Below are 521,138 nucleotides of genomic sequence, written 5' to 3'. Positions count from 1 at the left end.
ACTGAAAGTGTCCCCTTCATTCCAGCAATCTGTTTTCTGTCCATTAACTAATCCTCATTCATGTTTGTTTATTACTGCCAAATTTCCTGAGCCCTCATTTTCTGTAGTAAGATGTCATTGGTCCAAACTAGTAAAAGACAAATTTAGAACTGATACGTTTTTCATAAGCAGACAAGAGGAATTCCCAGCAGAAGAATGGAGACAATAACAATCATTCAAGAAGCACCCCATGAAGCAGCAGCAGAGGAGCAAAATGTTTAGGATTCTGCAGAGTGGGTGAATCGTGATGAGCTAAACAACTTCCATCATCTGCAATTTTGTTGAAAGTACATTATCCAAAAGATATCACCTCTGTCAGTGCACTCTTCCATCAGTACTGCCATTCTTGACAGCACAGACCTTCCTCTCTCCTGCGTTGGCATGTTAATTTGTACTATGGACTCGGGTCTCTGGAGTAGGAATTGAATCTGTGATAGTAGGAGCTGCAGATGCTGGAGAATCTGAGATAACAAGGTGCAGAGCTGGATGAACACAGCAGGCCAAGCAACGTCAGAGGAGGAGGAGGAAGGCTGACATTTCGGGCCTAGACCCTTCTTCAGAAAATGGAAAATGCTTTGTTTTCTTAAGAAGGGTCTAGGCCCAAAACATCAGCCTTCTTGCTCCTCTGCTGCTTGGCCTGCAGTGTTCATCCAGCTCTATACCTTATCATTGAATCCATGATGTTTTGTTTCAGGATTTTATCTCCAAGTGACAAAGCTCAAAGAACTAATGAACACAGAGGATCATTTTAGTAATATAGCAACATGTGTGGTGACTGGGGAGTTTGGTTACCATCTTGACATTTGGCTTTGATTGTTGTGCATTCGTAGCTTTTCTTTGTGTGACTCCTGTTGTGCAAGTTTCTCCCTTGCCTTGTCTTTTCTGTCTTTGTAACAGGAGAGAGAAAGCTGGATTTCCTTCTGGAGTAGAGAGCGTGAGAAATAATCAGCTGCTGTGCTTTGCCTTCACAACAGCTGTTGGGCCACATGCTGTGAATTCAGAACATAAGTTGTATCTTGAAAAAACATTAACTTTATTAGTGGCTCATAACACTTTTAGAAAGAAACTCTGGACATTTATTCTTAAAGGAGAGATTGAATAGCCTTGTTACCAGATTAATCTGTCACTACTTAAGTAATGATCATCACAGACATTTCCTCCCTTGTTATGGTGCTACTATTTAACTTGTTTAAAGCAAATATGTGTGTAAATTCTTGCAAGTTTATTTTTCATTTCCACTGTTCTCCCGCTCCTGTTGTGCTCCCCCCTCCATTACTCCTTCTGAATCTCTGACGTAATCAAAATTAAAGGGGGGCATGTTTAAGCACTGTTGATAGACTGCTTTTTGAAAATTTCAGTCTTGGAAAATAGGCGTGGCTGACAATGGCTGCAATTATTTTTAAGCCCTAATTGTCCTTGAGAAGTGGGCCACCCTCTTCAACCACTAGTCCAGGTCACTTAAGTACACCCATAATCCTATTAGGGAGGGAGTTCCAGGATTTGGTGCCAGGTGCAATGAAGGAACAGCAATATAGATCCTTGTAAGAATAGTGTGTGACTGAGGCAGAAACTTGCAGGTGCTAGTCCACCCACGAGCGTTCTTGTTCTGGGATTTAGAGGCTGTGTTTTGATAATATCAACTGTGTAAGTTTGTCCAGAACAGCAGAACCACAGGACAATGCCTGCACTCAATTGGGGAAATTCAAAACTGATCTGTGGAAATGATATTTTAGTATGCAAATGTGAATTTGTGAAACAGGATGTGAGAGGAAATGGTGAGAAAGTCATAATAGATTTATTTCTAGAAATGATACTTTGCTGTATAGTGTATGAGCAATTTCAGACATGGCATTTGTAACATTATCATTATATATACTGTTAAAACACTGAGACAGCCCATTTGACACAGTCTGTGCTGGTATTTATGTTCTGAATGAGCCTCATCTCATTTCAGTTCACCCAATTAGCATAGCCTAACATTTATTCTAAAGGTGGAATTCCAGTCAAAGGCACAGTTGCCAGCAGTCGAACGATGTAAATTAGGAATGTACAAGAGGAAAAAAACATTGGAAGAGTGCAGCGATTTTGGAAATTGTTGGGGCTTGAGGAGATTGAAATTACAGAGATAGGGAGAGATCAGGGAGAAATTTGCATACACAGGAGTTTTAAATCTAGGTGTTGCTGGGCCAGGAGCCAGTGTAGGACAGGTGAGCTCTGACGAAGAATCAGTAGACTTGAAACGTTAGTTTGCTGTCTCTCCAGGGATTCTGTTTGACTTGCTGTGACTTCCAGTATTTGCTGTTTTCAGTGCAGATTGCGACATCTGCATGTAATTTGCTCCTACAGTAATAAAGGGTTGTTGGGTGAGTGGAACTTGGTGTGAGTTAGGATACAGGCAGCAAATTGTTTGGATGAGTTCAAGTTTGTGAAAAGTTGATATGGGAAGCCTGTCAGGGGTGTATTAGATTAGTTAAATATCAAGATGATAAATGCTTAAGTGTGGCTTTCTGCAACAGATAGGTTGAGGCAGTTGCAGACTTGGGTGATATTAGAGAAGTGACTATGCAGTCGTCTTGATGGAGCATTGAAGTTAGTACCTACAGGTTAAATCAATTAAACTATATAATATTGACTAAATAGATACAGATCATTGTAGTCTGAAGCTCCTTGAATACTGCGCAGGGAATGCAAGGAAGAAATCGTATTTGGGCTTTCTTCTGCTGTAATGCAGACTTGATGGCAAGTTTACAGAGCTGGATTTAAAATCTTTCTGCACATATACAAGGTAATTTGCAAATAAAATTGGGCACCATATCCAAAGAAGACGACAATTTGTACATGGTATTGTACTTGGGCAATAAGAAATATTAAGCAAGATGTGTACTGTTGACCTTGTCGTAGAACAGTGTGTCCCTATGATGAATAATTTTAAGAATTCCAGCTATAGCAATACAAAAGAGGCAGGTCAATAAAAGCAATTTATTGCATATTGAGCAAGTGTGGATACGTGACTTTAAATTGCTATTCTTGTGGCATGAGGCCTCCTGTTCTTTTCACCAAACTTACAGCACAGAGACAAACCATTTGACCCGACAGATCAATACAGGCAGTTATATTCCACAGGAGCCTCCTCTAGTCATCTCATTCCATCAGAATATACTACTACTTCTGTTTCGCTTGTGTTTATCTAAATTTCCCTTAAATTGCCTCACCCACTCCTGTTTCTCCTGAAATGCTTTTTGAAGTTAGTTGTGACTCATACGTTTATGATCCTAGTTACTGCCAGTTTTGCAAGTAGAAGCATTCTTTTTGGAAAAACGTATTAAATACATAATTTTGAAAACATCTTTGACTAACGTAAATCCAAGGCCCCACCTGTAATCTTGGGTAGATTTATAAGATTCTATGGAATTTATGAATACTGTAAAACAAGTGCTTGCCGATTAGTTTGTGATGGATGTGTATATTTTATGCTGAGTGGGTCTTCACTCCATAGCTTGAGAGGACAGTAAGTGTAAACAACAATATAAATTCGTAAAACACTTTCAGAATTAGTAAAAACTCCTGAGAAAATGGACCAAGAGACAGGAGAGAATGATTTGTAGGTTTGATCAAAAGTTGGATTGAAGAGACAATTCTTCAAGGGAGGTGGAGGGGTTTAAGGGGGGAGTCAGAAAGAGTAACATTAACCAATATCACTAAAAGCAAATTATATGAATGTTATTATATTGCTGTTTGTGGAATCTTGCTGTGCTCACATTGAACAACATGTTTTCTACATTACAACAATGTCTGCACCTCAAACATAATTACTTAGCTGTAAAGTTTGGGACATCCTGAGGTTGTGGAAGGCATGCTAAAGATTCTAATCTATTTTTATTGTTTTCCTTCCTAACATATTCAGGTCCTGTGTAATCTCCAGTTGCACTTAGTGAGTATGTGGAAATGTGGCTTATGTATCGGTGACACTGACTTAGCCTTGGACTGTTAAAATAACCAAATTTGTCCTGGGCTGGTTTTCCCATCACTGGCACCATAGACTAAAGTAATATTGCGGTATGCAGGGAAATGGTTTGTCTGGTGTTCCATGCTGTCGGCTAATCTCTGCCACTTGTTTCGTTGTCCAGGAGGAATTTGCTGTGGGTTCCCTACTCTCGTATAATAAGCGTGTCTGTGCAAACTTTTGTCTTGATCCCCAAGTATTGTTTGTATCTGTATCTGTATCTGTCTCTCTCAATCTCTTTACCCACCTTCCTAATTCTCAAATATAGTTAGACGCAACCTTCATTTCTGCAGCACTTTTGACATCGTGCAACAGAGTGAGATAATTTACAAACAGGACTAGAGAGAGGAGTTGGGAGTAACAAACAAAACTGGGGGAGGAGACGTGTGAGCAAGGCCGTCTTTTATAGAGGTAGATTCAAGAAGACCACAGTAGGGGTCTTTAAAGCCAAGTTCAAATAAATTAAATCAATCTGCTGGGTATGGGAGGCTGGTGGAGGTTGTTGAGAGGACAAATGGCAGGTGGAGGGGGTGGTCTAAGATGAGATGTTGTGTGGAAAGCGATTCAAGAATTCAAGGTATTGGAAATGATGAACCTCCTTTAGAATGCTGGAATAATTCAACACAGAATGAGGCCATTTGGCCAATCATGTCTTGGATCGCTCTTTTAAAGAGGTTAGCAAAGTAGTCCTGCCTCTCTGCTAATATACCAGGGTTTGCAAATTCTTCCTTTGCCTTCCAAAGCTATTTTTGAATTTGCTTACACCACCCTTCTAGCAGTGTGTTTTGGGTCAATGTACCTTGGTTTTTTTTTTGAAAAAGAAATCTCCTGATCCTGAGGCAGGATCATTCTATGCCCCCTGTTTAACATAGAACATACAACAGTGCAGCACATTGGCCATCCATGGGCTGGGCTGACCATGATGCCATTCTAAAGTAATCTCATTTGCCTGCACCTGGTCGATATCCCTCTATTCCCTGCCTGTTCATGTCTGTCTAAATGCCTCTTAAACATTGTTACCATATCTGCTGCTACCACCTCCACTGGCAGCACATTTCAGGCATCTACCACCCCCTGCATGAAAATCACCTTGGTTTGCACATCTTTTAAATTATTGCTGTGTCACCTTAAACCTATCCGACCTAGTATCTGACGTTTCCACCTTGGGGGAAAAAGACGCTGTGACTATCCACCCTAGCCATGTCTGTCATTATTTTATATACATCTGTCAGTTTGCCCCTCAGTCTCCACAGCTGCAGTGAAAACCATTCAAGTTTGTCCAATCTGTCCTTTATAGCTAGTACACTCCAATCCAGGCAACGTCCTGGTAAACCTCTTTTTGTTTTTCACTCCAAAATGGCCACATCCTTCCCATTGTGGCAACCAGAACTGCATACAACACTCTACTTGTATCCTAACAAAAGTTTTATAGACCAATATCATGACTTGCCAACATTTATACTCAATGCCCTGACCAATGAAAGCAAGCATGCCGTTTGCCTTCTTTACCACCTTAACCACCTGAGTTGCCACTTTAAGGGAGCTATGGATATGCACTCCAAGATTCCTCTGTTCATCAGTGCTCCTCAGGATCCTACCACTCACTGCATACTTCCCTTTTGCATTTGACCTACGAAAATGCACCACCTCACACTTGACCAGATTAAACTCCATCTGCCATTTCTCCAGCCAGCTTCCCAACTGATCTGTTATCCTGCTGTATCCTTTGGCAACCTTCCCCATTATCCACAACTCCATCAATTTTCATGTCATCTGCAAACTTACGAATCAGATCATTTACGTTATCATCCGTATCGTGAAGGTATATTGCAAACAGCAGTTGTCCCAGTACTGATCCTTGTGGAACACCACTGGTCACCGGCCACCAGTCAGAAAACAACCTATGGTATTCCATATCAAGCCAATTTTGTATTCAGTTTGCATGGACCCCATATGACTTAATCTTCTGGACCAACCTTCCACCAGGGACTCTGTCAAATACTTTACTAAAGCCCATGTAAACACTCTTACGTATGCTTCCTTTTTCTTTGTGACTAAACTTTCAATATCTCTTGTCATCCAAGGTTCCTGAGCCATGCCATTCTTATCTTTCAGTCTCCAAGAAACCTGCTGGTCCTGAACGCTGATCAAATTGGCCTCTAAAAGGTTGCCATGTCAGATGTGGATTTATCCTCAACCACATTCAATCTAATTTCTCCAGTTTCTGCATCAATTTATCTTGCCCCAATTTAGCACTTGCGCCCAGGGACCAGCCTTATCCTTTTCCATAGCTACCTTAAAACTTACAGAACTTTACTGAGTCCTCTAGAAATAGCTTCTGTTCTTGTAAATGCTTGAATCTTATTAAGCCTCCCTTTGCCCTTCCGCACTTTAAGGAGAGTGGTCCCAGGTTCTGTCGTTTCTTGGCAGTAGGGCTAAAATACTCATAGAAGTAAGCAGCCTTGGCATTGAGCCAGATTTAAAAACTCAGCTCAGTCTCTAGCAGGCACAAAATTTATGCACAGGTCAGCTTCACCTGTATTGAGAAGCTAAGAAGGGACTGGAGTTGAAGCTTAAGTCTGGCAGACAGATAAGCGGTAATGTATGAAATCGCAATTGATGTTGTCTGATCTCCTGCCAAACAGACATGATTTGTATTTTTTTTAAGCACCTGTTAACTTGATAGTTCTCAGGCAATTCATAGGAGCATTATCAAACAACAAATTGGCACTGAACCTCATAGCGGGATATAAGGACAGATAACCAAAAACCTGTTCAGAGGTAGGTTTTGAGAACAGAAGAGGGTTGAAAAGGTTCTGATCTTGACATCAGAAGGTTTGGAAGCCAATGAACTGCAGGTAAGTTGAAAATCACATTGTGGCTAAGACAGAACTTATTAGTCAGTTCTGGCATTAGCAGAATTTATAAGAATTAGTATGATTGGACCAGAACGTAGGAGGTTGAGGTCATCCAGCCCCTTCACCTATCCTGCCTTTCAAACAGGTTTGAGTCCTCAAAATAGCATGATAGCAGTTTACAAATGGCTTGTATTTCCTTGGGTTTGTAAGGTTGATGGGTGAGGGAAAATGAGATAGATGTTTGAAATGTCATTGGGTAGAGTAGATGAAGAGGATTTATCTCCTTTGCAGGTGGAGCAATATCCAGAACAATCTTCAAATTAGAGCTAGATCATTTAAGTGTAATGCCAGAAAGCACTTCTCATGCAAAGGGACTAAAAATCTGGAGCTTTCTCCTGAAAGTTGTGAATGTTCCAATTCAGTTGAAACTTTAAAGACTTAGCTGGAGTTGTCATACAGATCAGCCAAGATCTAACTGAACAATAGGGTCAAACTGAGGGGTTGAACGGATTCTTCCTGTTACCAATGTAGTGACACTTGCAAACGCAATTGGGTGCTGAGGAATTTTGAAAGGATGAATGTCAGGAAGCTGGCAAGTGGCCATTGTAGAATTGGAGCAGAACCTTTCAGAAACATTTAAATTGATATTTCCAGACCTAATAAAGGCAACAGTGACCATTGTCAGTACCCAGGGAGGAGTTCGGGCCCACGTGTATGTTACTGTGATAGAAAGCCGTTATCCTGGGTCAGGATACTGTTGTGTAACATTAATAGATATGTGTGTATAGATGCAGTTCATGTCAGTGTCTGTACTATGTTAACCTTTTGTTATTAAAGTTCCCTGGATTGTACTCTGAATCTGAGCTGACTGGTGTCAACCTTAGGTCACACAGTTTCCTGAGTTTAAATGTCATGGTTTCAAATTCTACTTTATAGGGTTGAGAATGATGATCCAGATGGATACCCTCAATGCAGTATTTAGTGGTGTTGGAGCTAGTGTCTTTCAGATGAGACTTTTTTAAAAACACACTCTCTCTATCTGCTGTCTCAGTTGTAAAGAATACCTTGACACTTCAAAGAGATGGGGTAATTTCCTGGAATCCAGGCCAATATACATTTTGACTTCAAATAAAAATTATCTGCTTATTACCATAATGTTATTTCTAGGACTTCTTATACAAAAATCAGCTACTAGGATCCCTGCTTTACAGTAGGTATGGGTGAAGCAGGTGAGGCGTTGGAAAGCAAGCGTAAGGACTGTGTGTTGCTCAACCAGAAAGCAATATATGTCAATGAAATGAGTTATGGGATTTTTCTTATCCATTGAGAGTGATCATACCATACAATAAATTCCGTGAATTGAGTCCTGGGTGTGCAGTCACTGGAATGAATCAAGAACTAATTGATTGGTGCAATGTTGAAACTTCAGGGCCATTTTGCATACATGAGCTATGATGGGCTGATCAGCCTGTCTTATCCATGATAATCTTATATATGTTGGACATCCAGTTGATCAGAAAACAATCTGCAACTGGTCTTATTTCACCCACAGCCCCTATTGCTGAAAGAGTTTTCACTGTTCCTTTAAATTTTTCAGATCTGCCACTTCACTTGGTCTTAGAGTGCAGTTGTCTGTTTGTTGCCTAATGCTAGTTTTGTATTGTGGGACTTGCTTAACACTGGGTGTGTTCACTTAAGGCCCTTACAGAAAGAGCTTTGCCAGACTAAATCCAAACCACAAATCTACTCCATGGTTTTAACCTCTTGAGTGTGCCACCTTTCTATTTTCTATATTGGAGTAACAGGAGATTGATTCAGGTTAGATTAGTGCTAACTTGCATACAAGTGATATAAAGTCATAGAAACTTACAGCACAGCCCATCATATCTGCACCCATGCCAGTCAAAACCAGCTGCCTATCTATATGATCAGAGTTAGCTCTAATATATGTTTAATAATACGAGACTTTGCATTCAACTGAGGTGTACGGAGCATAAAGGGTCCATATTGTGGCCAATCCATATTAACATATCGGAATAAAGATTGTTGAAGAATTATTGGTGTCACCAGGTTTTCCCAACAGTACTTGCATAGGCAGTTGTAGAACAAGAAAGCACAATAAGTACGTTTGTTGCACAGAAAATGCACTTGCTGATCCCCAAAGTTAGAGAGATCTTGTTTTGCAATGTCAGGATAGCTCGCAATCAATGAAATGCTTCTGAAATACATCAGTTGTACTGTAGGAAAGATGTCAAGTTCTCACAGACTAAGATGTGATGGTAATTAATTTTTTTTTAAAGTATTTGGCTGGGAGGTAAATATTGGCTAAATCACTTTACCTCCTTACTCCTGTTCAAATTAGTGTCATGAGATCTTTTCAATCCGCCTGAAAAAGGTTGCTGTCTCACTTGACTGTGGGTCTGCTCCTGTCTGTGCTGTTCTAACTTTCAAAGTTGATGGATTTTTAGCGTATGTTGTAACTGCCAAACATCAAACAGGGTGTAATCAAACATCAAACCTCATCTTCCTTGATAAAACTGAAAGAAGTTACACTCTCTGGATCCTTGATGGACGGAAATGTGTTTTGAAAGCTTTGGGCAATGGGTAAAGGATGATGAGAGAAAGCAGCAAAGTGTCTTTTCTCTGTCTTAGAATAGGACTGTGACTACTGATCACTTTAGGCAACATTTGTGGTAAGGTTATTGGTCAAAGGAAGAAAGTGAGTGATTGCAGCCACCCTGTCCTCTCTGATTAAACGTCTGTGTTTTAAGAAGTGAAATTACCTAATTTAGTGGCTGGATTTATTTTGTGTTTTTCTGGTCCTATGTTTATTTTTTAAATCAATATGGTTTTGTACATTTGATTATGTAGTCAGACTTGGAAGTTAGAGAACCTAACACCAAATCCTACCAGTTTGATATGAATTCATTTTGATTAATAGATGAACCTCAAAGAAACTTGCTACCCTTACCCAATTTGGGCCCATAGGTGACTCCAGTTTCTCATCAATGTATTTTGATTCTTAACAAACCCCTGTCCCTCAACTTGCTTTCTCCTTGTCTCCCTCTCTCTGTCCCTGTCACATTCCCTCTGTCTGTCGAGCTAGTATAAAATTTGGACTTGGAGCAAAAAGTGAAAACATTGTATCATACATTGGAAATCAGCCATTAGTTATCTTTCCCATTATCATTGACTAATGCTGCCGTCTTACCCTGTTTTTAATTAAAATAAATTCAGGACTGCCGTGTGAAGAATATTTCCTTGTGAAAAGGACCTAAAGAAATATGCATGGAGTTCGATTCAGTATGACCAGAGCTTACATGAGTCTAGAGAAATGCAAATCTTGTATACTCACGATTCCAAGACTATTCTGAAGTAGAACAGTAAGCCCTGTTTCTGTTCTCTACTTCAAACTGTCATTTTCCTTATTGCTCTCCACCCACATTTCACTTCCCCCCACTCTTAATTCTACTTACTGCTGTGTTCACCCCGAAAACAAGCTCCCAACTGACTTACAAAACCCACTCTTTTTAGGCCTTTGTCCTCCATTCAGCTGCATTATTTCTGATTTTTGCTGGACCATTCCTGCTTTTCTAGCTTTTGTCTAGATCCTCATTAAAACCATTCTCTGACCTGAAAGCTCCCCTGATACTACTTTAATCCTAACGCGTTTCAGTCCAGGAAATGCAGACAAGAATGGATGTTGGAAACAAGTAGTTTAGTCGTTCCATTTAAGATTTAACTGGACCACATAAAGCACTCTTGTCTGCCAAAAGTACTCACTGGTCTAGGATCATAATTAATTGCAAAGATAGCTGCTTCTGGCTTTTTTGTACTGTAAGCAATCTTCTTAAACCACTGTGATCTCCACCATCCTTTCCAACAAATGTAAAGAGACATCAAACACTGAGATTACCTGATCAACCTTCTCTGATTCTTCCCTCACTTCCACTTAGCCACATGCATCAGCAGTAATTAGCACTGCTGCCTCACAGTGCCAGGGACCTGGGTTCAGTTCCCCCTTGGGCGAATGCTTGCGTAGAGTTTGCACATTCTTCCCACATCGATGTGGGTTTCCTCCCAGATGTGCCGGTTTACTCCCATGATCCAGAGATGTGCAGGTTTGGTGGATTGGCCATTCTAAAATTGCCCATGGTATCCAGGGATGTGCAGGCTAGTTGGATTAATCATGGGAAATGCAGGGTTTGGGGGGGACGTGTGGTGGGTCTGGGTTGGATGATGTTCAGACAGTTGGTGGGGCATAATCGGATGAATGACTGGCTTTTACACTGTATGGATTCTGAGTTGTGTGATTCCATGAAGGTTCTTCCTGCCCACTTACCCTGAACCCACCTACATCTTTCACCAGTTTCTCTATAACCTGCCTCATGTCTCTTCTCAGCTCATCCTGTTTGTGAGACCTACCTCCTGCTTCATCAATCCTATTTTCACTGAACCAGCAACCTGCATATCCCTGAACCATTTAAAATCCTGTGACCTTACATTAAATCAAAACTGTTCTAATCTTGCAATATACCCCCCCTCCCCCCACCCTTAGATGACATGTCCATCCTGGGCCGCCTCCAGTGCTTGAAAGATGCCACCTGAAGTTTGCAGGATGGTAACTCGTATTCCGCTTGGGAACCCTGCAGCCCAATTGTATCAATGTGGATTTCACAAGCTTCAAAATCTCCCCTCCCACCACTGCATCCCAAAACCATGCCAGCTCATCTCTGCCTCCCTAACCTGTCCTCCCACCTCAAACCCCACCCCCATTTCCTACCTACCAGCCTTATCCCATCTCCTTGACCTGTCAGTCCTCCCTGGACCAACCTGTCTCCTCCCCACCTACAGTCTCACATTTACTGGCTCCATCCCCGCTTCTTTGACCTGGCCTGTCTCCTCTCCTCTATCCATCTTGTAGCCACCTTCTCTTCCCCGCCGCCCCGCAATTTATTTCAGAACCCCCTTCCCCTCCCCCACGTCAGCTTTCCTGCTCCACTGAAGCTGCTTGGCCTACTGTGTTCATCCAGCTCTACACCTTGTTATCTCTGCTCTAATTAAAGGGCTTTATGCATCTCTGATTGTAATTACTCCAATAGCTCCTGTGCCTTCATTTGCTGAGAGCTCCTATGGTCTCAAATTTCTTTCTTTCTCGCTCTCTCTCACGCTCAGTCGCACGCTTGCTCTCTCCCCCTACCCCCCCCTCCACCCTCGCTCTCTCTTCGACCTGTCCCCATTTTTATTTTTCTCCCCCGTCCCATCTCTTTATTCCTCCCCACCCCCCGTCCCATCTCTCTTCTTGCACTTTGTCTCTCTTTCTTGCTATCTCGCACTCGCACTGTCTACCTCCTTTAAGAATGTCCTGTCTTAAAAAAACTGATCAGGTTTGTGGTCATTTTCCCTGTTATTTCTGTTAGGTGTTGGAGCAGAAGTAGACCAATTGGCCCGTTGAACCTGCTCTGCCATTCAATGAGATCATTTCTGATGTGATAATCCTCAACTCCACTCTTTTGCCTTATCCCCATAAACCTTGATTCCTCACTGATTAAAAGTCTCGGCCATGAATGTACTTGATACAGCATTGACAAGCTTCTGGGTTATCAATTCCACAGATACACTCCCCTCTGACAGGGGAAATAAATCATCTTCATCTCTGTCTCTAAGGAGCCACTCTGTTATTATTCCCTCTGGTCCTAAACACTCTCACAAGGGGGAATTAGCCTCTCTGCATCTCACCTGTCCAGGCTCCTAAGGGTCTTACACATTTTAATAAGATCTCCTTGCGTTCTTTGAAATGTCAAGGAATATCAAGCCCAAACTACTCAACCTCTCTTCTTCAGAAAATCCCTCTATACCCAGGATCAGCTTAATGAACCTTCTCTGGATTGCCTCCATTACCAGATAAGGGATCCAAAACTGTTTACAATATTCTAGCTGTGGTCCTACTAATGCCTTATCTATTTTTACACTCCATTCCTTTTTAAAATTAGGGCCCACACAGCCCATTTGCCTTCGCTGCTACTTGCTGAACTTGTGCGTAGCTTTTTGTGATTCATGTATGAGAACTCCCATATCTGTGTTGCAGCTTTCTGCAGTCTTTCCCTATTTAGAAAATAGTCCGCTCCTCTTTTCCGACCAAAGTGCATAACCTCCCATTTTCTCACGTTATGTTCCATCTGCCCACTTCCCCATTTTCCCCACTCCACCTGCTTCTATCCTTTTTGTAAACTCTTTGTGTCACCCTCACTGTTTGACTTTGCAACTATTTTTGTATTATCCACAAACTCGGTGACGCATATTCACTTTCCTCATCCAGTTCATTAATATATATTGTAAATAATTGTGGCCCGAGCACTGATCCTTGTGACACTGCTTGGTTGTCAGGTTGTCATCCTGAAAATGCTCCCTTTACCCCAACTGTTTTCTATTAGTTAGCCAATCCTCAACTTATGCTAATATATTGTCCCCTATATCATGGGCTCCTGGTTGTTACCTCATGTGCAGCACCTTATCAATAGATGAATGTTGGGTAAATACGCTTTTTAATAGAGGAAAAAGTTAGGCAAGTTCGTTTGGTTGCAAATAAATGACGCATTTGAAGAGGAGGTGATGGCCGAGTTCTATTATTGCTGGACTGTTAATCCAGAGACCCAGATCATGTTCTGGGAACCCGGGTTCAAATCCTGCCATGGCAGATTGAGGAATTTAAGTTCAATAAATATCTGGAATTAAGAATCTGATGATGACCATGAATCCACTGTTGATTCTCCGAAAAACCCATCTGGTCATTTAGGGAAGGAAACTGGCCTACATGTGCCTCCAGACCCACAACAATGTTGACTCTTAACTGCTGTCTGGCCAATTAGGGATGGACAGTAAATGCTGTCTAGTGAGCAACATCCTCATCCCATGAATGAACTTGAAGTAATTTGGAACGGGTGATTGTATCCAAAAATATGACCAATTTTAAAAGAAGAGTTGGATAAAGGTATTAAGTAGAGAAAATGCAGCTCTGCACGATTTATTTTATTTTGAATTGCTGATTCTCCAGCGAAACCATGACAACCTGAAAACTTCACTGGAATTGATGTTGGATGAATTGACTTCACTTAAAAACCTTGGCTAGTTTACCGTGCACATTCAAGATCGATTTATACCTAGACACCCCAATGCTAAGCATCAACTGAACCTCTGTGACTTCTATTTAATTCATTTTATGCTGCTTTAATTTTAGATTAATAACAACAATATGAACCTAAGTAGGGTGTTGAACAGAGTATAACTGCCTATATCAAGTAAATTTTGACACAGATACATGAGACGTTAAAACAGATGAACAGAGGTATAGCAAAGTGGTTTTAGGGAGCACAGTAAAGGAGATAAGAAAGGTGAAGGGCGATCGTGTGGTTTAGGATGGGAATTTGGGCTTTTGGAACTGAAAGCCTGGGATGGCAGTGATGGGGGCAGGAAACTTGGAACTGACCAACAGTGTAAAGGATGGGGCTGGAAAAGGTGTAGAGGTGGGAAATGGCCAAGTCATTGAGGAATTTAAGAGTACAGGTGGAGGAGGACTACACTTCATAAGCTCTCAGCCCTGGTAATTTAAAACAAGTGAGATGCTGCTGTTCTCGGTGATTATTATTGAAACTGTTAACCTAAACCTCTTGCATTGCAGGTGGTGATGTTGCTTTTGGATGTTGAAGTCATGTGAGAAGAGAGAGGGAGGGAAAAGACCAGATTACCTGCCACCACCTGCTCGTTGCTGTGGCTGTGGTTCATAGATATCTTATGAAGGTGGAAGGCATATTGGTGACTGCCAGCTCAGGATGCTGATGGCCACTATCGAAGATTACCAGCTTAACAGGCATTTGCCGTGGTTGGTTGAGAACTTCCATCATCATGGCAGTGGTACCTCCAAAGGGTACAGTGAGCTGAAGGCAAATGCTGAATGATTCTGTTTGTTCAGCAACCTCAAGAGGAGAGAGAGACGGAAAAACTTTTTGTTGAACAAAAGAGCGAGAAAATGAAATTTCCGTTCTATTGGTGTTGAGTTGTAAATAGCTTATGGAAAACATCTAAAGCAAAATACACAGTGAGCCTTGCGGCAGTGAATGAGATTAAATTTCCCCGTCATGGCTTCAGATCAAACGTGATTGATTGTGAGAGGGTTTTTCTCCCTCTCCCACTTTTTTTCTTTTAGTTAAGAAAACTTGTTTCCCCCAACTCGAGCCAGTTTATATCATGCTCCGGAACGGAGTTGTTGGGAATGTAGGGCAGCCGTGCATGCTACGATGGTCCAATCGCATCCGGTTGACCTGGCTCAGTTTTACCCTGTTCATCATACTGGTGTTCTTCCCGCTGATTGCCCATTACTACCTGACCACCATCGACAACCTCGATGACTCTGGCCCTCGGATTTTCGAGCCGCGCTCAGGCAATGCCCTGTGTGAGGTCAAGCACGTGCAAGATCTGTGTCGCATTCGGGAATCGGTCAGCGAGGAACTGTTGCAGCTTGAGGCGAAGCGGCAGGAGCTCAACAGCGAAATTGCCAAACTCAACCTGAAGATTGAGTCCTGCAAGAAGAGCATTGAGAATGCCAAGCAGGACCTGCTGCAGCTCAAAAATGTCATCAGCCAAACTGAGCATTCGTACAAGGAACTGGTGGCACAGAACCAGCCAAAGCTCTCGTTGCCAATTCGCTTGTTGCCAGAGAAAGACGAGACCAACTTCCCATTGCCAAAATCCCCCAACAGTTGCCGCTTGCACTCTTGCTTTGATTACTCCCGGTGTCCGCTCACATCAGGATTTCCTGTTTATATCTACCCACTGGATCAGTACCAATTCAGTGCTTTAATTGATCCATTAATCAAACAGGCATTTCTGGCAACTGCTCGAACTAACACCTACATTACAAACAATCCTCATGTTGCCTGTGTCTATGTGGTCTTGATTGGGGAGCTGCAGGGCCCTACAGTACTGAAATTTACTGAGCTTGAAAAGCAATTGCACTCCCTCCCTTATTGGCGGTCAGATGGGCACAATCATCTTCTCATCAACCTGTCTAGGAGATCCCAGACACAGAACATGCTCTACAATGTCAGCACGGGCAGGGCTATGGTTGCCCAGTCTACATTCTATGATATGCAGTATCGTCCTGGCTTTGATCTTATCCCCTCACCGCTCATCCATGCCATGTCCGAACCTAACTTCTTGGAGATACCTCCCCAGGTTCCAGTCAAAAGAAAGTATCTCTTCAGTTTTCAAGGCGAGAAGATCGAGTCGCTCATGTCCAGTTTGCAGGAAGCCCGTTCCTTTGAGGAGGAGATCGAGGGAAATGCTCCAGCCGATTATGATGATAGGATCATTGCTACCTTGAAGGCTGTCCAGGACAGTAAGTTAGACTTGGTTCTTGTAGAGTTCACCTGCAAAAACCAACCTCAGCCTGCCTTGCCTACGGAGTGGGCACTTTGTGGAGAGAGGGATGACAGGTTAGAATTGCTGAAACTTTCCACTTTTGTATTAATTATAACACCAGGGAATAGCCATCTTATTGCTTCCACTGGCTGTTCCATGAGGCTTTTTGAAGCCTTGGAAGTTGGAGCCATCCCAGTAATCCTTGGGGAACATGTGCGGTTACCGTATCATGACACGATACATTGGAGTGAGGCAGCTCTAGTGGTGCCAAAGCCTCGCATAACGGAAGTTCACTTCCTCCTGAGGAGCATCTCTGACAGCGACCTCCTCAACATGAGACATCAAGGTCGTTTCCTATGGGAGACTTACTTTTCCTCCTCGGATAACGTGCTGAGCACCATCCTGTCCACCATGCGAACCAGAATACAAATTCCTGCTGCTCCCATCCCAGAAGAGCCCTCCAAGGAGATCCCTCACAAGACAGGAAAGACTGCAGGCACTGACCCCAACATGGCGGACACTGGAGACCTAGACCTGGGACCCGTTGAGACTGAGCCACCATATGCCTCACCAAAGTACCTGCGAAACTTCACAGTGACCATCCGAGACACTTACAGAGCCTGGAACACTGCCCCGGGACCATTCCATCTTTTTCCGCACACCCCAGTGGACCCCACATTACCCTCTGAAGCCAAGTTCCTTGGGTCCGGGACCGGATTTCGGCCTATAGGTGCAGGAGCTGGAGGCTCTGGGAAAGAGTTCCAAGCTGCACTGGGCGGGAATGTTCCTCGGGAACAGTTTACAGTTGTAATGTTAACCTACGAGCGTGAAGAAGTCCTGATGAACTCTTTGGAGAGACTGAATGGCCTCCCTTACTTGAATAAAGTTGTTGTAGTGTGGAATTCTCCCAAGCCACCATCTGAGGACCTTATATGGCCTGACATTGGAGTGCCCATTGTGGTAAGGATGTTTTCTTTACTATTGTTTACAGCAGTGTTTCAGTTTAAAACTTTTATATTTAGAATGTTAGAATATGACAAAGGACCAAGCCTCCCAGGCCCAAGAAGAATCCTTTTGCAATTGTGCAGATAAATCATCTACTGACATCCAAGGTTACTTGAAGATTTCTTGAATTTTTTTTTGTTACTTTTATGTCTCTGCTGAGTTTGTGATCTACAGCATGAATTAGCACGGAGTTTCAACAATTAACCACGTTCTAGGATTGATTTAATCGTACTTGACTGCATGTTTTCCCATTGGTAGCCCTCCAGTTAAGTCATCATCTGTCTTTGCCTGAGACAGATTTTGGTAGCCCAGCAGTATGACAGCTGCAGTGTTTTGGTAAGAGCAGGTCTGAACTTTGTGCATTTCTTTGGCTACTAAGAGTACCTTAGAGAGGCAAGGTGCATCTTTTTGATAAATCAGCTGGAGTCCAAAAATGGGGAATTTCAAGACAGTAACAGAAGTGTTCATTCTAATAGTCCAAGAATACGTAGAGTGAGACCTTATTGTACGTCAAACCGTTGGTTAATTAAACATGCTGGCTTAGGTCCTTATGTTCAAATTGTTTGATCTGGTGAGTTGTTCTGTTGCTAATCATTCAATTGGGTCTGATTCATAGGTCTAAATATGCCATTGAAATTATTATTTACCCTTCAGGTTGTTCGTACAGAGAAGAATAGTTTAAATAATCGTTTCTTACCCTGGGATACTATTGAAACGGAGGCAATTCTTTCAATTGATGATGATGCTCACCTTCGCCATGATGAAATTATGTTTGGCTTTCGGTGAGTATGTGACAGTTTATAGTCTGCTGGAGCAGAGCAAATAGAAAGCTGAATAGATTTGTTCACGGTCCGTTCTAAACGGTTGGCTTGCATTGGCTTTCTGTACTTCCACGTTGTCTCTGAGATTTCTTTATGCTATCACCACAGGGTTTGGCGGGAGGCCAGAGATCGGATTGTGGGTTTCCCTGGAAGGTACCATGCTTGGGATATGACCCACCAGTCCTGGCTCTACAACTCCAATTATTCCTGTGAACTATCCATGGTGCTGACTGGCGCTGCCTTCTTTCACAAGGTTTGTGTGTGTCATATTGAGATTGTTAATTGTATTTTAATTGTTTGTGATTGGGTGCTGGTGGTGGCTAGGAACTGAGGATTCACTTATGATTCTTTAAAAAGGAACAGATTGAAAATGTGATTGTTAATTGAAGTGATGAGTGTTTTGTAATTAGTAACTCTAAATCTATTGCAAATACGCAGTCTCAAATCAGGCATCTCTGGGAATGGAGCCATGTCAGATTTTGGACTTTACTAGATTTTGAAACACCTGTTACCTAACATTTGCAAACACAGTAGATTCCTGATCTGTGTTTCAGTTGCACATGTTCTGTGAAAAGGCCAATCCATTACTCCATGAATGAGCTGAATCATGAAAAGAGCAGTCCAGGATAGTTGCTGAATGTAAACAATGAATATAAATGGACATGGCAAATTATGTAAATGCTGTAAATTTTGAGCAGTACCCAAAGAGGGAAGTCATTCCGTTTTGAACCATTTTGATTTCTAAACAGCCATATTTTGAAGTACTGTTCCTGTAATTGGCATGTGGATAGATTAAAGCAGTGATGTGGTTCCAGTGGTTTGTTATAGGAGGGAATTCGGGGAAGGAAGACTGTAGAGGTTTAATGTGTATCCATTTTATTCCCTGATCCTCATGAAAATTACTTGTGGAAGATTGATTCATAGCCACTGCTAGTCTTCCACAGGAACAAAAACAGAAATTGCTAGAAAAATTCAACAGGTATGGAGAGAAAGCAGAGTTAACATTTTGGGTCCAGTGACCCTTCTTCAGAACAGATGGTAACTAGGAAAAGGTTGATATATATGTTGTGGGCAGAGTGGTGAGAAAGGGAGGGGTAAACAAGAGGTTGAGATAAAGCAGAGAGAGAGAGAGAAAACACAATGTTCAGTGTCATTTGCAACAGCTGATGATACCTTCCATCGCTTTGTTGATGATTAATAGTAGACTGGGGCAGTAATTGGCCAGGTTGGATTTATATTGTTTTGTGTGTAAAGAATGTACCTGGGCAGCTTTCCACATTGACAAGTTGTTGCCAGTGCTGTAGCTGCTGAAGCAGCTTGGCTATGGGAGTACAAGTGTTCAGTACTTTGCCACAATGTTGTCAGGGCCCACAGTCATTGAAGTGCCTCCAACCTTTTCTTGATATCACATGGGGTGAATCAAATTGGCTGAAGACTGTGGTGCTGGGGTCTATCTGGGGAGACTGAGATGGATTATACACTTGGCGCTTTTGGCGGAAGATTGCTGCAAATGCTTCAGCCTTTTGCACTGTTGTGTAGGTGTCTTCCATCAATGACGAATGGGATATTTGTGAAAGCTCCTCAAGTGAGTTGTTTAATTATCTACCACCATTCATGACTGGATGTGGCAGGACTGCAGAGTTTAGATCTGATCTGTTGTTTGTGGAGTTGCATAGCTTTGTCTATCACTTGCTGCTCATGCCACTTAGCATTCAAGCAGTCCTGTTTGGTAGGTTGACACCTCACATTTAGGTATGCATGGTGCTCCTGCTGGCATGCCCTCCTGCATTCTCCATTAAACCAGGGTTGATCCCCTTGGCTCAATCCCCCTGGCTTGATAATGATGGTTGAGTAGGAGATATGCCAGGCCATGAGGTTGCAGATTGTTTTCGAAGGTAATTCTGCTGCGTTGGTGGACAAAATACCTCATGGTTACCCAGTCTTGAGTTGTTAGATCTGTTTGACATCTGTCCAGTTCAGCATGGTGATACTGCCACGTATGACGGAGGATATTCTCAGTGTGAAGGCAGGACCTTATCTTAACAGGGACTGTGCGGTGGTCACTCTTACCGATACTGTCACGGACAATTACATCTGCAGCCCTACAGATTGTTAAGAATGAGGTCAAATATGTTTGTACCTCTTATTGGTTCCCTCACAACCTGCCACAGACCTTTGTGCAATCTCCCTGAAGGTTTTGTTCTTGTCTTTCAGTACTATGCGTACCTCTACTCCTATATCATGCCGCAGGCCATTCGCGACATGGTGGATGAGTACATTAATTGTGAAGATATTGCCATGAACTTCCTCGTCTCCCACATCACCAGGAAACCACCGATAAAGGTTAGTGCAACCAAGATTGATCTAACTATTTGTTTGATTCAACAAGACTGTCATTGACATGCTACATAAATAAAGTACTTCAATACTCTGTTATAATTGAACAATATTTTAATTTCTTTCATGACGGAGGAATGACCAGAGCAAGGAACTTTAGTAAAGCATTGAATATGGAAGGTGCTGTATGTCTGTGTCTATAAAGGGAATGTTGTTAGGTGCCTTATTATGGGAATTCTGAACTGACTGAAGGAGGATTGATTTATAGTTATGATCATGTGTATATTTTCTATTAATGAAGCTCTAGATTTCACTGCAAAGGACATAATCCAGGCTGACATTCTATAATGTCAGTACAGAGTGAAACTTGTGCTGTTGGCATGGATGATTTTTGAATAAAATGTTAAAATGATCTCACCCTTCAGGTGGATGTAAAGGATCCCAGGGACTATTCAAAGAAGTGTAGCGGAAGTGCTGCTTGGCATTCTGGGACCAATATTTATCCTTCAGCCAATTTCACAGAAGTATAATCGGTCCATTACTAGATTGCTGCTGCTTGCAAATTCTGTTACATTTCTTACGGGAAAAAGTGGCTGTGCTTCCAAAGCATTTCATTGACTGAAAAGTGCTGTGGTTTACACATGAATGTTACTTCTGTCCCTTACTCAGCTTGTGCCGTTATTGTATTATTTATGTTGTATTAGTTCTTTTATAACTAGCCTCCCAAGTTGTATTCTCCATAAACTAGAATTCATCCAAACTTTGTCTATATCCTAACACGTACTGAGCCTTGTTCACCCATCACCCCTGGGTTCACTGACCTGTATAGTTTGTCAGACCAATAGTGCCTTAATTTTAAAACTTCCATTCCTGTGTTCAAGTTTCTCAATGCCTAACCTCATCCTATCTTTGTATGCTCCTCTATCTTTACACCACCTTGAGGTATCTGCATCGTTAATTTTAATCACTCCATCATTGGCAGCCATGCTTTCAGCTGCTAAGCTTTGAAATTCCCTCCACAAGCTGCTCTATTTCCCTTGTCTCTGAAGACTTTGGTGTTTCTTTTCTTTACAGCAAAAGATAGAATTTCCAATCTGTTTTATTTTCCCTTCGCCTTATTTGAGAGTTTAGGCCTTTAACAGAGGGATTTTTAAGGTTTGAGTTGTGCCACCCTTCCGTGGGTGTCATAGGACAAGAAGCCGAGGTTGCAAACGCGCTCCTGACTATTCTATCAGTGGACTTTGGAATAGATTATTCATTCGGACAGTCTTGAGATCAGCTTTTAATGTACTCATCCTGTGCATGCATAATTGTTTTCTTGTCTGGTTCAATCACATAGTTGAATGAAATGAGCTCTGAGGCTGATTGCTGCCTCTAAGAGAACTTATAAAATGGTAGAACACTCCTGCCATACTCAGAGTATTCCATAACCTTATACAGTCTCAAGTAATCCCCGTCTGCTCTTGGAACTTTTTTCTCCCCTGTTCACTCTTTTATAATTCCCCAAACCTGCCTCTACACACCCTATTCTTACCGGAGTTGCGGTCATTTCCAAGCCTTGAGATGAGATCACATTGGGGATGAAGTTTGGGGAAACACTGCTCTAACCTCTCCACATTCTGCACCCACCAGGTCACATCACGCTGGACTTTCCGCTGCCCAGGATGTCCTCAGGCTCTGTCGCATGATGACTCCCACTTCCATGAAAGACATAAATGCATCAACTTCTTTGTGAAGGTCTACGGGTACATGCCGCTGCTGTACACCCAGTTCCGCGTCGACTCGGTCCTGTTCAAAACACGGCTACCACACGACAAGACCAAGTGTTTCAAATTTATCTGAGGGACCTTCTGAATCCCATTTGAGCAGGAAGGGACACCAAAAGTCATTCCATACCATTTTCACCACGAGCACCTAACAGGAAGCAAATCGGACATTATTTCAGAGAAAAATCACCAAATTCTCTTCCTGCATTTTACTGTTAACTAGTAATCATCGGGTTGATTTGATTCTAAATAACCTTCATCATAAAAGACTAGGGAGGATAATGAGCAAAGGATTGCCATTTGGAAAGTGTAACACGATCCTATTCGATATCCCAAAAAGATGTATGGAGGTTGTTTATTGGGCTGGGGGAGTGAATGTGGATCATGGACAGAGATTGCTAGTCAGCTCAGAAATATTTCACCTTCATCACCCTCTACTCCAAACTGTCCTGTTCTCAGTGCATCTTTCTCTTCGGAATTTTTTTGTTTTGTTTAACACATGGGACAGCCTTCATCAGGAATAGACTGAGGCACAATGAGGAGAGAAGGAGATGTGTAAATTGTACTATCATTTCCATCAGCACTTCTCCCAACTTGCCGCTCCCCTCCTCCCTTCCACCCTCATCCATGTCGTGGGGACATCAGTCAGTCACAAGATAAGATGTAGTCCGTATCCTCACTGAAATGATAGTTGTGTCAGTTCACTGCCACACAGACATAACACTGTTTCTTAAAAGTATTAAATATTGGGTTTTATTTACAACATTGTTTTCCTTTTAGTTCTTTTGCCATTTTGTTTATGTCTCAGGGTTCTTTTTGGAATTGCTCATTTTGTATTTTGAAATTAGCCTTTGAAAAGTGACAAGCTGATGCTTTGAGCAGTGGTTGGTGGTTCAAAACGTTTGGGATTTGTCCAAAGGTACAGGCTGGCGGGGGTGTGCAATAGCTCAGTCACCATCTAATAGAACAGCAGAATTTGTTACCAAATTCCCGTTGAATCTGGGAGGTTTGGAAAGACCTGTTCTTCCCTCGTTTGTCATCAAAGCACCAGAGGGTTACAGGTTAACATTTGGAGCAGTCAAGTTCACATCTTGCAGAGCGGAAATGAGATGTGGAGCAGATTTAATCGGATGGGACATTTGGCAAAGAATGCCTCCCCAGAAAACAAGTTGACTTGCATTCCATGAAATCACTGCATATCCGAGCAGGGGCGTTCTTGCTCTGGTTATTACTTGGACATTGATCTGTAGAAGCCTCTTTGAGGAGGAGTATGGACAGTTTTGAAACCATGCTGCCTCAAAAAAAAATCAGAGCATTTTTCCTCTGTTTAGCTGCTTGAAGAACTTGGAGCTCAGCTCATGATATCAGAAGCCTGTGGTGAGTTTATAATATTGCAATCACTTCAGGATACCCAACATCCTTGTATATATCTTTATAATAAAGGTCATTGTATCTATTGTGTAATCCTAGTCTAATGACATCTGAATTACTTAGATTCTGTGTACACATCAAGCCCCGTCCGAAAAATTACTTTACAAATAGTTCCCTGGGTGTAATTGTCCCCAAATTCTAGGGGGTCTGTCTCCACCCCCCCCCCCCTCCCAATATGAACTGGCTCTGATTTTTTGTTAGACTTTGTTTTGACTAAAGCAAAAGAGCTTTTAAATCTCAGAACCCATCCCATTAATGAAGGGCTTATGAAGAAAGGTTCAATAGGCTGGGTCAGTGCCCATTGGAGTTTAGAAAACTGCAAGATGACTCATTGAAATACTTAAGATCCCAACGGGTCTTGAAACCAAGAGCAAATTTCCTCTAGTGAGGAGATTAGAACAAGTCAGTTTGAGAATAAGATACCTCCCTTTAAGGTGGGGATGAGGGTTATTTTTTCAGTCATTTGTATATGAAATTCTCTTCCTCAGAAAGCAATGGTGGCTGGGTCATTGAATTTACTGAAGGCAGATTGGAGTGTTACAGGGGAACAGATAGGCTAGTGGAGACCACAAACAGATCAGCTATGATCGTATTGAATGGTGGAGTAGGCTCTTAAGCCTTTCTTTCTGTATTGTTTCAAGACTTGTGTGTTTCTTGATTTCTGGCTTTTTTGGCATCTTGGAATTGAAAGATGTGTCAATTCCATTTTTTTCCCACTCTGCAATAGAGTTGATTATTTGTACCTTAGTGAACACATCCATAACTTTTGACATATCATGTTTAGCTTGAGGTCCTGTACCCTAAATGATAGCTGTTTAAATTGGAATCTTCAGAACCTCAATATTCCACAGTTGGAGCTAGTCCAAGCCAACCATTCTGCACCATCAGACTCCAGTCCCAGATTTGTAAAATTTCAAAGAACTTCATATCTAACTAAATTAAAACCTGATAGCTCTGAGTATTTAATCTGCATCATAATTTATGCACTGGGTGAATACACAATCAGTTGATTGCAGTGGATCAAAGTCTTGTTTATGTGAAATTGAGAAGAGTGGGAAAGTTAAGATTGGAAAAAACCTTGCTTGCTCTAATATCGTTGGCTGAAGGATGATTGTAAATTATTTAGATTTCATACCAGAGCTTTGACCATGTTGTGGGCTATACACTTGTTAACATTATTGACTCGGTGTGCGGCATACTAAGCAAAACCAGGATTTATACAATCGACATCCTATAAAAATGTGACAAGTCTTAAAAAGGTGCTCGTTTTTTGATTACACCAAATACAAGAATCACTCTTTGAAGTGGTTAATCAGTCAACAAATATTGCATTCATCTGATTTACCACAAAATCAAAAATGTAATTAAAATTAGGAACACACAGGAAACAGCATCTGGTCTTCCCAGCCTATCTCAAAATTGTGATCGTTCATCCTCCACTGCCTACTCCAACTGGAGTTTTGTGATCTCTTTGAGGTAGGGAAAAAGAAGTTGAACTGAGGCTGATTGGGGTAAAAAGGTAGAAAATTTATTCTTAGGCAATAGAAACTAGTCCCAGAAATCGCTGTTGCTGTGATTTATGTAACCAGACAAACCTATTGTATGAGTTGATCTGCACTTCATAGATAAGTGTGTCTAACTCTTGATTGAAGGAATTCAGTCCATCTTCAGCACACAAGATTTCTATTCCAGAGTTGCATGGCTCACTGAAAAAAAGAACAATTGCATAACATTCAGTATGGATCTGCAACTACATGATTTGTAAGTACCATCCCTGGCCCTTCCTAAAACAACCTAAATATATTTTCTACACAAGCACACTTAGCCCCTTCATTATCTACAAAGCTTCATCAGAGACCACCTATATAAAGCAAGTCTTGGACACACATTGATCTGAATCACGAAGAGGTTGTTGCCAAGTGATGGATTCTGATGAACATTTCTTTTCATGCCTTATTTCCAGTTCCAGCTGAAAACTTATCCAAATTATACTGCATCTACCATTGATTTGCCCACTTACCCAACTTATCAAGCTGATGCTGAAGGATCTCTATATCTTCATCACACTTCACCCTCCCAACTTGGTATCATCTGCAAACTTGGTGATGTTATGTTTTGTTTCCTCATTCAAATTAATGTTTTGTGAAAAGTTAATTACCCTATCAATTTGAAAATGACCCATTAATTCCTACTTTGTTTCCTGTCTGCCAACGAGCTTCCTCATCCCATCTCAATGCACTTTAATCTTACACATTAATCTCTTATGTGGGACTTCTGTCAAACAAATTCCAAATATACTACATTGACTGGCACCCCAGGTCAACTCTATTAGTTACATCTTCAGAATTTGAACAGATTTGCCAAGCGTGATTTCCCCTTCAGAAAGCCTACTGTTGTTAGGCTCAAGTTCGAATTTCCAGTTTTCTCTTTACCTCCCTTATTGAATATTGGAGTGACATTAACCACCCTCCAGTCTGCAGGGACTGTTCCAGAGTCTATAGAATCCTAGAAGATGACCACCAATGCATCCACTATTTCCAGAGCTACTTCCTTAAGTGCTCATTTCAGCCTGCTCCAGTGTTCCCCCAGCATCACAGTTGCCAGTCTTCAGCCAATTCAGTTCACTCCAGAATGATATCAAGGAACCTCTGGAGGCACAGCAATGGCTATGGGCCCTGACATAAGACTGGAGACTTACACTCCAGATCTTGTCGCACCTCAAACCTTTTCCAGTACAATTATGTGGGCATACACCCAACATTGTGGAAAATTACCTAGGTACACAAAGGAGGACAAATTACTGGCCAATTACTGCCCCAACCAGATAAAAGAAAGATTCCACGTGGATGCTGGAAATCTGAAAGGAAAAGAAAAAATGCTGGAGCAACTCAGCAAGTCTGGCAGCATCTGTAGAGAGAAACAGTTGACATTGAATTTGATATTAAAAATTGTCACATTGGAATCAAAACATTTAACACAATTTCTCTCCTCTTAGATCTGCTGTATCTGTCCAGCATGTTGTCCTTATTTATTACCATCCCATCATTCTACCCTATTCATCAGTTACAGTGACAGCAAGTGTAAGCAACAATGCTATCAAGCAGTACTTAGCAATAACCTTTTCACAGATACCTAATTTAAGTTCTTTCAGAGACACTTAGCTCCTACCTTCGTAACAGCCTTTGTTTACATATGGATAAAAGAGCCGAATTTCAGAGGTGAGTGAGAGTGACTGTCCTTGACATCAAGGCTGCATTTCACAAAGTGTGACATCACTGAGCAAAATTGCAGTCAATGGGAACTGGTGAAAGCTCTCGCTGATTGAAATCATGCCTGGCACATAGAAAGATGGTTGTGATAGACAGTCATCTTGGAGCCAAGACATCTCTGAAGGAGTTCCTCAGGGTATTTACCTAGGCCTAACCATCTTCAGCTGTTCATCAATAATCAGTAACATTCCCTCCATCATTAACCAACATCCCATTTCTGATCTAATGATTGCACAATGCCCAGCAACATTCGTGGACTGCTTCAGTATCTGAGGAGCCAACTTTAAATGCAGCAGTATCCAAATTGGGGCTGACAAGTGACAAGTAACATTTGTGCCACCCAAATGCATGGAAATGGTCATTTCCAACAAGACAATCTAACCACTGCCCCTTGACTTTCAATGGCAATACTACCACAGCCTTACTCTTAACATCTTGGGAGTTATCACTGACCAGAAACTAACCTGCATTAGCCAAGTAAGTATTATGTCTACAAAAGCAGAACAGAGGCTAGGAATCCTTAACTTCAGCTTCTCAGATAGACTGAACAATTTTGGTCCATGTGGAATACAGTAGTCTGAAATGAAATCTCAGAGGTCTATAAAACATTTAAAGAGCTTGATGGCCTCATTTGGTGGATTGTTCCAGTTCAACAGTTTGCTGGGGATGACAGAAAACAACTTTAAACTAAGGAAAAGTAGACAATGATGGGTGGTTCTTTATAAGATACTGAACTTCTGAAACACATTACTGGTTTGATATGGCCACTGCTAACTCTGTACCACTATATTCTTAATTCCTTATTATCTCAAAAAGCTATTCTTTTTTGTATACTCAGTCTCTAGCAAAATTCAAACAGAGTTTGTTGGTAGATAGAATTCCCAAGATTTGTCATTGTTTCAGTGAAGACATGTCCCAATTCTAAATGGCCAATAACCAATATTGAGACTGTGCATACATAGTTATAAAAATTTGCCATCCAGATTAGACAGCCTCCCAATATCTACCCTGCTAAGTCCTTTTAGAATATTATATATTTCAATTCTGTCATCTTTCAAACTCCTAAACTGCAGGGAGTAAGGGCCTTAATCCCTTCACACCAATCCTTCCATCCCTGGAAAAAGTTTAATTAGCCTTCATTACATTCCTAGAGGCAATAAGATCGCTTCTTGGGAGGGCTGTTATAGCACAGTGGTCGTATCTCTATCTCTGAAAAAGGAGGCCTCAGTTCAAGTCCCAATTACCTAGAGATGTGCAATAACATTTCTGTGACAGGTAGATTAGAAAATACCTATTCCCTTTGGGTAAGGAAAGGCACAACTGCACACAGTATTCCATATATGATTTCATTAAGCCCTATATAAATTTTAGTAAGACCAAACCTTTTGTAATAAATGTGCTTTAATTGCTTTGTCACTGAACATTAACTTCATAATTCTGGCTGAATGTGAACATTTCCTAGTATTGCAATGTTTCGAAGATATTCAGTTTTCTGTTTGAAATAACTTTACATCTTACACCATATTTCAACTGCCACATTATTGCCCACTTGCCTCTTCTGTTTATATTCAATTGCATTCTTCTCAAAGCTTACTTTCAAATTTAGTTTTGAATAATAAGCACACTTGGGTATATTCTTGGTACACTTAATTAATGTTAGCTGTGTATATCTGAGGCTCAAGCACTCCGTATAAAGCAAGGCATAACTAATTGGCCAACCCAACAATTATCTTTAGGGGTACATAAAATGGCAGCTTTGTCAGTGATGCTTACATCTCAGAAAACAAAGAATAATTTTATTCCTACTATTTTGTTTTTCCTTTGTTACACCTCACCAGGTTTTGTACTCGAAATCAAGCACTGCTATTCCTAGAATAATCTAATCTAGAAGAAAAAATTTACTATTCCTTACAAGTAGTACTGACTACTGATAATAATAATGAACTGTTAAGAATTCTAAGCATTAAAACTCTAAGCCATTTCTAAAACTTCTGCTTGATACACACATACAGACAGATGAAACAAAATGGGTTTTATGGACAGCGTGAAAGACTGGGATGTGTTTCATTGGTCCCAGCATTTGCTGAAATGATTTATTTGCTGCTTATCGTGCTGCCTTTTGATCTCCCTTCTCCAGGTGCTTTCACTTATTTGCTGGAGGCACAGGGTGACTTGTTAACATTTAGAAAGATTTCTGATTTATTAACCATAAGTTACATCTTACAGCAATTGATGAGGAGAAATAAATGGGCTATCACCTAGTGTGTGAAATGTTTTTTGCTGCAGGATGAAAGCAGCCCCTTCCCTTCAACAGGTCCAACAACTTCTTAATCAAACATCACAACCCCAAGCTGTTCAGTCAGCTGGGAGCCATTAACAGTTGCTGGCACGCAGAAGACCTTTGTGAAAAATTTCACAGACCAATCAGTAACGTGTTACTGATCAAATTTCCTAAATTTCCTACATAGCCTCCTGGCTCCATCTTGACTGTAGCTGGGCTTCCCACTGTTTGAACCAACAGCTGTGCAAACAGCATTTAGTGATTTTTAGATACCTTGCTTTCATAAAGTATAGTAATCCATTGCTTTTAAAACACTTCCTTTTCAATTTCAAATCAAGCAAAAATACAAAGAAGAAAGATGCCATCTTTACAGTCTCCATGAACCTAGGGGCTGGGAACAGACTGTTCTCCCCATTAGCAACTATGCCAGAGCTATCCTTGTAGTTGCATAAGGGATGGTCTTGTCATCAAATAAGAACCAGGACAGTTTGATATCTAGCAAAGCCATAGGCTGTTTCTCCAACCCTGCCTTCAAAGTTTGGATTGCTTTTCCTGCCAGATCACTGGATGATGGATGGTATGGAACTGTCCTTATTTGACGAATACCATTTGACTTTAGGAAATACTGAAATTCCCTGATGGCCTGTTAACTGTGACCAACACTTGCAGGAGTCCTTGTAATGCAAAAGATGCACGCAGTTTTTCTGTCATCATTCCCGTGTTTGACGAATGAACTTCTATGCACGTCCAACCACTTTGATTGGGCATCTACAATGACCAAGAACAATGAGCCCACAAAGACACGCACAGTCTGCATGTAACTGAATGCAAGATATACGTGACCATTCTAACGGATTTGGGGAAGCTGTTCTGGTGGTAATTTTTATCTTTGTTGGCACTCAGGGCACTGCCCCACCAACATGGCTTTGTCTGCATCCAAGCCTGGCTGCCAGACAACTTCTTGCTAACATCTTCGTTTTGCAGACCCTTAGGTCACCCTGTTGGAGTTCAACCAATATCTGGCGGTGACCTTCGCTCAGAACAATCTCTCTTGCTCCCCATAATTATATGCTGTTCTCTGCTGTGATCTGGTCTGTCTGGGTCTGAAAAGGTTTCAATTCTGGTTGTGTCAGTCCATTGGCATTCCTCCTCCCACCCCCTCCCCCCATCACCACCAGTTGTCAGTTTTGTCACGACCAGATCTGTGTCCAAAGTTTGATATTGCCAGCTGTAACTGGAAGTGTGTCTAAAACCATTACAGACTCTTCCGGTGGTGTATCTGCCAGTGGGAACTGATTCAGTGCAACTGCATTTGCTAATTGTCTCCCAGATAGCTTGTAATTACATGAACTTAGTATTCGAACCCATCACTGAATTCTGCCTGAATCTATGGGTGGCACTGCCTTGTCCTCTCTAAGTGCACCTACTAGGGGTTTGTGGTCCATTATTATCACAAATTTACATCTATTAAGGTATTGTCAGAACTTCCCAACTCCAAATATAACCACCGAACCTTCCTTCTATCTGAGCATATTTATACTCTGTGTTAGCCAAAGCCCTAGATGCATACACTATTGGACATTTGTCTCCATTGGGTTACCTATGAGCTAATACTGCACTGATGCCATACGGCGGGGTGGCACTGCATGTCAATACCAGCTCTTGCTTGGGATCATCATGTGCCAACACCTTAGAGAATGATAGCTGTTTCTTCACTTGCCTGAAAGTAATAGCTTAGCTGCACAACCACTTTTAGGAGGTGATGCAAATCTGCCAGGATGGAGGCCAGGGTATGTATGAACTTAATGTGAAAATTCACCAACCCAAGGAAAGACCTAAGGTCTGGTACAAATGTGGAAGTTGGGGCACCTTTGATCACCCTCAGTTTATCTTCCAATGGGTTACGTCAATCTTGTCAACTCTGTAGCCAAAATAGATAGCTTGGGGTGCTTGGAGCACGCATTTTCTCTTCTTAGGAGTACGCATGCCTGGAAGAAATATCTAAGGACTATGTCCAAGTTTTGTAAGTGCTACTCGTTTGTCTTCCCTGTTGTTAGCACATCATCTAGGTAAATGATGACCTGGGGAAGACCTATCAAAATATTCTCTGTCATCTGCTGAAAAATTGCACAGGTTGGTAATGCCCCAGTGGCAGTCTTCTATGATGGTACAATCCCTTATTATTAATTAGAATAGATTTCTGGGAATCCTTATATAACCATAATTGCAATTAAACATGGCTCATTATCCAGCTCTGTGAAGGACAGCCACCCTGGCAGTTTTGCATAATCAATCCTCCATGCAAGGTATTGGGTATTTATCCAGCTGCAAGAAGAATCTTCTGTTTGTTTAAAATCCCCACAAAGACAAATCAACCTTTCTGTCCTCAAACTTGGTACAACCGGTGCTACACATTCTGCAAACTGGACTGGTTTGATGAATTCCTTTGCAGCCCAGCCTTCTGATTTCTGCCTCACAAATGGCACCAGGTAGGCCTTGCAGAATTGCTTCCTGGTCAACATGCAAGGTAGCCTTGTTTTGTTTGATAGGCTCCAGACCTTCCTGAAAGACTTCCTAGTATTTCATTAGGATTTCGCTCAGGCAGCCATTTTCTAATCTAAAAATGTTAAGCAAATGTAGGTGACTCTCTCTCAACCAATATTGCCCCATCAAGCTTGGGTCCCAGCTTTTTACTACAATCATTGGTAACTGAAACAGCTGCTTCTAATAAGAAACTGGAACTGAAGTTGTACCCTTAATGTGTAAAGATACCCCAGTATAGGTTCTCAGTCTCGCTGAGGTTTTGCACAAACTTAAGGGTTCAGTGATCACAGAAACAGCCACACTGCTATCAATCCAGATTAGAATAGGTTGACTATTTAACTAGACATTTGTTCCAGTTGAGATGCAGGTGGGCTTTTCAGAGTGTGTACTCTCCTGGATAATTATTCAGTTTAAGTTTAGTAGGACTCCTTTGCTGTGTCAAGTCTGCATACTGGCAGCAACCACAATGATTTACTGGCTTGGTTACTTAACAAAATTTTAACCCTTGGCTGATGCTTGGCATTTTTGGGGGGGGGGGGGGGGTTTGCTGTGGGCTGACCTAGAGTCCCTCTGCTCAGGGTATATCCTGAGTGTGCAATGCAAATGCTTTCACTCAAGTTGTATTCCTCAAGCTCCCTCAGACAAGCAAGGATATCCACTTCCATCAGAATACCCTCCAACTCATATGCTCCTCTGGTACATTCGCCAGTGATTAAAGCCAGTTGTAGTTCCTGTTTGAAGACCTGGTTGAAATATTCCTTAAATCTGTCAATCCTTGAAGGGTTTCAGTATCAGGGAAAGTCAGGCTCCTAATAACCATTAAAGCTGAGAGTCCGGAAGCTGTCAGGAGAATTGCATATTGGTTTTCACCCACCCTAATGTGATTTGTCTGACAAAAATAACACTTACTTTCTACATATAAGGCCCAGTGTTTAATGGCAGAGTCGAACGAGTCAAGCTTTCCAAGTAATGGCATGATGCTGGAAATGCTTACCCCAACTCAAAGATGACTATCACAAGTGAGTTTCTTTAGGAATGTGCTTTACTCACATCACCACTGAAACAACTCTACAGATGCCATTATACCTTCTCTGAGTCACCCTTTATGTATACGTGCTAAGTCCTTGATACCAGTCCAGTTCCGACAGAGCCTACTCTGAGTGTCAGAATGTCTGACACTCCTCTTTTAATCTATCAGACAGGGCTCCCTGATTGAGGATGTTAATGTGGTCCAATCAGGGAACTTTTCTATGAGATCCACGTAGGACGCAGTAATGAGGATTCAGGGTAGATGATGAAGAGATGAAGGACACTTCTTGACCCAAAGAGTGGCAAGCCTATGGAATTCGCTACTACAGGAAGTAGTTGATGCCAAAATATTGAATGTATTTGAAAGGCGACTAGAAATAGCATTTGGGGTGAATGAGATCAAAGGTTATGGGGAGAAAGCAGGATTATGCTATTGAGTTGGATGATCAGCCATGATCGTGAAACATGGCAGTGCAGGCTCAAAGCATTGAATGGCCTCCTCCTGATCCTATCTTTTATGCTTTTATGTTTCTATCATTACAATCACTACATTCCCATGAACTATAGTTTAGTGCAATCACCATCATAACTGTTTATGGAATGTTCTTTTGAAAATCTAAAATCAACAACCATTGGTTCCCCTTATCTATCTGCTAGCTTCAATCTCAAAAACTCCATCAGTAAATAGATGTATCAAACACAGTTTTCCTTTCATTATTCTGTGTTTACTTTTCCAGTTCTGACCAGCCTAATTGAGCAGAATAATCAGAAGCTAACCTCTTGCACATTTTTAAATATAAGTCTTTGATACATTCATGGCTGTTTTTTTGCAGGTGTTGGAAGGGATGCAGTGTCAATGGATGTTCAATGCCAACTGGGAAACCTCATATCAATGCAAGTAAGGTCTGTGTAGCCAATGACTAGGTGTCCACTCAGTGTCGGGGGTGAGGAGGGGATGGGGATCATTGTGCAGATAATTGCCCCAAAGGCCTTTCAATAACACTTACCTATCACCAATGTCACACACTGAGGCCTGAAAATACTCACTGTTTAAAGAAAACTACAGGAGATTAGTCTTGCTTTCCCAGTGCTCTATTATTTCATTCTAAACATCCTTGTTGACAAAGAGCCTTCCATTAAGTCAATGCCTCTCACGATCCCAGGCTATTCCAAAACACACTCCAACCAATGAAGTACTTTTAATATCCAGTCACTGTTGTAACATAGAAAATTTGCACAGAGCAAGCTCCCACAAACAGGAGTCTGATAATGATCAAATAACTGTGTGTGTTGATTAAGGGGTAAGTCCTAGCCAGCTCCATGCTCTCATTTGAAATAGTGTCATGAGAAATTTTACATCCACCTAAGTAGGCAGACAGATCAAGTTCAAGACATAACATCTGAATTTTCTAATGCTATCCTCCCATCCTTTAGGCACAAATGAAAGTGTTCCACCAGCAGTAAACAGCAGATCTCAAGATTAGAATTCCACGCATAACACACCATGCATTTCCTTTGATGTGAAATACGGATTTTATTGACAGTTTTCAAAACCCAGGAGCTAGACTAAACAATAGAGATGAGTTGACAGACTGATTGGGAAACAGGATGGGGCAAATGCTTCAAGCTGCTTCATTCCACTTCGCATTGCTTCATGCGCCAGGCTGCTTCTGTAACAGAGACCCTCAGATTGGTCCCACTACCCTCACCATTTCCTGTGTTTGAGTCCTTCATGAACCACCCTCCTCCTACATCATTCTTTCTTTCACTGATGTGTAACTGTAATTGGATTCATTAATTACCACAAATACTCTTGTAATGCAGTGACTTGTTCTGTTATGCATCAACAGTGTACATCAATAATTAACTTTGAAAATGTTGGATCTCCATAATCTGCATTCTTGGCTAAACCAGCCTCAATAAGTTCTGCTTTATGCAGCTGGTGACTTTGTCAACAGCAGTTTCAAAGCTTCTGCGTAATTTAGCTAGTTTGGGAACCAAATGAATGTTTTTAGGGAGGATCTTAAAGAAGATTTGGATGGGAGGGATTGAAGTGGTATGTTAGAAATGGAGTTCAAACTTAGATTACTGATGGTCTTGAAAGTGGTGGTGGGGGTAGGGGCACTCAAGAACCCAGACCAAGAGTTTGGAGAGGGAAGGGTTGTAGGAAAAGAGGAGGCTATAAAGGTGGGGAGATGTTGGAGGTGAGGTCATGGAAGAATCTGAATAGCAATGAGAGTTTTCAGTTGGAGGCATGGTGGACCAGAAGTTGATGCAACTAAGCAAGGTAGTGTAATGATTTAAAAGTAACACCTGTTAGAAAGATGAACCAATTAAATTTAGTTCCATTGCATGTTCTTAATAATACTTCATTAGCACAAACAAACATGACTTCGAACAGATTACAGGAGAACCACCATGTTAAAAAAATGGGCAATGTAAGTCATTTTTAATTGTTGGACAGATAACACAGACCAATGTATTATGTTTGCTGTAAAGACTTAATTTTTTTTTAATTGTGGACTACAATTGGAAAAGAACCATTTTAAAAACCAAGGACTGGTGTCAGATTGCTGAACTGTTTAAAAGCAATTAACCTCACATAAACAATACTTTAATGTAGCCCATTCAAGCAAGGTTGTTTGTTTGCAGATACACTAGAGTCAAGGAGTCATGTATAAATGGAGATTCAACCAGCAACAAGTGGCTGATTTATTTTTGTGAATTAACAATCAGTTATGGATGACAAAGGCATTCTGCCTACTGACAACTATGTGATTGGTTCCCAAGTCGCTGAACAATTTGGGTCCGTGAAGGAAACATGGAGAAGCCATTAGATGTCTGCAAGCACAGCAGCTTTCTCTGTAGAAAAAGGCACTGAGCCTGAAGAATGAAGTTCATTTTTTTTGATAGTTGTGGTGACTTATTAAAATAATAAGTCAGAGCCATGTTCTAAGCATGAACCAGTCACCCGCTACCTCCTGTAAACATCAAAAGAAGGAAAAGCAAGAAGCAACACAAATATCAAAAGAATCATTGCAGAAAATCCCTTGAGTAGGGACCACTGACCTGCCTTCCCCATTTTTCCCTCTGGCCATAATACCCATGGATATATTTTTGTCTACATGCACTTGGGTGTAGAGAGGTGAGTTTATGAAGGGATTGGAGTTTTAACTAACAGTTATATGCTGATGCCTCAGTTGTTTACAAATAAACAGAATGTAGCTACAGGTAGTAGATAGTAATTATTCTTAAATACAGAAGTATGACCCATACTTTCTGCATGTCCTACATATATAGATCAAGCAGGTTCATGTCACGCATGAGTACACCTTAATACAAACTCATTGTATGTACAAACGCTTATGTACTTGCAGGCTCATTTTATTATGTAGGTACAAACACTTGGGCAAATGCATTCATCACCCATGGACCTATGCACACCAGCTTTGTTCAGTGTAATGAGACTATCCACTATCTTGCTTTCACCAGTTGATACCTGTCTATAATGTTCACATATCTGTACATGTCTGCAGTTTCTGACCATCCAGAGTGAAGGTCAGGCATGTATCACCCATGGCAAAACTCACATATACATAAATGTGAGGACAAATGTTGAAGTTTTCACCCTGTGCTGTTTACAGGGCCTGCGTTGGCTGTTGCAGCAACTCACACGGTTAGCCAGAAAATAAGGACTTAAAAGTGACACCGTTAGCTTGTGGAGCATGTAGAACCCTGTGGTCAGGGCAGAGAATGGTTCAGTCCTCGAGCTAAACTATACGGTCTGTCCTTATTGAGATTTAATGAGTGGAATCAAACTCATTACGGGACCAACTTCAATTTAAAACAGTCTTGACAACCGCACTTCTCTGCATCCTTCTGTCTCCAATTTGGACCTATTCTCACAGCTCCAGCCGGCACATTCCCCGACTGAAAAAGATGCCTTTTAGTTAGCAATGTTTAGCTTTCCCTTTCCTTGTGTTGTGAAATTCTCCGTAATCACTGCTTTTCGCTACTAGACTTGTTCAGTCTGTAAAATTCTCTGCCTGCTGCACACATTGTAACATAACGGCCTACTGCCCTCTCATGGGGGCACTGTGATAGCGCAGCTTCCCAGTCATTTGTACGTCACGACATACTTTCTTCGCCGCGGTAACCATTATAAATCAAACATAAACTGGTAATTAAACCTCGGGATTAATACCATGGTTGCAACAGATAGTGCTTTTCACTGGGATCAGCGGGGCCACAAATTATGTGATTTTCATTTTAAAACCAAGCACATCAATAATTAAAGTTGCAAAGCCTCGGATAGAGCGTCAGTGGGTTTAGTTTGAGATTGATAGAAGAACTACGAGCAGTGAACATGTCGCAACGAGATCAGTTCTAGACTGATATAGGGTAATAATACGAGTGGGATAGTAATTGATACAGGGACATAGTGGGATTAGTATTGGATTGACGTATGGCCAAGGAATTAGCATATAACAATGGAATTTGTTTAGAATTAGTACAGAATTATGGAGAAGAGAACAGAAGTGGAATTAGGTTGGGATTGATACGAAGTGTTTATAAGAAGCGCTGATGCGGTGCAGGATTCGTGTCCTTTCCTCTGAGAAAGAAGATCTCAGTTCGAGTCCCACTTGGTCCTGAGATATGTCACATAGTTTTTGAAAAGGTTGATTACAAATACACTTATGAGGAAAGTACCAGGGCAGTGGGATGAGTTTGGGATCGGTGCACAGAAAGAGTAGGCGTTGGGCTCAGTTTTGGATGGAAAGAGTTGTGTGAAGGGAATGGGCCTGTGGTATTCATGGAAATTAATGCATAGCTGTGGAGTGGGGGCTGCCCACCTTTGACGGGTGTGGGGTTAGAGCATGTTTCTCGGTGGGTATGGGGATGTTGGGAATCCCCCGTGGATATGAGGGTGAGTTTTGGGGAACCCTCCCTCGCGCGGGGGGGGTAATACTGAGAGGGACGCGGCTGCGGAATGACCTGCAGTAAACCCGCCCACCTGCGGCCGAGAGGATGACGGGAAGGACGGAGAGCGTGTCAAGAACATGGCGCTGGCTTAACGGTTGTTGCAGGGGAGTTGGGGTCTAACGGCCGTGTCCGCTATGGGCTGGCAACTCGTCAGCCTCCTCCGGCGCGGGGTATGGGCGGCGCTGACGGGCGGCTGCTACCTGGAGCCCCAGCAGAGCGGCTTCTCCAACGCCTTTCACCTGTACTTGTGGATAATACTACTCGGAGCCCCGTTTGTGCTGCATTTGGTGAGTTACTGACAGGACACGGGTGAAGCTGTGGTGCAGAGGAGAGATCCAGCTGTCGAGAGCGGAGCTAGTGTGGAAGGCCGTCGGACCTCTTGTAGAGGACAGGGTTAGATCTGGACGTGGCCAATATTTGGTAGGAGTGGGGATTGTGTATGGAGGTCACCTTTAGGAGATGGTGGTTACGGTACATTAGGGTATTCATCCTCTCGATCTATTCATTGAGCTTGAGACTATCACGTGGAATACTATCCTTTATATGGAGACCAGAATACAAGAGGGTGGAAGCCATTCTACAGTCACTTCTACCGATGCAGTGTTCCACTTCCAAAGACAATGGCATGCATTGTGGTGGATAACTGATTTGAGTACCATAAAAAGAGATTGCTGGAAAACCTCAGCAAGACTGGCAGCATCTGTGGAGAGAAAGCAGAGTTAATCTTTTGGGTCGACTGACCCTTTCTCAGAGCCCATAACTTGAGCACCCCCTGCTGTAACTCATGAACCTCACTCCACAAAACGGTTTCTGCAGGGAAGACAGTGGACTGAGAAGATGCAACAAGTTTTTTCAAAGCATGGTAACTTTAGGCTTATTGTATCCGTACTGATCATCAAATATCCATCTAGTTCCATTTTCCAATACTTGGCTCATTGGTGTTGCCTCTGTCAAACTGCAAATCCTGAGAATTCATTTCCCACAATGCTGAGCAGGGAAATGCCTCAAAATTTGTTGCAATCACTGGTCATTCTCATTCTTGAGGTTTCTCTGATTCTTGTGCAGGGTCACAATATTTGCATCAGGAAATGCTGGAGCATTGCCAGTCCCTCAGTTGCAGAGAAATTCATGCTGATGCTATAGGGCAATGATTTTCCTTTCCTTAATGAGTTTAGGTAGTCAAGCTTTGCCCACGGCAAGTAAGCCCTCGATTTTTGAGCTCATCCTCCAGCATTGCTATGATAGGTAATCTTTCTGTGGTGTCTGGAGCTTCCACAGTGAATTCTGTTCTTAAACAGCTGGAGAGATGGGTGGAACATTATGATTCTGATCAATAATGATGCCCCCTGTCTTTGTTCACAATAGAACTATTTTCTTTATTGATGCATCTCTTTCCCTTTTTTTCCCTTCATATATGCCCTTGCCACTCCATAGTCAAAGTACATCTGGATATTCTGGCAGAATTGTAACCAATAATTATTGGTGAATCATCTGGCTGTCTTTTTTTGGATTTGACTTTGTGGGCTCATATTGTGTTGAGTCACCTCTGTTGGATCATCTCTAATTAATAAGAGTGAACTACTTGTCTTCAATGGTAGGTTCCCTTACAGCAGTGTTAGTTTCAAATCAGTCAGTGCTTTTTGTTTTGCTGTTTCTTTTCATAATTTTGAGCGTCTGGTATTGTTAATGGTGTCTCCAAGTATCCATTAGCTTCTGTACTCTGTGGGAATGTTGGAAAGTGTCATATCAAATGAGCCAAGAAATTGTTAATTTTTTTTATGAGACGGTAATATCACTGGCTTTGATATAAGGGTAACATTACTGCTTTGAATGAAAAATCATTGAGAATGTTGTTCACAGTATCATGTTCAATGTTAGTCAGACACAGTTGGTGCCAATGTCTTGATCTTAACTAGCTTTGGGACATCTTGTGATCCTGTTTTCTATTTTGAAGAAGACATAGGCTATGCAAAGCTTGTGGTAGTAGAAAAGCTCCGGTAGTCTGTGTCCATTCCCAGGCCATGAGCAGGAGGGCATGGTCGCATAGTCTGTGCCCACTCTTGCGTTGAAATTTCCCAGGAGATAAAGATATGTTGCTGATAGTAATTTTAAGTTCCTCATAAAATTGGTCTTTCACTTTTGTAGTGGAGCACAGCATTGGAACACACACATGAGGCTAACCATCATTGTTTCAGTTGAAAGGTAGAAGGGGAGACCATATATGAACAATTTGTTGGAGTTATGTTATCAAGAATAGTTTTTCTGCCAGGCACATACTTATATATGTAATTGTTCAGCCTATCAAGTTCCATGTTGGTCATGGCTATATTGTGTGTTAACAACCAGCTGTAAGTTAACTATAAATCTAGCATACAAGGCCTTGACTTTCCAGCTTACCAAAAGAAGAGGTGGTATCTTCCAGCATTCTTATTTGCATGCCCAGGTGTGATGAATTCTATCCACTTGCTAAACAGAGACTCTAAGCACCCAATGAAACTAATGGACTGTGGAAGGTCCTCTACTAATTGGGGTTACGTGATGTGATATGGGCTATACTGGTCAATGGAACACAGGATCCCTGCTGCAATGAGAGACAGCCTGGAACATCCGTTCTGTATATTGCAGGATCACTTAAAGCTGTTATTTCCTGCACCATGTTAATGCAATGCACTAAAACTTGCGTGTCCTCTCCAGGATGGAAGCATGGGCAAAAATTATGAAGATCCTGGGCTCCAGCCATTAGGGTGCCTCTCTTCACCTCCCCAGTTGAAGATTTGAATGCAACTTACTACGTTTGTCAGCAGTTCGGTTGCAGGAGTTGCTAGAAAGCTATTTTTGTCAGAGGTTATTCCCTTACTGTCCCAAGACATCTACAAAGCAGTGGATATCTTAAGGAGGTTGGATTGTGAGGGTCATGACATTTCACACTTCATATATTTGCATTTCACATGTCTGGGGGTTAGACTACCTCCAACTGCTATACGTGACCATTGAAATTAGGAGCAGAGTAGATCATGTGGTTCTTCAAGTTTGTTTGACCTTTCAGTAAGATTGTAACTTTAATACCACTTTCTTGCCTGCATCTCACAACTCTTGAGTTCCTTATGAGTTGAAAGTCTAAAAACTCAAATTTGTGGTTAAACCACAGCTTGAAGTACTGTGAATAACTTTGATCAGTGCACCTTAGAAAGGATATATTGAGCCAGGATGAAGTGCAGAATAGGTTTAACTGGACTTCAAGAGGCAAATCATGAGGGAAAAATTAGATTAGATTCCCTACAGTGTGAAAACAGGCCCTTCGGCCCAACAAGTCCACACCGCCCTTTGAAGCATCCCATCCAGGCCCATCACCCCCATAACCCTGAACACTACGGGCAATTTAGCATGTCCAGTCCACCTAGCCTGCACATCTTTGGACTGTGGGAGGAAACCGGAGCACCCGGAGGAAACCCGTGCAGACACGGGGAGAATGTGCAAACTCCACACAGACAGTCGCCTGAGGCGGGAATCGAACCCGGGTCCTTGGCGCTGTGAGGCTGCAGTGTGAACCACTGTGCCAACGTGCCGCCCCAAATAAGATTGTATTCTTTGAAATTATTTGATTGAAGTCTTAAAGATATTAAGGTAACATTTAGGGTTAATAAAAGAAAGTCAGTTTCCACTGATTGAGGACTCTATGGTTAGGGGACATAATCAAAAATTAGAGCCATATCTTGCAGAAATGAATTTAGGAAACATTTCTGCATTGAAATAGTTGTAGAAATTTTGAAATTCCCTCCCACACACGACACTTAATGCTAGATTATTTGTAAATTTTAAATTGGAAATTGATAGATATTGTAATGCAAAAATATGAAGGGGGTGTGTGTGTGACAAAGGCATGTATATGGAGTTGGGTAGCAGATCAGCTCGATGGGCTAAAGGACCAACTCCTGTTTTAATACATCTTAATTCCATCAAGCCTCCTTGACTGCAGATCCTTTAGCACCCAAAAATTCTTATTCTTACGTTTTACATTATTAAATGAGCTGGAATGTCCTGGTTTTTGTTTTATTTTGTTTTCCTTGGCCACTGACTCTCTCTCTTTCTCTGGTAGCTGAAATGGGCTGTTCACAGCCTGGTGTTCTGTTTGAGTCTGAGATAAGCTTTCTATCTCATCTACACTCGCTAATTCTATTTCCACTTCTATATTGCACCCAATTCGGCCCCTGCATCACTATATCTGCTGCTGCATTTCTCATCCATGCCTTTGTTACCTCGAGACTTGATTGTTCCACCTACCCCTGGTGTACCACCTTTTGTAAACTTGAGGTCATTCAAGACTCTTACCTATTGCTTGTGAAGTAAATCCCATGAGGTCCCATTTACCCGTCTACCCATCTCTATTTTGCTTGCTGATCTGCATTAACTCCCAGTCAAGCAAAGCCTTAATTTCTCATTGTTATCCCAAATCCATTCCCATCTTTTCCCCGAGCTTCATGTTGAAGCATTCCAATCAGGTTACTGCTTCTGCCAAGGGACTGAAGTGGTTCTTATTTAAGTCACATGACATTCTGTATGGTTGTGACAAACTTTTCCATCTCATCTGGTCTGCAACCTTTGACCTGGTTGATCACATCATTGTGCTCAGTGCATCTATGCTGCCATCCAAATTGGTGGGGCTGTTCTCACTTTGTTCCATTATTTATCTACTCATAGCCAAAGTATCACTTGCAATAGCTTCACTTCCTGTTCCCACAACATTACCTCTGGTATCCCCCAAGGATGTGCCCTTGACCCCTTTCTGTTTTACATTTACATATTGTCCTTGGGCTGCATCATCTGAAAAAAAACATAACATTAGTTTAAATGTATACCCACAACATCTAGCTGAACCTCACCAGCACCTCATAACTCCTTCGCTGTTGCTAAATTATCAGACTGCTTTCTGATATCCAGTACTGAAGGAACAGATATTTTCTCCACTTAAATATTGGGGAAAATTGATCCCTGCTCCAAATTCCAGTCCTCAGCTATCAGCTCCATCTTCTACCTGGTAACTATCTGATGGGTGGCATGGTGATTTGATGGGTGGCATGGTGATTTAATGGATAGCACTGCTGCCTCACAGTGCCAAGGACCCAGGTTCGATTCCAACCTTTCCATCTCATTTTCTAAAACAAGGACATTTCTTGAAACTGTGACAAGCTTTTGGTTATCTGATTAATCTCCTTATTTGGCTCAGTGTTATACTCTTTAGTTTATAACTCTCCTGTGAAGTGTCTTTGCACGTGCTACACAAATATGAGTTGTTGTTGAATCTGTACAGCTTCTTGTATGCAATGCCTATAAGTTTATAAAGTATCCTGAAGTGGTCTCTCCAGCTTTGTTCAGCTGTAGCTTTGAGATTGTTTACTGAGCTGGTGGGTTTGGTTGCAAATATTTTGTCGCCTGCTAGGTAACATCATCAGTGCACTTCTGATGAAGCGGCGATGTTCTGTCCTGCTAGTTATTTACATGCCTTGGTTTGCTGGGGTGATCAGTCTTATTTCCAGTTTTGTTTCTCAGTGGTTTGTACACAGGGTCTAATTCAATGTGTTTGTTGAAGGAGTTCTGTTTGGAACACCAGGCCTCCAGGAATTCTCTGGCATGTCTCTGTTTGGCTTGTGCTGTTATGGATGTGTTGTCCCAGTCAAATTTCATGTTCTTTGTTGTCCATGTGCAGTGAGACAAGTGAGAATTGGTTATGTCTCTCAGTTGGTGTTCATGTATCCATATAGTAAATTTTCTTGCTGTAGCTTTCTTGTCTTTGTTATTGCCTTCTAGTTATTTAAATAATTCAACTTTATTCAAAATTGTATGACCTCATACTTAATTGGTTTGAATTCCATCTACCACAGTTCTGTTATCACATTTTATCAATGTCTCTTTTGTAATTTTGCTTACCTATATTGTTTGCAATGCCAGCAATCTTTGTCATTGACAGATTTAAATGTCAACTTTCTGTTGTGTTCTTTAAGTTATTAATAAAATATTAATAAACTAATTGTTAATCAGTTGAGGTCCCAAGACACATCCTTGTGGCACATTACTAGTCACTTGCTTCCATTTTATGTCCAGTGTCCCTGCACTCTGTCTCCTACTGTCCGATCAATCTCTTGAACCGAAAAATTATTTTTAATTTCAGCCTCCTGTGTGGAACCTGATCAAATGTCTTCTGGAAACCCACATAAAGTTCATTTTAAAACCTTCCTTTGCCATCACCTCTGAACAATTGCACTGTTCTGAGATTCTACGAACTCACTATTGTTGACATCAGTAAGATAGCATTGTTAGAAAACATGTTACTCGAGTAATCCAGTCCTTTTAGGACTTTTAGTATGGCAACAATATCTGTGTGAAACCTTGGGCTTTGGGGTGAGGTGTAATTGTGTCACTCTTGATGACTGCAGACCCATAGTGATTATTCAAAGAACACTACAGTAAGGAACAGGCCATCTGGCCCTTCAAGCCTGCGCCAAACATTTTGCCTTTGCATAGTAAGACTGTCTTCACTTAGAGGATCTCTATCCCTCCATTCCATTCCTATTCATATATTCATCTAGGTGCTTCTTGAATGCTACTGTTGTGTCTGCTTCCACCACCTCTTCTGGCAACACGTTCCAGGCACTCACCACCCCTAATGTGAAAAATGTGCCTTGCATGTCTCTTTCAAACATCCCCCACCCCCATCCACTTTGCACCGTAAAACTGTTTCCCTCAGTAATTGACCCCTCCACCCTGGGGGAAAAAGGCTTCATACTCTCCACTTTATCCATGCCATTCACAATCTGATAGAAGTTTACCAGGTCACCCCTCAACCTCCTGCATTTCGGTGAAAACAAACCTAGTCTATACAACCTTTCTTCAAAGCTGAAAATCCCCCATACAGGGCAACATTCTGTACCCTGTCCAAAGCATCCAGATCATTCTGCTAGTGTGGTGACCAGAACTGTGCGCAGTGTTCCAAGTGTGCCCTAACTAAAATTGTATAAAGCTGGAACATAACTTGACTATCCTTATACCCAGTGCCCTTCCAATAAAGGCAAACATGCTGTAGGCCTTTTTTTACTAACTTATCTACCTGCACTGATGCCTTGAGTGATCTGTGTGACCTGTGCACCCACATTAGGGCAGCACGATGGCTTAGTGGGCAGCACTGCTGCCTCTCAGCGCCAGGGACCCAGATTTGAAATCTACCCCTGGGTGACTGTCCGTGTGGAGTTTGCGCATTCTCCTCGTGTCTGTGTGGGTTTCCTCTGGGTGCCCCATTTCCTCCCACAGTCCACGGGTGTGCAGGCTAAGTGGATTGGCCATGCTAAATTGCCCGTTGTGTTCAAAGATGTGTAGAATTGATGGGTTGTAGGAGGATGAGTCTAGGTTGGATGCTCTTGAGGGTCGGTGTGGATTTGTTGTGCTGAAGGGACTGTTCCCGCACTGTGTGGATTCCGTGACTTCTGTTCCTCGTAAGGATTCTGCCATTCACTGTATGATTTCCATCTGTACTTGACTGTCCAAAATGGATCATCTCACATTTGTCCAGATTAAACTCCACCTGCCTTTTTTTACGCTCATACCTCCAACTGGTCCATATCCTGCTTTATCCTCTGACAATCCTCATTATCTGCAACTCCACCAATTTTTGTATTGTCCGCAAACTTTCTAATCACACCAACTACATTTTCCTCCAAATCCTTTATGTAGATCATGAGCAGCAGAGATCACAGCACTGATCCCTGTGGAGCCCCACTAATCATAGCCCTCCATTCTCAAAAGCATCTTTCCACCACTGACCCCATTGACTTCACCTTTTCTACCAGTCTGCCATGAGGTACCTTGTCAAAGACTTCACTGAGCTCCATGTAGAAAACATCAACTGCTTTTCCCTTATTGATTTTCTTTGTCACCACCTCAAAAAACTCGATCAAGTTCGTGAGGCATGACCTCCCCTGCACAAAACCATGCTGTCTCTTGCAAATCAGCTATTTATTTCTAAATGCTTATGGATCCTGTCCCTGAGAATATTTTCCAATAATTTCCTTACCACTGATGTGAGGTTCACAGGCCTGTAGTTTCCTGGATTATCTGTTACCCTTTTTAAACAATGGGTCAAATTAACTATTCTCCAGTTCTCTGGGACCTCACCTGTGGCCAAAGAGAATATAAAGACAACTTTCAATGCTCCAGCAATTTGTTCTCTTCTCTTCTCTTCCTCAATATTCTGGCATAGATCCCATCACGACTCGGGGACTGATCTTAACACTTACTAAGATGCACAACACCTGTTCCTTTTTAATAGCAACTTGACACTTGAATTTTGACACTCCCTTCCCTGAGATCATCCTCCACTAGTTCCTTCCCTTTGGTGAATACTGACACACAGCGTTCATTTAAGATCTTGCTTAATCTGTCATGGATCCACGCATACATTCCCTCCTTTATCCTTGAGTGGGGCAACCTTTTCCCTGGCTACCCTCTTGCTTTCTATATATGCATGATAAGCTGTGGGATTCTCCTTTAATCCTGAGGAAGGGTCACCAGACCTGAAATGTTAACTCTGATTTTTTTCTTCTTCATAGATGCTGCTAGACCTGCTGAGCTTTTCCAGCAACTTCTGTTTTTGTTCCTGATTTACAGCATCCGTATTTCTTTCGATTTTCTCCTAATCCTGTTTGCTAATGACTTTTCATGACCCAATTTAGCCCTGCTTAAGTTTTTTTTTCCTATTCTCCTTAAACTTCAAGGCCATTGTCATTTCCCATTCATCTAGACCCTATATTTGCTTCCTTTTTCTTTTTGACCAAGGTCACAACATCGCTTGACATCCAAGGTTCATGTAACTTACCACACCAGTGCTTCATTCTTGCACAAATGTGCTGCTCCTGAACTCTTATCAGCTACCATTTGAAATATTCCCACATGTCCAATGTGGTTTTATCCTCAAACAGTCGCCTCCAATCAACACCCTGCAGTTGCTCCCTAACATTATTGTAGTTCATCTACCCCGCAGTTTAACACCTTGACCTGAGGACTGCTGTTATCCCTTACAACAAGTAACATAAAACTCCAGTATTGTGGTCTCTACTCCTGAAATACTACCCCACTGAAACTTCACTCATCTAGCTGGGCTTATTTCTAAAGCTAGATCCAGTATAACCCTTTCCCTTGTTGGACTGATTGCATATTCCTGAATAGTCTTAAGTCTTTAGCAAGAAGTGAGTCTGAGTCAATACAGGGGAAGTTAAAATCATCCACTGCAACAACCATGCTGTTTTTACATCTTTCTAAAATATTCAGTACTTCTTTCTTGAAGCTGTCACTGTGCTATTTGCTATGGGCCTATTCTTTTTGACATAATAAAGGATCAGAATCATTTAGGTGCTGTGAACTTTTTCGGTCTATAGATCATATCCATACAGTGTGGAAGCAGGTCATTTGGCCCATTGAGTCCACACCACCCCTCTGAAGAGCATCCCACCCAGACATGTCTTATTCCTGTAACCTTGAATTTCCTGTGACTAATCCACCTGGCCTGCACATCTTTGAACTGAGAGAGGAGACTAGAACACCTGGATGAAATCCATGCAGACATGGGGTGAATGTGCAAACTCCACACAGACAGTTGCCCAAGGCTGGAATCAAATCTGGGTCCCTGGGGCTGTGAGGCAGCTGTGCTAGCCACTGTGTTGCCCTGAATGTTCTGGATATGTTTATTTTGTTCAGATCTTCTTTAATATCAACACCTAAAGAAGGCTTCACCTTCTGTAACTTATTTCTTTTTATATTTGTTGACTCAATTACAGAGATTGATTGCAGTTTGTAACATTTCTCTTTATCTTTTGTTCATCCAGGGAATCCACTTAAAGTTTTTATTGGAGATCTGAGATTTGATGGTTAATGCAGTCCACATTTCATTATTGCTTTCCATGGAATGCTGCGTGCATAATTGTCTTCCTCCATTGGGAAAACTAATACAAAGCATTTGTTCAACTAAGCTGCCATTTATTTTATTTTCTTATTATTTTAACTTGCATTATCTCACACGCTCATCTTTAAGGAGTCCACATTGCTCATGACTATCATTCTTTTAATGTCATTGGAAAAAGTCTCTGAATCTTGATTCCCAACACATTTCTTTTTTGTGTTTTTATTTTGGCATGGCTTATATTTGACTCCACATTCAAAAAATTATGGTTGACTTTTAACTGTCTGAAATTGTCCATAACCATGACAATTGGGGATGGTTCCCTAATACCAGAGGATGAACAGGCTGTTAGTATTGAATGTGTTGGTATTGTTAATGTGGTGGGGAGGCAGCATCTTATTGTCCAGCTGAGGTGTTGAGGAATTCTTTCCTTAATCTTCCTCCTCTCCTTCTGGTCTGTCTTCGACCTGTCTGGTGAGGATTGCTCAATGAAGACTGCTTTCTGGGGACTGCCTGATGACAGCTGCTCTCTGCGAGAAGAACCCCTTCTCTGTGGTTACTCCACAGTAGATATGGCCTAATCTGTTCTTGGTCCCTACAGAAATCCCCTCTGCGGATTTGCCCTAGCTCCAGTATGGTTACTCCCGTGTGGAGTCTGACCTCAGAAAGTTTGGCCCCTGCACTGCATTTCCAGTGTAGATTTGGCTTCCCAACTTCCTTAACCCAAGCACAGAATTGACCTAGCCCTAATGGGTTTTCCCCATTGCCCCTTGCCCTGAGTAAAATCATAACCATACAACATTGAAACAAACCCCTTTTTTTGGTCCAACTCATCCATACTGACCAGAGTTCCCAAACTAGTCCATAACCCTCTAAACTTTTCTTATTCATGTACCTGACCAAATGTCTTTTTAAATGTTGTAAACTGTACCTGCATCTATCACTTCCTGTGGCAGTTCATTCCATATATGCATCACCGTCTGTGGGGAAAAACAAGTTGCCCCTCAGGTCCGTTTTAAAGCTTTCCTGTCTCACCTTAAATGTATGCCCCCTAGTTTTGAACTTCCCCATCTAGGGAAAAGACCTCTGCATTCACCTTTTCTTTGCCCCTCTCGATTTTATAAACCTCTATAAGGTCACCCTTCAAACTCTTATGCTGCAGTGAAAATAGTCCTAGCCTATGTAACAAGTACTTCTTTCAGATTCTGACACTAGTTCAGTGGGCATCTTTCCTTTGTTTTCATATGCCAGTACAGGAAGTTAAGTACTGCTGTAATAGTTATTAACTGAAATCTCATGCTACAAAAGAAATATCAGGAAAATTCAGCTTTTTTTAAAAAGAAAAGGGCTCCAATATTCAACAAATTGTACTTCTCTTAATCCAAACCATTGTCTTTGTGAACAGTCCTCTGGCAAATGTGTCCCCTTACTACATTAGGATATCACCCAATAGCTAGGGAATTCAATCTGGTTGAAGCTGGACTGTCTAATGTGCATAGTTTGCACTAGCTGAAAAAGTGAGTGTGCATTTTCAAAATTATATGATTATACTCCATAATAACAGTAATTATCAAGAACTCACTGTATGAAAGACTACATGACTAACAAAATGTTGTGCAAGAGGGAGGAGAGTTTAAGATGTTGCCATGAATATGAATACAGTGCATGAATTGTTGGAGTTATAAAGTGCCAGAATCTGTCACAAGAAAACTGTCACTATTCAATCCACACACAATTTAAGAAATTATTTAAACAGTCATATTGCAAGTCGAAGTGAATTGTTCTCCAAGGGTGTTACCCTGCATCTATGAGTGGAGCTCTTGCTGCAATCTACTGCTGTTAAATGATCTCTAGTGTGTTGTTCTCAAAAGCTTTCTCTATTGCAGGTCTCCTCCAAATCAAGCCTTCCCTCTTTTTATAAGGTCATTGCCAGACAAACATGTTGTTTTGCTCAATGGCTTCCCCTTTGTTCTCCACAACTGTGGTGTGACTTGATCTATTATTTTTCAGTGATACCCTCAGAACTACTTTTATTCAAATGATTTCCCCCCATTGGACCGTTTGCCAGAATCCAATATGGCGGTGGTGTGGAGATGATTTACCAAAGGTTGAAAGGTGACTTTTTTTTTAATGTAAAGGTTGTCTGTAATTTCTTTTTACTTGAGTCTATTGCTGGGCTATTTCATGTCTGGTCCATGTGGGCTCTGTGATTTGATTTGGCCAGACAATCAACATGACACTTTGCTCACTACTATCTGTGTGACAAAATTTCTCTTCCTGTCAGTCTGAAATTGTGTACTCCATATCTGTAGTCTGTGATGCCTGGTTCCGGACTCTCTAGTTATCAGAACATCTTTCCTGCATTTACTGTATCTAGACCTGTTAGAATTTTATAGATTTCAATGAGATACCTCCCATCTCATTGTTTTTTAATGTCAGTTAATGTCGCCCTAACTGATCCAGCCTCTCTTCATGCATCAGCCTGCCAATCCAGGAATGGAATGGTAAATCTTCATTGCACTTCCTCCATAGCTAGATAAGGTGACCAATTTGCACATAATGCTCCTAGGTATGGTCTCATCAAGCCCCTGTATAATGCAGCAAGGCGTCCTTGCTCCTGTATTTGAATCCTCTCACTAGGGAGGTCAACATACCATTTGCATTCTTCACCTGATGCACTTACATGCATGGAATTGCAAGTAATTTGATTTTAAAAATGCCAGTCATGGAATAGAATTTCTGAAAATTACATTTTCTACTGTGAAATAGAATTAAAGCAAGCTTGGGTTATTTTAAAGCTTATCAGAATGTGATTGAAAGCAACTTAGAAAGGGGCTATGACTTGTCTTCTTTTGACAAACCTGCACTGCAACATCTTACTTGTCTGTAAGACACAGTCCACATTTCTGAAGAAGTTGAGATTGAAGGTCAGCAACAGAAATGTCGAACTTGATCATAGCATTAAAAAAAAAGCAGAGTGATAATCCAAATGGTGAATGCCTCTGCTTGAAAGATTTGGTCCATTAGTACAGATATCAAAACGCATGACAATCTACCTTAAGATACTTAAGTGTATAAAACAGGTGATAGGAAGAACTAAACATCTGGCTTACACGAAGGAAAAATGTATATGTTGGCAGAAAGACTGGTTTAAAAACATGCATGAGATATTAAAGGCAGCTATGTACGTATGGATTTTATTGGATCAGAAGGAATATGGTTAGAGATGCTTTATAAGTAGAAAATACGCAGTCAACATTTGTACTCGCACATGTGGGAAAATAGATTTACATATGCAGAGGAAAATGGAACATTGCACCCACTGAGTTATTATCCCTACTGTACAATTCAAATTAAAACATTGGACTTATACAGGTTGTTCCACCATCTGCACTGAACATAGTACGTTATGTACTACAAAACCAAGAATAATAAAAGTTTTCCACAGTTCAAGATTCGATCGCATAGAAGCATGAACAAAGAAAAAGGGATTTGAAGGAATACAGGTATGAATACAAGTATGACTAAATGTGATTATAATTGTGTGCTTCCATGCAGGGTGAACCCTGGTGTGGACTACTTGGGGCCCAATGATCCTTGTATCACTTCTAAGTTATTACCACTTAGACAAATCCTATTGAAAAAAATTCATAAGCTTGATTAATCTTGTTTGTTCCTCGTAACAGAGCTGAGAAATTATGCTCATTAGAGAATACAAAAGGAAATTATTTCTATTTTGGGGAAGATCAAAGCTTGGAGCCATAAATCAGTAAACCATAAATCAGGGTCATTGTACATTATTGGCACATTCACTAGTATAATTTTATTTTCCTCTAATTTCATTGTGGCTTCTTTCTCCAGCAATTTCACTATTTTAACTTGCTACTATCAATTATGTTGGCGTAATTTCCTCCTTCACAAATTTCACTGGTGTACTTTCCTTTTCCACCAATTTCACTGTGTAATTTCTTGCCAGCAATTTCACTGGTGTAATTTTTTCCTTCACAAATTTTAGTGGTGTAATTTTCGTCTCAACCACCTACACTGATGTCATTTGCTGCACTGTCAATTCACTCATGTAATTTCCTCCTCCAATTTCACTGATGTAATTTCTTTTCCACCAACTATACTAATGTAAATTTCTTCTCCAGAATGTTAGATATGTCAGTTATCATGGAGCCAAGCCATCTCATGGCTTTTCGTTATGTCGTCTGTTAGACTTCTGAAAGTCACAAATTCCTTCCACAATTTAGTTTGTATATTTTGAGGCATGGGAGTGTCACAGAGTTTGAGGCTGATTGGAGGGGGATACGTGGGAAGTATGGTGTTGGTGGGGTTTGTCTCCATTGGGCAAACATGACCCTCTGAGGAGAACTCCCCTCCCTACCCTGCACCAGCTAATGAAGTAAAAGCTGCTGGTTTATCTGCTTGGCATGGACTTCCCTTGCCATGTGTGAAAAAGCAGAGAAAAAGTGAGGCTAAAACTGAATCTCAATAAAATGAACTTCAGCAATTCAGCATTCAAATTGAAATAATGAAATTCAAATCTAGTTCACACTAGTTCTTAATACTTCAATTACAAACCAGAATTTAATTTAGATTTTTATTAGGTAGAGGTATTAAGAACTATAGAACCAGTGTGGGTAAATAGGTTTAAAAAACATATTAACTATGATCTGAAGCAAAAACAGAAATTGCTGGAAAAACTCAACAGGTCTGGTAGAATCTGTGGAGAGAAAGCAGAGTTGTTTTGGGTCCAGTGACACTTTTTCAATTCTGCAGATGCTAGTTCATAGTAAGTCTCTGTAGTACTTAATACAACTACCTAATAAAAATCTATCAGACTCTATCTTGAAATTTAAGGCATTAAAACTAATGTGAACTATATTTGAACTTCATTACGTCAATTTGAATGCTGAGGTGTGTTCGTCTCATTGAGATTTAGGTCTGGCAGAAATCTGTGGACAGAAGTCAGAGTTAACATTTCAGGACCAGTGACCCTTTTTCAATTCTGCATATGCTACTGAGTTTTTCCAGCAATTTCTGCTTTTGTTTCTGATTTCCAGATTTGTAGCTCTTTCAGATTTCTTTCAGAGCAGCTCAAGGGACTGGAAAGCTCTCTGATCCCACACACTGAAGTACACTGAAATTACTGTATCTTAAAATGTAATTGACTATATAAAATCACACAGGAAAGTGAATGAATTTTTAAGTGATGAATAATTTCTTAAAGCCTTTTTTTCTGATCGGTTTTGCAGGCTGCATCTCCCAGCAAAGTCGTTCTGGGGATTTATTGTGGTATAGTGGCTCTCCTTTTTACTGTCATAAAGGCAATTAACTATCGGCTTCACCTCATGTTTGAGGAAGAAGAAATTATACATCGCAATGTTCAGTCTCCAGTTTCCACAAAGGACAGGATTAGATCTGGAGCAAAGGATAACGGTGAACCAGAACTGACGCTATCTTTTAGTCCTGGGTAAGAAAGAACAAAAATAAAGAATTCCTCCTTAGTCAGTTATTAAGAACAATTTATGTTTTACATCGGGATATTTATAATATCATGATTCATTTTATTTCTGGTGTTAGTCATGATTCACTGAGTAGCCCTGTTGCCACTACAATCAGAAGACTATGGGTTCAAGCCCCAATCAAGAAAATTGAAAATATTGCCCAAGTTGACTGTGCCTGTGCAATATTGAGAAAGTGTTGGACAGGTTACCTTTCAGAGGAGAGATTAGCGAAAGGCTTTGTGAGCTCAGTTGGATGCTTGTCCTGTTTGGGTATACCTGATATCATAAATAGTGACAGGTCACAGTCAGCATAGATTTATGAAGGGAAAATCATGCCTGATAAATCTACTGGAATTTTTTTCATGAATGTCAATGGTAGAATTAATAAGGGTGAGCCAGTTGCTGTGGTTTATTTGGATTTTCAGAAGATGTTTGATCAGGTCCTACATAAGCGATTAACAATGAAATTAAAGCACAGTGGACTGGGTGCAGTGACATAGAGAACTGGGTGGCAGACCAGAAAAATAGGAATAAACAGGTCTTTTTCCACGTTGCCACAAGTTCATTTCTTGAACCCCAGCTATCAATGATTTAGATGAGGGAATTAAATGCAATATCTACAAGTTTGAAGATGACACAAAGCTGGCTGGGAGGGTGAACTGTGGGGCGGATGCAGAGATGCTCCTGTGTGATTTAGACAAGTTGAGCAAGAGGGCAAATGCATGATAGGTGAGGTATAATGTTAGTAAATGTGAAGTTATCCACTTTGATAGCAAAAAAGTGGACAGTGAATTATTTTCAGAATGGCGATAGATTGGAAACGTGACCTAGGTATCCTTGTATAGCAGTTGCTGAAAGTAATCATATAGGTGCAGCAGACAGTGAAGAGTGCAAGTGGTGTTTTACGATTCGTTGTGAGAGGAGTCAAGTACAGGAGTAGGGATGGCTTACTGCAATTGCACAGAGCCTTGGTGAGATCACACCTGGGTATTGTGTGCAATTTTTCTCCTTATCTGAGAGTGGATAGTCTGGCTCTGGAGAGACTGCAATAAAAATTTACCAGATTGATTCCTAAGATAGCCGGATTGGTTTATGAAGAGAGACTGGATCAGTTAGGACTATATTCATTAGAGTTTAGATGAATGAGTGGGATCTCATTACATTGAATATTAGAAAGTGTAAACACAGGAAAGGCATTTTTGATGACCAGTGAGTTCAGAACCGGGAGTCCTAAGGAAATGAGGTAGGCCATTTAGAGCTGAGATGAAGAAAATATTCTCACCCATAGTGCAGTGAGCCAGTGGAATTCTCAGCCACAGAAAGCTGTAGAGACCATGTTGAGAATGTTTAAGAAGGAAATACATATACTCCTTAGGATTAACAGGATCAAAGAATATGAGGAGAAGGTGAGAACAGGGCACTGAGTTGGATGATTAGCGATGATCATACTAAAATGGCAGAACAAGCTCAAATTGCCAGCTCATCCTCCTATTTTCTATGTTGCTAATTGTAGTTGAGTATGCTGTTACACTGGAATACAACCATTCCTTAAGTTTCATGTCAAACATGACTCAGTGAGAAGTACAATTGCTTCTGAAGTCCAGTTTAGAGTCTTGAATTCAGGCTGACACGCTGAGTGGAGTTGAGGGGAAGCGCCGTTGGAGGGGTGGTACTAAGGGAAGCACCACCTGTGTCAGAGAGGAGACACTGAGGGATTGTTGTGCCAGTAGAAGGGAAAACTGAGTTTGAGCACCGTTGGAGAGAAATAGCAATACTAACAGCGTGCTGTACTACTAGAAAGGGTGGTTTTGATATTTGGATGAGCATATTTTGCAATACTTGAGTACTTTATTAATCAAGGATTGCCTGAGTCATTGAATGCAATAAAACAAACCTGCAGTCAATGTGGATGCATTACAGCAGTAATTATTGACTTGTTGTTACACAGCCACATGAAATTATTTAATTTTAATCAGTCTTGATGAGGGGTATAGACAGGGTGGACAGCAAAAACCTTTTTCCCAGAATGGGGGACTCAGTTACGAGGGGTCATGAGTTCAAAGTGAGAGGAGGAAAGTTTAAGGGAGATATGCGTGGAAAGTTCTTTACACAGAGCGTGGTGGGCGCCTGGAACGTGTTGCCAGCGGAGGTGGTAGATGCAGACACGTTAAGCGTCTTTTAAGATATATTTGGACAGGTACATGGATGGGCAGGGAGCAAATGGACATAGACCGTTAGAAAATAGATGACAGGTTAGACAGAGGATCTTGATCGGCGCAGGCTTGGAGGGCCGAAGGGCCTGTTCCTGTGCTGTAGGTTTCTTTGTTTCTTTGTTGCTTCTTTGTTTCTTGAGCAATAAGATTTATAATGTTTTAATGGAAAAGGGGTTCTCTGGTTGGTAGTCTCAGGCAACCTGTTCTGCAATCCAAAATAAGGCAAGGATTACTTAAAAACTGGAAGTTAATACCTTGTGGTGAGATTTGAAATTATATCAAAATTGTAAAACTAGAAAATGCGTGGAAATTAAAAGCAATTAGGAAATTGATCGGAATTAATGGATTATTCAGGCTCTTGCAAGTTCTTATTTTATCTGGATTCTGAACTTCAGTTTGATCAAGAATCGAGCCAAAGATCTAGTATCAGTGAATGTGAGCATGAAGTTGGGTTGTTGTAAGAACCCAGCTGATGGCCAAAGTCCTGTAGGAAGGGAAACCTACTGCCCTCACTTGATCTTGTCTTCCTTGGCCTCCGATGCCACAGGAATATGGCTGACTCTAATTAGCCCTCTAAAGTTGTGTGAAATAAAAAGCTCAACACCAGTTTGTTTTCAGGGTAGTGTTAATGGACAAACAATATATACCAAGTTTACCAATAATAAGGATGAAAAATACTGAAAAGAAAGGGTCAGTGAAACGTAAAGCTCAGGCAGAACTCAAATTGAAAGATCCTAAATTCAATAAAATTGAAATGCTTACTTTTTAATTGCATAAGAACCTTCAATTCCTCAAGCCTACTCCACCTTTCATTTAGATTGTGGCTAGTTTGTATCCTAACTCAATCTTTTAACTCTTAACTTATTTTAGAAAATAATCTATTAATCTTAGATTTAGAATTCTTAATTCTGACATTTGCTACCTTTTCATAGGAGGGAATCACAATTTTACTTACCATTGCATAAAAGAGTTTTTCCTAACATCACTGCGAAGTTGCCTGGCTCTGATTTTAAGTTTGTGTTCCCTCAATCAGCACTCCTATAAGGGCCAGTTTTAAAAAAATGTGGACTGAAATGAGAAAGCTGTTTTAAAATCTAGTGTTTGAAGGAGTAGTTGCAGTTTTGAAACCAAGTAGCCTGACACCCGTGCCTGGCATCGTGTAAACAACTGTTTGAACAAGTTGCAGACAATTTGGAGCAGAGGGGGTTTACATTTGTAGCTTTTGCTGGTAACAAGAAATTGATTGATCTATGGATTAGCGTCCAGTTATTGATGACTGGATCTTTCAGTCTGCTGACAACTGTGACTGGTTCTCAGAAGCTGGGAACAAATTGCAGAGAGCGAGCAAGAAGTTTTTCATTCTTCACTGGCTAGGGAGCAGTCTCTCTCTTGTCTAAAGTTAGAAATTGGTGTAAACCTGAAGAAACCAATTTATCTTTCCTGCATCAGTTGTTGTCAGCTGAGACTTGTAATTGAAAAGTCAGAGACTTTGAGTGAACCCACCACCTTGTGATCCTTATCAATCTGTGGAAGCATCTGCTTCAGTCACCTTTCTCCAATGCGCTAGCCAACAGGGGAGTCTAAAGAATAATCTCAACAATAGCAAATGAGGCCAAAAAACTACAGAACTGATTTTCCAGATTTTACCCTTTACCGTAACTTATTTTCTCCTGCCTGTTCCTGTGCAAAACTGGAGTTTGTAAGGGAATGAGAGTTTTAATCAATAGAATTTAATGCCAGTGGTTAAAAAATGGTTCCCTATTGCTGCGGTCAAATCAATAAATAGCGATTCTTATTCAGTATGAAAACTTGGCTCATACTTTGTCAGCCAGAGTCTGAAAGTTGGTCAAATTGGGGCACTTGCTCTACTTTACACAACTTTTGTGATGATTCCAGGAATAGTGAGTTTCATTACTAGTAATTAACCCTTACCCATCCATCCTATTAATTGTTTCCTCTTCCTAATGGTGCTGTAGGTGTGCCTATACCAAATGGACTGCTGCTGTTCAAGAAGGTGGGACGTCACGATCTTCCCAAGGGCATTTGGGGATGAGCAATAAATACTAGCCCAGTCAGTGATGCCCACATCCTTAAAAATAATAAATGAATTGTTTCTACAATATCACAACATGTCATTTCGGAAGAATCTGGTCAAAGAGACTGGAGATTTAACAACTGGTTGGAAAGCCAGTATCACCTCATTTTGGGAGTCCTCGATACCTCTTGTTTCTCGAAGGCATGTGACAAGTTTGGAGTAGGCCTTCAGTAGGATCAGGAAACTCAAGTATCATCTTTTATATTTGCACCATCTTCACCATTATCATCTATGATATGCTTCCCAGATGGTTTAGTAAAACCGTTATGTAGTTTCACAGCCATCCGCCCTTATTAGTATTTGTAAATCAATCTAGACCAAGTGGGGAAGGATGTCCACAAAAATCTTCAGTAGAAGCAAGGCTTAATCATCTAAACATTTAAAGGCTTATTATGTAGTTACAATACATCTAAGATGTGAGAACCTTCTCTAGTGAAAACTGATGCAAAATACGTGTTCGGTTCATCTGCTACCTCCTTATTTTCCACTATTTATTCCTCAGACTCACTTTGCAAAAACCAACACATACATTTCCCGCAACACATCCCTCACACCCCACCCCGCCACAGCCGCCCAAAGAGGATCCCCCTCGTTCTCACACACCACCCCACCAACCTCCGGATACAACGCATCATCCTCCGACACTTCCGCCATCTACAATCCGACCCCACCACCCAAGACATTTTTCCATCCCCACCCCTGTCTGCTTTCCGGAGAGACCACTCTCTCCGTGACTCCCTTGTTCGCTCCACGCTGCCCTCCAACCCCACCACACCCGGCACCTTCCCCTGCAACCGCAGGAAATGCTACACTTGCCCCTACACCTCCTCCCTCACCCCTATCCCAGGCCCCAAGATGACATTCCACATTAAGCAGAGGTTCACCTGCACATCTGCCAATGTGGTATACTGCATCCACTGTACCCGGTGTGGCTTCCTCAACATTGGGGAAACCAAGCGGAGGCTTGGGGACCGCTTTGCAGAACACCTCTGCTCGGTTCGCAATAAACAACTGCACCTCCCAGTCGCAAACCATTTCCACTCCCCCTCCCATTCTTTAGATGACATGTCCATCATGGGCCTCCTGCAGTGCCACAATGATGCCACCCGAAGGTTGCAGGAACAGCAACTCATATTCCACTTGGGAACCCTGCAGCCCAATGGTATCAATGTGGACTTCACCAGCTTCAAAATCTCCCCTTCCCCCACTGCATCCCAAAACCAGTCCAACCTGTCTCTGCCTCCCTAACCACATTCTTCCTCTCACCCATCCCTTCCTCCCACCCCAAGCCGCAGCTCCATCTCCTACCTACTAACCTCATCCCACCTCCTTGACCTGTCTGTCTTCCCTGGACTGACCTATCCCCTCCCTACCTCCCCACCTATACTCTCCTCTCCACCTATCTTCTTTTCTCTCCATCTTCGGATCGCCTCCCCCTCTCTCCCTATTTATTCCAGAACCCTCACCTCATCCCCCTCTCTGATGAAGGGTCTAGGCCCGAAACGTCAGCTTTTGTGCTCCTGAGATGCTGCTGGGCCTGCTGTGTTCATCCAGCCTCACATTTTATTATCTTGGATTCTCCAGCATCTGCAGTTCCCATTATCACAGACATTATTCACTCTTTTGCAAATGTCTATTAACACTTGCTATCCTATTTTTATATTACAGAATGATCAGTACCTGGTCGGAAGGTTGGACAGCGTATAACAAACGTCCCACCCAGATCCATCCCCCCACCACTTTAATCCTGCATTTCCCACAGTTAATCCACATAACCTGCACCTCCTGGACACAATGGGCAGTTTAGCATGGCCGATCCCACCTAATTTATCTCCTTTTTAATTAAGCTGCTTCTGCGTTCTGGTTTGTTGAATTTAGGCCATCCTTTTCTACTGTGCTAACAGTATTATTAATAAAGAGAGCCACTCTTCCATCTTTTCCTAGTTTGCTGTTTTCCTTAATGTTGTGTACCCTTGAATATTCAGGCCCCAATCTATGTCATCCTTTTACTATGTTTCTGTAATGGCTGTTACTTGGTACTTATTTATTTGTGTTGTCAGTTCAGTTGTTTTGATTGGAATGTTATGTGCATTCAGATACAGGACCTTTTTAGTTTTTCTGTTTTGGAGTTTTATTATTTTTGTAATCTCTAGACTGACTTGTTGATTTAGTCGTCGATTTTTATATTTTATTCCTTCCTTTCATTGTTTGTTTAGCAATTTCTACATCAATACATTTCTCTTTTGCTTTGTCTGTACCATTTAGTTTAAACATCTTCCCAGATTTGATCCCTGCAGCTACTGTCACCATTCTCAAGTCCTGGTATATCCCTCATTTTACCGTTACTGTTTGGCCAGGTAGATAGCAGATGAACTGAACAGGATCAACCCCAGCTCAATGAAGAGTGCAGGTAGGCATACCAGGACCAACACTGGACATAATATAAAATTGAGGTTTCCAATTAATGTAGCTAGAAAACTGGACTGCTTGCGTTCCAAACGGTATAAGCAGCAAGAGACAGGTGAGGTTAAGTAATTCCACAACTAACATATCAAATCTAAGCTTCGCATTCCTGCCGCATCCAGTCATGAATGAGGTGGGCAATAAAATTGCTAGCTAGAGAAGAAGGTTCTATAAATATCTCTACCTTCAATGATAGGGGAGCCTTGCTCATCAATGCACAAGAGCAGCCGAAGTAATTGCAACAAGTGGATGATCCATCTTGACCTTCTCCCTGTGGTCCCCAGCATCACAGATGCCAGTCATCAAACGATTGAGTATACTTGACTCGGGCATCAAGAAATGACTGGAGAAACTGGGTACTGCAGAGGCTATAGGCCCTGATAATATTTAGGCAATAGCATGGAGGACATGTACTCTGAAATTTGCCTCATCTCTAGCCAAGCTGTTCCTCTACTACTACACATGGGCATTTACCAACAGTGGAAACTTGCCCAGGTTTGACCTATTTACACACAAGGCAGATCAAATCCTACGCTGTCAATTCCTGATCCATCAGTGAAGCAATTTGAGAATGTTATCAACATTGCTATTAAGCAGCATGCACTTAGAGCCTCACTGCCCAGTTTATTACTGTTTTGCTTCTATAAAGGTCATTGAGCTCCACACCTCATTATACCTTTGATTCAAACATGGAAAGAAGAGGTGAGGTGAGAGGGACTGCCCTTGACATTAAGACTGCATTTGAACGAGTGTGGCATCCAGCAGTCCAAGCATAACTAGAGTCAATGGGGATTGGGACAAGACTCTCCACTGGTTGGAGCTGGCACAAAGGAAGATGTTTGGAGTTCCTCAGAGTAGTATCCTTGGCTTAATCATCTTCAGCTGATTCATCATTGACCTACCCTCCATTATGAAGGCAGAATTGAGGATATTGCCTGTTGATTGTGCAATGTTCAGCACAATTTACAATTTCTCAGATCCTTAAGGAGCCTATGACCAAATGCTACAGGCCCTGGCCAATATCCAGGTTCGGGCTGACAAGAAGAATATAGCATTCATGTCACAGACATGCCAGGCAATGACCATTTCCCATAAGAAATAACCATCACCTCTTGAGATTTGGTGGTAATACCACCACTGAATCTCATGCTAATAACATCCTGAGGTTTATAACTGACGAGAAACTGAACTAGACTACAAAAGCTAGGAATCCTTCAGTGAGTAACCCATCCTGATGCCCCAAAATCCATTAACTAGCAACAGAACACAAGTCAGACGTGTGGTAGGTGAGTACAGCTCCGACAGCACTTAAGCTAGATGTCGTTCAGGATAGATGCCACATCCTCAATTGTTCTCCTCTTCCACATCAATGCTAATTAGCAGCAGTGTGTAGCATCTACAAGATGCACTGCAGAAATTCACCAAGCGTCCTCTAGACTGCATCGTCCAAACCTGTGACCATTACCGTGTATAAGAACAAGGGCACCAGATACATGGGAAGACTACCACCTGCAAGTTCCCCTCCAAGCACTTTTCATCCTGACTTCAAAATAGTATTGTTGTTCCTTCAGTGCTGTGTCAAAATGCTGGAATTTCCTTCCTAATAGCAATTTGGGCCTACTTGCTTCAAACGAACTCTAGCAGTTCTAGAAGGTAGTTCACTACCACCTTCTCAAGGTCAACTTGGAATGGGCAATGCCCATATCACATGAACGAGGGGGGAATAATATAATTAGTTTAAAACCCCCTCTGCTTCCCTAGTTGTGTGGGTCACTAGAAAACTGGTCTTAGCATTTTCTGGATGCAGGTAATCTCATAGTACAGCCCCCAGTTAACCAATATTGGTGCCTGTGCCCCATGAGCCAAAATCTACTTCTGCCACACCAGCCTTTGAAGCTTACACTGACTTCTCAAGCCTTAAATGTCCTATGATAATTTGCCAATTGATCAGAATCAGATGATTACCTCTGAGGTTATCCTCCTTAATTTGGTGTTTTGCTCCTCATACTGCGATGCAGAATCTCTTCCCTTCTCCATACACCATTAGTACCTCAATGGATCGTGACAACTGGATGCTTCCCCCTTCCTCTGAGTATCTCCAGCTCTGAGCATGTGTCCCAAGCCATTGATACCAGGCAGGCAACACTGCATTCTGGATTCTCATTCTTTCAGTGCAGAGGATGTTGTTAATCCTCTGACTTTACTGTCACTACTCCTACTATGTCTGTTTTATATTCCCCACTTCAATGGCATCCTGTACCATGGAGCTGTGTTCAGTTAGCCCAAACACTCTGCCTTCCTCATTTTCTTTCATTCAGTAAAGGTGAAAAAACTTCAAACCCTATAAAAGTCTTCCATAGTTTATGATTAAAATAACTAAAAATAACTTAATAGCTAAAAATGAAGAAATAATAACTACTTAAAATAATCCTAATCCGGTCACATACAGTAATTTAGAGCATGTAGTCCACTGGAACCTTTGAGTCACTGGTCGTGTTGCTTTAGGGAAACATCAGCTGACGCTCAGTATGCGTCTTTCTGGAGAAAGAACCACATATTCTTTCCTGATGATTATATCCACTCCACTCTAGAATCAACTCTTAAAACAACTTCCTCTAAATCAGCAGTATTCACGGCGTTCTGTATAAGATAATACAGTGTGGAGTTGGAGGAACACAGAAGGCCAGGTAGCATCAGAGGAGCAGGAAAGTTGATATTTTGGGTCTGGACCCTTCTTCAGAGGGAAGAAGGACTCCCTCATGGAGTTCATGTATTGTGCAGTTTCACTTCCTTCATTTTTCTCTTTGGTGGAGTATCTTATCTTCTTGGAACCCTCCTTCACCCAGCTAAAGAGACCTAAGTGACAGTACTATTGTTGCTTGGTCTGTGCTGACCATGCAAAGAGCATGTTATTCATCTAGCCAGATCAGCACAGAAACCATGTGTACCTGACTTGTTTTAGGCCCAGAAATTGACTTAAGTAGAAAGGGAGTACAGGAAGCTTATTTTTTAAAAAAGGAGCCAGTTTTCCACCTTTTGGAAAATCATTCTCACAATGTACCTATATTGGATTCTGCCAGATGGTTCACTGGGGAAAATTATTTAAATCACATTAAATCAAATTCAGCATACTTCACTGATTTCCTCCGTTTTATTGCTGTTATTACAGAGTATAATTATCGTATAATTTTAAAAATGCATGTCACTTACTGTCTCATTTAGAGCAAACTATGCACATCAAAGGGCCCAGCTTCATCCAGAGTGAACTCTCTAACTGTCGGGTGATATCCTTATTTAGTAAGTGCTCAACACTACACACATTTTACCAGAGGACCCCTCTCAGAGACAAAGGCTTGCATTCACAGGAGTATAATTGAAATTAATTTTTTCCTTGAGTCCAGTGACATTGTCATCACACTGCCTCCTCTTTGATAAAATTGACTAATTTGATGCTAGAAATATAGGTGATTTTTGTGATATTCAGAGTTGTAAACCGACAGTGTATTAGTTGGTAATACAGGCCTTCCAAGCGAGGCAGTCTGTCATTTGATATGATTGACCAACGTATCTCGCTGTTTGTTGGTTTCATGGGAAAATACTGCAAAATAAGGGTAAAAATACAGCTGCTGTATGTCGAATTTAAATCCTTGTCTTAGAACAAGCAGGAAGTGACAGACAGAAAAGTATAGAGGGATAAAATTCCTCCAGTTCCAGGATTTTGACCTAATGATGCCGAAGGATTGGCGATATATTTGCAGGTCAGGTTGGTGAGTGGCTTGGAAGGGAACTTGCATATTGTCATTTCCCATGTATCTGCTACCTTTATCCTTGTTGTTTCAATCTGAAAAAGACCCATTACTCTTGACTCAGTCTTGCATGTGTTAACAAATCCTCAATACATGCTCATGTTTAGATGCAATATTGTGTGCTTCTGTCTTCTGCAATAATTTTTTTATGTGGCATCTTCCAGAAATCCAAATACACAACATCTACCAGCTCTCCTTTATCAAGTTTGCTTATTATATCCTCCAAAAGATTCCTTGCAGATTTGTCAAAACATGTTTTTCCTTTCTCATAACCTTGTCAACTCCTGTTGGATTGCATCAAGCTTTTCTAAATGTCTTGCTATTTCTTCCTTAATAATGGACACCAGCATTTTGCCAATGACAGGTGTAAAGCTAATTGGCCTATAGCTTTCTGCTTTGTCTCCCTCTCATCTTAAGTAGGGGTGTCAGACTTTTCTAATCCACTGGAAACCTGCCACAGTATAGTGAGTTCTGGAATGTTTTGAGTCTGGCCTGGCACCTTGTCTGCCTTCAGTCTTATTAGATTGTCAAATACTTTGTCCTTCATGATAGAGACTGTGTTTCAAGACCCTTCCTCCCTTTTCAGTATCTTGCTTATCAGTTTTCCTTGAGATGTTTATAGTGCCCTCTACCATGAAGATTAATGCAAAATATTGGTTTAAATTATTGCCATTTCCCTGTTGGCAATTTCCTAATCACACTTTCCAAGGGTCCCATGCTCGCTTAAGCTACTTTTCTTTTCATATACCCATAAAACTGCTTGCTTTTTTGGTTTTACATTCCTTGTCAATCACTTTCATAATCAAATTTATCCTTTTTATTAGGTTTTTAGTTATCCATTAGTGGTTCCTAAAACAAAACCTCAATCCTCTGACCTGTCATTAATTTTTGCTGCTTTGTGCGCCTTTGTTTTTGAAATGTTTCCTGGCCATTATTTCTGCTTTGTGCCTGCTGCAGTGCTCCAGCGAGATTCACTTCTCATTTTCCACTCGGAGATCCTGCAGCCTTCGGGACTTAATATTGAGTTCAATAATTTTAGAACCTGAACACCTTGTTCCATGACCTTTAACCATGTTCTCACTCCAGGCCCTGTCATAGCGTGGGTTGTTTTCACCACAGCCAATCTATTTTCATCTACTTATGGTTCCCATTATGAGCTCTCTTTCTTCCCTGGCTTATTATCATCCCTTTGTCTGCCTAACTCTCGCTCGCTGTCGCTCCAACTACTTATACCTCCACCCCCTCGTGTCTTCAGCATATACATCACCTTTGCCTAGCTGCTGTCAATTCTGAAGAAAAGTTGGTTTTGAAGCATTTAACTGTGCTTTTTCTCTACAGGTGCCAGCAGACTTGCTCAATCTCTCCATAAGTTTCTGTTTTTGAACACACAGAAAAGTACACCACAGGATAGGCCCTTCACCCCTCCAAGTCAGTGCTGACCATCTTACCCTAATTAAATACAAACCTGCCACTTTTCAATCCATATCCCTCTATTCCCTCCCGATATATATGTGTGCCTCTTAAATGTCTTCAATCTGCCCCCTTCCACCTCTTCTGGTAGTGCCTTCCAGGTTGCTAGCACTGTGCATGAAAAACTTCCCTTACACATCTCCCTTAATCTTTCCCCCTCTGACCTTGAACTGTGCCACGTTATATTTGAGACATCCACCTTGAGGGAAAAACCCTCTGACTATCCACCCTATCTGTGCCTGTCATAATTTTGTAGACCTCTATTGGATCTCCTCTCTGCTGCCGTCTTTCCAGTGAAAACTGTTCTAGTCTTTTTAACCTTTCCTTATAGTCAGTGCCCTGGAGACCAGGCAACATCCAGGTAAACCTTATCTGCACTCTCTCCAAAGCTTCCACATCATTCTGGTAGTGTGGTGACCAGAACTGCACATCGTACTCCAAATGCGGCCTGTCAAGGGTTTTATATAGCTGCAACATGGTTTGCTAACTCTTGTACTCCAGGCCCCGGGCGATGAAGGCAAGCATGCTATATGCCTCTTAATCACTTTGGCTATCAGCGTTGCCACTTTCAGTAGTCTGTGGGCCTGCACGCCCAGATCCGTCTGAACGTTGGTATTCCTAAGGGTTCTGCCATTTACAATATAATTCACACCCAAATTTGATTCTCCAAAATGCATCATCTGGCATTTGTCTGGATTAAACTCCATCTGCCTTCTCTGTGCCCAAGTCGCCAATCTGTCTATATCCTGTTGTATACTTTCACAATCATTGGCACCATAGCAACTCTTCCAGTCTTCGTGTCATCAGCAAACTTACTTATCAGATCACCCACACTTTTCTTCCAGATCATTTATACATACAACAAAGGACCTAAGACTGACCCCTGTGGAACACCACTAGTTACTGGTCTCCATTCTGGAAAAAAATCCTTTTGCCGCTATCCTCTGTCTTCTATGACCAAGCCAGTTTTCTATCCATCTAGCCAGGCCACCCCGAATTTCACGTGAGTTTAGTTTTTGTACCAACTTGCCATGTGGGACTTCATCAAATGCCTTCCTGAAATCCGTATAAACCATATCCACAGCCACAGCCCTTCCCTCATCAATTATCTTTGTCATCACTTGAAAAAATTCAATCAGGTTGGTGAGAAATGACCTTCCTCAGACAAAACCATGCTGCCTGTCACTAACTAGCCTATTTTCCTCCAAATACGCATATGTCTTGTCCCTCAGTATCTTCCCCAATAGCTTCCCTGCCATATACATCAGGCTCACTGGCCTATAGTTTCCTGGATTAACCCTGCATCCTTTCTTAAACAAGGAAACAACATTCGCTAATCTCCAGTCCTTTGGAACTTCACTTGTGGCCAACGAGGATGTGAAGATATCTGCTAGTGCCCCTGCGATTACCTCCCTTGCCTTTGAGTAACCTGGGGTAGATCCCATCTGGTCCTGGGGACTTGTCTATTGTAATGCAATTTAGGATTTCCCAAAACTTCCTCCTCCAATATGTTGACATTCTGTAGCGTATTCACGTACTCATATCAACATTAGTCATGTCCTTCTCCTTGGTGAAAACCGGTACGAAGTACTTATTCAAGGTCTTCCCCACTTCCTGTGGCTCTACATATAACTTCCCTCCTTCATCCTTGAGTGGGCCTACTCTTTCCCTTGTTACCCTCTTTCTCCTAACATATGCATTAAAAACCCTTGCTATTCTCCTTGACCCTGTTCGCTAAAAACACTTCATGGCCCCTTTTTACCTTCCTAATTGCACATTTAAGTTCCTTCTGAATTTCTGTATATTCCTTCAGGGCGTTATCAGTTTGTAGCTGTCTAGACTTGTCGAATGCTTCCCTTTTTCTTTTGACTAACCTCACAATTTCCCTTGTCTTCTGTGTTCCTGAATCCTGCCATTCCTAGCTATAGTTTTGCAGGGACATGCATGTCCTGTACTTTAGTCAATTGGTCTTTAAAAGCCCCCACATGCCAGAGGTAGATTTGCCCTCAAATAACTGCTTCCAATCTACATTCTCCAATTCCTGTCTAATTTGTGTACAGTTGGCTCTTGCTCAATTAAGCACCCTCACCCAAGGAAATCTTATGGAGTTATAGTCACTAAAACCTGAAATGCTCTCCTACTGAAGCATCAGTCACCTGTCCCAGCTCATTCCCTAGGACTAGGCCTAACATGACCTCCTCTCTGGTTGGATTGTCAACATACTGCCTCAAAAATCCGTTGTGGACACAACTAACGTATTGCTCTCCATCCGAACCCCCGGCTGTGAGGGATCCCCATTCAATAAGAGGAAAGTTGAAGTCCCGCACCGCAGTTACCTTGCTCTTTTCACACTTTTCCAGTATCTGACTACATAGCTGCTCCTCTGTCTCCTGTGGGCTGTTGAGAGGTGTATAGAAAACTTGTTTCAGATCTTAGCATCCACAGTTATTTGTTACATATTATTTTTCACAATTATGCTGACTTGCTGCACACTCCTGCCTATGGAGGGTAATGGAGTGCAGACCCGCCAATCAGGTTAACAAAGCCAGATAAAAGCAAGCCAAGAACTATGATTTATGTCCACCAGAACAGAAATCAAAAGCAGGAAAGTTATGTTAACTTTTACGGACCCTTGGTTAAACAGCTGTTGGAGCACTATTAAAGGTGCAGGTCTGCATATGAAGTGGCCATTGTAACACTAAAGAAGATGAAAAAGGGAATTTGTTAAAATGATATCAGAGCAGGGAAAGTATATCTATCTGAAAATAATACATTATTTTGAAAAGAACAGCTGAAGGGTGACCTATTAAAGGTATTTAAATTTATGAAAGGCTTTGATAGATTTGTCAGAGGCTTTTTCACTTGTAGGAGAAACTGACACTAAGGGCCAAAAAAATAGGGTTGGCAACAATGAATTCAGGAGGAATTGCTTTACAGAGAGTGGTGAGAATGTGGAATTCACTGCCATTGAAGAGTCGTTGAGGTAAAAAGTACAGAAACCTTTATTGTAGAACATGTAGAACTTATAATTTATGTAAAAATGTACCCGCTCCACAGCTGGGTTCATTAATATGACCTATGAACTTTCTTTAGGAATGGACCAAGTAAAATATGGAAGCGTACAAATTGAATTGCATGCATATTTTGTATGGATAAATGGACAATTCCATTTGTGTCTTAGGTGTACAATTTTTCTTCCCACAACGCTGAAATTTTATTATCACTTATTTATTCAATTCCTTTTTGAAAGTTAGTGCTGAATTTGCTTCCACCACTGCTACAGACAGGGCATTCCAGAGCATGACATGATACTCAGTGCATTGGTTATATCAATGATCCTTCATCTCAGTCTGTCTGTTGTGAAATGTTGTTAGCCTCAGTCATAGCTGTAAAACCTTGTCAAGATCCTGGGTTATGGTGTCATAAGTCTTACTGCTGAATGTTTTTTGTATTACTGTTAATGCAGCTTGTATTTTCTAAATGACTGTGTCTTGTTGACGTTGCAGGAATGGCATGCAAGATCTTCATTTGACTGTTCTTAAAAGGGATAGTTCAAAACCACCAGTCTGCCATAACTCCTGCCAATCCATGCTGAATACTGGGGCCAGTGACTCTGTAAGTATGTTGAAGGCGCAGCGCTGTTTGTGTAATGAATTATTAAATTTTCCCAGATGTTGGAAGAGTAATTGTGGTAATTCTTCTCCTGACTCTCTTTCATGTATTATTTGTTCTCTGCATACATGCCAATCAACTAACTACCTTTAACACAAACACTAGCTGTTTGCACATGCTTGTCCTCTGTATCAAGCATTGCTCAGTGGGTAATTCTAATAAGTTGGAGGTCAGGTTAAACCTGACACTAGAATTGAGAAGCTCGCCATGCAAATTAAACTCTCATCTAATCCAAGAATTTTCCAACCTAGGAAACTGAAAACATTCTGGAGATTCTGAATAACAATAATATTGTATTTCATTCTATTCCATGAATGCTATATCTGAAGGTAGATCCTTGGCCTATTGGTGTCTACTGCTGTGTCTTCTTAGGTTGTTTCCTGGTAGTTTTGTCAGTGGTTACGCGCCATTGCTGTCCACTTTCAGCGGCAGAGAAAGGAAGTAGGCCCTGCTTCAGCTCGAAGAGGAGTGCATTACTTTGCAAATGTTTACAGTAAAAGATCAGAAAATAAATTGATTAACCCTCCATTTGCTCTTCCACATTTCCTCATTGCCTAAGGAAGTTTTACTGATATTCTCTGGGTCAAGGTCTTCTGAGAGGGCAACACAGCCCATAACCAGGAACAGTGAGATGTGAGGCATAGCCAGGCTATTACTTGTGCAAATATTGTGAGAGGGGTGACTTGTTTTGTACTGGGTTGTTATAAAAGGTGTCATGGTCTGTAATGGGGTGATTGAGATGTATTCTGGTCAGTACTGGAGTGTTGTGAGAAGTGTAACCTGGTCCATGTGGGAATGTTTTGAGAACAAGCCAGGCCTGTGCTAGAGTGTTGCATGGAGATAAGGTAGGTTATTTCTGGAGAGGTGAAAAGATTAAAGAGCACGAATTCAGATAGTCTTAAACAAGGAGGGAAATTAAAGTAAAATTGGGAGAGAAAATTTCAGATGAAGGATTTCCCTCATTAATTTTACAATTAGTAAAACGCACATGGATCCTTTAACAATATTCTGTTTGTTTAGAAGTCATCGAGAGAGTAATTTTTTTCAATGTGCAATAATAGCTCACTATTTATTATGAAACATTCGATACTCTGTTGGAAAACTAAAATGATCAGGAAGAGGTCAAGTTCCAGTAATTAATTTTAGTTTACCATGATCATCGAAGCCTAATTTGCAGCTTAGACCCCCGCTAGTCAGATAGTTTGGGGCTTGAGTTTTGATGCTTGCCAGTCAGCATTCAGCTGTTGAAATCGATGTTGATGACTTGTGAGTTTCCAAATCAATGCCGTAGAGTGAGAGTTATTAGAAAATTTATTTTTCAATTCCAGATCAGGTGTGTGTGTCTAACTTAGTGTGCACCTTAATGAAAACTAAGCCTTGACTGTGTAGTTTGTAAATGTTTCCACTTAATTCAAATTCAGAATGAAAATACAAGGCCCCAACCTGCCTGCAGGTTGGAAAATGTATGGGTATTCACATTGAGTTGGAATAATTTACTGAATAGCTTTTGAAAAAGCTGTTGTTAAAAGTGAAAAGTATTAAGATAGAGGTATTATTTTAAAATACCTTAGTTTTCTTTTTTCCCATATGTCTGAAAAAAGATTTATTTTTGTTTGAACAGCATTTGTTTGTCATCCAAGAAACCAGCTGAGACAATTTACACGCAGGTGGTTATGCCAGTTTTCTTAGAAATGACAGTATCTGAAAGCAGTGAATTCATAACTGTATCTTTGATTGTATTCTGTCTTTATCTTAGGTCTGGTTACTTTTCCTCAACTATTTTTTTGAATATCATCAATGTTCACTCAAATATGGCTAAGTAGAAAAAATAATAGCATGTTAATATTGGTACTTCTTTTAAGTAGGCAAAGACAGTGAACTGATTACTTTTTAAAAAATAAAAATGCCTTCAATTTAGATGCACTGTCTAATCCAATAAGAGTTTTGAGATGCGTTTGGAGAAGAAAAAGCCTGATTTCTTTCTCCAGACCTCTGACTCCGTGCCTCTGTAAATGTGTCTGTTTTAGAATGGAGTAACTGCCTCAGAATAGTGTAAAATGAAATTGGTTAATTTCATACCAAAACAAATATTGTGAATTAGAAGCATTGCATTTCCTCATATTTAACAGAAAACTGCAGAGTTTAAGTTAATAGCTCAGTTTAATTTTGTAGTAAGACTCAGATTTTTGTTTCTGAAATATTAGCAGGTATTTAAGTATGCTGTGAAGTTGCCTTTTTTAACCCTCTTCCACATGATGGTCTGAAGTCTTTGCTTCTTCCAAATAGGATTTGTCGGCAAATCCTAAAGATGCGGAAGCACTCAAAGGTATTTGAATATATCCTTCTGTGTTTTCATACCACTTGTTATTTCTTTACTGAATTAATGAGGTTGTAACACTTCTGTGTCTTGGCCCATGTGCTTTTGAATCCCACAGACCTGCTAAACCTATTAAGAGTATGGAGTCTCCTTTGGAACATTGACTTTGACTTTGTACTAATTATCATAAGCCTACTTGATCCCAAAAAAAATCTGTTTATCTCTTGCCCTGCACTCTGTTCCATGAAACCTCTGAGGAAGATGGTCGTCAGTTAGTGGTTGAGTAACCAACAAGCGCAGGTCTGAATCAATCCCAGGCAAACTGTGTGAAGATATTGTAGAGGAAGAGTGCTCTGAGTACAGTACAGCTCAAAACAGAGCAGTTTTGGAAGAGGGTTCCAATAGACAAAAGAACTGGCTGCTAGCAGTGGTTTAGAAAGTGCTGGAAATGAGTGCAGGCAGAGCAATCGAGACATTTTTTAAAAAATTCCTAAAACTGAATGGCACAAAGCTTTGAGGACATAGTTCCTTGATAGTTGCATCACAGGTGAAATTATTATAAAGGCATTTAGCACACTTGCCTTTGTTGCTCAGACCATTGAGTATAGGAGTTGGGACATAATCATTTTTTTACAAACTCGACATTGTGAGGCCACTTTTGGAGCACTATGTATGGTTGGGGGTGGGGGGGTCACCTTGTTAAATGAAAGATAATTATTAAGTTGGAAAAGATTTACCAGAATTTTGCTGGAACTCGGAGGGTTTAAGTTATAGGGAAAGGCTTGATAGGCTGGACCTTCTATTGTTGGAGTATAGGAGGTTGAGGAGTGACCTTTTATTGAGGTTTGTAAAATAATGAGGGGCATGGATAAAGTGAATAGCAAAAATCTTTTTCCCTGCGATGGGGGGAGTTCAAAACTAGGGGGCATATTTTTAAAGTGAGAGGAGAAAGTTGTAAAAGGGAACTGAGGGGTAACTTTTTCACACAACATTGTTCAGATGTAAGCAATGAACTGCCAGAGGAAGTGGTTCTTGCAGGTATGGTTATGACATTTAAAAGAAATTTGGGTGGGTGCATGAATAGGCAAGGTTTAGAGGGATATGGGACTAGGTTAGTTTGGGAAACTTGGTCAACATGGACGAGTTGGACCAAAGGATCTGTTTCTGTGCTGTATCACTCTGATTCTAAGTCAGATTTGGTGAACCAGTGGAGGTAGCACGTATGGTGTGAGGAGTAGATGAATGTAACAATACTGCAGGGCTTGAATCTGGTTGTGGATGGTGTAAAGCACAACCATCTCTAATTTCTTCATGAAGACACTCACTCTGAGTTGGAATTTGTCACCGTTCCTTCATCTGGGCGAATATCCTGGAGCACCTTTTCCAACAGCATTATGGGAGCATCTTTACCGCATGGACTGCATTGGTGCAAGAAGGTGTCTCACCACCATCTTAAAGTCATCTAGGGATGGGCGGTAAATGTTGGCCTCGACAACAGTGTACTTGTGGAGAATAACAAAATCCAAAGACACTTTTGACCACAGAATGACCATAAGATTACTCCATTACCAAAAATCCTATGGAGAAACCTACAGTTTTAGGTCTATTAAAGGGTAAACTAATTAAAGGATGGAGGACACAGACTATACTCTTGAAAAGGAAATGTGACTAAGCATCAGAGTTTCTATATTGATCATTGATATATTTATATTTAACAATGTGTTGTAAACAACTGAAGGGAATTGGAACAAAGCATGTAGTTCTTTAAGCCAAAATAAAAGCATAATTTAATATTTGGGGAGGATTGGATGTTGAACAAAATACCCTTAATATGTTATTTATGCTAGTGTTTTGCAAATTTCAGAGAGGGACTTCAGAAGACTCCTTGTAGCTCAGCAAAGCAATATGCTCGCGCTTGAACCAACTTATGCAGCTCGTTTAATGTTAAAGAGGGAAGGAGAAGATAAACATTCTTATTGTCTTCTCTCTTGTCTCCACTGATAAATGCATTTTTAAAGGGCAGAAAATCAGTCATGTCTGACCTCATTGTGTTTCCTATCTTTATGAAGTTTGTGTTCTCATATTTTCCCCAATAAAGGTGTTTCCCTTACCCTCTCTCTTACGCTGTCTCTTCCCTGCCACCCCCCCATAATCTTATTGGTTTATCCTTAGAATCAAGACATTGGTCACAATCTTCCAATTTTCTTTGGATACTTGAAAAGCACTAGATGTTGAAGTGTTGATAATGGTATATAATTATACAAGAAGGGAGAATGAGATAAATTACAGCCTGCTGTCTTAACTGTCAAGTTTTATTGGAAAAAAAATTGAATAAAATGTACATTTGAAAATCATGGATTCTAAGGTTTTGGAGTAGATTTGTAGCTCAGGTTGTGGATGTAGAAATTGGTTGGCTCACTGGGCTGATTCTTTGTTTCGCAGACGTTTGTTACCCAGCTGGGTAACGTCATCAATGCAGCCTCCGATGAAGCGCCGTTGTGTTTTCCCGTTTGGTATTTAAACTCTGGAGTCAATTGAGCTGGATTACCTCACTTTGGGTTTTCCTTCGCAGCGGAGTATATATGGGGTCGAGCTCTGTGTTTGTTGATGGCTTTCTCGGTGGAGTGTGGATTTTGTGATTTGAGTTTCTCTTGGCCAATGTATCCAGCATCCCTTGCTGTTTGGCCAAGTTGGCAATCTGTGTTTTAGCAGTCAGTAAGCAGTTACGTTAGTGACTCAAACCAAGCACCCAGGTTCCTTTGAACATGTGCATTTCCCAAGCACACTTAAATTAAGAAATGATCTATCTTGCATTTTTTCCAACCAAAGTGGATAGCTTCACATTTTTTCACATCACATTTTGTCTGTCATGCAATTGCACATTCGCTTAACCTGTCTAAATCCATTTGAAGCCTTCCTGCATCCCTACACCCAAATCATTCGTAAGAACCAGGAGCAGGAGTAGGCAATTCAGCCCCTTGAACCTGCTTTGCCATTTTAAAAGATCATGGCTGGTCTCCTCTCCACTTCAACTCAACCTTCCTGCTTGCTTCCATAGCCCTTGAACCTATTCCTAATTAAAAATCTATCTCTTCCTTAAATTTATTCAGTGTCATGGCATCCACTGCAATTGAGGATTCCAGTGATTCACGACCATTGGAGAGAAGTAATTCCTCCTCATCTCCATTCTAAATCTGGCACTCTATAAGTAAAAGGTCTAAAAGTATCATCTCTGTCTAAATTGCCGGATAAGGAGGAAATATCTGCTCTACATCTACTTCGTCAATTCTGTTGAACATCCTATTTATGTAAGATAGATCTCTTCTCATCCTTCTAAACTCTAGTGAGTATAGGCCTAAATTACTGCAGCTCCTTATAAAACAAACTTTTCATCTGAGATTAATCTGGTGAACCTCTTCTGAACTGTCTCCCCTGCAATTACTTCCATCCTCAATGAAAGGGACCAAAACACACTGCAGCACTCCAGATGTTCCCTCACCAATAGCTTATGCAATTGTAACAGCACTTCCCTACATTCATACTCCAATACTTTAGCAATAAACAACAAATTCTATTTGTCATTCTTTATTATCTTTATGGCTTTCTGCAACTCATGCACAAGGTGATGCCCGATGCCCCTCCACTGAATCAATGAATTTCCCCTCCCCATTTAAATAAGTTGTCTTTTTATTCTTTTAACCTAAATGGATATCCATATTAAATGTCATCTGCCAAATTTTGGTCCATTCACCGAATCTATCCGTATACATTTGTAAATTTTTTGTTTCTTTGTTGCAGCTTATTTTCTCAACTCTTTTAGTGTCGTCTATAAATTTGACTAGCACATTTCTCTCCCTGCACCAAAATTATTGGACATAGTTTGGGCCCAAGGACCAAACCCTGTAGTACCTCATTAGTTACATCTTAGCAACCTGAAAAAGACCTATTTGACCCGGCTCTCAGCTTTCTTTTTCTTAACAATCTTACAACGAAACAAATATATTAGAATCATAGAATCTCTACAGTGCAAGGAGAGTCCATTCAGCCCACCTGAGTCTGCACCAAGCTCTGAAGAGCATCTCACCCAAATACAATCCCCAACTCTGTCAACATAACCCTACATTTACCATGGCTATTCTACCTAGCCTGCATATCCCTGGACACTATATCGTTGGACTGAGAAATGAAACCAGAGCATCTGGCAGAAACCCACACAGATGATTTGAGAATGTGCAGACTCCACGTAGACAGTTACTCAAGGCCAGAATTGAACCGGGGTCCCTGATGCTATCAGGCAGCAGTGCTAACCGCTGTGCTGCCATGCTGCCCCTAACCTTGCCTTGTTTATTGGTTGGCATCTCATCAAACGCCTGCTGAAAGTCCAGAAATATCAAATCTACATGCCTTTCAGTATCCACTTTGTTTCATTTTTGAAAAACTCCAACAAATTAGTCAAGCATTATTTACCCTTCATAAAACTCTGGATCCAGTTTTACCTTTTCAAATGTCCCATTACTATGGCCTTAGTTGATTTCAATAATTTCCTAAGACAGATCTTAAACTACAGTTTCTTACTTTCAGCTTCCATCCCTTTTTGAATCGGCACACTACGTTAACATTTCTCTAATCTACTGGTGCCTTTCTAGAATCCAGGGAATTCTAGAATATTATATCTCTGCTGCCCCCTTTCTTTAAGACACAACTTGGTTGTGAATACCAAAATTTGTGATCAAGGTTGTAAGGTGATGCACATGGACTTCCTAAAGGCATTCAGCAATTACCATGAAGGAGGCTAATTAAGAAGAATTAAAAGAGAAAGAATGGTACAAAATTGGCTAGAAGACAAAAAACCAAAGCTGGTGTGGATAAATTTTATTTAACAATTGAAGTACCTTGCTGTGATGCTCCAGAATGTTTCCTTTTTGATCTATTATTATTATTATTATTATTAGCAATTTTTCATAAGTGATTTGGACTTTGGTGTAGAGTGTGGCATAAACATGTGTGAAAATGGTTCAAAACTTGGCAAAATTACAGATCATCAGGATAGTTGTAGACTTCAGGGTGATATAGAATAGTGAAATGGCCAGGAGTGTACAATGAAGAGTTCCATGCAGAGAAGTGTGACGGGAGGAACCTTCGGACTAAAGTGGAAAGACAATGTGCTGTAAATGGAACAATTTTGAGAAACGTAAATAAACAGGGAGAACTTGGGTGTTCGTATACACAAATCATTAAAGGTGAAAGGGCAGGTTGGTTTGGTGCTGTGTTAATTGCATTTACAGATAGAGATCAGAATATAAAAGCCAAGTAATCATTTTGAAACTTTTATCAATTGCCATTTAGTTCTCCGCTTTGGTGTACTGTGGAGTGATCTGGTCACTGGACCTCAGGAAAGATGTTAAGGCCATAAATGTTTTACAGGGATAATTACCAGGGATAAGGGACTTCAATTATGAGGAGGTGTGAGAACTGATTTCCTTAGGCTAGGAAAAGTTAAGAGGTGACCTAAAGAGAAGTTTTCAAAATGGTGAGAGGTTTTGATAAAAGAAATTGGAATGACTATTCCTTCTGTTGAGAGGGTCAATAACTAGTTATCCTAAGTTTAAAATGAAAGATGAGCCTAAATCATTCACTCTGTCATTGAAATCATGAATGCTGCATCTGGAAAAGTGATAATAGCTGATTGCACAATTATAAAAGGAGTTAGAAAAGTACTTGAGTGAGGAATTTGTAGGACCACTGACATAAAGCAGGAGTGCGGTGCTAAATGTGACTGTTGTTTCAAAGAACCGACACAGGCATAATTGGACCAAAGGTTTCTATCTATTTTGGTGGGTTTCTGTGTTTCTGTGCCATTTGCCCATCCCCATACTAATAAAAATGCCACCCTGTTTTGGCCAGACCAAATCAAATAAAGCTCAGTGATTGTGATATCTTCACCAAATTAATTTTCTGAGGAAATGGAAATCAGTATAGTATTTGAAAATGGAATTATTGTGTTAATATTTTGAATTTATACAGTTTTATACTTTATTAGATAAGTAAAGCCATTCACATGGCTTTGATCAATTATTATATTTTGCTTTCGGTAAAATGCATAAATTGTACTCATTGCAGGTCTTATCCAGAGCAATGCAGCACCCCTGATGCCATCTGATTCTGCAGTGAGTTTCCATCAGTCAGCTTCTCAAGACGCAGAACCCAACAGGCAACACAAAGAAGAGTGTGACACCTTGAAAGAACCGCCGTCATTCCTTTCCCCATCTATGGTGCCATGCCAGTCAACTATTTATCATTCCGCATTAAATGGATTAGATGGTTCTGAAAATACTAGGCATTGTGTTTTAGGTCAGATTTATACTTCGGCATCATGTGCCAGATCAGCTCATTTCGATGGGGCCCCAAATGATTTGGAGGATACACGCAATTGGTCAGAGCACCTAGTGTCAACTGAACAGTTCATAGATAAGTTAAACCCAGACTGTCAATGTACTGATGTACCAGAGACTATGTGTGATGCGTTAGTGATTAATGCAGGTAATGCTAAGCCAGGACCAATGTGCAATAGGAATCTTCTTAGTGATGAAAATAAATCTTTCAGGAAATGTTTCAGTCAAACAAAGGAAACCCCTGGGAATGTTGCTGGTTGTGTTGACTGTGGGGACCAGAAACTGCCATGTGAACCAAGTACCAACCCTGCAGTAATCATAACAACTCACCTGAGAGCAAAAGAGAATGATTTTAATGATTCCAATCATGAAACAGTTCCAATGAACAGCTTTTCTTCGGTGCAACCTACAGAAAGCAAAGAAGTAGAACTCTACTGTGATCAGGATTCCAGAAAACATTTAATTAAAAATTTGGAGCCTAAGACTAATCAAAATAATTCAGTTCAGTGTCCTAATCGGAAACCAAGTTTGCCAAATATGCAAGATTCAGAGATAACAGACATCCCAGTTAATTCACCGGGGCTGCAAGAAGCTATGAGAAAGAGCACTGACACTATTAATAATGCTAACTTAACACCCTCATCATTTTTGTATGTTAATGTGAATAAAGCGGCACCAATGACAGGATCTGATAAGTTCATATCAAAGACAGATCCTGCTGTCAGACCAAAGTCTTCCAGTTTTCTTAAAAGGGCTCTGTCTAGTCACCAGTGTGATAAGCAGAAGCCAAGGAAACAAGTAAATGTTGGTGCTGACTGCATGATTTATGTTGGCAATGAATCTTGGTCCACAGTGGCCTCAAAGGACAATAAAAGTGAAGATGAGGATACAAGTGATCATACTAGTCTTGGAAGCTCCTCAAGTCTGCAATCTCATCATAATCTTTCAATAGAAACCTCTTCCAGTACTAATTCACAGACCTATTGTTCCCCAGATCACACTCATTGCAACCACCAAAATTTACACCGACTGGCCGATTCCAGAGCTGTGTCAGACTCCTTCTTGAAGGTTGTGCATTGTCTAATAGAAAACCAGAGGCAGCATGAACAGCAAGCTGTGACCGATTGCTCTCTGCAAACACACATCACTGTCCTTAGTGCAAATGGAGGAGCAGATGTGGTATTGAGCAGGACATCCAGAGGGAACATGAACAATCAGGGAAGAACATTAACCACTTCAAAGTCAGATTTAGAGGCCAAAGAAGGACAGATCCCAAATGAGTCAAACTTTATAGAGTTCATTTCCTTACTGGAGTCAATTAATAGTTCAAGAATTAATGCAACAAGCTGCACAGGTGATTGTCAAGAGGAGGGTGCTGTGGATGGAGGTATGATTTTAGCATGTTAGGGTGTAATTGAATAGTTTTGTAAATTAAAACAACTTGCTAATATGTATTTTTTTAATGTTGTTTCCATGTTGACACAGTAGAAAAATTCAACTGTATTTTCTTAAGCGGTTTGCATCTGCCTACAAAATCTTACTTCCTGCTTTTTGTCACTATTAATATTTCCATTGTGAATTTTTATATCTGCATTTGTAATAGAAACTATCCTTCACCTTGTAATCAGGCCACTGGCCGGTGCTGCTGTTTTTTTTTGCGGAAATCATTCAACGTGCTTCGCAGAAATGTCAAGTGACTGAAATTTCTAAAGTTTCAAATAAGAGTTTGAACAAAACTCAAATAATGCTTTTCATGATAACATTATTAAATGCATCCATTGAATTGTATTTTAATTTGTTTATTTATTTGTTTAAGACTCAGCCATTTTCAAAATCCCGTGTTTGCGGTTATTATTTTTGTGAAAAGCTGGGATGCTGTTAGCTGAATTCAGGTGTTGCAACTTAAGCATGTGCCATTTACAAAGCTATATCAATACCAGTTCGCTGAATTACTAATCTAATGTATTTTTTCAGCTTGTCATGTCTTTGCTGTGCTTTAGGCCAACATATTTAAAGAATAGTTAGGGTGGGTTTCAATTTACTCAGTTAACCTTTTGTTTTTAAAAGTCAACTTTTGGGTACTGTGTATGTTTGTGAAAGACAAGCATTTTTGATATTCAGCCACTGTAGTTCAGTTTCTGAAAGTGCATCAAACTGAGAGATTGAGAGAGACTACCTATCCTTGTTCTAAAATAATTCCATAAGTTTGAAGCAAACTGTTTGAAATTACTAGCACCTACTCCCGATTCATCAAGGCAACAGACGGTGAGAATGAGTGGCTATAACATCCTCAAGGGCATTGACGATGTAGCTGATTTAGGGGATGAAGGTTGTTCTGGGGATAGCCCCTGAGTGTGACGTGGTATATTGATAGAAATTAGAATGTAAAGTAGGTTAGGGCTGTAAAACTGGTAGATAATCTGATCCCACTAGCTTCCTGCTGGTTAGGTCAGGTTAAAATTACTTGCACTGTCTTCCTCCTTTCTGATAAGAGACTACATGTCATACTCTTGCAGCTCTTGCTGCACTATACATTGCATTTTTCTTTCTCATTCCTGCTCACTATATCTCCATTCTATCATCCTTTGTTTTGAACAGGAAAATTGGTTGTATTATAGATGCTTGGAAATATAATTTTGAAGTCATTGATTTTTCTATAAATGCAATCCAGTGATTTGGCAGGAAGTCTGTGTGCCTGTGGCTTGATGATTTTGAAGGATATAGGATGCTCCTTTTCAGGAAACCAAAATTGGGAAGGTTGTGACTTTTTTCTTTTTCTCTTGATGTATTATATAATAATATTTTCGACATTGTCTGTCTGCAAGCTGGATGTGAACATGTGTTTTGAGCAATAGCATTTTCATTTTCAGGTTAGTGTGCAATCTTTGTTAATTGACCACATCCCTTTAGAAGTGAACTATCTTAATAATTATGAATGCTCATCACATCAAGTAGCATCCATGGAAAGAAAAGCTAACATTTCAGGCCCAAGACTCGAGGGTTGTTGACCTGAAATATTAACTGTTTCTATCCACAGATGGTACTTGACCTGCATTTTCAGTATTTCTGTTGTTAGTTTGCATTTCTAGCATTTTGTTTTTTACATTTTGTATTCTATTCTGTATCCTACTCCAGGGTATTAGTGAGATCACACCTGGAATACCGTGTAGAGTAAGTCCTTGTTTATGGACGCTTTCCTGAAAATTGTAACTTTTTAAATTAAATGACTTCAAGAAAATCTCGAGTTACCCATAGGAAAGCCAGAGTTAGGTTCCTGCAGAAATTTCTTGACTTGAAAAGTCAGTGTGCAATTTTAAATACTACATAATACATGCCCTGCATTGTGTATTCCTAGCTGAAATAACTTGAAAAGTAAAATATATCGCTGAATATAACAGAAATATTGTATAAATTCAAATTAGACATCTCTCACCAGTCGCTCATCAGCCATTCTTCCATCTCTGGGATGACTTGCTTCTGCTCTGGCTTGAAAGGTTATAAGGGGGCTGAAAAATCCAATGTGCAATCTCCAGATTCGAGCAGATGTTGCCCAGAAGGTTAGTGTCTCTTTACATTGATGCCTTCCCAATAAACCTTCCCCATTTCTGGATGGTCACCATGAATTGCTGGAAATGTTAACAACTTGCCATTTCAAAAGCATTTCAGTGGAGGAGACCTTGAATGACTTGGAGTCCTGAGGCTGGGCACTCAGCCTGAAAAAGCTGGTTCAACATCTTTCTTGTCAGTAGATTTTTTGAGGATCTTTTGAATACACTGCTAGTTTTAAATTGAAGGTCACTACAAAGTACCCTTGTCAGCTAGACTTTATTTTCAGGAGCAGTTCTCTCTGAATGCCATTGACGACTAGAGGACAGATTGGGCCAAAGAAAATCTTGTCTTCAAAATATTTCCCTGTTAGATAGTTGCCCAGATCATCCCATCACCCTTGATGAAGTCTCTAAAAATGTGAAGATGCTTTTCTGGCATTCTAGCATTATTTAATTGGCATAGTCCATGGGTCAGGGGAACGAATAGTAGCATTCAAGTCCTAATTGCTCTGCTGTACCCACTCCCAATTCATCCAAGTGACAGATGGTGAGAATGAGTGTCTATAACATCCTCGAGGGCATTGACAATGTTGCTGATTTAGGGGTTGCAGGTTGTTCTAGGAGTAGCAGGTTGTTCTAGGAGTAGCCCCTAAATCGTTATGGTGTCTTGAACTGGTATACCACCACAGTTTAAACGTAAAGTCTCCGACAGTGTTTCCATTAAGCATAGCTTTGATTCCTGGTGCTTTGCTCTCTGGGGCATACTTTTTTAAAAACCTCCCCATTTATCAATATTGAAAACTTGTTTTGCTATGTAGCATCCTCCTTCATTGTTCTCCGCAAATGGGCAGGAATTCATCAGCCTCTGTGTCAGCACTGTTTACTTTTCCAGACATTTGAGTATTTCATATATTGGAATGCCTCACGAAATAATCGAACCATCCATGACTAACATTGAAACTTTCTGACTGAGAACTCTCTCCCTACTCATTCTGTAAAGTTTTGTTGAGGTTTTGAAGTTTTTTTCCCCCATGACGTTCCTCCCAGACTAACTTATCTTACCTTATCCTGCTAGCACCTTAAAGGTATGGCACTTTGTGTAATTTGTTTGAGTTTGTCAGAATTATCAGGGATTGTTCTCCCTATCATAGGTGGTAGCCAAGCGCATTAGCAATATCAATTACTTGCTCTCCTGCATCATGTCATTTTAAAACATGAAGGTTTTAGAGTAGATTTGTAGCTCAGGATGTGGACGTTGTGCTTGGTTGGCTCCCAGTAGGGTAATGAAACGTCCGTGGAACAATGAACTGGCTTGCTGACCCAACCAACCACAACATTTTAAAACATTCAATTGCACAGGTGAGCTTGATCTTTTTGCAGCAAGAGGCTCAGTATCCCCACCATTTCTGGTCCATGTTCAAAGGGCGCAGTGGTGTAATGGCATTGTTACTGAATTAATCATTCAGATATGCAGGCTAATGCTCTTGGGACATGCGTCTGAACCTCAGCAAGGTAGGTGGTGAAGTTTCAATTCAGTAGAAAAAATACAGAATTAAATGCTAGTCCATGGGAGACCAAGTAACAGTTGTGGGGCAAGTGTGGGTGTGGGGGTGGTGGTGAGGGAGGAAAGAACAACCTCATTCATTCATGCCCTTTAGGGAAGGAAATCTGCGCACACTTGGTCTGGACTACATGTGACTCCAGAAGTGGTTGACACTTAAGTGTACTCTGAAATAACGTAACAAACCAGACAGACCAACTGGCACTGGCAATGACAATGGCAAACACTGTTGACACTGAAGTGCGCTTTAATATTATTGCGCTGTGTGTGACAATTAGGAGAGCTGCCTCAGGCAGTAGCGTTACATTGTCATACTTGTGGCATCATACCTTACAGATGCCACAGTCCCCATCCCTCGGCGTGCCCTATTCCACCCACAGGACGATCCCATTAGAGGTCATGAGATGGTGGCTCATTGTTCTCCCATTGGGAATGGATGTTGCACGAGGCAACCGTATCGTTGACTCCACACTACATGGAGTGACCATAGCTTCAGGTTAAGCATGAACAGGAGCACCATGTTGATTTATCAACCTGGCTGATGAATCCATTCTCTGTTGAATTTGTTAATTTAAAAGGTAGGCAGTTATTTCAATTTAACCTTTTCTTCTTCACTATTTGCATGTGGACTAAAATGTTGTCATTTAAAAGTCAAGTACTAATATTATTGAACCAATTTGTCCTTACATGAACTTAGAAATGGAGACCACAGGAGCATGATTTGGTCAGATTTGACACCAAGTCCCATGTGGAGATTGTACAACAGATGACCAAAGCTTCGGACCAAATGTTTAGTCAAAGAAATAGGCTCTAAAGAATGTCTTAAAGGAGGAAAGCGAGTTGGAAAAAGTTAGATGGGGAAACCTAGGCGACTGAAGGCACGCACCCAATGGTAGAGCATTAAACTGACGTGTGTGAGAATTGGAGGAATACTGATATACTTGGGGGATTGTAGGTCTGGATGTAATTAGAGAGGAAAGTGAGGTAGAGGGGCCACGAAGGTATTTTAAAGTTGATGTTTTTCTGCATTGAGAGCTGATCTCTGTGAAGGACGTGAAAGTTTGGATACAAGCAGCAGTGTTTCCGGTGTGTGTGTGTGTGTGTGTGTGAAGGGTGCAATAGAATAGTGAAGTCGGGAAGTGACAAAGGCAGGGGGAGGCGATAGTTTAGTGGTATTATCGCTAGACTATTTAGGATAAATGTTTCAGCAGCAAGTAAGCACCAGGAGACCCCATTATTGACACCGTACACCTGGAAGAGCCTGTGGCAGCAAATTAAATATGAACAGGGACACCATGTTGATTACCACAAATTCCCTAGCTGATGAATCAATACTCCTTCATGTAGAACACGACATGGAAGAAGCACTGAGGGTATATTCTGAGAGAGAGTTACTATCCATCATCAAGGGCTGCTTGGTAGCAACACTACTGTCTGGCCACGTCCTAAGGGACCTTTAGCAGGTGGTGAAGGGACCAACAAGAAAGAAATCCTCTTTGAACTTAACCTCAAAAATGTGCCTGCCATAGATGTCTTTCGAGTCATAGAGGACTGTAGCATAGAAAAAAAGGTGCATAGGCTTATCAAGTCTGTGCTGGTCAAAAGCAAATAGGTACCTAATCTGAGATACCACAGTGTGGAGCTGGAGGAGCATAGTGGGCCAGGCAGCATCAGAGGAACAAGAAAATTGATGTTTTGTGTCAGGACCCTTCTTTAGAAATCTAATCTCATTTTCCACTACTTGGCCCATTATAGCCTCGCATGGCATAACATTTTGGTAGAAGTGATCACAGCCATGTTGTGGAAAAGAAATTCCACCTTCACATTGGGGATATCCTACATCATGTTGTATTTCACCACAACCATGCTAAATAGGACAGACAGCAAACACATCTGGAAGCCTCTCTGAAGCATTGTGCACTTTCAGCAACAGCTGAATAGTATTTAACCACAATCTTATGACCTGGCATATCCTCTACACCATTATCAGCAAGTCATGGAATCAACCCTGGTTCATTGAAGTGTGAGGATGCCAGGCCAGTAGTACATCTAAACTAAGGTATCACCCCGATTTTAAAAATACAACATGCAGTGGAAGCAGCTTGCAATAGACTGGGTTAAGTGATCCCACAACCAATCATCTGGATCTAAGCTCTACAGAATTGAATGGTAGTGGATAATTAAATAACTACCAAGGCTTGGACTCTGTCATAAATATTATCATCTTTACTGATGATTAAGCCCAGTACATCATTGCAAAATTATAATAAAACTGATTTATATCCATTTTCAGCAAAAAGTGCAGAGTAGATTATTAATAGCTGACGCCTCCAGATGCTACCAGCATCACAGTTGTCAGTTTAAAACAATTTGATTCACTCCACATATCAAGAAATAGCTGAAGGCACTGGGTCAGTTAAAGGCCATGAACCAGACAATGTTCTGGCAATAGTACTGAAGACCTGTTTCCCAAAACTCACTGTATTTGGCCAGGCTGTTTCAGCATACCTACAACACTGATATCTACCTGACATAGTGGAAAATTGCCCACCAAAAGAACATCTATCTGTCCAGATATATCCAGTTCACAAATTCAACCCAATCTCCTCCTCAGTCTATTCTTGATCACAATAAAGTGATGAAATAGTCATTGACAAGGCTATCAAGTAGCTCTTGCTCAGAAATAACTTTGTTCACTGATGTTCAGCTTGAATGTTGCCAGGACCACACAGCTCTTGACCTCATTACGGCCTTAGTACCAAGGTGAACAAAAGAACTGAACTCCAGAAGGAAGGATAATTATTCCTGACATCAAGGCAACATTTGATCAAGTATGGCATCAAAGAGCCCAAGCAAAATTGGAATTATGGGAAGACACTGTTGTTTACAGTCATAGCTAGCACAGAGAAATGTGCTTTGTGAAGTCGTTTATTCCAGTCCAAGAACATCACTGCAGTAGTTCCCAAGGTAGTGATATGGTTCCAACTATCTTCAACTGTCCCATCAGTGACCTTCCATCTTAAGGGCAGAAGTCTGAATGTTCACTTGGTTGCACAATGTTTAGTACTGTTGACAACTCTTTAGACAATGAAGCAGCTTATGTTTGCATGCAGCAAAAGCCTGAGACAACATTCAGGTTTGGACTGATAAATGACAAGTAACGTGTGCTACACAAGTGCCAGGTAATGGCTGTAGTAAGCGAATCTAACCATCTTCCCGTTATGTCCAATGGTGTCATTGCTGAATTCCCCCACTGTCGTCACCCTGGAGGTTCCCATTAACCAGAAACTGAGCTGCGCCAGCCCTATAAATGCTGTGGCTGTAGGAACAGGTCAGAACCTGGGAATTCTGTAGCAAGTTCTTGTCCACTGTGCAAAAGACACAAGCTAGGAGTGTTATGAAATAATGTCCATTTGCTTGAATGCATTCAGCTCGAAAAGCACTCAAGAAGCGCAACCACCATCCTCTGCAGAGCAAACCCCCAACATTCAATCCCTCCAGTGCTGATACACAATGGCAGCAGTGTGAGCTATCTGAAAAATGAATGACAGTGACTCAGCAAGATCCCTCTGACAATAACTTCTAAGTTCTCAATCATCTACCACCTAGAATGTCAAGGCAGTATATGCATTAAAACGTTACTACCTGCAAGTTTCCCTACAAGTCACATATTATAACTTGGAATTAGCCATTCCTTCACTGTCACTGGATCAAAACCCTGGACTGCCTTCTGTAATGGTAAAGCATGTGTTTCTACCCTGCCCCCAATTAAATTGCAGTGTTCTAAGAAGGCTGTTAGCCATGACCACCTCAAGGGCAATTAGGGATGGATAATCAATGCTGTCTTAACTAGTGACTCCCACATCCCATGAATTAATTTTTAACAAAATGCAAATGCAAATGTGGATTAATGGACTTAAAAATGGCTAGTCTGTCTTGCCTGTTCAACTGCTGGCTTTGAAATGGCTCCTATGCCTCACTTTTTACGGACAAGTACTACACAGCAGTTTTTACCAAGTGAGCCCTGTGTGAAGGAACACAATTTTACTTCAGAGTCCAATAGAAGAAGCACCCCAAAATCAAAAGTACCTTCAGTGATGAAAGGTGAGTCAATGAGGCAGGCTTCTTGCCTACAGATAATTTAAAAATGCCACATTTCTCAACTACAAGGTGCAGGCACAGTGGTGCCAGTTGAATCATGTCGCCTGATTTTGCCACTGTAATAATGAGGTCTGACATTGCCATCATTCCCAATGACCTACACACAAGTAGAAAGGGACAGCATTACATGGATTAAAACCAGTGTTGAAATGGGGAATGCAAACTTATTTGAGGAACAGGCTCTTAAAGTTAAATGGAAACTATGATAACAAAGTGTGAAGCTGGATGAACACAGCAGGCCAAGCAGTATCTCAGGAGCAAAAAAAGCTAATCATCAGAGCCTCTCTGATGAAGGGTCTAGGCCCGAAACGTCAGCTTTCCTGTTCCTATGATGCTGCTTGGCCTGCTGTGTTCATCCAGCTTCACACTTTGTTATCTTGGATTCTCCAGCATCTGCAGTTCACAATATCTCTAAATGGAAACTATGTTCAATGGAGCAACTTTAAATGCAGACTTACTACACAGTTGTAGTCTCCTTATTTAGGGAAGGATGTACTTACATTAGCGGCCGTTCAGAGAAGACTGACTACGTTGATTCCTGGGATGTAGGGCTTGTTTTAATTTGAAGGGTGGAGCAGATTGGGTCTATACTAATTTAGAAGAATGAGAGAGAATCTTATTGAAACATACAATTCAAAGGAGCCTTAATAGATTAAATACTTAGATGATGTTTTGTTTCACTTCTTCCTGCTATGGTTCGCTGTTGCGATCCTTGTAGGTACTGAAAATTGTAAAGGAGATTTAAATTCCCAGTGATTGATTCAAATGATCTGATGTCAAGATTTCATGTTTCATGACTTCTCTGTAACACAAATTAACGTCAAATGGACTAAATATGACTTAGGCCATTAATACACTAAACTACGGGAAAACATATGCCGTCTTAACTTCTTAACGTGCCTGAAAACTGTATGTCCTGTCTATTTGTTATACCTGGCTCTCTGCAGAATTGTTGTTTTTGCAGAAGCCAATCCAAAGTTACTCCCAGTTTTAAAAGTGGCTGGTTTCTCCCCACGTTGCTCAATCCTAACATCCACCATCTGTTGAAAGGTGTTTCCCTCAGCCTTCTGAGTGCCCCAAACTGACTTGCAGCAACAAGACCCGCTTTAACAACTCCTTCCTAGGCAAATCATCCAGTGTTCTTCAATCTTGGAGTCCCATTTCTGATCAGAGAATAAGTTCCCACCAGTACCTCACCTGGTGAATACAGAGAACACTCCTGTCCTTTGAAGGCCACATTTGATCTCTCTCTCATTCATGCACTTGCTCTCTCTCATTCTCGCGGGCCAGGCTCCACCAGTCAGGAAGCCTGCTGCAAAGGTCTGCTCTTTGTATTCAGTGTGAAAGCTGGCTACTTTTTTTTGGTAGGACTTGCCCTGACCCCATGGCAGCTAAGCCATGTAGGCTTATCTATGGGCAGAACGAGTAAGGGATCACATTTCTCTCCACATTACATTCCACCTTTAACGATTAAAAGCATAATTGTAACATATAGCATTCATTGCATCAGTTTCAGAATAAGGTACCTCCCATTTAAGATTGGAGAGTTTCTCTAGCAGTTGCTAATCTTTGGAATTCTCTATGGCAGAGGCCTTTGGAGGGTGAGCAATTGAATATGTTCAAGGCTGACTTTCACAGACTTTTGATCTGCAGAGGAGACACAGATTATGGGGAAAAGCAAGAACATGGAATAAAAGTCACAAACAGATCTGTCTTTGTCTTTTAGAATAGTTGAGCAGGTTTGAAGATCCTTCTGTTTCACGTTCGTGATAGCCACCTTTCTGGAAACAAGGAATTTGTTTATTAAAAAGGTATACAGTCAATTTGACATTATCTTCACTATTGGCTTTTAAATGACAACATAGTAGCCCACAAGCCAAATACTAGTAGCATTGTAAACAATTCATATTAACATGAATTTAGAAGTGGGGCTTAGCAAAAAAACTGCATTTGAATGTCATTTTTAAAAAAAAATGAACAGGAATGTATTCAAAAATAAACAGCAAGATTATTTGGTATTATTACGAGCATCCTTTTCAATGACTTTTCAGTTTTATATCTGATGTTTTTAAATGTGTTCACTTTTCAGTTAGGGAGCTGATACACCTCCAGTCTAATACTAATGCCCAGTCCGACCAAGGGATTCAGGTAAAATATACTCAGGCAATGTGTAACTCCTTTAATTCATTAAAAATGTACTTCACAGGAGCATGACCAAGCGAAATTTTCTCACTGTAGTGATTGTAATGAGGTCAACCAGGTGGACCTTAGGATATGAGCTCCCTGTTAGGGCTGTTAACCTGGCCTGGTCAGTGAGCCCTGGCTAACAGATAAGAACAGGAGTGACAGACAATGCAGTTCACTCTGAGAGCTGGATCAGTTTTAAGGACTTTACATATCCAATTGAAGTGTGACTTGGTGACAGGATACCGGCCTCTGTGGAGGTATTACTGTGGCGATAAGACAAAAGCACACTCTCTGAAGAAATTCGCTTGTAACAATTATCTTCGAGCTAGGGTAAGTATTTCTGGCATTATGCTGTTATTTGGGAAGCTTGATTTGTTCAATCCTGCCGCCAAAGACTGCACCCAGTATGTGGAAAGAATGGGCTATTTTATTTTCTGGGCATATGACATTGGGGTAGATGAAAAATGACAAGTAATCCTTCTGTCAGCTTGTGGACCTAGAACTTGTTTGGTAATTAGGACCCTAACTTTCCCCAAGGCACCAAATGGTAAAACCTTGTGAGACTTGATGGATTTAGCTAAGGAATATTACTACCTCAAGCCTCCTTTAATTCTGAGATGAATCTATATCGATATTTTTGAGGTTAAGATGATTGGTGTGTGACTTTGGTTTAATCCTTAAGATGCTGAGAGACCATTTGATATGTGGGATGAATGAAGTAACTGTGCATAAGTGCCCACTGGTTGAAGGCCAGCAGACTTCAAACAGGCATTACAACTGGCTTTATCATTTGAAAATGTGGTGAGTGGAGCGTATGAGTTTCAAGGTATTCCACTGGAAATGGACACCCTCGCCAGTCTGACTGAACTTGGGGAACATGAGTGAAGGCAATTGCATAGCTTCACTCAGGACATATTCTGAACAGAGGCACTCCAGGTTCGTCCGTGGCAAAACTCCAAGACTAAGCCAAGCCTTGGCCAAACAGTTAAAATTTTCTTAAAGATCCAGCCTGGCTAGCCATTGTAGTTGCTGCAGATATGTGGATTCGGGGTTGCAAAAGAATCTTACCAGCCATAAATTGAGTCAGAGAACTCAGAGGCCAATATCCAGGAGAGTGCACACCCTTTACAACTGGTTTGGATCAGTTAAATTGCTTGGCAACCAAATCAGAACCAACCAATGATTGAATGGTCAGCGGGTTCTAATAGAAGTCGATATCAGCACAGCCATTTCAGCAATCTCAGAACCAGCCTGTAACAAAATTCCATCTGGAGTCCAACCCTTAAGTTTGTGCAGGACCTCAGCTAGAATGAGAACCTAGACCGGGGAACCTTTTACAGATTAAGGTTACAGCTTTGGTTCTGGTCTCTTACGAGAAGCAGCTGGTTCAGTTACCAGTGATTGTTGTAAAAGGTTCGGGCCCAATCTTAATGGGGCAAAATTAATTGAGAAAAATTCACCTATATTGGCTCAATATTTTTTGAGTAGAAAATGGCCGCCTGAGTGAATTCCAATTTAAATAGCCAGAAGCTTTTCAGGAAAGTCTAGAGACTGTAAAGGAGCCAAGGCTACCTTGCACAGTGAGCAGGAATCGATTCTGCAAGGCCCTCCCAGTGCCGTCTTATGGGCAAAAGTAGAGGCAGAAACCAGGTGGCTAGAAAGTGAAGGAATCATCAAACCAGTTCCGTTTGCGGAATGGGCAGCACCCGTCAAAATGATTGTAAAACCTGACAGGTTGGTTGCCGTTGTGAATTATTACAGGAAATTCATACATAACCTGACGTCCATCCTAATATCTTTTGCATCAACTCTTAAGAAAGGGTCAGCCAAGCCATTACTTTTAGGGATGTGAAGAAACATTTATCATCCTCCAAAGGTGTTGGCACACTCTGATCTCAAAGAAGCTCTGGTATTGACATACAATGTGTCCTCATACCACATTGGGCCACATATGAGTTAATACTACCCCAATGAAGAGGAACACCCAATAACATATGCATCCAGGACTTTGGTAATACAGAGCACAAAAACACCCAGAAAGAGCAGTCATATTTGGAGTCCAGAAGTTCCACTAATACCTTTGTGGATGTAGGTTTGTAATAAAAATAGGTCACAAACTCCTGCTAAGTTTACTTAAAGGGGGACTAGACAGTGATGCCCAGAGCTTCATGCCAAATTCAGCAGTGGGCTGAAATACTAAGAGCGTATAATTACAAGTTGGAACACTGTCTGGGAAGAGGTGTAGCAAATGCAGATGCATTGAGCTGCCTTCTGCCGGTAGATACGCTGCCTGTGGTATTGCCACTGGAATAGTCCATAAGGGTTTAAAATTTTCTGGAAACACTTCCAGTCACAGCTCACAATATCACACTTTGGATGTAGAAAAATCCAGTCCTGGCAAAACTGAAACTGCTAGTTGCACTGGAGTAAACCAAAGTGCCGTCACAGAAGTGAAACCTTTTTGGACCCAGATAAACCAGATCACAGATTATGGGAGCAAGAGTGATTGTCCCAAGCAGATACTGGCTGAACTCCATGAGGGTCGTCCAGGGTTTTCCGTAATGAAGATGTCAGTGCAAAGTTTTGTCTGGTGGCCAGGGCTGGATACGCATGTAGCTGTATGGGTGGAGGAGTGCCTAGAGTCCCAACAAGGGCAAAGTTAATTGCCAGCAGCTCCTCCATATTCATGGGAATGGCTGAGTAAGCCCTGGACTTGGTTACAAGTTGACTATGCAGATCCTTTTATGGACTCAATGAATGTAGTCATTGTGGACACCCACTCAAAGTGGCTGGGCATGCATAGAGGTCATTCTTCAAACACAGGGACAACAATTGAAAAGCTGTGGGCATCTTTTGCAGTACACCAAGTCGTGGAGTTGTTGCTCACAGACAATGGGTCATCGTTTACCAGCAGTGAATTTGAGTATTTCCTAAAGATGAATGGTATTCAACATATGCGGACAGCTTCATAGCATCCATCAATCAATGGTCTGGCAGAAAGAGAGTCCACACTTTGAAGGCAGAGTTGAAGGAACAGCTTCAGCTTCTCTAGATACCAAAATATCCCAGTTCTTATTGGATTATAGGATTACCACTCGTGCCACTAAAGCGGTAACTGCAACACAGTTGCTAAGAGGGAGAATATTCTGCACCAGGTTAAATCTGATCTTCCCAGACCTAGAGGAGAGTGAAACAGAATAAGAAATGCCAATGCCAGGCATAAGAGTCCACTAAGTGAGAGAGTTTACTTTAGGGGACGAAGTTTGGTGTAGGATCCATGGAAATGTCCCTGCATGGGTAAGAGGCATGGTAAACACAAGGCCAGGTACTGTGACGCATAAAGTTCAGGTAGGTACAATGATCCTGAACACTATGTGAATCATACGAAAGCTGCAAACTTGTAAATGATGTGGGAGTAAAATGTGCCAGGCTCCTCAAATGTCTTTCCTACTGTTCCAGAACCCATCGGTTCTCCCTCTCTGTCAAGTATTGACCATACTTTGGAATCTGTGATGGACATGGTGAATGTCATCACCTTGATGCCTTCGCCTTAAGAAGAGACTGAATTTCATTGGAAAAGCTGTAATTGCAAGAGGAGAGCAACCATATGTTACATGCCACCCATATCAGAGGCAGAGTTGGATGAACCTGACCCAATGCTAAAACGCCCCAGGAAGAGCTACAAAAAAAACTGGCCAATGTCTTCAGACTCTGAGTAGGAGAGATGCTGTGATTGTAACAAGGTCAGCCAGGTAGACCTCGTAGAATATGAATGCCCTGATTGGGACTGTTAATCTGGTCCAATCATGGAATCCTGGCTGAAAGATAAGAACAAGAATGTCAGACATCCTATTCATTCTCCGCTAGCTCTAAGCAAGCTGAATCAGTGTCAAGGACTTTCCACGTGAAAGTAACGGGTCACTTGGTGATGGGATACCAGCCCCTATGGAGTTAGTTCGGACACCAAGTCACATTTGGAGATTTTAGGACAAATATCCAAAAGCCTCTGATTGAATGTTTGGTCAAAGAATTAGGTTCTAAGGAATGTCTTTGAGAAGGAAAGAGAGTTGGGAAAAGTATTTTTTTTCTATTCATTTGTGGGATGTGGGCATTGCTGATTGGCCAACATTTCTTGCCTATCTCTAGTTATTCTGGAGAAGGTGGTGGTAAACTGCCTTCTTGAACCGCTGCAGTACTCCTGCTAGGGGTTGACCCACAGGCAATTCCAGCATGTTGACAGTGAAAGACAGGGATGGATTACCAAGTCAGGATGGTAAGTGACTTGGAGGGGATCTTGGAGGTGGTGGTGTTCCCATATGTCTGATGCCCTTGTCCTTGTAAGTGAAAGTGGTCGTGGGTTTGAAAAGTGCTGTCTGAGGATCTTTGGTGAATTTCTGCAGTGTGGTACACACTGTTGTTACTGAGTGTTGGTGGTGGAGGGAGTGAATGCTTGTGGATGTAGTGTCAATCAAGTGAGCTACTTTGCCCTGGTTGGTGTCAAGCTTCTTGAGTGTTGTTGGGGCTGCACTCATCCAGGCAAGTGGGGAGTATTCCATCACACTCCTGACTTGTGCCTTGTAGATGGTGGGCAGGCTTTGAGGATTCAGGAGGTGAGTTACTTGCCGCAGCATTCCTAGCTTCTGGCCTGCTCTTGTAGCCATTGTATTGACTTGGAGAGTCCAGTTGAGTTTCAGGTTAATGGCAATCACCAAGATGTTGATAGTGGGTGACTCAGTGAACGTAACGCCATTTAATACCATGGGCCGGTGGTTAGATTGTCTCTTATTGGTGATGATCATAGCCTGGCATTTGTTTGGTGCAAATGTCACTTGTCACTTGCCACTTGCCACTTGCCACTTGTCAGCTCAAGCCTCGATGTTGTCCAGATCTTGTTGCATGTGAACATGGACTGCTTCAGTATCTGAGGAGTCACAAATGGTGCTGAACATCCCCACTTCTGACCGTATGGAGGGAAGGTCATTGATGAAACAGCTGAAGATGGTTGGGCCTAAGACACTACCCTGAGGATCTCCTGCAGAGATATTCTGGACCTGAGATGATTGACCTTCCACATCCACGACCATCTTCCTATGTGTCACGTATGACTCTAACCGCCGGAGCATTTGCCCCCGATACCTATTGATTCCAGTTTTGCTAAGGCTCCTTGTTGTCACATTCGGTCGAATGCAGCCTTAATATCAAGGGCTGTCACTTTCACCTCACCTCTGGAATTCTGCTCTTTTGTCCATGTTTGAACAAAGGCTGTAATGAGATCAGAAGCTGCGTGGCCCTGGTGGAACCCAAACTGGGCGTCACTGATCAGGTTATTACTGAACAGGCGCTGCTTGATAGCATTGTTGACAACACCTTCCATCACTTTCCTGCCCCATCAGTCTACTCTCAATCATCAGTAATTGGCTGGGTTGGATTTGTCCTGCTTTTTGTGTACAGGACATACTTGGGCAATTTTCCACATTGTCGGGTAGATACCGGTGTTGTAATTGTACTGGAATGTCTTGGCTAGGGGAGCGGCAAGTTCTGGAGCATAAGTCTTCAGTACTATTGTGGGAATGTTGTCAGGGCCGCAGCCTTTGCTCCAGTATCTCCAGCCGTTTCTTGATATCACATGGAGTGAATCAAATTGGCTGAAGACTGGTATCTGTAATGCTGGGAACCACTGGGGGAGGCCGAGATGGATCATCCACTCAGCACTTGTGGCTGAAAATTGCTGTGACTACTTTAGCCTTATCTTTTGCACTGATGAACGGGCTGTTATCTCACTGAGGATGGGGATACTTGTGGAGCCTCTTCCTCCGGTGAGTTGTTTAATTGTCCACCACCATTCCATGACTGGATGTGGCAGGATTGCAGAGCTTGGATCTGATCCGTTGGTTGTGGGATTGCTTAGCTCTGTCTATCACTTGCTGCTTTTGCTGTTTGGCATGCAAGTTGTCCTGTTTGGTTTCACCAGGTTGATACCTCAACTTCAGGTATACCTGGTGCTGCTCCTGGCATGTCCTCCTGCATTCACTATTGAATCTGGGTTGATCCCCTGGCTTGATGGTGAATGGTTGAGTAGGGGATATGCTGGTCCATGAAGTTACGGATTGTGTTGGAGTACAACGCTGCTTCTGTTGATGGCCCACAGTGCCTCATGGATGCCCAGTCTTGAGTTGCTAGATCTATGTGAAGTCTGTCCTGTTTAGTATGGTGATAGTGCCACACAACACAATGGAGGTTGTTCTCAATGTGAAGGCAGGACTTCTTCTCGAAGTGGCAAGTACATTTGTGCCACACAAATACCAGGCTATGATCATCACCAATAAGAGACAATCTAACCACCATCCCTTGACATTCAACAGTGTTACCCTCACTGAATCCCCCACTATCAACATCCTGGTGGTTACCATTGACCAGAAACTCAACTGGAATCACCACATTAACACAGAGGTTACAAGAGCAGGCCAGAAGCTAGGAATACTGCAGCGAGTAACTCACCACCTGACTCTTCCAAGATGTCCACCATCTACAAGGCACATGTCAGGAATGTGATGGAATACCCCCCACTTGCCTGGATGAGTACAGCCCCAACAACACTCAAGAAGCTTGACACCAACCAGGACAAAGCAACCCACTTGATTGGCACTACATCCACAAGCAGTCACTCCCTCCACCACGGACACTCAGTAACAGCAGTGTATACTATCAACAAGATGCACTGCAGAAATTCACCAAAGATCCTCAGACAGCACCCTTCAAACCCACGACCACTTCCATCTAGAAGAACAAGGGCATCAAACGTATGGGAACACCACCACCTCCAAGTTCCCCTCCAAGTCACTCACTATCCTGACTTGGAATTACACCTCAGTTCCTTCACTGTTGCTGGGTCAAAATTCTGGAATACCCTCCCTAATAGTATTGTGGGTCAAGGCACAGCAGGATGACTGCAGCGATTCAAGATGGTAGCTCACCACCATCTTCTCAAGGGCACCTAGGGATGGGCAAGAAATGCTGGCCAGCCAGCGATGCCCACATCCCACAAATGAATTTTATAAAAGTTTTGATACAAGCAGCAGTGTTTTGGATGTTTATGGGGGTGCAAAGACACCAGGAGCGCTTTGGAATAGTGAAGTCAGGAAGTAACAAAGGCATAGGGAGGCAATAGCCTGGTGGTATTATCACTTGAGTATTAATGATAAATGTTTGTGGTGAGTAAGAGGCTAACTTGGAATATACAGAGGCAAAAAGATATGATAACACAGCAAGTTAACTAAAATGTGAGTTGTCTGATTGAAAGCAAAATAAATGCTAAAACCTAATTTTGTTTGCCATTTCTTTCAATACATTCTTGGATAAACTGTCTTTGGTGCGAAGTTATGGAGTCATTTTATATGTCCTAAGTGATTTACTAAGAAGGCATCTTTTCTTTGGTGTAAAATCAACAGCGCCAACTTGAGCTTAAAAAGTATCTTTAATGTAGAAAAATGCAGCAAATGCTGCATAGAGATATATTCATCAAAGCAAACTCCTCATTTTCAAAATGGTGCCATGGGCTCTTATATATTTTTTCAAGAGGGCAGATGAGGCTTATGTTAAACATCTCAACTGAAAGGTGGAACCACTGACAATGCAGCACTTACTATTGCACTTGGACTGTCACCTTAGGTATTGTGCTCAAGTCTCTGGAGGGGAAGTCAATCCTTTGACCTTCTGATTCAGTGGGATGGGTGCTGCCAAAGAGTCACTGCTGACACCTTTGACAGCTGAAACACAGTTTTTGACTTGTGAGGATAGAAGTGAACATATTCTGTTTGATTAGGTGTAGTTTTAATTAAATTTCTGAAACAGGAGTCAGCTGAGTCACTCTCAGGTGATGCTGGTTAAAGTAACTCGTTTGATCCAGTTCAAAAGCATTGCTTTTGGGGCTTATCAAAAGGCGGCAACTTTTGTGCTACTTGGCTGAACAAGAGTGCTTTAGAGTTGGGTGAAAACAGGGTGTTAGATGAGCTAGGGAGTAGGTGAAGGTGAATGTCTGAATGTGGTGCCCAGTCTCAGTACATGCAGTTTAAAAAATGACTGCAGAGTGTTTCCTTTCAGTTTTTAAAGCATTAATATATTAGCTTAATTAAACTCTCTTAGAGAGTAATGAGCTTAATGTAGAACAAAGTCATGACAGAAGCCCTCAGACCTGTAGTATGCTCTTCTTGTGCAATGTGGGAAATAAGGGACACTTCCACTGGCCCTGTTGACGACATGTGCAAGAAATGTATCCAGTTGCAGCTACTAGCTAACCACTTCTCAGAGCTGGAACTGCGGGTGGAATCACTGTGGAGCATCCACAATATTGAGAATGTCATGGATAGCACATTTAGCAAGACTGTCACACCACAAGAGGATTACACAGGCAGAAAGGAAATAGGTGACCATCAGACAAAGTAAAAAGGCTCAGGAAGGAAATGCAGAACTCCCCTGTAGACATCCCCCTTCTCAAAAAGCTTTACTGCTTTGGATACTTTTGGAGAAGGGAATGACTTCTCAGAGAACAGCAACAGCAGCCAGGTTCATAGCACTGTGGATGGCTTTGCTGCACAGAAGAGGTGGAAACTGAGCAGCAGGTGTCAGCAATAGCGGATTCAACAGTAAGGAGGTACAGACTTGTATTTCTGCAGCTGCAGACATGAATCCAGGATGATATGTTGCCTACCTGGTGCCGTAGTCGGGGATGCCACGGAGCAGCTGCAGGATATTCTGGAGCAAGAGGGTAAACAGCCAGTGACCATGGGATCAATGCCATTGGTTAACAACAGGATGATGACCTGAAAGCTGAATATGCAAAGTTAAGCAATAAATTAAAATGTTGAAACCTTAAACGTAGTAACTTTGGATTACTCACAGTGCCACATGTAGTGAGAGCAGGAATAAGAGGATAGATCAGCTGAATATGTGACTAGAAAAATGGTGTACCAGGGAGAGGTTTAGATGTTTAGACTGTGTTTCTGGGAAGGGGGGAGACCTGTACAAGTTAAATGGGTTGCACGTTGGCAGACCTGGGACAGGTATCCTTGCAGGGAGTTTTTATAGTGCTGTTGGTGAGGCTTTAAACTAGTATGGCAGGGGGATAAGAATCAAAGTGTAGGTTTGGTTCAGATTCAGATCAGGAAACAGTAGGTAGAACGTTAGTTACTGATGTAGTCAGCAACTTGGAAGACAAAAGACAGGAGGATATAAAGGGTCTGGCAAAGGAAATTGATGGAGTTGAGCAATTTATACTTCAATGCAAGAAGTATTCCAAACAAGGCAGATGAACTGAGTGCACAGATATAAATGTGTTAACAAGTGAGGCTTTACGGGGTGAACTTAGGAATGAAAAGAAGGGCAATCATACTACTAGGAGTATACTACAGACCCCAACCAGTGAGAGGGAGATAGAAGATATAAATGTGGCCACATTTCTGCTGTTAGAAATAAGACAGCGATAGTATTAGGAGATTTTTAACTATCCCAATGTGAGTGGGGTTTTGAAAAATATGAGGGATGTTAAAGGTGAAAATTTTAATATACTGTGTCCAGGAAATTTCTTTTAAACATACATGACAAGCCTATTGAGAGGAGATGCAATTCTGGACTTAGTTTTGGTAAATGAAGATAGGCAAGTGGGTGAAGTGACAGTGGGAGATCAAGGATAGTGAGCACAATTCAGTTAGATTTAGTATTACTATGGAAAAGACGAGGAACAACTAGGGAAAGGCAAAGTTTATGAAACTGAGAAGTACACTGGTTGACGTGGGCTAGGCAGGACTGCTAAATGCTAAACCAGTGGAAGGCACTCAAAGGTGTCTTTCTGCTCAAAGCTGACATGTTCCCTTCAAAAATAAGGATGGCACTGCCAAGTCTAGATTCTCATAGTTGTTCAGAAAAATATGGTGGGGGTTGGGGGGGTGTGGGATTAAACAGAAAAAGGAAGCTTAAGATAGTCACAAAAAACTCAACACTGCAGATAGCCCAGATTGAATATACAGAGTGCAGAGATCAAGCAAAAAAAGAAATAAGGAAATAAAAGACAGGACATGAAAGAATGTTAGCAAGCAAGATTAAAAAAAGGAAAGATGTTTTATCAGTATTTAAAGAGCAAAATAATAAAATGTTGAATATGCTGGATAATTACTTTGAATCAGTATTTATAATGGAGAATAAAGTTAGCATCCCAGATACCCTAAGGAAACTAATATTAAAACACGGATGGGGAATCACCACAATCGAGCAAAATAACACTAACGAAGAAAACAACAATACTGAGAGTTTTAAAGGATTGAAGATTAAAGGATTCTAAATCTTCCATAATCTTGCAAGGCCATCTCACTTTGGGAACCCTTCTAAAAATTAGAAAATTGTGCTTACCACTTTCCTTCTTTGTAAGTGACAGAAGGAAATCAGACAATTATAGACCAGTTAGCGTAACATCTTTCAGGAAATTGCTGGATATTTCTTCTCTTCGCCCAAGCTCTGTGTCTGTGCTGCTTCAAAAACCACTTATCATTGACTTTTTCCTGGACTTAAATCAGACTCACAGGCTGTTGAGTCATGCCATTTCCAGGTCATGCTTTTTCCACACCATTTGACCATTACAGGTGCACTGTCTCTGGCTGAACTTGGGTTGGTGTCTGTCAGGAAGTGGTAATGGAGTACTGTCCCAGTGTTGCCCCTGCTCAGAGATGGGTGGTTGCTGTTTCACCTATTAACAGTAATGCTGCCAGCACCTGGATCAGTCCAATAATGCAGCATCAAGGCTCACACCAGGAGTTCTGCACAGCCTCTCTTACTCTTCGTTACCACAGATTCCATCTCACATGGTATTGTAGACAGTGTTGTTGGAAACATGAAGTTACAAAGAGGATTGACTAAGTGAATGGGAAAAACTGTACTAAATGGATTTCAGTTTAGGCAAACTAGGGCAGTGGAGGTCCACCCAGTGGGTGTCGAGATAGATAGCTTATTAAAATGTCACAAACAGGTAGACAAAATAATTGAATAATGGAATGTTGGCATTAGAAGGAGGTAGAAGTTCTAATCAGCCCAGCCTGGAATACAATGATCAGATTTCTATTTAAAAACAGTAGAGACATCAACAAAACCTTGGCTATTCACCCTATCCATGGACTCTCATGATTTTTTAAACCTCTTTAAGGTCAACGTCAGTCTCCGAATCTCCAGGGAAAATAGCCCCAGCCTATTCAGCCTCTTCCTATAGGTCAAACACTCCAATCCTGGCAACATCCTTGATACATAATAAGCGGTGCAATATTCACAGAGGATGGTGCTGTTAGTAATATTGTTGCCATTTCAAAGAGACAGGGTAAATAAGCTTGTATCGCACATTGAAATTGGCGGGTACACTGTTGTGGGTATCACAGAGACATGGCTGTAAAGGGATCAGGGCTGGGAACTAAATATCGAAGGATACATGTCCTATCAAAAGGACAGACAGATGGGAGAGGGGAGGAGTTGTCTTGTTAGTAAGAAACGCAATTAAATTGATGGCATGAAGTGGTATTGAGTTGGGAGATGTAGAATCTTTGTGAGTAGAATTGAAAAACCGGAAAAAAAGACCAAGGTGAGAACATAGAACATAGAAAAGTACAGCACAGCACAGGCCCTTCGGCCCACGATGTTGTGCCGTGGAATAATCCTAATCCAAAAAAAGACCTAACCTATATTCTCCTCAATTCACTGCTGTCCATGTGCATGTCCAGTAGTCGCTTAAATGTCACTAATGACTCTGCTTCCACGACTACCACTGGCAAACTATTCCATGCGCTCACAACTCTCTGGGTGAAGAACCTCCCTCTGACATCTCCTGTATACCTTCCTCCTAACACCTCAAAACTATGACCCCTCGTGGCAGTCAATCCTGCCCTGGGGAAAAAGTCTCTGGCTATCGACTCTATCCATGCCTCTCATTACCTTGTATACCTCGATCAGGTCACCTCTCTTCTTCCTTCTCTCCAGAGAGAAAAGTCCGAGCTCAGTCAATCTCTCCTCGTAAGACAAGCCTTCCAGTCCAGGCAGCATCCTGGTAAACCTCCTTTGCACCCTCTCCAAAGCATCCACATCTCTCCTATCATAGGGTGACCAGAACTGGACACAATATTCCAAGCGTGGTCTCACCACGGTTTTGTAGAGCTGTAGCATAACCTCACGGCTCTTAAACTTGATCCCCCTGTTAATGAAAGCCAAAACACTGTATGCTTTCTTAACAACCTTCTCCACTTGGGTGGCAACTTTGAGGGAGCTATGCACTTGAACACCAAGATCCCGCTGTTCCTCCACACTGGCGAGAATCCTGCCTTTAATCCTCTATTCAGCATTTAAGTTTTTTATCCAGGTTGAACTCCATCTGCCATTTCTCAGCCCAGCTCTGCATACTGTCAATGTCTCACTGAAGCCTGCAATAGCCCTCGATACTGTCAACGGCACCTCCAACCTTTGTGCCATCAGCAAACATACTAACCCACCCCTCAACCTCCTCATCCAAGTCATTTATAAAAACTGCAAAGAGCAGAGGCCCAAGAACAGAGCCCTGTGGGACACCACTCAGCACTGACCTCCAGGTAGAATACTTACCAATACAACCACTCTCTGCCTCCTGTCAGCCAACCAATTCTGAATCCAGACAACCAAATCACCCTGTATTCCATACCTCCTGATTTTATGAATGAGCCTGCTGTGGGCAACCTTATCAAATGCCTTGCTGAAGTCCATGTACACCACATCCGCTGCTCAACTGTTGTCACCCTGTCTTGTGACCTCCTCAAAGAACTCAATAAGATTTGTAAGGCATGACCTGCCCCTCACAAAGCCATGCTGACTCCCTTTAATCACGCTATGCTTTTCCAAATAGTCATAAATCCTATCCCTCAGAATTCTTTCCAAAACCTTGCTGACCACAGACGTAAGACTGACTAGTCTCTAATTTCCAGGGATTTCCCTATTCCCTTTCTTGAAAAGAAAATGAGATTTGTGTACAGGCCTCCTACAAGCAATGTTTTAGTTTTTCCACACATTCTATTCTGTTTTGATTCAAAGTAGATCACCTTAGATTGCCTACATTGAAATCCATTTGGCAGTTTTCCTATTCAATTAACCTTTCAATCCCCTTTGCGACTTTGTAAATGGTGTAGATGGAAACAGTGCCATATGTGAGGGAATTTGTGGTATTGACGAGCAGTCAGGATGTGGGGAAGAAAATAAATCAGGAAATTGAAAAGGTAGGTATGAAATCATGGGGTACTTCAATGTGCAGGTTGATTGGAAAACCAGCTTGGTAGTGGAACTAGAGAAAACAAGTTCATGGAATGCCTCCAAGCTTTTTTTGGGAGCTGCTTGTATAAAAGCCCACTAGGGAGCAGGTCATTCTGGATTTGGTGATGTGTAATGACAGGGAGCTTAAGGTGAAGGAACATCTTGGGTGGGGAAGGACAATAACCATAATATAATAAGAATTCACTCTACAGTTTGAGAGGGAGAACTGGAATCAGATGTAACAGTATTATAATCGATTAAAGGTGAATGAGTAAACGCATGAACAAAGAGCTGGCCAGTTAATTGGAAGGGGAGCCTAGCAAAGGAGATGGTGGAGCAGCAATGGCAGGAGCTCTTCAGGAGGCACAGCAGAAATCCATCCCAAGGAAGAAGAAATCTTCCTAAGAGGAAGGTGAGGCAAACATGGCTGACAAGTAGAGTCAGGAAAGCATAAAAGCAAAAGAAAAAGCATACAATGTGGTGCAGATTAGTGGGAAGCCAGAGAATTAGGAAGCCTTTAAAAACAACTAAAGAAACATTAAGAGTGAAGAAGATGAAATATGACAGTAAGCTAGCTAGTAATATAAAAGAAGATTGCAAGAGTTTTTTAGATATCTAAAAAGTGACAGAGATGCAAGCATGGACCTTGGACTGCTGGAAAATGAGGCTGGAGAAATAGTAATGGGAAAAAAAATGGTGGAGGAACTGAATAGGTACTTTGCCTCAGGTTTCACAGTGGAAGACACCAGCAGCATACCACGACTTGAGAATCAGGGGACAGAGGTGAGTGTAATGGCCATTAAAAAGGGGAAGGTGCTGGGGAAGCTGAAGGGTCTGAAGGTGAATGAATCACCCAGACCAGATGGGCTAAACAGAGTTCTATAACAGATAACTGAGGAGCTTGTGGAGGCATTGGTGATGATCTTTCAGGAATCACTGGAGTCAGGGTGGGTCCCAGAGGACTGGAAAATGGCTAATGTAACGCCCCCATTAGGAAGGGAGGCTGAAGATAGGAAACTATAGGCAGGTTAGTCTGACCTCAGGTATTGGTGAGATTTTAGAGTCCGTTATTAAGGATGAGGTTGTGGAGTTCTTGAAAGTGCATGGAAAATAGGGCTGAATCACCATGACTTCTTAAAGAGGATTTCATGCCTGACAAACTTTCAGGATTATTTGAGGAGATACTGAGCAATTTGGACAAAGGAGAGCCAGTGGATGTGATCTATTTGGATTTCTAGAGGGACTTTGATGAGAGCCACACAGGAGACTGCTAAATAAGATGTGTCTGTGGTGTTAGGGGCAAGGTACTGGCATGGATAGAAGATTGGATGATGGGCAGAAGGAAGAGAATGGGCGTAAAGGGGTCTTTTACAGGATGGCAGCTAGTGACTAGTGGATTTCCACAGGAGTCTGTCGTGGGACCACAGCTATTTGCGTTATACATTAATGATCTGGATGAAGGAATTGAGGGCATTGTTGCTAAGTTTGCTCATGAGACAAATATAGGTAGAGGGACAGGCAATGGTGAGGAAATAGGGAAGCTTGGACAGGCTAGGAGAGTGGGCAAAGAAGTGGCAGATGGAATACAATGTAGGAAAGTGTGATGTTATGCATTTTGGTAGAAAAAATAGATGTGTAGACTGTTTTCTAAATGGGAAAGGCTTCAGAAATTGGAAGCACAAAGAAACTAGGGAATCCTATTTCAGGATTCTCTTAAGGTGAACATGCAGGTTCACTTGGCAGTTAAGAAGGGACATGCAGTGTCGGTAGCAGTTTCAAGAGGGCTAGAATACAAGAGCAGAAATATATGGCTGAGGCTGTTAGGCTCTGGTCAGACCGAATTTGGAGTATTGTGAGCAGTTTTGGGCCCCGTATATAAGGCAGGATGCGCTGGTGTTGGAGGCGTTCCAGAGGAGCTTCATAAGAATGATCCCGGGGGTGAAGGGCTTGTCATATGAGGAGTGATTGAGGACTCTCGGTCTGTTTTTGATGGCATTTAGAAGGATAAAGGGGATCTGATTAAAACGTATAGTATACAGAGAGCCTGAATTGAGTACATGTGGAATAGATATTTCCATTAATAGGAGAGTCTAGGACCTGAGGGCACAGCCTCAGAGTGAAGTGATGACCCTTTAGAATTTCTTCACCTAGAAGGTGGTGAATCTGTGGAACTTGTATCTTCCACAGCCCTCTGCAGCAAAGTTATTGAGTGTATTTAAAACAGAGATAAATAAGTTCTTGATTAGTAAAGGGATCAAGGGATTTTGGGAGAAGACGGAAGAATAGGGTTGTGAAACATATAAGCCATGATAGAACATAGAACATTACAGCACAGTACAGGCCCTTCGGCCCTTGATGTTGTGCCGACCTGTCATACCGATCTGAAGCCCATCTAACCTACACTATTCCATGTACATCCATATGCTTATCCAACGACGACTTAAATGTACCTAAAGTTGGCAAATCTACTACCGTTGCAGGCAAAGCGTTCCATTCCCTTACTACTGTCTGAGTAAAGAAACTACCTCTGACATCTGTCCTATATCTTTCACCCCTCAATTTAAGCTATGCCCCCTCGTGCTCACCGTCACCATCCTAGGAAAAAGGCTCTCCCTATCCACCCTATCTAACCCTCTGATTATTTTATATGTTTCAATTAAGTCACCTCTCAACCTTCTTCTCTAATGAAAACAGCCTCAAGTCCCTCGGCCTTTCCTCGTAAGACCTTCCCTCCATACCAGGCAACATCCTAATAAATCTCTGCACCCTTTCCAAAGCTTCCACATCCTTCTTATAATGCGGTGACCAGAACTGTACGCAATACTCCAAGTGCGGCCACACCAGAGTTTTGTACAGCTGCAGCATAACATCTTGGTTCCGGAACTCGATCCCTCTATTAATAAAAGCTAAAACACTGTATGCCTTCTTAACACCCCTGTCAACCTGGGTGGCAACTTTCAAGGATCTGTGTACATGGACACCGAGATCTCTCTGCTCATCTACACTACCAAGAATCTTACCATTAGCCCGGTACTTTGCCTTCCGGTTACTCCTACCGAAGTGCATCACCTCACACTTGTCTGCATTAAACTCCATTTGCCACCTCTCAGCCCAGCTCTGCAGCTTATCTATGTCTGTCTGCAACCTACAGCATCCTCCGTCACTATCCACAACTCCACCGACCTTAGTGTCGTCTGCAAATTTACTAACGCATCCTTGTACGCCCTCATCCAGGTCATTTATAAAAATGACAAACAGCAGTGGACCCAACACCGACCCTTGCAGTACACCACTCGTAACTGGTCTCCAGGATGAACATTTCCCATCAACTACCACCCTCTGTCTTCTTTCAGCAAGCCAATTTCTGATCCAAACTGCTATATCTCCCACAATTCCACTCCTCCACATTTTGTACAATAGCCTATTGTGGGGAACCTTATCGAACGCCTTGCTGAAATCCATATACACCACATCAACCGGTTTACTCTCATCTACCTGTTTGGTCTCCTTCTCAAAGAATGATCAAATGGTGGAGCAGACTAAATGGGCTGAATGGCCAAATGCTCCTATGTCTTTTGGTTTTCTGGTTTTCCTGGTATTCTGGCCATTATTTATTTCTCAACCTACATATATATAAGTAGTTTTCCTGCTCAATATCACTCTGCAATTTGTAGGATCTTGCAATAGCTTCACATTTCTTACACTCTAGCGATGTCTACAGTTCAAAATGTGCTTCATCACTTGTAAAGAGTTTGGGATTCCTTGAGTTCGTGAAAGGTGCTTTATAAATTCAAGTTCTTTCTTTGTATCTATGTATTTGTAAAGCAGACTTTTCCTCAACCCTCAATCCTCTGCCAACCATTAAATGGCTCACAGGTCTCCAGGTGGTCAGATCTGTCCTGTTAGTTATCCCCTCTCTTCCATTTTTCTTGGGGAGGAAGAGATCTCCCTTCTTCTGCTCAGTACCTGACACTATCCTCCTAACTTCTACAAATTACATAAAAGAAGACTACAATGGGAAAATTGTTTCAATAATAATGCCTAACCTTTGCATTTATATTTCTGTTAAAGAATACCAACCTTATGAGTAGAAACCTTTCTTTGTGTCACTGACAGTTTGGATAAGGTGCAGCTAAGTCAGCAGTCACTGGTCCAGAAATTCAAAAATCAACAGCCTTTACTTCTATGCGTACATTTTGTAATAAGTCTGGAATCTTTAGCTCAAAGCTCAGGAATGAGCTGAGACCAGTGATGAACTGATATGTATTATGAGCAGAGATCAATGATGAGGGGATATTAGGTGTGAGCAGAAATTGACTTAGGTCAGTGATGAGGTTGGGTGGTGGTAGACTGAAATTTATGAGGAGTCGGGATCAGGGATGAAGTGAGTCAATGATGAGCAAAGATCAAGGATGAGCTGAACTGAGATGAACAATAAGCTAAGATCAGGGATGATTTGAAATTAGGGATGAATGAAGATCAAGGATAAGTAAAGGTTAGGTGAGGCATAGACAAAGCTGGATGATGCTTTCAGGTCAGTGGTGAAGCTGGGCAGTGAGCAACTGAATCAGAAAGGTGCTTGGAACAGTGATGATACGAAGCGATGAGGAGCAGGAATTGGGAACGAGTTGAGGCGGTGAGAGGCCAAGGTTGGAGATGAGGTGAAATCAGGAATGATGAAAATCAGCAATGAGTATGAAAGGTGATGAGCTGAGACTAAGGATTAGGTGAAATTGAAGACGAGCTACGATCGTGTCTATGTCTACTATAAAGAAAAGGTTTTAGTACATCCTCAGATGCTGTGCAGTGAATAACACTCAGGGTGGTACCCTGGTGCTTTGTTGCACCAGTTCCTCCATTATCTGCCACTGAATGGAGGCTTGAGGCTGAGTGTTATTAGACCTTACTCCAGGATGTGGAAGGTCTGCTTAAGTAAAATGCCATACTTAGCTATCTGTTCCATCGGTCCACTTACCAATAGTTAATTCCACCAAAATCAACACTCCTTTTATTGGAAATTCTTTCCATCCTTTTCTCTGATGTAGTTATGCCCCTAGCAGAAACCAGAACACGAAGTACTCAGTGGCGTGACTGTAACAACCAACCAAGAGGATCAGCAATACAACAACGGCAAAATGTAGAGAACAATACCAGTGTTACTGCAATCTTTGCTGGTACACCTCAGAGGTAAGCTTTCATTGTCCTGTGCTGATAAATTATAAATTCTACAAATTTACACTTCTGCATATGTTCAAGTCATGGATGCTCAGTGTTAGCATGGTGGGATTTTGCTTGTCTCTCACACTCGTTATCCTTCCCACATGTTGTCCTTTCCGATCTTTGTCCCTCCCCATCTCATCTCTCCTACTTTTTGTCCCTCCTATTCATTGTATTTCCCACTCCTTGCTGCTCCAGTTCATTGTATGTTCTCTGTCGGTTCATTGTCCATCCTTCACTTGACAATACACTCAGATTTTAGCAATAGGTGAGCTGAGGTAAGGGTAGAAATGGACAGTATTATAGGAGTATCCCGGGCTGGCATGAAGGGTGACTGTAGACAGAGATGCAATAATTGGCATTGGAAAAAATTCAGCTTAAACATCTTAAAATATCTGCAGAGATAGTAGGAACTGCCAACGCTGGAGAATCAGAGATAACAAGGTGTGGAGCTGTATGAACACAGCAGGCCAAGCAGCATCAGAGGAGCAGGAAAGCTGAGGTTTCAGATCTAGCCCCTTCTTCAGGTGAAGAAGACACAAAACGTCAGCTTTCCTGCTCCTCTGATGCTGCTTGGCCTGCTGTGTTCATCCAGCTCTACACCTTGCTATCTCTATTTTAAAACATCTGCAGTTTTGATCAATTAGTTTAGATAATACTGAGTTGTTCTCCTTAGCAAGGTTGCTCACCAGTGAGATGTATAGTGGAAAATCCCAGGTGAGTTGTGCTATATTCACTTCATTGTTTTCAAAACATACCCTATTATGTCAACGTGATCAATTAGTGACCTCATTCTTAGACGCTTAGCTTTGGACTGCGTCTCTTTCCATCACATAAAAACAGTATTCTGGAAAGATTCAGCAGATTTTGCAGCATCTTTGGAGAGAGAAACAGGGTTAGCACCTTCAGTCCAAGATGACACTTCTTCAGAAATTTTAAATAATTTGGTAATGGCTTTTAACTTCTGTTTTGTCTTTTATCTGGAATGGGATTTCTTTTCACTGTAGAAATTCTCTTATTTTTCTCATGAAGTTGTAATTGCAATCTTGATTCAGCATCTGCATGGCAATGTCTGAGCCGAAGGTGAATATTTAACTATATACAACCATCACCTGGTGTTGGAAATATTAAGTCATAAATCTGATAGAATTCAGCAAGACTGTCATTACGTAAAGAGTCGTTAGAGTATGAAATTCACTACCATTTTGAGGTGTTGAGGACAATAGAAAAGATACATTTAAGTGGAAACTTAATAAGAGGGAAAAGAATAGGATATGTTGATTGGGTTAGACAAAGTAGAGTGGGAGGCTGCTCATGCCAAGTTACAAACACAGTTATAAAATGGCTTGTTTTTGTAGTGTAATTGCTGTGTAATTGTTTACATTTAGCTATACTACGCTTGACTGAGTGCTTCCTGTTGGCACTGGCAAGGATTCCGTTCCCCAAAGATAACATCTCACACCTTGATTAGCACAGGACACTATAACAAAAAAGCCCTTTGAGCTGTCCACACCCTTAGGAGCTGTAGATGACAAATTCCAGCTTCAACCCAGATTTTTTTTCCGTGTGTTAATAACATTGAACCAGCCCACAACAATCTTAGAATAAAAATAAATAACTGCGGATGCTGGAAATCTGAAATAAAAGCAGTAGATGCAGGTGAAACTTAACATGTCTGGCAGCTGCCATATATAGCCTGCCTCTATCGTTTCCCCAAAATCCACAAACAGGACCACACAGGCAGATTTGATCTTTACCCACCCAATGGAACTTATTTCTTCATACCTTTACTCAATTTTCTCTCCCATTGTTCAGTCGCTTCCCATGTTAATATGTGATTTTTCTGACGCTTTTTGCCAATTTCAATATTTCCAGTTAGCTGGCACCAGCCCTTTCCTCTTTGCCATGGATGTGCAGTCCCTCTACACATCCATCCCTCACTGAGACAGCCTGAGAGTTCTCCGCTTCTTTCTAGAGAAGTCCTGAGCCCTCTCCATCCACTGCCACCTTCCTCTGCCTGGCTGAGTTTGTCCTCATTTTGAACAACTTAGCTTTAAGTCCTCTCACTTCCTTCAGATCAAAGCTATGGGTACCCACACTGTTATGCCTTGTCACTTTGTGGATTATGTGGAACATTCTTTGCTCCAGTTTTTACTCAGTTTTGCTTCCAACTTTCAAGTCTGCCGCTGCCTTCACCTCGTCTGTCTCTGATTCCTACCTTTCCTTCCTCAATATCTATTTCCATTTAGAGGATAGGCTGACTACTGATACTACAACCTACCACCTCCCACAATTACCTTGAATATACATCCTCACACACTGCTTCCTGTAAGAATTCCAATCCATTCTCCCAGTTTCTCCATCTCTGTCCCATATAATCTGATGATGCCTCCTTCTGCGGGTTTGCTGGGGGCCTCAGAAATGTGTGCCTTTTTCCTCAACCAAAGATTTCCCACCACCACAGTTGATGGGGCCAATGCCATGTCTGACCATTTCCCACATTTCTGCCTTCACCACTTCCCTTCCATCCCTCGATGACAATAGTGTCACTCTGGTCCTCACTTCCCACCCCATCAGCCTCTATATCCAAAGAATCAGAAACTACCATTTCCAGCGGGATGCCACCACCAGACACACAGTCACCCTCCGTTCCACCCCCAATCAGCATCCAGCAGGGACTATTCCTGAGATAGTAGGAACTGCAGTTGCTGGAGAATCTGAGATAAGAAGGTGTAGAGCTGGATGAACACAGCAGGCCAAGCAACATCTGAGGGACAGGAAGGCTGATGTTTTGGGCCTAGAGCCTTCTTGAGAAAATCACCTTTTCTGAAGAAGGGTCTAGGCCCAAGATGTCAGCCTTCTTGCTCCTCTGCTGCTTGACCTGCTGTGTTCATCCAGCTCTACACCTTCATATCTCAGGGACTATTCCCTCTGTGACACTCTGGTCCACTCCTCCTTGACTGCCAACACCTCTCCATAGATGTCCCTGCAATCACAGAAAGTGCAACTTTTGCCCATTTACTTCCTACCTTCTCATAATCCAAGGTTTCAGTTGCACCTTCCAAGTGATTTACATGCATCTCATTCAATCTGGAATACTATATTCGCTGTTCACAATATGAACTCGTCTGCACTGGGGAGACAAAACACAGACTCAGTGTGAGGCTGGATGAACACAGCAGGCCCAGCAGCATCTCAGGAGCACAAAAGCTGACGTTTCAGGCCTAGACCCTTCATCAGAGAGGGGAATGGGGTGAGGGTTCTGGAATAAATAGGGAGAGAGGGGGAGGCGGACCGAAGATGGAGAGAAAAGAAGATAGGTGGAGAGAAGAGGATAGGTGGAGAGGTAGGGAGGGGATAGGTCAGTCCAGGGAAGACGGACAGGTCAAGGAGGTGGGATGAGGTTCGTAGGTAGGAGATGGAGGTGCGGCTTGGGGTGGGAGGAAGGGATGGGTGAGAGGAAGAACAGGTTAGGGAGGCAGAGACAGGTTGGACTGGTTTTGGGATGCAGTGGGTGGAGGGGAAGAGCTGGGCTGGTTGTGTGGTGCAGTGAGGGGAGGGGACGAATTGGGCTGGTTTTGGGATGCGGTGGGGGAAGGGGAGATTTTGAAGCTGGTGAAGTCCACATTGATACCATTAGGCTGCAGTGTTCCCAAGCGGAATATGAGTTGCTGTTCCTGCAACCTTCGGGTGGCATCATTGTGGCACTGCAGGAGGCCCATGACGGACATGTCATCTAAAGAATGGGAGGGGGAGTGGAAATGGTTTGCGACTGGGTGGTGCAGTTGTTTATTGCGAACCGAGCAGAGGTGTTCTGCAAAGCAGTCCCCAAGCCTCCGCTTGGTTTCCCCAACGATTCCTCCCACTTCCTACAGACTAAGGGGGTGGCCATGGGCACCCGCATGGGCCCCAGCTATGCCTGCCTCTTCGTAGGTTACGTGGAACAGACCCTCTTCTGCACCTACACAGGCCCCAAACCCCACCTCTTCCTCCATTGCATTGATGACTGTATCGGCGCCGCCTCTTGCTTCCCGGATGAGCTCGAACAGTTCATCCACTTCACCAACACCTTCCACCCCAACCTTCAGTTCACCTGGGCCATCCCCAGCACATCCCTCACCTTCCTGGATCTCTCAGCCTCCATCTCAGGCAACCAGCTTGTAACTGATGTCCATTTCAAGCCCACCGACTCCCACAGCTACTTAGAATACACCTCCTCCCACCCACCCTCCTGCAAAAATTCCATCCCCTATTCCCAATTCCTCCGCCTCCGCCGCATCTGCTCCCACGATGAGGCATTCCACTCCCGCACATCCCAGATGTCCAAGTTCTTCAAGGACCGCAACTTTCCCCCCACAGTGGTCGAGAGTGCCCTTGACCGCGTCTCCTGCATTTCCCGCAACACATCCCTCCCACCCCGCCCCCCCGCCACAACCGCCCAAAGAGGATCCCCCTCGTTCTCACACACCACCCCACCAACCTCCGGATACAACGCATCATCCTCCGACACTTCCGCCATCTACAATCCGACCCCACCACCCAAGACATTTTTTCATCCCTACCACTGTCTGCTTTCCGGAGAGACCGCTCTCTCCGTGACTCCCTTGTTTGCTCCACACTGCCCTCCTACCCCACCACACCCAGCACCTACCCCTGCAACCGCAGGAAATGCTACACTTGCCCCCACAGCTCCTCCCTCACCCCTATCCCAGGCCCCAAGATTACTTTCCACATTAAGCAGAGGTTCACCTGCACATCTGCCAATGTGGTATACTGCACCCACTGTACCCGGTGTGGCTACCTCTACATTGGGGAAACCAAGCGGAGGCTTGGGGACCGCTTTGCAGAACACCTCCGCTTGGTTCGCAATAAACAACTGCACCTCCCAGTCGCAAACCATTTCCACTCCCCCTCCCATTCTTTAGATGACATGTCCATCATGGGCCTCCTGCAGTGCCACAATGATGCCACCCGAAGGTTGCAGGAACAGCAACTCATATTCCGCTTGGGAACCCTGCAGCCCAATGGTATCAATGTGGACTTCACCAGCTTCAAAACCTCCCCTTCCCCCACCGCATCCCAAAACCAGCCCAATTCGTCCCCTCCCCCCACTGCACCACACAACCAGCCCAGCTCTTCCTCTCCACCCACTGCACCCCAAAACCAGTCCAACCTGTCTCTGCCTCCCTAACTTGTTCTTCCTCTCACCCATCCCTTCCTCCCACCCCAAGCCGCACCTCCATCTCCTACCTACGAACCTCATCCCACCTCCTTGACCTGTCCGTCTTCCCTGGACTGACCTATCCCCTCCCTACCTCCCCACCTATACTCTCCTCTCCACCTATCTTCTTTTCTCTCCATCTTCGGTCTGCCTCCCCCTCTCTCCCTATTTATTCCAGAACCCTCACCCCATCCCCCTCTCTGATGAAGGGTCTAGGCCTGAAACGTCAGCTTTTGTGCTCCTGAGATGCTGCTGGGCCTGCTGTGTTCATCCAGCCTCACATTTTATTATCTTGGATTCTCCAGCATCTGCAGTTCCCATTATCACAGACTTCAGTGACTGCTTTGTCAAACACCTCGGTTCTGGCCATTATGACGACCCAAAGCTTCCATTTGTCTGCCATTTCAACTCACCACTGTGTTCTTATGCCAACAATTCTGTTTTAGATGCTCCAATGACGCTCAATGTAAGCTGCAAGAACAGCCTTTCATCTTTCGCCTTGGTACCTTACAGCATTCATGACTCAACATTGAGTTTAACAATTTCAGGACATGAACATGCTCCTCCGTGTTTGTTACCTGTACCCAAGGTCGTCTTTTGAATGAGTTGCTGCAGCAGAGCCAACCCATTTTCAACCATCTACATTTCTTGTTAGCACCCCACCCAAAATGTATCCCAACCTTGACTTGTCATCAGCAACTTCTTTGTTTGGCTATCCCTGTCTTTCCCCTCTCTCTCTCTCTCTGGGCACTATCTCCATGTACTGCATTCACCCCCATTCCCCTCCCCATAATCAGTATAAATACTGCCCTTTCCAAGCTTTCTTCGGTTCTGATGAGGGACCACTGGGCTTGAAACAATAACTGTTTATCTCTCTACAGATGCTGCCAGACCTGCTGACTTTCTCCAGCACATTCTGTTTTTGCCTCAAGATATCCTACTAAATTTAGATAGGTGTGCTCACTATTCTGACCACTTAAATTCCTGTGAAACAATTTACAGCTCGGAAGGTAACCAAGGAGAGGATAACCATGCTTGTTCATTACGCTGGGCTATCTCCATGTGTCCAAGTGATAATCCAGGACATGAGGCTTCATCGCGTCATGATACCTCTACTGGTGCCGCACACTTCTTTGTAGATGAGCTCGGTAAGTGTTTTTTTTAGGGGCAAATAAATACTAGTCCTGTTCACAGGATGGAAACTGATAGCAAAGTGGTTACAAATGTTACATTGAATAAAAGGTCAGGCACAGATAACAATACGCTTGTACTTTTTCCAATTTTTTTTTCATTTCTTGCTTTTCGTGACAACATCCCTCAGTTAAAATGAGGTGAAGTTTTAACTGGACTTGGAGACACTGTGAAGAGTCTATCCCAACAGGATTGCCTTCTGATTTCCCTCTACCCCTTTTAATGGGGTAGTCCCTTAGATTGACATGTCTGCTGGGATTCACAATCAGGATTTGTCATTGATAATGGGGTATGAATGAGCTACCATTCTGTGCTGCGCATTTATCATTGTAAAATCCTTGCTCAAATACTGTTATATTATGGAAAAGCATTCACTGGTGAATACATAAAATGGAAAGAGTACAGGGATGCATTATTTATTTGTAGTATTTGGATGTTGCTGGCTGGGCTAGCATTTATTGTCTGTGCCTAGTTGCCTTTGAGAAGGTGGTGGGGAGCTGTCTTCTTGAGCAACTGCAGTCCATGCGCTATTCGCGGGGCAGTTCTATGAACTAGCATACGGCACTTGCTTTCATATATTAAACACAGCAAAATATCCCAAGTACTTTACAAATGCTTTATCACACTAAATTTTAGATCAGGCACCACAGGAGGATGATGGGACAGGTCAACAAAAGCTTGCCTAAAAAGAGCTTCAAAGGAAGGGAGAGAGCTAGATTAACAAAAAGGTTTAGGACCGGAGTTCAATAGGTGACGGTATGGCCACCAGTGGTAGAAGAATAAACATCAGGAATGTTCAAGAGGCCAAATTGGATGTTTGCAGAGATTTTGGAGTGATGTAAGGATAAAGTAGATTTCAGAGGTGGGGAGGAGCAAGTTCAGAATGAATTTGAAAAAGGATGAGAATTATACAATTGAGATATCTCTACACAATAGTGTTAGGTATAAGATGAAAGACACAGTTAAATACTGTTGTTAATTCCTAGGAACAGTAAGGTCATACACGTTTGGACATGAAAGCAGAGGTTTTGAAAATTCTTTGGATCATCCTCCAAGTTCAGAACATGTCCAAAGTTCATGGTGAGTGTGTCTGATTTTTCACAATAATTCCACAAATAAGATGCAGTTTTGTGTTAGAATAATTCAAGGTATAAACCTTGCTCTAAAATGAAGAATTGTATATTGAATTGGGAGAAAGTGATAAGTTCATCACTGTGCCCTAACTATTCTCGTCCAGTTATGTCTCATTATGGTTTAGACAGAGGCCATTCAGTCCATCATATCTGCACTAGCTTTCTGAATGAGTTTCTGAATTATAATTATTCTCTTGCCTTTTCCCTGTAACGCTGAATATTATTTCTACTTAAATAATTATCTAATTACCTCTTGAATGCCTCAATTGAACCAGCCTTCAGCACCCTTCCAGGCAGTGCTTTCTAGACTCTAACTACCCAGTCTTTGAAAAAAGATCTCTCATCATATTTGTTTCTTTTGCAAATTACCTTACATTTGTGGTCTTTTTTCCTCAATCCTTTAAGAGGTTTATCCCTGATTATTCCAACTAGCTCTCGCATGATTTTGAAAACTTCTGTTAGATTTCTTCTTAGTCTTCTCTTCTCCAAAGGGAACAGTCCCAAATTCTCCAATCTATCCTCTTAACTGAAATGTCTCATCTGTAGAACCATTCTTATAAATCTCTTTTGCAGTATCTCCTATGTATTTCACATACTTCCTAAAATGTGGCACCCAGGTCTAACTAGTGCCTTAAACAACTTCAGAATGACCTTCCTTGCTCCTGTACTCTTATGTCCCTGTTAATAAAGCCAAGAATATTGTATACTTTAAACTATTCGTGCTACTTATCCTGCCACCTTTAGTAACTTAGGTGCACATACACCCAATTCTCTGCTCCTGTTCACCCTTTATTTAATAGGGTATCACTGTGTTCCTTCTGCCAAGCTGACCACTTGTCCTCACTAAACGTCATCTGCCACCTATTTTCCCACTTACACCAACTTGTTAATGTCCTCCTGTAATTCCAAACTGAACACTTCACAGTTTCCATTTCTTACTAATTTTGCACAGTCTACACACTTAGAAATCCAACTGCACACTAAGAGTGAGATCATTATCTAACAAGAAAAGAGAAATAGATTATTAATGTATATTAGGACATGGATGTGAGTTTGCTCGCTGAGCTGGAAGGTTAGTTTTCAGACGTTTCGTCACCATTCTAGGTAACATCATCAGTGAGCCTCCGACGAAGCGCTGGTGTTATGTCCCGCTTTCTACTTAGAAATAGAAAGCGGGACATAACACCAGCGCTTCGTCGGAGGCTCACTGATGATGTTACCTAGAATGGTGACGAAACATCTGAAAACTAACCTTCCAGCTCAGCGAGCATACAAATCTTCTCAAAACTTGCTATATTAGGACATATCAGTTTTTGTTTGATTTGGCACAAATGGAAAATACCAATGCTCAGTTCTTTTTAAGAGGTTACCAGTTACCTTTTTTAATTAGCTGTTGGATCTCACAAGATGATCTTTTGACTCTTCCTTTGCATTGCCATTGTCATTACTTGTGAGTAGAGGTAAGATTACCACTGAATCACAGCTCATACAGAGTGGTTTGAAATACGAATGGAATGCTGTACTTTATATTTAGAGAACTCTCACACAAGGGATTAGAACCATTCTGCAGCTGTATGGGCCTTAATTAGACTACATTTGGAGTACTTTGAGCAGTTCTGGGCACCACACCATGACGAGGATATTATGACTTTGGAGAAAATATTTACCAATTACACCTGGACACAAAGGAATAAATCATGAGGGGAGATAACACAAATTAGAGTTATACTTCCTGGAAGTTAGAAGATTAAGGAGTGATTTAATTGATGTTTTCAAGATATTAATACAATTGAATAAGGGAGATGGAAACTGTTTCCACTGGATGTAGAGTTTAGGAATAGATGCATAGTCTAAGTATTAGAACCAAAGCTTTCCACAAGGGAGGTAGGAAATATTTATATGCATAACAAAAATGGTAGAAGTTTGGAACTTTTTTCCAGAAACATCAATACTATATGACTTGCTAATTTAAAATCTGATATTGGTACATTTCTGTGAAACTAAGGTCCCATTCTGTCATAGAATGAGAAAGAGCTTCCATGGCATCATTTCAAATAAGAATGCGATATGCTCCAAATTTTCTGACCAATACTGATCCATTAACCTACACCTGAAAACAAATTAATTTGTCATTTTTAAAAATTGCCTTGCTGTGTGCACATCAGTTGCTGTGTCTCCTACATTATAGCAGCAACTGCACTTCAAAAATACTTCTGTAAAGGGCTGCAAACCCTTTTTATAAAGCCCTTTGAGAAGTACTTTGAATGTTAAAGGGGCCACAGAAATGCGTATTTCTCTTTCTGTAATTGAAGTAAATATATGTGTAATCACTCAAGGATGTTTCTGTGCTTACCACTCTCACTAGAGGGTGCTGTATCCCCATCATTTCAACTGTGCTTCACTGTGAATACTGAATAAAGACTGAATCAAGAAAAATATTAATACAAATATTCAAAACTAAATTATTTTTAAAATATCTAATGTCTCCTATTTCTTCTCCCACAAACCTTCCTCCATCTCTCTCTCAGTGGAGGACTTGATATTGTGGTTCATTGGAAACCTCTACTGGTGTTGCTAAGTTTGTAACTTTTCTCCACCACGTTTAAGTATTTCTGTATCTTCAGCATAGAAGCTTAAGAGGCAATCTAATGTGGTAAATGATTAATAAATCATTTCATAGGATAGATAGACAGCAACTATTTCCTTTGCTGGGACAGTCCAGAAAATGCAGACCACAAGATGTCCCAAAGTATTTTACCGCTAATTAAATATCTTTTTAATAGCCACTGATGTAATGTAGGAAACATGACCGTCAATTTGCACACAGAAATCTCCCACAAATATCAAATGACAAGAATATCTGTTTTAATGATGTTGATTGAGAGATAAATGATAGCCAGAATTCTCAGTTCCCAAAGAATATTTTAAAAGTTGAAATTGACTTTTAACGAAAAGTTAACTTGTTGTACACTTCTCATTGGTGAGTGATCCATCCTATCATGTGTGAGAAGTAAAATGGCCTCTGTCTTGCAAGGAGAGGTGTGATCACAGTTCTCCTAAACAGCAAGATAAATGTTGGGGATTTCAAAATCATGAGTTTTGGCAGAAGAAATAGGGCGAGACTGCTTCCACTAGTACAAGGGTCAGTAAATGGAGGACATAGATCTAAAATTGTTGGGTAAAGAACCACAGGTAACATGAGGAACATTTTTTCTGCTGTGAGTTTTTATAGTCATAAGACACTGTTTCAAAGGGTGTTGGATGCAAATTCACTATAACTTCCAAATTGAAATTGGTTAAATACTTGAAAATAATGGGGCCATGGGGAATTTGCAGGGGAGTGGGAGCAATCAGATAGCTCTTTCAAAGAAATGCACATGCACATTGGACCAGATGTCCTCCTCATGTTCTGTTATTAAACTATTATGATTCTAAATATTAGCATCTGATCCCTCTTGGCAGAGAGCTTATCAGCTTTTTTTCATTGCCTTTTTTTATTGAGATATTTTCTTTTATACTATTTCTTTTTAACCGTTCTTTTTTATACAATAATATGCAATGTGATATCTTCACAGAAGGATCAACAATGTGCCTAATGATACCATTGGGACACTGGGGAATTGCAGGCTCCATAACTTTATATCCTGATAATGATTACCTTGATGATGTAGTTCCTTATCTTTGCGGTCTGCAATTAAATGTAATAAGCAAAAACTCATTAAAAAAGGAACGTGACTTTAAATGGCAAAACGACTGGCTAACAGAGGAGCTTCAGGCAGCGTCAATTTTCATGTGTATTTCACTACAGGGATCATCAGTCCGACTTTCGCAGTTCCCCTTCAGCTTGGCACAATGCTGCACAGGGTACAACAGATGAGCCACCCCAGCAAAGACAGCCAGTCATATTGCAGAGGATGCGAATTAGAAGATATTCAGAAACACTTCAAGTAGGTGATGGACAGCCCAGACCCTTTTACATCGTTTCCTCTGCTTGGAGTATAAGAACTGACTGTATATTATGTCTGGATGAGCAGTATGAGACAGGAGTGGCATAGTATCCCGTCAAGTTTTGCTGTTTCGTAAATTTTAGCAATAGACATTTTGCTCACTACAGCTTCAACACAATAGGGACTAAAGCCTGGGCATGCAAACATTTCATCTAATCTCCTGTGAATGTTTTAAAAAAGGGACTACTTTCTTACACTGTCTCCTTATACCTTTATTCTCTTAGTGCCCACTCTTGATCTAAGTCTTGAACTTGTTCATTAACTGAGATTTGACAGCTCTCTGGAGCAGAGAATTCAAATGGTTGACAACCTGCTAATTGAGGAGGTTCCTTCCCACCTCAGTCCCATGTGGCTGATCGCTTATCCTGATTCTGTGACTCCTTGGGAAAGAACCACTCAAGGCTGGGATTGAACAATTTAGTTTTGAGATAATATGGTAAAATAAGACTGTGAGTCACTTAGAGTAATCATGTATTTTGGATACAAAATAAGAAATTGCTGGAAAAACTCAGTAGGTCTGGCAGTATCTGTGGAGAGAGGGTACAGTTAACGTTTCTTCCAGTGACCCTTCTTCAGAACTGATGGCAGCTAGGAAACGTTGGTATATATTTGATTTGATTTGATTTATTTATTGTCACATGTATTTTGTTACAAACTACAGTGAAAAGTGTTCGTATAGTGTCACCAGTCTCCGGCGCCATCTTATATAAAAATAAACCAAAACATAGAATATAATGGCGGAAAAATAAAGAAATAAACTTCAACTTTATAGTCCTTCATGTTAAGTACTCAGCTATGGGCCTGTAGTAGCCAGCCAAGAGTCCCCTTGTTGCGCTGCAGGAACAAGAGTCATCACATTCCACCGCTATCTTGCCGCCTCCAACATTGAAGCCACCATGAGTCCTCACTAGACCTTGCTAGGCCAGCTACCACCAATGCCAGCAGGCCTAGTACTGCCCCAAATTTGACTCTACTACTAAATGTTTGCTCTCGGCCCACCTCCCCAACCCAGCTGCCGCCAATGCTGCTGAGTCTGGCACTGGGCCTGTGAGTTTGTGCTGGACGCAGCTGCCATGGAGAACCCAAACTCACCCCTGATGCCTGTACCACGAGTCTGTGTCAGGCTCGCCTCACCAATACCATCACTGCGACTGAGCTCTTCTCAAGAGGTAAGTAAAAAGAAAGGGAAAAAATGAGAAAAAAGAAAGAAAAAAGTGGATGAAACAGACAAGCCCTGGACTTAGGAGCCCTAGTCCATCACCATCTTGGACTTTAACTATAAATGCTGGAGAAGAGGTAAGGGTGAGGGGGAAAGAATAAACGGCAGGTAGAGATGGAGCCCACATGGAGACGAAACCAGTTGGGCAGACAAAGGAATGAGTAAAGGTTGGCCTAGGAGAATGAATAGCTGATAATGTGGATTGTAGGTGGCTGATAATGGGTTGTTAGTGGCAGCAGTCCCTGTTATGCCAAAGCCTGGTATGTGAGGGTTAGGGTAAGGAGTTGGGAAAAGGTGCTCAGGCACAAAAATTATTGAACTCAATAGTGAGGTTGTAGAGTTCCCAACTGGAAATTGAGGGGTTGTTCTTCCAACATGCACTGAGCTTCACTAGAGTACTTCCGCAAGCATGAGATGGAGATGTTGGCCAGGGAACACTGGCCTGTTGAAGTGACAGGCAACAGGAAGCTCTGGGTCATTTCCACAGACAGAGCATAGGCGTTCTGCAGAACAGTCACCTCGTCTGTGCCTCATCTCCCCCCATGTAGAGGAGACTGTATTGATAGCAGTGAATACAGTAGAGTAGATTGAAGTGCAGGTAAATCTCTGCTTTGTCTGGAAGGTGTGTCTTGGGCCTTCAAGCACTTCATTTAATCTAGTCTGCTGTATTTGCACAATGTGGTCTCCTCTATATTGGGAAGATGAGGTGCAGACTGGGAAACCGCTCTGCAAAACACCCCTGCTCCAGCTGCAAAAATGACCCAGAGCTTCCATCTGCCTGCCGTTTCAACACACTCCTCTGTCTCAGGCTTGCTACGGTGTCCAGCAAAGTTCAGCTCAAGCTGGAAGAACAGCACCTTATTTTTATCCTTGGGAACTCTTTCAAAACAAAACTTCTGGACTTAATATTGAGTACAATAAGTTTAGGGTATGAGTACCTTCTCCCATCTCCTTACCCCAAACCCCACACACCAGACCTTGTCATCATGGGGACTGCTACCATGAACAACCCATTGTTAGCCATCAACAATCCCCATTAGCAGCTGTCATTTTCCCAGGCTGACCTTTACCCATTCCTATATCTGTCCAACTAGTTTTCTGTCTGTCTGGGCTCTATCTCCACCTATTGTTTATTCTTTCCCTCTCCCCCATCCTGCTCCTTTTCTAGCATATATACCAAACATTTGCTACCTACCATCAGTTCTAAAGAAGGGTCACTGAACCAAAATATTACCTGTTTTCTCTCCAAAGATGCTACCAGATCTGCTGAGTTTTCCCAGCAATTTCTGATTCTGTTTCTGATTTCTAGCATCTGCAGTTCTTTCATTTTGTTTTGTGTATTTTGGATGATTGTTCTCATTTTATGTTAATCCAGCTTTCCTTTTACTCGAAAGGGCAGGGTTGGAAATCGTGTATCAGCTGTTAAAGTAATAGAGGAAAAGTCCAAATGGAGACTGTCCTACAGGTTTTGGATTTTACCTGGCAAATGGGTAGAAATCCGTTATGATCGCTTGGCTTTGCTGACTTTACTTGACAGGTATATGGTTCTGTTCTTTGCTTTTACAGATACATAATTTGTTGCAACTTTGTGTTATTACATCCCATATAAACAATAACATTGCAGATGTTATTTTCCTCGTGGGTATTGTTTAATGAAGTATGAATACTAAACATAAATGTGAAACTAGCTAATTATGGGTATATGCTCCTGCATCAAAGTCACGTTAATTGTGGATGAGGATCTGTCATGAAGTCTGCCATCCTTAGCTGGTATGGCCAGCCTGTGATTTCAAACCTACAGCAACATGGTTGACTCTTAGCTGCTCTCTGAAATAGCCTAGCTTGCCACTCAGTTCCAGGGCAGTTAGAAACCAGCAATAAGTGCCAGTGATGTCCACATCCCATGAATGAATAATAAAAAGAAATGTCCAGAACGAGAGGAAAATTTCAGCTTTGCCTCCTAAACGATTCTTTATATTTATCTTCCATTATTCATCCTCGGAATAAAGTATGTATATTGTGATAATAAATTTCTGATATATGTCTTGAACTTATTGTTTAGTCTTCTGATCTCTTGTCTCATTTAGAATTGAAGTTAATTTAAAATAAGCTTCCAGATTAACTTTTCCATGCTGTGGCAGACTCATGGAAGTTAAGTGAAGTAAACAAGAAGAAAACTGCCAACAAGGGGGAACATGAATCATGTGATTGTTTCATAACCTAGTGTCATGAAATCCATGAGAGACATTGCTTATCTAAACCTGATGATTGTAAATGGTAAACGTTGTGGGAGTCAAGACACAGCTTGTAGAGTTGAATGACTTAATTTGATCTGAAATTCAGTAAAATCAAACATAACAGAGTTAGGTTTCCTGTAAATTTCAGTTAGGTCACCTTACTGATATTTTCTTTGAAGACCCAATTTTCTGCAGTCTTTTTCTGTTTATCATCTCCATCCTTCACGCAGTACCCCCAACTGACATCATCCCCACGCAGTCATTTGCCAACCCTCCGCCTCTGACACCCCACTGAGTTATCCACTCAATTCCCTTACTCTGTACTGCCCACTCAGTAGGCAACCCCTCCCCTGCAACATAATTACTATGACAACTTCCTGTTGTTTTCTGTCTCTCAGCCAATTTTATTTTTCTTAACTCTGATATTCAGCATGAGCAGCATTATATATTTAAAGGTGTTCTGTTTGTTCTCTGTTGAAATGTTGTTGAAGACTAATCTGCCTTGGACAATTTTTTGAGCTTGTTCATTTCATTTCTTTTTAAATTAAACCCATTTAAAATAACAGAATCACAGAATTGTTACTGAGCAGTAGGAAATTTGGCCCATCATGTTTGCACTGGCTCTTTGGGCATTATGACTCAATGTCTTTATCCATAATCCTGAATAATGTACCTATTTAAATAATCATCTAATGCCCTTTTGAATGCCTCAATTGAACCAACCACCACTAGACTCCCAGGCGGTGCATTCCAGACCCAAATCACTTGCTATGTGAAATCATATTTTCTTCTATCACATTTGCTTCTTTAGCACATTACCTCATATCTGCACCTACCTGCTCTTGATTCTTTCACGTGAGAGAATAGTTTCCCCCTATTTACTCTATCCAGTCCCCCTTTTTCTCTTAGCCAGTCTTTCTCCAAGGAAAACAGTCCAAACTTTCTGGAATATAACTTCATACCTCAAGTTTCTCATCCATTGAACTATTTACATAAACTATTCCCTCCATTGTTTTCAGGTCTTCCTAAAGTATGGCACCCAGAACCGTAAGTTTAGTATAACCTCTGCTCTGAAACTCTCTGCCCTTTTTAATAAAGCCTAGGATGGTGTTCGCTTTATCTAACTGCTCGCTGTACCTGCCCCACCACGTTTAGGGAGTTTGCATAAATACGTCCAGGTTCTTTAGTTCCTACATACCCTTTACAGTGGTGCCCTTTATTTTTATACTGTATCTCAATGTTCTTTCTTCCAAAACGTATCACCTCAGACTTTTCCAGATTGAACTTTATCTGCCATTTTTCTGCCCACCCCATTAACTTGTCAATGACTTGTAGTTTTAAGATGAACACCTCACTATTAATATTGCTTGCATGTTTTGTACAGTCTGCAAACTTGGAAATTTATCCTTGCACACCAAGTTCTAGGTCATTACTATGTCTTCCTATATATTTGTCTGCTGTATCTTTGGCATCATTAAATTCCGGACTAAATTGTTCAGTGATCATTGCCTCCTGGTCTGCTTTGACTCCCATATCCTGTGTGTGGCCTGGGTCATTTACAATTATCCGATTAAATGAGCAATGCCTTTTGCAAATTTTGCGGTGCACTGAGCCATGAAGCAATCTCACAGTCCATGTAGCAATTCCACCGGAAACATTCTCTGTGGCTCTCTCGATCTACCATAATTAAGTTTAATGCGCATGAATGTAAGATGTTGCACTTTGGTAAGTCTTACACAGTTAATGATAGGGCCCTGGGGAGTGTTGTTGAACAGAGATCTACGGGTGCAAGTGCATAGTTCCTTGAAAGTGGCATCAATGGTGGACAGGAGTAGTGAAGAAGGTGTTTGGCACATTTGTATTCATTATTCAGAGCATTGAGTACATGAGTTGGGAAATTATTTTACAGCTGTACTATATATTTGTAAGGCCACATTTAGAGTACTGTGTACAATTCTGGTCACCCTGTTATTGGAAGGATATTATTAAACCGGAGATGGTGCAGAAACGATTTACAAGGATGTTACCGTGACTGGAAGGTTTGAGTTGTAAGGAGAGACCTAATAGGCTTCTTCCCTAGACTGTCGGAGGCTGAGGGGTTACCTTACAGAAGTTTATAATATCATGATGGGCATAGATAAGGTGAATAGCCATGATCTTTTCCCAGGGTAGGGGAGTTCAAAACTAGAGGGCATAAGTTTAAGGTGAGAGGGGAAAGATCTAGAAGGAACCTGGGGGAAAACTTTTTCACAAACAGGTGAATTGGATTGTATCGAATTAGCTATATTGTCACATGTACTCAAATGAGTGTGTGCGTTTATGGAACGAGCTGCCAGAGGAAGTGGTAAAGACATCTACATTTACAGCATTTAAAAGTCATCTGGACAGGTACATGGATAGGAAAGGTTTAGAAGGATATTTGTCAAATGCAGGCAAATGGGACTAGTTCAGTTTAGGATACCTGGTTGGCAATGGATGAGTTGGGCCAAAGGGCCTGTTTATGTGCTTTAGGACTCTATGACGCTATAACTCCAGATGCTCTGTGTTAAATAGAGTTTCATTTGGGCTTATAATGACCGATCAGGAGAATGACAGAGGATTTTCTTCCTGACATACTCCAAACTGCCATATGATTTCCCAGTATCTTTCAAGTAGACTGAAACTTATGACAATATAGGAACAGCATTCAAATTAACATTTACTATATTTTCACAGGAATCAGGAAATTGGAGAAAATGTATTGGCTGTTTTCTTGGCTGTTCTTGTTGCCCTTCTTGGATTCAGTCTCCTTAACCAAGGGTTTTTCAAGGACCTGTCGGTCTTGCACTTCTGTCTGGTTATTGCAAGCTGTCAGTATTCCCTATTAAAAGTAAGTGTAAATGTGTTTTTGTTCTTAGGCTGAATGGTAATAATGTGTCATCATACTTAACTACTCTTTTTTTTCTCCTGTTTCAGAGTCCTCAGCCTGACCCAGCATCACCTGTGCATGTGAGTTATGAACTCCAGACTTGAAGGGCAAAAAAAATGTCTGAAATTATCTCAATGACTTGATCTGATTGAAGGCCATGTCATGTGATTTCCACCCTTCCAGAATGATATTCTTACCACATTCTCACAACATCACCTAGCTTCTTTATGGCATCAGCCACCTATCCTGTTTCAGTAGATCATTTTCCAGCTGATGTAATGGCCCTGCAGGTCTCTGTCAGATCGTAACCATTTACCCAGGACATGATGACTGAGGTAGACTTTCCAGATCTAGGGTGGGATTAACAGTTTAGGTTAGACATAATTTTACAGCCATCCTTACCAGATTATCTGCCTCCACCAGTTCAATCTCTTCCTCCTAATGTGGCATGTCTGTCTTCAGTGCCTTACCTCCAACACTACTGCCGTTATGCACCTGACATGTCCATCCTGTCCAGTTGTTTGGAAAGTGTATACAATTGTTTTGTATTTTTAATGTCAATAAAAACATCTACTTTCCCATCATAAATAGTTTTATTGCCAATAGCCAATATGTTCACATTTTTGTTTTGAAAACTACATAACTTGTTTTAATCCCACCTCTCCCTCTCTAATCTTTGATTTTTCCTTTGGTATTTAGCTTTCAGACACAATACACTTCAACTCCTGGAGGCTGTAGTGCAATCATAGAGTATTGCTAACTCTCGATGGAGGTGATTGACAAGGCTGCATTTTTTTCCCATCCCACATTACTGTTAGTGGCTCAGAGCCAAACATGTAGAATAGAACTGGAGCCACTTGTAGACACTGATTGGATCTGGAGAACAGGTACCCTTTCCTGAAACACATTAATGAGTCAGGTGGATTTTTAACAGTAGTCTGGGAAATTTGATCTGCTAGTAGCTCACAAATCATCAGATTTATAGAATTCAGTTTCAAAATGTGCTGTGCTGGGGTTTGAACTCAACTTCTGAGTCAGTGCCATTAATAATTGTCAAAATTACTTGCTTCAGACCATCAGAATCTCAATTTTCCTTCTTCCCATGCAGTCTTATGTAATCATATTCACATTGAGTAGCTGTTATATTGTGATCATCTTAGGTAGCAATGTGAAATGAAAGATAAGATGGCTAGTGCTCTCGAGGCACATGGGATGGCAGGATGTTTTACTGAAAATGTTTGCCACGTTGCTGATGCTAATGAGTTGCTTGCATTGCAAACAGAATGGAAAATAGAGAAAAAAACTTGTGCTAGAGTTTTATTGGGATATGAAAGAACTTATGTTTTTGGAGTTAAGTATGGTAATAATTAAACTATAATATAACTATCCCTAAAATATAATATATGTAGAGGTAGATTTTTGTTTCCAATGAAGAAGAATAACGGGTTGGGGTGTGTAATCAGAAAGGATTGCACGACAGGTAGGTGTAAAGAAGGTGAAAGTATAATAGACAGATTTTATAACAGGCAGGGATGTATAATCATATTCAACCAATTTATTGGAGTTCTCTAGGAAAGTAACATGTGCTGTGTAAAAACGGCAGCCAATAAATGTACTCCACTCAGATATTCAGAAGGCATTTGATAAGATGTCATATCAAAGGTCATGGCAGAAATGAAAACTTGTGGTGTAGAGGGTAGCATATTGCCTTGGACAGTAGATTTATACCTAACAGGATGCAGAGAGGAGACACAGATGTGTCTTTTTCTACTTGACAAGATATAACAAATGATGTGTCACAGGGATCGGTGTTGGGGCCTTGACTTTTTATAATTTATGTAAATGATTTGCATGAAGGGACCAAAGGTATGATAACTGAATTTGCCAGTGACACAAGGATAGGTAGGAAAGTCAGTTGTGAAGAGAATATAAGTAGACTGAAAAGGGATATGGATAGGTTAAATGAGTTAGCAAAAATGTAGCAAATGGAGTATGGTGTGGAAAATGTGAAATTGTTCATTTTGGCAGGAAATTTTTTAAAATGCATATAATTATCCATAATATGAGAGGTAACAGAACTCAAAGATGTTGAGTGATCTGAGTGTATTGGAGGCAGTTCAGAGATCACAGTGGCTCAGTGGTTAGCACTGCAGCTCCACACCGCCAAGGACCCGGGTTCAGTTCCACCCTCAGGTGACTGTCTGTGTGGAGTTTGCAAATTCTCCCTGTGTAAGTTAGCTGAACTAGCAATGGGAAATGCAGGGTTACAGGGAAAAGGATAGTGGAATGGGTCTGGGTAGAATGCCCTTTGGAGAGCTGGTGTGGACTTGTTGGGCCAGTTGGCCTGTTTCCACACTGTAAGGATTCTATGATTCCATCATTTACTAGCCTAATACCTGGAATGGATAGATTGTCTAATGTGGAAAGTTTGGACAAGGTAGGCTTGCACTGCAGGAGTTTGACAGTGGTGACTTGATTGAAACGTAAAATCCAGAGGAAACTTGATCGATTGCATGTGGAAGAGATGTTGCCTGTTGTTGAAGAATCTAGAATGAGGAGGTATTGTTTAAACATAAGCATTCACTCATTTCTATGTTGTATAGTGGACAGGTTTAAAACAAGGTTTTAATAACATGGGGTATATAATGTGCTGTTCCAAAAGGGGAATGTAAAATGGCAGTGTGTATAATGGACAGGGATGTATAATGAGTAGATGTGTAAAATAGTGGCATATAACGATTGGATTTATAACTGGCAGCACTGATCGGGATAACCAGTAAGCCAGAATAAATAATGGGTGAGAGTGATGGAGCAGGTGTGTGTGGGACTGTATAATGGATGGGCTGAACAATAGAAGTGCTTGTATTATGGCCAGGATGTATAAGGTTTGGAACTAGACTGGCACGTGTGTAATGTGTAACCTGTATAGGACAGGTAAAAACCAGATGATCTGATTTTGGTAAAGTGAAAATCTGCTTCATAATTTTAAAATGTATTTTTGAATGAAAGATGCTTCAATCAAAAGCTATTGTTGTCCAATTTACAAGTTTCCTGAGATCATCAACCTGATCAGATAATTGTCAGATCATATGCCGTAGTGCAAGTTTTCACTCCAACAGTTGGTGGATGACAGAAGAGCCATAACAGAAGTTGGCCTAATGGCTTGCAATCAACAACTACTTGCATTTATATATTGCCTTTAATATATTAAACAGCCCCAAAATACTTCACAAGAGTGTTATCAAAATTTGTCACTGAGACACATGAATGGATAATAGGATAAGTGACCAAAAGTTTTGTTCAAAACAGTAGGTCTTAAAGAGCATCATAAAGATAAAGCACAAGGTTGAGTGGCAGACATGATTATGGAAGGAATTCCAGAGCTTAGTGCCTATGCAGCGAAAGTATGGCTACCAATGGTGGGGTGATTAAAATCAAGAATATCCATAGGACAAGATGAATTGGATGATTACAGATATGGATATGAGTTTGCTTGTTGAGCTGGAAGGTTCGTTTTCAGATGTTTCGTCACTTTTTTTTATTTGAAAAAATATACTTTATTCATAGAATGTACAAAATAATAAAACATTTATACACCTACCCAGTCATGCAAGCCAGTCCAGGTTACCCAGGGGGTACATACACCAACTAAAGGAAAAAAACAAAACAAAGATAAAAAACAAAAACAAAGAAAAGAATACCCCGACAGTCATCTCCCCGCACAGTCCCCGTTGGCCCCCTGACCAGTTGGAGAAGGCACCATCTGGGCCCAGTTACCAGATAGGGCCCTTTTTTCTGTTCTGGACGAAGGGTTTCATACCATGGTCTTTCACCACCGCGCCTTGGCGGCAGCTGCCCCAAGCTTTAGTGCGTCCCTCAGCGCGTAGTCCTGGACCTTGGAGTGCGCCAGTCTGCAACACTCAGTCGGGGTCAGTTCTTTCAGCTGGAAGACCAGCAAGTTGCGGGCAGACCAAAGAGCATCTTTCATCGCATTGATGGTCCTCCAGGCGCAGTTGATGTTGGTCTCGGTGTGCATCCCGGGAAACAGCCCGTAGAGCACGGAGTGCCGCGTCATGGAGCTGCTCGGGACGAACCTCGACAAATACCACTGCATCCCCCTCCAGATCTCCTGCGCATAGGCACACTCCAGAAGGAGGTGATTGACAGTCACGTTCCCCCACACCGCAGCCGCCTCAAGGGTAGTGTGCAGTGGCGCAGAGATTCCGGGCGTGCATAAAAGATCCCACTGGCAGAACCCCTCTCACCGCCAGCCAAGCAATGTCCTTGTGCTTGTTTGAAAGTTCTGGCGATGAGGCATTCTGTCAAACGACTTTGGCAGTCTGCGTGGGGAACCACACGACAGGATCCACCCTCTCCTTTTCCCGAAGGGTCTCGAGGATACTACTTGCTGACCACTGCCTGACGGCCCTGTGGTCAAAGATGTTTCCTTTCAAAAATTTCTCCACGAAGGACAGGTGGTACAGGACGGTCCAACTACTCAGAATGTTCCACGGCAACGAGGCCAGGCCCATCCTTCGCAACACCGGGGACAGGTAGAACCTCAGTAAGTAGTGACACTTGGTGTTTGCGTACTGAGGATCTATGCACAGCTTGATGCAGCCGCACACAAAGGTAGCCATCAGGGCCAGGGTGGCGTTCGGTATGCCCTTTCCCCCATTCCCCAGGTCTTTGTACATGGTGTCTCTGCGGACCCGGTCCATCCTCAACCTCCAAATGAAGTGGAAGATAGCCCGGGTGACTGCAGCGGTGCAGGTCCGGGGAATAGGCCAGGCCTGCGCCACATACAACAGTACCGAAAGCCCCTCGCACCTGACAACCAGGTTCTTACCCGCGATGGAGAGGGACCGGAGCATCCACCTGCCCAGCTTCTGCTTCAGTTTGGTGATACGCTCCTCCCTAGTCTTAGTGCACGCCCCAGCTCCACTGAAGCAAACACCCAGCACTTTCAGGTAGTCTGTCCTGACGGTGAAGGGGATGAAGGAGCGGTCGTCCCAGTTCCCAAAGAACATTGCCACACTCTTACCCTTATTGACTTTGGCACCCGAGGCCAGTTCAAACTGGCCGCAGATGTCCAACAGCCTACTCATCGACCAACGATCGGTGCAGAAGATGGCAACGTCGTCCATGTACAGGGAGGTCTTGACCTGCAGGCCTCCACTGCCTGGGATAGTCACGCACTTCAGGCTCACATCCTTCCTGATGGATGCGGCGAAGGGCTCCATACAGCACACGAACAATGCAGGAGAGAGGGGGCAGCCCTGCCTGACTCCAGATCTGATGGGAAAACTGTCCGATTCCCACCCGTTGATCAAGACTGTGCTAACGATGTTGGTGTAGAGCAGCCGGATCCAATTGCGGATGCCCTCCCCGAACCCCAATTTGGAGAGGACGACCCTCATGTAAGCATGAGAGACCCTGTCGAAGGCCTTCTCCTGGTCCAGGCTGATGAGGCAGGTGTCCACCCTCCTGTCCTGCACGTAGGCGATCATATCCCTGATGAGCGCGAGGCTCTCAGCGATCTTCTAGCCTGGCACAGCACAGGTTTGTTCAGGGTGAATCACCGACTCCAGGACAGACCTGACCCGGTTGGCTATGACCTTGTCAGGATTTTGTAGTCCACGTTCAATAGTGAAATGGGACGCCAATTCTTAATTTCTTCCCTCTCCCCCTTCCTTTTGTAAATGAGGGTGATGATGCCCTTCCTCATGGACTTGCACATTTCCTCTGCCCGATGCGCACTATCGTACACCTCCAGCAGGTCCTGGTAGACCAGGTCCCACAGAGCGGAATACAGCTCGACCGGTAAGCTGTTGCTCCCAGGAGTCGTATTCCTCTCCAAGGACTTGAGGGCTCTGGTCAGCTCGTCCAGGGATATTGGCCGGTCCAGCCACTCCCTCATGCTACCGTCTAAGACCTCCGTGATAGACGACAGGAACGACTCGGAGGCCGTGCTGTCCGTGGGCTTCGCGTCGTACAGTCCGGCATAGAAGGATCTGCTGATCCTCAAAATGTCGGGCCGAGACGTCACCGAGCCATCATCCTCCTTCAGCCGGCTAAGCACAGAGCTCTCTTTGTGCACCTTCTGAAAGAAGAAACGCAAGCACGTCTCGTCCTGCTCCACGGAGCGAAACATGGACCGGAAGATTATCCTGGAGGCCTCTGCGACGAAGAACGAGGCTTGCTGGCCCCTCACCTCACGGAGGTCCTCCGTGACATCGACCCCCATCGACTGCAGAAGGAGCAGGTTCTGCATCCTTTTCTGGAGTCGCGACAGCTTTCCCCACCTCTCTCTCGCCTTCCGAAAACCCATGAGGACAACGAACCTCTTGATGTTCTCCCTCACTGTCCCCCAACCAGTTGCCCGGAGACTCAAAGAGGGGTTTCACGGTTCTCCAACCGGCGTACTCCCTCTTGAGCTCCTGGACGTTCTCTGGGGTCAACAGAGTCGTGTTGAGCTTCCACGTCCCCTTGCCGGCCTGCTGGTCGCCCTGTAAGTGACAGTCGGCCAGCAGGAGGCAGTGGCCAGAGAAGAACACTGGCTCGACGCCAGTGGACCTGACCACGAACGTCCGCAAAACAAACAGGAAGTCTATCCTTGAGCGGATAGACCCATCTGACCGCGACCAGGTGTATCTCCGCTGCAGGGGTGCTGAAGACGTCGAGCAGCTTGGCGTCCTTCACTGTGCCCATCAGGAATCTGGACGTGACGTCCAGTTTACTCCCCCCACCTGCTGTCCCCGCACCGGATCTTCCATCTGCATCGATGATGCAGTTGAAGTCTCCACCTAGGATGACCGGCCTGGACGTAGCCTGCAGGGGTGGAAGCTGCTGCAGGACAGCCAACCGCTCACTCCATACCGCTGGGGCGTACACGTTGATCAGCCTCAGAGGAGCGTTCCTGTAGGTGACGTCAGCCACTAGGAGGCGCTCCCCCCCACCACCTCCTGAACTTGAGAGATGGTGAAGTTGTGCCCCCGCAGCAGAATAGCCAGGCCCAAGGAGCGACAGTCGTTACCCCCTGACCAGATCGAAGGCCCACAGGTCCAGGCGCCGGACCATTTCCCATACCTGCTGAGGTGCGGTATCCTTCCTCATCTGTATGTAAGGATACAGTGTGTGGTGGCTCGTTGAAATAATGTTCTAATGCAGCTTCAACACCCACAAACGAAGCACAGAGGAACTACGAAGAGCAGAAGAAAATCACCTATACAGCCTATTCAAAAAGACCGGGTACCCAATGAACACAGTCCGCCAATTTCTCAGCAACAAACCCAAACAAACAGACAAAACATGCCCAGAAACCATAAACACTCTCACCTACATCAAAGACATTTCAGAACTGACTGCCAGACTACTTGGACCTCTTAACATCAGGGTAGCCCACAAACCCACCAACACACTAAAACAGCAGCTAATGAACTTATAAGACTCTATACCGACAACAAGCAAAACGAACACCATTTACAAAATACCTTGCAAGAACTGTGACAAACACTACGTTGGACAAACAGGCAGAAAGCTAGTGACCAGGATACACGAACATCAACTAGCCACAAAAAGACATGATCCACTATCACTAGTATGCTTACATACAGATGAGGAAGGACACCACTTTGATTGGGACAACACATCCATCCTAGGACAAGCCAAACAGAGACACACACGAGAATTCCTAGAAGCATGGCATTCCAACCGGAACTCCATCAACAATCACATTGATTTGGAGCCAATCTACCGTCCCCTGAGGAAAAAGAACAGGAAATGACATCACCAACGCAGGAAATGAGATCACCAACCCAAGGAAACCTATACAGATAAATAGAAAGCGGGACATAACACCAGTGCTTCACCGGAGGCTCACTGATGATGTTACCTAGAATGGTGACGAAATGTCTAAAAATGGTCCTTCCAGCTCAGCGAGCAAACTCACATCCAGAACCTCAACCTGAGCTAACAATCTTCTCAAAACTCGATTACAGATATCTTGAAGGGCTACAACATAAGAGAGGTAAGACCATGGAGCCGTTTGAAAACAAGGATGTAATGATGTTTTGCTACATTGAGAGTTCATGTAGGTCAGCAAGATCCTAGTTGAGGGACATAACTAGGATATCAGCAGCTGAGGTTTGCATGGTAAACCTATTTTAATATCACCGTGCAGAATGTTGTGCTGAGAACTGTTGAGAGTAGCTCAGTATATGCCTGAGTGCATAAGATGGAATAACATCTGCAATGGAAAGACTACTTATAAATTCTGACCTTTTCCATGTAGCAGCGTTGCTTGTCATAAAAGGCAATATATGTTCATTCAGAGAGACTACAGAATATAATAAGAATTGTCTCAACATCAGTATTTACAATATGGCAATATTGTATTTGACAGAGACCTTGCTGTGAGCCACTGTAATCTTAGTAACATTGAGAGTTTGTGAGATTCTCGCACTTCCTAAGGCAGCTCACTTAAAAATGATTACATCAAGTGTGATATTTTTGCCTCGTAGCAGGCATTCTTACTGTCACAGCCGTTAAAAGAGACTAATTTCATTAAAACCCTATTTAGTGAAACTTTTCAGCAATTGCTGACAGTCAGCAGATGTCACATCGTAGGATAACATTACTACTGTTTAAAGACTTATATTCAGTTGATGATCTACCTCTGATGTGTCAGCCATAGCCAGTGAGTAGCAGTCTTGCCTTTGAGTCAAAATACTGTGTGTGGGTTCAAGTCCCAATCTGCAAACTTGACCACAAAAATTTGGCCGACTGCAGTACTGAGGGATTTCTGCACTGCTGGAATTGTGTCTTTTGGATGAGACTATAAGCCAAAGCCCTGTCTGTTCTCTAACATCAATGTAAAATGCCCTCTAGCAGTATTTTGAAGAAGTAGACAGACATTCACCCTGCAACAAAACAGAAATTGTTGGAAAGATCAACAGTTCTGGCGGCGTCTATGAAGAAGAATCAAAGTTAATGTTTCCGGGTCCAGTGACTCTTCCACAGAACTGATGGATCTGAAACATTAACTCTGATTTCTCTTCACAGATGCTGTCAGACCTGCTGAGCTTTTCATGCCAATTTCTGTCTGCAGATGCTGTTCTTTCTGCAGAGACCATTCTTTCAGTTTTTATTTAGAAGTTCACCCTGGTGTCCTGCCGGTTAATGTTTATGTCTCCATTAATTGCTTTAAAAAACTGATGATTGCAGTTTTTGGGATCTTGCTGTGCACAAGTTGAATACTGTATTTTCTCAATTACCTCAAATGCTGTACACTCAAAGTATTTAATTGGATTTAAAGAGCGTCCTGCATTTGTGAAAAGGACTGTTTTTTGTTCGGTGAGCATGTTAAAAATTATAGAATCAAAGTGGTTTTGTTTTAATCTACCTGTTTAAAAAAGTTATTACACACCTCTGGACCAGGTGGGACTTGAACTCAGGCTTCCTGACTCAGAGGTATGGACACTACCATTGTGCCATAAGGGCCAAGATGGTAAGATGGAGTTAGATGGAGATGAGCTTTGATCTAATTGAATGACGGAACTAGCTCAATGACCTCTTCCTATTAATGTGTACTAGGCTCAAGATGTTGAAATGCTTCTCCTAATACGTGCAATTGATTTGAGAAGTTAAATGGCCTTCTCTTGCTCCTGTGTGATATATTGATGAGCTTGAAGGACATTCTCCTGTTCCTTTGTAAGAGGGTGAATGTGCAGAATGGCCATTTCCTGTTTAATAGGATTGAGGAACTCATTGGCATCTCCTTGTTCCTTTGTAATAGGATTGAGAGGTTTTTGACCTCCTCCTATTCATGTCTGACAGTTTAGAGGAACTGAATAGCCTCCTGTTCAAGTTGAGAAGTTAAATGGTGTTTACTTGTGTCTGACTATTCAACTTTGAGAAGCTGAATGTCCTCTTTCAGTCTGAATGTTCCAAGATGCAGAGATGCCACAATATCTTGGTAAGTAAAAGGTTGAATTGTAACAACTAAGCAGGCCCTCGTCTGGTCTCTGATCCAAACTGATCTCAGGTAGGGAGGTGTTGGGTGCAGTACACAGGTCTCCATGTACCTGATGACATGGACAACTGCCAATTTTTTGACTGTACCTGTGTTTGGGGCAACAAAGCATTGCATTATACAACTTAAAACAACCACACAAATCAAAATGGAGAGACAAAATGAGCTGGGAGTTTGACCTGGAGCAGAGAAGGTTAAGGGAATCTCTCACAGGTCTTCAAAATGTTGAGCGGTATTGACAAAGTAGATAGGTGGAAGTTGTTTCAAGTGATATGTGGGTCAGTAAGCAAAGGGTACAGATTTAAAATAATTGACAAAGGAATTAGGGAGAGATGAGAATTTTTTTTAACATGGGGAATTGTTACAGCCTGGAGTATATTTCCCGAAGGACTGCAGGAAACATTTACAATAGTAACTTATAAAAAAAGAATTGGGAAAATTCTTGAAGTAGGGATCACTTCAGGACTATACAAAAGAATCGGAAATAGCTCCTGCAAGGAGCGACCATAGGCCAAAAAACTCTTTCAAAACTGCTCCGCTCAAACATTTTAAATGTCTTTGTTAAATTTTCCCTTCATGTTCCTCGCTTTGAGGTAGAAGACACTGGCTCCTTCAGTCTCTCCAAAAAACCATTCCTGGAATTGTTCTAATAATCCTTTCTTCATCCCCTCCATGGCTTTGACATTGTTAATGTGGAATGTTCAGAACTGAATATAATGTTTGTGTAATGCGTGCTTTACATAGGTTAAACCTAATTTACTTGTATCTGTACTCTATTTCTGTGTTAATAAAGCCCATGAGCATACAAACGTTTATAACAGACTTTTTAACCCGTGTTTCTCCCAGGGTCACAACAGAATTGTCGCATACAGTAGATCTATTTATTTTTCAATCTGCTGTAGTCTTGTGTGGGTTTTGGATCTTGGCAGTAAGTCCACTCAGCTTCCAACTTCTACTCTATATGGAATCAGATTAATATCGCCAGAAAATTTTGCTATTGCAAGAGATTTTATTATCGGTGAGTCAGTGCACGTAATTGTCAGTTAATCATTAAATTGTTGTTGATATGCTCACTGTGGTAATCAGAAGGTTCTGAAATCTGCTTACAATTTCATTCATTAAATGGATATAAATGTATTGCTTCAACTTGGGCGAGAAAAGAAAGACTTGCATTTATGTAATATATTTCCCTCTCTTAGTACGTCCCAAAATGGAGTACAACTAATTACATACTGTCATGAAGTGCAGGGACTACTATAATGTTGGAAACAAGGAAACCAGTCTGGGCACAGGAAGTTCCAATAAATTGAGTGTATAATGACCAAATACTCCGTTAGTTGCAGGGCAAATAAGCTAGGACACTAGAAAGAGCTCCTCTAAATTCTTGGAATAATGATCGTGAGACCTGTTATTGGTAGTTAAGAGGTAGTCGGTTAATAACTTGCTTTGAAAGATGGTACTTCCAGCAGTGCAGCACACCCTTGTTACAGTATTACTGTAGTAGAATCTTTATTTGGACTCAAGTTTCTTGGAGCCATAATTGTCTAATTTAGAAGAAAGGCACAGGAATCTAATCTGATTCAAATTGCTGAGCTCTTAGATTTTTACAGCACAGAAGGAGGCCATTTATCCCATCATGTCCACAACAGTCAACAAAGATTTGTCTACACAACTCCCATTTTCCAGCTTTTGACCCATAGCCCTTGAGACTATGGCAGCCTGAGTGAATATCTGTTTAATAGAATGTATTCTCTAAAATGGCTGCAGAGTAGGACTCCTGAGCCAGAGTTAATCAGTTCCATTCATTTCTTTCCTTTTTTTCTCTCTTTCTTCACATTGTTGTTTTCATTTTATGTCCTCCCCTTGGATGGCTTTGATAATATCCAGGGTGAAAGCCAGCGTGGACTTCCAGCCTCTGAGTGGCCTCGAGCCCCTGGTCTCACCTGGGCATGAGTCCCAGCACTTCCATCTTTGAGGTGAAACCCAGCATGGTTTGAGTTGGAAGGGCTGTTAGTCCAAACTCTCATTTCTATGTTTTTCTAATTTATTGCTCGACTTTATTTTTCAATTTTTTCCCCCTAAGAATTTGTATTTAAAAATCTGTACCTAGGAACCTTGGTATCTAAGATGGTGCCATAAGTGGTGACTTGTAAACTTTTCACTATACGCATGTAGGTACTCGTGACGGTAAGGTTAATTCTAATTCTAAATACTGCTTATTGTTACAAGAGTTTCTGGTTCAACATCCCTATTGGGCTGTGAGCTCCAGATTCCTACCACCCTCTGAAAAAAATTCTCAACTCTCTGCTTATTTTAAATCTATGCCTCCTAGAATTGACCCCACTACTAATGGAAAAAGTGCTTTTCTATCTACTGTATTTATGCACATCATAATCTTCTCTGCCTCCATCAGGTCCTCTCTCAACCTTTGCTGTTCCAAATAAAACCCTAGTCTATCCAATAGGCCTAATTAGTCCTCATAGCATTGACTCTTCACCCCAGATAGAATGCTGGTAAGTCTCCTCTTCACCCTCTCTCTAGTGCAATTGCATACTTCCTATAATGTAGTGACCAGAATTGCACAGCACTACAGTTGTGGCTAACCAGTGTTATATACAATTAATTCCGTGCTCTTATATTCAATGCCTGGGCTCATAGGACAAGTGTTCTACATGCCTTTTTAGTCAGTTTTTCTAGCTGCCTTGCTATCTTCAGGGATTTGTGGTTATGCACACCAAGGCCCCTCTGATCTTCAGTTCGACGGGATCCTGCCATTCATAGTGTAATCCCTTCCTTATTACTCCTCCCAAGTCCATTACCTCAGAATTTTCCAGATTGAATGCCATTTGTCAATTCTAGGCCCAGCTGATCAGTCTGTTGATATCATCTTGCAGTTTCTGGCTATGTTCCTCACTATTTACCACTCTGCCAATTTTTATGGATCCCCGCATCTCTCCATCATACATTTCAGTGCAAATCATTAATGCACAGAAAGTGCCCCAGCACTGATCCCTACAGGACCCCATTGGATAAAGACCTGCTGTCACAGAAACATGCCTCAACTATGACCCTCTGCTTCAAGACTCAGTCAGTTTTGAATCCAATTTGCAACTTGGCCTTGAATCCCATGATTTATCACTTCCTTAATCAGTCTGTCATGACGGACATGCTAAAGTACATGAACACCACATCAGATGAATTACCCGCATCAACACACCTGGCTACCTTCTGAAAAATTGACCCCGTTTTTTTAAATGCAACCTTCCTTTTACAAATTCACGTTGACTATCCCTGATTAATCCCTGTCTCTCCAAGTGTAAATATATTTCTGTCCAGAAGCATTCTCTATAATAACTTTTCCACCACTGAGATTAGATATTGAGATTATTAAAATCCAGTACACAGAGAATTGGGGGAAATGTCAAGATGCAACTGTAGATGTCTCAGACAATAATTCACCAGAAATTCCTAACAGGGAGAAATATGCTATTATTGGGAACTAGTGCCTGTCATTGTTTATTCATTGCCAAGAGCTGTATGTATCATTGCTGCCAATTTTATGAACGTAATTTTGTCGCATTCACAATTATCTGTACCTTTGGGTAAGTGGAGAAGCTGATGTCATTTTGAATCTTCACATAAACTAGATCATATTTTTAAACAGTTCTGTGATGTATCAGATTAAGAGTTTCAATTTTATTGTGAACTCAGTAAAATTGCCATCTAATATAAGCAGAATCAGGACTCGCAGAAATGTACGTGAAAGAATTTTTCTCAAAGACATCAAGAACTTTTCTTCCTTTTGTCAGAAGAGATATGAACTGACTTCCTTTAGGGAAGTGCAAAAGAGATGTTTGTGTCTGGAGTCAACGGAAATTATGCACAGAAAATGTAGTCAAACCAGATTAAGTATCTTGTCCAGAATTTTATTTTCATTTTTTCTGAGTAATTTTTCGAGGTTGCAGTGTGGATCTGCAAGCATTGTTACAAATGTGTCGCCACATGCTCTTGGCAGCAATAAGTTTCAGATCACTGAAATTCTTCTTCCATTCATTCACGAGATGCCTACATCACTGACTGAACCAGCATTTAGTACCCATCCCTGGTTGTTCTTGAGAAGGTGCTGGTGACCTGCCCTTTTGAACCTCTGCAGTCCATGCAGTGTAGGTACACTCCAACAGTGCAAATAGAGAGAGTTTGGCCTAGGATTTTGACTCAGACAGCAAAAGAATGATGACATAGTTCCAAAACAAGATGGTGCGTGACCTGAGGGGGATCTTGCAAATGGTGGTGTTCCCGTGTGGCTGTTACCCTTGTCCATCTATGTGGTAGAAGTTAAAGTTTTGGAAGGTATTGTTCAAGAAGTCTTGTGATAAATTTTGTTTGCAAATAAAGTATTGCCATTGTGCATCAGTGGTGGAGGGAGTGAATGATTAAGATGTTAGGCGGGTTGTTAGTCCAGGATTGTCTGGAGCATCCTAGATGTTTGTGAAGCTGCACCCATCCAGACAAATGAGGAATATTCTGTCACATTGCGATGTGTAGATTTTGAATGGTCACTCAGGAGACAGGAGGTGAGTTATTTGCTTTGGAATTCACAGCTTTCCACCTGCTCTTGAAGTCGCAGAATATATATTACTGATTCATTCAGTTTCTGATCAATGGCAACCTTCAGGATGAGATAGTGGAGGATTCAGCAACATTTAGACAGTTGATTGTCAGTGGATGATGGTTGGATTCTCTGCTGATGGGGTTAATCATTCCCTGACACTTGTATGGTACAAATCAGCCCAAACTGAATATTGTCTGGATTTTGCTGCGTTTGAACACAGGCTATTTCAGTATCCATTTGATATCGCTGTTGACACCACCTTCCATTATTTTGCTGATGTTTGAGAGTAGGTTGTTCTACTTTTGATGCACAGGACATAAGTAAACAATTCTCCATGTTCCCAGGCAGATGGGGTGATAAAGTGTAAAAGTATTCTTATCTGTAAAAAGTAGTTTCCAGAAGATCATAAGTTCTCTCATTAAAGAGTGAAGACTGATGGTGAGTTTAACCTGAGAGGCATCGTGTCTCAGGTGAGGGGTGAATTTGAGAAGGCGGGACCTTCATGGTAACCTCAGCCAAAGCAATATCTGTAGAGGCTACTGACAAGACACATCTAAGTACTGCATATTGTTTTGGTCTCCTTAATTTATGAAATTCGTATTTGCCTTGGAGGCAGTTCAGAGCAGATTCACCAAGTTGATTCTTGGGTTGAAAGGTTTGTCTTACGATGAAAGATTGAGCAGGTTGGACCAATAGTCTTTGGAGTTTAGAAGAATGAAAGATGATCTTATTGAAACACAAGATTCTGGAGTGGGTGGTGAATTGACATATCTGATTCTAAGAAGATGTTTCCTCTTGTGTGAATCCAGAACAAAGGGGCACCGTTTTACAATAAGGGGTCTTGCTTATAAACTGTAGGTGAGGATAAATTTCTTCTCTCAGAAGGTTGTTAATCATTGAAATTTGCTGCCCGAGAGAGAGCACTATCATTGAATATATTTAAGGCCAAGTCAGACAGATTTTTAATTTGCAAAGCAGTTAGAAGTTATTTGGGGATAGGTACAGAAAGTGGAATTAAAGCACAAAGGTCAGCCATGATTATATTGAATGATGGAGCAAGCTTGAGGGACTAAAGAGCTGCTCATGCTCCAATTTTTTCATGTTCCAGTAGTTCCTTGGTACTGCCCCTACAGTACTGCAGTAGTAGAGTAGTCCTCAGTATTACCCATCTGACAGTGCAACATTCCTTTAGTATTTCATAGAGCAGTGGAGCAAAATTGTTTTGAAACTCCCTGTGCTCTCTGTTCATAATGCCTTGTTGCATCCTCTATTATCCACACCGCATCCTCTATTTTCTGCTGCCCTTGCTTTGTCCTCTATTCCTGTTGCCCTCACTGTGACATCTATTGCCATTATGCCTGCTGCATCCTTTATCTGCATAATGTCCCAGAAAACAGCTATTGCTTGGATGGATTGGAGACAAATTCTTGATGCTTATTCTCAGTTTCCCTGTATCCTAATAGCACAGCTTACGTTCTCAGCTCTTAACTGTAGAGGGGATGATCTCACGTGACTGCAATTTGTTTTACCTACCTGTCTTCCTCTACAGGCTTTATAAATCATGCATTTAATTTTTCTCTCTGAACAAACAATAATAATTTCTTTTAGTTATACACTGTTGCACTTACCCATGGCAACCATTGTGCAATTGATATAAAATGATAAGGCTGATATTCTAGAACAAAGGAGTGTCCTGGGGCTTTTAACACGTGCTAAGCAACAATAATGTTGTGACATATCCTTAGTGAGTGTTCCAGAAATAGCTGGAAGATTTCAAATAAACATGTTGGTATTTTCTCAGTTGGATCAATAAATTAAAATGACAAATATTGTATTTAACTGTCCGGTATGGTACTGGCCCAAACAGCCCAGAAAGGCCTTCGCTTCAATCCTAAGGAAATTGATCTCAGCTGAGAAAAGAGATGTTTGAATTGTGTGTGCTGGCTCTAAGCGTATAGAGAAGAGGCAGTTACAGACCCTTTTCCTGATTACAGTGCAATGAACACTGCTGAAAAATATGCTGAGGAAGATTACACAGGAACTTTCAAAAACCATTTGACATGTACATGTAGAGTTCTAATCTGTGAGCTTTGGTGGGGGGAAAAGGCCTGATGTTCAGGATATAATTTGACATCTGTTTCAAAGGGTCAGTGCGGGCACCACGTCTCATATGATGCATGTTTAAGTGGCCACTTTCTGTGTTGTAAGGTTCATTGATTCAGTTTCTGCTGCCTTACTTGGATTACTATTTCTGTTTACCTCATTGTGTGTTATTCCTGTTGCCCTTACTGTTTCCTCAATTTTTTTGCTTTCTCTGTACTCTCTATTCTGCTCTCACCTTGTTCTACCTTCTATTCCAGGGTTCACGCAGTGTTTCCCTGTCATTTTCCTACTGGGTCTTCTCCCACAAATAAATACTTTTCTGACATACTCGCTGGAACAAATAGACATGCACATCTTTGGCGGATCTGGTATGTATCACACAAGATAGTAGTAACTGCAGATGCTGGAGGATCTGAAATAACAAGGTGTAGAACTGGATGAACACAGCAGGCCAAGCAGCATCAGAGGAGCAGGAAGGCTGACGTTTCGGGCCTAGACCCTACTTCAGAAATCCTTCATTTCTTCACCTTGTTATCTCTGCATCACACAAGTTTTTTATTTTTCTGTCTAAATTTACAAAAGAAAACAAGTGAAAAACTACTTGTATTCCACACTAAAATGTATGTTCCCTGCATTGTATCTAATTTAGAATACAAATTTATAAGCAAAATTCTACAAATGCTGGAAATTTGACATTAAAAAAAAACACAAAATGCTCGAGAACCTCAGCAGGCCTGTGGAGAGAGAAAAACAGAATAAGCGTGGAATGACTGTTCTTCAGGATAGACAGGGGTTCAGAAATGGTGGTTTATATGCTGTTGACAGGAGAGGAGGAGTGCGTGAAACAGATTGAGGGTGTCCAGAGGAAAAGACAAATGGAGTGCTAGTGGTGGTAAAGGAGGGTTAGAGATGTAAAGTATGTGTGAATGAGAGGTGTGAAAGGGCTTGGATTACTGGACCCCATAGAGTCATCACTTGATATAAAGGGAAGCAAGCTGTCTGAAAAAGTTAGCAAGATAAGTTCTGTCTTATGTTGTAGGATTGTTGCTTTTGCATAGCTGCAATCATTGCAGTGTGGAAGTTGTAAGATGAGTACAGCCAAATGCCTGTTGTTTGATGTACTGTGCAGCAGTTCTGTGCTTGAGGCTTCACAACACAGACAACCACCACTTCACCATTTCTGGGAAAGACCAGAGAACAATTAAAATCTTGGCCAATTACATTGAAAACATACTGAAGAAAATCTTACTGAGCGCTTTAGACAATGAAAACTAGTCCCAGAGATTGTTTTGGCTCTGACTTACATAACCAGGTACCAACCTCACGTACAAGTGAGCTCAACTTGGGCCTCTACTGTTTGTAATTTTTATTAATGACTTGGATGAGGGGATTGAAGGATGGGTCAGCAAGTTTGCAGAAGACACAAAGGTTGGAGGTGTCGTTGACAGTATAGAGGGTTGTTGTAGGCTGCAGCGGGACATTGACAGGATGCAGAGATGGGCTGAGAGGTGGCAGATGGAGTTCAACCTGGATAAATGCGAGGTGATGCATTTTGGAAGGTCGAATTTGAAAGCTGAGTACAGGCTTAAGGATGGGATTCTTGGCAGTGTGGCAGAACAGAGGGATCTTGGTGTGCAGATACATAGATCCCTTAAAATGGCCACCCAAGTGGACAGGGTTGTTAAGAAAGCATATGGTGTTTTGGCTTTCATTAACATGGGGATTGAGCTTAAGCGTCGTGAGATCTTGTTGTAGCTCCATAAAACTTTGGTTAGACTGCACTTGGAATACTGCGTCCAGTTCCGGTTGCCCTATTATAGGAAAGATGTGGATGCTTTGGAGAGGGTTCAGAGGAGGTTTACCAGGATGCTGCCTGGACTGGAGGGCTTATCTTATGAAGAGAGGTTGACTGAGCTCGGTCTGTTTTCATTGGAGAAAAGGAGGAGGCGAGGGGACCTAATTGAGGTATACAAGATAATGAGAGACATAGATAGAGTTGATAGCCAGAGACTACTTCCCAGGGCAGAAATGGCTAGCACGAGGGGTCATAGTTTTAAGCTGGTTGGAGGAAAGTATAGAGGGGATGTCAGAGGCGGGTTCTTTACACTGAGAGTTGTGAGAGCATGGAATGCATTGCCAGCAGCGGTTGTGGAAGCAAGGTCATTGGGGTCATTTAAGAGACTGCTGGACATGCATATGGTCACAGAAATTTGAGGGTGCATACATGAGGATCAATGGTCGGCACAACATTGTGGGCTGAAGGGCCTGTTCTGTGCTGTACTGTTCTATGTTCTATATAATCCAAATCTACCTTTAATGTTATCATGACTATCAACAGTTACTTCCAAGCATATTCAGTCAAAATAAATGACCCACATAAACATTATCTACATCATTTACTACTTTATTGAAGTCTATCAAATCAACCACAAACATACATCTTCTAAGTAAGAAGACAACTTAGTTACTTTTATTCTGCAGGCTTCGTGTAAACTTCAGAGCTATGTTACATCACAACATCCCCTCATTGTGTTGAACTCTAGAGAATTGCTACTACTGTATTCTCATTTGCACCATTGTAAAGCAGTAACTAGTGCCTCTATCATTCTTTCTCAGCCTAATGCTCAGACAACCGCCCCCTCTCTCCCAACTGCTTTTTCTAATTGCAGTCAGAGCCGCTTCCAAACGCAACGAATCAGTATAGTAATGTGTCATTTGATCAGGGTTGTTACTATCACTGGAGCTAGTTCATATCTTTTTTTCTTCATTATTTAGTCAGTAATAGAGTCGGCAGTGAGTGACTGGGGACTGCAGATTTCAGTCCAATTGTAAATCAATGTAAAGTTCCTTTCTGTCATTAAATAGCAATCATTTCTGTATTGGATGTATGCTTTTTAATTGTGAACCTACTCCAGTATTGGTATAAGGTTCTCAAAATGACAGAACTTTTTTATTAAATGAATATCGCTGGGTAGGCCAGCATTTAATGCCTGTCCCTAATGACCCAGAACCACATTGCTATGGGATCTGGAGTCATACGTGGGCCAAACCGGATAAGGATGACAGTTTCCTTTCCTAAAGGACATAAATGAACGAGAAGTGTTTTCCCACCAACAATCAACAACAGTTTCACTGTCAAATTTAGACTCTTAATTCCAGATTTGTATTGAATTCAAATTCAAATAACAGGAATTTGAACCTGGGTCTCCAGAACGTTACCTGGGTCTCTAGATTGATATTCTAAAGCTTTGCTACTGGACTGTTTCTCCACAAATTTACAGCATAAAATCAAGTTATTCAGACCAGCTGGTGCGCTCTGGTGTTCATGGTCCATAGGCGCCCCATCCTACCCTAGCAAACCGCTTTGGCGAGCACGTCGCAGAACATCTATATTCTGCTCTCAAAAATGACCCTGAACTACCTGTTTCCTGCCACTTCAATGCACCACGCTGCTCCCTGGCCAACATTTCTGTCTCTTCTGACTTGCTGCAGCGTTCCAGCGAAGCCCAATGCAAGGTGAACGAACAACACCTCATTTCCCACTTGGGGACCCTACAGCCCTCCAGACTCAATAATGAGTTCGATAATTTTAGGGCCTAAACTCTCCCATGTTCCAGCCCCCTACCCCACACACCAGGCCTTGTTACCACATAGCCTGCCATTACATCACACATCCCATGTTGTTAGCCACTAACAGTTCCCATTATAACTATTCACCCTCCCATCCTGATCATTGGCAACTCCTTTGTCTGTCCAACTGTCTTTCTGTCTCTTTGAGCTCTATCCTATTGTTTATTTCCTACCCCACCCACCTCCCTGTTTTCTGCATATAAGCTGACGTTTTCCCAGCCACCATCAGTTCTGAGGAAGGGTCACCAGACCCGAAACATTAACTCTGCTTTTTCCTTCATAGATGCTGCCAGACCTGCTGAGCTTCTCCAGCAATTTTGTTTTTGTTCCGCCCTAGCAATGTATCCATCTATTCCTGTGGCAGATTCAATGGTGGATTTTGAATCCAGCAATTTATGTTCAGGTCTTGGGACTCCCATGGTGCAATAGTAGTGTACCTAACTCTGACCCAGAAGGTCCCGGCTCAAGTCTCCAAAGATGTGTTGTGACCTGCCCAAACAGATTGATTAAAAATCCTTATCCATCTATTTCTTTCTCACTCATGTATTTATCTAACTTCCTTTTAAGCTCATTTATGCAGCACATCTCAATTATTTCTTGTGGTAGAAAATTCAAATAAAAGACTTTTCCCCTGAATTTTAATTTGGATTTATCAATGACTATTTAAAATTTTGGTCTGCCGACACATCTTCTGAATGTTTACCCGATAAAACATTTCAGGATTTTAAAATTACTTTTTCAACTCAACCTACAGTTTTCCTTGTTCTAGAGAAGAGTCTTAGTCTGCTGAATCAGTTCTGATAGTTTTAAATTCCCAGTTCTAAAGTCATTCTTCAGTTTTTTTTGTACTTTCTCAAATATTTCTATATCCTTTTGATAAAAAAAAGACCAGAATTGTGCACAGTATGCCAAGTGTGACCTAATAATGGTTCTCATATGAATTTAGAATTGGTCCTGTACTTTCCAAATCAATCCCATTGGAAATATATTCCAATGTTCTGATTTTTTTTCTTATGGCCTTAACTTGTATTACCACTTTTAGTAAGTAGTGTACTAATACTTTCAGATCCTCTCTGCCCTATTTAGGCACCTATTATCCAAACAACTATGTGGTCTACTTATTCTGCCTGCTGAAATGAACTACCTCTCACTTTCTTTATTGCAATCAATTTGCTTTTTGCATGTCTATTTGGATTTACTTGTGCACCTCTTCCACAAGGACATGGGAAATGTGGTCTTAGTTAATACAGTTAATGCTCCTCTAGAGGGAATGTGGGGACGCTTGTTGGCTGTGGAGAATTTTGTGGCATTTAACAGTAATATTACGTCCGTACTCATGTTTTTCAGCAACAACAGGGCTAATCTCATCACTGTATGGCTTTTCCCGCAGTTTATTTGCTGTATCGCTGCTATATGCATTATGTTTTGGCACAATAAAGGTAAGCTCTTAATTGTATGTTTGAGCTAAGGCTAATATATATACCTAGGTTCCTCTGCTCCTAACCTACTTTAAAATTGTACCCTTTGTTTTGTGTTGTACTCTGCATTGTTTCCATTTAAAATGAATCATTAAATTTAATCTGTCAAATTTCTGCCCATTTGACCAACTTATTGATATCCTTTTGAAGTTTTGCGCTAACCCTCTCTCAGTTTACAATACTTCAAGTTTTGTATCATCTGACAGTGTTGAAATTGTGCCTTTGTATATCAAGATCGAGGTCAATAATATGACCCTGCTCAGAAACAGCAGGAATCCTAATATCAACTCCTTGGAACTCAGCTATTAGCCTTCCTCCAATCTGAAAAATATCCATTAATTACTACACACTGTTTCCTGTCTTTCAGCCACTTTGATTCCATGCCTCTAATGTTCATTTTGTTAATGAGCTCTAACTTCACTCTCCCATTTGTTGTGTGGCACTGTGGTAAATTCCTTTTTAGGATTACATAACAGCATAAAGAGCATAACCCTTATCAATATTCTCTGTTACCTTTCTTAAAAACTCCAGAACAGGGTGAAATAAGTCTTGGGTTGGAGTGGGCAATGAGTTAGAATATTGACAACCGGTTTTACAAACTTGTTTTTCCCAATAAATCATAGTATCCCTACAGTGTGGAAACAGGCCATTTGACCCATACTGCCCCTCAAAAGTCCATCCCAACCGTCACCCCCCTCCCCCACAACCACCAACCCAGCCTTGTACCCTGCATGTCTCGTGTCCAATCAACCTAACCTGCACATCTTTGGACTATGGGAGGAAACTAAACTCCACACAAACAGTCGCCTGAGGCTGGAATTGAATCCAGGTCCCTGGGGGGTGCTGTGAAGTGTTTCCCAATTGGGAGGGAACATTCCTGTCTGGTGATTGTTGTGCAGTGTCCATTCATCCATTGTCATAGCGTCTGCATGGTTTCACCAATATACCGTGACTCAGGGTCTTCGGTTCATGTCGCAGTGCAGGTAACCGCACGCGCTCGCACGCACGCACACACACACACTTGCTCGCATGCACGCACACACGCACGTGCACACACACTCGCGCGCGCGCACACACACTCACATACAAACCCTGTCGTACACACGGACTATCTTTTTCTCTCTCTCTCTCTCTCTCATGCGTAGGCACACTCTGTCTCAAGCATGCACACTCCCTCTCTCGCGCACACTCTGCCTCTCTCACACGCGCGCGCGCACACAACCCTGTGGCGTGCCTTTGCATTCGTGGATTTGTAATTGCAGATACATTCTATTTTGTTCAAAAAGCATACAATTTGTAAACAGTCAATGTGGCATTTTATGTATTCCTACTTTGGAAATAAAACCAGTCTGATTCCAAGTTAAAACACTCTCAAATTCTAAACCAGGCCTCACACCTACAATGCCTTGTCTGACCTGAAATGTTACCTCTGTTATACTGATAAAACCTTTAGTGATATCAGGGCAGTGACTTGTAAGAAATTCTGGGATTTGCATGTTAATCAATCAGAACCTGCATCTCCTTTCTAACTGATTAAAGATTTAACAGCCATCTTAGGTTTGTTCAACATGTCCCTGTCAGTTCTATGCCCCTTTGATCTTTTGCTTATAAATTCTGTGTTTGATGCCAGATCTCTCACATCTAAAGAAGGAGCGAGACTCCAAATGTATGTGGTTTCAAATAAACCTATTGGATTACAACCTGGTATTCTGATTTTTGACCTTCTCCACCCCTGTCCAACACCAGCACCTCCACGACATGCTAATCTCATTTGTGGAACCTTATCAAACACCTTCTGAAAGTTCACAGAAATAACATCCACTGGTTCTACCTATCAACTTTATCAGTTACATCCTCAAAATCCCAGTAGATTTGTCAAGCAGGATTTCCCTTTCATAAATCCATGCTGACTCTGTCTGATCTTGTCAGTGTTTTTGAAAGTTCTGTTATTCAATCTTTTATGGTGGACTTTAACACTTTACTTACTACCAAAGTCAGGCAAATCTGTAATTCCTTGTTACCTTTCTATCTCCTATTTTTAAATATAAGGGTTACATTAACCATCCTCCAATCAATAGCAAATGTTCCAGAGGCTGTAGAATCTTGAAAGTTGACCACCTGGGCCACTTCCTTAACCTACACCCCAGAGTACTTATCAGTTCTGGAGTACTCTGGTGGCCTTTAATCCCATATGTATTTAATATGTTTATAAAATATGGTCTGTTGTCTCTTTGTTTCCTATTATAAGTTGCCTTACTTCTGAATGTAAGCTATGTCCATTTGACTTCACTAAGCTTTTCTGTACATGTTCCTGTAGATACTTTCACAGTCAAATTTGTATGTTCCCACAAGCTTACTCTTGTACTCTGTTTTTCCCCTCTTAATCAATCCCTTTGTCCTCCTTTGCCCAAATCTAAACTGCTCCCAGTTCTCTCAATTATTGCTGTTTTTGGCTAACTTGTATAATCCCTTTGCCTATCTGTCTCATACCATCCTTCATTTCCCTTGTTAGACATGGCTGGGCCACCTTTCCCATCTTATATTTGTGCCAGATAGGAATGGACAATTGTTGCTGTTCATGCATCCTTTAAATGTTTGCCTTTGCCTATTTACTCTCATCCCTTTAAGTAACATTCCCCAATTTAGCCAGTTTGCACCTTTATACTGTCTTAATTTTCTCTATTTAGGTTCAGGACCTGTCTCAGAATCAACACTATTGTTCTCCACCTTAATGAAAAGTTGTATTATATCATGGTTACTTAAAGTTTTGGCAAAGATCTGTAGCTCAGGTTGTGGATGTGATTATTGACTTGCTTGCCGAGCTGGTTTGTTTTTGTTCAGACATTTCGTCACCATGCTAGGTGACATTATCAGTGGACCCTCCGATGAAGAGATGTTTACATTACATTGGACAGACAGGAACGAAACTAGTCATCAGAATGCATAAACATCAGTTAGCAGCAAAATGGCACAATGAACTCTCCTTAATATCTGTACATCCAGATGATGAAGGCCATCAGTTTAACTGGGACAAAGTAACCATAGTAGCCCAAGCCAAACATGGACACACATGGGAATTCCCAGACCAATTCTCCACCAATTCTTCAATCAACAAACATATTGGACCCCATATATAAACCCATACAGATCAAAACCGGAAATGACAGTACTCACCACAACAGACCAGACAGTAAAAATTCCAAGCAGAGTAGAATAACATTGCTTCATCAGAGGCTCCACTGATGATGTCACCTAACATCGTGACAAAATGTCTGAACAAAAACATGCCAGCTCTGCGAGCATGTCAACAACCTCATCAAGGTTACTCTTCCACAAGGGTGTCCCACAGCCAGATTACCAATTATGCCTTTCTCATTACACTACACTCAGCCTCGGATGGCCTGTTCACTTGTTGGTTCCACAATGTATTGACCCAGAAAACCATGTCTTAATACTCCAGGAATTCCTCCTCTACAGTACTTTTACTGAATTGATTTGCCCAATCTATATGCAGTATTAAAGTCACCTCATAACTATCAGCCTTACAGAGATTGAAGTCATGACCTTGGCATTATTAGTACCACACTGTAACCAATAATTTATGGGTAGAGATGGTATTCAGCCCTTTTAATTGACATGATTTGGCCAGCTTTAAGTCTACAGTGCTCTAAATGACTCATCTGCATAATTGAGGAGCTTTCAAATTGAAGACTCCACTTAAGATGTAAAGTTGAACAGTGCTAAGTGGTAAAGTTGGACATTTAATTAAATAAGTGGCACTGTAATCTATCTCTTGTATTGCAGAGACCATGGGATGCTCAGCATACTCCAGTGTTATTTTCAGCTTATTGTGGACTGCTGGTTGCTTGTTCCTATCACCTCAGCAGACAAAGCAGTGAACCAGCAGTATTGATGTAAGTCATTTTGTTAAGAATGTTAACAATTGTTATCCAATAAGAGATTCAGGCACCTGCCTGTCCAAACGAAACTTTGGTTTCAAATCAGATTGATTCACAAAGTTAACTTACTAACGGATGCATCAGTGAAAATAGAAGGATGCAGGAATAATTGTGTCATGAAGAAAGATAATTGTAAAATCAGAAAATGCTGGAAATACTCAGCTGATCTGGTAGCATCTGTGGCCTGAGAAACAGATTTAATGTTTTAGGTTGATAACCTGCCAACGTAAATAAAAAGTCGTGGAAATCTGAAATACACTCTCCTTTTCCAAAAGGCTGTTGAATGCCCTGAGTCAGTTGGAGCTTTTGTGATTTTTTTAAGTATCAAGAAATTGGAACATAGCTAGTTAAATGATTATATAAAACCCTCAATTAATCAATTCAGTGATTATGTGTAATCGATTATGTAAATAAGTTTGCATATCAATGCTGCTGTGTGATTGGTATTGTTATTTTGCTACAGGTCCCTAATTCGCTCTAAGTTGTTCAATGAGTTGGACGTCCAGAATCCAGAGCATCCGCTGTCAGAAAACAAAGATGTTCTTCCTGAAAAACTAAAGAATTCTGTGGTATATGTTCCTTTCCACAGTCAATAATCAATATGATGGTTTGACAACAGTGCTGTTTTGATGCATTAAGATAATGTATATTTCATTTACATTGCAGACTGGAAACTTCTCACGCATTTTCATAAGACTACTGCAGTTTTATTTCAGAATCCAGGGCATCAAAGAGCTAAATTAGAAGTAATTGAATTGACTTGGCTTCTAATCACTTAAGCAAAAATAAAGTGACTTAATTGAAGTATTTAAAGCGAGAGAAGGATTTTTTAAAAGAGTAGATAGAGATAAACTATTTCCTCTGGCAGTGAAGTCTAGAACAAGAGGCTATAACTTTAAAATGAGATCTAGACTATTTGGAGTGACACCTTACACAGGAAGAGTATGGGGGAATCTGCAATCTCTCCAACAAAGGAATAAAGCTAATTCAGATCTAGTATTGTGTTATGGGGTATATTTAATTACTAATCTCCACATAAAAGATCTGCTGGGGAAAATGATCATAATGTATTTGAATTCGATATTAAGGTTGAAAGTGATGTGCTTCAGTTCTAAACAAGAAATTTAAACATCATAAAGTCAATGACATAGGTCTGAGGGAAAAGCTGTCTAAAATTGATTGGGTAAATGGACTACCAGGTGTGGTTGTAAATAAATAATGAAAAATATTACAGAAAACATTCAAAATGTTTATCAAGAACATGGTCTGTTAATCAAAATCTCAGCAACAAAGAATAAACTCTGGCTTAATAGGGGATAGTATTAGATTAAAAGAGAGGGCTGATGGAATATAGTCAGTCCTATTATAGAAAATGATGCTATAAAAATAATGGAGTCTATGGGAAAAGGGGCGGACCACCAAAAAAAATCACTCAAAATTGCTTAAGAATCACTCAGCCCACCACAAAGGATAGCACAGTTTGAATAAATGTTTAATTCATATCTAATAATGAAATAAAAATGAATTTAACACGTTACCTTGAAAAATGTCAAGATGACTTGATGGTGCTGAAGGCTTTGAGGTTGCTCTGTTGTTAATGCAGGGGGTGAGAGTCGTCATCATCATCTTCACAGTCAGATGCAGTTGTGGTTTTAGGGTTAGGGTGAAAAATAGTAAATCCAGAAGTGGATGGCTGTGGTTCATTGTCTTCTGACTGTTTCTTGGGATTGGCTTAAAAAAGACATCCAGTTTTTGCTGCTTTGCCCATTTCCTTATTTCATGAAGAAGCTGTTCATGTGGTGCCAAATAAGATCTTATTCCATGAACTGCTACCCTGCTACATTCTGCATTGTAATTGTTGTCCTTTAAGAGCTGCAACTGCTTCTCAATTTCCCTCAGGATAGAAGACAAAACAGAAATGGAAACCGCTCATGGTGCTTCATCTTCATCTTCAGCTTCCTGTTCCCCCTCAGTGACAAATTGTTGTATATCAACTGTAGAGAGGTCTTCACAGTGGGACTCAAGCAGGTCTTCAATATCCTCACTCTCCACTTCTTCAACTCCAACTTGCTTTGCAAGATCAACACAATGTTCTTTGATACTTGGAAGCTCCTCTGACGGATCAAAGCTTTTAAAATCTTGTAAGAAATCTGGGAAAAGCTTCCACTAAACTGCATGCAAGCAGCCCTTACTGACATCACCTCAGGCCTTCACAATAATGTCAATTGCATTCTTGATGTTAAAGCTCTTCTAAACTTGAAGAACACTGCCCTTGTCCCCCTCAGTGGCTGCAATCAGCTTCTTAAATGTGCGCCTTAAATAATAAGCTTTAAAAGCTGCTAGTGCACCCTGGTCTATGGGTGGAAGGAGAGAGGTTTTGTTCGAGGGTAGATATAGCACTTTGGTGTTTTCAGAAAGCTCATTAATAGTGGGAGGATGGCTTGGCACACTATCCAGGATGATGAGAATCTTTGAAATCCAATTTTTTTTTTTCCCCTGCCATACTTTCTAAAAATGTTTTCCAAAACATCAGCAATAAGGTCAGAAAAAATAGCCCCATCATCCAACATCTTTTGCTAGACCTAAAGTAGACGCCCAGACTAGACTTAATGTAACCGTTCAAGGCTCACAGATTGGCAGAACGACACACCACCACAAGCTTAAACTTTAAGTCTCCACTGGCATCGACACTCAGCAGCACAGTTATATGATCCCAGGCCGCCTCAAAGCCTGGAGCATGTGCTTCATTCATAGAAATGTCAGTTCTTGATGGCATTCGCTTCCAGTATAAGCCTGTCTTATCCAAATTGAAAATTTGATCTAAGTTGTAGCCTACTTTGTCAATTTTTTTATGACAGGAGGAAATGCCATCGCATGCTCCTTGTCCATACTGGCAGCTTCATCACGTAACTTTACGTTTTGAAAAGCATAGTGGTTCTTGAAACCCACAAACCAGCCACTGCTCGCACTAAAGGCAGATGCATCTAGAGGATTTTCAGCTTCTTTTGTTAGATCTTCATAGATTAATAAGGCTTTCTCTTTTATGGTGAGAAGGGTGTCCTAGATTGCTTTTTCATTTGATCTTCTCTCCACACACTTAGAACCTGCTCCACTTCATCAAGTTCTTTTGCCCATGACCCCTCAGACTTGCTAGCACACAGACTTGTTCCATCAGTACAGCTTACTTTCATCTTTTCTACATTGTTTCTAATGGTGCATAAGGTAGATTCCTTTGGTAGCATCTGTGCAGACAAAAATCAGAGTTAACGTTTCGGGTCTGGTGACCCTTCCTCAGAACAGGGAAGGGTCATCAGACCCAAAATGTTAACTGATAATTTCTTCACAGATGCTGCCAGACCTGCGGAGCTTTTCCAGCAACTTCTGTTTTTGTTCCTGATTTGCAGCATCCACAGTTCTTTTGGTTTTCTCCTTGTTCCTACTATGTGAACGATTTCACATGTTCTCTCATTATGCTCAAAATGCTTCTTAACAACTAGCTTCTCTTCCAGTGTTATAACCTTTCTTTTACATTCACCATGTGCAATTTTATCATCAGGATGCTTCTTGCTAACATTCTTGTCACTTTTTTTGTCCTCACATTTTTGTGGGTAACATGGCAGGACTTGCAGAAAAACCCAAAAATCACAGAGTACTGTACCTCTCACAGAAAGCACTTCATGTCAAAGTTTCTGAAATGATCACGTGATGCCGGCACATATTCCTCTGCGCAGAATCATGTTATTGCCAACACAAGTTCACATTTGAGAAATCATGTCCCCATTTGTCAGTCACGTTATAGCCAATTCAAGTTGCCAGAACATGCATTGTAGCAGATCTGACTGTAATACTAACCCTGAGGACTGTGACTGTTTTAGCAACCAGCAACCAATCAAAGAGTTCATATAAAAGGGGAATGCAAGATTAAGCTAGCTGGGAATATTAAAAAAAAACTTTTAAAATGAGTTAGAGGCAAAGAAGGAAAAATTATCCTGAGAAAATGGCAGACACTTTTTGAATAAATATTTTGTGTTTGACTTGACAGTAGAAGACACAAATTACATACCATTTAACAGAGGGGAACCAAGGGGTCAATAGAGTGAGATGCTGAATGTAATTAAGATTAGCAGAGAAATATTCCGTAGAAATTTAAGGGAAGGGTGGTTGTAGTACAGTAATTGTGTCCCTACCTCTAGATCAGGAAACCTAGACTCAAGTCACACCTGCTCCGGAGGTGTGCTGACATCTCTGATTAGGTTGATCAGAAGATGGGTGGCATGGTGGCTCAGTTGTTAGCACTAAAGTCTCACAGCACTAGAGGCTGGGTTTGATTCCACCCTCAGGTGACTGTGAGTAGTTTGTACATTCTCCTCATGAATGCATGGGTTTCTTCCAGGTGCTCTGGTTTCTTCCCACTGTCCAAAAATATGAAGATTAGGTGGATTGGTCATGCTAAATTGTCCATAGTGTCCAAGAATATGCATGCTAGGTGAATTAGCCTTAGGAAATGTACAGCTGTAGGGACTGTGTAGGGGGATATGCCTGGTTGGGATGCTGTTTGGAGGGCTGGTGTGGACTCAATTGGCTGAATGGCCTGCTTCCATACCATAGGGATTCTGTAATAAAAGAAAACTTAAAGGACTACAAGCCAAGAAGGTCTTAAGGCCTAGGATTCCAAAACAGGTAGCTATGGATGTGTTGGTTATAATTTTCTAAAATTACCTCCATCCTGGAACAGTCCCATCCGTTTCAAATTTAATAAATGTAACAGGGCTGTTTAAGTGGGGAGAAAGCAAAGTAGCCAGTTGGCCTGAAAATGCTGAAATCTATTATTAAGGAAGTCTTAAAAATTCCCATTAAAAAGCACAGAGTCAACATAGGAAAATGAAAGTCATAACATTTTATAAATTTTTTAAAAATTGTAAATTTTTTTGAGGATGTAACTCAGCTGTAGTCGGCATTCAATGAGGTACACACACAAAATATTGGGAAGCAAAATAAGGTCTTATGGAATTGGAATAAAATATATTAGCATAAATAAAAGACAGGCTAATAAACATGAACTAGAGAGGAGGGATGAAGAGCAATTTCAAGCTGACAGGCTGTATTTAATGGAATGCTGTAAGGCTAAGTGCTGGAGCTTCAGCTGTTTGCCAACTGTATCAGTGATGAAAACAAAGAGACTACAAGACATCTAAACGTTGATGCTCAGAGACGGTTCGATAAAATCGTACAAGGAGCACACAGTTAGCATGCAGATACAGCAAGCAGTTAGAAAGACAGAATCTATATCGGTCTTTGCAAGGGACTGAATTACAAAAATAAAGAAGTCTTACAGTTATTCCTGGCTTTGGTGTGACCACTTTGTGCAGTTTTGGTCTATGTATTTAAGGAAGGATACATCTTGCCCCAATGGTGTACAATAAAGGTTTACTTGGTTGGTTCCTGTGATGAGACACTGTATAAACTGGGTTTCTACTGAAACATTTAGGGGAATACGAGGTGATCTAATTGATACATTTAAGATTTTGAAGGAGCTTGATAGGATAGATACATCGAAATGGCTGAAGAATCTGGAACCAGTGGTCTCAGTATTAGGATAAGGGTTGATCATTTACAATTAAAATTAGAAAAGTCTTCCTTTGGAGCATCGTCCTTAGAATTAGCTGCCTCAAGGTTATGATGCCCAATCATCGAGAATATTTAAGGCTGATGTAGATGGAATATTTGGCCTCTCAATGATTGCAAGAAAATGGAGAGCAGGCAGGAAATTGGGCTGAAAAGAGTCAGCCATAATATTATTGAATGGTGGTGCAGGCTTGTGGACTCATATAATTTACTCCTGATCTCACTTCTTTTATTCTAATTTTATTTTCATGGATATGGGCTTTGCTGCCGAGGCCAGCATTGATTGTACATCTCTAGTTGCCTTTGAGAAGGTAGTACTAAGCTGCCACAAGTTCTTGAACTGTAGCAGTCCATTTTGTGTAATTTCACCCACAATGAAGAGTTCCAGTATTTTTGACGCAGCAACATTGACGTTCAAAATGAAGACAGTAAGTGGCTTGAAGAAGAACTTGCAGCTAGTGGCGTTCTCATGTATTTTCTGCCCTCATCCTTCTAAATGGTAGTGGTTATGGGCTTAGAATATGCTGTGTGAGGAGCCTTGGTGAAATAGTTTGAATAGGTTTAAAGAATAATATTTGGAAATGTTTTAATTGCCCATTTAATTAATGGCAATGTGTGTTTGTGTCTTTGCAGAGAGAAGTCTTGAAGTCTGATCTTGTTATGTGTGCAGTAATTACCCTTCTAACTTTTGCAATCAGTGCAACTACTGTTTTCCTTTCATTAAAGGTACTGTGCTTCTATTGATCATTGTTTGCTCACGTTAGCATTTCAGCTTTATTGACAAGTGTCTTACAACTTAAAATTTTTATAAGTAGAAGCTTTTGTTGAATTCTGTTGAAGTCAGCACTTGAACAAGTGTTTTTACACAACATGGACATATCTAAGCCATTTTGGTTCAAAGTACCTGGGGTGAAAATAATACTTGCGAATTTGAAGGCCCTGCAAAATGGCATAGAATGAAGGAAAATTCTTAAACTGACTTTGACATTTTATAACATTTATCAAAGGACTTGCGTATTCAATAGCATAACTTTGAGACTTGCTCATACAAGATTAAGCAGTTAAATATTAAACAAAATGTCCCTGAACATTTAACTTGAGAATTGACAGCAGGCATTGAATGAAATATTTTAAAAAACCCATTTGAGCTGAATGATTAGACTGCTGAGAACCCGGTGCCGTTTTCCCAGCTTCCCAAAGTTAAAATGTGACCGGTTCTATTGACAAAGTGTCACCTCAAGTGTCTTAAATTAACAAACTACTCTTAATCCATTTCTTACAGACGAGAGTTATGGCACAAAGCTTGATGTGACTAGCTAAGTTGTTCTTATGAACTGTCAGATGTTGAAAGCTGAATGTTGGTAGAAGCTACTTCTTGAGAATGAATGAAGAAAGTGGATTTGTAGAGTAGAGGAATTTTCACTTGGCATCTATCCTAAGAGTGCTTCATACTGCCTTCTGTGATGCAGCTAGCTCTTGTATCCTTATTATCAACTAGGATTTATTTTTTAAAAATCTAACATTCTAATGAATATAAAAGATTGAACAAGCCAGATAGACAGAAACATTTCTTATAATTGGAGTGCACAGAAAATTACAGTTAGGCTAGTGATGCCAGGAACATTTCTTCATGCAAAGAACAGTGGAAATTTGGAACCCTTCTACGTTCCTAAGAAAAGGCAATGAACTTGAACTATTTGTGATCAGAGATAATGGGAACTGCAGATGCTGGAGAATCCAAGATAACAAAGTGTGGGGCTGGATGAACACAGCAGGTCAAGCAGCATCTTAGGAGCACAAAAGCTGACGTTTCGGGCCTAGAGACCCTATTCTGATGAAGAGTCTAGGCCTGAAATGTCAGCTTTTGTGCTCCTAAGATGCTGCTTGGCCTGCTGTGTTCATCCAGCCCCACACTTTGTGAACTTGAACTATTAACTGTATTTCTCTCTCTATAGACATTGCCATCCCTGCTCAGTTTCTGCAGCACTTCCTGTTTTTATTTCAGTTCTCCAGCAACCATAGTGTTTTGCTTCTAATTGAGAGACACTTTTTTCATTCATTCAGCAGTTGGGCCAGCAGTTACTGTTCACTTCCAATTGCCCTTGAGAAGGTGATAGTGAGTTTTCTTCTTGAACTGTTGCAATCCATTTGATGTAGGTACAGTGATTAAAGATTATGGAGACAAGACGGGTAAATTTTTATTAAAATAAAAATGTTTGGACATGTTATGACTCACCTCCTTAACAGCTGGGATTTAAACATTGACCCTCTGGCCCGAGGTAGGGACACAGCCACTGAGCTACATGATCCCTGAATGGATGGATGGGAAAGGTTACAGGCTGGCCTGATCTAATTGAATGGTGGAATATGCTTGAATGGCTTCTTCCTGTTCTTGTGTTCTGAAAGACAGTAAATCAACATTACTATTAATAGCAGACATGTTTTACATCTGTTAACTCTTAATGGCTGATGGGAATAATTTGTGTTTGATGACTTTTATCAAAAGCTGATTCTCCCTTTTGGCTGGAAGCAGAATTGTTTGACCATTTATTGTATGAGAAAAGGAAGACTTTTATTTGAGTCTCAAACATATTAACTATTTCTTAATTTCGAATTTCTTAATTAACCTCTAATGTTAATTTTGGTTTAGTTTTCATTTTTTTGGAGTGACCTTTAGTTTGTTCAGAAACACTAACCATTTTCTGAGAACTGATCACCAGTAACCCGGTCATCAGACTATGCTTTGGAGTTGTTGCACAAATGACTTGCCCTCCAATTTCTGCTTTCCGCCTATCGTGAAATTTTAGATTTTGGTTGTTGCTTTGAGCTTAGAACTTAAACTTTGAAAGGGAATAACTAGAAAGGGCACAAGCTCCTCTCCTTGCTGCTGTGTCTTGTGACCCAGTGATATTGCAACAGCATTCATGCTGCCAACTCTATTTGGACATGATGTCATACGGTACAGAAATAGACCCTTCACTCCTCCACGTCTGCGATGACTAGACATGCCAATCTGAACTGGTCCTGTTTGCCAGCATTTGGCCCATATCCCTCCAATACCCATCCAGATGCCTTTTAAATGTCGTAATTGTAGCTGCCTCCATCACTTCCTCTGGCAAATTGTTCTACACACGCACCACCCTCTGCATGGAAATGTTATCCCTCAGGTCCTTTATAAACTTTACCTTCTCATCTTAAAGCTATACTCTCTAGTTTTGGACTGCCCCTGAGGAAAATGAACTTTGGTTATTCACCCTATCCGTACCCTTCATGATTTTGATCACCTCTACAAGGTTTCAGCTTCCGACACTCCAGGGAGAAAAACCCCAGCCTATTCAGCCTCTCGTTATAACATAACCCTCCAGTCTGGGCAACATACTTGTAAATCTTCTCTGCACACTGTCAAGTTTAGCAACATCTTTCCTATAGCAACCAGACATATTCCAGGAGGTTTTAATATATCAACTTTCTAACCCTGCAGTCCTCCTGTTAATCAAACAAAACATTTGTCTTGGGTGCTCCACATCCAAGGACCTATCATTGGTCAACCAACATGTCCATCTTGTGGTGCTTCACCCCCACACTCCTGCCATTGGTCACTTGACACATCCATCTTTTGGTGCTCAACACCCCCACCCCCATCCCCCACCTCCAACTCAGTCTCCCACTATACTTGTGCCATTGATTATCCAGTGTATAAATCCTCAACTGTTGCCTTTAAATAAAAAAACTGAAATGCAAACAGGTTGCCATTTATCCAACTGAATGAGTCATGACTGTCAATCAATTCATCATTTGTGTTCGAAGATGAAAAGCCAGGCATTTTGTTTCAAACTATTAATCTTTCATGTTGGGTTGCTGTCAGAAATATCAGAAGCTTACCCTTTTCCCTGAGCTTCCAGGAAAAATAAAATTTGATTAGCCATAATTGTAGCTATTGTGACAACATTTCAGCCAGTTTCATTCATTTTAGAAGAAGACATCTTACAAATAAGACGTACTTTGCACCTACATTTATGTTTAAACACCTACCACTTTTCTAAAACAAGCAAATAAAGCACGAGCAAAAAAAATGTTTGTAATCTGCTTTTCATCTTATCATTTTACCAACAAACACACAGAAATTTCACATTTATGTCAAATACAACCATGCATATTGAAATTATATTCCCAATGACATTGACTATGTATTAATTAGTCAGAAATCCAATTAGCAACAACTGCATGTCAGTTATACTCATTAATTAGTGGCTATTGTATTGGACAATGCAGTGCAATGGAACAACAATAGCTTACATTTATATGACATCTTTAATGTAGTTAAATGTCCATAGAGACATCACAAGTGCATTAATGAATTATTTTGACACCAAGCCACATAATGAGGTAATGGGATAGCTGACCAAATATTCAGTTAAAGTTTTTGCGTTCAAATGAATCCTTAAATGTGGGTAGAAGAGCAATGAGGTAAAGATATTTAGAAAAATAATTCCAGAGTTTAGGACTTATCAAACAGAAAACACCACTACCAGTGGACCATGAAGGGATTTGAGCAAGAAACTCACAGCACAGAATAAAGCCATGTGACACAATGTGCCTGTGGTTGCTGTTTCAGTCATTTTATATAAATTGCTAACAGAAGCAGACCAAAAACTGACCTTTGTGGGAAACCATTGCTAGTCACACCCAACTTGGAAAATAGCCATCACCACAAAGCACTCCAGTTTCTGTTACTAAGTCCACTTTGCATTGTAGTGGCACTTTCCTCTTAAGCCTGCCTTTTATCTGTATCCCTGTAATTTCCTCATTACAAATGTCATTCAAATTCCGATTTAAAATTATTTTTGGATTTACCGCATAAACCAGTTTTCATCCTTCCATTCTAGACCCTTACCCTATCCAGATAACATCTTCCCACTGTGGAAGAACCTGGCTCTTAACATTTTCTAATCAACCTGTTTGGAGACGTTATTATACATCTCTGATTCATAGATAAAGACACTACTATGCACCACAAGAGCTCAAAGAACTCAGCTCTTTTTTCCTATATCCAGAAATGTTCTTACACACGAATGAATATTCTTTCCCATCACCAAATCACGTGATAATTTTTCCATCTATAAGAACCCAGTTATTTTATTAACCAACCTGCTTGCAGATGTTATGGCACACCTCTGGAGGTGATGGGACTGGAACCTGAGCCTCCTAGCTCAGAGGTCAGGTCACTACCACTGCACCACAAGAACTCTAGAAATCTACAATCAACCTGTTCAGAGATGTCATGACACACCTGTAGAACAGTATGCCTTGAACCCGCATCTCCTAGCCCACAGGTAAGGAATGCTATCACTGTAGTACAAAAGCCCTAGAACCCAGCTTATGATACAAAGTCCAATGAACATCATATGCTCTCAAACAACTCTGGTTCCATTTTAGTTTACCCTTCTAACACTGACAGATTTCTTGTAAGATTAAAAAGTTGTATTTATACAAGGGTGTTCGGATACAAAAAAAGATAATTTCATATTTCTGATTGTTAAATAGCAAGACACCCCTCTTCAATAATTTTTCTTTGGTATTATTCCTTTCAGTGAAACAATCCAACAGTTGATGACTAATATTTAACCACTTAAATTTAGAAATTTCTTTCCTCTCTAGCATCTGCTTTAAACTGGTGATATCCATCCTAAGCCTTTTCTCAGGTAACACTTCTTGTGGAATGTATGTTATTTCACAGACTGATTACTGATGTAACATTCTATTAATACTGTCATTTCAGTACCTTTCGTATAAAGCATTCCCTCCTAGACTTGACATGTAGAATGCTATGTCACAGCATCAGCAAGAGTCAAAGCTTGATGGTTAATGTGCTCTTTACAACCTTTAAATTTCTTTGCCTCTAAACAAAGTTCTAACTTTTCCCTTTTATTGACTAAAGGTATTGCAAATCCTCTTGCATTGGAAAATCCATCAACGAGATTTGCATGCAAGGCAACACTAAAAATGATTACTATCATATTATTGGGATCACCCAAAACTGATAACTTCAGCTTACACTGCTCTGTTTTCAATTTTTTAAAAGTTCTATTCACTCTCAAATTGTCCTTCATCTTTGTATTTTTCATGGCTGGGCTAAGTTACAGCATATTAAAGCTTTAATCTGAATAAAATGTGGGAGTCAATGGTGTAATAGTATTACCGTCGGACGGTGAATCCAGAGACCCAGATCATGTTCTGGGGAACCAGGTTTAAATCCTACCAAGGCAGATGGTGGAATTTGAATTCAGTAAAATATCTGGAATTTTGAGTCTAATGATGACCACTAATCCATTGTTGATTGTCAGAAAAACCCGTCTGGTTCACTGATATTCTTCAGGGAAGGAAACTGCCATCCTCACCTGGTCTGGACTACAAATTGCTATGGGTCTGTAGTCGTGTGGTTGACTCTGAACTGCCCTCTGGGCAATTAGGGATGGGCAATAAATGCTGTCTAGCCACGATGCCCTCATCCTGTGAACGAATCAAGGATCTGAATAAAAACCAAAAGAACTGTGGATGCTGTAAATCAGGAACCAGAACAGAAGTTTCTGGAAAAGCACAGCAATTTCTGAGGAAGGGTCACCAGACCAGAAACATTAATTCTGATTTTTTTTTCTTCACAGATGCTGCCAGATCTGCTTAGCTTTTCCAGTAACTTATGTTTTTTTTGTTAAACTTACAGCTGGTCTGGTCACTGTGTCTAACCAGTTGAGCCTTCCCAACAAGACTCTTCAGCTGTTCCATTTTTCTGTCCAGATATGTTGCAATAAAAATGACAATTTTCAAGAAAGTCTCTTGGTTTAGAATTACATCGTTATTAATTATTTAATTATTAATTTCCAAACCCACATATTTGAAAGTTCCAGAAGTTTGACTGACAATTCTGAATATTCCTTTCGAATGCAATTGATGATATGTTTTGTTCAAAGTCATTGGTGCTCCCTTCACAAATAAATCATCAACATGCATCATGAAGTTGGCCAAATGTTTTCCGTTATACTACCAATAGGACATTCCCATCAGTTGTAAGCATTCCAGGATTATCTTACTGAAAACCATCACACCTGAGAAGTGTCATTTAACCTATAATGGCATTAAGATAATTTCCAGAATTTCCCTTCAATTCCTGGTGCTACTTTTGAGAACTGTAAGAATACTTCCTCAGGCAATACTCCCTGAAGGAATGGCATTTTGATGTTTGTAAAGCAATATTCCAAGAAAAGATTGTTAAAATAGCCAAAAAGATTTTCAATATTACCTGCTCAGCCATAGGAGATTCTACCTTATTTGCACTTATGCCCAAACATTCCTTAAAGCCTCCAGCTACCAAATTAGTCTTGGTCTCATACGTCCTGTCTGGTAGGACCTTTTCCATTCAGATCTGCCTGCAGGACAAAGCTGATTAACCTGTATCATGAGATATCAAGTTGTAGAGCTGGATGAACACAGCAGGCCAAGCAGCATCAGAGGAGCAGGAAGGCTTCCTACTCCTCTGATGCTGCCCGGTCTGCTGTGTTCATCCAGCTGTACACCTTATTATCTCAGATTCTCCAGCACCTACAGTTCCTACTATCTCTAACCTCTATCATGCACTTCTGAATATATTCAGAATTCTTTCCAGTTTTGTAATTCTTGGTTTGACTTCTTTCACCACCCTATCCTTCATTCTGTTAGTCACAACCACAAACACTTCCTGAACATGGAGACTTCTACATTCATCCATTGTTCGAAAAGTCTCTCCATTATTCATGCTACCTGGTCATTTTTCTCCTGTTGAAGTATCTCTGGACGACTCCTATCAGGATGTCCGCTAGAAATTGCCCCATTTTCCTTCTAAATGTTTGGGCTGAATCAGTATTGAAACAGCATTTTCTGATTCTCTATGCTCACATCCTCTTCTGCCAATCCAAGACCCTAACTTCTTCTCCCTCATCTTAGATGTTTAGCCAGCTTTTATATGTTCCTGTTGCTTTGTCTGCGTGTCAAACTATCATAGCCACCTTCTCGTGATCTGATTTGGCGGCTCTGAAATTACCCATAAACCTACTTTGGGTGTACGATCCTTACAAGATTACTTTTCTATGTGCATGAATAGCAGGTATTTTTCAAGCATACAAGTCTTGTTCCTGTGGTCACATGAGTTTGACATTTGCTCATCCATCTCCTTTTCTGTTCCTGAATTCGAGCCAAATTGATTCAACAATTTGCATACAAGGTCACAAACATTAATAATTAAATTACAGATATTGACATAAATGAAATTCTGTATTTCTTTTGTCACTTTTGCTGTTTTCCTCAATCTGGTTCCTACAGTTTTTTATTTGTAACGTTTCTAATTTTCCTGCACATTATATCTCCTACGTCATGAAAGTAATTACCAAAGAAGCTGTAGCAGAACACTTGGACAAGTTTGTGAATCTGAGCGGGTCAACATGACTTTGTGAAAGGGAGAGTTGTTGGAAAATTATTGAGGAAGTCACACATACAGCAGACAAAGTGGAGCCAATGGATGTGCTGGACAAAGATTTCCAGAAGGAATTTGATTGGTGCCGCATCATAGGTTATTATGGAAAATAAAAGCTCCCAGTGTAGTGGATAGCATAAAGTCATTGATTGGCTGGCTAACATGAAACAGGGTCTTAAAAGAAGTAGTTGATGAGCTAGTCAATGCATTGGTTTAATTTTCCAAAACTCATTAGATTTAAGGAAGGCTCCATTAGATTGCTTTAATTGTCCAAAACTCATTAAATTCAAGGAAGGCGCCTTTAGATTGGAAATTAGCTAATCTCAGTCCTTTTCAAAAAGGGAGCAAGACGGAAAACAAGAATTTACAGGCCAATTAGTTTAATATTTATCATAGGAAAAATATTAGAACTACTATTAAAGATGTTATAACAGTGCACTTGGATAAGTTCAAAGTAATCAGGCAAAGCCAATGTGGTTTTGTTAATGGGAAATCATGTTTTTAACTCATTTATTGGAGATAGATAAATGGGAATCACAGGATGTATTATTTATTGATTTCCAGAAGGTATTTGATAAGGTGCTACATCAAAGATTATTGCAAAATATAAAAGTTCATGGTGTTGGCAGTAACATTTTTCATGGATAGAGGTTGGCTGTCTGGCAGGAAGCAGAGAGTAGAAATAATTGAGCCTTTTTCAGGCTGGCAATTAGTGTACCACAGGGATCAATGCTTGGGCCTCAAATTTTTACAGAAGGTAACGTTTGCCAGTGACAGAAAGATGGGTGGGAAAGTGAGTTGAGAAGAGGATGTGGAATACAATGTGTGGACGTGTGAAATTGACCATTTTGGGAGAAAGAACAAAAAGGAAGCTTATTATCTCAGTGATGAGTAGTTGTAGATCTCTGAGGTACAAGATCTGGGTGTTTTAGTGCCGGAATCGCCTTCTGCACTCAGATGCTGAGCATTCTGTACTCAGCAAAGGTCTCAGCTTTATTCTTCTGCATCCGCACCTTAACAAATTTCAGGCACAACGTTATGTCGAACTCTTCTTCTACTGTCTTCACCACCATGCCCATTTTTTTGGTCAAGAGTATTCTTTCCATCTCACAGACCCCTTTACCCAGTTCCAGTGCTGTCCTTCCACCTGGATCTCTTCCTCTGGCCTCTTACCCTCACTTGATCTGTTCATTGAGAACTGTCAATGTGACACTCGCCCCCTCACCCAATCCAAACTATCTCCTTCTGAACTGACTGCACTCCATGCGCTTAGATCCAAACCTGACTTTGTTATTGAGCCTGCCAATAAGCATGATGCTGTAGCCTGGTGTACTGACCTCTACTTTGCAGAGGCTGAGTGCCACATCTCACATACCTCCTCCTATCTTCTCCATGGCAATCAGGCCTTTGTATCAACTGTGGTAACTGACCTCATTTCATCTGGAGATCTCTCCTCTCTCCCCCCTCCAAACTGCCTCCAAGCTGATACTCCCCTAGCCGTGCTCAGCTCACTTCTCCTTCCTTGCAAAAGTCCACAAACAGGAATACTCAGGCAGACCCATTGTTTCAGCCTGCTTCTGCCCTGTAGAACTTATCTCTTCCTACCTTGGCTCAGTCTTTTCTCCTCTGGCCCAGTCCCTGCCCACACCCAAGATTCCTCTGATGCTTTATGCCAGTTTCAGAATTTTCCAATTATCAGGCTCCAGCTGCCTCCGCTTTACCATGGATGTGCGGTCCCTTTACATGTCCATTCCCCACCAGGTTGGTCTCAGGGCTGTCTGCTTCTTCCTGAAACAGTGGCCTGAACCATCCCCACCCACCACCACCATCCTCTCCTGGGCCACGTTCATCCAAAACCTCAACACCTCTTTTCGGTCCCCTCATTTCCTTCAGCTCAGAGGGCTGGTCATGGGTGCCTTCATGGGCCCCCAGTTATGCCTGTCTCTTTGTGGAATATGTGGAACATTCCTTGTTCCAGTCCTTTTCCTGTCCCCACCCATACCTTATTCTCTGATATGTCAATGATATCATCAGTGCTACTTTCCTCTTTCATCCAGAATTAGAAGAGTTCATCAATTTTGTTTCCAATTTTCACCCTGGACTCACTTTCACCTAGCCCATCTTTGGCTCCTCCCGCCCCTTCCTTGAGAACTCTGTTTCCATTTCTGGGGATAGGACTGGCCACTGATATCCACTATAAATAAATGACCCACTCCCCAGCCACTCTGACTATATATCCTTGCAACCTGCTTCCTGTAAAGACTCGATTCCATTCTCTCAATTCCTCTGTCTCCATCACATTTGTTCAAATAAGGCCAGCTTTGTCAAGGGAGCCTCTGAAGTGTTCACCTTCTTCCTCAACCAAGGATTCCCCAGCTCCGTTGTTGACAGGGCCCTTAACCGGGTTCGACCTACTTCTCACACTCCCACCCTCACCACCTCTCTTCACTCCCACAAGGGCGATAAGGTTCCTTACTTACTATATCACTAGCATCCAAATCCAGAAGATCATACTATTTCCGCCACCTCCCGCGAGATACCGCCGCCAGGCACACACATCCATCCTCTCCGTTGTCTGTCTTCCGCAGGGACCGTTCCCTCCAGGACACCATGGCCCACTCTTCCTTCACTCCCAACACTCCCTCCACAGCCCCACGGCACCTTTCCCTGCAACAGCTGAAGATGTAACATCTGCCCATTTATATCTTCCGTCCCCAGTATCCAAGGGCCCAAACATACCTTCCAGGTGAAGCGGCACTTTGCCTGCATTTCCCACAATCTGTTCTGCTGCATTCATTGCTTACAATGTGGTCTCCTCTACACTGGGGAAAGAAAGTGTAGACTGGGCGATTGCTTCTCAGAACATCTACGTTCTGCCAGCAAAAAAGACTCTGAGCTTCCAGTAGACTGCCACTTTAACACACCACCCTGTTTCCTGGCCAACATCTCCGTCTCAGGCTTGCTGCAATGTTCCAGTGAAGCTCAGCGCAAACTGGAAGAACAACATCTCATTTTCCGCATGGGGACCCTCCGGCCCTCTGGATTCAACATTGAGTCCAGTAATTTTAGGGCCTGAATTCTGCCATGTCCTAGAGCCCTATCCCAGACACCGAGCCTTGTTATTACATAGTCTGCCATTATACACTACCTATGGTTAGCCATGAACAGTCCGCATTAACAGCTGTTCACCCACTCACCAGATCATTAATAACTCCTTTATCCATCCAACTGTTCTTCCGTCTCTTTGGGCTCAATCACCCCCCCCCCCCCCCCCCCCCCCCCCCCACTATCGCTTACTCCTTATCCCTCTCCCACCCTATCTTCTGCATATAAACTGACATTTTCCAGGCTACCATCAGTTCTGAGGAAGGGTCACTAGAACCAAAACATTAACTCTGAATTTTTTTCATGGATGCTGCCAGACCTGCTGAGCTTTTCCAGCAATTTCTGTTTTTGTTACAGAATGTTAGTATACAGGTATAGCAAGTAATGAGGAAAGTTAATAGGATGTTTTATTATGAGGGCAATTGAGTGCAAGAGTGGGGAACTTATATTCAGTTATACAGGACATTAGTGAGATCACGTGGAGTATTATGCATGTTGTATTAGTCACCTTATTTAAAGAATGATATAAATATATTTGAGGCCATTCAGAGAAGGTTTACTAAACTAGTATGTGCAATGGGCAGATTGTCTTATGAGAGATTAGACTTGTATCTGCTGGAGTTTAGAAGAGTAAGAGGTGACTCAATTGGAGCATATAAAATCCTAAGGGGTGTTGACAGAATAGATATGGAAAGGATGTTTCTTCTTATGGGAGAATCTAGAATTTGGCATCACTGTGTTGAAAAGTCGGGGGTTGTCCATTTTAAACAGATTTGATTAAATATTTTCTGTCAGAGAGTTATGTGTCTTTGGAACTCTCTTACTGAAGAGCCTGTCCTCCAATCAGAGACCCTTGAATATTTTTGAGGCAGAGGTGGATAAATTCTTCTTGAGCTAAGGTTAACAGGACTAGCTGGGAATGTGGATTTGTGGTTACCATCAGATCATTTATAATGTAGTAGAATGGCAGAGTCAGCCTAGCAGGGCTGAATGGCTTATTCCTGCTCTGATTTGTATTTTCATATGTGGTGTTATTTCCTGTCGTCCCGATTGTTCTATTTTGCTTGACTCTATCAAATTAGATTTAACCTGCCACATCAGTACTGGTTAATCTCACAGTGAGAATCTTACTCTCATCTTTGTTCATATGCAATCTGTCCATCTTCTATAGGTGCCCGCTCCCTCATAAGTAGTTCCAATGCTTCAAGAATCTGAAACCTGCTCCTGCACCGCTGGTGCAGCTGAATGTACAGCTGCAGCCTCTACTGCAGCTGTACATTCAGCTGCACCAGCCTCCTGCTTACAGCCTCCTCCACTAGCATCTGGGAGTAGTCATGAGTTTACTATTTCTGTAGTCCTTTCTCATCTTTTGCCTACTTCCAGAATATCTGCCAGGTGGGCATGAAAACTTTTACCACTTATGCTACTGTTGACAATCTGGCTATTAACTTTTCCCCTTCTAGAATATCCTGAACACGCTTGGTGATATCCTCTACCACAGAGGCAACAGACCAAGAGGATGGGCATTTTGCTGAGTTGAAAGCTATTGCGGGTAACGGGTTCATCTTATTGTCCTTCTCTTCCAGGTCTGCTGCTGTCTTCCATAATCATCATTCGGGCACTACTCCAAATAGTCAACAACATGTAAAGCAGAGCCACTGTTTGTTAAAGCAGACAGGACATTCAAGTTTGAATGCAGATTCTGAATTGCTCTTGAACTATTTTAACAATGAATGGCATCTTGATTCTAATTAATCAATTTTCTTGGTTCCAGCCCTTCCTTGATATTGTGTTGTGTGCTTTGGCTGCAACAGTCGGATTCTTGACACACTATCTGCTCCCCCGGCTTCGAACACAAGTTCCATGGTTTTGCTTTGCACATCCTTTGCTTAAAACAAAGGAATATCGACAGTTTGAAGTCCGAGGTTAGTAACAGAGGAGCTACTGCACAGCATAGTGTCAATGGTATTTCATTTCAATTCTGTCCAATAATGAAATAGGGATTAAATTTGCTCATTGTTTCCTCATTAGGAATTTTATTTTCTATCTGCTACCTCTCATCAGATTATTAAAAGAGTAATAGGGTGAACAAAATAATGACCCTATTAAACTGCTTGATCTTAGACCTGCATTGTTGGATCACTTTTAAAAGTGTTTTTCATAGTTTATCGTGCCTGCAATGCATCATTAAACTTTTCCCCTTGGCGCAAAAGTGATGCCAAGTCTTCATAGATCTGTTGAAAAGCCACACTGTCAGACATCTGTCAAGGCATATACCGGGGGGTGAGGGACTTCAGAAAACAATGACTCATGGTTGTTTTTTAAACTGATAGAAGGTTTATAGCCGGGTTCCCAGTGGTCAGTGTGAGGATCCCTCCTTTTCTCTGTATATTTTAAAAAATCCTAGAACTTGGTGTACAGGGAACAATTTTCAAATTTGCAGACAAAACAAAGCTTTTAAATGTTGTGTATTGTGATATAAATATTTTAGAATCAAAAGGAACATAGACTGGTGGAATAGGTGGACAACTGCAGATGAAATTGAATGCAAAGATGTTATAAGTAGTTGTTTTAGTAAAAAGGGATACAATACAAAACAAAGTGCATTTCTAAAGCAAGTGCAAGGGCAGAGGAACATCTGTGTATGCAGTATTTACATGAAACGTTGAAGATGGCAGGGCAGGTTGAGACTGGTTAATAAAACAGGCTGCATCCTATGATTTATTAATAGGGGCACAGAGCACAAAAGCAAGGAAACTTTGTCGAACTTGAGTAAGTCATTAGAACATAGAACAGTACAACACAGGAATGGGTCCTTCGGCCCATGATGATCATGACACCAAGTTAAACTAATCCCCTCTGCCTGCCCTTGGTCTACATCCCTCCATTCCCTGCATGTTCATGTGCATATCTAAAAATCACTTAAATGCCCTTATTGTTTCTGCTTCCACCACCACCCCTGGTAGCACATTCCAGACTCGTACTACTCTCTGTGTTAAATAAAAAACCTGCCCCTCTCATCTTCTTTGAGCTTACCCCCTCTCATCTTAAATGCATGCCCCCAGTATTCAGCTTTCAACTCTGGAAGAAAGATTCTGACTATTTTATAAACTTCTATCAAGCCTCTCCTCAGCCGCCACTGCTCCAGAGAAAACAATCTGAGTTTTTCTAGCCTCTCCTTACACCTCATAGTCTCTAATCCAGGCAGAATCATGGTAAATCTTTTCTGCATCCTCTCCAAAGCCTCTACATCCTTCCTGTACTGTGGCGACCAGAACTGAATGCAATACTGTAAATGTGGCCGAATCAGAGTCTTATAAAACTGCAACGTGACATCCTGACTCATGTACTTTGTTCCCTGACCAATAAAGGTAAGCATGCTGTACACCTTCTTTACTATCTATCTACTTGCATGGCCACTTTCAGGGAGCAATGGACTTGAACTCCAAGATCCCTCTGTACATCAATGCTGTTCAGGTTCCTGCCATTAACTATACTTTTCCGTAATATTGGATCTCCCAAAGTGCAGCATTTCACACTTAACCAGATTAATCTGCTATTTCTCTGCCCATATCTGCAACTGATCTATGTCCCGCTATATCCTTTGACAACCTTCCACATTGATCTTTGTATTGTCTGCAAAGTTACTAACTAACTCATTTACATTTTTTTAATTCAAGCCATTTTTAAATATATATCACAAATAGCAGAGGTCCCAGTACAGATTCCTGTGGAACACCACTAGTCACAGACCTCCAGCCAGGAAAACACCCTTCCACCATTACCTCTGCCTTCTATGGGCAAACTGATTCTGAATCCGAGTAGCCAGGTCATCGTAGATCCCATGCACCTTAATCTTCTGGATAAGTCTACCTGTAGGGACTTTGTCAAAAGCCTCACTAAAATCCACGTAGACAACATCTACTATTATACACTCGTCAATCACTTTCGACACCTTCAAAAATTCAGTTGTTTCAAATGCAAATTTCAATTCAAATTCATTGTTTCAGTGGTGATTGGAGTATTACTTCTAGTTTTGATGCCTTACCTTAGGAAGAATGTGAAGGCATTAGAAATAATGCAGAAAAGATTCAGAAGAATGGTTCCAGGGATGATAAACTTATGTTGAAACACACACGACTGTATTGAAAGAGTGGAAAAGTTTGAACTGTTTTCTTGAAGAGAAGATTGAATGGAGATATGAAAGAAGTATTCAGATTATGAGGGGTCTGAACAAAATAAATATTTAGAAATGGTTTCAGTTGATGGAGCAATTGGTAAGTAATTGGCAAACAAAGCAATAGCGACATGAGGAAAAGCATGTTTTATGTGGATCTGGTTAGAAACTAGAACACATTGACTGACAGTATGGTGAGGATAAGTTCAATTGAAGCATTTAAAAGGGATGGGGATTACTATCTGGAAAAGAAGGGTCTGCAGAGCTTTGGAGAGAAGATTGGTGGGGAGGTGGTGCCAGGTGAATGGCTCTTTGAGAGTGTCTCCTTCTGTGATAATTTTACTTCTCTATCTGCTGTGATTCAGTCACCAGTACTAGAACTGTTATTATGGCTTCTTAACAAGTAGGAACAGGAGTAGGTCATTTGACCCCCTGCGCCTGGTCTGCCATTCAATAAGATCATGGCTGACCTGACATTCCTCAGGTCCATTTTCCTGTCCTTTTCCCATAACCCTTAATGCCCTGACTGATGAAGAATTTATCTATCTCAGCTGTAAATATACACATGGACTCTACCCCTACAGCCCTGTGTGGCAAGGAGTTCCAAAGATTCTCAGTCCTCTGAAAGAAGAATTTTTTCCTCATCTCAATCTTAAATTGGAGCCCCTTTATTCTGAGCCTATGCCCTCTGGTCCTAGACTTCCCCATGAGAGAAACATGCTGCCAGCATTTACCCTGTCAAGCCCCCTAAAGAATCCTAGATGTTTCAATGAGATCATCTCACATTCTTCTAAACTCCACAGAGTAGAGTCCCAACCTGTTTAGCCTTTGCTCAAAAGACAGTGTCTCCGTACCAGGGATCACCTTGTGAACATCTCTGAACAGTTTCAATGAAATTTTATCTTTCCTTAAATGAGGGGTCCAAAACTCCACAGTACTCCAGATGTCGATTCACCAGCACCTTATACAGTTGCAGTAAGACTTCCCTACACTTATACTCCAACCCAGTTGAATTAAGGCCTAACAGTCTTCCTGATTACCTGCTACACCTGTGTGCTAGCTTTCTGCGTTTCATGTGCAAGAATCCCCCAAGTTTGTTTGTATTGCAGCTTTCTGCTGTATTTCTCTTTTTAAATAATACTCTGCTCTTTTGCTCTCCCTTCTGAAAAACTACCCAAGAGGTATGAAGTTAATGGTCTTTCACTGAAGACATGCTTATCAAGATGATCAGCAAGAGCTGGCCTAAAGGGAATCATATCATACATGTCATGAAACTGAACTCAGTGGCATGAGTTGCTAAGCTGATGAATTTGATGAATACAGATTCAGGCACTGGTGGAACATTGAGGATGCCATGATATAGTGATACAATGAAAATATCAATGGCCTCCTTGAGTGGCAAATTAGTAAGTAAGGTAGCCACTTCAAAGAGCACATGGATATGCTACAGTCTCAATACATAGGTCTTACGATGTGTTTGTAAAAGTGAAGGAATCCTGCATAAAGTTTGTGGAAAACTTATTTAAAACTGGTTAGAACAGCTGACACAACCATTTGGCTAATTCATGTTGTGCAGAGCTAGCTATAGATAAAATATGTTCAAAAGGGACATCCCTTTACAGAAGTGTTGTGGTACAGAAGAAGGCCATTCAGCCTGTAATGTCCAATTTTTCAAATTAGCATCATTACCTACAGTCTGTTTCCTGCTTTATCCTAATACCCTTACACATTATTTCTATTCAGATAATCATTCAAATGCCCTTTTGAATGCTACAGTTGAATCCAGCTCCACCACATTTCCAGGCAGTGTATTCCATACCCAAACTACTCAAATGTGTGAAAAAGGTTTTTTCTCGCATCACATTTGCTCATTTTGCAAATCACTCTAAATTCATGCGTTCTGGTTTTTGATCTATTGGGAACAGTTTCTCCCAAAGTATTCTGTCAGGCCTGCTTATGATTTTGAAAATTTTAAGACTGAGTTGAGGAGGAACTTCGTCACCCAATTGTGAGCCTGTGGAATTCCCTGCCTAGTGAAGCAACTGAGGCTACCTCGTTGGATGATTTTAGTACTAAAATGGATAGATTTTTGAACAGTAAAGGAATTGAGTGTTATGGTGAGTAGGCGGGTAAGTGGAGCTGAGTCCACAAAAAGATCGGTCACAATCTTGTTGAATGGTGGAGAAGGCTCAATGGGCCAGATGACCTACTCCTGCCCCTAATTTTTATATTCTTACATTTGACATCTACCAAATCTCCTCTTAGCCTTCTTCTCTCCAAGGAGAATAGTCCCTACTTCTTCATTCTATCCTCAACTAAAATTTCTCATCCCACGAACCATTCTTTTAAATCACTTCTGCAGTTTCTCTAATGTGTTCACATCCTTCCTATAATGTGACATCCAGGTTGCACACAATACCTCAGGTGAGGTCTAACAAGTACTGTGTTGAAGTTCAGAGTCACCTCCTTGCTCTTGTAGTCTGTGCCACTATTAATAAAATGAAAGGATATTGTATGCTTTATTGACTGTCCTCACCATGAGGTTGAATTCTATCACATAGACATCACGGTGTTACCACCCTTAGTCAAGCCCAACCAGTGCCTCTGCACCTTGCCCTCGAGTATGGTTGTATGGTCTTCCGTCGTGGCAGTTCTATAGACATAAGCTATGAACTACCATTGAGAACAGCAAGTATTTTGGTGTGATCGCATTTGACTATGACTATGCAATTCCTTTGCCTTGTTTGCACATATGTGTACTTCAGTGTTTGCCACGTGATTACGCTGCCAATCAGATATCAGATGAAAATCTGTTAAGTCAAAAAGTGTAATGTCTATAAATCTATATAGTTGCTAGCTGCACTTTCAGGGCCAAAGCATCCTTGCTGGATACTGTAATATGCGGAGATGATGAAAGAGTTTGAACTCAGTAACTACCTCTTCCAGTTTAATGTGGGATGAGTGTGTAACCAAAGTTGAAACTATGAGCGAGAACAAACTCCTCATTTTTAGAGAGGATGAATTTACTGGCACCCTTAATTGTACAACAAACCAGCCCATGTCAGAACATTATGACTATGATGAGATGTGATTCTGCTATTGGACAACATTTATTTGATCATTCAGACTGTGCTAATAATTATACTGGAAAGTAACTTAAAATGATCAGTCAGGTGTTCAGTCTGATGGATTTGAGTGCTAGAAGCTACTTACAAAATTCTGGTTTATGTGGTCAAAAATAATTTGTTAACACATTGCAACTTTTTTGTGAGAAAAGAAGTGTTCATGGAGATTATCAATCTTTGCTGCATTGCTATAGCAACACCCTGACCAATCACTATCCACCTGCTTGGCCTGAGAACTAAGATTGTCGGTTAACTGTTCCTGCTGCACTTCCGTGCTAACAATAGCTCGACCAATCAGCACTCTGTTGTCATGCCGCATAAATTGATATCCTATTTTCAAGAGTCTGTTTCATGCATCCCAGTTCTCGTGCATGCAAGACTAAAAGCTTTGACTTATTGTTTCCTTTAAGCAATGTTAGAATTTTCAGTTAGACAGAAGCTTCCAGTCTCAGCTGTCATGTTTCAAGTAAATTCCTTATTGTTAATTCAGTGTGAAATCTGATTATCTTCTCGAAAAGTGATTAGATACTGTATCGTAGGTACGTTCGCAAATATCTCAAAGACAACTGCCTATGGTTGATGACACCCATCTGCACATGCTAGAACCCCAGACGGACAACCATCTGAACATTCCACACCTTAACCTTTTTGCCTTCAGAAGAACTAAGATTTATTAGCCAGAATTTTTCTTTACCCAAAGTGAATCTGTACAGAGAGAAACCCATCTAGAGATGTGTCCATCTGTGTATCCACGTGTGTGTATATATAGCATCATATAATGTGTATGCGTGCAATGGGTTATTTAGAGGGGTAAACAATTATATTTTCATTACAAGTCAAATATGTTAACCCAATTTAACATCTCCTCTGATTAATTTTTGTTTCATAATATATCAATAACTTTTTGATTCTTAAAGAAACTCAGTTTAAGTCTAATATAAGGAAAGTGTATAATTGGGAACCAGGTAATACTCACATCCCCTGACTGTTGCCCATCAGACTCATTGCTTTGCTCTGGCATTGCCTCTCACTGCCCCCCCCCCCCCCCCCCCCACCTTCACATTGCATGAATTAACAAAAAAAATGGTGATGGGATTTCATATTATCTTGGACAGATTTTTAAGAATCCGGAATGAATCTCTCACTGCATTAGAAATCTGACCATGTTGCACTGAGAGCCGATGTTTTTCCTCCATTCCATTCTATTGATTTATTTTAATTTACTCTGAGAGAGGTGACAGGAATGAACAGGGAATGAGGTGGGAGATTGCATTGCTGAACCAGCATGTGACTAGCCATCTCAGATTTCTGTAGGTAAGTTATGTAGTGCGAGTACATCCATTAGAATTTAATGATAAAATGGTTACAACACATACTATTAATAATTCATAAATGGATGATGTTTTTTCTTTTAATTTGTTACTTGATACAGCTCATTGTTTCATCTACAGATTTCCTGCCAAATGTATATGATCCCCTGTGTGTAATTTTGCTGCAATTCAATTTAGTAATTGGATCAATTGATAGCTATTATAACCAGATTTGATTTTGTAAATTATTTGTAAATATAGAGGGATTATTGGTGTTGAGCTTTAAATTTTCTCTATTCTTTGTCAAAATTTCTATAACCTCATCCCTCCTTATCTCTGTAAACTTCTTCAGCCAGACCACATTCTGAAATCTGCTTTCATTCAGTCTGGCATCCTACGTATCCCCAGTTTCATTTGCCCCACCATCGTCAGCTGTATACCTAACTTCTAGGCCCAAGGCTCTGGAAATCCCTCTCTAGACCCATCTACCTCATTCTCCCGCTTTCTTCCTTTAAGATATTCCTTAAAATCTGCCTCTGACAAAACTTTTGAATGAGCCAACTGCAAACATTGAAACAAAGCAACATCTTACGAGCTTAATAGGTTAGATACAGAAAAGATGTTCCTCCCAGCTCACTGGTCTAGAACCAGGGAATACAGCCTCAGAATAAGGGGCAGTCTATTTAGGACTTAAATGTGAAAGAGTTTCTTCACTCAGAGTGGCGAATCTTTGGAATTCTCTACCCCAGAGGACTTTGGAGACTATACATTTAGTATGTTCAGGATGTATGTTAAAGATATTAAAAGACATGCTGAAAAATAGCTTTGAGGTGGAAGATCAGACCTGATTTAATCAAATGGCTGAGCAAGCGCAAATGGCAGAACTGCTTTCTCTTGTACCTATTTCATGTGTTTCTGCCTGTCTTAAATATCTCCTTATGAGATTCGGTGTCAGAATTAGTATAAAAGTACCCCATGACATTTCACTATGTGTGGAGATGCAAAATAAGTACAACATTTTTTGTTTAAAAGATGCTGTTCTGAGAATTTATTTTTTAAAGTATTGCACCACTGCACAATTTTACACATTGCATGAAAGAACATCTGGGCAGAAACACTAGTTTTATTTCAAACATGACTTTTTTTGGCTATTGTAACGTGTCTGCATTTAATGCACATATTTATTTGTTGTAAATGATAGTGATAATTGAAAATGACATGTGAAAATGATTTGACAATGATCTCTGGTTTGCTGCAGTTTTACCAAATATGGTTACATAGGGATCATTTAGAGTGGAGTCTAATTTGCTTGAGCATCAAGACAATAGTAGGGAATTAAAGTCTTCATGCCTTGTGAATGCGCTGAATATGAAACGGGGCTAAATTAAAGTAAAACATTATCTGGAGCTAAAACATGATTGTAATTAAACTGAGCTCTTTGGATCTAAGAAACTATGCTAAAAAGGTTGTGAAGCAGACCATAAATTTAATTGTTGATTTGGATTTGCATCTACAATAAAAACGTATCAACAATCCTGTAAGTGTCAGTGTTCATTAGAAATTAAATCCTCTGTATCCTGATGGCTCAGAACATTAAGGGATTCAACAGAAAAGCTATAACTGATCAGGGTCATTTGTCAGTGTTTCTGCCATTCACAGATGTTAAGGATGAAAGGAAGGAAGCCTTGCATTGAGAGGACACATGGGGCTTCGGATGACACTGGCACTGATGACTTAAGGATTTCTGCAGAGACCATCAACTAGTTAGGAAATAGTTTAAGGTAATCTACATAGGACCTTTTAGAGCCAGCTGAAAGGGTATAGATGCTAGGTTTTATTTTACACTGGGTTTGAACCAGTGTGTTGCAGTTAAAGTTGGAGTTTGTGGTGGTATCTGAAATGCCAAATGCACTCCACGTTATAAAGTCAAAAATCACTGTACAGGGTTGGATATTGATTTCTCACTTCCCCACCTTCCAAGTATCCATGTAACCTGAAACAAAATAGCATGCAAATACTGACAAGCTGTATAACATACGCTGTGTTTAAGAGAGAACTGAAGGGATCACAGCTGGCAGTCCCAGATGATATTTTTAACTGCGCCTTTCATCTGTGGTATTATTTGAACCCCTGAAGAAATTGTAGGGACAAGAGGAGGCCATTCGGTCTGTTGAGTTAGGTGCTGATTGTTCTGTGACTTAACTCCATCCACTTGCCTTGGATCCATAACTGATTACAATGTGTCAGCACCCCCCATCTTCTCCATAATATTTGTTTTGTGTTCCAGATGCAGCCCAACTCATGTGGTTTGAACAATTGTACGTTTGGCTTCTTTGTTTGGAGAAGTACATTATTTACCCAGCTGTGGTGCTCAACGCACTCACCAACGATGCTTTCTCTCTCAGTAGTCAGAAGAAGCTTGGTATACAGTAAGCTGCTGCATGTTTATATTTTTCATTTTGTTTTTAGAAACCTGATTAACTGCCTTTATAGATTCTCAGGTATATCTTCATTGATAATGATGGTTAATCAGTTTCAGTGAGGACATTTGTAAACCATCTTGAATTGTTTACTCAATGTAATCTCAATGTGGCTTACCTGTACAGTGCATAAGTGAAAATGCCTGCTTGCCTCTGGGAAAGTGTTTCACAGGAGGAGAAACTTGAAATACACCATGATTTGTGAGGCTGTGCAATGCATCACTGGGTTTAGTGATCAAAGTAGAGGCATTCTATAAGTTAGATAAATGCGTGAAGAAAATAGAGATGAAGAGATATGGTAAAAGGACAAGCATATCTGTGATTAAATACAGTTTGTGTTGAGGATAAACATTACTGCAGATTGATTGGGTCAACTGTTGTGTCTGTGTGTTGTAGTTTATATGAAACTGTGCACAGTAGTGGATTATAGCAAACTCTTCACCAATAATTACCCAAATGGTGAGTTCCTTGTGTTAGTTCATCCCAGCATGTAAACAGAGTAATAGCGACAGAGTCTTACTTGCTCTTTCATCTAGGTAATCACTTATAACAATACAAAGATACTGTCACTTCTCTGCAGTGTAATTCCATGTGATAAAACAAAGAACTGCAAATGCTGGAAATCTGAAACAAAAGCAGAAATTGTTGGAGAAACTCAGCATCTGTAGAGAGAAAGTAGAGTTAATGTTTCTTGTTTCGTGCCCTTCTTCAGAACTGACTGTTAAAATCTAATGGGTAGCATTCCTGCTGCCTACTTACCTGCCCCCAATCTAACAGAAATGTAGTGGGATTCAGGAGAGGCATTAGGTTGGCTGCCTGCCCTTGGACCTTTTGCGGTCTTTAAGTTGCACTTATGGGCTTCATCCAGACACCACTGTTTGGGGTGGGCCCATTCCATGTGGGAGACCTAGAAGCCTGAACTGCGTACACTTGGCGTTAGACAAGGGGAAATTCCTTGTGGGCCCTCTGGTTCTCTTGGAGGAACTGCACCCCAACAAGGGCATGTCCCTCTTTAGATATGCCCACCCCACTTGCAGGAGATCCCAATCCCAGACCTACTTGCACCCCTTGGTTTGGTGGCATTGCCTGTAAAATTAGTAGTGACCGTAATTCCTAGCAGACAACTGCTAGGAATGAAGAACATCTAGCTGCCCATCTGGCCAGCAGCACTCAAAGGCAGGACTTTCTCCTGAGATAGGAGTGGTAGCTCACTGAAAGCAATTAGTTCAGCTCCCAGCAATAAGTTGCTACACGACCACTATTGGCACAATGGATGGGCTCCCTCCAATTTCTTTAGTCAGGAAAGACAGGGACTACAAGTCCATGAGAGGACAACCAGTATGGACTACACTTACTAATTACTGTCTTACTTTCTGTTGCAGCTGTGATGTTTTAATGATGACCATGGCCAGTATGAAGCTATTGCGCTCATCCTTCTGTAATCCAACATACCAATACGTAATTTTGAGTTTCACCGTTCTCTTCTTCCAGTTTGACTACAGTGGTATCTCTGAGACATTTTTACTGGATTTCTTCCTGATGTCAGTTTTATTCAGCAAGGCAAGTGCTATTTCCATAAGTATGTATTGGTAGACTATTTGGAGAGTAGTCTGTGTTGTAATATTGATGGTGAACAATCTGTGAGGTGGGATGATGAATTGGCCATACTGGTGGGATGGTGATGAAATGTCTGTGTGGTTTGGTATGCTTATAAAAAGTCCATGTGGATGTGATGGTGATTAGTTGGTTTTATTTCATAATGTATTTTGTAGTCTATTTCTAATCTACATCTTCTCCTTGACATTGTCATCTCAAAATAAGCTATCAATTTCCAAAAGTACTTCAGAAACCCCTGGTTCTACCTCATCACCACCTTTCCTGACTCCAGTATTATTTCGAGCTGCTTATTTGACATTCAGCATTGGGTGAGCAGAATTTTTCTCCAGTTGAGTAATGGGAAGATCGAAACTAGTGGGCTGGACTTTGTCATGGTAATGATGGTAAAACTGTTGGTTTTTCTCCATGGAAACTGAAAAGAACTTCTGGATTCCACATGTGCAAAGTAATGCAAAAATATGTTTCTCCAGAGCATGCTCTATTGAGACACCCGTACACACACATGCAATGAGAAATTAATTAAAATAATGACAATTCTCTTTTAATGCAGTCAGTCTCTCTTCCTAAAATCTTTGAAAAAGTGATTGCGTAATTGGATTTCTAACTGCATACTTCACAACTGCTGCCAAAAATGCTCACTGGTTTGCAGTCTGTAAATATTTGCACGTGGCACCTGCCCATTTACCTTCTCCCTCCTCACTATCCAAGGCCCCAAATACACCGACCAGGTAAAGCAGCGTTCTGCCTGCAATTCACTGAAGTTAGAGATAATGGGAACTGCAGATGCTGGAGATTCCAAGATAATAAAATGTGAGGCTGGACGAACACAGCAGGCCAAGCAGCATCTCAGGAGCACAAAAGCTGACGTTTCGGGCCTAGACCCTTCATCAGAGAGGGGGATGGGGGGAGGGAACTGGAATAAATAGGGAGAGAGGGGGAGGCGGACCGAAGATGGAGAGTAAAGAAGATAGGTGGAGAGAGTGTAGGTGGGGAGGTAGGGAGGGGATAGGTCAGTCCAGGGAAGACGGACAGGTCAAGGAGGTTGGATGAGGTTAGTAGGTAGCGGGGGGTGCGGCTTGGGGTGGGAGGAAGGGATGGGTGAGAGGAAGAACCGGTTAGGGAGGCAGAGACAGGTTGGACTGGTTTTGGGATGCAGTGGGTGGGGGGGAAGAGCTGGGCTGGTTGTGTGGTGCAGTGGGGGGAGGGGACGAATTGGGCTGGTTGAGGGATGCAGTAGGGGAAGGGGAGATTTTGAAACTGGTGAAGTCCACATTGATACCATATGGCTGCAGGGTTCCCAGGCGGAATATGAGTTGCTGTTCCTGCAACCTTCGGGTGGCATCATTGTGGCAGTGCAGGAGGCCCATGATGGACATGTCATCAAGAGAATGGGAGGGGGAGTGGAAATGGTTTGCGACTGGGAGGTGCAGTTGTTTTTTGCGAACTGAGCGGAGGTGTTCTGCAAAGCGGTCCCCAAGCCTCCGCTTGGTTTCCCCAATGTAGAGGAAGCCGCACCGGGTACAGTGGATGCAGTATACCACATTGGTATACTGCATCCATGCTACATATACTATATACTACATATACTACATGTATATGTATATACTACCATATACTACATGTATACCACATATACCACATCAAGCAGAGGTTCACCTGCACATCTGCCAATGTGGTATACTGCATCCACTGTACCCGGTGCGGCTTCCTCTACATTGGGGAAACCAAGCGGAGGCTTGGGGACCGCTTTGCAGAACACCTCCGCTCAGTTCGCAAAAAACAACTGCACCTCCCAGTCGCAAACCATTTCCACTCCCCCTCCCATTCTCTTGATGACATGTCCATCATGGGCCTCCTGCACTGCCACAATGATGCCACCCGAAGGTTGCAGGAACAGCAACTCATATTCCGCCTGGGAACCCTGCAGCCATATGGTATCAATGTGGACTTCACCAGTTTCAAAATCTCCCCTTCCCCTACTGCATCCCTCAACCAGCCCAGTTCGTCCCCTCCCCCCACTGCACCACACAACCAGCCCAGCTCTTCCCCCCCACCCACTGCATCCCAAAACCAGTCCAACCTGTCTCTGCCTCCCTAACCGGTTCTTCCTCTCACCCATCCCTTCCTCCCACCCCAAGCCGCACCCCCCGCTACCTACTAACCTCATCCCACCTCCTTGACCTGTCCGTCTTCCCTGGACTGACCTATCCCCTCCCTACCTCCCCACCTACACTCTCTCCACCTATCTTCTTTACTCTCCATCTTCGGTCCGCCTCCCCCTCTCTCCCTATTTATTCCAGTTCCCTCCCCCCATCCCCCTCTCTGATGAAGGGTCTAGGCCCGAAACGTCAGCTTTTGTGCTCCTGAGATGCTGCATTCACTCAAGTTAGTCTATTGTATTTCCTGCTCAAAGTTTGGTCTCCTGTACGTTGGGGAGGCACAGTGCAGACTGGGTGACTGCGTTATGGAATGCCTATGCTCTGTCTTGAAAAAATGACCCCGAGCTTCCAGTTGCCTGCCAGTTCAACACAATACTGTGTTCTGATGCCAACGTTTCTGCCCCAAGCCTGCTGCGGTGCTGCAGTGAGGCTCAACACAAACTGGAGGAATAGCATCTCATTTTCCACTTGGGGGACCTTGCAGACTTCAGGACTGAATATCAAGTTCAATCATTTTAGAGCCTGAACACCACTTTTCATGTCTTTAGCCCTCCTCTAATCCCACATTATTACATGGTTTGCTTTCAGAACAGCGAACTCAATGACATATGAGGTTAGGATTACCTCACTGGAGTTCAAACGAATGAGGGGGATCTCATAGAAATGTACAACATTCTAACAGGACTTTACAGGTTAGGTGCCAGAAGAGAGTTCCCAGTGTTGAGAGAGTCCAGACCAGGAGTGATAGTTTAAGAATGAGTAAACCTTTAGGACTTAGAAGAAAAATGTCTTCACCCAGAGAGTGGTGAGCCAATGGAATTCACTACTACAGAAAGTAGTTGAGGCCAAGACATTGTATTCTCAAGGAGGAGGTAGATGTATAGAAATTATGGCTAAAGGAATATGGAGGGGATGTTGGGATTAGGAAATTGAGCTTGATGATCAGCATGATCTTTTTGAATGGTAGGGCAGCCTCAAAGATTTAAATGGCTTACTCCTGCTTCTGTATTTCTGTGTTTCTATATTTTTACCTGATCAGTCCCCATCATTACCTCTCCAGCATTTTATCATCCCTCTCTTACTGTGAAATTCCTTGTATGCCGAACTTTTCCTCTGCCTCTCCCTGGGCTCCGTCTCCACCTATCTGCTGACACCTTAATTTCATGCCACTCCACCCCTGAGATCAAGATAAATGCCACTTTTTCCTAGATGCTTTCAGTTCTGAATAAGGGTGATGTAGGGTCTAGGCCCGAAACGTCAGCTTTTGAGATGCTGCTTGGCCTGCTGTGTTCATCCAACTCCACACTTTGTTATCTCTAATTTAATGCAGGCTTGTTGTTTTCTCTCTGTGACCAAGTTTTTGGTCATCTGGCTTAGTATTCGTAGTCAATTTTTAATATAACATTGCACAAAGAGTCTTCAGTCATTTTGCTGTGGTATTAAATTAATGCAAGTACTTGTGTGGGATAGTCCTTGCTTGATATCCTGGCGAATAATTTGCATCCTGGCATATGATAGTGAATAGTCTGTGCGGGAGTTGAGAGTTTTTTTTTAACAAGAGAGCGGTTGTTAAATAGACTAATTCTGATTGTACTCTGTGCCAGCATCAATTGTTCTGGAGTCAAATGTTGGCATTTGACACCAATCTTCTAATTACGTTGAATTGCTGTTTGTCAGTTCCTGTTGTACTTCACACTTTGCACAGTTCACATGATTACAAACTATTCAAAGACTGAAATTCATGATTATTTAACACCAATGATTTCTCCTTGATCAGTTGTTTCATAAAAGCTACATTTTGGTTGGTCAGATTTGTTGACTGCAAAGAGCAGTGATATTTATAAATTAACAGCAATTAGCAGACAAATTGCACTATTCAGATTTGGTATTGTTCAGTGCCTTTTGGCATTGTGCCATTTACATCTATCAGTCAACACCTGACCAGGTGAAAGTCAGGGCTATAAACAGTTAAGCACACAAGGTGTCTTTAATCATCAGCACACTAAATAGTTTTCAAGCAGTTTCTAGTGCCCCAATTTTTTTTAATCAAAAGGTTCATGTTAAACTTTAGTTGTATCTAAAATTGAATAGGGATTAAGAAAAGTGATAAGCAGAGAAATCAAGGGCGCGGATCAAACAGGGTCACAGTGAAAAATAATAGGAACAGAACAAGTAATGTTAAAAAGATAAGCTTTAAGATGTGCCTTAATGTGTGGGACATTTGCAATAAAATACATAATTTAATTGTGCAGATAGTTTAAAAACAAGTCTGATATAGTCAGGATTACGGAGACGTGACTACAGGGTCTAAAAAGATGAGAAATGAATATCTAGGGGTGTAAGCATTTATGAAGGACAGACAAAAAGGCAAAGATGATGGGATTACATTGCCGATTAAAGAGGAAGTTAGCACAATAGTGTGGAAGATATTAGCTCCAGTGTGGAATATGCATGGAACACCAAGGAGCAAAAATACTTTAGTGGGACTTTTATATTGATCCCCAGACTGTAGGGGTTATGTTGGGAAAGGCATTAAACAGGAAATTAGAGACACATCTAATAAAGGAATATCTGTAATTATGGATGTCTTTAATCTGCATATACATTGCACAAATCAAATTAGTAACAATACTGTAGAGGATGAATTCCTGAAGTGTTTACAGAATGATTTTCTGGAGCAATATATTGAGGAACCAATTAGAGAACAGATCTTTGTAAACTGGGTATTGTGTAACGAGAAAGGAATAATTAGCCAGTTGGTTGTGGAAGGCGCCTTGGGGATGAGTGATCATAATAGCATAGGATTCCGCGTTAAGATCGAGAGTGACATATTTGATTCTGTGACGAGGGTCCTGAATCTAAAAAGAGGAAATTATGATGGCATGAGTAATGAGTTGGCTGAGAGAGACTGGGAGATGTTAATTAAATGGATGATGGTGGAAAGACAATGGCAAACATTCAAAAAGAGTATGGGTCAACTGCAACAATTGTTCATTTCTGTCTGGCACAAGAGTAAAACTGAAAAGGTGGTCAAACCATGGCTTACAAGAGAAGTTAGAGACGTGGAAGAGGTGCGTACAAATTCGCCAGAAAATTGACAGACCTGTGTATTGGGAGCAGTTTAGAATTCAGCAAAGGAGGTCAAAGAGATTGATCAAGGACAGGAAAATAGAGCACGAGAGTAACGTCGCAGGGAACATAAAAACTGACTGTAAAAGTTTCTATAGGAATGTGAAGAGAAACAGATTACTGAAGATAAATGTATGTCCCGCTCAATCAGAAATGGGGGAATTTGTCATTTAAACAATGAAATGCCCGATCAACTAAAAACACACTGGTTCTATGTTCACAAAGGAGGTCACAAACAACATGTGAGAAAATCAGGGTTTAGTGAGAGGGAGGAACTCAAGGAAATTGGTATCAGTAGAAATGTGATGTTAGGGAAATTGATGGAATTGAAGGCACATAATTCTCCAGGGTCTCATGACCTACATCGCTGAATACTTGAGGAAATAGCCTGTAAATAATGAATGCATTGGTGGTCATCTTCCAAGATTCTGCACACCCTGGAACAGTTAGTGTGGATTGGAGGGTAGCTGATATAACGCCTCTACTTAAGAAGGAGGCAGAGAAAAAGACAAGAATTATAGACCCATCAGCCTGAGTAGTCGGGAAAATCACAGTAAATCCTCCATGTACAAAATTACAAATTGCAAATACACGAGCTGGGCTGGTTTTGTGATGCAGTGGGGGGAGGGGAAGAACTGGGCTGGTTTTGGGATGCAGTGGGGGAAGGGGAGATTTTGAAGCTTGTGAAGTCCATATTGATACATTTGGGCTACAGGGTTCCCAAGCGGAATATGAGTTGCTTGGGCTGCAGGGTTCCCAAGCGGAATATGAGTTGCCTCACATATAACCAGCCCAGTTCTTCCCCTCCCCCCACTGCATCCCAAAACCAGCCCAGCCTGTCTCCACTTCGCTAACCTGTTCTTCCTCTCACCCATCCCTTCCTCCCACTTCAAGCCGCACCTCCATTTCCTACCTACTAACCTCATCCCGCCTCCTTGACGTGTCTGTCTTCCCTGTACTGACCTATCCCCTCCCTACCTCCCCACCTATACTCTCCTCTCCACCTATGTTCTTTTCTCTCCATCTTCGGTCCGCCTCCCCCTCTCTCTCTCTATTTATTCCAGAACCCTCTCCCCATCCCCCTCTCTGATGAAGGGTCTAGGCCCGAAACGTCAGCTTTTGTGCTCCTGAGATGCTGCTGGGCCTGCTGTGTTCATCCAGCTCCACATTTTGTTATCTTGGATTCTCCAGCATCTGCAGTTCCCATTATCTCTGAGACCAAAACATTGTTTGATTTAAAGGAGGAGTTGGATATAATACTTAGGGCTGAAGGGATCAAAGTATGGAGGGTAAGCAGGAACAGGATATTAAGTTGGATGATCATCCATGATCGTAATGAATGATGGAGCAAACTCGAAGGGTCAAAAGCCTTTTCCATGTTTGCTTGTTTCTAAGTATTTTATTGAGAAGCCTCCAAGTACCTGTGATCTCAAGTTTCTGAATTCCAGAAGACCTAGTTCGAGGTGACTGCAGCAGCTTTATGTTTCATGTCCTTAGCTCATGCCATGACAGCATTGAAAATGTGTTAGTTCAGCTGTGACTCTACAGAAAGCACTCTTGCTTGTCAGTCAGCCTGTGAATAAGAACATGGAGTTTAAGCTCGAATATACCTACTTCATTACCAAGGAACTGCTGCACAGGTGGCACAGGTGGCAGTACTGTCTTTTAAATGGGAATTATTAAGCTGGAACACTGTATACTATTCCAGCAAGAAAAGGGGAGATCTCTCCAGTGGCTTGAGTAATAGTTTGTCCCAGAACATCATAATGCAGATTTTAAGGTCAAAATCTCACGGTTGTTGTTATCATTACTACTATACTTAAGTTATCTAATTTGGTACCGACATGAAAGCAGGAAATAAACTTTAGAAGTATTTCCCTGGCTATTGTTGCCTGTCCCTCGATTCTAGGATTGTATCTAGTCAGGGTCATGATTTTCTGCCATGTGACTGAATGGGCCATTTCGTGACACAGGTCTTGATATGTGGAAACCCTGCAGCCATATGGTATCAATGTGGACTTCACCAGTTTCAAAATCTCCCCTTCCCCTACTGCATCCCTAAACCAGCCCAGTTCGTCCCCTCCCCCCACTGCACCACACAACCAACCCAGCTCTTCCCCCCCACCCACTGCATCCCAAAACCAGTCCAACCTGTCTCTGCCTCCCTAACCGGTTCTTCCTCTCACCCATCCCTTCCTCCCACCCCAAGCCGCACCCCCAGCTACCTACTAACCTCATCCCACCTCCTTGACCTGTCCGTCTTCCCTGGACTGACCTATCCCCTCCCTACCTCCCCACCTACACTCTCTCCACCTATCTTCTTTACTCTCCATCTTCGGTCCGCCTCCCCCTCTCTCCCTATTTATTCCAGTTCCCTCTCCCCATCCCCCTCTCTGATGAAGGGTCTAGGCCCGAAACGTCAGCTTTTGTGCTCCTGAGATGCTGCTTGGCCTGCTGTGTTCATCCAGCCTCACATTTTATTATCTTGGAATTCTCCAGCATCTGCAGTTCCATTATCTTTGATGAATAAGCTGCTGCTATTCTGAACAATTCACCACAAGCTCCCCTGTCATTCAGGTCAATCCCACCACACTTCTAAGAGAGCTCCAGAGTGTGTTTAAAATAATTTCTTTATCCCTCGTGGGATATTGACTCTTTGAGAATTGAGAAATCAAGCCTGACAGGGTTGACCATTTTCAATCATTTGGACACACTCTTCAGTTTGGAATAGACACAGATTGTAAAATACTGAGGATTGTCTTGAAGTTGTGAAAGGAGCTATAGAAAAGCAAACTTTTGTTAAAAACAGAGTTTGATCTGTTTGCAGTAGCAGTAGGATTTTCCAATCTTCCTTACCAGGCTAGCAAATCGGGCCTGGGTTTTGTCCTAAAGGGAAGAATTTGGCAATTGTGAATCACCCTTTCGTACTGTTCCAGTAGTCTACAAGTCCAGTCCTCCCCGTTACAATGTTATCTGAGCTGTCCAGGTAGAAAGGATGAAAGCCTCTAACCTTCACGTTTTCTCAAATTAATTTCTACCCTTGTATTCCTGAATTATCCAGCAGAGGACACTCATTAGCCACGCTAAGGAGGTTCACCACTTGATAATTAGCAGTGAACAGCTCCCCCACTAACTCAGTGAAAGAAATTTAAGAGATGCATGACTTAAAGTGATCCTAAGCTTATGCCCAGGAGACCAGACTGCATGAAACAAGAGAAATCAGAATCATTTGTTCCGTTTCTCTGTCCGCAGCTTCACTGTCTGTGTTCGACACTGATGCTACAGCTTCTGGATTCTACTTCGTCCTTAGCTCTTAATTAATTACCAGGCACTGTCCTGATCCGTGCTTGCATGTTAAATGACAAAGTTGGTCATTCAGTATGGTTTCAGACTGTGTTTCAAACCTACATCTTTGATTAAAATAAAACAAAAATGATGGATTGTAAGTACATTAGCAAAATACTGTAGATGCTGGAAATCTGAAATAAAACTCAGAATATCCAGCTGGCAAGGCAGTATCTGTGAGGATTTCTGAACGAGGGCACCATAAATATGATAAATCCAATAATGAATTCAACAGAAAATTCTTTACTCAGAGTTGTTAAAGTATGTAATTTGTTTCAACATGGAATAACCGAGACAAATAGCCAAGATCTATTTAAGGTAAAACCAGGGGAAAAAAAGTGAAAAAGTACAGAGGTGGTGATTTGCTGTGGTGTCAGAGGACGTTTGTATGGAGCACTAGCACAGAGCAGTTGAGTCAAATGGCCTATTTCTGTTTTGCACATTTTCACAAAGTATTCCACTTTGTACTTCTAACTATGACCAGTAAGTAACTCCATACAACGAGGAGGACCTTGAATGCTCTTTTGTCTCTGTAGTGCTGACATTGGGTGAATATGGTGGATAGGCACCAAAAAAGGTTGAATGCCAAATATCAACCATGAGGCATTAAGATCTTAATCTACTCCACAGCCAGGTTCCTTCTGGCCTTATATGACTGTTTGACATGAAGGACAGCTGGCAATTAGCTCACTACAGGAAAAGAGGGGAAAGAAAGTATAAGCAAAAAACATTTAGATACTCAAACAATGAGTCTCCACTTCTTAAAACAAAAATCCCTTTGGAATTCAACATGAATATTGATAGATTTGTAATGAGCACAAATCAGTATCTTTACTTTATGCCCCAGTGGTTGCTGCAGGTCACTGGAAAATTTCAAGGCAGATGGATAGAGTTTTGTTAGGTGAAGATATCAAGACATATGGAACAAAGAAGGATAAACAAATTTGTGGTACTTGTCAGCTGTCATCTAATACAATAGGTCCTCAAATCCATTAAAAATGACCTCTTGGTTCCTACATACAGGTGGTGTCTTGGTACCATATACTCCCATGTCCTGTAATCCCCCTAATGATGTCTGAAACACAATTTGGGACAGTTAACAAGCTCCCAAAAAAGTAAAAATGCCATCTCACCATGATTTGTGGCACAGTGATCAATACGTACCAGCTCCAGATCCCTGAAGAATATTATTTTTAGCCTAATTGCTATCTGCCGTTGTACATGAGTATAAAGCTGTAGAGACTAACCTCGCCATATAAAGGCATGATTAAAACATCTGTATCCACTTTAAAATTAAGACTGAAAATCGGGCTTGAAGAATTTTTGGAGCTTTTAAGTTTGGATTTGAGTAATTGCTCATGTACATAACTGTAAAAAGCTTTCGTTTAAGCCGTGTGTGAAGATAGTTTCACAAACATTTCTTTGGCAGCAAGAGTGACTCATATTCATGTGTTACTGAAACTAATTAGCAGTTATTAAATTACTGAGACATACTAGGGTGGGGAGGGGGTTAACGCTTTCAGTTGCTATGGTAACTACATGGTGCTGGCTTCTGAATACTCTTAATTAAAGGTTAATTTGCAGATGATAGCTCTGAAGATTAATGCTGTGACAGAACTCATTGTTTGAACTCCCACTCCTAAGAATTAAGTGGGATGAGGAACACAATATATTCTTTATATTTTTGTTACTTATTTTTCCACCCCTCCAACTTAATAAATTCTCAATAAACATGAAAAGGCTATTCCAAGCTTTCATGGGAGGGTAGAAATCACAATGAAATATTCTGCATTAGGACCAGCCTGATACATTTTGCTGTATCTGACTTGCCAAGGAATTTATTTTTTATTCCTCAGCTGGTCTGCAGGGAGCTGTGAACATCGACATCTGGTTGCCGTGACAAGCAATTGATAGTGAAACATGCGTACACAAATGTTCTCGTGTGACTGGCGATGGGTGTGGGAGTTGGCAGAAGAAAGGGTGATATTTAGCTTTTTTTAAATAGTAAAAAGAGACGCATAGCAAAGCAAAAGTAAGAAATGAATGACAAAATAAAAGCTATAGATTAATGGAATATATCGTGTTTCAATGCTTGGGCTTAGGTAAAACCTGAATTATATTGGAGTAATTTTTAAAAAAATATTGATACCTATTTGCATGTCCTACGCTCACATTCTCTATAAATCATCGATTGGTGACGCTGCAAAATATGTGGAATCAGTGATTCACCAAATCAGAAACACAGAATTGTTATGGTGTAGAAGGAGGCTGTTCATCCCATTGTGTCTGCACCAGCTCTGCAGTTGAGCATCATGACTTAGTGCCATTCTTCCACCTTTCCTGTAACCTTGCACATTGCTTAAATAGAGACAATCTGGAACTGGCTTAATTAAATCTACTTCCATCATGCTTCCACGCAGTGTATTCCCAGGCCTTAATCACTTGGTGTATGAAAATGCTTCTTCTCACGTCATTTTGCAACTCACTTTAAATCTGTGCCCCTCATTCTCAATCCTTTAATGAGAGGGAACAGTATTTCCCTTTTGGCTCTGTCTAGTCCTGTCACGATTTTGGAAGCACCTTATCAGATCTCCTGATAAACTCCTTTTTCAAATGAAATAGTCCTAACTTAACGATATAGGTGAAAAAAAATGAAGAAGTCTAACAACTTGGAGTATAGGGAGTTTGAATGCAAATTTTAAAAAAAAGGACCTCAAATGGATTGCTACCTCTGCCACATGCTGATGGATATAGAAATAACAATGAGATGCTTGGATAGAGTCAATAGCCAGAGACTTTTCCCCAGAGCAGGATTGACTACCACGAGGGGTCATAGTTTTAAGGTGTTAGGAGGAAGGTATAGAGGAGACATCAGAGGGAGGTTCTTCACCCAGAGAGTTGTGAGTGCATGGAACAGTTTGCCAGTGGTAGTCGTGGAAGCGGAGTCATTAGTGACATTTAAGCGACTGCTGGACATTCATATGGACAGCAGTGAATTGAGGGGAATGTAGGTTAGGTTATTTTATTTTTGGATTAGGATTATTCCACGGCACAACATCGTGGGCCGAAGGGCCTGTTCTGTGCTGTACTGTTCTATGTTCTATAGTGTAGTAGAGGTCTAGAAAGTAGAAAAAGACCTTTTGTCCTATCAAATCTGCATCATTCAAAAACAGCCACCTAACTATTCTAATCCCATTTTAATGTACATGGCCCATAGCCTTGTATGCTTTGGTTTCACAAGTACACCTCTAAATACTACTTAAATGTTATGAGGGTTTCTATCTTTATCACCCACATGGGCAGTGTGTTCCAGATTCCCACCACCCTCTGAGTTTTTCCTCACATTTCCACTAAACTTTATGCCTCTTGCAGTAAATCATGACCCCAGTCATTGATCCCTCCATTCAGGGGAAAAGTTTCTTCCTGTCTAGAGTATCCATGCCCCTCATTATTTCATTCATCTCAATCATGTCTCCTCTGCTCTAGAGAAACAGACTGTCCAATCTCTCTTCATAACTGAAATTGTCTACCCCAGGCAACATCCTGCAAAATTGCCTCTACACCTCATCCAATGCAATCGCATCCCTCTGAGAATGTGGATTCCAGAACTGTACACATTACTGCAGTGTTTTATACAGTTCCAGCATAACCTCCCTGGTATTAAAATTTTCTGCCTCGGCTAATAAAGGCAAGTATGCCATATGCTGCCTTAACCACTTTACCCACCAGCCCTGATACCCTAGGACTCGTGTATGCACACTAAGGTCCCACTGATCCTTGGTGCTTCCCGAGGTCTTACCCTTCATCATGTGTTCCCTTGCCTTGTTTGCCCTGCCCAAGTGAATCACCTCATATTTATCTGAATTGAATTCCATTTGCCACTGACCATCTTGTCTATATCCTCTTATAGCCTAGGGCTATGCTCCTCACTACTTTCCACCAGTTTTTGTATTGTCTGTGAACTTACTGATCAACCCTCCTATATTCAAGTCTAAATCATTTATATAAACCATAAAGAGCAAGAGACCCAACACTGACCCCTGTGGGACCCCACTGGACACAGACTTCCAGTAGGGAAAACACTCCTCAAGTATCACCCTCTGCTTCTTGCCATTCAGCCAGTTGTGGATCCAATTTGCCAAACTTCTTTGGATTCCATGGGCTCTTATCTTCATGTGGGACTTTATCAAAAGTCTTCCTAAAATCCCAAGAGACCACATCAAAAGCACTGTCCTCATCTACACATCTGGTCAATCAAGTCAAATCATGTTGAATATTTTAGATTAATCTCTCTCTCCAAATGCAGATTAGCTCTGTCCTTCTCCAATAGTTTCCGCACCACAGAGGATAGATTGGCCTGTATTTTTATGGTTTATCTCTTGGTCCCTTCTTGAATAATGGTACCACGTTCTCTGATCTATCTTCACAACTTGACTTTTCTCTTCACTCGGACTATTCTTGCAAACTTCCTTTGTACTGTCTCCATTGCATTCACACATTCCCTAAAGTGTGGCACCCAGAATTATACACCATACTGCAGCAAATAACTTATACAGGATCCGCATAACCTCCAGCTCTTGCACTTTCTGCCCCTACTAATAACACTGAGGATACTTTGCTTTATTACCTACATTCTCCCCCGTCCCCAACTTTAATGACTTGCATGCATATACATCCCAGCCCCTCTGCTCCTGTACATCGTTTAGGATGGTACTGTATTTCACAGGGTCTCTCTGTGTCCTTTCTACCAAAATGTATCAACTTAAATTCGCTACATTGAATATAATCTGATAGCAATTTGCCGGCTTAACCAGTTGACAATGTCCCTTTGAAGTCCTACATCGTCCCCTTCGCAGTTCACAACGCGTCCGAAGTATTGAACACAAAGTTAACTACTAATTGCTTATGGATATGAATTCACTATGATTGATCCATTATCCTCAGTGTAGTTTATGAAATAATTTGCAGTTCACTCAGTACAACTGCCTTAAGTATGATCCAAATTGTGACCAAGTGCTGCTCATAATAAATTCCATGTTGAATGGTTTCTGTGCAGAGATGTTTCATACCATGGAGAGCTGTTTGCAGATGCTATATATCTTATCTGTCATAAGCATAGCCTAAATTTAGAGTTAGATATAGATTCAAGAAGTATTTATAGCATTTCAACTAACTGGCCCATTCTTTGTCTGTGCTCTGCTGTAACCTTTTCCTGTTTCATACATCAATATCTTTTTGGTTTAAAACAATATGCTCACATATGTTATGACACATTTCTAGGACAGGTAGAACTTCAACACAGACATTCTGGCCCACAGATGAGTTACAACCACTGCACCACAAGAACCCCAAGAACGTGGCTCTCTCTTTTTAAAATAATTGTATAATTTACCATTTACAATGTAGATATTGTAAATCAACCCAATCAGGCAGATTAAGATATATGTCTGAAGTAGATAGGATTTGAACCTTGACCCTCCATGCCCAGAGCCAGAGATGTCACTACTGTGCCAAAGAACTCTAAGACCTCAGCATTTTTAAAATTTTATAAACTCACCATTTAATCACCCAATGAACTAATTAAACATAATTTACAACAATAGCAAAGATCAAGAAAGGATAGGAAAGGAGGTTGGGACTGAATCAAAATGGAATTGGCAGGGAGAAGATAATGCACTGTAACCCGTTTGGCTCCCAACTCTCTCTAAAAGCCTCATTGAGATTGGTGTCCTTTCCAAGGGTAACTGGGCACAAACATAGCTGCAGAAAAGATGTAGGCAGTTGGAAATTTATGACTGAACCCCCCTTCCCTCCATGGCTTGCTGCATGGACCGCTTGTGAAATGTTTACAACATTTAAAAGGCAGCTGGATAGGTACATGAATAAGAAGGGTTTATGCACCAAATGCTAGCAAATGGGACTAGATCAGTTTAGGATATTTAGTTGGCGTGGACAAGTTAGGACGAAGTGTCTGTTTCCATTCTGTTTAACTCTGACTCTATGATTCTAAGTTTTCACAGATTGACCAGCCTCTGAATGAAGAAATGTTTCCTCATCTCAGTTCTAAAGGTTCTGGCCTAATCTGAGACTGAGATTCCAGTTCTTGACTCTCCAACAGTTGGATCAATTGTTAGTATTATACATCTAGTCTAACCAGTACTGTTTAGATTTTATACGATTCAATCAGATCCCTTCTCATTCTTCCAAACTCTCATGAGTACAGGCCCACTGAAACCAGTGCCACGTCCTAAGACAGTTCTGTGATCCCCAGTATCAGCCTAGTGAATCTTTGCAGAAGTCCCTCTGTGGCACATATATCCTCTCTTAGGTGGGGAGACCAAAAGCACTTATAGTACTCCAGGTGCAGTCTTACCAAGACCTTGCATAATTTCAGTATTACATCCTTTCTGAAACCCTCTTACAGTGGAGACCAACATACCATTTGACTTTATGGTTGTTTGTTGCACCTGCCTGTTTCCTTTCATTGATTGATTTACAAGGTCGCCCAGATCCCTTTGTGCATGCACATTTCCCAATATACCACCACTTAAATAATACACTGCCTTTGTGTTTTTTGTACTGAAGTGTATAACTTCACATTTATCCACATCCATACTACATCTGCCATGTATCTGCCCACATACTCAACCTGTGTTGATCACTCTGAAGCCTCCTTGTATTCTTTTCACAACTCACAATTCCACTCAGTTTTGTGTCATTGGCAAACTTGGAAATAATACATTTGATTCCTCATCCAAGGCATTTATATCTATTACACATAACTGGGACCAAAGCACTGATCCAAACCACTAATTACCATCTCCAACAAGAACACAACAACACTCTTTCCAGCTCAGTTTTTTTTGGTCTGTCAGCCAGTCCTCAGTCCATGCCAGCGTATTGCCCCCAATTCAATTTAATTTTTTCATCTAATGTGGGGCCTTGTCAAAGTCTTCTTGAAGTCAAAAATATACCACATCCACTGGTGATCCTTATCAATTGTACTTGTTACATCCTCAGAAAACTCCAATCGATCAGTTAAGCATGATTTCACTTTCATAACCCATACTGACATTGTTTAATCCTGTTAATGCTTTCAAGCATTCTGTTATCAGTATTTTATGATAGACTCTAGTATTTTCCCCACTACTGATGTTAGGCTGAATAGTCTCTTTCTTTGTTTTATCTCTCAACTATTTTAAATAGTGAGGTTATAACTACCATCCTCCAATCTGTAGAAGCAACTCCAGAGTCTGTAGAATTTTGGAAGACAGCTTCCAATGCATCTAGTATTTCTAGGCAACTTCCTATGTTATTCTGGGGTGCAGATTGAGGTTGTAGGGATTTGTCAAATTTTAACACATTAATTTCTCTAGCACCATTTTTAAAATTAATACTGATTTTTAAAAATTCTTCCTTAGTTCCCGAACATTTCTGAAAAATTATTTGTGGCCTCTTTTTTGTGAAGACAGACTTGTACAATGTGTTCAATTTTCTTGCCTTTTTAGTTAATTAACCCTTCCTCATTTTATTCACATAAAAGGTGTTTGCAGAAGATAAGAGCTCACAGTATTTGGGTAATTTATCAGTGTGGATTGAGAATTGATTAGCACTCAGAACACAGGGAGTATGATTAATGAGTGTTTTTCGGGTTGGAAAGATGTAACTAGTGGGGTGCCACAAGGATCAGTCCTAGGACCTCAATTATTTATGATCCTATATTGATGACTTGGAGGAGGAGAAGGCAGAGTGTAATGTACCCAGATTTGCAGACAATACAAAAAATAGGCCGGAGGACATAAGCAGTCTGCAAAGGGGTATAGATAAATGAGTAGCAAAAACTTGGCAGGTTAAGTTTAGAAGAGGAAAGTGTGTAGGAAGGTGTGAGGAAGAATCACCTTGATAGGAAGAATCAGAAAGCAGACTGTTATTTAAATGGAGAGATGTGCATTGCAGAGGGATTTAGGTGTTCTTGTGCATGAAACAAAATGTTAACATGAAGGTGTAACAAGTAATTAAGAAGGCAAATGGAATTTTGGTGTTTGTTGCCTGGGGTATGGAGTTTAAAAACAGGAAAGTCTAATTACAATTGTGCAGGATGTTGGTAAGACAGTATTTGGAGTACAATGTACGGGTTCGGTCCGTGTATTTAAAAAAGGATATACTGGCATTGTATGCTATTCAAAAGATTCACTAAACAGATTCCTGGGCTGAAGGGGTTAACTTATCAAGAATGGCTAAATGGGATTTTTTGTTTTAATTCATTCATGGGATGTGGTCATCATTGTCTATATCCCATTTACTGCCCTTTCCTAATTTCCTAGAGGGCAACTAAGAGTCAAACACTCTTAAGGCTAAGAATGGTAAATTTCCTTTCCTGAAGGACATAAGTGAACCAGATGGGTTCCTTCCTAACAATTGGCAACAGTTTCGGGGTCATCATTAGATCCTTAATTCCAAATTTTTAGAATTCAAATTCCACCATCGCTATGATAATATTCAAGTCTGGGCCCCGTGAACATTACCCGGTCTCTGGATTAATAGTCAAGTGATAATACCACTATGACATTGTCTCCACCTGAGGTTTGCAGCAGATCAGACAAGATCTTGTCGAATGGTGAAGCTGACTTGAGGCTTTTATTTCTTACATTCTTACTTGTAACATATCAGTTGTATGTTAAACTTTCTATTTATTCATTTGTTGAATTTGGGCATAGCCAATTTAACCAGAATTTATTACTGTTGAGATTGTAGTAGCGACCTATGTGGTGAAGTTGTTTCTATAGTGCTGTTAGGGAGGGAGTTCTGGGGAGTGACAGTGAGTGAATAGCGATCTGTTTCCAGATCAGGATGGTCAGTGGCATAGGGGAGTTGATGGTATTCGTGTACATGTGCTGCTATTGTACTTCTTGGTGGTAGAGATTCTGGGTTAGGAACTACTGTCTAAAAGCTTGCTCTACTTCTTGTTCTTCTGTATTTTGCTGTTGCTGAGGCTCTTCCTTGTGTAAATGTGGCCAGACAGTCAATTTGTGAACATAAATAGGAGTTGCGTATGGGGACCCTGCAGAATCTCCCCTTCATAAATCCATGCTGACTCTCACCTATCCTGTTACTGCTATCCAAATGAGTCGTAATTTCATCTTTTATAATTGACTTCAGCATCTGTCCCACCACTGATGTCAGGCTAACCGGTCTATAATTCCCTGTTTTCTCTCTCCCTTCTTTCTTGAAAAGTGGGACAACATTAGCCACCGTCAAATCCGCAGGAACTGATCCTGAATCTATAGAACATTGAAAAATGATTACCAAAGCGTCCACAATTTCTAGAGCCACCTCCTTAAGTACCCTGGGATGCAGACCATCAGGTCCCGGGGACTTATCAACCTTCAGTCTTAACAGTCTATCCAACACCATTTCCTGCCTAATATAAATTCCCTTCAGTTCGTCCATTACCCTAGGTCCTTCAGCCACTATTATATCTGGGAGATTGCTTGTGTCTTCCCTAGTGAAGACAGATCCAAATACCTATTCAACTCTTCTGCTATTTCCGTGTTCCCCATAATAAATTCACCCGTTTCTGACTTCAAGGGCCCAATTTTAGTCTTAACTATTTTTTTCTTTTCACATACCTAAAAAAGCTTTTACTATCCTCCTTTATGTTTTTGGCCAGTTTTCCTTCATAGCTCATTTTTTCTCTGTGTATTGCGTTTTTAGTTATCTTCTGTTGTTCCTTAAAAGTTTCCCAGTCCTTCAGGTCCCCACTCATCTTTGCTATGTTATACTTCTTTTTTATCTTTATACAGTCCTTAACTTCCCTCGTCAGCCACGGCCGCCCCTGCCTCCCCTTAGGATCTTTCTTCCTCTTTGGAATGAACTGATCCTGCACCTTCTGCATTATATCCAGAAATACCTGCCATTGTTGTTCCACTATCCCTGCTCGGGTATTGTACCACTGAACTTTGGCCAGCTCCTCCCTCATAGCTCCATAGTTCTCTTTGTTCAACTGCAATACTGACGCTTCCGATTCTCCCTTCTCCCTCTCAAACTGCAGATTAAAACTTATCATATTATGGTCACTACCTCCTAATGGCTCCTTTACTTTGAGGTCCCTGATCAAATCTGGTTTCTTGCACAACACCAGATCTAGAATTGCCTCCTCCCTGGTAGGGTCCAGTACAAGCTGTTCTAAGAATCCATCTTGGAGGCACTCCACAAACTCCCTTTCTTGGGGTCCAGTACCATCCTGATTCTACCCTTAGAATTTTTCAGCTCTATCCATACTGACTCTACATCTCCTGATTCTATGTCCCCCCTCACAAGGGACTGAATATCATTCCTCACCAACAGGGCCATCCCACCCCCACTGCCTGTCAGTCAGTTCTTTTGATAGCACGTATAGCTTTGAATATTCATTTCCCAGGCCCTGTCGCTTGAAGCCACGTCTCAGTTATCCCCACAACATCGTACCTGCCAATTTCCAACTAAGCTCATCCAGCTTATTTCTTGTGCTTCGTGCATTCATATATAATACTTTTAATTCGTTACTCCCCTCACCCTTCCTATCAATCCCTATTTTACTTGGCCATACTGTGCAATCCCTTCTTGAGTTTTCTGCTCCGTTGATTCTGTTGTCTTTCTTAACTTCTCTTATTCTCACTTTCCCTTTAACTTCATTCTTAAATTTCCAGTTTGTTCCCTCCTCCCCACTACTTAGCTTAAACACACCTGTGTTGCAGTGGCAAACCTGCCTGCCAGAATGCTAGTCCCCCACCTATTAAGGTGCAACCCGTCCCTCCTGCACAATTTGTCCTTACCCCAAAACATACCCCAGTGATCCAAGAATGTAAATCCTTGCTTCCTGCACCAGTTCCTCAGCCACACATTCAAGTCCATTATCTCCGTGTTCCTGCCCTCTCCAGCCCGAGGAGCTGGAAGCAAACCCTGGAAGTCCTGCTTTTCAGCCTTATTCTGAGTTCTCGGAAGTCCTGCTGTAGAACATCCCTCCTCTTCTTCCCAAAATGCACCACCACCTCTGGCTCTTCACCGTCGCCCTTGAGGATTCCCTGCAACCTGTTGGTGACGTCCTGGATCCTGGCACCAGGAAGGCAATGCACCATCCTCAAACCCTTCCTGTTGCCGCAGAAACCCATTTCAGTGCTTCTTAGTATGGAGTCCCCTATTACCATGGCTCTCCATGATGTCTGACTCCTTGGCTCTGCTTCTACGCTAATTTTCGACTCGCAGACCTGCCCGCCTCTCGGACTGGCAGTGTTGTCTGTCTTGACAGTTTCCAGGAGAGTCAACCTGTTTACGAGAGGTATTTCCATCGGGGTCTGTTGTACTTCAAGCATCTCTTCATTCCTCATCGTCATCTCCCTTCTCTCTTCTGGTATGCTCGGCTTAATGACCTCGCTGAAGATCCTGTCCAGAAAACTCTTGTTTTCTTGGATGAGCCTGAGGTCGTCTAGTTCTTTCTTCAGTGCTGCAACACACTCCTTCAGAAGCTGAATGTGTACACACTTTCCACAGCTGTAGGAGCCAGAGAACACACCTACTTAAACCAGCAGCCTCTCTGCTCCAACCTCACTTCCGCTCAGCTCCTGCCGCTGTCTGCTGTAAAAAGGTTTTCAGTGGAAGATCTGGCCCACTATTTCAAAGAAGAGCAGAGGAACATTTCACTGTGTGCTGGTCAAAATTTGTTCCTCAATCAACAATACTGAAAACAAGGTTACCTAGTCATTATCACATTATTGGTATTGGATCCTGCTGTATGTAAATTAGCTGTCTTATTTTACTACATTGCAACAGTGAAAAGTATTTGATTGGCCACACACATCTTTGAGGCAACCCAAGTACATAAATCTGGGTGCTTTTCCATTTTAAATGAAAAATGGTATAAAATAAAAGAACACTATTTTTCAGCATATCCCAACCAGGCTGGAATAGATAAAAGCAAAGTGCTGTCGACGCTAAAGATCTGAAATAAAAACTGAGTGCTGGACAAAAGTCAGCAGTTGTGGCAGCATCAGTGGAAAAAGAAACAGAGTTAATGTTTTGAGTCCAGTATGACTCTTCTTTGGAATTGGAGCAGGCCCTCACTTCCATGCCTACCCATTCACTCCAGCTGAAGTTACTAGAAGCCAATTAGGAATGGCAATCTTTATAAAAAATTGCCTCACCTTATCATTTCACCTTTCCACTTTCAACGTGTCTTATTCACCACATCTTCAGTCACCTTCCAAACCTTTTCCATATTCCAGCCTCACACCTGCCACTCAGGCAAAGCATCTTGATCTGCTTCACTACTTTGAAGGTGCTATATATTGCAGTTTCTGATTGTTTGTGAATTTGTAGAGACAGTTTTTGAAGTTTTAGAAAATTAAAACGGTCGAAAATAGAAACAGAAAATACTGGAAATACTCAGCGGTTCATCTATGGAGAGAGAAATGTAGTTCGCATCTTAGGTTGATGACTTTCCATGAGAATGGCAGGAATGTTGAAGAACATTTTTTAAGCAAGCTAGCACGAGGGGTCATAGTTTTAAGCTGGTCGGTGGAAAGTATAGAGGGGATGTCAGAGGCAGGTTCTTTACGCAGAGAGTTGTGAGAGCATGGAATGCTTTGCCAGCAGCAGTTGTGGAAGCAAGGTCATTGGGGTCATTTAAGAGACTGCTGGACATGTATATGGTCACAGAAATTTGAGGGTGCATACATGAGGATCAATGGTCGGCACAACATTGTGGGCTGAAGGGCCTGTTCTTTGCTGTACTGTTCTATGTTCTATGTTCTATGTTCTAAGTATAGAGATAAAAATCAAAAGGAAAGATATGTGATGGGACGGAAGGCTCAAGGAAATTAACAATAAACAGGATGGTAATGTAAGGCAAATGTTGATGGTAATGAGACAAAGAAGAGACAGATTTAGAGAAAATCCATTAAAGTAATCCATTTTCCAGACACAAGCGTAGGATTTAGGAGCAGGAGTAAGGCCACCTGGCTCCTTAAGTCTGCTCAATAATTCAATAAGATCATGGTTACTCAGATTGTAATTTCAATTCCACATTCTTACCTCCTTCCAGTAACCTTTCAACTTCTTGCTTGCCAAGAATATATTGAGTTCTGCCTTCAAAATATTCAGGGACTTTGCTTCTTTAGAGGAAGGGAATCCCAAAGACTCATGACCTTCTGAGAAAAAAGTCAACTCCTCTCTCTGTCTTAAATAGGGGACCACGTGTTTTTAAACAGTGTTTGGAACTTTGTTTAGGTTGTCCTACTGAAGAAATGTCCTTTCCACAACCACCCTGTCAAGACTCTTCAGAATATAATATGTTTCAGTCAAGCCACTTCCTACTTTTCTGAACTCCAGTGGATACAGGTCTAGCCTGTCCAACCGTCCTTGCAAGACAACCCATCCATTCTTTGATATTTAACTCCAAACTGCTTCCATTGCATTTACCTTCCTCCTTAAACAAGGAAACCAATACTGAAAGCAATACTCCAGTTCGGGTCTCACCAATACCCTGTATAACTGAAGCAAAGCCTCTCAACTTTTGTATTTGATTCCCATCACAATAAATTACAACATTATAATAATTTTCTTGACTACTTGCTGTCCCTGCGTGCAAGCCTTTTGGACACGCCAAACCCTTCTGCGATCAGATAATATGGTTCTTATTGTTCTTGTCAAAATGGACAATTGCTCATTTTCCCATATCATAAGCCATTTTCCAGATCTTAACCCACTCATTAACCTATTTCTACCCCTTTGGAGCCTCCTCCTACAAGAAAGGTTAAGTCTTTCCCCATAATAATTAAACAATAGTTGGCTGAAAAATTAAAGCAGTGTGACCTTGCCACCCGAAAGTGGGCTCACCTTGTTAGTCCTCTACAGCTAGTGTCAACAAACACAGCCTTATTTTTGACCTGTGACATGTCTGTGAAAGGAACAAAAGAAAGTCTGCCTTTGAAAATAATAACTGTTGCTTTAAATCAATCAGGATTAAACAACTACTTTATCTGCCTTACACACAGTACAGAGATTATAATTTTAAAAGGCTACAGCATAGATTTAGTTTGTGATTATGTTGTGAAACTAAAAACAACTGTAGATAAAAAATTCGACAAAAGCTACATAATTGTTTCCTGGTGTCAGGAGCTGTTAGAATAGAATGCATTTTGGACAGCCAATATTTTAACATCCCAGTACAATTTCACATTTTGCACGTAATTCTGAGTTATTTTGACCCCAACATTAAAATGGATAATATGTGCAACCAATAAAAACTCTGGAACGTAGGAACAACAGCAAGCCATTTGGCTGTTCCAGCCTGATTGTCATTCAGTTAGATCATAGTTGATTTATATCTGTGTTTAATTTATCTTTGTTCATTTTTTCTTGGTACCCTTACCTAACTCAAATCTGTTGAAGTGCTTGTTAAAAATTTTAACTGACCCCTAGCGTCTACAGTTTTTTGAAGAAGTGCTCAAGATTTCCACTGTCAGTTGTTTGAAGAACAGCTTCCTGATTTCAATCCAAAGTTGCCTGGCTCTAATTTTTAAGATTATGCATCCTTGCTTTGGAATTTCCTTCACTAGAGGAAATAGTTTGTCCTTATTTACCCTATTGAATCCTTTAATCATTTTAAAGATACTTCGATAACCCTTCATCTTTCTAAAGCTGAAGAAATACAAACGAAGTGTATGCAACCTGTCATAATTTGAGGTCTAGTTACGTTGCAGAATGAGCTGCAAGGAGTGAACATTCAGTTATCTGTGTGAACTGGTGATATTATGGACATTGTTGTAGGTCTGCTCAACTAAACAATCCTTAATAAAACAGTAAATAGGACATTGCCCCTATGCCTCCAGTTGGTTGACAGTGAAATTATAATCTTAACAAATTTTTAAACAAAACCACACAAGTTACAAAATTTGTGTAAGCTTTCTAAAATGAACATGTATATGAAATTTAAATCAAGCAGAAGCTGAGCAGTTTGGATGCTTTCTATAAAATCACAATAGATAAATGTATCTTACAGAATATTCTATCATCGCAATTGCACAAGTTACTAGATTATCTCAACTACGTTATCATTATATTCAATATTTTGATTTGTTTCTATCAATAATGTTTTTTGACCATTTGTCTTTTAATTGCAGAATACTTTAACATTTAGGAAGTGGTAGTAAATTTTCTGTGTTATCTTATTAAATTTTTAAGTATCAGCTTTCAATGTGGATATAGAGAGCACAATGCAGTTCACAGAAGGTAGCCATGATGTGGAGATGTCGGAGTTGGACTGATGTGGATAAAGTTGAAGTCACATGACACCAGATTGCAGTCTAACAGATTTATTTAAAATCACAAGCTTTCAGAGCGGTGCTCTTCTGGCAGGTGAAACCAAAAGCTTGTGATTTTAAATAAACCTGTTGGACTATAACAGAGTGCCTTGTGACCTCTGACTCAGTTTATTGAATGCTTCAGTAAACTTCAAATGGGAACCCTTCATGTTGTATAATGATTATTGTGCAATCTTGACAAATATTCTTTCTTTTCATGTCTAGCTGTGGGACTTGCTGCTCAAGCTGCAGTTTATTATGACCTACATTGCCCCTTGGCAGATTGCTTGGGGTTCAGCCTTCCATGCTTTTGCACATCCCTTTTCTGTACCTCGTATCCTTTGAATGTGCTTAGCTGAGTTGAAGTGTCTGAATGGGTGCAAGATTATCCCAACAAAAAAACTGAATATCGGAGGAGAAGGGTTTCCGAAGAAGATGTCAACCCAAAACATCTGCTCCTCTGATGCTGCTTGGCCTGCTGTGTTCATCCAGCTCTACATCTTGTTATCTCTGAGTTGTTTACATCAGTACTAAGCAAAACAATTCAAATAAAAATTGCTTTCTTTTTACAACTACCAGAGAGAGTTAAAATGTAGTTTGTAGCAGTTTTAAAGTCAATAGCACTTCAGCAGTGATCAACCTTAAGAAATTGGTCATAAATTTCAATGACTCAAACTTAGCTGTGAATTGATGGTGAATTAAATGGCACTTGCCATTGTTAATATTTGGGAAAACCCAGAAATCTGTGACAAGGAGAGATTACATCATGGAATATGAATCACTATTAGGTGGAAGCCGACTTTTGCAGTTAGACTGCTAGCTTTGCACAACTAAAGCAAGTTCTCTCTCAAAACCACCCTGAATTTCATGAAATTGCTAATATTTACCTTGAATTTAATAGTCTAAGTAACTTTTTAATGAGCAGATTTATATTTCTGTAATGCCACTTGACTTCCCAGTATGGAATTGAACGGATTAAGTCATGACTTTTCTGCTAGATTGTTGTTTAGAAAGGATTCTTGATTTAGGACATTATAAATGTTTTTCTTCCTTTTCTGTTTCTGTGGTTTTTCTCTTGGTCTCAATCCAATCTTTCTTTCCCGCTGTCTGTTTCACTTCTGTGTCTGATTTGATTTTAATACACCTCAATGGTGAAGAGTGCATGGAAATGTCTGATGGCATGAGATTCCCATTGCAGTAAATTCTAGGCTAATGATTCTTCAGAATTTGACACAAAGCACTGAAAATAGTTGTCCAACTATGGTTTATGTACGGTGCTTAATTATGCTAATCGACAAGACTGATGCTTTGAATGGCACGTGCATGTGCACACACATGAAACAGAAAGAAGGAAATCAAAAGCATTTTATCTGAGATCCTGCATAAATATTTTCCCTTTAGATTTGTATGCAGAAATGATTCCATGCTGTAAGAAAGAAACAGGCTTAAATTTCAGGATATCCTATGATGAAAATATAATGGGCCTGAGAATCTTATCAGGGCTTTGAGCTAGGGATTTAAAATGGATCTGGAATTCTTCAAAAGGGTGAGTTTTACATCTGACAAAGAATTGTAGGATTGTAGGATGTGGAGAGCAACACTGAGTTTAGAACTCTGTGCCTTACTAAATTTTCTTAATTAAAAAAATTACAACTTTTATGCACCAGCTTAAGGAGAGATCATGATTGACAATCCTATTAGAGTTCTTTGAAAAAGTAAGGTGCATGATAGATCAAGTGGAACCAGTAGATGTAATATTTTTGGCTTTCCAAAAGGCATTTGCTAAGGTATTCTACATAGGGCTACTTGTTAAGATAACAACTGTAGTGTTCGGTATAGACCATTATCATTTATAGAGGATTTGTTAACCAATAGAAGATAGAAAGTTGGGATAAAGGAAGTATTCTCAGGATGACAGCCAGTAACTAGTGGAGTGCCATTTGGATCTGTGTTGGAACCACAATTGTCTGCAATTTATGTTAATGTCTTGGCTGATGGAAGTGCATGTACTCTCACCAAGTTTGCAGGTGCACAAAAATAGATATAAAGGCAAATAGTGAGGATGACACAAGGAGCTTGCAGATGGAAATGGACAAGTTAAGAATATTGGCAGAATCTTTGCAGAAGGAATATAATTTGGCAAAGCATGAGGTTATACACTTTGGCAGGAAGAGTACCTGAAAATTAACTAAATGGAGAGAGACTGCAGAAAGTTGCAGCACAGAGGAATTTGGGGATTCTCATGCATGAACTACAAAAAGCTTGCATTCAAATTAATTTGGTAATACTGAAGGCAAATAGGCTGTTGGCCTTTACTTCAAACAGACTGGAGTGTAAAAATAAGCAAGTCTTGCTAAAAGTATGCAAAACGTGTTTTAGAACACTGCTAGAACACTGCAAACAGTTTCAGCCCCCTTGTCTAAAGAAAATATACTGGTATTGAAGGCAGTCCAGAGAAGATTCAGTAGTTTGATTCTAGATATGAAGGCATTTTCTTCTGAGGAAAGTTTGAGTAGAATGGACTTGTACTCATTGGAGTTTAGAAGAATGAGAGGAGACCTTATTGAATCGGATCAAAGATCCTTAGGAATCTCAAGTTTAGGGTAAATGCAAAGAGATTTTATTTTCCCTTTCTTGGAAATGTTAGGTCCAAAATTCCAACATTATGAGTGCCAAATTAAGATAGGAAGAAATTTCTTCTGAAGGCAGTGAATCTGTGGATCTTTTTACCACAAAGGACTATCATAGCTGAATCGTTGATAATATTTGAGGCAGATAGAAAGATTTTTAATTAGCAAGGGAATTGAAGGCTATGGGGAAAAAGCAGACAAGTGAAGTCGAAGATTATCAGACTAGCCATGATCTAATTGAATGATGAAGCAAACTTGACAGGCCAAATGGCCTGATTTTGCCCATGCATCTTATGGTCTTACAAAATTGGCCAGGAATTTTCTGGCGGCTGCTCCATCATTTCTCAGATAACTTTGACAGAAGTCTTGTGTAAACAGCAAGGAAATTTTGGTGCAGCAGAAGGTAATTGAGGAATTTCCTCATTCATTATCTGCACTCAAGTTCGTAGGAAATAGGGACAGAAAGGCCTATTTCTGCTCCTTGCGCTATTACTAATCTCCTATCTCAACATTATTTTCCTACACCATCTCCATTCCCCTTGGTTTGTTTAATATCTAAAAATCCACCAGTGTCTGTCTTGAATACACTGAATGATAACATCCATGAGAAAATTCTAAGGAGTAACCACCTCTGAAGAAATTCCTCCTTATCTCAGACCTGAATGACCTTCCTGAACCTGAACGGATATGTGTGAAGGATTGATTTTACCACAGAACTCTTATGTTCTTAATTCACTTCAATGGATCAATTCCATTCATTGTGGGTTTTGATTTTGTAGCCAACTTTGTAACAAAAAAATATGTAAAAGTTGATCCTTATCAATTTGGCTCAGTACATTGCATATTCTCCCCTTTGAGTCGAAGGGTTGCGGCTGCTAATTTTGATGTAGCGCTGAAGGGCAGCAGTACCGCATAGTATTTCTCAATACCGCCATGCCCATTGTTGGAGGAGTAGTATCTATGCATCCATCACTATTAGAGCTGCAATACTGATAAAGCATGACAGTGTTGAAGGAGTAGTATTGAGGGTGTACTTCATTTTCGGAGGCTTTGTACTGAGGGAGTGCTCTGCTGTCAGTAAAGGCTGTACTGAGAGAGCACTGCACTGCCTGATGTAGAGTACCGAGAATGTGCATTAATGTCTGAGGGACACTTCTTAGACAGCACCACAATGTCTGTGGGGCAGTACTGAAAGAACATTTTCAGAAGTTCCATTTTTATGATGAGAAGTCATTTTGAGATTCTGCCTGGCTGTTCTAGTAGTAAATAACCCATTACATGGTATGAAGACGTTTAGGGAGTTCCTACAACTGCTTCTGCAATCCAACACATTAAAATATGGACTATATGATCATTCATCATGTTACCTTTCACTGGATCTTGCTGTGTGAATGCCCTTCTCAATTGTGTACTTTAACTGTACCAGGATATTGTTGAGAGATATACTAGGCTTTAACATAAATGTAGATTCCTTCTTCCTAAAAAGAAATATTAATTAGCTTCAGTCGTTTATTTTTTGGTTACAGTTGACCTAACTCATTCGAACATTGGGATGAGATATCTGTTAACTCGATGACACAATTCCCAGTCCTGTGATAAATGTGCAATCACACTCCAGATGGCCGACATTATCACAGAGGCAAGCCGATCTTAAACTGCACTGAACTTCTAAGCTAAGAGCCATGAGTATTTTCTCCGACCAGCATTTCTAAGTGCACCAAAGCTCTGTTTATGGATCAATTCGAAATTTTTGCCTTAAAAGAACACTACCCCCAATATAATTACAGAATGCTATGTCGTATATTTCAGTGCAAAATACTGCCATTATAAATCAAATCATTTGCTATACATTTCACAGGGTACTGGCAGCTAATACTGCTGGTCGATGAAATATAGTCTACAAAATAAAATAGGTAATGGCAACAGAGATTTGGATGAGCTGTACTTCACAGAGGATGGGAGAAGAGAGGCCTTAGCCAGGAGATCATTAAGTAGTCAGGTCAAGAGGTAAGAAAGACGTGGATGAGGGATTTATGGTCAGAGGCAGCTTGGGGGTGAACAATGTTACAGAAATAGAAATGAACAATTTTGGAATTTGTCTAAGACTCTAACGTACATATCAGGATCAAATAGAATGTTGAGGCTGTGAACATTCTAGTTCAACCTGAGTCAGTCACCAGGAAGACAGATGCAGTAATAGCAAGGATATGTAGATTGTCGAAGGAATCAAAGATAATGGCTGTGGTTTACCAAAGCTTAATGGGAGGAAACTGACTCTCCAAGTCTGGATATTGGACAGTGTGACAAATCAAAGACAGTAGAGACAAGGAGAGATAGTGGAGAGGTAAATCTAAATGTGGAATTTGACATCTTTGTGGATTATATCACCAAGGGCCAGCATTTAAATGGGGAAATGGAGATGTTAAGGATAGAACTTTAGAGGATTCCAGAAGTGATAGACGTGAAAGATCAGTTGCTGAAGGAAAGAAGAAACATACATTTACACAGCATCTTTTAGAATTTTGGAACAGCTCATACTACTTTTGAAATGTTATCATAATTGTAATGTAGGAAACAGAGCAGTTAATTTGCACAAAGCAGTGTTCCACGAACAGCAACACGATAATGATTGGATAATCAGCTTTAGTTGTAGGAATATTGGCCAGTTATAGGGGAGAACTCCCATACTGCTTTTCAAAATAGTGCCATAGGATATTGTTCATTCACCTGAGGGGCCCTTGATTTAATATCTTATTTAAAAAACAGCATCTCAGTCACTGCAGCATTTCAGCATTTCTTCAGTACTATTAATAATAATATGACCCTGAATTCTCTGCTGCGTTATCTGAAGTGGATGTTGAGCCCAAGACCTTCTGATTCTGAGGCAAAATTGACTTGCTGTTGAGGCTATAACTTTGATTAAGTAAGTAAGAGTTTATAATATAAATCCACACAAAAATACTCTACTTGCTGGCCTATAAAAGCCCTTAAAACTTTAAATTTTGTCTAATTTTCCACTAGTAGCCAGTGTATATATCAATCAATGTGCCAGGTCACCAGTGTCCGAGTCATTAAATCTGTTTACATGTCGGTTTAAATATCTATATCACTTTCACAGGGACCGTGAAATAAATTCCTTAACTGCATGATTTCAGATTCAGCTATGCTCTTCATTCAAGCTCTTGTATCCTCTGTTTTTTCCACTCCTCTAACTCCATTCCTTGGCAGTGCCATTTTCATGATGTCTTACGCTAGACCAGTAAAGTTCTGGGAGAGAAATTACAAGTAAGAAGACTTTTATTTGAAGATCATCTGATTGCTTTGATCAGTTGTAGAAAGAGTCCTTCCTCTCTCCTCCTTGCCATCATTTGGGCAACTTCACTTCTCACTCAATGCTCTGGTCAGGCTGCAAAGTTGGAATTAAGACTAGTGAGGTAGGCAGTGAAGATTATGAATGAAGTGGACAATTCATTTAGGGCTATCTGAATTCATTCATGAAATCTAACAGCACTGAAGGAAGCCACTTAGTCCACTGGATCTATGTCAGCTCTTTAAAAAGCTGTCCAACTAGGATTGTTCCCTTCCCGTTTCTCTTTTTTTGAAGTATTTAACCAATTTTCTTTTGAAAATTACTATTGAATCTGCTTCCAGCACACGCACAAGCAATACATACAGATCAACATCACTGTGCAAAGAAATTCTGCATGTCTTCTCTCTAGTTCTTTTGCCACTGACTAACTTCTATATCAAAAATTACACGACACCAGGTTAAAGACCAACAGATTTATTTGAAATCACAAGCTTTTGGAGTGACTTCATCTGACAAAGAAGCAGTGCTCCAAAAGCTTGTGATTTCAAATATATCTGTTGGACTATAACCTGGTGTCCTGTGATTTCTGACTTTGTCCACCCTAGCCCAACACTGGCTCCTCCACATCAATTTCCAGGTGACTAATTTATAGATGCACCCTAGAAAGCACGCTACCTGGATGTAACTTCTTCCCAAAACAAAAAAAACCTGCATTCAGTTGTGATTAGAGCCCAGTCCAACATGCAAACCAGCCTCCCATACATTGACTTCATCTACACTTGCTGCTGCATTGTTAAAGCAACCAACATAATCAAAGATAGTGGGAACTGCAGATGCTGGAGAATCCGAGATAACAAAGTGTGGAGCTGGATGAACACAGCAGGCCAAGCAGCATCTCAGGAGCACAAAAGCTGACATTTCTGGCCTAGGCCCTTCATCAGAGAGGGGGATGGGGAGAGGGTTCTGAAATAAATAGGGAGAGAGGGGGAGGCGGACCGAAGATGGATAGAGAAGATAGGTGGAGAGGAGAGTAGAGGTGGGGAGGTAGGGAGGGGATAGGTCAGTCCGGGGAGGACAGACAGGTCAGGGAGGCAGGATGAGGTTAGTAGGCAGGAAATGGAGGTGCGGCTTGAGTTGGAAGGAGGGGATAGGTGAGAGGAAGAACAGGTTAAGGAGGCGGGGATGAGCTGGTCTGGTTTTGGGATGCAGTGGGGGAAGGGGACAAGCTGGGCTGGTTTTGGAATGCACTGGGGGAAGGGGAGATTTTGAGGCTTGTGAAGTCCACAGTGATACCATTGGGCTGCAGGGTTCCCAAGCGGAATATGAGTTGCTGTTCCTGCAACCTTCAGGTGGCATCATTGTGGCACTGCAGGAGGCCCATGATGGACATGCCATTCTAAGGAATGGGAGGGGGAGTTAAAATGGTTTGCGACTGTGAGGTGCAGTTGTTTATTGCGAACCGAGCGGAGGTATTCTGCAAAGCGGTCCCCAAGCCTCCGCTTGGTTTCCCCACAACCGCAGGACGTGCTACACTTTCCCCCACACCTCCTCCCTCACCCCCATCCCAGGCCCCAAGATGACTTTTCATATCTAGCAGATGTTCACCTGCACATCTGCCAATGTGGTATACTGTATCCACTGTACCGTTGTGGCTTCCTCTACATTGGGGAAACCAAGCGGAGGCTTGGGGACCGCTTTGCAGAACACCTCCACTCGGTTCGCAATAAACAACTGCACCTCCCAGTCACGAACCATTTTAATTCCCCCTCCCAGTCCTTAAACGACATGTCTATCCTGGGCCTCCTACAGTGCCATAATGATGCCACCCAAAGGTTGCAGGAACAGCAACTCATATTCCGCTTGGGAACTCTGCAGCCCAATGGTATCAATGTGGACTTCGCCAGCTTCAAAATCTCCCCTTCCCCCACTGCATCCCAAAATCAGCCCAGCTCATGCCCGCCTCCCTAACCTGTCTTCCTCTCATCTATCCCCTCCTCCCACCTCAAGCCACACTCCATTTCCTACCTACTAACCTCATCCCGCCTCCTTGACCTGTCCGCCCTCCCCAGACTGACCTATCCCCTCCCTACCTCCCCACCTATACTCTCCACTCCATCTATCTTCTCTATCCATCTTCGGTCCATCTCCCCCTCTCTCCCTATTTATTTCTGAACCCTCTCTGATGAAGGGTTTAGGCCCGAAACATCAGCTTTTGTGCTCCTAAGATGCTGCTTGGCCTGCTGTATTCATCCAGCTTCACACTTTGTTAACCTAACATAATCAAAGATCCTGGTTATACATTCTTCCACTCTCTTCTGTCAGGCACAGGATATAAAAATTTGTATACGATATGAACTGATTCAAGAACAACTTTTTTCCTGCTTTTATAAGACTTTTGAATGGACGTCTTTAATGTTGATCTCTCTCTACACCTTCCTGGCAGCTATAACATTGTATTCTGCACTCTGCTCAGTTACTATGATGCACATGTATGGTACGATTTGCCTGAAAAGCACGTAAGGCAATACTTTTCACTGTATCTTGGTATACGTGACAGTAATAAATCAAATCAAATCCAACCACATCAAATGTTCTCTAGTTATCAACCCAGGGAAAATTATTTCTCTTTATTTGCTCGATCATACACTCTCACTTTCCTAAAATGTGACAATACATGTTGAGAATGTGTTTTAAATGGTTGCTCTTATAATTCTTCAGTTATTTTAGAAATTAAATGAAAGCCTTAACCCTTTCACTCGTGCACAGAGCAGGAAAATCTGTTTAACTTCAATATATTACATTGTATGTCTCCAATGCATTACAACATGCAAAACATATCAAACCCAGGTTCAGTTCTCAGTTTACACTGAAATAACTAATCTGAACCCAGGTAATGACAGTGGGACTAATGATCTTAGTGACTAAAACTAGATGTGGGAAATTAACATTGGTTCATGCTCCTAAATGCTATTTTCCTGTTACTATCAAAGATGCACATATGTACACAATTCAGAAAAAAAACAAGTTTGTGTTTGACTGTGATAAATAGCATGCCCACCCTTGGTGTTGAACGTGAAAATTGAGTTATGGATGTGAGGTACTGAAGAAGTGGCTAGAGAAATCATGCCCCATCAAGTAGACAACAACTCCAGAAGGAAAGGAAGGAGAAAAAAATGCACAGAGTAACTGCCTGTGTGATAGTAACCAAATTTGAAATGTAAGTTAAAATTGTTTGATAATCCCCTCTCTTTGCCTGCATTTTAATGCCAAATAAAGTTTGGAAACAAAGTTTATGGTTAACAATGCATCTATAACGCATTAAGAATTGGCAAGTACTCTCTAAAACACTTTGCTTGTACATTTCCGAGATCATGTATACAATGGGAACTCCATATGCAAACTGTCACATTGTAATTGTACTCTGTTGCCAATGGAGGCAGTTTCAGCAGGTTCGAGTTATAGCATTAAATGTTTTGACAGGAAGTTAAAATTGTAAGTATGAAAGCAGAATTTCAAATGAAAATGCGAAAAGCACAGAATATGTGGCTCTAAAATGTACCTGAATTATGTCTCTTTGCATTGTCCAATTATTCTTGTCCTATTTCACCTGTACACTTAGTCATCACTCTGTGATCAATAAAGTGTAAAGTCAACTGACAATTTTCAAAATTTATACAATTGTTTATGGTTTTCTTTGTAGCACCAAGCGGGTGGACCATTCAAATACAAGACTGGATTCACAGATAAACAGAAGTACTGGTAAGTAGAAAAAGGTAGTACAACTGCAGTTACCTTCCCTTGGCATCATTTTGCAGACTTTGACATGATAGGATTGGCTAGCCCCTAAAAATATAATCACAGCAAGAATGAAACGTTCCTGTGAATTCTGTGCTCCTTGAGGTGAGAGATGCTGTTTAAAAAAGTGTCAATCTTAACGCATTTTGAGATAAACTTCGGATAAAACTCTTTTTGTTTTCTTTGAATAACGAGTCTCAGCCCTAATTCAAAAATGGCTACTTTCTGCATCATAGAATGATAAAGCTCTGGAGGAGGCTATTCAGCCATTATGCATGAGCTACCAATTAGCTATACTACCTGTCTTTGTCCGTAGCCCTGCAGATTTGTTTAAAAGTTTTTTTTAGCCAATTCCCCTTCGAAAATTATGTTTAATCCACTTGTATCACCCTTTCGAGCAGTCTATTCCAGATAATGATAATCTGCTGTGTTGGATTTTCCAGCCAATTACTTTTAATCTCTGTCTTCTACTTAATGACACTCCAGTTGGAAAGTTTCTTCCTGTCTATTCTACCAAAATCTTTAATATTTTTGAATAATTTTACTAAATCTCTTAACCTTTTCCATGGTAAGGGAAGCAAACCCAGCATCTCTAGTTTCTCCACATCACTTGGAAGTCGCTCATTACTGGAATTATACAAATCCTTTGCACCCTCCCCATCACCTTGACATCTTTTGAAAAGTGGGATGCTTAAATTGAACACAAAGCTCCAACTGAGGCCAAACAATGTTTCATAAGGATGTTTCCAATGTGACCTGTTACATATCGCACCGCAGTTGTCTTGTAGCCTTTGAATGTGTCTTCCAGAATGGCACATGTAATTACACTCCTCTCCACTGGAGGAGTTGTAGTCTAACTGTTTGCAAATTCTAATTAGAGAATGCCAGGTATAGATAGGGATTTCCTTTTTTCCAAAAGAGAGGATATTTAATGGAGGAACTGAAAGTTCAGAATGTGTGACATTAAATTTTTTATACAGTAGCCATGACAGAAGCAGAGCTTCATGAGTAACTGTTAGTGAAAGTGAGAGATGGAGTGTTAATTTGCTAAAGGTGACACGTCTGCCTCTTCTAGGGACGAAGTACTGCCTTAGGAATTTGATGGCCAATCAGATTGACCAAGCACTATGTGGTCCCAGCATTGCCAGTTTCAGACATTGCTGGTACTACAGCCAGTCTCCAAAGAAATGAGCTGGCGGAGGCTAGACTGAAAGTAATGCCAGGCTATTGGCAAGACCTTGATGGCAGTCCCAAATGCAAAGAAAGAATGAGGAATTGGAGCAGCTGGATTATAGAGGCTGTGACTATGGGGGTGTCCATCTGATGGATACAAGCGATGCCCTACAAAGGAGATCCCCACTCTCTTGCTCAACACCAGTTTGTTCAGTTAAAGTGGCTGGGCTGCCCACATGGCATGGATTTTCCCCTACTGTGGGTAAAATTGCAGTGATAGTGGGTTGATGCCATGAACTGGCGAATTAATTGACTACTTAATGATCTCAGTAGGACCAATGATGGGTATGGAACTCAGTACCTCCATTGCTCCCTATGAAATGGGAGTCCGGATGCGGAGGGTGAGTAAGCAGCAGGCTGTGTACTATGAATCTGTAGTAGGGGGGCCATATTCTAACCTTAGACTACTATGCATAGTTTTCTTTCTCCATATGACAAAAAAAACTACAAGAATGATACCAGAACTGAAAGGTTATACTTACCAGAAATGACTGAACAGGTTACATCAGCCTACTCCCAAAAAAGGAAGGCTGAGGAGCCAGCTGATAGGGGAAGCACAGAGAAAATGTTTCTGCTTCTGCAGTAGACTGAAATTAAAGCTTACAGTAATGAGGTAAACACTAATAAATCCAATAAGGAATTCATGAGAAATGACTTTACCAAGAAAGTGATAGAAATGTGAAATTTGCTTTGACATGTGTTTGAGGTGAATAGTATAGATGCATTCAGGGGACATTGGAGAAGTTCATGAAGGAGAGAGGAATAAAAGTTATGATGACAGGAAGAAAGGAAGTAAGGTGTACAAAGGCTCAAAAACAAAGTTGCTGGAAAAGCTCAGGAGGTCTGGTTGCATCTGTGAAGGAGAAAACATTAACGTTTTGGGCCTGGTGACCCTTCCTCAGGACTGCCAGACCCGCTGAGCTTTTGCAGCAACTTTGTTTTTTGTTCCTGATTTACAGCATCCGCAGTTCTTTCAGTTTTTATTTGGTGTACAAAGGCTCATTGTAGCATCAACACCAGCATGGAGTAGTTGGGCTAAATGGCTAATTTCTGCGACGCCTGTTCCTAAGAAAATATTTTATGTGGATTTTAAGGTAAAATGTTGGTGATAATAACAGTCTGACCACTTCCAGAACTCCTGCTGTCCAGTTACACCGGCCACTGCACTGAGTGGATAAGTTGTCCTTGCACAAACTTTACCCAGTAATAAGCGTCAGTGACATTGTTCAACACAGTTACAACACGGTTCAGTGATGTTGTTTATTCTATTTAAAACCCCAACTTGAATGTTAATTCTTCCATTTGGTGTTTGAACATCTAGGGGCCGACGATAACAATTTAAATTCCATCTTCTACGAGCACATGATGAGATCACTGCAGCAGAGCTTGTGTGGTGACTTGATCCTGGGTCGCTGGGGAAGCTACAGCACGGGTGACTGCTTCATCTTGGCCTCGGATTACCTCAATGCCCTAGTTCATTTGGTAGAAATTGGCAATGGCCTTGTAACTTTTCAGCTCAGAGGACTTGAATTCAGAGGTGAGCTCCACCAGTCTTTGTAAAATCAGAGTTGGGTATAAAGGCAATTTTAAGACTTGTTGACAAGTGCATCAGACTTGGGAGGAATAGACAACTTACTAGAAATCAAGAGATAACAAGGTATACAGCTGGATGAACACAACAGGCCAAGCAGCATCAGAGGAGCAGGAAAGCTGACGTTTCGGGTTGGGACCCATAATAGAAATCAATTGCTTTGATATGAGTTTTGCGACTGGTGAGGAGGGATTAATTGGTTCCCTACTTCTCACAATTCTTGGCTGACACAACAAAGATTAAAGTTCTTTTTTGTATGAGGCTATGCATCACTCTGATTAAAATTTCTTTAACTAGTTCACCAGAAACAAATAAGGAGATCATTTCAAAGTTTGCGTGAGTGAGAGGAGGAGCAATTTTATTACTTGCTAACCCTCATGAAAATAATGAAGACATAACATTAAACAAGCAAATACAAGTACAACCTTAAAAATGGGCAGTATTCAATATAAACAGAAAAGGAATATGTGTTTTATAGTCTTTAGGGTCTTCCTGAGGTGCCAGGTTGTAACCTGTTGGTTAGGCATGTTCTGTATCTGCAGCAGCCGTGAATGTTGCAGACATTATCTCTAATGTGGTCTTGTAATTCACCTTGCTGTGCAAAAATTGTTTGTAGTGTTTCTTACATTCCAGTAGAATTCACTAGAATTCAAACTTAGTTGTTAAGCACTTTGGTAAGTCTTGAAGGTACGATGGGCTCAATCTAAATGCACTTCTTTAATGCCTTTAAATAAACATTCAGTTATTTTTGTGGATGTCTATATTTTGTATTATGGTAACATTCTGTAGATGTCTGTACTAGCAGCCATAACAAATCCCATGCTACTACCTTCAAACTGTCATTGAGACTGCCTTGCCTTTGGTTTAATTATTGCATTGTGCCTTATTGATAAATTACATGATTTCAATGCTGCTGAATTGAGAGGTAAATCATGAATGCTTTTCCAAATGGTTTTATGCCATATTTTATTCTGAGTTTCCATATTTAATTATTTTTCATTACATTTTTTGTGATACTGAGGCAGCACAGATTAATAGAGAACAAGATTAAATGTTCTAATTTGGTACCTACATTAAATAGTTCTCACTGTTGATATTAGCATTTAGGCATTTGCTATCTTATTCATTTATGGTTTTACAAGAGTATTAGGAATAAAAATTAATATAAAGATACAAGCAATAATGGAATGGTTCTAAAATATATTTGTATGGTATTGTGAATACTTTAGCATTTAAGTGTATCTGTAATTAACAATTTCAGATATGTTACTTTAGACAAGACTGAAAACAATAGCTTGCTCTCTCTCCATGGATGCTGTCTGACCCACTGTGATCTCCAGCATTTGTTGTTTTCAGCATTTACCACCTCTTTCTGCACGTAGTACTGGATGAGGTTGTTTGAGGTTGTTTGCTGCAACCATTCCCTCTTTTTCTTTACTTCGGCTTGGACCTATTTGGTGATAGAGGATATACTATCACAGATTATCTACAGAAGAGTCACTGGTCTTAGACAACGAGAAGATTTATTGCATAACAGCAGTGAGTACCACTACATTTTGGTCAGGCATAATTACTAGGATGTTATAGAGCTGGTACAGATACATCTGCTCCCTTTGAGGAGGTTGCAGTAGTACTCCTTGTCTCCACCCACAGTATGTGTGACATCAGTGGAATGGGTGGAGCTAATATAACATGAGTATTAGATTAGATTCCCTACAGTGTGGAAACAGGCCCTTCGGCCCAACAAGTCCACACTGCCCCTTGGAGCATCCCACCCAGACCCATCCCCCTATAACTCTCACACCCCTGAACACCATGGGCAATTTACTATGGCCAGTCCACCTAGCCCGCACATCTTTGGACTGTGGGAGGAAACCGGAGCACCCGGAGGAAACCCACGCAGACACAGGGAGAATGTGCAAACTCCGCACAGCCAGTTGCCCGAGGGTGGATTTGAACCCGGGTCCCTCGCGCTGTGAGGCTGCAGTGATAACCACTGAGTCACCGTGCCACCAGAACCAAAATACAACAAAATACAATACTAGATGCACATTGGAAAGACAGGGAGTCAATCTAAATGCATCACTGGTGTGTATAGCTGGTGATATGCATTAGACTGCCTGGGAGAGAATGCTCCCCAGTCATTACTGGGGAGTTGAAGGTTGACCTGCTGCAGCAAGCATTGGTAGTGAACCATGCCCTCAAGACTGTATTTAGGATGACACAAATACAGGCACCGATACAACTGATTTGCGTTTGTGGTGACTGGTTAATGTAGTTATTTCAGTTCTCACTGTGAATGCAGTTGGCATTGACATAAATCTGTACACACTTGATGAGAATATGAATATGAATTCAGGCACAATAGCATTCAAATTGCTCACAGTGACAATGTCAAGAGTTGTAGATGCTTCAGAATTGAGCGAACAGCAATAGGCTATCAAAACTACTTAACTGGTCAAGAAGCTTTTAAACGCTGGAGAAACAATCTGGATTCAGCCATACAAAATATTTTTTGTCATAGAAACCATTACATAAAAAGAAAAAAACCCCATTTATATGTGTTACAAGAAATATTTGCAGTAACCTGGGGCAATGAAATAGAGAGGACTGAATTATTTAATGATGACTGTTTGGGAGAGGACCTGGGAAACACTGACAGAGATGATAAGTGCCTTATTCCTGTGTGTGTAATTTCTACTAAATGGAGTTGTCATCATTTGAGAAACATCATGTGTGACACTTTGAGAGACCATTATAAAACATCAAAATGTGCCATGAGAATTTTGTGTACTTAGCTTAATGATCATTCATCCCATTTACAGTTTGTGGGATCTTGCTGTGTGGATATTGAATTATGTATTTGCCAATATTCTAAGTAATTCACAAGTAATTAATGTGAGCACTTCTGGATTTTTTGAGTGGATGATAAGATGTTATATCAATGAAATTGTTATTTTTATATGTTAGATTGCAATAAATTTTAGAAACTTGCTCCACTCTTAACTAGAATCTCAAATTACTCTGTGACAAGTAACATAATATAGAAAGTAGAAACAGGAGTAGACCATTTAGCCCTTTAAGCCTGCTGTGCCATCCAGTATGATCATGGCTGAGCATCCTACTCAGCATTTTGCCCCCTTATTCTTTGAACCCTTTAGCCGTGAGAACCATATCTGTTTCCTTCCTAAAATAAAATCAATGTTCAATCCTCAACAGCTTTCCATGGCAGACAGTTCCACAGACTTATCATGCTGTGGGTGAAAAAATTTCTCCTCATCTTCGTCCTAAGTCGTCCATCCTTGAGACTGTGACCTCTGATTATAGACTCCCCAGTTATCAGGAACATCCTTCTGTGTTTACCCGGTCTAGTCCTGTTAGAATTTTATGGGTTTCTTTGAGATCCCTGCTCCTTTTTCTACAATCCAACAACCATAGTCTTACTTAATCCACTATTTTTTTCATACATCAGTCCCACCATCCCAGGAATCAATCTGCTAAGTCTTTGTTATACTCCCTTCATTGCCAGAACATCTTTCCTGAGATAAGGAGGCCAAAACAGCGCACCATAATTCAGGTGTGGTCTCACCCAGGCTCGGTACGATTGCAGCAAGACATGCCTGCTCTTGTCCTCGAATTGTCTTGGTATGAAGTTCAAAATACCATTTACCTTCTTCACCATCTGCTGCACTTGTATGCTTGCTTTCAGCAACGGGTATACAAGAAAACCTAAGTCCCAGTGCCCTTTCTTAATCTGTTGCCATTCAGATAATAATCTGCCTGTTTTTGCTACTAAAGTGGATAATGTCATATTTATCCACATTATACATCACCTGCCCAATCACCCAACTTGTCCAAATCACACTAAAGCATCTCTGCATCCTCCTCACAATTCACCTTCCCACCCAGCTTTTGTGTCGTCTGCAAACTTGGAGATATTATATTTAGTTGCCTCATTTAACTCATTATTATATATAGTGAATAGCTGTGGTCCAAGCAGTGATTCCTGAAGGACTCCACAAGTCACCGACAGCCACTCAAAAATGACCAGCTTATTCCTAGTTTTGTTTCCTGTCCACCAACCAGTTCTTTATCTAGTAAGCTAACCCCAATTCCAGTCACTTTAATTTTACATGTTAATCTCTTAAGTGGGACTTCTGAAAGTCCAAGTAAACCACAATCACTGGTTCCCCCTTGTCAATTCTACTAGTTACATACTTGAAGAATTTCAGTAGATTTATCAAGCACAACTTCCTTTTTCTAAATCCATGTTGATACTGTCTAATCCTGTCACTGTTTTCCAAGTGATCTGGTCTTAAATTTGTTATTATTAACATAATTATTAATAAATACATAAACTGAAAACACGTGGTGCATATAATATGAAATCTTTAAGATTTACTTACAAGAAATCTACAATATGGGTGCCACAGTGGCTTAGTGGTTAGCACTGTTGTCTCACAGCACCAGGGACTTGGGTGACTGTGCAGACTCTACACAGACAGTCGGCTTGTGTGTGTGTGGATTTCCTCTGGGTGCTCTGGTTTCCTCCCACAGTCAAAAGATGTGACAGTTATGTGGATTGACCATGCTAAATGGTCCTTAGTGTCTTGGGATATGTAGGTAGATTGGCCATGATAAAAATGTGGTGTTGGGATGGGGGAACTGGGTTTGGCTGAGATGCTGTTCAGAAGGTCGGTGCAGACTCAGTGGGTCAAATGGCCTCTTTCCACAGTGTAGTGATTCTGTGATTCTCCGTATATATATATTACTGCCAATGACCACTAACCAAACCCTCAAATTATTAGGGGATGTATTAAATTTTAGTTGCAACATAAAAAAGAGACATTCCATCAAAAGTTGACCGCAGATGTAAATTCAGTGGCTGCCTGGAGAGGGAGAGCCTAGAATGTCATACCTGACAAGGGTTCAAAGAGGTTTCAGGGAGAAAAGATGCTCTATAAAGTAAGTCTGAGATCTCCATGTAAAATCTTAGACTCTAAACATGATGGTTTTAAAAAAAACAGCTTTCTGGGCAAGAGACATAATTTCATTTTCCCCCTTTCAAGAATATACAGCAACAGGAAGTAAAATTGAGCTTCTACCCTTACCTGTGTGCATTAGTGGTCTGACATCCTGGTGTTTGGACTAGCGTGTTGTGAGGGTTACAGCTCTAAGAACACCCATTTTAATATCTGTGCACCACAGGTAAAGAAAAGGAAAAAGACTGTTTCACTGTATGTGACAGCGATCTTTTTATTCAATCTACAAAGCCACGAGCTTCAAAATTTACTCTTCAACTACTCATGCCAATGCTGCCAGTAACATTCACTGCAACGGTTGCAATGTTTAACCATCTGTTGTTCGCTAGCAATTCAAAAACTTGTGTGTACTTTTTAAACTTCAACATTTTTGGGAAAAAAAACCAGAAATTGCTGGAGAAACTCAGCAGGTCTGGCAGCATCTTGGGAAGAAAATAGAGTTAATATTGCAAGTCTTCTTCAAAATTGTTTTTAGTAGCTTAGAAAAAGTGGCATTTGTGCTAAAGCCAGAGGTTTTGGGGCAGGGCATTGGATGGAGGAGAGAGATGAGCAGGTGGGTGGAGACAGAGACGAGAGAGAGACAGAGAGAGAGAAATATGAACAGGGTAGGTAAACAAGGAGATTATTAATGTTAGGCCAAGACAGAAGAAAAGCTGAATAAGTTATAATAAGAGCTAACAGGGAGAAAATGGGTTAACTGTGCTGAATGCAACCCATATAATATGATAATAGGCCTGGGGGTACATAAGAATGGTTAACTGTGCTAAAAGCAACACATTCTATAACAAGTCTGGGTTTGGAGGTATGGAAGAAACATGAAAGGATCTAAAGTTATTGAACTTGGTATGGTAGAGGCTGCAGGATCCCAAGTCAGAAAATGAGATGCTGTTCTTCAACAACTTGGGTGGGTGAATAACCAAGGGGAACCATCTCTCCTCACCTGGCAGCTTAAGCTTTGAGGTATTCTGTTCAGAGCTATAACAAATTGGGGAAACTTGCCTGGGAATTGGTTCATAACAATTACAGCAATGACTAAAAGTGTTTAGAATATCTTGTGGTCATTAAAATGCAAAACAAATTCAAGTCATTCTTTTAAATTTCATTGTGCAAATCATTGAGTGCAAATGAATGGTATAGATTTTCTGCTATTTTTTTGTGCGTGCGTGTGCATAGCTTCCGTGGCATGCAGAATAAACACAAGTGGTGGTCACCATTAACAGGATGTATCCAGCCAAGAAGGTATTCTGCCTTACACAAATATATTTTGTGGTGAACAAATTTCAGTGCCAATGTGATGCTTGGGCATAGGCCCTACTTCATAAAACTGGTTGATCATGTCAAACAGAATATTCCTTAGGCTGTTCACAACAAGCTGACTAACCAAATGGCCCATGCCTTCAAAACTGAAAACACAGTAGATGTGACTCTGTGATTGAACAGCATTTTCTAAATAGTCCTAAGTATGCTAATAATCATGCTGACCACAAAATTTAAGGTTGTCAATTTATTTTGCAGTATGGTGCACTTGTATTAAGAGATGCAGTTTTGTATTTTGCAGACAGAAAAAAACAAACACATTGCACCTATTTCAGCTCAGCACAACAGTTGACAGCCATTCTCTGGTTCATTTGTTGGTCAATGTGCCTGATTTAAATTTAAATAAATCTTGACAGTTAACTGTTAGTCATCAGCTAACTGGTGTACTCTCCATGGCACTGCTGTTATTAGTCAGAATTCATTTTCCAACATCTGTTCTCATGCAAAATAAAGTGAATGTTTTCGTTCAACATTGGTATTTCTTGTGAATTGTCCTACGTGTGTAAGACAAAAAGGTTTGTTTCTTTTCAGGTACATATTGCCAGCAAAGGGAAGTTGAAGCAATAACAGAAGGTGTTGAGGATGATGAGGGCTGCTGCTGTTGCTGTGAACCAGGACATTTGCCTCACATGTTATCATTCAATGCAGCTTTCATCCAGCGCTGGCTGGCTTGGGAAGTTATATCATCTCAATATGTACTGGAAGGCTATAGCATTAGTGACAACAATGCAGCGTGTATGTTGCAAATGTTTGACCTCAGAAAGATGCTTATCACCTATTATGTAAAGGTAGTAGTATGCCAGTAAGTTTCTAATATGTTATTTTGTTTCATAAATAGGTCTATTTGTCTCCACCTCCTACTTTTTTTTTAAGCTGTGTTCCACCTACAGGCTGTCAGGACTGTCAGCTATAATAAAGCAACAAGAAACAGACTCCAATCCAGCCATTTTTGTTTAATAACTGGGAGACAGGTAAAGTGAGATGAAGTCAGATTTGGGTTCATGTATATTTAGTGGTATCCCTTCTAAAGCTCACTAGAAATTCCTGTGGTGACTGTGTCTGTACTGACAGTGGTGTTGCCAAGCCTTCAGGAATTAAGAATTAACCTTCAGGAAACAGCTGCAAGCAAAGCCCAAGAATAAATTCATAGGATCATTACAATGGAGTGGTTATGTGTAACGCCAGAATGGCCAATGCACATGTGTGCAGATTTGGCCCAGGTTATGACACAACAGGCCTGAAGAATCATTTGTACCTGGGCCAGTTACATCCTGTGTGCACTCACACCATTGGTGCTACTCAAGGAGTCCAGGGAGGTGAAGGGTGGTTCCCTGGCACAAGCAGTAACAAAGGCCAGGAGTTGGATTTGGGGGAGAAGGCCTGCACTGGAAGCCAGCTTTTTTTTTACACTGGGGTTGACAGGAAGGATGCAATAAGATTGGGAGGCCACAGAGTGAATGGAAGAGGGTGACAGGACTGCTTGTTGTCCTTTGAGAATGTCCTCAGCCTTCCTTCTGTTCCATGTAGAGGTGGAGCTATTAGGATACTTCGCCATGTTAAACAATGAGCTTTTTAAAAAATTCAAATCAAGCACTTTTGTTTGATAGTTATTAAGTATTGGAGATGGAGAAGAAGTCTCTGACTAGTAACGTAAGAATCATCCAATTGGGAAACAAATAGACCAATGATTTTGGTGTATTGTATCCATTGCACCCAGTGTGGCTTCCTCTACGTTGAGGAAACCAAGCGGAGGCTTGGGGACCGCTTTGCAGAACACCTCCGCTTGGTTCGCAACAAACAACTGCACCTCCCAGTCGCAAACCATTTCAACTCCCCCTCCCATTCCTCAGACGACATGTCCATCATGGGCCTCCTGCAGTGCCACAATGATGCCACCCGAAGGTTGCAGGAACAGCAACTCATATTCCGCTTGGGAACCCTGAAGCCCAATGGTATCAACGTGGACTTCACAAGCTTCAAAATCTCTCCTTCCCCTACTGCATCCCAAAACCAGCCCAGTTCTTCCCCTCCCCCCACTGCACCACACAACCAGCCCAGCTCGTCCCCTCCTCCCATTGCATCCCAAAACCAGCCTAGTTCTTCCTCTCCCCCCACTGCATCACAAAACCAGTCCAGCTCGACCCTCCCCCCACTGCATCCCAAAACCAGCCCAGCCTGTCTCTGCTTCCCTAACTTGTTCTTCCTCTCACCCATCCCTTCCTCCCACCTCAAGCCACACCTCCATTTCCTACCTACCACCTCATCCCGCCTCCTTGACCTGTCCATCTTCCCTGGACTGACCTATCCCCTCCCTCCCTCCCCACCTATACTCTCTCCACCTATCTTCTTTACTCTCCATCTTCGGTCCGCCTCCCCCTCTCTCCCTATTTATTCCAGTTCCCTCTCCCCATCCCCCTCTCTGATGAAGGGTCTAGGCCCGAAACATCAGTTTTTGTGCTCCTGAGATGCTGCTTGGCCTGCTGTGTTCATCCAGCTCCACACTTTGTTATCTCTGACCAATGATTTTCTGACTGATCATGAGAAACGGGACATTATGAGGATGTATGGTGGGATTGTATGGGGATGGCAGGAGCACCAAAGGATGAGTATTTGGAGAGGCAGCTTAATAATGGTAATGTGGCTAGATTAGTGTTTCAGAGGCCCAGCTTTATGCTGTAAGGACATAGATTCGAATCTCACCATGGCAGCTGTTGATCCCCCTAACAGTGACTACACAATAGGATAGAGTATGAAGAAAGAAATAATGCAAGCTTTGTCTGAAGCAGAGTGATAGTCATGGGAGATTTTAATCTACATACAGATGGGCAAAGGTAGCCTAAATGATAAAACTCCGAAACAAAAACAGAAACTGTTGGAAAATCTCAGCAGATCTGGCAGAATTTCTGGAGATAAATCAGTTAATGTTTCAGGTCCAGTGACCCTTCTTCAGAAACTTTGTGTGTAGCCTAGATGATGGGCTATTTTCAGAAGAGCTTCTTTTAACAGCACCTTATGCAGCCAACTATTTAGGCCTGATATTATGCATTGAGATAGGGTTAATTAATGAAGGCACCCCTAGGTAACAGTGATCATGATTTGGTGGAATTTTACAATTAATTTGAGGGTGGGAAGTGTGTACAAGAGTTTTAAACTTACGTAAGGGTAATTATGAGGGTATGAAACAGAGCAAGCTAAAGTTAACTCACAAAATAGGTTAAGGGATCCATAAATGGTGATACAGTGGCAGACATGTAAGAGGATATTTCAGTATGCACAGCATAGTTACATTCCACGGAGAGGAAAATTCCAAAGGGAGGACCAACATCTGTGGTTAACTAAAAAGATTTAAAGATGGTATCAAACTGCAAGGAAAAATGTATAGTTGCACAAAGTCCAGAAGATTGGACAGAAAGAAAAGCAAAGAATGACTACCAGATTAACAAGGAAGGGAAAAATAAATTTGAGAGAGAAATCTAAGTTACAAATATAGATGATGGTAAGAATCTCTATATAATTTTTTTTTAAAGGTAACAATAGAGTTTTGGTCCTATGGAAAGTGAGTCTGAGGAATTAATGAGGAATGATGAGAAGGCAGGTGAATTGTAAAGGCATTTACACAACATTATCCCAGATTCGGCTGTAAATCCAGAAATGGAAGTGAAGGAGAAACTCAAAATTACAATGCATAGAGAAAAGGTACTAAGTACGTTGTCAGTTATAAGCAATCAAGTCCCTGGGCCTTGTTAGATTTTAACCTAGGATGTTAAAAGAAATGGCTAGTGAAACAGTGATGTATTGATTTTAATTTTCCAGACTCCTGTAGATTCAGGGAAGGCTCCTCTGGATTGGATTCCTTTAAATAGTGAAAATAATTTCTTATTCAAAAGGCTGCATTTGGTGCCACTACAACTGCAGAAGGTGCACTTAAAGCCCTTGCAGTGCAGTGCCTCGGGAGTGGGAGGTGAGATGCAATTCCTCCACTTTTGCTGAGGCTCACTGGATCACTGCAGCAGGCCCAAGAGAGAAACATTGCACAGAGATCATAATGGTGCATTGAAGTAAATAACTAGAAGCTCAGAATCATTTTTACAAAGAGCATGTAGGTGTTCTACAAAGCAGTCACCTAGTCTGCATTTTGTCTCCTCATTGATAAGGGAAGGGAGCGGAATATGTGCGTGGTCATGGTATCTTGCTGGAAATAGTGGAAAAGGCAGTTATGGTCCTTTGGATGTGGAGGCTGGTAGGTGGAAAGGAATCTATTGTTGTGTGGTAAGGAGGAGGCGGACTGAAAGCAGATGTGCAGGAAATGAGTCAGACATGGCTAAAGCTCTTGTCAGCCATGGTAGTAGGGAAACCTTGGTAGAGGGAACAAGATGGACATTTCTGATGTCACACTGCAGAAGGCAGCATCATCAGACAGTTGTGATAGAGACAGACAAACTGGGAGAATGGAATGGGGTCCCTATAGAAAGGATAGTCTACATAACTGTGGGAGTCAGTGAGTTTATAGTGGATATCGGAGGCTAGCATATCCCTAGAAATGAAAACAGAGATGTCAAGGAAGAGAAGGGAGGAGACAGAGATGGACCAGATGAAGGTGCAAGCAGGGTGGAAATTAGAAGTGAAGTTGATAACTTTTTTCAATTCCAAGTAAAGAGGGAACCAGCACCAATGATGGCTTATTGTACTATACTAGAGGAATAGTTGTGGGGTTGGACCCAAATGGGATTGGAACAAGCAGAGTTCCACGTCACCTACAAACAGACATGTTATTCCACCTGTGCTCTGACTAATGCCTTGTATCGCTATAGCAAAACCTCCCTGCATTTATAAGCTATTCCTTTTGAAATAAATGATAACAGTCCATTTTCTGTTCTCTATTACCTGTAGAACTTGTATGCTAGTTTTTTTTAATTCATGCACATGGATTCCTAAATTCCTCTGTGATGTAGCTTTCTCCAGACTTTCTCCATTTAAATAATATTTAGCAGTTCTCCTCTTCCTGCTAAAATGTATTACATCACATTTTCTCATATGATATTCTATCTGCCAATTTTTTGCCCACTACGTATATCTCTCTGCAGACTGTGTCATCCTCATGACTTGTCTTTCCACTTATTTTTGTGTCATCTGCAAACTTGGCTATAGTATGTTCGTTTTCCTCATTCAAGCCAATATTAAAAATAATTTTTACCGCAGCACTGACCCCTGTGGCACTCCACTAATTGGAAGTTGCCATTCTGATAAGGTTCCCTCATTCCAACACTGTCTTTTATTAGTTCACCAATCCTTTACCCCATGTTGATATGCTACTTCCAACACTGTGGACAGTTATTAAGGAGCTGAATGTGCTGTATCTTATCAAATGCCTCCTGAAAATCCAAGCATATGACATCCACTGTTTCTGCTTAAATAACATGCTTGTCACCTCCTTAAAGAATTCTAGTAAATTTGTTAGGCATGATATCCCCACCATGAGCCATGTTGGCTCTACTTTATCATAAATTGCATTCTAAATGCTGTGCTATTACATCCTTTGTAATCAACTTTAATATTTTCCCAGTTATAGATGTTAAGCTAACAACCTCGTCTTTACTTTTTTTTGACTCCTTCCCTTTTGAAATAAAGGGGCTACATTGGAGTTTTCCAGTCTTGTAGAACATTTCCATATTGTAAACATTCTTGGAGACTTAATAACAGTGCATCCAATCTCTCTATAACTACATCCTTTCATGTCCCCAGATGAGTCCAGTCAGATCTAGGAGATTCATTGGTCTTTCAGCCCATTAGTTATCTTAGCACTTTTTCTCTAGTGGTAGTCATTGTATTTATTTCTCCTACTTTTGCCCTTGATTATTTAGTAATTCTGGAACACTAATAGTATCTTAAATTTTGAAAATTGACCCAACATATTTATTCAACTCTTCTGGTTCCTATTATTATTTCTCCAATCTCATTCTCTCAGGGATCTATATTCACTTTGATGTATCTCTTCCTTTTGTTTTGAAAGAAGCTGACTGCCTTATATTAGAGATAGTAGGAACTGCAGATGCTGGAGAATCTGAGATAACAAGGTGTAGAGCTGGATGAACACAGCAGGCCAAGCAGCATCAGAGGAGCAGGAAGCCTGAAGTTTCGGGCCTAGACCCAGAGGTTTACCCTGACAATTTTATTTTCTCCCTCTTCACTTTCTTTTTGGTTGGTTTTTAAAACTGTTCCAATCTTCTAGCTTATCATTCAACTTGGTCACATTGTATGTTTTATCTTTCAATTGGATGCTATCCTTAACTTCTCTTGTTAACCATCATTGGCTTATCTCCTTTCTACACTCCTTAGAGTCATAGAGATGTACAGCATGGAAACAGACCCTTTGGTCCAAATTGTCAATGCCAACCAGTTATCCTAAATTAATCTACTTCACATATGCCAGCATTTGACCCATATACTTCCAAGCCCTTCCTATTCATGTACCCATCCAGATGCCTTTTAAATGTTGTAATTGTACCAGCCTACACCACTTCCTCTGGCAGCACATTCCATACACACACAAACATCTGCGTGAAAAAGTTGTCCCTTAGGTCACTTTTAAATCATTCCCCTCTCACCGTAAACCCATGCCATCTAGTTTTGGACTCCCCTGCCCCAGGGAAAAGATCTTGGCCATTCACCCTATGAATAAATTTGTGACACTGTTTCCCCGTAAAAACCCACATCCTCCTTTCCTAATGTCTCCTCCTCTGATTTGTGCTCCCTTTCCCTTGAGTCCCTGTAAAGCACCTTTGGGTGAGTCTAATTTAAAATTTCTCTACAAATGCATATAGTCATTACCAAAGCAATTTCCTTCCTTAAAAACAAATGTTTTAAGAAGTGCATTTCATATTTCAGCATTAAACAATGGATATATGTGGCATTCAAGTCATTTTTTTCATTGTATTCTGTGAATTATTATCAATGAAATTGTACTGGAATCGGTTGGTATTAATATGCACATCTGTTACAACAGTGAGATGAGATTGTGTATTAACAAATTTCTCTTGGCAGAGCATAATATATTACTTGATTTGTTCTCCAAAACTGGAAGACTGGTTACGCAATGCATCCATACAGGAAGCTCTGCATCTGTGTACAGCGTGGAATTATGTTGATAGGGACCCAGGAGTTTTTAATATGAACATTGATGAAGACTATGATCATTGTCTCAAGGGAATCTCAAGAGCCAGCTTCTGTAATGCTTATTTAGAATGGATTCAACACTGCACCAGTAAAAGGACAAAGGTACACAATTAAATTGTATTTCTCAATTCACCCTTCTATAATTTCATTCCTAATCATTCAGTTCATTTCCCGTTATTTCACTATAGAATTCCATGGAATGTACAAAATAGAAACAGCCATTTGGCCCAAATAGTATATGGCAGTGCTATAGCTTCTTCTTACCTTTCTTAATCTCACAGCTTTGTTTATTTCTCCCTCACCAGTAATGTGTTCCACACATTCATTACTTTCTGAGCAAAAAAGCTTCTCCTGAATTCCAGATTGAATTATTTGTGAATATCTTGTATTTATGACTTCTAGTTTTGGATGCCCACACAAACAGAAACATCTTCTCTAAGTCAGCACTGTCGTAATTTTGAAGACCTCTACTAGGTCACCCTTCAGTTTTCACTTTTCTAGACATAAGAGCCCAGCTTTTCAGACCATCTTTATAGTTAATAATAAAATGTCTTTATTAGTGGTCCTAGGAGAGTTGCATTTACTACCTGATTTTAAAAGTCCTCTTCTCTTCCCCCAATGATACACTCAATGAATGGCAGGACACTGGGAGCTCAGACAAACAAATGGATGTCGGGGTGCTCGTCCACAGGTCCCTGATGTCGGCAAGACTAGTTAAGAAGGCATATGGGAACTTCTCTTTATCAGTCATGGCAGTGATTACAAGAACAGGGGATTTTCATTGAAGTTGTACGAAATTTTGTTTAGACCACAGCGGGATTGCTGCTTGCAGTTCTGTTCACCACACGACAAGAAGGATGTGATTGCACTGGAAGGGGTACGGAGGTGATTCACCAAGATATTGCCTGGGATGGAGCTTTTCAGCTATGAGGAGAGGCTGGATTGGCTTAGGTTATTTCCTCCAGGGCAGAGAAGGCAGAGGGGATGCCTGAGTGAGATGTTTAAGATTATGAGGGGCATGGACAGAGCAGATAGGAAGCAACTGTTCCCCTTAGTTGAAGAGTCAATAATGAAGGGGAATAATTTTAAGTTGAAGGGCAGAAGGTGTGGAGTGAATTTCAGGAAATCGTTTTCACCCAGAGGGTCATGGGAATCTGGAATGCATGACCTGGGAGGGTATTAATGGCAGGAAACGTAATCTTTAAAAAGTATGCGGATGAGAAATGCCATAACATTCATGGCTATGGGGCAAGCGCTAAAAAATGATGTTAGTATAGAGAGGTCAGCACAGACTCAAAGGGCCAAAGGGCCTCTTTGCTGAATGTCTCTCTAATGATAACATTGCTACAAGGTTAGATTATCAAGATAGACAGAGTGATTAGAATCATATTCTTCAGAGTATAAAAGATTAAAAGATGATCTAATTGAGATATTGAAGATAATTTAGGGATTTGATATGGAAATTGCAGCTGAACTATATTCCCTATTGGGAAATCTTAAAGTTAGATCTCGGCCATTTGGAGTGATGCCGTAAAGAACTTCTTCACATTCAGGATAGTAAGAACTTTTCAACTCCACTTCCCACAAAAAATAAATTGATAATTCTAGAGGTCTCCTGAAAATATCAGAAATAAGGCTGATAGATTTTTGTTGGGCATGGAGGTGTTAGGGAACCAAGGCAGAGAAATGGGCTGAAGATACAGATCAGACTGGCAGACAGGCTGGTCATAGTCAGCAGGTCAGAAAGCATCTGGAGACAGAAGTATAGGTAATGTTAATCCTTCATTTGAAGTCTTCATTATGACTTGAAATGATAACTCTGTTTCCTTTCTGTGATGCTGTCTGATCTCTTGAGTGTTTGCGGTATTTTCTGTTTTTATTTAAATTTTCCAACATTTGCATTATGCTGCCTTTATAAAAGCTATCAATTTAGTTTTATTTCCCTGCTGTTTTCCTACAGCCCTGCAAATTGCTTCTTTTCAAGTATATATCCAATTTCATTTTAAATTTTTTTCCTGAATCTGTTTTCCTCAACCCAGTACATACTAGACTACCAACTCACTGCATGAAGAAGATTCTCCCCATCCAAGCCTTGGTTCTTCTGTCAATTATTGTAAATCTTATGTCGACTTAGAATTTAGTTATATTCTTAAAATAGGAACATTTTCAGAGTTATGCTTTTGGAAGGAATAATGGCCGTCATCAGTGCTGCACAATTTGTGTCTAAGTTGTGGTGCCAAATGTACAGGTTATGAATTGCATGTAATGCTGCCCCATTCTGTGTTGCATTACAGCCTGTGAGAAGTGATGGGGATTCTCCACTCGTAACCCTTTGTTTCAGCCTTTCTATTTTTGGCAGAAGAGCTTTGGGAACTGCAACACACAACATGTCCATCAGGTAATCTACCATGGTTTTAGCCAATTCAATTGTAAAACAGTATATAATCACAAAATCACAGAAATATTAAAGGCAAATGTAAGCTATTCAGCCCATTGTGTCTATACCAGCGGTCCAAATGAGAAATTTATTTATGTTACAAATAAGAACCGTGTTACAGTCAATGAGGCTCTGTGGTGCCAGATAGGAGTTTTAAGCTGAATGTCGTTTTTACAATGGAACAGTTCCATTTCATGCCCAATCCCCATCAGACTTATTCGTAAATGCAGGTCGGTATACAATGCTATGCGTGATGCCATGTCCCTACCTAATGACATTTCAACTATATCCCCTAAAATTCACTCCCTGTTAGACTCAACTTGCTTCTCGTGCTACAGAGATGTCTGAAGTTTAGTGCTTTTTTTATTTTAATGGGGTTTTACAGTTTTGTATTAGAGCCAGTGGTTAACAGTTTAACACATTAGAAACAAAGTGTGGAAAAGAAAAAAACGATGATTTTGCTTAGCCTCCCTGACACAAGCAGGTAGAAAGACGGGACCACCTAGAAGATCAAGCAGTGTGTGCAGGTTCAGTCAAAACTAAAAGATAATAATATAGCAGTTTCCCAAAAGTCAGAGCTAGGATAAATGTTATGAGTGGCTTATAAGGAAATCCAAAAAAGAAAACTGCTGGAAATTGAGGATATGGAGAGCCCAAACCTGTTTGTTTACTCTGAGAGCATTTACGAGTAAGTGAGAAGAAAGCTCCGGAAACCAATTGTAACTATGAGAAGTGAAGAAGAAACTTTGAAAGTGGGATCAAGGTGCCCCTTCACTAGGCTTGGAGTATCTGTAAGCTTGCTGGTGAGGGTACCAAGAGTTGAATCTTTCTACGATTTGTAATAAAGCTGTTAAAAATATATTTTGGATAGTGTAAATTAGTTCATGGTTTTCTCCATTTTATGTGTAATTATCTTTGTTCTCACGTTTAAAGTACATTGTCAGCCTCATGTGAAAATGTGCAGTGACAGGCCACCAGGGTAAACAAATAGCAAAATAAAATTGAAGCCCTATCAAGACAAGTGTTACTCTGTGATCTGACATGACCTGTATTACCATCAGCTGGGTTCCTAACACTAGGATAGGGATTGAAACATACTGGATGGCAGTCACTTTATCTAACTGTGCATTTAATCTAATCATGAATGTTGACAACGTTTCTCCCTAACTGTTAGCCTTGGAAATGAATCCAACAGCCTCAATTCTCTTTGTAAAGATGTTTCCATTGTCCTCTATACTGGGCCCATGATTTACAGGAAACAATCTTCTATATCTGTCTATCCTCTTCAATTCTTTCAAAGTTTAAAAACCTTCTACAATGTATATTGTACGTTGTTCAAATGAAAAAAGCTGCAATTTGTTTTTTTTAACTTGTATTTCCTGATACCATACAACAGCCTCGTGAAATTCTACTGTTCCCTGTGTAAAGCTTCAAAATAGTTCCCACTATATGAAGTTATTGTACTCAAATGGAAATCTTATGAAGTCAGTGTTCTTATGACAACAGAAATTTTGCTGATGACACTCAAGATGGTGAAGACAAAGCTACTTGTGTAAAGATTACAATCAGAGATTTGGAACAAATAAATAGTTGGGTTAAAGGAATATCAGACAGACTTTAAAGTTGCCATAAATATACTTACAAAAACTAAAAATCACAGTGGCTCAGTGGTTAGCACTGCTGCCTCACAGCGCTAGGAACCTGAGTTCGATTCCAGCCTCAGGCAACTGTGCAAACTCCACACAATCTCCCTGTGTCTCTGCGTAGGTTTCCTCCAGGTGCTCCAGTTTCCGCGCACAGTCCAAAGATGTGTGGGTTAGGTGGATTGGCCATGCTAAATTGCCCATTGCACTCAGGGATGTATAGTTTAGGTAGGTTACGCTGAGCATCAGTGTCGACTTCTTGGGCCGAAGGACCTGTTTCCACATTAGGGATCCTATGATATACCTTGCAAAGGTGGAAATGAAATCAGTGGAATTAAGAATGTTGACTTATTTTATCAGTTATTAGTGAAGTGAATAAACATTGCGGTGCTCAAAAGTAGATTTGGTTCCTAGTTGAAACAGGCTATTTTAACATAGTTGAGACCATATATATGTCTGATTATTGACCAGGGTCAGAGCCATTCTAACTGTGAGCCCATCAGAGAGGCTGAATTGGTTTTCCAAGAAATAAGATTAAGGACACATTTAATAGAGGTTTTTGAGTTTGAGGCATTAATAATGTAAATAATTGTAGATTACCTACCTCAGTACTTGCATAGCACAGTATAAAGTTAACAAATCTCAACTGATAGTAGGTAGGAGAGAAAGATGCTTAGCAAGATATGTTCAGTGCTTACCAAACAATTTCCCATGATCAACACATGTTTGAGAATTACCAAGACCCCAAACCAAGCAGTTAGGAGGATGGGGGCTTCGAGAAATATCTGAGCGGTACGAGAAAAAGCTGTTTCATTCATAGGGATTTTAAGTAAAAAGTGTGTAACTTAGTTTTTCAGGACAGAATTCAGGCCTGCAAGATCCAGCAGTTACACCATACCGATTGTTAATAAGACTGTACAATTTAATGAGGCCTTGCTTCAAAATGCCCTGACAGATGCATTGGGACTGTGGAATCCTGGGAAAGTACTTGATTGTGCAGGCATTGGTTTCTGAGCCGATTAAATTTACCTCTGATTGAACAGTATTCAGGGAGTTTACGTCGCACAACCTTCTCCTGCCCTGATTCACCCTTCCACTCTCTGCTGCTGTTTGTTGCCTGGAATGTCAGCCATGGCTACAGTCATACATTGGCAGCTCCATTATTGTGCAAAACCCCAATATCATAAATAAAAACAGTAAAATCAGTACATACTCAACAAGTCCGACAGCATCTGCGGAAGGAGGAATGAATTTAATGTTTCAGGTTTGTAGCCTTGCTTCAGAATAGTCCATTCCTTACCTGGAATTTACCAGTTGGAGTGCATGAGTGCCATTTTGCATCCAGTACTGCAGCAGCATTGTTGATTGACATCTACCTAGATCCTCGGGGTTAATGGAAGATAAACTGCCTCAATGATTGCCTCCAGAGTTGGTTTACAGGAGTGTCAGGAAAATTAACCAAAGATTCTCCAATAATCTAAGACAGATGACAACTCTATAACAAAGCCAAATTCTCCTCAGGCTGTGGCTTTCTTCTGTAAAATGAGGGTATCTTCCAATCTGCTACTATCCTACTAAATATTCCCTTCCCCATGCATGGGCCGAGTGGCTAAACTCATTGCAGGGTACTAAACACTGATCAACATGTCTGGCCATTCGGTTTCCAGCCCAAGACACACAATGGCCTTCAACATGCCTAACTGTGCGTGCAGGTTATTGTAAGGAATATATTTGGGCAAGGGATCCCTGCAACAATATCAAGCAGACAGATCGAATAAACTGTTTTAACCACAAGATAAATTGCATGGAAATATCGATAGATATGAACGAAAGCATGTTTTTTAAGGAACATCTTTAAAACAAAAAGGAAGGAGGGACGGAGAGATTTAAGGTGGAACTTAGTGCACAGCTAACTGAAGGCACAGCCACCAGAAATGGAGAGATTATAATCAGGGCTGCTCAAGGAAAAAATGAGAGATTACAGGGGGACGTGGGTAGGGTTGCAGGAGATTACAAAGATAGAATCGGCAAAGCATGTAGGGATTTGAACATCAGGATGAGAAATTTAAGATAAATAATATTCTGATTTAGCAAATCTGACCGCTGATCAGAGCAACAATCAGCAAATTGGCTATTTTTCCTCTATGGAGAATATGACTAGTTATCATAAAATCTGCTGTTCATCAGCGGCTGTATGCACACTGACAGATTGTTTGTTGACCTTGTAATTTTCTGTAGCTCCCAGATGACAGTAGGACAGCTGTTCAGTTTAAAGATCTAGTTCATACTGCTATCTTCTACATGAAAGGAAGTAATTCCTTGCAAGTCCTGTGTCATTTTGCTTTTATTTCCTCGGATAAAAAAGCAATACAATTGCACAATCTTTCCTACCTCTTTTGCTTTCTTGTCTTTCCATTTAATAGATGTTTGTTTTTGTCCCAGACTTCTCTTTCCCAAATTCTTTTATGAGTTAATGAGTCAAGAGAAAGGTAAATACAAGCAGTGAGCTCAACAAAGATTACAAGTACAACAACAACCAAGGCTTAGAAGGCAGTACTTTTGTCAATATATCATCAAAGCAATTACAGTAGAACTAGCATTACTGCAAAATAAAAATCTTTAAAACTCGTAAACTATCAAAGCATGTTAGGAAGCTGTGGTATCGGAGATAGTACTGCTAAGAAAATTTAATTTTAGAGATGGGCCAAATAGAATACCAAATTGGTCATTTGGAGAAAGTGACTTGTCCTTGAGCTATAGAATAGCTTCTAAACACGATACTAAATGAGAAGCTGAATAAGTACATACGCTGTATGCAATTGCAAACTCAGCAGATGATGTGAAAGCATGGCATGGAGTAAAAGGAGCAACGTATACATTTAAAGAGATCCTGAAAACTTTGATACTTATTTCAACCTCAGAACTAATTCAACCCTTGCAAATCCAAGGCTCAGTTGAAGAGTTCAGCATCTGGGAGAATCTACAGATTATTTAATTCACAATCTCTCCAGACTAGTAGGGAACTGTTACTATGGCCACTGAATTGTTGTAGACATTACAATAAGCTGTCGTACGATTTGTTGCAGTTAGAGATGATCTGACTCGAGGGAATATTATTCAAATTGTGAATGAGTTGGAAACATAGATCACTGCTAAGAGCAGAAATGAAACTTGGGAGATCATCAAAACCATTTAATTCTTAAGGTAACAGCAATAAAGAGACATGTGAAAACCCACTGTAGCCACAGGACGGACATCACACATTAAAAACCCTTGCCAACATGTGGAGTAAAGAAACATAAGTGTGAGCAATGTCCAGCAATCAAAACTGAATGCAATTAGTATAAATCACTAGATCATTTTCAGAAAATGTGTGAAAGCAGGACAAGCCACAGGAAAGCAAGAGACCAAAGAACTACAGACGCAAAGAGATAAATAAGAGAGTACAGTTTCTAGTAGAAGATAAGTGCAAAGAACTCCGAAGGGAAATAGATTACCCAAATCTAGCATTTTGGCTGCTGATATTTATGTCAATAGGAATCTCTCAAATTTCACTTTATACACGGGAAAAAGTGTCACAATATTGTCAGATAGCGAGCCTTGCTTGAGAAACACCGTCTACAAGGAACAGAAGTCCCACAACATGGTCCTGGGCAGAGCACTTACTGTTCAAGTGTACTACAAGCAACTCTGCAACATAGAGTACACCAAATACTAAAGACCAGTACGTGCTTCACAATTAGGAATTCTTGCTGCTGAACAGGAAGGCTTGATTGATTTCAATATCATTCAAAAGGTGAAAGGGATTAAACTACACCCGGTCAACGAACACCTTGACACAAAGCCTCCATAAATTCATAGCATCAGGTTAGTTAAGTAGGAATAAGAAGTTGGTTTAATACTATCAACAATATGGAAAGGTGTGACAACACTGGCTTGCTGGCAATATTTTGCACTGCTATCAGCTTTAAAGAATGTTAAGATTCCAAGAGCTAGCAATGCTCCATATATCTCAATACCTTTACTCAACAAAAATCGATTCATCTTAAACTGAAAATTTTGAATTGTCTCACAGCCTTTAGATGAAGGAGCTCCAAACATCTGCCACTTTTTATGTGTAAGAGCTTCTTGATTTCACTGGTGCTTGGTCTGGCTCTGAACTTAAGCTGTGGATAGGGAGGTTAATATCTATTCCTCTTCATTTTTAAGTTATTTAACAATACTTGGTAATAGCAAATAACAGTTGCATTTTTTATATTGTTTATGTGATTCGATTTATTGGATTCATTTTTTCTGAAGGTTTTGGGAACAGATTGTTGAGGTGATGATTATGTTGTCATTTTTGGATTAATAAGCATGCTCCAGTCTGGATCTAATTCTGCACGTCTTTACAGCTTGGAATCATTTCTCTATGGCCTGCATGCGTTATTTAAAGGAGATTTTAGAATCACCGCCAAACAGGAATGGATCTTTGAAGACATAGATCTGCTGCATAAGGTCGTTGCCCCAGGAATCCGAATGTCCCTGAAGCTTCACCAGGTATGTTAACTGTTCAGATGCTCTGTAATCAGGGTGAGATACATTGATCAGGCACATCAGAAGCCTCAGGGAAACAATGAAATACGGTAAACTGTCCACAAGAATTGGGTAAAGCTTAACTTAGCTAACTGCCTTATACAACAATAGATGTAGAAGCTCATAGCACAGAAACATGCTATTCAGTCATCATGCTCTTCAGTTTCGAGAGCTATTTGGTTAGGCCCACTCACATGATCTTTTCCCATGATCATACAAAAGGTATTTGAAACATTAGTGAAGATTTCACAGACCCACATGCTAGATAGGACACTATAGGGTCACATTCAGTCAGACAGAACTTCAGACACAAACCCATAACAGGGAGGAGGCCACTGCAGGTTTACTCTAAATCATCACTGTTGATAAGGTCTCCATCTGTCGCAACACAGTCCAGCTGTATCTCACCTTAAGGTAAGTGCCCAGGACTGACACTTTACTATCTACACCCCATTCATCCTCCCCAAGGTACTTATAGGGGTATGGGGCACAACAATCTGATCCCTGAGTCTGAGGTGTTTTTTCTTGCAATAGAATCGGAGCCTTATGTTGTACAGAGAATGTTGTTTATGCTCCCTGTTGTGTCAGCAAGCATGGGAAGTGTAGCCAATCCCCCCTCAATGTGTGAAAACCTTCTTTTTCTTGTATCACATTTACTCCTTTTGTAAAACTTAAATTGTGCCCCCAGCTCTCAGTTTTTTTACAGATGGGAACAGGTCATACCTACCTATTCTGTACAGACCACTCATGATTTTGAAAATTTTGATCAAGTTTACTCTACATGTTCTCCTTTCCAATTTCTCCAATCTTTCCTCATAACTGAGGGTTCTCATCCTTGCCATAATTCTTGTACATTCCTTCTGAGGGCTGAGAGTACACTCTGCAGGAAGGGATCAAAGGGTGCACAATCGGCCTTGATCTCCAGATCGCTTTGTTCTGACAACTGTTGAATTTCATTTTTGGGTTGTGGGCATTGTTGACAAGGCTAGCATCTGTTGCCCATCCCTAGTTTCCCTGACAGTTTAGCACTATATCATCCAGAATTACTGGTAGCAGCCAATTTGTTAGGTTACCTCTGCAGGCAAACTGATACACTACCAAAGACATAAAAGACCAGATTGGGTGAGGACATAAGGTTTTCTTCAGAATGATGGGTTTTTGTGACAATTGGACAGCTTTGTGGTCACTTTTATTGATCAAACTTTTTACTGCCAGACTTCTAAAGAATTGTGTTCAAGCTTTCAAGCTACCCTGGTAGAATGGAACCCATGTTCTCTGGATTGGTCCAGGTACACATAATATTATGAGAGCATACTCTAAAGATTGAGGTGAAGGTAATGTTGAATAATTTCCCAATTTGTTTGTACAACTTCTTCCCTCTTGCTGGAAAACCCATTTACGCTGGGTCTGGCGTCAGCTACAGACTGCATGACATTTAATTGAAATAAGAAGGCGTTTCCTGTTTGCATTCCAAAGCTGTTTATACCTCCTACAGCAGATTGTGGACTTTTACAGCAAAAAGGATCCAGTCTACAAGTTCCATGTTTCCTAAAGTATTCTGTAAGTTTAATTGTTAATAATCAAACATAGCTCAGGATCCTGTCACGAATCAGAGTCATGCTGTTGGTCATTGTGTCACCTCTTCTTGTAATTCACTTATGAAAAGGACTTATTCAATCAAAACAGCAGTAAAATATTGGATGATCTGTTGCCACATTGCACACGGTGAATCTCACAGACTGTACAAGACACACATAGGAACAAAAACATTTAGCCTCTCAATCCAGTTCCATTTTTCAATGAGATAATAGCTGACCTGTGATACACCTCCACATCCTCAGCTTTTTCCTATATCCATCAATATTTTGGACAAAATGTACCAATCTCAGATGTAAATTAAACAGTTGATCAAGCATCAATTGTTCTTACTGGAACAAAGTTTGAAACTACGACACACTTTTTAATTTTCATGTGTTTGCCAATTGCACTCCTGAAAGATCTGGATTTAATTTTTAGTCTATGGCCTAGGTCTCTGAATCAGAAGATAGTCATTGCAATAATGTATCCTGAAAGATGTGGTACCAGATGTTTCAAAAGTTTCAGTGCACCAAATACCAATGATTAGTCTGGGATGTTTAAACTTAACTGTGTCTAGAATTCTCTGAAGGTCAACAACTCTGAAGGTTCCAATCCACTTACCTGGGTAATACCCAGGAAAAGTCAGAGGGTTAAAACATGCCCAGATCTGACCCCCACTAACACCCCCAACGTATTTCCTAACCTGACCTGGCCCAAACCATCCCGACACCTCTCATGCTCACATTCAATTTGCCACTGACCTACTTTACCCCTCATCCATGTACCTGTCACCTACCTCTTCAACCACTTACATGCCATCTGGCCCCCACCTACTACCTGGCACCCTACTCACACCCCTTTACCCACTTATCTGCTGTCCTAACCCCTCGCCCACTGGAAATCTACCTGCTTACCCATGGAAGCTTACTCCTTTACTCAATTCCTGGCACTCTAGCCCATAAACTCTGGCAGCATCTTTGTTGACTATGCTTTCTTTCCATTTTGGGCCCGGGGACCCTTTTACAGAACATTTTCTTGTTACTTTATGCATTAACCTCTTCTCTATAGCATTTTAGTGAGGTTTTGGGACGTTTAAATTCTTCAGTTTGGCAGCTGTTGCTCTTTTCAAAAAAAAGTGGGTGCAACATGGTTCCCCCAACAATCCTACACTACAAGGATTCATAAGTGAACAAATCTGCACCACGCACACCTGAAGCCTCCAGCATAGGATGTTAGACCCGGACATGTGGAACATAGTCGCAGAGTAGGAAAGTAGGTGTGAGGGCAGCAATCCAACAGTGTTCGCTGCTTTCAACAGATTTGAGCCTATGTGACTCAGATTCTGATTCCTCAGCCAACATAAACAGTCCATTTTTATCTTCTAAATTTCAAGGAATAAAACATTATATTAAGTAATCTTTCCTTGTAATTTAACCCTTGGCACGCAGGTATTCTTTGAAACTAAATTGCACTTCCTCCAAGGCCGCCTTATCATCGTTAAGGTGAAGTACCAAGAAATGCTTGCGATACTCCTGAAGTGGTGTAACCTGGGCTTTGCACAACTTCTTCCCCCTTGCAGTCTATGGCTTTTGTATATAGGCTGTCCTTCAAATAACATTTTTGATTTTTGTTAATTGTACTCCTTGAAGACAATATAATGATTTATCTATTTTCATTCAAGAACTTTTGAACCTTCAGTGTATTTCTTGCCATCCTGTTTAGGAGTCATCATCTACCTTTTTGCATATTCATGTTGGCTGTCTTTGAGCTGAAAAGCTTTCCGTAGTTTTTCAGGGTAGTGATTTCCCATCAACAGATGGGCTGATTGGTCTGTAATTCCTGGGTTTTCTTCTTGTGTTTCTTATATAACTCAGGGACATGATTAATTTCCCAATCTAAAAAAATGCTCCCCAAATGTGCTTTGAAAAATTACAGATCAGATATCTGCAATGTTCTCACCTACTCCATTAAAACTCTGAGGTGATTTTCCGGTCATGGATAATTGTTAACTCTTTAGTGTTATTATTTTCATTATGTTATTTTGCTTATTATAATTTTAGTGTAACTCTGTCCATAACTTGAGTTTTCTTGTGATTTTCAGCATACTGACCCACCCTCTAATGTCAGTTCTGATGCTAGGTAATTTTCAACATGTCCACCATTTCCTTATTTTCATTGACAGTATAGTCATCATAAATTTCAAGGACACCATGTTGCTTTTGACCACCTTATGTCTCCTTAAATAACTCTGAAAACAGTAAAAATTTTTTAAAAGTGTGACACAGCCTTGCTCATTCCGGCTAGACACTGTCTAGGAAATGCCGCATGACCTCCTACCTTTACTGTTCCTCCCCTAGATGCTACTATTCATCTTTGAGGCAGGTCAAAAATGGCAGAATCTGACACTATCCCCATTGCGTCCCCAGGCCCAGATACCAACTACTGATTCCTGCTTGTGCCTTGCACCTTGTTTGGGAATGGATGACCTTTTTTTGAGGACTAATCCTCGGGAATGACACTCCTCATCCACACTTCCTCCATTGTCAGAAGCACTGCAGCTGGTCATGATGTCCCAAACAACCCCCAGGCTCAACAGAGAACAGCCTCAGCCCAGGTCTGGCACTTGCTATCTTTAACAGCAATAGAATTGATGCCTTACAACCATCTGGCCACCATAAGCTGCAATCCTCATCCACCCCCACCTGTCCCCCTCAGACTAAAATTGGGGCCACCTACCAAACCCACCCACCCTGATTGGGTCTATATCAAATAACATTTTGCATGTTCTATTAGGAATTTCTGGATTGTTTTCAGTAGTCAACTGGAGGTAGTTGCTTACTATGGTAGATTCCTGGTCTGGCTCACTACACACTTTGCAGGACTGGTACACTACAGACTCAGTGGTAGAGAAACTGTGGCTGTAGTGGAAACTGCAGTCACAGAAACACAGAGAGAGAGCCTGAGGTCACAGACCAGACAGACAGAAATACTCGGGCGACCAGGAAGGGAAATATTGAGTTGACAAAGGGAGGAGGCTGTGAGCTAAAGGAAATGCGCTCTGTCTTTTCTGGTGGGAATCAAATATAGTGCAGATAAATCCAGTCAGTGTAACGGCTGCTTGAGAGTAGGTGCTAGCCCCATTCTTAAACTGTTGACCCAAGGAATCAGGATGATTTTTTTTTTGTGTCCAGGATCACTTCACTTCATCCGATGAATATGAGGACCCTGAGATTCTGTACAGCGCCATCAGCAGCCATGAGCAAACAATAGTCATCTGTCATGAAGGAGATCCACGATGGCGCCAGTCCATCCTGTCAAACGCAGAGGCTTTACTTGCACTCCGACACGTAGTCGATGATGGAGTTGATGAATACAAGATAATTATGCTCCATCGTCGTTATATCAGCTTTAAAGTAGTGAAGGTAGTCACTGTTAACATACTTTTCATTCAGATGTACCATAAAGGCTAGGGTTCTTTTCTATGGAAAAGAGGAAGGACGGTAGTGAACTAATTGATATCGATCTGGATAAGTGGGATGTGGGTGTTGCTGGCTGGTACGCATTTGTTACCCATCCATAGTTGCCCTTGAGTAGGTGGTGGTGAGCTGTCTTCTTAAACCACTGCAGTCCATCTACTGTGACTTGACCCAAAATGCTATGGGGGGGTGGTACATTCCAGGATCTTGGCCCAGTGACAGTGAAGGATGATGAGTGGCTTGGAGAGGAACTTAAAAGTAGTGGTGTTTGCATATATCTGCTGCCCTCGTCCTTCCAGATAGAAGTAGCTACTGAGCATCAGTGATGGAAGGAGTGGATGCTTGCCTCTGAGCAATAAGAGTGTAGATTTAAGCCCCACTTCAGAAACATGACCCCACAATCCAGTGTAACATTGCAATGCAGTGAGGAGTGAGTTCTGCATGTTGGAGATGCCATCTTTCAGACAAACCTTTAACCTGAGGGCCATTCTGCACTCTTAGGTGGATGTGATGGATTCTAACGCACAAATTTGAAGTGTAAGTGAGCTTTTCAGGCCAGTATTTATCTTTCAAACAATGCCACAGAAATAAATCTAACCATCGGACCATTATCACATTGTTATCTCTGGGAATTTGCTGTCTGTTAATTGTCACATTTCCAACCTTGCAGTAGTGGCTACACTTCAGTAGCACTATGAGATGACTTTAAGTAATGAAAGACACAATAGAAATGCATCTTTTTCAGAGATCTTTAAAATTCAGGATGGACATAGAAAACACAGTCTTTTCCAATGTGGAAAAGAAAACAAAGAGCTATAAGTAAAGTTCAACTAATTTACACTGGTGTTTGTGTCTTTGAGGTGAGAAACATCCTGCTTCAGCTAACCTTCTCAAGATGGACTTTTATTTCTTTCTCCCTCTTGTACTTATCTCATTTCTACTGAAATGTTTCTGTGCTGTTTGCCGTAACTAGCCTGTGTGAGAGTTCCACATTCTGTCAGTAAGGAATTTTCATCTGCATTTGCTAATGGATTTATTACTTATTTCATGTTCTATTTATGGTTCATCTTGCCTCCAAGATGAGAGGACTCCTCTTATAGCATATGTTTTATTCATATTCATAGTATGATACAATATTGTACATTTTCTCTGACAATAGGTAAATAAAGAAAGTGTGAAAGGTCTGTGGGCAGGACAGCAACTCGAGCTGGTGTTCCTCCAGAATCGCAACCCGGAGCGAGGCAGCATTCAAAATGCTAAGCAGGCCTTAAGAAACATGATCAATTCCTCATGCGATCAGCCAATTGGCTATCCAATTTATGTCTCACCCCTTACAACATCCTACGCTGGATCACACAAGCAGCTGAAGAATATCTGGGGAGGTCCAATCAGTTTGGAGAATCTCAACATGTGGTTCACTTCCAGGTGGCAGAAGTAATTATTAATCTATCTTGTTTCCCAGTTTCTTGATTCCAATAATTTAAGATTCTCATCTTTGTGTTCAGTTTCCTGTTTGTCTTGCCCTTCCCTATCTCTGTAACCTCCTGCAAGTACATGCTAAAGACTTAAAACAATTTTCTTTGGACTTTTTCATGTAACCATTTATTCACAGACTTCTTCACAGAAAGTGGGAATCAGACTTTCTTGCTAATGCTAATTGGTCCTTAGCTCTCACAGGAGACATTGCACCCTGTGAGGTGACAGCTGAGGTGGTGTTTAAAGCCAGGGTCATCCCAGCCACTGTTTTCCAGTGGGCTCCCAATGTCAGAAAGCGATTGCTGGCAGGCCTCATCTTGGTCTTTCATCTTGGTGTATTGGTATGTTAGCTGATATTGATTTTCTTCACTATTTCACTGGCATAGTTGATCTCTTATTTCTCCACATTCCTACCTTTGTTGCAAATTTCACTAGTGTTTCCAGTCAGTTCTTTGTCGAGTTATTGAGACCAGTATAGGTCAGTAATCAGGCTAGTTTTGGAAATCCCATTAGAGCATAGTTTACTCATGTCACAGGGAAACTCAACTGCCACAGCATAAATCCTGTACATCAACATGTTAATCTCAGAATTACAACATGGTTAAAGTGCAAAAAAAAAGCCCATTTGACCCATTGTTCCACCACCAGCACTCTGAATAAGTAACTCAACTTATGTCGTTGTCTTGCCTTCTCCCCATAACTCTGCACTTCCTTCCTTTACAGATGACAATCTAGTTCCCTTTTCATTGAACCTACCTCCACTACAGTCTCAGGCATTGCATCGCAGACCTTAGCCAACACATTGAAAAAAATGTTCCTCATGTTGCCTTTGCTTCTTTAACCAATAACTTTAAATGTGTATCCTCTTGTTCTTGATCTTTTCATAAATGAGAAATGTTTGTCCAAATCTCCTCGGTCCAGAGTCTTCATGATTTTGAATATCTTTACCCAACCTCCTCTCCAAGAAAATTAGTTCCAAGACAATCTCATCAGATTTTTGAATGACGTGCATGTTTTATGTATCAATCTCCAAAAACATACCATGCCTTACCTATTGTATCTCTGGAGATTTACTGTGAAAGTGAAGAGTTAAACAAAAATTAAGGGATAAAAGTTGGAGGGGTGTTGAAAATAAAAAAAAAAGTTGCTGGAAAGGTTTTGAACTTTACATTGGATGTGAACATAGGAGGTATGGTTAGTAAATTTGAAGATGACAATTGGAAATGAAAATTGATGGTGTAGTGGACAGCAAAGAAGGTTACCTTAGCGTACACAAGGACCTTGATCCGTTGGGTCAAGAAGTGGCAGATGGAATTCAATTTAGATAAATTTCAGGTGCTAAACTGTGGCAGATCAAATCAGGTCAGGACTTAATACACTTAATGGTAAAGCCCTGGGGAGTGTTGCCGAACAAAGAGGCCTCGGAATGCAGGTTCATTGTTTCTTGAAAGTGGAGTCGCACATAGACAGGGTGCTGAAGAAGGCATTTGGTATCTTGCCTTTAGAGGTCAGTGCATTGAGTATAGGAGTTGGAAAGTCATGTTATATGGCTGTACAGGATATTGGTTAGGCCAGTTGTGGAATACTGCGTTCAGTTCTGGTCTCCCTGCTGTAGGAGAGATGTTGTTAAACTTAAAATGGTTCAGAAAAGGTTTACAAGAGTGTTGGAGGATTTGAGCTGTAGGGAGAGGCTGAATAGGCTAGGACTATTTTCCCCGGAGCATTGAAGGCTGAAGGGTAACCTTATAAAAGTTTATAAAATTGTGAGGGGCATGGATAGGGTGAATAGTCAAGGTCTTTTCCCCAGGGTAGGGAGTGCAAAACTAGAGGGCAGATGTTTAAGCTGAGTGGGGAAAGATTTAAAGGGACCTAAGGGGCAACTTTTTCATGCAGAATGTGGTGCGTGTATGGAATGCCTGCCAGAGGAAGTGGTGGAGGCTGGTACAATTACAACATTTAAAAGGCAGCTGGGTGGGTACATGAATAGGAAGGGTTTAGGGAGATATGGGCCAAATGTTGCAAAATTGGACTAGACTTATTTAGGATGTCTGGTTGGCATGGACAAGTTGGACTAGCAGGTCTGTTTCCGTGTTGTACATCTCTAAATTTGTGGATTTTTTTTTAGAACACAACCTTTTAGGTTCAATAAATGTGTACAATCTAAAGGATTTACAGTTGCAAAAGTTGAGAATGTGCAGGGGGTTTGAGTGTCAGGCTGCAGGGACTGTGGCAAGAATGATGCAGTATCAAATTGCTGAGAGAGAAGAATCGTCGTACTGCTACCTATTGTATGGAGGCCAGACAGTCCGTTAACAGCAGAGGGGAACAGAGATGGCGCTGGGATGACATCACTCCAAATGTGTCACAACAGGATGTTGTTTTTTTGGGATCAGGAAGAATGTGCACACATTAGCTTTTTAACAAAATGTTGATGTACAAGATAGGAACTTTGTAGCTATCTTCAGTAGGGCAAAGAATGTTGCCATTAAATGTAGCTGCAAACAGGAGGCAAAAGTGATATTGAACAGGATAAAAATAGATGAAAAAGCAGAAATCCTCAAAGTGGGTAAGAGGTCTAGTTTTTAGTGATCTCGATATGAAGAGTAGAAATTGTGGAGGCTATGGCCAAAATTTTCCAATCTTCTAATGGATATGGGGATTGTACTGAGCAAAGCTGAATTACAAATATTACATTCTGTTCAGGGAGAGCAGGCTAGATTCAGGAACTATGCGCCACTCATTTTAATATTGATAATGGGAAGGTTTTAGAGATGAAACTTTCCAAACAAAATTAACTGGTGTTTGGAGAAGTGTATGAATAGAAGTTAATTTGAATTTGTTAAAGGAATATGATTTTTGACTAATTTGATCAAATTCTTTGATGAAGTAATAGAAAGAATGGAAATGGCTTATGTGGCTGACATACATTTAGGCCATTTTCATCAAAGTCCCACAGTGCATTCTGTTGTTTTTTTTTGATATATAGAAATGATCTGGATGGGTATGGGACAGGTGATACAAAACTCAGATACATAGTGAAGAGTGAGGACAGAACAGACTTCAGGACATAATCTGGTAAAATGGACAGACATGAAGTTTAGAGAATTGTGAAGTGATACATTTTGGAAGGCAGGGTAAGAGAAGCAAATTGAACAAAGTGGGACACTTTTGAAGGGGGTGAAGAACACATGAGATGGCAGTTGAAAATGTTGTCCAAAAAGCATTATTGGTTCCTTGACTTAATTAAAAGAGGAACAGAATATAAAAGTGATGAAATTATGCTTTAACCTTGAAAATAATGCCTTAGGCCTCAGTTGGGATATTGTGGGCACATCTGGCATTACACTTTAGGAAGGATAACCAGGATTTAGAAAGGGTACAGAGACATTTGCTAAAATGGTACAAGGCATGACAGACTTGAGTTATGTGAAAAGGGTGTGAAAGCTGGGAATGTTCCCCTTGGATCAAAGAAGGTTAAGAGGAGATAGTAAAGTAAAAAGTAAATTAACAGAAATAATTTCAAGTACCAGAAGAGTCAGTAATCAGAAGACTCATTTAAAATGACTGGCAATAAATCCAGAGGTGAATGAAGCAATCTGAAATTTGTTGTCTTAGAGAGGGGTGGAAGCAGATTCAGTAGATAAGTTTTAAAAGAGAATTGGATAAATACTTTAAGGGAAAAATGTACAGGGCTGTGGTAAGAGCTGGGTAGCAGGACTAATTGGGTAGCTCTTTCAAAGACCTGCCCTCAGCACAATGAGTCAGCGAACCTCCTTCTGGGCTGTGTGATTTTATAATTGTTAACTGTCAGACTTTTAAAGTTCATGAGCTACATTAACGAAAACATTTTGTCTAAGTATTTATCTTAACCTAATGTCCTTTAATCTCCTGATAATAGAAGCTGAAAATGTTGGATGTTTTACTTGTTCTGTATGAGATAGTAACCTTTATTGACCATTAAAATGACTTCACCTCTTCCTTTACTCATGCTAATGTTCATCCTAATGTCTTTGATTCTGTCTCTGTTTATACTGTTTGTTGCATATTATACTTCTGTTGAGAATGAATTTCAACATTTGTTGAAATACCAGTGTATTTCAATCTAAGCAGCACCTATCAGTTTATGAATTGTGATAACTTCTCTAGAGTGGCTGCAATTGCCTCCATGGAACTAAATGTCCAAGTTTGACATCTAATATTATTGTCTTCGTACCTGTAGATTGCGCAAGGGCTGCACTGGAAGTAACATTGATGATTCAGATCGTGGAGGAGCTTCCTCGGCTAGCAGCAACAACTGCTCTGGGAACACAACTCAGAGCGTTAGCTCCACGCAAACAAGGGCCTGGAGGCCACACGCAGTAACTTCGTTGACTGCTCACCACGCCAGGGGTATATCGATCGGTGATAATGCCGAGATTTTACCACGTTATAATTATTGTTAATTTAGTTCTCCTTCCCTCAGGGTGGAATCTTGTGCTGCTCTTAGGAGAACGAAGCAAGGCAAGCAGAAAAAAAATACTGGACAGGGAGCCAAAAATCAAATTACAAACAGTGGGATTAAAGTTTGAAACTAAGCTCTCAGACCTTTAAAGGGCAGGTTGAGCTTCCTGATGAAAGGCGTGAGAAGCCCCTTTGCTTGCATTTGTGCAAACCGTCACTGTTAACCAACATATTAGATCTCCGTTTGAGTTTTGTCACTTACTAGTTTTCAATGAAATGGTGCTGGTTACCATGCTTTAGGGAGGATTTGAGGCTCCTTGAGATTGTGCAGAGGAGATCTATCAGAAAGTTTCTAAGGACAAGAGATTTAAACTGCAGAGTTAAATTAGAAAAGTTTTGGTGGCTTTCTTTGGAGCAAAGCAGACTTTAGAGGAGATTTAACACATGCACAAAGTCGCTGATTTAGATAAGAAAATGCACACCATTAGCAGATGTGACAAAGACTGGAGGACACAGAAATATGATTTCAGGCAAAAGTACAAGGGAGCTGAGAGAGAAAACATTTTTCTCACAAGTGGTAGTGAGCTGGAAGTCACTGCCCACAAAGTGGCTAGAAGCAGGGCCCAGTAACTAGGGTTCTAGGCCCACTGTAGTCGGGTTGGAAGAATCACTATGGTGACTGGATTGGGCGGACTGCTCAGAAGCAGCACTGGACCCCATGATTTCTGTTCCTGCCCCTGCCTCTGGATGGAAGTGGAATCTATTGTTGGAAATTTGAAAGGAGATTAACTGGTTAGGCACTTGAGGGAAATTAACTTTCAGGACTATAACGTAGAGAAAAGGAATGGAATATATACTGACAGCCGACATGGAGTCATTTAGCTGAATAGCTTTTTTCTTTGTTGTAATGTCTCAGATTGCAAAGGTGCACCACACAGGGGGTTGTTGCTCAGAAGTGAAATGAGCAATCAGTGAAGGAAGGTAAACAAATGGAAGGGAATTAGCAAAACTTGAAACAATTGTTTGACAGCTGGGGAGATGAGGGCATTTCTGGAATAAGAGATAAAGGGGGAACAACGCTGGGGAAGATGGGTTTAAGGGTTTACATAGGTTAAGGGGAGGGAGGTGTAAGCGGGATTTGTGAAGCCTGAAAGAAAATGTCAATGAAGAAATTCTAAAGGAGAACATACAGCAAACTGGGAATTAATATTTTAAAATCAATGATTTCTCAAATATTTTCTGAGCCAGATTATTTCTGGAGAAGTTGTTTTAAAGATTGTTAGTCTTTTGGGAGCTGCTGTCTGTATACATTAGTCTCTCAGCATGTGACGGAATTTGTAGCAGGAGGGTAAAGCACTGCATATGTTGTGAGGTAATTGACTGCTATTTGTGACAGGGCAGATGATACAATTAGACAGATAAAGCAGCTACACTTCATTATGTGAAATGCTAAACTGCCCAGACCCAATTGTTGCATAGAAACATATAAAACATAGAAATTAGGAGCAGAAATAGGCCATTCAGCCGTTTGAGCCTCCTGACCATTCAGTATGATCCTTGCTGATCCTGTATCTTAATGCCAGATCCTCACTTTCTGCCCATTTCCTTGATGCCTTAAAAGAATCATAAAGTTATCTTTTTTCCCCCAAATATATTCAGTGACTTCAACACTGCAAGTCTTCTGTGGTAGAGAATTCCATAGGTTCACTATCCTATTTGAAGAATTGTTTCCTCACTTCAGTCCTAAATGGTTCTACTCAATATCTTGAGACTGTGTGTCCTGGTTCTGGAATCCCCAACCAGGGAAAACATCCTTCCTGCATCTCTTCTGTCCAGCCTTGTTAGAGGTTTATACGTTTCATTCAGATTCTCTTTCATCCTTTGAAACTGTAGTGAATACAGGCCTATTCAATCCAGTCTTTCTTCTTGGGATAATGCTGCATTCCCGGTATCATCCTAATGAACCTCCACTGCAATCCTTCAATGGCATTTCCTTATTTAGGTAGGGAGATCAAAACTGCACATTATACTCAAGGTGTGGTTTCACCAAGGTCCTGTATAATAGAAGTCCCTACTTCTGAACTCAAATCCTCTTGCATTAATGGCCAATATACCATATTCATTCCTAACGGCTTTCTGTGGCTTCCTCTACATTGGGGAAACCAAACGGAGGCTTGGGACTGCTTTGCAGAACACCTCCGCTCGGTTCGCAATAAACAACTGCACCTCCCAGTCGCGAACCATTTTAACTCCCCCTCCCATTCTTTAGATGACATGTCCATCATGGGCCTCCTGCAGTGCCACAATGATGCCACCCGAAGGTTGCAGGAACAGCAACTCATATTCCGCTTGGGAACCCTGCAGCCCAATGGTATCAATGTGGACTTCACCAGCTTCAAAATCTCCCCTTCGCCCACCGCATCCCAAAACCAGCCCAGTTCGTCTCCTCCCCCCAATGCATCACACAACCAGCCCAGCTCATCCCCTCCCCCCACTGCATCACACAACCAGCCCAGCTCATCCCCTCCCCCGACTGCATCCCAAAACCAACCCAGCCTGTCTCTGCCTCCCTAACCTGTTCTTCCTCTCACCCATCCCTTCCTCCCACCTCAAGCCGCACCTCTATCTCCTACCTACTAACCTCATCCCACCTCCTTGATCTGCCCGTCTTCCCTGGAGTGACCTATCCCCTCCCTACCTCCCCACCTATACTCTCTTCTCCACCTATCTTCTTTTCTCTCCATCTTCGGACCGCCTCCCCTTCTCTCTCTATTTATTTCAGAACCCTCACCCCATCCCCCTCTCTGATGAAGGGTCTAGGCCCGAAACGTCAGCTTTTGTGCTCCCGAGATGCTGTTTCGCCTGCTGTGTTCATCCAGCTTCACACTTTATTATCTCTGCTTTCTGTACCTGTCTGTCTAATTTCATTGACTGCTGTATAAAGAACACCCAGATTCCTGAATATATTGATACTTCCCAATATATTGCTATTTTAAATAATACAATTCCTTACTGTTTTTTACACCAGCTTGCATAAGTTAATATCTTTATTAAGGACTTGAGGGTAAGAGATCAACCATTTAGACTGAGAAGAAAAGGAAGTTCTTCTTGCAGAGGGTTGCGAATCTTTGAATCTGTAACCTTCGAGGTTTTTGGATTTTTAGTCTGTAAGTATATTTAAGACAGTAATGAATATTGATTTTGGGCAGACTGGGAATCAAAGAACTGTGGGATTAGGGTTGCAAAGTAAAACTGATGTTCAAGTTTAGTGGTGATGTTATTGAATTGTAGAGCAGACTGAAGTGCTGTCTCCTAAATTCAAATTCCTAAGAATTAGACAATTTTAAAATAAAAGAGGATATATCATGGTCTGGCCATGACAGTGTACTTGCTCTTCCAAAAATATTTGTGATGGGTGAGTGGTAGTCTTTATTATTCCAATACTAATTGTATTACAAAATCATTAGCTAATTACTGCTCAGAGATGGCACTGTCCCTTTAATAGATTGTTATTGTTTAAATTTTAATCAGTTCATCTTCAGGAAATCTACAACTCCAGTCATCCAGTGTAGCAAGAGATGTTTCAAGGAAATATGATAACACTGACAGGAAGCCTCACAGTGGGAGCTTGATCACAGTAACTACAGTCAAGTGCTCTACACTGAGTACTGCAACATTAACAACATAACTGAGTAAAATGTTCAAAAAAATCCAAACAAATAAGTTGATTTTTTTTATAGGTCAACTTAATCCACTTGATATGCATGGATATGCTAATGCTTTTACATAATTGAAATATTCAAGAAAGACCATGTTTTGTTAATTTATCTTTCTCATGATGTAGGTGTCACTGGCAAGTTGGCACCTACTGTCCCTCCCTTTTACCCCTCAAGAAGGGTATGATGGGCCTTCTTAACCACTGAGATGAAGGTGCTCTCCATAGTGCTGATGAACAGTGAACTTCAGCATCATGACTCACTAAATGAAGGAATAGTGAGTATATTTCCAGGACAGGATGGTGTGTGACTTCCACTTGTTGTCATTGTCTTCTAGAGATCGCACATTTGGGAGGAAATTTAAGTGATATATTTTCCAAATTTTCTTAATTTGATACTCAACCATTGCATACTTGCAGTTACCTAGAAGGCAACATCTAAATCTAGGCAGTGCAAAGAATACAAAAAGATCTAATGCATTTAATTTAGTTTTTGTCCAAGCGTATCAGTTGTAAAAGACCCCCGCAGTGGTCAAGAACGCCCTTGACCGTGTCTCCCGCATTTCCCACAACACATCCCTCACATCCCGCCCCCGCCACAACCACCCTAAGAGAATGCCCCTCGTCCTCACATACCACCCCACCAACCTCCGGATACAACGCATCATCCTCCAACACTTCCGCCATCTACAATCCGACCCCACCACCCAAGACATTTTTCCATCCCCACCCTTGTCCTCCTTCTGGAGAGATCACTCTCTCCGTGACTCCCTTGTCTGCTCCACACTCCCCCCAACCCCACCACACCCAGCACCTTCCCCTGCAACCACAGGAAGTGCTACACGCCCCCACACCACCTCCCTCACCCCCATCCCAGGCCCCAAGATGACTTTCCACATTAAGCAGATGTTCACTCACCTGCACATCTGCCAATGCGGTATATTGTATCTATTGTATCCGGTGTGGCACCCTCTACATTGGGGAAACCAAGCAGAGGCTTGGGGATCGCTTTGCAGAACACCTCCACTCGGTTCGCAATAAACAACTGCACCTCCCAATCACGAACCATTTTAACTCTCCCTCCCATTCCTTAGACAACATGCCCATCATGGGCCTCCTGCAGTGCCACAATGATGCCACCTGAAGGTTGCAGGAACAGCACCTCATTTTCCGCTTGGGAACCCTGCAGCCCAATGGTATCAATGTGGACTTCACAAGGTTCAAAATCTCCCCTTTCCCCTCAGCATCCCAAAACCTGCCCAGCTCGTCCCCTCCCCCCAGTGCATCCCAAAACCAGCCCAGCTCGTCCCTGCCTCCCTAACCTGTTCTTCCTTTCACCTATCCCCTCCTCCCACTCCAAGCCACACCTCCATTTCCCACCTACTAACTTCATCCCGCCTCCTTGACCTGTCCGTCCTCCGCGGACTGACCTATCCTCTCCCCACCTATACTCTCCTCTCCATCTATCTTCTCCTGTATCCATCTTCGGTCCACCTCCCCCTCTCTCCCTATTTATTTCAGAACCTCTCCCCCTCCCCCATTTCTGATGAAGGGTCTAGGCCCGAAACGTCAGCTTTTGTGCTCCTATGATGCTGCTTGGCCTGCTGTGTTCATCCAGCTCCACACTTTGTTATCTTACAATCCAATCTGTCATTTTTGCATTGCAGAACGGAGGGACCAGAGGAGCTGTTCAGTGCAAGCTCGTTCATCTCATTCAGTGATCCAGCAACCACCTGCTACAAGTCAGTCAGGGTCATTGCTAGAAACAGAGCAATCACCTTCACAGGTGTCAACATCCGTCCAAGGCTTTGTTCAGAGGTTATCCAACAGCCAACTGTCATTCAGTAATTCAGTTGCTTCTATGTTATCTCAAGTACCTCACCTTTCCACTGCCAGTCAGCTCAGTAGCCAGGGCCATTCATGTACACAGAACAGGCGCAGCATCACCTCCTCCTCGAGCTCTACCCTTAGCCTCTTGTTTGGGAAAAGAAGTTTATCCAGTGGACTTGTGATATCTGGGCTCTCAGCAGCAGAAGAAGGGAACACAACTGACACCCAGTCAACAAGCAGCGTCAACATCGCAATTGGACCATCAGTCAGCCATGGGAGCCAGATGACACGGGTAACACCACAATTCTTCACCTTCACTCTAAAGGGTCTTTGTAAAGCTCATGCCCAGAAGTTATCTTTATTCACCTTTGGGACATGCATGCCCTTGGCAAGGGCAACTGCCTGTTCCTAATTTCCCTTTAAAAAGGTGATGATGGTGAACTATTGGTATTGGTACATCTAGAGTGCTGTTAGGTAGGCTCTGTGATTTTGACTCTGCCAGTGAAAGAATGGCCATATATCTCCAAGTCTGGATGGTGTGTGACTGAGATGGGAATTTGCATTTTGTGGCATTTCCTTGTGCCTGCCCTTTCTTTCCAGGTAGTCCACACTGAGCATTTGGAAGGGACTGTTGAGGAAGCTTTGGTGAGTTGCTGCTGTACGTTTTGCAGCCACAGTGCTGTGGAGAAGGGAGTGAGTTTTCTTTGAGGTTAGTTGGCTATGGAATGTGAGTGGCACTGATCTTGCCAGTTTTTATTGCCAACCCCTAATTGCTTAGAGGGCACTTAGGAGTCAACCAAATCACAGTGGGTCAGGAGTCACATATAGACCAGAAAAAGTAAAGACAGCAGATTTCCTTCTCTAAATGACATTAGTAAACAAAATGGGTTTATAAGACAATCAAAAGTGGTTACATTATTGCAATTAAACCAACTTTTTATTGCAGATTTTTATTGAATTCAAATTTCACCAATGCCACGAATGAGATTCGAGCCCTTGCCCCCCGAATAGCCTAGAATTCTGGAGTTTGAGTTCAGCGACAATACCACTTTCCCACCATATTTAAGGTGGAGTGCCAATCAAGTAGGTTGCTTTGTCATCAGTTCAAGCCACTCTTTTGTAATAGGGATCATTTTGTTTGGTCTGCAGCCCACAACTGCATCACAGCTCAGGAAGATGCATTGAGTACTTGCAAGGATGGTGGGCAAACTGTCAGTGGCTCAGCTTTCTCCTCTCAGCTGAATGAGGTTGGGGATGGGTGAATGAAATGAGAGAAATGAAAAGTACCACAAAATTAGCTAAGTTGATAAAGCTCAGTGCCAATAATAGTAACAGATTCCTGTAGCTATAATAACAGATCTGTTAGCAAACATAAATCACCTCAAATTGCTGTGAATCAGATTAATGTAGGGAGGAATTATGGCTCTCGTTTTGTGCCTAAGACACTCCTCTTTGCTTCCCCTATCCAAATATTTTACAGTCAATGAAGTACTTTATGAAATGTGATCATTTTTCTAATGTGGGGAAACAGCAATCTACATTGCATTACAGCTCACCTGCTGTGTGTAAATTCAGACACCTGCCAATCCTGATATGATTAGTGTGGCTTTCATGCATATGGAGACAGTGATGGGAAAAACTCAAGTGAGAATAAAAATGTCAGATATATTGCAATCAGGGAAGAGAATCTACATTTACATAGTTGTTTGTGTAATCATCAAACTTGGATATGTGTCTTCCTATCCCCTTTTCTGAAGCACTGATAAATATGGTGAGTAATGGAGGATCCAGTTCAGATCCCTGTGGGACATCACTTATCACATCCTAAAAGGATCAAAAAGGGCTTGTTGATCAAAACCCAACTACCTATTATCAAAAAAATGTACAAAGTAGAAACAGACTACCCAGTCCAGCTCTTCCCCCACCCATCCTACTTCTTCCTATTTCTATTTCCTCATTTGCTTGCCCATCTTCCCCTTTAAGACATCTGTGCTATTTGCCTCAACTACTTGTTTAGACAGTTCCACATATCCAATGATTGTTAAGTAAATAAATTTCTTCTAAATTCCCTGTTGGGTCTTACACTTACAGCCCCTATATTTGCATGACTCCTAGCTTATCTTTGCCTCCTTTATTGAACTTCTATATAGTTTATAACTTGCTGTTTTTAACTTTGATGCTGTTACAGGGGGAGAATAGCCAAACCCCCTGATAGTTAAATTAAAACACAAGATCCAACCTGTTACAACACAGGGGCTCCCTCTAATAATTAGCCCCTGAAACACCCAGAGAAGCTCGCCTTTCCCCTCATAATCTGCTAAAAAGTTGTTCAAATGAAAGACAATCTCTGATCTCCATTTTACAAATAACAAGAAACAATTTATTTATTTAATCCTGAGTGCTAACTGTTCCCTAACAACTAAATTTTAATGTAATGCTATTTGAATAAACACATGTCCCATCTGTAGAAACCTGATTAATAAGAAAACAATTAATTAAAACTTAGTTTCCTCAAACTACCACAGACTCTGACTCTTCTGGAACTCTTTGCCACAAATGCTATTCTACTGCTAAGTCTGCTGTTAGGAGGGTTTCTCTGCAGTTTCATCGGTGAGGTCTTTAACATAAACTTGATAAACATGATACTTTTGATGGGTCTTTTCAGAGAGCTTACAAAGTTTGAGAGAGCCAGGCTTAAACTACTTTTTAGCTGCAGCTGAACGTTGGCTCACTCTTTCGGATGGCAGTTGGCACTCCCCCAATTTTCGAAAATGCCCTCATCTTTCTTCCCATAATGACATAATAGTTTGTCTCATGTAGGATTGGTTTGATGTTGCCAACGTGCTCATATGTAAATTCAGTTGGCTTTCTGTATCTAGGTGCTTGTTTTAAACTAATTGGCCAAATTCAACATCAAAACAAGACTGCTGTTTTGTCTGCCATTAGTAAGGCATTTTTTTTTTGATACACGTATCACTTTTTGAGACTCTATACTGGCAACCTCCAGATTCTGCTCACAAATATACATTTTTAAATTCTCTAAGACCACAACAAACTTACCCCTTCTCGGGACTACACACTTTTCCCCACTATCATTTTTACCAACAAATTCTAGCTTCCTGTCTTCTAATTCACAAATATTTCACAACTTTGCAACAAAGGTGCACTACTATTTTCTGTTTTACTCCTGTTCAGTCCTCCTTCCATATATTGCCTCTAAAAAAAACTTAGCATCAGCACTCTTGTATCTCAGTCATAAAGTTGTAAATTCAAGCCCCATTTCACCAATGCCCATGACATCTTCACTCACTTGCTGTCAACCAACCCAATCCCTGGCAACACTGACCCTAAATGCCTTCAAGTGCTGCCTAATCACACACTCAAGGTAAATTCCCACCTGCACCAAAAGTAACAACAAGGCTATCGACTTTCATCTGTCTTATTATCTGCATCTGTCTAATTTCAGGAGCAAAAATGCCCCCCACCCCACTGATAGGGCAGAAAGAGTCAAGATGCATAGTGGGCTTCCTTACATTTAGTTCATTGCCCATTAGGTGGACAGCATCCTGACAGTGCCTCAGGTAGGTAGCTGGATGTTTTTAAGCTCCTGGACTGGTATCAGAGGCTACCTTTGATTTACTATGCCAGGACTGACTGAGCGAAGGCTTTTCCCCCTTAACTTGACTGAGGCCAACTGACGATCATGATAAGCTTCCTCCCTTTGTATCTGCAAAACAGGTAATAAAAGCCTGTTGCCTCAGACTGAGAGGGTATGAGAAAAAGCAATGCAAGGCAAGGAAGCTCTCAGCATCCAATTAGGCTCAGAGCAAGTGACTGCCATGGTATATTGAGTGAAGAGCACAGATATGTAGCATGGCAAAATCCGTGTGCTGGGTGCACATCTGAGTGCCCAAGTGCTTGAAGGAATGAACAGCACAAATGCTGTGAGGATGTTTATTCTGGCTGGAGAATCTAGAACTGAGGTTCATGGCATCAGAATAAAGAGTGAGTCAATTTGGGCTGAAATGAAGAGCAATTTTGTTGTTCAGAGGACTCTGGATCTTTGGAGTTCTATACCTCAGAGCACTGTTGATTATATTGTAAACTGAGATGGATAGATTTTAAAATACGAAGTGAATTATAGGATCTGGTGACAGTTCAGGCAGGTAGAATTGACGTAGATGATTAGCTATATTGAATGAGCGGGCATGAAAGGCCAAGTGGGCGATGCCACTCCTTGCTGTATGCTCTAGTGACTGTTCCCTCTTTAACCATTTCCTGATCATATTGTATCATTGAACAGAATGTTTTGGGTAAAGCACAGGTGGTTTAACCATCACTACACCTCATCTTTGTCATTTTCTTTCTTCTTGTGTCTGGGTCAAAATTTATCTCTCAGCCTTTGTCACTAAATTGATTTTCTGATCATCATGTTGCTGTTTGTATGACCTCGCTGTTCTCAAATTGACTACTGTACTTCCTGTATTACAACAATGATTATGCTCCAGAAGTACAAGTCATAAAAGAATCCATGGCAGTATTCAAAGAAAAGGGAGTTCTTCCCAGTATCTGGCCAATGTTTATCCGTCAAACAACATTGAAAGGAGATTATTTAATTATTTATCTAAGTTGTTGTTTGTGGGGATTTGCTGCAGAGAATTTGGCTGCTGCCTTATCTACATTGCAATTATGACTACATTTCTAAAATACTGCCTTGGCTGTAAGGTGCTTTGAAATTAGGTCATGAAAGCTGCTACATAAGTGCAAGTGCTGCCTTTCTTTTACACTCTGATAATTTGTAACCATTTCAGCTTGTTTTACGCCTGACCTGAGTTACTCTGACAGACTGCTAAGGTGTCTAGATCTTTCTATTTTCGATTCTGACTTGCAGTGTTTTTTTCAGCCTTGGAAAAGGAAGCCAAAAGAGGTGTCAACATTAATTAGATTATCTCAACGTGGCCATGTCTCTGATGCTAAGATCTTGTGAGCATAATGTAATTATCAATACAATTTATCAACCAAGTATTTGCAGAACAACATTCAATTATTGAGGATCTCTTGTGAGATTAGTCAGTCTTTCAACTGTTTCTGATGTCTACCAAATGATTTGGTTAATTCTGTAGGATTTGCAGTTAAGGGAGTTTTTATTGTGCTTTAACAAGATCAATATTTCTACCATGTGTGTTTAACAGACAGCCTGCAGCAGAAGTTTACTGAATGACTCTGATTAAGATGAGAGCTAATTCTGATGCTGGCACTTTTTATAATTTAACAGGCAGCCCTGAAGGCTTGAACACTGCTCATTTATTTCATTGCTTTACAACGTCTGAGCCCAATGTATTTTAATATTTCATGGGTAAGCCCTGACCTCAAAATATGGAATTAAAGGTAAATATTAAATTTACAAGTAAACCACCGGATCTAAAATCACTTCGAAAATATATTTTTGAAAATTATCAAAAATCTGACATTTTCTAATTTGCAGAAATGTTAAAAGACACATCTGCTGGAATAATTCATAATTGACAGTGAATGAATCTGTGGTAGATTGCAGGCTGAAATCTCTGTTTCCTTCTCAAAATGTGTTGATTGTGAAATTTGTTTCCTTTGCGCCTCCCCTATTTTCACTGCAGTTTCGCCTCCAAATGGTGGATTGAGCCTGCACACTTCAGTGTGGATAACAAGGTGTGAAGTTGGATGAACACAGCAGGCCAAGCAGCATCTCAGGAGCACAAAAGCTGACGTTTCAGGCCTAGAGCCTTCATCAGAGAGTGGAATAGGGAGAGGCTTCTGAAATAAATAGGAAGAGAAGGGGAGGCGGACCGAAGATGGATACAAGAGAGTTGCAGCGGGAGAGAGATTCTGTGAGGTTGGTCCGGAGGGAGGAGGGTAACTTCTTCAGTTACTGCGAAGCCTCTTCCAGGAATGCCTAGCCTGAAGAAGTTACCTTCTGGACCAACCCCACAGAATCTCTCTCCCACTGCAACTCTCTTGTATCCATCTTCGGTCCACCTCCCCCTCTCTCCCTATTTATTTCAGAACCGTCTCCCCATGCCCCTCTCTGATGAAGGGTCTAGGCGCGAAATGTCAGCTTTTGTACTCCTGAGATGCTGCTTCGCCTGCTGTGTTCATCCAGCTTCGCACTTTGTTATCTTGGATTCTCCAGCATCTGCAGTCCCCATTATCTCTGATCACACTTCAGTGTGGACACCACTTTGGTGAAGGCGTTAACTCTGTTGAATTTCTAATAGCCAGTCTGTGAAGAGGAAACCAGAAATTAACCTGTTCAGATACATTATGACACACCAATGTAGCTGATGAGTCTTGAATCCACAACTTTGGGCCCAGACATGGGGACACTACCAAAGTATCACAAGTCCCAAAAAAAATTAGCCTGCCCCTTTGTATTGCTAATGCAATTAAGATTGGCACCACTATCATGAGGGTAGGTAGTGATTCTTTAATCACCTGTTCAAACATGTTATGACATTTTTGTAGCAGGTGGGACTTTACCACATATCTTTTCCCCCAGAGGCAGAGACATTACAAGTGAGCCCAATATACCTTTTTAAAGGAAGGTGGAACCAACCCTTGGTATCTCCACACACAATACAGAGGGTTTCCCTCACCATATTCCCAGTTTAGGTAAACTAGCAAACATGTGGACTTAGACTGTCCACAAGAGGTCTGCAGAGAAAAGTTATTCTGTCAGTATTGATTTGCCTTTTTGGAGCTCAAGGCTCTAGCTAACACCTTCTGTGAAATTTGCACTTTCAAGTTACTTTCTGATCGATTTCTACTGGCTATTGCTGTGATTGTGGAATTGGTTGATGCTGTCTGGAATTGTTTAAAGTTGTTCATCTACAGACAGTCATGTTGCAAATGGTAAAGGAAAATGGCCTGACTTTAAAGATTCTGTGCAGGACTGGTGCTTCCAGACATGGATGCAGTAGTACTTGGAAAGTTCAAGGGAATGAGTAGGGATGACAGGCTGCGAGAACAGTGGGGAGGATGAGGTTAGAAGATTTCTCCACTGGAGCCGTATCTTCTCTTTGTTTTCAGGGATCACATTTCGTACCTCAGTGATGAAAATGTTCAGACTGCTGTAGTTTGCTACAATGACGTCACTAATATCTGTTACCTGCTGCAGGTGGGTCCAAAGCAGACTTATGGTAGTGGCAGAGTTGAGCTTGGGCCTGTATGGTACCTGGTGCCATTGGCAGTGTCTGCAAGGTCTACTTAGAACTCATAATGATGAGGGCATCAGCGAAAGCAAGTTGGCAGTGAAGAGTAGCAACCTTTGTTCCAGCGGTGGCACAGTGAAGGGGTCTTGTGTCTGGCCACCAGACCAATTGGTAGAGCACTTAACAAGAGTTGAACACTTCTTTTCCAATTTCTTTATTTTTCTGCCATTATATTCTACGTTTTGGTTTATTTCTATGTTTTAAGATGGCGCTGGAGAGTGACAACACTATTCAACAGTTTTCACGTATTTTATAACAAGGTACATATGACAATAAATAAATAAGCCCTCACAGCTGGGCTAAGACAACGAGGTGGTGCTGGTGCATGCTGAGAACATTGCCGGTTATTGTGAAGGTGACTGTAATCCTGAATTTCTATGTCAGGTTCATGCCAGGCTACACTGGGTAAATTTTGCAACATTCCCCAGCTTGCCATCAGCTGCTACATAAGGGAGAAGCAGCAACAGCAAACGTGGCTTCACAGGGGTCACACCTTTCTCCATGGTGCCTTTGATCACATTCACATAGATTAGGAAGGCCCACTCTGAGATGTACAGCTACCAGAAGGGTTTCTATTCTTTCAACATCCAGCTGTTGTGTGCCATCAACAAAGTCTTACATAGGTCAAATCCCAGTATTCGATCAGTATTCAAAGCTTTCATTCTATGGCAGTTCTCTATTTCATCTGTATTTGAGCCACACACTGGAGGGTGGGCAACACATGCTATCTTTAGACTACATGGTGCTTCATGACACAAACATGGGCTATGCACATGTTATACTGCCTCACGAAAATAGGATGGTTAAAAAAAAATGCTTCCACTGACTAGACAGAACTCTTCAATCCTCAGTCAAGGTTCATGATGATCTGCTGCATAGAACATAAATTGACTTTCACCAGGGCTCAGGTCCAGGTATCAGATACTCAACTGAGGAAGAGAAGGTAGAAATTAGGAGGGAACCAACGCAGACCATCACTGGCTAAACTGTTTATGATTGACTCACCCAACTATGATATCTGTAAATGCAACCATAATTCCTCATTCACCAAAAGTACCACACCTTGTTTTCCCTCTGGCCCTGACTATTTCAGTGTTTGTTTTGAAATAAACTCTTCAAACCAAGTTTATAAATCAAACCATGCATACTTACTTCAAATGTTAATTGACACCCGTATGGATTTTCTTAGTGCCTGCCTTCAGGTTATCGTTGCTTATTTGTGTTGGTACAAAGTGCCAACCCTAGTGGGCGTGTAATATGGCAATGGAAGGCAGCTGACCTTCAGGAAAAAAACACTACAGATGGCCACAGAGGAACATCTTGATCAACTGTGGCATTCGATAGCCCAGATGACTGCAATATCAGGCCGTGAGCAATAGCTGTCTGACTGATGGGTAATAGCAAAGGAAAGACAAAAGCGAGGGTGATGGCAGAGTAATAATGTTCTTGGACCAGTAACCCAGAGACATATGCTAAATAACAACAACTTTACACTAGTAAATGGTGGAGATGGCTTGGGCAAAATCAACACAGTTTCAAAATAAACTAACGTGACAGAGAGTAGAGAAACAGTCAGGAGGCCTACTTCAGGTACGGTAGGTATTGGCAAAACAATAAGTATTGATTAAACTAGAAGTGAGAAATATTAAGCAGGTGAATAAAGCCTCTGCTGATGGATAGTCTACAGTGAATGGTCCGAATATGAGTTATGTTTTCAAATGCACCGAACATAAGGAATAAATTGAGCTACAAGCATAAATTCAAATTAGAAGTGACCATATAGTAGCCATTACTGAGACATGGCTAGAGGATTGTTGGGACTGGGAACTAAATTTACCAGGTTATATGGTTTACAGGATGGACAAGGAAACTGGCAGGGTAAGTGGAGTATCCTGATTGATTAGAATAAAAATTACTGAAATGGTGACGGAGAATGTAATGAGGGAAAAGCATTCAGTGGAGTCTGTATGGGTGGAAATGAGGAACAGTGAAGGATCTAAAATTGTACTAGATGTTGTGTACAGACCCCCGGTAGCAACTCTGATGTGCTAGAATGTATAAATGCAGAAGTTAGGTAAATGTGTCGCAAAGCAGGAGTAACATTACTGGGGGATTTTAAACTTTACACAGATTGGGAGACATGATATGGAGGTGCTTATGTTGGATTGGGGTGGACAAGGTCAGAAGGCACATGACACCAGGTTATAGTGCAACAGGTTTATTTGAAAACACAAGCTTTCAGAGCCTCACCCCTTCTTCAGATGTTAGTGATTGGGATTGGGAGAGGCAGACAAGCACCAGTCGAAAAGGTAATGAATTTCTGGAGTGTGTCTGGTATAGTTTCCTACAGCAATATGTTGTAGATAGGATAAGAGATGCAGTATTGGATTTAGTAACAACTAATGAGCTGGGTTTAATTAGTAACCTAATTGTGTGTGAATACTTATCAAGTAGACAATAGACAATAGGTGCAGGAGTAGGCCATTCGGTCCTTCGAGCCAGCACCACCATTCATTATGATCATGGCTGATCATCCACAATCAGTACTGGAGATTTAGACTTAAGTAAAAGCTGCCTTTGATGAGATGAGACAGAGACTGTCTGCAGTAAACTGGAAAAACAACTGAAGAACAATGGAGAATGTTTAAAGAAACATTTAACACGATACAGTGCCCCTGAGAGGGGAATGTCCCACTTCACAAGGAAAACAGCCACAGTCAACTAAAGAGATATGGAACAGTATAGAACGAAAAGCATTTACAAAAATGCAGAAAACAGCACAGATTCTGCAGGTTGAATCAAGAGTTGAAATTGGCCTGTCACAAAGGTATCACTACAGTTGTTATGGGAGATTTCAACATGCGGGTAGACTGGGAGAATCAGGATGGTACTGGACCCCAAGAAAGGGAGTTTGTGGAGTGCCTCCAAGATGGATTCTTAGAACGACTTGTACTGGACCCTACCAGGGAGGAGGCAATTCTGGATCTGGTGTTGTGCAATGAACCAGATTTGATCAGGGACCTCAAAGTAAAGGAGCCATTAGGAGGTAGTGACCATAATATGATAAGTTTTAATCTGCAGTTTGAGAGGGAGAAGGGAGAATTGGAAGTGTCAGTATTGCAGTTGAATAGAGGGAACTACGGAGCTATGAGGGAGGAGCTGGCCAAAGTTCAAAGGTACAATACCCGAGCAGGGATGGCAGTGGAACAACAATGGCAGGTATTTCTGGATATAATGCAGAAGGTGCAGGATCAGTTCATTCCAAAGAGGAAGAAAGATCCTAAGGGGAGGCAGGGGCGGCCGTGGCTGACGAGGGAAGTTAAGGACTGTATAAAAATAAAAAAGAAGTATAACATAGCAAAGATGAGTGGGAAGCTGGAGGACTGGAAAGCTTTTAAAGAGCAACAGCGGATAACTAAAAAGGCAATACACAGAGAAAAAAATGAGGTATAAAGGAAAACTGGCCAAAAATATAAAAGAGGATAGTAAAAGCTTTTTTAGGTACGTGAAAAGAAAAAAAATGGTTAAAACTAAAATTGGGCTCTTGAAGTCAGAAATGGGTGAATTTATTATGGGGAGCAAGGAAATGGCTGAAGAGTTGAACAGGTACTTTGGATATGTCTTCACTAGGGAAGACACAAGCAATCTCCCAGATGCAACAGTGGCTGAAGGACCGAGGGTAATGGACGAACTGAAGGGAATTTATATTAGGCAGGAAATGGTGTTGGATAGACCGTTAGGTCTGAAGGCAGACAAGTCCCCGGGACCTGATGGTCTGCATCCCAGGGTACTTAAAGAGGTGGCTCTAGAAATTGTGGATGCGTTGGTAATTATTTTCCAATGTTCTATAGATTCAGGATCAGTTCCTGCGAATTGGAGGGTGGCAAATGTTGTCCCACTTTTCAAGAAAGGAGGGAGAGAGAAAACAGGGAATTATAGACCGGTTAGCCTGACATCAGTGGTGGGAAAGATGCTGGAGTCAATTATAAAAGATGAAATTATGACTCGTTTGGATAGCAGTAACAGAATAGGTCAGAGTCAGCATGGATTTATGAAGGGGAAATCGTGCTTGACTAATCTTCTGGAATTTTTTGAGGATGTATCTATGAAGATGGATAAGGGAGAGCCAGTGGATGTAGTGTACCTGGACTTTCAGAAAGCCTTTGATAAAGTCCCACATAGGAGATTGGTGAGCAAAATTAGGGCACATGGTATTGGGGGCAAAATACTGACTTGGATTGAAAATTGGCTGGCTGACAGGAAGCGAAGTGTAGTGATAAACGGGTCCCTTTCGGAATGGCAGGCAGTGACCAGTGGGGTACCACAAGGTTCGTTGCTGGGACCGCAGCTGTTTACGGTATATATTAATGATATAGACGAAGGCATTAGAAGTAATATTAGCAAATTTGCTGATGGCACAAAGTTGGGTGGCAGTGTGAAATGTGAGGAGGATGTTATTAGAATACAGGGTGACTTGGACAGGCTAGGTGAGTTGGTGGATGCATGGCAGATGCAGTTTAAAGTGGATAAATGTGTGGTTATCCACTTTGGTGGCAAGAACAGGAAAGCAGATTACTATCTAAATGGAGTCAAGTTAGGTAAAGGGGAAGTACAACGAGATCTAGGTGTTCTTGTACATCAGTCAATGAAAGCAAGCATGCAGGTACAGCAGGTAGTGAAGAATGCTAATAGCATGCTGGCCTTCATCACAAGAGGAATTGAGTATAGGAGCAAAGAGATCCTTCTGCAGCTGTACAGGGCCCTGGTGAGACCGCACCTGGAGTATTGTGTGCAGTTTTGGTCTCCTAATTTGAGGAAGGACATTCTTGCTATTGAGGGAATGCAGCGTAGTTTCACAAGGTCAATTCCCGGAATGGCGAGACTATCATATGTTGCAAGATTGGAGCGACTGGGCTTGTATACTCTTGAGTTTAGAAGGATGAGAGGGGATCTGATTGAGACGTATAAGATTATTAAGAGATTGGACACTGTGGAGGCAGGAAGCATGTTTCCGCTGATGGGTGAGTCCAGAACCAGAGGACACAGTTTAAAAATAAGGGGTAGGCCATTTAGAACAGAGTTAAGGAAAAACTTCTTCACCCAGAGAGTGGTGGATATATGGAATGCTCTGCCCCAGAAGGCAGTGGAGGCCAACTCTCTGGATGCTTTCAAGAAAGAGATAGACAGAGCTCTTAAAGATAGTGTAATCAAGAGTTTTGGGGATAAGGCAGGAACAGGATACTGAATGTGGATGATCAGCCATGATCATAATGAATGGTGGTGCTGGCTCAAAGGGCCGAATGGCCTACTTCAGCACCTATTGTCTATTGAAAGGGAAGGATATAAAGATCAGCAAAGGGCCATGAAGCAGTTTATAAAAACTACTAAAAGGAATTATGAAAGGAAACTTGCCAGGGATTTCAAAATCAATGAGAAGAAGTTTTGTAATTACATAAAGAGAAAGTGGGTAATCAGGAGCAATTTCTTTCAGAGATAGTAGGAACTGCAGATGCTGGAGAATCTGAGATAACAAGATGTCGAGCTGCATCAAAGGAGCAGGAAGGCTGACGTTTCGGGCCTAGACCCTTCTTCAGAAATGGGGTGGATGGGAGAGGGCAAGGGAAGAGGGTTCTGAAGTGAATAGGGAGAGAGGGGGAGATGGATAGAAGATGGATAGAGGAGAAGATAGGTGGAGAAGAGACAGACAGGTCAAAGAGGTGGGGATGGAGCCAGTAAAGGGGACTGTAGGTGGGGAGTTAGGGAGGGGATAGGTCAGTCCAGGGAGGACGGACAGGTCAATGGGGTGGGATGAGGTTAGTAGGTAGGAGATGGGGGTGGGGCTTGAGCTGAGAGGAGGGGATGGGTGGGAGGAAGGGCATGTTACAGAGGCAGGGACAAGCTGGGCTGGTTTTGGGATGCATTGGGGGAGGGGAGATTTTGAAGCTTGCAAAGTCCATATTGATACCATTGGGCTGCAGGTTCCCAGGCGGAATATGAGTTGCTGCTCCTGCAACCTTCGGGTGGTATCGTTGTGGCACTGCAGGAGGCCTAGGATGGACATGTCATCTAAAGAATGGGAGGGGGAGTTGAAATGGATCGTGACTGGGAGGTGCAGTTTTTTAGTGCAAACCAAGTGTAGGTGTTCTGCAAAGTGGTCCCCAAGCCTCCACTTGGTTTCCCTGATGGAGTGGAGGCCACAACGGGAACAGCAGATGCAGTATATCACATTAGCAGATGTGCAGGTCAAAATCTGCTTGATGTGTAAAGTCGTCTTGGGGCCTGGGATGGGGCTGAGTGGCGAGGTGTGGGGCATGTGTAGCACTTCCTGCAGTTGCAGGGCAAAATGCCAGGTGTGGTGGAGTCACGGAGAGAGTGGTCCCTCCGAAAGGCAGATAAGGGTGGGGAAGGAAAAATGTCTTTGGTGGTGGGGTTGGATTGCAGATGGCGGAAGTGTCGGAGGATGATGCGTTGGATCCAGAGGTTGGTGGGGTGGTACGTGAGGATGAGGGGGATTCTGTTTTGATTGTTTTTGAAGGGAGGGGTTGTGAGGGATGAGTTGCGGGAAATGCGGGAGACATGGTCAAAAGTGTTCTCAACCACTGAGGAGGGGAAGTTGTGGTCCTTGAAAAATGAGGACATCTGAGATGTACAGGAGTGGAATGCCTCATCCTGGGAGCAGATGTGGCGGAGGTGAAGGAATTGGGAATAGGAGATGGCATTTTTGCAGGAAGGTGGATGGGATGAGGTCTATTCTTGGTAGCTGAAGGAGTCGGGGGCTTGAATTGGATATCGGTTTCTAGGTGGTTGCCGGAGATGGAAACAGAGAGGTCCAGGAAGGAGACAGAAGTATTAGAGATGGCCCAGGTGAACTTAAGGTTGGGGTGGAGGGTGTTGGTGAAGTGGATGAACTGTTCAAGCTCCTCGTGGAAGCACGAGGTGGCACCGATACAGTCATCAAGGTAACGGAGGAAGAGGTGGGATTTAGGGCTAGTGTAGCTACGGAAGAGGGATTGTTCCACATAACATACAAAGAGGCAGGCATAGCTTGGGCCCATGCAGGTACCCATGGCCACCCCCTTTGTCTGTAGGAAGTGAGAGGAATTGAAAGAGAAGTTGTTGAGGGTGAGGATGAGCTTAGCTAAGCGGATGAGGATGTCAGTGAGGGGTCTGGTTGGGCCTGTGGGACAGGAAGAAGTGGACCGCCTTTAGGCCATCTATGTGGGGAATGCAGGTGTATAAGGACTGGACTTACATAGTAAAGATGAGGTGTTGGGGACCGGGGAATTGGATGTTCTGGAGGAGGTAGAGGGAGTTCGGTGGGGCAGGAGCAGGCGGAGACAATGAGTCAACCAGGGCAGTCAGGTTTGTGGATTTTGGGAAGGAGATAGAAGCAGGTGGTACAGGGTTGGTGAAGAATGAGGTTGGAGGCTGTGGGTGGGAGGTCACCTAAGGTGATGAGGCTGTGGATGGTTTGGGAGATAGTGGTTTGGTGGTCGGGGTTGGGGTCATGATCAAGAGGGCGGTAGGAGGTGGTGTCAGAGAGTTGGCGCCTGGCCTCGATGATGTAGAGGTCGGTGTGCCAAACTACGACTGCGCCACCCTTGTCCGCGGGTTTTGTGGTGAGGTTGGGATTGGAGCAGAGGGCTGCACATTCTGCAGGGGAGAGATTGAACCACACTCCTCCCCCGCCACCGCCACCAGTCCCACCACACCCGGCACTTTTCCCTGCAACTGCAGGAAGTGCTTTACCTGCTCCTACACCTCCTCCCTCACCCCCATCGCAGGCCCCAAGAAGACTTTCCACTTCAAGCAAATGTTCACCTGCACATCTGCTAATGTGGTATACTTCATCGGCTGTTCCCAATGTGGTCTCCCCTACATTGGAGAAACTGAGTAGAGGCTTGGGGATCACAGAACACCTACGCTTGGTTTGCACTAAACAACTGCACCTCCCAGTCGCGAACCATTTCAACTCTCCCTCCCATTCCTCAGATGACATGCCCATCCTGGGCCTCCTGCACTGCCACAATGATGCCACTTGAGGTTGCAGGAACAGTACCTCATATTCCGCTTGGGAACCCTGCAGCCCAGTGGTATCAATTTGGATTCTACAAGCTTCAAAGTCTCCCCTCCCCCTACTGCATCCCAAAACCATCCCAGCTCATCCCCGCCTCCCTAACCTGTCCTTCCTCTCACCTATCCCCTCCTCCAACCTCAAGCCCCACCCCCATCTACCTACCAGCCTTATCCCGCCCCCTTGACCTGTCCATCCTCCTTAGACTGACCTATCTCCTCCCTAAGTCCCAACCTACACTCACCTTTACTGGCTCCATCCCCGCCTCTTTGACATCTCTGTCTCCTCTCCACCTATCTTTTCCTCTCCACCTGTCTTCTCCTCTATCCATCTTCTCTTCACTCCCCCTCTCTTCCCTGTTTATTTCAGAACCCACTTCCCCCCCCCCACCATTTCTGAAGAAGGGTCTAGGCCCGAAACGTCAGCTTTCCTGCTCCTCTGATACTGCTTGGCCTGCTGTGTTCATCCAGCTCTACACCTTGTTATTTTTAATCAGGAGCAATGTTGACCCACTGAAGACTAATCGTAGAGACATTGTCAATGACAGTGGGGAAATGGCAGACATGTTGAATAATTACTTTGCCTCAGTATTTGCAGGGGATAGCTTGCTGTAAGTTCCAAGAAATTAATGGTGGATTGGGAACGGGGACTGTTAAAATCAATGTAGTTAAACATTGGTAATTAGGAAATTAATGGAATTAAAGAGTGATACATTCCTGGAACCTGAAGGTTTCTTTGGAGATTGTTAAAGGAAGTAGGGGAACACATTGTGAACACCCTAATTATAATATTTTAGAGGTCCCTAAATATACAAGTCATCCCTTTGTATTAGAAAATTGCACGTATCGCTCTACTTTTGTAGAAGGGTGAAAGAGAAAAAACAGGGATTAACATTTTAGTTTAAGCCTAATATCTGTGATGGGAAAACTGTTGTCTATAAATCAAGAATGGGTAACTGAGAACCTTGAAAATGTTAAGTTAATTAGGGATATGACTTATTAGACTTGGGGTATGATTCTCACTTTGTGGCTTCCAGCATTGTTTTAGGATGCATTTTTTAGGACAGCACAGTGGCTCAGTAGTTAGCATTGCTGTCTCACAGTACCAGGGACCTGGGTTCAGTTCCAGCCTTGGGTGACTGTCTATGTGAGTTTGCATGTTCTCCCTGTGTTTACAGGGGTTTCCACCAGGTGCTCCAGTTTCCTCCCAAAGTCCAAAGGTGTGTATATTAGGTGGATTGGCCATGCTAAATTGCCTCATAGTGTCCAGGGATATGCATATTAGGTTTAACCATAGTAAATGTAGGGTTTTGGGGATAGGATTTAGATGGGGGGAGTGTGGTCTGGGTGAGAAGCTGTTCTGAGGGTTGATGCAGACTCGATGGGCTGAATAGTCTCTTTCAGCACTATAGGAATTCTATGGATAGCCAGCAGTGACTTATGTCAAGTCAGCCATGCCTGAATTCATTGAATTTTTTGAAGAGATACTGAATGTAGTGGACAGGGTAATGTCAATGGCTATTATTTAAATGAGCTTCCAGAGGGTATTTCATAAAGTCTCACATAAATTGGTGTGAACTAAGGTAGAACCCCATGAGCTGAGGACAAATTACTGGCATGGCTGGGTAATTAGTTGAGTGGCAAACGACAAAAAGCAAGGATAAAGGGTCGGTACTCGAATTGGCAAAATGCGACCAGTGGTGTCCCATAAGGATCTGTTAGTGCCCCAATTATTCACATTATCTATTAATGACTTAGAAAATAGCATGAAGAGTTATATTTCCAAATTTGCTGATGACGGAAATATAGTCAGCATTGTGCACAGCGTAGATGGTGGCATAAAATTACAAAGGGCTATTGAAATACTAACTGAATGGGTGAAACTCGGGCAGATGAAGTTCAAAGTAAGCAAATGTGAGGTTTTGCATTTTGGACTGAAGAAGGAGTGATCAAGTTACTTTTTAAATGTTAAATAGTTAAATACAATGGATGTCCAAAGAGTGGATGGAGCAAGAATTTATTCCTTCCTTGTTCTCTCAGTTGAGACATGGAAGTCCCTCAAGTCAATAGATGGCTCTTCATTAAATAGCATACAATTTGAGAGCTGGGCAAGAGAAACAAAGTCATTTGAAAATGAATGAGTGATTTGTTCCAAAGAGGAGATTTTTGAGGCAGAGGCAAGAAGAGGAACCTTCCCAAGGTCAAGAAGTTGTGACCTGAAGAGCTGAATCAAAAGGGACTCTGCCCAGCAAAATTGTGAACTGTGTGGAAATAAGGCCAACTTCAGATTGTCCCACCACCAGACAGTATGGCAGCCTGCTGCATCAACTTACCAAATCAAAATAATCATAGAACAGAGTCTTAGATGAACAAAGAAAAGATGAGAATGACTGAAAAGGTGAGAGTCAGATAGAGAAACAGCAGAAATGGAGACCAACAGAAAAATTGGAGGGGAAACACATGCAGGGAGTAGTGGCATTTATATTCGGTCCGTGAATGCTGCATTAAATGGTTGACATATGGAAATATGTTTGCCATTCTATGTGACTATTTATCTTCAAGTTTGCTCCTTCTTTCCATTATTCTGGATTCCTACACAAGGCCAAAACTGCAATAGTGTTGAAAGAGATTGTTGTGGTTAGTTTGGGGAAAGGTGAAAATAGGTTCTAAATGGTTGCTGTATAACTATAACATTGAAAGATTGGTTTCAGGCTGCTATTTGGTCCCAATGACTGATTAGTATAATTTGAATTTATCTGTACAAAAATAAATACTTGCAGGATTAGCATTCAAATACTGATTAAAAGCAATTTTTTGCTAGCAAAAGGGGTCAAGATACAGTGGACAGAGTCTGAGACATAACAGCAGAGGACCCAGCAGGGGAGGAATTTGTATCTCCAAGGGAGCAGAGGTCTGCTTCACTTCCCTGCCCCTCTCTCCTGCAAATAGTGCTACTCTGTCTGCTGTCACATCCTCTGCTTATTTCTCCTACAGATCAAAGGAGACCCCTAACAAGATGTCCATGATCAAGAATTTCCTTTCCCAGTAACATGCAATAACGCAAAATAGTACATCGCTCTTTCTCAGTGAAGTCTTGAGCTAATTTCTAAAGTAGAAGTTGTTCAGACCGAAGTGAAATCTTGACAGAAGTGTCTCAGAAAGCCTACTGCTTTCTTCAGAAGTTCTCTTTGGCTGTCAGGCAACAAGTGAACACTGGAATATTGCATACCTTTTAAGTAGAACTTAATAATTCTTTGACAACTACATTATGTTTTATTAGGATAGGGCAGTAATTCAGTTCTCTTGGGCTGTTGTGGTGCAGTGGTAGTGTCCTTACCTTTGAGCCAGGAGGCCTGTGTTCAAGTCCCACCTGCTCCAGGGATGTGTAATAACATCTCTAACAGGTTGATTAGAAAATATCTAACTTAATGCTGCAGTGACTAAGATGATATGCATGCTTATTAATAAGTGCTAGCATGCAATCTAAGTGGCAATCGGCATTTTAACATTCATGTGGACAACTGATCATGGCATTTTGTGGTAAATATTAGTTAAGTTTGTGTTTCAAATGAAACTTCCTTCCTAGCCATGTCTACTAGAGATGAAAATACTTAGAAAAGATGTCAAGGCTTTTGAGAATGTGCAGAGGGGTAATTACTTGTAAACGTCTGGGGACAAGAGTCATTAGTTATATGGAGATGCTAGATAATCTAGAATTGTTCTTTTTAGAAAAACGTCAAAGGAAAACTTAAGGGAGGTGTTTGAAATATGAGGGATTTTGATAAAAAGAATGAGGCTAAAACTATTTCCACAAGCTGTAGAATTGGGAACCAGAGAAGACAGTTTTGAGATAATTGGCTAAAGAATGGGAGGTTGCGGTAGTTCTGCTGGAGATGAGAAGAAATATTTTGAGTTGTTGCAAACTGTAGTGCTGTATCTGAGACAGTGTGGAAGCAGATTCAGTAATTACTTTTTAAATGGAATTGTTCAAATAATGAAATGTCCTTGTGGCATTCCCACATCATTAACGGCCCAACCAATTAGCACCCTCTTCTTATGCCGAATAAAATGGTGTATCTTTTTTCAAACGTCCCTTGCATCCTAGTCCTGATGAGTGCAAAACAAAAAACTTTCAACTTTTAGTAATATTGAACCATATATTTGTGCATGTATTGCAGTTTTATTTGTAACAAAGGTCTGCCACTTTGGTCTTTTTTAAGAAAATGGAGTTGGAGGGTATACTTGGAAAAATATCTGCAAGTTAGGTGAAAGAGCTTGGAGGCTGGCACTAATTCAATAGCTCTCTAAAGGAACTACAGCTGTTTCTCAGCATGGTATGATTTTATACTTTGTGGAGAATGATTAACTCTGTTCTTTTTTTTTGTAGGGCACCTCTGATGCCTGGTCATCTCTGGATGTTACAATTTCCAACCATCAGAAAGATTCAATGAACACAGATGATATTTCACATTCTCAGAATGGAAACCTTAACTTGCAGGAAGAATAGGGGACAGTGACTACTCGCCCAGTGTGAAATTAGAAGCACTAGTGATCTCTTGACTGTCAGTCAGAGATGATCAGGTTGAAATGAAGCAGTAAAATCAATAAATTGAGAAAGCATGGAACTCTAGAGATTTTGAAGCAAATGGGGAGAGAATTCACACCATCCAGAAAATGAAATGGGAGCAACCATAATCCAGTGGAATTATCCCAAATCAAATGCTAAATATTGCTTTGTTTAGAGAAGCATATGCATTGTTTCATTTTCAAAGCTGATTACACCTCATCAAAAACTAGCTATTTGTGAATGATAATGCAATTTCAGGTTTCTTTAAAAGACACATTCCTGCTTTACCCAGCCAGACTGAACCTGAAATTTATCAGACTTCCTCAATGTTCTCCATTCCCAGATTAGATACTGTACAGGGTCAAGTGTGATTTGGGTTCAACAATTTTGACAAATAAGTAGATGCTGATAAAAGCTAATACTAGGTCTCTAGAAAGGAGCAACTAAACAATCACTTGTATTTAGCTCCATAGTTAGAAAGTCTGACCTCACAAAACAATGAAAAAAACTGGAAGGTTGTTTACAAATGACTTCCTAAAAATGTTAATGATGAATTTGTGTAGCATTCTACAGCTCCAGAATTACTTGCGTAATTTAAACCTATATTGAACTGTGACAAAAACAAAGTTGCTGGAAAAGTGCAGCAGGGCTGGCAGCATCTGTGAAGGCAAAAAACAGAGTTAACGTTTCAGGTTCCGTGACCCTTCCTCAGAACTGATGGTGGCTGAGAGAATGTCAGTTTATTTGCAGAACAAAGGGAGGGATATGGGGTAGGGAGTAAAAAAAATAGGACAGAGCCTAAAAAGAGAGAAGAGCAGTTGGATAGACAAAGAGTTAATAACAATGAGGCTGGGAGGGTGAATGGTTGTTAATGGGGTCTGTTAGTGACCAACAATAGGGGGTGCGTAACGGCAGGCTGTGTGATAACAAGGCCGAGTGTGTGGGGTAGGGGACTGGGACATGGGAGAGTTTAGGCCCTAAAATTATTGAATCGATATTGGGTCCAGAGGGCTGCAGGATTCCCAAGCGGAAAGTGTGTATATTGAACTGTAGTTAGTCAACATGGGAGTATTATGTGCAGTTCTGGTATCCTTATTAGTAAAGAGGTTCTGGAGACACTAGTAAAGGTGCAAGAAATATTTACCAGAATGATATTAAAACTGAGAGAGTCAGTCTTTCAGGGCTGATAAAACAAGCTGAGCTTCTTTCTCTAGGGAAGAGAAGGCTGAGTGGTGGCTGCATAGAGCTCTTTGAAAACACCTTCTCTATGTCTTTTGAAGCCTATTATAATTTTTAATTTAGGGGAATGCAAAATGAGGAGTTATAAATATAATTCTGAAAAGCTCATTTGGTTATTCATGAAAAACATCTTTACCTAGAGAGTGGTGGGAACATGAAATTCACTAAACACGGAATGATTGAGCAAATATTTCAGATGCTTTTAGGGGAAGTTAGATATATGCATGAAAAGGAAAGGAATATGTCAATAGAGTGAGATGACAATGGAGCAGGAAAAAAAGGATCATGCATAAATGGCAGCATGGATCATCTGGGCTGTACAGCATGTTTGTTTACTATAAATGCTGTGTAAAATAATAAAGTTGAGTATTTATTCCTTCCAGTCCTTTGTATTACGAGAACTCAAAAGTGGGAAGATATTATAAACTCAGATTGTAAAAGAGGAGGACAAAAGCAGATTTGAATGAATCCCCACACTTAAATGCAGATAGGGAGAATTGGAGGGGAGGAATAAGAAGCAGGAAGCACCAGTACTTTTTTTGAGATAGTTAATGTCCATCTTACGAACTGAGCTCAGGTACTTACTGTACTGTATGTGCTGCACTTCTACTACTGTCTCTGTAATGGGGAATGGAGTAGAATGAAGGCAAAGTGTATTAAAAGGTAGGCGTGGTGATAATGAAAATCTGTGCTAGCTTAATAATTGCAGCTACTTACACATGGGATCACATGCAGACACCCATACCATGTTCCCTGATATCTTTATTGATTTTACCAGATGGTTAGACACTGCAGTCTTTGGGGGATTTCCCATGTGTTTAAAATCTGCTATGTAAGTAGCTTTTACACTGTCGCCAACAGACAGCTTTCAGATTCCAGACCAATACCACCTGGAATGTGCCAGCTCATCCACAAACCTGTTTCCTAGCTAATACACTCAATGTTCATGGTGATTCCACAGTTGATGGATTGTAAATGCTCCTGGTGATACTAATTGTTCATGTTTTAGGAACAATGCAAAATTCTCTTCGTGAAACAAAGCACTGAACTCCCACATTGATGTTTTACATAGTTGTGTGTAAAGGCAATCAACAGAAGCAAGATACATGAAGACAAGGAGCGAATGCAAAGGAACATACAATGAATGCTAAATCAATGAAAAGTAGTGGAGGTCCAAAGAGACTTGGTGGTTTAGGTACATAGTTAAAATGTCATAAGATAGGTACAAAAATTATTAAAATGGCTAATAGAATACTGAGTCTGTTATGTAGAGTACTAGAATACAGGTAGCAGCAATACAGAAATTATGATGCAGCTACACAAAGTTTGGGTTAGGCCACAGCTAGAGTACTGACCAATGTTCTGAGGACTACACCTTAGGTATGTGTATTGACTTTCAAAGGAGTGCAATGTAGATATCACTAGAATAATACCCAGACTACAAGGGTTAAACTACATGGAGAGACTGCACAAGCTTGTGTCCTCCAGAACTTTGAAGGCTTTACAACATTATCAGATTATATCTTTAAGGGAAATTGACAGGCAAGATTGAAAGACATGCTGGTTTTGGAAAGTGCAAATTAGAGACAATGAAGGAATAAACCTAGGAAACAGTTCTATATGAAAAAGGTGATTGAATTTTGGGATTCTCTTCTGCTGGTTGATTTTAATTGTTAAATCACAATGGTTACAGCACAGGTGGGAGGGTGGAAGGAGGCATTTTATCATGTCTATGCTCACTCTCTGAAGGAGAGCAATTCACCCAGTACCACTCCCATGTGCCCTTTCCTTTTTAGGTAATGATCCAGTTCCTTTTTGAAAGTTTATACTGATTCTCCTTCCACCACACTCTTAGTCAGTTCATTCCAGATCCTAACCATTGGCTGTGTAAAAATGCTTTTTCATTGTTGCCGTTATTTATTTAGCCAATTTCTTAAATCTGTATCCTCAATTCTCAACTCTTCCAGTGAAGAGAATTTTCTGCTTTTTACTCTGTTTACCAGATCCCTCAGGCATTGAAATACCTCTATCAAATTTCTCATCCTTACCTTCAAGCAAAAAAATCCTGACTTCTCCAATCTTTCTCTGCAATTTCTCTAATGCCTTCACATCCTCCCAAAGTTGTGCCCAGAACTGGATGCATTACTCCATTTCAGGCTAAACAAGTGTTTTATATAGGTTTAATTTAACTTCCTTGCCTTCCTTTAACTTCCTTCCTTGATAAAGTAATTTATTGTATGTTCTTTTAACCTGCCCTGTTCTTTAAATGATTTATTCACAACTACACCCAAGTCCCTGTTCTCGTATACTCCTGTATTGCCTCTCTGGTTCTTCCCACCAAAATGAATCACTTAATTGTTTTTACGTGCAGTTTCCTCTGCCATTTGTCCACCTATTCCATCAGACAATATCTTCCTTAAAATCTATCACTGTGCTCCTCACACTTCACTACACTGCTATGTTTTGTATCAATGGCAAATTTTGAATTGGTGCCCTGTAAATCAAGATCAAGGTTAGTTATATATATGGAACTTCTGGGGTCCTAACTGCAATCACTGGGAAGTCCACTCTAAACCTACCTCCAATCCAAAAATAATCTATTAACTGCTACTGTTTCCTTGTAATTTTGTAATTATGTTGCTACTGTTCATTTTATTCTGTACACGCTAACTTTGCTCAAGTCTTTTGTGTTATTTTGTCAAATGCCTTTTGGATGTCTATGTACACCATATCAACAGCATTACTCAAATTTTTATTACCTCATTAAAAAACTCCAAATTACAAATATTACAGAACATAGTGTTAAAGGGGATGTAGTCATTTAGTCGTAGGACAAAAAAAGTACAAGTAAACTACTGTTTCAATTTGCTGATGTTCTACAAAGAAGATGCAATTAGAGTAAGCAGCTTCAGTTAGCTGGCACTAACATAGTACAATAGAGAAAGTGACCTCTTTTGTAAACCATATGATTTCCTGGCATTGGGGACAACTAACAGGGCCAAGCCCTCTAATTATGCTACATTTCAGCTAGTGGGCAGAGGATACACTGAACTCTGTAGATTATGCATTTATTTTGCCCCCTTTCTTCAGTTTCCACTTTGCCTTCCAGTGGAATAATTTCTAATAGTTTATTCATGAACAAAATCCTTTGCCCACTGTTCTTATTTCTGTGCCTATGAAAAAACTTGCATTTATATTGTGCTTTTAACATAGAAAAAAAAGTCCCAAGGCGCTTCATGGAAACATAATCAGACAAAAATAGCAGTGCAATTCATCTGTTCAGAGACTTGCCTGATAAAAATTGACATCAGTCTCATTTATGAGGCAAAATTGTATTGTGGAGCTGCAGAAAACCATTAAGTCAGCCTTTGTGGCATGTGCCGTAGGATGAAGCAGGAAGGATATCTGCTACTGGTGAGCAAATTCAATATTACAAACTGCTTCACAGAACAGCAAAGTACATGTTTGAATATCTAGAGTTATTTTGCAAAATACAAAACAAATTAAACTTTTCCAAAGGACAATTTTCTCTTTAATTCCCTCCTTGCTTTCTATTTGTTTTTAGAAATAGAAATCTTAAAATTCCTGTTGAAATTTAAGAATGAGCTGCCATAATGTACTGTGCAATTATATCATTGTTTCAGCCTTTTGGATTGTATACTATCAAATAGCAAAAGTATGGATGAAATTTGGCTTTTTGAGAAAATATGCAAGTATGAATAATCTGTACATCAGTTCAGAAACAGTTGTCAAATTTTGAATACATTAGACTATGCTGCAACACAATTACCCACAAAAGGGCAACAAGTATCAGAAATTGCTTTTTCTCCAATGAAAACATTTTCAGTTATTAGCCCATTGTTTAAATTGATCAATACAGTAAGGCAGTAAGATCAATTAGTGTACATTAGCTTTGCTTGTAACATGCTCTGTCTTGAATAGCTGATAATTTTGTTTTTCTATTTTGAATGTTACATTTACTGCATGGACAGTGTTTTAATTCTTGGAAACAGCACAAATCACTTCAGTTAATTCTTCAGATTACTGAAATGAAATTTTAAAATGATTTTTAGGAAGTGACATATATGTTTATCTTTTCAAGCACAGATTTGTAGGCAGGTATAACAGAATGTAATGCTAGGGGTTTAGAATTCTTTGATTCATATTGATGGCACCCTGAGAAAAAGATGAAATATGCTTGGGCCACTCCGAGTCCTGCACTTAAATATACCTGCATGAGGTTGCCTGTTGAGATATGCTAAATTATACATGTGATGAATTTATAGCATTGTTATAGTTTAGGTGAAAACTGAAGATTAGAAGATATTATGAAATCAAGGTGTAGAATAAAATGGAATGTAATTTTTCAAAACATCAAATAATGTGAAGTTTAACTGTACAATACAATTGCACTGAGAATATATTCTTGAACTGCATGCACATCTTTGTACAATCTTTTCCCACAATTCAAGGGAATATGCACTATGACTATCAAGTTCTAAAACTTATTTCTGCTAATATGATATATATATTTGTTAATTCAATTGTCTTGGAATTTTATGAACAGTCTACATTATGCATGATGCAATATTGAACATCCGTATTTCAGAAAATTAAACAGTGAAATTTTTGCCTTGTTTGGTAAAATTATATATCTGATATATATCTGAACATCATAATGGCTGCTATAATTTGTGGGGGTAAACAAGGCAATTTTGATGCATCATCCACCCAGAATGAAGATATTGGTGTTTAAGTTTACAGATTATTTGAACTTAGTTGATCACAGTGGCAGACTTTTCAATTTCAATGTGGATATCCTTCATTTAATTGAAGAATGCTTAAATACGGGGTATGATTTTTCAGTTGGCAATGTCAATATACTACAACTGGCTAAATGGCTGATTAATCTAAATGTGGTGGCTGAAGTAGTGGACTTTTGTCAGATTAGCAAACTTCAGAGTCCACTGCTGGGCCTAAATGATGAGGACTAATTAATTCCATTTATTACCATACCACACTTAAAGATATTGTACCTTTGACAGTATTTTGTTTAAGGTTTCTGAGAAATAACAGCAATTATTTGAGAGTGAAGTCAGTTATTCATTGTCTTTTAAGTCTTATCACCTTGTGGAATGCCTTGACTTCAGGTGCTGTTGCAAAATTTATGCTTACATGCTTGATTACCATCATGATAAAATGTACTGGGTCAACCTTGCTGAATCACCAAAGCATTCAGCCTTAATGCACATGGCAACATTCTTTCCCACTAGAGAGGACCACCAGATCATTTTAATTCGGTATACCAATTTAGACTATTTTCCGGCATACCTAACAATAGCTTATAATATAAACCACTATTTTGGTTAAGCTGCCAATACTGTGTATAACAGTGGAAGCAAGCAGAGATAATGGGAAGTGCAGATGCTGGAGAATCCAAGATAACAAAGCTTGGAGCTGGATGAACACAGCAGGCCAAGCAGCATCTTACGAGCACAAAATCTGACGTTTCGAGCCAAGACCCTTCATCTGAAAGAAGTATAAGCATACACCTAGGTTCACTCAGATCACTTATCCTCCTAGACAACAAAGTGTGGAGCTGGATGAACACAGCAGGCCAAGCAGCATCTCAGGAGCACAAAAGCTGACGTTTCGGGCCTAGACCCTTCATCAGAGAGGGGGGTGGGGTGAGGGTTCTGGAATAAATAGGGAGAGAGGGGGAGGCGGACCGAAGATGGAGAGAAAAGAAGATAGGTGGAGAGGAGAGTATAGGTGGGGAGGTAGGGAGGGGATAGATCAGTCCAGGGAAGACGGACAGGTCAAGGAGGTGGGATGAGGTTAGTAGGTAGGAAATGGAGGTGCAGCTTGAGGTGGGAGGAGGGGATGGGTGAGAGGAAGAACAAGTTAGGGAGGCAGAGACAGCCTGGGCTGGTTTTGGAATGCAGTGGGGGGAGGGGGAGAGGATGCGGTGGGGGAAGGGGAGATTTTGAAGCTGGTGAAGTCCACATTGATACCATTGGGCTGCAGGGTTCCCAAGCGGAATATGAGTTGCTGCTCCTGCAACCTTCGGGTGGCATCATTGTGGCACTGCAGGAGGCCCATGATGGACATTTCATCTAAAAAATGGAAGGGGGGAGTTAAAATGGTTCGCAACTGGGAGGTGCAGTTGTTTATTACGAACTGAGCGGAGATGTTCTGCAAAACGGTCCCCAAGCTTCCGCTTGGTTTCCCCAATGTAGAGGAAGCCACACCGGATACAATGGATACAGTATACCACATTGGCAGATGTGCAGGTGAACCTCTGCTTAATATGGAAAGTCATCTTGGGGCCTGGGATGGGGGTGAGGGAGGAGGTGTGGGGGCAAGTGTAGCACTTCCTGCAATTGCAGGGGAAGTTGCCGGGTGTGGTGAGGTTGGAGGGCAGTGTGGAGCGAACAAGTGAGTCACAGAGAGAGTGGTCTCTCCGGAAGGCAGACAAGGGTGGAGATGGAAAAATGTCTTGGGTGGTGGGGTCGGATTGTAGATGGCGGAAGTGTCGGAGGATGATGCGTTGTATCCAGAGGTTGGTGGAGTGCTGTGTGGGAACGAGGGGATCCTCTTTGGGCGGTTGTGGCAGGGGGCGGGGTGTGAGGGATGTGTTGAGGGAAATGCGGGAGACGCGGTCAAGGGCGTTCTTGACCACTGCGGGGGGAAAGTTGCAGTCCTTGAAGAACGTGGACATCTGGGATGTGCGGGAGTGGAATGCCTCATTGTGGGAGCAGATGCGGCGGAGGCGGAGGAATTGGGAATAGGAGATGGAATTTTTGCAGGAGGGTGAGTGGGAGGAGGTGTATTCTAGGTAGCTGTGGGAGTCGGTGGGCTTGAAATGGACATCAGTTACTAGCTGGTTGCCTGAGATGGAGACTGAGAGGCCCAGGAAGGTGAGGGATGTGTTGGAGATGGCCCAGGTGAACTTGAGGTTGGGGTGGAAGGTGTTGGTGAAGTGGATGAACTGTTCGAGCTCCTCTGGGGAGCAAGAGGCGATGCCGATACAGTCATCAATGTACCGGAGGAAGAGGTGGGGTTTGGGGCCTGTGTAGGTGCGGAAGAGGGACTGTTCCACGTAACCTACAAAGAGGCAGGCATAGCTTGGGCCCATGCGGGTGCCCATGGCCACCCTCTTAGTCTGTAGGAAGTCGGAGGATTCGAAAGAGAAGTTGTTGAGGGTGAGGATGAGTCGGTTAGGTGGATGAGGGTGTCAGTGGAGGGTGATTGGTTGGGCCTGCGGGACAGGAAGAAGCAGAGTTCCTTGAGGCCATCTGCATGAGGAATACATGTGTATAGGGACTGGACGTCCATGGTGAAAATGAGATGTTGGGGGCCAGGGAATTGGAAGTTCTGGAGGAGGTGGAGGGCGTGGGTGGTGTCACAGACGTAGGTAGGGAGTTCCTGGACCAAAGGGGAGAAAATGGAGTCCAGATAGGTGGAGATGAGTTCGGTGGGGCAGGAACAGGCTGAGACAATGGGTCGACTGGGGCAGGTAGGTTTGTGGATTTTGGGAAGGAGATAGAAACGGGCCGTGCGGTGTTGGGGAACAATGAGGGTGGAGGCTGTGGGTGGGAGGTCCCCTGAGGTGATGAGGTCATGAATGGTGTTGGAGATGATGGTTTGGTGCTTGGGGGTGGGGTCACGATCATGGGAGTGGTAGGAGGAGGTGTCGGAGAGTTGGCGTTGTCCATAACTGATGTCTATTTCAAGCCCAACGACTCCCACAGCTACCTAGAATACACCTCCTCCCACCCACCCTCCTGCAAAAATTCCATCCCCTAGTCCCAATTCCTCTGCCTCCGCCGCATCTGCTCCCACGATGAGGCATTCCACTCCCACACATCCCAGATGTCCAAGTTCTTCAAGGACCGCAACTTTCCCCCCGCAGTGGTCGAGAACGCCCTTGACCGCATTTCCTGCAACACATGCCTCACACCCCGCCCCCACCATAACCGCCCAAAGAGGATCCCCCTCGTTCTCACACACCACCCCAACAACCTCCGGATACAACGCATCATCCTCTGACACTTCCGCCATGTACAATCCGACCCCACCACACAAGACATTTTTCCATCCCCACCCTTGTCTGGTTTCCGGAGAGACCACTCTCTCCGTGACTCCCTTGTTCGCTCCACACTGCCCTCCAACCCCACCACACTTGGCACCTTCCCCTGCAACTGCAGGAAGTACTACACTTGCCCCCACACCTCACCCCCATCCCAGGCCCCAAGATGACTTTCCATATTAAGCAGAGGTTCACCTGCACATCTGCCAATGTGGTATACTTTATCCATTGTACCCAGTATGGCTTCCTCTACATTGGGGAAACCAAGCGGCGGCTTGGGGACCGCTTTGCAGAACACCTCAGCTTGGTTCGCAATAAACAACTGCACCTCCCAGTTGCGAACCATTTTAACTCCCCCCTCCCATTCTTTAGATGACATGTCCATCATGGGCCTCCTGCAGTGCCACAATGATGCCACCCGAAGGTTGTAGGAACAGCAACTCATACTCCGCTTGGGAACCCTGCAGCCCAATGGTATCAATGTGGACTTCACCAGCTTCAAAATCTCCCCTTCCCCCACCGCATCCCAAAACCAGCCCAGCTCTTCTCCTCCCCCCACTGCATCCCAAAACCAGCCCAGCTCTTCCCCTCCACCCACTGCATCCCAAAACCAGTCCAGCCTGTCTCTGCCTCCCTAACCTGTTCTTCCTCTCACCCATCCCTTCCTCCCACCTCAAGCCGCACCTCCATTTCCTACCTACTAACCTCATCCCACCTCCTTGACCTGTCCGTCTGCCCTGGACTGACCTATCCCCTCCCTACCTCCCCACCTATACTCTCCTCTCCACCTATCTTCTTTTCTCTCCATCTTCGGTCCGCCTCCCCCTCTCTCCCTATTTATTCCAGAACCCTCTCCCCATCCCCCTCTCTGATGAAGGTTCTGGGCCTAAAACGTCAGCTTTTGTGCTCCTGAGATGCTGCTTGGTCTGCTGTGTTCATCCAACTCCACACTTTGTTGTCTTGGATTCTCCAGCATCTGCAGTTCCCATTATCTCTCTCACTTACCCTCCTAGGGTCCCTTCACTCTACTGAAAAGAAGCAGTGTCTGGCTCCCTGCATGTCATTCAGGCTTTCTGCTAAGGGAGATACTGTAAGAGTTGTGAGATATTGTATGATGATTCTCTTTACTAACTCATGAGCATTCTATGTTTATCATATTTCCATTCACTCATTCATAAAACCGCATTTTTGTAGTACATTTCATAAACTAAATGAAACATCCCTTCTAACCCATTACTGTTTCTTTACACCTTTCAATTCTTATCCACTCATGCTGCAAGCAGTGTTTAGACCTGTTTCTGTACCAAAGGCTACCCCTAAGTGTTAATACTGTAACCTACTCGGAACAATACCATCCCTGCCATCGTGTCTCCATAACCTGCTTGAAACTATGGAAAGATTATAATATTAATTAGCCCTTAGCAACTGTCTCTCAGGGCCCAACTAGGTTGCACATATCAAGCAGTTTCCTCCACTAGTATATGTACTTTTTAGATACATATTAAATAGGGCTGCTACACCTTTTAAGAAACTTACTATCAAAGCAGCATTTCCATGAAACTGTATGAATGAATGTTTAAGAACTGGCAATAATAAATGAAATCTCATGACCCAGCTGCAGATCAGTTTAATATCCACTAACTTTCTTTTAGTACACATAATTTCTCACTTACTTAGATCATATAGATCTAGTATTTTTACTAATATTACTAATTTTAAAGACAAAAGGACTAACACGTTTTAATTATGCAAACTCAGAGCGGATAGACATTCTAATCCCATTAGAAGTAACAAACAGCATTTAGCAAGTGCTTAAACCATCTCCAGCTTCCCCAGGACAGATGTCAAGCAAACATTTGTGTACAATAGATACAACCATGTAACACCATAGTGCTAACATTTTAATGTGTGTAAGAACTGTATAAACGGGCTACTGAAAACCTGTACTTCAGTTTCCATTGCCATCTTCAACTGCGCTACCGAAGATGCTCAATAAAGAGGCTATTTTCACCACTCAACGAGCCCAATTGTTGCTAAAACATATATCAGAGATAATGGGAACTACAGATGCTGGAGAATCTGAGAGAACAAAGTGTGAAGCTGGATGAACACAGCAGGCCAAGCAGCATCTTAGGAGCACAAAAGCTGATGTATGAATGGTCTAGGTCCGAAACAGGATGCTAAAACATGATCCCCCAACTTGACATAGTCAGCAGGATCGCTGGGAACACCATCAAAACTGACCAGTCGCTGATACTACTCTGAATGTAAGAAGCATTCTTCTAGTCGTGACCTGGCCCCTGAACTCGATCCCGAACCTCCCATGAGTTGGCCATTTTACAAATTCCCCACATCCAGACCTCGAGCCCTCCAAATTGGCTAAAATTGCCTACAACATGAGTATTCAGGTGACCATGTGTGACCTTGGTAAGCTGCCTACAACTTCCAAAGGTGGACTGCCCAATCCCCTGACACAACGAGAAAAAAAAATTGCAGCAATTACAAAACTACCTTGAAGTATGGTTCGCTGTAGGAAAACTCCCAACCAAAGTTGGACAGAAATACAATGTTCCCAAAGGACAGTGTACCTGGATGACATAAAGCAGGTCTGGAGAAAAACCACCCCACATAAAGAACTAAATGGTTCCGTACGTTAATGGGACAAATCTACCACAGGAATAAAACCATTTCTCAATCAGCCCATGATCATCAATTAAACAATCTTAAACAGCAATTAAAAGCACTGCAGGAACAGATGCAAAAGGAAAGGTCAAAGCAAGAAAAAGCTGAATTTGGAAATCAGGAGCTTGATAAAGAAAACAAGAAACTGAAGAACGGGATAACATTCCTGTCAGTTTCTTCCCCGGTTCCCAAGTCCATTTGGAATTTGTATCCAACTACTTGCATCATCCAGGAAGTGGTTCAGCAAAACCTACCTATCGCCATCGGTAAAGAGAGGGATGGGACTGATGCGTTCTCTAGCAGTGAAGGCAATGTGGACTGTATAAGCCCGACACCATTTTTATGACCCCTTAATACCAAGATGATAAATATAGAGAAAGTGGTAATGCAAAGGTTAGAGGATGGCACTGAGGTGAATGTTTCAATAAAATGGACCAAACACACTGTGCATGTACTTGTGACCCCTGAAAACATAGACAGGTGGTCTAAACAAATGCCTCACCCAAAGCAGGGGCCACTGAGGACATGGGAAAGCCTAGACCAGTTTAAGGGGAATATATATGTTCTGTACCTGGGACAGGTTACAAATTCTGAAAGTCATTGTCACTAAAACAGAAGGATGCCTTCTCCATGAGGCAGTCAAAGGTAACTTTGGAGAGTACGAGTAGGAGCTACAAGCTGGCTGGTCAGCAATAAAACATTGATTACAGGGGTGTAGTCTGCCTAAGATTGATTGGACAAAAGTCACGGCTTGTTGTCAGAAAGCTACAGAAGAGGTTCCAGAACATGGGGAGAGGTTTAGGATGACCTAGAAAGAGTAAGCAGGAGTCCCACATATGCAGGATGGTGGAAATTTCAAAGGTTATGATTACAGCCATCTGAAGACTGCTTTGGTGGCTGGACTTAAACCACAGCTTGTTAGGATGCTAAAGCTCACCAGATCAGACTGAGACCAGATGGGGACTAATTATTATGAACTGGTGGTCCAGGCCCACGAGCACACCAAATAGCATGCCCTACAACTAGGACAAATGGGACAGATCCCCCACGCCATCCCCTCCCCTCCCAGTGACCCTGGAAAGATCCAAGACAAATGCCCAGGGAAGTACAAACAATGCAGAAAGATTGTTCCTGAGAGGAGAAATGTAAATGGATCAATAGTGGACACAGGCTATGTAAAGACAGAGTTTGGAGACATCAAAAGTCAAATCGCCCAATTGCACCCACTGCCTTGATGCCTTATCTGGCACAAATCTACTTCTGGGGACATTTGGAGCCTAAACAGATGTCAGCCTGATTCCAGCACAGCAGTAGTGGACTGCTCCCTCACTTGCCATAAGGACAACCTTGAAGCCAAAGTGTAAGTTCCCCAACTGAAAGCAGCATTGCCTGCAAGTCCGTTGCAGTACTTGCAAGTTGATTATTTCTCGCTTCCACAGTTACAGTTATTCAGACATCCTTGTAATTGTGGAAAAGTTTTCTAGATGGGTGGAGACTGCTCCCTTGTGAGAGGGCACAGCCAAAGTGCTGTGTAAGAATCGCATGTCCCATTGGGACCTACCCACCATCATTGACTTGGACAGGGAATCCATTTTACAGGAACAGTGTGTCAAGAAGCTTGCTGGTTATAGAGGATTGACTGGAACTAGTGCTACCTATCATTCATGATCATCAGGGCAGGTGGTAAGAATGAATTAGACCCTGAAACAGCAATTGGCTAAATACCACCAGGAGAAAATGCCCTGGACCCAGGCTTTACTAATAGTGCTATGCAATGTCAGGGCTACACCCAACAAAATGATAGGTTTGAGTCCATTTGAAATAGCAACAAGCAGGTCAATATCCCTAACCAGGACAACAGACCTCAGAATATTCACTGTCATCTTATTAGTGACGTCCTATTGTCTAAGTGCCAAGCAATAATAGGTGCAGTAAATTCTGCCTCCTCAGAGGCATCGGCTGTCTGGAAGGACCTGGCAGGGAGAAGTCACGACATCATATCAGGTGCGTGGCTTCTTGTGAAAAAGGCCCACAAGGAACCATTAGGCACAAAGTGCTGGTGGTCCAGGCCCACTAGCACACCAAATAGCAGGTGCTGCTGATCACCCAGGTGGCTGTCAAGGTCGAGGCAAAAAGGCCTGGATTCATGCCTCCCACATCAAATAGGCATCCTATAATTCAGAAGAACCAGAGACTGACTGACCACCATGGTGAACACTGTCATATTTTCAATTATGGTTATTGCAGTTTTTGTACTATTAGGGTATTCAGAGTTACATGCAAATACTTACCTCTATATGTCATATGCCTATGCCAAAGCTTCTAATCTGTCCAAGTGTTCACTATGTTCCCACATTCCCACTCACTCTAAAGGAGGAATCCCATTCTACTCTATTCCCTTCACTGAATCTGAAATGGCAATGGTATGCTTATCAAAATTTCACGTCCCACCATCTCCAGGCCTTGGGATGTTGGCTAATGTACATAACTAGGTGCCCCCCCTCCCCCCCATGGGTTCAGTCATGAACATGACAGGGAGTATTGAAGCCTGGTGGTCTGTGAACTGGCCCCTGACCATCTCTATGTGGTACCAGCCCAGTTATGATCATATCCATAATACCTCAAATCAGGAAAGATCACAAGGGACCATGTGTTTTGTCAACCTCTCCAAGTCAACGGTGAGGGAAGAGATGGGGCACAGCAGTTGCTCTCTATATTTCAATATCACAGCCACATCCAGTCTGTTGACCACTTTTGTTCAGGGTATTAGTGGAGGCATCTCTTCCATGCAATGGTATCCTGAAGTTATCGTCCATTTCGTCTCCTATAATGGCACTTATTTCAGCTGTGGCCACACAGCGCACCCATGGTTCCCCAACCACTGGCAAGGTTCACGTTACCTCAGGTACTATAGTCACATACATACATCTACTAAACTGCCTAGCTAGAGACACAAAAGAGCCATCTCTGAAACTGAGTGTTTCTTTTCTATTGCACTTCGTTTCTGTGGTATGGCCAAGAGAAACCATAACCTGGCTTCGGTTCTGGGAAAACTTGGAAATGATATATTTGCTGCCTTTGGCAGAATAAATGATGAACTGGTCACCAGTCACACAGTAGCATTCCAGAACCAAATGGCCCTTGATTTTGTTTTAGCCAAGAGAGGGACAACTATATCACAGATAACTCTGAAAGTATTACTAATCTAGCTGCCCATATTAGGAAGAAGGTAGAAAACATCCAACAACCTCCTCCATCTACTCAATGCAGCTGGGCAACAGGATGGCTGAGATCCTTAGGGACGTATATTGTCACAGGCTTACCATGTTTATTCCTGTCACTTTCGCTGTGTATGGTGTTTTCTCTTTTATGAAGTGCAGTTGCCAACATTCCCATATTGAAAATTGAATCTGTCCATTATTACTGTAGTACTCACAAACTTGTATATCTATGTATCGTAAAACTTGTAAGCTATTAAAAGCATGAACCATTCCCAACTATGAGCCTTGTCTCCACAAGCCCCTCCAACATCTAAAAGACGCAAATGGTACATGTGATTTATAAGAATTGAGTGATTCTCTTCAAAGGTTCTCAGCACAATCAGAAAGGGGGACTGTGAGATATTGTACTATGATTCTCTTTACTAACTCCCTCATGTTTATTATAACACATTTCTATTCACTCATTCATAAACCGTGCTTTTGTAATACATTTTATAAACTAAACATCTCCTCTAACCCATTACTTTCTTTACACGTTTCAATTCTTATCAGCCCATGTTACAAGAAGTGTTTAGACCTGTTTCTGTACAAAAGGCTACCCCTGAATAAGTGTTAATATTGTAACCTACCCAGGGAGACTTTCACTCATCCCAGATAGTGAATGGGTTCCATCCTTGAGTATGTACATTAATGTGTACATAAGTCAGAAGACATTTTAGGATGATAATAAAACTGTTGTTCATAAGTAGGAAGAAACATTTGCAAGTTAAATATTTTAATTAATAAATACACATCCCATGTGGGATTTCATTTGTCAGTATGAGCACTTGTAATTCAGGTGTTCATAAATCAGGAACTGCCTGTATTACTATTTTAATTGTTGTTGTGATATTATATACAGGCTGTTACACCTATAATCTGCTTACTTTGCTAAATTAAAATCCAGCACAGCAGAAACAAAAAAAACTTCTAAATTGAGTGCAAAATAACAAAGTAATTAAGACCCAGGGCCAGAAGTGTAAAAGAACAGTACATATCAACAAACAACTGCTTGTTTTGTTTACATGACATTCTTCTGGCTGCTAATTTAACATGTGTCAATGAAGAAAATATAATAAAGATGCATTACACGTTTGGTAACATTAGTTTCTGTACTTCCAGAATTTTCACCTTAGATTGTGGTACGGCAAACAAAATGAGGGGCCAGGGAGACTTTCAGTCATCCCAGGTAGTTGAATAACATTTCATTCACAGGTCCATTAACATATTTCAGTGGGTAGTTGCTTTTAAAGCTGTAGGACTTTTTTTTCTTACAGCCCTTAGTTTCTAAACTATGTTAAGTGCCTTTGAGTAAAACATAAAGTAGCAGAACTCACCATGAAAGGACTCTACAGAAGTCAGTGGATTTGTTATTAAAATAGGCTTTCTGGAATTGAACATTTGTTTTCCTGCAGGAACTGAGAATCAGGTGCTGCACATTTCTAACAGTTGGCTAGATCACAAGACAGAGGTTTATTCTCCAAGAAGAATGAGGAAAGTAAACATATCTCCTTCCACCTTTGGAACTTTGATGAAAAATCAATGAACAACACCTTTCATATCCTCAAGGCATCCAAAGGCACTTTACAACCAATGGATTACTTCAAAATGTAGTCACAGCTACAAAGTCAAATCCACTATTGATGTGCCTCTGCATACCATCAAGATCAGTAACTGTTCCAAGCTATTAATCCTTTGCTTCATTTGGAGAAAAGTCTTTACCAATTAAAATAATTTGTTTTAAACTGAAAAACAAAGTATGCTAAAATGTTAACAAAGGTGAAGTTGAAGAAAAAAACTTGAATGTTTTCATCTTGCACTCAAGACATTTTGCAACTATTAGAGAGTGAACAAAATTCATACTGTATGAGTAGATAATGCAGACTAGTAGTTGCTATGGAGAATATACTAGTTAATGATTTTGATATTTAAATACCAAGTCTTGAGTTGATTCCAATAACCAAGGCATTGCCCAGAGAAATGAACTAGAGCATGACTGTGCAAAAAATTACACAGTCTGGTGGAATCACATCTAAACGTTAGGCAGCGTTGTGAATTTTAAGTACGAGCTGATTGGGAATGTTCAATACCTTGCTTGTTGTGTGTTAACAAAAGGATGTGCTCTTTAGTGAAATCTGCCAGTCCTTGATACGTACACTCTACATACCAAACACCATACTGGCACTGAAATTCATTATTTGCGTTTCTAATTTGAGACATTGGCAAAACGTCTTCTTGGCTTGACAAAACTTGGCAGTTACCTGTCAATCATTGTTAACTGGCACATCTTCATGTCAATGCTTCTACCAATCAGCCCCTGTGTCAACTAACGAGCACTCAGACAATATGAATATTGTTTGCCCTTGACTTAGGAAAAAAAAATTCCCAACAATTTACCAGAGGGCAAGACAAAAACTTTGGCAAAATATATCGTTTTTCCTTCAACACTAAAGGTGAAGTCCTTTATAACTGTCTCTGATGTTTGTACAAGATGCCACATATTTCATATCTTGTTAGATAAATTCATACACATGACACTGTCAAACAGTGAGTAGTTACAAGGGAATCTATATTTTAAAATTTAATTTGTATGTTTTTAAGGCAGACCGTATTTCAAAATAAATGCTAAAAAATGAAACAAGGAGAAGCAAGAAAGATAAAACTACAAACGATAAAGGTCTCCATTTCTAATAAAACTACAATCAGATTGGAAAATTGAAACACACCCTTGTTACAGGCCAGTCCAAACTAAGCAGTAGCTATTTGTTCAGTCTGCTAAGTATAAACTGGTCGAAGAAGATTGACGGGGACTGTCGATTCCAGGTCCGAGGTAGGGTCACTCAATCAGAAACTGATTTTTATTTCCCCCCACAGATGCCGCCAGATCTTCTGGGATTTTCCAGCAATCTCTACTTTTGTCCCTGACACTGAGAATAGGTTTCAACAGCTGTTTTTATTACTGACAGATAACAGTGGTAGTGTGCCTCAGACTGAAATGGGCAGATTTTGATTCTGTAGTGCTTTTGAACAAAACTCAGAGTGGAACCTGTAAAGGCAGATTTTGAAGGATTTTGAGAATTACTGTGATAATTTCACTGAGTGGACTGCTGAACCAATTCACAGAATCTGTCACTTACTGCAAATTAATGATTTATATTGAACTACACTTGGCCCGTTGAGTCAGGTTCAACCTATGTCAATTCTAGATCTTAGACAGTATTTAGTGTTTGCTTTGTAGACTCTTGTACAGTCAAAATCTTTATTTTAAACCATGAAGCCTTGAAACTTCATTCCTTTCATAGTTAGCTAGGGCTTCATATTTTTATTTTTAAACAAAAAAGTTACTGGTCTCTAGAGGCTGTAGTACAATAAACAAGACATGATACAACACAAGATTATTCTCCTAACTTATTTTGGTTCACTCTTATATGATTATCTGAGTGGTAGCTGATTAACAGCAAAGCTACATCAACAAAGCACGGCAAAACGAAAATTAAAGGGTATTAGAAGTTTACTTTCATTTGCACTATGGGCTATTTTCATTAGTAACACAAGCTACTGAAATGTACTAACATGGGTAGAATCAAATGCTGCAGCTATTTTTTTTAAAAACTGAATTCGAAGAGTGTTACTGTATCTCAAAATTTTAATTGATCTTTGTTTTTCTGTCAAAGTTAAATTTCCTGAGAAAATGCAGACAAGATATTGAATGTAACAATGTTAAATTTCACATGATTTGTTATTAACCAATAACTTGACGTCATTTGTGTGTAGTTCACCTAAAGTGATCACCAAAATAAATCAGTACACATTCTGGTAAACATCCAACTACTACCTTAAACAATATATGTAAGTTAGGAAAAAAGCATGAAGTCAAATAACACTTTTATAAACAAGAACAAAACCCTACGTTAGTACACTGCAACCAGAGGTACACTAAATCTTTTAAGCATTAAAGTTATGCACAGGCGTAAAAAGCCTGAAGCACAAAACAGAAGACCAATCAAAAATCTGCACAACTCATAGGACACATTCTCTTGTAATCATCCACAATCTGAATCAGTTTCTGTTTAGTTCTCTGCAGTCTTGCACTGTTGCGACAATCTCTCGTACAATATTATTCCTATTATCCTTTGAAATCTGTAAAACAAAAATAACTATTCAATAATTAATTTCTCAAATGGGGAATACTGCAGAATGGTTTATGTACATTCCTTATTAACTCCTTATTAATTATTTAGTTCTTGCATGCTAGAATGCTGAAGTATAATTCTAGTAGCATAGTTCTTACAACTTGGTAATTTATTTTAGAGTATATTCCGTGTCTGCTCAATTGCATATGGCAGTATTCAGGTTCTTACATTAAATATTTTAACATCCTTTCTGCTTCTGATTTCTTCCACAAGTTCTAAAGGTTTTCCTTTCGGGATAGGAATAGTCCCAAGTATGGTGCCACCAGGTCCATCTAGGATTTGACGTACAGACTGGATAAAGGGTTCACTAAAGAGCTCCATTTTTCCAATCTCATCTATCACGTACACCCTTTTCTCTGTGTCATTTCTGTCGCTAACCTACAAGAAGTAGAGGAAACAAATTAAGAGTACTACCCTATTAACCTTTTGCTTTTTCTGTTGACACAAGATTCATATTTTTTAGGTTTCTTTTCAATTGTCATAACCAACCATTAAATTCCTCTACTTAAATTTGGATTACCATTGTTCTAGCAAGTTTCTCATGTCAACTGTCTCCGACAGATATAACAAGACAAAAAAGTAGGATTAGTATATCTTTCAAGAACAAAAGTCTTACTTTTCTGAGAAGAGGGAGGACTAGGCATTCAAATGACGGAATATCCACTGCATATTGGCCAACTCTATATTCACATCTACGGTTCAGAGAACCTGAATCACAGCTAAGGGCAGGAAAATATCATTTTTAAAAATAAAAACTCATTATCTTAAAATAATATTTTAAACAGGCTTGAGGAATTGAAACATTTTATACCTAGTTCTGGACAAAGGTCCTCGCTTCCCCGATACTGTAACAACATCAAATCCTATTCTTCTCCTATCTTTTCTGACTTCTTCAGTGTAAAATCCATCAAGAGGAACACCAGAAGATTTCAACACATCTATGGTTTTGTGGATTAGGGTTGTTTTACCTATACCTAGAGAATTATGAAAAAAAATTTACTCAAATGATAAGTGGGATTAGCTATTGTACCTCGACTAAAATAGAATAAATTAATGTGAAATAGACAATCTTGAGAATTAAATTTTTAATACACTTCCTATTCTATTTTTTTAAAATCCCCAGGCAAAAATCCCATAGCCAAAGACTATCACCTTAATTAAGCACCATTTCCGTCTCAGCAGCATTTCACTTGATGGTTCTGGATGTGCAACCAATTTATCATTTAAAAACCATTTTATTAAGAACACAAAATATAATGTGAACATGGTTGTGACAACTTCTAGTTTGGGCTGCAAGTAATAATGAATTTTTAGTTAATTGCTTCCAAAAATAAAGTTATTTAAAATGCATAAAAACACTTGCTGTCCAATTGTACATTGTAGGCTGAAAACAGGCCTTCACATATCACAAAGCATCTTTAAACTGAATGCTGAAGTCCAGTAATATTGCTTGTAAAAAAAAAATTTCAGGGCTGACATTTCCATAACTTAAACCCCAAAGTACATCTGTGCTTGCGCTTTATTACATGCATCCATCTCTTATGCTCTATAATATAAAATGAGATAAAACATTGTGTTTGTTCCACTAGTAATTCAATCAATCTGCAGGACTCAGACTGCCAGTACAGTGCTCAAAGCACCAGCTTAAATCACTACTACAAAACTGTGCAGCTTTTATTGTGTGTTGAATCTGGTCACGTTTTTGCTAGAATAGAATAGCAATTTGTCACTTCTATCTTTACAAAAAAAAATGAAAAGTTTTATAAGTCACCATACCACAGTGTCTAAATTAATGAGAAAAATCATAAATAAGAAAGTAAAAGTTCACAGTTCAATTAACATCTCCTGGGTTTGGGGTATGCTGGAGAACTGGGCCAAAACTGCCATCCCGGACTGAGACCACCCCACCATACTGGGACAAGACTTCCACGCCAGAACTAGATCTCTATGCTGGGCCGCCGAAAGACACTGAAGCCATCTCTGAAGCGATGACAACAGCTCCACAGCAAGACGAGACCACTGCGCCAGGATCAGATCTTCACACCATGCTGCTGGAGCTGCCGAAGACCTCCACGTCAGGACTAGTTGTCCACAATAGGTTGCTGAAAGACCTAGAAGTGCCGAAGTCCAGCACACGAGGCCAAGGCCGAGACCACACCTCCTGCCTAAGATCGCCACATCGGGCGACTGTCGCACCAGAAGACTACCCCACCAGGCCTATACTGCTATTCTGGGCCACTGGAAGCCACCCCATTGCTGGGCCTGGTCTGAAAGAAGGTGCTACTGCACATAATGTAGAAACCCTATCCACCTTCAAATACCTAGCTGGTTTCAACATTCATGACAGCAATGGAGCCACTTTTTGACAAAAAACAACTTTGCTCAATTGTTCTAATATCTCATTTAGTTTGGTGTAACTTTTTGTCTGATTATCTCCCATGAAGTGCCCTGGGAAAGTTTACTACATTAAATCTGTTCCTCAAATTTCAATTACTACTATATTTATATTTGATCTTCACTGCCCATGTATTGTTTTTTTAATAGTATCGTATCTTTTAACTATACTTAGAGCATTTTCTGCTGTCATTTCTCACAAATCAAATTATGAATACATTGGTGTTAACACTTTCCACAAAAACACATTTCTCCCCAGCTCCCGCCCAAAGGCTAGAATTAACATTTGTAAATGCATTCTCAACACATGGTATAGTTTAACTCAGATTTTTAGTTTATTGCTTTCAAATAAATTCACATGCTATTTTGAAAATAAAAAGGTCTTCCAAGTCTATCTGCACAAAAAGATTGATATTTTTCAACACCATATCATTATCCATTGTCAGGCTCCCCAGAAAAGTGATAGGTCACTGTACTCAATTTCATATTCTCTATGAGCTTCCATTGTTAAAATTTTCATTATTCCGGTTCACAACTTAAAGATCAAGTTGAATCTCACTTATTCAAATATGTTTAAGCAAAGTAGTTAAAAAGAATGTAAAAACAGAAGATTTTTTAAAAGCTATTTCAAAAATCCGTCCTATTATACCTTCAAAGTGTCTAGTATCGATTAGCTTTTTAAATACCACATTTCTCACTCTGGAGAAATTCATTGTAAAGGATTTCTAGGTCACTGGCACTGACAGTTATGCTTTCAGGAACAAGACTGTCCAGGATTTGTTCTGAAGACACAGACCCCTTTTAGTTAATGGAGTCAATTAGGCTGCCTGAGGAACATTCCCCTTCTCTAGGGGAATAATGGAGCCACTTGATTGTGTCCCTTTGCAACTGGTTTTGTCTCACCTTCTGTTCCTCATGGCTTCCTTCCAAGTTGGAGGCAAGCAACGGGGAAATGTGACAATAAGAACATAACTAGGAGGAGAAATGGACAATTCAGGCCATTGAGCCTGCTCCACCATGTGATTCATTCATGGCTGATTTTAATTTGGCCTCAACTCCAATTTGCTGACCACTCTCCAGAGCCCCTCGACCCATTACTAATTGAAAGCTACCTGCACTCTTTAAATTTATTCAGTCCTAAAATCCACCATACTCTGGGTAGTGTGTTGCACAGATTCACGACTCTCTTAATTCTCCACGTTATCCCAATACTGTGACACGGTGGGTGCCACTATAGCGGAGAATAGCGTCGTGTCTGAGAGCACACGGTACCGCCAACGTTGACTCCGCGCTGCACTTTTTGGGGGTTGGCGGGTACAAAACCTGGTCCCTCAGAAAAAATAAAACTAACACTCATCACCCACACGATTATTTTCCCCAAACGCTTTCACTGCTTTGACCCACAGCAACATCTCACAAATGCGGGGGGAGGGGGGAGACAAGATTCCGACTTCAGGCCGCGTTCTCTCCAACCCCCGATACCGCGGTCAGTTTTCCCGAACCGTGCCCGGCGACCGTCCGCACCACTCCCGTTCCTACCAGCTACCGAAACCGCAGAGTAGACCTCGGCTGTCGCTACCTGGAGGCCCCGTCAGGAATACGTGCCGCGCCATCTTACCGCCGCGTCGCGCGAGGCACATGCGCCTGCGCACACCACGCCCCCCAGCCCTTCCGTTCAGCTGCAGCTTAAACAAGATCCCGATGACTAACTCACCTTTGGCACACTTCGTTCTTTAAGCATTATATTTTTCGTGGTCGCACGGAGCAAAAACTTTGAGATAGTCACAGAAGAAGCCTCATAAAGAAAGAAGCTTGTTATTTGTTTCAATAGTAAATTCATCTGAGCTAGGTTTATCAGTACCAAAAGTGAACTAAATATGCTATACCCTGTAAGGACTTTCTCACCTTCATGTATCTCCTTAAATTTCTTTTTAAAGTTGTTCAAGGCTCAAAACTTTAATATTTTCTCCCATTGAATGTGTTGCGTTATTTCTTCCTTATCATTCTTTATGTAGAACAAACTGATTCTGGGAGTGAGCGCTGAGTGCTCAATGAGTACAATTCTACTTGGTATTATAGCTTAACACTGATCTTTAGTTATTTGTTGCATTTATTAAATTTTGGCAAAATTCCCTAAACACCAGTTCAATATTACTGATTTTAATGAGACCATAAGAAAAAGGAACAGGCGTAGACCATCAGCCCCTTGAGCCTGCTCCACCAATCGATAGGATCATGGTTGATCTGACATTTCTCATGTCCGCTTTCCTGCACTTTCCCATTAACCCTCGATTTCTCTACTGAGTAAGAATTTATCTGTTTCAGCCCTAAATATACACAAAGACTGCCCCACAGCTGTCTGTGGCAAAGAGTTCCAAAGATTCTCAAATCTTGACTAAATCCTTCCTCATGCCAGTCTTAAATTAGTGTCCCTTTATTCTGAGACTATGGCATCTGGTCTTAGACTTCCCAAAAGGGGAAACACCTCAAGCTCTTAAGAATCCTTTATATTTCAATGAGATCTCCTGTCATTTTTCTAAATTCCAGTGAGTTCAGCCTGTTTAACCTTTGCTCATAAAATAACCCCTTCATACTGGAGATCACCTTAGTGAACCTTCTCGTAACTCCAATGAAATGAGGCCTTTCCCTAAATAAGGGGATGGAAATTGCTCTCAGTACTTCAGATGTGGTTCTAACCAGTACCTTATCCAATTGCGGCAAGACTTTCACTTACTTTCTCCAAGTCATTAATATATATTGGAAACACTTGCAGCCCATTGGAAACCCACTAGTGACAAGTGCCAACTTGAGAAAGAACTCATCCCCATTCATGTTTCATTCCTATTAGCCAATTCTCACACGAATACATACCTCCAGCACCATCTACTGTTAAAGCAACTTTATGTGTAGTACCTAATCGAACAACTTCTTGAAATCTAAATCTCACACATCTACCGGTTCCCCTCTATCCACTCTTTTTGAGAGTTCCTCAGAAAACACAGATAAATTAGTCAGATATGATTTCTCTTCCATGAAGACATGTGACTGTGCTTGACTAGATGATGATTTTCCAGATGTTCTGTTACTCCTTCCAAAATAGTTAATTCCAATATTTTTCTAACAATAGATGAAAAGCTAATCAGCCTAGTTACCCAATTTTTGCACAGAAGTATCATATTGGCTTACTTTGGAATTCTTTATGTTAATGCAAGGTTCAAAGTATCTTGCACCATAAAGACTGATGCAAAATATCTGTTTCCTTCCTCTGACATTTCCTTGTTTCCCCTAACTATCTCCCCAATTCGTGTTCTAAGGTGCCGATGTTTACTTTGATCTCTCTCTTCCTTTTTATATATTTAAAAAAGGTACATTTTTTCCAAATGTACCTGAGCTTTTTGAAGCACTTTATTTTCTTGATTTCTGCTGGGTTTTGTTTTGGGTATAATAAATAGGATTTTTGAAGCACATGAATCTTTACTATGGACCAACTTTAAAAATATTAAGTAGTCCAAAAATGATTTAAAATTCTGGTCCATAAACAACGGTCAAAGCTTGGAACAGACTTCTCCTGTAGAGTGTTGGAAGCAAAATCTATTGAATAAATTAAGAAATAAATAGAAAGGAGGTATTATCAATGGATCAGTGAGGTAAGATTAGCCAAGAGGTCACCTTAATCTGTCTCTCTGCAATGGACATTGAAGCATCCTGGCCAGAATAAGCTCAGTACCCATAATGCTTCCTCCAATTGGTGTTCAGTATGGCAAAGGATTGATTCCAGGATGGTGATAAATAGCAGGAATCTTGCTTGTGTGTGACCTGAAGTGCACCTACCCTATGAAAGCCCAAGTTCAGTTTTAGATTCTGAGCTTCCATCATCTCCTGTATTTTGCGGCATTTGTGGAAAGAGGAACAAAATTAGCACTTCCAGTTCAATATTATTTTGGACTCTCTTTTATCTCTAGTCTTCAAGATGGTAAATGTCAGCACAATAGATAGTGTTTGGGCACACCAGAGCCAGTCCACTCTGGGCCAGTGGCATCTTTTTCTTTGTGTACTTTTTGTCATCTTTTTCTCTTCTTCCTTCACCTTCAAGACCAGAACAGTGTTGGTGGGGCAATGGCTGCAGCATCAGCGGCATGGATCAGAAGTAGTTCCTGGGCAGAAACTCATGGAGGCAGTATACCCAGAGCTTGGACTCTTGGCGATACTGGATGGCAGCAGAGCCAGAGTCTCCTGGGGCACTGGTGTCGTTGTTGCTGTTCCCAGAGCGGGACTCCCCAAGAATTGGAACACATTCCAGAGACCTTGCAAAGGCCCTGGAACCATGCTTAAGGCTCCTGGAGGCAGCAGCAGTCCCTACACCAAATAATCCTGGTGGCAGTAGGCCCAGAGCCCAGACCCTTGGCAGTGGTGGATGGCAGCAGAGCCAGGGTGTCCTGGGGCACCAGTATTGTCATTGTTGTTCTCAGGGCGGGACTCCTTGAGAATTGGAACACCTTCTGAAGAACTTGCAGAAGCCCTGGAGCTATGCTTGAGACCCAATCTGAACAGAAGATGAACTCTTATTTAACTGATTTCTTTTTATTCTTTTTGTAACTCAAAATGGCACCAGATTGTGACGACAAAATACTTCTCACTGTATTTTTATGAGATATGTGACAATAAAGAAAATTAATTTTCCTATCTAATTATTTTTTCTCCTTCTCATGGACCTCTTCCCACTACCCATTGCCATACTCTGTCCCTTATATTACTGTTACCTTCCAAATCCATGACCACTTACCACCTGATTTGGAAGAATATCACCATTCCTTTATTGTCATTGGGTCAAAATCCTGGAATTTCCTCCCAAACAGCGTTGTGGGTTTACCTACAGTACATGGCCAACAGTGGTTCAAGGAGACAGATTACCGCTACCTTCTCATTGACAACTAGAGATAGGCAATAGGTCCCGTCCCAGCCAGTGATGCTCACATTCCATGAGTGAATAACATACCCATAAATTGCTGCATAAATTCTGGCAGAATCGTGAAGGACATAGCTAGCAGCCTGAGTCTGCAGCAGGTGATGGGTGAAATAGAAAAGGAAAACATGATTTGACCTCACCCTTACAATTTTTTTAATGGCAAATGCATTTGTCATTGACAATATTGGCAGGAGTGACTATTACATAGTCTTCAAAGAGACAAAATCCTTTCTTCACACTGAGGAACTCTATGACCACTGTGCTAAATAGAATAGATTTGGAACAGATTTAGCATCTCAAAGAGGCACTGATGGACATTAGCAGCTGCAGAATTGTACTCAAGAGCAATCTGCAAACTAAATGCCTACTATATCACTTACTGGAAGCCAGGGGATTCACCAAGGCTGGATGAAGGTTACGAGGGCATGCTAGGAGCAGCACCAGACAAACCTAAAACTGAGGTAGCAACCTGGTGAAACTACAACACGGGACTAATTGCATGCAAAACAGTTGAAGCAGCATGCAATGGACAGCACTAAACAATCCCAATATCAATAGATCAGAGGTAAGCTCTACAGTCCTGCCACATCCAGCCATGCATGGTGGTGGACAATTAAACAACTCCCTGAAGGAGGATGCTCAACAACTATATGTATCCTCAATGATGGGTGAGCCCAGCACATCAGTGCAAAAGACAAGGCTGAACCATTTACAACAATCTTCAGTCTGGGTGAATGATCTATCTTGGCCTCCTCCTGATCTCATCACCATTACAGATGCCAGTCTTCAACCAATGCTCCGCACTCCATGTGACATCAAGGAATGGCTGAAGGCATTGGATACTGGAAATGTTATGGGCCCTGACAACATTTTGGCAATAGTAATGAAGATGTCTCCTCAGAACTATCCATATCTCTTGCCAAACTGTCTAAAGCTCACAGTCTGGGTCCCATTACCAAGGCTGACCTTTACTTAGAAGATTATGAAATGGCTTCAAAAGGATCACCAAATTCGGAATGCATTTGCCAACATAATTCATGAGACCTAGGAATGATCTTAACTGGGACACACTGTAGTCTCCATGATTGCCTCCATATCCTTTGATGCCTTGTGAAGCCCTGTGTTATCAATGATGTACCCGAACTATTCCATCGATTTTTAGAAGGAGACATATTTTTATTTGTTTATTCGTAACCCATCTGCTTGCAACCATCTTACTGTCTGCTCCAGCTCCAAGTACTCTTCCTCTGTGGAGCTACTGATTTTCTTTTAGTCTACTTAGGATTTGTTTGTAGACCGCTGATATAAGATTGAGGTTGACGTGATCCCAAAGGGGATTTCTGGATAGTGAAACAAGCCTGATCTTTCAGCAGGACACCAGGTTTTGGGATTTAGCAGCAACTCCCATCTGTGGGAAGGCCTGCGAAAGATCCATTTTTCTGAATTTTTTTGCTCCCCCTGCTGGGCCACTGAACAGATCTTTGGGCAATGGGTAGTTTATCTGCCCATAGTGCTGGATTAATAGTAACAGTAAAGTCACTGCAGATTCAGATCAATCCATCATGTTTTGAAACATATGTGATCATATGTTTGCCCAGTCACTGTTCTTTACTGGTTTCAATATGCCAGTTTCACCAGCCTCATTGGTTCTGCTTATGTTTTCAGTTCGATGGCGTGCCAGAACAATGCGTGCCCTCAGAGGTTTGTGTTGAGTATCTGGTTTCAAACTCAGTTTAACTTGGACTCCATCAAACTCCAACAGTGTCTTCAAAAACACTGTGATACCTATTTAATATGTCTTGTAGACTTCTTTTAGAACTGACCATTTTGTTCACAGGCTCCCATTTTCAATATTAGTTTCTATAGCCACGAATCCAAATAAAGGCTAGGTAATTTCATTTCACAACGTGGACGGATAGCTTAGTAGCCTAGTTCTGTGATTGTGGCATTATCATTACATACTCTTTAAGAGGACCTCCTGCTCTAACAGTGGTGGGCAATGTTGGAGTGTTTGAGTGGCAGATGTCTCAGGTTTTGGTTGTAAATTGATTTGGGAATAAATGAAATTGCTGCCCAGTTTCCATCTCCACTTTGATGGCTTGCCCATTTAATTTAGGCACAACCCAACATTTAACTATTTCGCCCTAGACTTCTAGGATGCTCAACTTAAATTCCTCACTGGCCTTCTCACACTCTGATTCTTTTTCTTCTCTTCTTCAAAGGGTCTGATGATGCTAAATTGTTCCACCACTTTACTTTTAATTTTGGGTGTGCAACCTGGTCCAATTTTGCAATCAAAACCTTCTTAAATTTGGTATTATCTCCTTAAGCCCCCCAAGTCGAATTGCAACAGTGCCTCTTCAATTTCTCACTCTGAATTTGGGATTTTCTTCCTTTCCCTGCCTCTGTGCCTGAGATCTCTTGTACGATAAATCCACAGCCTTGCTCTGCGTTTCCTCCTCTTTAAGGTTCAGATTTTCTCTTTTATTTTTATTTGGGAACAAGGAATCTGCCATCCTTCCACCCTTCTCTGTTGCAGGGTCTGAAGTTGGGGATGGTTCCTCACTTGTTTGTCTGATGTCAGAGCATGCTGGTGAGTGAAGTATTTTTTCTCTCACGCTAGCCTATATCACTCTTATCACCATTTATTCTATACTGGGCAGTTATGAGGCCTCAGTCAGAACTAAGAACATATGAACTCATCGTTTTCTGCCAATACAACAGGGAGGTTTTTATTCCAAGGTTGTGTACTCTGTGAAAGCTCAAACTAATCTGAACAAGCCTGTGAATCCTGCCTGAACAATCACTAGTGTTATGTGATTCACCTCTTAAAGGGGCAATGTCCCTACATAACTTTCAACAACTATAATACATAACATCCTCAATTTTGTTATGCTCAGATTCTGGATGAATCCAAGATTATCCAATCTCTCCTTATAGCTAGTAGACTCCAATCTAGGCAACATCCTGGTAAACTTCTTTTGCACCCTCTCCAAAGCCTCCACATCCTTCCTACAATGTGGCGACCAGAACTACACACAATATTCCAAATGTAACCTAAAGTTTTGTACAGCTGCAACATGACTTGCCAACTTTTATACTCACTGCCCTGACCAACGAAGGCAAGCATGCCGTTTCCATTCTTTACCACCTTTTCCACTCATGTTGCTCCTTTCAGCAAGCTATGGATTTGAATTCCAAGACCTCTCTAGAATGCTGCTAAAGGTCCTGCTAATTACTACAAATTTTCCTCTTGAATTTGACTAAAATGCATCACCTCACACTCGTCGAGATTAAACTCCATCTGCCATTTCTCCATCCAATTTTCCAACTGACCTATATACTCCTGCATTCTTTGACAACTTTCTTCATTATCCGCAACTCCATCAACTTTCGTGTTTTTTGCAAAACAGCCTATAATTTCCTGCCCTTCTTTAACAAAGTAACAACATTGGTGAGCCTTCAGTCTTCTGGAACTCCACCTGTGGCTAAAGAGGATATGAAGATTTCTGTCAAGCCCTTGCAATCTCCTCCTTTGTCTCCTCAGTATCTTGGGGTAGATCCTGGGGACTTACCTAATGTCTTTCAAGACATCCAACACCACCTCCTTCTTAATATTGACATTGCCTGGAACATTAACATAACCCTGTCTCAACATAGCATTGTTCATGTCCTTCTCCTTGGTGAATACTGATGCGAAGTAATCATTAAGGACCTCAACCACTTCCTCTGGTTACATGCTCCTAATATATGTATAAAATCCCTTGGGATTCTCTTTAATCCTGCTTGCCAAGGACATTCCACGGCCCCTTTTGCTGTCCCAACTCCTGGTTTAAATCTTATTTTGCTTCCATTGTATCCTTAAAGTGCCTTGTCTGATTTCAGTTTCCCAAACCTTACATTTGCTTCCTTTCTTTTTGTGAGAAATCTTTCAATATCTCTCATCCTCTGGGGTCCCTAAATATGGATCAGTGGTTAGCACTGCTGCTTCACAGCACCAGGGACCTGGGTTTGATTCCACCCTCAGACAACTGTCTGTGCGGAGTTTGCACACATTCTCCCCACATCTGCGTCGGTTTCCTCTGGGTGCTCCAGTTTCCTCCTACAGTCCAAAGATGTGCAGGCTAGGTGGATTGGCTGTTGCTATATTGCCCGTAGTGTTCAGTGGTGTGTGTGTGTTATAGGGGGATGGGTTTGAGTGGGATGTTCCAAGGGTCGGTGTGGACTTGTTGAGCCAAAAGGTCAAAGGCACTGTAGGGATTCTATGATGATGATGATGATGATTATCTTTCATCCTCACAGGATCATGCTGGTCCTGAACTCCAATCAACTGGCCTTTAACGAAAACTTTCACCTCATTCCCAACACAAGGTCTTTTATTTGGACTATCTACATATTACTTGAAGAAACCCTCTTGGATACATCTAACAAATTCTGCCCCACCTAAGCATCTAAAGAATTAATGGAGTCCCAGTCAATGTTGGGTAAGTTAAATCATCTGTTACAACAATTCTGTTGTTTTGACAACTTTCCATGATCTGTTTACATGCCTGTTCACCTATCTTTGCCTGGCTATTGGGAGGCCTATAGTAAAATGCCATCATGGTGATTGCACCTTTCTTATTCCGTAGTTCTACCCACACGACTTTACTGGATGAGCCCTCCAAGGCGCTCTCTCTTAGTACAGCTGTGACATTCTCCTTAATCAGTCATGTAACATGGAACATTAAGTTGCCAGTCCTGCCCTTCTCTCAACCAGTTTTCTGTAATGGCTACAGCTTCATAGTTTCATGTAGTAATCCAGGCTCTCAGCTCACCAGTTCTAAGGAAGGGTCACTGGACCTGAAACGTTAACTCTGTTTTTCTCCTTCACAGATGCTGCCAGACCCACTGGGCTTTTCCGGGAACTTTGTTTTTATTGTCTCAGCTCATCTGTCTTACCTGTTATACACCTTGCATTGAAAGAAATGCACTTCAGACTGTCAGACCCACCATGTTCATTAACGTGACCCCGCCTGATTTTCCTAGTAGTCTTACTTGACTTAACCTCTAACTTTACCTCAAACACTGCACATGCTGACCTACTGCTCTGTTTCCCACCCACTTCTCTGCCACACTAAGCCCTGTGTCAAGCTTCTCGAATATTGTTGGAGCTGCAATCATTCAAGCAAGTGGGGAGTATTCCATCACACTCCTGACTTGTGCCTTGTATATGATGGGCAGGCTTTTGTTACTGCAGTATTCCTGGTGTCTGACCTGGTCTTGTAGCCACTGTATTTATATACAGTGATTCCAGTTGAGTTTCTGGTCTGCAGTAACCCCCATGAAGTTGGATAATAGAGGATTCAGTGATAATAAGGCCATTGAATGTCAAGGGTCAGTGGTTAGATGTCTCTTATTGGAGATGCTCATTCCTTGGCATTTGAATGGCATGAATATGACTTGCCATTGTTCAGCCCAAGCTTGGAAATTGTCCAGATCTTGTTGCATTTGAACGTGCAATATTTAAGTATCTAGGAGTCACATGCAATCATTGGTAAATATTCCTACTTCCGACCTTAGGATGGAAGGGAGGTCATTGATGAAGCAGCTGAAAATGATTGGCCCAGGACACTGCCCTGAGAAACATCTATAGAGATGCTGTGCAGCTGAGATGACTGAGCACCAGTAACCAACAAAGTGATTTCCCCTGTGTCCCATTGATTTCAGTTTTTCTAGGACTCCTTCATGCCACACTTGGTCAAATGCAGTCTTGATATCAAGGGCTATCACTCTCACTTTGCCTCTGTATGTTTCCCAATTTATTACAGCTCCAGCCAGGATATCCCAAATGGTTAAATTCCAATGTGAGGAAGATGCACAAGCTCCTGTCTTTATTCACTTCACCCTCAGTTAGTTGCTACAATGTTACTTGAAAAATAGACCTCTTCCCTTGACGATCTTTTTCTCCCAGGTCCAAAGAACTTATGGTTTGAAAGGAGCCAACGGAACCAGGTTTTTATGACTTAACAATTAAAAATTAGGAGAGGAATTGGTAAAGTAACACAATCGCAGACAGATTAGAAATAAGAGGTGAGTCCAAAATGATAAAGAGAAAAAAATACAGATCTATCTCTGAATTGTTTGTGAATTCTGGGAATTTGAACATTATGGCCATTGCAGTGATACTTTCTTGTAATGTTGACATTTGTAGTTGAAGTGTGGGTTTCATGAGGCTTAGTTTTGCAGACTGGTTGTGATTCTGTATCTCTGATTCTTTTTGACTGTGATTGGTTTCTAGCTTTCAGGGTGAGTGAGACTTGACCTGTTATCCCATTTTTTTTATTGTCTGGTTGTTAACTAACTGGCTTCTGGCACTGAGCATGGAAGTATCCCTTTGCCTACAATATAGGAGTAACTGGGGGATAGTTCTTCAACCTTGGTGTATGCTATCGCTTCGACCCAGGTTTGTACATATGAGAATGTTCAATCCCGCTAGCACACGCTAGTATAGTTGAAACTGTCTCTTTAACTACTGTAATTTATATTCTTCAAAGGGAAAAATCCAAAATGTGTCTGCAGTTTAGGACTTAATCTGCAGAGGAGACTTGCTATTGAGCAGGCATTTGTCAGTCCCTCAATATCTTTGTACTTAGAAGAGGCCACAGTCCAGTCAGTTTTAATTTGCCTGTTCCCCCTTTGAAGAGCTATTGCTTGGAGCTTCCTTCACATCCATGGGTGTGACATTCTATGTCTCTCTCTCTCTCTCAATCTCCACATAATCATTTAATTTACATCTACAGCCAATTTGCTGTGCAGGCCTTTTTTTCAAAAACACAATTTGGAATTACATGGAATATAAGTTAAAAATATCTACCATGCTTTTAAGTTCTGACCTGTGGTCATAGCTAAACTGAGATATATTCAAAATATAAATCGACTATCTTTGCTGAATAAGTCTAGTAAAACAATAAATCTAACATGAGTTCCTAGCTGATGAATAATTCCTCCATTTATTGTGGGACTGGGTTAATTCGTAGTATAAAATCATAAACAACAAATGGGTGTTCTGTGAGAAAAGCACAAGTATTTGTGGAAAGATAATCTACTCAGGATTTTTTTATGTTCATGAATGATCTGCCATTTTGCTTTGTCTCTGACCTTGAACACTCAGCATAAGTTGAGGTCTCTGGTTGCTACGGATACTTTTCAATTATTTGCTTTTTCAGTAACTCATTTTCTTCAGACAATGAACATCTTTACAGAGAACATTTAAATAAGTAGAAAAAATCCTTTGTAATGACTGATTTTCATGACAAACAGAGTTTGCCACCATTTTATATTCTGGCATATTAATCATGAGCACTATACGTAAGCAGTACAAGAAGTTGGATTAGGCATTACTGACCTAGACCATAAATTCCTCACTAGTTGAAGCACACAGAAGAAAAAAGAATAAAAGAGAAGTACAACACAAGATCAGAACCTTCAACCGTCTGAGGCTCTGCTGATCATCATGCGCTAACTAAACTAAAAAACAAACGTTCTGCCCTTATTCAGTGCATATCCTTTTATTCCCTCCACATTCATATAATCATCCGGATGCCTCTTAAATGTCACCAACGTGCCTGCTTCCACTACCTCTTCTGGCAGTGCATTCCAGCCTCCGACCACACTCTGCGTGAAAGATGTCCCTTGCACTTTCCACTTAAACTTTCGCCCTCACACCTTGAACCTGTGCCTCCTTGTAACTCAAACTTCAACCCTGGGAAAAAGCCTCTGACTATCCACCCTATCTATTCCTCTCATAAATTTGTAGACCTCTATCAGGTCTCCTCTCAGCTACTGTCTTCTCCGTGAAAACAATCCTAGTCTTTTTAAACTTTCCTCATAGTCAATGCCCTTGAGACCGGGCAACACCCTGGTGAACATTCTCTGCACTCTCTCCAAACTTCCACGTCCTTCTGGTAGTGTGGTGTCTAAAAATGCATACAATACTCTAAGTGCAGCCTCACAAGAGTTTTCTATAGCTGCAATATGGTTTGCCAACTCTAGCACTCCATGCCCAAGCCAATGAAGGCAAGCATGCCAAATGCCTGCTTAATCACTTGGATCACCCACGTTGCCACTTGTAGGGAACTGTGGACTGTACACCCAGATCCATCTATATGTTACTATTCCTAAGGGTTCTGCCATTTCCAGTGTAATTCGCACTTAAATTTGATCCTCCAAAATGTATCACCTTACATTTGTCAGGATTATACTCCATTTGCCATTTCTGTGCCCAAATCGCCAATCTATCTATAACCTGTTGTATTCTTCCACAATTGTCAGCACTATCAGCAACTCCACCAAACTTCGTGTCATCTGAAAATTTACTAATCAGACCACGCACAGTTTCCTCCAGATCATTTATATATCCTACCTAAGGCTGAGCCCTGTGGAACAGGTCTCCATTGTGAAAAACACCCTTCCACAACTACCCTCTGTCTTCTATGACCAAGCCAGTTTTATATCCATCTAGCCAGCCCACCCCGAATCCCATGTGATTTTAGTTTTTGTACCAATCTGCCATGTGGGACTTCATCAAAAACCTTACTAAAATCCATATAAACTACATCCACAGTCCTTCCCTCATCAATTATCTTTGTCATCTCTTCAAAAGATTCAATCAGGTTAGTGAGACATGATCTTCACCATACAAAACCATGCTGCCAATCACTTACTAGTCTGTTTCCTTCCAAATATGCATATATCTTGCCCCTCAATATCTTCTCCAAGACCTTCCCAACTACAGATAACAGGCTCACCAGCCCATGATTTCCTGGATTATCCCTGCTTCTTTTCTTAAATAAGGGAATAATATTGGCTAATCATCAGTCCTCTGGAAACTCGCCTGTGGGCAAAGGAGATGTGAAAATATCTGCTAATGCCCCAGGTATTTCTGTCCTTGCCCCTCACAGTGACCTGGGATAGCCCTGGGGACTCATCTACTTAATGCAATTTAGGATACCCAAAACTTTCTCCTTTAATATATTGACATTCTCTGGAATATTCACACACTCATCCCTGACCTCGACATCTGTCTTGTCTTTCTCCTTAATGAATACTAATACAAAATACTCATTAAGGAACTCTGCCACTTCCTGTGGCTCCACGCATAACTTCCTCCTTTGTCCTTGAGACGGCCTACTCTTTCCCTTGCCACCCTCTTTCTTCAAATACATGCATAAAAAACTTTGGGATTCTCCTTGACCTTGTTTGCTAAAGGCACTTCATGGCCCCTTTCAGCCTTCTTAATTCCGTATTTAAGTTTCTTTCCAATTTCTCTATACTCCTCAAGGACTTTGTCAATTTGTAGCTGCCTAGACCTATTGTATCCTTCCTTTTCCCTTTTAACTAACTTTAAGCTTCCCTTCTGATCAATTGATTGATTTATTGTCACCTGTACTGCAGTACAGTGAAAAGCTTTGTTTACCAGCAGTACATGGTTCCTGCCATTCCTATCCTTCAGTTTTGCAGGTTTGTTCAGATTTCCTCTTCCTTCATTGGTGTCTTTCCTCAATTTTTATCTTGATTTCTTGTCATTATGCAATTAACTTAAATGAAATTGAATCAATGTGGTCTGAAACAGGCCTTCAGTCCCAACCGGCCAGTGTAGGCATTATGTTTCTCATGCACGTCCTCCCAAATTTTTTTCATTTAGCCACATTTAGTCCTTTCTCCATCGCCCTGTGTATCTTCCCTTAAATACATCGATGTCTCTTGTCTCAACTATTCCTGTGGTAGTGAATTCTAATATGTCCAAGCATCCTTGATTATTTTAGTCCCTTAGGTTTTTCAAGCTTTAAAATGAAATGGCTACCTATCAATTATTAATACTGAGTTATTTGAAAATAATACTCTAAAGAGCAAATAGCAGCTGTGCAATTTTATAATTGTCAAAATAACATTCAAACTGGAAGAGATAATGGAGTGGTTTTAAGTACTTTACAATTTCTCTCTAAGGCTGTCTTTAGTGACATTCCAGATATGCATTCTCTGAGACAGGATACTTTATATAATCTTTTGTTTATTAACAGGTAAATCCTCAAGGAACAAGTTAGACCAGAGGTCATGACCTTAATCAAGAGTTACAATTACCAACTAACTGGAGAAGGGAGCAAAAGCAGGAATTTCTAAAGAAACTCAGCAGGTCTGGCAGTATGTTTGGAGAGGATGCAAAGTTAACATTCTGGGTCCAATGACCCTTCTTCAGAACTATGGTAGCTAGGAAAATGTTTTATATATTTTGTTTTCTATCCATTTGTAGGATGTGTGCATCGCTGTCTAGCTAGCATTTATTCCCCATCGCTGGTCATCATTGAGCGGGTGGTGGTGAGCTGCCTTCTTGAACTGCTGCAGTCCATCTGCTGTGGATTGATTCACAATGTCCTTAGGGAGGGAATTCCAAGATTTTGATCCAGGAACAGTGAAGGAGTGGTGATGTATTTTCAAGTCGGGGTGATGAGTGGCTTGTTGGGTATCTTACAGATGGTGGTGTTCCCATGTATTGCTGCCCTTGCCTCCTAAAGGGAAGTGGTTGTGGGTTTAGAAGGTGTTCTCTAAGGATCTTTGGTGATTTTTTGCTGTGTATCTTGTAGGTAATACATACTGCTGCTCCTGAGTGCCAGTGATGGAGAGAGTGGATGTTTCTGGATGAGGTGCCAAACAAGTGGGCTGCTTTCTCCAGGATAGTGTCAAGTTTCTTCAGCTATTGTTGTTGGAGCTGCCAGTTTGTGTTCCAGTTTTCTGCAGTTTTCTTCCATTTAAATAATACACAATTCTTTTGACCACCCTTCTAAAGAGAACGACTTCACATTTTCCCACATTATAATTCATTTGGCAACTTTTTACTCATTTGTTTAACCTATCAATATCTCTTTATAATATAACAAAGTGTGGAGCTAGATGAACACAGCAGGCCAAGCAGCATCTCAGGAGCACAAAAGCTGACGTTTTGGGCCTAGACCCTTCATCAGAGAGGGGGATGGGGTGAGGGCTCTGGAATAGATAGGGAGAGAGGGGGAGGTGGACCGAAGATGGAGAGAAAAGAAGATAGGTGGAGAGAGTATAGGTGGGGAGGTAGGGAGGGGATAGGTCAGTCCAGGGAAGACGGACAGGTCAAGGAGGTGGGATGAGGTTAGTAGGTAGGAGATGGAGGTGCGGCTTGGGGTGGGAGGAAGGGATGGGTGAGAGGAAGAACAGGTTAGGGAGGCAGAGACAGGTTGGACTGGTTTTGGGATGCAGTGGGTGGAGGGGAAGAGCTGGGCTGGTTGTGTGGTGCAGTGGGGGGAGGGGACAAACTGGGCTGGTTTAGGGATGCGGTGGGGGAAGGGGAGATTTTGAAGCTGGTGAAGTCCACATTGATACCATTAGGCTGCAGGGTTCCCAAGCGGAATATGAGTTGCTGTTCCTGCAACCTTCAGGTGGCATCATTGTGGCACTGCAGGAGGCCCATGATGGACATGTCATCTAAAGAATGGGAGGGGGAGTGGAAATGGTTTGCGACTGGGAGGTGCAGTTGTTTATTGCGAACCGAGCGGAGGTGTTCTGCAAAGCGGTCCCCAAGCCTCCGCTTGGTCTCCCCAATGTAGAGGAAGCCACACCGGGTACAGTGGATGCAGTATACCACATTGGCAGATGTGCAGGTGAACCTCTGCTTAATGTGGAATGTCATCTTGGGGCCTGGGATAGGGGTGAGGGAGGAGGTGTGGGGACAGGTGTAGCATTTCCTGCGGTTGCAGGGGAAGGTGCCGGATGTGGTGGGGTTGGAGGGCAGTGTGGAGCGAACAAGGGAGTCACGGAGAGAGTGGTCTTTCCGGAAAGCAGACAGGGGTGGGGATGGAAAAACGTCTTGGGTGTTGGGGTCGGATTGTAGATGGCGGAAGTGTCGGAGGATGATGCGTTGTATCCGGAGGTTGGTGGAGTGCTGTGTGGGAACGAGGGGGATCCTCTTTGGGCGGTTGTGGCGGGGGCGGGGTGTGAGGGATGTGTTTCAGGAAATGCGGGAGACGTGGTCAAGGGCGTTCTTGATCACTGTGGGGGGAAAGTTGCGGTCTTTCAAGATCTTGGACATCTGGGATGTGCGGGAATGGAATGCCTCACTGTGGGAGCAGATGCGGCGGAGGCGGAGGAATTGGGAATAGGGGATGGAATTTTTTCAGGAGGGTAGGCGGGAGGAGGTGTATTCTAGGTAGCTGTGGGAGTCGGTGGGCTTGAAATGGACATCAGTTACAAGCTGGTTGCCTGAGATGGAGACTGAGAGATCCAGGAAGGTGAGGGGTGTGATGGAGATGGCCCAGGTGAACTGAAGGTTGGGGTGGAAGGTGTTGGTGAAGTGGATGAACTGTTCGAGCTCCTCTGGGGAGCAAGAGGCGGTGCCGATACAGTCATCAATGTAATGGAGGAAGAGGTGGGGTTTGGGGCCTGTGTAGGTGCGGAAGAGGGACTGTTCCACGTAACCTACAAAGAGGCAGACACAGCTGGGGCCCATGCGTGTGCCCATGGCCACCCCCTTAGTCTGTAGGAAGTGGGAGGAGTCGAAATGGAGAAGTTGTTGAGGGTGAGGACGAGTTCAGCTAGGCGGATGAGGGTGTCGGTGGAGGGGGACTGGTCGGGCCTGTGGGACTGGAAGAAGCGGAGTGCCTTGAGGCCATCTGCATGCGGAATGCAGGTGTATAGGGACTGGACGCCCATGGTGAAAATGAGGTGTTGGGGGCCAGGGAATTGGAAGTCCTGGAGGAGGTGGAGGGCGTGGTGGTGTCACGGACGTAGGTAGGGAGTTCCTGGGCCAAAGGGGAGAAAATGGAGTCCAGATAGGTGGAGATGAGTTCGGTGGGGCAGGAGCAGGCTTAGACGATGGGTTGACCAGGGCAGGCGGGTTTGTGGATTTTGGGAAGGAGATAGAAACGGGCCATGCGGGGTTGGGGAACAATGAGGTTGGAAGCTGTGGGTGAGAGGTCCCCTGTGGTGATGAGGTCATGAATGGTGTTGGAGATGATGGTTTGGTGCTCAGGTGTGGGGTCATGTTTGAGGGGGCGGTAGGAGGTGGTGTCGGAGAGTTGGCGTCTGGCCTCGGCGATTTCCCGCAACACATCCCTCACACCCTGCCCCCGCCACAACCGCCCAAAGAGGATCCCCCTCGTTCTCACACACCACCCCACCAACCTCCGGATACAACACATCATCCTCCGACACTTCCGCCATCTACAATCTGACCCCACCACCCAAGACATTTTTCCATCCCCACCCCTGTCTGCCTTCCGAAGAGACCACTCTCTCCGTGACTCCCTTGTTCGCTCCACACTGCCCTCCAACCCCACCACATCCGGCACCTTCCCCTGCAACCGCAGGAAATGCTACACTTGCCCCCACACCTCCTCCCTCACCCCTATTCCAGGCCCCAAGATGACATTCCACATTAAGCAGAGGTTCACCTGCACATCTGCCAATGTGGTATACAGCATCCACTGTACCCGGTGTGGCTTCCTCTACATTGGGGAAACCAAGCGGAGGCTTGGGGACCGCTTTGCAGAACACCTCCGCTCGGTTCGCAACAAACAACTGCACCTCCCAATCGCAAACTATTTCCACTCCCCCTCCCATTCTTTAGATGACATGTCCATCATGGGCCTCCTGCAGTGCCACAATGATGCCACCCGAAGGTTGCAGGAACAGCAACTCATATTCTGCTTGGGAACCCTGCAGCCTAATGGTATCAATGTGGACTTCACCAGCTTCAAAATCTCCCCTTCCCCCACCGCATCCCTAAACCAGCCCAGTTTGTCCCCTCCCCCCACTGCACCACACAACCAGCCCAGCTCTTCCCCTCCACCCACTGCATCCCAAAACCAGTCCAACCTGTCTCTGCCTCCCTAACCTGTTCTTCCTCTCACCCATCCCTTCCTCCCACCTCAAGCCGCACCTCCATCTCCTGCCTACTAACCTCATCCCACCTCCTTGACTTGTCCGTCTTCCCTGGACTGACCTATCCCCTCCCTACCTCCCCACCTATACTCTCTCCACCTATCTTCTTTTCTCTCCATCTTCGGTCCGCCTCCCCCTCTCTCCCTATCTATTCCAGAACCCTCACCCCATCCCCCTCTCTGATGAAGGGTCTAGGCCCGAAACGTCAGCTTTTGTGCTCCTGAGATGCTGCTTGGCCTGCTGTGTTCATCCAGCCTCACATTTTATTACCTTGGATTCTCCAGCATCTGCAGTTCCCATTATCACTGATACAATATCTCTTTATAAGCTGTTTGTATTCCTCTCACAACCTGCCTTTTCACCTATTTTTATGCTGTCTGTAAATTTAGCTACAGTACATTGGCTTCCTTCCTCCAAATCATTACTACATTATTTAGTTCCTCCAACCCTCACAATCTCTGTGAGGTCTTCCCATGTCTATAACACACTTCTCTGTAAACTCTTCTTTCTCTACTGCTCCTCCTATGTGGGTAATCTCCTTAGTCATCACAGCTGTTTACGTCTATAGCTTCCGCTAGTTCTCAAATCGATTCTTATCTCTATAAACCCCTCCAGACATGACTGCGATATTTATTTCCAAAACCTATACTAACACCTATGATCTGCCCAATCACTCTACCATCCCTACCACATACCTCCATTTCTCTGTATTGTCCTCTCCTCTTTACCACACTCTCTATAAATGCCCCCGTTATAATCTCTGCAACCCTGCCTATCTCTGTAATTATCTCCAGTCTGAACAACTCTCCTTATCCCTTTAACCTCAACCAGACTCCAAAGCCCTCCCTATCTCTCTCTGTAACGTTCTCCAGATGCTCCAACCCTCCCTAGTATTGTAAATTACTGCAGCCACTACAGAATTAGAGTTTGGAGAGGAGATCTTATTGAATAGTGGAGCTGGATTGTTGGGCTTAATGGTCTATTCCTGTCTTTTCTACCTGTCATTCCCTATCTCCAAAACCTCTTTCAGTCCCTAGGACCCTCCCTTTCTGTGCAACTTGCATAAGCTACTATAATGTTCCCACTCACTGTTTCCTTTATTGGATCCCAGAATACTCCCTATCTGTCAAACCTCCCTCACTACTTACAAACCTCCCTATTCTGTAACATCCTTGTAAAGCCCTACCTATCTTTGTATTCTCATCCAATACCTGTAGCCATCCCTCACTTAGTAACCTTATACCATACCTTGAAACACCCTGATTGCTGAAACCTCTTCTTACACTGCAACCTCCTCTGTCTCTGTTACCTTCTCTAGTTTATACTTTTAAGACCTCTGTTAGGAAATAGTACTTCTGGAAAATATGTAACAGTGTAAATATCTATTCGATGGTATCTCACCAACTGCTTCAGAGGTGAGGGAACAGAAGGAGATGGGAAACCTCATGTCTTTGTATGTGGGGCCTGGCACCAGACTGGGCGAGAGCAGCTCACTGAGTAAATGAGTTAGGGAGTGTGAGGTCTCCCTGTTCTCTGTTATTCTGTGACATTGAGTTCTCTACTTTGCATTACATTCTCCAGTCCCTACAGTACACCCTCATGGTAACCCCGTACAATCTGGCCTTCATCTGTTACCTCTTGCAGTCCCAAATGAACGTGGTCATTGTTATCTCAGTAAATTCCCATGACCTGCAAAGAAGCAAACTTCAAGTAGGTTTGGGCCATTGAGAAAAATAACTCTGTCCATCTCCATTTTCTCTGGGAGGCCTCTTTTTCAAACTGAGTCTCCTTGTTCATCTCCCCATAAGGGAAAGGGAGCATCCTTTCAGCATCCACCCTGACAATTCCCCTGAGGATTTATACATTTCAAAAAGGTGAACTTATCGTGAGGACCATCAGCAGCACAGGACCAAAGTGGCCAAGCCAATATCTTTCCACACTTCTGCAATTTCTTCATGCTGCTGTATCCCTCCCGTTCCAAACACTTTGATTGAAATGGGACTTTTAGATCTGGACAGTTTTTTTTCTTTCTGGCTCTCTTTCTTTTATATCTGCTGTTTTTTTGTAATAAAGATAGCACTGGAGAATGGAACTCTGTACACCTATACTTGAGTACATGTGACAATAAAATATAATTCAATTTATACTTAATTGCTTTAAAGTAAGGAGTTTATATTTTCAGAAATCAGTTAATTATTGCATTTCATTTGCTTTTTGTTTATTTTTCCAACCATTGTTTATAATCACATAAATTCATATTTACTTTTCTCAGTTTATATCATTCTACTATGCATGTCATTCAATTTTTTTCGGTTTCAGTTGATCATTACTCTTTCGCATTTTGACACCTCTAATAGACTTTTTATTGCGTTTCCCTTCACAGATTCTTTCCTTCAAGGTGCCACTTGCTCCCAGTCCAATTTCCCATCTTGACTCTGACTAAGCGGATAGGGCAGTCAGAGTCCTAGACTTTGCCAGAGCTACCTTTGCTCTAAGATTGCAGAACAAATTGAGATAATCAGTCAATTTCTAGCCACTTCCCCTACGGAAAGGCAAAACCGAGGTGGAATCATTCACTCACATGAAGCAATACCTCCAACAGCTGGGACTCAAATCTCCAGCTGGATATCTGCCACTTTTCTGTTTAAACTGCTGGGCCATTTGTCATTTATAATCTATTTTTTTCTCATTAATATCTGGTGAAACTGCAAATCAATTGGTGATGAAGACACATTGCTTTAACAATGATTTTCACAATTCCATAGCTATAATTACTGAGCTAAAGCAGAATACTATCAAAACATCAATCAGAGTGCGGTACTCAGCACCAGTGATAAGTAGCTGGAGGAACTGACTATACAGCAAACATAATTAATGAATTTATGCTGCAACCATGAACATTCTTGCAATGAAACAATGAAAGTCAGCCAGGATGAAGTTTGCATTTGCATTCCTGCTTTTCAACAGCAAACCTTTTTGTATTTGATTCCAATAACTGAAAAATGCTGTGTTATTTTAATTATGTTCCACTTTTGTATTTTTAAATTAGTGTGTAAGCACACAGTAAGCTATTACGTAAATATTGAGCGGAATTGAGCACTTTCTCTGGAAAAGAGAAATCTAAAAGGAGATCTGTTAGAAGTCTTTAAAATTACAAATGAGCAGATATAGTTTCCACGTGGCAGATTCCAGAACAGATGGTTTTAATGGGGAAAATAAAGAATTAAGGAAGATGTACTTTACAAACATTTAATAGTGCAGATCTGTTAATGCAGAAACCACAATGCTACATGTTTGTCTAATTGCAGCATTTATTTAACCCGCCACTTCACAATTACTAGAAAGGAACCTGTACATACCTCCTGCTACAAGCTTAAGCTCTTCTCTATTTCTTACATGCACCCATAAATTTGCTACTATCTGCTTAACACCTATCATATCCTATTTTTTCATTTGAAGTTATTTCATTCTTAATCATTAAATCTGTTCCTTCTATTGTTAACATTTTCCCATCTTTCCCATAAATACTCAATGCCCAAGCAGATTCAAACTGCTGTCATTGTTGCAGATACCATTACTCAAATAAATTCTAAATTTATCCAGGCTTAAGTGGGAATGTACACGCTCAGCAGAAGTTGGTTAATTTTCTTGACGTTTCTTCATGGACAAAGATTTTAAGAAGTTTATACTTATGATTACTGGCTTGTTGGTGTTGAATCAGGTCTAACCCTGATTGACAGATTTTCCCACAGCAGGTGCATACGAATGTATAATCGCTGCTGGGAATAAATAAACTAATGAAAAAGTAGAACACAGGAACAGGCCCTTTGGCCCTCCAAGCCCATGCCGACCATCATTCCTTAGTTAATCTAAAAACAAACCTGCCATTTTTTGATCCATATCCCTCTATTCCCTCCCTATTCATGTACCCATCTAGGTGCCCCTTAAATGTCTTCAATGTGCCTGCTTCCACCACCTCTTCTGGTTGTGCATTCCAGGCTGCTATCACTCTCTGCGTGAAAAACTTCCCTTGCATATCTCCCTTAACTTTCCCCCTCAGATCTTGAACCTGTGCCCCCTTGTAATTGAAACTTCAAACCTGGGAAAAAGCCTCTGACTATCCACCATTTCTATGCCACTCATAATTTTGTAGACCTCTATCAGATCTCCTCTCAGCCACCTTCTTTTCAGTGATAACAATCCTTGTCTTTTTAACTTTTCCTCATAGTCAATACCCTGGAGACCAGGCAACATCCTGGTGTACATTCTCTGCACTCTCTCCAAAGTTTCCACATCCTTCTGGTAGTGTGGTGACCAAAACTGCACATAATACTCCAAATGCGGCCTAATAAGGGTTTTATATAGCTGCAATGTGTTTGATCTATCTCACTTTTTCTTTTCTCTATTATGCTGACTCTTCACTGATTCTCAAAGATGTCTGTACCTGTACTGAAGGAACATCTCTAGGCAGCATGATGCATGGCCTGTGCTTCCAACTTGTGGTGGTTAATGTGATACACATTAAGGAATTTCTTCGGAAAGACATTGTTTACTTATCCATTATCGTTCACAACTGATACAGCAGGACTGTAGAGCTTAGATCTGATCTGTTAGCTGTGGAATTGCTTACCCCGTCTTATTGCTTGCTGCTTCTGTTATTTGACATGGAGGTTGCCCTGTCTTATAGCTTCACCAGATTGACACCACACTTGCACGTATGCCTGGTGCTGCTTGTGGCATGCATTCTTGCACTCATCATTAATCTAGTGTTGATCCCCCAACTTGTTGGCAGTGAGTTAAAGATTGTTCTTGAACACAATAATGGTGATGACAGTGGCCCACATTATTTCATAGTTGCCCAGCTTTGAGTTGCTAACTCTGTTCAAAGATGGTCTTATTGAGCATGGAGGATGGTGTTCCTCAATGAAAAGATGGACATTTTCTCCATAAAGGCTGTGTGGTAATCACTCCCACGATGACCACATTGAACGGATGCATTTGTGACAGGTAGTCTGGGGAGGACAAACTCAAGTTGGTTTTTTTCCTCATTAGTTCCTTCACCACCGGCTGTGGACCAAGTCTAATAGCTACGTATCTAGGTCTTTGCCTGTGATTGGTAGTAGAGCTACTGAACTACTGTTGGTTGTGGATATTGAAATCCACTATCCAGAATATTTTCTGTGTTCTTGCCACTGTCAGTGCATCCTCCAAGTAGTATTCAATGTTTAGGAGTTTGGCGGAAGTATGCAATGGTAGTATGAAAATTGGGAGGAAGTTTCCTTGCCCATGACCTCTTGCCACACAAGACTCAATGCCACTTTCATTGAATCTTAAGGACTTCCAGAGCAACTTCTTCCTGACTGTATACGTCTGTGCTGCCACTTTTTGTGGTTCTATCCTGCAAGAAATAGTGGTCGCTGTATCTGGGTCATTGTAAAATATGAGTCCAGCAATAAGACTGTATCACACTGTTGCTTTACTAGTCTATGGGAGATTTCCCAATTTTGGTACAATCCACCAGATGTTGTTGAAGAATATCTTTGCAGGGTTGACATGGCTGTGTTTATTGCTATGGTTTTCAGTGCTTATATCTGGTTTTATTCTGCTTTTGTTGCAATGATTTGGTACAACTGAGTGGATTGCTAGTTCATTTCAGAGGGCAGTTAATAATGAGCCACATTCTGTGGGTCTGGAGTCACAGGTAAGGACAACAGATTTCCTTCCCTAAAAGACCAGATTAGCGAACCAAATGGGCTACATGGTCATCATTATGCTACCTTCAATTCCAGATTTTAATAATTTCAAATGTTACCATCTGTCACATTAGAATTTGAACCCATGCTCCCAGAACATTAACCAGGGCTCTGAATTAATAGTACGGTTACATTATCAGTACACCGTTACCCTCCCAACATCAACAATTGTATTACTTCCAGTACTATGTGCTTGACAGATCAAGAATAGAATTGAATGATTAATTGTGTGGCTGGAGAGATCGAGGGATTTAGATTTCTGAAGCATTGAAAACAATTTTGGTGCAAGTGGAACCTGTACAAACTACATAGCAAGATTAGTACTGGTCTCCTTATTGGGACATTTGCTAGTATTAAGGAGGAGAGTTTAAACTAGAGTGGCAGGAAATGAAAAAAATGAGTGGGAAGCCACACGGAGGGGAAAAAAATTAAAAATGAGAAGTGGAAAAGAAGAAAGCTGAAATAGGAACAGAGGAAATAAAAGCTGGCAACAAACAGGGCTACAGTACAAAATAAAATGGAAATATGTTGAAAAAACAAACTAAACATATTATATCTGAATGCATAGAGTTCACAATAAATTAGACAAATTAAAAGCAGTTATAAATAAATAACAGTACAGTTGTAATTTCAGAGACAAGGCTGCAACAGGGTCACCTTGCCTGGGAACTCAATATCCAAACGTAATCAATGCTTAGGAGAGTCAGGCAGAAAGGAAAGGGATATAGGTATGGGGTACTGTGATAGTAAAGAATAAAATCTGTAAAATAGTGAGAAGCTACATTGAGAAATTATGAAAAAATTAGATGTAGAATCAGTCTAGATGGAACTTTGAATAATAAGGGCCAGAAAACATTAATGTTTATTATCTACAGGACTCCAAGCAGTAGTGGCAAGGTAGGGGATGACATTGAGATGCATGGAGCAAGGTGTTACAGTAATCATGAATGGCTTCAATCTAACTATAAAGTGGGCATTAATATAGTGGCAGTTGAATTGCCATAATAAATGCAAGATGTTTTCAGACCAATATGATGAGGAACTAACTGAAGAGCATGCTATCCTAGATTTAATGATGTACAATGAGAAGGGGTTAACTGATTATCATATTGTGCCAGTTGGATTTTGGGAAGGGTAACCAGAACATTATAGAATTCTTCATAGGGATGGAAAGTGAAGTTGTCCAATCCAAAACTAGGGTCCTAAATCTAGACAAAGGTATGAAACACGAACCGACTGCAGTTTAATTGGGAAACTTTAAAAATAGGTGTGGATAGGCAATGGCTAGTATTTTAAGAATGGATGTATGCATTGCAACAGTTATACACTTACTACTGGTGCAAAAATGCAACAGAAAGGGTGGCCCAATCATGGCAAACAAAAGAAATTAAGGGTATTATTAAATTTAATGAAGACTTGTATAAAGTTGCTAAAAAAAAGTAGAAGCTGAAGATTGGGAGAAGTTTAGAATTCAGCAAAGGAGGGCCATGTGATTGATTAAAAGAGGAAAAATAGAATGACAATAAACTTGCACAAAACATTCAAGCACATTATAAAACACTTCTATAAGTATGTAAAAAGAAAAACATTTGTGAAGAAAAATGTCTGAAATGAGAAGGCTGATAATGGAAAATAGGAGATGACAGAGCAATTAAGCAACCAGTTTAATTCTGTCTGTACAGAAGAAGCTACAAATAACTTCTCAGAAAAGATAGGGAAACAAGGATCTATTAAGAATAATGTACTGATGGAAATTAGGTCTTTAAAAAGCCATGCTGGAGAAATGAATGGTTTGGAAATCTTATATGTACCAAAGGTGCGATAATCTACATTCCCAGATATTAAGGAGGTAGCTGTGGAAATAATGGATGGGTTGGTTGTCATTTTCCAAAATTCTGTAGATTCTGGAGTAGTCCCAGTAGAATTGAGGATAGAAAATATAGCATTGTAACCACACTATTTAGAAAAGGAGGAAAGGTGAAAACAGGGAACTTTCAAATGATTAGCCTACCATTGTTAGTGGGTAAAATGCTGAAGACTATTGTGAAAGACATGACAGCAGGACACTTAGTAAATATCAATGGGCAATGGAATTAAACAAAGTGAACATGGATTTATGAAAGGGAAATCATGTGTGATTGATAAACCTACTGGAGTTTTTTTTGATGACATAATTAGTAGAATAGATAAGGGAAAAGAGAGGGTGTGGTGTTTTTGGATTTTCAGAACGTCTTTGATGAAGTCTCACATAAGAAATCATTATGCATGATTAAAAGATGCGAAATTAGGGACAATATATTGGCACAGATTGTGAAGTGGTTTGCAAACAGGAAACAGCATGAATAAAGAGATCTTTTTTGAAGTGGATGGCAGCAGCTCGTGGATGACCACAGAGATCAGTACTAGTTGTAGCTATTCGCAGTACATATTAATGATTTTGATAAGAAAATCAACATAATATTTCCAATTTTGCTGGTAATACACAACTAGAAGGAATTGTCAGTGGTAAGGAGAATGTAAAAGAAGCTTTGAGATGATGTAGACAAGTTGAATAATTGAGAATTGCACGGCAATCTAATGTGGATAAGTGTGAGATTATCTAATGTGGTAGAAAAACACAGAATGGTACAGTATGATTTAGGTAGTGATAGATGTGATAATAGATCCTTGCCTAACAAAAGATATATTTGCCATAGAGGGAATACGACAAAAGTTCACAAGACTGATTCCTGGGAATCAGCCCAGTTCGTCCCCTCCCCCCACTGCACCACACAACCAGCCCAGCTCTTCCCCCCCACCCACTGCATCCCAAAACCAGTCCAACCTGTCTCTGCCTCCCTAACCGGTTCTTCCTCTCACCCATCCCTTCCTCCCACCCCAAGCCGCACCCCCATCTACCTACTAACCTCATCCCACCTCCTTGACCTGTCCGTCTTCCCTGGACTGACCTATCCCCTCCCTACCTCCCCACCTATACTCTCTCCACCTATCTTCTTTACTCTCCATCTTCGGTCTGCCTCCCCCTCTCTCTCTATTTATTCCAGTTCCCTCTCCCCATCCCCCTCTCTGATGAAGGGTCTAGGCCCGAAACGTCAGCTTTTGTGCTCCTGAGATGCTGCTTGGCCTGCTGTGTTCATCCAGCCTCACATTTTATTATCTTTGATTCCTGGGAAAACAGGTTTGGCATATGATGAGATCTTGGGTTTACTGGAGTTTAGAAGAATGAGAAGTAATCTTATTGGAAAGTATGAAATTCTGATAGGGCTATACTGACTGGATGCAGGCATGATGTTCCTCATGGCAGGGATATTAGAACAGGGGGTGATGGCCTCAGTTTAGGGGGTAGGACTCAGACAAGGAGAAATTTCTTCACTCAGATGGTGATGAACCTGTGCATTTTCTATCATATAAGATAATGGAGGCCTTGTCCGCTGGAGCAGACTTGATTGGCCAAATGGCCTACTTTTGATCTTATTTCCTATGTTTCTAAAAAGTATCTTTGCTTTGGATCTGGTTGTTCCAACACCCATGTCATTCTTTTCTTTCTACCATACCTTCCAATTGTATTTATCTATTTTCTGCCCTGTCTATACTACTTTTAAACAAGATGTAGTGTCCTCCATTAATTTCTCCTCTGAAACTGTTGTGTAGTCCAGTTCCTGAGGTTATGTCCCAAACTTTGCTCTCTAAATTCCCTAAATTTGACTGTTTCCTTTGCACTTCCTCTATTCTCCCATCACAAACATTACTTTAATCTCCAATATATAGCAATATCCATGACATACTCTGACTCAGATCTGTTCTATCATCTCCTGATTGTTACTTAACTTTTAGTCCAATAGAACCTAAACCCATGTGGCTTCTACTAAGAATTCAATTTTTTATACATGATCAACCTTTCATTCCTACTGCACCCTTTTTTTTCTCGGAAGCCATAGTTGGCACTTGTTGGGAGTTACAGGGATATTTCTTTATTATGGAAGAGACAACATTGCGCATTTTCAACCATAACTTTGAATATTTGTATTAGTATCCAATATTACATTCACTACTCTGGGACATGGCTGAATTTGCAGGCCTTCTTTCGATACATTGTAAAGGAAATTATCCAAGACCACTCTCTCGATTAAAACTTCACAGGTAAACTCAAAGCCCTGAAACAACTGCTGGAGGGAACAGTTCTGGTAGACCAGAGTGGGGACTCCTGGGGTCATTGAGGCGGCATCAGAGCAGGGATTCATGGTTATTAACAAGGCAGCCACAGCAGCTCCTGATTGTGGTAGGCCCGGAGCTGGGTCCCCCTCCTTGTCGGCAACGGAGCAGCAACACAGGGGCCAGGGAACCCTGTTTGCGGGGTATGTATGGTTTCAGCATGGGATCAAGTATCGGAGTTGGTGTTGGTGAGGTGGGCCCAGCGGCAAAGAAATGGTGCCTAAAGAGTGATGACTCCGATGTTAGTGGGTCCAGTTCAGTTGGCAGTGCAGGTATCGTCGGTGAACCAGCTCAAGGCTCGGGACTCATGACTTATAGTGGAGGTGGCAGAAGGAAAATAGAAACAAAAACAGCTATTGCTAGAAAATCTCAATAGCTCTGGCAACGTCTGTGGAGAGAAATCATAGTTTACGTTTTGAGTTCTGTGACCCCCAGAACAAAGATAGACCCTCTTTCAGTCGTACCTTTTTTATTCTTTAACTGTTCAAAACGGCAACAGATGGTGGCGACAGTCAAAGCTTTTTGCTGTATTTTACTGAATTATTCACTGTAAAATGCAAGTGACAATTGATCATTCAATTTAGTAAAGCCATGAGATGGATCCACATGCACTAACACTGCCTTTCAGGTCTCTTATACTCTTACCTTGACTGATTGCCCCAGGAATCAGTTCACCTCCCCACGCCTTCACAAAACCCAGAATGTCAGGCCCCTCCCATTTCACTCTTTCACGCGTCACCCTTACTTTCGAACCTCCCTTAGATCCCTTATTCACTCCTACATGTCTCTTACCCAATTCTGCCAGCTGCATTCTGTACTTACCCTTGCCAGCCCCAAGCCTCCTTGCACTAGATTCTCCAGCTTCCTTATCTTGTTCTGCAGACTTCAACAAGGATAAAACATTGACCTCAGCAAGAACTGCACAAGGCTGACAGTTGCATGACACTATTAAACAAATGTGAACCAGATGCCACAAGATTCTTGTAAGTATTGTATGATCCTGAAGGTAGGATGTAATTGCAAAAGAGTTTGAATATATTAAATATTCATGGCTTGCAAATGTGTTACAAGTAGAAACCCACTGTTGAATGAGCTGCTACAAACTTGCCACTGATTTTATCTCTAAAGTTGAATCAGGTTTTGGGAAAGCAAAATTTTGGCACTCACCTAATTAGGTCAAGCTAACTGCCATGCTTCCCTTTTTTATAGGCCCCATAAAATTTTGGCTTGGCTGCAAAGTTCCTTGTGATCTATAGCAGATACCAGTAGTTGGTTTCCTTCCTTTGTTCCATGACATGCCGCACCCATTGAATGGCAACCTTTCTGTTTCTAGTGGTAATACGTGGTGAAGAAACCTACAAGATAGAAAGAAGAACTTGACCTCATCCTTCCCAACCTGCCTAACACAAATGTATCTTTCCAGAACAGTGTTGGTCGGGGGAGGCTTGGGGGCCATTTTGCGGAACACACCGCTTAGTTTGCAACAAACAACTACACCTCCCAGTCACGAACCATTTCATCTCTCCCCCCAACTCCTCAGACGGCATGTCCATCCTGGGCCTCCTGCATTGCCACGATGATGCCACCCAAAAGATGCAGGAACAGCATCTCATTTTTCGCTTGGGAACCCTGCAGCCCAAAGGTATCAATGTGGACTTCATAAGCTTCAAAATCTCCCCTCCCCCAACCACATCCCAAAACCAGGCCAGCTAGTCCCCACCTCCCTAACCATTCCTCCCACCTCAAGCCCCACCCCCATCTCCTACCCGCTAACCTCATCCCGCCTCCTTGAGCTGTCCATCCTCCCTGGACTGACCTTTCCCCTCCCTAATCCCCAGCTACATTCAGCTTTACTGGCTGTAGCCCCGCTTCTTTGACCTGTCTCCTCTCACCCTATCTTCTCCTTTATCCATCTTCTATCCGCCTCCCCTGTCTCCCTGTTTATTTCAGAATCCCCTTCCCCTCCCCCATTTCTGAAGAAGGGTCTCGGCCGGAAACATCAGCTTTCCTGCTCCTCTGACGCTGCTTGGCCTGCCGTGTTCATCCAGCTTCACACTGTGTTATCTCTGTAAATGGTTGAAAGAGGGTTTGCTGTGCTGGGAGCAGCTCATATGGAACAAGTCCCAGGATTGTGGCGAAACAAGAAGAGGGTGTTCACATTCTGAAATTGTTAAAACTCAATGCTGAGTCCTGAAGGCTATAAGGTACTTAGATGGAAGATGACTCTAGCTTGTGTTGAGCTTCACTGGAGTACTGCAGTAGGCTTGAGGCAGAAATATTGGCATGGGAACATGGTAATGCGCTGAAGTGGTAGGCAACTGGAAGCTCAGGGTCATTTTTAGGGGCAGAGTATAGGTGCTCAGCAAAGCAATCACCTAGTCTGATTTCTGTGTCCCCAGTGTAGATGACAGCCTCCATCATGTTGTGTGGTACTGTCCTCGTGATAAATGATCGAGAATTTGAAAAGATCTAGAAACTTAAAATTGGACATTCATTTAATACTGTGAGCCACTGTAGCAGCAGAATTGTACTCGAACACAACCCTTGACCTACAGCCCGGCATACAGCCCCTCCACTGTAACTACCAATCATTAGTAACTTTATGGAAGGGGTCATCAACAGTGATATCAAACAGCACTTGCTTAGCAAGTAACCTGCCCAGTCGCTCTACATTTGGGTTCCAACAGGGCCACTCAGCTCCCGACCTTTTTACAGCACTGGTTCAAATGTGGACAAAAGGGCTTAACTTCAAGGGGGATGCGATTTTAGTTTAATTTGATTTAAATTTTATTGCCATGTATACTCACGTACACAAGTACAGGAGTACAGTGAAAAGTGTACATTGTTGCCACATAAGACACAATCTTAGGTACAAAGGTACCCGACGTACAAAGCTTGGGTACAAGAAATAACATTGAGCAACAAGCTTAAAAATTAAACCTTACTATTATTCTGAGCATAAGTAAGAAAAGAAAACCAGTCCTTTCACGTATTAAGTGGAAAAATAAGGAATAAGGGTAAAAGTTTAACAGTTCTTTCTGAGTGCACTCCCTGCACGGGCTTGGTCTCCTCCACTTTGGTGCACTATCTGGGAAACCTGAGCTTCCTGCTCTTGATGCTGCAGATGCTGTGGTACTGACATGTGGACTCAGACCTACAGCTATTTTCTAGCATCAGACCTCCAACAAACACCGCTCCAGGCCCACAGCCGCTTCCCCAACACCGGATCCCCAGCCAACACTGCTCCGGGCCCACAGCCACTTCCCCACACCGGATCCCCAGCCAACACCGCTCCGGGCCCACAGCCGCTTCCCCACACCGGATCCCCAGCCAACACTGCTCCGGGCCCACAGCCGCTTCCCCACACCGGATCCCCTGCCAACACTGCTCCGGGCCCACAGCCGCTTCCCCACACCGGATCCCCAGCCGACACAGCTCCGGGCCCACAGCTGCTTCCATCCACCAGACCTCCTGTCAACACTGCTTAGGACCCATGGCTGCTGCCATGCTCCTAGCAGTGATATCGCTGCTGCTTTACTCTTTCTAGAAGGTAAGTAAAAAAAATTAGAAGGTGAGAAAAGAAGGAAAATAGAATGTGTTTGACCTGGCTTACTACGCCAGTGTCACCATCTTCAATAGCTGGCCCACACTCCCCTCCATGCTGTTGCTGGGCCCTAGCTCTCTCTCTCTCCCTCTCTCTGTCTCTCTCGCTCTCTCCTCCTCAGTGCTACTGGCCCACTCTCTCCTGCTGCCGTTGCTTTAAAAAGCCTTAGAAAGAAACAAATGAGGAAAAAAAGAGAGAAAAAAAGCAAACAAAGAAAGCAGATGGAGATGGACAAGCCTCGGCCCAGGACCTTGAATGCAGCGCTGCTACTCTGCTGCTGCCATTTGCTGGGTGACTGCTCTTGACATTAAGGCCACATTTGAATGAAGTGTGCATCAAGGATCTCTAGCAAGTCTAGGGTCAATGAGAATCAGGCAGAATGCTCTCCAATGTATTGACGGCATAGTTAGAAAGGTCAGTTAGCTTACCTCCAGGACGTCTCTGAGGGAGTTCCTCAGGTCCAACCATCTTCAGCTGCTTCATCAATGACCTTCCTTTGATCATAAGGCTAGAAGTAGGGATGTTTGCTGATGATTGCATAATGTTTGGCATCTTTTGTGACTCCTCAGATACCAAAGCAGTCTGTGTCCAAATGCAACTAGACCTGGACAAATCCAGGCATGGGTTGACAAGTGGCAAGATATAATTTGTGCCACACAAGTGCAGGCAATGCCCATCTCTTAGAAAAGAGAATGCAACCATTGCCACTTGATGTACAATGGCATTGGAATGGCTGAATCCCTCATTGTCAACATACTGTAGATTTATACTGACCAGAAGATTAAACAACTTGCCTCACAAACACAGTGGCCGCAATAGCAGGCTAGGAATATTGTGACGAGTAACTCACTTCCTGATTCCCAAAGCCTACTACCATGTACAAGGCATTAGTAAGGAGTATGGTGGAATACTCCCCAAAATGAGCATGATCCAGCAGTGTTTGAGAAATATTGACAGCATCCAAGACAAAGCAACAGGCTTGATTAGCACCACATCCACAAACATTCACTTCTTCCATCACCAACTAGTAGTAGCAGCAGAATGTACTGCCTTGAGATGCATTGTAGAAATTTACCAAGTCTCCTCGGACAGCACTTTCCAAACCCATGACTACCACCATTAGAAGCTCAAGGGCATCAGATGCATAGGAATATCACTACCTGCAAGTTTCCCTCCATGACACTTTGGTTTATAAATATATTGTTGGTCCTTCAGTGTCACTGTATCAAAATCCTGGAATTCAATCCCTAATGACATTATGGGTGTACATATACTGAATGGACTGCAGCGGTTCAAACAGACAGCTCACCATCACATCTCTAGAGCAACTAGAGGTAGGCAACAAATGCTGGCTGAGTTGGTGAAGTCCACATTCCCTAAATGATTTTTTAAAAGTGGGAAATGATTGAAACAGGAAATATACCTCATATTAAAATCCTGGAAATCTTTGTCATACTGTAGGATGGGAGGCATTGCTGTTAGCTTCACTTGGAACCAGCTATCAGGGTAAATCCATTTTAATCCTAACCTTAATTGATGTATTGGTCTAATTCGAGTCAGTTATTGACCGGTGTGTATACTATGAGCATTATAGAAATTAGTGCACTTTTTCAAAGGCTGATGTAAAGACCATTTTGCCTTGGAGACAATGCCCTGCTTATTGGTCAGGCCTCAATTGTAGAGGATGGGGCCGGTTCTATAATTCATGAAATAAACTGACAACTTTCGTGAATGAAGTAGAAGACATTATGTAGGAACAGAAAATTGCAAAAGCAGTATTAACATTTTCCAAAGTAACTAATAAGATGCATATAAAATGTAAAACATTTGGCATACTTTAGGACAATACTTGCCAGTTTCAACTTGATGTTGCTTGAGAGTGCTAAAATAATCTAAAGTATCCTTTCCTTCATCACTCAAGAATGTCTCTTCAAGTCAGGTGATGCTAATTTTGGAAACATCTACATTCCGGTAAGATTGGACTCTGTCAAAGAATATAGTATTTTAAGACAACACTAACACAGGTATGAAACGGAGAATGACTATCAACATTAATAAGTACACTAAATGATAAAATGGTCCACTAATTTAATTTGATGTTAAGCTACTTCAAAAAAGATGATTTCTGGCCTTTTTCAAGTTGTTTTCATTGTCTGATGAAAGCAGTTTGGGGATCACATTGATCTGCTAAGAACAAACACAAATTTCTGCAGTATTGTAACGTTTTGAAACTACAAATGTGGAAACATAGTTTCAGAAAAATCCTGAATAATTGGATAATGTAACAACCCAGTTAAATAGCACACTGGAAAACAAACCTTTTTATTCCTGGAGTCTTCACAAATGTTAAGGTTTTTAAAAAGTATGCAAAATTGTCTATTTTACCTGACTTTCAGACCCAGGTCGATAGAAAGCATAGACCAGATTTCTGTTCTATTACCATTTATAACAAATAGTTAGACTTCAGCTACAGATAAACAGTTCTAAATTGTTGGTATATAAAACTACTAATTAAAACTTTAATCCGCTTATACACTTCCTCTTACACACAGACAGTCAGGATTAAATAGGTTATGGATGGAGGGAAAAGACCAGAATGACAATTCAGTAGAATTTGTTCCCAGGTATTTTTGTTGAGATGATCTTTATCACTCTTCTGCTGGCCTACACTTTGCTTCAGTCATCTTTCTCTGGCTGCTTACATTGCTTACTCTGGTTGCTTCTTATATTTATTGTGAGCTTTGGCCGTACTCAGGAAATTTGGCATGACCTTAAGGACCCTTGCCAACTTCTGCAGATGCACCACTGAAAGCAGACAGTCTGGGTGCATAACAGCCTAGTATGGCAACTGCTCTGCCCAGGACAATAAGAAACTACAGAAGGTGTGTGCACAGCCCAGACCATCATGGAAGCCAACCTTCCATCCATGATTCTATTCACGTGGCTCGCTGACATGGAAAGGCTGCCAACATCATCAAAGACCCATCTCACCCTGGTAATGACCTCCTACAATCTCTTCCATTACGCATAATATACAGAAACCTGAACACACGCCTGAGCAGGTTCAGGAACAGCTTCTTCCCAGTCCAGTAAAACTGATGATGAATAGCCTCAAATAACGTTAATCTTGCTAATGTTGATCTCACCAAGACCATGCCCTGTGCAATGTAACCTGTATGCCTGTGTCTAAGTCTTTTTGATCTGTACGTCCTTGCTTACTATAATCTGCCTGTACTGCTCATAAACAAAGCTTTTCATTATACTTCAGTACATGTGACAATAAAGCAATCAATCAATCAAACAGTACAGAGACCTGAGTTGGGGAAGAACTGAACACTCTTTCCCTTTGTAATTTGTTCCCAGTTCCAAGGTGTCCAGTTACCTGAGAACTAATCACACAGTTGTTTGCAGACCTAAAAGGTCTTTGTCATTAATAACTGGTGACTCGTCCATCGATCAATCAATTTCTTGATGCCAGCACAAGCCGTATCAGTACAGCCCCTCCGGGTGCTACATCATCTGCAGCTCACTTCAGTTACTGCTTGTTCAAACAGTTGTTTATACGATAAGATGCCTGCAGTGGGTGTCAGATTACTTGCTTTCAAAACTGCAGCCACTCTTTCAAACGCTACTTTTATGAAACAGCTTTCTCATTTCAGTCCCCAGCTTTTAAAACCACTAAATAAAAAGACACAATCTTTACAACAATGCCAAATATTAACTATTTAGGTCCAGTATTTTACATCTCATTAAATGATCACAGAATCACAGATGTATTGCAACAAAGAAGACTGTTCAGCCCATCATACCCGTAGCAGCTCGTTACATGTGCATAATTAGCTGTTGCTTATCTCCTGCTTTTTGCCCATAACCTTGCACCTAACTTTTATCCAGATAATCATCCAATGAACTCTTGAATGGCTCAATTGAACTTGCCTCCATCACACTTCCAAGCCATGTATTCTATACCCTAACTATCTCCATACCATACCCTATAGAAGCATTATTGCTGTTTACTTCTTGGAAATGAGTTTCTGTTTGTGCCTTCACATCAATCAGTCATGTAATCAGCCATACAGACAATCAGATACCAGACAGCATGCACATAGTAAACTGAAGGTGATGGACTGTAAAAACAAAATATGTTATCACATGTCAAATGACTTTCATGGCACATCTGAAATTTCTGCTGTGAATTAGGGTGACATTTCTGGGACTACAATAGCAATGAACACATCTGGCAATTACTAGCACATTTTACAGGATCCTGCATCTGTTATCAAAGAAAATATTAAGTAAGCATTGGCGTTTGCTAGTGTACCTTAAAATAACAATGATAATTGCTCCATATTTCTTTATCTCTTTATGTGTATTATCAAGCATTTAACCTTGGGCTCATTTTATGGGAGCTAAAACAGAAATTAATCTGATCAAGTACGAATTTAATTATACGTTTATACACAACAAAAGTATAAATATGCCTTGCATCACACATCAGGATCAAGCAATTTTATTTCGAACGTTAGTATTATAAGAATTGGAGAAACTCCAAATGCAGCAGGAAAACTGACAGGACAACATTTTAAAAACCAAAGTGCTTCCTCAGGATGGTATGGTCATAGTCTTCTGAATTTCAGATATAAGTTATATGCTCTCCTGATAAAACGTTTGAAACATATTGGCTTATTAATTCGCCAGTTTGTGCAGCTACATCCAGCATTTAACTTTTTAGGATCTGCTAGCATACTTAATGTGGCCTCTGCTGTAGTTGACCTTGAAAGTGTTTGCAGCTAAACAATCAGGGCAAGTTTTTTTTGCCTTGTGTAAGTTAATTTTGTGAAATTAATGAGTTGCAAACGTGACATCGGTTGATAGAGTTGAACTTTTGCCTTATTGCTCCAATCCCTATTCAATTTTCTTTACCTTAATATATACTACATAAGCAAGTACAAGTTCATGTTGGCCTGATTATGATAGTGTCTACACTGCAAATGTTTTAATTGGTTGTATTATGCTTTGCTATATCCTGAAACCATGAAATACACTTCATAAGTGTATATTCTTCTTTCTCTTAGACTTTGTAAAACATTGCTGCATTGCATATGTTTTGGTCATTTCATCAGCTAGACAGAGTCTGTTTAATGCTGGAGCCAGTCCTTTACTCTAACCACTGTCTGTGGCCATTTGGCTTAGAAATGGGAGCCACAGTGGGTAATCATTACCACACTATATACTAATGAAATTTAATTATCGAGCAATCCAATCATTATTTACGGACTAAGTTTTTAAAATGTCATTCTTGTTTTCAAATACATCCATTACATCCATTTCTAACTATTTTTTCACTGCTGTGCCATTGGCAGCTATACATTCATCTGCTTGGAACATAAGCTACCATGCTCACCTTAAACTGTTCCATTTCTCTGTCCTCCTTTAAGATTCTCCACTGTTTGTTAACTATCCAAGTGGATGATCCACCACGGCCTCTTCCAGAAGTCCCAGCATTGCAGATGCCAGTCTTCAGCCAATTTCATTTGCTGCATGTGACATTAAAAAAATGGTTGGAGATGCTGGATACTGCCAAGGCTACGTGTCCTGGCAACATTCTAGCAAAAGTCCTGAAGACTTGTGCTCCAGAACGTGCCTCATCCCTGGCCAAGTTGTTCCAGGACAGCTGCAACATGGACATGTATTTGACCATGTGAGAAGTTGCAGAGGTTTGTCTTGTACATAAAAAGTGAGTCTGGACAATTGCTGCCGTATTGGTCTATTCAATCTTATGTAAAGATGGAAGGTGTTGTCAATGGATCTATCTAACGACATTTGCTTAGCTATAACCTATTCATTGAAGTTGGGTTCGGCCACAGTCACTCAACTCTTGACCTTATTACAGCCTTGGTCCAAACATGAATTAAAAGAACTGAATTCCAAAGTTGAGATAAGAGTAACTGCCCTTGATATCAAGGCCATATTTGACTGAAATGGCATCAAAGAGATATAGAAAAACTGGAGCAAATGTGAATCAGGGGAAACTCTCTGCTGGTTGCAGTCATAACCATACAAAGGAAGATGATTGTGGTAGTTGGAGGACAGTCATCTCAGTTCCAAGTACATCTCTGTAGGAGTTCCTCAGCGTAGTGTCCTTGTTACAACCATCTTTTGCTACTGCATCAGTAACCTTCCCTTCATCATAACATCAGAAATGGGCATATTCAGCAATATTTGCCAGTCCTCAGATATTGAAGCAGTCAATGCCTAAATATCCATGCCCTGGGCAAATAGGCTTGGACTGACTAGTGGCAAATAAGATTTGCACCACACAAGTGCCAGGCAATGACCATCTCCAACAAGAAAATAATCTAATCATCATCCCTTGACACTCAATGATATCACCATCATTGAATTTGCCCACGATGAACATCTTGGGGTTACCATTGACCAGAAACTTAAATGGACTAGTCATATAAATACTGTAGCCACAAGAGCAGATCGGAGGCTAAAAATCTTGCAGTGAGTAACTCATCTCCTAACTTCCCAAAGCCTGTCCTGCAGGGAACAGATGGAATGATTCCCACTTGCCTGGATGGCTGCAGCTCAAGCAATACTCAAGGTGCTTGATGCCATCCAAGACAAAGCAGTCTAGTTGATTGGCACTGAATCTTGGCTTTTCTATCTTAAGTTTGGATCCTGAGTCATTCAAGATGGAGGATGGGAGCAAATTGTGGCTGTAAGAGCTGCTCCTTTACTGAGATTTTTTTCAGAGCTGGTTTCATCAAATTCTTGGAGCAGACATTATTTTATAAGCTGTTGCATTGTTTTTTAACTTCAGGGGAGAAAAGCTCAAAACAAATGTACTTTTGAAATGCAAGGAATTGAGAGTGCAGTGCCTTGTGGGAGGTGAAAAAGGAGCAGTGAACCTACACAGCTGACTGCCAATGCTGTTTAGTAACTAGTATCTCTGGACATCAGAATTTGGTCCAAGAAAAATACACCAGGGAAGAGCTTAGTGTTTATTTTAAAAGACTAACTTTAAAAGGGACCTCAGTGGCAACTTCTTTTCACGCAGAAGGGTGGCGTGTGTATGGATCAAGCTGCCAGAGGAAGTTGCGGAGGCTGGCACAATTACAACACTTAAAAGGCATCTGGATGGGTACATGCATAGGAAGGGTTTAGAGGGATGTTGGCCAAATGCTGACAAGAGTAATTTAAGATATCTGAGCAGCATGGACGAATTGGATTGAAGGGTCTGTTTCCATGCTACACATTGCTATGGCTCTGTTACTCTATGACTTCATCCACAAACTTATAATTCATGCACCACTATAGCCAGTAGTAGCAGTATGCACTATCTACAAGACGCACTGCAGAAATACACCAACGTTCCTTAATGTAGCACTTTCCAAACACCTGACTACTAGCATCAGAAGGACAAGGAGCAGATACATGGAAAATTCATCACCTGCAAATTCCCCTACAAGCTACTCACATCCGGATTCAAACATATGTCACCAACCCTTCAGCGTCACTGTATCAAAATCCTGGAACACCCTCCCAACTGACATCATGGATGTACCTATGCCAAATGGACTGCAGTGGTTCAAGAAAGCAACTTACCCATGTCTTTTCAAGTGCAATTAGGGATGAGTCAGAATTGCTGGCCCAGCCAGCAACACCCACATTCAGTGAGTGAATAAAAAAAACCCTGCTCTAATGTCTTCTTATGCAGTGTTGTTTCATATTCTTTTTGATCACTTCCACGCGAGGTGTTGGGACATTTTGCTGTGTCAAATTGAGGCGCAAGTCTAAGTTGTTATTGTTGTTGATCACTAAATTTAGAGCTGCAGTGCTGAATTTGGGGTGAAAGGAAGGGTGGAAGGCATTGGGTTTTCCTACCAGGCTGACTTTGTAATCTTAAATGTTGATATGATCACTTAATCAACAAGATCTTGCAGTTGTCTTTGCTGATTCTGCAAGAGCAGAATGTGTTTTGGAAGTGTCAGAAAATCAGATAGAGATCCATCTCACTAGATCTCTGCCAATGTTGCACTGCTTGCAAATTTACAGTGGGCTTAAGGAACCTTGAAATGTGCTGATGTATTTAAAATTCTTATTAGGTTTGTGCAAGATAATGACATGGCATTAATCCCAAAAGAGCATAATTGATTTTTGACATCAATTGGTCCTGCCAAGACAATCCTATTGCCTTCATGAATTTGAAAGGCATCCATTGCATAAAAATTCATGTAATATTTGACCATAAAAACAATTTCATGTCTGAGAATGTCTATTTGACTACCAGTAATCCACTGTACTGGCATTATTTGATAAGGATAGAAGAATGCCACTACTAAAACTTGGGAGACTAAAGCTAACTTCATCACTATTAGCTCCTGATACCCCTGAGACGACGATGAAATGCAGCAGCCTGCAGCTATGACATGGACAAAGTGTGTAGTATCGCATAACCATGTCACAGCCTTATTGAGACAACAGTCTAAATTTCATTTTGCAGTTCTTTCTATACTTACTCAGTTATGTATGTAGCTTTCTCATTTGTTGCAACAGGCCGTCTGCATTACCACTGTTTTAAATAGTGACTGTTGTCATGTGGCAGTCTGTAAAAATGCCTTCATAGAAGTGGAATCCTTAAATTCACACAAATTATAAAGATTTGAAGCAAATGGGTATGCCTCAAAACTAAGCCTTTCAAAGGGAACAATAAAAGGACATACCAGTTGATCTCATGGGGTGTTGATTGTTTGATTTTTAGGGAATAAAGCATGGTGTTCTACTAGAATTAGAATGAATTAGAATTAGAATTAGATTTTATGGTTACGTGTACGCAAGTACAGAAGTGCATGAGTACAGTGAAAAGTATACAATGCTGCTATTCCTGGCACCATCTTAGGTACAAAGGTACCTGCGTATAAAATCTTTGGTATAAAGAAAAGAAACAAAGATAAAAATTAAATATTACAGTCCTTTTTAGTATGAAGTAGAAAAGTAAAGAAGTAAAGTAAAAGTTCAACAGTTTTTTTAAGTACTTAGCCACGCTGAAGTTGCACAACCTGCAAGAGTTTGATCTCCAAAACAAAATCAGGAATTGTTGGAAAAGCTGAGTAGGTCTGGTAGCAGCTGTGAAGAGAAATCAGAGTTAACGTTCTGGGCCTGGTGACCCTACCTCATGACTAAAACAAGCTAAAAAATAAGCAAAATGAGAAAAGAAGAAAATGAGGAAAAAGAAACACAGACAGAGTCGAGGGGCCTACTCTGCCACCGCCATCTTGAAAAAGTTAGAGGATATTTGTACAAATCTCTTTGCATCTGTTGACATTCCTGCTATAGTCTTGAAATGATTTGTTTATTTATTAGGCCACACAGGAACTGGCAGCAGTTACAATTTTGTTTATATTATTATTTTTTATTCCTTATTTTATAAGGATGTTACTGGCTAGGCCAGCATTTATGCTGAGAGGGCAGTTAAAAATCAACTACATTGCAGTGGGTCTGGAGTTACATGTAGGCCTGACCAGGTAAGGATGGCAGTTGCCCTTCCCCTAGGGACATTAATGAACCAGGTAAGTTTCTTTCCCAACAATTCACAATGGATTCATGGCCAACATTAGACTCGTAATTCCAGATTTTTACTGGATTCAAATTACACCATTGTATGGCAGGATCTGAACCCAGGTCCTAGAACATTACTTGAATGTCTGGATTATTAGTCCAGCTATAATACCATTAGACGGTCACCTCCCCTGCACACTTACACTTGTTGCTATTTAAATTGTTATCCTATGACATTGTCTCCACTAACTCAAATGACAAATTAATTCTTGACAGGTACATATCATTTAATCCATAATTCAATATTCTGCTGTGAAAGTCAGGCTGTGATCCATCAAGGTTTAGATGATCTTGCGTAAACATGGGATGAGATCAGGGTTTATAGAGTCATAGAGTCATTAAACACGGAAACAAACCCTTTGGTCTCACCAGTCCATGCTGACCATAATTCCAAACTAAACTAGTCCCACCTGCCTGTTCTTGACCCAAATCCCTTCAAACATTACTTATTAATGTATTTATCCAAATGACTTTTAAACATTGGAACTGTACCCACAACCAGCACTTCCCCTGGAAGTTCATTCACAAATGACGACACTGAGTAAAAAAAAAATGTTGCCCTTCATGGCTTTTTAAAATCTTTCTCCTCTCATTTCAAAAATATGCTCCCCAGACTTGAAATCCACACCCTCCACCCTCCAGGGAAAAGACCTCTGCCATTCACCTTATCTGTACCCTCATGATTTTATAAACCTCCATTAGGTCACCCTCAACTTCCTACACTCAAATGAAAAATGCCCTAACCTACCCAGCCCCTCCTTATAACTCAGGTCCTCTATAGCAGGCAACATCCTAGTAAATCTTTTCTGAACTCTCTCCAGCTTAATAAAACCTTTCTATTAACAGGGCAACCAAAACTAGACATAGTACTGCAGAAGAAGTCTGACCAACGACCTGTACAATCTCAACATGACATCCTAACTCTGATACTCAGAGGTCTGAACAATGAAGGCAAGTGTGCTAAATGCCTTTTTAACCACCCTGTCTACATGTGACACAAACTTTAATGAATTATGTACCTGAACCTCTACATCTCTCTATTCTACAACACTACCAAGGGCCATACTTTTAATTGTATAAGTCCGGTTCTTTTTTGACTAAAACGCAATACCTTGAATTTATCCAAATTAAACTCCATCTGCCACTCCTCAGCCCATTGACCTTGTTAATCAAGATCACTTCATAATCTTAGATAACCTTTTTCACTGTCCACTACACCACCAATTTTAGTGTTATCTGCAAACTCACTAACCGTCCCTTCCATATTCTCAGCTAAATCTTTTATATAAATGACTAACAAAAATGGACTCAGCACCAATCCCTGTGAAACCGGAAACAGGCCTCCAGTCCGAAAACAACTACCCTGCCACTCTCTGTCTCCTACCATTAAGCAAATTATGTATTCAGTTGGCACCCTGAATCCTATGTGTTCTAACTTTACTAACTAGTTTACAACGTGGAATCTTATCAAAGGAATTTAGTAAGGTCCAAGTATACAACGTCTACCACTCTGCCCTCATCAATATGTTTGGTTACTCCCTCAAAAAACCTCAATCTAGTTTGTGGACATGATTTACCTCGCACAAAACCATGCTGACTTTTCCCAATCATTCTTCAAATCTCCAAATGCTTATAGATCCTATCTTTCTGAATTACCTCCAACAACTAACCCACTGTGGTATGCCATTCCCAACGATAGAACTGGAAGTGTTTGCCGCTCTCACTGCTTTGTTCTTCCCTGTTTCCCATGCAATTATAATTAAAATTTAAATCGCTGACGATGTGCACAAGAGATGCATGCTATTCTGTAGCAAGGGATGGTGAAACCTTTCATCAGTTAACAACACTATAGCTATGAATGGATTGTGGAAGGCCTACTGGTCAAACAGGGAGACTCTACATCACTGCCAGGATGTTACAGTGGTCTGTCACGAGTCTAGGAATCCTGTCCACTTCGTTTGAACACTTCCTCAGAACACTCAGTTTCCCTACAAACATCTTCCCCATCACTGCCTTTCTTTACTACTGTTTCCTCAACCTAACTACCACATCTCTCACCTCAAAATCAATCCTTTCCAAATAATCTACTGCTGAGAAATCTGAGCTCAGCAACAGATAAATCTCACAGTTCAGTGGTGTCTCCCTGAAGGTTCTCCAGGTTTTCAGGGAAAATTGATTCTTATAAATGGCATCAGAAGCCTCTCTTTCCTGATTTATGTGGTCTGGACAGAAGTCACCGAGGAGGTGAGCAACCATTAGAGAAGTGAATCAAATCAGATTTAATGCAGCAAATTGGTCAATGATCTATTCTAATCCAGTTTAAGTGCCAGTTTTGCATCTTCACAAGCAGTCTTTCCTGGAGCCATCAGTATTGTACACATGCTGCATGTGGGCAGCTGCTCCTTAATGCTACATGGCAATTGAGGCCAGTGTGTGAAAGATGGGCTCTTGCATGTGCAACATATTACTGATAGGCCACAATGTGTGCTAGGGATGCATACAGCCAGAGGACCAAGTGTCACTTGACAGTTCTCTAACTCCGCACTTTGTTCTGGAGGTAAGCTGACTCGTAATGTGAGGGAAAGCAGAGAGACGGGAAGTGGAGGGGCAGGTTTAAGGGTCCTCTCCCCAACTGGGGATGAGGCAATTGAAATCACTGGGGATGAGAAAGGAAGATCCACAGCAAATGGCAAGGCTGGAGCAGACAAGCTTAAGGAGTAAGAAGTAAACATTCTGATAGTTGCAATCCTCAGCATTTCATTTTGTTGCTGTCCACTTTAAAAGTATGGAAATAGAATTTGAACAATGATTGAACACACAAACAATGAATAGGAGTAAGCCACTCAGCCCTTCAAGGGTTTCCACCATTCAATAATGGCTGATCTGATTTTAACCCCAACTCTACATTTTGCATTATCCAATAATTTTTCATCCCATGGTAATCAAGAATCTATCTATCTATGCCTTAAAAATATTTAAAGATTCTGCATCCAGTTCCTTTTGAGGAAGGGAACTTGAAAGACACAGCACCGTCTGACAGAAAAAATGTTTCCTCTTCTTTGTTTTAAATTGGCACTCCCTAATTTTTAAACTACGACCAGTAGTTCTAGATTCTCCCACAAAAGGAGCCATGTTTTCAACAGCCACCTGGTCAACTCCCCTCAGGATCTTCTATGTTTCAATTAAGTCACCCCTGACTTCTCAACTTCAGAGGATACATGCCTAGCCTGTCTAGTCTTTCCTCGTAAAGCAATCCGCTCATTCTATGCACAGTCTAGTACACCTTCTCTGAATTGCTTCCAATCCATTCACATCTTTCAAGAAGTACAGTGACATGTACTGCACAGAGTAGTCCAAATGTGGTCTCACCAATGCCCTGTATGACTGATATGGAGATGCACTGTTGGATTGGGATGGACAAGGTCAGAAATCACACAACACTGGGTTAGAGTCCCAAGATAATAAAATGTGAGCCTGGATGAACACAGCAGGCCAAGCAGCATCTCGGGAGCACAAAAGCTGATGTTGCGAACTGAGTGGAGGTGTTCTGCAAAGCGGTCTCCAAGCCTCCGCTTGGTTTCCCCAATGTAGAGGAAGCCACACCGGGAACAGTGGATGCAGTATACCACATTTGCACATACCGCATTGCAGAACACCTCCGCTCAGTTCGCAACAAATAACTGCAACTCCCAGTCGCAAACCATTTCCACTCCCCCTCCCATTCTTTAGATGACATGTCCGTCATGGGCCTCCTGCAGTGCCACAATGATGCCACCCGAAGGTTGCAGGAACAGCAACTCATATTCCACCTGGGAACCCTGCAGCCTAATGGTATCAATGTGGACTTCACCAGTTTCAAAATCTCCCCTTCCCCTACTGCATCCCTAAACCAGCCCAGTTCGTCCCCTCCCCCCACTGCACCACACAACCAGCCCAGCTCTTCCCCCCCACCCACTGCATCCCAAAACCAGTCCAACCTGTCTCTGCCTCCCTAACCGGTTCTTCCTCTCACCCATCCCTTCCTCCCACCCCAAGCCGCACCCCCAGCTACCCACTAACCTCATCCCACCTCCTTGACCTGTCCGTCTTCCCTGGACTGACCTATCCCCTCCCTACCTCCCCACCTACACTCTCTCCACCTATCTTCTTTACTCTCCATCTTCGGTCCGCCTCCCCCTCTTTCCCTATTTATTCCAGTTCCCTCTCCCCATCCCCCTCTCTGATGAAGGGTCTAGGCCCGAAACGTCAGCTTTTGTGCTACTGAGATGCTGCTTGGCCTGCTGTGTTCATCCAGCCTCACATTTTATTATCTTGGATTCTCCAGCATCTGCAGTTCCCATTATCTCTGGGTTAGAGTCCAACAGGTTTATTTGAAAACACAAGCTTTCATTGCCTCAGTTTTTCTACAGTGAGAGGGGTCATATCAGACAAAGAATTTAGGGGTAAAAGATCAAAGGTTCACATCACTGAGGACGATATACTAGAGAAACCTCAGGTGCTGTAAAATCTTTAATCGGTTAGAAGGTTTTAATTGATTCATATGTATATATATATCCCTGAATTCCTTTCAAGTCATGGCCCTGAGAGAATGAAAGGCTTCATCAGTGTAAAGAAGAGGTGACATTTTAGGTCAGACAATGCATGTTAGGTGTGAGACCTTGTTCAGAATCTGTGTTTTAGTTTGGACTCAAACTAGTTTTATTTCTAACTGGAATTTATAAACCATCAGATTGACTGATTGTCATTAAACTGCGTGCTTTTTGAACGAAATGAAATGGGCGACACAGTGGCTCAGTGGTTAGCACTGCAGCCTCACAACGCCAGGGACCCGGGTTCGATTCCAACCTCAGGTAATTGTCTGTGTGGAGTTTGCACATTCTCCCTGTGTCTGCGTGGGTTTCCTCTGGGTGCTCCGGTTTCCTCCCACAGTCCAAAGATGTGCAGGCTAGGTGGATTGGCCATGCTAAATTGCCTGTAGTGTTCAGGGGTGTGTAGGTTATAGGGGGATGGGCCTGGTTGGGATGCTGCAACGGGCGGTGTGGGCTTGTTGGGCCAAAGGGCCTGTTCCCACACTGTAGGGAATCTAATCTAATCTAATCTGCAAATATAAATTCACCCCTTAGATTCATGGTCTCTCCGGAAGGCAGACAAGGGTGGGAATGGAAAAATGGCTTGGGTGGTGGGGTCAGATTGTAGATGAAGGAAGTGTCGGAGGATGATGCGTTGTATCCGGAAGTTGGTGGGGTGGAGTGTGAGAATGAGGGGGATCCTCTTGGAGCGGTTGTGACGGTGGCGGAGTGTGAGAGATGTGTTGCGGGAAATGTGGGAGACACGGTCAAGGGTGTTCTCGACCACTGCGGGGGGCAAGTTGTGGTACTTGAAGAACGTGGACATCTGGGATGTGCGGGAGTGGAATGCCTCATCGTGGGAGCAGATGCGGAGGGATTGGGAATAGGGGATGGAATTTTTGCAGGAGGGTGGGTGGGAGGAGGTGTATTCTAGGTAGCTGTGGGAGTCAGTGGGCTTGAAATGGACATCAGTTTCTAGCTGGTTACCTGAGATGGAGACTGAGAGGTCCAGGAAGGTGAGGGATGTGTTGGAGATGGCCCAGGTGAGCTTCAGGTTGGGGTGGAAGGTGTTGGTGAAGTGGATGAACTGTTCGAGCTCCTCTGGGGAGCAAGAGGTGGTGCCAATACAGTCATCACTGTAACGGAGAAAGAGGTGGGGTTTGGGGCCTGTGTAGGTGCGGAAGAGGGACTGTTCCACATAACCTACAAAGAGGCAGGCATAGCTTGGGCCCATGCGGGGACCCATGGCCACTAACTTTGTCTGCAGGAAGTGGGAGGAACCGAAAGAGAAGTTGTTGAGGGTGAGGATGAGTTCGGCTAGGCGGATGAGGGTATCGGTGTAGGGGGATTGGTCGGGCCTGTGGGACAGGAAGAAGCGGAGTTCCTTGAGGCCATCTGCATGAGGAATACAGGTGTATAGGGACTGGACGTGCATGGTGAAAATGAGGTGCTGGGGGCCAGGGAATTGGAAGTTCTGGAGGAGGTGGAGGGCGTGGGTGGTGTCACGGACATGGGTAGGGAGTTCCTGGACCAAAGGGGATAAAATGGAGTCCAGATAGGTGGACATGAGTTTGGTGGGGCAGGAACAGACTGAGACAATGGGTCAACTGGGGCAGGGAGGTTTGTGGATTTTGGGAAGGAGATAGAAATGGGCAGTGCGGCGTTGGGGAACAATGAGGTTGGAGGCTGTGGGTGGGAGGTCCCGTGCAGTGATGAGGTCATGGATGGTGTTGGAGGTGATGGTTTGGTGCTCAGGGGTGGGGCCATGATCAAGGGGGTGGTAGGAGGAGGTGGCGGAGAGTTGGCGTTTGGCTTCGGCGATGTAGAGATCAGTGCGCCATACTACCACTGCTCCTCCCTTGTCTGCGGGTTTGATGGTGAGGTTGGGGTTGGAGCAGAGGGAGCAGAGGGCTGCCTGTTCTGCGGGGGAGAGGTTGGAGTGGGTGAGAGGGGTGGAGAGGTTGAGGCAGTTGATGTCTCGATGGCAGTTGGAGATGAAGAGTTCGAGGGAGGGTAGGAGGCCTGGGGGGGGGGATGTCCAGGAGGAGGACTTGTGTTGGAGGTGGGAGAAGGGGTCAGTGGAGGGAGAGTTGGACTCCCGGTTAAAGAAGTAAGCGTGGAGGCGAAGGCGGCGGTAAAACTGCTCAATGTCCAAACGTGACTGGTATTCGTTGATGTGTGGGTGGATGGGGACAAAGGTGAGCCCCTTGCTTAGGACTGACCGTTTGTCCTCAGTCAGTGGGGCATCTGGGGTATGGTGAAGATTCGGCAGGACTCAGTGTGGCTGTCACCTCTAGGGTTGCTGGCTGTGGAGGTTGTGGGTGAAGCGATGATGTCGTCGGCTGTGGGCGCGGCTCCGTCAGCTGTGGGTGGGGCTGCACTGGCCATCAGGGCCTCCTGCAGTGCCACAATGATGCCACCCGAAGGGTGCAAGAACAGCAACTCATATTCCGCTTGGAAACCCTGCAGCCCAATGGTATCAATGTGGACTTCACAAGCTTCAAAATCTCCCCTTGCCCCACTGCTTCCCAAAATGAGCCCAGTTCTTCCCCTCCCCCCACTGCATCACAAAACCAGCCCAGCTGTCTCCGCTTCCCTAACCTGTTCTTCCTCTCACCCATCCCTTCCTCCCACCTCAAGCCGCACCTCCATTTCTTACCTACCACCTCATCCCGCCTCCGTGACCTGTCCATCTTCCCTGGACTGACCTATCCCCTCCCTACCTCCTCACCTATACTCTCCTCTCTACCTATCTTCTTTTCTCTCCATCTTCGGTCTGCCTCCCCCTCTCTCCCTATTTATTCCAGTTCCCTCTCCCCCTCCCCCTCTCTGATGAAGGGTCTAGGCCTGAAATGTCAGCTTTTGTGCTCCTGAGATGCTGCTTGGCCTGCTGTGTTCATCCAGCTCCACACTTTGTTATCTTGAATTCTCCAGCATCTGCAGTTCCCATTATCACTGTTATCTATCTCATAAGCTGCAGGTCAGGATGTCATGAGGCATGGTACATTGACAAGACCATGAAAATGCTACGACATCAGATGATCAACACTGTGCAACAATCATCAGACAGGAATAAGACCATATGACCATAAGACAGGAGTGGAAGTAAGGCCATTTGGCCCATCGAGTCCACTCCACCATTTAAACATGGCTGATGGGCATTTCAATTCCACTTCCCTGCACTCTCCCCGTAGCCCTTGATTCCTTCTGAGATCAAGAATTTATCAATCTCTGCCTTGAAGACATTTAACGTCCCGGCCTCCACTGTACTTCGTGCAAATGAATTCCACAGGCCCACCACTCTCTGGCTGAAGAAATGTCTCCTTACTTCTGTTTTAAATTTAGCTCCTCTAATTCTAAGGCTGTGCCCACGGGTCCTAGTCTCCCCGCCTAACGGAAACAACCTCCCAGTGTCCACCCTTTCTAAGCCGTATATCATCTTGTAAGTTTCTATTAGTTCTCCCCTCAACCTTCTAAACTCTAATGAATACAATCCCAGGATCCTTAGCCGTTCATCGTACAATAAACCTAGCATTCCAGGGATCATCCGTGTCAATCTTCGCTGGACACGCTCCAGGGCTAGTATGTCCTTCCTGAGGTGTGGGGCCCAAAATTGGACACAGTATTCTGAATGGGTCCTATCTAGAGCTTAAAAAGTCTCAGAAGCACATCACTGCCTTTATATTCCAACCCTTGTGAGATAAACGACATTACATTCGCTTTCTTAAACACGGACTCTACCTGCAAGTTAACTGTTAGAGAATCCTGGACCAACACTCCCAGATCCCTTTGTACTTCTGCTTTACGAATTTTCTCACCGTTTAGAAAATAATGCACGCCTGTGTTCTTTTTTCCAAAGTACAAAACCTCGCATTTGCTCACATTGAATTTCATCAGCCATTTCCTGGACCACTCTCCTAAACTGTCTAAATCTTTCTGCAGCGTCCCCACCTCCTCAGTGCTACCTGCCTGTCCACCTATCTTCGTATCGTCGACAAACTTCGCCAGAATGCCCCCAGTCCCTTCATCCAGATCATTAATATATAAGGTGAACAGCTGCGGCCCCAGCACTGATCCCTATGGGACACCACTTGTCACTGGTTGCCATTCCAAAAAAGAGGAATGTTCCCACCCAGTGGGGGAAAACTTCAGCAGTCAAGGACATTTGGCCTCGGATCTTCAGGTAAACATCCTCCAAGGTGGACTTTGGGATTCACAACAATGCAGTCGCTGAGCAGAAGTTGATAGTACGTTTGGTACATGAGGACGGCCTCAACTGGGATCTTGGGTTCATGTTGCACTACAGGTGACCCCACCACAACAAACACTCTCACACATACATACACACACACGCATCTCTCCCCCCTCACACATACACATGCGCTTTTCCCCCTTGCACAAACACACACACAGTCTCTCCACCCCTCACATACACGCACTCTCTCTCCTTCCGACGGTCACTCCCCCCGCTCATTCTTTCTCTCTCTCTCACACACACACAAATCTATGGGGTGAATTTGTATTTGCAGATACGCTGTATTTTGTTCAAAAAGAACACAATTTATAGTCAGTCAGCCAATATGGCATCTTATAAATTCCCACTTTAGAAATAAAACCAGTCTGACTCCAAACCAAAACACAAACACACTCCAAAGAAGATCTCACACCTAACATGCATTATCTGACCTGAAATGTCACCTCTTGTTTACACTGATAAAACCTGTGGTTCTCTTAGGGCCATGAGTTGAAAGGAATTTGGGGACTTACATAGATATATTAATCAATTAAAACCTAACTGATTAAAGATTTTACAGCACCTTAGGTTTGTTTAGTACATCCTCCTCAATGATGTGAACCTTTGATCTTTTGCCCTTACCTGTGTCTGATACTACCTCTCTCACTAACACCTGAAGGACTGAGGCTCGTAAAGCTTGTGTTTTCAAATAAACCTGTTAGACTATGGCCCAGCATTGTGTGATTTCTTACCCTGTATAACTGAAGCACAACCTCCCTATACTTACATTCAATTCAACCCACAATAAACAATAACATTTTGTGAACTTTCCTGATTAACTGCAGTACTGCATGCTAATCTTCTGTTATTTATGTACTGGGAGACCTGCCTCAGAATTCTGCAACCTCTCTCCATTTAGATAATATTTTTACACCTTTTTATTCTTTCTATCAAAATTTCTCCCATTATATTCCATTTTCCAAATCTTCATCCACTCACTTCAGGTCTCCATACCCTTTTGTCAGCTTCTTAGACCATAAGACATAGCAGTCAAAGTAAGGCCATTCGGCCCATCAAGTCCACTCCGCCATTTAGATCATGGCTGATGGGCATTTCAAAACCACTTCCCTGCACTCTCCCCGTAGCCCTTGATTCCTTCTGAGATCAAGAATTTGTCAATCTCTGCCTTGCAGGCATCCAACGTCCCAGCCTCCACTGCACTCTGCGGCCATGAATTCCACAAGCCCACCACTCTCTGACTGAAGAAATGTTGTCTTATTTCAGTTTTAAATTTACCGCCTCTAATTTTAGGTTGTGCCCACGGGTCCTGGTCTCCCCGCCTAACAGAAACAACTTTCTAGCGTCCACCCCTTCTAAACCATACATTATCTTGTAAGTTTCTATTAGATCTCCCCTCAACCTGCTAAACTCTAATGAGTTCAATGCTAGGATCCTTAGCCGTTCATCGTATGTTAAAGCTACCATTCTAGGGATCATCCGTGTGAATCTCCGCTGGACACGCTCCAGGGCTAGTATGTCCTTCCTGAGGTGTGGGGCCCAAAATTGGACACAGTATTCTAAATAGGGCCTAACTAGAGCCTGATAAAGCCTTAGAAGCACATCGCTGCTTTTATATTCCAACCCTCTTGAGATAAATGACAACATTACATTCGCTTTCTTAATTACAAATTCTACCTGCAAGTTAACCTTTAGAGAAACCTGGACCAACACTGCAGATCCCTTTGCACTTCTGATTTGCAAATTTTCTCACCGTTTAGAAAATAGTCCACACCTGTATTCTTTTTTCCAAAGTGCAAAACCTCACATTTACTCACATTGAATTTCATCAGCCATTTCCTGGACCACTCTCCTAAACTGTCTAAATCTTTCTGCAGCTTCCCCACCTCCTCAATACTACCTGCCTGTCCACCTATCTTCATATCATCGGCAAACTTCGCCAGAATGCCCCCAGTCCCTTCATCCAGATCATTAATATATAAGGTGAACAGCTGTGGCCCCAACACTGAACCTTGCGGGACACCACTCGTCACCAGTTGCCATTCCGAAAAAGAGCCTTTTATCCCAACTCTCTGCCTTCTGTCAGACAGCCAATCCTCAATCCAGGCCAGTAGCTCACCTGGAACACCATGGGCCCTCACCTTGCTCAGCAGCCTTCCGTGAGGCACTGTATCAAAGGCCTTTTGGAAGTCTAGATAGATAACATCTACTGGGTTTCCCTGGTCTAACATACTTGTTACCTCTTCAAAGAATTCTAACAGGTTTGTCAGGCATGACCTCCCCTTACTAAAACCATGCTGACTTGTTGTATTCTGACCCTGCACTTCCAGGAATTTACTCTTTTCAGTGCTCACTTTCCTACTATCATGGTGTCAAGAGAAAATTTAGCTGCATACCTTTGATCTCTTAATCAAAATCATTTATAAATTGCAAACAGCTGAGGGCCCAGCACTGACCCTTGCGACACACCACTCATGACAAACTGCTAGCCTCAAAGACCCAATTATTCCTTCTTTCCACTTCCTGTTAGCAAGCCAATCTTTTATCCTTGACATCATGAAGCAACAAATATGTGCTAATTCTAAACCATTTGATCTTCTGTAATTTATTTTTGTTATTGATGAATACATATCAATATGTTGGAAAAATCCTTACTTTCCCTTAGTTCCAAGATTTTGCCCCATGACAATGAAGGAACAGTGATATATTTCTACGTCATATTAGCAAATGAATTGGACTAGAATCTGAAGATCGTTTTTCTCATGCACATGAGCCCTTGTTCATCTAGATGATAGAAATCACAAGTTTGAAAAGTGCTGTTGAATGAACTTTGACAAGTTTCTGCAGTTCAGCTAAACAACTTTAATTTCCTTCCATTTGTACATAGGATCTGGGCATTATTGGCCAGAGCAGCATTTTATCCACCCATTTCTAATTGCTCATGAGAAAATGGTGGCAAGTTGCCTTCTTAAACCACTTTTCTTAGGCCACCCACAGTGCTATTAGGGAGGAAGTTTCAGGATTTTGACCCAGCGACTGAATGATAATATAGTTTCAAGTAAAGATTATATGTAACTTGAAGGGGAACTTGGTGATGTGCCTAAGCATCTGCTGTCTATGTCCTTTCAGGCATCAGAGGTCATGGATTTGGAAAGTGTTATGCAGGGAATGTTAATGCATCTTGTAGGTGGTACACACAACCACCTCTTTGCCTTGATGGTGAAAGATGTGTATGTTGAATGATATAGATGGGGTGCCAATCAAGCTTTGTCCTGGATAGTACTGTACTGCTGCCATGGTGAACCAGTGGTGGAGGGATTAATCAAAAAGACTTTTTAGTTCTGTACACAATGTTATAAGCATAGAATATGATGATGATTAGTGGGAAGCCAGAGGATTAGGAATACTATATAAGCCAGCATAGGACAACTAAAAAAGCAATGAGGTGGGACAAGATAAAATATGAGGGTAAGCAGCAAGTAACATAAAATAAGATTACAAGAGTATTTTTACACATATAAAAGTTAAGAGAGAAGCAAGAGTGGACATTGGACCAGTGGAAAATGAGGGCCCAGCACCTTAAAGCTAGCATTTTCAAATAAACCTGTTAGATTATGATCCAGTGTTGTGTGATTTCTGACCCTGTATAACTGAAGTATAACCTCCCTACGCTTACATTCAATTCGGCTCACAATGGGGAGGTAGTAATGAGGAAATAAAAAATGGCAGAGGAACTGAACAGGTAATTCGCTTCATTCTTCATGATGAAAGACAGCAGAAGCATATCAGAACATCAAGAGAGTCAGAGTTAGAGATGAGTTTAGTGGGAATCACTAAGGAGAAGGTGCTGGGGAAGCTGCAAGGCCTGAAGATGAATAAATCACTCAGACCTGATTGACTACATGCCAGGGTTCAGGAGATAGCTGAGGAGATTGTGGATGTATCGGCGGGAACCACTGGAATCTCAGAGGACTGGAAAATGGCTAACTTAAGCACCTCTGTTCTAGAAGGAAGGGAGGCAGAAGACAGGAATTTCTGAACTGGTTTGCCTGATTTTAGAGTCCATTTTTAAAGATGAGATGGCTGAGTACGTATAAGTGCATGGTAAAATAGGGCTGAGTCAGCACAGCTTCATTAAGGGGAGGTCAGGCCTGTTAGAATTCTTTGAGGAGATAATGAGTGAGTTAGACAAAGGAGAGCTAGGAGATGTGAGCTTTTTGGTTTTCCAGGTTTTTCACAACATGCCATCAGCCATGATTAAATGGCGGAGTGGACTCAATGGGCTGAATGGCCTTACTTCCACTCCTGTGCCTTATGGTCTTATGCTGCATAAGAGACTGCTAAATAAGATTACAGCCCAAAAGCATGACATGGATGGAGTATTGGCTGAAGACAGACAAAGGAGTAAAGGGGTGTTTCTCAGGATGACAGCTGGCAACTAGTGGAGTTCTGCAGGGGTCAGTGTTGGGACCACAACTATTCAGTTATACATTCACAATCTGGACAAAGCAACTAAAGACACTGTTACTAAGATCACAAATGACATAAAGATAGGTGGAGGGACAGGTAGTGTTGAGGAGCAGGGGAGGCTGCAGGAGGACTTGGACAGGCTACAAGAGTGGGCAAAGAAGTGGAAGATGGGAAAGTGTGAGGTATTTTGATAGGAAGAATAGAGGCATAGACAATTTTCCAAATGGGTGAAAGCCCTGGAAATCTGAAGCACAAATAGATTCAGACATCCTAGTTCAGGAGTCTTTTAAAGTTAACATGTAGGTTCATTTGGTGGTTAGGAAGGCAAAAAGAATGTTAGCATTCATTTTGAGAGATCTAGAATTCAACAGCAAGGATGTACTGCTAAAGCTGTATAAGCTTCTGCCTTGGAGGTGTCCACAGGAGGTTTACAAGAATGATGCTGAAGGTGGAGGGCTTGTCTGGGTCTGTACATGATTGAGATTGAAACTTACAGAATACTAAGAGGTCTGGATAGAATGAACATGGAGAAGGTGTTTCAACTGATGGAAGTAACTAGGACCTGAGAGCGCAGCCTCAGAGTAAAGGAACAGCCCTTTAGAAGTGATATGAGGAGGAATTTCTTCAGCTAGAGAGAGGTGAACCTGTGGAACTCACTGCCTCAGAACGACGTGAAGGCCAAGTAATTAAGTGTGTTTAAGACAAAGTTTTTGATTGGTAAGGGAATCAAACATTACGAGAAGACAGGAAAACGGGATTGAGAAACACATCAGTCATGATATAATGAGTATCAGAGATAATAGGAACTGCAGATGCTGAAGAAGAGCAAAGATGCTGTTTGGCCTGCAGAGTTCATCCAGCTCTACACTTTGTTATCTAGCCATGATCTAATGATGGGGCAGACTTGATGAGTTAAATAGCCTAATTCTGTTCTTATATCACATGGTCTTTTGGATGGTGTTGAATTTCTTGAGTGCTGCTAGATTTGCACTCATCCACGGGCAGCATGGTGGTTCAGAGGTTAATACTGGTATCTCACAGCATCAGAGAACTGGGTTTGATTCCACTGTCAGGTGACTGGTTGTGTGAAATTTGCACATTCTCCCTGCGTATGCATGGGTTTCTTCTAGGTTCTCTGTGGTGAAAAAGACAAAGGGTATATCGGCCTGCGTAACGAGAGGATTTGAGTGCTCTGTAGTTCTGGTCTCCTTATCAGAGGAGATAAACTTGACCACAAAATCAAATTTGATACTAAACTTTCACAGATCGTCTACTTCTAAGTCTCTCTATTCCTGGTTCAGTTTATCTGGCATTTTCATCCTTTTTCACTCCTTCAGACTTGGCAAATGCGGTGTTTTGTTAGTCTCCCACTTTCTCCATCTGACCTCTGTACACTGCAACTCACACAAACTACCCTGTTTAACACAGTATCTCTACTTGTGCCGTGCGCTGGTTCTCTCTAACATACGTTAGTTTCTAGTCCCGCAAAGTCAATATTTAAAATTTTTTTCTGACTTCAGTTTTTATTTAGTACACCACCCACTGCCTAACTCTCACTTCATCACACCATTAATAGCTGTGTCTTCAATCACAGGTACATTTTAGTTGCACTTCCAAAATTGCAAGTGTCTAATCTTTGGCCATCCATTCACCACATTCTGCAGACACAGATTTGTATGACCACGCCCGCACAAACTATCTTCTCCCTTAGGGTGAATTTAATGGACATGACAGACAACACGATCAAGTTCTGCTCCTCTCTGTTAAAACTGCTCACAATCCTAGGACTGACTTCTATTTGGCCCCATGAGCTTGCACTGCTATTCAATAGACTCATGGCTCATCCAACATTCCTCATATCCATTTTCCTGCTCTTTCCTCATAAACCTGATTCCCACACTCATCAAGGATCTTTCTATCTCACCCCTAAATATATACAAGGATTGTTCCCCCCACAGTCTCCATTGGCAAGGAGTTCCAAAGACTCTCAACTCTCTGCGAAAAGAGAGTTCATCTCAGCCTTAAATTGGTTCCCTTTATTCTGAAACAATATTGTCTGGTCCTAATCTCTCCCATGAGGAATTCTGGAATGCAAAGATAACCCCTGGCTTCTTTTTTCCACTGCAAACCAAGTTACAGAGTCATAGGCATAGAGTCGTATAGCACTGAAACAGAACCTTCAATCTAACCAGCCCATGCCGACATAATTCCAAAATAAACTAATACCACCTGCCTGCTCCTGGCCCACATCCCGCCAAACCTTTCCTATTGCTATAATTATCCAAATGTCTTTTAAATGTTGTAATTGTTCCCACATCCACCTCTTCCTCAGGAAGTTCATTCCACACACAAACCACCCTCTGTGAAGAAAATTGCCCCTCATGTCATTTCTCTCTCCTCTCACCACAAAATGTGCCCCTTAGTTTTGAAATCCCCCATCGTAGGGAACAGACAACTAACATTATCTCTACCTAGACTCCTCATTATTTCATAACTTCTATAAGGGGCCTCTCAACCTCTTACGCTTCAGTGAAGAAAGTCTCAGCCTGCCCAGCCTTTTTTTTTAACTCAAACCTTCCATACCTAGCAACATCCTGGTAAATCTCTTCTGAACCTTCTCCAGCTTAATAATATCCTTCCTATAACTGGGTGACCAGAACAGGACACAGTATTCTAGTTCAGGCCTCATTTGTTAAAACTTCTTCCATGTCCGTTTCGCTCTTGCCTCCTACAATATGTATGAGAGTTTATTGACATCTTTACTATTTTGATTGAGAGAATCCAATCAGCTGTCTTTGCTGCACTGCATTTTATTAACCTAGCTGACCAAACATCCTATAGCTTCTGTTTCTCTCCTGTCTGCTGTCATGCCCCAAGCTCATCTTACCTGTGAGACTTCCCTCCTATGAAAGACAAAGGTCAACTTTTCCTCTTCAATCTTCTGTAACTGCATGTAGTGTTTGATAAAGTAGACAATACTATTCTCAATGTCTTCCACTCTCATCTGGTAATTGGGAAAGCATCTATCTAATTCCATTTTTATCTAAATAAATGTAGGTAGAGAATCAATTGTTATGCCTTTTCTTCGCTTTATCATAGATGACCCTGGGTGTTTCCCTTTATCTATCTTTGGCTGCCTACTATTTCTCATCTACATGCTGATCCTTGATGACATTATCTGAAGATATGATTTTCATTTGCAAATGTATCTTGACAATGCTCAGCTGCACCCCACTACTTTCCTAAGTTATCAGACTGGTTATCTGACTTTGTGTACTGGGTGAGCAGAAGATTCCTCCAATCAAAAAGTGAGAAGACTTAAGCTATTTTGCTTTTGGCCCCTACTCCAAATTCCATTATCTAGTTACCAACTCCATTCTTCTTCCTTTCTTAGTCTGAAATTAAGACAGTCTGTTTACAACACTGCTGAGTTCCATTCTTATTTAATTACAAAGGAGTGCAATATTTTAAAAAATGAAACAACAAATATACTCACACACAGATAAATTCCTCTAGACTTGGTCAATTAGTTTTTTGATTATAGCCAGGCCTCTCTAAGTTCTGGACAGGGTAAATCACATTCAATTTCCCAATAACATGGTGATTTTTTAAAAAAGTGGTACAGTTAAAGAAACAAGCTTTAATGGAATAATCTGGCACTCTGGGTCTTACATTTTTCAGAAAAGTTGCGGTCAGTACAGACTGCTGTTTCTGTGTACTCATTTTGAACACACATTTCAGTGTTTGAAAGCCAATAATAAACCAACGGTTTCCCTCTCTATTGATGTTTGCTTAGCTTTGTGGAAAAGTGCCCAGTTCGTGCCCAATTTTGATTCAGCTTTCTGAAGAAGAACAGCCTTGTGCCCGATGTCCCTCACATTCGTGGCCACCTTAAATACCTTTTTAGCATTTAGAACTGCAAGAACAGGTTCACTTGTAAAAATGGTTTTCAGCTTTTCAAGAGTAGTTTGGTATTTCTCAGTCCATACGACCTTATTTTTCCTGTAGGTCTATGAGTATCACAGTTGTTGCACTGAATTTGGATTGAACTTTCAGTCGAACTCATACATCCCAATGCAAGGGTCTAAGCCTAAAACATCAGCCTTCCTGCTCCTCTGATGCTGCTTGGCCTGCTGTGTTCATCCAGCTCTACACCTTGTTATCTCATCCCTAAGAACATCGTGGTTTCCTGTTTGGCTGTGGGAGTTTGAAACTGTTCTGTTGCTTCTACCTTTACTACCCTAGATTGATCATTTGAGCCTCAGAAAACTCACTCTCTGTGATGTCGACTAGTAGATCAGCTAACTGTATTTTCTGGAAGGGAGCTTCCAGTTACTGTAAGTGCGTATCTCGAGTGTCACTGCACACTAGGTGGTTATCTTAACTCCACCACAAATTAGATAACCTTGCTACTTTCTGGCATCAGCCTTTGAAAGGTGGCAGGAGCATTTTAAAGTCCAAATGGTATGACTTAATAATTTAATTATCAACCATCTGGAGTTACAAAGGCACACATTTCCCTCATGCAGGAAGGCAAGGAAACCTGTCAGTACTCCTTTAATAAATCCCTCTTCTTAATGTAGGTAGCTTGCTATGCAATCATCCAGCCAGGGTACTGGGTAGGAGTAAGCTCTGGTCACTGTATTATCTTGTCTGGAGTCAATTCCGATCCTTGTGGAGTTTTGCATCTTGAATAAAGCTCAACTGGGGATCTCCAGCTACTGCTCAACTTTGTTGTCTGGTGCTCCAGCAGTTTGTACTTCCTTAAAATGGATTAGCTTTTCTGGGTAAAGTTGACAGGGATGTTCCCTTATGGGAAGGGCCTCTCCTACATCCAAATCATGTACAGCCATGGTGGTGTCGCCTGCCTTCTCTCTATGAGTATCCTTCTGAATGCAATGAGCAGCCTCATTACGTATGCTTGCTGTTGTGTTCTTGAGTAAACAAATAAGGAATCTGCATTTGCTAGTATTTCATTATTGGGTGGAATGGCAGTAAAGGGTTCATGTGGACCTCACTTGCTTCTCCTTTCAATTCATGCTTGCTGTTGCCTTCGTCTTCTTGGTTACTTAAATGGGGCTGACCATCGCCTGCTTTTTGGTTAACTGCTTGTAGGATGTGGCTGGACCAGCGTTTATTGCCCTTCTCTATTTGCCCTTGAGATGGTGGTGGTGAGCTGCCTTCTTGAACTGCTGCAGCCCATGTTCTCAGGTGAACCCACAGGCCATTAAGGAAGGAATTCCAAGATTTTGACCTAGCGACAGGAATGCCTGACCTGAAAGAGCCTTTCCTTTCTTCCCGGATATGTGTTCTCAACCACTTAGTTCACTTCTCACATTTTTAGGCTATCACAACAGACTGCAGAGCCATGTCTTTAAGGGTTCACTTTAAGGGTTGGTAGCAGCATTAACACAAAGTCTCTTAGTTGAAAATTTTGGACCCTGGCATGTTTGTCTGCCTTTGATTTTATCACTGGAAGATTTTCACGTGTTCTCAGGCAACTTCACAGGTTTGGAAGAGACGCTCTTGCAACTCTACTATATGGTCTAGCATGTAGACCACCTCCTTCTCTTCTACTTGCTTTTATATCCAGATGTGCTCTTACACACAAGTGAGTATTTTTTTGCCTTACCAAATCACCTGTGTTCTGATGATGAAGAATCATTGGACTTGAAATGTTAACCCTGCTTTCTTCCAACTGCCATTACTGCTGAGTTTTGCCAGCAGTTTTGATTTATGTTGTCATTGGCATCTTCTAGACTCATTTAGGATAACCAGAACCAGAGGGTCTTCTGCCTGCAGTGCCAGCTTAGCTTCCATTGGCTAAGCTTATCTGTCCATGGACTATATGATCACAAAATAGGGAAAAGTGTCAGGCATTTTCTCCCACAGCTGTTCAGTCTCTCTGACCTCAGTGACTTTTTCAGAGACCACTGGGGATAATGTTATCTTTGCTTCTTCAAGGTCATTGCCAAATAGCAGGAGAATCTTGTTTTCAGACAAGGTACAACTCCCAAGGTCTCTGGTCCCAGCACTAGCTCACAATCCTGGTTAGCCTGGTGGAGGGTAGATTTGGATCCTGTTACCAGCACCTTCACACTTATCGCATTCTCTGGTGGGAAGATCGTACCCATTCCAAGCATTATAGTTTGGTTGGCCCTAGTATCCCCCAGTACCACTTCAGGCTTGTTTTTCTCACCCTGTGCAAATGTACTCATTCTTTTTACTGATGCAATGGCACTTTTCTTGGGCTAAAGGGAGTAAACCCGGTGTAGTTTCCCCAAAAGCTTACTCTTAGAGATGTGGAAAATAGGAGCATGAGTGGGTCATTTGGCTCTTCGAGTCCTTTCCACCATTCAACATGATCATTATTGATTATCCAACTTTAGCCCTAAGAACTATATCTAACTCCTCCTTGAAAACATTCCATGTTTTATCCTCACCTGCTTTCTTTGGCAAAGAATTCCACTGGCTCACCAATTTCTGGTGAAGACATTTCTCCTCATCTCAGTCCTCAATGACCTACCCTATATCTTTAGATTATGAGCCCAGGTTCTGTACTCCTAGTCATAAGGAACATCCTTCCTGCATTTACCTCGTCATAGTCGGTCCTATGAGACTCCTTGTTCTTCTAAAATCCAGTGAATATAGTTCTGACTGATCTAGTCTCTCTTCATATGTCAGTTCTGCCGTCCGAGGATTTAGTCCACTAAGCCTTTGTTGCACACGTTCCATAGCCAGTAGTTCCTTCCTCTGTTACAAAGACATTGATTTCCTTCTTCCTAATATTTAGCCTGAGAAGATGTACAATGTATCCCTTGTCAAATAAGCAGTCTTCCAAAATACCCAGTGGAAGGATTGTGTGGAGGTGTTACAAGCTCCAAGTTGGATATTGTCAAGCAAAATATTGCTAGAAATCTAAACTAAAAATAGAAAATGCTGAAACTAATGAGCAGGTTAGGCAACTGTCTCAAGAAATAGAGGGCCAACCTTTCACCAGCTGTCTAACCTGAATATTTCTAGCACTTTCTATTTTTATTACATATACAGAATGACCTAACAAGTGATGCTTTTAAAAGACAACATGGAGAGAAAGGAAAGAATTGTGGGTTAAAGATGTCTCTCTAGTGCTGTAAAGAGGAGCCATTAATGAGATTTGTAGAGCTCACACCACAGTTAAATAGGTAGAAAATGAAGAAAGAAAGCAAGTGAATTGGGCAATGAAGGAAGGAGATTGAAGAAGGAAGGTGTTCTTTTAGAACATGTTCAGGAAGAGGTCTAAAACTGCCCACCTCATTTATGCGTATAGATTGTCACATGCATTACAAATAGCATAATGGCAGATAAAATTTACTTATGTGTCAAGAGAAATGTAATTAACTAATACGCAGTCTAAGGATGCCAAACACAATAACAAAGTAACTTTAGTGACGGCATCACAAAGTATATCCAGGAAGTTTGTTGGTTATTAGTTCAGAAATATGCCTGCACTCATTGGCCATTCCTGTAGCATCCAACTCACTCACACCTTTTTGAATATCTGTTGTGTTAATTTCAAGTTCACCACAGGGAAGGTCAGACACACTGAATGTTATGTAGGAATTCATTTGGGATGTCCCTGAAGATTGGCTGTCCTCTAAAGGCTTGCATCCAATTGGTGAACTTGAAAACTTGGGGAGCTCAATGCTAACTGCACTGATATCTCCCTGAAGGAGTGTTGACTCAAGCGGTTTCTTATTTTCTTCGTTGTTTGTCAGGTTCAATGTGTTTCTAAATTGATTTACCTCTGTTGAGCTGGTAGCATCATTGGATACATCTGAGGTTGCCACTTTCTGTTGGTGACTTTTTACATTGCATATTCCTTTTAAAGATCGAATTGGAGATTGTTGAGATGGTATAGGTAGAAGAACTGAATCATCTTCCCTCTCACTTTGAGCTTCTCCATTGTTGAAATGTTTGGAAAGGTTAGATTCTGACGCATTGTTAAAATACATATGTTTCGCCTTAGTGGATATTGCCTCAATACTACTATCCAAATTATCTGTACATTTGCTTGTAGGTTCAGGACTGGTAAAATCTTCCGAGAATCCTGTTGCTTCAGGACTTGTGAAGTCCTCAGAATACTTGGGATCAGCACTGTCATTATAGCTACTAGAGGAAATCTGTGCATTGCTGTCTTCTGCTTTTGTGGAATCAATTATAGAGTCAGGATTAATTTCTGAAGTCTGCAACACATTCTCTGCTCCGTTAAATGACTCAGTGACACTGTGGTCAGAATCCAGATTGAAAATTTTGGGTAAACTGATCTTTACATCTTTTCCAAAAAGTACCCTTTCATTTGTTGCCTTATCCAACAACTGAAAGTTTGACTCTTTTGAAGTTGGGCCCAGAGTTCGAACACAGATCTGTTCTTTATTAGTGACATTTTCCAGTTTGGAGGTTTCTCCAAAATTATTTGTGCTTTTAGTTTTCCTATTTCCTAGAACTTTTGAAGAATGGAGGGAATCAAGTTCAACACTATTTTCAATTAATGTTTCAACATTTTCTTCAAAACAGCCACTTTGGAAAGAAAAAGCTGCAGAGAGGTGATGATCTTCTGGAAGAAATTTTGATGGAGCACTTCCTTCTTTGCCTTTATAGTATGTTGCTGCAGTCTTTCTCTCTTTCAGTTGTTTTCTTCTTGACAGTTCCCTTTGTTCATGCAATATCAGCATATCTGGGTTTGTCTGCTGTAATCTTAATCGCAGGGTATGTGTTAATCCATACATCAGCTTTCTTTTTGGATGTTTAGAGTTGTTCCTTGTAATAGTTTGTTTTGTAGTATTTTCTTTCTTAAAGTGTTTTAGAGATATTGGGTGGTTTTGAAACTTCTCTTTCTGGTTCTTTAAATTTGAACTGGTGGATGTGAGGTGCTCTGATGATGTTGAACTAGTTGGTTTGTGAAATTTGGGCGAATCATTCTCTAATCCACTATAAAGCCAAGCAAGTTTAGGATGAATGGTAAGAGGAATCCGGTGCGGAACTTGATCATGCAGCAAAGAAAGTTCTATCAGAAGCGCATTTAGTAAAGGTAACTGACTGATGTTATTACTTGGATCAAGATGTGGCATTGTATCGTTTACTTGTGGCTTTAACCTGGATGTCATTTTCGACTGACTTGCAGGCAGCCTAGAATAATTTAAATTCTGGCTAATTTCGAACGATTCACCATCATCCGTATCTCGTTGCTCCGGTGAGGCAGACATTGTATCAGGTTCCAGTGCTCTGCGTACTTCAGCTTTTCTTTCTTTGGATTCATTTGTTGACCGCGTGTAATACATTGGGGGTGGACAAAAAACGTTGTCTACACCTAAATCCACACTTCGTTCAGTTTCTAATCTCTGCTGTCCCATCTGGTGTTCCACGTGTTCCCCTTCAGTCGGTTTGTTCGGTTTACGTTTTTCCTCCGTTGGCATGGAGGTGACAACAGGTACTTCACTATCGCTTATTTGGACTTTCTGGTCGAGAATCTGGTTACCCGCTACCGGGTCGGGGCATGTTGCGGAACGAAATAATGTTTTCGCGGCATCTTGAGGAGTAAACTCCTCGTTCTTTTTATTAACCTGCTCTGTCACAGCTGGCTCATCGGGCAAAACTGGCGCTTCCACAGGTTTGACCGCGAGTTTTTGGGCATCTGGCATTCCGACAGTCAGGTTCTCTCGACCATGCGGCAGTAAAGCCGCCCCCAAACTCAAGAGTCTGTATGCCACCGAAATGTGGCCGATCCTTCTGCCCATGAGATTATACAAAGCGTGCAGACCCTTACTCCCATGCATGGAAGGCACTGTAATACCGCGCTCCGCAACTTCCCGCCTGATTTGTTCCACCGCATCGGCCAGAGAAATCAGGCAACTGCCAAGGAACTTGGGTACCCGAGGGAAGACGTCCAGCAGCATGGCGTACAAAGGTGTATTGCTCAAATGGCTGTGCAGCGACGCCAGGCTGATCTTGAACAGGCAGGATTTACCTTTGCTGAACGGGATGTTACAGCCATTTGACAGTCGTTCAGGAATCGCCTGCTTCTTGTCGGACGCCGAGCTCCGCCGTATACATTCCGCTCGCTCCGGTTCAACTTGATGGACAAGTAAAGTTGGAAAGTCCAACAGCCTGAAGGCCACCGCCAACAAAGGTCTAGATCCTGTAGTCCAAGGCCCAGGCTCAAATCGCACATAATCCACCAACAACTCCAAGGAAAACAACGTCTCCATGGCGGGAGCTTTGGCTGGGCTCTCACTGACGGTCATAAGGACGGGAGCCTGGCCTTCTCTCTCTGTGTGTGCGATAAACCTTCTGCGTGCCGAAAACTCGGGCAAACTTCGTCCGGAGAAGCTTCAAATCCGAAACCTTAGCAACGGTGCCCGAAAAGTATCGCGAAAACTGGCGTCGGCATTTGTGGGGGGGGGGGGAGAGAGAGAGAGAGAGAGACATCGCGCTTCGACCTTCGGGCGTTGTAGTTCGTTTCCGGACAAATGAACATCCGACTTACTCGGGAGAATGTCTAGGAGGAAAACTACACATCCCAGCATGCCTTTCGGCCGCGACCCAGGTCGTCCTACTCATAGTGGGGGCGGAGAGGCGAGCTTCAGCGATGGCTGCGCCTGACCAATAGAAAGCGCTGTGGCCTGTCCTGGCGGGGGGCGGGCCGTTGGCGAGCAGCCAATGGAGCGAGGGCAAAGCCGGTGGGCGAGGGGAGGGACAGCTGGCGTCAGGTTGGGCTGAGGTGCGGGAGAATGTGAAAACTTTCCCAGCCTACTGGCTGTGGGAGGTGGTGCTGCTGCTATTGCAGCAATTGGAGGCTGGGAACTGTGGATCGGGATCAGGATCGGTTAGTGGTTCTTCGTTTCCCGGGGACTATATGAAAGAATCCAGTTTGTATGTGTGCGGCTCCGGTTCCTGTTTCTCGCGCCGTGCCATCAGGTAGGAGGAAGCTGGAACGGAGATGCGAAGCGGCGGCTTGTTGACAAGTCGGTGTCGTTTTTAAAGCGGGGAGCAGGAGAGCCGGTGTTGAGAGATCAGCTTTTGCTGGGCTGTCTCGGTGTGTTGAGGTGTGGCAGGGTTTCGTGTTTTCAGTGGGGAGATGGGTTGCTACTTAGCCCGTTCCCCCGCCTGGAACTAGTGCTTTTTTTTTGTGCATCCACCACCGCTCTCCCGCCCCCTCCACCACCCAACTGTCGTCTGCAGAAATATTTGCTGCCCGCAGCCCCAAACCATTCCGAAATACCCCCGAGGCAGAGAGCACTCAGCAAGATCTCCCCACCGACCACCAGCCACCAATTTCCGAAGGCAGGACAACAAACCCTCCTGTGGGTGGTTGTATTCCTAATGTAATCTGGATCCAGAAACCGGTCAGGAATAACGGGACGTTTCCCACGAAAGATCTGTTTTTGAGGGCTGGTGTGGATGTCGATTCAGCAAGAAATCCAGGTGGTCCTGCTTATTTATTTATCCATATATTATTACCTTCTGTTGAAACAAAAGAATTTGTTTTTCCAAGTCCCTGTCTTCTTCCCGTTTCGCGTAGTTGCTTATCGCCCGCGAACTCAAAAACCTGTAAAATTCACCGGACCGTGGTATCTAATAAAATATTTCATTGACTGGTACTCTGTGTGCAGACTTGTGGTTGAGAAGAGTGTGCCGTACTGGGATTCCAATTGCGCATTGCCTTGTTTTTCTGGAAGTTGAGGGCATTGGTTGATCCATTTTTTTTCCTGAGAAATTGGTTTGATTGTGTATTTCCCTGCCTCCTAGATCTGTCCGCTAGATGGCTTTGAATTATTAAGCGGTAGGATTTCCGAGTTCAGTTTGCACCAGAATTCTCACCACATGGATGTTATTTTTCTTTAGTAGTCAGCAGTGTTGATTGTTTTGCATCTTTTAGTGCATTGTCCATAAATCTACACTTAATAAGGTACAGCGCAGCTACAGTTCATACTTGAAGCTGACAACGGGCTGGAAGCAGATCAGTAGCGTTATTTCACAGTGCTTTATTACAAATTGTGAAACCGTCACACGGAGAAACGAACATTGCGGCAGATTTCGTCTTGTTAATCAATGCTCTTTTCAACTATAGTTGCGGATTGTGTCGAAGTATTAATATTATACATTTTTCAAGGACGTGTTTTTGATTAGTGTCCACTAAATGACATTGCATTATCTGCGACTAAAAATCCCGCCAACTTGTAATGATTGCACTGTCGCTACCCCTGAACAATGTAATCGATCACCTTCACCACTTATTTAACTATTATTATAACGTATCTTTAATATGTATTTTCATTACAGTCCAGCTGTATTCTGAGTAAATGAACAACATTTGCCGATATAGTTACGATTTCTACAAAATTTGCTCCGTAAATTTGTTTCAGCCCTCGTGGCGGTATTTGTCGCGGTAACCTTGCAAAGCTTTTTTTTGTCTTCGCAGAAGGGTATGGGTTAGGAATTTAGGAAAATGTGCTGGTAAATTAGACGTGATTAGACTAACACTTGTAAGTTAAAACAATAAATCAGCATTTATTATGATTAAACACAATACGTTTTTCATGCTTTTCGATTGTGACAAGATTTGAAAGGCGAATCCATCGCTTTGGGCAAAACCAATGTATACAGTTCTGAATAGTTCTGACCTCTGGCAGTGCTGTGGATATAAAAAGAATGCTGTTTGACTTTGTTTTTAATCAGTCTGACTGGGCAGAAGCTAATGACTTTATAATTCAACATTAAAAGATTCAAGGTATGGTGTTGCTTATTTTTAAGTAAGCCAATTAAATGATTATTGGTCTGACCAGATGTCAAAGTGACGATGCAGGTTTTGCCCAAACCTGAAGTGCTTTGCATCATCTATTCACTTTTTAATATTTTGCGTATTTTGTACCTTGTAATGGCAAACTGCCAATCTCAGGGAGGCTTATGTAGAATTGCTGGAATACAGATAAGAACTATCAAGGAAAGTCTAGATGCAACAAATCTAAACAAAGAAACTCAAACATCGAAAGAAAGTGTTTTCCAGAAGACCTCTTTTGTATGCGGTTATATTTTCAACAATCATTTTGATTTTTTAAAATGTTGTCTTCAGTACACAGGTTCCATGGTACACTGCTTTCTAAAATTTCAATGCAGCAGCTGTTGGAAAATTTGGTCAGTGCAGTTGGAGAAGAGGTTATCCGTGTTCCCCTGGCCTTAAGTAAGCTCAGTCTTTAGACTTAGAAGTTGTCAGGGCAACGGTTGATTATTTCCAGTCTTTGGTGAATGGAAGGAATTGAATATCTTGCTTTGAAACATTGTTGCTAATGATGGCAGCTGTGCAATGGGCTATGTAAATACATCCTGTTCTGCCACAAAAATTCTTTAATTTGGCAGTGTTGAAAAGTGTGCTTCTTAATATTATGATCATTAACATTTAATTAAAATACATTTCTAAAAACAGCTAAAATTGTGACAAAGTTGAACAAAATCACCACCATGCTGAGGCATAAAGTTGCTTCTGGACTGGATTGTGTCAATTTGCTTAATCTTCTCCTGGATAATGAGACTTTGACACTGTGAGAAAGCAAACTCAGATTCAATAGACTATTAGTGGTGTCATGGTACAGTAGTGTTTTTGGAGAGAGAAATCATGGAATGATTGCAGCATAGAAAGAAACCATTCAGCCCATTGTCTCCGTGCTGATTCTGGTGGAGTAACTCACCTCTTTACCCCTTCCCTGTAGTGCTGCTGAGTCTTTTTGCTTCAGGTACTGACTCCCCAAAGTCTGCCCACAATGTACAAGGCACAATTCAGGAATGTGAAAACTTCAGCACCACATCCAGAAACATTAACTGCTTCCATTGCCAATGCTCTGTGGCAGCAGTGTGAGTCTACAAAATGCACTTTAGCTGCCCGTTGTGGCTCCTTTGACAGGACCTTTGACGTCCACCATCTAGAAGGATAAAGGTAGAATAAAGCAAAGAACTGTGGATGCTGGAAATCTGAAACAAAAGCAGAAATTGCTAGAGAAGCTCAAGTCGGGCAGCGTCTGTAGGAAGAAAGCAGAGTTAGCATTTCAAGTCCGATGACTCTTCAGAACAGAAAGACAAAGCCAGCAGATGTGTGGGTACATCACCAGCAAGTTGCTGTATAATCCCCACACCATTCTGACTGGGATTTATATTGTTTCTTCACTATCACTGGGTCAAATCCGGGATCTCCCTTTCTTACAGTACATACCATGGGTGTACTTGCACCCAAGTGACTGCAGTGCATCAAGATTGCAGCACACCACCAACCTTGCAAATATGCAATAAACATTGGTGTTGCCAGCAACACTCACATGCCTTGAAGAAATAATAAAAATTCACTTCTTTTGAGAAGACCTCTTCATTGTGCCTTCATTGTACTCAGACACAGCAGTCCAGATTCTAAAAATATGCTGTGTTTTTAAAAGTATTTTCACCACTGCTTGTAATTCACCTTAAATCAGTGTACTGTGGTTTTTGACCCTCTTGCTAACAAGAAATGTTTGTCCCAATCTTTCCTGTGCGCACCTTGTAAAATTCTAAATCATCTCTTAATTTTCACTACTCCATGGAGAAAAGCTCCCTAACAACTTCTGCAATCTATCCACATAATCTAATGTATCTCAACCCTGAATTACCATTTTAAAAAATCTTTTCTGTATTTACTCAAATGTCTTCACATTGCTGCTGGGGTTGTGGCCAGTAATGGACACAGTGGTCAAACTGAGCCAGAATCCAGATTTTCTCCAAATTCATCAGAATGTCCTTGGCTTTATACTGTCTGACACTTTTTATAAAGCCCAGGATCCCAGATGCTTTGTTAATCACTTTTTCAATCTGTCTTTCTACCTTCATAAATTGTACAGAAGGCATACTGTGCGAGTTTTGTGTCATCTGCAAACTTTGAAATTGTCCACCGTGCACCAAAGTCTACATTATTAATATAAACAAGAAAAGCAGGATTTCAGTTCTGACCCATGGGGAACCTCACTGTATACATCCTCCAGTTCAGGAAGCATAATGCTCATTGTATTTCCAGTTGTTAACTCAGCTTTGTGTCCATGCTGCCACTGGCCCTTTCTTGACAGGCCTATTATGTGGCATTTTATCAAATGCCTTTTGGAAGTCAGTGTACACCACATCAAACACTTGGCTCTCATAACCCTGTTACCTCATCAAAACAGTCAAGTGAATTAAAGACAATTTGCCTTTAACAAATTTTTGCTGACTTTTCTTGATTAATACACACAATGCTAATTTTTAATTTTAAAAATCAGTTTACAGCTTAGATTGTTAAAGTAGAAGTCTGCAAATATCGCATCTTTCTAACCAAGAGTTTCCATTTTTAATATAAGATTTATCTCAGAAGTGGAAGATTTATTGTCTTTTGATCAAGGACGAGCTAAATTTACAAGTGCATAGAATTCCTATATTGTATGTGAACTGTTGATGCCTCTTATCTGTTATTTCCTTAACACTCTGTCTTTACAGTACCTGCCTTTGGACTAATTTTGGAGTTTAATCAGTGATTAAGTACAGTTAGTAATAATGTTTTGAATTATTTGAATAAAAAGTGAAAAGGCGGAAATCAGGAGTACTGAACTCTTGCCATTTTGAACAAATTGACTTTCGGCAGTTGTGGTTCAGTGTTGGAACAGCAAATGGGGCCGTGATTATTGTAACACATTATATATCAAGCAGTATCAAAGGGACTTCAGAAAACATGTATGGCGCAGCTGCTTTGAATTTGGACCATGCTTTTCTTCCCCTCCTAATTACGCTATCTAAATTTTCTGCAGATTCTTTGTCATCCATAGTAGACATTTACAGATATTACAAAGCAAAACAGATTGTTGTAGTAACTCATCTAGATATCTAAATAACTGAGCACTTCAGATCACCATCCACAAAATTAATGAAGTCTTTTCCTGAAAAAAATCAAAAACATATTTTGCAAATATATCACATGCTCCTACAAATACTCTTCTGTTGGATCAGAAATCTGACACAGTACGTTAATATCTGAGCTCTCAAATGTGTTATCTGGTTGATTCGCTTACATTGCAGGCTACAATGAGTGGCAGCCTGCTTCAAAAGTTGAAGTAGCAGTCTAGTCCCTTGATGAGAGCTGAATGCTGGCCTTCATAAAGCAGTAGGAAAAATTACTGTTGATAAGTCCAAGTTACTACTCATCCTGTTTATTTATTTCATTTCAAGCTGTGCTGGAAAGACTTAAAGAAAAATTTGTTTAATGAATAACTTGATCCCAGGCCATATTAAAGCTGAGGGTAAACACTGCTGATCTGTGACAGTAGTTGTTGAAGAATTGTGGACATTCATTGAAAGGCTACTGCAAGTGAAGTCATTCCTACCCGGGATTCTTTGCCAACATGATGTCCTGTTTGTGCTAATTTTATGCTGACGAGCTCAGCATAGGAAGGAACTGAGCTTTTCCCAAGTGAGAAATAGCAGTTTCAGTGATACCTTCACTGTTTTGTGTCTTGTGTGTTATTTGAATGGGGGAAGGGAACACCAGAGGGTTTGCGGATGCTGTGGTCATGGCTCATGCTGTGACAATCCGAGGATGGCTTTTGTACATTATAGTTTGCACTGGAACAGCATTATAGTTTGTACTGGAACAACATTTTAGTTTTGCAGTTACTGAATCAGTACCCTCTTCGTTTCGAAAGTTGTATTATGGGAGGCCTGTGACAAGAACCTATTGTCTTGTATCGATGGCTTGCGTTACAGTATGTGCAAATTCACTGAAGTGTTTGCTGTCTTTCTCTAGTGATACAGAATTTAGCCTTTTTTAAAATTGAAATTCGTGGAAATTAGGAGGGAAGAACATTTGGTGGTTCTGCTGCTGGAGGGTGTTAAATTTATGGATACCAGGCGCAGCACTAAATTCTGCACAATGCACGGATTCAGCTGGTGCTGAATACGAAGTCAGCACTTGAAGCAAAAATTCAATTGCTGGTATCTCTTGAGGTTGCATAATCATAAAATATGTTGAATACAGCAAAATACAACAACCTATGTAGCAGTACTTTTGAGATTTATTTTTAATATGGGTGTTAGCTGTAGTTTTGCTGATCATGACTAGAGGATGAGTTTTTTTCTCTAAAATATGTTGTTATTGAAAGTTATTCAGAAGTCTAAAGATTAGTAGAGCAGGAATTGCAGTACACCAACTTTGTACGTTTTCTAAATGACAATGCATTCACAACTAAAATTCAACTTTCTTTTATCCCAAACCCTTTGCTTCTTTCTGTTGATGGCTCTGGGTTAATATTCCCACAAAAGCATAGCTATGGTTTTGGTAAGTGATTTAGAAACCTGTATTTTTTTTAACTGTTCTTAGATCTCAGTGACTGAACTTTATCAAAGAACACACCTTCTAGAGCATCTTGGAATGTTTATTATGTTCAAAATACATCAGTATATTAATGAAAGTTGTTGCTGTGAAGATTTTTCCAGTCTTTGTGGGGAGTGAATAGAAATTTTGTAAAGTATTTCAAGTTGTGTAAGATTGAAATTGGGTTTGAATTTGATTATGACTTCTCTTTATCCCAGATATTATTGGTCAACTGAAAAGCATAATCAAATATCAAGGCATTCTGGACTAAAATAGGGGTATTTTATTGAGCAAACCTTGCCACTATTATATGGCATTATGGCCTCTGGCAGTTACGTGTTTCTATTGTTGGAGTGACTTGGGATTCAGAGAACGTAAAGTTAATGGAAAAACTGGAGGGGTTTGTACTGTCCTTGGAGAAGAGAAGTTGGAGATAAGTTTTCTTAAAAGGCATTCACAGTCAGAGGGTGCCTGGGCAGAAGTAGATGGGAACAAACTACTCGTTTATGATAGGATTGAGGGCCAGGAGTGCAAATCTAAAGTAAATGTCAAAAATTAAGCAGTGGTAACATGGAAGAATGCTTTCATATAGCAAGTGTTTCAGATGTGGAACGCACTGCCTGAGAAGCCTGGTAGAGGTAAGGTCAATTGAGGCTTTCAAAAGTTAATTGGATCATTATTGGAAAAACAAAAATATTTACTTGACAGCAGGGCAAAGGCAAACAAATGGCTCTGCGGTGAATTGCTCATTCTGAGGGATATGATGGACTGAATGGCCTCCTTTCATGCTGAAACCATTCTATAATTCTAGGAACACGCAGCGCGCAGACTTTATAGCATCACGTTATAGTATCCAGATGTTTCCCCGAAAGAGGAGTTTGTGTAGATAAATTTGACTTTAAGCTGCAAAAGTTGCACTTGTTACAACGCACCGAAATAGCATGCTGGAAATTGAGACCTGCAACTTATGGAGTTGTCACAAAAATTAAACATTTTATAAAGTACACAAAGTTCCCATATTTTCCCGATTTTCGGATGCAGATTGACAGAAAGCAGAGACCAGATTTCTATACATAAGAATAACGATTTATTGCAAATAATTGGACACTAGCTACAGGACGGCGGTTGCAAATTGGTGGTGTACACCAGTACTAATTAAACTCTAATCCCTTAATACACTCCCTTTTAAATACACACACACATACAGTGTGCATAACATATATTTCTTTGAGCATAACATAATTTAGAGAAGAAAAACAGGAAAGACAGGTTTCCAGGTTCTAATGTTGAAATGATCCTAATGAGTCTTCTGCTGGCCGGAATGATGCTTCAGTCGTCCTATTCCGGATGCTTCCACTAGTTGGTAAGAGGCACAAGGTGGATTCATAAATCACTGACTTATCAATTAAACATCACAACTTACATCTGTTGGAGGAAAGATAAACCGGTTTTCTTCAGGTTTAATGAACTTTTACAGCAGAAAGCTGCCTCTCTCTTTGTCTTTCTCCCTGTCTTTCTCTCTTTGCCCTGCCACACCCTCTTCCCCCTCTCTCTCCCTCCTCCTCCTTCTCCTTCTCACTCCCCCTTACTCTCCCTTCCCCCATTCTCCCCACTCCTCTATCCCCTGCTCCTCCAACCCCTGCAGCTCCACACCTGCTCCTCCACCCCCCTCTCCCTCCCCTCACCCCCCACGACTGCCTGTCTTCCCCCATTTGTTCTCTCCCGCACCCCATCTCTCTCTCACTCTCACTCTCACTCTCTCACACTCTGTCCCTCTCCCTCTCCCCCCCGCCAACCCGTCTCTCTCTCTCCCTCCCTCCACCCGGCCCTGTCTCTCTCCCCCCTCCCCGTCTCTCTCCCCCATACCCCTGTCTCTCTTCTCTTTTCCCTCCCATTCTTTCCCTGCCCCCCTCTCATTTTCTCCCCTGCCCCGTCTCATTCTCTTCCCAACCTGACCTTCACCACCTCTTCACTCCCTTCTCCATCCCTACACCCCTCTCTCTCTCTGCCCCACCCTATCTCTCTCCTATCCCCTGCCTCCATCACTCTTCCTGCACCACTCCCTGCTTCTTTCCTGACCCCGCTGTCTGTCCTTCTGCCTCACCCTTGCTTTGCCCTTACCCCTCTCTCTCTCCCCCTCTCTCTCTGTCACTGTTTCCCCTTCTTCTTGCACTCTCCCTCTCTCCCCTTCTACTCCATCTCCCATCTCCACTCCCTCTCTTTCTCCATACCCCTCTCTCTCATTCCCCCCCACCTTCCCCTCTCTCTACCACCCCTCTCTCTCCCCCATCTCCCACCTCTACCTCTATCTCCCCCTCCACCCCTCTTTCTCTCTCCCACTGCCTTTCTCCCTCCCAACCTCCCTCTATTTCCCCCTCTATCTTTCTCCATCCTTTCTATCTCTCTTCCCCCAACTCTTTTTTCCTCCCCCATCTCATTCTCTCCCCACTCCTTCCTCCTCCCACTCTCTCTTTCTTTCTACCTCTCTCTCCACTCACTTTCTCACTCACGCCCCACCCTCTTTCTCACCCCACCCTCTTTCGCCCCACCCCTCTCCTGACCACCCTCTCTCTCTTTCCCACCTCTGTCTCTCTCTCTCTCTTTGTCCCCCCTTCCTCTCTTTCTCCTCTCTCTCTTTGTTCTCTCCACTCTTTCTCCTCCACTCTCTCTCCCCCCCATCTCTCTCTCTCTCTCCCCCTCCCACCATCTCTCTCTCTCTCTCTCTCTCTCTCTCTTCCCCCCCCACCCCCATCTCAGTCTCTCTCCCGCCTGACTTACCCCATCTCTTCACACCTTTCTCCATCCCTACCCTCTCTTACCCACACTCTTACTGTCCCGTCTCTCTTTTTCCACCCCCACTATATTCCTTCCCCTTTTCGCACCCCTCTCTTTCTCCTCCTCTCCCTATCGCTCTCCACCCTCCCCCAACCTCTCTGTATCTCTCCCCCTTTCTCCCTCTCTTCCCTATCTCCCCATCCACCTCTGTCCCTGTCCACTGTCCTATCTCTACTACTCTCTCTCCCCCTCCCCTCTCACTGCCCTAGCCGAGCTCTCTCCCACCCCTCCGTCCCCCCCTCTGTTTTTCTCCCCTCGCTCTCTCGCTGTCTTGCACTCTCACTCACTCTCCCTCTTTCTCTCTCCCTCTCCTCCCTCTTCTCACACTCCCCCTCAGTCTCTCCCCTCCATCCCCCTGCCCTCCTGCTGCCATACTCTCCCCACTCCACGTACTCTCTTTCCAGCACCCTCTCTCTCCCTCCCGCTTCATCCCATCTCTCTCTCTCTCTTCCTCCCTCCGCCTCTCTCTTCCTCCCCCTCTCTTCCTGACCCTCCTGAACCCCCCTCTTCTTGACCCCCCCTCTTCTTGACCCCCCCTCTTCTTGACCCCCCCTCTTCTTGACCCCCCCTCTTCTTGACCCCCCCTCTTCCTGACCCCCGCCTTCCTGAACCCCCTCTCTTCCTGACCCCTCCCCTCTCTTCCTGACCCCTCCCCTCTCTTCTTGACCCTCCCCTCTCTATCTGTCTCTCTCTTTCTGACCCCTTTCTCTCTATGTCTTGCTTCCTTTCTCACTCTCTCTTCCTCACCCCAGTCTCTCTCTCTTCCTGTCTTTTTCCTCTCTTGCTCTCTCTCTCGCTCTCTCTCTTTCTCTCTCTCTCTCTGTCTCCAAACTCTTTCTGTCTCCACCCCCAGCTTGTCACTCTCTTTCTCCCCCTCTGTCTGTCACACCCCACCTTCCCCTTTCCCACCCCTCTTTCTCCTCTCTCTACCTCTCTTCCACCTGCTCTCTTTCCCTCCTCCCTATCTCTCTCTCTCTCTCTCGCTCTTTCACACACACACACTCACTCTCTCCCACTCACACGCTTCTCTCTCTCCCCTCCCTGCACCTCTCTCCAACCTCCCCATCTCCAAGAAAGAGAGAGGGGAGGCAGAGATGGGGAGATGGAAAATGTACAGGAGAGATAGAGAGAGGGAGAAAGAGATGGGGGTGAAAGGTAGAGTGAGGTTGGGGGGGAGATAGAAAGGAAGAGAGCGGGCGGGCGATTGCCTCCCCTGTCTCTTTCTGTCTACCCCACAACCTCACTCTACCTCATTCTCCCTCCGCTTTTCTCCCCCCAACTCTTTCTCCTCCTCCTCTCTCTCTCTCTCTCTCTCTCTCTCTCTCTCTCGCTGTCTTGGTCTCTCTCTATCTCTCCTGTACATTTTCTCTCTACCCCTCTCTCTCTCCCTCCTTCTTCCTCCCCCCCATCTCTCTCTGTTCTGCCCCTCTGTCTGTCTGTCTGTCTCTGTCTCTCTCACTCCCCCCAATCTCTCTCTTCCTCCCCGATCTCTCTCTGTCCCCTCCCCCCTCCCATTCCCTCTCCACTCTGTCTTTCTCCACCCATCTCTCTCTTTCTTGCACTCCCCTCTCTTCTTTGTCCCCTACCCCCCCTCATCCCTTCCATGCCCTCTATCTCTCTCTCTCTCTCTCTCTCACTCTCTCTCTCTCTCTCTCTCTCACTCTCACTCTCACTCTCACTCTCTCTCACTCTCTCTCACTCTCTCTCACTCTCTCTCTCTCTGTCACTATGCCTATCACCCTCTACCCCCCCACTGTCTTTCTCTCTCCCTCTGCCTTCCCATATCTCTTTCAGCCCCCCATCTATCTCTTCCTCCCCCCCCCTTTCTTCCCCATTTCTTCCTTTCTTTTCCCCTCCTCTGTTTCTCCTACTCTCTCTCTTTCATCCCCCATCTCTGCCCCCATCTCTCTCATCCTTCCCGCTCTCTTTCTCCCGCACTTTCCCCTTTCTTGACCCTCTCTGTCCTTGCCTACCTGCGTTGCTCACTCTCGCTCTTGCTCCCTCTCACCCTCTCTCTCTCTCCTGTATGTTTTGTTTCTCCATTTCCCTTCCACCCACTTTCCCTCTCCGCCCCCCCCTTCCTTCCCTCTCCGCCCCCCCTTCCTTCCCTCTCCGCCCCCCCCTTCCTTCCCTCTCCGCCCCCCCTTCTTCCCTCTCCCTCTCCGCGCCCCCTCCTTCCCTCTCCGCCCCCCCCTTCCTTCCCTCTCCGCGCACCCTTCCTTCCCTCTCCCTCTCCCTCTCAGCCCCCCCTTTCTTCGCTCTCCGCCCCCACTTCCCTCTCCGCCCCCGCTTTCTTCCCTCTCCGCCCCCGCTTTCTTCCCTCTCCGCCCCCGCTTTCTTCCCTCTCCGCCCCCGCTTTCTTCCCTCTCCGCCCCCGCTTTCTTCCCTCTCCGCCCCCCCTTTCTTCCCTCTCCGCTCCCCCTTCCTTCCCTCTCCCTCTCCGCCCCCCCTCCTTCCCTCTCCGCCCCCCCTCCTTCCCTCTCCGCCCCCCCTTCCTTCCCTCTCCGCCCCCCCTTTCTTCCCTCTCCGCCCCCCCTTTCTTCCCTCTCCGCCCCCCCTTTCTTCCCTCTCCGCCCCCGCTTTCTTCCCTCTCCGCCCCCCCTTCCTTCCCTCTCCGCCCCCCCTTTCTTCCCTCTCCGCTCCCCCTTCCTTCCCTCTCCCTCTCCGCCCCCCCTCCTTCCCTCTCCGCCCCCCCCTCCTTCCCTCTCCGCCCCCCCCTCCTTCCCTCTCCGCCCCCCCTTTCTTCCCTCTCCGCCCCCCCTTTCTTCCCTCTCCGCCCCCCCTTTCTTCCCTCTCCGCCCCCGCTTTCTTCCCACTCCGCCCCCGCTTTCTTCCCACTCCGCCCCCGCTTTCTTCCCTCTCCGCCCCCGCTTTCTTCCCTCTCCGCCCCCGCTTTCTTCCCTCTCCGCCCCCGCTTTCTTCCCTCTCCGCCCCCGCTTTCTTCCCTCTCCGCCCCCGCTTTCTTCCCTCTCCGCCCCCGCTTTCTTCCCTCTCCGCCCCCCCTTCCTTCCCTCTCCGCTCCCCCTTCCTTCCCTCTCCGCCCCCCCCTTCCTTCCCTCTCCGCCCCCCCCTTCCTTCCCTCTCCGCCCCCCCCTCCTTCCCTCTCCGCCCCCCTCCTTCCCTCTCGCCCCCCCTTCCTTCCCTCTCCGCCCCCCTCCTTCCCTCTCGCCCCCCCTTCCTTCCCTCTCCGCCCCCCCTTTCTTCCCTCTCCGCCCCCCCTTTCTTCCCTCTCCGCCCCCCCTTTCTTCCCTCTCCGCCCCCCCTTTCTTCCCTCTCCGCCCCCCCTTTCTTCCCTCTCCGCCCCCCCTTTCTTCCCTCTCCGCCCCCCCTTTCTTCCCTCTCCGCCCCCGCTTTCTTCCCTCTCCGCCCCCGCTTTCTTCCCTCTCCGCCCCCGCTTTCTTCCCTCTCCGCCCCCCCTTTCTTCCCTCTCCGCTCCCCCTTCCTTCCCTCTCCCTCTCCGCCCCTTTCTTCCCTCTCCCTCTCCGCCCCCCCCTTCCTTCCCTCTCCGCCCCCCCCTTCCTTCCCTCTCCGCCCCCCCTTCCTTCCCTCTCCGCCCCCCCTTCCTTCCCTCTCCGCCCCCGCTTTCTTCCCTCTCCGCCCCCGCTTTCTTCCCTCTCCGCCCCCGCTTTCTTCCCTCTCCGCCCCCGCTTTCTTCCCTCTCCGCCCCCGCTTTCTTCCCTCTCCGCCCCCGCTTTCTTCCCTCTCCGCCCCCGCTTTCTTCCCTCTCCGCCCCCGCTTTCTTCCCTCTCCGCCCCCGCTTTCTTCCCTCTCCGCCCCCCCTTTCTTCCCTCTCCGCTCCCCCTTCCTTCCCTCTCCCTCTCCGCCCCCCCTCCTTCCCTCTCCGCCCCCCCCTTCCTTCCCTCTCCGCCCCCCCCTTCCTTCCCTCTCCGCCCCCCCTTTCTTCCCTCTCCGCCCCCGCTTTCTTCCCTCTCCGCCCCCCCTTTCTTCCCTCTCCGCTCCCCCTTCCTTCCCTCTCCCTCTCCGCCCCCCCTCCTTCCCTCTCCGCCCCCCCCTCCTTCCCTCTCCGCCCCCCCTTCCTTCCCTCTCCGCCCCCCCTTTCTTCCCTCTCCGCTCCCCCTTCCTTCCCTCTCCCTCTCCGCCCCCCCTCCTTCCCTCTCCGCCCCCCCTCCTTCCCTCTCCGCCCCCCCCTCCTTCCCTCTCCGCCCCCCCCTCCTTCCCTCTCCGCCCCCCCCTCCTTCCCTCTCCGCCCCCCCCTCCTTCCCTCTCCGCCCCCCCTTCCTTCCCTCTCCGCCCCCCCTTTCTTCCCTCTCCGCCCCCCCTTTCTTCCCTCTCCGCCCCCCCTTTCTTCCCTCTCCGCCCCCCCTTTCTTCCCTCTCCGCCCCCGCTTTCTTCCCTCTCCGCCCCCGCTTTCTTCCCTCTCCGCCCCCGCTTTCTTCCCTCTCCGCCCCCGCTTTCTTCCCTCTCCGCCCCCGCTTTCTTCCCTCTCCGCCCCCGCTTTCTTCCCTCTCCGCCCCCCCTTTCTTCCCTCTCCGCTCCCCCTTCCTTCCCTCTCCCTCTCCGCCCCCCCTTCCTTCCCTCTCCGCGCCCCCCTTCCTTCCCTCTCCGCCCCCCCTTCCTTCCCTCTCCGCCCCCCCTTCCTTCCCTCTCCGCCCCCCCCTTCCTTCCCTCTCCGCCCCCCCTCCTTCCCTCTCCGCCCCCCCTCCTTCCCTCTCCGCCCCCCTCCTTCCCTCTCCGCCCCCGCTTTCTTCCCTCTCCGCCCCCGCTTTCTTCCCTCTCCGCCCCCGCTTTCTTCCCTCTCCGCCCCCGCTTTCTTCCCTCTCCGCCCCCGCTTTCTTCCCTCTCCGCCCCCGCTTTCTTCCCTCTCCGCCCCCGCTTTCTTCCCTCTCCGCCCCCGCTTTCTTCCCTCTCCGCCCCCGCTTTCTTCCCTCTCCGCCCCCGCTTTCTTCCCTCTCCGCTCCCCCTTCCTTCCCTCTCCCTCTCCGCCCCCCCTTTCTTCCCTCTCCGCCCCCCCTTTCTTCCCTCTCCGCCCCCGCTTTCTTCCCTCTCCGCCCCCGCTTTCTTCCCTCTCCGCCCCCGCTTTCTTCCCTCTCCGCCCCCCCTTCCTTCCCTCTCCGCCCCCCCCTTCCTTCCCTCTCCGCTCCCCCTTCCTTCCCTCTCCCTCTCCGCCCCTTCCTTCCCTCTCCCTCTCCGCCCCCCCTTCCTTCCCTCTCCGCCCCCCCCTTCCTTCCCTCTCCGCCCCCCCTTCCTTCCCTCTCCGCCCCCCCTTCCTTCCCTCTCCGCCCCCCCTTCCTTCCCTCTCCGCCCCCCCCTTCCTTCCCTCTCCGCCCCCCCCTTCCTTCCCTCTCCGCCCCCCCCTCCTTCCCTCTCCGCCCCCCCCTTTCTTCCCTCTCCGCCCCCCCCTTCCTTCCCTCTCCGCCCCCCCCTCCTTCCCTCTCCGCCCCCCCCTTTCTTCCCTCTCCGCCCCCCCCTTTCTTCCCTCTCCGCCCCCCCTTTCTTCCCTCTCCGCCCCCCCTTTCTTCCCTCTCCGCCCCCGCTTTCTTCCCTCTCCGCCCCCGCTTTCTTCCCTCTCCGCCCCCGCTTTCTTCCCTCTCCGCTCCCCCTTCCTTCCCTCTCCCTCTCCGCCCCCCCCCTTCCTTCCCTCTCCGCCCCCCCCTTCCTTCCCTCTCCGCCCCCCCTTCCTTCCCTCTCCGCCCCCCCTTACTTCCCTCTCCGCCCCCCCCTCCTTCCCTCTCCGCCCCCCCTTCCTTCCCTCTCCGCCCCCCCTCCTTCCCTCTCCGCCCCCCCTTTCTTCCCTCTCCGCCCCCCCTTTCTTCCCTCTCCGCCCCCGCTTTCTTCCCTCTCCGCCCCCGCTTTCTTCCCTCTCCGCCCCCGCTTTCTTCCCTCTCCGCCCCCGCTTTCTTCCCTCTCCGCCCCCGCTTTCTTCCCTCTCCGCCCCCGCTTTCTTCCCTCTCCGCCCCCGCTTTCTTCCCTCTCCGCCCCCCCTTTCTTCCCTCTCCGCTCCCCCTTCCTTCCCTCTCCGCCCCCCCCTTCCTTCCCTCTCCGCCCCCCCCTTCCTTCCCTCTCCGCCCCCCCCTCCTTCCCTCTCCGCCCCCCTCCTTCCCTCTCGCCCCCCCTTCCTTCCCTCTCCGCCCCCCCTTTCTTCCCTCTCCGCCCCCCCTTTCTTCCCTCTCCGCCCCCCCTTTCTTCCCTCTCCGCCCCCCCTTTCTTCCCTCTCCGCCCCCCCCTTTCTTCCCTCTCCGCCCCCCCTTTCTTCCCTCTCCGCCCCGCCTTTCTTCCCTCTCCGCCCCCGCTTTCTTCCCTCTCCGCCCCCGCTTTCTTCCCTCTCCGCCCCCGCTTTCTTCCCTCTCCGCCCCCCCCTCCTTCCCTCTCCGCCCCCCTCCTTCCCTCTCCGCCCCCCCTTTCTTCCCTCTCCGCCCCCCCTTTCTTCCCTCTCCGCCCCCCCCTTTCTTCCCTCTCCGCCCCCCCTTTCTTCCCTCTCCGCCCCCCCTTTCTTCCCTCTCCGCCCCCCCTTTCTTCCCTCTCCGCCCCCGCTTTCTTCCCTCTCCGCCCCCGCTTTCTTCCCTCTCCGCTCCCCCTTCCTTCCCTCTCCCTCTCCGCCCCCCCTTCCTTCCCTCTCCGCGCCCCCCTTCCTTCCCTCTCCGCCCCCCCTTCCTTCCCTCTCCGCCCCCCCTTCCTTCCCTCTCCGCCCCCCCCTTCCTTCCCTCTCCGCCCCCCCTCCTTCCCTCTCCGCCCCCCCTCCTTCCCTCTCCGCCCCCCTCCTTCCCTCTCCGCCCCCGCTTTCTTCCCTCTCCGCCCCCGCTTTCTTCCCTCTCCGCCCCCGCTTTCTTCCCTCTCCGCCCCCGCTTTCTTCCCTCTCCGCCCCCGCTTTCTTCCCTCTCCGCCCCCGCTTTCTTCCCTCTCCGCCCCCGCTTTCTTCCCTCTCCGCCCCCGCTTTCTTCCCTCTCCGCCCCCGCTTTCTTCCCTCTCCGCCCCCGCTTTCTTCCCTCTCCGCCCCCGCTTTCTTCCCTCTCCGCTCCCCCTTCCTTCCCTCTCCCTCTCCGCCCCCCCGCTTTCTTCCCTCTCCGCCCCCGCTTTCTTCCCTCTCCGCCCCCGCTTTCTTCCCTCTCCGCCCCCGCTTTCTTCCCTCTCCGCCCCCCCTTTCTTCCCTCTCCGCTCCCCCTTCCTTCCCTCTCCGCCCCCCCCTTCCTTCCCTCTCCGCCCCCCCCTTCCTTCCCTCTCCGCCCCCCCCTCCTTCCCTCTCCGCCCCCCTCCTTCCCTCTCGCCCCCCCTTCCTTCCCTCTCCGCCCCCCCTTTCTTCCCTCTCCGCCCCCCCTTTCTTCCCTCTCCGCCCCCCCTTTCTTCCCTCTCCGCCCCCCCTTTCTTCCCTCTCCGCCCCCCCCTTTCTTCCCTCTCCGCCCCCCCTTTCTTCCCTCTCCGCCCCGCCTTTCTTCCCTCTCCGCCCCCGCTTTCTTCCCTCTCCGCCCCCGCTTTCTTCCCTCTCCGCCCCCGCTTTCTTCCCTCTCCGCCCCCGCTTTCTTCCCTCTCCGCCCCCCCCTCCTTCCCTCTCCGCCCCCCTCCTTCCCTCTCCGCCCCCCTCCTTCCCTCTCCGCCCCCCCTTTCTTCCCTCTCCGCCCCCCCTTTCTTCCCTCTCCGCCCCCCCTTTCTTCCCTCTCCGCCCCCCCTTTCTTCCCTCTCCGCCCCCCCTTTCTTCCCTCTCCGCCCCCCCTTTCTTCCCTCTCCGCCCCCGCTTTCTTCCCTCTCCGCCCCCGCTTTCTTCCCTCTCCGCTCCCCCTTCCTTCCCTCTCCCTCTCCGCCCCCCCTTCCTTCCCTCTCCGCGCCCCCCTTCCTTCCCTCTCCGCCCCCCCTTCCTTCCCTCTCCGCCCCCCCTTCCTTCCCTCTCCGCCCCCCCCTTCCTTCCCTCTCCGCCCCCCCTCCTTCCCTCTCCGCCCCCCCTCCTTCCCTCTCCGCCCCCCTCCTTCCCTCTCCGCCCCCGCTTTCTTCCCTCTCCGCCCCCGCTTTCTTCCCTCTCCGCCCCCGCTTTCTTCCCTCTCCGCCCCCGCTTTCTTCCCTCTCCGCCCCCGCTTTCTTCCCTCTCCGCCCCCGCTTTCTTCCCTCTCCGCCCCCGCTTTCTTCCCTCTCCGCCCCCGCTTTCTTCCCTCTCCGCCCCCGCTTTCTTCCCTCTCCGCCCCCGCTTTCTTCCCTCTCCGCTCCCCCTTCCTTCCCTCTCCCTCTCCGCCCCCCCCTTCCTTCCCTCTCCGCGCCCCCCTTCCTTCCCTCTCCGCCCCCCCTTCCTTCCCTCTCCGCCCCCCCTTCCTTCCCTCTCCGCCCCCCCCTTCCTTCCCTCTCCGCCCCCCCTCCTTCCCTCTCCGCCCCCCCTCCTTCCCTCTCCGCCCCCCTCCTTCCCTCTCCGCCCCCGCTTTCTTCCCTCTCCGCCCCCGCTTTCTTCCCTCTCCGCCCCCGCTTTCTTCCCTCTCCGCCCCCCCTTTCTTCCCTCTCCGCCCCCCCTTTCTTCCCTCTCCACCCCCCCTTTCTTCCCTCTCCGCCCCCCCTTTCTTCCCTCTCCGCCCCCCCTTTCTTCCCTCTCCGCCCCCGCTTTCTTCCCTCTCCGCCCCCGCTTTCTTCCCTCTCCGCCCCCCCTTCCTTCCCTCTCCGCCCCCCCCTTCCTTCCCTCTCCGCTCCCCCTTCCTTCCCTCTCCCTCTCCGCCCCTTCCTTCCCTCTCCCTCTCCGCCCCCCCTTCCTTCCCTCTCCGCCCCCCCCTTCCTTCCCTCTCCGCCCCCCCTTCCTTCCCTCTCCGCCCCCCCTTCCTTCCCTCTCCGCCCCCCCTTCCTTCCCTCTCCGCCCCCCCCTTCCTTCCCTCTCCGCCCCCCCCTTCCTTCCCTCTCCGCCCCCCCCTCCTTCCCTCTCCGCCCCCCCCTTTCTTCCCTCTCCGCCCCCCCCTTCCTTCCCTCTCCGCCCCCCCCTTCCTTCCCTCTCCGCCCCCCCCTCCTTCCCTCTCCGCCCCCCCCTTTCTTCCCTCTCCGCCCCCCCCTTTCTTCCCTCTCCGCCCCCCCTTTCTTCCCTCTCCGCCCCCCCTTTCTTCCCTCTCCGCCCCCGCTTTCTTCCCTCTCCGCCCCCGCTTTCTTCCCTCTCCGCCCCCGCTTTCTTCCCTCTCCGCTCCCCCTTCCTTCCCTCTCCCTCTCCGCCCCCCCCCTTCCTTCCCTCTCCGCCCCCCCCTTCCTTCCCTCTCCGCCCCCCCTTCCTTCCCTCTCCGCCCCCCCTTACTTCCCTCTCCGCCCCCCCCTCCTTCCCTCTCCGCCCCCCCTTCCTTCCCTCTCCGCCCCCCCTCCTTCCCTCTCCGCCCCCCCTCCTTCCCTCTCCGCCCCCCCTCCTTCCCTCTCCGCCCCCCCTCCTTCCCTCTCCGCCCCCCTCCTTCCCTCTCCGCCCCCGCTTTCTTCCCTCTCCGCCCCCGCTTTCTTCCCTCTCCGCCCCCGCTTTCTTCCCTCTCCGCCCCCGCTTTCTTCCCTCTCCGCCCCCGCTTTCTTCCCTCTCCGCCCCCGCTTTCTTCCCTCTCCGCCCCCGCTTTCTTCCCTCTCCGCTCCCCCTTCCTTCCCTCTCCCTCTCCGCCCCCCCCTTCCTTCCCTCTCCGCCCCCCCCTTCCTTCCCTCTCCGCCCCCCCCTTCCTTCCCTCTCCGCCCCCCCCTTCCTTCCCTCTCCGCCCCCCCCTTCCTTCCCTCTCCGCCCCCCCCTTCCTTCCCTCTCCGCCCCCCTCCTTCCCTCTCCGCCCCCCCTTCCTTCCCTCTCCGCCCCCCCTTCCTTCCCTCTCCGCCCCCCCTTCCTTCCCTCTCCGCCCCCCCTTCCTTCCCTCTCCGCCCCCCCTTCCTTCCCTCTCCGCCCCCCCTTCCTTCCCTCTCCGCCCCCCCTTTCTTCCCTCTCCGCCCCCCCTTTCTTCCCTCTCCGCCCCCGCTTTCTTCCCTCTCCGCCCCCGCTTTCTTCCCTCTCCGCCCCCGCTTTCTTCCCTCTCCGCCCCCGCTTTCTTCCCTCTCCGCCCCCGCTTTCTTCCCTCTCCGCCCCCGCTTTCTTCCCTCTCCGCCCCCGCTTTCTTCCCTCTCCGCCCCCGCTTTCTTCCCTCTCCGCCCCCGCTTTCTTCCCTCTCCGCCCCCGCTTTCTTCCCTCTCCGCCCCCGCTTTCTTCCCTCTCCGCCCCCGCTTTCTTCCCTCTCCGCCCCCGCTTTCTTCCCTCTCCGCCCCCGCTTTCTTCCCTCTCCGCCCCCGCTTTCTTCCCTCTCCGCCCCCGCTTTCTTCCCTCTCCGCCCCCGCTTTCTTCCCTCTCCGCCCCCGCTTTCTTCCCTCTCCGCCCCCGCTTTCTTCCCTCTCCGCCCCCGCTTTCTTCCCTCTCCGCCCCCGCTTTCTTCCCTCTCCGCCCCCGCTTTCTTCCCTCTCCGCCCCCGCTTTCTTCCCTCTCCGCCCCCGCTTTCTTCCCTCTCCGCCCCCGCTTTCTTCCCTCTCCGCCCCCGCTTTCTTCCCTCTCCGCCCCCGCTTTCTTCCCTCTCCGCCCCCGCTTTCTTCCCTCTCCGCCCCCGCTTTCTTCCCTCTCCGCCCCCGCTTTCTTCCCTCTCCGCCCCCGCTTTCTTCCCTCTCCGCCCCCGCTTTCTTCCCTCTCCGCCCCCGCTTTCTTCCCTCTCCGCCCCCGCTTTCTTCCCTCTCCGCCCCCGCTTTCTTCCCTCTCCGCCCCCGCTTTCTTCCCTCTCCGCCCCCGCTTTCTTCCCTCTCCGCCCCCGCTTTCTTCCCTCTCCGCCCCCGCTTTCTTCCCTCTCCGCCCCCGCTTTCTTCCCTCTCCGCTCCCCCTTCCTTCCCTCTCCCTCTCCGCCCCCCCCTTCCTTCCCTCTCCGCCCCCCCCTTCCTTCCCTCTCCGCCCCCCCCCTCCTTCCCTCTCCGCCCCCCCTCCTTCCCTCTCCGCCCCCCCTCCTTCCCTCTCCGCCCCCCCTCCTTCCCTCTCCGCCCCTCTCCTTCCCTCTCCGCCCCCCCTTCCTTCCCTCTCCCTCTCCGTGCCCCCTCATTCCCTCTTTCTCCCCGCCTTTCCCTCTTTCTACCCCTCCTTCCTTCCCTCTTTCGCCCCCTTCCCTCTTCGCCCCTTAATTCATTTTCGTCCCTTCCATCTTCTTTCCCTTCCAGCCGTCTTTCCCCCCTTCCTTCCCTCTTTCGCCCCCTTCCCTCTTCCCCCTTCCCCCCACCTTTCTTTTCCCCCCTTCCTTCTCTTCCTGCCTTCTTTCCCCCCTTCCCTCTTCCCCCCCACCTTTTCATTTTCCCCCCTTCCCTCTTCCCTCCTTCCTGCCTTCTTCCCCCCCCTTTTTCCCTCCTTCGCTCTCCTCCATTCCCTCTTCCCTCTCCCCTCTCTGTGTTTCTCCCGTTGCCCCCCCAAACCGATGCAAGCCAATGACACATTTGTTCTGTTGTAAATAACTTATCACTGTTCCAATCAATTTCTTGATGCCAGAGCTTGTTCAAACACTGTTTGTATGCTACATGCAGTAGCTGTCTTGCTTTCAAGACATACACCCACCTTTTCAAATACTGCTTTTAATTTAGTGCTTTCTCATTTCAGTCCCCTGTTTTTAAAACACAAAATAAGAAGTCACAGTCCTTACACAATTCTCTATAGCCCCCAGTATGTTTTCCAGGTACTTGCACAGTGACTGCAGAGCTGTGTCCATTTCTGCTGTATAAACTTACTGCTGATTCTACTTCCAAACTGATTATTAACAGCATGCCTTTTGATTACATTCTTCAAACCTGCAACCTGTATCAAAGAGAAGGTCAACACTGGAACACCGCCGTCTGTAAATTCCCTCCAAGCTACATAAAATTCTAACTTGGAGCTAAAATTCCACTCCTTTGCTGTTGTTGGGTCAAAATGCTGGGACCCCTTTCCTAACAGCACTGTGGGTGTACTTACAACCTACACCTCCATCAGTTCGAGTCAGCTACCACCACCTTCTCCAGGGAGAAATGCGTGATGAATTCTGGTTTAGCAAGGGTCACCTGCATCCCATGAACAAATTTGAAATAATTAGAACCCATAATATTTCTCTAACTTGACAGGTAAAGCTGACATGAGATGCTTACTGTGTTGCTCACACAAGAACCTACTTTGTTTTGCATCCAGACTGGATTCACCAGAAATTACTGATCAAAGCACCTGTCTTTTGTGACATGCTAAACTATGTTAGTCGTCCAAACCTGCAAAATAAAAATTCACTTGTAGATTTCAAAGACGCAGAACATTTATTTTTGGATTGAACAGATCATTTGTTTTTTAAATATTATTCAAATCACATAAACTTTTCTTCCCAAAATCATCTTGTCCCTGATTTATTTTTCTCCTGGCTATTGTAAATACTGTAATAACATAGCATAGAATTGATTTTTGATCAATGAAATCTTTCCCAAAGAATCTGAGATCTCTTGTGCACTGAAAAGCCTGAATTTAGAGTGGATATTTTATTCTAAATTATTAAATTTTCATGTGAAGCAAAATAGTTACATGCCTCTACAGTTCTAAAAATGCTGCAGATGAGAAGGCCGTACAGTACACCCCCCCCCCCCCCCCCCCCCCCCCCAATGGACTTCAGAAGTCTAAGAACGCAGCTCATCACTACCTTCTTGAAGGTAATTCAGATGGGCCTAGGTAGGATGTGTGATACCCTCATCCAATGAAGTAATACAACTGTGTCAGAACTCTTCTCTAAACAAATCTGTTAAACAAAAAACACCAGTTGTTGGGCCTACTGTGTTTTGGGAAGTATTTGGATTTACAGTTTCAAATTATTTCTAAATTTGATAGAACGTAAATTTTAGGAGCTCTTTTAGGTAATTCTGTACAGAAAAAAAATTGCAAAATTTTTTTTGATTCAGAGATGGGTTTGTAACAGATGTACAGTCATTTGTTCATGCTGAGAATTCTGAACTCATCTTTTTATGTCAATCTATTTATCCAGCTACAGCTTGTAAACACACATTTGCTGGCACAATAGATCTAATATGTTTCGTATTACATAATGGAACACTTCTGACCATATAAAACTGCATTTTGTTCAATATGGCGCAGTAGATCTGCTAGTATAGTAAACTTAAAAACAAAGTCACACTCCATTACAGCCATAACACAAAATTAAAATACTAAAAATCCTTAAAATACATTCAGTTTGTAGTTTAAAAACACATTAACATCCTAGTCTGCAAAGTTTCCTGATGAATGAGAATTGAGCCCCAATATTTAGATTGTGTTACTAAAGACTATGGATGTTTTCGCTTCAAAAAAATTAGGCAAACGGTTAGGTAGGTTTAGCAGCAGAATAGTATTGTTGTAAATTTAAACCAGCATAGTATTCTGTTTACCATGAGCAGAATTCAGTACATAATCCAGTAATCTGCTGCATGCATAATCTTGTAATGTGTGTTCAATCATGTGATGCTGTGTATCCATCCAAGAAGAGCCCAGAGTGCAGGTAATACTCCAGTGTGAATCATGTAAGACAGCACATTAAGCACAGCAGAGCATTACTTGGTATCAGTGCCCAGGCTGAAGGGTGTTCCATTGAAAAATTGTCTGTGCCCGTTGTGTAAAAATAATAAGTGAACTTTAGGTAAACCTTGTGAGGGTGATGAGTGTTGAAGGATGAAGAGGTAATTATTGAGTTGAAAAGATTTGATTTGGAATTACAGAACTATTCCCTGGTAATAAAGATTTGAATATTTTGTCTTATTGAGATGTGGTTGAATATAAGCTTTATTATGTTAGTGTTTTATACTGATGTGGAATGAGAAGGCTAAAACTTTATTTGTTTTGGGATCCCAGTTTAAAAATTGCAGGTGCTAATTTTTTGTCATAGAACAAAGAATTTCAACTGTAGAGGCAGAGAAATAGCATAAATGGGGGATAGGGGTGTGATAAAAATGAGGTTGTATTGGTTTTAGTGCTTGTTCAAAAAATGTAAGAAGTACAGAAGTATTTCTTTAAAATAATAGGCAATGTCAGTTCAAGGATGAAGCAAAAGCACTGATTCAGACTCATGCTGTAGGACTAGTTCTGTATATGACTGATGGGATTTTTACTGGATTGAATGGTCAGATGTTCAAAATCTAGGAAGAAATTTGGTAATATACTTCAAAAGTAAAAGAAAAGTTCTGTTTAATATGAATAATCTGTCAGAAAAGCTCAAAGAATTGACCAATTTGACATTCGTGAGGGAAAAAGAATTTGAATTTTCCAGTTCTGAGGAAGTGTCACCAGACCCAAAATGTTAACTCTGATTTTTTTCTTCACAGATGCTGAGCTTTACCAGCAACTTTTGTTTTTATTCTTGAATTTTCAAGCAACTATTTAGATTAGAATCACAGATTAGCACAGCACAGGAGGCTGTTATTTTTGTCTATTCCAGAAATTTAATTGCCAATAAAATTAGATTCTTGCTTGCTTATCTTTAAATTTACCTGATATTTTATACTTAAAAATGTAGTGTGATATAACGTGCTGCTGTTATCTAGATTGAAGTGATGCTTTACAAAAACACAGTGGCGCGGTTGCTAAAAGCTGTTATTAGATTTGTTATGCACATTATAAAACATTTACTTCCATCTGAAGGCCAAGGTAAATATTCTGAATGGTTTTGAGAATGAACAAGAGTAGAAAAAAGACGCCCATGCTATGTGGGTTAAAAGACACTCGATAAAATGCAAATGTGTGTGTATTAGAAATTGAATTGAAAATGAATTCTGGAAACTTGTGTGTGCTGCCATCCATATATTTCAAATGTGTTAGTTCTTTTATTAAGTGTTTATGTAGTTTAACATGTGCGAGTGTCGTCACCTTCTTATCTAAGGTGATGAAACTTGTGTGATAAACCAGATAATAGTTTATCGCATCTCTACAACTATTTAGAAGTTAGAAGATTAGACTGTACGTTACTACAAAAACTGTTGGGCGAACTTAGCCTTGGGTCTGTCCCCACAAGTTTTTACCATCTAATAAGTCATCTTGCGAGTTTTGAGAACATTTGTAGCTCAGATTGAGCTTTTGGATGTGAGTTTGCTCGCTGAGTTGGAAGGTTAGTTTTCAGACGTTTCGTCACTATTCTAGGTAACATCATCAGTGAGCCTTCGGTGAAGCGCTTGTTTTATGTCCCGTGTTCTATTTACCTGTTTAGGTTTCCTTGGGTTGGTGATGTCATTTCCTGTGTTGGTGATGTCATTTCCTGTTCTTTTCCTCAGAGATGGTAGATTGGCTCCAAATCAATGTGTTTGTTGATGGAGTTCCGGTTGGTATGCCATGCTTCTAGGAATTCTCGTGCGTTTCTCTGTTTGGCTTGTCCTAGGATGGATGTGTTGTCCCAATCAAAGTGGTGTCTTTCTTCATCTGTATGTAAGGATACGAGTGATAGTGGGTCATGTCTTTTTGTGGCTAGTTGGTGTTCGTGTATCCTGGTGACTAGCTTTCTGCCAGTTTGTCCGATGTAGTGTTTGTCACAGTTCTTGCAAGGTATTTTGTAGATGACGTTCGTTTTGTTTGTTGTCCGTATAGGGTCTTTTAAGTTCATTAGCTGCTGTTTTAGTGTGTTGGTGGGTTTGTGGGCTACCCTGATGCCAAGGGGTCCGAGTAGTCTGGCAGTCATTTCGGAAATGCCTTTGATGTAGGGGAGAGTGGTTATGGTTTCTGGGCACATTTTGTCTGTTTGTTTGGGTTTGTTGCTGAAAAATCGGTGGACTGTGTTCATTGGGTACCCGTTCTTTTTGAATATGTTGTATAGGTGATTTTCTTCTGCTCTTCGTAGTTCCTCTATGCTGCAGCGTGTGGTGGCTCGTTGAAATAATGTTCTAATGCAGCTTTGTTTGTGTCAAGTCATCTTGACGTCATCACAGTGAATGATGCTTGTTGCATTCAAAGTAGTAAGCCTTTCAGACCCACATACAACAGCTACTCCCAAGTTTCTCCATATTCACCCTGAGTGCATGCCTTTCAAATTTGGAAGAATGGTAGTTTGCTTGATAGAAGGTAGAATGTCTTGGATTTCCTTCCTGAAGGTCTGAGGTTCGCCACTGTCAGGTTTACCGTTCAGTTAATCCCAGCTAACAATCTGAGGATAACTGAACTGTAATTTGATATTCCCATTGTTCTTTTTTATGGCCAGTTTGGCAGTACTAACAATTTCCACCAGTCATATCTCCGTGGATGATCTTGCCATTTTGGCTAAACTCCTAGTCCACACAGTAACTTGTGATGTGCTCAAATTCAGAATTGGGTGCAAAGTGCTGAAGCATTGCTTTGCAAATTTGGTCCATTATTCAAAATGACCAGTCAGGGATACCATATATTGTAATATCTCACGACTTTGTAATTGTTTCCATAGTTATTGTTTATGCAAATCTTTAAGCCACCACACTACTGACTGAGTTCTGGTCCTGTAGTTGGTGACTTCTAAATGTCCTTGGTGCAACGTTCTTAAGATGCCCTCTTGAACTTAAGTTGGGATGATCAGTTGTTTGACATACACTCCATATGTCATCAACAATGGTAAAATGATTCCTATGATCAAACTGCATTTTCATGGCCATGCAACTCAACCTTTTTGATTTTATATTTAGAAATGAAAGATGTATGTCGAAGTCAACATTTCTTCATCTTCTGAAAAGTATTCTCTTTATGAGGATTCCAAAACCATCCTTGTGTCTCCTTGGGGAGTTGCCTTAAGTGTTCAATAATATTTGCTAGGGTAGGAAAAAGTCTGCATTAATTAGCAACATCATTACTAGATGGGTAAAGATCATACATATGCAGAAACTCAGCATTTAACATAATTAGAGCTATTGTTACAGATAATGAGAACCAGCACTAGCTTACAGACACTCTCACAGATACACAGAGACTCACACACATATCTGTCCCTTTCACAAGTATGCATATGTACATTGACATACACAGAGACAGCACCCCTAAGATGCACAGACAGCTCCTTATGCATGCATATGCATTTCCTGTCCCATTGAGTCATCAACAAATACTAGCCAACCTGATTGATACCATGAGTAAAATATTGTTACCTGTGAGGTCTGCAGTATTAGATAAAGTAAGCGTTGTTCTTTGGGGAGCGCATGCAGTTTTATCTGCCTAGTCCCTGAATTTCTTTCTCTGAGTCTTCAATCTGCGTCGTTTCATTGTGATGCCACTGCCATCTGTCCATGTATAAGCAATAATGTCCATCAGCAACGTGTACTCCTGAGACAGAAATCGCGCTAATTAATGCACCATACCCAACAATCTTTGAAGTTACTGAACTGAATTGAGTTGGGAATTCTCTAATGGCTTTTCTTTTGACAGGCTCTTTTTTTTGCCATTGTGCTTTCTCGAGATGAAGTGTGTATTTGTATACATAGTTTGGATTTTAAAATTGAGGCAGTTCAATGTCAGTCAGTTCTGTGAAAAGAATTTTTTTGTATAAGAACTGGTCAGCTAGCCATTGGAAAAGTGACTTAAGTGCGTCTTTTCCAGTATGCCTGCAGTCAAGTACATGGGAGGACCCCTGTGGTGTTAATGGATGGAATGTTTATTTTGCTGAGTTTGCAGCAGAGCTCAGTTCAAAAATGAGAAAAGTTCCTCCTAGCAGGAGAAGCATGCTTTCAGCTCAAGGGAGCCATTTACACTGGCTAAAGTATTGTAGTTTGTGGAGCTTCCAAATCAGGAAAATTTAGCTAGAAATCTTCAAACTCTTACAGCTGAAAATGTTTAGTCCATCAAGATTGTGAAAGGTTCCTGCCATCAGACTCTGAAAGCAATTGTTAAAATTTCCACTGCAGTCCAAGGATAAGAAACTAAGAGGAACAAGTTAAGTTTCCAAAAAAAATGATATTGGGATAGAAGTGATATTTTTCTGGAACTGAATATCTGTTAAAGGAAAGTGTTTGGAAACAGATTGAAACATAATTTGCTTTCTGCATTAAGATCTTTTGAACATTATTTTATATACAAAGTATTCTTTTGTGCAGTAAAATTATATTCTGATTTTGAAGACCAACTGCAGACTCATGTAAATATGTTTCAGTGATCAACCACCACACAACCAACTGTAAAAATTAAGCATATAATCTATTGAGCCAGATTTCCTTCTGGGATGTGTCTTGATCAATGTTACTATCAGTAGAGATCATTACTTTTCTTTCCAAAGAAACAATATTTGGAGAAATCTCACTTTCATTAAATGCAGTGCCCTCTTCATGGAAACATAGAACGTAGAACAATACAGCGCAGAAGAGGCCCTTCGGCCCTCGATGTTGCGCCGGCCTGAGAACTAATCTAAGCCCGCCCCCTACACTATTCCATTATCATCCATATGCTTATGCAAGGACTGTTTAAATGCCCCTAATGTAGCTGAGTTAACTACATGGGCAGGCAGGGCATTCTACGCCCTTACCACTTTCTGAGTAAAGAACCTGCCTCTGACATCTGTCTTAAATCTATCACCCTTCAATTTGTAGCTATGCCCCCTCGTACAAACTGACGTTGTCATCCTCGGAAAAAGACTCTCACTGTCCACCCTATCTAATCCTCTGATCATCTTGAATGTCTCTATTAAATCCTTTCTTAGCCTTCTTCTTTTCAATGAGAACAGACCCAAGTCCCTCAGCCTTTCTTCATAAGGCCTTCGCTCCAGACCAGGCAACATCCTGGTAAATCTCCTCTGCACCTTTTCCAATGCTTCCACATCCTTCCTGTAATGGGGCGACCAGAACTGCACGCAATATTCCAAGTGAGGCCGCACAAGCGTTTTGTACAGTTGCAGCATGACATCATGGCTCCGGAACTCAATCCCTCTACCAATAAAACCTAACACACCGTAAGCCTTCTTAACAGCACTATCAACCTGGGTGGCAACTTTCAGGGATCTATGTACATGGACACCAAGATCCCTCTGCACATCCACACTACCAAGAATCTTTCCATTGACGCAGTATTCTGCCTTCCTATTATTCTTCCCAAAGTGAATCACCTTACATTTATCCGCATCGAACTCCATTTGCCACCTTTCAGCCCAATTCTGCAGTTTATCCAAATCTCCCTGCAACCCGCAACATTCTTCCACTCTGTCCACCACTCCACCGACTTTAGTGTCATCTGCAAACTTATTAACCCACCCACCTATGCCTGCACCCAAGTCATTTATAAAAATGACAAACAGCAGTGGTCCCAAAACAGATCCTTGAGGCACACCATTAGTAAAAAGACTCCAGGCTGAATATTTTCCATCAACCACCACTCGTTGCCTTCTTACAGAAAGCCAGTTTCTAATCCAAACTGCTAAATCTCCCTCAATCCTATGCCTCTGCATTTTCTCCAATAGCCTACCATGTGGAACCTTATCAAAGGCTTTACTGAAGTCCATGTACACCATGTCAACTGCCCTACCTTCATCAACATGCTTGGTCACCTTCTCAAAAAACTCAGTGAGTTTTGTGAGACACAACCTGCCCTTGATGAATCCATGCTGACTATCTCCAATCAAATTGTTACTTTCTAGATGATTATAAATCCTATCTCTTATAATCCTTTCCAAAACTTTTCCTACAACAGACGTAAGGCTCAGAGGTCTATAATTACCTGGGTCATCTCTACTGCCCTTCTTGAACAAGGGCACAACATTTGCAATCCTCCAGTCCTTTGGTACTAAACCTGTAGACAACGATGACTCAAAGATCAAGGCCAAAGCCTCCGCCACCTCCTCCCTAGCTTCGCAGAGAATCCTCGGAAAAATCCCATCCGTCCCAGGGAATTTATCTACCTTCACACCTTCTAGAATTGATAATACCTCCTCCTTACTAACCTCAATCCTTTCAATTCTAGTAGCCCATAACTCAGTCTTCTCCTCTACAATATTCTCCTTTTCCTGAGTGAAAACAGATGAGAAATATTCGTTTAGCACCTCCTCCAATCTCCACAGGATCCACACACAACTTCCCACTTCTGTCTTTGACTGGCCCTATTACTACCCTAGTCATCCTCTTATTCCTCACATACCGATAGAAAGCTTTAGGGTTCTCCTTGATTCTACCTGCTAATGTCTACTCATTCTCCTCCTTGCGCTTCTTAACTCTGTCCTTAAATTCTTCCTAGCTAATCTGTAATTCTCCATCGCCTCATCTGAGCCATCTCGTCTCATTGTCACATAAGCCTCCCTCTTCCACTTAACAAGAGATACAATTTCTTTAGTAAACCACGGTTCCCTTACCTTATCACCTCCTCCCTGCCTGACAGGGACATACCTATCAAGGACACGCAATATCTGTTCCTTAAACCAGCTCCACATTTCGATTGTCCCCATCTCCTCCTGCATTTTGCTACCCCATTCTGTGCTTCCTAAGTCTTTCCTAATAGCATTATAATTGCCCTTCCCCTATCTGTAACTCTTGCCATGTGGCATGTTCCTATCCCTTTCCATCGCTAAACGAAATGTAACCGAATTATGGTCACTCTCTCCAAAGTGCTCACCTACCACTAAATCAAACACCTGGCCTGGTTCGTTACCAAGTACCAGATCCTGTGTGGCTGTGTCTCTTGTCGGCCCTTCGACATACTGTGTCAGGAAACCCTCCTGCACACATTGGACAAAAACTGATCCATCTGATGTACTAGAGTTATAGCAATTCCAGTCAATGTTGGGGAAGTTAAAGTCTCCCATCATGACCACCCTGTTCCTTTCACTCCTGCCCAGAATCGTTTTACCAATCCTCTCCTCCACATCCCTGGAACTCTGCGGAGGCCCATAACAACACTCACAGCAGTGTGACCTCTCCTCTCCCGTTTCTGACCTCAGCCCATACCACCTCAGTAAGACGACTCCTCGTCAAAAGTTCTTTCAGCCACCGTTATACTGTCCTTGACTAACAAAGCCACACCTCCCCCTCTTCTACCACCTTCCCTGATCTTAATGAAAGACCTAAACCCTGGAACCTGCAACATCCATTCCTGACCCTGCTCTATCCATGTCTCCAAAACGGCCACAACATCGAAGTCTCAGGTACCTATCCATGCTGCAAGCTCACCTACCTTATTCCGGATACTCCTGGCGTTGAAGTAGACACACTTCAAACCAGCTTGCTGTCTGCCAGCACACTCCTGTGACATCCTGCCCATGTCCTCCCTACTCTCTTCCTCCTGTGGACTGGAACTACACCTCAGTTTCCCATCCCTGCTGAGCTCGTTTAAATCCACCCAAATAGCACTAGCAAATTTCCCACCCAGGATATTAGTGCCCCACTGGTTCAAGTGGAGACCATCCTGTTTGTAGAGGTCCCACCTTCCCCAGAATGAGCCCCAATTGTCCATGTACCTGAAACCCTTCCTCCTGCACGATCCCTGCAGCCACGTGTTCAGCTGAAATTTCTCCCTGTTCTTCGCCTCGCTATCATGTGGCATGGGTAACAAACCAGAGATAACCACTCTGTTTGTTCTAGCTCTCAGCTTCCACCCTAGCTCCCTGAAATCCTGCCTGACATCCCTATCCCACTTTCTACCTATGTCGTTGTTACCTATGTGGACCACGACTTGGGGCTGGTTGCCCTCTCCCTTCAGGACCCCAAAGACACGATCCGAGACATCACGAACCCTGGCACCTGGGAGGCAACACACCAACCGTGAGTCTCGTTCGTTCCCAACAAACCTTCTATCTGTCCCTCTAACTATTGAGTCCCCAATGACTAACACTCTCTTCCTGTACCCCCTTGCCTTCTGTGCAAGAGGGACAGACTCTGTGCCAGAGACCTGCACCCCAGTGCATGCCCCTGGTAAGTCATCCCCCTCCAACAGTATCCAAAATGGTATACTTGTTTTTCAGGAGAACGACCACAGGGGATCCCTGCACTGACTGCTTTTTCCCCCTTTGAACAGTTACCCAGCTTTCTTCATGCTTAGGAATAACTACTTCCCTGTAACTCTTGTCTATCACAGACTCTGCCTCCCGAAGGATCCGAAGTTCATCCAGCTCCTGCTCCAGTTCCCTAACACGGTCTTGGAGGAGCAAGAGTTGGATGCACTTCCTGCAGATGTACTTGGATGGGACACTAATGGCGTCCCGCACCTCATACATCATGCAGGAGGAACATTTCTCAACCTGCACTGCCATCCCTGCTAGTCCCCTTATCAGAAAGTATCGAAAGAAAAGAAGCTTACCTGATTTGTCCCTGGTGTATAATGTTAGAGGAGGTGAATGGGTGGGAGGCCCTACAAGGGTAGGTTCTCGGGTTTAAAAAATAATCACTTATATAGCTGAGGGGAGAAAAAAAGTCCCTCCTTTCCCAGAAACCTCTGCTCTCCAAGGTGCTGCTGCTGACAACAGCAATGGAGGGCTCCGATGCTCAAGGTAAGTTTTTAAAGATTTAAAATCACTGACTCACCCGCTTCCCGACAGGCCCCTGGCCCAAGCTCCCACTTTTTCCGCTGTTGACAACAGAAATGACAACACAACACTTGCGTTGTTCTTGTAGTTCTTTTTATCAAGGTCTTCAACCATTGCCAGTATGATCAATATGTCTTCCGTGTAGCTAATAACTTGGCAAAGAGCTTGCAAAATGTTTGACATAGGTTGTTGGAAAATTACTGTGACAGATGCCATTTCAAATGGTAACCTGTTAAAACAAAATCTCCCAAAAAATGTTTTAAATGTGAGCAATTGTGATTACTTGACCAGTGGCACTTACCAGGGTCCATTATTTGTGTCCAGTTTCATGAAAGCTGTGCTTTTGTATAGGTTAACTGGACTCTCTGCGAGCGTTGATTTAGGATGAATTTCTCATGCTCTGCCTTGTGGAATCATGTAAGATGATCACAAATTTTTGTAGTACGTTTAGGCATGTATGTAGTAACCATGCTTTAACAACACTCAAGATAATAAAATGTGAGTCTGGATGAACACAGCAGGCCAAGCAGCATCTCGGGAGCACAAAAGCTGACGTTTCGGGCCTAGACCCTTCATCAGAGAGGGGGATGGGGTGAGGGTTCTGGAATAAATAGGGAGAGAGGGGGAGGCGGACCGAAGATGGAGAGAAAAGAAGATAGGTGGAGAGAGTATAGGTGGGGAGATAGGGAGGGGATAGGTCAGTCCAGGGAAGACGGACAGGTCAAGGAGGTGGGATGAGGTTAGTAGGTAGATGGGGGTGCGGCTTGGGGTGGGAGGAAGGGATGGGTGAGAGGAAGAACAGGTTAGGGAAGCCGAGACAGGTTGGACTGGTTTTGGGATGCAGTGGGTGGAGGGGAAGAGCTGGGCTGGTTGTGTGGTGCAGTGGGGGGAGGGGACGAACTGGGCTGGTTTAGGGATGCAGTTGGGGAAGGGGAGATTTTGAAACTGGTGAAGTCCACATTGATACCATTAGGCTGCAGGGTTCCCAAGCGGAAGATGAGTTGCTGTTCCTGCAACCTTCGGGTGGCATCATTGTGGCACTGCAGGAGGCCCATGATGGACATGTCATCTAAAGAATGGGAGGGGGAGTGGAAATGGTTTGCGACTGGGAGGTGCAGTTGTTTGTTGCGAACTGAGCGGAGGTGTTCTGCAAAGCGGTCTCCAAGCCTCCGCTTGGTTTCCCCAATGTAGAGGAAGCCACACCGGGTACAGTGGATGCAGTATACCACATTGGCAGATGTGCAGGTGAACCTCTGCTTAATGTGGAATGTCATCTTGGGGCCTGGGATAGGGGTGAGGGAGGAGGTGTGGGGACAAGTGTAGCATTTCCTGCGGTTGCAGGGGAAGGTGCCGGGTGTGGTGGGGTTAGAGGGCAGTGTGGAGCGAACAAGGGAGTCACGGAGAGAGTGGTCTCTCCGGAAAGCAGACCGGGGTGGGGATGGAAAACTGTCTTGGGTGGTGGGGTCAGATTGTAGATGGCGGAAGTGTCGGAGGATGATGCGTTTTATCCGGAGGTTGGTGGGGTGGTGTGTGAGAACGAGGGGGATCCTCTTAGGGCGGTTGTGGCGGGGGCGGGGTGTGAGGGATGTGTTGCGGGAAATGCGGGAGACGCGTTCAAGGGCGTTCTCGACCACTGTGGGGGGAAAGTTGCGGTCCTTGAAGAACTTGAACATCTGGGATGTGCGGGAGTGGAATGTCTTATCGTGGGAGCAGATGCGGCGGAGGCAGAGGAATTGGGAATAGGGGATGGAATTTTTGCAGGAGGGTGGGTGGGAGGAGGTGTAATCTAGGTAGCTGTGGGAGTCGGTACCTTCCCCTGCAACCGCAGGAAATGCTACACTTGCCCCCACACCTCCTCCCTCACCCCTATCCCAGGCCCCAAGATGACATTCCACATTAAGCAGAGGTTCACCTGCACATCTGCCAATGTGGTATACTGCATCCACTGTACCCAGTGTGGCTTCCTCACATTGGAGAAACCAAGCGGAGGCTTGGAGACCGCTTTGCAGAACACCTCCGCTCAGTTCGCAACAAACAACTGCACCTCCCAGTCGCAAACCATTTCCACTCCCCCTTCCATTCTTTAGATGACATGTCCATCATGGGCCTCCTGCAGTGCCACAATGATGCCACCCGAAGGTTGCAGGAACAGCAACTCATCTTCCGCTTGGGAACCCTGCAGCCTAATGGTATCAATGTGGACTTCACCAGTTTCAAAATCTCCCCTTCCCCAACTGCATCCCTAAACCAGCCCAGTTCGTCCCCTCCCCCCACTGCACCACACAACCAGCCCAGCTCTTCCCCTCCACCCACTGCATCCCAAAACCAGTCCAACCTGTCTCTGCCTCCCTAACCTGTTCTTCCTCTCACCCATCCCTTCCTCCCACCCCAAGCCGCACCTCTATTCCCTCCCTACTAACCTCATCCCACCTCCTTGACCTGTCCGTCTTCCCTGGACTGACCTATCCCCTCCCTACCTCCCCACCTATCTTCTTTTCTCTCCATCTTCGGTCCGCCTCCCCCTCTCTCCCTATTTATTCCAGAACCCTCACCCCATCCCCCTCTCTGATGAAGGGTCTAGGCCCGAAACGTCAGCTTTTGTGCTCCTGAGATGCTGCTTGGCCTGCTGTGTTCATCCAGACTCACATTTTATTATCTTGGATTCTCCAGCATCTGCAGTTCCTATTATCTCTTTAACAACATTCACTTGCTTTTGTGTCTCAGGAAATAATGTCATTCTCATCATTTCAGCAAGTTAGTTCTTAATCTTGTTTCATCAAAAGATGCAGTAGTTTCCTGGTTACATAAATGTATAAGGATTTTGCATCTTTTCCTTTAGTTTCACACTATATTCGATTTTAACCTTCCTAACCCCTTTGAACAAGTGCTGTTAATCCTTTTTGGAAGAAATTTTTAGTGTTTGTTACATAATCACTTCTACTTTTTGAATGAGGTTGACATCAGTACTTGCGTTTTGACTTGTGAGAATTCCAGGTTGTGAACTATGAATGATGGAATGTTGCTTGTTGCATCCCTTTAATTTGAAGTGCGTGTTCCCGGATCACAAAGTCGAACCTCTGGCTCTTTTAAAGAGTCTTTTGTTAATAAAGGTTTGCTAACTGACAATATTAAGACTCTTGGCTCGCCTGTTCTGATTTAAAATGTAAGCTTACTGAAATATTTGGCCTGGGCCACTCTTTCCCCTAGGAAACAATTGAGCTTGCGTTCTAACAGAAACAAGGGTGATTCTTTTCTCTGGTTATGCCTTGATTCAGCATATTATCTAAAAGGAGCCTCTTGTTTTACAACAGAAGTATTCAGTTTTAGTAGCTGGCACTGTTCAGTGTATTTCATATTAGGATTGAAACACTTCCTGCTATTCTTAAATGTATTCTTCAGTGTTTAGTGTTGTTCTCCTCAATCAGCTGTATCAATTTCCTTTGAAGTCTTCCAGGTTACCAGCATATTTGCCACTTAGAAATTGATGTGGCTGAATTAAATCTTCAGATTCCACACTTATCACCGTGTGCTGTTATCCATTTTTTTTGTGGCCCAGTGTATGAGGATGGCCACTTTGTGGTTTAAACAAGAGGAGTCTTGGTACAAAAGTGAAATTTTATGTGATGCAGTAATTCAGACTGAAAGGGTGAGAATTTAAGAAGTAAGTTGAGGCTCAGATTAAAGGACACTTCATTAGCTTACTGATATCATGAGGCATCATGAGAAAAATACTATTCCAGTCAGGCCAAGAGGAAAACTTGAGAGCAACCTGGGAAAATTGTGGACCCAGTGATTTAAAGCAGACAAGTGTTGGACAGTTTTTAAAAAAAGTGAGTAATTCATGTCTTATATTGAAGTCAGTTTGGGAATCCTCATGACTAAATTTGATGTAATTTATTGCAAGAGGCTGTACACTATCACAAAGACTGTTGGAAGGACCTAGTCTTTGGTGTATCTCCTATGAGGTAGAGTTAGAGTATCAGAGCACAGAAAGTGGCCCTTCATCTCATAGACATTGACATCCAGTGTGAATACTGTATAATCTCCTTTTCCAGCATTTGGCCTGTAGTCTTGTGTGTAGTGGTGTTTCACATATTCAACTAAATACCACTTACATTTTGTAATGGTTCTAGCCTCTATCACTGTTTCAGGGCAGTGACTTCTAGTTGGCCAACACCTGCTTGGGTGAAAAAGGTTTCTTCAACTGTCCCTGAACCTCCTGCCTCTTACCTTAAAACTTCTTGCTATGATATTAACCTCTCTACTAATGGAAAAGCTTTTTATCATGGGCAAGTGCAGCAAGATCCCTGTGATCCTCAGCACTTTCCAGAGTCTTACCTTTCATTGTGTGTTCCCTTGCCTTCTTAGTGTTCCCAAAGCACATCGCCATATACGTTTCAGGATTAAATTCCATTTGCTTAGCCCACTTGACCAATCCACCAATATCATGCTGTAGGTTGAGGCTTTCTTTCTCGCTGTTTACCGCACCATCAATTTTTGCCATCTGCAGACTTACTGATCAAACCTTCAAGTGTCTGTGTCTAAACCATGAGTGTACACTACAGGCAGCAAGGGATCCAGCACTGAATCCTTTGGCACGTTACTGGACAAAGGCTTTCAGTGTCGAAAACAACTTTCTACTAATACTGTCTTCCTTTTGCCATGCAACCAATTTTCAATCCAATTTCCATGGATTCTGACGGCCGGTCTCTGACGTCAAAAGCCTTACAGAAGACCACATAGACAGTATCACTATGCACATATTTTGTCTACACACCTACTCACCAATGTTCCCGCTGACTGACATAGCCTTGCAGCAACTGACAAGCTGTGGCCATGTTGATCGTATGTTGCTGAATGACTTCAGCTTCTGGAAACCATGCTACGCTTGGACTTCAGAGGTCTGCCCAGCAGCAAAAATAATTAGAGGGATTGTTGCTTGTCACCTTCTCAAAAAAGAAATCAGTTAAATTTGCTGGACATGGTGCTAACTATCCTTTGTTAATCATTGCCTCCCCAAGTGGAAATTGATTCTGTCTCTCAGAATTTCTTCCAAAACTTTTCCTAGGGTGATGTTAGACTTACTGGCATGTAGTTTCATGGTTTATCCTTATTACCCTTTTTGAATAATGATATGGCATTAATTATGTTCCAGGCTTCTGGTACCTCTCCTGTGGCCAGAGGGAATTTGAAAATTAATGTCAAGGCCCTTGCAATTTACTCCCTTAACTCTCACAGCAGCCTAGGTTAGATCTCAACTGGGCCCAGAGACTGATTCAATTTTTACCCTCAAACTGCTAATGCCTACTCCTTCTCTGCTAATATGTTCAAATTTATGACAGCCTCTCTCCCTAATTATCATTCCTATATCGTCCTTCTCAATCCTGAGTACAGTTGCACATTACTGATTCAATACCCCATCAACTTTTCTACTAAGTCCTCTTGACAGTCACAGTTGGCTGTATAGTCACTGTATGCAATCAAGTATTAACCCTATCAGACCGTTTCAGTTACATATCCAAAGCCATCATTCTAGGCTTGTAATTAGGTTTGAAACGTTATACTGTGTGGAGTGAACCACTTCTCTGCAGGAGGGGAGTCATTAGAAATCTACAGCATGAGTTGTGCAAAGAAATTGGTATTGAGGGATGTTGTAAGTTATGTGTACAGGCTCCCAAAATATGCATTGGTGAGCATAAAATGTTACAATTGTCAGTTCAGCTTCTATATCATCCCAAATATTTTTAATCTGTGTCCACAGCATTTCCAACAAGATAAGTTTGATTATTCCAGCCACATTGTGATTTTAAAATTTGAGTAAACAACTACAACTTAAATTAGACAGGGATGGGAACCAAATTTAAAGAGATAGATAGATTGCACAGATTTTTATTTGAAGATAGAGACACAATAACTCAGATGTAGCATAATGTATCAATTAAGATGCTTGTATGTCTTACAAAATAACACCGGTCTCTGATCTTATACCTCAGTTAATCCTTAGCTAATGTATTGTCTTCAGATGCTCATGTCCATGTGTTCTTAAGGTTTTTTCCCTTACTTCCTCCCTCTCTCATTCCATTGGGTAGCAATAGCATGGCTTGGTGTAATGAAGCCTGTTCTAACTTGCCCACACTTATTTATACACTTTGTAGTTTGTGACATCATCACAAGATTGCTGAGAGTCCTAAAACGTTTGCACAACACTGCAGAAGTCAAATCTTTGTAGACTTCGGAATTTTTAAAGATTGTTACGTACTGAATCTTCTTCCATTAATGAGAAAGATTAGGTTCAATTCTGGTAGTTTAGTGGTTCTCTTTTTAAATAGTTGTATTTAAATGGTTATTAAGTGTTTTATTATAATGTTATTGTGTTACTATAGTGTTATGAAGGTTTTATTAAGTGTTGAATCTGCAGTGTGGATAGTTTCATTTTTGTGAATAATAAAAACGGTATTTTTGTTCTCTGGTTGTCACAGGTGATTTGCTTTATGACTGAGTAGCTTGTTATGTTATTAGAGAGAGCCTTCAAAGGACCAGAGTCCTCATCATGAGGAATATGGAGTTAAATGTAAGTGACACTTCATAGGATAGAAGCAAGATGAAATTAGTGGACGACTTTCCAGATGAATCCGCACACGTACAGGAAAATACTCTTCAAAAACATCTTATTTCATGAAATAACTCCACAGAGGCCGGTATCCTGTCACCAAGTTAGCCTTTATTTATACGTGGAAAGTCTGTGACATAGGTCTGGCTCGCTTGGAACCAGCTCTGAGTGTCAGAATGTCTGACATTCCTCTTTTTGTCTGTCATCCAGGGCTCCCTGAATGGACCAGATTGACAGCCTCAATCAGGGAACTCTTATTCTGAGGTCCATCTGGCTGACCTTGTTACAAGCACTATATATCTGTAAAGTTTTGTATTGTGATTTTGAAATATGATAATTAAAGAAAAACTGGATTTTTGTATGTACTTAGAATTGGTAAATGAAGTAGGGTAAGTTTGATCATGGATTTTTGATCCAGGCATTTTATATCAATTTTTTTCTAGAATATTCAACTTCATTAAAACAAAAAGCTGCTCCAGCATTTTGTTTTTATTTAGATGCAGTTTTTTTGTGATTTTTGAGTTGTCTTCAATTCTCCTGTTCTGTAACATCTTGAAAAATATTGCGAAGTTGCAAAGAGGTGGGGAGAAATAAAGGTTAAATACATTGCAATAGATAACTCTTCAAAGTAAGTCTCCAATAAGGCAATCATTGAGAAGTTAGAAAGATAAATGAATACAGGCAGCTTCTTCACAATTTGCGTTTCAGTTTCCATGGTGCATCGAAAGCAGCCTGTAGCACTTTTGCGTGAATTGATAAGGTCCACTGGAGAAAAATGGCTCAAGCGGCATCATTTACAATTTAAATATGCATGCATTTAAAATGGTAGCTTCCTATAACCCTTTTCTCTGCTTCTTTCTTAGTCTCTCAATGCTTTGTGTTTTCCATTTTGCACTTTTCTTTATCTGATACTTGATTTGTCATTTTATGCCTGCATATTAAGAGAGTGCATAATATCTTAATATCTCTCACTAATTTTAATCCTCCTGCAGCCTTTGACTATTTTTCAACTGTATCCTTCATCTTGTAGTGTGTATAGAATGACTTAGGGCACAGTTAAGGTGAATAGCCAATGTCTCTCCAGCATAGGGAGTCCAAACTCGAGATCAGAGCCTCAAGGTGAGAGGGGAAGGATCTAAAGAGTGACCTGAGGGGCAACGTTTTCACACAGAGAATGTTCTGTATATGAAATGAACTGCCAGAGGGAGTGGTGGAGGCAGGTACAGTTGTAACATTTAAAAAACATTAGGGCAGGTACATAGATAAAAAAAGGTTTAGAGGGATATAGGCTACAAAGGCAAATGGGGCTAGTTTAGTTGAGGAAACCTGGTTGGCGTGGATGAGTTGGGCTGAAGGGCCTGTTTTCACACCATATACCTCTATAACAGTATCTACTAGGCTGCTTTTCTGAGTGACTAATTTATGTCCCTTTCATAGATAAATGTACACATTATTTTTAGTCAGTATGTGATAGATGTAAGGAATCATTTTTAAAGAACCCAATAGTGAGGTATAATCTGGGGTTTGAATCTCCTGTTTGGCACTTTTTCATGGTTAAATATTTTGAATCTTGTTTGTTCATTTGGTGGAGTTGATGGCCTAGTGCTATTATCGCTGGTGATGTTCTGGAGACTAGGGTGCGAATCCTGCCATGGCAGATGGTGAAATTTGAATTCAATAAATACCTGGAATTCAGAGTCCAATGATGACCATGAAACCATTGTTGATTGCCAGGAAAAAAAGGTCTGGTTCACTATTGCCCTTTAAGGAAGGGAACTGTCATCCTTCCCTGGTCTGGCCTATGTGTGAGTTCCAGGCCCACAACAACGTGGTTGACACTTAACTGCCCTCAGGGTAATTAGAGATGGGTAAAAAATGCTGTCCTGGCCAGTGACAACCACATCCTGTGAATGAATGAATAAAAGTAATGATGCATGAACTGTTACTACACAATAAAATTTGTTGAAGTCATCCAAAATGCATATTTTAAGAATTTCCGTCCTTTTTCAAAGTAACAGAAAAGAAAAATAAAACTACAGTTCTTTCACGTCTGATTTGTAGCTGGAAATTTTCACTCCCTTTTTAAACTCTAAGCTGCCTGTTTGATCATGTTCGCATTTAATTACAGCAATTGGCTTGTCACTGTTGAGCATTAATTAGTCCATGGTCTTAAAGAGGCAAGAGTTAAAATACTGTCGCAGTTTAGCGACAAAATAGTGATAGACTTTGCTTCATCTGAATATTTGTAACTGGCATTGGGGGAGACTTGCTATCTTTAAAGGGAAAATAAAGCAAGTATAAGTTGAAAGCAGTCTTTCAAATTTCTAGCATTTATATTCTCCCTTCAAAATAGAATTTTTAAAAGATAGAATGTTTAGTGTTACACTCCTATAAATCTTTTACTGTATCGATTGATAACATATTGAGTTTGGGTTCAAATAGACATATCAAAGGGAAGGCAGAGCCAAGAACTGTCTTCTGACTTAAACTCTAAAGTAGCACCATTTATTATATATTAATACTGAATGGTGCTATACAAAGTAATCATAGATGTTCCAAACTCTGACCCTGTACGTTATTTGTTTATTTTATTTGTTTACCTGTACCTATTCTAATCTATTTTCTTATTGTTATTTGTATCATTGATAGCCATAGTTGGGGTACCGGAAGACTAGAGGTTGGCTAAAGTGGTGCCACTGTTTAAGAAAGGTGGTATGGTAAAGCCAGGGAACTGTAGACTGGTGAGACTGATGTCGGTGGTGGGCAAGTTGTTGGAGGGAATCCTGAGGGACAGGATTTACGTGCATTTGGAAAGGCAAGGACTGATTAGGCATAGTCAACATGGCTTTGTGTGTGGGAAATCGTGTGTCAGGAACTTGATTGAGTTTTTTGAAGAAGCAACAAAGAGGATTGAGGGCAGAACAGTGAATGTGAACTATATAGACTTCAGTAAGACATTCAACAAGGTTCCTCATGGTATACTGGTTAGCAAGGTTAGATCACTTGGAACACAGGGAGAATGAGTCATTTGGATATAGAACTGGTGCAAAGGTAGTAGACCGGGGTGGTGGTGGAGGGTTGCTTTTCATACTGGAGGCCTGTGACCAGCAGTGTGCGACAAGGATTGGTGTTGGGCCTACTGCTTTGTCATTTACATAAGTGATTTGGATGTGAGGTAAGGTCAGTAAGTTTACAAATGACACTAAAATTGGAGGTGTAGACTTATGCACTTAATGGTATGGTCCTGACAAGTTTCACTGAACGAAGAGACCTTAGAGTGCAGGTTCATAGCAACTTGAAAGTGGAGTCACAGGTAGATAGGATAGTGAAGTGGGTTTTTGGTATACTTGCCTTTATTGATCAGTGCATTGAGTACAGGAGTTGAGAGGCCATGTTGCAACTATGCAGTGCATTGGCTAGCCACTATTGGAATATTGCGTGCAATTCTGGTACACCTGTAATAGGGAGGATGTTGTAAAACTTGAAAGTGTTCAGAAAAGATTCACAAGCATGTTGCCACTGCTGGTGGGTTTGAGCTCTCGGGAGAGGCTGAATAGAGTAGAGCTATTTTCCCTGGAGGGTTGGAGGCTGAGGGGGGACCTGATAGAGGTTTATAAAACCATGAAGGTCATGGACCGGGTAAACAGGCAAGGTCTTTTCCCTGGGGTGGGAAAGTCCACATCTAGAGGGCATAGGCTTAAAGTGAGAGGGGAAACATTTAAAAGGGACCTGAGGGGCAATGTTTTCACAAAGATGGTGGTGTGTGTATGGAATGAGCTGCCAAGGAAGTCTTGGTGGCTGGTATAATTACAATATTTAAAAGGCATCTGATTGGGTATATGAATAGGACTGGTTTAGAGGCATATGGGCCAAATGCTGGCATTTGGGACTAGATTTATTTAGGATATCTGCTTAGCATGGATGACTTGGACCGTTTCTGTGCTCAGTGACTCTGTGACTCAATGACATGCCCATGTGAGTCTTCTGGAAAGAGCATTTTCTAATGTTCCTCACATTCTGCTGTTTATGGCTATTGGTGCAGCAGCTCTGTGACATCATCGAAAGGTTGCTCTAGGACCATGAAGCCCTTGCACAGCAATAACAGGTGATCTGGTTACCAGAGATGGTTGTAGATCTGATTTTGCAAGCATTTGCTGGTATGATATAGCAATGAAAGATCTACAAAGCAGTATGTACCAGAAGCCTGAAAGAATATTAGATGATGCCAGTATTGTCTTGTTGCTTGTTTCTCCTTGTTCAAAGGGCATTGAGAGTTGACCATCCCTGGTGAGATTAGAGTCACAGGTCGGTCAGGCAGGTAGGGATAACAGATCTCTTTCTCAGAAGGACCTGAATAAATGGTTTTTCCTGATTTATTAATTTCACAACTTGCTATTGGGGTATTTTAACTGATGACGTTTGGATTGCTCGCCTACAGCTGTAACTGAGTGGTTATAGAATACTAATCAGGTGTACTATAGATTATAAATACCAGAAGAACTGCAGATGCTGTAAATCAGGAACAAAAACAAAGTTGCTGGAAAAGCTCAGCAGGTCTGGCAGCATCTGTGAAGGAGAAAACAGAATTAACATTTTGGGTCCAGTGACCCTTGAAGTTCTGAGGAAGTGCCACCGGACCCCAAACGTTAACTCTGTTTTCTTCTTCACAGATGCTGCCAGACCTGCTGAGCTTTTCCAGCAACTTTGTTTTTGTACTATAGATTATTCTTGTTGAGGCAGTTTTTTGTGTAAAGGTGATTTGAGTATTTTTCTGCCTTTGATTTTGCTGATTGACTGAGTCAGTTCAGGAAAGATGCCAATTGACATCAGACATAGTAAGTGTATGCTTAGAAGGAGAACTGAATACTCTTTTATTACAAAATCAATTTTATCCACTGCAGTTTGTGTAGGTCGTTATATATTTTTAAATGCGAATGAAAATAATGAGAACTACACGTGGTTTTTTGTTTCATCTGCAACTGGTATGTACATTCTTGTTTTTTTGACCTACATTCATTAAAAATGTCTAGTCTCCTAAGTGACAACCGGCAAAATTATTTTAATGCATGTTTTTTTAAACAGTCCAAACCCAGTAATCTGATATCCTGCACAGAATTTGATAATTCTCAAACCACAAGATTAGTTCCTAAACAGATGTTCATTAATCTCTTTTTAAATGCTCTCCCTATCAGTGTTCTCCAATTCCTTCCTTTAGGGAGTTTGTTTCCAAGTGTTGCAGTTGTCCTGTTGTCCATTCTGCATTGCATGTAGTGAAATGAATCTTGTTTCCATAAGTTCATTTCCAGATGAGGTTACAGCATTGCCATCAGGAGACTGATGGCTGATTATGCCCTTCATAACTTATTGTTGTTAAAGCCATTTGTTACACTTCTTTTGCTTTTGCACAAACTGGAATTTTCCTTAGAATCATAGAATCCCTAGAGTGCTGAAAAAGACCATTCAGCCCATTGAATATATACTAATTGTGAAGAGCACCCCACCCAGTCCCCCACCTTATCCCTGTAACCCCACATTTACCACCTGGTTTGCACATCACTGAATGCTGTGGGGCAATTTACAATGGTCAATCCACCTAACCTGCATTTCTTTGGACTTTGGGAAGAAATCAGAGCTTCCAGAGGAAACTCGCACAGATAGTGGGAGAATGTGCCTGAGGTTAGAATCGAACCTGGATCCCTGGCACTATAAGGCATCTGTGCTAACTACTGACCCACTTTGCTTCCCCCTTTAATCTTTTCCATTGAAAATGATCAAAAGAAAAATATTGTAAAGAACATTGATCTGAAAATAGTCAGTTATGATGGCTTTATGTGCACCTAGCTTTTCTTTTGATGACATTTCGAGCAAGCTTAAAAAATCGGTTTAATCACTTTCTGAGAGTTAAGAATACAAAGGAGAGACTTCATTATTGGAGTAGGGAAGCTACCAATATCTTCTGCTGTCAGAATGAGAGCACTTTAAAAGTTGTTTATGTATCATAGCAAATAAATGTGCCAATACATGATCAGAGAGTTGTTCTATGCTGATGAAGCCAATGGCACTTCATACCTAGGAATACCGTCAGCTGCATGCAGCAGACTCTTTGGTATGGCCATCAGCAGAAGGAAGGCCCAAGATTTTGACAGACTACCAATCCGCATTAACAGCATCATGGGGAGGTTGTTTATAGATTCACACATCTAGTTTCCATAATTGCTAGCAATGTCAGTTGATTCTGCATTCAATGTGTGCAGTTCAATAGTTGCAGCTTTTATTTTTAAGCTGAGTAAGAGATTGTGGAAGAAAACATGATTAAGAACATCCAACATGCAAGTCTAACAAGCATTTGGCCGCAGTGTGCTTTTCTATATTGGTGAAACTTGAAAAATATATACTGGACAAGAAAAAAGGATAAGGACTCCTCACCTTTTGATATTCAATGCCATTATGCTTGCACAATACCCCAGCATCTATAGTTGAGCAGAAACTTAACTGGACTAACTACATATATAGTGCTGCTCTGGGAGTATGTCAGATGCAGTAATGAGTTGCTAATTTCTGCACTTTCCACAGCCTGCTTACCATTACAAGGCATGAGTCAGGAGTATAATGGAATACAGTTCACTCGCCTGGATAAGTGCAGCTCCAACAACACTCGGCTCAACATCATTGATAAAAGAGCCCGCTTGATCAGCACTCCATTCATCACCTTAAATATTCAATCTCTTGATTACCAGTGCAGTGTGTATCAAACGCATAATACACGTAGAAATTTGCCAAGCCTTGTTCAACAGTGTCTTCCAAACCTATGACCTATGCAAGTATTTCATGACCTCTTGTCACATCAGCGTTCTTTATCATTACCATTGTTATGATATTAGGAACAATGTAAGAATACTTGGATGCAAGACAGCACATTAGCCAGAATCCTAGTGAACCATTCAATAACTAATTGATATATTCATATTTAGAATACTGTGTGTATAGCAAGCTCCCACAAGTAATGTGATAATGAATCAGTTAGTCCACTTTTGAGAGTGAAGAATAAATGTTACTCATAGAATTTTACAGCATGGCAAGAAGCTCTTTGTAACATCATGTCTGTACTGGTCATGAAACAACTATCTAGTCTAGTCCCGTTTTTCAGTGTCTGGCCTGTAGCTTTGTATGTCATGGTGCTTCAACTTATTCAATGTTGTGATATTAGTTGAAAACCAAAAGAACTGCGGATGCTGTAAACCAGGAACAAATACAAAATTACTGGAAAAGCTCAGCAGGTCTGGTGGCATCTGTGAAGGACAAAACAGTTAACGTTTTGGGTCCCATGACCCTTCCTCAGAACTGTGATATTATATGTTGCCTTTCAGGCAATGTGTTCCAGAGACCCGCTACCCTTTGTGTTAAAATTCTTCCTAAACTCCCTGAAAACTATCTATTATTGTAAATCTGTGCCCTCCCTCCACAGTTATTGACTGCTGTGCTGAAAGGAAAGGTTTCTTTCGATGTACCCTATTGTACAAGTTAATACACCTCAATCAGTTACCCCCTCAGCTCTTGTTGCTCTAAGAAAAATAATCTCAGTTTATCTAATATGTCTTTGTAGCTGAAATGCTGCAACCCAGGCAAATCCTGGTATATCTTCTCTGCACTTTCTCTAATACAGTCAAATTCTTCTTGTACTATAGTGACCGGCGCTGCACATGGTACTTCAGCTGTTACCTAATGAAGAGGAAGAGGAGTCATACCAGATTTGAAACATTAACTCCGTTTCTCTCTCCACAGATGTTGCCAGATCTGCTAAGTTTCTCTAGCATTCTCAGTGTGTTTCAGATTTCCAGCATCTGCAGTTTATTGGCTTGATTTGAGTGGCTTACCATCCTATACAGCTCCATCATATTACCTCCCTGCACTTACATTCAATGGCTGTTGATTAATAAAGACAAGTATTCTGTAAGCCTTCTTAACCACCTTATCTGTCTGCCATATTACCTGAAGGATCCGTGGATGTGCCCACCAAGGTCCCCCAGATACTCTACTTTTCTAGTGTCCTGCCATTCCTGTATTCCCTTGCCGTGATAGTCCTCCCAAAATGCACCAGCTCATATCTTTTAGCGTTAAGTTCCATTTGTTCTGCTCTTCTGACCAACCTGCCTATATCATTTTAAAGTCTGAGACTTTCCTTCTCACTATTTTTGTGCCATCTGTGAATTCACTGATCAAACGCCCTGTAATCGCCCTAGGTCTTTAATGTGCGCTACAAACAGCAAGGGACCCAGCACCAAACCCTGCAATATGCCGCTGTACACTTTCAGTCACCACAACAACTTTCAACCAACACCGAAAGAACTGCAGATGATGTAAATCAGGAACAAAAACAGAAGTTGCTGAAAAAGCTCAGCAGGTTTGGCAGCATCTGTGAAGAAAAAGAATCAAGGTTAAAAGTATCAGGTCCGGGGATCCTTCCTCAGAACTTGCCTGCTCTGAGGAAGTGTCACTGGACACAATATATTAACCCTGTTGTTTTTCTCCACAGATGCTGCCAGACCTATTGAACTTTTCCAGAAACTTCTGTTTTTGTTTCAATCATCACCCTCTGCCTCCCAATGCTAAGCCAATTTTGGATCCAGTTTTGCCAACACGCCTTGGATCCCTGGGCTGTTAGCTTCTTGTCCAATCTTCCAAGCGAGATCTCACTGAAGTCTTACAGAAGACCATGTAGACTACATCCATTGCATTACCTTTGTTCACCCATCTAGCTGCCTCCTTGAAAAACACAGTCAAACCTGTAGGATAGGATCTTCTCCTGACAGACCCATACTGACTATTCCTGAAAAATCCCTGCCTCTTCAAGTGGAGATTAATTATCTTGCTCAGAGTTTTTCCTAATAGTTTCCCTACCACTGATGTTAGACTCACTAGCCAGTATGTACCTGGCTTATCCTTACGAACCTTCTTGAATAATAGTACTGTATTGGCTACCCTCAGTCTTCTTTCACAGTTCCTTTTTTAAGTAATACTCTGCACTTTCTACACTCCCCTTGGTTTCTGGTATTCTGACCCTTCAGTACCAGAAGCGTACATTTCTTTTAATCCTGCACATTCCCTGACATCCAGAGCCCTCTGAATTTATGGTTCCTCTCTGCTTTACAGGAACATGTTAGGCCTATGTTTGCATTACCCCCTTTTTGAAAGACTTCTACTGCTCTGATGTGCATTTCCCACAAGTAGCTACTCCCATTTCGCTTTGGCCAAATCCTTACTTATTATATCAAAACAACCTGCCCCAATTCAAAACATTTAATTCTGGTCCATCATTGTCATTTTCCATGACTATCTTAAATCTTACTGAGTTGTGGTGGCTATCACTGAAATGCTGCCCCAGTGACTGTTCTACTACTTGCTTTGTTCCTAAATTTAGGTCCAGAACTGTCCCAAGTCTTGTAGGGCTTCTGTGTGCTTGCTTAAAAAGCTCTCCTTGACACAAATTTTGAAATTGTGCCTTATACGCTAAGGTATACGTCATTAATATATGCCAGGAAAAGCCGGGATCCTAACATGGACCCCTGGAAAACTCCACTGTAAACCTTCCCCTTGTCCATAAAACAACTATCTATTATTACTTTCTATTTCCTATTACTTAGCTATTTTTGTATCCACTTTGCTTCTGTTCATTCTATTCCATGAGCTCTAACTATGTTCTCAAGTTTGTGGTGTGTCAGTGAAGCAGATACCTTTCAATATTGCATTTGAAAAATATCCAGTTGGTTGCGAAATGCTGCCTTAATACTGCAGTGGTATGTCAGTGTAGATTTTTATTCTTGAGTTCTGGAGTGGGCCTGGAACCCAAGACTTCTCTCTGATGTTGCATTCAACTGATGTAGCCACAGCTCTGTCATAAGATCTTAAAACTGCTGCTGTGCAAAAAAAAGACTGCAAAAAAGATTGTGATCAGAGATAATGGGAACTGCAGATGCTGGAGAGTCCAAGATGACAAAGTGTGAAGCTGGATGAACACAGCATCTCTGAAGGGTCTAGGCCCGAAATGTCAGCTTTTGTGCTCCTAAGATGCTGCTTGGCCTGCAGTGTTCATCCAGCTTCACACCTTGTCATCTTGCAAAAAAGATTGAATCAGTTTGTATTTTGTATCATTTGAATACCTGATACTTGCATTCTTTGTACTTTTTAATATCCTGTACCTTAAAAGTTAAACCACCCACATTTTTCACCTCTTCTTTCTCCTGTCCTGTACCTTTAAAAACACACAAACTGTTGCAGAGCTGTAGGTTTAGTTGATTTGCTCCCAGATGTCAGCAAATACAGCACTATAAATAGCTAGTTGGAGGTGAGAGAGCTTCTTGATAAATGAAGTCATCTGAATAATTGTTCTTTCTCTTCTCCACTGATGCAGTTGAAACCTAAAGTTTGGGGCGATAGTGACTTAGCAGTAAGGTCACTGGATCCAGAGGCCTAGGCTAATGCTCTGGGGACACGGTTCAAATGCTACCATAATAGCTGGTGGAACTTTAAATTCAACTAACAAATGTTGGAATTAGAAGTTAATTTACTGACAACCATTGTTGACTGCCTATTAATGAAGGAAATCAGCTTTCTGTGCCTGGCCTGGGCTATATGTGACTGTAGACTCACTGCAATGTAGTTGACTCTTAAATGCCGTTAGAAATGTCCTAGCTAGCCACTCAGTTGAATCAAACTGCTAAAATGTCTTTAAAAGAAAACTGAAACCAGGTAGCCCACCTAACATTGATCTAAACAGCAGAAATGAAAATGACACAACCAGCCTAGTCAATCCTGCAAAGTTGTCTTTTATTAATATCTACAGGTTTGTGTCAAAATTGAGGGAGCTGTCTATAGATTAATCAAACAAGGCCTAACATAATTATGTTAACGGGGTCATCCGTTACAGACAATTTCTTAGAAGCCACCACCACCATCCCTATGTCCTATCCCACTTGCAGGACAGACTCAACAGAGGTGGCAGCATTGCAGTATCCAGTTGGGTGGGAGTTGGCCTCCGAGACTTCAGTGTTGGTTCTGGAGTCCATGGAGGCTCATGTCTTCAGATCAACCTTGGCCAAAGAAACCACCTGCTGATTATCACTTACCATTCCCCTTTAAGCTGATGAATCAGTGTTCCTCCATGTTGAACACCAATGAGAATAACCACCAAGGATGACAAGGACACAGAATATAATCTGGGTGGGGACTTCAGTGTTGAGTTTGAGGATCACCAATGTTCAGCACTAATAGTAGGTCAATGACACCACTATTGACTGAACTGGCAAAGTCCTAAAAGACAAAGCAGCTAGAGAGAGTCTGGAATGGCTGGTGAGGGAATATCTAGTTCTGAGGAAGGGTCACTGGACCCAAAATCTTAATTCTAATTTTTTTCTTCATAGATGCTGCCAGATCTGCTGAGCTTTTCCAGCAACTAGCTGATATACCATATTGTAGGGGCTGATAGTTAATTCACCCATTCACCCATTTGAATCCTCCTAGCCAATACACATCGAACAATCAATCATTATGTAAGGATAACCTTTTCCATTTGCCTACCTTCATCTGAAGGTTTTTAAAATTATTTTTGTGTAACAACTTTATTGCTCCACTCATGGCATTGATAATAGAGTATATGTACCATATAGTTTATGAAACATACTTGCTTATTTGAAATTGTTCACATTTGGAAAAGCAGGAAACTGCTGTAGTAACGTTAAATGATGTCTCATATTACACAGAAAATACTCAAAAAAAATCTGACTTCAAGGCACCCCAGCTTCCAACATACGTAGCACAAAGGAGGATTGTTCTGACTGTTGATCAATCTGTTCAGTCCTAAGGCATCATTATACATGTTCCTTGGTGTAGTATCTTGGGTCCAGTCATCTTCAGCAGCTTCACCAATGGCCATCACGTGATCAGGGTTGGGGATATTCATTGGTGCTAAACATTTTTTAATCATGCACAATACCACAGCACTGAAGCACCTTGTGCCCATCTGCAGCCAGAACTGTGTAACATGCAAGTTTGGGCAGGTAGTATACATGTCTCACAAATGCCAAAAAATAAGCAGCCCTAACAAGAGAGATTCCAACAATTTCCCCATGACATTCAATGGTACTCACCGTCACTGAATCCACAATTATGAACATTTTTGGGATTGCCATTGACCAAAATTTGAATTGGATGAGTCATATAAATACTGTGCCTATAAGAACAGATCAGATTAACTCACCCAGTGTCTTCCCCTTTGCCTGTCTATTCTCCATAGGTCACAAGGTAAGTGACAGAATACCACCTACTTTTTCAGGTGGGTTATGGAATCATCATAGAATCCCTACAGTGTGGAAGCAGGCTATTTGACCCACCAAATCCATACTGACTCTCCAAAGAGCATCCCACACCCCCTACACCATTCCTGTCATCTTACATGTCTCATGGCTAAACTACCTAATCTACTGATCCCTGACTACGGGGTGATTTAACATGACCAGTCAATCCAATCTGCACATTTTGGTCTGTGGGAGGAAACCACAGCACCTGAAGGAAACCTGTGCAGACACAGGGAGAATGTGCAAACTCCACACAGTCACTTGACACTGAAATCAACAGTAATGTGCGCGCGCACACACACAGACACACACACACACACACAGACACACACACACAGACACACACACACAGACACACACACACAGACACACACACACAGACACACACACACAGACACACACACACCTGAAACATTAACTCCCTCCATTTGCCAATGCATTATGGAATAGTACGTGTTATCTTCAAAAGACTTCTCTGTGAATGGCATCCAATTTCTACTACCTTGAAGGACAAGGGCAGTAAATGTATGGGTGTGTTATGACCTGCAGGTTTGCCTCCTCCAAGCTTTGCGTCATGCTAATTTGGAAGTCCTTCACTATTTCTTTACCTGCCATTTCTTCACTGTTGCTGAGTTGAAATTCTGAAAATCCCTTCTTAACAGCATTATGGCCACACTTATGCCCACTGCACAGTTGTTGTTCATTATGGTAACTCACTACCACCGTTTTGAAGGCAGTTGGGAATGAGCAATTAATGCTGGACAAGCTAGCCATGTCCACACCTCATAATGAATAGAATAATCTCTGGTACTTAGTTATTCCCCAGGGATCTTTGTCTCCTTCACACTTTTAATTAATGCAATTTGTTAGCTAGAATCTTCAAAGGAATGATATTCAAATAAGCTGTGCATTTTTCAAGAGATGGATATTTTTGGACAAATGGATCTGGATGATATCAAGTGGTAGGAAAAGTAAATTCAACACATTGCTAATGTACAATTGTCAAACCTGTATTAATCAGGTGAAATTTTGGTGTTTTTCTTTTGAAGTTATGGTTAGAAGGAACTGTCTGAGAGATATCTAAGCTTTTATAAAAGCATGGAAAAAGTCAGAATACAAAAGTCATTTAGCCAAGGCAGGAGTGGCATTTCAAACCAGTAAGGGATAGATTAGGGTTGCTATCTGGCTGGTTTCAACTCACTTTAATTTTTCCAGGGTGACTGTTAAGCCTCAGAATTAAAAATTAACTAACTCCTGGGGAACTATTAATTGACCCGTCTATTACACCCTCATCGATCTGATATCCTAACCCCTCCAACACAGTAACTAGTGCTTGGACCAGACTTCTGAAGTGTGTTTTTTTTTTAAATCACGTGACAAGGGGCATTGTTAGCTAGGCCAGCATTTGTTTCTCATCTCTAGTTGCCCTTGAGAAGGTGGTAGAGATCTGCCTCATGAACTGCTACAGTTCGTTTCCTGTAGATTATATCCACAATGTTGTTAAGCAGGGAGCTCCAGGATTTTAACCCAGCAACAGTGAAGGAATAATGAGATGTTTTTAAGACTGGATGGTGATTGGCTTGGAGGGCAACTTGTGGCCGGTGGTATTCCTGTGTTTTTGCTATCCTTGACCTTCTTGGTAGAGACTGTTGGTTTGGAAGGTGCTGTTGAAGGAGTTTGCTGAATTTCTACAGCGCACCTTTTGCTAATGAATATTGTTGATGAATGGTGTAAGGATTTGTGGAAGTGGTACCAACCAAGCAGGCTGCTTTGTCCTCAATGGTGTCAAGACTAGACTGATGGGGTAGTAATTGGCTGGGTTGGATTGGACCTACTTTTTGTGTATACAACATACTGGTGTAATTTTCTACATAATAAAATGTGAGGCTGGATGAACACAGCAGGCCCAGCAGCATCTCAGGAGCACAAAAGCTGACGTTTCGGGCCTAGACCCTTCATCAGAGAGCCTCTCTGATAAAGGGTCTAGGCCCGAAACGTCAGCTTTTGTGCTCCTGAGATGCTGCTGGGCCTGCTGTGTTCATCCAGCCTCACATTTTATAATCTTGGATTCTCCAGCATCTGCAGTTCCCATTATCACTGGTGTAATTTTCTATGTTGTGTGGTAGATGCTAGTGTTGTAGCTATACTGGATCAGCTTGGCAGGAATACTGCAAGTTCTGAAGCACCTGTCTTAAGTAGTAATACTGGTGTATTGCAAGAGCTCATATTCTTTCAGTATCCTATGCCTGCAGCCATTTCTTGATATCATGTAGAGTGAATGGAATTAGTTCAAGATTGCCATCTGTGTTTCTGAGAACCTCCAGCAAAGGCTGAGATGGTTCCTCCACTGGACACTTCTGTCTGATTATGTCAGGATTCAGTCTTTGTAAGCTGACTGTCAGGGGCTCAATCAATAATCAGTTTCTTGTGATTTCTTTAAAATTATTTTTAAAAACTGAATTGATGGTTATTGACATAAACTAATTAGGCCAATTGTAAGAAAAATTGGAATTTTACTGAAGTATGTGGACATTGCTGGACACCAATGTGATCCAGTGTGACCACATCTATAGTAAGTGTTTGCAGCTTGAGGAGCTGGAATCAGGGCTGTAGTTATTGAGCCGCATTTGCAAAGAGGAAAGATACCTGGACACTTTGCTCCAAAAGGTTGTCACAACCACCTGAGATGAAAAGATATAGGAATAGGAGTAGGCCATTTGGCCCTGAGAGCCTGATGTGCCATTCAGTCACGGATGATCTGACATTTGTCACATCCACTTTGCTGACCTTCCCTGTTGCCCTTGATTCAAATTACCTCCTGATCAAGAATCTATCTCAGTCTTAATATAAGTAATGAGCCTACCCCCATAGCTGTTTGTGCAAAGAGTTCCAAAGATAATCAACACCCTGAGGGACGAAATTCCTCCTGATCTCAGTATTAAATTGGTGCCCATTTATTCTGCGACTACACCCTCCGGTCCTAGAATCTGCCATGAGGGGAAACATCCTCTTGGCATTTACTCTGTCAAACCCGCTAAGAATCTTATATGTTTCAATGAAATTACCTCTCATTTAATGTTAACTCTGATTTTTTTTCCTTCACAGATGCTTACAGACCTGCTGAGCTTTTCTAGCAACTCTGGTTTCGTTCCTGATTTACAGCATCTGCAGTTCTTTTGCTATTTTACTGGGTAGAATCCAAGCCCATTTAACCTTTGCTCATCAGACAATCCCTCCATACCAGGGATCATCCTTGTGAACATTCTCTCAATTGCCTCCAATGAAGTAATATTTCTCCTTAAATAAAAGGACCAAATCTGCTCTCAGTAGTCCAGATGTGGTCTCACCAGCACCTTGTTTAGTTGCATGAGACTTCCCTAATCTTACACTCCAACTGCCTTGAAATAGTGCCAACATTCCATTAGCTTTCATGATTACCCGCTGTACCTATATGCTAGTTTTCCACTAATGCACAAGTACCCTTCAGTCCCTTTGTGTCGCAGTTTATCTCCATTTTAAATACTTGCCTGTTCTTCCATTCTCCCTTCCAAAATTAACCCCCTCATATTTTCTCACATTATTCTCCATTTGCCAACTTATTGCCTAATTACTCAACTTAGCAATATCTTTTTGAAAACTGTTCGTATCCACTTTGCAACTTGTCTTTCAACCTGTTTTTGTGTCATCTACAAATTGTAAACCATTGCGATCCTAGCATTGATCTCTAACCTTACTGGTTACAGGTTTCCAATCTTAAAAAGAACCCCATACATCTTCCCTACTTCCTGCCCATCAGCCTATTCTCTATCCATGCCAATATATACCTCCAACACTGTGAGCTCTGATAATATGACTTAAACTTTTGTGAAATACCTTGTTGAATGCTTTCTATAAGTCCAATTATTGCACTGTACCCACTTGTGTTAGAACATAGAACAATACCGCACAGAACAGGCCCTTCGGCCCTCGATGTTGCGCCGACCTGTGAACTAATCTAAGCCCCTCCCCCTACACTATCCCATCATTATCCATGTGCTTATCCAAGGACTGTTCCACGCCCTTACCACTCTGAGTAAAGAACCTGCCTCTGACATCTGTCTTAAATCTATCACACCTCACTTTGTAGCTATGCCTGCTTGTACAAGCTGAAGTCATCATCCTCAGAAAAAGACTCTCACTGTCCACCCTATCTAATCCTCTGATCACCTTATATGTCTCTATTAAATCCTCTCAGCCTCCTTCTCTCCAATGAGAACAGACCCCAGTCCCTCAGCCTTTCTTCATAGGGCCTGTGCTCCAGACCAGGCAACATCCTGGTAAATCTCCTCTGCACCTTTTCCAATGCTTCCACATCCTTCCTGTAATAGGGCGACCAGTACTGCACGCAATATTCCAAATGAGGCCGCACTAGTGTTTTGTACAGTTGCAGCATGACATCATGGCTCTGGAACTCAATCCCTCTACCAATAAAACCTAAAACACTGTAAGCCTTCTTAACAGCACTATCAACCTGGGTGGCAACTTTCAGGGATCTATGTACTTGGACACCAAGATCCCTCTGCACATCCACACTACCAAGAATCTTTCCATTGACCCAGCATTCTGCCTTCCTATTATTCTTCCCAAAGTGAATCACCTCACATTTATCCGCATCGAACTCCATTTGCCACCTTTCAGCCCAATTCTGCAGTTTATCCAAGTCTACCTGCAACATGCTACATTCTTCCACACTGTCCACCACTCCTCCAACTTTAGCGTCATTTGCAAACTTACTAACCCATCCACCTATGCCTGCGTCCAAGTCATTTATAAAAATGACAAACAGCAGTGGTCCCAAAACAGATCCTTGAGGCACACCACTAGTAACCGGACTCCAGGCTGAATATTTTCCATCAACCACCACTCGTTGCCTTCTTACAGAAAGCCAGTTTCTCATCCAAACTGCTAAATCTCCCTCAATCCTGTGCCTCTGTATTTTCTCCAATAGCTTGACACTTACTTGAAAAGCTCAACTTAGTCAGATATGATTTTCCTTTCATAAAGCCATGCTGACTCTGCTCATTAGATTCCGATCTTACAAATGTGCTGCTCTTATTTCCTTAATAATTGATTCCAGAATTTTTCCAACAATAGATGTTAGGGTAATTGGTCCTGCTTTTTGCCACTCACCCTTGTTGAATACCTGGACTATGTAATTTAAAATTAATCTGTGATCGGAGACAGTTGAGCAGGACTACAGCTCAGTCAGATATGACGGGGTTACAGCTGGGGAACCTTGATCCCTGAAATTGTCTGATAGTTCTGAGATTCTTCCAAGCCGTGCAGACCAGAGTGGAGACTACAGGGAGGATGAGTAAACTGACCATGTCACCTTGGTATTGGGGAAATCGAACAGATATGTAGTAGCGGTGGGGAATGATAAAGTTTTGGAGAATAGATACAGTTCTCAGCAGCCATAACATTGGCATTCCATAGTTTTTTTATGCATTTGCTCTGCCGGGGGTGAGGACATATTCTTGGTGGAGATGGAGGGGAGCAATTCAGTAGTCATTAAAAACTGAAAGAACTGCAGGTGCTGTATATGAAAAACAAAAACAGAAATTGCTGGAAAAGCTCAGCAGGTCTGGCAGCATCTGTGGAGAGAAATCGGAGTTAACATTTCGGATTAAGTGAGGGCCTGAGAAAGGATCACTGGATCTGAAACGTTAACTCTGCCAGAAATCAGAAGGCTTTCTGACCAAAGCTGGACAGGCAGGTGACTCTTTAGTCTCAGAGATAGTAAGAATTGCTGATGCTGAAGTCAGAGACAACACAGTGTGGAGCTGGAGGAAGACAGCAGGCCAGGCAACATCAGAGGATCAGGAAAGCTGATGTTTTGGGCTGGGACTGTTCTTCAGAAATGGAAGCGGGGAAGGAAGTTCTGAAATAAATAGAGAGTGGACGGATGGGGCTGGGGAAGGTGGGTGGGTTGGTGATAGGTGAGTGCAGGTCTCAACTACCTTCCCCAGCCCCACCCCTCCTCTCTCTATTTATCTCTGACTCCAACATCAACAGCTCTTACTATTTCTGAGTGAGTTATAACCCCACAGTGAAGTCTGTTCTAGGGATGCCTACCTTTAAGAAATTATTCTCCTTCCTCTGGAAAGACTTCAGTGGATCTCTCTCCCACTGAAATCCTCTGGTAATCTCTTTAGCACTGAAGCTGCTTGAACATATACTGAAGCAAACCATGTACTACAGCCACATTGCCTTTACCAGTTTCAAAACCTCACAACCCCAGTCTCATTCCATGACCAACCCTCCCTCTCATTCCTGCCTCACTGATCTGACACAACCTGTCCATCTTCTCTCCTACTTATCCACTCCTCGCAACTCACTGACCAATCCCCCACCACTGCCTACTTGCACTCACCTATCACCATCCCACCTATCTTCCCCTGCCCCACCCCTCCTCTCAATTTATTTCTGAGCTCCCTTCCCCCTCTCTTATTTCTGAAGAAGGGTCCTGACCTGAAATGCCAACTTTCCTGCTTCTCTGATGCTGCCTGGCCTGCTGTGTTCCTCCAGCTGCACACTGTGTTATCTCAGTCCTTGGTTTCAGTCTTGTTTTGAATCTTTTGCTTAGTCTGCACCAGTTTTGCTTTTTTGGACAGTTGGAATGTATTTGTACATTTTCTTCCAAAACTAGTTTTGGAGACAATATCATTCAATATGCAGTGTGTGGTATTTTGCCAAAGGCTTGCTTCTGGTCCAAGTTGCTTTGAACCAAGTATCCATCACCCCTTCCCTGTGTATAGATGTTCCTATCCCTGAGTGAAATGCTATTAGACACTTTACTGCTGAGTCCTATGCAGTTCTGGCTGGCTTCAAAGTTGACTTGACCGGACTGGGAAGCAACCTTGGAGCCAATTTTTGAAGTCTGTTAAATCTGTGGAAGTCTGTAGTACAAGATTAAAGCTTGTCTCTCTGCTTGTTCTTGGAAAACATGTTTTTGTGCACTTTATTTTTCCAGTCAAATATATGTTTGTTTGACAGATTTTGAAAGGCAGTCCAGGCTTGAACGCAGTTCATTGCAGCACTGAGGGTACGCTATACTGTTAGAAATATAGTACTGTTTTTTGATGAAACTTGAAACCAATGCACTGGGAACCCTCACAGATGAATGAAAACGATCTAATGGCATGATTTTCAGTAAAGGGAGGTTCATCCTGTCTAAAGAATTGTCTAGTCATTCGCATGTTGCTCTTTGTGGGACCTACCTGTATGCAATTTGATTACTGCATTTCCTATACTACAGTGTGACTGTTAAAAGTTCTTAACTGTCTGTAAATGTGCTAAGGCCATGAAAGATACTTTTTTTTGCTTTTTGACATTGAGAATGATAATGCAATGTGTTTGTTTGACTTTCCTCTTCAATTTGAAGATGCCATTCTTGTATAGAAATTTAAAACCTTTCCTGGAGATGTTGTTTTGGCTTACAAATCTTAGAAGTTGGGAAAGTATATTTGTCGAAAATCTAGAGATAATACAGTGTTATCCCTGATTCCAGCATAGGCAGTTCTTACTATCTCTTGTCAAAAATCCGTATTTGTATGAATACTTGGTTTTCTCCGACAAAATAAGTCTAATCTTTTGTCCATCTATGTCCCTTCAATAATTTCTCAGTTTATTACAGCAACAAATTTCAAACGTTATGCGTTTTAACTAACTACAGTTGTACAAACTAAATTAGGAATACATAAATATCTTGGTGGACTGTAGAATCTGACTACACAGTTTGGAAAACTATACCATACAGCAGAGGGATACTTAGTTTCCATAAGATAATGAGTGATACCTCCTGTGTGGTAGTAGGACTCAGGATTGTTGAATGTTAGGTGACCTCACAAAATCAGACCATGCATTTAATTATGGAATTCATACTGTCTATACCTCCTGTCTTTCCACCTGTCGTGTTGAAAGTGACAGCTGAAAGGAATTTATCAGCTGTATGATTGACCTGTTGGATCAACACGAGGAAGAGATTTGAGTAAATAGTTTCTGTTCACTCTGGTACCTTATTGTACTCCCAACCTTTTGAATGAATAGTTTCTACTCCTTCTTGCACTTCATTGTCATCACAGTCTTTCCCATCATTAACAGTTGAAAAACTTCTTAAGGAAATGTACTGAGGAATGAAATGAACGTCCGTTTGAATTTCCACTTCAGTTTTGCTGCCAGCAGTTTTCTGGCTCTTAAAATGAAGATTTGCATTGTGGTGTTCAGCTCTGTCATCATTGCCTGCTGTCTGATTGTTGATTGACAAAAGCATACATACTAGCAACTTTGAATTCTAATATAATACTTGAAAGCAGGTTGATTGCCTACAGAATTGTCTGCTTTAAAGAGTGTGGAAATCTAATACTGCCTTGGGTGGAAATAATTTTTATTCTATTACTTTTGTTTTCATGTTACATGATTTCAGATTAGACTCTACTCAAGAATTGTGCTTTTAGTTGTCTTTGGAAAACACTTGGGTTAAGATAATGTCATGATGCTTCACAACTAATTAAACTTTATTGAAATTCATCATTTTTGGAATGTAGGAAATATGAAGGCCACTTTGAACACAGCAAACTCCTCCAATTAGTAATGTATTAACAACCAACCAAACTATTTTGCTGTTGTTTGATGCCTGAATTTGGCCAGGTTATCAGGAGAACGCGTCTTCCTCATGAGATCTTATAGTCCACCTGAGACAGCAGACATTTAACGTTTAGTGTCTCATCTGAAAGATACACCCTCACCTCGTGTTTTAACCTATGCGTTTTAACTAACTACAGTTGTACAAACTAAATTAGGAATACATAAATATCTTGGTAGACTGTAGAATCTGACTACACAGTTTGGAAAACTGTAACGCTTCTTCAATACTGCGTTGGAGTGCTGAAGTTTTGTGTTTGTGTCTTTGGAGTGGGACTTGAAATTATGAACTTCTGACTCACTGAGCTGATACTAACTTCTTTAGAAAGATGTTTTATACCATTTGGATTTGACATTGTGTTTAGAATATAATCCAGTGGAATATAGTATGACATCATGAAATGTTACGGTAGGGCAAACTATTTTTTAATGCTGACAGAAAAATAGATATGTTGGATATAGAGTCAGGCAGTATAACTACGACTTTTGTGCTTTTGATGGGTGTTGTGCAGCTGTTGTTTGGAATTGGACTTATCATAGCTGAATTATAATATTGTGCATTATATAGAATATAGGTTTTATTGTCCTAGTGTACGTTCGTTATTCACTGCTATGGAGTCACTGCAGAAGTATCTGATCCAAGTGGCACTGATTTTCTTGTTTGAGAATAAAATGTAAGTCTCAAAGGAACAGAGGCATGAATAGAGATTGGACCAGTAGGTGAGCTGAGACGGGAATGGAGTTGTATAATATCAACTAGTTGGAAATTTGTGGTCCTGGGGATGACACAATTAAGTGGGCACCATCAAATCTACTACTGAGGGTGCTGGCAATGTTGTACTATGATCACAGCTGATGGTAATACTGGACAAATCAGTTTCCAGGGTGGAATATGATTAGATGGAGTAGATTATAAGTTATATTTTTTCTTTGTCGATGGGGTGGAGGGTGGGGGGCAGCAGTGAGTCATATTCACAAAGGACTTTAACAAAAAGTTTATGACGCAAAAGAAAAGTATTGCTATTATAGAATATTCTCATTAAAAATATCAAAAAGAAAGATCCACCCCTTTTTACTCTAACAATAATCCTTGTAGAAGCACTGAAACTTCGATGAAATCACCCTTATCTCCATTATAAAGCTGCTTGCTCAGCTGACATGGCTGTAGTTAGTTATCTTGCAGCAAATTCCTGCATATTCATTCAATGCTGTTTTCTATAATGTCTTTTCCCAAGACCTTTGAAACAACCTGCAAATGCAACTCAGTTCTTAGTTGATGTACTTGTCTTCAACTCGTATCCTAAAGTTTTGTAGGATCATTTTCATTGCCTTTGTGACACCTCTGTAGCCTTCTTCTCGAACTTTTTCTCTCACACTTCTAAGCTTCTCAGTTCTTAACCCAGCTCTGACTACTTGGAAATTGAGTGGCATCTCTCTTATGGATTCCTTTTGTCTCACTCTTTCTCTGGGTTGTAAAACCCAAGTCAGCTGCACGTTAACAGTTTGCTCCCCACCTGGCTTGTTGATCATTTAACTAAAATCACATGATTTCATATAAATGCTGGTTTGGACTCAAATGATTTCAGACCTTCTGAAACAATAACTAGAAAGTAAAATCATATTTTCCTCTGTTCTAGAACACAAGTTCCTAAGTAACAGTATATATTATGAACCTTCAATACGGGTTGGAATTTATTTTCCATGTATTGTTGCCCAAAGTGGTCGTGGAACTTCCTCTTCAATCTGTTGTGAAAATGTGTACTGTGTGGCTTCATGCAATGGGTTGATTTGTGAAGGCATTTAAGAGTTACCTACATTACAATGTTGATTTGAAGCCACACAAGTCAGAATAGATATAGATGAAAGTGTTTAGTGTATTTTTAACAACCATACAATATATCTGATTTGAGGTAACATTGCAGCTTTTTCATTTCTATGTTTGTCATAATTTAAATTCTCAAGTTGGATTTGAACTCCTATTTTCCTGACTATTAGCTCTGCACAGTGTAACTTGGACTGTTATTGCTTAATGGAAATGAGGACTATTTGCGGACATATTTGAATTTTTCCTTATTATTGAGATAGAGGGTCCTCAGAAAAATTACTATTTAATTTTTATACTAGCCAGGTCTTAGCAGTAAGGAATTTCGGAGAAATTCCATAATTTAAGGCTATAGAATGTGTGTAATTCTAAAGTAAATGAATCTTCAGTGGCATCACTTGTGACATTGAAATAATTTTAAAGTCATTTTCTTAGATCGTGTCTTGAATAAAACAGAAGCTTATGAAAATGCAACAAAAAAAATCATAAATACAACCTTACAAGCTGTGTGCAGTGCAAAAAGCTATGGGAAAGGAGAGAGCTCAACTTGTGCATCAGGAGATGGAGCTTGTGAATTGAATTATTATATTAAAAGTATTATATACTGAGGCCTCCAATGTGGAACGTGTGTCACTGTCACACTGATATTGAGCATATGAAAAAAGAGGTGTCTTTCTTTCTTTTTTTCTTTCTTTTCAGTTCTAATTTCCTCCTTTTGGATGTATCATTGGAGGAAAAATGAAAAGATAGAAAGAACAGTAGAAAAGTAATGGGTTGGCAAGGAAGATGAAAGTGTGTTTTATTCAGGCTTTGTGGGGTGGGGGCAGCATCCAGAAGTCACCAAGTATATTAGAATATATTGAATGCTTTACAGTGGAAAAGGCCAGTCATTCTAGACAGCATGTTTGACTTACTGAGGATTGTCACAAGCAAAATGTGTGTAAACAAGTGGAAAGAGGCATTTGACATTTTCAATCTGTTACAAAACAAATGCCTAATAGCATAATTTGAGCAAACGTTAAGCAAATGTGGCTGGTGCTACAAGTTTTGTAGTTAGGAAATGTGTCACTGAGAGCAGTATGGCAATTGAAATCTAAATCTGTGATATACTGAAGCCACCTGCAAATCAGGATATGAAGCCCAGCCTTTGACCATTAAAAACATGGAGACAAATGTTTTCATTGCTGAGCTCTTCCTGTTTGTAACATGAAATGATTTGTTGGAACTACTGGGAATTGGGCTTGTTTACAGGATATTTACTGTATCACAGGAAGGAAAATGAGTTTTATAAAGCTACTCATTGTGTTTATTATGTTAGTCTTTACCTTTTTTAACGTTAGGGATCAGAAGTAGGTCCGATTGCCCTGAAACATGGGTCTCCAAGCTAATGTGTCCAGAACTTGTGGACCTGGATTTCCAAGTCTAGGGTATTTGATGCCACTGAATTCTTTAGCTCTGATAAATACAAAACTTGCTTCCAATTAGAATATTGTGATCAGAGATGATGGGAACTGCAGATGCTGGAGAATCCAAGATAAAGTGTGAAGCTGGATGAACACAGCAGGACAAGCAGCATCTCAGGAGCACAAAAGCTGACGTTTCGGGCCTAGACCCTTCATCAGCGAGGGGGATGGGGAGAGGCTTGTGAAATAAAAAGGGAGAGAGGGCGAGGCAGACCGAAGATGGATAGAGGGGAAGATAGGTGGAGAGGAGAGTATAGGTGGGATGGTGGGGATGGGATAGGTCAGTCCGGGGAGAATGTATAGGTCAAGGAGGCGGGATGAGGTTAGTAGGTGGGAAATGGAGGTGCGGCTTGAGGAGGGGATAGGTGAGAGGAAGAACAGGTTAGGTAGGCGGGGACGAGCTGGGCTGGTTTTGGGATGCAGTGGGGAGAGGGGATGAGCTGGGCTGGTTTTGGGATGCCCTGCCTCCCCCTCTCTCCCTATTTATTCCAGTTCCCTCCCCCCATCCCCCTCTCTGATGAAGGGTCTAGGCCCGAAACGTCAGCTTTTGTGCTCCTGAGATGCTGCTTGGCCTGCTGTGTTCATCCAGCTCCACACTCTGTTATCTGTAATTAGAATATCACTACTTTAATTTGTTTGATTTAGAAAGTAACATAGGTTTTATGGCTCTCATGGTGCAGTGGTAGTGTCCCTACCTCTGAGCCAGGAGGCCTGGATTCAGTCCTGTCTGCTCTAGAAACCCTAGAGTGCATAAAAAGGCCATTCGGCCTATCGGGTTCCCCCTCCAAAGAGCACTTCACTCAGACCTAGCCCCCAACTCCATCCCCGTAACCCCACGTTTACCATAGCTACCTACCTTTTCTGCATATCCCTGGACACTACAGGGCAACCTAGCATGGCCATTCCACCTAGCCTGCAGATCTTTGGCCTAAATTTTGCAACATGACTTTTTACCACATTGCAATGGCAAATGTAATATCTATTTTCAAAAGAACATCTTGCATTTAAATGCACCGTCTATATATTTGCAGAATCCATTTGAAGTATTGCAAATGAATGGCATATCATTTATACCAGTAAACCTCACTCAAAATAATTAGTGCTACTTACCAAAGTAGTCAGAACAGTTCAAGTACTGCTTAACTGAGGTAGCACATTAGGTAGTACGACTTTGCTTACACTGCTGTAGCAGGATCAGAAAAATAAGTTTCCACCAAAACGCATATCCTTTTTTTTGCAATACAGTATTTCCAGAACTGCACATAATGAACACAACTGCTGAATTTGGGATGCGAACATATCTGAACAGTTTGATTTAAAATATCTACCCTGTAGGTTTATCATCAGAGAGTAGAATTCAGATCAGTATTTCAAATCGATCATGCCAGGTTTAAATGGGCAAACCTAGTGAAACAAGGTGATTGAACTGATTAAAAAGTTTGTGATTTGAATGGGAGATTCTTCTTCACCTGTCTTCTCCTCTATCCATCTTCGATCCGCTTCCCCCTCTCTCCCTATTTATTTCAGAGCCCTCTTCCCTCCCCCATTTCTGATGAAGGGTCTAGGCCCGAAACGTCAGCTTTTGTGCTCCTAAGATGCTGCTTGGCCTGCTGTGTTCATGCAGCTCTTGGGGATGGTTCAGCAGTATGAACAACAGAAGCGAATCATTAAAAAGTTAGTGACCAGGAATCTGACCTTTGAAGTCTTAATACTGGTGCTTTCTTAATTAGTTCTTATGGACGACATTTAGAAACCTGGCTGAGACGGACAGTTTCTATTTTTCCCTTTTAACTCTGAGTGATTTAAAGCCATAAATGATCATAGTATTTGCTCTTAGAAAAAAATGTTTTGCCAAAGAGGCTGGCTGGGGATGAACAAAATATGTTTAAGAAACAGAATGATAGAAACAAAAACAATCATGTTCTGTTATCCTTTAGCTATCCCATCACATTTGCTGTCTCTTTAGAATTGAATATTAATTGAAAAGTTAGGGCAGAATGAAGAGGGATATGTTGTGACCATTTGAAGTGGTAACTTACTAAACTTCGGTGTGCAAAGATTCTGACAATATGAACAGAGTTCACATGATAATTTGATTTGGTGCTGAAGGGCAGATTTGAAATAGCATCTGTCAACAAGAACAATTAGCTTTGTATGCAGGTTTTCATATCTGAAGCATAATTCTGAGGGATCTGTAGTCATGAATTAATAGATGATGGTGATGCATTTCAACTAATGACTGAAGTAAGAATATGATGTACTGTAACTGAAAGGACTATAGGTACTGTCAATTTCTGAATGATAATTACCTCTGAATACTGAGGTAATTGTGTGGGAGAATGCTGTCACTTTCTGATCTACCTCTGACTTGGTCTAAGGGGCTATTTGGTTTTGGTGGCAGAGAAACAATCATCAGTGAGTGTCAGCAAGAAGGGATTTTTGTCTTAAGATGTTGTTATTTATTGCACAAAAGCAATTAAGTGCAGGTTATATTAGTTAGTTGTGGCAATGTAGTCTGAGTTCAAGTCCCAGTCTCCCCAAAGGTGCGTCATAGCATGTCTAAATAGGTTGGTAAATAACTATATGTTAGTCGAATATTGTTTCTGAGCCAAGTAATTTATTCTTTTCGATGCTGTTCTGAATCTCTGGATGTGGATCTGTCTTCTGTGGAGTCGTATGTAGCTCAATTTATTTTATGCACACAAATCTTTATTTTTAACCCACAGATAGATCTGGGTTAGAATGCTTCACTTAAATTTTGATTTCTTCGGATGTCTTTATTCATCCTCCATATTGTTGTTTTGGTGCACTAGATATTTTCCCACACTAGCCATAGTGCTTTGAAAGATAAAAACATTGAATTGTTCCTTGTAAACTTGTGCTGTCTAATCATCTGATATCAAATTCAAAGCTGACTTGAATTTGTTCTGCAGAAGGTTCGGCTGTCTGCACAACTTCAGTTAAATATTCTTTGGTGTGCCTGAGTGTGTTGTACTGCTTGTTTTTATTGTCATCATTTAGTTCTACTTGCAAACTTTGCTGATTTGTTATCTGGTGGTTCTTCAGTAAGAGCAGAAATGAAAAATATTTCTACTACTCTTGTATGGATGCAGATTTCCCGCCTGTTGACAAGCATTAAACCAATCTTTCGTGCCAACATAAATAATCTCAAAATAGATTTTTTTGGGTTCCATCACGAACCTAAGAAACCCAATGAAATTTTCTGCCGGTGGCCCTTGGCCTGATGAAATGACAGCGGATTGTTCTTAGACCAGTTGTTCTCTGAGTGAAAACCGAAAGAACTGTGGATGCTGTAAATCAGGAGCAAAAACAGAAGTTGCTGGAAAAGCTCAGCTGGTCTGGCAGCATCTGTGAAGGAAAAAATCAGAGCTATCGTTTCGGGCCCAGTGACCCAAGCTCTGAGGAAGAGTCATCAGACCTGCGATGTTAACTCTGATTTTTTTTTCTTCACAGATGATGCCAGACCAGCTGAACTTTTGCAGCAGCTTCTATTTTTGTTCTCTGACTGGCTTCTCTTTGAATAGACTTGGTACAGCTTGGATCCTCTTTACCTGTTGGACTGCCCACCCATTTCAAAAGAACCCCATATCCGGAAAAACTATAGGATTTTGAGAGGCTGTGAAAAGTAGATGGGTTTTCAGAGTTGCAAAATATCAAGTGCTACTCATGTACAGATGCTAGTGCAGTTGCATGCTAAAAGATGTCCATTGTATTCCAAGCATAAATTGGTGATCCAGCAACTCTGGTTTGACAAAACCTGTTTATTTCAATAGCTTCTCATTAATTTTAAACTTGATGTTATGGCAATCTTACCAGACGGAATATCATGACTAAAGGAACAGATATTACAACCAATAGAGATGAAACTACAGGATTTATGTGACATGACTCTCAAGATAATAGGTATGCTAGGAACAAAGAATTGAGAACATATAGCTAACTTAGAATCAACACTTCTCACCTTTTGAGCATGCAGAAATGACATCCTTGAAGTAACAGAAGGTGTTCAACTAGTTCTAAGAGACAACAAGCAGGTCCAGAGAATTCAAGCAGTGCCTAGTCTATTCAAAGAGGAAGCAGTCTGAGAACAATTGGCTGAGGAGCCAACTATTGTCCAACTGGCAACTTGGTTGGACCTTCCTTGACTCATGATCAAATGCAAAAGAAAAGAATCTATTGAGATTACTTAAGATGACATGACAGAATTGTTATATCCAGTCAACAGGAAGTAAACCTGCGACCATACAGGAGTGCTGGAAATATTTTCTGCTTCCATCTTCACTGAAGAATCATCAGTTGGAAATCAAAGTTTGTAAGCAGAAGGAAATACTGAAAATAAAACTAAGCAGGTGGTTAAATTGTCTCTTATTGGTGATGGTCATTGCCTGGCATGTTTGGCGTGAGCGTTACTTGCCACTTTCAGTCCAATCCTGGATATTGCTCAGGTCTTTTTGCAGTTGAACATGGACGTTTTAAGTATCTGAAGAGTTGTGAATGGGACTGAACAATGTTCAGTCATTGGTGAACATCTCTAATTCTGATCTTATGATGTTGGGAAGGTCATTTTGAAACAGCTGAAGATAATTGAGCCTAGAACAGTGTCCTAAGAAACTGTGGTGATATCTTGGAGCTGCAATTATTGATTGACTTCCATCAGCCATAATCATCTTCCTATGTAGCAAGTGTGACTCCAACGTGTGGATTGTCTCCCCACCCAAGCCCCCTCCATTTCCGATTGATTACAGTTTTGCTACGGCTCTTTGCCACAATTGGTCAAATGCAATCTTAATGTCAAGTGCTGTCACTGTGACTTCACCTCTGTAATTCAGTTATTTTTGTCCATGTTTGAACCAAGGCTGGAATGAGGTCAGGAGCTGAGTGGCCTTGGTGGAACTCAAACTGGGTGTCACTGAGCAGGTTGTTGCAAAGCAGGGAAGTTTTGAAAGCTCTGTTGATGAAATAGAACATAGAACATAGAAAAGTACAGCACAGTACAGGCCCTTCAGCCCACGATGTTGTGCTGTGGAGTAATCCTTCTCCAAAAATAACCTAACCTACATTCGCCTCAATTCACTGCAGCCCATGTGCATGTCCAGCAGTCGCTTAAATGTCACTAATGACTCTGCATTCACGACTACCACTGGCAAACTATTCCATGCGCTCACAACTCTGGGTGAAGAACCTCCCTCTGACGTCTCCTCTATACCTTCCTCCTAACACCTTAAAACTATGAGCCCTCCTGGCAGTCAATCCTGCCCCGGGGAAAAGTCTCTGGCTATCGACTCTATCAATGCCTGTCATTACCTTGTACACCTCCGTTCAGGCCACCTCTCTTCCTTCTCTCCAGAGAGAAAAGTCTGAGCTCAGTCAACCTCTCCTCGTAAGACAAGCCCTCCAGTCCAGGCAGCATCCTGGTAAACCTCCTTTGCACCCTCTCCAAAGCCTCCACATCTTTCATCATTATAGTAATATTTAAGAGTAGACTGGAATGGTAGTTGGCTGGGTTGAATTTGCCCTGCATTTTGAGTACAGGACATACCTGGGTAATTTTCCACGTTGTCGGGTAGTTCCTGCTGTAGATGTATTGGAACATCTTAGCTAGAGGTGCCGCAAGCTCTGGAGCACAAGGCTTCAGTACTATTGCCAGAAAATTGTCAGGGCCTTTGCAATTTCTGGTGCCTCCAACAATTTTTTGATATCACAGCGTGAATCTAATTGGTTGAAGACTGGCCTTTGTGATACTGGGGACCACTGGAGGAGGCTGAGTTGGATCATGTACTTGGCAGTTCTGGCTGAAGATTGTTGCAAATGCTTCAGCTTTATTATTTGCACTGATGTGCTATGCTCTTCCATAATTGTGGATGGGGATATTTGTAGAGCCCCCTCTCCCAGTGAGTTGTTTAGTTGTCTACCACCATTCACGACTGATTGTGGCAGAACTACAGAGCTTAGATCTAATCCATTGGTTGCAGGATCACTTAGCTGTATTAACTTGCTGTTGTGCTGTTTGAGTAGTCCTGTTGGTATCTTCACCAAGTTGACACCTCATTTTTGGGAATGCCCAGTGCTGTTCCTGGCTTGCCCTCCTGTCCTCTCCATTGAACCAGATCGATCTCCTGGCTTGATGGTGATGGTAGAGTGGGGGATATACCAGGTCATGAGGTTGCAGACTGTATTGGAGTACAGTTGTGTAGTTGCTGAGGAGCTTGTGGCCCATTATTGACGCCCATTCTTAGTTACTAGACCTGTTTGAATTCTGTCCCATTTAACATAGTACCACATAATGCTGTGCTAAATGACAGTGTTCCAAATGTGAAGTCTTGACTTTGTTTCTACGAGAACTATGCGATGGTCAATTTTGCTGGTACTGTCATGGATTGATGCATCTGCAGCATGCCAATTGGTGAGGATGTGTTCAGGTTTTTATTTGCCTCATGTTGGTTCCCTCAAATCCTGCTGTAGACCCAGTCTAGTAGCTATGTTCTTTAGGAAATGGCCAGCTGAATCTCCAGGCCTGGAGTTGCATGTAGGCCATAGCAGATAAGGATGGCAGATTTCCTTCCCTGAAGGACATTAGTGAACAAGATGAGTTGTGTCATCTGCCCTAACATCCAACTGTTTGGCCAATTTTGTTCGATAATCTTGCTATGAAATGCCGTGAGACATTTTATTGTGTTGGTACAATATAAATGTACTTTGTACTGCTACTGTTGTTTCAACAAGTCCTTCCTCCACTCCTTCACCTGCTCTTCTGTTACTGTGCTACCTGTACAGCTAATTCACAAACCTGAATCCTGGCTCAAAAAATAGTGAGGACGCCAACTCCATGGTATTTCTTTTCTAAGGCATCAGCCCTGCAAAGCTCTGTTCCCAGTGCTAACTCAGAGGAGATTTTAAGATAGATTTTATTTTATTATAAGGTGTAAGTGCTCTCCAAAATCCTTAACAAATTTATAAACCAGTTTTTATGCGAAGACAGGATTTTCCAAATGCTGATTTTATTTAAGGAATGAAGGTTTTTGGTTCATTGCTGGACAAGCCATTTTATTGGCTGGAAGTTAGAGAGGAAAAGTTTTCCTCCTTTTCTTTCTCCACTCTTCACTGACACCATTCCATTTTTTGTTAATTGTATTTCCCATCCATACTGAGAAATTGTTGGAAGAAAGCGACAGTCACATATTTCCATTTGGTCGCCCCAGCTGCTTCAAAGTTCCATTCGGTTGTGTCTGGTACTGTCAACCAGCCCATGATTCCCAATTATGAATGGGAATTAAGTGGTTTGTGTTTTGGCCTTTAAACAGTTACAATCTTGGGCAGGCCAAGAAATTCAACCTTTATATTGCCCAGCAGATTTTCCAGCAGAATGATGTCATTTTAAGTATACTCGGTTCTTAATCTGCTTTTCCTAACTGAAGTCAGTGACAGGAAGAGAATCCTGTTGTCGAAACTTGTGGAAAATGAAGAAATAGCTTCAACCCTTGAATACTGGCCCAAAAGACACACAAGAATTGCTACTATGGGGACCATTTTAAATCATAATTTCACCTTTTCATTCTTGCTTTTCAGCAGGGCTGAGCCAGAAATATTGGGATATGGTCATTGGTTTTCCAATTTAAAATTTTAGATTTGCAATTCTTGGTTTCTGATCACTCCAGGGTATCACCCTCCCTAAATTTTTTTTTGTCCATCCTTTTCCAGCCCAAAAAGCCCTGAGATGGTAATGTCCTACAGCTCTGCATGCTGCCATGTCCTGGATTTTGAATTACTTCCCAACTGACCTAACTGGTTAGGCCCAAAGATCTAGCATTTCCTTCCTTTCCACCTCTTCCCTCCTCTCCTTTTAAATGTTCCTTTAAAATTTTCCTCTTTGACCAGGATTTAGGCCACCCACCCTGATATTTCCTTGGGTAGCGAAAACTCTACAATGAAGCACCCTAGGATGTTCTACTGTGTTAGGGATATTATTGTAAACACCTTGCATTTATAGCATCCGAATGCAAGCAATGCAGTAAATGAGAAAATGAGGTTGTAGTTTCTCACCCTGCTAGGTAACATCGTCAGTGCATCTCTGGTGAAGAATTGGTGTTCTGTCCTATTTGTTATTTATATACCTCGGTTTACTGGGGTAGTTGGTATTACATATTCACTATGTTTGTTGATGGAGTTCTGGTTGGAATACCAGACCTACAGGAACTTCCCTGGCATGGCTCTGTCTGGCATGTGCAGTTATGGATGTGTTGCCCCAGTTGAATTTGTGTCCCTCATTATCCGTGTGTTATTAAGACAAGTGAGATTGGTCGTGTCACTTGGTGATGAAACGTTTGCAACCAAACCCACCAGCTCTTTGAACATGTCTACAACCTGAGCTACAAATCTTCTCAGACATTAAATGAGAAAATAATCTGGACCTTTTTTTATATGGATTTTTGTGGGAACTAGATTTGGTTCAAGTCTGTTTCCATTCATGCTTAAATTACCAGTTAATGGTAATGCTGCAGCCTCACGTGGAGACAGATTTGTTGTGAAAGATGAAGCATTAATGTAGAGATGGAATTGCATGCCATGTGGATTAAATATGATGTATCGTTAAATAGGGTACAGGTAGTTCTCCTATAACGCAGTAGTTGCATTCTTGTGTGACCTCGCACTGTAGAAAATTGTGCTATTGAAAACTGCCATAGAAAATTGCATTATAGGGAGATTACTATAGAAAACAGCTAAGCCTGTACAGCAGAAAGTTCGTGTTATCCAAAAGCATCCAATATTCTTCAATCGCATTACAATTTTTGAACAAAACATCCATTACAGCAGAACTATGTGTAGTCATATGGACCTTATCAAAGTAATTTCTGCTTTCATGGTGCACACAGCGTCCTGCAAAGATTTGCTTTCTCATTTGATGCATGCACAAACTGTTTGATGCCTATTACATAATGACTAATAATTCTATTTGAGTTATTTGATGACAGTACCTTTCAACTTCATCTGGTATTTTTAAAATTGATACACAAGGGCAACATTTCTTCATGAACTTTAAGTAATATAGTCTAAAAATGACTTCTACTGTACAAATACTTGCTCTGTTTGTTAGATTCCTTTACTTGCTTGTTCACTTTTTGAAACTATTTTGCTTTACTTATTTAAATTCACTAAAAGTGTTTTAATTTTTGTTTGCTTTTCTAAGGAGCATCAAAAGTGAACAAATTGCATGCCTGCTGCCACTAAGGCCAATGAATGCAAATTTCAGAAGTCAAACTGCTCCCACTGCCTCCTGTGAATAAGGAATGTATTTCATTTGACTGACACAGCAGAAGATGATGGTATGAATATATAGCCCAGCTAAGGGAATTGAGTTTTAGATACTGTAACTTCATGCCTGTGGATTCAACAGGCTGGGACTATTTTCTTTAGGATGACCTGATGAAGATCTTCTAATATTATAAAATGGCTTGATAAGTTCTAAATAGATTATATGGGTCTGCTTGCTCAGTTGACTGGACAGTTGGTTTGTGATGCAGAATGACGCCAACAGCATGGGTTCATTCCCTAAACTGACTGGTAATCATGAATGTCCCACTCCCTTAATCTCTCCACTCACCTGAGGCAACCCTCAGGTTAAACTCACCACCAGTCATGTCTCTCTAATGACAGAACAGCCCAGCGGTCCTTTGAGACTATGACGACTTTACCTCTAGGTCAGTTGGTTCAGTAGGCTGAATGGCTGGTTGGTTTGTGAAGCCAACAAAGTGGGCTCAATTCCCTCGCTGGTTGAGGTTACCAAGGACTCTCTTTCTCAACCTCTATCCTTTCCTGAGGCATAGTGTCCCTCCCCCACCAGCTGTTGTGTGGATTTCCTGAGGTCCATGTGTGGCAGTGGCTCCTGGACGCAGAAGCCATTCATCAGCACTCCAGCTGATATGTTGCAGAGCTTTTGCAGCGGCTGCACAGTTTAGAGAGAATGTTGCCCATCGCTGCAGGTAGTGCTTTTGGTGAATAGTTTAGATGCTTTCAAGAGGAAGTTAAATAAGCATGAGTGAGAAAGGAGTAGAAGGATGTGTTGATAAGATTAATTGGAGGGTGAAAAGAGGCCCCCAGTAGATTATAAATGTCATTGTTTTGAATTCCCTATTTTCATTCCCTAGTACTTTATGGGAGCTTTAAAAAGGAGCTTTGATGGGTTTTGTCTTTTGTATAATAAAGATGATTTGTTCAAAGGAACTAGTTAGATGCTTCTATATAATTCTATAAATAATTTGCATTTTACGATGCAGGACTCTGAAGTCTAGTATTCAGTCTAAACTGTATGAGCCAAATGGCTGTATTTAAAACAAATTGCAGTGTTCAGTAGTGACAAAAAAGGTTGGTGTATTTCACAGAGGCTCAGTCTGTGCATTCTAATGAGGGATGAGCTAACCTTTTTTTTGTCTAATTGGAGTAACAGCTGGAGTTGTGAACCCCACAACAGTTAAAAATGTAATACTGATAGATGTCCAGACAATGCTTTAATAGTCCCAAGACTATGCACAATTTTTTTGCTATTACTTTAGCATGTTAACATGATCCTTTGTTTATTTGGTAATCCTGACCTTCAACAATGATACTGTCAGTAAGGGCATGACAATTTTGGGTCTATAGCTTAGCATTTCAGACTGATTTTATAGTCTGTTGCACTGGATAGTTATTATTTCACTTTTGCGGCTTAATTGGAAATTGTCAGTGGTTAAACCATGGGAAGCAGAATGAATTGTGGTCATGTTTTAAAATTTGTTCATTAAGAACAGTAGAAATAGGAGCAGGAGTAGGTCATTCAGACTCGTGAGAATGACCTGGCATTCTCTAAGATCGCACTGATCTGTGAGAGAGATCAATTTCTCTTTCATTACAGCTTCTCCTAGCCTGAGCTCCTCTATTTCAGAAATCCAACTGCTTCTTTAAGTACTTGCAATAATCTAGTCTTCCCAACTCTCTGGGGTAGAGAATTCCAGACCTTCACTACCCTCTTTGAGAAAAAGCTTTACATCCTGGTTTTAAAACAAAATCTCCTAATGGAATTCCATTACATGGAAATAACTCCTCAATATATGTGTCATGCCCTCTCAGAATTGTAGATAATAAAATGTGAGGCTGGATGAACACAGCAGGCCCAGCAGCATCTCAGAAGCACAAAAACTGACGTTTCGGACCTAGACCCTTCATCAGAGAGGGGGATGGGGTGAGGGTTCTGGAATAAATAGGGAGAGAGGGGGAGGCGGACCGAAGATGGAGAGAAAAGAAGATAGGTGGAGAGGAGAGTATAGATGGGGAGGTGGGGTGGCGATAGGTCAGTCCAGGGAAGACGGACAGGTCAAGGAGGTGGGATGAGGTGAGTAGGTAGGAGATGGAGGTGCGGCTTGGGGTGGGAGGAAGGGATGGGTGAGAGGAAGAATGTGGTTTGGTGCTCGGGGGTGGGGTCATGATCGAGGGGGCGGTAGGAGGTGGTGTCGGAGAGTTGGCGTTTGGCCTCGGTGATGTAGAGGTCAGTGCGCCATACTACCACTGCACCGCCCTTGTCTGCGGGTTTGATGGTGAGGTTGGGGTTGCAGCAGAGGGAGCGGAGGGCTGCCTGTTCTGCCTGCGGGGGAGAGGTTGGAGTGGGTGAGAGGGGTGGAGAGGTTGAGGCGGTTAATGTCTCGACGGCAGTTGGAGATGAAGAGGTCGAGGGAAGGTAGGAGGCCTGGGGGTGGTGTCCAGGAGGAGGACTTGTGTTGGAAGTGTGCGAAGGGGTCAGTGGAGGGAGGGTTAGGTTCCCGGTTGAAGAAGTAAGTGTGGAGGCGAAGGCGGCGGAAAAACTGTTCTATGTCCAACCGTGACTGGTATTCATTGATGTGTGGTTGTAGGGGGACAAAGGTGAGCTCCTTACTGAGGACTGACCGTTCATCCTCAGTCAGTGGAAGGTCTGAGGGGATGGTGAAGATGTGGCAGGGCTCAGTGTGGCTGTCTTCTCTGGGGTTGCTGGCTGTGGAGGTTGTGGGCGAGCAATGAGGTCGTCGGCCCTACCGCCCCCTCGATCATTACCCCACCGCCGAGCACCAAACCATCATCTCCAACACCATTCATGACCTCATCACCTCAGGGGACCTCCCACCCACAGCCTCCAACCTCATTGTTCCTCAACCCTACACGGCCCGTTTCTATCTCCTTCCCAAAATCCACAAACCTGCCTGCCCCGGTCGACCCATTGTCTCAGCCTGTTCCTGCCCCACCGAACTCCTATCCACCTATGCGGACTCCATTTTCTCCCCTTTGGTCCAGGAACTCCCTACCTACGTCCGTGACACCACCCACGCCCTCCACCTCCTCCAGAACTTCCAATTCCCTGGCCCCCAACACCTCATTTTCACCATGGACGTCCAGTCCCTATACTCCTCATGCAGATGGCCTCAAGGAACTCTGCTTCTTCCTGTCCCGCAGGCCCGACCAATCACCCTCCACTGACACCCTCATCCGCCTAACCGAACTCATCCTCACCCTCAACAACTTCTCTTTCGATTCCTCCGACTTCCTACAGACAAAGTGGGTGGCCATGGGCACCCGCATGGGCCCCAGCTACGCCTGCCTCTTTGTAGGTTACGTGGAACAGTCCCTCTTCCGCACCTACACAGGCCCCAAACCCCACCTCTTCCTCCATTACATTGATGACTGTATCGGCGCCGCCTCTTGCTCCCCAGAGGAGCTCGAACAGCTCATCCACTTCACCAACACCTTCCACCCCAACCTTGCGTTCACCTGGGCCATCTCCAGCACATCCCTCACCTTTCTGGACCTCTCAGTCTCCAACTCAGGCAACCAGCTTGTAACTGATGTCCATTTCAAGCCCACCGACTCCCACAGCTACCTAGAATACACCTCCTCCCACCCACCCTCCTGCAAAAATTCCATCCCCTATTCCCAATTCCTCCGCCTCCGCCGCATCTGCTCCCACGATGAGGCATTCCACTCCCGCACATCCCAGATGTCCAAGTTCTTCAAGGAATGCAACTTTCTGCCCACAGTGGTCAAGAACGCCCTTGACCGCGTCTCCCGCATTTCCTGCAACACATCCCTCACACCCCGCCCCCACCACAACTGCCCAAAGAGGATCCCCCTCGTTCTCACACACCACCCCACCAACCTCCGGATACAACGCACCATCCTCCGACACTTCCGCCATCTACAATCCGACCACACCACCCAAGACATTTTTCCATCCCCACCCTTGTCTGCTTTCCGGAGAGACCATTCTCTCCGTGACTCCCTTGTTTGCTCCACAGTGCCCTCCAACCCCACCATACCCGGAACCTTCCCCTGCAACCGCAGGAAATGCTACACTTGCCCCACACCTCCTCCCTCACCCCTATCCTAGGCCCCAAGATGACTTTCCATATTAAGCAGAGGTTCACCTGCACATCTGCCAATGTGGTATACTGCATCCGTTGTATCCGGTGTGGCTACCTCTACATTGGGGAAACCAAGCGGAGGCTTGGGGACCGCTTTGCAGAACACCTCCGCTTGGTTCACAATAAACAACTGCACCTCCCAGTCGCAAACCATTTCCACTCCCCCTCCCATTCTTTAGATGACATGCCCATCATGGGCCTCCTGCAGTGCCACAATGATGCCACCTGAAGGTTGCAGGAACAGCAACTCATATTCCGCTTGGGAACCCTGCAGCCTAATGGTATCAATGTGGACTTCACCAGTTTCAAAATCTCCCCTTCCCCCACCGCATCCCTAAACCAGCCCAGTTTGTCCCCTCCCCCCACTGCACCACACAACCAGCCCAGCTCTTCCCCTCCACCCACTGCATCCCAAAACCAGTCCAACCTGTCTCTGATAATAAAATGTGAGGCTGGATGAACACAGCAGGCCCAGCAGCATCTCAGGAGCACAAAAGCTGACGTTTCGGGCCTAGACCCTTCATCAGAGAGGGGGATGGGGTGAGGGTTCTGGAATAAATAGGGAGAGAGGGGGAGGCGGACCAAAGATGGAGAGAAAAGAAGATAGGTGGAGAGGAGAGTATAGGTAGGGAGGGGATAGGTCAGTCCAGGGAAGATGGACAGGTCAAGGAGGTGGGATGAGGTGAGTAGGTAGGACATGGAGTTGCGGCTTGGGGTGGGAGGAAGGGATGGGTGAGAGGAAGAACAGGTCAGGGAAGCAGAGACAGGTTGAACTGGTTTTGGGATGCAATGGGTGGAGGGGAAGAGCTGGGCTGGTTGTGTGGTGCAGTTGGGGGAGGGGACGAACTGGGCTGGTTTTGGAATGCGGTGGGGGAAGGGGAGATTTTGAAGCTGGTGCACATTCTTCCTCTCCCCCATCCTTTTCTCCCACCCCAAGCCGTACCTCCATCTCCTACCTACTAACCTCATCCCACCTCCTTGACCTGTCTGTCTTCCCTGGACTGACCTATCCCCTCCCCACCTCCCCACCTATACTCTCCTCTTCTTTTCGCTCCATCTTTGGTCCGCCTCCCCCTCGCTCCCTATTCCAGAACCCTCACCCCATCCCCCTCTCTGATGAAGGATCTAGGCCCGAAACGTCAGCTTTTGTGCTCCTGAGATGCTGCTTGGCCTGCTGTGTTCCTCCAGCCTCACATTTTATTATCTTGGATTCTCCAGTATCTGCAGTCCCCATTATCACCTTTCAGAATTGTATACATTTCAATCAGATTGGTCACGCCTCTCAGAGATCGTGCCTTGGAAATCAAACTCTACTGCCTCCAGATTTGGTTCAAACGTTAGATTTTGTAGAAGTATTCAAAATCCTCCAATTCATTACTACTTCTCCCTTGTCTCCATGCAACCTTGTACAATCTTAACATTTTTCAAACCTTTAACATATTCCAACGTTTTACACTCAAGTCAATGCACCTGTTATATTATTGTTTTCCAATAATATGAACAAACTTTATGTTAAATGGCTGCAAAACAGGTTGCATCCGAATTGTCTCGCATTCTGGGTTTTAAATTTCGAATGAAGCCCTGTGGTTTATGAACAGAAATTAGCATTTCTTCTGACTGTGTCAAACACATTTGAAAACGTTGAAGAGCCCACAACAATCCAAAAATCTCTCTCTGCTGCTGAATACTTCTTATATTGGTTTAGTTTCTTACAGTAATACCTCAATGACTATTCCTGATTTGTCATGCTGTAATAAGATGCCACAAGCATCTACTGCCACTTTGAAAGGTCTAGAAAAGTCGGGGTGACCAACACTGGTTCATTTATTAGTATTGCCTTCAGCTTCTCAAATTTGTTAAAAGCACAGCTATCCTGATTAAACCACACACAAATTTCCAGTAGCATCCACACATTCCTAAATATCTCATCATTTCCCATTTACTTTTAGTTAACCAGGAATTCCATTAGAGCAGGGGATTGGTTAGCACAGTTGGCTGGATGATTGGTTTGAGATGCAGAGTGATACTAACTGCATGGGTTCCATTCCTCTACTGGCTGCAGTTACAGTGAAGACCCCACCTTCTCACTCTTGCCGCTCTTGTAAAGCATAATGAACCTGAGGCTGAACCACCACCTGTCTTCTCAGGTCCTGTGGGACTATGATGACTTTACCCTTAATTTCTCTTTGAGCCTTTACTTTTGCTGTCCTTAGTAACGCTTGTCTTTGTTCAACTGTGTCCTAGGTAGGTTACTCTAGTTTTTCTGAATTCAGTTTTGGCTGATGTTAACAGTCCTGTTCAAGAAGAGTCATAATGGATAATAAATGTGACCTCTGTTTCTCCCTTCACAAATGCTGCCGAGTCTGCTGAGTTTCTCCAACTTTCTGTTCTTATTTCAGATTTCCGGCATAGACAGTATTTTGCTTATATTAGTATCACTTAAGTGTTGTTTCTGTTCATGATAGTTTGGTCCTCCAACTAACTGTCTGGACCGATGCAGTTTGATTTTACTGTGTTCCTCCTTTGCTTTTCAAGCTTCACAAATGTTCCAGTTGTTTGCCTCTGAATTTACTATTACCCCAGAAAATGATCCTACTTCAAAGAGTAATAAATCTTCTGCATCAGTCACAGAATCATAGAGACTGATCTTACTGTTGCTCTGAGAGTGCATCAGCTGTAACCTGTGGCTTCCCTTGGATGTAGACTGTTGAATATTCAGATCTGATTAATTGGAGTCTGAATTTCTGGATACTTGGTGGCATTGTTGCTATTTACTTGCAATCCAGTAGAGTAACTGATGGCTTGTAGTCTGTTTCCACTTCAAGACTGAATTCGTGAGATAATCTGAGAAGTACCCAAAACTGCTAAAGCATCTTTCATAGTCCATTGCAAAACATTACTGTGTCTGTGAGTGCTCTAGATGCAAAGTAAAAATTTTCCTGCTCCAGTCATACAGTACTCATTCAAGTTCAGAGCCTTGAAGATGCATCCACAGCCACTATTGTTTGAAAGCTTGGGTTAAAATGAGCTTATACATCTGAAGAGAATAACGTTCTTTTATCTTCAACAATGCTATAGTCTGCCTCAAATTCTCAGGCCGCTTTGACCATTTCATGAAAGCTCCCATACAGGTTTTGTGATAGTAGTCTCATAGGGATGTTCTTTATAAAACAGAAATAATCATTCCAAAACAAAATCAATGAACATTGTTCACACTTCTTTGCTGTGAGAACTCACTTATATCTTTAGTCTTTCATGGATCTACTGTAAAGCCTTTCTTTTATATAATGTGACCAGGAACGCAATTCTTCTTTTTGCAAAGTGATGCTTCTCATTGAGAGTAATTGTAGTGCTAGCAAAATTCTCAGGCTCTGTCAGTGTGCTACCTTTTAGTTGCACTGCCTAGCAGTGTCACATCCACATGGCAAATGTGTACATTTATTTATTTGTTGTCACTTGCATTTTACAGTGAATAATACAGTAAAATACAGTGAAAAGCTTCAACAGTTGCCAAAACCTGGTGCCATTTTGACTAGTTTAAGAATAAAAATGATAAAAGACGTAACTGAAAGTGAGCCCTGAGCTGGCTCACCAACTGTGTCATCTGCACTACTACCCTTCCTCCACTGTCTCGTTGCTGCCTGCACCCACCAGCGTAGGAGTCACTACTCTTTAGGTGCCGTCTGTTGGCCTCTGGGTTCACTTTGCCGATGGCAGCTCCTGTGTTGAACTCACTCTGGGCCTACTGCAACAAGGAGTCCCTGGCTTTGCTGTCAGACCAGGCTGCCATTGCTGTCTCGCCAAGAGTCCAACTCCAGCTTCCCTCTTCTGAGATATTATTGTCTTGAAAAGCCTGCTGCCGCCTCTGATTACCGGACGAGCTTTGCTGCCGCCGCCAGCACTGAGTGCTGGGAGGATGCCCCTGCTGCTGCAGCTGCCTCCAGTCGCCACGAGGAGCCATGCCCATCACTGCCTACATTCCACGCACGGCCTACTCTAGCTGCCATGCCAATTTCTTTGACTAACTCACCAGAAAAGGCTCCAAAGACAAACATAGGAAAAGAATGAACGAGAAGAGCAGAAGTTAAAAAAAGAAAGCAAGCATGGGGGGACAGATGACAATCGGGCAAGAGCCTGCACGCAGCCCTGCTACTCCTCTGCCATCTTGAATCTTTTTTGATTATGTTCATTTCTGGCATCCTGTAAGAGTGTAACAATTATGGAGTACAGAGCTCTAAAAGCAGATGGGTGGCAACATTCAGTAATTGAGCAGTTGACTAGCCAAATGTAGTCCAGACTCTGAAGTTCTGGAGCAGCGTAACGTGGGGAGTGTGACTTGTTATATTAGCAGAAGCCTAAGGGAAGCTTGTGAGGACTAATACTTAGGACAGCTGACAGAGTAGATGTTGAAAAGTCCATAATCAATGTTAGAATCATAGAATTGAACAAGATAAGAGCTCAAGGAAAAACCCAGAGGCACATGTAGTTTGGTGAAGCTAGCTAGTGAGTAGGTACCTCTGCTGGAGTACAGCCTTGGAGTCAAAGGGTGCACGAACCTAGGAGAAGAAGGTAATCGACCAGAACCGAGGCATTCTATAACAGATGTGGATGTTGTAATTTCCCAAAAATCCATACGTTCTGCAGAAATAGAGGATTGGAAAACTGCCAATGTGAGACGTCTATTAATAAAGGGAGGGCAACAAAACTGTAGGTCAATTAGCTTAATATCTATTGTTGAAAAAATGTTGGAATCAATTATTACAAAATAATAGCGGTACATTTGAAAAATCATAATCTAATCAGAGTCAGTATGGCTTCATGAAGGGGAAATTGTGTCTGACAATTTATTAGTCTTTTGAAGAAGTCTCAAGCAGAGTGGATAAAGATGAACAAGTAGATGTGATGTGTTTCAACTTCCAGAAGCTGTTTGACAAGTTACCTGGCAAAAGGTCAAGTTATAAGATAAGAGCCCAAAGTGTTGGAGATAGTCTATTGCCGTGGATAAAGAATTGGCTGATACGCAGAAACAGCGAGCGGAAGTAATGGGTTCTTTTTCAGGTGTGACCAGTGGAGCTCTGCTATGATTGGTAGTGGGACTGTAAATGTATACAATATGTATTCATGATTTGGAGGAAGGAAGTGAATGTACTATAGTTACATTAGCAGATGGGACAAAAGTATGTGGTAAACCCAAGTTGTTGGAGGGATACACAAAGTTTGCAGGGAGATAATGATAGGTTAAGTAAGTGGGCAATATGTTGGTAAATAGAGCACAATGTATGAAAATGTGAAGTTGCTTATTTTGAAAGGCAGAACAAAACAGTAGTATTGTTTAAATGGAGAAGCTACAGAAAGTTGCAACACAAAGGGACTTGAGCATGAAACATAGAAAGCTAGCACACAGGTGTAGCAGGTAGTCAGGAAGGCGAATGCTGTGTTGGGACTTATTTCAAGGGGTTTGGAGAATGGGAGAAGGGATGTCTTACTGCAACTGTACAAAGTGCTGGTGAGACCACATCTGGAGTACAATGAGAAGTATTGGTCCTCTTGTTAGGTAAGATAATATTTCATTGGAGGGAATTAAGAGAAAGATAACTGGTATGGAGGGATTATCTTATAACCAAAGGCTAAACAAGTTGGGATTTGACTCACTAGAGCTTAGAAGAATGAGAGGTGATCTCATTGAAACATTCAGGATTCTTAGGAACTTGACAGGGTAAATGCTGAGAAGAAATTTCCCCTGATGGCGAGAGTGTAGGATCAGACAACTTAGTCTCAATCTAAAGGGGCACCAATTTAAGACTGAGATGAGGAGGAATTTTTTGAAGGGTTCAGAGTCTTTGGAACAACTTGCCACTGAGACCTCTGGGGGCAGATAACAAAGTGTGGAGCTGGATGAACACAGCAGGCCAAGCAGCATCTCAGGAGCACAAAAGTTGACGTTTCGGCCCTAGACCCTTCATCAGATGCTCCTGAGATGCTGCTTGGCCTGCTGTGCTCATCCAGCTCCACACTTTGTTATCTTGGATTCTCCAGCATCTGCAGTTCCCATTATCACCTCTGGGGGCAGAGTCCTTTTGTATATTTAAGACTGAAATAGATTCTCGATCAGTAGGGGAATCAAGGATTGCAGGGATAAGACAGAAAAATTGATGTGAGAAATGCTGGATCAGCCATTATCCTATTGAATGGTGGAGCAGATTCGAGAGTTGGAATGGTGTACTCCCGTTCTTGTTTCTTACAGATTTTGGTCATGTTGAAAGGAACTTAGAAGTTCAGATCGGAAAAGAAGAAGCACAATAATTCCTTGTGAAGTTTCTCCATGAGGTTTACTGACTATTGAGTCATCATCATCTCGGAGAAATTGCTGAGAAATCCATGGGATCTGTCTTGATTGCATTTGATATTTGATGTGCGCCATGGGATTTATTACCCATGTTTAAGATATGTTAAATATGTGAAATCTTTTGGTTCTTATGTTAAACCTGGATGTTGGAAGTAAGTTCTACATGCATTGTAGATTGTATTACTTCTCTTTATATCTATTGTACTGTTTGTCCAAAGTTGTGAAATCTTGTGGCTTTGGTCTCTGAGGAACTACCCTGGATCCTGCCTTTTGTCCACCTAACCATGAAGATTACTGATCCCTAATGAGATCATAATGTAGAATCATAATATAAAGTTGGCACTCCGTTCTGTGGTCGTTTCACAGACTATACCTTAGATGCCTTCAAGGATTTTGAACATTGTATACTGAAGGATTTCTAATGCTGACAAAATTCCAAAAGGTAGACGATTGAAACAACATAGTCTGAATGATACATTAAAAGTTGTTGACAACCTTGACTACTAGTCAATTGATATTTGCCAAAATTCACTGCCAGTGTCTAATTCCGTTACAAATCTTCTCTTGGCTAGTTTTGCCAGATTGTCTTGCACTGAATAAACTAGATGGATTTTTTTTCTGAACCACTTTGTTCGTTTTTCTGTGGTTTACACATAATCTAATCTCTCATTGGACTTGGAACTGTCAGCAGCACTGAACATGACCTTGTCAACTTTGCAACTTAGTCCATTTTGTAATGTGCTATAAAGCTATGACTTTACTTTCTCTAGCAATGGGTATGGCACTCTCCTTGGAGTATATAAACATATTAGCTTGATGTTTTTACGTAATGTAGTGCGATATTCTGTCTTCGGCTATTCTAGATCTTTAAAATGTTGTGGGAATACTGGACACAATTCCTTGCTATTTTCTTGCAACTCTGCATCCACACTCTCTGTAGGGGATCTAGTCGTATGTACACCTTCCTGCTTAAAAACGATGTGCCTTTGTTCCTCATGACATTGCCACAAGGAACAAGAGATCAATGAGACACTAAATGTGGCAGTGAATTGATTGTGTACTTGAAGATCTGGGCCCTTTGGACCTTGTAGTTGACTTGCTAATTGAACATCCACTAATTTTATGCCGCGGCAAGCTGTTGTTTAAAATTGAAACAGTAGGACGCTGTGAAGTGGACCCTGAGGTAATACTTTGAAAGGAACAGCGACCAATGACACACAAGAGAGTGATAAAATGTTTGGTTGGTGAGTAACTGCCCTTTAGGAAGTGTCTGAATAAAAATGTAATTTTCAGCTAAAATTTTTTTTATTCACTCATGGTTGTTGCTGGCCAGTCAGCATTTATTGTCCGTTCCCAGTTGCCCTTGAGGTAGTGGTGAGCTGCTTTATTGAATTGCTGCAGTTCATCTACATTGTTAGACATACAATACTGTTGGAGAGACAATTCTGTCATGTTGATCCAGTGACAATGAATGCGTGACAGTACATTTCCAAATCAGAATTGTGGAGTGGTTTGAAGGGAAACTGGTGGAGTTCCCTTGTATTTGTTGCCCTTGTACTTCTAGACGAAAGTGTTTTTGAGTTTGAAAGGTGCCGTGTTAGCATCTGTAGTGAATTTCTTCAGTGCATCTTGTAGATTGTACACACTGCTAATGAGCATTGGTGGTGAAGGTAGTGGATGTGGTGCCAATCAAGTGGGCTGCTTTGTCTGGATAGTGTCAAGCTTCTTGAGTGTTGTTGGAGCTGCACCCATCCGGGCAAGTGGGGGGTATTCCATCGCATTCCTGTAGATGGTGGACAGGCTGTGGGGAGTCAGGGGGTGAATTATTTGCTACTGTATTCCTAGCCTCTGACCTGTTCTTGTAGCCATTGTACTTGTATGGTGAATCCACCTGTATTTTTGGTCAGTGATAACACCCAGGATGTTCATAGTAAAACTATTAAATTAAAGGGTGCCGGTTTGCTTGTCTGTTATTGAAGATGGTCATTGACTGGCATTTCTATGGTATGCATGTTACTTTTAAGTGGTAAAGGCCTGTGCAATTACTAAGTTGTATTTGTTTAGTGAGTTATGGTAAATTAAACTTTTAAAGAAAGGATGAATAAAATAACCAACTAGACCTTTAAAATATCCATGCTGGCAGGGCAGGTGATGTATTCCATTTGAAGAATGTGGTAGGCTTCGGCTGCCAGTGTGATTCATGACAAGATGCCTGTAGTTAAGTGATGTGATGTGAGCTCTTGCTCAGAGTCGTTGTGCAAAAGCATGACATACGGACATGGCAGCAAATCAATGAGGGGGTTAAATTACATGGACAGTTTATTCCAAGAGATGGTCATTTCTCTAGTGATAGTGACTTCTGATTTGGTCAGTGGCTACAGATAGGATGGTGTGACTTCAAAATGAGGCAGGTAAGAGGTTTGTTCATCATCTTTTGGATGAGAGGAAGGGCTGCAGGGTGGATGAGCTAACTGACAAGGTCAGTCTGCTATGGAAGCTATTTAAGTGGTGGAAATAAGTAAGATATGTAGTGGTATTAGTGGGTAGACCCAATTCCTTGCAACCAGGGTGAGAGTTCATTTGGCTGTGTTGTCTCAGGGTTTGGACCATCAAATTCTACTCCAGCCCAGAGTAGCAATAGGAGTGGGATGTGAAAAGAGGATCTAGTTGTCAAGTCCATGTGGGTACTAACATCATAAGTAGGACTAGGAAACTTAAAAGTAATGTGTTATGCCTGAGATGGGAGGAGTTCACTGTCTTTAGTCCTGCTACTCTACAGATCACAACTTAAATATAATTGTTTTACCAGATTCCCAATATGACCATTGTTTCTCTGTATTAGACCTAAAATAACAATATTGTCATACTTGACTGGGAACAGTGCATTGATGGTCATACTCCACTGTTTCACAAGGTGTCTGAAAATGTATGAAGTCCCAGATAGACCAGAAAGACTATCTGCTATTTAAGGTAAAAGCAGTTCAGATTTCATCCTTACCAGAAATTAAATCTCCTTATTGTAAATACAATGAACAAATGACAGAAAAAGGATCTTTTACTATATTGCTACAAGATTCTGACTTCCACTATGCGCCTTAAACTGTAACCCGTTTAAAACCTTGAAAATTATTGCACTTCTAAGACCAACAAAAGACAATTGGTCTGGCACAGATATCATCTGTAGAAAAGAGTGTGGATTATGAAATAAAGTAAAAATTTGAAGATCAGAAGTGTAAGTATTAATGGTAGGTGTGTTGAACAGTCTAAACCAGCTCCTTTTAATTTTCACTTACTGGTGATGTGCTGTTGTCTGTAAACTAATGGGTGCTTTGCACTTTGATAGTGAATCTGGTGGTCTTTGACTTTTTCTTGTTAAGAGTTCTTTCTTTTAAGCTTTTTGAAAAGTTTTTCTGTCTTTTTCCTCGCATGGAGGGAGAGAGAGAGAGAGAGAGAGAGAGATCGGTGTTTTCAGTCTGCAGGCTCTGAATGTCTCTGCTGCCCTAACATTTACATTTAGAGCTTTGTTGAGCGACAGTTTTTTTTAGCAATCATAGGGCTAACATCAGGCAGAAATCCCTTAACTCAAAGACTTACAGTGTCACACAGTTTTGATGTATTTCCTTCCTTCACTGCATCAAAAAAGCAATGTTGTCTTATGCGCCTAAAAATGTGCAGCAATTGGATTTTTCCAAGTTGCAGAACTGTCCTGGTATCTTAGCTATACAGGTGCCCAACTTCCATTTTGAGTTTATAGTCTCAAAAGAGAGGAAGGAAAGGTCTCTTACAATATTCATTAACTAGGTTTCTTCAGTAAACAAAATTAGAAATTTATTGCAAAACTAATCTTATTTTATGATGCAGAAATACACAGTTTGTAATACCAAAATAGGAGTGTTTAATTGGCCATAAAAACCCAAACACACACCAATAAGAAAGGGGAAAAACATACAATTTCTGTCTGTGGAGATTCACTTTGAGCAAAAACTCATCTGATTATGCGTCTTTGCTCTTGAGCGCAGAAAAAAGAACAAGGTGTGGAATTTCGGATGGATGTCTACTGGACATTTTTGCATACACAGAAAGGTTCCAACCTAAGCGGATGTCTCTGAGATCTTAGATGCAGTTTGCCCAGGATGTCTTCCAGTCACCATCCAAGAAGACAATCTCGATTTATGTAAACCTGCTTCAGAGAAAGAGACAGGAACTGAGCAGTTTTTGTCTTTCAGAATGCTTGTCCAACTGAAAGTTCAAGCTGCATGCACAGTTTGAACAGAACAGCAATAACAACCCATTGTAAAAGTGGTCAGGACTTTTCTCAGCAATGAGTCCAAGTAGCCAAACCTAGCAATTATCTCCTATTAAGTAATTTCCAGGAAGTACCTTGTTAAACAAGTTCCACTATCCTTTCATTGACGTCTTTTAAATACAAAATCCAAGTATTCGCACTCTTTCAACCTGAAGTCCACAAAAATGTTTAAACATTAAGTCACAACTAACAAATGACCTGAGTCGTGAGCAAATTGATTCATAAGATTAGAGAGATGAATGTGTGGCCCAAGGAGAGATATCGAAGAAAAGGTTTTGTTTCATGAGAAATTGATATCAGTACTTGGGAAAGTTGGAGCTGTACTTTTGGGTTGGCCTGTACCATGTCTGAACCATGCTGAGACTAGTGTTCTGGTGAATTGTATAACTCAGGCTGCAGAGAGTAATTTAAACTGAATAGTGGGTAAAGGGATGAATTGAGTGGAGATATGAAAGAAAAAAGAAACAGTGATATGGCAGAGCAGCACTTCAGGCAATGATTACCAGAGTGTCACAGGAAGGGACAGAACATAAGAAATATGAAAAGTCAGAAGTCGGATGACACCAGGGTTACATGCAAAAAGCTTTCAGGAGTGCTGCTCATTCATCACCTTCAACTGATGAAGGGGCTGCACTCCAAAAGCTTGGGATTTCAAATAAACATGTTGGACTATAACCTGGTGTTGTGACTTCTGACTTGGTCCATCCCTGTCCAACACTGGCAACTCCACATCATAAAAATGTAAGAGAGCACCAACTTTAAAAAAAACAGAGATTACAAAAATGGCTAAGGCCCTGTACCTGAATGCATGCAGCATTCAAAAGGGATGACTTGGTAGTACAGATAGAGATATATACATGTGGCCTGATAGGCATTGCAGAAACATGGTTCAAAGGCGATCAATGTTGGGACCTCAGTGCTGAATGATACTTAACATGTTATAATGCAGAAAGCTAGGAAAAGGTATATGTTAATCAAAGATGGCATTTGTTCAGTACTGAGACATTACCTTTACTTGAAAGATCAGTTTGTGTAGAGACAGTAAAAAAGAGTAGAGATAGTAAAAGTTAATTTGTGGAGGGTGTTTATAGGTCCTCTAACAGTGGTTACACTGTAAGGTAGAGAATACAGAGAACAAATATTTGGCCCTTGTTAGGAATATATGCCACTAAATTTGGGTGACTTTAATCTACTTCTAGATGTGGAGAATCAGATTGGCAGAGGTAGTCTGAAAATTTCATCGTTCGTAGTGTTTTTTGGACACTTGGAGCCATGCATTCTACAGTAGGCTGGGAGTTGGTCATCTTAGACTTGGTAATGTGTAATAAGCAAGATTAATCAGTGATCTAATTGCAAAGGAGCCTCTGAGTGAGAGCAATCAAAATCTCTGATCCCTGCATTGTCCACTGCAGCCTCTTTCCATCCCTCTCATCACTACCTCATTTACACTGTAAGGTTCTAAGAGTTGAGTTCCTTCCTTATTATAGAAGATAGAACAGTACAGCACAGAACAGGCCCTTCAGCCCACAATGTTGTGCCGACCATTGATCCTCATGTGTGCACCCTCAAATTTCTGTGACCATATGCATGTCCAGCAGTCTCTTAAATGACCCCAATGACCTTGCTTCCACAACTGCTGCTGGCAACGCATTCCATGCTCTCACAACTCTCTGTGTAAAGAACCTGCCTCTGACATCCCCTCGATACTTTCCACCAACCAGCTTAAAACTATGACCCCTCGTGCTAGCCATTTCTGCCCTGGGAAATAGTCTCTGGCTATCAACTCTATCTATGCCTCTCATTATCTTGTATACCTCAATTAGGTCCCCTCTCCTCCTCCTTTTCTCCAATGAAAAGAGACCGAGCTCAGTCAACCTCTCTTCATAAGATAAGCCCTCCAGTCCAGGCAGCATCTTTTCAAAATGTGGCAACTCAATTACAGGTAGTTCTGCTATAATGTGACACTTGCGTTCTTGTATGATCTCATGCTGTAGAAAATCGTGCTACAAGGAAATTGCTGTAGAAAATCACTATGCTTGTACAGCAGAAGGTTTGCGTTATTCAAACAGCATCCGCTACTCATCAATTGCTTTACAGTCATCTCATATTAATGAACCACATTATAGCCGAACTACCTACAACTATCTTGACCAATTTGCCTATATTTGTACGAGAAAATTACTGCAGATGCTGGAATCTACTGAAAACAAAAAATGCTGGCGGTCATCGTGGGCTAGGCAGCATCCATGGAGAGAGAGCAAGTCAATGTTTCAATTCTGGATGACTTCATCAGAGCTGCTGTGAAGTGTGGAGGGGATGAAAGGGTGCTGATGGTGCAGATTAAGTGATTGGAATGTGAGAACGGCAGAACAACGGTGTGTTCAACTGCCAGACAGGAAAGAACAGACAGTCCCACTGGAGTGAGGAGCAAGGGGAGAGAGGACACGGTGATGGAGAATACAACCGGTAAAGTTAAAAGAAAGCGAAGGAATGGCATTAGGTTCACAATCTGAAGGTGCTGACCTCAATATTAAGTCCAGAATGTTGTAGAGTGCCTGGGTTGAAGATGAGATGCTGTTCCTACAGTTTGCACTGTGATTCACTGGAGCATTGCAGCATGTCAAGGATGACGTGGGCACATGAGCAGGATGCTGTGTTAAAATGACTAGCTATGTGAATGAGATAGTATGAACTGCAGATGCTGGAGAATCTGAGATAATACGGTGTAGAGCTGGCTGAACACAGCAGGCCAAACAGCATCATAGGAGCAGGAAAGCTGACATTTCGGAATGTTGGAGTCATGTTTGCAAGTGGACCAGAGCTGTTCTACAAAGTGAAATGAGGCTCTTGCTGCACACTGAAACGAAGGATGGAGGGCAGGTTTTCTGTTACGTTTCTCATCACTATGTACAAGTCCCATCTTAGCCGTGCTATCTGAAGCCTCTTCCAACTATCTCAGATCTCTTTGTGTTCCAACATTTGTCTTTTGTGCACCTCTGATATTAATAACTCCATTGTTGCTTATGTCCCAAGATCTGGAATTCCTTTATAAACGTCTCTTTCCTTCCATCTCTTTCTCTTATCCTAATTCACTCCTTAAATGTACCTCTTTGACACTGTTCTTGGTCACCTACCTATTATCACCTAGGGATAGTAGGAACTGCAGATGCTGGAGAATCTGAGATGGCAAGGTGTAGAGCTGGATGAACACAGCAGGCCAAGCAGCATCAGAGGAGCAGGAAGACTGACGTTTCGGGCCCAGACCCTTCAGAAATATCACCTAACCTGTTTTGGTCACACACTTTAACAATGCTGTTGTGAAATGCCTGAGGACATTGTTGCTATATTAAAGGTGTTAGATAAATACAAGTTACTAATTCATTTTACATTTGAAGCTCTGCTTCTTTTGAATATTACTGACATGAATGTATGGTCCCTTTTCACTTGCTTCTTTGCAGATTGCCTTTTGACATGTTTTTAAATTTGACCTCTTGATCTTGGGCATCTATTCCTCTGAGATCATTTTCACAATCACATTTGCAATTGAAATATTCAGCTGAAGTTTCACAAAGTAACGGTTGAAAAGGGAAAACATCTGTTATAGCTGGAGCTATAACAAATTCTGGAGCATAACAAATCAATCATAGATTTGGAAAAATACCTCTTCAGTAGCAACCTTGAAAAATACTTTATCATTATCAAATAAAAATATACAACCTTTTGATGTAACCTTACGGTTTTCCTCCTCTTGCAGATCTTGTCCAAATAATGCTACTGCATAACTTGCAATGATGAGGGGGTAATGAATTGTGCCACCAACTTTCTGTCACTGACAGCAAATGCTTTGTCATTGGACAGAAAATAGTGAGGTTTAAATCAGAGAAATGTGATTTCAGACCTTCAGTAAGTGGATAAGCCATTTAACCAACTGTAACAATGGAATAGGTGTGTTAGAACAGCTAACCCAAATTACCAGCATTGGTCTTCCTTATATATTTAGAGACAAAGAAACATTCACTGAAACATGATTTGAAAAATATGCATTGAAGAGCACTGTTTAATTCCCGACTGCTAAATTAATTTCCAGTGTCTTGGGAGTCAAACTGAGGTGAATTATCTGAATCTAGTTTGTAAGGTTTTTCCCTCCACGCGACCAAACATAGGAAATTTTTTTTGTACTTCGTAAATAGCTATGATTCAAATAATTTTAACTATGCTAATATGCCATTCTAACTGACAACAATCACCAGATGTAAATTTAAATTTGTGGTTGATGAATAGATTAAAATGGCACTTTACAGGTTATTGATGTGGTGTTCTATTTGCAAGTATTATATTTAGTATTCTTTACATAAGAATCTATCCTGCGATTTTGGTAAAGGTCAATAATAACTTGTATTTATACGTCATCTTTAATGGCGTAAAATGTCCTCAAGTATTGATGTGAAAACAGAATCCTTCGTTCAACTTTAATTGGGAATCAGTCTAATTCCTGGTGTACACGGCAAAAATTTCATCTAATTTGTGGAGGGGGATGTTTGAAAAAATTGTCATTTGAGACAAAATTGATGCTCATTTAGAAAATTACTTAATAAATGTCAACTAACATGGATTTATTAAAGACAAATAATGTCTGATAGATATGGAGAGAGTTGATAAAAAGAGTCCAGTTGATAAATGGACATTCAGAAGTTAGATGATAAAATGTTACATGTTTGCAAATTAAAGCTGATGACAGTTGAGGAAACCTTGGGAGCAGAGATACAAAGGAGGCAATTAAAACACGTTTTCCAGATGGAAGGAAGTATGTTGAAAGTATATAATAATGCAATAAGTGAAACCATATTATAGTAGACCTTGTTAATAAAATTGCCTATTTTTAACTCGTGAAATGGAAATTTAAATGAATACTTACCTTTTAAGAGCCATGAGACCCTGCACTCTAAGCAAATTTGTGGCATATTGAACCAAGTTATAATGGACTTCCACTGTGTATAGTGGTATTCCCCTGGGGTTGTTATTAGGGCTGCTGCTTTTTCGGATGTGTATTAATGATTGAAATGGTTTCAAACTTTGCAAATAGCATCAGATGGAAGTGTATAAACCGTAAGGAGGATAATAGTGGACTTCTGGGGACATGGGTAAAATGGACAGATAGACTCATGGCAGATGAAATGTAACGCAGAGTTGTGAAATGATCTGTTTTGGGAGGAATAGTGAAAATAAACAACATTTTTAATAGGGGTACCAAAGCAGAGAAACCTAAATGTTGGCACAAGGCTTTCAAGTGTTAAGCAAATTGTGCATGTTAGGATATCCTGGGCTTTCTAAGTACATTGTGTCCAATACTAGGCTTTAGTGGTGTTATCAAAACTTGGAGAGGATGTAGAAGAGATTTACCAGAATTATACCAGTAATGAGGGTCCTTGGTTATGTGCAGAGATTGGAGAATGTGTGATTTGGTTTCTTTAGAGCAGTGATGGTTAAGTGAGGTGTGTAAATGTATTCAAAATATGATGGTTTCAATGGTGAAAGTAAATTAAATTGTTTCACTAACATCCGGATAAGTAACTAGAGAAAACAAAATATAAGGTAATTGACAAAGAATCAGAGGCAAGATGAGAATTTCTTTTACATGCAAGTTGCTTTTCTTACGCGTGAATGACGCAATCTGAAGAATCTCATTACGTTTGTGAAGGTTGATGTATGTTCAAAGGCCACCTGCTTCCTTCTGAGCAATTATCGGGGAGTCTGTTAACTTTTTTTTGTTGTGCTATAGTTGTTATTTTTGGTTGATAGCAAGCACAAGTTACATTAGCTTGATATTTCTACAACTTTTAAATTTTTTTACATCAGTGTAACCAAACTTAGATGATGGATGTCCTGGCAGTTATCTCTGAGTTCTGATTAGCATACAATATAAAAGTAAATAGTACAAAGTGAATGAGAAACTTTTAGAAATTTGAGTTTGAGAACAGACACATAAAGGCCAGATTTCCATAAGACCATAAGACATAGGAGTGGAAGTAAGGCCATTCAGCCCATCAAGTCCACTCCACCATTTAAATTATGGCTGATGGGCATTTCAACACCACTTCCCTTCATGTTGGGAAAGTTCACTTCTGTTAAAGTCTGCATGTTTCAAAGCCCAGTTTAGTTTATAAAGTCAGATTGAATAATGTAATTATGCCCAAAGTGAAATATATTGAAGCTGAAATGTTGAATGAAAAGAAATATTTTTGCATGGATTGATATTGCAAATCTGTATATTTTGTAAAGTCTATCGAGTGCATTTCCTTCGACAACATCATAAATTAACATTTCCAGCACTTGGCCTTTGTGGATGCAAATTGTGAAGACTTACTAGTTTAGTTTGAAGTACTTGTGCAGTCATTTAATTTACTTAATTTCTTGATACGAAGATGATCAGACTTAATTGCCATAGTCTGTAGTGTTCTTTGTTACAACTCATTGGGTTAGTGCACTGGAAATAAAGGCCTGCCGTTCGCAGGATCAAATCAAAAGAATGCAAAGTTTACCCAGTTTACCTGTTTAGATCCAGGTTTGCAGAAAGCCAGATTTCTATACGTAACAAGAGTGACTATTTATTATGAATAAATAGATACTTAATATAGTTAGTTGTTGACATATATCTCTACTAGTAAAGCTTTAGCTCCCTATGAACTTTGCTCTCCACACACATACAGACAGACACAAGGTGAAGGAAAAGCTGTGGGAGTGGGTCAAGTTGTTCCTGTCGACAGGGTTTGCTGAGATGATTCTTGTGCTGATTAGAAAACTGTTTCTTGATCTTCTTTCTCTGGATACAGAAGGCACAGAGTGACTTCATTAATCAGTTAATAGCCCCAGCTTGCAGCGACTGGAACGTGGAAGTAAACTGATTATATTCAGGCTTGAGATACCTTTTATTGTAGAGCAACAACAGTTCCTCTTGCTTCAGAGTTCTGCAAAAGCATTTACATACCTAGCTGTTCAGCTTCCTTGGAGCCAATAGAATAGTCGTTGGAAGAGGAGGCTTCCACCACTGGTTGAACATACAGCAGTGTAAACATTCCCCGCAATGAGTGTCGGGTTATTTGCTTTTGAAGAGTGCAGCAATCCTTGGTTTGTAAAACCGTTCTTTTGTTGTTTTAGTCTATAATCAAAACTGTTGAAAAATAAAAAGGATAGTCTTTACACCTTAAACTAACAAACACTATTTATCGCTTGTAGGTCCACAATGAAATACTGTATACATGTTACTGGTTTACTGATCCTTTAGCGATACTGTCTTGTGAATGAAAGTACCAATATTTGTTTAATAAATATCTACCAATGATCACTTCTAGCAAAAGCATTTTCATTACTAAAGGCAACTTCATCTGCCATGCTGCCAGTAATACCTTACTGTTGGTCTGGTGAACTTCAAATGATAAACTATATCCTTTTTATCACTAACTGATCAGTTTCGCTGTCATATCTGTAACTTAATCATTACTGGTTCTGACAGGGTTACCAAATTATAAAATCACCAATGTGCTGTGCTAATTGATTGAAATAATGTTTTTTTAGCTGCAATATTCGCTTTTGGATTTATTCCAATGTAGGTGACAGTGCACATTAGTGTGTTGTATTTTCAGCTCGGAGTTCAAAGATGGTGCATTCAAAAACATCCCCTGTTTGGTGTTCTGACAATACTTATCCATTAATAAGTATTGCTGAAACAAATTATCTGCTTAGTGTTTGCACTCATAGTACGTCATTGAATGTAAAATGCTCTGAAGTTGTTAAAGCTGCTGGATCTGTCCAAGTTGATTTGCTTGTTCTTGGTATGAAGAAAGGAAGATGTGTGTGGTTGTTGTCATTAAACAAGAGAAGATTACGAGGTGATTTAATGGAGATGTTTAAAATTGTGATCAGAAGCGAATGTGGTAGCAATACTGTAGACTGTCAGAAGTAGACTTTTGATTAGTAAAAGAATCAAGGGATGTGAGGAAAAGACTTGAAAGTGGAGTTGGGGGTTATCAGATCAGCCATTATCTTGTTGAATGGGGAAAAGACTCTATGGGCTTCCAGAAAGCCACTCAGTTCAAGGGCAATTACAAATGAGCAGGAAACCTGCTCCGTCCCCAGCAGCACCCACATTGACATGAAAAAATTGCTTGAAAGAAGTTTGAATCACTTGTAGAATAAGATAACTAGGTTATTTGTTCAACAGCACTAGAATGGGGATCTCTTGGCTCAGTTGGCAAGAAAACTGCCAGTTCGTTGTCTGTCTTGAATGATGCCCCTCAGGCTGTACATAACCAATTGCCGCTCTCATGACTATGACTTAGCAAATTGTTTACCACCATTCAAAAAAATTAAAGTGCACATTAGAATTATAGTTCCATTTTGTTGTGAGGAAATTCTCCATAAATCAGATCATTATGACGTTGTGATTGACTTGAGGTGTGGTGTGCCACTATTATTACTGAGGAGTAAAACAGAAATTGAAAGAATTCATTGAGTGAGTAGTTTTTAACTATCCTGGGTTGATGTTAGGTATGGATTGGGGTGGTTTCCTGCCTGCCTAATGTTGAGGTGTTAACTTTAGTTTTGGGAAAGTGTTGTTGAGTTCATGCCTCATGTCTGAAGAGTGAAATTAATTTATGTTTAAATGTGTTTGTAAAGGTTGATCAGAACAGGTTGAAGAAATGGCAGAAAGTGAAAATTGATCCCTTTTGACACTTCCAGCAGCTTGTCTGCCCAGATTGCAGGACCTATAAAGGCAATGTGAGTCGCAAGTCTGCTTGCTATTCGCATATTGCTCTGAGTGTTGAACCCTTCCAACATGTGTCCCCCAAAGCTCTGAGCCAGCAGTGTTAAATGTATGGCCATGATATAGCTTCATCCAACAGTATCCCAAAATAAAACATGAATCTCCAGGCACTGCTTCTTGCAACCTGGGAAAAATGTGGCAGTTAAACCTCATACTACAACAGTGCTTCCCAGTGTCAAGATGTCAATCCCTCAAATGCATAAAGTATTGATACATTTGGAAATAAAGGTGAAAGAATATGCAAATAAAGGACCAGGAATGGCTCAGGATAGATCCAGAAATAGGATTTGGAACAAGAGGGAATCTTGTCGTACTGCACATGAGGGATGCGAGCTCAGATATGGGGCAATGGGGAGACTGCGGGGTGGTTGGTGGGAAGATGTTGAACTTGGGTGCTCCTGGGGCATAACATTTGCTACACATCCAAAGGCAGGAGCCTGTACAGATCAGTGACTTCTGGGGATCTCACTGTGGATAAATGATTAAAAGATGAGTTCTGCTCGTGGAGAACAAGGAGCCTGTGGATATCGCACTGCTCTGGGATCATGAGAGTAGTGGATAGCAAAGAAGTTTACCTCTGAGTACAACAGGATCATGGTCAGATGGACTGAGAAGTGGTAGAGAGGGTTTAATTTAGATAAATGAAAGGTGCTACATTTTGGAAAGGCAAATCAGGGCAGGTCTTAAATGCTCAATCGGAAGGTCCTGGGGAGTGTTGCTGAACAGTGAGACTGGGGTGCAGGTTCATAGTTCATTGAAAGTGGAATCGCATGTAGACAGGGTAGTGAAGAAGGCGTTTAGTATGCTTGCCTTTATTGGTCAGTGCATTGAGTACAGGGGGTTTGGCTATAATGTGATAGATGTGTTCCTGTGAAACAACTTTGTTTTTGTTGGTCTGCCCCTAACCTCTATTTTCCCCATCGGTCCCATTATTTCTATACAATCACTCAAAATGACTCAATCACTCAAGCATAACACAAATGTAATGAAATAACAGTAAATTTAAACGTTGAAAAAATGTCAAGATGACTTGGTGGGGAGGAGGTTCTGAGGTAGCTCTGTTGCACGAGCTGAGGGTTGTCATCATCATCTTTTAGGTGCAGTTTTGTTTGCAGGATCATGGTGAAAATTAGTTAATCTTGAATTAGATGGCTGTGGATCACTGCCTTCTGATTGTTTCTTGGGGTTTTGCTGCTTTGCCCTTTTTCTTCATTCACGACAAAGCAGTTCATAATGTACCAAAGTATGTCTTGCTTCACAAGTTACTAACTTGCTGTGTTCTGCATTGTGATCCATTGTTCTCTAAAGGTTCCAACTACTTTTCAATTCCCCTTTTGGATAGAAAACAAAACAGAAGTGGAAAGCTCTTGTGGTGCTGCATCATGGATTACTACTTCATCTCCAACTTCTACTTCTCCCCGTCAGCAACAAATTGATGTAGATCAGCTGTAGAGAGGCCTTCACAGTGGACTCGAGCAGCTCTTCAACAACTTCACTCTGCTTCAAATTCAGCTTACTTCGTAAAATCAACACAATGTTCTTTTGATTCTTGGGAGCTCCTCCGATGAATAAAAGCTTTTTAAATCTTGAAAATTCTGGGAGATGCTTCTGCCAAACTGCATGCAAGCAGTCATTACTGACATAACTCTACGGAAATAGTGCCAGATGACGGGAGGATAGCAAATTTGGTTCCCCTGTTCAAGAAGGGGAATAGAGACAACCCTGGTAATTCTAGACCAGTGAGCCTTACCTCAGTTGTTGGTAAAGTGTTGGAAAAGGTTATAAGGGATAGGATTTATAATCATCTAGAAAAGAATAAATTGATTAGGGATAGTCAGCACGGTTTTGTGAAGGGTAGGTCGTGCCTCACAAACCTTATTGAGTTCTTTGAGAAGATGACCAAACAGGTAGATGAGAGTAAACCGGTTGATGTGGTGTATATGGATTTCAGCAAGGCTTTCGATAAGGTTTCCCACAGTACGCGATTGGTCAAAATGCAGAGGAATGGGATTGTGGGAGATATAGCAGTTTGGGTCGGAAATTGGCTTGCTGAAAGAAGACAGAGGGTGGTAGTTGATGGGAAATGTTCATCCTGGAGACCAGTTACTAGTGGTGTACCGCAAGGGTCAGTGTTGCGTCCACTGCTGTTTGTCATTTATAAAAATGACCTGGATGAGGGCGTAGAAGGACGGGTTTGTAAATTTGCAGACGACAGACGACACTAAGGTCGGTGGAGTTGTGGATAGTGACGAAGGATGCTGTAGGTTGCAGAGAGACATAGATAAGCTGCAGAGCTGGGCTGAGAGGTGGCAAATGGAGTTTAATGTGGGCAAGTGTGAGGTGATGCACTTTGGTAGGAGTAACCGGAAGGCAAAGTACAGGACTAATGGTAAGATTCTTGGTAGTGTAGATGAGCAGAGACCTCGGTGTCCATGTACACAGATTCTTGAAAGTTGCCACCCAGATTGACAGGGCTGTTAAGAAGGCATAGTGTTTTAGCTTTTATTAATAGAGGGATCGAGTTCCAGAACCAAGAGGTTATGATGAAGCTGTACAAAACTCTGGTGCGGCCACACTTGGAGTACTGCGTACAGTTCTGGTCACCGCATTATAAGAAGGATGTGAAAGCTTTGGAAAGGGTGCAGAGGAGATTTACTAGGATGTTGCCTGGTATGGAGGGAAGGTCTTACGAGGAAAGGCTGAGGGACTTGAGGCTGTTTTCATTAGAGAGAAGAAGGTTGAGAGGTGACTTAATTGAAACATATAAAATAATCGGAGGGTTAGATAGGGTGTATAGGGAGAGCCTTTTTCCTCGGATGGTGACGGCGAGCACGAGGGGGCACGGCTTTAAATTGAGGGGTGAAAGATATAGGACAGATGTTAGAGGTGATTTCTTTACTCAGAGTAGTAAGGGTATGGAACGCTTTGCCTACAACCGTAGTAGATTCGCCAACTTTAAGTACATTTAAGTCATAATTGGACAAGCATATGGACGTACATGGAACGGTGTAGGTTAGATGGGCTTGAGATCGGTATGACAGGTCGGCACAACATCGAGGGCCGAAGGGCCTGTACTGTGCTGTTACATTCTATGTTCTATGTTCAGGCCCTGCGTCTGCTCCTATGTCTTACGTTATTGTTTACTTTGATTTAGGAGTCTGGAACAAATGCTTAAAATTATAGAAGACATAGACAACCTGAGCCACAAATCTACTCCAAATCCTTAGAGAAGGTGTAGAAGGATGTGGGAGCGGAGCTGATACAGGATTAAAGCAGTAATAATTTGGATGATAAATACACACAGACTGGGTCAAACATCCTGCTTTTTTGTGTTGTTTAAATATATCTGGTGACTATCAGAGAGATCTAATAATTCCTTTGCTCTTATACATCAAGTTATTGGGTTTGATTTTCAATTCAGAGTGGGGAGCCCAATGCCCACGTAATTTCCAGACCTTGTGCCATGGTTTGTTGGTCATGGGACACTGTCTTCACATGTAGACGACCTAATCGGGCTGATGGTGAGCCTGTGCTGAGTGCTTCAGGCAGGTGAAAATGACTGCTGAGTGCAGTCCTCAAAGACCGAGAGCAGCCACAGTGGGGCTCTTTTGCCGAACAGGAGAAGCAGGACGTCAGAAGATCAGGAGCCTCGTTGCAGAGGATTAACCAAAAAGTCAATGAGAAGGTACATGACAGAATGTTCCTTTGTTGCTAAAGGGTTTCTTCAGCAAAAACACTATTTGATATTTCCTGTATTACACCCGACAGCTGTGCACTAACACACAGCTGGTTATTTGTGCTTGCTGATCTGCAGTTTGAAAATAGCTTTATAACCCTCCTTAGTCCATTCACAATTTCCTCTAGAATATAAATGGATAGGTAATTGGAAGCAAGTGGGTTTCCACACTCCCTTGCCCTCAATTTGCTGCTCAGGAGCACCATTTTCAAAGTATTAAGAATTATTTCAATTATTTCCTTATTCACCTGAGAATTTTGATTTAGATTCTTTTCACAATTAAAAAAAATGGAGGGTAGTTATGTGGCTGAATTTTCTTTCCAGAAACACTGAGAATCTGTTTTCCCTGACCCTAAAGGAAATGAAATTTTGTTTGTAAAAGTACTGTTACCTTTCACTAAAATACTAACTCCTGCTGAGAGTACAGCAGTGCTCAATTTTGATACAGCTGAAGGTCAGCACTGGTTTGTACTGCTTGTAACAAGCAATGTCAATAAAGGGTAGATGTAACAAAATACTACAGATATTGGAAATCTGAACCAGAAAATTCTGGCAGCATCTGTGGAGAGAGAAACAGTTATCATTTTGAGTCTGATATGACTCTTCTTCAGAAGTTCAAGTATCCTTTTGACTGGTGTCAAATAAAAATGTCAAAGACTGTTGTATCCGGGATATTTCTTTTATCAAATTAGATTGCAGTTGAATATGGTCATGACCAAATCGATGAGAATATTTGGAAAGCTGATGTTTAAGTAAAATTCAATTGAAGAAACTTTCTTCTTAGTCATGGATTATGCAATTGTGCAGTTTAACTGTTTTTATGAGCATTGCATCTGTATTTAATTTTTATGTAGAAATCAGACTGCTGATGTTTTATTTTACACCTGTACTTTCTTTTAACCATTTATGGTCAATGACCTGTTCAATTTCTGCTAAAGTGCAGCCTTTACTTGTACCAGAAACAGAGTGTTGGAGAAATGTAGCAGGTCAGGCAGCATCTGTGGAGAGAAAACTGTTCACGCTTCAAATCCAGTGTTTCCCAAGCACATTTTTGTTTTTGTTCAGATTTCCTGCATCCACAGTTTGTTGTGTTTATTTTAATTGTACCAATCTGGATTCTGGAGTGGTAGCAGCAATAGGATATTATCCAGAGCAGAACCTTTACTCCATGCCTAAATTTCAACCCTGTGAACAAAATGTTTATCATGATGACCCATTGGAGAAACCATACTTTCTTACATGCGATATCCCTTTATGACCAGAGTGGGCTGGGGAATATTCTGAAAAACAGTTTATAGGTACTTTGATTTATTTTTTAGTACCCATTAGTATACACAAAATGCCTAAGCGCCTTAAGGCTTCCTTAGAAATGGACAGCCATAAGAAATGTAAATAGAAATAAATAGAAAGCTTGATGCAGTGGTGTTAAATTGTTTTAAGCTTATCTTTGTAGCAGATGGTTCAGAACGTAGACTTTGAGAGAAAACGAGGAAGTTCTCTCTGAATAGAACAGCTTTCTGCTTGGCAGTTTTTGAACAGATTCTGGTGTTGAAACTGGTGCCTGAGAATAGAGAGGAGACCCAGGTGGTACACAGGTGGTACACAGTTCGATAGAGCATTGAGCCAAAGTCAGGAAGCATAAGGAATTGTGTATTGGAGAGACCCATGGCTACTGTTTGCCAGACTCCTTCAAAACAGTTAAAGGAGTCACAGTGAGAGTTTCTGGCGATTCCGTGCATTTGTGATCCAGATGACAGAGGCTTTGTAGACATGTGTCTTGCCTTTTGATAACTGTGTGTCTGGGCCTTTGGATGGAATACAGCTGCTGGTGAACGTGACTCAATAACTTAGAATTGATTGGGAAGCAAGTTGACAAGTTGACAAGTCTGTAACATTGTGCACGATGTCACATTTGCTCAGGAAGTAATGCGAGTTTCCGATGACATGAGATGTTTGTTGATTTTATTGACTGAAGTAAATCCCTCTTTTTCAAGTTATCCCATTTTATATTGTTTTGCTTTAAATATCACTAACATAATGTCTTTTCCTTTGCTGCTAACCCTCCAACTCACTGCAGCTCTTCCTTCCTAATTCCGTCCCCCCCCCCACCCCGTGCTAATTGGATGGCTCACCCTCCTGCTGTCTGACTCTGCTGATGGCCAGCTCATGGCCTCTGCTGATCCTTGAAACCCTCTCCGTAACTCACCTGCTATTCAGGATTTACCTCCTGCAAATTGAATTCTGCGCCTCCTGCCTCTTGAAACTTATCTCTAGAATGCCAGATCACAATGAGGGTTCAGGAAGTGGTAATCTTGAGAGTTAGGGAGTGGCAAGTACATCAAGGAGAAAAATACACAAGTCAGTGAGTGACAGAGGCCATGAGCCTAGAGGATTGCAGTAAGAGGGTGGATTAGGCTGTGGCAGAGGCCTCAGTTGGATGGTCCACATGACCTAGAGGGTCAGAGTGCAGCAGCTATCCCACAGAATTGGCAGCAGGGAAGGAGGGCCAAGGAGTCACAGAGGCCATGAGCCAGATGGTCACTGTGAAAATGAAGATCAGGGAAACTAGAAACTTGACAAACCGGAGACTCTGGAAACAGGATCAATGACAAATGGGATTGGCAGGGAATGTGAGGTTAGTAGAGAGTTAGCATATATCTTTTATGTTTTGAAATTTATTTCACTTGGTAATGTAAAATATTTCGCCTTTGAAGGATGTGATGTTTTAATTGTTTTTTTGGTGAGGAGGTCCTATAGAGCTTAACAACAGCTTTTATGTTTCTATTACTGGCAAATTTTGATTTCTTCATTGTTTGTTTCTTGAAGTTGCATTTTTCAGGAATGATGCTGAAACTTTAGGTGAGAAATTACTATACTTAAAGGAAAATGTGCCTCTGTTTAATATTCAAATTATATTGATTTTTATTTGATTTGTTATTGTGAAACTTTTCAGGAGTGAAATCTTTTGCAGTGATTTTTCTCTCTGGCATTGTGGGGATAATTTGCTCTTAAAAGTGTTATCAATCTTGACAGGGATGGTAACAAATGAGCAAAGTCCTGTTGGGTTGCACACAAGCAAAAATAAAAGGACACTTCTGATGTTTCTACGACTCTAACTCTCTCCCTCTCTTCTGATTTGAAATTGCATTTTCAAAGACTTAGTGGTGAGAAGTGTGCTCTAAGTGTTGCATATTAAAAGTGTAGTGCATTCCTGCAAGTTCAAATACTAATGTGTCAGGTTTTTATGTTTCTTCATCAGCCACTGCGAATGATAAGCATTTTGGTAGCTTCTCTCTATAGTCTATAAATGTCTCAGAACCATTTTTGTGTCAGAATATTGACCAATTTTGACAGTTCTTATTTGGGAATAAAAGCAGTATGTCAGATGTTAAAACAGCAGACTTTTTTTTGAAATAGAGAAGCTACTTAGGCTATGAAAAAGACAGGCTCAAGAAGTCAGGAGTTGATTTATTGAGCAAGAAAAAGATAGTGTAGCATATTCATTTTCTTATTTCACAAAGGCAAATTGTTTTGATGGAACTGATTGAAGTCTATTAGAACTGAAATAAGCATTTTGAATCAAGCCACACCTCATTAAATATTAACTCCAAAGCCTTTAAAGAATACATTTGTAAATCACAGGGATGTTATTCAGATCATAAGGTGATGATATTGTCATAATTCTTGGTTATTCTATTGAACAAATAGATATATACTCATGTGAATCATCGCCTGTAAAAGTAAGACAGTCGATACTTAAGGGATCAACTGACACCAATGATTTGTGATGCCAACTCCGAATGATCAACAGCTGCCTTCTGCGATTGAGGTGAAATAAAAACTGTAGTACCTCTCGTTCTCTGACCTCATTCACTTTATTTTTCTCCCTTCAGTTGTAAATCTTTTCCATGCTTATTTTTGGACATGCTCTTTCCTCTTTCTTGATTGCAGTCTTTTTAATGAACATCAATGCATCCAGGTACTGTGGTTTTCAGAACGTCTGCCTATCCTGAATGGATGAATTTTTTTTGTAGGAATGGAGTCTGTTTAACAATAACACATCTAGCAGCTGCTGCAGAATATAGTTTTATCAATTTATACAGTAACAAAGGCTACCTTAATGATTTATAATTTTAAAGCTTTGAATTCCATAAGAAAATGGTCTTAATTTACTGAAGCATTGTTAAAGAACCCCTTACTTCCATTGTGAATTATTTCACAGCAGCATCTTGCTGAACATCAATTGGAAAAGATAAATGGGATGGGAGATTCTCCAAAGCTAATTCACGGAACTGAAATTTAACATATGGCAGGCATTAAAAAGTGAGGACTAAGATTTATTTGGATAGTTCAGCTAAATTTCAATTAAGAGTTAGTAATTTAGCTTCTCCTCCTTCAAATACCAACTTCTGCTCCCATATGTTTCATCTCTGTCCACTGTTACATTTTAAATTAATTATTAATGGGCATTTGACTAAATACGCCCAGTTTTGTCTTACCCCTCTAGCCACACAAAGTGCTATTGTAATTTTCCACCATGTTATGTTGAATGTTTTTAATATCACAGTCCCGATTATTGTAATGAGCTGTTGTAGTATTTACAATACTTTATATTTTAATGGATTTTTCCATCATATGTCAATTGTTCATGCCTCTGCTTGTTTCTAGGCATCAGAACTTCAGATATGCCCCTAAATGTTTATCCTATTTATTATGGTCATTTAAGAATAATTTGTGCACAAGAAATATTTAGCAGCCCTGTAGAATGCTCCAGTTCAAGTCATTGAACTGTGTTCCAGGCTGTTTGGAAATAAATACTGATTGACTAGTTATCTGTGGTCGACTCTTAACTGCCCTCTCAAGTGGCCTGGATAGGCAACAAATGCAGGCCTTGATAGCTGTGCCCACAAAACATCAAAAGATGTAAAATAAAATATGAAGGATAGTTCGCAGAATATAAGTAGATCATAGCTTATTGCGTTGACCCTTTGTCTTGTATATCAATGTCCAGTTATGCACTGTTTAAAACGGCCAGTTGTTTGCTACTGAAAACATGCTCCAGAATAAAGCTTCTTTGGAAACCATAGAATAAGTTGTCAACTTGATAAACGTCCTAGCATTTATTTGCAAATTGAGGAAACTTACTCAAATTTATTTGTAAATAGTCCTAAAGTTTATTTTTTTTTAAAGAAGGTAGGAATTTGGGTTCAAGCTTTCCCCAGGTGGACCTTGGATTTCAACAGGCAATAGTTCTGATCCTTGTATTCATTCTGAGGTAAGAGATTTGGTATGAGCTACTTAGGCATTGCCAGTGTGGAGAATAATGAATTTGTTGCTCTTTGCAGTCCACCTTGTTTCCACTGATAAACCGGTTATACCCCCAGCTTGCAGCATGAGAAATTTAGCTGTGCCCTAAGTTGGGAGTAATTTGCACTGTTGACACTGCTGTGAAGAAGGTGAAGAACTGCATGTGTACTGAAGAAAAATTTGCAAAGTGCTGCCTTATGTCTAACTTGAGAAGAAAGATGAATAGTTGGAGAGAAATTAATCAGATAATCATCCATTAACATGTGACTAACCAATTTCACAGCCCTATGTTAATGGCCTACCATAAGGAGGTTTTACTGCTGAGGTGATTACTCTGTCTTTTTGAAAAAAATGTCTTGTCCTACATTTCCTGTATATTAACCATTACTGTACACAAAGCATAGAATATTAATTGACGTTTTGTTGCTCTTGAATTTGAGATTTGCAGAGAATGAAAACATTTTTATATGATCCCGAGTCTTTGATCAACCCTGCGATGAATTGTGCTCATGAGATATGACTGGTCTTTATTTGATTCCAATGCAATGACTGAATTCTGCTGGTTATTTCCTTTCTAGAAGATAAGTTGTTCTCTTTGAAAGTATTTTATTTGATCAGTAAGTTACATTCTTCACCATTTTAGGAAGAAGTTTGTGTTTTAATTCAGGGTTTGGTAAGTGTTGCAAGTCTATCTACTTTAAAAAAAACCGTGTAAGGTGTGTGTGATTTTAATAAATATGTATTAATATGATTTATGTTTGAGTTTGGATTCAAGTTAGTGGCAATGTGACATTTGGTCTGTGTTTGAAGAGGTTTAATGATTAATTTGTAGATATTTCTGTAGACATGCTTGATTTATTTTGAAGAAAACTCTGGGGAGCAAAGAGTTCCTGATGTGTAATAGCTTTTTGTTTTAGTTGAATGAATTTTTGAGTGAGCAGAGTAAATAGTCGTGTATTAGACCTTCAATTTAGACAGTCAGATGTTGGTCTTTCTGTTTTGATTAGTGGAAACCTCCATAGTTTTGAAAAACATTTTAGTTTTAGTTTGGCAGCTTTGCAGAATTCCTGGCTGAAGCTGGAAATGTAAATGTTGTGGAGAAAGGGAGATAGTTCAGAACTTCAATGAAATAGATTACCTTAGAGTCAGGAGTTTATTTTTGAAGTTACAGACTGGAATTATTTAGTTAAAATCCTGAAAGAGTTATTTGAACCTGAAAATGCTGTAGATAATTTATATGAAGGCTCATGAAAGCGGCGATCAGATTTTTAAGACTGGGAATTGAAGACACAGCTAAGCTGAATTCTATGTGTGATAGAGGAGGAAATTCTCTCTGGTGTTAGTGTGCAGTAAAGGAGCACTGTTAGGTTTAATGGGATTGTCCTTTCATTTGTAGTTCAAAATCTTTATAAATGTGTGTTGTACGTAAATCTCTACTTTAGTTTTGTTTTTATTTCATCTGTAATCAAGTCTTGTTTTATTGTTAGAACCAAATCTTCAGCATTGTACGCCTATGCTTAAGTGAGAGACCACCTTCTTAGTAACAGTCTAAATGATCTGCCACACTAGATTTCAGTCTGGGATCTGACTAGCCCACCAATAACATGAGCTAGGATCATAAGTTGCGTTGCTTAAAACCAAATCCTTACATTGTTATTTTAATACATTTCGAATGTATGGTGGCTATGACATGATCTTTTCTCTTTAACCTGGTGACGAATCTTTTCCCCATTAGAGACTCTGTTGGAGCAATCCTGTAGTTACATGAGGGGTGGTCTGATATCAAGTAGGAGCCCGGACAATTTGGTATTGAGTGAAGTTGTACGCTGTTATTTTAAGCTTGTCTTCAAAGTTTGGAGTGCTCTTTCCACCAGACCATTGGATGTCGGATGGTATGGAGTTGTCCTTATATGCAGAATGCCATTCGACTTTAGGAGATATTCAAATTCCCTGATGGTAATTGATGGCCCATTGTCTTTGACAAATGCTTCTGGGTGTCTGTGGATTGCAAAAGATGCTTCCAGCCTTTCTATCATCATCCTCCTTTTTGATGAATAAACTCTGTGCATGTCCAAACACTGAGTGGGTGCCTACAGTGTCTAAGAACATTGAGCCCGTGAAAGGGCCAGCATAGATGATATGCAACAAGTCCAGGGTTTACCTAGCCATTTCCAAGAAAGTAGGGAAGTTGCTGGCGGTCATTTTGTCCTTGTTGGCACTCTGGGCACTGCCCCACTTGAGTGGCTACGTCTGCATCCAATCTTGGCCATCAGATATAACTTCTCACTAACATCTTCATTTTGGAAGCCTCTGGTGGAGCTCTGCCAGTGCCTGGCAGAGATCTTTGCTCAGAACAATCACTGTTGCTCCCCATAATAATATACTGTCATCTACTGTAAGCTGGTCTCTGAGTGAAAAAAAGCTTTTAATTCTGGTTGTGACAGCCCTTTGGTTTCCCCAATTTGTTCCCACCAGTTGTTTCAGTTTTTTTTGCCGGGACTGTATCTTTTGTGTCCACAGACTGATATTTTCAGTCATGACTGGAGGGCATACAGAAAGTTTAAAACCATTACAGACTTTTCCAATGGTAGTACCACCAGTCATGTGACCGCTCATAGAACGCACCTGCATTTGCTACTTGACCTCTCGGTTGGTGTTCCAACTTGTAATTATATGTACTTAGAGTGAGAGCCCACTGCTGAATTCAACCTGAAGCTAAGGGTGGCATGGCCTTGTCCTCTTTGAGCAGCCCCAGCAGAGGTTTGTGTTCTGATACTATTACAAATTTATGTCCCTAAAGGCATTAGTGGAACTTTCTTATACCAAAGAAGACTACCAAACTTTCCTTCTCGATCTGGGCGTATTTGTGCTGTGCATTAGCCAATGCCTAGGAAGCGTATGCTGTTGGGCATTCCTCTCTATTGGGCCACTGGTGAGTTATCACTACCCTGATACTGTACTAGGAGGCACTGCATGTCAGGACCACATTGTGCTTGGGATCATAGTGTGCCAACACCTCAGATGATAATAGCTGCTTCTTCTCGTCCCTAAATGCTGTGTCCTGCTGTGAATGGGGCTGTTCCCAAGGCTGACCCTTCCTCAGTAGCGGATGTAAGGGTGCCAGGAGGGAGGCCAGGTTACTTATGAATTACCATAATAATTCACCAATCCAATGAAAGACCTAAGCTCCGGTAAGGATGTGGGGTCTGAGCACCTTTGATCGCCCTCACTTTATCTTCAAATGGGTGTAACTCAGTCTTGTTGACTCTGTAGCCCAAGTAGGTCACTTAGGTTGCTTGGAATACACATTTTTCCATTCTAAGTAGTGTGCCTGCATTGGAGAAACGTCTAAAGTCTTTGTCCAAGTTCTCTAAGTGCTCTTGATTAGTCTTCGTTGCTATTAGCATGTCATCCAGATGGATGGCAACCTGGGGTACATCTTGTAAAACGTTCTGCATTGTCTGCTGGAAATAGGCACAGCCTGACGATATGCCAAATAGCAGTGTCGTATATTGGTAAAAACCCTTCTGGGTATTAATTGTAGCGTATTTCGGGAATCGTCATTTAACTGCAAATGCAGGTAGGCATGGCTTATGCCCAGCTTCGTGAAGGACAGACTCCCACCAGCTTTGTGCGTAAGTCTTCCACACAGTGGACTGGGTATTTATCTGGACTGGATTATGATTCCTTTTCGCTTTCCAACCTTCTGGTTTCTGCCTCTACCTTTCCCCATGAGTCAAATGGCACTGGACAGGCCTTGCAGAATTGTGGAATTGCTTCCGGGTCAACATGCAAGGTGGCCTTGGCTCCTTTGATAGTCCCTAGACTTTCCTGAAAAATGTTTGGGTATTTAATTAGGACATCACTCAGGCACCCATTTTCTAATTGAAAAATGTCGAGCCAATCAAGGTGAATCTTTCTCAACCAATTTCACTCCATCAGCTTGGGCCTGAGTCTTTTCCTACAGTCAGTGATAACTGAACCAACCCCTCGCCTTTAAAGGTTCCCAGGTGTAGGCTTTCCGTTGAGATGAAGTCTTATGCAAACTTAGGGGTTGGCATCCTGAGCAGATTTTGTTAAAGACTGGTTCTGCAATCTCTGGCACAGCTCCGCCTGTATGAACCATCTCTATTAGAAGTGGGCAACAAAGTGTGAAGCTGGATGAACACAGCAGGCCAAGCAGCATCTCAGGAACACAAAAGCTGACGTTTTGGGCCTAGACCCTTTATCAGAGAGGGGGATGGGGAGAGGGTTCTGGAAAAAATAGGGAGGGGGCAGGTGGACCAAAGATGGAGAGAAAAGAAGATAGGTGGAGAGGAGAATATAGGTGGGTAGGTAGGGAGGGGATAGGTCAGTCCAGGGAAGACGGACAGGTCAAGGAGGTGGGATGAGGTTAGTAGGGAGGGAATAGAGGTGCGGCTTGAGGTGGAGGAAGGGATGGGTGAGAGGAAGAATAGGTTAGGGAGGTGGAGACAGGCTGAGCTGGTTTTGGGATGCAGTGGGGGGAGGGGATGACCTGGGCTGGTTTAGGGATGCAGTGGGGGAAGGGGACATTTTGAAGCTGGTGAAGTCCACATTCATACCATTAGGCTGCAGGGTTCCCAAGCAGAATATGAGTCGCTGTTCCTGCAACCTTCGGGTGGCATCATTGTGGCACTGCAGGAGGCCCATGATGGACATGTCGTCTAAGGAATGGGAGGGGGAGTTAAAATGGTTCGCGACTGGGAGGTGCAGTTGTTTATTGCGAACTGAGCGTAGGTGTTCTGCAAAGCAGTCCCCAAGCCTCCGCTTGGTTTCTCCAATGTAGAGGAAGCCACACTGGGTACAATGGATACAGTATACCACATTGGCAGATGTGCAGGTGAACCTCTGCTTAATATGGAAAGTCATCTTGGGGCCTCGGATGGGGGTGGGGGAGGAGGTGTGGGGGCAAGTGTAGCACTTCCTGCGGTTGCAGGGGAAGGTGCCGGGTGTGGTGGGCTTGGAGGGGAGTGTGGACCGAACAAGAGACTCACGGAGAGAGTGGCCTCTCCGGTGGGCAGACAAGGGTGGGGATGGAAAAATGTCTTGGGTGGTGGGGTCGGATTGTAGGTGGCAGAAGTGTCGGAGGATGATGCGTTGTATCCGGAGGTTGGTGGGGTGGTGTGTGAGAACGAGGGGGATCCTCTTAGGGCGGTTGTGGCGGGGGCGGGGTGTGAGGGATGTATTGCGGGAAATGTGGGAGATGCGGTCAGGGGCATTCTTGACCACTGTGGGGGGAAAGTTGCGGTGCTGGAAGAACATGGACATCTGGGATGTGCGGGAGTGGAATGCCTCATCGTGGGAGCAGATGCGGCGGAGGCGGAGGAATTGGGAATAGGGGATGGAATTTTTGCAGGAGGGTGGGTGGGAGGAGGTGTATTCTAGGTAGCTGTGGGAGTCGGTGGGCTTGAAATGGACATCAATTTCTAGCTGGATACCTGAGATGGAGACTGAGAGGTCCAGGAAGGTGAGGGATGTACTGGAGATGGCCCAGATGAACTTGAGGTTGGGGTAGAAGGTGTTGGTGAAGTGGATGAACTGTTCGAGCTCCTCTGGGGAGCAAGAGGCGGCGCCGATACAGTCATGGGACAGTTCCACGTAACCTACAAAGAGGCAGACATAGCTTGGGCCCATGCGGGTACCCATGGCCACCCCCTTTGTCTGTAGGAAGTGGGAGGAATCGAAAGAGAAGTTGTTGAGGGTGAGGACGAGTTCGGTTAGGCGGATGAGGGTGTTGGTGGAGGGGGACTGGTCGGGCCTGCGGGACAGGAAGAAGTGGAGGGCCTTGAGGCCATCTGCGTGAGGAATACAGGTGTATAGGGACTGGACGTGCATGGTAAAAATGAGGTGTTGGGGGCCAGGGAATTAGAGGTTCTGGAGGAGGTGGAGGGCGTGGGTGGTGTCATGGACATAGGTAGGGAGTTCCTGGATGAAAGGGGAGAAAATGGAGTCCAGTTAGGTGGAGATGAGTTCGGTGGGGCAGGAACAGGCTGATACTAGAGTACCTAGAATACCCCTCCTCCCACCCACCCTCCTGCAAAAATTCCATCCCCTATTCCCAATTCTGCCGCATCTGCTCCCAGGATGAGGCATTCCACTCCCGCACATCCCAGATGTCCAAATTCTTCAAGGACTGCAACTTTCCCTCCGCAGTTGTCGAGAACGCCCTTGACCGCGTCTTCCACATTTCCCGCAACACGTCCCTCACACCCCGCCACCGTCACAACTGCCCCAAGAGGATCCCCCTCGTTCTCACACACCACCCCACCAACCTCCGGATACAATGCATCATCCTCCGACACTTCCGCCATCTACAATCCGACCCCGCCACCCAAGACATTTTTCCATCCCCACCCTTGTCTGCTTTCCGGAGAGACCACTCTCTCCGTGACTCCCTTGTTTGCTCCACACTCCCTTCCAAGCCCACCACACCCGGAACCTTCCCCTGCAACCGCAGGAAATGCTACACTTGTCCCCACACCTCCTCCCCCACCCCCATCCCAGGGCCCAAGATGACTTTCCATATTAAACAGATGTTCACCTGCACATCTGCCAATGTGGTATACTGTATCCATTGTACCCGGTGTGGCTACCTCTACACTGGGGAAACCAAGCAGAGGCTTGGGGACTGCTTTGCAGAACACCTACACTCGGTTCGAAATAAACAACTGCACCTCCCAGTCGCGAACCATTTTCACTCCCCCTCCCATTCCTCAGACGACATCTCCATGATGGGCCTCCTGCAGTGCCACAATGATGCCACCTGAAGGTTGCAGGAACAGCAACTCATATTCTGCTTGGGAACCCTGCAGCCTAATGGTATAAATGTGGACTTCACCCGCTTCAAAATCTCCCCTTCCCCCACTGCATCCCAAAACCAGCCCAGTTCGTCCCATCCCCCCACTGCATTACAAATCCAGCCCAGCTCGTCCCCTCTCCCCACTGCATCCCAGCCTGTCTCCGCCTCCCTAACCTGTTCTTCCTCTCACCCATCCCTTCCTCCCACCTCAAGCCGCACCTCTATTTCCTACCTACTAACCTCATCCCACCTCCTTGACCTGTCTGTCTTCCCTGGACTGACCTATCCCTTCCCTACCTCCCCTATACTCTCCTCTCCACCTATCTTCTTTTCTCTCCATCTTCGGTCTGCCTCCCCCTCTCTCCCTATTTATTCCAGAACCCTCACCCCATCCCCCTCTCTGATGAAGGGTCCAGGCCTGAAATGTCAGCTTTTGTGCTCCTGAGATGCTGCTTAGCCTGCTGTGTTCATCCAGCTTCGCACTTTGTTATCTTGGATTCTCCAGCATCTGCAGTTCCCATTATCACTCTATTAGAAGTGGGTGACTATTTAACCAGATACTTACTTTGATTCTGATTTGGATGTTGCTAAGCATTTTAACTGTTCCAACCCAGATGTTGTGGGCTTTCCCGGGTGTGCACACTCCTGGATATTGCCATATGCATTCTCTTACTCAATTCAGTCCTACTGGGACTCTTTTGTTGTCTCGAGTCTGCATACCAGCAGTAACTACATGGTAAGCCCAAGACAAGTTGTTGGTTATTGTCAGTCTGAAGCAACTACAATGGCTTTCTGGTCCGATCCTGAAGAAAGCTTTAACCACTTGGCCAAGGCTTGGCTTTGATTTGGAGTTTTGGTGTGGGCAGAACTAGAGTCCCTCTGTTCACAATATATCCTGATTGATGCTATGCAATTGCCTTCAGTCAAGGGGTGTCCCCCAAGGCCTATCGACCTCCTGAGGGCGTCCACTTCCATCAGTATATCAAAACTAAAGAACTGATCGTTGACTTCAGAAAGAAAGGAGAACATGTCCCCATCTACATCAATGGAACTTGAGAGGGTGGAGAGTATCAAGTTCTTCAGAGTGACAATAACTGACAACCTGTCCTGGACTTACGGTGTAGATGCGACGGTTAAGAAGGCACAATACCTCTTCTTCATCAGGTGGCTCAGGAAATTTAGCATGCCCATTAGGACCCTCACTAACTTCTATAGATGCACCGCTGAAGGCTGAAAATACTGTGCAGGTGGACAACAGCCTAGTATGGCAACTGCTCTGCCCAGGACTGTAAGAAAGTACAGAAGGTGGTGCGCACAGCCCAGACCATCATGGAACCCAACTTTCCGTCCTTGGACTCCATTTACATGGCTCGCTGCCACGGAAAGGTTGCCAACATCATCAAAGACCCATTGCACCCTGGTAATAATCATAGAACATGACAGTGCAGGACAGGCCCTTCGGCCCTCAATGTTACGCCGACCTGTGAAACCAATTTGAAGCCCATCTAACCTACACTATTCCAATATCATCCATATATTTATCCAATGACCATTTAAATGCCCTAAAGTTGTCGAGTCTACTACTGTTGCAAGCAGGGCATTGCGAGTAAAGAATCTACCTCTGACATCTGTCCTATATGCATCACCCCTCAATTTAAAGCTATGACCCTTTGTGCTAGCCATCACCATTCGAGGAAAAAGGCTCTCACTGTCCACCCTATCTAATCCTCTGATTGGGTGATTAGGCAGATGATACAGAAGCGTGAATAAACACATGACCAGGTTTAGGAACAGCTTCTTCCCAGCCATTATTAGACTGATGAATGAACTCTGTAGCTTCAAATAACACTGATCTTCCTAAGATTGATTTTGCCTGGCGCATGCCCCGTGCACTGTAATCTGTACGCCTCTGTCTGAGTCTTTTCACAACTTCTGACTATACATCTTTACTTACTATGATCTGCCTGTACTGCTCATTAACAGAGCTTTTCATTGTACTTTGATACATGTGGCAATAAATCAATCAATGTAACTCATATACTCACCGCATTTGCTGGCCAAAGCCAGTTGTATTGCCTGTTTTGAAGTTCACTTGGGCTTCAGCTAGTAGGTGTTTTTGCATGGCTACATCATGAATCCCACATACCCAACAGTCTCTCGGCACCTCATAGGGTGAAACCGAAATGTCATGACTTCGCAGCCATCTTAATCTTGTCAATAATCCCAACATGGGTACCTCTGGTTCTGGAACTACCAAGTAAAACCGATAGTGTCTCTGAATTTGAGGATTGTTGGGGTCATATAATTCCTTAACTGAATCTGTCAACCCTTGAAAGCTTTTAATGTCTGGTGGCTCAGGAAACATTAGGCTCCTAATAAGCAAATAAACTGAGAGTTCACAAGATGCCCGGAGAATTACTTGTTGCTTTTCGTCTGTCCTAATGTCATTTGCCCAGATAAAATAACGTATTCTTTCCACATACTGTGTCCAGTTTTTAATGGCAGGATTGAATGAGTCAAACTTCCCAAATAATGGCATGATGCCAGAAGTGCATACACCATCTCAAAGACAACTGTCATGAGTGAATTTCTTTAGGAGCGTATTTCTTTCTCTTGTCACCGTTGAAATAATTCCACGGAGGCCAGTATCCAGTCATCCTTTATTTAAGCGTGCATAGTACTCTACACTGGCCTGGCTTCCTCAGAGCCAGCTCACAGGGTGAACAGAACCTCTGACACCCCTGTTTGTACCTGTCAGCCAGGGCTCCCTGATTGGACTGGGTTAACAGCCCCAATCAGGGAACTCATATTCTGAGATCCACCTGGCTGACCTTGTTAACATTCACTGCATGTTGGCTATTAACAAGGTCAGTAGCTGGGAATTGGTTCCGGCAAGTCCGGAGGTGACCCTACATTCAAGCAGATGACAGATTTTGATTAGTAATTGAGGCTTTGAGGTATTGGCTGCTCATAACACAGCAAGAAAATCTGAAAGCTCCTGAATTTCTGAGCCCAAACTCCCAAAGAAGAAGAAAAAAACTGAGTTGAGATATTATTAGCTTTGCCTGAGTGAACTGAGGTGACTCTGATTGATTATTCCAGAAATAACACCAATGAGTTCACAATAATGCCTGTGAAACAACACACCGTGAAAGCCATTTAAATAAACTGGCCAGTTTTGTTATTTTCTTATTTATCCTTCACCCATGTTTGGCTGACTCTTTTTTATGAATGAATTCTGAAATAAATGCTTCAGATTAAAGCATAGATATTAATTATTTTCTGAAGAATGCTCTAGACCTGAAACGTCAGCTTTCCTGCTCCTCTGATGCCGCTTGGTCTGCTGTGTTCGTCCAGCTCTACACTTGGTTATCTCAGAGTCTCCAGCACTGGCAGCTCCTACAATCTCTATTAATCATGTTACTTTGGCAAGGAAAAATTAAGTAACAATGTTATTGTGTATCTAATAAATTGAAACCTTTTGTATGTAATAATAAAAAAAGCAGGTCCCTGGAATGGATTATTCAGAAAGTCTGGGTTTGGTTATTCAAAAATCTCGGGAATCATTGGAATAACTACTGGGAGTCTGCGGCGATTTAATTTTACTCTGCGGTAGTAAGGCAGATTTAATTTGGCTGTTTGTCTCCATGTCAAAACAACAAGGGGCTGTTTCCTCTTGTGGAAGAGACAAGGACTGGGGATCACTATATAAAGGTACGGGGTTGGCCATTTGGGACTGAAATGAGGACATCTGAGGTGAGACCTTGTGAAATTTTCTTGTAGCAGAAAACAATTAAGACCAAAATATGGAATGTTTTCAAGAAGACAGTTCTTAGGGCTAAAGAAATCAAAACATGTGTAAATAAGTGGGAACAGGGTACTGAGTTAGATGATCAGTCATGATTATATTGAATTGTGGAGCAGGTTCAAAGGACAAAATGGCCTGCTGCTGCTCCTATTTTCTGTTTTTCTATGTTTTCAGAATAAAAGTTACACATTTAAGGCAGAGATGAGAAGGAGTTCATAGAGCCATAAAGCACGGAAACAGACCCTTTGGTCCAATCAGTCCGTGCCAAACATGATCCCAAACTAAACTAGTCCCACCTGTCTGCTCCTGGCCCATATCCCTCAAAGCTTTCCTATTTACATACTTAGATAAGTGTCTTTCAAACGTTGTAAATGTTTTCATATCTAATACTTCCTCAGGAAATTCATTTCACATGTGAACCACCGTCTGTGTAAAAAATAAAAATTGCCCATTTCTTTTTTAAGTCTCTCTCCTCTCACCTTAAAAATATGCTTCCTAATCAAAGGGTGTTGAATCTGTGGCATTTTGTAGAGCAAAGATTTGTCAAGACTGGGTCATTTAAGTATACTCAAGGCTAAGATAGATTTTTTAAACAGTGTAGGAATCCAGGATTATGCAGAAAAGGCAGGAGTGTGGAGTTGAGGGTTATCAACCATGATCTCATTGAATGGTAGAATAGACTGAACGAGCTGAATAGCCTACTCTGCTACAATCCCTTAAGTCTTGACTCAAAGCAGGGTTAGAAGAAAAATCAATATTATATTGATGAGATAGTAGAAACCGCAGATGCTGGAGAATCTGAGATAAGAAGGTGCAGAGCTGGATGAACACAGCAGGCCAAGCAGTATCAGAGGGGCAGGAAAGCTGACGTTTCGGGCCTAGATCCTTGTTCAGAAATGGGGAGGGGAGGGGGGAAGGTGGAGAGAAGATGGAGAAAGGAGAGGAGACAGACAGGTCAAAGAGGCGGGGATTGAGCCAGTAAAGGTGAGTGTAGGTGGGGAGTTAGGGAGAAGATAGGTCAGTCCAGGGAGGACGGATAAGTCAAGGAGGCGGGATGGGGCCAGTAGATAGGAGATGGGGATGGGGCTTGAAGTGGGAGGATTGGATAGGTGGGAGGAAGGACAGGTTAGGGAGACTGGGACTGGGCTGGCTTTGGGATGTGGTTAGGGGAGGGGAGATTTTGAAGCTTGTGAAGCCCACATTGATACCATTGGGCTACAGTGTTCCCAAGCGAAATATGAGGTGCTTTTCTTGCAACCTTCGGGTGGCATCGTTGTGGCACTGCAGGAGGCCCAGGATAGACATGTCATCTGAGGAATGGGAGAGGGAGTTGAAATGGTTTGCAACTGGGAGGTGCAGTTGTTTAGTGCGAACCAAGCGTAGGTGTTCCGCAGAGCTGTCCCCAAGCCTCTGCTTGGTTTCCTCAATGTAGGGGAGGCCACAACTTTTTTCCTCCCACCTCAAGCCCCACTCCCAACTCCTACATACTAGCCTCATTCTGCCCCCTTGATCTATCTGTTCTCCCTGGACTGACCTATCCCCTCCCTAACTCCCCACCTATACTCCCCTTTACTCCGCCCTTTGACCTGTCTGTGCCCTCTCCACCTATCTTCTCCTTTATCCATCTTCTATCCGCCTCGCCTCCTTTCCCGATTTATGTCAGATATTCCTTCCCCCCCATTTCTAAAGGGTCTAGGCCCGAATCGTCAGCTTTCCTGCTCCTCTGATGCTGCTAGGCCTGCTGTGTTCATTCAGCTCTGCACCTTGTTATCTAATATTATGTTGATTCCTACTGATATGATTACTGAATACGTTTGACTTCTTTTCTCTTGGTTTTAATGAAGTGGCCAGTTGTTGAAACAGCACACAATACCGCAAGTTTTGATTTATTAATAAGACAGAAGTTTATTATTAACTGAACTGAAGATAAGAGTTGACCAAACTTTCTACTTATTACACACATTCAATTAGTCTTAAGCACTTAGGAAAAGTATAACCTCATTAATCCCAAAACACACCCTTATAAACTGAAGATATTCTCTTGGTATTTTTGTGTATGTTTAATTGTGAACTGAAATAAGAAAAAAAACTGTTTTAAAACCAAGGACTGCTGTATGTTGGATTGCTGTATGTTTTGAAAAGCAAGTAGCCTGACATTCATTGCAAACTTTGATTGATACAAGGTGGTGATTAGTCTGTGGACTAGTGACCATTTGTTGATAACAAAGCCTTTCTGCTGCCAACAACCGTGCAATTAGATCTCAGAACAGCTTGGGGCTTTGAACAAGATACAGAGAAGCGTTGCAGATCGCCTTTAGCTCAGGAGCTGTGTTCAGTGTAGTAAAAGATCTTTAAATCCGAAGAAAATTAATTTATTCCTCCTTTAGTAGCTTCCATAAAATGTGACTTTTAATTGACAAGCCCTTTAATAGGTGAATCAATCACCCTGTGCATCTTGAAAAAGAGTGGAAGCACCTGGAGAAGGATGACCAATGACTGAGCTGTACATAGGTTAAACGAATAGACAAAAATTACAGACGGAGTCTAATGTAAGAAAATACCATCTTGTCCATCATGCTGGAAAAATAGGAAAGGAGTATATTATTTAAATGGGGGGGTGAGGGGACATTATTGAACTCTGGCATACAGAGGGATCTGGGTGTCCTGGTGCATGAATCACGAAAAGTTAGTAAGCAGATACAACAAGAGATTAGGAAAGGAACTGGAATATTGTCATTTGTTGTAAGGAACATAGCAGATAAAAGTAGTAATATTTTATTACAGCTGTTCCATGGATTGATGACACTATCTAAATTACTATGTAAATTTTAGACTCTATTTAAGAAAGAATATAAATACATTGGAAACAATTCAAACTCTGGTCTGAAAACCCTTGTTTATGTCCCACCTGCTTCAGGGGTGTGTTGCAATATTTCTGGACAGGTTGATTTTAAAAAAAGCTGGGTTTAGCCCCTGATGGTTAATGCTTATAACTTGCTTGTTTTAATTTGTTAACAGGTGATTTGGTGGTGAGTTTCTCAAAAAAAAAACGAACAGGGTTTGGACCTTTTGTGGTGCAGTGGTAGTGTTCCCATATGTCATAATGTGTCTGGACAGGTTGATTAAAAATATTTAGAATTATCCAATGGATAAGTACCTAATACTTTCAATCAGCCCATCAAATCTATGCTGGCTGTCTAGAAATACTAATGTTGGTCAACTCACTTTCTTTTTTAAAAAGAAAACATAGCCAGGTTCGCACGCAATATCCATCAGCATCCTCAACATTTAGAGAGAGGTAGGCATGCCTGGGCTCAAGTGCGCTACTGTCCCATCCAACTATTTCAATCTACTTCCCTCCGTTGTTTCGCGTCTTATTTGTTATCCTTTTGCTAGTGTGACACTGCCTCTGGTGGGCAGTCTGTGGATCATGTTGTTTGTTTAGTTAGTTAATTGGACAATTTGATGGTTTTAAAAAAAACCAGCTGTGTTCATGTAGCTCATGTGGTGCAGTGGCAATGCCCCTTCTTTTGGGCCAGAAGGCCCAGGCTCAAACCCCATCCGCTCCAGCAGTGTGTCATAACATGTCTGATTAAAATATCTCTAAAGATACAGTTCCCATAAAGATTCATTGCCAGCCAAAATTTTAAAAAAGAGCTGCGTTCTTTTGGTTGATTTGATAATTTGATAATGAGCTTCTAAAATAAATAGAGCTGAATTCTTCTGCAAGAGCTGGCACATTATGTGGCATTAGGTGTCTAGCTTGTGGCCGTGCCATCCACAACCTGAAAATAGTGGTGCTTGGGCCCATGTTATTCACTGTTTGGAGGAGGCTAGGGTGCACATTGGAGTCCAGTCTGAGCATACCGCTCGCCAGGACAGAATTTCACTGTAGCTCCAGGTTCCAGAACCTCCCTCAGAATCCCCTGCTGTGCAATCTGAGCCACATCTTGAGACTTCCCTCAGTGTCTTTCCATGTAGGCTGGAGTGGTTCCCAGCTGTTGTTCAACTTTCACTTCTTTGCCTTCAGTTGCTGTCCAAGCATGCCGTAGTGTTCCTTCCTGCTGTCAGGTGGCTCTTTATGTGGGAATCCCCCCACTTTTCATCACCTGGGTGGAGTCTGGCTTGCAGCAGTTCTGTGCAATTGTAGATTAAGGTGGTTCACTGGTTCCCGGGGCAACTGTCTATTCTGTGTTGCTGTTGAGACTTTGGGCCCCTTATACATGGGAACTCAGTGAGGGATGTAGGGTGGGGGAGTTGTCGATACGCCCCTCTGTTTAAAAAAAAGCTTGGCTGTTCTTTTCTTTGACTAAAGTCACAATCGATAGGTCCAGACAATAGACATGGAAGGGAGCATAATCCTTGCCTCTGTTACAGTTGCATTCACATCTGAGTGTTCTTGGAGAAGGAACATTCTGTTCACCAATGCCCTTGACACTTTTTGGTGTATTCCCACCCCCTATAATATTTTTGATTCCAGTTTTTCCCTTTTGCTTTCCAGATTTTTGCTTATTCTGACTCCAAACCTAGTGGGCAGTTTTTGTTTTTTAAAAATCGGATGTGTTCTTCCTCAGTGGGGAGTTAGCTTCTGGAGAGGGAGAAAGGGAAGCTGGTGTTTTGTGCTAGGCTATAGATTTAGAAAATGTTTCAGTTGCCTAGTTCAACATATGGGAATCAGTCTGTGAACGTAAGATACCTTAATTTTATGTCATTTCTAAGTTCTTCAGAATAAAAAGTCTGAACTAATAATGTCTCAGACAAGGATACACTTGTAAAATAAAATGGACAAATTATTATAAAACAAAGAAGTGCAGATTCTGAAGATCTAAAACAAATATAAATTGTTGGAGAAACTCAGTAGGCCATAGTCATACAACATTGAAACAGACCCTTTGGTCCAACTCATCCATGCTGACCAGGAGATCCAAACTAAACTAGTCCCATTTGCCTGTGTTAGGCCCATATCCTGCTAAACCTTTACTATTCATGTCCCTATCCAAATGTCTTTGAAGTGTTCTGACTGTACTTGCATCGACCACTTTCTCTGGCAGTTCATTCCACGTACAAATCACAATCTGTGTGAAAAGGTTGCCTCTCAGATCCCTTTTAAATCTTTCTCCTCTCACCTTACAATTATGCCCTCTTGTTTTGAACTCCCAAACCCTAGGGAAAAGACCTTTGCTATTGACCTTATTTATGCCCTCACAGATTTTATAAACCTCTATATGATCATCTTTCAAACTCCTATGCTCCAGTGGTAAAAGTCCCAGCCCACCATTACAGTCTTTCCACTCCACCCACCCATTTCAAAACTCAAATGTCTTGAATCTCTGGCCTGCACACCCGCATATTCTGCAATTAAGTCCCAGCAATGGCCACCACTCCAAACTATTAATTCCATCAACCCATCCACTCCACAACGAGTGCCGCACGTGTCTAACAGAGCTCTGAACAAGGGTCACTGGACATGAAATATTAACCTTGCCTTCTCCTCACAGATGTTGCCAGACCTGCTGAGTTTCTCCAGCATTTTTTGTTTTTGGTTTGGACACATTATGAGTCTGAAATAAAACAGAAAATGCTTGAAGTGTGCTTGGAATTGTGTCATTATCACAAACTGTTAACTGGCAGTCAGCTTTTGTTTCCATGTCATGATCATTTTACTTTTAGGGTAGACAGTGAGCCTTTTTCCTCGGATGGAGATGGCTAGCATGAGGGGGCATAGCTTTAAATTGAGGGGTGATAGATATAGGACAGATGTCAGAGGTAGGTTCTTTACCCAGAGAGTAGTAAAGGCGTGGAGTGCCCTGCTTGCAACAATAGTAGACTCGCTAACTTTAAGGGCATTTAAATGGTCATTGGATAAACATATGGATGATAATGGAATAGTGTAGGTTAGATGGGCTTCAGATTGGTTTCACAGGTCGGCACAACATTGAGGGCTGAAGGGCCTGTACTGCACTGTTATGTTCTATGCTCTATGCTGTGCTCTATACTTGTAGAGGTTAGCTTAAAAAGGAATTGAAAAGTTCAGGTTTTGTAGCATTTTAAACATTGTACTAGAGAGCCCTCTAATCATAGCATGATGTACGGAAAGGCAATCTTTTGAAAGAGTGGTTTTATTGATACAATTCAAAATATGTTAGATTTAGCTTGATTGAAATTTAAGTAAACCAGGATGATCCAATGCAACTGGCAACTTCAATCTTCAAAATAGTTTTCCCAGGCTTATTAGTACAAAATGGACAGAGAATGTGTTTTAACAGTAATAAATGTTGTCCATATGGCACATTCATATTAAATATTCACAGCAGTGCTGAGAGCTAATCCATACTGAGGTAGCATGTGTTTATGCTGCTTTGCATAGTAAATGTCTGCTGCCAAAGCAACGGTGGTTTCCAGTGGAGTCTTTCAACTTTAGCAGCATTTTCTTGACAATTCCCAGCATCTTTTTGTTATCTATTTTCTATGACATGCTGGAACCCGGCGACCATAGCTCAATGGGCTTTATCCATGCCATTCTCTCAATGACCTCTAAGGAGATTCATTTAAATGAACCCTCCTTTCTCAGTTCATGCTAGAAAACCTAGCTGCCACAGGGGAAGAATTTGAATTAAAATACTTGCCAAAATTTCAATTCAAAGTTAAGTTAATTTTACCTTTCTCTACCTATCTCTATAATTCAGAGTAGTCACTATGTTTGAAGCGTCAATGCTTGTTTTAATGAAAACAACATGTTATTTTAATGAAAAGAAAATGAAATGAATTGTTTTCCAGATCTTGAGAGAGCCTCAGGTTGGAGAATTTGAATTGTTGCCATTTAGGAAAATTTCATCTGTAGTAGGAATTGTCAGCCAACTGAAATAAAGATGTGCTTACTTAGATCACTTATATCCAGGATGTGCCTGATTGAATGCCTTAAATAACAGGTCAGGTATTTAGCTAAACATCGTGATGTTTCTGATCCTACATTGTCCATTAAACATGTGACAAGGAATCAGGAAATAGGAATAACGAAAGAAATCTCTAAAATCAGAGAGCTGGTCTGAAGTGATAACCTGATTTGTTTATCTTAGTTCTTTGAAAGTAATATTAAAAGTTAATTTATTAATGCCACAGAATCATGAGTTTCATATTACATTCCTTGGATTCTATTGTGTGTTCCTTTTAAAGAAAATAGTTAGTGTTTTTAATGGTCTTATAGATCAACTTTTTAAAAGCAGGTTTTCTTTATAGAGAAAGGTAAGCAGGTTAGAGAAAGGTAGATGACCTGCTCCTGACCTCCAGCTAGTGTTGCTCTCAACTAGGTGTTTACAGCCTTCTGTTATGGAACAGAGCAAAGACCCTCAAAATATATTAAGAAGAACACCTAGACTCTAACTTTTTCTAATTTTAAAGGCAAGTGCTAGGCCTTGGGTTCAGGCTACAATTCAATTCATCAAACTACTAGTCTTGAAGCAAAGCGTACTTTTTCGTACATTTTAGTTAAAATACAATCAGAAGAAAGAATTAAAACTGAAGGAACTGCAGATACTATAAATCAGAAACAAAAACAGAAGTAGCCAGAGAAGCTCAGAAGGCTTGGCAGCATCTGTGAAAAAAAAATCAGGGTCACTAGACCTGAAACGTTAACTCTGACTTGTTTCTTCACAGATGCTGCCAGACTTGCTGAGTTTTTTTTAGCAACTTCTTTCTTTTCAAGAACAAAAACAGATGAAATTCACCTAACTGAACTCCAATGAAAACTTAACTAAACAATAGGTTATTTAACTACTAAATAATAACTGTTCCAAAACAGTAACATCCCATAAACACACCCTTGGCAAAGGCAGCTTCAGTAAAATAGCTCATCCCTCAGGCAAATATTTAGTGTGCGAGGAAAAACGATAGAAGAAAACTCTGAGCGACAGTAGCAGGGAGAGATGCACTGCGGCTTCCAAACCCAGCTTCAAGACCCCAGCAATTGCTGCTGATTAAAATAAAACTAAAAAGATCCTAGTTCTATTGGAGCTTCTCCCCACCCACTCAGGCTTCTGCTATTGTTCTAACTTAAAAAAATACAAGGCCTCACAAACTGTTTATTTTATTGGATTCAAATAGACAGTTCTGTCACTCTGTCTTAAAACTTCTCTTCAAAAATAATAGGATAAAATGCATTCCTTAAAGTCATAGTATTGTCATACCTCTTATATCTTATAAAGAGTGTGTAAAGCTGACAGATATTGGACAGCTGCCTAAACGATTACTTTTCATTACTGAACATCCATCCACCTATATATTGACTGTCTTTATTCTTTGAAAAAAATAGAAAAGGCAGAATTTACTGTTGAAACCATCTAAAGCTCACGAACTAACAAAACAGATATGGATAACTGATATGGCTTTATTAATTTCCTCAGTTAAGAGAGATGTATTACATATTTGTAGACCCTCACATTTCCTGGGACCATACTGGCCATAGGTTCGACTGTTTTTACTTAAAGTGCAGTGCATCTGGCTGTGTAATGGTAGCCATTGGAATTAGTTAAATTCTTAAGATGTGAACGTATGGTGTGTGCTGCTGCTATGTAGTAAAGCTGTTTTTTTAGTATAAATGACTGGCACCACATGCCACATTTTGTTGTATAAAATCTTGGAAAATGTTGATGCTTTGAGATGTTAATGCAATTTGGGATCAAGTGAAAATGTTTCATGGGGCTGGATAGCTGAGTTGAACAGACAGTTAGCTTGTGGTTCTGAATAGTGTCAAAAGGTTATGTTTGATTGCCATTATGGTTGAGGTACACTTGGACCCTGCTATCTTGCCCTGTACCTGAGATTGGAAGGCTTTGGCAAACCACTATGGAAAGACAACCAAAAAAAAGGCACAGGATTAGGTATCAGTACACAATGAGCCTTTGGGCAGAGCATACATGAATGAACGATTTACATACAATTATGGAAGAATGATTTGAAGCGTGCAATGAAGCATGTGTATGGTATACCATCTACTATTCTGCCTAATCACTAATGATGATCTGGCTAAGAATTCAAGCTTGTTAACAAATAGCTACTGTATTTTATAAATCCATTAACATTTCTTGCGATAGGTAAGTGTTATTCCTATTTTTTAGTTGTGGAAGTAAAGTGCATTTCTAGTTTTTAAAATTCTTACTCATCCATGAAATTATCTGCATTTATATTGGAATTTTATGGTGCTTACACTCAGTAACAGTCACAATTGTTATAAAGTGAAGGTTGACACCCCTTGGAGAACTAAAGCCGAAATACCCGAAGAGGAGCACCTCGCCCTATAATCTGTAAAATCAGTGTGAAAATTGGTGTAACCTGCCTTTCAGCAACTTCTAGTGGTTAAATAAAATCAATCCCCAACACTCACTTAAAATCAACAAGTAACAATTTATTTGTATAACTCTAAAAGTGAACAAATTAACTAACCTACTAACAAAATGAATAAATCCCTTCTAACTACTAACTATTCCTGAATAAAGCAAGATTCTAATGGTATGCTATTCCAATAAATAAAAGGCCAACTTATGTATGAAAAAAAGTAGAATTTAGTCTCTTGAAATTACATTCAGGTTATGTGTCTTCTGGAATGTTCTGTGCCTTCTCTTTAGATTCTTCTGTCAGGAATGCCTTCTCCATTGATTTTTCTGGTACAATTGTTATTTAGATGGTACTTTCTATAAGATTTGGAGGAAGCTGAGAGAGCTAGTGATTCTCTCTGGAACTGAGGGCCATTGGCTCCGGCAGATGGCAGCTAGCTCTAGGGTCTTTGTCCAACTGCCCCCTTCTTTTTAAACTGTACATGATATATCCATGATATATCAATATTTTTTATTGTAAGATTGGTCCTATGTTATCAAAACCATCAGACTTAAATTTAATAGGTTTTTGGTATCTAAGTGCCTCGTTCAAATTGGCTAAATTCAAAAGCCTGCTGTCTTGGTAAAAAAAAAACTGCTGCCTGGCCTGCTAACTGTACGGCCTTTTGATACAAACGTTTCAGTTCGGGTGCTCGCAGTGTACCTGTAAACTTTGAAGCTGCTGCTCACACATTCATTTTAAAGTTTCAAGCACAGAAAACGCACATAATATTTTAAAGGGACCATGCAATGCTTCCCTTTTAGCATTTTACAAGCACCAAGTTCTGACTTCCTAACTCCCATTCCACAAGTACTCAACTCGACTTTGCAACACTACTATTGCATTTCTCAATGGCATAAAAGAATGGTGTAAACGAAATAAACCAATGCTATTTATTTAAGATGTTCAATTTTGTGCAGGTCTAGTTATTGCCAACTTGAAATTCCGGCTGCCCAGCAGAAAGAAATGGCAGAAGAGTAATTATTCATAACTTTCCGTGGAGAACAGAAATATGTTCCCCTTTTACCCTTTGCCTAATGAAAGTTCTTGGGATTGACTTTCAATGATATTTCCATGCCAACCTCATAGTTGTTACTTTCAAGTGGATTCCAGCTTTTACTTACAGTCTGTGTCCCACATGGCCGCTGTCATTCAGTTCTTTTTGGCTTGTCTGGGAGTCTTTTCAGAACAATTGATTCATTTATATGAAGCAGAAAAGCTGAATGTTACGGTCTAGACCTTTCCTTTACACATGCTAATTGTTAGCAGTTGGTCTCTTTGTCTAACCAAGTGTGGAAGAGGTAAGGATTATAGATCAGCTGTATGGATTTCCACTAATTGAGTCCCAAGGTAGCTAGGACTTTCTTTGAAAAGTTTGGAAATGTTTAACAATGCACTTCCAAAGAAAACTGCAGTGCTCATGATTACATCCTGACAGCACGTATAGGAGCAAATATACTGTATTGATATACTTTCAGAAATGAATAGCACAAACTGAGGATGGATACTTGGAGCACTGAAGGGGAAGAATGGTATAAATCGCTCATTGAAACTCTCCCATTTTCTCTACACAAGATCAACGTTTCATTTTGGACAGTGTTAATATTTACCATATACCTAGATTCATGAGTTAACGACCTTGCTAAGTTCTGTAGTAACCCCAAACACTAGATTGGAACAGTAAGTTACAAACTGACAGAAGACTGAATGGATCAACCTATTAATACCAATGACGTTTAAGTAGTTTTAACTTCACTCAGATACTTCCTTAATATTTGCACCAACCAATGGCTGTCTCTTCTCCCTGCTTTTGTTTCAGGCTTGAATGCCTTTCGAAGACATCCTCATTTCCTGCTTAGACATTTTCTCATGCTCCTATAGGTTTCTTGGAAGCAACAAACTCACCTTTGTTTTCTTTGTTCCATTGGAAACATTTCAATGTACCAAGTCTTATTTCTAGCTGTAATTTTTGATGATTATATACTTGTTATGACTCTGACAGGAACGGCATGCTAGATCTTGAGTCCCATGATTCCCACGTGCCATATCAAGACTGTAAATAACTTATTTAATTATGAAAATTGTCATTCTTTTTTGTTATTGTTATCTGGAACAAAAGAGACTTTCACCAATTTTCTTTAATAAACTCAAACAATATTTATTAAAAGCAAAATGTACTCTTATAGTAAGTGACAAAACCAATCATCAACTATGCTACTGTACAGGATTAAACTATACCACCTTTATCCCAACCATGCACACATTCGTATACAGATAGGACAAGATAACAGAGATAACAAGGTGTAGAGCTGGATGAACACAGCAGGCTGAGCAGCATCAGAGGAGCAGGAAAGCTGACGTTTTGGGCCTAGAAGGGTCTAGGTTTGCTGTGTTCATCCAGCTCTACACCTTGTTATCTCCAGGACAAGATATCAAGGGTTTAAGTGCAGTAGATAGAATTAGTTGACTTCTCACAATTCCTTGGATGTCTGTTGACACAGTTCTATTGCTGATGGTTGCAGCGGGAGAGCGAGAGAAAGGAAGAAAGAATTTACTGTTGTTTGGCTTGGAGCACCTTTTCCAGCTGTCAAATCTAACAAAACAGAAGTCTGCATGCTGTTGCTAGGCAGCCTTCAAACGGCACCTTCCATAACTCAGTCACTCAAAACTTTGTCTAACAATTAAAGACATAAAAAATCTCTTAAATTTTTTTTAAAAGCTTTACTGGACTTTGTTAAATAGCAAGTAATCTACAGATCTCCTTGACTTTTGATTTTTTTCCTAAAAGATTACATGATAAATTCTTGTTGCAAACCAGCAGTTGTCTAAATCTTCCATTTTTCAATTTCTTAATCTATAAGTATGCAATTATTTCTAATACAATTTAATGATCTTCAGCAATTAAGCATCTAAATCTGTTTGGAATTCTAATAGCCCCCTAATTAATGTTTTATGTACATTTATCATATTTATACTTTTGTATCTGACATCTCTGTTGATTGATGGTTTGCTTTTCCACGGCTTTATCCAATTGTCCTTTGGTGGAATTATATCATTGGGCACCAGTGACTTTTCATAATTTCAAAGAAGTGACTTGTATAAAACAGAAGAATTGTTTTGCTGCCAGCCATTTATTGGATAGGCCAGCTTGAAAATGAACAAAGACCATGGTAACTGCTGCTTTGATGACTGCTCCCATTGTTAAATTGAACTGCCACCACAGGTTAGCAGAATTGCATCCTAACTTAAAATGTTCCCAGCGTAGAATAGGTGCAATAAGTAAGGCCGTAAAGTATACCAAGAGATAACAGTGTAACAGCCTGTGATTGCCTGAGTGAAATAAAAATTAAGAACAGAGGCTAGAAGTAGAGGCACAGCAACTGAAATATACAGGGCATCAAATTGGCTAAAAAGCACCTTACCAAAGACAATTCTGCCTAGGGACAAGTCTGTGCAAGATCTAAGCCCAGACAACTGAAAACCAGAGAGGCACCAGAGCAGGAAGTATGAAAGGGCAATTCAAGCTCTCCTAACAAACAAACAAGTCTAGATGCACAGGGCAGAGAGACCAGGTTTATATTCTGGGATGAAACCAGACTTACACATCCATGATTAGACTTCTTAAGCAAGCTATTGGGAGCCATTAGCAGCATTTCAAGGTGATAAAGCTAATTAATTTGATACCTCTGATTGGTCAAGTCCTTGGAAAGCACCTTGGAAGGTAGCCAGAAGGGCATAAGAATGCAGCCCAGCAGGATTTAGGGGATCTCCACTCTCCAGCTTACTTTGAGGTATGTTGGGATACAGCAGTGAGCAAAGCAGCTTGCCTTCAGACCAAAGCGAGAATCAACCTGTAATGAGAGGCGCAGACCGAACAATTTGATAAACCAAATGGAGTCAGATACTTTAGAGACTTTTAAGTGACTCTTGGATAGGCTCATGGATGATAGCAAAATGTAGGGTATGCAGGGTAGTTTGATCTTAGTAGGATAATAGGTCAGCACAACATTGTGGGCCGAAGGGCCTGTACTGTCTGTGTTCTATGTGGGAAGTATTTCAAGTTTCCAGAGAATCAGATAGTTAGGAATAGAGTTGTTAAAAGTATAAAGTTTAAGTTTTAACCTTTGTTGTCTTCAAATAAAATTGCGATCTGGTTCACTGAGTGCAGACTTGTGCTGTGTAAGTCCTTTCCTGATATATGCTAAGGTAAATTAATATTGCGTACACTGGCTGAGAAGTCTGCAGGGTCTTAGGGACACCCACTTCCAGCCAACAATGGACTGGATTGTGCTACTTAAAATAATATTTCAAGGGATCGGTTAACTCAGTTGGCTGGCTTGTGAAGCAGTGTGACACCAACAGCATGTGCTCAATTCTCATACCTTAACCATGAGGGCCCATCCTTCTCAATCTCGCCCCTTTCCTGAGACGTGGAGATCATCAGGTTAAACCATCATCAGTCCTCCCTCTGTCTTGCTGTCTCTCATGAGACAGCAGCTCTGTAGTCCTCTGGAACTATAGCAACCTTACTTTTACCTACAGTATTTCAAGTAATCAGTTTCCTCAATACATTACCTCCATACTACTGCCTCATAACCTAAATTGTATAAATGGTGGTTGTTCACAAGTTGTAGTAATTCTTTAAAAGCTGCAGTTGTTATTAAGTCTTTTATATTATCTTGGTGATGAAGTAGCCATGTTCAAAGTAACAAGTTTTTGTTAATTCCTTAATTCACAATATTTCCAAATTAAGAAAACCCACCAGAATCCATTAAGAACTAAATGAGAATGAGGAATAGAAAGAAATTAGTATAAATAAGAAAGTATTACTGGAGAAATAATGGGACTGAATCTCATGGACCTGAAGATCTCCATCCTAATGTGTTGCAAGATGTGACAGTAGATAGAGTGGTCACATTGCTGTTCATCTTTTAAAATTCTTTCAAATAGGAATTGAATAAGCACCTGAAAAGTGAGGATTTTCAGGGCCACTGGAAACGAAAATGGAGATACAGAGCTACATGATTACAACGGACCAAATGGCCTCATCCTATAGGGACATACAAACATAGAAAATAGGAACAGCCGTAAGCCATTTGGCCCTTTCCAGCTAACCCATCAATCATTATTCATCATGGCTGATCATCCAACTCAACAGTCTGTTTCTGCTTTCCCTTCCATTCTTGATTCCATTAGCTCCAAATTTTGACTTTGACGAGATGTTGCTGGGGTTGAAAGGTTTCAGCTCTTGGTACCAGCTGAATAGGCTCTGGCTTTTTTCCTCGGGAACATTGGAGACTGAAGGATGACCTTTATAGAGGTTTATAAAATCATGAGGGGCATGGATAGGGTGAATAGTCAAAGTGCTTTCCTCCATGGTAGGGGAGTCTAAAACTGGAGGGCATAGATTTAAGGTGAGGGGAAAGTTTTGAAAAGGACCTGAGATGTAATGTTTTCGTGTAGAGAGTGTTATGTGTATGAAATGAACTGTGAAAGGAAGTGGTGGAGGCTGATGCATTAATAACACTTAAAAAGGTATTTGGATGGGTATATGAATAGATTAGATTAGATTCCCTACAGTGTGAAAACAGGCCCTTCAGCCCAACAAGTCACACTGCCCCTTGAAGCATCCCACCCAGACCCATGCCCCTATAACCCACACACCCCTGAATGGGGTAATTTAGCATGGCCAATCCACCTAGCCTGCACATCTTTGGATTGTGGGAGGAAACTGGAGCACCCGGAGGAAACCCATGCAGACATGGGGAGAATGTGCAAACTCCACACAGCCAGTCGCCCGAGCTGGAATTGAACCCGGGTCCCTGGTGCTGTGAGGCTGCAGTGCTACCCACTGAGTCACCGTGCTGCCCCTGCTCATAGGATGAGTTTAGAGGGATTTGGGCTAAATGCTGGCCAGATTGGGATGTCTGGTCAGTGTGGACGAATCGAACTGAAATGTCTTTCCGTGATGTATGATCCTGACTCAACAACTGCTTTCTGTGGTAGCAAATTCCAGAGGCTCTGGATGAAGTAGTTATTCCTCATCTCAGTCCCAAGTGGCTTACCTTTATCCATAGACTGTGACTCTGGTTCTACATCCTTTCTGCATCTACCCTGTCTAACCCTGAAAACTTTACAGGTTTCTACGAGACCACACACACACCTTCATAGAACCTTAACTGATTCAATCTTGCCTCCATACATTCAGTCCTGCAATCCCAGGGATCAGTCTGGTACACCTTTGCTGCACTCCCTTTATAGCTCGAACTTACTTCCTCAGATAAGGAGATCAAAATTGCGCACAGTACTCCAGCTATGTGATCTCACCAAGGCCCTGCATAATTGCGTCTAGGCATCGCTACTCCTGTGCTGTCACTTGCTGTGAAGACCAGGGTATTCTTTACCGCCTGCTGCACCAGAATACTTACCTTCAATGACTGATGTATGATGGCACCCAGGTCTTCTTACACATTCCCCTCTCAGCTTTGTTGAATGCCTTCTGAAAGTCCAACTAAAATAAGACTGAGAAATGTGAATTTGGCATGTTATTCATGGTTTATTTTAGAGATTATATAAGTAAGGTATTGTATATCAATCTTTTAGATTATTATTGCAATATAGATACTGTAATTACTACCGCTGTGTGTTTTTTTTGTTTAATAAAATATAATAGAACCATATATTCTATCATGGCAGTTAAGTCTCAAAATTTTTCATGACACATATTTCTTTGTACCCTGCAACAGAGCTGCCTTGTGTGACCATACCTTGCAATGGGTGACAACTGTGAAATGTGCAGACTTGAAGAGCTTGAATATATATTGGACAGGACGAGATCAACTGAGAATAATTGTAAGGGATGACAGTTGAGGATGTGGCATAGCCTGAGATTTGAAGAATGCTTAATTTATTATCACTTAACCGGTTAACTGCTCAGGCAATAACTAGGGATGAAGTTAGAAAGGACAGATGCATTTTGTTTAACTTGATGCTAAATATATCTAACCAACATACAAAGCAGCAAGACCATTTTACGATCCCATTACATGGTCGCCATTGGACTAGCTTTTAAATTCCAGATCTTAGTAGATTCATATTCCACCAACAGTCGTAGTAGGCTCAAGCAGAGTTCCCAAAGTTTTGATTTACCAGTCAATTGATGTTACCACTACATCATCATCACCTCCTCAGACTCCACCCTTAAAACCCGCATTCACTTGGTATTTGTAATCAACTTGTTCAAATATGTTAGTACACATCTATGGAGCAGGTGGGACTTGAACCTGGGTTTTCTTACCCAGAGGCAGGGACAACGCCACTGCAGCGGAAGATCCCATATCAGCCTCTGCTAAACTAGCCTTATGGTGAATGATTGGATTATTAATTGTTGATGAAAGTACTCTAATCTGGCATCACCCTGGGATGGCGAAGGATGCCATACCAAAAACAAGGCTGTGTGTTGTAATAGAATTGACCTGTTATGAATTGCTAAGAATTCATGCCAAGCCAATGTTGCTACAGATTGATTTTAATTAGTAATGATCATAAAGGCCTAAAGTGGAACATGAAGCAAATGACCCCCCTCACCCAAACCCATCAAAAAACACCTAAGGGAGCCAATGTAATGAACTCCTCAAGCCCAGGTAACTCTGGGATCTTTTTGAGTTGATTTCACATGTTTCAATTTGCCCCTGTTTGAATTTGAATTGTATTTTGGTGGGGACTGAAAGCCGCAGTGTTGGGGTAAGGTTGGAGGCCCATTCACTGACTGGAACTTGTAGAATTAAATGATCTGTTTCACATATAAAATTTCGTGTTTTTAACGTTAATGCTATTTCCTTGCTCATTGCTAAATCCTAAATTGAAACAATATTTTCATGTACTGTTTCAGCAAATTTAAATCATAATGTATTAAGAGGAATGCGGACTTCAGCTTTATTTTGATGTAAATTTGAGACAAATGATTTACTGATACATGTTCCCACTCTTGGGGAGCTCGAACCACCACAGAGGTGGGTACAATTGCAACATTCAAAGGCATCTGGATGGGTACTTGAAGGATGTAAAGGGATGAGGTCTAAATGCTGACAAATGAGATGAGATCAATTTACGACATCTGGTTAGTGCGGACAATTGGACTGAAGGGCCTGTTTCTGTACTGTATAATTTTTTGACTCTATTAGTCTATGACAAACCTGTTCAGAAATGTAATGATACCACTGGAGCAGGTGGGATTTGAACAGAGTCACCTCGCTCAGATTTGGGACACTGCCACTGCTTCACATGAATCCTAGAGTACCACAGTTGTGTTTCTTGTCTAAAACATTACAGTTATTGCACCACTTTGACTCGCATGAGAAACTGGATTCAGTGAGTTGGTCTATGAAATAGCCTATGCCTGATCGGTGACTGCACCACTATGGCTAGCTCAATCTGTTGTTTCATTTCACTGCATTGACCTGTTTTTTTTTAAAGAATGAGTTAGAGTTATGCTAAATACTGCTGCATTGGGACAATACCAATTTCAAGACTTGAAATAAGCCTACTTAATTGAAGCATTCTACTGAGAGTCAAACAGCACAGAAACGGAAATTCATCTGTGTTGACTAGACCTCCCATTTGTTCCATTTGCCAGCATTTGGCTCGTATCCCTTTTAAACCCTTCCTATTCATGCATCTGTCCAGACGCCTTTTAAATGTTCTAATTGTATCTGCCTGCACTAATTCCTGCAGGAGCTTGTTCCATCCACCCACCACCTTCTGCATGGTAAAGTTATCCTCAGGTTTCTTTTAAGTCTTTCCCCTCTCACTTTAAACCTAGGCCCTCTAGTTTTGGACTCGCTACCTACTTATTGAGTAATCTCATTCATTCAATAATCAGTTGCATAAAAAGGCTTTAATCTATCATGCATAACACCGTGTGGAGCTGGAGATTCTAGCATCTGCAGTTCTTACTATCTCTTTAATCTATTATTTTGCATTTTACTAAGCAATCTACTTATATTTTAAGAATACGCTTAATTTTCAAATATTGCTGGTCAAGGTGTAATTCCTGACAGTAAGACCATAAAATGTAGGCGCTTAAGCAGACCATTTTGCCCATTGGGTCAGCTCATCCATTTCCCTACCTTTTCCACATAACCCTGATTCCCTTACTCATTGAATAAATTAGTCCATCTGAACATTAAATATCCTTGACAACACTGCCTGTACAGCCCTCTTTTAAAAGGAATTCTGCAAATTCACTGCCCTCAAATGAGGAGGAATTTCTGCTCTCAGTCTTACCATCACGACTCCTTAATCTGAGATTATTCCCTCTCATCCTCGATTCTTCCACAGTGCAAGTCAATTTACCCTTCTTTATCCTGTAAAGTCCTGTAAAAATACTTTTAGGATTCAATAAGGTTGCATCTAATTCTGAAATTGCAATGAGTATTGACCCAACTTACTCAATCTCTTTTCATAAGAAAATCACTCCATGCCTAGGGTCAACCTAACAAACTTTCTCTGGACTGCCTCCAGTGCCACTATATCTTTCTGTAGATAAGGGTCCAAAAATATTCACAGTATTCTAACTACTACCTTGCAAATTTTTCGCAAGGTTTTCCTATTTTTATATTCCCTTCCATTTAGTTATTGTTGGTCTAGACATGATGGGCCAAAGGGCCTTTTCTGCACTGGATAACTCTGTTAAAACAACAGCCACCATTCTATTTGCCTTCCCTATTACCCACTGAACTTGCAGTTATTTAAATCTACCTGTTCAGAAGTGTAATGTTACATATCCATGGCAAGTGGGACTTGAACCAGGGCCTTGTGGCATGGAGGTAAGGACATTACCACAGTGCCACTAGAGTCCTGTTGTTGAACTTATATGCTTTTTTTTGTGATTTGTGCCCAAGGACACTGTGCGCTGCAGCTTTCTGCAGTCTTTCTCTATTTAAATAATCAGCTGTTTCTCTGTTCCTGCTAAAGGGCATAACGTTACATTTTCCCATATTCCATTTGAACTGTCGAGTTTTTGACCACTCACTTAACCTGTCAATAATCCCTATGCATACCCTGTGTGTCATCCTCACCACTCACCTTCAACCTTTTTTGTGTTATCCACAAACTTGGCTGTGTAAGGTTTTGAGCAATGGAGTGAATGGAATCTGCATAGGTTGAAGTGCTTGAATTATTTTTAAGAAGTTCCTTGACAACAGTGCAAAGCTTTAGTGGCTTGCCTGAATAAAAGTTTATTTCACCCGCTAATAGCACACACCCTCTCCACTTGTGTTTTGACAGCTGTGGTGGAATGCTGAACAGCACATTCTTCTCTGGGGATGTTCCATTCGCAAGTGGTGATTTCAGCTGTCCCCTGTTGGTTTTTTCTGCTTGGTCCAATGATTTTTAACTCCACAGGAAGGTGGGATCTGTGGATTTAATTTGTATCCATTTCAATCATGCTATGTGCTTCTAAACTAAAGGTGCTTCTGGATTGCTGTTTTGGGCAGTGTTGTGAAAGGGAACAGAAACTGAGCTATAAGTGCAAATGGAAGTTGCTGATCAATGTTTTCCTGGGTAGAGTGAAGAGCTAAGACGATTGCAGCTGATCAGGAATCCATACTGGTGAAGCCCTGAAAAGCACATTGTTTTTGTTCTTCAAACTGAAGCAAGTATTGTTGTATGTGATATGCACATATTGGTTTTTGTGTGAATGTATGTGGGAGAGTCTTATTCTTGAAGACATTCTGTTTTGTCTCCTGCTCCCTGGGTGTGAGGTCGTACAAGTAGTTCTGCTATAATGCGTGTTTTGTTAACGCGAATTGGGTGTAATATGATTGATGAATTGCAGACGCTGTTTGCATGATGCAGACTTTCTACTGTATAGTATAGTGATTTCCCTCTAATGCGATTTTCTATAGCACGAGGCCGCAAAAGACCGCAACTATCGTGTTATAGGAGATCTAGCTATACAGAGAATATTCAATGTAACAATAGTTACATGGAGGATAAAAGCATTACTTGGTTTGCCAGGTTGGATTTTATAACCATGATGATTTTCCTTTTGGCAGTCTGCAAGTCACACCTGCGTGCTTTGGTGAAGCACATTGCTCCATCTGCTGTAATACAAACAGAAAGTGCTAGAAAAACTCTGTTTCTCTTTGCACTGATTTTGTCAGACCTGGTGAATTTTTCCACACTGTTTTAATTTAAGATCGCTAGCATCTTATTTTGCTTTAAGTTATCACTCCATCTGCTGTTTGGATTCACTTTTGATTCACAGTCAGCAACTAACAACCAAAGAACTGAGTATAAATCTGGGTGAAGTATCAAACTTAGGTCATATCAAAATAACTCTAGTTCTCTGAGTCTGAGATTTTAAAATGGGTTTGCACTGAGTAAATATTTGGGAAGCACTGTGTTAAAAATAATGTGGGCAAAAGGCAAGTGTATAGAATTAGGTTGCATTTTAGTCAGTGTCTTATTGAATGGTTGAACAGGCATAAGTAGCTAATTGGATTGTTCCTGTCGCTACGTTTTGCATCATCCCAGTTCACCAAAATTTCCTGATTAGCTGCATTTCTCCTTCTGGCTACCTTTCAAATTTTAGCTATATTTTCATTCCCTTTAGCTGGTTTTGGAAACTTTGTCTCTGGAAATTATTTGAAGGTTTATGTACATGACTGGAGAGTGCAAGAGATGGCTCAACCAGTACCTATTCCTCATGGACCTATATTGACTACGATCTTCTTTGTTATTTTTATGCATGTAGTCAAGTTTGTTCCTGATTGAGTATAATTGTTTGTCAGAATGAAGGAATCAAAGTGAATAAATGTTAAAATAAAAATAATGTTTTTCCTATTTGTCAGTATACACTAATTTGGCTATCAATTAGTAATTGTTAGACACGTTAATCGGCTTTACTTATTTTTTTCTCTTTTAGCTTTTAAGTACTCTTAGAAAGAACATGTATTTTCCAATGCATGCATCAATTGTATAAATCTTAAATTTTATTTGGTAGGTCAGGAATGGTAGGGTATCTTTCAATGGTTTCACTTCCATTGATTAATCTGCTGCAATTCTTGGTGTAAATGTTAGGGCTGGGCAGGGTCAGAAAGTCCAGGGTGAGACTACAGGAAAATTTGAAAACAAGCATGAGAATTTTAAAGTTTGTGGTGTTGTCAAAGCAGAAATCAGTTTGTGTCAATGACCATAAGGTTAATGAATAAATGGACTTGCTGCAAGTTATGATTCAGACAACAAAGACTGGATGAGTCAGATTTATAGAACATGGTAGATGTTAACCCAGCCAGGGCCCTGATCATGTTTTGAGGAGTTACAAGGTCATTTAATTGCTGCAGCATTCTAGACTCTGATGTGCTGTTGGAGCCACAGTATTTCCACAGCTAGTCAAGTTCAGTTTCCGGTGAATGCTGACTGAATTTGACCTAGCTCAGTCAGTAGTGGTGCTGCTGTGGCCACTCTTGGTGTTAAAAGTTGAAGTCCCCCAGCCAGGGTATATTTCTTGTCGTTGCAGCTCTCAGTACCTCCAAGTGATGCTCATCATGGAGTTACTGATTCATCAGGTGAGGTAGTACACAGTAATCAGCAGGAAGGTTTCCTTGCCCACCTTAAACTTGATACCATGACATTCATGGAAACTGGAATCAGCGTTGAACACTGCCTAGGACAGCTCTCTTTGAACTATATCTCACTGCCACTAGCTCTGCTCTAGGAGTGGTAATAGTGTTGAATAAGACATAGAAATGCTCAACGAATCAGACCTTAGTACAACTTTGGGCTGATCAGCCTGAGAGATAGTACTCCTAACTTTGATACTAGTCCCCAGATGTTAGTATGGATCACTTTGCAGGGTCAACAGGACTGAGTTTGCTGTTGTTGTTTCTGATCAATACCAGGTAGTCTATCCAATTTCTCTTTCCTGTTTTTAGAGACTCTTTGACAGTTAGATGCTGACTGTATCATGCTGGTTGACTATACCATTTCCAAGGGTACTGAAAAATAAAATACTTTGCTGTGCTTCTTCAATGAACTCAAACTTGACAAGTACAGACGATTTCCTTCCCTAAAGGGCATTAGTGAACCATTGGTTTTGTTTTATAAACGATGGTTTCAGGATCACCATTTTTAGTTCCAGGTTTTTTTGGATTTCAAATAATGCCACCTGATGTGGTGAAATTCCAACTAGTGTTCCCAGAGCATTAGCTCAGACCAGGGATTTCTAGTACAGCGACAGAGGTACACTACTGCTTCTACAATTGGTTTTCCCTGTTTTTTCAGGCTGGATGATGCAATGCTTTGTATTGAATGTCCTGATCCTCATTCTCCTCTTTATCCTTGGAGCATTGCTGTCATTGCCCCATTTATTCAGTATCATGATATTTTCCCCTACCCAGATGTCAGCTCCAGTTGTGAAGGGCACAGTATGCACAATGATGCAAAACATTCTTTCTGGGATATAATGCAAGGCTCTACTGGAGCAGTCCAGGCATTGAAATCTCATCTTAAGGAGTGTCCTGAAGTCTCTTCCAGTATGACCCTGGTGGACATGTGAGCAGCTTTATATCTTTGTTTTGCATCATTCTGAGGAATGTAAAGGTATCATCACCATGTTTGAAAGGGTAACAGTCATCTCAACAACTATCCCTGAATGGCTCAAGGATCTGAGAAGGAGGAAGGAACCTATGAATTCTCTAGTATGTAAGCAATTGCAGTTGCCAGGATTTCTTGCACAGACCCTCAAAAATTGGCAATGCTGGTCAGATTTGAACATTGATAAAGTGGAAGTCTTTTCTGTTGATAAACTTTATAGCTTGGTGATAGTACATGTTCCGAGTAGCAGGGTCCAGTCTATAATGCCATTTTCCTGGAGGGGAAGTTAATGATGGAGAATTCTGCTGTCTGGAAAGCTTGACTGTTATTGTCAGAGGGGAAAGATATAAACATGCTGGGATGTAGAGATAATGACATCAGTGGCATCCCAGATGCATTTATAGGTTAAGGATGCCACAGAGGTTGCCAGTTGTCACTTGAAATGAGCTTCCAGCATAGAAATTCAGGTCATCAGGTTGTGATTATCATTCAGTCCTTCTGAGTGCAAGCCCTGCTGCAGCAGATGGCACAGTTAGGTGATGATGGCCTGTGCATCTTTAATTGATGCTAACATTGCCTTTCTGAGAACCTGTAGATACAGGGTCATATCATTTCTTCCACCACTTTTTTGAGCAATCTTAACTGCTGCTCCTCTCTTTGGAGGCTCTTCAGCAGCTCTGAAAGTTGTCTTATGTCAGGTATGTGAGCAGATAATCTGTAGAGAATGTCTGAAAGAACACACCATTTCATTAATGGTATTGCTAAGGTCTCCCATCAATCACAATGGAACACCTGTTATGCCATCAAACAGTATGAGATGAAAACTTTCCAAAGAGCTCCAATATAGAGACATTATGCAAATAAATGAAAAGCTGGTACGTTAAGATCCAAACTTAGTGGAGAGGTGGGAAGCAGAGTGTGATGGTGGAGGGATGTTTCTGTCACTGGAGTTCTGGTTTTGCAGAGCTTGGTGCTGGGTGCTGGTTGTGGTGTACATTGGTATTTTGGACTTATATGTGTGACACAAAAATTTGCAAGGTTGTAAGTAGTGAGGAGGATAACCATAAACCTGAGAAGCGCTAATAAGACGAGAGATTACACTATGAATGATAGGATCCTGGAAAGTCTTGAAGATTAGAGGGACCTTTGTTTGCACACCCACAGTTCCTTGAAGATAGATATGGTTAAGGCTAGGTAGGCACAAGGAATAGAGATCAGAGATAATGGGAACTGCAGATGCTGGAGATTCCAAGATAACAAAATGTGAGGCTGGATGAACACAGCAGGCCAAGCAGCATCTCAGGAGCACAAAAGCTGACGTTTCGGGCCTAGACCCTTCATCAGAGAGGCACAAGGAATACTTGCCTTTATTGGGTGAGCCATAGAAACAAGAGCAAAATGTTTATGTTAGAACTGTACAAAATTGGAGTATTGCATGCAGTTCTGGTCACCACATTTTGGAAAGATGTGATTACACAGAGGGTGCAGAGGAGATTTATTAGTATGCTGCCTGGACAGGCTGAGCTATGAGGAAAAAAGAAATAGGTTAAGGTTGATCATCTTGGAGCAGCAAATGTTGAGAAGGCACTTGATAGAGCTATTTAACATTATGAAGGATTGATAGGAAGGGACATGTTTTAATGGTGGGGTCAGTAACTGGGGAACATAGCTTTCTGCCTCTTACTTTAAATCTAAGAGGACAGTTGAGAATTTTTTTCATTGCTTTGGTGGTAATGGTTTGGTACGAACTGTGAAAGGATGGTTGAGTCAAAAACTGTGATAATATTTAATCAGTATTTAGATATTCACATGCATTGTGATAGTCTCCATGGTTATGGACCTGGCAAATGAGATTATTGTGGTTAGATAAAGTAAGAACTGCCAAAGCTGAAGTCAGAGATAACAGTGTGGAGCTGGAGGGACACAGCAGGCCAGGCAGCATCAGAGGAGCAGTAAAGCTGACATTTCAGGTCGAGACCCTACTTCAGAAATGGGGGAGGGGGAAGAGAGCACTGAAATAAATAGAGAGAGGAGGGGTGGGGCTGGGGAGGGTAGGTGGGATGGTAATAGGTGAGTGCAGGTCGGCAGTGGTGCGGATTGGTCAGTGAAGTGGGAGGAGTGGATAGGTGGGAGAGAAGATGGACAGGTTGTGTCAGGTCAAGGAGGCGGAAATGAGAAGGAGGGTTGGTCATTGAATGAGGCTGGGGATGGGGAGATTTTGAGACTGGTCAAGGCCACATTGAGACCATTGGGTTGTTGGATTCCAAGGCGGATCATGAGGTGCCATTCCTCCAGTTTCTGGGTGGCATCATTATGACACTGGAGGAGGCTCAGGATGGACATGTCACCAAGGGAGTGGGAGGGGGAGTTGAAATGGTTCACGACTGGAAGGTGCGGTTTGTCCAGAACAGATGGCAGGTGCTCTACAAAGCAGGCTCTGACCCTCCGCTTCATTTCACCAATGTAGAGGAGGCCACATTGGGGAGCAGCGGATGCAATAGACCACATTAGCAGATGTTCAGGTGAACCTCTGTCTGATGAGGAAGGTGTTTTTGCTTCTTTGGGGGGAGGTGTGGGGCAAGTGTAGCACTTCTTGCGGTTGCAGGGAAAGGTGCCGGGGTTGGTGGGGCTACTGGGGACAAGGGAGTGGTGGAGAGAGTAGTCCCTATGGAAGGTAGATAGGGGTTGGGCAGGGAAATATATCCTTGGTTGTGGGGTTGGATTGCAGGTGGCGGAGAATCATATGTTGAATACGGAGGTTAGTGTGGTGATATGTGAGGACAACGGGAATTCTGTCTTTGTTTTTGTTGCGGGGAGGGGATGTGAGTGCAGATGTGCGAGAAACATAAGTAATGCGGTCAAGAGCATTTTCGACTACTGATGCGGGCCTTGAAATAACATGGCATCTGGGATGTTTGGGAGTGGAATGCCCCAGCTCAGCAGCAGACGTGGCGGAGGTGGAAGAATTAGGAGTAGAGGATCACTTTCTTGCAGGAAGGTGCATAAGGCAGCACCAATATAGTCAGTCATTGATGTAGTGGAGGAAGAAGTGGGGTATAGTGCCACTGTAGGTATGGAAGAGGGACTGTTCCACGTATCCTACAAAGAGGCAGGCACAGCTTAAGCCCATGCAGGTTCCCATGGCCACCCCCTTAGTCTGTAGGAAGTGGGAAGAGTTGAAGGAGAAGTTGTTCAGGGTAAAGATGAATTTGGTTAAGCGGGTGAGGGGGACTGATTGGGCCTGCGGGAGAGGAAGAGGTGGATGGCTTTTAGGGCCCCTGCATGGGGAATGCAAGTGTACAGGGTTTGGATGTCCATCATGAAGGTGAGGTGTTGGGGTCAGGGAATTGGAGGTCTTGGAGGAGGTGGAGGGTGTGGGCAGTGTCCTGGACGAATTGGGGAGTTTCTGGACCAGGAGGGAGAAAATAGAGTCAAGGTAAGTGGAGATAAGTTCAGTGGGGCAGGAGCAGGCAGGGACAATGGGTCGGCCGAGGCAGTCGTGTTTGTGGATTTTGGGAAGGAGATAGAAATGGGCAGTGCATGGTTGTGGAACGATGATGTTGGAAGCTGTGGGCGGGAGGTCACCTGAGTTAATGATGTTATGGATGGTCTGGGAGATGGTGGTCGAGGTGGGGTCATGATCAAAGTCGCAATAGGAGGGGGTGTCAGAGAATTGGCGCCTTGCCTCAGTGATATAATCGCGCCATTCCATATTTCAGTTGCCATAGTCAGATTTTTGTCAACTGGCCTGGATAAGATGGGCCAAATAATCACCTCCTGTGCTGTAAATGTCTATGAGACTTTGAGTCAAATATGGCAAAGCTCCAACTTTTAGTTCTTGAATTATTTGGCTCCGGCTGAGATGTGAGGTGATCGCCACCCCAACCTTCATGTTACCTTTTGTGCTATTCCTGTGTTTCCTGATGACCCACGCTCTCCCTGTGTGGAGGCTAGAGCCATAGTGACTTGTAACTCCCACCCCCTCAACCTACTCAGTTCCTAGTCTGTTCCTGCACTCTGAGATCTCAATTTTCTATCTTGAATTACGGCCTTTCACTGTAATCTGATAGCCTTACCCTCTCCATAAACCTGATGCACAAATATTTTGTATGACGAGGTGCAAGAAAGTACGTTTAGTTAATAGTGTGGCTTTCCTAAATATTACCTTTTCAAAGTCACGATTAAAAAAAAATAAAAAGTGTGTCTTGCTGAGTATAGCAGAAGAATTCTTACTTCTTGTAAAATTAGAAGTAAAATTTGTACCTTATTGTAAAATTATCAGTAGAGTGTTGATAATACAACAGATGCAACTTAGGTAATAATGTAATATTGACAATGACTTACACTTCTAGACTGCCTTCAACAAAGTTACTGTAAATGATGCAAGGGTCATCATTGGAGAATTATAGAGGAAAGAGTGACACCTAGCCGCATAGAGACATGAAAATAGATGAACTAAAATTTGTGTAAGGTTTTAGGTGTTACTTAAAGGATTAGAAATAGAGAGATGAAGAATATACCGGGTATATTGCTTTGCCTTATTTCTTTCAGCATTTTTTGAAAAGTTTGGAAAAGTTTTACTGCACAAGCAGGTTACAAAAATGTTATTGTGTCTGCAAAATATTATTTCTGCTCATAAAATAGACCATAACTCATCAGTGCCAAAACTTCACTTGTGGGAGGAAGAAAAAAAATTAATTTTGCGGCTGACTATAGCATCTACTCGTACAAAGAATAGCTTCCTAAAGAAAACATTCCATGACTGTTGGTGAGGGAAGAGTTCATGCTTGTACTGGTCAAGTATGTTTCGAAGCAAGTTGACTGACGTATTGGCGGAGCCACACAAGAGAACATAGTGTTGTTAGTAATTAGTGTAGAACTTTTGAAGATCAAGTGGCTTTGATTATTCTTGTCACTGTATGTATCAGATATGTATGAGTCTGTACTAGTATGCCAACAGGAGATGTGTAACAAAACTAGGGACGGGGACAGATTTGTCTACCAGGAGAGCAGTGATGTGGAACAGCAGGAGTTCACGTTTGCCTGTTATAGCAAGGGTATTATTAAACTGGAAAGGGTTCAGTAAAGATTTACCAGGATGTTGCTGGGAATGGAGGATTTCACATATAAAAATGGACTGGAAGGACTGGAACTTCTTTTACTGGAGCTTAGGAGGCTGAGGGGTGATCATACTGATGTTTAAAAATCATGAGGGGCATGGGTAAGGTGAATGACACGGGTCTTTTCTATAGGATGAGGTAGTTCAAATTTAGGGGGCATATTTTTAAAGCGAGAGCAGAAAGATTTAAAAAGGAACTTTTTTTACACGGTGGTTCATCTGTGGAATAAACTGCTAGATAAACTGATGGATGCAGTTAAAAATAAAGCATTTAACGGACATTTGGATAAGTTCATGAAAAGGAAAGGTTTGGAGGGATGTGGCCCAAGCGCAGGCAAGTGTGATTAGTTTAACTTAGGAACATGGATGGTGTGGACTGGTTGGATCGACGGGTCTGTTTCCAAGCTGTATCACTCTTTGACTCTGAGTAGCTATGAGACATTGTTTTATTGCAGTGTATTTCATGTTATATCTTTTTGTGTATTTTTTTAAAGAAAGAGATGATTTACAAACAGAATTTCAAAGTTCAGCCTATAGCCAAGCTATTTTGAATAGAATAAAATAGAAATTTATTGTCACATACTTTTAAATGAAAATACAGCAAAAACATTTATAAGTCTCCCCACCATGGCACCTACATCAATGTCAAAAGTCATACATAACAATTAAAGACAAAGTAAAATTAAAACAAAGTTTGTCTCAGTTCAGTCGATAACACCTAGGCTCAGGAAAAGCCAATTTAGGAACGACGGAATACTCTGAACACACAGCTGGTACGTTATGCAGGTCGCTGGATACTAGGCCAAAAGTAGAAGACCGCCATGCCAGGCCAAACCCATCACTCCTGAAGAGACCACCTGCTGGGCCGTTGGAATATGTGGACTCTGAAGTCGAAGAAGACCTTCACACGGAGACGAGACCGCCACGCCAGGGCAAGACCACCACACTGGGAGTCTGCCATGCCGAGCCAAGATTACTTTTCTCCTCCTTCTGGGCCTAGCTATGGGCCTGGACCCTTGGTGTTACCTGAGAGTCTGGGCTGGGGGAGTGAGCCCAGGACCTGCTTTCCACTTGGCGGGAGATCCCGGGCTAGGGTGGAGCCATATCTGGGCAGCCTTGACGTTGCTGCCAGAGGCCTCCTCCTTTACCTGCCACGTAAAAGAAAAGAAGAAGCAAAAAGGAGGGAAAATCGGCAAAGTAAAATGAAAAGAGAAGAAAAAGAGAAGAAAGAAAGCTGACAGGAGTGGATAGGCCCTGGGCTAAACTCCAACTACAATGCTGCCATTTTGAAATTTGTTTGTTTTTTAGGCCTGATTGTCATCAGACATATGTTGCTATCCTGTCATATAAATGTCAGATGTATCCCATTTTGATGCTTCAATTTTTGCTCTGCCCTTTCATTTAAGCATGTTTGGTGCTTAGAATTCTCTAAAACCGATGCTTTCAGAAGCCTGCTCCTTGTCTGAACTAAACTAAGCATATCAACAAATTTGGTTTTGAAAGCAAGACATTGGCTGGATCAATTTAGAAACGGCTAACTTATAAGAAATCAGTTATACTCTCACTCTTCTAAGCTTGAACCTGTTAATATGGTCCTTCAGTTTATGATATTGATCTGGGTTATTTTATATATTCATTCCCTTAAGAGTCTCGAACACGGTCGTATAATATCCCCTTTGCGACTTCTCTGCTCAAGTAAATAATCCAAGCTCTTTCAAACTCTCCTCAAACTATATCCATAAATGGGGAAAACCACTTGGCCAATTTTGATTCATTGATCCATCTAAAGAGATCCTAATAACCCTGGTTGTAGCATTCTTCAAGGACCATAAGACCATAAGACATAGGAGTGGAAGTAAGGCCATTCGACCCATCAAGTCCACTCTGTCATTTAAATCATGGCTGATGGACATTTCAACTCCTCTTCCCTGCACGCTCCCTGTAACCCTTGATTCCTTGTGAGATCAAGAATATGTCGATCTCTGCCTTGAAGGCATTTAATGTCCTGGCCTCCACTGCACTCCATGGTAATGAATTCCACAGGCCCACCACTCTCTGGCTGAAGAAATGTCGTCTTATTTCAGTTTTAAATCTACCCCCTCTAATTCTAAGGCTGTGCCCATGGGTCCTAGTCTCCCCGCCTAACGGAAACAACGTCCCAGCGTCCACCCCTTCTAAACCATACATTATCTTGTAAGTTTCTGTTAGATCTCCTCTCAACTTTCTAAACTCTAATGAGTACAATCCCAGGATCCTCAGCCATTCATCATACGTTAAACCTACCATTCCAGGGATCATCCGTGTGAATCTCCGCTTGGACACGCTCCAGGGCTGGATTCCAGGATTTTTGTCACTACTTCTCCATCTAAAGTTTTGTTTTCAACACACAGATGATACACTCAAAGAATAATTTCTTGATATTTGTTCTATGCCATTCCTCATTTTGAACCAATATTCTCTATTTTTGCTCCAACAGTTTAATTTATCGTAAGTTACTCTTAACAATCTTGCCTATGTCTAGAAGATAAATAAAATTCCTCTTTTTCAGACTGTAAAGCATATCGTTTTTTTTCCAATATCCTGCCAATATTGATAGCCCTGAGATTGAGAGTTCTGCCTTTTATGGCTGTTTATCCTCATTACCTGTGGCTCATGAGTGGCTCTTGTTTCTTGACAACCAGGACTGGATATCGTATTCATTGTGTGGTCTGACTAGGAGCTTGGCCATTAATCCCTCTGATTTCTGTTACAGAGCTTTGGCTCTGTGGGTCAAAGTTACATTGAAATTGGTGATTGCTGTTCTGCACTGTGTAAATCTGCTTATTGTCTAATTCACTAAGACCTTTGAACTTCTTTCAGCTTCATCCCCATCCATTTTAACACCTTTCAATATCCATCATACTTCTGCTTCACTTCGTTTTCACAAGATCAGTTTACAAAGTATTTGTTTCTCACCGTTCAGGGCGTTTCTCAGAAACTTCAAAATTTTATATTGAGTCTTTTATGTAGAAGTTTTGGAAAGTTAATATTCTTTCAAATGGAATTTTATTGCAGCTTGGCTGAAAGTTAAGATACAACTTTCAAAAAGGCACCTCTTCGAATATCTGTTTTTCATAAAAGTCGACAGGGTTGGACATGCAGGGTAATTTCCCTTTGCAAATCCTGGTGATTGCTGTTAACTGGGTTTGTTCTTGTACAATTCAGTATGGCTGAGAGAAAACATGTTGTTGAAGCTTCTCATCTTGCACTCATATGATGAGAAGTACCAAAGCAAGAGAATATAAATTTATACGGTATGACAGCAGAGTGCAGATTGTTTGGTAAGGGGACTCTGGAGAATGCAACAGTTAGATGGTAACTGACTGACTTTAAACAGAATTTAACATTTTAAACCAGGCATGTTGCCTCTGGTCACAGAATTGGCTTTTAAATTGGACCAGGGAATGGTTGTTACCTATTTTATTGAGTTGAAGCAGGCACAGTGTGTGAAAGATTTGGAAGCATGGTGATATTATTGAAACATTTATGATCCTGAGGGGACTGAATAGGTTGGATACCATGGAATGTTTCCACTTATGGGGAAAATGTAACTAGGGGACATGGTTTAAGAATAAAAGGACTTTTTTTTCAACACAGAGAAATATTTTCTCTGTATCTTTAAATGTATTCAATGTGGGATTAGATTTATGAGGTGCAGACAGAAGAGTGGAGATAAGACTATAACCTGATCAGCAATGATCTTAATTGTGGTACAAACTCTTAAGAATGAATTGGCCAACTCCAGCTCCTAAATCCTATGTCTGTCCCCATGTCTGTAGAATCCTGCCTGGTTTTGTCATTCATTTTGAATGTGGATACCATATTAATTTGGTTCCAGTCATCTGGTACTTTCTTAGTACCATTCTCAGAATGATTATTAGTGTGTTTTCCTAGTATATGTTGGCATAAACACCTTCTGTCCCTTTTATTTGTTTGGCCCTGATTAATCTCTCATGAACATTTGTAAGCAAACCATTGGTCTCACTTATGCCTTGGAAATAGAATGTTCCTCATACCCGCCCCTATGAATGCTTGCAGTATTCATTTTGAATCGTTGCTATTACATCATTGTCTCATTTTCAAATCTATTTTCTGCTTATAGTTAAACAGTTTTCATTTTCATATTCTTACTGTTGTGGTGCTACTGAAATAATTAATACCAATATACTCAGCATCAGTGTCTTTTACAGACATTTGTCTTGTTGCATAACTTTTTAACAAGTTTCTACAACTTCACCTTTTGAACCCCAGCAGATCACTTCACTTTTCTCTGAGCATGATTTGTAGACTTTTCCTCTTTATCTAATTTTAATTTGTTTGCTGAATCAAATGGCATAATGCTTGTTTAGTCTTAAGTTAATTAATTCTGGGAATGTATTTATCCTTCATGCTCAGCATTATGCCATTTGCCTTCTGCAAAAATATTTTTGAAAATCCTTTGAATCAACTTTCCAAATCGTCAACTCGTTTTAATTCAAGAAATGTTGATATAGATAAACCTGAACCACATTTTCTAAACTCTTTGAAAGTAGTCTATTAACTTTCACCTATTATAATAAGCAATGTTTCTAGAATTTCCACCACATTTTAGGCCACTTTACCACAAAAGCCTCCATTTCTGTACCTTGAACACCTTCTGCCAGTATTTATCTTATTACAGCTTTGAATTCTCACTACAGTTCCACGTCTGCATCTTCCTGGGTAACTGTGTCCATACCTGTCCAACTACCTTCTCTCCTACCATCTAATTTCTAGGTGTGTGGCATTTAAGTCGGGTGACCTAGACCTATACAGAAAGTGCAGATATGTCTTCCGCAAAATCATCAGCGATACCAAGAGGCAGTATCAGACCAAGACAGAGGCCCAAACCAACCATATGGACACCTGCCACCTGTGGCAAGGCCTACACAACATAATGGAATAGAAAATGAAGCAGAACAAGTTAGGGAACAAAAACACATCTCTCCCTGATGTGCTCAATGCCTTCTATGCTCACTTTGAGCAGAATGCCAGTGGCGGTGTGTCACCTGCCCCAGCAGCTCAGGATGCACTTGCTCCCTCTGCTACTACTGCAGGGTCAGATTCGTCTTTCTCAGAGTAAACCTGAGGAAAGGGACAGTCTTGGACGCAGTCCCTGACTGTGCACTTAGATCCTGTGAGGACCAGTTGGTGGAGGTATTCGCAGATGCCTTCAGCCTCTTCTTGCCACAATCCAAAGTGCTTCAAGAAGACCACCATCATCCCAGTACCAAAAGAACACATGCAACATGCCTTAATGACTATCGCTCATTGGCTCTGATTTCAATAATCATGAGCTGCTTCAAGAGGCTAGTCATGGCTCACATCAACTGTAACCTCCCAGACTGCTTTGATAACCTACAAGCGAGTTTTGAGAAGATTTGTAGCTCGGGTTGAAGTTCTGGATGTGAGTTTGCTCGCTGAGCTGGAAGGTTAGTTTTCAGACGTTTCGTCACCATTCTAGGTAACATCATCAGTGAGCCTCTGGCGAAGCGCTGGTGTTATGTCCCGCTTTCTATTTATCTGTTTAGGTTTCCTTGGGTTGGTGATGTCATTTCCTGCATTGATGATGTCATTTCCTGTTATTTTTCTCAGAGGATGGTAGATTGGCTCCAAATCAATGTGTTTGTTGATGGAGTTGCTGATGGTCTCAGCTCTGCCCTCTGCAACTGTATCCTCAGCTTCCTGACTTCCGATCACAATCAGTGAAGATAGACAACAGCCCCTCTCTCACAATAATCCTCAACATGGTGCCCTGCAAGAATGGGTTCTCAGACCACTACAGTAACTCGCTGTACACCACGACTGCATAGCCTAATTTCTTCAAATTTGCTGACGACACCACTGTGGTAGGCCAGATATCAAACAGAGTCAGAATTCAGGAAGGAGATAGAGTGCTTGGTGTCATGGTGCAGTGATAACAGTGGTAATCTCTGTCTCAATATCAGCAAAACAAAATATCTGATCATTAACTTCAGGAAGAAGGGAGGAAGACATGCTCCTGTCCTCATCAATGAAGCTGAGGTGGAGAGGGTTGGGAATGTCAAGTTGCTAGGAATGACGATAACCAACAATCTGTTCTGGACCTTCCCATGTAGACGTGATGGTCAAGAAAGCACAATAATGCTGTTTCTTCCTCAGGCAGCTTAGCAAATTTGGCTTGCCCATATGGACCCTCACTAACTTTTACAGATGCACCATAGAACAGATTTTGTCCAAGTGCATAATGGTCTGGTATGCTCAGGACCTTAAAAAACTACATACAGTTGTGTGCACAGCCCAGACCATCAATGAAAGCCAACCTCCCATCCATGGACTCTGCTTACACTTCTTGTTACTGTGCAAAGGCTGCCGACATCAAAGACCCCTCCATTCCTGGTAACACTCTCTTCCAACCTCTGTTGTCAGGCAGAAAATGCAGAAACTTGAACATACACAACGACGGGTTCAAGAACAGCTTTTTTCCTGTTGTTATTAGACTGCTGAGTGGACCTCTGTATATTCAGATAATGGTGATCTTGCTTTGCGTATCTCCTGTGCAGTGTGACCTGCATACCTTACTCTGTCTAAGCACCATATGATCTGATTATCCTTGCTTGCTATGACCTGCCCAAACTGCTCGCAAAACAAAGCTTTTCACTGTATTTTCACTGTATTGTATGACTACAATAAAATCAAATCAAATCTATTAGTTTCCCATCTGCCCAACCTGTTGATTTTGAAGTGGTGATAGAAAATCACTCAATGTTTCTCCACATTCTCGTTGTCCCTACCTGTTTAGTTTACACCACCCTCCTCTAATCTTCTCCACTGTCCATCTGGAAGGAACTGCTGTCATTGTTCAGTTCTTTTCTAATTGCAAGCAGTGAATCAATTGAAATTGCTTCTCTTCCTACTCATGAACCATTATCTCTGGTGTACCCAAGGATTGCTTGCTGATGCCATGTTCCGCATCCACATGTCCATCCTGGTGGCATCTGAAATAATAGCTTAGTTTCCTTACGTTCAGTACTCCAACTCAGCATCACCTCACTCAAACACTCCACACTGTTGCTAAATTATCAGACTGCTTATCATAAATCTAGCATGGGATGGGCCAAAATGTTCTGACAATTGCATACTGGAAAGAATTAAGCCATTATTAGGTCCCCACTAAAAACTCATTTTCTAACTGCTGACTGTATCCTCCTCACTGCTGCAGTCTGAGATTAAGCCAGTTTATTTGCAATCTATATTTGATTCTGAGATGAGCTTCTAATCTTGTATTCACTGCCACCTTCAAAACACCTTAATTCCTAAGACCATAGGAACAGAAGTAGGCCATTTGGCCCTGTGAGCCTATTCCACCATTCGACAGAATCGTGGCTAATCTGACGTTCCTGACATCCTGTTTCCTGCCCTTTCCCCATAACCCTTGATTCCTAAACTGATCAAAAATTTATCTGTCTCAGCCTTAAATATACACAAGGACTCTCTGTCTACAAAGAAGTCTGTAAATCTTACTGAAAGAAAAGAGTAGTCCACTGGGTTCAATAAGTGAAGTTGTAGAAAGTTATTAAGAGGTTGATCAAAGAAACAAATGCATATAATGATGACTTTCCTTGCTCTTTGTGGCAAGGCGTTCCAAAGACTAACAACCTTCTGAGAGAATAAATTCCTCCTCATCTTGCTGTTCAATTTATTCCTGGAGACATTCTTCAGCATTTACCTCATCAAGCCCATTAAGAATCCTATGTTTCAATGAGATCACCTCACTCTTCCAAACTCCTAGAGTGATATCTTAGAACATAGAACAGTACAGCACAGAACAGGCCCTTCAGCCCACAATGTTGTGCCGACCATTGATCCTCATGTATGCACCCTCAAATTTCTGTGACCATATACATGTCCAGCAGTCTCTTAAATGACCCCAATGACCTTGCTTCCACAACTGCTGCTGGCAACGCATTCCATGCTCTCACAACTCTCTGCGTAAAGAACCTGCCTCTGACATCCCCTCGATACTTTCCACCAACCAGCTTAAAACTATGACCCCTCGTGCTAGCCATTTCTGCCCTGGGAAATAGTCTCTGGCTATCAACTCTATCTATGCCTCTCATTATCTTGTATACCTCAATTAGGTCCCCTCTCCTCCTCCTTTTCTCCAATGAAAAGAGACCGAGCTCAGTCAACCTCTCTTCATAAGATAAGCCCTCCAGTCCAGGCAGCATCCTGGTAAACCTCCTCTGAACCCTCTCCAAAGCATCCACATCTTTCCTATAATAGGGCGCCCAGAACTGGACGCAGTATTCCAAGTGCGGTCTAACCAAAGTTTTATAGAGCTGCAACAAGATCTCACGACTCTTAAACTCAATCCCCCTGTTAATGAAAGCCAAAACACCATATGCTTTCTTAACAACCCTGTCCACTTGGGTGGCCATTTTAAGGGATCTATGTATCTGCACACCAAGATCCCTCTGTTCTGCCACGCTGCCAAGAATCCTATCCTTAATCCTGTACTCAGCTTTCAAATTCGACCTTCCAAAATGCATCACCTCGCATTTATCCAGGTTGAACTCCATCTGCCACCTCTCAGCCCATCTCTGCATCCTGTCAATGTCCCGCTGCAGCCTACAACAGCCCTCTACACTGTCAACGACACCTCCGACCTTTGTGTCGTCTGCAAACTTGCTGACCCATCCTTCAATTCCCTCGTCCAAGTCATTAATAAAAATTACAAACAGTAGAGGCCCAAGGACAGAGCCCTGTGGAACTCCACTCACCACTGACTTCCAGGCAGAATATTTTCCTTCTACTACCACTCGCTGTCTTCTGTTGGCCAGCCAATTCTGTATCCAAGCAGCTAAGTTCCCCTGTATCCCATTCCTCCTGACCTTCTGAATGAGCCTACCATGGGGAACCTTATCAAATGCCTTACTGAAGTCCATATACACCACATCCACAGCTCGACCCTCATCAACCTTTCTAGTCACATCCTCAAAAAACTCGATAAGGTTTGTAAGGCATGACCTACGCCTCACAAAGCCGTGTTGACTGTATTTGATCAAGCCATGCTCTTCCAGATGGTCATAAATCTTATCCCTCAGAATCCTTTCTAACACCTTGCAGACGACAGACGTGAGACTTACCGGTCTATAATTGCCGGGGATTTCCCTATTTCCTTTCTTGAAGAGAGGAATTACATTTGCCTCTCTCCAGTCCTCAGGTACGACTCCAGTGGAGAGCGAGGATGCAAAGATCTTCGCAAGTGGCGAAGCAATTGCATTTCTCGCTTCCCAAAGCAGCCGAGGACAAATCTGATCCGGGCCTGGCGACTTGTCAATCTTAATGTTTGACAAAATTTTCAGCACATCAGCTTCGTCTATCTCTATCCATTCCAGCATGCACACCTGCTCTTCAAAGGTTTCATTCACTACAAAGTTGGTTTCTTTCGTAAAGACAGAAGCAAAAAACTCATTTAGAGCTTCCCCTACCTCCTCAGGCTCCACACACAAGTTCCCTATGCTATCCCTGATCGGCCCTACTCTTTCTTTGACCATTCTCTTATTCCTCACGTAAGTGTAAAATGCCTTTGTGTTTTCCCGGATTCCTTCTGCCAAGCCTTTCTCGTGCCCCCTCCTGGCTCTCCTCAGACCATTTTTGAGCTCCTTCCTTGCCTGCATGTAATCCTCTCTAGCTGAACTTGACCCTAGCTTCCTCCACCTTATGTAAGCTACCTTCTTCCTTTTCACTAGAAGCTCCACCGCTCTCGTCATCCAAGGTTCCTTAATCTTACCCCTTCTTGCCTGTCTCAGAGGGACATATTTACTCATCACTCCCAACAACTGTTCCTTAAACCGTCTCCACATGTCTATAGTTCCCTTACCATGGAACAACTGCTCCCAGTCCATGCTTCCTAACTCATGTCTAATCGCATCATAGTTTCCTCTTCCCCAATTAAATATCCTCCCATTCTGCCTAATCCTCTCCTTCTCCATAGCTATGTAGAATGTGAGGCAGTTATGGTCACTATCACCAAAATGCTCTCCCACCACAAGATCTGATACCTGCCCCGGCTCGTTTCCGAGCACCAAGTCTAGAATGGCCTCTCCCCTCGTCGGCCTGTCATCTTGTTTAGCAGTTGCTCATAAAACAACCCATCCATACCAGCATCGCCCTAGTGAGTCCTCTCTGAACTGCCTCCATGAAAACAATATTTTTCATTAAATAAGGGCAAAAGAAACTGCTTACAGTATCCAGATGTGATCTCAACAGCATCAAAGAACAGCACAGCAGAGGAACAGGCTCTTTGGCCCACCAAGCCTGCTCTGACACATGATACCTTTCTAAACTAAAAAGCTTTTGCCTCTACACAGTTTTTTCCTGCCTATTTTTATATCTATCAAGGTGCCTCTTAAACATTGCCATTCTATCTCTTTTGTACCATTTCCTCTGGTAGCACATTCCAGGAACATAACACCCTTTTGTGTAAAAATAAAACTTTCCTCTCACATCTTTTAAACTTTTTTCCATTTACCTACGTTCCTTAATAATTAACATTTCACCCTAGGGAAAAGAAATTTTGTACAGTGGAGTAAGACATCTCCACTCTTATACTTCAGCTCCTGGAAATAAGGGTCAACATTCCATTAGAGACAGCAAGAACTGCCGACGCTGGAGTCAGAGATAACACAGTATGGAGCTGGAAGAACACAACAGGCCAGGCAGCATCAGACAGCACATATTAAGTTCCACAGTACATAGCCGTTTCCCTAATACTTTGAATAATTATTATCGGAGCTTCTAAAATTACAAAACAAAATAATGCTTAATTTCCCGTTGACCCTAGAAACAAGCACTGCAACTGACACAAAGCCCTGTCTCTGGGGCAGACTTGGAGTTCAATGCTGACGTTTTTAAAAATTCATTCGTAGAATAGCGTGATTAAAGGGAGTCAGCATGGCTTTGTGAGGGGCAGGTCGTGCCTTACAAATCTTATTGAGTTCTTTGAGGAAGTCACGAGACAGGTTGACAAGCGTCGAGCAGTGGATGTGGTGTACATGGACTTCAGCAAGGCATTTGATATAAGGTTCCCCACGGCAGGCTCATTCATAAAGTCAGGAGGTATGGGATACAGGATGATTTGGCTGTCTGGATTCAGAATTGGTCGGCTGACAGGAGGCAGAGAGTGGTTGTAGATGGTAAGTATTCTGCCTGGAGGTCACTGCTGAGTGGTGTCCCACAGGGCTCTGTTCTTGGGCCTGTGCTCTTTGTAGTTTTTATAAATGACTTGGATGAGGAGGTTGGGGGGTGGGTTGGTATGTTTGCTGATGACACAAAGGTTGGAGGTGCTGTTGACAGTACCGAGGGCTATTACAGGCTTCAAGTGAGACATTGACAGAATGCAGAGCTGAGCTGAGAAATGGCAGATGGAGTTCAACCTGGATAAATGCGAACTGATGCATTTTGGAAGGTCGAACTTAAATGCTGAATATCGGATTAAAGGCAGGATTCTCGGCAGTGTGGAGGAACAGCGGGATCTTGGTGTTCAAGTGCATAGCTCCCTCAAAGTTGCCACCCAGGTGGATAAGGTTGTTAAGAAAGCATATGGTGTTTTGGCTTTCATTAACAGGGGGATCGAGTTTAAGAGCCGCGAGGTTATGCTGCAGCTCTACAAAACGCTGGTGAGACCACACTTGGAATATTGTGTCCAGTTCTGGTCGCCCTATTATAGAAAAGATGTGGAGGCTTTGGAGAGGGTGCAAAGGAGGTTTACCAGGATGCTGCCTGGACTGGAGGGCTTGTCTTACGATGAGAGGTTGACTGAGCTCCTACTTTTCTCTCTGGAGAGAAGGAAGAGGAGAGGTGACCTGATCGAGGTGTACAAGGTAATGAGAGGCATGGATAGAGTTGATAGCCAGAGACTTTTCCCCAGGGCAGGATTGACAGCCATGAGGGGTCATAGTTTTAAGGTGTTAGGAGGAAGGTATAGAGGAGATGTAGAGGGAGGTTCTTCACCCAGAGAGTTGTAAGTGCATGGAATAGTTTGCCAGTGGTAGTCGGGGAAGCAGAGTCATTAGAGACATTTAAGCGACTGCTGGACATGCACATGGACAGCAGTGAATTGAGGAGAATGTAAGTTAGGCTATTTTATTTTTGGATTAGGATTATTCCACGGCACAACATCGTGGGCTGAAGGCCCTGTACTGTGCTGTACTTTTCTATGTTCTAGAATGCAGGCTTTGCTGGTTAGGCCAGTATTTATCGTCCATTCCTAATTACCTTTGAGAAGGTGGTATGGTGAGCTGGCTTCTTGAACTGTTGCTGTGCTTGGGGTAGGGGAACCCTCACACTGCTGTTAGGAAGGGATTTCCAGGATTTTAACTGAGAGAGAAGTGACAGACCACTGACATTGTTCCAAGTCAGGATGGTGTGTGGCTTGAAGGGAACTTGCAGATGGTGTCTTCTCATGCACTTTCTGCTCATGTCATTTGGAGACATACTATTGGTGCAGGTGACACATAAGATATGTGGTTTTACTTTGTTATTTTAAATAAAAACTTTGTAAGAATGTTTAGTTTAGAAAAGTCTGATTTAGGATTTGTTGGCTGTACCCAAAATCATGGCTGATTTTCGGGTCCTGTGACCATTATTCTCCTATTGAGCCACATGTAAATATTGAGACATTTATTTATGAAACAGTGGAATATGCAGTTTCTGTAGGAAATGCCTTGAACCAGCTTGGAGAGGCTGGTAATTCTGATATAGTAGCCAAGCCCTCATGTGTTTGAGCTGTACTCTGTAATGATTTTAGATTGCCAACAATTGACCAGCTTGTCTTATTCCATGAACAAAAACTAAGTTGCTGGGAAAGCTCAGCAGGTCTGGCAGCATCTGTGGAGGAGAAAACAGATTTAATGTTTCAGGTCTGGAGCTGCTCTGAGGAAGGGTCACCGGACCTGAAATGCTAATTCTGTTTTCTCCTCCACAGATGCTGCCAGACCTGCTGAGCTTTTCCAGCAACTTTGTTTTTGTTCCTGATTTATAGCATCCGCAGTTCTTTTGGTTTTTGTCTTATTCCATGTGTCATTCTGACCTGAATTTTATTCTGGCTGCTATTTCCCTTTTTACGTTAATATTTTTGCTTTATTGCCTTGCATCTTTTGGCTGCTCCTTGACGTCTTTGAGACCAACTACAAACTCCCAGTCGTGTACATGCTGCCTCATGAAACAGGCTT

The 521,138-nt window shown here is 42.1% G+C and overlaps 5 protein-coding genes across 14 annotated transcripts in view; 3 read left to right on the top strand and 2 right to left on the bottom strand.

The window, feature by feature from the left end:
• The window catches only part of extl3 (exostosin-like glycosyltransferase 3), a 78,290-nt gene extending 53,295 nt beyond the window's left edge, over nucleotides 1-24,995 (top strand). For all 3 annotated transcript variants that reach the window (XM_048531222.2, XM_059645564.1, XM_048531223.2), the window contains exons 2-6: nucleotides 14,579-17,277; nucleotides 17,977-18,104; nucleotides 18,252-18,396; nucleotides 20,358-20,486; nucleotides 22,113-24,995. In XM_048531222.2, the coding sequence (XP_048387179.1) occupies nucleotides 15,145-17,277; nucleotides 17,977-18,104; nucleotides 18,252-18,396; nucleotides 20,358-20,486; nucleotides 22,113-22,322 (2,745 nt within the window). In that variant the 5' untranslated portion in view covers nucleotides 14,579-15,144 and the 3' untranslated portion in view covers nucleotides 22,323-24,995. The remainder of the gene's footprint in view (nucleotides 1-14,578; nucleotides 17,278-17,976; nucleotides 18,105-18,251; nucleotides 18,397-20,357; nucleotides 20,487-22,112) is intronic.
• A 12,802-nt stretch (nucleotides 24,996-37,797) lies between these two features.
• On the top strand, nucleotides 37,798-282,263 carry LOC125452477 (pecanex-like protein 1). The gene is made up of 34 exons (XM_048530940.2): nucleotides 37,798-38,070; nucleotides 52,985-53,202; nucleotides 68,790-68,898; nucleotides 71,242-71,281; nucleotides 77,393-79,051; nucleotides 107,469-107,610; nucleotides 113,864-114,009; nucleotides 115,039-115,132; nucleotides 118,994-119,132; nucleotides 121,806-121,948; nucleotides 125,364-125,517; nucleotides 125,604-125,636; nucleotides 136,436-136,607; nucleotides 142,562-142,672; nucleotides 147,282-147,373; nucleotides 151,217-151,326; nucleotides 151,835-151,940; nucleotides 157,630-157,722; nucleotides 170,379-170,529; nucleotides 179,504-179,645; nucleotides 181,079-181,256; nucleotides 205,510-205,618; nucleotides 211,070-211,199; nucleotides 214,925-214,983; nucleotides 217,574-217,789; nucleotides 224,734-224,990; nucleotides 231,244-231,477; nucleotides 233,670-233,773; nucleotides 239,850-239,994; nucleotides 244,800-245,030; nucleotides 246,244-246,518; nucleotides 250,780-250,949; nucleotides 256,383-256,837; nucleotides 276,250-282,263. Exons 1-34 carry the CDS (start codon nucleotides 37,918-37,920, stop codon nucleotides 276,367-276,369), a joined length of 6,690 nt encoding a protein of 2,229 aa, XP_048386897.1. The 5' UTR covers nucleotides 37,798-37,917; the 3' UTR covers nucleotides 276,370-282,263.
• Nucleotides 282,264-295,195: 12,932 nt separating this feature from the next.
• On the bottom strand, nucleotides 295,196-299,952 carry ntpcr (nucleoside-triphosphatase, cancer-related). 3 transcript variants are annotated; one of them, XM_048531682.2, is made up of 5 exons: nucleotides 299,869-299,952; nucleotides 296,707-296,869; nucleotides 296,512-296,614; nucleotides 296,064-296,273; nucleotides 295,196-295,842 (listed from the first exon to the last, which is right to left on the bottom strand). In XM_048531682.2, exons 1-5 carry the CDS (start codon nucleotides 299,927-299,929, stop codon nucleotides 295,762-295,764), a joined length of 618 nt encoding a protein of 205 aa, XP_048387639.1. In that variant the 5' UTR covers nucleotides 299,930-299,952; the 3' UTR covers nucleotides 295,196-295,761. The 3 variants fall into 3 exon arrangements, with proteins under 3 accessions (XP_048387639.1, XP_048387638.1, XP_048387641.2); XM_048531681.2 differs by having other exon boundaries at nucleotides 299,836-299,917; XM_048531684.2 differs by lacking the exon at nucleotides 296,064-296,273 and having other exon boundaries at nucleotides 299,869-299,917.
• A 52,034-nt stretch (nucleotides 299,953-351,986) lies between these two features.
• Nucleotides 351,987-364,109, bottom strand: map10 (microtubule associated protein 10). Its single transcript, XM_048531777.2, has one exon. It carries the CDS (start codon nucleotides 363,969-363,971, stop codon nucleotides 361,125-361,127), a length of 2,847 nt encoding a protein of 948 aa, XP_048387734.2. The 5' UTR covers nucleotides 363,972-364,109; the 3' UTR covers nucleotides 351,987-361,124.
• Nucleotides 364,110-364,420: 311 nt separating this feature from the next.
• LOC125452648 (signal-induced proliferation-associated 1-like protein 2) overlaps nucleotides 364,421-521,138 on the top strand; it is a 548,569-nt gene continuing 391,851 nt past the window's right edge. For 2 of the 6 annotated variants that reach the window (XM_059645563.1, XM_059645558.1), the window contains exon 1: nucleotides 364,421-364,644. In XM_059645563.1, the coding sequence (XP_059501546.1) occupies nucleotides 364,602-364,644 (43 nt within the window). In that variant the 5' untranslated portion in view covers nucleotides 364,421-364,601. Of the gene's footprint in view, nucleotides 364,645-365,038; nucleotides 365,152-469,098; nucleotides 469,118-499,793; nucleotides 499,813-521,138 lie in introns of those variants that run through there. The other 4 variants (XM_059645560.1, XM_059645559.1, XM_059645561.1 and 1 more) reach the window with 4 other exon arrangements.

This window comes from Stegostoma tigrinum, chromosome 4 (genome assembly GCF_030684315.1).
Source record: "Stegostoma tigrinum isolate sSteTig4 chromosome 4, sSteTig4.hap1, whole genome shotgun sequence".
NCBI lineage: Eukaryota > Metazoa > Chordata > Chondrichthyes > Orectolobiformes > Stegostomatidae > Stegostoma > Stegostoma tigrinum.
The sequence above is the reverse complement of the archived record's forward strand: the minus strand, read 5'-3'. Positions and strand labels throughout refer to the sequence as shown.

Bases quoted from the DNA above. Each gene is read 5' to 3' on its own strand.
- LOC125452477 (XM_048530940.2), top strand. From the start codon at position 37,918: ATGGGCTGGCAACTCGTCAGCCTCCTCCGGCGCGGGGTATGGGCGGCG. The intron at 157,723-170,378 runs GTACTGTGCTTC...TCTTGGTTCCAG, and splicing joins CTGTTTTCCTTTCATTAAAG to CCCTTCCTTGATATTGTGTT. The intron at 214,984-217,573 runs GTAAGTAGAAAA...TTGAACATCTAG, and splicing joins ACAGATAAACAGAAGTACTG to GGGCCGACGATAACAATTTA.
- ntpcr (XM_048531681.2), bottom strand. From the start codon at position 299,902: ATGGCGCGGCACGTATTCCTGACGGGGCCTCCAGGTAGCGACAGCCGA. The intron at 296,870-299,835 runs GTAGCTGGTAGG...ATAATTCTCTAG, and splicing joins AGGTCTACTCTGCGGTTTCG to GTATAGGTAAAACAACCCTA. The intron at 296,274-296,511 runs GTAAGACTTTTG...TACTTCTTGTAG, and splicing joins TCCTCCCTCTTCTCAGAAAA to GTTAGCGACAGAAATGACAC.
- map10 (XM_048531777.2), bottom strand. From the start codon at position 363,971: ATGACCGTCAGTGAGAGCCCAGCCAAAGCTCCCGCCATGGAGACGTTG.